The sequence below is a fragment of the Gopherus flavomarginatus genome, chromosome 2 (genome assembly GCF_025201925.1).
Source record: "Gopherus flavomarginatus isolate rGopFla2 chromosome 2, rGopFla2.mat.asm, whole genome shotgun sequence".
Classification (NCBI taxonomy): domain Eukaryota; kingdom Metazoa; phylum Chordata; order Testudines; family Testudinidae; genus Gopherus; species Gopherus flavomarginatus.
In genome coordinates, this window is record NC_066618.1 from 227,712,527 (window position 1) to 228,213,743 (window position 501,217).

Sequence of the window (501,217 nt, forward strand, 5' to 3'; positions counted from 1 at the left end):
GTCCCCTCATGTATCAGTAGATGACCAGAACCTCTAGTATCTCTTCTGGATTCTGGGACTCCGTTCGCAACCACTTTCGTGCGAGATGGATGAGGTTATACAATTGGGACCGCAGGGTTTTATTTTCCTAGTACCTCCACTCATGATACCACTGGGCCCGCACTGCAGTTGTTACCCCAGATCTGGCCAGGATCTCTGCTTTCAGCTGGGGGTAGTCTGCTGCAGCCTCTTCAGGCAGATCACAGTAAGCCTTCTGGGCCTCCCCACACAGGAATGGAGCAAGGATGCCAGACCACTGTTCTCAAGGCCAGGCCTCCCATAGGGCTGTCCTCTCAAAGGCCAGAAGGTATGCCTCTACATCATCCTCCCGTGTCATTTTCTGCAGCCAATGGCTGGCCCGTATGATCTGCGTCCTATCATGGCCACAGTTCAGCTCTGTAAGGGTCTTTACCTGGTTTACCAGTTCTCACAACATAGCTCGGTCTTGAGAAGCCTGGTCCATCAGCAGGTGATTAGTCTCTTGCTGCAGCCACACTGCCTTCTGTTGGACAGCTGCCTGGACACGGGTAGCCTCTTACTGGGCTGCTGTAGCTTGTATCAATGCCCGTACTAAGTCATCCATTGTGGTGGAAAAAAAAAACCTTTACCTTTTTTTTTTATATATATATAAAATCACCCTTCTTCTGCCGCGCTGTGCACACTAGATCCCACTCCCGACACCAGTTGTGATAAAGTTCCTCCTCTACCTTAGTGGGTCCTGCGCTTATTGGCAGATTTGCTCACCTCAGTGATCTTCCCCACAGTCTGAATCAACTCCTCCTGTGTCTGATCAGGAGTTGGGAGGTTTGGGGAAAACCCGGGCCCACCCTCTACTCCGGGTTCCAGCCCAGGGCCCTGTGGATTGCAGCTGTCTATAGTGCCTCTTGTAATAGCTGCATGACAGCTATAACTCCCTGGGCTACCTCCCCCGTGGCCTCCTCCAAACACCTCTTTATCCTCACCACAGGACCTTCCTGTGGTGTCTGATAACGCTTGTACTCCGTAGTCCTCCAGCAGCACACCCTCTCACTTTCAGTTCCTTGTGTCTCTCGCTCCCAGCTCCTCATATGCACTTCCTCTCCTCTAGGTCCTCCCTCCCTGACTGGAGTGAGCTCCTTTTTTAACCCAGGTGCCCTGATTAGCCTGCCTTGATTGGCTGCAGGTGTTCTAATCAGCCTGTCTGCCTTAATTGTTTCTAGCAGGTTCCTGATTACTCTAGTGCAGACCCTGCTCTGGTCACTCAGGGAACAGAAAACTACTCACCCAGTGACCAGTATATATGCCCTCTATCAGACTCCTGTATCCCACTGGCCTGGATCTGTCACAAAATATAAAGTGAGCTGTAGTTTATAGTTTGTGTTCTGTGTTGTAATTGAAATCAATATACTTGAAAATGTAGAAAACATCCAAAATATTTAAATAAATGGTATTCTATTATTGTTTAACAGTGCGATTAATTGTGCAATTAATCATGATTAATTTTTTAATCACTTGACAGCCCTAGTTGTAAGCAGTGTCTGCAAAAAATGTACATATACAAGTAAATATGCATGTCCAACTTCTGCTTTTCCATCTAAGTCAGCTAATTGCACATGAAAATGAACATTTGTGCGCATGCATTTTTGAAGGTTCAACTTTGAACCCAGGTTTTGAAAGTGCCTCTCCTTATTTTAAAAATTGCAGCTTGGAAAAAACCCTCAACTCTTCCACATGAATGATCACAGTATCACAATGCTAAGGAATTTGCCATAAGGTTCTACATGTGGGCAACTTGAACAGATGAGTCGATTCTCTCTTTCTCTTTCTATATATCCTATTGATGTCAATGAGAGAGCCATGCAGAATGAGAAAAGGAGCACACAACTTCCTGGACAATTATAATGCATTTATACATTCTTTATCCCCTTTTGGAGACATGTGCATACATGGCAAGCTCCCTGAGGTGTGCTTTAAATTTCCAATCAGAGTCTCAACATGATGAGATTGCAAAGAATTGTGCCATGCTACTCTTTCATTTTGATTTTGCGAAAACTCAAGCTCCATAAAGCTAGCATGGAATAAGAATAGAGTCTTACAAAAGGAAACTAAACTGTTTCTCATAGTATTACACCATTCAAAACAACAACAACAACAAAAACTCAGCAGGTCAAGTACAAACTTCTTTTCTATAACTCTTTTCTTTACAACAGTGCAATTTTTAAAATATTTCTCATTACTAAAATGTGTGTGAATTTTAAAAGAAAACTTCCAGTCAGTGGTTGAATTATAAGGGCATGTCTACACTTACCTCCGGAGTGATCGATCCAGCAGGGGTCGATTTATCACATCTAGTGAAGACGCGATAAATCACCCGCCGAGCACTCTCCCGTCGACTCCGGTACACCACTGGAGTGAGAGGCGCAGGTGAAGTCAAGGGGGGAGCCTCAGCAGTTGACTTGCCGCAGTGAAGACACAGCAGTAAGTAGCTCTAAGTACGTCAACTTCAGCTACGTTATTCACGTAGCTGCAGTTGCGTAACTTAAATTGACCCCTTCCCTCCTCCTAGTGTAGACCAGGCCTAAGATTCAAAGAAATCCTACGCTTTTAAATCTTTTTGCCTTCCTGACTTTTGGAAGAAGGAGAACAAATTTAAAACTGAATTTATGAAGCTAACATTTAACAACTCCCAATGGCAGAGTACAAGATATAAAGGGCATTCAGTAGAGTCTTTCATGCCTTTGATCACCCTTACATTAGATCTACCAATGTTGAAAGATAACTTTATAGAAAATGCCCACCATGGTGAAAAGCCTAAAGTGACTTGATTGTTTCCTTAGTGTTTTTACATCAAACATTTTAGTGCAGGTATTGTAGTCAGCAGTGCTTGTAACTTCTTGGCAGAACCTTTGAATTGGAAGACTACAGTCCCTTAATAGATAGTTCCTAAAGGTAGCTCCTTGTCAGAGGAATCTGGTTTAAGATCACCTGGTGATTCTACAGGGTTTCCATTGTCTATGCAGTCTGGAAAGCTTCTCCTTCCAGCTTTGTGGGGGTCGAACACTCTACTGAGGGACACATCTCCACAGTACAGGTTATTTGGCCATTCTGAAAGGTAATGTTGAAGTATTAGCACCTTTTTTCCCAATGGAAAATAAACAGGACAGCACAGTTTCAATATTTTTTACAATTTTCCACTGCTTCATATAAAATACAGTAGCTGAAAGAATGCAGATGGTCTCTGTCATGCAGAATTGTATAAAATTAGATGATGTACTTATGCACACAAATAAGTGATCATTTTCCTAGTTGTAAGACCAATTTGACAGGTTTCGGAGGTTAATTAGAATGCTCACAGCCAAAAAATTGTTCAGCAGTTCTAACTCATATCAAAGTTGTCTAATCAGATGCCTTTTTTTTTTAAATGGCTTGCACTACACAAAGGTTCAATTTTCACACAATTTTCAATTTACATTCAGATTCATTATAAAACACTTTTATATATAAGTTCACTGAAAGTCACTATATGTATGTTCCACTCTACTATTTTTTAATGTTAGCTTATGCTAATAACCACAATATTTTTTCATTGTCTGTTATATTTGACAATTGAGTCTGCTACAAGGTATAAAATAATTGTAATATGGTAAAAGGCTAAGCTTTATAAAAGAGTCATAGCGTAACATTGCTGAATAACTGTCATAGGGCAGTCACCTCCCAGGTGCCCTTTGTGGTGGCCCTACAAGCAGTTCCTTGCCTCAATGTCCCTCTTCCAGAGTGACAGTTGTTCAATCGCCTGCCTGCTTTCCGCATCACACGTGATGGGTAAACCTGCCTGGAGCATCTCGCACTGGAAAGAGCAGGAATCCTCATAGCCCGTCTTCTGGGATTTCATCCATTCACCCCTCACTCCTTCTGGGCCCACCTTTCCAGCATTAAGACATTAGCAGGTAAGCCCCTCTGCTGCTCCCTGCCGTCAGCTCCCAGCTTTGACTCTCTGGCTTGGGCAAGTCAGCTGGCAAATCCCTCTTCTGCCCTCCCTCAGGAACCACTTACAGTCTCCTGGCTCTGGCAGCACTCACCTGGTGAACTCTCACTCCCAGGCAGCTCTTACCTGACCTTTTCCTGACTGACTCAGATAGCTCTGACTCCCCAGGTGTCTCTCCCACTTTCTTCATTTTGGACTCTAGGTTCTGGACTCTCCCTTGCCTTTGGGCTGTCTCATTCATACCTCCCAGGGCAGCCCTACCCACCTCATTACAGCCAATCTAGAGCACACCTGGACTAGATCAGGACTGGTCTCAATTTCCTTTAAGACGCCAGCCACCTTGTTACAGTAAAAAAGCATTTGTTTATATGGGTTATATTTAAGTCAATATTAGATTTTGGGCCAGATATTCAAAGGTACTTGGTGCCTAAAGATGCAGATAGTTGCCTAGTGGGATTTTCAAAAACATCTAAGCAGGTGAATCACCTAACTCTGATGATATCTAACTCCATTAGATAAAGTCCAGGAAAAAATGATGCCCCCAATCCCGCAGATTTATCAATTTTATGCAGTAGTCCCATTGAGATGAAGTAGTCCCATTTGCTCCTGTGTATTGTCAAAGTTAGAATCAGGACTCACAATTTGTCAGACCACTCTGTTTTATTAGCGCAGCGCTCCGCCAATAACACCCAGATAATGTGAGTGGCCATGCAAGACCCAAACAGTCTAATTTATATAGATATAAGAGCGGGAATTAGACAAAGGGACAAAGAAAGCAAAACAGTAAAATTCACCTGGGGCACAGCATGCATATCCTACTTCCTTACTAACTCTTATCGATCTAAGGCTAATACTTCACCAATTGCCCTTAAACAGTGCAATTGCTCTATGTTAATGTCTGTATTCCTGACACCTGGATTGCAGCATTCCAACAGTTTTGCTTAAAGGTACAGACAGCATTTCTTTAATCCTTTCTATTTTCACAATATAATTCATTCTACTTTCACAATCCCTCCTTTTGGTCAAGCGCACGCCATGACCAACAATTACTGGGTTCCACAAATTAACCGTTCCTTATCTCTTTGTTCATCAGTGATATTCAAAATCATCATATTAGCACTCTGTTTTGGGGTAGTCACCTGGGTGACACAATTCTGGATACAACAGGAGATTAACTGAAAGCATACAAAATCACAAAGATTCCAAACAGGATAGTTAGGGCTCCCTGAAACAACCAGTTTCCTATGCCAGAGAAATTGAACAGGTTACTTAGCCACTTCCATAAAGAACTCGGCTCTTCATGGGGAAGATATGCGATTTGTTCTAAGTGGCTAGCGCGATCTATTACCTCATTGGTATTGTCAGGTATAAACACACAACATTCTTTTCCAATGAGAGCACAGGTCCCTCCTTTGGCTGCCAGCACTATGTCCAATGCCTGACGGTTCTGGAGGGCCACCTGTTGGATCGCCCCTGTTTCTTTGGCCAGGGTTTTTAAACTTTCTCCGGTTTCATTTGCCATTATTTCAACTACTGCTTGTAACCTCAGAAGCTTTTTTGCCTGGTGTATTACTCCCCCAAGTGGGATAAAGGAACTGCCAGTAGCCTCTGCCCAGGTGTCATTACTGTTCCATATTGTGTTAAACGGACAAGGTCCTCCAGTGAGGTCTGGGGGATTGAATGGGTAGCCAGGACAGGAACACCAGTTTGAGAGTGGGCTGGGATGTGGCTGCAGACCCAGCATTTAGAAATATTAAGGGTCTGAGCTATCCACACTTGCTGCTGGATAAATGAATTGTCATTGTGGACTCCCCAGACCTTAAGACACCAACAGCCGAGGAACAGGCACCACCAGAGGTGCATGTTGGAGGCAGGGCCCTTCTGTGTGTAAGTCTTTTGCAGGATTAAGGCCTATGAACTGGAATCATTAGATACAAAAAATTGAATACACAAAATTTAAGTGCTGAAGTTTTGCATATAAGTTTGGAGTGAAATTAAACCCTTTGCAGGGTGGCCCATGTTGTACATAGGCACTATGAATCCCACTTAAGTCTTATTCAGAGGAACATGCAAAAATACCTGTGTACATCTTCAGCGTTATCTTGAAGGAGTAAGTGACTCTTAAATGGGCATAAGGCCTACATTCCATTGTAGATCTGAGCACATGGAAGCATTATGTGCATATCAATGGCACAGCTAAAGTGTGTGAAGTCAAGAAAGATTATGCAGTGGAATTCAGCATTTCTCTGAGGGTGGCAGAAGTGACCTTATCCGTGGACAGGAAATTGATGGTGGGCTGTTGCTGAACCATACATCAAAGATCTACCAATTGGTGGGAACCATTTTGTGTAGCCAAAACTCACCTGTTTTTCAGTTGGAAGAACGATGAGACTTGAATTTGCTTCAGAATGATATGGAACAGTTTGTGTTAAATAAACTAACCTATACATCAAGGAAGCAACCAAGCTGTTGGTGCGCCTATTTGTGAAAAAGTGAATTTAACCCTCACAAAAAGAGAGAACCCAATTAGCGCTGCCTCACACCTTCTGTAAGTCATTTCCACTTATTCAGTATCAGAATTAAGTTAGTGCAAAATGGTATCACCAATATCAGATATCTTCTCTGGTATGCACATTTTGCATTTAAGACGAGGTGCAAATTAGACTCAATCTGAAATATTTTGTCCTTTTGTTTAGCTGTGGTTATGGCAAATGTTCACTGAATTTCTCCAGAAGATTTATGTTCCCTATTATCACTAAGCCATAGAGAGTTGTGAGGCACACTTTCCTTAATTCATCATAGCAGGATGCTTCAGCTGGCATACCACCAAAGGAAAAAGAGAATTTAATAGCAGAGAAAACGTTCAGCAACACATACCTTACAGCTACAGCTAATGCAGTCTTCTTTCATCCAGTGTTCATTTTCCTTCCGCTGAATCCCATCATCATCCATGCAACCTTCCTGCCTCAGGCGAGCCTCCAGCTTGTTTATCTGTAAAAGGAGAGGGGAGAGGTGGGATAGGAAAAGGTGGAAACTAAGGTGAATGAATCATTATTCTTGATAACGACATATATTAAAGCTTCAAAAACCTTCAGGCATTTATTCATTTTCTTACCACCAAGCTTTCATCTTGGCTTAATCAGCATTTCTATTTTTGCATAGAACACATTTGCAGTCCAGAAACTACTTGATGATTAAAATATTTTATTTTCCACTTGTATTGTAGCTGATGCCCTTTGTTCAGCCCTCACAGCTCTGACACTCCCCAGGAACCTATACCATGATGTAATTTGGCTCAGTGATCAATACATGATGAACTTCCAGCAAAGAAGCTGTATAGCACAATAAGCCTTCTACTTTCTGGAAACTTGAAGGGGTGAGTGGGACCCTGCCTGAGGTCACAAAAGAAATGTATCATGGTCTAGTCCTAGTTCATGACAGACACTGGTTTGCATCACAAAGCCATGAAAATTTAGCATGAATGGCAGTCACTGTTCCTTTAAAAAAAGGCCTACCATTGGAATAACAAGGATGCTGATGGGTTTTGGAGGCAGCTTGCACAGAATCTCTCTCCACTGTGCTTAAATGTCCAAGCAGTGTTATTAGGTCACGCTTGCAGAAATGCCAGTTCAACAGAACATTTAAAGAAAAGCCATTAAAAATTACACTGCAGCCCCTTCATTAAGTGGTAAGGTAACAGTAGCTAACTTAAGACAGTTTGTGTAATTTGGAAGGGAAAAACCAAGTCTTCAGAAAAAAAAAACATTAAAAAATGAGGCAAAATGATGAATGAAAGTGCAGTTTTACTGCCAAGGCACAGGTCTATTCTCCTCACATTCTGAATGTTTCGCTCCTATTAATTTTAATGACTCACTGCTACAATCTAACACAGAAAGGAGAAGTCATGCTAAATGCTCTCTGTACATATTTTTCAAACTAATTAGTGAAAAATTATATATTTTCCATTTACTGTAAAGCCCTGATTCTGTGGTGGATGCACGATAGCCAATCCCATTACAGTGTCAGATCATGGTTACAATTCCTAACTTAACCATGCCCAAATGGTCCAAGGGAACTAGTTCTCTTATAAATGAATGACTTTCAGGTCAGCTCTCTGGCTACCCCTCTATAGGATATTGTCCTGAATCAACTGTCTGAAAGCCTCCTAACCTTTAAAACAGACTATCTGAAGAAAACCCCAACTAGATTGAGCTACATTTGTAATAGGACCCAGCTAGGACCCAGACAGTAAGTGTGAAAAATAGGGACAGGGGGTCAGGAGGTAATAGAAGCCTATATAAGAGACCCCAAAATCGAGCCTGTTCCTATAAAATCAGGACATCTGGTCACCCTAGACCCAGCAGTGCATACTGCAGTATTGGCATGCACTTATTTCAGAAATTTCAGCTGTTCTTTAGTGGAATATTGCCTGAGGGAGGACGAGGTACAAAATGAGGTGTAGGATATCCCAAGGCAATCTAGTTACAGAAGGGACCCTCTGTTTGTGTAGCTGACCCTGCCTGTATATAAAGGCATGGAGAAGCCAGTTGCCTTCATGGCACTGTCTCATCACTTCCTTCCTGGACATGGCTGAGGGAGTCTCTCAGGGTACGTCCAGACTACCCGCCGTATCGGCGGGTTAAAATCGATTGCTCGGGGATCGATATATCGCGTCTAATCTAGACGCGATATATCGATCCCCGAGCGAGCTTATATCGATTCCGGAACTCCATCAACCCCAACGGAGTTCCAGAAACAACACGGAGAGCTGCGAACATCGATCCCGCGCCGTCTGGACGGGTGAATAATCTGATCTTAGATATTCAACTTCAGCTACGTTATTCACGTAGCTGAAGTTGCGTATCTAAGATCGATTTCCCCCCCTAGTGTGGACCAGCCCTCAGTGATTGGAATCTTAATGTGGGCAGAAGACAAGAACAGGCAGGAGAAACCCCATCAAAAGGCAGATATGGCCACAGGAAGTACCTACGGGCTGGTCTACACTACAGGGGAAAATCAATCTTAGATACGCAACTTCAGCTACGTGAATAATGTAGCTGAAGTCGAAGTATCTAAGATCGAATTACTCACCGTCCTCACGGCGCGGGATCGACGTCTGCGGCTCCCACTGTTGATTCCGCAACTCCATTCGGGTTGGTGGAGTTCTGGAATCGATATAAGCGCGTTCGGGGATCGATATATCGTGTATAGATGAGACGCGATATATCAATCCCCGAGCAATCGATTGCTACCCTCCAATATGGTGGGTAGTGAAGACGTACCCTACAATGAGGCTCAGTTGGACAGGAAAGGGAGTGTCTGTTGGTTCCAGAGATTGCACAGAGGCAATTACAGACCTGATGGGATCTGTAGACTTGATTGTGTGTGTGTGTGTGGGGGGGAATTACACTGCATCCCCTTCATTAAATGAGCTAGGAATAACTTTATGGAGGAACCTATGTCTCAACGTTTTCCTTCAACTCATACACATTTTCCTTGAGAGTGAGTGATGTAGGTCTTGGGGATTTGATCCTATAACATTAAAATATAATACAGTTTAGTTAAAGTTAGTAAGTAGCAGTAAACAAATCACTGGGAGGCAAGTCAGTGGCTTTCAACTTTGAGCTTACACAATTCCAGTTCCAGTCAAACACAGGGAATGTGGACGTAGGAGGAAATATAATTCCTACCTGTGGAGAATTATTCTTCACTTTTGATTAATAAGAACCCACGCTAAGCTTTGAGCATATGCCCCATCCATTATTTTACATAATATGAAAATGTACTGTACCCAAGCCTTGCTTCAAGTACATTGTTTTATATAAATAACTTCTACTTTGAAGATCAAGTGTTTCTAAATTAATAATAAAAATAGCAGCAACCAAGTGTTGTCAGGCCTTTTGCACCCATTAGCTGTTCATACTTAAAAAAGGGAACGTCAGTACGTTTGCCTTGAAATCTGCTCATTTTGTTGATAGAAGTACTAACTTGACAGCAGACTATGCTTTGGAGAATAAATTTATCTTTGAAACCCCAAGTCACACTTAAGTGTTTTTCTAAATGGAAAGTTGAAGTTTGAAAAAGAATGAAAATGCATAAATTAATTCACAGGTTATACAGTATCAAACTTTTTTTTAAATGATTTTTATTGAGGACCTCTGACTTTTTACAATTGAATGTATCTGTCCATCCTGCTGTAACTCCTTACAAAATTCCTCTCGACACCATCCCAACACTATGGCAATTGACTCGAGCAATGTGAACAATAAAAACTTAACACAGCAGTAACACACATGTACTGCGTGTGCATCATGAGATACTGGAAGACTATTTTTTTAGCTTCTTAGTGCTCCAGGTAGGGTCCAACTCTTCTGTGGTTGTACACTTCCAGCACAGTAACACCCCAATCATGATTAGGGCCTTTGGGTGATGATAATACAGAAATGAATAGATTGATATATTCTAAATCCAAAAGGGACCGTTGTGATCATCTTCTCTGATCTCCTGACTACCGTGAATTAATTCCTGTTTGAACTAGAGAATCTCTTTACAAAAATATATTACCCTCACTGTTAATAATGTATGCCTTATTTCTAGTTAGAGTTTATCTAACTTCACCTTTATACTAATTTCAGTCAAACATATGACAACTTCTTTTTATTTACATGAGAAACGTGGTTTTATTTAGATGTAGCAAGGTTTCACAAATATGATCCAATTGTTTGTGCAGTTGCTGTGAAACTACTGCATATCACTTTTACCATGACATTCAGAAAAAGAGGGGTTGTTATCAGAGTGCAAGATTAGGAAATAGATTTGCATCCCATAATTACTTCAGTAATAACTAAGTTTGTGGTTTTTGAGCAAAAGAAGTTTGATCTACCTGGATGATCCTCCAATGAATTAGAACTGTCATTTGAGAGAACAACATTTCTTAAAGAAAAAGCAAAAAACCCATGGAAATATAACTTCAGCTATTGAGCTGAATCTCCCACACTAGTGATTTTAATTACAGCAAAAATCAGAACTCTGCAGTCCACCGCTTAGATCCAAAACTGCAACGCATAGTTTATGAGAAATCTATTGTAACAGTTTTATCCTTATATAAAATGAAACTCTTTTCATGTTTTAAAAGGTGCTAAATGGATTTAGTAATGTTTTGATAAATTTCAAACATATTTCTGCATCACTGCAATTATCAAAATATTGAGCTGTTAAATCAATGTCTGCCAGCTGCATGTTGTATGTGCAAAAGGGTGGAAAATCTGTCTGAGTACTCTGTAGGACAATGGAAGACCAAGAAATAAACAGAAAGAATTATCTATTGATATTATGCTTTGTCCTATTGTTAAATTTTATTATATTTTTGAAATGTATTTCATTTATGATAACAAATATTGAGAAGCTGATTTTTGCTGTTTGTTAATTACAACAAATTGAAATAAAAATATGTCCTTTATATCAATCAAGAGGTTAATTTCATACATTGTATGACCCAGCTCTTCAGTAGCTGCATTCTTCAGGGGTAAAATCCTCTCACATATTGAGAGAGGTCAGGAACAGACAATAGGACATCTTTTGCTGCGCTCATGTACAGATGGTTGCGAAGAAGAGAGGTCAGAGCTGTAATGTTTTCTCTCTAGGTAATTATACACATCCATCATAATAGGATCAGAGCTCTCTCTTGCAGCATATGCACACAAGAGGTTTTGTGGGTGGGCGTGAGCAATGACAGGGGCATGATCAGTGAGTAAACCTCTTGCACAGATCCAATGGCAAACAAACCATGTGGAGGGATGGGGGCTGTAAGCCAACTGGAGAAGCAATTGCAGCCTGTCCTCATAGGTGTTTGTGCCTCTGAGCTTGGAAGATTTCATCCCTCTAGCTCCCATATAGTATGTCTGAGCCAAACCTGTTTATTTGGCCTTTACAGCAGGGACCAAGGTTTCCCTTAGAATTAGTTCACTATCAACAGTCATCATATGGTAATGCAATTTGTACCTATGTTTGACACTAAATACTCTTTTTGAATGAGCATGTGTATTTGTGTAACACCGACAGACCGTGGTCATCAATGGGTGGGATCAAACCTAGGGCCTCAGACCCTTAATGCTTCAGGCACATGGCTGTTAGCTAAGGCTGTAGCAGACTCATTAATCTCTAAGTGGTGATACTAGAGGGGACAGAACACTATACTCAGAAGGAGTGTGGGTTACATTTGCTCCCAGATGGATATGTACATATCCAGTTTACATTAAGGCTCTAGCTATATAATACATGCATATTTCCACTCAAGGCATGAAAACAGCATTTTCTCTCTTTGTGGCAAAAGAATGGTCTTTTGCCATTTTCTACAGTGTGCATCTGAATTCTTTCTACTTAAATATCATGTTCTAAATTTCATTGAACCCTCTCATCTAGCTGATTCTGAACCACATCACCCTGTTATTCTTTTCTACATCATATTTCTTATTGCAACACTGTTGTCTTAGCCCTTGAGAGGATGCCCTACTGAGAAAACAAACGTTGCATAAAAAGGAAAAGCTGGAAAAGAAGAGGCAAATGAGAAGATGACGTTCTCATATGAACACTCTCAATCAATTTAAACTGTAATCCCCCCTCATCTGTTTCTGTTTGCTGAAGATGGCATTAAAATATGTATCAATGTGTTTCTTTCATGATGAAATACTATTTAATTTTCTCCTTTCCTTCAACAGAGGTTTATCCATTATCTAACATATTCCTGTTCAAAATAAATAAGGTCTTTCTACAAAAGGAAAACAAATTTGCAAATCTGTCTATGTCATATTTCAAATAACTGTAAAACCCCTGGAGATAGGAATCTCCATATATTTGCAGTTAACTTAATATTTGAGTTTCAGTTGTTTCAAAATCTATAAAAACGTGTAAGAAAGGCTGGTGGAATACCACCGCCCACAGGTCTGAACAAAAGATCCCCATATATAGTACAGTGAAAAAGCCACCTCTCATGGGACATGTTTTATTAACAGAAAATTAATTCTGGCCTTCCCCCAGGTTTGAATGCTCACAGGGCTCAAATTCAGCAAGGTTTCCTATTAAACCTTAAGCTCAGGCCTACATTTTTAAGGATGCAGTTGTCCCACTGAGACGACTTATGTGTTCAAAGTTAGGCATGTACTGAACTGGGGGCAGGGCTCCTTCCCTTCCCTCAGGAGCTACCTATCTGTCCCAGAAACTTCCTTTGCAGGGGGATGCTTCCATCTCTCTTGTAGTCAGGGTGCAGTAAGGAGCCACACTTAACCCAAAGAATCAGCAATAATAAACATGCAGCTAGTTGGAAAATGTACTTGTGAACACGTTTCCTAAATCTTGAATGTGGCCATGTTCATACCCTTTGCTTTGTCAAATTGCCCTTCCTTTGGCAAAAATGAACAGAAGATGGTGATGAGAGAGGAAATTACCTCACTTTCTTCCTTTGGTTGGGGAAGCAGGCTCCTCAGTGGAATGACTCATGGAGCCCCTCCTCAACCTGCAGACATTCTGCAACTGTCTGTGGGACTCCTGGGGAGAATGATGTGCGATTCTCCCTGGCTATATTTCCAAACAATGTGGAGCTACTCCCCTAGCCCCTCCCCTTCCACAGATTACAGCCCGGCAGAGTGCCCTCCACAGGGTCCTTGGACGGAGGGAGAGAGAGAGGTTGGGACTACATGGCAAAGGTGGTCACCTCCCACTACCACACACGAGAAGTGAGATCGAGTCATGGAGAGGTCTAAGCAATGGCCTACCCCGGAAAGGAATCAAGTGTCATTTCCCCACCTTACAATAACATTACTAAGAGGTTGCCCAAAGCCACGGTACCGACTAGAACCCAGGTCTCTAACTATCAGATGGCAGATCCAAATCTTATACATTCAGCCACAGTGACTCTCAGAATACAAACTCAATATGCTTGGCTGTCATGTACTCTCTGCTTTAATCAGTGTACATCATATTCCCAAAGGTAGGAATAAACTCCATGATTCGTGAGCTCCAACATTCTACTGCAATCTAGCAAATAGTTGTGTAACCCACTGGCAAAGTCTGTGATTACCACACAACATAGTGGCTGGCTTTCATAAAGGATACCACTTAGTCTGTTAGCGCAGGTACTACAGGTCTGTACTGGGGATCTGAAGGGCCACGGTTCAAACTATGTTGATGAGCTATGATACTTATGATTGTGCATGATGGAATCTGTTTTTCCCATTTTCTTAAAAAAAAGGCAACTCTGTTACTGAGTGAGGTTATAATGGAGAGGCAGCATCTTCTCCAAAGTGAAAACTGATTTAAATTTCCTCCTTGTATTGTAGAAAGATAAAAAAGAAAGCCCTTGTTCTTCAGATATTTGGCACTTTGCTAGCATTAGTTCTGATCATATTGGAGTAAGCAGTATAAAGAATTAAAAGTCTCCAACACTGTTCCTTTTCAAAGTTTCTGAAGTGTCTAATATGTTTCTTTATATCTTTTTATCAGAATCATATTCTATCACATCATTCTAAACATAGGTACTGGCTAACTGCTGGTAGCTTCACCGTTGTTTTTAAATCTAAGTACAAATCTTAAATGTCATGGCAATCAATGCTATACAGATGCAGAGAGATTAGATTGGATATTGACAGTGACTTTGTAACAAAGGAAGGAATGGTAAAACAAGTTGCCATTATTTGAAAAGTAGACATGATTCTCCACCATTGAAGTTGACGGAGAAAAGGAAAAGCTGATGGAAATATACCCTACATCACCACCAACAAATTTCCTGATCTAAAGTGCATTGAAATCAATTAAAAGACTTCCACTGACTTCAGTGATCAGGCCCTCAATGGCTAAAATATAGATTTTGGAGAGAAAGATTGTTTTTTCACCTGTAGACCTACTACCAAACACTGATACAGTGCTATCATAGAATCATAGAAATGTGGGGCTAGAAGGGACATTGAGTAATCATTAAGTCCAGCTCCCTGCACTGTGGGAGGACAAAGTAAACCTAATTGATTGGTATTTGTCCAACTTGTTTTTAAAAGCTTCCAATGATGGGAACTCCACGAACCTCCCTTGGAATCCTATTCCAGAGCTTAACTATCCTTACAGATACAAAATTTTTCCTAATATCTAACTTAAATCTCCCTTCTTGCAGATTAAGCCCATTCTATATCCTTTTGGCCTCTTTTTGAAAGTAATTGTAAAGAAGATGTCATAAATAACCTGTGCAATGACAGCCAGATTTGGAGGCTGGCTGAAAACTGTTGTGTATTTGGTTGTCATGGTAATAGAATCTTGTGCTGCTATGTATCAGAGGGGTAGCCCTGTTAGTCTGGATCTGTAAAAGCAGCAAAGAATCCTGTGGCACCTTATAGACTAACAGATGTTTTGGAGCATGAGCTTTCGTGGGTGAATACCCACTTCGTCAGATGCATGTCATTTCGTATTCACCCATGAAAGCTCATGCTCCAAAACGTCTGTTAGTCTATAAGATGCCACAGGATTCTTTGCTGCTTGTATTGCTATGGCAACTGAGTCAGATTATTAGGGGATAGCCCAGCCTATTTCGCTGGCCATTGGTTAGTTCTGTGGTAGCAATAAATGGCTGCTCCAAGGTTTACAGCTCTGTGTCTCCAGTGATTTCTTCCTAAAGTTGCTGCACCCAAGAATATAACAACGTGATGACGAGCGTGGGATCTCTGTGCTGCCCCAGCAACAGAAGGAAGTAGAAGTTAAGGTACAAACAAACAAACCTTGTTTGCTGCTGGAAGGGGATGAGAACTGGCTTGTTTGCATTGACTGTGAAACTGAAACTAAAACCATGGCTACACTTACAGGGCCACTGGAACCTTTTGAGGAGACTATAGTGCAATGGCCTGTATATACTGAGCGTTTTGAGCTTTTTGTTATTGCAAATGACATTACAGAAGCAAAGAAGGTGCCAATATTCTTAAGTGTAAGGGCTAAGACCTACTCCCTGCTACACAGCGTACTACACCCTGTTAAGCCAGAGACCAAATCTTACAGTGACATTGTGAAAATCCTGGGGTCCCATTTTAATCCCAAACCACGGGTAATTGCTGAAAGATACAGGTTCCACAGAAGAGACCAGAAAGGAGATGAAACATTTGTACAATTTGTAGCAACTTTGAGAAAGCTGGCAGAACATTGAATTTAAGGAGGTATTAAATGAGGCCGTACGTGACAGGTTAGTGTGGGGCCTGCACAGTGAAGCTATACGGAAGCGCCTATTGACAGAGGCTCAGCTTACCTTACAGAAGGCCATTGATACTGCTGTCTCCATGGAACTGGCTACAAAGAAGGTACAATCCATCAATGCATCCCCTAGGGTGCATAAGGTGTCACAAGAACCTACCCACAAAACTGTGGGGAGTCAGGAATGTTACCGCTATGGTAAGCCAGGTCACCATGCATCAGAATGCTGGTGTAAAGACCTAGTGTGTCGATACTGTGGCAAAAAGGGACACATTGAGTGTGCATGTAAACAAAAGAAAAAAAGGCCTGTGGTCTGACCGACCAAAAAGGGAAATCTGCATACCCTAGAGCAGACCCAGGATGACCAAGGAGATACCTCCTCACAAGAAGAAGAGCCACTCCACGTTTTGTCTTTGGCAGTGGGCTCACATGAATATTGGGTAACCCCTTTGTTGGACAGCAAACCTATACACATGGAACTGGACACCGGTGCAGCCGTCTCACTGATCTCAGACACTGTGTATAAAGAACAGCTACAGCATCTTCCACTTAAAGCAACAAAAACAGTGCTGAAGACATATACGGGAGAAGCTGTGCTCATGTTGGGCACTACTGATGTTAAGGTGGAGCTCAATGGACAGGCTGCTAAATTGCCACTATTTGTGGTGAGAGATAATTACCCAGCCTTAATGGGTAGGTCTTGGCTTAGGAAGATCCAGCTGAATTGGGCAGAAGTGCACCGAGTGACTAAAGAAGAAACTGGTCTGACCACTATACCAACGAAACATTCTGTTGTTTTTGGAGAGGATCTGGGAAGTATGAAGGGAATCACTGTGACATTTAACATTAAACTTGACAGTCAACCAAAATATCTGAAAGCCAGAACCGTGCCGTATGCCATCAGGCCAAAAGTTGAAGCGGACCTGGAGCGCCTGGTCACAAATGGAGTCCTAATATCAGTTACCCATAGCCCGTGGGCAACTCCTATTGTTCCAATAGTGAAGAAAAATGGCTCCCTCCGGATTTGTGGTGATCTTAAAATCACTGTCAACCCAGTGTTATGTGCAGAGCAATACCCGCTTCCCCACATCGATGACTTCTTCGCAGGCCTGGCTGGGGGACAAAAGTTCAGTAAGATTGATCTGAGTCAAGCATATTTACAGATGCACGTTGATGAAAAGTCCCAAGAGCTGTTGACTATTGTGATGCATAAGTGACTTTATCGATACTGTCGCCTACCCTTCGGAATAACATCTGCTCCCGCCCTGTTCCAGAGGGCTATGAACCAGAACTTGTGTGGTTTGCCAAGAGTCCAGTGCTATCTGGATGATATCCTTGTCACTGGAAGGAATGAGGAGGATCACCTCAGGAATTTAGAGGCTACCCTACAAAGACTGGAAGAGTATGGACTGCAAGTCCGCAAGGACAAGTGTGAATTCTTCCAGCCCTCTGTTGAATATTTGGGACACAGTTGTCATGGAGTGTGGGGGAGTCTGGTCCTGCACCCCTCTTCCTGGGGCCCACAGTGAGTCTCAGCCAGCCAGTAAAACAGAAGGTTTATTGGACAACAGGAATGCAGGTTACAGCACAGCTTGTTGGCACAGTCAGGACCTCTCAATCGGGTCCTTCTGGGGGTTCAGGGTGCTTGGATCCTAGCTTAGGACACCCTGAATTCCCCCCACCCAGCCCAAAACTGAAACTGACTTAACTCCCCTACCGCCGGCCCCTTCCTTTGTCCACCTTCCCGTGCAAAGGTGTTGACCCTCCTCCCTGGCTCAGGTTACAGGCTGAGCACTTGTCCCTCACCTAAAGTAATCCCCGGCTCTCCCATCCCTCACACAGACAGCCCCTACTCCATCACATCTCTCTCCCCTTCGAGACTGAACTGAGTGGGGTCGCTCTGCCCAGTGACCTGGAGAAGTTCAGGGCCCCCTCTCCGGGACAACGTGTCCGCTATCAGGTTGGCACTTCCCTTCACATGGACCACGTCCATGTCATAGTCCTGCAGGAGCAGGCTCCACCTCAGGAGCTTGGCGTTGGCTCCTTTCATCTGGTGCAGCCAGGTCAGGGAAGAGTGGTCGGTGTACATGGTGAAGTGTCGCCCAAACAGATATGGCTCTAGTTTCTTAAGGGCCCACACCATGGCCAGGCATTCCTTCTCGATGGCCGCGTAGTTCTGCTCCCGGGGTAGCAACTTCTTGCTCAGGTACACGATGAGGTGTCTCTCCCCCTTTTCATCCTCCTGCATTAACACCGCCCCCAGTCCCGTGTCTGAGGCATGGGTGAACACCATAAAGGGCTTGTCAAAGTCTGGGTTTGCCAGAACTGGGCCACTAACCAGAGCCTCCTTCAGTGCCTGGAGAGCCTGCTGGCACTGCTCGGTCCAGACCACCTTGTCTGGCTTCCCCTTCTTGCACAGCTCAGTGATGGGGGTGGCTATGGTGCTAAAGTGGGGCACAAAACTTCGATAGTACCCCACCATCCCAATAAAGGCCTGGACCTGCTTTTTGGTTTGGGGGGCAGGCCAGTCTCTGATCACCTCCACCTTGGCTGGTTCCGGCTTTAGGCAGCCGCTCCCCACCCAATGGCCCAGGTAAGATACTTCAGACATCCTCATCTTGCACTTCTCAGCCTTTACAGTTATCCCAGCCTCTCTGAGTTGGTCCAGCACTTGTTTAACCTGGGACACGTGGGCCTCCCAGGTCTGGCTAAAGATGCAGATGTCGTCAATATACGCCACGGCAAAACTCTCCATCCCATCTCAGTAGCTGATCCACCAGGCGCTGGAAGGTGGCCGGCACTCCCTTGAGGCTGAAGGGCAGGGTCAGAAACTCGTAGAGCCCCAGAGGGGTGATAAAGGCCGATTTCAGCCTGGCATCTGCGTCCAGTGGCACTTGCCAGTAGCCCTTTGTAAGATCCATGGTGGTGAAGTACCAAGCGCCTCCCAGCTTGTCTAGGAGCTCGTCAGGCCTGGGCATGGGGAAGGCATCAGATACGGTGATGGCACTGAGCTTTCGATAGTCCACACCGAACTGGACCGACCCGTCCTTCCTGGGGACCAGTACCACTGGCGAGGCCCAAGGGCTGGAAGACTGCTGGATCACCCCCAAAGCCAGCATGTCCCTGACCTCTCTTTCTAGGTCTTGGGCAGTTTTCCCGGTGACCCGAAACGGGGAGCATCTTATAGGGGGATGTGACCCGGTCTCCACCCAGTGGACAGTCAAATTAGTGTGTCCAGGCTGATTGGAAAACAGCTCTCAGTATAGATGCAGCACCCCTCTGATCTTAGCGTGCTGGGCCGGGGTCAGCTGATCAGAGAGGGGAATTGCCTCCAGGGGGGAATCAGCTTTTGTCCCAGGGAATAGATCCACTAAAGGGTCATCTCTCTGCTCCTCCCAATGTCCACACATGGCCAACACCACATTCCCCCTGTCATAGTATGGCTTCATCATATTCACATGGTACACTCGGCGGTGATGAGCCCGTTTAGACAGCTCCACCACATAGTTTACCTCATTTAGTTGCTTGATAACCTTGAAAGGCCCTTCCCAGGCAGCCTGGAGTTTGTTTTTCCTCACGTGGGATGAGAACCATCACCTGATCGCCGGTGGCAAAGGCGCGGGCCCGTGCCGTGTGGTCATACCAGACCTTCTGCTTCCTCTGGGCTTGGGCTAGATTCTCCCTGGCCAGGCCCATGAGCTTGGCAAGTCTTTCCCGGAAGGTCAGGACATACTGCACCACCGACTCGCCATCAGAAGTGGCCTTCCCCTCACATTCATCTCTCAGCAGGTCTAGGGGTCCCCTTACCCGCCTTCCATACAACAGTTCAAAAGGCGAAAACCCAGTAGATTCCTGGGGTACCTCCCTGTACGCGAACAGCAGGTGAGGTAAGTACTAGTCCCAGTCCTGCGGGTGCTGGTTCATAAATGTTTTTAGCATCATTTTTAGCGTCCCGTTGAACCTTTCCACCATCCCGTTGGACTAAGGGTAATACGCTGAGGCCCAGTTGTGCCGGACCCCACATTTCTGCCATAAGGACCAGAGCAGGGCCGACATGAAGTTGGACCTCTGGTCCGTTAAGACTTCCTTGGGGAATACCACCCAGCTGAAAATGGTCAGCAGCGCATCTGCCACGATGTCTGCTTCGATAGAGGACAAGGCCACCGCCTCCGGGTAGCGAGTGGTGAAATCTACCACCACCAGAATGTATTTTTCGCCGACTGGGTCGTCTTGCTGAGAGGTCCCACTATGTCCATGGCCACCTTCTGTAAAGGCTCTTCTATGATGGGTAAAGGCCTCAAAGCTGCTTTCCCCTTGTCCTGGGCCTTCCCCACTCTCTGGCAGGGATCACAGGATTGGCAGTACTGTCAGACATGGGTAAAGACCCCAGGCCAGTAAAAGTTCTGTAGCAGCCTCTGCCTGGTGCGCCGGATTCCCTGGTGCCCTGCGAGAGGGATGTCATGGGCCAGGCACAGTAGCTTGTGGCAAAACCTTTGGGGCACCACCAGCTGCCTCCTGATCCCCCATGCCTCTACTTCCCTGGGGGGAGCCCATTCTCGGTATAGGAACCCCTTCTCCCACAGGAACCTCTCCTTGCAACCTCTCCTCATGGTCTGTACCGCACTGAGGTCAGCCCGGTCCCTGGGCTTCCGCAAGGAGGGATCTTTCTGCAACTCGTCCTGGAACTCAGCAGCTGGGACAGGGAAGGGGACCTGCTCTCTCTTGCTGGCTGGGTCTGAGGCCGCAGCCTCTCTGAGCCATGTCCCTGGGCATTCCCTCCCCACCAGGTTAGAGTCCTGCGCCTCGGGCAGAGTACCTTACCTGTTGTCGGGGCGCAGTGCCTTTCGCTGACTCTGACTACGAGTCAGACCAGGGTACCCCAGGCATTACTTGGCCAGTCCTCGAGGTCTCCCCCCATTAACACCTCCGTGGGCAAATGTGGGTGTACCTCCATGTCCTTGGGGCCCTCCTTGGCCCACTTCAGGTGTACCCTCGCCACGGGCACCTTGAATGGGGTCCCGCCCACGCCCATCAGGGTCAGGTGGGTGTCAGGCACCATCCGATCTGAGGCCACCACCCCGGGCTGGGCCAGCGTCACCTCTGCGCCCGTGTCCCAGTACCCAATGACCTTCCTCCCATTTACCTCCAGGGAAACCAGGCACTCTCTCCGGAGGGGCAGCCCTGCGCTCATCCTGTAAACCAAAAACTCAGAGCCTGGAGCATCCAGCCCCCCAGAGGAGCTGACCTGGGGACCTCCTCCCTCCTTCACCGGTGGTACGCTGCCAGACCCCCTTTCCTGGGAATGTTGCCCCTCATCTGACTGGGTCTTTACCCAGTCAACCCTTTGCGGGTTGGGTCTGTTCGGTCTGTCCCTGAGCTTGTGGCACTGGGCCTATATGTGGCCTCGTTGGCCACAGTGATAGCAGCCCATGTCTCGTGGGTCCCCTTGAGTGGGTCGGATGGACCTGATGCTGGATGTTCCCCTTTGGTGGGGGTTCTCCATAGGCCCCCGCTGGGAGGTCCCATAGTGACACACTCTCTGTATTGAGGCAGGCCTGCTCCTTCGAGACTCCTCCCTGTTATCGCCTGCCCGACTGTCCACAAACTGGTTGGCCAGCTGTCCTGAGGGTTCTCCAGATTCTGGTCCATCAACCACAGCCTCAGGTCAGATGGGCACTGCTCGTACAGGTGCTCCAGTATAAATAGGTCAAGCAGGTCATCTTTAGTTTGGGCCCCAGCTGTCCACTTGCGGGCATACCACTGCGCCCGGTTGACCAGTTGTAGGTATGTGACCTCACGGGTTTTACGCTGACTCCGGAACCTCTTCCGGTACATCTCAGGAGTCAGCCCAAACTCATGGAGCAGGGCCTGTTTGAACAGTTCGTAGTCCCCTGCCTCCGCCCCTTTCATTCGGCTATGGAGTCCAGTAAGGGGGTGAGAAATGAGATCCTGTTTGCAGGGTCAACCCTGTGCAGCTCGCAGGCATTTTCAAAGGCCGTCAGGAAGGTATCTATGTCCTCCCCCTCCTTATGCCGGGCCAGCAAGCACTTATCAAAGCTCTTTGTAGGCTTGGGTCCCCCCTCACTCACCGCAGCCAGGGCCCCACGGCTCGTCAGCCAGGCCTGTTCCAGCTCATGTTTATGCTGTTTCTTCCGCTCCTTCAGTTCTTGCCTCCTTAACTCGAGCTCTTCCCGTCTCAGCTCCCTGTCATATTCCAGCCGCATCCGTTCCACGGATGCCGAGCGTGGCCGGGACGATCCCCTGCTGGGGGGTGAGCTTCGCTGGGAGGATCCCCTGCTGGCCTGGGGGGTCACAGTGCCCTCGGTATTCACTGGGCTCCTCCTCGCCCTTCCCCTAGGCATAGGAATGGGGGGTCTCGGGAAGCCCTCAGCCGCCGGCTGACCACTCCCAGCGGGGACAGACACTGGTGCCTGTGCTGCATCTGCCAGGCTGCTTCCCTCAGAGACAGGGCTCCGTTCATTCAAGTGGTCTCCCTTCTCCAGCTGGGCAATCAACAGGTTTTTGGTGAGCCTCCTCTGCTTGCACAGCTCCACCAGGTTGCACTTGCACTGCTTGGCATACATCTTTCTGCTGGCCACTCACAGGCCAGGGTGCTCACTGCTCCCCACGGTTTCCAAGGAGACCCCTAGTGCACCAGCCCTTCTTGAGGTCATCACCTCTCTGCCGGGGTCAAACTGCAGACTCTTCTGCCCCTGGGACCGCTCACTGCAATCCCCCAAGGGACCCTGTTACTGCAATGTCCTTCTCACTGGGCACACACTCCCAGGGGTTAATCACCCCTTCGTTTTACTGCTCCCCAGTCACTTACCACAGGAAGCGCCGTCCACAGGGTGCAGTATCTCCCGCTGCTGCCACCAGTTGTCACGGAGTGTGGGGGAGTCCGGTCCTGCACCCCTCTTCCTGGGGCCCACAGTGACTCTCAGCCAGCCAGTAAAACAGAAGATTTATTGGACAACAAGAATGCAGGTTACAGCACAGCTTGTTGGCACAGTCAGGACCCCTCAATCGAGTCCTTCTGGGGGTTCAGGGTGCTTGGATCCCAGCTTAGGATACCATGAATTCCCCCCACCCAGCCCAAAACCGAAACTGACTTAACTCCCCTACTGCCGGCCCCTTCCTTTGTCCACCTTGTCCACAGGGAAAGGTGTTGACCCTTCTCCTTGCTCCCTGGCTCAGGTTACAGGCTAAGCACTTGACCCTTACCTAAAGTAATCCCTGGCTCTCCCATCCCCCACACAGACAGTCCCTACTCCATCACAACATCATTGATGCTACAAGTCTTCATAAGGCCCCTGCCAAGGTTAAGGCTATTGTGGAGGCTCCCCCTCCTTGAAATGTTAGCCAGCTTCGCTCATTTCTAGGACTATTGAACTATTATGGAAAGTTTATTCCACAGTTAGCCACACTGCTAAAACCACTTCATGAACTCCTTGGGCAGAACAAGGCCTGGAAGTGGACTGAAGCCTGTGATGTTGCATTTAACTAAACTAAGGATTCATTGCTAAATTCTGAAGTTCTGATGCACTTTGATCCATCCTTACCCCTACAGTTGGCCTGCGATGCATCCCTTTATGGAGTGGGAGCATCTCACACATTATGCCTTCGGGAGAAGAGAGACCTATTGCTTTTGCTTCACACACACTCTAAGCAAAGCGGAAACTAACTATGCCCAAATCAAACGTGAGGCATTGGGAATCGTTCTTGGAATTCAGAAGTTTCATCAGTACCTGTTCGGACGGAAGTTTACTCCTCTCACTGACCATTGACCCCTGACTTCAGTTTTTGGACCCCATACAGGCATTCCTCCATTAGCTGCTAGTCATATGCAACGGTGGGCATTGTTGCTTTCTGCGCACACACATGAAATCAAATATAGGAAATCCACTCTGCACGGCAATGCAGACGGTCTCTCAAGGCTGCCGTTGGCACGTCAACCGTCAAGATATTGCCAAGAAGGAAATCTTTTACTTAGACAAGTAGAGAACACACTTATCACCGCTATTCAGGTAAAGAACGCAACTTGAGTTGACCCAATATTGTCCCAAGTTATGGACCTGGTGATGCATGGAACATCTTGGCAAACCTCTCTGGTCTCACCTGATCTTGTTACCTACATGTCCAGGAGGACGGAGTTATCAATCCAATCTGGTTGTTTGTTGTGGGGGAGACGTGTCATCATCCCACCACCACTGAGATCACAGATGTTAGAACAGCTCCATTCTGGTCACTGTGGAATAGTGCGCATGAAGGAAATTGCATGAAGCTATTTTTGGTGGCATGGGTTGGACAGTGCTATTGAAGAGAAGGCAAGAGCTTGTATGTCATGTCAGGGTGTGAGGAATGCACCCCAGTGGGCACCCCTACATCCATGAGACTGGCCTGAAAAGCAGTGGCAACGTATTCACGTTGACTTCGCTGGCCCCCTTGAAGGAAGCATGTTCTTCGTGGTGGTAGATGCCCATTCCAAATGGCCAGAAGTATCTATAATGCAGTCCACTACTGCAGAGTACTATCCAAAAACTACGAGAACTCTTTAGCCATTTCGGTCTGCCAGAACAACTTGTGAGTGACTCAGACTCATAGACTCTAGGACTGGAAGGAACCTCGAGAGGTCATCGAGTCCAGTCCCCTGCCCTCATGGCAGGACCAAATACTGTCTAGACCATCCCTAATAGACATTTATCTAACTTACTCTTAAATACCTCCAGAGATGGAGATTCCACAACTTCCCTAGGCAATCTATTCCAGTGTTTAACTACCCTGACAGTTAGGAACTTTTTCCTAATGTCCAACCTAAATCTCCCTTGCTGCAGTTTAAGCCCATTGCTTCTTGTTCTATCATTGGAGGCTAAGGTGAACAAGTTTTCTCCCTCCTCCTGATGACACCCTTTTAGATACCTGAAAACTGCTCTCATGTCCCCTCTCAGTCTTCTCTTTTCCAAACTAAACAAACCCAATTCCTTCAGCCTTCCTTCATAGGTCATGTTCTCAAGACCTTTAATCATTCTTGTTGCTCTTCTCTGGACCCTCTCCAATTTCTCCACATCTTTCTTGAAATGCGGTGCCCAGAACTGGACACAATACTCCAGTTGAGGCCTAACCAGCGCAGAGTAAAGCGGAAGAATGACTTCTCGTGTCTTGTTTACAACAGACCTGTTAATGCATCCCAGAATCACGTTTGCTTTTTTTGCAACAGTATCACACTGTTGACTCATATTAAGCTTGTGGTCTACTATGACCCCTAGATCTCTTTCTGCCATACTCCTTCCTAGACAGTCTATTCCCATTCTGTATGTGTGAAACTGATTGTTCCTTCCCAAGTGGAGCACTTTGCATTTATCTTTATTGAACTTCATCCTGTTTATCTCAGACCATTTCTCCAATTTGTCCAGATCATTTTGAATTTTGACCCTGTCCTCCAAAGCAGTTGCAATCCCTCCCAGTTTGGTATCATCTGCAAACTTAATAAGCGTACTTTCTATGCCAATATCTAAACCGTTGATGAAGATATTGAACAGAGCCGGTCCCAAAACAGACCCCTGCGGAACCCCACTTGTTATACCTTTCCAGCAGGATTGGGAGCCATTAATAACTACTCTCTGAGTACGGTTATCCAGCCAGTTATGCACCCACCTTATAGTAGCCCCATCTAAATTGTACTTTCCTAGTTTATCTATAAGAATATCATGCGAGACCGCATCAAATGCCTTACTAAAGTCTAGGTATATCACATCCACCGCTTCTCCCTTATCCACAAGGCTCGTTATCCTATCAAAGAATGCTATCAGATTAGTTTGACACGATTTGTTCTTTACAAATCCATGCTGGCTATTCCCTATCACCTTACCACCTTACAAGTGTTTGCAGATGATTTCTTTAATTACCTGCTCCATTATCTTCCCTGGCACAGAAGTTAAACTAACTGGTCTGTAGTTTCCTGGGTTGCTTTTATTTCCCTTTTTAGAGATGGGCACTATATTTGCCCAACGGACCACAGTTAGTCTCTCATGAGTTTCTAAAGTTTATGAAGGCAAATGGGATACACCACATCACTTCAGCACCATATCATCCATCCACTAATGGATTAGCTGAAAGATTTGTGCAGACAATGAAACAAGCTTTGAAATTGGCAAGGGGACAATTATTCATTCAAAAGCGTCTGGACACCTTCTGTATCCTACAGAAACACACCTCATGCTGTGACCAAGGCATCCCTGGCCTTTCTAATGATGGGACGACAGCTGCGCACTTGCTTTAATCTGCTGAAACCTTCTGAACCTCGACAAATTGTGCAACATCAGCAGCAAGATCAAGTCATCAGGCGTGCACCCAGAGCAAAAGACTGAACCTTTAGCCCAGGACAGCCGGTTTTGGCTCGGAATTATACTTCTGGAGCTAAATGGGTCCCTGCCACTGTCATCGCTCTAATGGGACCTGTTTCCTACACCATCCGGACTGCAGAGGATCTCATCTGGTGGTGACATGTAGATCAGCTGCTGCCAGGTCATACCAGTCCTCAGGACACATTGTCAGTTGAGTTGCCTGACTTCACCACCTCCGGCGAGACATCGAATCAAGAGTCACCTGTTCCTGACTTTTCCCCTCCATTACTGCCAGTGGCAGAGATACCTCTCTGCCCGGCACAAGCTGATACCCTATCCTCACCCCTTCACCCTACGAACCCTGAGCCCATTGTCAGGCTGTCATGGTATCTTTCCCCAATCTGAACCTTAGAGTCCAAAAGTTGGGGTACCAGCATGAATTCCTCTAAGCTTAATTACCTGCTTAGATCTGATAAGCTGCCACCAGTCAGGAATTCCAGTGCCTGATACACTCTGGTCCCCCCAAAACCTTCCCTGGGGACCCCCAAGACCCAGACCCCCTGGATCTTAACACAAGGAAAGTAAACCCCTTTCCTCACTGTTGCCTCTCCCAGACCTCCCCTCCCTGGGTTACCCTGGAAGATTACCGTGATTCAAACTCCTTGAATCTTAAAACAAAGGGATTCCCCCTTCTCCCCTCCCTTCCCCTTCCCTGTTAAGTACAGACTCAATTCCCTTGAGCCTCAACAAGGGGAAAAAATCAAACCGGTCTTAAAAACAAAACTTTTAATTAAAAAAAAGAAAAAAAAAAGGTAAAAAAGTTATCGCTGTAATTTAGATGGTAAAAGTTACAGGGTCTGTCAGCTTATAGAAACTGGAGAAAAAGCCTCCTCTAGCAGAAATACAATTTAAAATACTTCCAGCCACATACACATTTGCAAATACAGAAAACAATCAAAAGACTATAACCGCCTTTCTTACTAAATACTCACTATTCTGAACATATAAGAGACTGTAGCAGGGAGATTGGCAAGAAACCTGGTTGCACATCTAGTCCCTTCCAGGACCCAGAGAGAACAAAGCAAAACCCAACACACACAAACAAAGGCTTCCCTCCACCGAGATTTGAAAGTATCTTGTTTCCTGATTGGTCCTCTGGTCAGGTGTTTGGTTCCCTGTTTGTTAACCCTTTACAGGTAAAAGAGACATTAACCTTTAACTATCTGTTTATGACACAGGCCCGCGCCCAAGACACTCTCGGGTGCAACACCACCAGAAGTCCGCCGTAATCCACCTAGAGACAGGTGGTGTTGTCTCCTCGTCAGATGGATCTTTAGCTAGGGTGAACCCATGGTTATGGGGCAAAATAATCCCCAGGGTTTAGCCGGGAATGGAGGCAGGCTACCCTCCTTCTCTAGTTAGTGTTTGTTTTATTTTGGGGACATTCTTATTAAGGGGGGAGGAATATGTTGTGTATTTGGTTGTCATGGTAATAGAATCTTGTGTTGCTATGGCAACTGAGTCGGATTATTAGGGGATAGCCCAGCCTGTTTGGCTGGCCATTGGTTAGTTCTGTGGTAGCAATAAATGGGTGCTCCAAGGTTTACAGCTCTGTCTCCAGTGATTTCTTCCTAAAGTTGCTGCCCCCCAGGATATAACAAAAACTATGCAGGGAAACAGCAAATCTGTTCCATTTAACAAAATCTGGGTGCATATTATATAACTTGGGAGGAGAAAGCTGGCATCTGTAGAAGAATGGAAATTTCTTGGTGTGCGTCATATTTTCTCTAAACATACTCACAGTACATAGTTCCATTTTAATTCTCTTCCCCCTGCCTTTCAGCAAAAGGTGGATTCTGGTTATCAATTCTCCATAGGGCAGTTTGAATGAGTTTGTTATTTCAGGTTTCAGAGTGGTAGCTGTGTTAGTCTGTATCAGCAAAAACAATGAGGAGTCCTTGTCGTACCTTAGAGACTAACAAATTTATTTGGGCATAATCTTTCATGGGCTAGAACAGGAGTTGGCAACCTTTGGCATGCGGCTCGCCAGGGTAAGCACTCTGGCAGGCCGGGCCAGTTTGTTTACCTGCTGCATTGGCAGTTCAGTGGACCGCGGCCCCCACTGGCTGCGGTTCACTGTCCCAGGCCAATGGGTGTGGCGGGAAGCCGCGGCCAGCACATCCCTCGCCCGCGCTGCTTCCCACCAAAGTCAGAATAGTATAAATGTAAAGCCATCTTCAATGGGCCAAAAATGAAAGCTTTTCAAATGAAGCTGCCTTGAAATGCAGATTGTATATTACTACTCAATTTCAGGTACACGTATTCATGATTACTTCTGGCAAAAACAGTATCTCATAGAAACTTGAACATAGTTATCCAATTTAAAAAAAAATAAAGCAGATTAGACATCAGTCTGAATCACATTTCAAAAACATTTAAACAAAAACTAACCATTAGAAACAAAGGAAAGACTGTTAAAGATATGCTGTAAGACTGTCTGCTCTAAAAACACTCACTGAAATATCATCTCTGATCTTTCAGATATTACTGGTTATATCAAGTAGTAAAAACCTTTACTGTAAGAAACTTTCAAAGAAAAAAAAAGGTAAAATAAATTTTAAGCTATTTGTCACAGAGAATCTGAACTTCGGAGCTCTCAATTTCCTTTAACAAAACATTTTGTACTTGGTCATAATTACGATTTGTCATACCATGAAAGATCCAGCTAAGTCTAATGAAACTAGCTGAAAGCACATTCACTTTAGCTACCCTGACATACATCTAAGTTTAGTGTAGAAGAGGTAATGACAAGACAAACCTGCTGTTTTAGAGCCGCAATTGTCTTGTCAACTTCAGCAGCAAAATGGCTGAAATTTTGAGCAAATCCACTGGATACTATGTCAGTAAGATGCATTGCACTGGCTGCCTTTCTATGCCTGCGCAAATCTCCCTGGTGTCTGAAATACAAGTTAAATTTACCACCAGAAAATGGAAAATAACAATCTGAAGAAAAGGTTTCACACGGGAATTATAGGATTTATGCTGAAAATTAACAGAACTTTGGAAAAAATAATCTGAAATGGCATTGTGCTTTTGATATTTTATCTCATGAGCTGAAAATTTTTTTGAAATATAAAATGAATGTCACGTTACATTACAGATGCATTGCTATGTTAGTCAGACCTCAAAAGTATTTTTCTGAAAAGCTCCCTCCACACCAAGAACCCCTTGACAAATGAAATGTCAGACATTATGCAATGCATAGGTGGGAAAGGTGCTATCTGTATTATGTATTCATGACAAGAACTATGTTAAGAAAGTAATAAGCATAGCTGTCAAAAAAAATCACACCTCTAAAGCGAGACAAGTGTAAAGTAATCCAATCCTACTGAACACAATGAGAACAACAACAAAAATGGTTTAAGTTAGGGCTTCTCTTCACTCCTGTGCTAAATTGCCACTGCTGCCATTGATGTAGCGGTGCCAATTTAGCACCTCTGGTAAAGACACATTACAAAGAGCTTGGCTTGTTTAGCCTAACCAAAAGAAGGCTGAGGGGAGATACGACTGCACTCTATAAATACATCACAGGGATAAATACCAGGGAGGGAGAGGAAGTCTTTAAGCTCAGTATCAATGTGGAAACAAGAACAAATGGATATAAACTGGCCATCAGGAAGTTTAGACTTGAAATTAAAAGAAGATTTCTAACCATCAGAGGAGTGAAGTTCTGGAGCAGTCTGCCAAGGGGAGTAGTGGAGGCAAAAGACATACCTGGCTTCAAGACTAAGCTTGACAATTTTTTGGAGGGGGTGGTTTGATGGGAATAGTCTAATTTTGGCAATTAATTGATCTTTGACTATTAGCAGTAAATATGCCCAATGGCTTGTGATGGGATGTTAGATGGGGTGGGATCTGAGTTAGTACAGAGAATTATTTCCTGAGTGTCTGGCTGGTGAGTCTTGCCCACATGCTCAGGGTTAGCTGATCGCCGTATTTGGGGTCAGGAAGGAATTTTCCCCCAGGGCAGATTAGCAGAGGCCCTGGTTTTTTTTTCCTTCCTCTGTAGCATGGGGCTTGGGTCACTTGCTGGAGGATTCTCTGCACCTTGAAGTCTTTACACCATGATTTGAGGACTTCAATGGCTCAGATGTAGGTTAGGGGTTTATTACAGGAGTGGATGGGTAAGATTCTGTGGCCTGCATTGTGCAGGAGGTCAGACTAGATGATCATAATGGTCCCTTCTGACCTTAAAGTCTATGATTCTATGATTGATGGGAGAGCGCTAGCCCATCGACTTAATTACTCCATCTCAATGAGAGGCAGAAGCTATGTCAAAGGGAGAGCATTTCCGACCAACATAGTGTGGTGTAGACATCACTTTAAGTCAATATAAGTTACGTTGCTCAGGGTGGTGGTTTTTTCATACAGTAAAGTGAAGTGCCATCCTTCTTTTGCTTTATCTGTATGAGCAAAAACTGTCCATCTGCTGATTCACTTTGTGCAATAGTCCAGTAGTTTTCATCCAAGATATAATTTGGGCTAGATATAGGTCCCTAAAATCATTACAAACAACAGGCAGGATCTTCAGCTGACATAAATCAATGTTGCTCCTTTGAAACAGTTGACTTCAGTGGAGGCAGAGTGATTTATACCAGCTAAGGGTCTAGCTCTGTATATTCATAGGCTACTACATTATATTTCCAGTTACACAAAAGACAACTATTCCAGAAAAGCACTTGACAAAAGTCAATAGCTGTCTTAAAAAGGTATGGAATATTTTTATACTGAGTGTGAGCTATGTGACTCCATAATGGGTATCTAAAACAAAGGATTTGTGTGAGAGGAAATACTGTCATATGAAAGGAGATAAATAGCAGGATTCAGTCGTAAGACTGATTCTGTTAATTTTATAAAATATGGGAGTGACCTGAAATTCATCACGATGAAAAAAAAACTCTGTGGAAGTAACTGAAAATGACAAACAGAAAAGTGGGGACAGTGAACTCTAACAAAACATCATTAGCATTCAAAATTACTTGGCAAACTTAAGAGAATGGAGAGTTACTGATGGTTGCCTAAGCAATTCAATGTAGAAAAACTGTTGGTATTGTAATGAGGCTATTGAAAGAAACATGAAACTGATGCACCCTCAAGAATCACAGACATAGCAAAATACTCCTGAAATAAGGATAGGTAAAAGTCCGTGCTTAGGAGAGAAAGCATAAACTAATATACCAGGATGTATAAACAAAAGCAATGAATGAATTTAGCTATTGGAGAAAATTACCAGTGTATGAGAGACTGGTGAGGCTATATTCAGAAAACTTGTAGACAGTTCATGAAAGAGAAGTCTAGAAATGGAAAACATGCAAAAGAAGGCAAACTATAATGAACTGAAAATTTTGGATGTTTCACTGAATTATTTTTAAACAAAAATTTATTAAGTCTATGGATTAAATTCTGCTACCAGTTACAGCTGTGCAACCCTAATGAGAATACAATTTGGCTGGTGGCCTGTGTTTTCTGAAAAATGAAGGAATTGAGAGGGGATCTCAGGGACTTCTGAGGACAGAAATGATAGATGTTATATATCACTGTCACAGGGTGACTGGCCTCTTTAAGAGGGAGAAGGGCCCAGTGCACCTGTGACTGATTACCTGCTACTCACCTGGGCTTCAGAGAAGGCACCTGGGCCTTATGAAGGGGAAGCTGCTGGTAAATAGCTGCTAGAAGAAGCTACTGAGGGGAGAGAGAGAAAAAATGAATCCAAAGTACAGTCCCTAGAAGGAGGGCTGTGAAATCCTGGACTTAAAGGAGAGTTTGCTGTCTGGGGAATCCAGGATTTGAAGCTCACAGCCTCAAGCAAGAGGGCCATGAAACCCCTGAAATCAAGGAGTAAGGGACAAAAGGGTTTTTGGGGGAGCCAGGCAGTGTTTACTAAATTAGAGCCCAAGAGAGGAGGATTATTTTATGGACCCTGGGTGTAAATAAGTTATTTTTGAAGCCTCAGAGAAACACTGAAGCAGGGTGCCAGGCCAGACACAGGGCACTTTGTACTGGAACCTGGTGACAATCACATTATTTGAACTAGTGTGAAATACAAACAAGAGGGAATTGAGATGACCCAAGGGAGGAAATTTAGGATGAAGAACTTTACAGAGAGAACCGAGAGTGGAAGCAGTAAAGGATGAAGGCACACTTAACTGCAGGAGGTGCTGTCTTCTAGAAGAGATGTAAAACCAAGATTCTGATCATTTATAGTCATAAAAAAGCCACTGACACTTTTTGCAAAAGTAGGACTGACAGTCCCAGTATCTCGAATATTTACATTATGCTTATGTTGAAATTATTCCCAAAGTTTGTATTTTAAAATCAGTATTATTTCTTTATTTTAACCATATATTTACAAAACACTAAATTCCACAAGTGAACATTACCTATGTTAATGCAAACCCAAACATTTATTTATTTCACCATCAGCCTCCATCTCTCTATATTCAGTCAGGCATAAATTATTGTCCTGATCATTAAACGCCACCCATTGAGAAACAAAAGTATGGAAGAAAAAAATAGCATTTCAAACACTACAAGGCAATCTCAGTGCAAGTAATCATAATTCCTCTAAACCAATACTGAATTAATTCACAAAAGGTAGTGTGTTATATCAACTACAGACAAAAACAAGGAAAATATATTGTCCCAAACCACAAAAAATCATGATATATCAAAAACACCCCCTTTCCTTGGCATCTCCCATTGGGTATTATAGTAGTCAGAATGAGTCTCTTGAGGTTTGAAATTTCCACAGTGACAATGTTCAATAGCCCTTAAATGTCAGTGTAGTACAAAATAGCTAGTAAAACACCCATGCCTATGAATGAAAACTCAAAGTCATTGTCTTTGGTAAAAACTCAACATTATCCTTTGAATCAGCAAACCCCTAACATCTTTCAAAGTAACATTTTTGGTAAAATATTTCACTATCTGATTCCCATATGATTTGACTTTGAGTTAGTAAATTTCTAAATATTTCTTTTAATATTGTTTTTCATTAGCAGGAATGATGAATTACACTCAAGAGTTTAAAATAATCTGGTTTAAGCATGTTTCTTTCCATTTTTATCTAGCACAAAAAGAGTTCTCTCCTAATGCACACTAAATAATACAAAAACACCACTCCACCACCACAGCTAGCTTCCATATACAATGCTCTTCATAAGTAGCTTCCAAAGCACTTTAAAGATGGTGTGACATTAAATAAGTTTAATAATCAGGTCACTTCTTAGCTTCTAACAACACTTTATAAACACCACATTTTACTGTTTGTGGCTAACTGAATAAAAGGGAATTTTAACACTTAATCAGATTAAAATCAACTAACCTTTGCTATGTTCAAATCAATTTTGTGAACCACCTAAGTAATTAGACTATTTTTAAATGTAAAAATGTCTTAATAATGATAGTAATAATCAAAAGCCAGCAACAGCGTTAGATTGGAATATCAGCATCTAAGGTCCATCATAATTCACCTAAGTGGAATGAAAGACAAATTGTATTCAGGTATAAAGAAAACTAAAACATTCAAAAGATCTCTCTCACACAATTTCTGCGTATAAAAGATTAATAAACAAAGAGCCTTTGAAGACTAAGTAGTAATCAAAATCTTTCATATACATACTTTTCATGCTCATCCCGAAGGTGGCTAGTTCATAAACACATACCTGCTTCTTGTACTGGTCTCCTCATCCCTTTTATGCTTCTCTTTGGGATAACTGTATTCAGCAGATCATTTGCTCCTAAAGTGGTGTGACAGAGCCCCAAACTGTCCCCTTGTCCTACAGTCTGTGAACACAATAATTCATACTAGTATAATTTCTGAAATAAGATTTTCACAGAAAAAATGCACAAAAGTTGTATCAAGTTGCTTTTGTGTGACTTATATAAGCTTCAATCCAGCAAAACACTTAAGCACATGCTTAACTTAAAGCATGTGCTTAAGTTCCATTGAAATCAATGGGTTTTAAACCTGTACCTAAAATTAAACATAAGTTTAAGCACTTTGCTGAATAAGGGTCAGACACATTTGTATTTTATGCATCTACTTTTATTGTACTTTTAATCTTCAACAGTGGAAAAAACAGATGGGCGAAACTATTCCAAAATTCAATCTTAAAGGCTACTCATATCAAGATATGCTATTACTATATGCAATATACGGTATTTTTTTTTGGAGGGGGAGGCTTTTATTTATTGGGTTTTCTTTTTCATAAGAAGACATTACAATTACATTGTTTTGACTTGTAAAATTATGTATCTTACTACAGAATTAACAATGTATATTAATAGCATATTATTGCATCATTCACATTTCACTCTCTTTTTCAAAATTATTTAATCACAATGTGAACATGGTGCATGTTACACACACACACACACACCCACACCCCATTCACAGTAATTCTTTTCGGGAAGCTGAGTGTTTTCTTGGTATGTTTAGCAAGATAAAAGCCTTTTGCGCATCTATAATTAGAATGTAGCCCTCTTTTTTAGCACTCTTAGAATGCAGTACCACATATTGGATGTTTCTTATGTTATTTAAGGGGCTTTTACCTTTTATAAAGGAAGTTTGGCTCTGGTGCCCTAATTTAAACATTATTGTCTCTAATATGGATGTTAGTAAGATTTTGATTAAATACTATCTATATTTATTAATAGATAGCTAACAGATCAGAGATTGCAAGACCAGAAGGGACCACTGTGCTCATCTAGTCTGACCTCCGGTATAGCATGGGCTGTAGAACATCCCCAAAATAATTCCTAGTGCTTAGTTTTGGAAAAACATCCAGACTTGATTTACTTAATGTACAGTATATACAGTGATCTTGTACTTATGCATTTATGCTATAACATTATCAAAAGGCAATGTCTACACTTAAACCACTACAGAGACACAGCTGCAGCTGTAGCTAGCACTTCAGCGTAGATACTCACTACAGCCTTGAGAGGAATTCTCCCATGGCTGTGGTTCATCTACCTTCCCAAGGGGTGGTAGCTAAGTTGACGTAAGAATTCTTGTATCTTGAATTCATCCATCGCCCTAGCACTGTTTATACCAGGGCAAGGTTGGCATAGCTACATCTCTCAGGCATGTGGATGTTTCATACCTCCGAGAGACGTATGCTGTGTAGATCAGCCCTAAAACCACGGTTTTCAGTGTAGACCGGGCCTAAAACCAAACCACAGAAAAGAAAAACATTCCATAGAAAGGTGCTAATCGCCTACATTTTTCAGGTGGCAACATTACAGAGGCTAAAATCAGTATCAACTAATTTGATTACTCAGAGTGCTCAGTTTGTACATTTAATTATCTCATTGATTTTTGTGATTTTTTTCTCACTAATAATTACACACTGTGTGTATTATAGAAATGGAATATGTGTGTGTGTTTGAAGCTACTGATTGATGTGTAACTTGGGATCTTATTTTAGCCTGCAAAATACAGGCCCATAAGGAACAAATGATTTGTAAGAAGCCCAAGATTATCTAGATCAGCTCTGTTTGAGTTAGCTGACAAACCAAACCTTAACATTGAGGAGCTGGCAGACAAAGGCTAAACTTTTCAAATGGACCTCTAAAATTGTGACTTATTTTGCTGGTATAACTATTGTACACTTTTTTTTTTAAAAGTGTGCAAACAGAAATATTAGATGACCAATGCCCGAAGGGGAAAAAACCATGTATGAAAACAAGATGTACAGGTGCAAATTTAGAAATCTCATTGAAAATTTGGCCTATAATACCAGTGTAAGAATCTATGAACTGCAACAGTCATTACACATTGAAACGTCAAAGCAGAAGATCCTATATTCTGAAGTCTTTCCCCAGCCTGTAGGCACTGTTGCAGGGGATTTACTGTATTTCCTTGTGCTGCTAACCCTTTCCTGCTGACTACACTTGAAGATATGACAACTATAACAAAAATCCTTCACCTGCTGTCATCTGATCTAGTGAAACTGGTATCATCCTTGCATACACAATACTTGCAACACAAAGTGAGTTGTGTTCACCTTGCCCAACCCTAGCCATCTAATAAACTATTCACCCCTACAAGAAAAAGATTAGCTTTTGAGGTTCCTCTGTTGTTTTTATATCCACTTATTTTCATGAGATTTGTGTAGATTTTACTGCATGACACTGCATTTTGGGATATCAGCTTTGATAAAGCATTGCGGAATTATTCTCACAAGCAGCCAACATTTTGAGAACAGATTTTTTAAAATATTCCATTATGCCTCTTTTTCTTTTATGAAAATATTTTGCTTTGCTTTAATTGACAAGTGTCAGCAATTATGCTCATAATTTCTCTCTCAAGACAGAAATGGCAACTGCATATGTATGCTTTTGTCTACAACAACAGTAGAAGATCCTTGGCTATCAATGTTGGTTTTGCTAAGAACATTGCTTTTTTGGCAATGAATACGTAATTACCCATAATTCTTCCTTAAAAAAAATAAAACTACAAACAGAACTAAAGTCTTTAACTGCAGAATTCAACTCATGCTATTCTGAGGTCACAACACATTGATTAAAACATGAAAAACAAAGAGCCAATCAAAATATATATTATAAACATAATATAAAAGATGAAGGCATAGTTTAGAAAACAAAAGGACAAAACATAAAGGAAAGCCTTGAAAACCAAGGAGAAAAGAATTTTGAATGACTGTGACGCTCCCCAGAGGTGAGAGGCACTTCACCACTACCTGCCTTTAGCATGAAACAGCTTTGTTTGTGCCTGCCGCAGTTTAGCTCCCTGAAACCAACACAAGCACTGTCTTCCAGGTCTCTGCAGACCTTCCTCTCTGTAAGGAAGAGCTCTGTGTAGCTGAAAAGCTTCTCTCTGTCACCAACAGAAGCTGGTTCAATAAAAAAATATTACCTCATCCACCTTGTCTGTCTAGGCTAGTGAGAGATATACACCAACCTCTGTCTGCCCCTTGAAGCGTTCCCCTGAGATGCCCAGCCCTTAACCACTGGATACCCTGAGAAATTACCAGGTTAGCTGTCCCCAGGGGAGCAGTATTGACATAGCTTGATTCGTACTTCACAGCATCAGGTCTTTATAACATTGAAATCTATTTCTAGTGAGACACTGATATTATCAAAGATTAAGATTTAAAAGCAGCAAAGAATCCTGTGGCACCTTATATACTAACAGACGTTTTGGAGCATGAGCTTTCGTGAGTGAATACCCACTTCGTCAGATGCATGTAGTGGAAATTTCCAGGGGCAGGTATATATATGCAGGCAAGCTAGAGATAATGAGGTTAGTTCAATCAGGGAGGATGAGGCCCTGTTCTAGCACTTGAGGTGTGAAAACCAAGGGAGGAGAAACTGGTTTTGTAATTGGCAAGCCATTCACAGTCTTTGTTTAATCCTGAGCTGATGGTATCAAATTTACAGATGAACTGAAGCTCAGCAGTTTCTCTTTGAAGTCTGGTTCTGAAGTTTTTTTGCTGCAGGATGGCTACCTTAAGGTCTGCTATAGTGTGGCCAGGGAGGTTGAAGTTTTCTCCTACAGGTTTTTTTATATTGCCATTCCTAATGTCTGATTTGTGTCCGTTTATCCTTTTCTGTAGTGACTGTCCAGTTTGTCCGACATACATAGCAGAGGGGCATTGCTGGCATATGATGGCGTAAAATACATTGGTGGACGTGCAGGTGAATGAACCGGTGATAGTTTAGAAATGTGATGCTAAAATGACCATATGTTCCCAATACCTTCATTCCCTCCTGCTAAATCCAGGTATTGGAGTCTTAGATTCTAAGGCCAGAAGGGACCACTATGATCTTTTAGTCTGACTTCCTGGATAACAGCCACAGAACTTCTTCAAAATATTTCCCATAGCATACGTGATAGCGGAGTTCCACCAGTTTCACATGAGGAACTGAGTGAGATCCCAACACAAGCGGTGACTTCAGAGAAGAAAGATGTTCATATGGATCTGTAGCAGCTTCATTGATAAGGGATGGAGAATGACTGCATAGCGCTGTCAATCTGATCTTATCTCCAGTAGCAGCAAAACTGTGCAGTTGAGATATCATTTGATGTCTGGGGTTCCTTTCAGTGTTTGTTATTGTCTCACCAAGTCTCAACTGCAGTTTTGCTGCTACTGGAGACAAGATCAGATTGACAGCGATATGCCAGCAATGCCCCTCTGCTATGTATGTTGGACAAACTGGACAGTCACTACGGAAAAGGATAAACGGACACAAATTAGACATTAGGAATGGCAATATAAAAAAACCTGTAGGAGAAAACTTCAACCTCCCTGGCCACACTATAGCAGACCTTAAGGTGGCCATCCTGCAGCAAAAAAACTTCAGAACCAGACTTCAAAGAGAAACTGCTGAGCTTCAGTTCATCTGCAAATTTGACACCATCAGCTCAGGATTAAACAAAGACTGTGAATGGCTTGCCAACTACAAAACCAGTTTCTCCTCCCTTGGTTTTCACACCTCAAGTGCTAGAACAGGGCCTCATCCTCCCTGATTGAACTAACCTCATTATCTCTAGCTTGCCTGCATATATATACCTGCCCCTGGAAATTTCCACTACATGCATCTGACGAAGCGGGTATTCACCCACGAAAGCTCATGCTCCAAAACATCTGTTAGTCTATAAGGTGCCACAGGATTCTTTGCTGCTTTTACAGATCCAGACTAACACGGCTACCCCTCTGATACTTAAGATTTAAAAGTTAGTGAGTAAGGATAATGGAAACAGAAGTGGTTACATATGAAACAATAAGCATAACACACTTCTTAGAGCCTAAACTTAAGCATTAATAGGCTAAAATCTTTGTCCAAAGTAATTTCTCACCTAAAGCAGTCTCCCAGAGTCACCAGCCAACAAGACTGGGATCTAACTCTCATGAACACAAGAAGTGCTGTCTTTTTTGTTCTCTCACAAAGTCTCCTTTCCCAGAACTCATTGTTTTTCCCCCAGAGTCAGGATGACCACCTGTGGTTTAGGCTCCAGTGACTTGTCTCTTGTTGACTCTATATACAAAACAGGCTTCCATTATGTTGGCTTATATGCTTAATTTATATATTCACCGAGGCAGACAGGTGAATCTACATTCTTTTGTCTGGCTAAACAAGTTTGACAACCTAGCCTCACGGACTGGGACACAGACACAGACATATTTTCAATTCATATGTGTAATTCCTTAAATATGATCAGTAAATACATTTCACAGCAATTGTGAGGGCTCAGTATAGCATATGCTTTTTATTATTAGACATTTCACACAACCTTTTCTGAATAAATCCTATGAAAGCAGCATGTCAAGTGTAATGAATTTTTCAGGCCTGATAGCAGTTGCTGTTACAGAACAGCGAACCCTTAATCAGTTGGCATTAAGAGGTTCTTAGAGTCACAGGAACTTCATATGAAGATTTTTGTTTCATGAAGATATTCCTGTAAAGGGCCAAATGTCATATCCAAAAATGTTTTCATGGAGTCAAAATCCGAGAAAATAGATGTGGCACCATCAAAAGGGACTCTGAGTTTAGCTGGCTGTATATATGTATATTCACCATCCTCTGTACCTTATCTTTGAGAATCAGATAATTTTATCTGTCTGAATGCCTTCAATTATGTTTACACTAATGACTCAAATATACCTCTCCTTTTTACACCTGTCTCATCTGACAATTAAAATAGTAGTCTCTCTTGTTTAATAGCTCACTTAAACTGAACATGGCCAAAGCTGAGGTTTTGATTTTCCCCCTAGAATCACCTTCTTTCTCCCCTCACCATCAATATCACTGTGGCATCACAACCAGCCACCCAGGCATGTAATCTGGGTAACATTACTTATGTGGTCCTTTCCCTAAACCACCAAATCTTTCATGCAGGGCCTCCTTGTCTTACATCCTGTTTGGCACTGAAGATTCCAACCTGCTGTAAATTTCTCCATAAATTCATTCACAATGCTGCTGCTAATCTCATTTTCAGAACTTTGACCAAATCTTTCTATCAGTCTGCTGACATATTCTTCTGCAGTGGATCAGCTGAAATTTCTTGTCTTAACCTTTTACACCAGTCAATTTATTTCTGTCCAATCTAGTCGCTCTATCAGCTTGTTGCAACAGCAACTGCCTCCTTTGCTCCAGCAATGTACCCAAGGCTAGATTCTCTGCTCTGCCAGGTTCATTAAGTATCATGACAGGAGAAATTCATGCTTTTGCCATAGCAGGCTGAGGTCTCCATAACAAAAACCAAACCTAGTTTAACACTTTATAATGTATGACAGTGACTGGGTTATATTAACACCTTTGGCACATTTATTCCTTCTAAATTAATACAACAGCAACTAGCACGATAGGACTAGGTCCTAATCCCCGCTTGGGGCTCTTATATGCTACTGTAATAATAGTAATAATTGTACAAAATTGTGTGAAGTTAGCCATTGAGTCCTGGTCTGACATTTTGCAAGCACAAATCACCGTAGGTGCAACTGATATTAATTAGACTTCTAACTGCCAGATTTGAGACGTAATTAGGTAGTTAAAAATGTAAATGACATTATTTACTCCCCAAAGTTCTTTTTGCCTATAATATTGATCATTCAAAGATCATTCTAAAAAAATCAAGCTACTGACGTCTCAAAGCATTCTTGTTTTATTTGGATAGCAAGTGCCAAGTCAGGAAATGTATGTATTTGGTGACTCTGAAACAGAACTCATTTTTTTTCTTACTGAATTATGAACCGTCTTCCTCTACTGAAAGAGAGTGAAAGTTACAATTAAAGTATAGATTTTGTTGATATATGATGGACTGGAAGAAGAAACCAATATCCTAAAAAACCCTCCAGCCATACACAATAATTCATTTTCTGATGAGGTTTCAGTTAATTGTTACGGTTTTTTTCAACTGATTCTATATAATCAGTTATTGTTACTTGTTAAGTGCTGATAATATGTTTCATCTTTAAATCAAGAGCTCTGATGTTTCAGGATTTGGTTTTCTGGCATCTTGACCTTTCTTGATAGGAAGACATTTTCTTTGATAAGAAGATTTCCCTGGATGGTTGTGTGACATTATCTGATTAAAATATGACCATGTAGAGCATTGTTGCTACTACTGTTATATAATTGCAACAAATCTTGTATGTCAAGTAAGGTGTCCATGGACAGGTTATGATTTGCTGAATATGATTTTGCTATTTGTATGCATGTATCATTTTCGTAATTGAAGTTATGAGCATTGGCTCTATAGCTGCATTTCAAATGTTTGCTTCTATGTAGCACCCACAAGGTATTTATCTAGCACATTTTGAAGGAACTAGTCAAGTGAATGGCACATTAAAGAACATTTAACTCACAATGGAAGACGTTCATCTACAATTAATGGACTTTTCTGCTGTGACTAAGTGAAATCCTGCATTGACATGTGACTTGCCCATGTGACTCCAAACACCATCTTGATACCTGTAATTTTCCAGTAGTTGTGCTGAGGGCTTTGTTTGAAATAATGGATTTCCCTCCACACAGAAGAAGCTATAAAAGACCCTGGAAACATCTCCATTTTGCCTCTTTCCTGCTCAAACCTCTGGACTATGAACTTACACTAATGGGAGCATTCTAACCAAGGGACTGAGGACCTTCCAATAATTTGGAAGCAACCAGAGACTTAACAAGCTAGCAATTTATTCCATCACTGCTACAAGCCTGATGCAATAAATGCAAAGGTTTTGGATGTATTTGGTTCCTTTAACCAATTTTAACTCTCACCTTTCTCTTTCTTTTTATAAATAAATCCTTAGATTTTAGATACTAAAGGATTGGCAACAGCGGATTATTGGGTAGGATTTGAGTTGTATATTGACCTGGGTGTGTGGCTGGTTCTTTTGGATCGGAAGAGTCTTATTTGATGAAATTGGTTTTAAAGAACCACTCATCTTTAAGTCTAATGTTTTTCGTGGTGATACAAGGACTGGAATGCCTAAGACAACTGTTTTTCTGACTTCTTGTTAGCCAGTGTGATGAAACAGAAGTTTACTTTTGTTGCTGGTTAGGTATACCTTATGGGAGAATAACCACCAGTTTTGGGGTGTGTCTGCCTAATCCTCAGCACTTTGTTCTAAATTTGATATTCTTAGTTGTAACCCACAAAGGCAAGGTTACAGGTTGCCACAATGGATTCCACTTTACTTAGATGAGGTCCATGGGTGCCCATCTTAGGCTCCAAGTGGAAAACTGGTGCTAAAATTGTTTCCAAGGAAAACTGTTACATATTTGTTTCCAAAATGTAAAGCTTTTTCAGAATGGTAGTTAACCTACACTTACTACAGATTGGTCCAGCCACTATGAGAACACACAGAGCCACTACTTCCCGAGCTGAAAGACTCTCATCTGTTAGCCTATGACTGTAGCAAACTCAAACTCCTATGTGAGCCAGCTACTGGAAGGGGACAGAAAGCCAGACTGAGTGAGCACATGTTACAGAAGGAGGGCAGAAGTAGCAATATGTAGCTGCAACGATCAACCCACGCTTCCCTGGCTATTTACACTGGAGCTCAAAGCCAAAAAGTTCCCTGAGCATGTTGGTGTTGGAGATATTTCTCAGGGAAATAATGTTGTGGGGATAACCCTGGTTCCAAATAAAATTAAAAAGGCAAAGAACAAAGGTAAGACTTCAGTAAATGAATAAAACTCAACAGGTAAACTATCACAACATGCATGTATAATCTCTGCGTTGATGCACTGCATTTGGCCATTTATGTTTTAGCTCAATCATCATAAACTGAGTTGAAGTGAAACTCTACAGCCCAGTCTCCTTAAACTTCGAGAGACTTTGTTACTGGTTCCTATAATCTCTAAAAAGGGCCAAACCAAATATCTGAATATCTTCAAATTTTGAGAAAGTTTGGATCCAGATGACAATTTTGCCATTGGCTTCACTGGGAATTAGATAAAGTCCCAAATTATCCCATTACCCTGTTATAGCCCTTGCTAGATAACATCAAATGCTAAGCCTAGGTTGTGGTGAGAAGGAATAGGTACATTGGATAAGGAAGAAACTTCATACTCTGGGAACAACTGTAATCATATGTAAGAATCTCTATGATAAAATTGTATTCAGTTTTCCATAGGACACAATTGTGGTGCAGTAGATGCTGGCCTGAAAACAAGGCAATGCAGAGCCTCAACACTCCTCCAAGCAGAACAAATCCCAGTCTAATGTGCTAAGAATTCTCATGCTGCACCAGTTCTCTCCAAGGGCAACCTATGCACTCTGGCCCCATTCCTCACCTCTGCTGAGGCACTGTGCAGCTCTGGGTGCCTGCGTGCAGGGTGGGGGTTGTGAAGACGTTCCTTGCAGGGGCATGACGCTGCATGCTGTGCAAGAGCCAGTCACAATTTGGCCGTCAGTCAATAGATAAGCATTTCTGCATTCTGAGCAAAAGGCAAATTGCATAGGCCCTGGGGTATTTATTTGATTCAGCCACCTCCAATAATTTAAACTGCTCTTCCTCATCAACTTTATGCCTGGTGCAATTAAAATCCACAATCATGCTACATCTGTTTAGTGAAATCATCATCTCCGGTGTATCCTAGAAATGAAAGAGCACTCCTGGTACAGGAAGTCTACATGCTGTATTGATGTGAGTGACACACTAAACCACGTTGCCAGTTGATTAAATAAATCCTTCTTCAAATACAAACAAACAGTTACAGGAAGAACTGACAGATGTATATTTTCTTCTGGGACATATGAAACCATCTGGCTTTGTGATTTCCAGATGGAAGTTTCACAGCGAGTTCTTACTTTGAGATCTTAAGGTATTCCAGGGATCTGTATTTCCTTTTTCAGATTCGTGAGCTAAAGTATCCCCAGCATTGAAAATTATTGCTGACTAATGAAAATTGAATTTATTAGATAGTAAGATGTGTATTAGATTACCAAAACATTCCCTTAATAAATTCATTCTATTAAAAGCTGTTGCATGATTAATGAAAAGAAGCTCCTCAAAGCAGTGTGGAAAACATCAGACTCCAACAGCTTACAGCAAACTATAATGAGACAAGCTATAAAATTGTTTTCAGTCCTGCTTTTGAATTTAGTTGCTATATTTAACTTTATGCCATAAGGCAATCTTTCAAAGTTGCCTTTCTGCTGTTTCAGAACCACTTGCTTCAAACCCTTATTGTAAAGCCAGACAAGGACAAATATACTAGTACTAAGGACACTGAAACGCTCTAAAAATCCAAGTTATAATATAAGAAATGACAGAAGCTCAAACAGAGATACATAACACTAAACAAAACAAGACATGATATTTTAACAAAAGAAGAAGCTAAAAACTCTGGGAAGCATACCCGCTCCCAACTCAAACAGTTAAAAAACAACAAAAAACCCCACATGATTCCTCTGCTCTCCAGACTCTGGATCACTCCACAGAGCCTTCCATTAGGTCTTTCATAACCTCTGATATTCCTCATCTCTGAGAGTGCAGGCTCCCTCTTAAAGCCCTACCCTTGGAGTATCATCATGGGATGCCTGGTCACCTGATCCATGAACCCAAGCGCAAGGGAGATGGATAACTAGATGCAGGTGAGGCTAAGTCAACTCCCCCTAAACTACCTGCCCGCTATATTACAGTGACCTTTGCACTCTATGGTCTTGGGGTCAGATGGGGGCTCTTTTGGTCACTGATGTAAATTAGAGCAGCCCATGGCTTAACTGGACAGTATATGCCCCCAGAGAAGCCATTTCGTTGGTCCAGGATTGTAGTGAACTCTGTCCACAGCCTCCCACCCCAGACCATCCCCTATGCTGGGGGACTAGAAGCAACAGGTGTAGAGCCAGTTAGGGCACTTGTATGTTACCTGGATCTATCCTTATGCAATGGGATCATTAGCTGGCAGCTTAAGCCAGTTTGTGCCCCATTTGCTCTGCCTTGTAATGTAGTGAAGCCACCATTTACCAAAAAAAAAAAAAAAAAAAAAAAAAAAAAAATCACATGAGTGTGTCCCACTAAGGATTGGGTTCCTTCATTTATTGTAAACCCAGAACACTGTACTCAGCTTGAGTAAGCAAGCCCCACACACTGCAAATCTCTGAGAATGGAGGGAAAAGAAACCCTCTCCCACACCGTGGATATGAGAAACCCTCCCCTACTCCATAAACAGAACCACAGATCCACTAGCTCCAACCCAGCTTCTTTCATGCCCCAAAACCACTTCAACAGAGACCCCTGAACAGTTCTGTTGGATCAGGCCTCTTGTAGGCTGCAGAGAACAGGGCAGGATTTGGCCTACATTTACCAGTGCACTGAGCATACTATTTGCTTTGTGAAGTTCATAACTCACTCCAGATACTATTGCTATGACGAAATCATGAGCTCCACAGGCAACAGGGTTCCTCTCTCTTCCCATTGCCCTACAGAACTTTTGAGCACAAGTGCTTTTGGTGGTCCTCAATTGTCACTGCTTTTTACTGTCCTTTGGAGCTTAAGAACTATTTACAGGGATCCTCTCTTTTGCCCTGCATAGACTTTATAAAGCATCATCCAGCCTAATAGACCTTAAACAGTTCCCTGTCAAGCCCTGATAACTTTATCCAGTGAGCTTTTACTATACCAATCAGTATGTCTACTGAGTAGCCTCATATTCAGAGCAATGACCTGTAATTCAAAAAGAGCTTGACTAATTTTCTTCTTGCTTAGCATAAAAACACAGTAGAGAGTCATCCTGCAACAAAATCCATTGTAACAAACCAATACTAGATGGAACACGCAAACCTGCGACTAGAACTGGGTCTTTTATCTCCAAAGCCTATAGCTTCAATCACCTGAGCTAGGGGAAAACCTTTTCTAGTCTCTCTAAACTGCCCCACTAATGGACAAATTGCTCATAAAATATTATACACACCATAAACTTTACAGTTAGTCACAGTCATTAATAGCTCTGCTTAATTATAAGCAATTTTCTTCAAATATAGCCAATGCGTCTGTTCTCAAGGAGATTTAACTATGTGGATGGTTTGAAGAGGTAGCAACAAGCCATTTTTTGCTAACAGGACACAAAAATTAGATGCAAGTCAAAACTTCAAATCAAAATACTTAATGACCTGTAAGTTAGAATCAGTTTGACCACTTTCCCACAAACTTAGTACAAAAATTCTCCTTAATCTTCAGAGTAATTGTTAGCAATTAATTAGTATTATTAGTGATCAACAGTGCCTTTTCAGGAGAAAAAAGTTGGAGTTATTTCTATGCATGAATAGTTTAATTTTACTGTGTAGAATAATCTCTGTATCCAAACTGAAATCATTCTTTCAAAAATGGGTTTCTTTTCTTCTTTTTATTGAAGAGCCTGCCACTATACATACTGCAAGAACAACAAAAATGAAAAAAAAAACAGTTTTGGCAAATAAAAATTATCTGAGAGTTAATAGTAGTAGTAATTTTTCCATCTGCTACTCTGTTTATTACTGATCTTTCCAGCAGTCCTACCACAGTCTCTAATTAATCTTTGGTATCTCACTGCAGTTCATGTATCCCTGAGGGTAGTCTGCCTTTAAGAAGACATCAGGCTGGACCTGCTGGATGTTGTCCCCATTGTCACAGATTACACGTGCCAAAGAGGTCTGCTTCAGCTGTGAGAGTTGTGCCATTGTAAACACTCCAGGATTTTCATACCAAAACCTAGTCAGCAGGCAAAGAGATATGGCATCAGGGATCTGCTGTCTGAGAATTAACAGCATGTCAAACAGTGATAATGAGGCAAATATAAGAGCAGACAGAGAATGCACCATATGGAAGGGATCACAATTGTTCTCCAGTTACATTTACTTTAATGGTTTTCATGTTTTATCAAATTCTTAAATGTTATGATCTTGAGCTATTATCTGGGGTATGTCTGCAACACTGCAAATGGAGTTGTGACTTCAGCATGCATAGACATACTGAGCTAGCTTTGATCTCACTAGCTCAAATAATGATAGCAGTTAGGCCCTGGCCACACAGGCAGCTGCACAGGCTGTACAACTCCACCTGGGACCCAGGATATATGCTCAACTGGCTAACCAGTGCTGCTTCAGCAGCTTCACTGCTACTGTTATTCCAGCTAATTAGACAAAAGCTAGCTCAGGTATGTCTACATGTGCAGCAGTATAGATGTACCCAGAGTATAGAGATTGGGCATACATGGTGATGAAGCCTGTTACCAAACTGGAGTTCCCAGCATTTCCTGTATCATAAATAAATGTTTCAAATTGTGCAGCATTCTGACATTCAGCGTTCAAATGTCGGCATTCTGATATTTTGTCATTTTTAAACAATTGAAAATATCAACATACCAAAAACCCCCCAGTCAAACAGCAGGATATAAGTGACAAGAATCATGCCTGCCCCAAATTAGTGTCATGATAAGATCTTATATCCCATGCTCTCTCTGCATCTCCTCATACGTTTGCTAATTTCAGGCTTCAATCTGAGAAGGGCTGTGCTGAGATCTGGTTGAATTTTTTTCAGTCTTCTTAGCGTATGCGCAACATGGATCATGTGGCACATGACCAGGATTCTTTACCGAATTTGGTCTGCTACTTTTTTCAGATAAGAGCTTTTAGTTGAAAAATAGCTTTTTACAAATATTTTTTCATGTAAAACTATTGATCTCGTTTGAAACATTTGCTTTTTGTGAAAAATACCATGCTGTAATTTTTTCTAAAACTTACTAAAAACATGTTTAAAATGGTTAATGAAAAGCCTATTGAAATGGTTAATGGCATTTATCATTTACCAATACCCAGCACACAAACTATTTCAATAATTTGTAAAAAAGTTTAATTATGAATATTTTCAAATAAATGGGAAAATGGATCCATTCCAAATCCTTAGAAATGAAAAAAAAAGTATGAATCACATTGCAAAACAAAGACAAAGCCCTTATATTATAAGCTCTTCATGACAGGGACAGTGGGTTCTGACATGTTAGTAAATCACCATGCACTTCACAGTACTGTGCTATATAAATAAATAAGTAAATAGCTTTTAAAATGCTAAATGCATATGTTTTACTACTCTCCTCTCTTGAGATGAGACAGATTTGCTTAGCTCTACTTACTCCTTATTTAAAAAAATTATTTTAAATTTTTGTTTTTAAAAATATCACATTTTATTGTACTGCAGAGAAGTCATGGGAACAACAAAGGGTTTATTCCGGATCTGAACTGGAGGATATACACTAGTACTGGAGCATTCCACAAATGAGATAAACACTGCTCTCCACCCTCCTCCATCTCCCTAGGGAAGTTTGGTTGAGCCCAGCAGTGGAGTGGGTCTGGTGAGCACTTGTGCACAGTCATTCTGGAGCATTTCCCCTCCATGCACACTCCTGGTGCCTCAGAGTGCATGTAGGGAATGTGCCTTCGGGGAAGGGGAAAGTGTTCACCTCCTCCCTCTGCTTCCCATTGGCTTGCTCAGGGTGTATATGGGGTAGCTGATTGGCTCTCTTGGGTGCCATCGACCTTCCGTACTTCAAACCCTGCTGGGGCAGACAGGGTAGAAGTTTGCATTCCTTGCAGCATCATGGAGGCCCGTTTTTAGTTTATAGGAATATGAATAGGAATTGAGTATTAGAAAACAATCTGGAAATGTCTAGTGGGTGCTGTGCAGTGCAGATCAAAGGCTGGAAGGGCCAGCTTCCTGAGGAAAACAGTACAAGACCCAGGATATGGCTGGTGTACCTACTAGCCTATAGGGAAGGAGATACCTTAAGTGTTCAGGGATTGAGGTATCCTTCTGGAGGAATCATAATTCCTCCTCATGGGTGGTAATGGCAAGATCTTTCAGACCTGGTCTGAGACTTAGGGTTAAGCTCAAGAAGATCAGATGAGAAGGATTGGTTATATGACATGAGGCCACTTAACCATATACTGTATCCAATAAAATGTCTTCAATTCAAGGAGCATGAAGGCTGTTGATAGCCCCCTTTGGTTAAAGTTATAAAGTTGCAGCCTACTTCCTTAGCATCCATCCCTGTTTCATTCACCTGCATGTCCTGATCAATGACAGCTTTTTAATTTTAGATTTAGTAAACACTGGCAACAAGAGCAAATGATTACAGGGAAAGAGGGTTAGAAGCTTGTCTATTGTCCTACTACTATCTCTGAACAACTATAAAGAAACTAGTAAAAAAAATCATTTAAATCTAAAATCATTTAGTTTTAACATTTCTTCACTTTTGCTGTCAGCTGATAAACTGGTAAGTCAGCTACGGTTTGGCAGTAAAAAGCCCCAAACTCCTTAGATTCTTTCAAGCCTCAGTTATGATGGACTCAAATACTATCGTATGCTATGTCAAATCTGAGGTATATGCGTGTAGCGAGACCTCTGAACTTCACTGGTAGTATTCCTGTTGGGAAAATCTTGAGTGCTGCAATCCAGCCATGGAGACTAAAACTCCCATGATGCCTTGGGTGAAGAGAGAGCACCCACACGCAGTGGGCTCCATTTTGGAGAAGTGCCGAGATTGTTTTAGTGCAGCTTTGTCCATAGAAGCTGCTAATCTGCTGTCAGGAAGCCAGAAGCTGCTGCTGAGAGCCTGCTGGAGACATTTTAAATAGGGAGCCTCAGGTGTGGATGGTGGATTCACTGGACACAGGGCAGAGACTGTTGCTGTGCCCAGAGCTAATTGAGGTGGACCTGTAGTGACGTCAGTGTGTAACCACCACCCTTGTTTGGGAAAGTGCTTACAAGGGAAGGGGACAGCAAAGAGACTTTAAGGGGTTGTCGTCTGAGTCTGAGAAGAGGCGAAGTGGTCTTCTCATGGAACCAGAACCCAGGGTTGCTGACATTTGGTTAAAACAACTCCAGTCTTCAGAAGGGGTGTGCAGCTTGGCATGATCCCAAATTAGAATTGTTCTGCCCCTTGTTGCCTTGGCTGGACTGATTCAAGATCTTCAAGTGCACCCATTCAAGGAAGAGTTTAGAACTATGAAATCCAGAGGAGTGTACCCTCGGGGGAGGTAGAAGGTGGCAGTGTAAATGCAAGTTAGATACGTTTCCTCTACTGAATATTGTATTTGTTAACTGATTTATTGAACTGCCCCCTGCTGATTTAACTGAGTAGTTACATTCAATCTCAGTCTGTTATACCATGTTTCCTTAAATTGTTAAGTAAAGGTGTGTTAACTTTAATCTAAATGTATAATGGGTGTATATTGTTTATAATTGGTATTCTTAAAGTAGACCCATTGCACAGATTAGCTCAGGTTTATTCCTGGAGCCTCCCAAGGCACACCTTTGAGTGTGTACAGGGCCCAGCCAGATGGAGACCCCACCTATTTTAATTTCCTTTACAAGTAAAATGACTGCAGCAGATGGGTGGACAGAGGATTCCCACCTGTCCAACATCTCCACTGGGAGACTCAGGATCTCATTTACTGTCAACAACTTCAGGTGCCTGGGCACATAGATGCGGATTGCCTGCTCCCAAGTAACCCAGGGAGGAAAGGGTGATTACATTTGTATGGTATGCAACTAAGTTAGCATTTTATGGACACAACTATCATGCAAACCTGATTACCTATCTCCATCCCTGAGCCGTTGAAACTGAGTGACAAAAAGGCACTTTAGGGTTGGTCCCACTCTTGTACCAGGAATCAGGTCCTCCACCATTAGAGCTGGCCAAAAGTTAATGTTCAGTGGTGTACCATAGAGCCTAGAAAAAGAATTCAGGTAAAACTCAAGTTACAAACATGGAGCTAGACTGGCATTTTGCTTCAGGCTCATTCTCTTTGGAATGCAGGTGTTTTTACAGAGGTTACTTAATCATTACAAACTTTCCTTGAAAGTCAAAACACACACAATGATTTCTCAACAAAAGAATTCTTATGATCTCACAACCTCCAAAAATGTTTTTGATATAGTCACTGCTGTAGTTTAGAAACAAATCTGAACGCTGAATATTAACCTGCTCACTAGGCAGCTTCTCAGATTTAATATTTCAAAATGTGTCTGACACACAGTGAAAAAAAATATTGGGATGAGTAGATCCAGCTCCAACCCAACTTTGCCTTCCTCTTTGAACACTAAACACAATAAATATACATTTTTCAGCCACATTATTTTAGTAAAGAAAACAGCAGTTCTAGTGGATTATGATATTTGTATCATTTGAACTTCACTCAGGTAAGAATCACCATCAGCTACTATATCTAAGCAGTATTATATCAAAACAAAAGAAATTTTTAAAGCCAGCTCCTTAGCTGTCTATATTGGTGTAAGTCTCAATGAGCTATGCAAATTTACACCACGTGAGCATCTGGTCCTTCATTTCTAGAGCCAAGGACGACTGATATCTGAGTGATGTTCAAACAATACAAATATCAAGATCCACTGGCAATACACTGGGCAGTTAAGGCAAAGCACATTAGAGTGTTCGACAAATTATACCCCTCTGGCACGCTTTGCGATGTCACTTAGACAAGTCCTAATTGTCATTATGAAATTAGGCCTTCACTGACAGTAACTTCTGGACCATGAAAAAGCTCAGATGAAGGTCCACAAAACATTTCTGTCAGCCTTTTCAAGATCTAAATCAGTGTTTCCCAAACTTGGGACGCCGCTTGTGTAGGGAAAGCCCCTGCCGGGCCAGGCCACTTTGTTTAACTGCCCCGTCCGCAGGTCCGGCTGATGGCGGCTTCCACTGACTGCAGTTCGTTGCTCCTGGCCAGTGGGAGCTGCTGGAAGTGGTGCGGGCCGAGGGATGTGCTGGTCGCCGCTTCCTGCAGCTCCCATTGGCCTGAAGCGGCAAACTACGGCCAGTGGGAGCCGCGATTGGCTGAACCTGCGGACACAGCAGGTAAACAAACTGTCCTGGCCTGCCAGAGGCTTTCCCTGCACAAGTGGTGTCCCAAGTTTGGGAAGCACTGATCTAAATAGTAACTGGAAAAGCAACATTTAATGGCTATTTCAAGGCTCTGCAGAACTAGAAATGGAAGCTCTGGATCACTGGAAAGGTAGCTCTCCACCAGCACAACAGGACCCAGATTTTGCTTTTAGTCTTAGAAAGGCTTGAGATTTCAATGTTTATAGTCATTAGGTACAGAAGATTATTGATTTCAACAAGACTACTGCTACTAAAATTTATCTTTTATATTCTTTTTACATAAAACTCATGATTTCTTGACCAAACATCCCAGAATCTTTTGTGTGTTAGCCAAAGGTGTTTAAAGAGGGTTTTCTTTTGGGTAAATGAATGTCTTTGTCCTAGTAGGCCTAAACTTTAGTAGCCACTCTCTTTTTATGCTGAACTTTAGCTGACTCTAGTGTGTTTTCAATAAGCTAAATTTAGCTTGACCGAAGCATATTATTAAATAATGGAATTAGGTGTCCTTTTTTTTATTCAAAACTCTTGACCCGTGGTGAAATGCTTGATTGTCTTACTTAAATAAAACTTCAGCTGAGTTAATTATGTGATATCATAACTATTACATCTGAACATGCAACACTGTTTATGCCTGTGCGTTAAGTTGTGAACAGCCGTAAGTCTTCATAGAATCAGGGCCTATGCAATCAATAAAATGGAAAAAGATACAAAGTAATAGCAGAATGAAAGACAACCTCGGGGAAGAAGGAAATAGACAGTATAATGCAGACTCGATAGGGTAAATTGTACTTTGCATGTTCCTTTAGTGGGGCGTCTGTGACACCCAATTCCTTCCTCTACCCACCAAAGCACTAAAATAGACGGATACGGTGCAGCCCCACAGGAGTTGCAAGGCAATTAACAAAAATATATTGAGATTAGACTAGAACAATTTTGAGGTCCAAATATGTAAATTCTAGCCAAAATGTAGGAAAAATTAAACACTCATTGTGGATCAAAAGCAAACAAACACCAGTGGTAACCATAATCAGAATACCAAATGATGCAGTCACATAATTTGCTGTTATATTTCAGCAAGCAAACAATAGGTGCACTTTCCTTTAACAAAACAGTTCAAATGGAGTTGATATTTCCCTTATAAGGCCCCAGTGCTACTGACTTTTGAAATTCCAAGGGCTCTATGGGAATTCAAGCATTTGTCAAGAGAGATCAGATTGCAGGAACAGGGCTTTATAATGGAAATATTTCATTTAATTCTAGATGGGTAAAATGGAACATATGTACAGTTTTCTAGTTAGGCTGCAAATTATTATTACTATTATTAAGAAAAAATGGTCTAAATATCATCCTCCTTCCCCCCTAGGAAATGTAAATATTTTCTTAGGTTTAATCAAAATTCCTTATAAAAATTAAAATTGAAATATTGGTTTATGAAAACCTTTTTGGGTTCCAAAAACTTAAAAATTTTATCAATGAAGAAACAAAAAAGTTACAGAAAATTTTCTGTGAATTTTTTTTAGTACAAAAGACATCTTTTGTCAGAAAAAATATGTTTCACTGAAAAATTTCAAATGGCTCTAATTAAAATTATTTTATTTTTATGAATTCTGGAAACCTAATTTGCACCTTAATTATGACAAATAATAAACATTACACATTCACTACCATTTCACATAGGGGAGGGCTCTGATGGAGACATTTTATAAAGGCTGAACCTCCCTGCAGTCCTGTGCACAGGTGCAGGGGTCTTCCTACATGAAGCTCATAGCAGAATTGGAATCTAAAAAAATAGCAGTATATTAATAAGGAGACCAATCACTTTGTATCTAGATCAAGCGTTAAGACATAATATTTCTAGTCTGTATAACTAGAAAGCCAGTGCCTCTCTCATTCTTTAGTTTTAAACTGACTGATTATTTTACTGAAACTCTTTCTCTGGTCCTACATACTGCTTTGATTTTTAATTATATGAAATCCTAGAAAGGATCTAGGAACATTGTAATTTAATGTTTAATGTTGTTAGTTAACATAGATAATAAAAACTTGACCAAAGTAGTTGCCAGAAGATCAGGAATAGAAATTATGCAGGAGGTTTTCTACGTCCCAATCAAAGCGGATATATTTCTAAAGTGTTCCTAAAACATCAGACAATGTGGATTTTTAGTAATCAAATTCAGCATAATAAAGGTATCAAATATCTGCTATTGCTCTTGAGGCAAAGACGACCAGCAATAGGGCAATCTTGGACTATTTATTATTTTTATTTGTATTATGGTAGCATCCACAGTGTATTAGGCACTGCTCAAACACACAGGGCCTGATCCAAAGCTATTGAAGTAAATGGCAGCCATTCTAAAATGGATTTTAGATCAGGCCAATAAGGAACCACCCAAAGAGCTCACAAGATGAAACACAGTGACAGATGAAGAGTGTTGGAGTGGGGTTATACATATAATCACATTTCTTCATTATTTTTATGAGCCCTTTCCTGCTTTGAAAGTACTTTTTTCTTTAAGTAAAGCAATCATGGAGACCTAACATTTATGTCTTATTTATCCTAGCTCAGAAAGAAACACACATGGCCAGGTTCTCTGGTGCTTTTCAGACACTTTGTGCTGCTCACGAGGCAAAAAGGTGTTGCAACTAGTCACAAATTCCCACCAGAAATTCATCCGGTATATGGAAACTCCCTGCTGGGCATAAATATTCCACAGCTAGGTCTGCACCTCTATTCACCCGCAGCATAGGGAGCATGGCAGGACAGAGAAGAGCAGAGCATCACTAATCCTCCACTCATGCAGGGTCCTCTACCAGTGGTGTAGGAACCAGGGACAACCTGCAGAGACAAAAGAGCCAGTCTTTGCCCCACCCATCTTGCATCCCCCTCCTGCTCTGAGCAACGCTCTGATGCAGGAGAGACCATTTTGTTATCTAGACTTGATATGCTCGTCACAGCTTCTTGACTATGTCCATTCAACTGACCATGCTCTAGGAATCATTTTGGGGGAGTTCTATGGCCATTGTTATACAGGAGGTCAGACTAGATGATCACCGTGGTCTCTTTTGGGCTATGAATCCATGAGTAACAGTGTAGGATAGATATAGCATAATTTTGGGCAGTTATTGCTTAAAAAGGATATATAAACTAATGTGTCATAAACAGATAGCTAAGGGTTAATGTCTCTTTCATCTGTAAGGGTTAACAAACAGTGACCTGCAAACACCTGACCAGAGGACCAATCAGGAGACAAGATACTTTCAAATCTCGTGGAGGGACGCCTTTGTTTGTGGGTTTTGGGTTTGGCTTTGTTCTCTCTGGGTCCTGGATGGGGCTAGAGGTGCAACCAGGTTTCTGCCAATCTCCCTGCTACAGTCTCTTATCTATTCAGAATTGTAAGTAAGAAAAGGCGGTCCTAGTCTTTTAATTTGTTTTTTTCCATTTGCATATGTGTACTTGCTGGAAGTAGCTTAAATTGTGTTTCTGCTGGAGAAAGTTTCTTTCTATTGTTTATAAGTTGAAAGACCCTGTAACTGTTTACCATCTAAAGTGCAGAGATAAACCTTTTACTTTTTTCTTTCTTTTTTTATTAAAAGTTTTGCTTGTAAGACCTGTTGATTTTTCTCTCCTAATTAAGGATCAAAGAAATTGAGTCTGTATATACCAGGGAATTGGTGGGAAGCAAGGAGGGAAAGGTAAATTTCCTCTTTGTGTTAGATTCAGGCAGCTTGAATCGGTATTGCCTCTGGGTGAGGGGGAGAGAGAACTTGATCTCTCTGTGTTGTGTTTCAAGGAATTGATTCACGGTATCTCCTAGTGTACCCAGGCAGGAAAGATCTGGGAGGAGGTAAAGAGGTGGGAGGGAATGGTTTATTTCCCTTTGTTGTGAGACTCAAGGAATCTGGGTCTTGGGGTCCCTTGGGAAGGTTTTGGGGGGACCAGAGGGTATCAGGCCCTAAAAATTCCTGATTGGTGGCAGCGCTACAGAATCTAAGCTGGTAATTAAGCTTAGAGGACTTTATGCTAATACCCATATCCTGGATGCTAAGGTCCAGATTTGGGAATCATACATGACATAATGGAATTACTTTATTTTTTAAATGGAACAATATGTGTTCTTGATTTATATGTTCACATTTATAGCTGACTATTTTCTCAAATAAATCATTAGTAACCCCATAATAAATATCAAGCCAATTTGCAGCCTTAGGGACTGACCACCTCCCATTAAAGTCCATGGAAGGAGTCCCATAGACTTTAGTTATTTGTGGTTCAAGCCCTAAAGGCTAAAGCTTAATTTATAGTATTTTGTTATTGACAAGCAGGGCCAGCTCCAGGTACCAGCAAAGGAAGCAGGTGCCTGAGGTGGCCAATGGAAAGAGGTGGCACGTCCGGGTCTTCGGAGGCAACTCGGCGGTGGGTCCCTCAGTCCCTCTTGGAGGGAAGGACCCGCTGCCGAATTGCTGCTGTAGAATGAAGCAGCACGGTAAAGCTGCTGCCAAAGTGCTGCCGATCATGGCTTTATTTATTTATTTATTTATTTATTGCCTTCGCCACTTGGGGCGGCAAAAAAGCTGGAGCCAGCCCTGTTGACAAGGTTTCCAACTAGCACTTCTCACAAATGTACTTCTGGGAACAACATGCCTGACAGACCTTTTTCTTTGTTAGATGGCCTGAAGTTTATCTTGCATTTCCTATACATATATTATGCTATATCTATTTGTAAAATCTTCTGTGTTATAGGACTTGTTCTCACTTATGACTGTGAGCTAGTCCGAGTTTTCTGTAACAAGGCCCATTTCTGTTCTCAATATTCACCATGTTCATCTGCCTAAGGGAAAATAACCCTACACTATCACAGCACACAAGCAGCACATTATTATATTTCTACATGGCGTTTCTTCTTCCCTCAGCTGGGTTTTCTACATCCCTTTATCTGTCTTTGAGGATCCTTTTTGTTTCCCCACCTAACCTCAATTCACACATCTCAACTGAAGACTGAATGGATTTCGTTGGTTCCATCAATGTTACATCTGGTTGGAGAGGATCACTGTTCAGTAACCCACGACAACCCATCCCCTTCCTCCTCTAGAATGCCATGCAGAGCACTCAGTCTGTACTAGCCCAGAGAAATGAGACCAGAGAAAAGTAATGATCTTTGTACAAGATAATTACTGCTAATTCTGCTCTTAATAATAAAGCTGTAAGGATTTCTTACACCAGGTACTTGTTCTAGATCACTTTAGTTAAAACCACTATTGTCTTGAATTATTCCTAACATTTTATTCCTAAAATGTTATTGACAAAAGAGGAAAGAAATAGAACAGGCCTCTTGGGGAACAATTAAAAAAAAACAGAGGGAAGATGATTATTTTTCTCAAGAGTATTTTTCCCACTACTTCGGCTCAAGTTCTAACAATAATTACACTGAAAAAGATGTTGGGAGGGTGGACAAGGAAGGCAACAGGGCATGTTACAAGTGGAGCAAAAGAGAGTGGAGAAAGGAGTGTAAGAATGAAAACTTTCCTTTTTAAAAAAAGGCTATCAGCTTGTTGACTTAATTCAAACTTGTTAGCACTAAGACCTGAGATTGTAATATTAGCTCAAATGAGGAGAATTGTATGGGGATATACAGTGCTTAAAACTCATAACTGAATAAGATAAGTGACTCTTCAGAAATTTTTTTAAGCTACAAAACTAACTGAAGTCCTGAAGTCACATTGGATAAATGAATGTCTCTCTACTGGAAAAAAAGAAAAGATGACAAACAGAAATAGTCAAAAGATGTGTAAAGTTTCTGGGACAAGATTGTAATAACTGGGTAAGTGCCTGAAATCAATGAGATCTGCTGGGTTTTCAGAACTTTTAAAAGTCAGACTCACTTATTTATGGATTCAAAGCCTAACTTGAGGAATCTGTTTTCCAAAATCTTGGCACAAGAGACTACTTTAAACTAATGTTCAGAGTACATACTCTAAAGCACAGTTCTGAAGTAACAGAAACATAAATGTGAACAAATACAACTCAGAAATAACATCTAAGGGAAAATTATATTAGGAAATAAAATATAAAATGATTATGGATTACTGGGGAAAAAAGACATTTTATCTGAGGTAAATGTGTAACAATTTGCAAATACTTCTTGGGCTGTAAATTTGCCGGGGGGGTGTATAAAAATCATATTTACTACAACAAATGACATCATTTCTCCATGAAAAATTAATGGACTTCCATGTAAATGTTTCTGCATGTGAGTGTGAGAAAGTGAAAATCAATAGATCTATAATATATATAATGAAAACTCCAGATCTGAGCCCTGAACTATGGGGAAGGGAGTGAGATCAAATGTTGCAATTGAATTTTGCAGCCAAGTTTCCATCTCCGTTTACAAGTTCCACATAGAATGGAAATGTGTTGCTAAATGTTGACCACTTTTGCTCTTAGCAGATTCTCAGATGATTTAATCTCTTTTGATTTTTGTTACTGGAAAAGGTGATTGTGCAACCTTCATCTTGCTCAGAAGCCTGCTGTAATAGTATTCTGAAACTTGCAACCGTGGTCTATGTTTTTAGCATTCTGACACTGGCTGCTCAACAAAAATATTCACTTTTATATTTTGGTTTTGACCTACCCAGTGTGTTTCTGATATCTAGACACATTTCATTCAGGTTATGTTCCACATTGTCACCTTTTAAAGTTTCAATTTCTAGTCATAGAATCACTGAATGACAGATTTCTGTGCCTATGTTCCTACTGATTGAAATGAATAGCTTATCTCAAAATGCAAACCAAAATGCCTTATCTGCTTTTAAGTCACATTTTAAAGCTTTCTTGTTCATTGTTGCATTTTTATCAGTAATGATAATTGTTGTTTTATATACTTTTCTGTACTTTGAAACCAATGATGTGTACCGTGCTACATAAAAAGCAGTAGTGCTGTATATTTTTTGTGTAGGATTATACAATTTTAGATTTCAATTGCAGTAAACAAATTACTTACACATTAAATATGAATAGTTTTGAGTACATTTTATTTGCACGGTAGGGAATCAATGCACAGTATTGATTCACATAACATTATTGTATTTTCCACTCCATGCATCTGATGAAGTGGGTTATATCCCATAAAAGCTTATGCCCAAATAAATTTGTTAGTCTCTAAGGTGCCACAAGGACTCTTCGTTGTTTTTACTAGTACTAGTGTTTCAGATAGAATTACATTCAGGGCTGCTAGCTGTGCTGCTATTTTTAGTCCACTAGCTTAATCAGAACTAGCATGGGTATGTCTATCTAAGCAGGAAATTACACCTCAGCTTCAGTGCAGACATTTCCTTAGAGAACAAGAAGCTAACTAGCCATGTCATTGACCTCTCCCATGCTTTTTACAACACAAAGGGAAGCTTGAGTCGCTATTTATTTTGTCAAACTCTCGAGAGATTATAAACAATTATTACTTCTTTATTTTATCATATTTAAAGGCTGGTGAACGAAAACAAATTTGAAAAATGTGCTATACAACATTTTCTCTATAATGTGTTATATATGTTAAACATCTCTGCAAGCCATGCACAGCTAGTGAGACTTTATTCTAGTAAGAAGGGTTACATAGCATTTCCAAGAAAATGTCAGAGCCTTCACAAAAATAAAATCAAATCCCTATATTTCTCCATAAACATAAACAAAAGGATAGAGCGCCAGTCACCTTAGGTCAACAGTTTGAATCCAGCATAGGTCAGGGATGATAGAAAATCATTACCATCTGACTACTGTTTGTTAGCCTATATGGAATGAGTTCATCATCACAAATGCACAGGTGTTTGCATCAGAAAAACCAATAGTGTTAGTCATGATAGCACTAATTATCAGCATCGTTGAAATTAACAACAGAGAAGCAAATACACATGAAAAATGACCTATCAGTTCACATTTAATTGTGGTCCCTGCAAGTTAGCGTTGAGTCATGTTAGAGAGACTAGAGCCACATTAACACAGGGAAATGCTTTCTGCTGCACTCATTCTGCAACAGATCTTTAGTAAGGTTAATCTAGCATTTGCCGTTTAAATTATTATTATTTATATCACACAACAAACAGACTTCCTGTTTGCTTGACTAAACAAAAGCATTTTCAAGCTAGTATTAGACATGACATCCCTGGGTTGCGGGGGAAACAAGGAGGAGACTGCAGTAGGAAAGATGGGGGCAACTCATCAGGGAGATAATATTGGAACTCACTGAGGGCTAAGGTACGATTTGGTGGAAATTTGTTCCATTACCAGATCACCAAAAATTAATCTCTCTGCTGACTCATTTGTTGACTAGGTCTCACAACAGATGAGGTCCTGAGGAGTAATTACAGTGATCAGATCAGTGTCCTTGTGAACTAGCTTAGGAAGGGGTAAAGAGGTCAGCATGGAATCAGCCCAGAAACAGTTGTGGGAGAAGCAGATAAGCCAGGCATCAAGAAAGAAATGAAAGAATGGTGGGTTTGACAGTAAGTGGGAGAAGCAAAGAAGATTTCAGAGGACAGATAAGGAGTTATGTTTTCTCCATGTTAAATGTAAGCTGATGGCAATACATTAGAAGTAGATGTGAGATAAATCATGTGAGATGCAGGACTAGGTGAGGAGTGTGAGGTAAAGAGTAGAGAGGTAGCTCTGGTCATCTTCAATGCACAGACAGTAGCTGCGAGTATGTGAGCAGATGAGATCACTCAGAGAAAAGGCACACAAATCAGAAGGAGCCAAAGACAGAGCTCTGCTGGACTCCACAGTAAAAGGGAGAAGAGAGAAACCACCTAAAAGACAGAGTGATTAGGGAAGGAGAACCAGTAGAAGGCTGTGTATTAAAAAAACAACCACACAAAACAAGAAAGGATAAGACACTGAGAAAGAGGATATGATTAACACTGTCAAACACAGCTAAAAAATTAAGGAGGGTTATAGATTTGTCAAGAAAAGCTTGTTAGAAATCTTGTGCAAACAGTTTTGGTCAAGTGGAAAGGGTGAAAGCCAGACTGGGGGCAATGGATCCAGGATGGAGATGATGGAAAGGAACTCAAGTAAAGAGCGTTAAATGGCTCATCTGGTGTGTTTGGAGATGACAGGACGGAAGGAAGGAAGGAGAAGAGCTGAACAGAGAAATAGGACTGAGGATGGGGAAACCTTATGATGCTTGTATGTTGAAAGAAAGAAGCCAGAAGAGAATGACAAGTTAATTAGAAGAGTAGAGGAGAGGTTAAAAGTGGGGGTAAGTGTTCAGATGGGAGATGAATGGGGTCAAAAACATAGGTGGAGCACTTGAGGAGAGCAGGTAAAAAGGGTCAGTGTCAGTTATTGGGAAGAAGGAAAAGGGCTGAGAAAGGCTGAGGGAAGACAGAGGAAGGGAGATAGAGATCTGGAAGGAGAGAGATCTCATCAATCCTGTCTGAAAAAACAAGAAAGGAAATTGCATGGAGAGGGAGACTAAGATTAGTCACTGTGTGACTAAGGTTTTAAGAGGGAGTTTACAGTTAAGTAATTTTAAAAGCATTTAAAAAACAGACTTGCTGTGGCCTCTGATGAGACATTAAGATACAGTATTAACTGCCATGTATCACACACAATACGTGTATTTTCACTAATACTCACTTTTTCAGCTTCTCTCTAATCTTTGGCTCTTTAAAATCATTGTGAAGATCCTCAAACTTCTCAACTGAGGTTAAAATACAGAAAACCCTATAATCAACATATGGAGGAATCCCATGGTCACGCCCCCTCTGGATATTCGTAGCTTCCAGATCCAGAGCCACTGAGTGTGCCATGGAGAAAAGCCTCTCAGTCAGCTCCAGGTTCAAAAGCTGAGAAGATACTCACATTTTACCAGCAATGCCAAAAAGGCCACGCAGGAGTGGAACAATGCCACCTTCCTGGATTATCTGGAATGGTGAAAAGAAAGCTTTGTGGAATGGAAGGTGGCCTTGTGGGATTTCGCCAAATGTCTCATTCAAGCGATAAAGAATTGGATTGATCAATGTGTGACCAAACCTAAAAGCTGCTGTTGCAAAGGAATTAATAATCCCAGCATTTACATTGGGGTTATAACCTTTGTAGTCACCCATCATCTTCATAGCATGGTCACCAAGGATCTTGGGTAGCCAGTGGCTATAGGTAATATGTTGCATCTGTGCACCAACAATCTTTCTGGCTTCATTGTAAATAATATCTCCATTCCAGTGTGGGTTCATTTTCAACAGTGCTCTTGCTATGGGGTTATGTTCACGGAACCACAAAGTGTGCATGGCTGTGAGGCCCAGCTGCTCATTGGCTCGGTGATCTCCTGCAAAGAAGCAAGGTATAAAGCTTTCATTTTCAACTCTCGTGCATTCAGTCGGGGGACCTGCGGCAAATGGTAATAAGTGCTTTCCAGAAGATGGGATAAGCAGGCCTTCCTTGAGGAGACCATGTTCATTTGTATTATCTCTTAACTCTTCTGACTCCCTGTCAGAGCTTGCATAAACATTAGAAGCATCGATTTATGATGTTAGATGGTTTATCTGCTCCCTTGCATAGACTGAATTCATTATTGAAGAGGTCATCCCACTACCACAAACTGGACTTGAGCAAACAAAGAACATGCATTTAGAATTTGTCATTCAGGGATCATTCTGAGGAATAATGACGGGGAAGCAAGGTGCATCATTAGTACACACTAAGCTACAAGAGCGTCCATCAGAAAAACATGACACACTCAGTGCAGGCACTGTTTGATCCAAGTCAAGGTCTAAAAACTGGCCCCACTGCATGAGCATATGATTGTACCTATTATCAGGAGTTATAGTCTCTGTACCAATCATTTCTGTTGAAATAAGCCTTGGTAGTGGAAGAGGATAGCCATTATACAAAGAGTCATGACTGACGCTCCTGGGTAAGTTAAAGCCATTTTCGTACACAGGTTTAAGGATCCGTTAGAAAGCAATCAAAGAGGCACCCCACATTGGGTGCTGTAGGTTGTTGCATGTTCCATCGTAGCTTCTGTACTTTTGATGGAAACAGATGTCAGAGCAGTTTGGGAAACACCTGTGAGCTGTACATCCAGAGAGATTGGCAATCAGACTGAGGTAGTGTGGGGAAACCAGATCATTGTAGCGAAACTCGGAAACACAACATTTGAAGAAATTAATTGATATCATATAAAAGAGAAGTGTAAGAATCCATGTAAGATTCTTAAGTTCAATAGTAATTAATGGTGTGTATACATGGATAAAAGTCTCTATCATAAAGTGTTTGTCATGATATAGGCCTTACTCAATTTCTGATAGACTGTAGGTCTGCTCCTGCTCCTGGAGAAGTTAATGGCAAATCTCCTACTGACTTAAACAGGGGTCAGGACTGGGCTGAGGAAACCCTGAAGTGATAGCAACAACAGCTAAAGTGGGGTGTGATGTAAATACCAGAGAGGGATAAAAAATAATATACAGAAATGCTAAAACTCTATAAAATAGGTCTGAAATATGGGCAGGTAACAAAGCAACTGATATTTAAGATGGAAAATACAAGCTAATATAGCTGGAAGATGAGGGAGGAGGGAGAGAAGCCTTATCAATTGGAGGCAGATATTTGGAAGGCAGTAATGCTGAAAGAGGACTAAGAGTGATAGTGCAAATTAAATTTGAGCTAGCAATGCAACAGGAGAGCAAAAAAATGATTTTGTTTCTGTTTTTAAAGAAGAGACATTGTGTCATGGACTAGGGAGGTAATAATCGCTGATGAAACCAGACTGAGAATACTGCATTCTGTTCTTGAATCTGAATGACAGAAAGTTTTAGATAAATTGGAGAAAATTCAGAGAAGAACAACTGACAATATTTAAAGGGCTGAAGGGATTGATTTATGAAGAAAGATAAAAAGAAATGTAATAGCTTGGCCAAACAAAGGCTAAGGGGGATATTAGAACTGTCTATGACTATTTGGCGAATAAAAACGTCAAAGAGAAAGAATGCAGCAGGGGATGAGAATAAACTGATAGGAGGAAATTGGGCAAAGGAACACACAGGCTGAACATTAGAAAGCTGTTTTTAAATGGACAAATATATTAGCCTACAGAAGACACTCCCACTGAATATGGTGAATGATCCATCATTTCAGTAATTTAAAATTGAACTGAATAAAGCACTGGAAGGTGTACTGTAGGAATGAATCTGAGATTGGCATGAGATAGACTACTGGTAGAAGTTTTTATATCCTCTCCATCTCAAATTTCTACAGTTCCATAAACCACACAAAAATACCCTGCAGAAAATCAGAATATTCTTTCAGTTATTTATAATATTTTCACTACTGAAAACAGTCCTCTAAATCTCTTCTACACATTTCCATTGTAGCTCAATGTACGTCAGTGCCACACCCTGCTCACAATACATTTCTCTTATAATAAATTCCATTACAAAATGTACATTACTAAGAAACTGGGTAAAGGGGAGATTACAACAGGTCATACTGTTGTACTGTACAGTACTGTTGCACACGACACTGAAAAGTGTACTGTCAGTATGGAGGGACGCTCCTAGTAGACTGGTCTCGTGACTAATCTTAAACATTTTAATTAATGATCTTGGCACAAAAATGGGAGTATGGTAACAAAATTTGTGGATGATAGAGTGGGAGACATTGCCAATACAAAGGAGGACCAGAATATCAAACAAGATTAGGATGACCTTAAAAACTGGAGTAATAGAAATGGGATGAAATGTAATGGTGAAACTGCAAGGTCATGTACTTAGGTAGTTGTGACCGAATGTATCGTGTGTCCATACCCTGAATACTATTGCAATAATCTTTATACAAAGTATGCCTTGAGAAAGATTTAAAAACTTAATTTGCTGACCAATAATATCATGGCAAAATGCATGTAGCAGTGTTATATGTGAAGCTATAAACATAAGCTGAGATCATAACTAAAAGTATGGAGTGGGCCAAACCCATTCCTCAGAGACAAAGAGCAAGCTGATGCCTCAGCCAGGTGTAAACAAGGCTGATGGACCATTGCTTGCTAAGTGGCCATTCTTTGGCAGGAAAGGGGACAAGGGCAAAAATATTTACATCTTAGCAAAGAAACAGCATGGAGTTGCCTTCCACACAGGCTGCCTGTTACCTTTCTCCCAGCTGGAAATGCTTCTCAAAACAGGCAACAAACTATAAAAAGACACCCTAAGGCACCCCCTCTCTTCCTCCCTTTCTGTCCACTGATTCACTGAACAAAATGGGACAAAGGAAGCAGTCATTAAACAGAAGAAGGGGTCCTGGCCTAAGAAGTTTAACCAGTAAGAATGTTGAAAGCATATGGAGAGAAAAACTTTGCTTTGACTTTAACATAGTTTGGTAAATTAGACATTAGTTGTGTTTTATCTTTATTTTTCTTGTAACCGTTTCTGACTTTTATGCCTCATTACTTGTATTCACTCAAAATCTATCCCTCTGTAGTTAATAATTTTATTTTATTGTTTTATCTAATCCAGTGTGTTTAAATTGAAATGTCTGAAGAACTAGTAAGATGGCATAGTATTATCTTATAATAATGGACTTAACTTAATAATACTTCTATTGTCCTGGAGAGGACTGCACAGTACAGGACTTATTTCTGGGAGAAAATTTAAGACAGTTTATTGAGGTCACCTTGCATTATAACTAAGGCTAGTAAAAGCCAAGGTGTGGCTGGCTGGCTGCAACACACAGATAGACATAGCTAGAGGCTGTTTGTGAGAAGTCCAAGCTGGAGGCTACACCTGCAAAGCAATGTAAAGGGAACCCCAGCTTAGAGGGCAGGGGTGATATGTCTACTCATTAGTCTGGACTGTACCATGGGTATGTCACAGTTATATTCTGCTACAAATTGGGTATGTACCAACTGAAAGCAACAGAGTAGGAGAAAGATCTGGGTGTATTTGTTGATGACAGGGTAACTATGAGCTGCTAATGTGAAATGGCTGTGAAAAAGGATAATGAAATCCTAGGATGCATCGAGTGAGGTATTTCTAGTAGAGACAAGGAAGTATTATTACCATTATACAAGGCACTGATGAGACCTCATGTGGAATACTGGGTGCAGTTCTGGTTTCCCATGTTAAGAAAGATGAATTCAAAGTGGAACAGATGCAGAGAAGGACTACTAGGATGATTAGAGGAATGTAAAACCTACCATATGAGAGGAGACTTAAGGAACTTGGCATGTTTAGCCTAACAAAAAGAAGGCTGAGGGGAGATATGATTGCTCTCTATAAATACATCAGAGGGATTAGCATGAGGGAGGGAGAGGAGTTATTTAAGTTAATGGCCAATGTTGGCACAACAACAAATGAATATAAACTGTCCATCAACAAGTTTAGGCTTGACATTAGATGAAAGTTTCCAACCATTAGAGGAGAGGGTTTCTGTGTAACTTTGGTGCTGTGACGTATCCTGCACCTATTCCCCATGTTTGAGTCTGATCAACTCAGTGTAGCATGGCTGTATGCCATATAAAGATACCTGAGTGACAAAGGCTGGAGTTGAACAGAGTTCTTGGGAAACTGAGTGGAGAGAGGTCTCAGAGGGAATCCCAACAAGGACTTCAGAAACTCAGCCAGAGGTTATAGCACTATTGCAGGAGTAGGTGGATGAGGTTCTGTGTCCTGCAACTTATGGGAGATCAGACTAGATAATCATGATCGCCTGTTTTGACATTAGTGTCTATGAGTTAGCCATGTCTGCAACAGCTTCCCTTTTCCATTTATATCCCTGCCCCAGATTAACCATGTGAGAGGTAGGGAAACTGGTAATGTCTCACATGCTGGGTTGGAAAGGAATACACCTCAAACTTTCTTTGCCTCTGTTAACTCCAAGTTATGATATAATGGAGTGACAACATGTAACAAATAGTTATCTAGTGGGACCAATTCTTTCAAAATACAATAATGATTACATGGATGCATCCCTACTGTATGTGAATATGAATGGTGTAGATGAATTGCACTTAAATTATAATTTAAAACAATAGCAGTAAAGAATATACTCTAAGGTAAATGAGAGGAAGAGTGCTCTGGAGCAAATTACCTGGAATAAAATGATAAAATAACAATTTGCTTATTATGTTCTGATATTAACTACCCTGTATGGGAAAAACACATAATCCTTGAACTAGAAGTTCAGATTCCATCAGCACATGCAAAGTTGTTACCCCTCTGAATCTTCTATATTAAAGATTAAAAAATAACATGAAAAACTCAAAGAAAAGATTGGTTTTATAGTAAATATACTTGTTATTAGCTCTGAGAAAAAAAATAGCTGAAACAACTTCTTACTGGAAAAAAACACAACAAGTGCTGAACATTTGGCTCCTATACAAAAGCATTGCACAAGAAGTTTCATCCACTTATTACATTTGGAGTATGAAAACAAAATGGCATCAAAGGCTGCGAATATGGAAGGAAATTGTCTTTTATTTGTAAGAGCATAACAATAATAATATAAAAAATTAAGCACAGAATGTGATCACTGATAACAGCAAATCTCAAATCTTTAGTGTTTCTTATGGCTAGTTTGTTTAATATACCACCCAACACTTTTGCTAAATCCTATCTGATGTCACAGGCTCTGTACAAGAAATACCAATGATGGGTAACATCAGTCACCCAATCTAGTGTTTTAAAAAAGATAGACAATGTATATTTGTGGAGAATGTGGGAGTTATCCATATTGCTCTGTATTAATTTTATATCTGTCTATGGGCTTGGTGGTTAATGGTGTTTCTGGCTAAAGGGTTAAATCAGTTTGAGCTAGCTTTTAACTTCAGATACAAAAGCTACTGGGTTCAAATAGCCATATTCATATGCCCATTGGACAATAATTCCTTTGACTCTTACCTCTGAAGGTGTGGAATTGGGTGTGGCTAGTTCAGAGGGACGGAGGGTAGAAAGTCTCCAGCTTAAAACGAAGGGGTTTTTTTTATGATGGAACTTTCAAACAAAGAGGTTGGAGAAGCAGTTAAAAAGCTGAGCCTTGGAGGAGAGGAGAGCCAGAGGAGTTGCAGAGAAACTGATTGTAACACGGTCCCCAGTTGCTGAGGCACTAGGGATAAGTGAGGACCTACCTAAAACTTTCAAGGGACAGCCAAGTTTATGTAAGACAATATGTATGAAGGCTTTTCTTTTGTTTTACCCTTTTCTCTCTGATTCTTATGCTGCTATAAATAAATAAATCAAGCTTTGTTCTCTGTCACTGGAAATTCTAGAGCAGATGTCAAACCTAGTTGGACCCCATGGAGGTCATATGTTTGGTAAATAGAGGGTGCTAGAATCTGGTGGTCCAGTGAAAAGTGTGGTGAATCATGGGATTCAAATCTGAAAGAAGTGCATCAAAGATGGCCACAGTGGGAGACAGGACACTGGATGAGGTGAGCCGGTATTCTGAGGTGGTACTGAGAATTCGCTCTCTCATGTGCTTGGCTAGCTTGTTTTTTCTCAGATGCTCAGCATGTATTTGATAGCCATATGTGGGGTTGGGAAGGAATTTTCACCCATGTCAGATTGGCAGTGACCTTGGGGATTTTTCATCTTCCTCTGCAGCATGAGGTGAGGGTTGCTTTCCAAGATCATCTGGATGCACTTCAGTCCTTCCTATTCTCTGCCTGTGGCATACAATAGTTTAGTCTCCTGAGGGCTGTGATACCTTGGTCTAATTTTGGTTGTTGGGTTTGTAGTTGCTGGGTGGTGTTGATGGCCTGTGATGTACAGGAGACCAGACTAGATGACCTGGTGGCCCCCTCTGACCTTGAATTCTATAACTCTGGTTCAGGCCTTTTGCTGAAAAGAAGTGCCCACAGACTGATCACAGGTATGGTTCACCCCTCATCCAGAACAATATCATATAATACCATATATATAAATCATGTACACAGAGTCAGTGACAGCAGGGCTCTTAAAGAAGTCTCTTTCCAATGGGAAAAGGAGAACAGAGGAACAGAAAAGAGGACCAGCTGCCCACATCAGATAGATCCAGCCTCCAATCAATCTCAGGTGTTCCATCCCCCATGGATCCATAGAAATAACAGAATTCGGAATTCCTGTCCTTTCCTTACTTTGAAGCCCCCTAAACCCCTACCCAGTGAGAGGCCAAAGGGACAATCATGACTTTAATTTTAACATTAATTTCACATGTTATTACATAGTAATAATAGATAGCATGTTTTAAACAAACATAAGGAAATGCTTCTTCATACAACACAGAGTCAACCTGTGGAACTTACTGCCAGGGGATATTGTGAAGAACCAAAGTATAACTGGATTCAAAATAGAATTAGGAGAAATAGGTCTATCAATGGCTAGTAGCCAAGATGGTCAGGAACCTCACTGCATATTCTGGAGGTCCTTGAGCCACTGACTGTCAGAAGCTGGGACTGGATGACAGAGGATGGCTCACTTGATAATTGCCCTGTTCTGTTCATTCTTTCTGAAGTAGTGGTGGGCAACTGCAGCAGCCATGCCTAGGGATGGTCAATGTAAACACTGTCTTGCAGTCCGCCAACAGATTACCCCGACAGGCCATGTGCCTGCTCTGAAGCATCTGGCTCCAGCCACTCTCAGAAGAACCATTGGAGTGACCCCGCATGGCCATCCTTATATTCTAATAATTATTATATTGAAGGAAGAGCCAGAGAATTATAAATTTGTATTCTTGCGTTAAGCAGTAATGAGGATACAGACATGGACAGTTACACTTCAGGAGATACTGCTGTGCCATCAAAGTCCTCCAATTTAGGCCCCAGCACCACCTGCTGAAGCCTTGAGCTCCTCCACATTCTCTCTGAAACTCGGGAGCAAAGTCACTGAGTTAAATCCTTCACCACCACTTCTTCCATATGGTTGGTGTGGCAACTACAATTTCACCTGAACTTCATCGAATCAAATGGCTACATCAGAAGCAGCAGAATTTATTGCAGTAATGCCTCCTTCATATTCATAAATGGAGTGGTAGATAATAATATGTTTGATGGTTTGTCACGGGGAACCACACTCACATGCTGGGGAGTCCTTGATTTTCCATTTGTGCATTAGATGTCTGCATCTACCATGATTGGTTTGGATTCGGAACAGAGTTGACCAAGATGACTGTGGAAGATTGAACCCAGGAACCTTCTGCATGGGATCCAGCACAAGGTGCTTATTTTTTAAGTCTTGTTTAGCCCAATCTGCTTTCCAAACCTTCTCTGATCATAGTCCAATTGCATGAGGCAAAGCAGATGTTCCCAGAAAGGCTTGCAAGACTTAAGACATTTGGGGGGGGGAGCATTGTTGAGGTCTTGGTGGATAGGAAGACATCTGTTTTCCTGGATTTGCTGAGCTTCACAGAGCATTTCAGCAATTCGGCATATCAGTGGGGAAGTGAAGTTAAAAAGAACATGTAGCTATGGCATTGGTGTCGACTTAAGGGTTCCAGTGACACATGGCATCACTGTATTCAGCTGGGTGTCAACAAGTCATGCGTGGCTGCATCTGCTCCATATGGGTGAACAATATTCAGCTACCAAATATACAAGTAGTATTGCAGATCTTCGCAACGCTGAGGCTGATGCACACAAGGTTGTACCTGCTAGTTTCTAAATTATGTTGGCTCTCATTTTTATCTTTGCAGTTACCTTCTCAAGGTGATCATGAAAGGTAGGGATGCAGTCGAGTTCCACTCCGAAGTATGTTGGCCTGTAATTATGTTGCACATTTTTACCACAGAAAGTTACTTTGTGTGTTTTTGGCATTCCTATTATCAAGATGAAATGCACTTCCTATTGTTTTTCCAGGGTTTAGTTTCAGCTTCCATTTCCAGAATATTGTTCCATAGTTTGGAGGTCCTCAGTTAATGCTTTCTCAATGTCATGGAGGCTTGCTGCTTGGATTGTCATGGCAAAATCATCTGCATACCCACATTTTAATAATTTAGTTGGAGGCATGCCACTTATGGAAATATTAAAAAGCATTGGTGTCAGTACAGAGAATTGTGGTAGATTGTTTATGGTACACGGTGAGCTGATCTTATTACCCAGGTACACCCATAGGTGTCTGTTACTCAGCATGGACCACAGAAAGCAAAGTGTTTGGTAGCAAGGCATAATTTTTTCAAGTTTCAGCATCAGACCCTTAATCCATATAGTGTCATATGCAGACAACAGGTCAACAAATACTATGCCAGTCTTTAGTTTTTTCTGACAGCCTAAATGTGAGTTCTGAGTACCAGAACTTGGTCGCAACAACTACATTTTGGCTGGAAGCCTGCCAGTTCGACAGGGATAATTGGCTCAGTAAAAGGGTGTATTCTTTTAAGGATGATGCGTTCAAGAAGTTTATACATCATGCATAGCAGAGAAACTGGCCTAGAGTTTGCCACTTCATTTGTGGGCTTCCCAGGCTTTGGAATGGTAATTACCATTGCCTCATGCCATATTTCAGAGATCTGTACCATCTTTAAGGCAGAGGAAATGGCCAACCATCCTACCCCCCAATGCGCACACACTCTTGCCCAACCTGATGCAAAATTGGCTACTCATATTTCCTCCTGTGAAAAACTGACAATATCCTGAATTAACATTACTGAATTAAATAAAACCTTATTGAATTAGGTTTAATACCTTTGAGGCCCATTGTATTACAAATGCAATTGTGTACATGTCACTGTATGTATGTAGGAAACTAAATAATGCAAATCTTTGGAAGGTACTAGGAACTTCAAAGGGCTTTCTGGAACAATATCTGTGAGGAGGCTATACTAGGAAGTAATTGGGAGTAAGGGGAATGCAAATAACCCACTTCAAATCCATCCTTTTGAAGCTATGCCCTGAAAAGGAAAAACCATTGTCTACTAATTACCTGGTTCTGAAAAACCCAGCTCAAAGAACCCATAACTGTATAAAGTGTGGACTAAACATATTTTAGGGTGCTTATTCAGAGCTGAAGCTGTAATGAATTTATCACCACAAAAGAAACCCTTTGGGTGATGTTTGGAAAGACTCCTTTGATTGATGTGATATCTGGTACGCTTATTAGAATGGATGTAGGTTCTTCTATTGTTTTTAAATGTATTCTCTATATTGCTTTTATCAGAAGAGTAAAATAGGCTTGCATAGAAAGAACTGTGTGGTAACTTATAACTGTTGACAATTCTTTGTGTCCATCTCCGAAGAGAAAGCAAGCAGGAATGCTTGGTCAGTTTGCCTCTGCTGGGAACAACACAGTGAAGGCAGAGAACTGTGCAGCCTGGAAATATCCTGGACAGAAAGGAGAGAGACATGAGTATCCACCCACACCAGGCTACAGCCCTGGAGCTGGAAGCTTGAGAGTGGGTGGCACCATACAAATATAACAATTTCAAAGGGATACAAAAAGCATAGACCTACAAGGTACTTAAAATAAAAGAACAGATGAATAGACCATGTAAACTTCTTCTCACCACCTTACTTACTAACATATTTGACCTGACCATCCACATCTGGACTGGGTTCCAAAGTAGAATCTAAAAATGACATTCTAGCTAGCCAATATCATCATGCACATTAAGCCATTCTCTGAGGCTGCAAACAAGAGAGCCACCTAGTGCCAGTTGTAACCGTGGGTTGTTTGATATGGATATATGTTCACCAGGAACTGGACTGAAAGCACTAGGTCAATGAGAAGAACTGATAGATTCGAATGGTGTTCGGTCTCTATGAACTTGAGGTGCACTTGAATCAATGTTCTAGAAATTACATGTTTATATATCCACCACTAATCTCTCTCTTTCTAACTGTGTCACAGACATTCTGAAAACTCACAAACTCTTATATGAGAGATGAATGTGGGGGTGCTCAGTGGTAAATGCTGATCTGTATCCCAAAATAGAGTTTATGGAATGGATTTCTAAGATGGTGTGTTGGCATGTCAGAGGAGAGTAGACAATAGACTAGTGAACACAGTCTGAGGGATAAACTGACACTTGGCTCAGTCTCAACAGTGCCTGGATTTCCAAAAAGGCTTATGTTGGTTTTGGCTTTTTTTTTCTGTAACTCAAATGGGGAGCCCATCTAACTTAGCTTGTAGTGAAAGGTTGCATGAGACTAAATATTTGGACAACCTGTTTATGACTTTGAAATCACTCTCTGTAATGCTTTGCTGCATTTTCTAATAACCCTAAGAAGGCTGTTATTCTCTAAATCACTGGTTACAGGCTCCAGAAGGGAAGAAATGCAGAAATCTACTGGGGCCTATTCAGTAATCATGGTTGGCACAGATGACCTGCTGTATCCAGATTCCAGTCTAAAAGATAGAATTGCACTCCAAGATGGATAAGGCCAAGATACCCAAGACCTGAATTGCATGCTCACAGAGAGACCAGGAAAGAGGGCAGTTAGCCTTGTAACTATGACTATGTGGGAAAAAAAAAAAAATCCATACCATACCATACCATCTTTGCCATGTAAAAGCTGAAAAGGAATTTTGTACATAACCCTTCCTGCACTCATTCTTCATAAAGAATTCGAGGCACAACAGTGCTCAATGCCATGGAAAAAAATAAACCAAGTGGAGAAAACAGAAAGTGTGTTTTAGGCAAGCAAAGCAAATACAACAAGAAGTATCATTGTTTACAGAGAGCAAGAGATTACAAGTTTGCTAAAAGGATTCCATTAGTCAAGTGCTAGCAGCATGCTATCATGTTTCTGCATTTCTTGGACTAGAACAAGCTCTTAGCATAGTGAACTGCCGCCTCATTAAACACATGCGCCAGCTCCCTCTTGTCTTCTGCCACCCAGATGCACTTTTATCACCTTTTACATTATTCACAAAGTGCCTTGATTTGTTACAATGACTCGAAGTGTTTTTCAGCACTCCTGGTGAGTCAAAGTAATAAAATTCAGGGAAACAGTTAAGGTGAGTATTTTTCTACTCAGCTCTGTATGGGTGAAATTCACCTAAGGCTTTCCTTTCGGTAGTTTCACTGCATAGTGAAGGAAACCCACAACAGTCAGGGGACTGCACCTTCCCAGGTGAACTTCAATGATCTAAAACTTCAAAAAGAGTCCTGCAAAAACAATGGAATCTCAGTCAAATTACAAAGGATGAATATAAATAAATAACACAAGTATGTAGGGACAAAATTAGAAAGGCCAAGGCACAAAATGAGATCCATCTAGCCAGGGACATAAAGGGTAACAAAAAAAAAATTCTACAAATACATTAGAAGCAAGAGGAAGATCAAGGATCGGGTAGGCCCATTACTCAATGAGGGGTGTGACAAGATGGTAAAAGTTCATATGGTGGGTCCCGCGCTTTTCTTCGGAGTGGGGGGACTAAGACACCACCCCTTGCCCCTGCTCTTAGGCACCGAGGGCCCCGCTAGTGGCCCAGGAAGATGGCAGAGGAGGGAAGCGGGGGAAGATCTGGGTTTGCTCCTCGCTCTGAGTCCTAGCTCCTCACAACCCCAGTGGGTTTCTTACCCTCTTTCCTCCCTTAGGAGGAGTTATCCTCAGTACTTAGACACTTGGGAGTAGGGGGTAATCTCCCTGCCCTGCTGGGGCACGGTCTTCCTTACTTTGGTTTTCTGGTCTTTCAAATCTCACAACACACCTCCAAGCTCCAGTCCACTCTCCTTCCTCCTCCTCCCCTGACTGTCTGAAGCAGGGGGTTTTATTAGGTTCCTGACATGGCCTTAATTGACTACAGGTGCTTCAATTAACCTGTAGCAATCCTCCCTAGTCTACAGGAAACCACTCCCTAATTAGCCTAAGGCTTACATATTTCCCCTCTATCCCTACTCCCTGGGCCTGCTGTATCACAGGGAGAAGACAATAACAGAGAATGTGGAAACGGTAGAGGTGCTTAATGACTTCTTTGTTTCGATTTTCACCAAGAAGGTTGGTGGTGATTGGACATCTAACATAGTGAATGCCAGTGAAAATGAGGTAGGATCAGAGTCTAAAATAGGGAAAGAACAAGTCAAAAATGACTTAAACAAGTTAGATGTCTTCAAATTTCCAGGGCCTGATTAAATGCATCCTAGAATACTCAAGGAGCTGACTGAGCAGATATCGGAGCCATTAGCAATTATCTTTGAAAAGTCATGGAGGACAGGAGACATTCCAGAAGACTGGAAAAGAGCAAATATAGTGCCCATCTATAAAAAGAAAAATAAGGACAACCTGAGGAATTACAGACCAGTTAGCTTAACTTCCATACCCGGAAAGATAATGGAGCAAATAATTAAGAAATCAATTTGCAAAAACCTAGAAGATAATGAGGTGATAAGTAACAGTCAGCACGGATTTGTCAAGAACAAATCTTGTCAAACCAATCTCATAGCTTTCTTTGACAGGGTAACAAGCCTTGTGGATGAGGGGAAGTGGCAGATGTGGTATATCTTGACTTTAGTAAAGCTTTTTATACTGTCTCACATGACCTTCTCATAAACAAACTAGGGAAATACAACTTAGATGGAGCTACTATAAGGTGGGTGCATAACTGGTTAGAAATTGTTCCCAGAGAGTAGTTATCAGTGGTTCACAGTCATGCTGGAAGGGCATAATAAGTTGGGTCCTGCAGGCATCAGTTCTGGGTCCGGTTCAGTTCAATATCTTCATCAGTGATTTAGATAATGGCATAGAGAAGGGATCTCAAACTCAGATGACATGAGGGCCACATGAGGCTAGTACATTGGCCCGAGGGCCGCATCACTGACACCTCTCCACCCTTTCCATGACGCCCCGCCCCTGCCCTGCCTCTTCCCATCCTTCCCCCCACCCCAATCCATGCCCTTCCCCAAAGTCCCCACCCCAACTCTGCTCCCTCCCTGCCCCTAGGAGTGGGGACATGGCGCGCTGGGGTGGAGGGGGGCAGCGCAGGAGGGGAGCTTGGCAGTTGCAGGAAATAACTCAATGGGCCGTGTATTTGAGACCCCTGGCATAGAGAGTATACTTATAAAGTTTGCAGATGATACCAAGCTGGGAGGGGTTGCAAGTGCTTTGGAGGATAGGGTTAAATGCAAAATGATCTGGACAAACTGGAGAAATGGTCTGAAGTAAATAGCATGAAATTCAATAAAGACAAATGAACAGTACTCCACTTAAGAAGGAACAACCAGTTGCACATATACAAAATGGGAAATAGCTGCCAAGAAAGCAATACTATGGAAAGGGATCTGGGGGACATAATGACTCATATTCAGCTAGTGAATCAACAGCATAACACCGTTGCTAGAAAGCAAACATCATTCTGGAATGTATTAGAGGAGTATTGTAAGCAAGACACAAGTAGTAATTACTCCGCTCTACTCTGCGCTGATTAGGCCTCAGCTGGAGTATTATGTCCAGTTATGGGCACCACAGTTCAGAAAAGATGTGGACAAACTGGAGAAAGTCCAGGGAAGAGCAACACAAATGATTAAAAGTCTAAAAAACATGACCTATGAGGGAAGACTGAAAAAAATGGGCTTGTTTAGCCAGGAGAAGAGAAGACTGAGAGGGGACATAACAGTTTTCAAGTACATAAAAGGTTGTTACAAGTAGGAGGGATAAAAATTGTGTGTTTTTTTAACCTCTGAGGATAGAACAAGAAGCAATGGGCTTAAATTGCAGCAAGGGAGGTTTAAGTTGGACATTAGGAAAAAGTTCCAAACTGTCAGAGTGGTTAAGCACTGGAATAAATTGCCCAGGGAGGTTGCGGAATCTCCCTCATTGGGTATTTTTAAGAGCAGGTTTGATAGACACCTGTTACAGATGGTCTAGATAATACTTAGTCCTGCCGTGAGCTCTTAACCAGCTCCACACATACCACAATGGGCTAAGGGGATGACCATATGGTCAGAAAATATCTGGATCCAGTTGCCAAAAACTTCTAAAGCCCAGCTGGTACAGTAGGGTCACAACGAATATTGCCGCCAAAGGATTAGAGCAACAGCCAAGGAGGAGCTGTATTGCTACCTGTGGTTTGTGGAGTAAAGTCCATCTCTCCCTGACCCTCACTTAGTTACTAAGCAAAGCCCAATTATGAGGGATTTGTGTGGGAAAAAATATTTGAGTGAGTGCATCTGTCATCATTATACTCCAAAGAGCCATTTGTAAAATTAAATTCAAAATAAAATCTGTATACTTTAACAGAGTCTGAATTCTTACTCTTTGACTGTATTGATCATCCTTTAGGTTACTCTGCAAATCTCATTTCCATTTTTTCCTAAGTGTGGGTTTTATCCCTTTCAGTGAAGATAATTTAAGACTGTCTCTAAAGCTGAAAAGAGGTGTGAAGGATTTGCCCTTCTAAATTAAAGTAATGCTTCTAGGCGACAGCTGTTATCTTCAAATTTCAGCCCTAAATTTTTAACCTAGCTCCTGGCTGGTATCTCTTTCAAACACTGCGAGACTAGTAGAGGAACTTGTTTTCTATAACTTTCTGAGGACATGGGCAAAAAACTGGGGATATTGTCCTCAAACTTCCTAAATTCTGGTCATTATAGTGGAAACCAGCTCTTGGAGATTTGTGTTACTGTGAACATTTACGTATTTAGAAATTAACATTATGCATATCATCAGGTTTCAAGATGCATATAAAATGTTGGAAATAAAATGTAGACAAATATGTCTAAAGTGTACTAAGAGGAATCTGACTTATACATTTTTAGGATTTAGGCTCATGCTTAGGATTCAGGCTCAGCAAGGGCTCTTTGACCATAGGGTTTTCCTTCAGGTATGGATTGTGCAGAAAATAAAGACAGTTATATTATTGGTACTGCATGCAAGCAATAAAAACATAGTATCTCCATGAACAATTTTGGGTACATTATAATAGCTTTTAACAAGCAGTGAGTGGGTTTTGGACACCACCAGTTTTGGACATATCTGAGTTTACAAGCTAGAAGACAGAATCTGGTGTCTATAATATTCATTCTCTTCCTCTTTTTGAAGGGATACAACATTTTTGGTTATTCTGTGCTATTGTGCCATAATTAATGCTAAGATTTAGTCAGGAGTATTTTTAGTAAAATCATGAGAAGTAATTACTTTTACTATACGCACCTCTGACTAAATCTTAGCTGCCCTGGCCCTGCTGCACTGGGGGGCCTCGGGTCCAGCCCCACCAGTCACTGCTCTGTGGGGTTTCAGGGCCAGCTACCTGGACCTGCCGAGTAGTGGCTGGTGTGGCCACCCTGGGGCCGCTGCTCCGGGCGAGGTTTGCCTGGTGTCTGGTTTTCGATCAGAACGCCTGGTCGAAAACGGATGCTGGAGGCTCCGGTCAGCACCGCCAACTGGGCCATTAAAAGTCTGGTCGGCGGAGTTGCAGGGCTAAGGCAGATTAGTCCCTACATGACCTGGCACCACGCAGTGCCCCAAAAGCGGCTAGCAGGTCCAGCTCTTGGAGGATGAAGGAACCACAGGGTTCCGCCCTGAGCGCTGGCTCCGCACTCCCATTGGCTGGGAACCATGGCCAATGGGAGCTGGGGGGTGCTGCCTGTGGGCGAGATCAGTGCGTGAAGCCTCCTGGCCTTCCCGCCTAGGAGATGGACCTGCTTCTGGCTGCTTCCAGGGTGCCAATTGTTCGGGAAGTCCTGGTGTAAGCCACACGGGTCGCTGCAGTTGTGGAATTTCATGGAAGTTATGGAAAGTCACAGAATCTGTGACTTCTGCGACCTCTGTGACAAACTTGCAGCCATAGTCATAATTTATACTGCTTGCTGATTTTTTATATTGCAATAGCAACTGACATGCTAAAATGGAAGAACGCTGTGATATAATAGAAGATTTTGTATTTTTTTTGAAATAGTAACCCTAAAGGTCACACTCCTTCATTGACAAGACAAGATGAATTTGATAATATTAAAAAAAGAAATGTGAATTAATAATATAGTCAGTAGAAAGAGATGGAATTCTGAAGAAAAACAAAGAGCAACTCACACTAGAACAGCATGACAATATCAAAAAGGATTAAAAAAATTAATTGCAGGCAAAGAAATATAGACAAGTGAATACAAAGAAAATTGCTTCAACCACTGTAAGCACATTAATACAGAAGTTGGGTAGGAATGTTTCCTTATCCTTATAATTTCTCATTTGAAAGACGGTTCTTCTGTTACTGCAATTCCCCATTGCATTATGGGGGATTGATAAGAAACTCATTAAATGTCACCTTTGCCTTAAGTCATTTCTGAACCAAAGCCCCATGATATAAGGGGAACTGTGCCTGTGGAAGGGGCATCTTCCGCAAGAGTAAAAGAAAGGTCCTGATTACTTGTGGTAACTAAAGCACTTTTCAAAAATGTAGAAGTGTTAAGTCCAGTGTTACAGTCAATTTCCAGCTCTGGTAATTTGTTATATCCAAAATCACCCAATAGTTTCAACTAGCTAAATGGTTTTTCACTTCTTGTCCTAAGTTGTGCAGTGGTACTAGAATAGAATGGCTATTTCCCAACCCTAGGTGTAGCATAAACCCTGCGTGCATTACACTATGTATAATGCTTTGTATAATGCCTTCTGGATGGAAAACACTATAAATGTCAGATGACATTGCAGGTCAAATTTCACCAGTGAGATACAGCAACACATTGTAAAGTGAAAAGATACTAGCTTTTACTGGTACTCACCTATTCCATCAAAATCAACATTCAGACCCTGTTTAACATGCTCCTGTATCAGCTGAAATGTTTGCTCAAAAATCTCTCCTGCTCTTGCAGTCTCTATAGTGAAAGGATCCTGTGGATAGTGGAATTGAGCCAACAGACCATTTGGAGTCCAGGGATGCCTGCAGAAATGAAAAGGACCTATTGAAATCAATATATTAAAACTAATTTCTGTGTAGAAATATGACCAGAGTTTCTCTGTAGATATTCAACATCTGAAAATAATCACAAAGAAGATAGCCTGCTTCAAGAGAGTAGTCTTAAAGTGATGGTGTGTAGAAACCTACATGCAATAAAATATTTAATTTTCTCCCCTTATTTGGGTGTTTTGTATATGTTATAGAGCAAAGCCAAAGAAATCAAAGAGTGTTAACACTACTCTACAGTGGGATATCACAGAAAATACTATTGCTCATCTGACCCTCATACTCTCCAAAGCCAACTTATAAAGAGATATTTATGGCATTTTAAAGGAAAGAACATGCTACCTTCTCCTCATCATCCTTTCTGGACTAGTTGTCTGATTTCCTTTTTGTTAAAGGAAAAACACATTCAGAAAGAAAACGGTGTCAATTACATATCCCTCCAAATAAAGGGATAGCCTACTATTCACCCATGAATGGCTGAAAGCTACCATAAAATTCAAAGATTAGACTGAATTTACCTGAACTTTATGACTGACAAGAAAAAAGGAGCTCCAGTGTCCTGCTACACTGCAACAACATATTATTGCCTTTACCTTCCACACTTAAATGCCAAAGAAATATAATACAGTTACTGTCCATTCATGGGGGGCATTATAAGATAGTGATTTCACCAAGAAAACAAAAGCCTAAGGCTCACAGAGGAATGAAAACTTCTCAGGGTTAGCACTGTCAAACCCTTTTTCTGTATTGCATTGCAGCAGTAATAGCCTCTAATAACTTAATTGCTTTTTCTACAACTTTACTCCCCTCTGCATTGCACAATAGAGGAAGCACAGGGACCAGACACTTTGTTCCTGTCCTGTAGAGAAGGAGGAAAGGCTAAGCTAACTTTTTATGGATGTTCTGTTTGGTTCTTTCCTACTGTTCCCAAAGCTTTGGCTACAGAGTTCCTGGATAGGTTAACCCTTAGCAAGAAGGCACTCAGAGAGCTGTAAGCCACAGAAAGTAATCAGATGGCAGTTGAATAGTGATAGAGAGCCCAGGTGATAGATAGAGATGGGTCTAAAAGATGAAATACTAAAAAATATGTTTTCTGACTTTGCTCAGTGTTGAGAAGCAGGACCTTCCCTTCAAAAGCTTAACTGATAATGACTGCTACTATGCGTATGTCTATACTAGGAAATTAGGTTGAATTTGTAGAAGTCGATTTTTAGGAAGTGACTTTATACAGTCGATTGTGTGTGTCCCCACTAAGTGCATTAAGTTGGTGGAGCGCATCCACAGTATCGTGGCTAGCATCAACTTTCGGAGCATTGCACTTTGGGCAGCTATCCCACAGTTCCCGCAGTCTCTGCTGCCCATTGGAATTCTGGGTTGAGCTCCCAATGCCTGATGGGGCAAAAACATTGTTGCGGGAGGTTTTGGGTACAGGTCAGTTGCCTCTCCCTCCATGACAGCAAAGGCAGATAATCATTTCATGCCTTTTTTCTGTGCAGATGCCATACTGCTTTCAGCAGATGGTGCAGTAGGACTGCTAACCGTTGTCATACAACCACTGCTTCCGCTGGAACTCTGCTCTCCTGATGCCATGAATCCACCTCGCAGGTCCTCTCGTCATTCTGTATAAATATCTATTCTCGTGGCATCTGTTGTCATCCACCACTTCCGCTGCAACTCTGCTCTCCTGCTCATGCCATACCACGGCAAGCATGGAGCTTGCTCAGCTTACCACTGCTGTTGTGAGCATTGTAAGCACCTCACGCATTATCCTGCAGTATGTGCAGAACCAGAACCTACAAAAGCAGGCAAGGAGGCGATGACAGCACAAACACAATAGTGATGAGGACATTGACAGACTTCTTTCAAAGCACGGACCCTGGCAATTTGGACATCATGGTGGAAATGGGGCAGATTCATGCCATGGAACCCTGATTCTGGGCCTGGAAATAAATCAGACTGCTGGGACTGCATAGTGTTGCAGGTCTGGGATAATTCCAGTGGCTGCGAAACTTTCGCATGCATAAGGGCACTTGCATGGAACTTTGTGACTTGCTCTCCTCTGCCCTGAAGCACAAGAATACCAAGATGACAGCAGCCCTCACAGTTCACAAGTGAGTGGTGATTGCCCTCTGGAAGCTTGCAACGCTAAACAGCTACCGGTCAGTCAGGAATCAATTTGGAGTGGGTAAATCTACCGTGGGGGCTGCTGTGATCCAAGGAGCCAGCACAATCACTGAGCAGCTCCTATCAAGGGTAGTGACTCTGGGAAATGTGTAGGTTATAGTGGATGGCTTTGATGCAATGGGATTCCCTAACTGTGGTGGGGCAATAGACGGAATGCATATCCCTATCTTGGGACCAGACCACCTTGGCAGCCAGTACATAAACTGCAAGAGGTACTTTTCAATGGTGCTGCAAGCACTGGTGGATCACAAGGGACGTTTCACCGACATCAATATCGGATGGCTGGGAAAGGTACATGACACTCGCATCTTCAGGAACTCTGGTCTGTTTGAAAGCTGCAGGAAGGGACTTACTTCCCAGACCAGAAAATAACTGCTGAGAACATTGAAATGCCTATAGTTATCCTTGGGGACCCAGCCTACCCCTTAGTGCCATGGCTCATGAAGCAATACACAGGCACCTTGGACAGTAGTAAGGAGCTGTTCAACTATAGGCTGAGCAAGTGCAGAATGGTGGTAGAATGTGCATTTGGACGTTTAAAGGGACGCTGGCACATGTTACTGACTCGCTCAGACCTCAGCCAAATCAATATACCCATTGTTATTGCTGCTTGCTGTGTGCTCCACAATCTCTGTGAGAGTAACGGGGAGATGTTTATGGTGGGGTGGGAGGTTGAGGCAAATCATCTGGCCACTGATTATATGCAGCCAGACACCAGGACAATTAGAAGAGCACAGCAGGGCACGCTGCGCATCAGAGAAGCTTTGAAAACCAGTTTCATGACTAGCCGGACTATGGTGTGACAGTTCTGTTTGTTTCTCCTTGATGAAAACCCACCCCCCTTGCTTCACTCTACTTCCCTGTAAGCCAACCACCCTCCTGCCTTCGATCACCACTTGTATAGGCAGTAAAGTCATTAGTGTTTGAAAATAATGCATTCTTTATTAATTCATCACATAAATAGGGGGATAACTGCCAGGGTAGCCCGGGAGGGGTGGGAGAGGAGGGAAGCACTGGGTGCAGTGGTGGATATGGGGAGGAGGGAAGGTCAAGGCCACACTGCACTTCAAAACTTACTGAATGCCAGCCTTCTGTTGCTTGGGCAGTCCTCTGGGGTGGAGTGATTGGGTGCCCAGAGCTCCCACCACCCCGCGTTCTTGGGTGTCTGAGTGAGGAGGCTATCAAACTTGGGGAGGAGGGCGGGCAGTTACATGGGGCAGCAGCAGTGGATCATATCAGTTTGATCCCCCAGTAGCCTTAGCATTGCATCCTGCCTCCTCTCATTGCACTGCCGTCACCTCTCATCTTGCTCATCCCTCCTGTCTTCGTGTTCATTTTTTGCATTCCTGGACTCTGACATTGTTTGCCTCTATGCATTCTGCTGAGCTCTTTCAGTGTGAGAGGACTGCATGAGCTCAGAGAACATTTCATTGCAAGTGCATTTTTTCCACCTTCTTATCTGCGCTAGCCTCTGGGATGGAAATGGTAGTGGGAGCGTTGAAACATTTGCAGCAGTGGGAGGAACAAAAGGGAGAGTAGTATTTAAAAAGATACTTTAGAGAACAATGGGTAGAATTTCACAGTGAACCAAGATGTTAACATTACACAGCACATGTGCTTTTGGTACAAGGTCACATTTTGCCTCTTATATTGAGGGCCTGCCAGTTTCGTGTGAGAGATCACACACACAAGGTTAGGCAAGAGAATTTGGCTTGCAGGCAGCCATGGTAAGCCAATGTTTTTCACCTTCTTCAACCTTCATAACATGTGGAAATGGTTTCAAACAGCAGCACCCTCCTTTCCCATACCAAGCATCAGTTGGATTGGCCATTTAAAAGGAGGGCGTTGCAAGCTTCCAGAGGGCAATCACCACTCACTTGTGAACTGTGAGGGCTGCTGTCATCTTGGTATTCTTGTGCTTCAGGGCAGAGGAGAGCAAGTCACAAAGTTCCATGCAAGTGCCCTTATGCATGCGAAAGTTTCGCAGCCACTGGAATTATCCCAGACCTGCAACACTATGCAGTCCCAGCAGTCTGATTTATTTCCAGGCCCAGAATCAGGGTTCCATGGCATGAACCTGCCCCATTTCCACCATGATGTCCAAATTGCCAGGGTCCGTGCTTTGAAAGAAGTCTGTCAATGTCCTCATCACTATTGCGTTTGTGCTGTCATCGCCTCCTCGCCTGCTTTTGTAGGTTCTGGTTCTGCACATACTGCAGGATGTACTGGCCGGGAATGCATCCCAAGACTTCAGGGCAAATTAATCATTAAATATGCTTGCTTTTAAACCATGCATTATATTTACAAAGGTACACTCACCAGAGGTGCCTTCTCTGGCTTCATGGTCCGTGAGCCCGCCTTGGGAGAGCTGGGAGGGTATTGGCTCCAGGGTGATAAACAGTTCCTGGCCATCGGGGAGAATGGTTTCTCCACTTGCGTGCCGTGCACTATCCTCCTCCTCCACCTCTTCATCTTCCTTGTCCCCCAAATCCTCATCCCTTTTGCATGAGACTCCCCTCTTGTAGGTGTCCATGTACAGGGGTGAAATAGTGGTAGAAGCCCACCCTAAAATTGCATGCAGCTCATCATAGAAGCAGCATGTTTGGGGCTCTGACCTGGAGCAGCTGTTTGCCTCTGTTTTTTTTTGGTACACTTGACTGAGCTCTTTAATTTTCATGCAGCACTGTTGCTGGTCCCTGTTGTAGCCTCTGTCCATCATGCCCTTGGAGATTTTTTTCAAATACTTTGGCATTTTGTCTTTTGGACAGAGTTCTGATAGCACAGATTCATCTCCCCAAACAGTGATCAGATCCAGTACCTCCCGTTTGGTCCATGCTGGAGCTCTTTTGCGATTCTGGGACTGCATGGTTACCTGTGCTGATGAGCTCGCCACGCTGGCCAAACAGGAAATGAAATTCTAAAGTTCCCAGGGCTTTTCCTGTGTACCTGGCTACTGTGAAAGCTAGCGGCTGGCCCCCCCAATAGCTTACGAGCAGCCATGGGGCGGGAGCAGTGCATAGTACTGCTCACGGACACAGTAGCCTGAACTTTTAAACTGTCTTTTCCTTTCTGCCTCAAAGCAGAGAAATCTTGCTTCAAACCAGTTTTTACTGAACTGATAACAGAGTGCGGGGCTTGACAACCTACCAATCAAGTGTTAACACGCAAAGGTCTTTGTCTGAATGTGTATAAAAGGTTTGTGAAATTTGTGTAAGACAGAGTCTTTTGTACCAAGGTACAGGCTCTCCTTTTTCTGCAGAATAAAGCATTTTTCCTTATCCCTGTCAGGCTGTTAATTGGCTCTCAGCTAGGTAGACCTGATATTTCGGTAGCACTACTGCATCTGAGTTCAAAGTGCTGTCCAGAGCGGTCAAAATGGAGCACTCTGGGATAGCTCTCAGAGGCCAATACTACCGCATATTTGACCCAACAATATCGATTTCAGCGCTAAGCCCCTCGTTGGGGAGAAGTACAGAAATCAATTTTAAGAGCCCTTTAAGTCAACAAAAATCGCTTTGTCCTGTAGATAGGTGCAGGGTTAAATCAATGTAATGCTGCTAAATATGACCTAAACTCATACTGTAGACCAGGGCTAAGAAACCATGTCCTGACTACAAGAAAAAATATGTTGTGACAACTTCATTACAGTACACATTTTTGAATGCAGAGTTGTTGTAGCTGTGTTAGTCCCAGGATATTAGAGAGATAAGGTTGGTGAGGTAGTATCTTTTATTGGATTAACTTCTGTTGGTGAGAAAGACAAGCTTTTAAGCTCCGTGTAAGTTCAAAAGCTTGTTTCTCTCGCCAACAGAAGTTGATCCAATAAAAGATATTACCCCACCAATCTTGTGTTGCTAGGTTTTGGGGGGGTTTTTTTGTAATTTAAAAACACTCAGAAGTTAAGCAGAATAAAAATATGAACAGTTTCTGTGAGCAAAGATAAAATAAATTCTTACTGCGAAAACAAATTTCTTCTTGTGGAGTTAATTGCACTGTCAACTTTTTGGATGGCTTTGAGAATGGATGATTCAACAAAGTTATCACCAGCTTGTCTACTTTGTGTTACTGCAGAAAAAAAATCCATAGTTAGAGAAATGTCTCATTTTTAAAGTTCAAATGTATGTGATATAAATAGCATTTAATAATATTTGGCATTTTAAAGTGACAAGCCTTACAAGAACAAAAAAAGCTGTAAATCCTGACATTTATATTAGACATTGCAAAGAATAGGCAATTATCTTCCATACAATAATCCTACCTGACATGTTCAGAATTGGTAAAGAGATACAGGATACCTTCAGATCACTGGTGCAGATCCGGTTAATAATGAGAGAATGTTATCAACATACAACTGCTTAGAGACTTTTGTGAATTGAGTCTCACTTTAATTCTTAGAGGAGAAAGAGCCACCCAAAAATCATCATAATAGGAATTGAATCTCAGTAGAAAGGGTCACAAGGATGAAGTACATTGAGCTTTCAACAATATTTTGGTCATCATAGAAGGAACCAGTCTGAGGTCTCAAAATCCCAATTGTTAAGAAACCATAAAAATTGTTTAAGGTACAATTCATTTTTGAGGCAACATGCTCAGCACACATAATCCACCAAGAGCCGCATGTTCATATTCTCTCACTCTTCTGTCAGAGTAAAGCAGACTCACAATATTGAGGGAGTCTCCCCATGGATCAGTACTACGAAGTTACATTTGAAAAAGGAAGTTAGCGTCATAAAAATGAAGCATCTAGGAGCAGGCAGGGGGGTATAAGGTAAAATAAAGAGGACTTGTAAAAACCTTTTCATCCCAGAGAAGCTCTAGAACACTACAAAATCCCTGAAAAATAAGCAAGAGAGTCCATTCCCATCATCTCACCCATTTTCCAATTAGCCCTTGCTCCCTAGTAAAAGCCAGGAAAACAGTGGAGCTCTCCAACATGAGAGGTTCATTGTGAAAAAAGTAGGGTAGTGATATCTGATGAGGTTATTAACTCATCTAAAATTAGTCACAATGGTAGTTCAGATTAAGTGATGCTTTCTCAGGAGAAAATATCTACTGAGGGAAGTTATGGGTTGCTCAGTGGACCAATCTACGCAACGTACAGCAGCATTTTAAAAAAAGCTACAAGCTACTTTGCATATAAATGAGAGCGCGCAGACAATCTTATACGGGATAATACATGCAATATATTATGCTCAATTGACCTCACTACAAACAAAGAATAAATAGAAGATAATATGCATGGATAGTTGTTACAGTTGTATAATAGAATCTATACACTTTACTATTACATTGGGAAGGGGGCTTATAAAAGATAAAGGTCCATTTTTATTTAAATTTTAACCAATTGTGCCACTCCTTTGTCAAATACAAAATAAGCATGGGAGACCCTTACAGAACAAATATGTTAAACTATCAATTCTAATTGGCCCACTCTCAGAGACTGACAGAACCAATACCGATTCCTGACTCTGAGAGAAAATACTTTGCCCAGATAGTTTTCTGTACTCTGGAGCTGAGAGCATGCACACAGATGCCAAAATGCAGGCATTTTTAGCATGCAACCCTAAATGGCTCCAAGAGCAACCCCTCAAAAGTAAAAGTACAAAATTGTGCCACGCAAAGCCATTAACGTCATCCTCCAATTTGTCTTTGGATTCCTTAGTTATTAGTAATGCATTGTTAAATTACAGTTCGTAGGACAGAATTAATTGGGAGATCAGCACAAATGGCAAAATTACTGCAGTATGTTCAGAAAGTACCATCTTACATTCTTAACTTTCGTGTTTTATTACAATGACCTTCAAATGGGTACACACAAAGAGCAAAAAAAAAAGAAAAGAAAAGAAATCACTCAAAATTTTTCTTGATGATTTCTTTATGCACCAAGTACCTTCATTTTTTTTGAATGCAGCAGCGTTTTCTTTTTAAAAAGAAAAAATGTGATGTAACCCAAGGCATGCCATGTGCCTGGTAAATCCCCTTCTAGTGACCCCGAACAGGACTGCCACATGATAATTGTGTTACAAATCCCCGAAATACCTTTTTGTTGCATACAAATTAAACTGTAATGACATTCTTTGTTATATGCAAATGTTGTTGTAGTCATGTTGGTCCAGGATATCAGAGAAACAAGAAGGGAGAGGTAATATCTTTTGTTGGACCAACTTCTGTGTAAGCTCAAAAGCTCATCTCTCTCATCAACAGAAGCTAGTCCAATAAAAGATATCACCTCACCCACCTTTTGTTTTATAATTTTCATTTAATTATAATGTATCTGCCTCTTTCCTTACTTTTGAGGGATTTCATTTTTTTTTAAATACATAATATTCTTTTAACTCTTTTTTTTAAACAACAAATGAAATACATTCTCAAGCTTAACTTTCCCTCAGTTCAATTTTGAGTCTCAGAATAATTCTACTTCTTGAAAGGTATTATTGCTTTAATAAACACCTTTAAAAAAAGATATCTGCTAACGTTATACAGGACCTGCTTTTGAAATGGCAACCGGAACCTGTCATAGGTTTCACCCCTACTCTGGACTTTAGAGTACAGATATGAGGACCTGCATGAGAAGCCCTAAGCTTACCAGCTTAGATCTGGTTTTGCTGCCACCATCCAAATGTTTGAGTCATCTGGAAAACTCTGTCTTCCCCCCCAAAACCTTCCCCTCCCTGGACAGCCTTGAGAGACTCCTCCACCAATTCCCTGGTGAACACTGATCCAACCCCCTTGGATCTTATTACAAGGAAAATTTAACCATTCCCCCTCCTTTCCCCCACCAATTCCAGTGAGTCCAGATCCAATTCCCTTGGATCTAAAAAACAGGGAAAAAAATCAATCAGGTTCTTAAAAAGAAGCCTTTTAACTAAAGAAAAGAAAGGTTAAAAAAAAAAACCTCTGGGAGATAGCATACAAACTGATCTCACAGACAACAGATTTAAAACACAGGATGTTCCCCTGGGCAAAAACCTTAGTACACACAAGAATACCCATATTTGATTATTCCCCTAATTGCACAAAGACAAGTTACAAAAGAAAACAAACAAACCTATTTATTCTTTTCTAAAACTTACTATTCTGATAAGAGGCTGGTTCCTTGATCTTTTTCAGTCCGGCTGAAACTGAAACTGACTAAACAAAGGAAACTTCCCTCCTTCCTTTTGAAATATCCTGTTCCCCCATTGGTTCCTCTGGTCAGGTGTCAGCTAGGCTAGGTGAACTTCTTAACCCTTTACAGGTAAAAGAGGCATTAACCCTTAACCATCTGTTTATGACAGTACCTCAAAGCTATTTGGGGACAAACTGTTCTTGGTTTAACAAAAAAAGACAAGGATAAAAGTAAATGTGCATGAGGTAATAATTTTCCTTGACATATATTTAAACTTTCTTTGATGTTTAACATTATAATGTCTACTAACTGGAGAAAGAGAAGAGTTCTATCAATTAAATATTTAATAAAAGCATATTTACAATTTGTCTGTCAAAAAAGCTCTACACTTATCAGAACTCAAGACACTAGACAGATTTTCAGAAATTGAAATATTAGTAGAGGAACAGCTACTTAGAAACTTACTGGTAACAGTCAGCACCATACTGGTTGAAGCCAGGCCAAAAGAGTTCCTTGCAAAACATTCATATCTCCCCTGGTCTCCTTGTCCTAAGTCTCTGATTGCAAGAGTGCCATCTGAGTTCACATGGAATTTGCCACTCTCAGTAATCTGAACACTAGTCTACAAACGAAAACACCCAAAGTACATATTATTGGTGTCTCTCAATTTCTTCTCAGAAAAGATGGAAAGCTACTAACAATGAAACATCTCAAATCAACTACTGACTAGAGGAAATCTGATTCATAAAGGCCCTCAACACATGGAATAATTTTTGTGGGGGACTGACAAAATATGTTTTAGATTCCACCACAGACAAGGCATAGGAATATAAATCAGAGTGCTTCAAAGTTAAGGGTGAGGATCTGTTTTGTTTTTCTTTCCCATTAATGTGCTAGTCTCCTCCCTCTTACTGCTTTATCTGTACCTGGTATTTTGCAAAGGTGACCTATGAGGACACTGTGGAGGTAGGAGAAGTCTTGCTGTAACTGACTGACTGAGTACAAAGGAGTATTTGGGCAAAGTATTTTCTCTCAGAGAGTCAGAAAATCTTATTGATGCTATTAGCATCTGAGAATGGACCAATGAGATTGGGATGCTAACATGTTTGTTTCACAAAGTGGCTTCTTCGCTTATTTTGTAAGCAAAGAAGCCACTTTGTGAAACAAACATGTTAACATGACAGGAGTGGTAGAATCAGTTCAGATTTAAATAAAAATCTAGTTTTATTTCTTTACTGTTACTTTTTTTTCTATAGAGGATAAAGTGTTAGATATATACAGTAAACATAACAGTCACTGATTATATTTAAATCAGGAGGCTTTCTTCACAAATGAAAGTAAAAGGAAATGTTTAGAGTCTCCAATACTGTAGTAACTTAAATGTAAAGTTTTGTGTATGTAAAAACCCCCTAGCAAGAATTCCATCATGACAGATACCATATAGGATAAATGTAGGGTGCCCTACACTAAGCCCCAACATAGGAGCATGTCAGGAGTGGGGCTGCAAGAGGAAGGGGGCAGATTGGACTGGGAGCAGGATCTCAATAGCACAGAGTACTTTGGAGATTCTAGGGTAGGAGTGTGAGGTCTGATGGTTTGGTCATTTAAAGTGCAGTTCCGACAACTATTTGGGTAAGAGAGTTTAACAGATGAAGCTTGAAGGAAAAAAAAATACAGACCATTGAAAGAATACAGATAATGCAAAATGGTGCTTGTTATAAAAATAATAAGATAACTGTTATGCAGATAATTAGTTTTGTTGTTTGGTAGATAAAGATAATTTGTAAAAGTTTTTGTGTTAGTTAAAACCACAAACTAGTTTAAGCTCACTGAAACCACTGTAAAAGGAAGGGTTGTGACCACTGCTACAGGAAGAGTCTGAGAGAAGCAGACAGTAGCTGACAGAAATAAGTGCAGTTCACAGCTAAGCATAGGATGTAAAAGTGGGTGTGGAACAAGGAGGAATCAAGACCACGAACACGTGAAAGGTGTAGTGGGACCTCCTTATCACTCTACTGTAATAAGGCCATTGCTTATAGTATGAGGGAAGCATTATTGCAGTCAGGATTTATAGTCATGTTGAGTACAGCATATGGGATGTATTTCCTTTGGTAAAAAGCCAATCAGATTTTGGGAAATAAAGGCACTTTCAGTGAATTTTCAACTTATAGCCTTATTCTTAGAACCAGATCCAAAAATTACAACAGCCAACCCAAGGAGACATGGTGGGATATCATAGAGGAAGACATGTTAGCATGTAGTAGAATGGGGGATATGGCATTGAACATAGCACTTTTGAGGGAGAAGACTCAGAGTGGACTCCATTTGATGGGATTAACACAAGAAAGATGACGATGACTTTGGAGATTCTAGCACAGCTCCAGGCTATAGCATTACCTTTAGGCAGAACTGCAATGAATTACAGCAACCCCCAGGGCCATCTAATTTATGAAAGAGGCCATTTCAGTCCCGAAGAATCCCAAGAATTTAAGTATAGCATAGCACACTCTTTCAACCCTTGTATTGTACTTTTACTGAAAATAGGCTACGGTTAAAAAAGCTTTTATGTACAATACATTTGTATAGAGCCTTTAGTCTTTTAAAGCAGCAAAGAATCCTGTGGCACCTTATAGACTAACAGATGTTTTGGAGCATGAGCTTCCGTGGGTGAATACCCACTTCCTCAGATGCATATAGTGGAAATTTCCAGGGGCAGGTATAGATATGCTAGCAAGCAAGCTAGAGATAACGAGATCAGTTCAGTCAGGGAGGATGAGGCCCTGTTCTAGCAGTTGAGGTGTGAAAACCAAGAGAGGAGAAACTGGTTCTGTAGTTGGCAAGCCATTCACAGTCTTTGTTCAATCCTGAGCTGATGGTGTCAAATTTGCAGATGAACTGAAGCTCAGCAGTTTCTCTTTGAAGTCTGGTCCTGAAGTTTTTTTGCTGCAGGATGGCCACCTTAAGGTCTGCTAAAGTGTGGCCAGGGAGGTTGAAGTGCTCTTCTACAGGTTTTTGTATATTGCCATTCCTAATGTCTGATTTGTGTCCATTTATCCTTTTCCGTAGAGACTGTCCAGTTTGGCCGATGTACATAGCAGAAGGGCATTGCTGGCATATGATGGCATATATTACATTGGTGGATGTGCAGGTGAATGAACTGGTGATGGTGTGGCTGATCTGGTTAGGTCCTGTGATGGTGTTGCTGGTGTAGATATGTGGGCAGAGTTGGCATCGAGATTTGTTGCACGGATTGGTTCCTGAGCTACAGTTATTATGGTGCGGTGTGCAGTTACTGGTGAGAATATGTTTCAGGTTGGCAGGTTGTCTGTGGGCAAGGACTGGCCTGCCACCCAAGGCCTGTGAAAGTGTGGGATCATTGTCCAGGATGAGTTGTAGATCCTTGATGATGCGTTGGAGGGGTTTTAGCTGGGGGCTGTATGTGATGGCCAGTGGAGTCCTGTTGGTTTCTCTCTTGGGTTTGTCTTGCAGTAGGAGGCTTCTGGGTACACGTCTGGCTCTATTGATCTGCTTCCTTATTTCCTCATGCGGGTATTGTAGTTTTGAGAATGCTTGATGGAGATTTTGTAGGTGTTGGTCTCTGTCTGAGGGGTTAGAGCAGATGCGGTTGTACCTCAGTGCTTGGCTGTAGACAATGGATCGTGTGATGTGTCCGGGATGGAAGCTGGAGGCATGGAGGTAGGCATAGCGGTCGGTAGGTTTTCGATATAGGGTGGTGTTAATGTGACCATCACTTATTTGCACCATGGTGTCTAGAAAGTGGACCTCCCATGTAGATTGGTCCAGGCTGAGGCTGATGGTGGGGTGGAAGCTGTTGAAATTGTGGTGGAATTTTTCCAGAGTCTCCTTCCCATGGATCCAGATGATGAAGATGTCATCAATGTAGCGTAGGTAGAGAAGGGGCGTGAGAGGACGAGAGCTGAGGAAGCGTTGTTCCAGGTCGGCCATAAAGATATTGGCATATTGTGGGGCCATGCGGGTGCCAATAGCAGTGCCACTGATCTGGAGATATATATTGTCATCAAATTTGAAATAGTTGTGTGAAAGTATAAAGGCACAGAGCTCAGCAGCCAGTTGTGATGTGGCATCATCAGGGATAGTGTTCCTGACAGCTTGTATTCCATCTGTGTGTGGGATGTTTGTGTAGAGAGCCTCTACATCCATGGTGGCTAGGATGGTGTTTTCTGGGAGGTGACCAATGCATTGTAGTTTCCTCAGGAAATCAGTGGTGTCACAGAGATAGCTGGGAGTGCTGGTGGCATAGGGTCTGAGTAGAGAGTCCATATATCCAGACAGTCCTTCAGTGAGAGTGCCAATGCCCGAGATGATGGGGCATCCAGGATTTCCGGGTTTGTGGATCTTGGGTAGTAGATAGAATAACTCTGGTCGGGGCTCTAGAGGTATGTTGATTTCTTCTGGTGTTAGTGTAGGGAGTGTCCTGAGTAGATGCTGTAGTTTCTTAGTGTATTCATCAGTGGGATCTGAGGGAAGTGGCCTATAGAATTTGGTATTGGAGAGTTGTCTGGCGGCCTCCTTTTGGTAGTCAGACCTGTTCATGATGACAATGGCACCTCCTTTATCAGCCTCTTTGATGATAATGTCAGGGTGGTTTCTGAGGCTGTGGATGGCATTGCGTTCTGCACGACTTAGGTTGTGAAGCAAGCGATATTGTTGTTCCACGATTTCTGCCTGTGCACACCAGCGGAAGCATTCAATGTATAGGTCCAGACTGTCATGGATAGATTGATGATATTGCTCGGTGGGTTAGGCGTACCATGGTTGTGGCCCCATGTGGCAGGTAGGAGTTTAGACAGCTTACAGTCCTTTTTCCTTTGTAGAGAGGTGAAGTGAGTAATGTAGATCTCCTGTCTTATTTTAGTGAAGTCCATTTGTATAGAAGTTTGGTTATTAATGAGAGTCTCCAGGTTGGAGAGCTCTTTTTTGATGTTTTCCTGTTTGCTGTATAGGATGCTGATCAGGTGGTTCCTCAGTTTTTTTGATAGAGTATGGCATAATCTCTCACTGTGGTCTGTGTAGTATGTAGATAGCAGTGGATAATAATGCCATAATAACTGCAGCTCAGGAACCAATCCATGCAACAAACCTCGATGCCAACTCTGCCCACATATCTACACCAGCGACACCATCACAGGACCTAACCAGATCAGCTACACCATCACCAGTTCATTCACCTGCACATCCACCAATGTAATATACGCCATCATATGCCAGCAATGCCCCTCCGCTATGTACATCGGCCAAACTGGACAGTCTCTACGGAAAAGGATAAATGGACAAAAATCAGACATTAGGAATGGCAATATACAAAAACCTGTGGGAGAGCACTTCAACCTCCCTGGCCACACTATAGCAGACCTTAAGGTGGCCATCCTGCAGCAAAAAAACTTCAGGACCAGACTTCAAAGAGAAACTGCTGAGCTTCAGTTCATCTGCAAATTTGACACCATCAGCTCAGGATTGAACAAAGACTGTGAATGGCTTGCCAACTACAGAACCAGTTTCTCCTCTCTTGGTTTTCACACCTCAACTGCTAGAACAGGGCCTCATCCTCCCTGACTGAACTGATCTCGTTATCTCTAGCTTGCTTGCTAGCATATCTATACCTGCCCCTGGAAATTTCCACTATATGCATCTGAGGAAGTGGGTATTCACCCACGGAAGCTCATGCTCCAAAACGTCTGTTAGTCTATAAGGTGCCACAGGATTCTTTGCTGCTTTTACAGATCCAGACTAACACGGCTACTCCTCTGATACTAGTCTTTTAAAGCCTTCCAAAATGGAATAGTTTAATGAATCTGATCTATTTTGGATGAATTTGTCAAATTGTTTTAAAAAAAGATGTTGCTTTTAAGAAACAATACTTACGACCAATTTATGCCATCCACTTGTGTTGCTCTCAATCTATAATCAGGGATACAGTCTGCCCTTAGACACAATGGCTTGCTAATTTTCTGATGTAAAGACTGAAAAATATAGTACAGGCCTTTAAATGACAGACTAAATTACTGAAGTTTGCTCTTCGTCATTTTCAAAAACAGTAACAAATATTTTTTAAAGGGTTGTTTGAAGATTACAATAGGTGTCTATATTTTGGTAAAAACCACAGCTGCAACTGAAAACACTGGATCCATTACTTTTAAGGTTCTGTATCAGCTGGACAAGACTGAGAGCCTCGTTGATATAATCAAGTAACCCTACCTTGCTGCAGCTGATTGTGGGCTGAGGTTCTCCACGTGCACTGCAAGGAATCTCTACATTCTTTTCAACCTCTGCGCTGGTATCTTGTGGAAGTTGAGAAAACACTGGCAGAGCTGCAGAAAACACAAACACACATTCCTTATATTGTCATGTCTTCTAATACCCAACAGTGTCATCGACTTACACTTTCCTGGATTGATTATGTTTCCCATGGCTAACAGATCCTCAGCTGGTATAAACTCACTGGAACTATGACAATTTACATCAACTGAAGATCTGCCCCTTGGAGTTTAGTTACTGTCATGAGAACAACAAAGCCGTGCTATCCCATGTAATAAGAAAACGATAGAAAAATCTTACCAAACTTTGGAAAGGTCTTACTCCGTTTACATTCATGCTATAACATTCACAAGGTTCAGATGAATTCCATCTCCCTAAGATCATATAAAGGTCCTTTGTTAACTTTTCTGTTTCTATAGTTTAGGGCATGGATACTCATATGTTCAAACGTGTCTTAAGTTAGTAGGGAAAAAAAAATACTTATAATGGCACTATCACAAATTACAGAATCATAGAAAATATGTTTGAAAGGGACCTGTTAGGTTATTTTAGGATGTTGCATCAAAAAAGAAAAACACTATTTTAGGCCATTATTTCCATAAATGGGCCTAATTTTGATTTAGATGACTCTACTGCATTTGTGATGAGCACATCATTAAGTAAAATGGTTCACTACCCTATTGCCTTAACCAATTTTATTTTAAATTTAAAATTACATTTAACCTTTAATAACAATCTCTTACTTCCTGTTTTACAATTGGTGTTTCTATCAAACAATCATTTCCTTCTATTATTGCCCTTTAAATATTTATGTGTAATAACACCACATTGGGGAAATATTCTTGTGTTCTCACAAGTAACAGTGTTGACATTGATGGTACTACATTTATGGATTAAACCCTTTTAAATGGCAAGGAAAATTCACTCTGCTTGCTGCAAATCCAAGAAGTATATTTATAGATAATTTTACCATATTCCATAATAAGGAAACTGGATAAATATAGCCTGGGATTATTTTTTTTGAATTTATATTTATATAGGGCCATATTCTCTGCCCACTGCCACAGAAATGCTTCTTGGGAGCTGGAATCCTTTCCTGGTAACCTGTGGAGTGTTACTGGAGTTGTTCCTCAGCAAAATATAATGTGTCACAAATGTGAAACGAACAAACCAGTTATACACAGGATTCAGGTACTGAAAACAAACCATGATTTTGTCTACTATCCCCAAAAGTGAAAATGTTGTTTCTAAATACATATTTATCATTAAAAGTGTGACCATCCAATAAGTTTCTAGGCACATTTATAACCTTAAAAACAGCAGAAAACAAAACACCTCATTTATTACCTCTGGATTGCACATTCAGCTGGACGGTCACTCTCCTTACACCCAAAGCACTGACAGCTTGGCATTCATACTGACTTTGACCATGTTGGGCCACGTGTATAATACGCTATCTTCCAGATGACAGCACCATGTGGCGTCCATCAGAAGGCAGCTGACTTCCTGCAATGCATCAAACAACAGAGACAAATATGGTAAATTACACTCATCTTATATACATATTTATCATAGGGTTTTTTTTAAATCATTATTTTAGTTAACATTTTGGGAGGCAATATATATTAAAAGGCATTCCCTTCAAAATTCTTGACATGGTTAATTATGAGCATTTTGCTCTTTCCTTTCAAGTTCTACCATTGGTGGTCTTTTTCTCTTTGCTTATTAAAGATGTAAATTTAGTCATACTTTTAAAACATTAAAATTGCCAGCAACTTCGCATAGAACTCAGAGCATTTGATAATCTTTGATAATACCAAATTCGGAAAGGCTAACATTCATTATTTAGACCTTCTTATGAAAAAAGATACAGTCCACAAAAAGAGAAATTGAATGACCAGACAATCTAACGAATTGATACAGTAGTTTTTCACCTCTGGAAAATGTAAATGGTTTAATTTTAGTATCTGCTGACAGTACTTGAGTTGGGAACAACGGGTTATTGAGCAATGTGAGTTGCTTGCTTCAATGTCATGGACAGATAATGAGCTATTCATCATCTTGCTAATAGTGTTGCTTTTTATTGAGGAGGGTGACAGAAAGGTCACTGTGTGATCTGAAGGAGAGTCAGAGTAGACAGGTGTTGAACTTAAATAATAATATTTATTTCCCATATAGTGCTTTTACTCCATGTGTCTCCAAAATGCACTTTAGACACAGGAGGTACGCATTATGATAGTTATGGTTTTACAGATGAGGAAACTGAGCTCAGAAAGGTGAACTGACTTGGCAAAGTCATTCAAACAGGGCAGTACCAGAATGCAAGTCCACTGCTCTGTCCACTAGGACACACCCCATCTCAGCAAACCTGAACATTTGGTAGGATTCAGGCTACTTAAAGCAGCAATCAGAATATGCCTTACGAAAAAAGTAATAGAAAACTGGTTATAAAGTGAGTCCTTTTTCTTTAGCTTCCAGATTTGCACTAGTATTTCTGTGTAGGAAGGAATGAGGTTAGCTAAGGTTTTTGTGTAACAGGATAAATTCCATAATATTTACAAAATAAACAAACTCTTGTCCATGTAGTCCCAGGGTGACTATATCAGTATTATTTTCAATCCAATCCATCTAAATTGGATTGCCACAAAATTCAAAAACTGATGATCAAGTGGTATTTAGTTGTTTGCTAATTTGAAACTCTATTGGCAAGCAACCTCCTTGAGCTACTTCCTCATTTTTAGTAAAATTACTAAGTAAAGTCCATAACGTTATCATTGCTATTTAGTAACATAAGGACAAATCCTCACGTGTTGAACTCTTGTACAATGGCAGATTGTGGCCAATACTGCAATTTCCCACATAATTACAAATTGATCCATAGGTTCCATAAAAGAAAACTGTTCCAAAATATTAAACATACTGATACGAACTTATTTTGCTATTGCTTGCTTGGAAATAACTATTCAGAAGCAGATGTTATGAAGTGACCTTTTAAATCTATGGATATTTCCAAAATTACAATGTGCTAAATTCTAACCTCAGTTAAGCATGCAAAATTGAACAGAAGATACGCATGCTTAGCTGAGGGCAGAATTCCACCCAATATACTTATTTTAAAAAAAGATGACATAAACCAGGTAAAGTGAGATGTTTGTTAAACAGTAACATTATCTTTTGTCATTAATATTACAGCAAGCAAAATTGTTCTACCAGTATGCACTTCATTGCAATTATACACTATATGAGGCCGCAGCTCCAAAGAGTCTAAGGGCCAACAACTGAAGCTAGAAAGGAAAACAGAAAGACTGTGGTTGTGCAAACTAAGTTACACGGGGTAACTCAAACTTAGAAATGGCGTGGGCATAGCATGATTGAACAGATTGGTTTGTTTCTTAAATTGTATGCATATACAATAAATATCTTATAAAACAGAAATGTCTTCATCCTACTTCTTGCGAGTGTTGCAGTAGGAGTTGATCATAAGGAGGAATTTGAATGACAAGAGGAAGGTTGCCTGGCAACCAAGTCTGTGAGGGAATTCCAGGCATGGGGATGGATGTGGGAAAAGTGGATGACTGGGCACTGAGACCAGCATCATTGACAAATCAGAGCATGTGGGTTTTTTGTACACATGTGATGACAAGAGATTAGGTCAGATAAATAGAAATAGCTTTAAATATCACAATTTCAGTAATTCTACACAATACTTTCTTGATCTACTTTTAGTAACTCTTTCCAATAATAAGACTGTTTCTATCTATTTTACATATAAAATTCAGCACAAAAATGTTATACCTGATTTGGTCCAGGCAATCACAGGAAGAGGATTACCATCTGCTTTACACTGGAAATCTATTGTGCACCCTTCTATTGCCACCTGATTGTAGGGAGTTACTGTAAACTGCAGAGGAGCTGAACAGAAAAAAAATAATTGCTTGACAACACCACACACTGCAGGTGTAAATCATGTTATGTGCTTTCCTTTACTACCAAGGAAGCAAAGTATTTTGTGTGTTACCATTTGCAATACTGAAAGCAGCTAAAATAACTGAGTAATACAGGTATGTATAAAAAGCATAAACCCATTACCTTCAGAAGAGCTATTTACAATGTCACTAGAGTCACCACACAAAATTAAAAACTTGGGAGAACATGGCTTGCAAGAATGATGATCTGTCACAAGTCCATTAAGACAAAACCTTATTGAAATAAGTACAGCTGAGATTCTGAGGATGAACAGTACACAGCTCTGGCTCCTATCAGAGTCTTCCTATTTATGGTGGACAGCAGCAAAACACATTCCTAAAACCCCATCTCTAAGAGAACATAATTCATGTCTCATAGAATCTTATGCAAAAATCAACAAAAGAAACATTCTGAAATCAAAACTCTTGTGTATGATAGCAGCAGCAGTAAGGAATAACATGGACAACTTCCACAATTCTTCCTCAGTCAGAGAAGCACCAAAGGTGAAAGCCAGACTTCATCTCATCAATCACAGAAAAACTCTTTGCTTATGGTCTAAATGCTGCCCTTGCATCTTCCATATACAAAGTGCAAAGTACATGGATGGAGGTTACTGTTGCTGGTGGGGGGTGGGCTTTATAGCTGATTGCTGGTAAAAGTGCTTCTCAACTCCTCTTTCACAAAGTGCTGAACTACAGGGCAATGCTGCTTTAAGTGGCTGTGGAAACACTGGTTCCCGAACAACAGATTAGGTAGGGGCGAGTAGAGGTAGCAGCAATGGAAGGATGGATGGGGGAAGGAGCAAATTACTTCTCCCTGCTACTCCAGCTCCTGCTCGGTTCTAGTAGCCACAGGATTTTGCTGTTGTTTCCCTCCTCAACCAGTAGGTGTGATTTAATGTGCCTTTCATAACTTTAGATGAGAAAGTAAATGAGGATACATCAGTAAAGATGGACTAAAATAGGAACCAGTTATTTAAATCCCCTTCCCCAAATTTGGATGGTTTGGATGAAATGGGACTACCACTAACTTTAATTTTGTAAAACCGAAAGCATTTTTTGCCATCTCTGGAGTTAATTGCCAGGCTGCAGTTAATTTAAAATATTCCATTGGAGAAAGAAGATGAAAAGAAGGTAGTTCATAGTTAGGTATCCCTAACATCAACAGCCAACCTTTCCATGTAGATGTCTCACACCCCTATAAGCTTTTGCTTGGTTTTTAACTACATACAGTTAATGAAGATCTCACTTTGTGGAGGTAAGTAATTCACCATGTGCTGCCCCACCTTAAGAAGTGAAGATGAGTGCCATATTTCTTCCCCTTTCCCCAGTTCCCCATTTCTCTGAGTGCCTTGATTCCTGATTTAAATTCAGGAAGACGACTTTCAGAAATTTCAAGCAACTGAAGTTAAACTGCAGTTCAAAACACTGAAACTCAAGGTACCTCAAATGATATTATTGCATGCTTCTTTTATCTTCTATTTTACAGATTTTTAAAAGACAAATTACTATTACTGATAATTATTTCCAGTAAATATGAACATCTCATGATTGTGAGCTATGTGAATAAATTTTTTTTTAAATCTGTTTTCCCCCAAATCACTTTGCCCCCAAAAGTACACTTCATCTTGACTTTTTTTTGTGTGTTCCATTTTCAATATATATATTTGGGTTCCCTCCTCAACATACATGTATATATATATGAAAACTACTACTACCAATAATATATATGCTGAAGAGGAAACACGAAAACAAAGTCAAGTTGTAGCATTCTCTCTCTCTCTCTATCTGTATATATATAAAACACCAAACACCCCATAATCGTATGGTTATGGCATTCAGAGTTAGGCATTCACCACCTTATCTCTACCCTGTAGTGACACCATGTACTGAGCAAAAGATTATGATTAAAGCACTTTAGTGAATGCGGTGTCAGACTAGATGAAACTGAATTTTAAAAGAAAGTTTTAACTTCCTGCCCCCTCCATTTATGGTGCTTGCTAAAGGCACAATTAATGTATTGAAAAACACTCAAATTAACTTAACTGCTTTGGGTTCCTTTAAAATTTAATCTTAACTCTGAATTTCCTGGGTATGTAATGTTTGGTTTGGGGATAATTAAAACATTCTTGTAATATGTTATACCATTAACAGGGCTGGCTCCAGGCCCCAGCGCGCCAAGCGCGTGCTTGGGGCTGCATGCCGCGGGGGGCACTCTGCCAGTTGCAGGGAGGGCGGCAGGCGGCTCCGGTGGACCTCCTGCAGGTGTGCGGGAGGTCCACTGGAGCCGCAGGAGCAGCAGAGTGCCCCCCGCGGCTTACCGCCATGCTTGGGGTGGCGAAATGGCTAGAGCCAGCCCTGACCATTAAGTTACTGATATGTCAGCTCAACCAGATCTCCACCTTCATTTTTTGCCTGTAAATATGCATTAGGCACCATTTAAAACTCAGAATTCATTGTCCCAGGAACTTATCGTAACTACAAACTCCCTAAGTTAGAATTTTTAATTCCATAGTGGCAGCATGGTGTGAAAATGTTTAAGTTTTTAGAGGCACTGATTCCATATGTCTATGAACAGAAAGATACACATCCTGCACAGAATTTTAGATTGCCTAGGAGGGCATAACTCCTTTGAGAATATTCACTGTCTAATCAGAATTCTTCCTCCAGATGAGCTGTCTTGAAAATGAAATTATCATTAATTACTGCATCACAAACAAAAAGATACTAATTATGTTCAAGTGAGATTTAAGAATGGCTAAGTACCATCAAGTGTAATGAGACTTTTGTCTAAAGTCCCAAACAACAATCCCCTGTAGATTTTTCAGAAGATGCTGTGGCAGAAAGCCATGTTGTAGGGAATTAATTAAAACAGCCAAAAAAGAGTTGGCTTAAATTTGAGCAAAACCCAGTACTAACTACAACCAGGAAAACAGAAGATTAAAATCCAAATGATTTGGCATTTCCACATCTCATCTCTTTTGTCACTGATTAACTTATGTTCTTGGGACACTACATTTATAATCAGGTAAAACGGAGTTGTACTGACCATTCTAAGGCAGACCTTTTGATATTGTAATACGTTTGACTCTTTATTGTTATAGAAAGCTCACAAGCAGATCGCCAATGCTAAAAAATTCATGAAGTTACTTAAAACAATTAATTTCCATTGAGGAATCTTAGTATCAAAGTTATTACTTATTATTATTATTCTGTCTATATTTATCACAAACAGAGTTTTGTCATCGTACTAAAATCAATCAAGGCAAAACCTTTCTGGCCACACATTATGAAGATGCTTACTGGGAATGAGTTTTGATTTACAGTGTTAATTATTGTAAGCCTTATAAACTAAGCACCTGCCTTACATACTGATTTCAGCTTTTGAATGGGAAACATTTTCAATTTTTATTTATCGCTTGTCTCATCCAATCTATAGAGCAGATTTTATGTTATTCACTCTAATCGCTGCCACAATATATATGGATACTATAGTAATCGGGGAAAAAAAAGATGGAGCATCTGCTAAAATGACATAAGTATAACATAAAAAAAAATGCAATCTGTTTTCAATGTGAAATAAGAAGCATCCTTTTGCATATCAGTTGGTTGATTAATGATCCAGCTAAAGAGAAATTAAAAAGCTACACACCAATACATAGAAGTAACAAGGAAGCAGTAAAGAATCTTGAAGGATAAGCAGATGGCAATTTCAATCATATGGTCTCTATAGATGAAAAACTGCACTCTTGCTGGTGTTATTATAGGCTATGCATTATAAATAGTATACATCCAAATGAAGTAGTTCAAAATGCATATACAGGTTATTTAGGAAGGACAAATAAGGATAGATAAGATGTGACATCTGTGGGAAATAACTATTTATTGTCAAGAAAAAATTAGCAGTAAAATAACCCTGAGATATTCATCATCATCATCGTCGTAGCAGAAAATACAAACAGGGAGGAATCAAAGATTAAATCCTATCGGACATCTGTGATAAACCACTAGTCCATATATTGTATAACACAATTATGATAATTTGTGAAGAAAAAATGAGTAATAATTATTTTAACCATTCAGATTATACCAACACAAATTTAAAGCACAAACTGGGTATTTAATAATGAAAGCCTTCCTGCTTTCATATGAAGAAGATACTAGAGAAAGAATAAAGATGATTTTGCTGTCATTTTTTATTTTTCTCCTTTAAATGTATGTATTTTTGCCTTCACAATATTCAAGAAACTTCAAATAGGAAGGCAAGGGCCAAATGATCAGAACTGATTTTTTTTTAAAGACTTTCCATTTATTCTGATGCTTTGATATTGAACACTTTTCTTTGCTCAAGCATTTACTGTTGTTTTTTTTCCTGCCTTCCAAAGAGAGCTGCAAACCAACTGAAAGCTTGAAAGTTTATTGCAGTAGCGTCACAAAGGAACTCTGTATCCATTTATGAAATAATCTGCATTTTCTTACAACACTGCTCTCATAAGAAATATCCCTACAACAGTGACAACATGCTACAGAGGGAATACTTTCCTCAATCCCTTTATATGTAAGCACTCAAATGTCACCCAACCTCCCTTTCCTCCCCAAACAAATCTGTGCTAAGCCTATGCCAATAGGACATGCCCATACAAGGCCAAATCTTATTTGCCTTCTACATGCCACACTCTCACTGGTTAAGTTTTAAAGTCAATTCCAGAAGCTGATTTACTTTATGATCTAGCATGTGTTACAGTTACAGACATAAGTAAAGCCATTCTAGAAGCAAGTCTTGTTATTTCAATAGCATTAAAGTAATGAATAAAAAGGTCACAACGAAAAAAGAAACTGCAGGAAATGACAAGGAAAAGCACATATAACAAGGCATGATCTATCACCTGACCTTTCAGATACATGTGGATGTATGCCCTGTCATACTTATTAGAAGGCACTTTTCCTACTCTTCTATATTCAAGGATATTTGTTGTGAACTTGGCTTATTGAAACTACTAAAGCTGTACAGTTCAGCTCTAGAAAATAGTAGCGGCCTTTGAGACACCATGACTTCTAGGCTTCTATGAAGTTTAGAAACAAAGGTGGTCATGTATCTTCTCTTTGCAACAGGTTGGTTTACTTATCGTTAGCATTACTGGGTGGATTCTGTTAAGTATTTTTAAACTGGTGGACAGGGTTAAACTGATCTGAAGGGAGAAGAGAAATGCAGAGCTCTTTAATTAGACATAAGAAATCATTTACGGGGACTGTACAGTGAATTTTTTAACAAGACTATGGCAAAAAGTGAATAGTTTGAAGTGCAGTGTATGGGCAGTGATGTGGATTGGAAGAAGCAGAGTGGTACTCATCCCATGGAAGTTTTGATGGAATGTACTTATTCATGTGGCTCTGTACAGGGACTTTGGCCAACCAGTAAACAGAGAAAAGAATTACCTCAGAACTTGCAACTTCTGGATCCATTTGGGAAGGCAACTTCCAGATAGATATACTGTCCTGTATGGGCCATCACCACCAAGGCACAGATGGCTGCTTGAGAACATAAGTGATAAATGACTTGGCAGATATATGTAACAGTGAATTATATACAGCATGAGATAGAGAAAAGAGAGTTAACAGTGTACAATAATTCCCCAAAAAAGTCTTGGCATGAGGCCTAGCAATCAAACTAGAGCAGTGGCTCTCAAACTGTGGGTCGTGATCCCAAAGTGGGTCGCAACTCTATTTTAATGGGGTTGCCAGAGCTAGCATTAGGCTTGGTGGGTCCTAGTGCTTCAGCCGTGGGCAGTGGAACTTCGATTCCCCACCTGGGGTTGTGTAGTAATTTTTGTTGTTAGACAGGGGTTGTGTTGCAATGAAGTTTGAGAACCACTGAACTAGAGAGATGAAAATAGGAGACTTTGTCCTTTGTAGTCAGAATTGAGCATGCCTATCACAGCGGCGAGTAGTCTGAAAATGACAGGGACATAACAGGGAGACTAGTGGATTTAGCCAATGAACTTGAAATAGTATATGTTTTGTGTATGGGTAAGGGGAGTGCCCTGGCAAAAGCCCTGGCATTCAGGCAATTTAATGAGTCAGACATGAAGATCTGCTTATGACCTTCATGTGCATATGTAATTATTGCGTGACCAGAAAAAAAAAAAGGTATAAAGATTGCTAGACAGCCAGTAAATCTACCTTCTCTTTCTTGATCACTCAGTATTCAAGTGAACTAGTGATGGCAGTCCATGGGGGTCCATGAACACAATAAATGAATACAAGGAAAGTTTAAATGCCTTAAAATTTTCTGGGCTTGCTTACATTCTATATGCTCTCTTTCTCTCCTTAAAGTGCTTCTCAGCTGATTCTGGGAAGATCATAGCCACATTGATTTAGACAGGGAGCCTACTGACGGTTATACTTCGATCAGCCAGCCAGGAATAGAAACTATACCTGGTGAGATTTTCAAACCATCTGTGTTGACCTAACTCAGCCCTTGCTGATGTCAATGGAAGCAGAATTAGGCCACCCACAACTCCCACCCACAATGCAATTTAAGTGACCAATCATACAGCATAAATAGCAAATTGCAAACAATAAATATTTAGAGAAGGTATTTTGTAAATAATCCAAAGGCTAAACTGGTCAGATAAAATGGCTCAAACAATTCAAAACAGTAAAATAAATATTTAAAAATAATTTCTTCATAAATATTTTCTAAAGAGAAAAAAAGATAAATGATTAATGAAGAATCTATATCCAGATCTGTTCCAGACTGTGGACATTTTCTGCCATAGTCCATCTTCTGTATCTCTGTGTATCAGTTTGCATTAGATACGCTGTAACAGTTTTCAAGTACATAAAAGGTTGTTACCAGAAGGAGGGAGAAAAATTGTTCTCTTTAACCTCTAAGGACAAGAAGCAATAGGCTTTAATTGCAGCAAGGACCGTTTAGGTTGGACATTAGGAAAAACTTCCTAACTATCAGGGTGGTTAAGCACTGGAATAAATTGCATAGGAAGGTGTGGAATCTCAGTCATTGTAGATTTTTAAGAACAGATTAGACAAACACCTGTCAGGAGTGGTCCAGATAATACTTAGTCCTGTTCTGAGTGCCAGGGACTGAATTAGATGACCTCTTGAGGTCCCCTCCAGTCCTATGATTCTAGGATTCTATGATGATAAGCATGGCATAAAAACATATTACATTCAATTTAATTATTGCAACACACATCTAGGAATGAATCCTCACACACTCAACAAGTGTCAGTGGGTGTAAAACACATCAGGTTGTCTGCTTAGCAGCACAATTCACCATAAACACATCACCCCAATGCTCAGCTTTCTGCACTGGCTCCCTGTTGAATACGAAGTCAAGTTCAAGGTCTTCAGCCTGATCATCAAAGCTGTCCCTGGGATTGGCTCTAGCTATCTGAGACATCGCATCTGCCTCTGCCACAATAACTTCCTCTGACATCTATGATCCATCAGCTCAATAAAGCTGTTGAACAATGGGGGAGACTCATGACTGTAGAAAACACCGTGGAACTAGATTATGGGTCCCAGTACTGCAAGGGACCACAAAATTAACCATTTTCAGAACAAAATGCAAAAAACTTATATATTTTCCCTAAGTAGGTTTTTCCACACACACTCAAAATGCACATCCATACACAATCAAACAAGCCAACAAGCCAAACCACTCTGGAACTAGAAGTTATTTTCCTTACTGGCTAGAAAGAGCGTTTGGGGATTTTTTTTTGTTTTTAGAAACTATGGGTCATACAAGTTTACCCAACTGCTTATTTAACTATAGAAGGTCCTAAAATGGACCATCAGGTTTGATCAAAGTTAACTCAAATGGTTATGTCAGCCTGTAGCAGGGGTAGCCAAATGATGTCTTGCACACCATCGACTATTTTGGGTGTAGCTGTGCTGGTCAACATTGGTCTTCCCTGACTTTATACAGCTGGTGTAAAACATTCTCATATAAACAAACCAAATTCATCCTTTGTGTATCTCTACTAGAGTCAATGGAGTTACCAGGGATGAATTTGGCCCAATGTTTTACTAATAAACGTTGAGTGCTTGAAATACTAATATATAGTTCTAATAAATTGACTCCTGAGGGCTCAGTTCTGCCCACAGATATGTATATACCTCTACTATTCAGTCAACAATATTGCGTACACGTGTAACTGAGGCAAAATTTGACTAGCAGGCATATTGGTATAGACAAGACAACAGATTGCGAGACAAAGAGCCCACATTTTCATCATACAGTTCAAAGCATGCATCTTAACACACACGACCTGAAAGCTATGTTTCACACTTGAGCCATGTATAGCTCAACAGCAGCTTCATGTTCCACTTACCTTGAACAATAATATTTGCTGATGCTTGAATAGAGCCCTGGTTGTTATAAGCATGGCAGATAAACTGATTGTGGTCCTGCAATGTGACGTTCTAAATGATAAGTCCTCCAGAAGAAGTGATGTTGTACCTGGATTCATCCAGCGACTCTCCATTTCCTCTCATCCCACTGATGTGAGGTTGGGGGTGGCCTGTGGCCATGCATTCCAAAGAGGTGCTGGTGCCAACTAATACCTCTGTATTCTGGGGTTGAATGATAAAACTGGGCTTGGCTAGGGAAGAAAGAGAAAAAACAAGGTGAAAAGGGGTGTTAATTTCCACCTTTTCAAACTAAACTGCTATGCTACTCTTTGAGTAAGGATCTTTCACCTAAAGCACTGGTCTAAGACTCAGAAGACCAAAGTTCAATTCTCAAGTCTGCTGCGGACTTCCTGGACGGCCTGGGGAAAATTACATAATGTGTGTCTGCCTCAGATCTCCATCCGTAAAATAGGAATGACAACACTTCCTTTCTCCCACTTCTGGTCCCCTTATATTTTAAGCTCTTCTAGCAGGGATTTTCTTATTATGCATTTGTGCAGTGCAAAACAAAATGGGGCCCTGATCTTGATCAGGGCAGTACTGTAATTCAAATTAATATGAAAAATTATACAAACTTAAGTGAATACTTACTAACCCTCGAATAGAGGTTGGGAGATGTTTTAAAGAATATATTTGAGAATTAAAAAGAGATATGTGTATTCTAGTAAATGAAAAATGTGTTTCCAAACTAGACGTAATGCAAAGAAGCAGAAAGTATTTACTTGAAACACTGGCGTATCTGAGGAAAGCACTCTGTGTCTTGACTTCGCCTGCCACATTCCGGGCCATACACTGATAGACGCCTTTGTCAGATTCTCTGGTATTTTTCAAGCAAATTCAGTCGCCTGTCATCTTTCATATCCAACGAGTGGCTGAAAATAGAGGAGAACTCTGACAAGTTATCTTTGTCAAATCTGCACATTTTGGAACACTTCTATCATCTTACAAATAAAGAAAAAGACAGTGAATATTTTTGGAAAAAGTATAAGACCAGATCCTGATGACAAACAAGTGCATTTACTATAAATTAATAGATCTGCATATTATGCAGTTGGAATTTCATACTTGGGATGGAGGATAAATTAATGATACTGGGACCATGCATATGTTTCGATGCAACGTTCGGCTTCTAATTATGGGTCTAATAGTGTGAGGTGCTGCATACTCTCATCTCCCAGTGAAGACAATGGGAGAGGAGGGTTCTTAACTTGCAGGAACAAGCGCTCTGTTAAGTTCTTGTATTTATTCTGATTTTGTTTAAAAAAAATGGTATAAATTGTCCCCGGTTCTAACAGTACAAAGTAGTGAGATTCCATCCTCTGTACATGGTCACATCAAGGTTATCTGGATTTGGGTCTGGGTCCTGTGGAGACCACAGGTATTGTACAGCCACTACTCCCCTCTGTGGACAAGTGGGGAGGAGGCAGGAGTGGATTATGACTCTGCCTTTTCATTCCCCACTGGAGCTGGCTAGACACATGAAGATAAGTGAACATCTCTCTTTACAACACTGCAGTCAATTATTTTATTCTAATGCAAGAGGGACGAGGTACTTTGGGATGAACTGTGACACATTTATATGCTACCTCTCACTCAGGGCTGTCATTAAACACTACATTCAAGCACATCTGTTTTGTTTTTATTGGCAATTGTTCTTTTAATTTTGCTGTTACTATCGTGGATTAGAGATTACACACCAGAAGAGCATTTGTTTACTCAATTGAGGTATCAGTATTGTTTGCTCAGGACAAAATTTCTTTGTTCCTTTTTTCGGACTGATGCAGTGACAGTTTCTTATGAAAGTAGCTTGCAAAAATGATCATCACTAAATTAAATTTTAAATTAAAATTGTAGTTTGCTTAGGCAGACTGGAATAGTTTGGTTTTAACAAGGTTCTGCAGTGTTTGTAAACAATTATGCATCTACGTTGGCTACTGTAGATTTGCAAAAGGACATTCAAGACATGTAGCCAGTAGCTTCTTCTGAAGCAACTTCCCTGCTGGGCAACACAGTGTGACTATGATACAAGCAGCGTAAACACACAGAGTGACTCTTCTGGAACAGTTTGTACCATGGTTGGGGGGATGTATTTTTCCCCCACAAAGCTTCAGTTATAGCTGAATTAATAAGAGGATTTTTTTAAAAATAATCTGAGTTTCAAAATACAATTAAGTATACAAAGTGGCAATAGTATAAAATCTGACAAAAACTTTGACTATAACATCTTTGACAAAAAATAAGCACTTTAAATAAGGAATAAGCAGCATTAGAGGCAAGGAATTTAAAGGACAAAAGGACATCATAAATCGTACATGTTTTATATTATAAAAAAGAGATTTTTCTCAAATATAAAGAAACGCATATTTTAACATAACCATCTTGGATTATATAAAAAATTGATTATTTTTGTTACCTTGTTTTCAGTATCTAAATTTTATTTTGAGGGGCTTTTTAAATGGGGGAAATGCTAGTTAGTCTATTTATCAACTAACAGCAGAAGTTCTGGGTAAATTACTTATATAATTACTGATTCTTAAGAATAATGCCAGATGTGTGGTTTGAAGTGTGATCACATTCAATTTCTTTATTGAGTACCACTTTTCATAACCATGAGGGCTAGAATGAATAAACGGTCAATTTCAATCTTTTTGAAAAAATTATTTTTTAAAATATATAGGGACCTTCAGCTGAATCTTCCCCCTTGCGTTTATGACATCAAGTAGCAGCCCAGTCCCCGCCTGGTTCAATTTCTTTAAACTCACCCTAAAAGCAGGGAAGGGGAATGAAACACCTGTGTCCCGCACAACACACACAAGGACCTGGTGCATCTTAAGGGTTGAATAAGCTACCCAGAGAAGAGAGGTAGTTGGGAGAAAGTGAGGAGGTTGCTATGGGAAGGGAGAGGCAGAAGTACTACAGATATCTCTGTCATAAACAGATAGCTAAGGGTTAATGTCTCTTCCACCTGAAGCACCTGACCAGAGGACCAATCAGGAAACCGGATTTTTTCAACTCTGGGTGGAGGGAGTTTGTGTCTGAGTCTTTTGTCTGTCTGCCTGCTTTCTCTGAGCTTTGGAGAAGCAGTTTCTACTTTCTAGTCTTCTGTTTCTAAGTGTAAGGACAAAGAGATCAAATAGTAAGTTATATGGTTTCTTTTCTTTGGTATTTGCATGAATATAAGTGCTGGAGTGCTTTGATTTGTATTCTTTTTGAATAAGGCTGTTTATTCAATATTCTTTTAAGCAATTGACCCTGTATTGTATCATCTTAATACAGAGAGACCATTGGTATGTATTTTTCTTTCTTTTTTTATATAAAGCTTTCTTTTAAGACCTGTTGGAGTTTTTCTTTACTTCAGGGAAATTGAGTCTGTACTCACCAGGGAATTGGTGGGAGGAAGAAATCGGGGAGATCTGTGTGTTGGATTGCTAGCCTGATTTTGCATTCCCTCTGGGGGAATAGAAAAGTACTTTTGTTTCCAGGACTGGGAACAGAGAGGGGGGAAGGGAAAAAGGATTATTTCCCTTTGTTGTGAGACTCAAGGGATTTGGGTCTTGGGGTCCCCAGGGAAGGTTTTTCAGAGGGACCAGAGTGCCCCAAAACACTCTAATTTTTTGGGTGGTGGCAGCAAGTACCAGGTCCAAGCTGGTAACTAAGCTTGGAGGTTTTCATGCTAACCCCCATATTTTGGACGCTAAGGTCCAAATCTGGGACTAAGGTTATGATATGGTGTAGCAGTGGTGGGATATAGACAGAATCCAGAAGCCAGTAGGAATATTATATTTTTCTTTTCTCTGCTAAGGGCTTTTTAGCAGAGAGAAACAGTTGGTTTTAAAAGGGAACCAGAGAGAATTTTTTTTTCTGCTCTCTCTGGCAGTTTGTGGCTTGCATGTTAAGCGAGAAGCCATTAAGAGACTGTTGAGGGTCTTTTGTCACACAATAGCACTCCCATTGAGAGTCATTACCAGCACTATATGAATGCAAATAAAGTGGTTTTTCAGGTTTACTTAACACTGAAAATTAGCTAAAGGCACTGTTGCTAGGCAGACTTCAGGAGGCAACAGAGAACCTGCAGTTCAGAAGATAAACACCGGAGGGCACCCCAAAACAAGAAAACAGGAACCATGACTTCTAAGGCAAAAATTGAGGCCGAAGAACAAATCAAAGAAGCTGAACACAGGCGAGAGATGGAAAAACACAAACAGGAACTAGAAATAAAACAAAAAGAGATGGAGCTGAAAGAAAAGGAAGAAAGCATCAAACTGGCAGCCTTCCAAAGAGAACAGGCAGCCAAAGAGGCAGCACACAAAAGAAAACTAGAAGAAGAAGAGGTGGCCCACCGCCGAGAAATGGAAAAAACAACAAAAAGAAATGGAAAAACAACAAAAAGAGAATGAAGAGAAGGAAAAACAGAGAAAACATGAACTGGAGTTGGCAAAAGCTGGGCTGCATGTGCCAGCCAACCCTAACAACCCGGCGCCAATTATTGCTCCACAGCACAGGAAATTTCCCACCTACAAGGCAGGTGATGACACCGAGGCCTTCTTGGAAAATTTTGAAAGAGCCTGTCTTGGGTACAACATCCCCGAAGACCAGTACATGGTAGAATTGAGGTCACAGCTCAGTGGACCTTTAGCAGAGGTGGCAGCTGAAATGCCTAAGCAGCAAATGAATGACTATAAACTTTTTCAAACCAAGGCCAGATACAGAATGGGGATAACCCCAGATCATGCCCGTCGGCGCTTCAGAACCCAAAAGTGGAAACCAGAGGTGTCATTTCCCAAACACGCCTACTACATTGCAAAAAACTATGAGGCCTGGATAACAGGAAACAACGTTCAAACCTTGGAAGAACTGCACCTCCTCATACAAATGGAGCAGTTCTTGGATGGTGTTCCTGAAGACATCACACGGTACATACAAGATGGAAATCCCAAAGATATCGCTGAGGCGGGGGAGATTGGAGCCAAATGGATGGAACTGGCAGAAAGCAAGAAAGCTACTGTCAAGGGGAACGATTACCCCAGGGGGCACACAGACCATAAACCCTACAACCGAGGACAGCCAAAGACCCCACATACCCCCCAAGTAAAGCCACAGATACCCTACTCTTCCACCTCACCAGTCTCCAGTAACTCACCTCGGCCCACTGACCCATCAGATGGAAGATGCTTTAAGTGTAATGAACTGGGACATATCAAGGCCAACTGTCCAAAGAACACCATGCGAGTGCAATTCATTACACCACCATCACACCAAAGATCCCCAGGCCCGGATGCCTCTCAAATACCCTTGGAGCGAAGGGAAAATTTGAGAGTGGGCGGAAAGAAGGTTACTGCGTGGAGAGACACGGGGGCACAAGTGTCAGCTATCCACCAATCCTTCGTTGACCCCAAATTCATCAACCCAAAGGCCAAAGTTACAATTTACCCCTTCATGTCACAAGCTGTAGACTTGCCTACAGCTCAACTGCCTGTCCAGTACAAAGGCTGGTCAGGAATGTGGACTTTTGCAGTCTATGACAATTATCCTATCCCCATGCTACTGGGGGAAGACTTGGCCAACCAGGTGAGGCGGGCCAAGAGAGTGGGAATGGTTACACGTAGCCAAACCAGGCAAGCTTCCAGACCCATTCCTGTTCCTGAGCCGTCCACAGAGGCCCTGTCTGTGTTACCAGAGACCCAGACAGAGGTAGTGGACCCGGATTCCATGCCAACCACTGAAACAGCCACAGCACCTCCAGTCCCAGGCCCGGAACTGGAACAGCAACCAGCACCAGCAAATGCAACCCCATCTTCAAACTCAACGCCAGAGGGCGCCAGCAAGCCAAAACTGGCAGAAGCAACAGACAGCCATACCCAAAAGGCTCAGCCAGAGCCTGAAATACCCTCAGGTGCACCAGCGGAGAGCGGTTCACCAGCAACGGAAACAACCCCATCACCTACATCGCTTCCAGAGGGACCAAGCCCAAGTCCACAGTCTGAGGAAGAACTGGTGACCCCAGCCTCAAGGGAACAGTTCCAGACTGAGCAGGAAGCAGATGACAGCCTTCAGAAAGCTTGGGCGGCGGCACGGAGCACCCCACCGCCTCTCAGCTCTTCTAATCGATCCCGGTTTGTTATAGACCAAGGACTTGTATACAAGGAAATTCTTTCTGGTGGACACCGGGAAGAATGGCAGCCGCAAAAACAGTTGGTGGTTCCAACTAAGTACCGGGGGAAGCTCTTAAGCTTAGCCCATGATCATCCCAGTGGCCATGCTGGGGTGAACAGAACCAAGGACCGGTTGGGGAAGTCCTTCCACTGGGAGGGGATGGGCAAGGACGTTGCCAAGTATGTCCGGTCTTGTGAGGTATGCCAAAGAGTGGGAAAGCCTCAAGACCAGGTCAAGGCCCCTCTCCAGCCACTCCCCATAATTGAGGTCCCATTTCAGCGAGTAGCTGTGGATATTCTGGGCCCTTTCCCAAAAAAGACGCCCAGAGGAAAGCAGTACGTACTGACTTTAGTGGACTTTGCTACCCGATGGCCAGAAGCAGTCGCTCTAGGCAACACCAGGGCTAACACTGTGTGCCTGGCCCTAACAGACATCTTTGCCAGGGTAGGTTGGCCCTCTGACATCCTTACAGATTCAGGGTCTAATTTCCTGGCAGGGACCATGGAAAAACTGTGGGAAACTCATGGGGTGAATCACTTGGTTGCCACCCCGTACCACCATCAAACCAATGGCCTGGTGGAAAGGTTCAATGGAACTTTGGGGGCCATGATACGAAAATTCATCAACGAATTCTCCAATAATTGGGACCTAGTGTTGCAGCAGTTGCTGTTTGCCTACAGGGCTGTACCACATCCCAGTTTAGGGTTTTCACCATTTGAACTTGTGTATGGTCACGAGGTTAAGGGGCCATTACAGTTGGTGAAGCAGCAATGGGAGGGGTTTACGCCTTCTCCAGGAACTAACATTCTGGATTTTGTAAGCAACCTACAAAGCACCCTCCGACACTCTTTAGCCCTTGCTAGAGAGAACCTAAAGGATGCTCAAGAAGAGCAAAAGGCCTGGTATGACAGACATGCCAGAGAACGTTCCTTCAAGGTAGGAGACCAGGTTATGGTCTTGAAGGCGCAACAGGCCCATAAGATGGAAGCATCATGGGAAGGGCCATTCACGGTCCAAGAGCGCCTGGGAGCTGTAAACTACCTCATAGCATTTCCCAATTCCTCACTAAAGCCTAAAGTGTACCATGTTAATTCTCTCAAGCCTTTCTATTCCAGAGACTTACAGGTTTGTCAGTTTACAGTCCAGGGAGATGATGCTGAGTGGCCTGACGGTGTCTACTACGACGGGAAAAAAGACGGTGGCGTGGAAGAGGTGAACCTCTCAACCACCCTGGAACGTCTGCAGCGGCGACAAATCAAGGAGCTGTGCACTAGCTTCGCCCCATTGTTCTCAGCCACCCCAGGACGGACTGAACGGGCATACCACTCCATTGATACAGGTAATGCTCACCCAATCAGAACCCCACCCTACCGAGTGTCTCCTCATGCCCAAGCTGCTATAGAACGGGAGATCCAGAACATGCTACAGATGGGTATAATCCGCTCATCTACCAGTGCATGGGCATCTCCAGTGGTTCTGGTACCCAAACCAGATGGGGAAATACGCTTTTGCGTGGACTACCGTAAGCTAAATGCTGTAACTCGTCCGGACAACTATCCAATGCCACGCACGGATGAGCTATTGGAAAAGTTGGGACGTGCCCAGTTCATCTCTACAATAGACTTAACCAAGGGGTACTGGCAAGTACCGCTAGATGAACCTGCCAAGGAGAGGTCAGCATTCGTCACCCATGCGGGGGTGTATGAATTCAATGTCCTTCCTTTCGGCCTTCGAAATGCACCCGCCACCTTCCAGAGGCTGGTAGATGGTCTACTAGCTGGACTGGGAGAATTTGCAGTTGCCTACCTCGATGATGTGGCCATTTTTTCAGACTCCTGGCCCGAACACCTACTACACCTGGAAAAGGTCTTTGAGCGCATCAGGCAGGCCGGACTAACTGTTAAGGCCAAAAAGTGTCAAATAGGCCAAAACAGAGTGACTTACCTGGGGCACCAGGTGGGTCGAGGAACCATAAACCCCCTACAGGCCAAGGTGGATGCTATCCAAAAGTGGCCTGTCCCACGGTCCAAGAAGCAGGTCCAATCCTTCTTAGGCTTGGCCGGATACTACAGGCGATTTGTACCACACTACAGCCAAATCGCTGCCCCACTGACCGACCTGACCAAAAAGACCCAGCCAAATGCAGTTAAGTGGACTGATGAGTGTCAAAAGGCCTTTACCCAATTTAAGGCAACGCTCATGTCTGACCCTGTGCTCAGGGCCCCGGACTTTGACAAGCCATTCCTAGCAACCACGGATGCATCTGAGCGTGGTATAGGCGCAGTGCTCATGCAGGAAGCAACAGATCACAACTTCCATCCTGTCGTGTTTCTCAGCAAGAAACTGTCTGAGAGGGAAAGTCACTGGTCAGTCAGTGAAAAGGAATACTATGCCATTGTGTACGCCCTGGAAAAGCTACGCCCATATGTTTGGGGACGGCAGTTCCAACTACAAACTGACCATGCTGCACTAAAGTGGCTTCATACTGCCAAGGGGAACAACAAGAAACTTCTTCGTTGGAGTTTAGCTCTCCAAGATTTTGATTTTGAAATTCAGCACATCACAGGAGCTTCTAACAAAGTAGCTGATGCACTCTCCCGTGAGAGTTTCCCAGAATTCAGTAGTTAAAAAGTGTTCTTAAAATGTAGAAGTCTGTTAGTTATATACTTAGGGGTATATGTAAAGGTGCATGTGTTGTATTAATCTGTTTATTTTAAAGTTCTAGAAGGAAATCGCCGCCAGTGAGCTTCCCCACTGTCTGCAATTTGGGGGGCGTGTCATAAACAGATAGCTAAGGGTTAATGTCTCTTCCACCTGAAGCACCTGACCAGAGGACCAATCAGGAAACCGGATTTTTTCAACTCTGGGTGGAGGGAGTTTGTGTCTGAGTCTTTTGTCTGTCTGCCTGCTTTCTCTGAGCTTTGGAGAAGCAGTTTCTACTTTCTAGTCTTCTGTTTCTAAGTGTAAGGACAAAGAGATCAAATAGTAAGTTATATGGTTTCTTTTCTTTGGTATTTGCATGAATATAAGTGCTGGAGTGCTTTGATTTGTATTCTTTTTGAATAAGGCTGTTTATTCAATATTCTTTTAAGCAATTGACCCTGTATTGTATCATCTTAATACAGAGAGACCATTGGTATGTATTTTTCTTTCTTTTTTTATATAAAAAGCTTTCTTTTAAGACCTGTTGGAGTTTTTCTTTACTTCAGGGAAATTGAGTCTGTACTCACCAGGGAATTGGTGGGAGGAAGAAATCGGGGAGATCTGTGTGTTGGATTGCTAGCCTGATTTTGCATTCCCTCTGGGGGAATAGAAAAGTACTTTTGTTTCCAGGACTGGGAACAGAGAGGGGGGAAGGGAAAAAGGATTATTTCCCTTTGTTGTGAGACTCAAGGGATTTGGGTCTTGGGGTCCCCAGGGAAGGTTTTTCAGAGGGACCAGAGTGCCCCAAAACACTCTAATTTTTTGGGTGGTGGCAGCAAGTACCAGGTCCAAGCTGGTAACTAAGCTTGGAGGTTTTCATGCTAACCCCCATATTTTGGACGCTAAGGTCCAAATCTGGGACTAAGGTTATGATAATCTCCCCCTTCTTACCCCGTGCTCAGAAACAGTTTTGGAGTTAAAGTGAGAAACACGCTGCTTCCAGTAATAGTAGACATGGGTTGGGGGGGGGTGAAGGGAGTGAGAAGTGGGAGGCACTCATGTTTGGAAATACTTTCGACATCCCCCACTCCCATTCCTTTAGGAAGATGGTACAGCCTGCTGAAGAATTAACCCTTTGTTCCAAGAAAGATGAGGGTATGCTGGGGACCTTAAGCCAGGGGATCAGCTGCTGACCCTCCCCATGCCTCTCCCCTCACTCCCCAAATTTGAAGTAGTCCTTGCTGCTGACTGGCCCCTTGCTCCCTTCTCAGTCAGCAGCTCTTTGACTGTCCGCTGAGAGGAAAGGGACAGTAGACAGGGACTGTGAGTCTTCTCTAGGGTATGCGTCTTGGTGTGAGGTATTTGTCCATTGCACCCCAGAAATCACTCACTGACTTGGCTTATATTTATGAAGAGGGACACCAGGGAGTAGAAACTCACTTTTTCGGAAGGCTTTTGAGGCATGTATATATTTTGAGATACTGGTGAAAGAACTATATTACATTTGAGTAAGATTAAGGCTGCTGTGAAGGAATATGCAGGTCTTTATAACTGAGAAGAACAACATTTGTTTATTATATGGGCAGTGATGTTATTAACTATTCATGCTTTTCCTTTTTTAGCTCTTGTTTTTGTAAATGTTGTGACAGGCAGCCATATGGTTGTTACTTATCAACCTTTGTTTTGCAAATGAAATAGTTTTTGCTTTAGTTTCTTGTTTTATGTTTTTTCCTCTTGTGTAGGTATACACAAACACTTACTGATTTTTTTAATAGCTGGGATGCATGCACCACCAGATTATTAAATTAAAGGTCTGAAAGAAATTAACCAATCTAGTAAGAGTCTAGCTTCATTCAGACCTGAATTCAGAAAAGCACTTACAGCACGTAAGTGTTCTTAATTTTGAACATATTGTTCTATTGGATTTAAGTACGTGTTCAAAGTTAAGCACATGCTTCAGTGATGTCCTGAACAGAGATGGACTAAGCACGTACTCAAATGCTTTTCTAAAAAGAAACCTCAGTGTGCACTTGGCAAAGAATACAAAATCATGAAATAGAATACACAGCACAGCCTACCTTCATTCCAAACAGGGGAAAGATGTTTGATGGGGTATGTAAACTCAGAAGGGGTTAAGGAGCAGTTATGGGCCAGGTAGCTCCACCCCACTGCACCTGCAGAGCCTGCTCCAGCTGGAGGAGGAGTTTAAAAGAGAGCCAGACAGCGGAGGAGGAGACATCTATCTTGGGAGCTCCTGAGCAAGGGTGCAGCATTACTCCTGGCTGGAGGCGCGAAGGCTGCAAGTGGCAGGGAGGGACTAGCCTTTCCCTAGGACTAGGCAACTCTTCATTCTGTCTTCTGGTGGATCATTTGCAAGGCTTTTGACCACACACTGGACTGGAAAGGGAAGTGGTAGGAAGCAGTTGAGGGAAGCAGCCTGGAAGCACCCCTCAGTATTTGATATTGCTGCCTCTCGTAGGGCCCTGGGCTGAAACCCAGTGGAGAGGGAGAGCCTGGGCTCACTACCAACCCACCTCTTGCAAAGGGAGCAAAAACCCTTTTCTCTTGAAGAAAAGGTGGATAGAAACATTGCAAGCACTGAGGATAGGGCGTACACCTCACAGTAGCCTGCACCTGGGCTGAGACTCTTTTGTAGGGGATGTCAGACTTGTAAGCAGGGTCCGAATGAGCTCTCCACTGACATCTATTGATGAGCCAGAGGGAAAGACTTCCCGGAGCAGATCATGTTTGCACAGACATGCCTACTCTGCCTAGGTGCACAGCAGATGGAGCTGCTTTGCCAAAATGATCAGTTTTGGCTGGTTTGGGATTACAAGTTACTCTTGTATTTGAAAGCATGGGTAATGAAATGTTGTTATCCTCACTGTATGAGTAAAGGGCAGCAGAACTGTGCTCAGCATGCCTGGATTGAGGGGGTCACCCTAAACTGAATCTCACCTGCTAAGCAGGGATTCAGGATGTCAAAGCCCAGTGAAGAGGAGAGTGGGTGGGGACAGGAATCTGCCCAAAGAGTCCTAGATGCCGTTGGACCTGCTCTTCTCCATCATTTAATGGCAGAGCTGACTGGACTCAACTGAGAGTAATTGTTTCTGGCAGGTGATTCCTAGAGCTGACATCACTGGTGAGCAGGTCTAGGGGCTAAGCATTAGACCCTGTGTGGGGACAGTGAAAGATAACACAGAGACTGCACTGGCTGTGAGGTTCCCTTCTACCTACTGAAATCACAGAGATGGGTTCAGAGACAGAATCTCAGAACACAACGTTGTGGAGCAACAAGCAGCGGCAGCAGGGAAGCAATGGCCAGTGGTGGTAGAGAAACAGCAGCAGCTGTGAGCCAGTTGCAGAGGCAGCAGCTGAGGCATTGCTCGACATCCCCCCAGGGGTGGGAGGTGAACCCCATGAACACACTATTGAACTCTTCACTAACAGAGGACCACCAACTGTGAGTGAGGTGCAGCAGAGGGAGAGGGGAGCGATGTTTTAAAGGGGCATTTGTTCATCTCACTTTCCCACCAGTAAGTGAGAAACTGAAGCAAAGGACACTGTCTAATGCACTGTGGCGTCAGGTTTGCTTTTGAATGCGGCTGCAGTGTTTTCCCAAACTAATGCTTGGTTCCTTTTCCTTTTGAATAAAAGTTCTTTTGTTATACACAGACTCAGTGCTTGTGAGTGGGGAAGTATTGCCTCTGAGGCGCACCTCGGCAAGGTGTTAAGTTTTCCCACATTAGTGGATGAGGCTATTGTTTTGTATTGTTAAGAGGAACCCCAAAACACTGAAGCCAGACCTTGTTGCTGCAACTCCACCTGACAGAAGGGTTACAGACTTCTATATATTTGGTAAGACTGTTACTTATGCCTCCCCGGAAGGGGATTGGCTCCACTGGTGAACTTGCCAAAAGGCCTAGTCATTGTCTACCAGAAGAGCACTGCACTGGAACAACCACCAGCAGGGGACACAAGAGATGGAATGAGGCATGAGCCAGGTACCTAACCAGAATGTGGTACCACCAGTAGGTACAGCCTGTCATGGCATGCTAAAAATCATGGAAAATTAATTGATCTGGCTGAACATTTTCTGACAGAACAGTTTTCTCTCTGAAAATGTTGATTCAAGGAAACAAACATTTCACAGAAATATATCACTTCAGTCAAAATCTTCATCAGGAAATTATTGAAACATTTCATTTCAATAAGGATAAAATCTTTTCTGTCTAATTTTATCACTGAGTTTTATATTAGAATATAAGTTTTAAGACAACATAAAAATAAGTTTTAAACAAAGGTCAAAATGATAAAATAGAAATGTTTAGATAACAATTAAATGAAATATTTTGGAGTATTTTATTTTGCAAAATACCATTTTCACTTTTTGTTCCAATTTGCCATGAAACCAAATTTTGAAATCTCAGAATTTCCCACAGAATGAAAATTCAATTTTTCAACTAGCTCTCCAAATTAACTGACAGACTGAAGAGAAGGACTCATGTTCTTAGCCAATGCCCATTAGACTCAGCAATAAAACCTCCTAGACAAGTCACTTAATCATTCTGAGCTTCAGTTAGACCATCTTAAAAATGTGTCTCAATGTTTTCATATTACATAGCATTTTTTTCATCTGTAGGTCTCAGAGCACTCTGGGTAAGTAAGCATGATTACTCTGATTTTGCAGTTAGCTTCACTAAGTACAGATATATGAAGCAATTTCCATGAGGCATTATGGTCTACTGCAGGGGTGGCCAACCTGTGGCTCCAGAGCCACATGTGGCTCTTCAGAGGTTAATATGTGACTCCTTGTATAGGCACCGACTCTGGGACTAGAGCTACAGGTGTCAACTTTTGAATGGGCCGGGAGGTACTCACTGCTCAACCTCTGGCTCTGCCACAGGCCCTGCCCCTACTCTATCCCTTCCTGTCCCCTCCCCCGAGCCTGCCATGCCCTCACTCCTTCCTCCACCCTCCAGAGCCTCCTGCACAGCATGAAACAGTTGATCGGGTGGTGTGGGGAGGGATGCGGAAGCTGCTGATTGGCGGGACGCACTGGGAGTGGGCCGGGGGGGTGGAGCTGCTGACATGTTACTGTGGTTTTTTGGCAATGTACGTTGGTAAATTCTGGCTCCTTCTCAGGCTCAGGTTGGCCACCCCTGGTCTAGTGGATAACACATAGATCAAGTGCCTCAAGTTATGGCTACACTGCAACTGGGACAACACACATGGGGATACCTGAGCTAGCTTTGACTGAGCTAGCTTGCCAAAAAATAACAATGTCATACAATAACATAGGCAGTAGCACAGGCTAGCCACCTGAATACATAGGTAAAGTCCTGAGTGGGCTCGTACTTGAAGACAAGCCTGTACCACCAGCCCTGCTGTTGTTGCTACTGGAATATGTGCTGCCTCAGCTCCCAGTTGCAGTGTAGACCTACCTTTAGAGATTAGAGTTCTATTTATGGCTCTCACAAGCATCCTATGTCACCTCTGGCAAATCATTGCAACTTTCTGTTCCTCAGCTACCTCATCTGGAAAATGAACCTATGCACATTGCACCTAAGGCATGGGGGAGTTCTGATGGAAAATGCAAGGGAGGAGGCATTTTAAAGGATCCTGGAGTTCCCTGTCATTTTTAAAAATAGAGGTCAGTGAAGAAAGTATTAAAAAATAACTTTTTTCCTCCATGAGTTTAATTGAAAATGAATTGTGTAGAATTTTCATAACCAGTCTTCTACAGAGTGACTTAGATTAGAAAACACACACACACACACACACACTCTAGATTGCTAGTCCACAAATCCAGGTGTTAATAATAATTAGCATTTGAAAATAGATTGGTATACATGTGCAATGATTGGTTAAGATTTACTTGTTATGTATTCAAATTATCTTGGGTTTAGGATTTCCTTCTGCTTTGCAAGTAAAGTAGACAGTATTCCCTGGGGTAACATCTGCATCCTATGGCTCAGAAGTAATACGAGGTTTCTCTGTGAGAAGAAGGAATGGGTAAGAACAAAAGTGACACCAAAAAGTTTACAGCTGACTTTTGGACGGAAAACATAATTTTTCAACATGATTTAAAATGTGACTAGAGGTTTTGTTGGGAAAATGACAGCGTACATTAAGTACCTGCTCTTGAAATCAGATTTGCTGTTGGTAAATAATTAATATAATTTGTTTGTTTAAACTTTAACTTCTGTCTATTAAGTGTAAATTATCTTTAGAAATTTAAAAGATGCTGTTTTTTCTAAAATACTCCACAACATTTGCATCCAGGATCCTATAATGCAAGTGATGTAATGTAATGATCCTTTTTTTAAGTTCACTGCTAAAGGCAAGATGCAATAATAGTTGTGAGAAAAGTGACATTTCTGATCATAATCTCCTCAGGACTGATTTCTTGTATGGTACTGAGTATTTTCTTTCAACTCCACAAAAAAGATAAATACATTAAAAAAACCCAGTAAAACACATAAAATATTTATAAACAGGATGACACTGAAAAATGTCTATTGGACTGAGCAGAACTTTTGAGACTATCAGTATTTCCCATTTTAATAAAAAAGAATCTTTCATATACTGGTAGAATCTTTCAAAATGGAAAAGAAAAAAAAAACCTTTAAAATGTGACCACTGTATTTTCAAGCAATTTATATAATCATACTCGTATATTATTCAGTATTAGGATCTAAGATCGGGTTAGTCTATTTTCCTATTTTGGTGAATCTATTTATGTATGTTCTTGTTTATATAGTCTGTAAAATCAAAACCTTTTTTAGTTACTTTAGAAGAGAAAGTGCTTCAAGTTTAGGAAGAAAATGTACCAGTACACATACTAGAACTAGGTCAGGAATTTTCTGTCAGAAAATGCCCTTTTTGCATAATCAAAATTTGTTCTGGAACAAATTCATTTTTCCATGGGGAAATCCAAATGTCAGCTCCTCAGCTGTCTGGAAGGGTCTTGTTAATTTCACTTTCTGCAGTCTGCTGGCAAGCTCAAAAAAATCAGTTTCAGTTCTCCCAAAATGATTTTTTTCTGAAAATTCCTTCCTGTGCAAAAATTTGCAGTTTTGACTTTTTGTCATGATTTGGATGATTTTTATTTCAGAAACACACAAGATTGATCATGGGACGGGATTTAAGTTTCTAATCATATCTATAGTACACAGGTTTATGTCTAAAATAGCAGGACATCATGGGCTCAGGTTACCTGTAGATTATTATACCGGTAGATTTTATATGCACTGTTGGTAACATTTTGCAAGCATTTGCACTAATGTGAACTACTTGCTGATTTAATGTAGTTTACTGATTGTAAAACCTGTACATGAGAATTTTCCTCTTTTAGTATTACAGAAATATATTGGCTAGTACATTACATTGCATTGATGCTTTCAGACATAAGCTTCACAGCCATGAGATAAACATACACATTTTAGTCAATGTAAAGCAGAAAGGGTCTTAAACAGAGTTGTCAAAATTTTTGAACAAAAGCTTGTTCAATTTTTTCAATAAAAAAACTGCCTTCACAAAAAAAGTCGATATTTTTTTTTTAATTAAAGAAAGTGATATCAAAATCTTACATTTATCTAAAACCAGGTTTTTGGAAAATGAAAAGTTACAATGACCATTATGATAGTGTTTTCAATAATGTTCTTTAAAGATTATGAAAAATGTGGTTGTCATAAACAGATAAGTAAGAGTTAATAGACCAAAGTGCTTCATATCTCTTTTGCCTGGAAAGGGTTAACAAGAACAGTGAGCCTGGCTGTCACCTGACCAGAGGACCAATCAGAGGACAGGATACTTTCAAATCTTGAGGGAGGGAAGTTGTGTGTGTGCTGTTAGTTTTTTGGTGGTTGTTCACTTGGGGGGCTCAGAGGGATCAGACGTGCAACCAGGTTTCTCTCCAATCTCTCCGATACAGGCTCTTATAAGTTCAGAATAGTGAGTACTGGGTAGATAAAGGAAGTTAGGCTTATGGTTTTCTTTATTTGCAAATGTGTATTTGGCTGGGAGGAGTACAAATGTGTATTTGGCTGAAAAGATTTTAATTTGTATTTGTATACTTAGGCTGGGAGGGTATTCCCAGTGTCTATAGCTGAAAGACCCTGTAACATATTCCATCTTAAATTTACAAAGAATTTTCACTGTTTTTTCTCTCTTTAATTAAAAGCTTTTCTTGTTTAAGAACCTGATTGTTCTTTTACTCTGGTGAGACCCCAGGGGACTGGGTCTGGATCCACAAGGGAATTGGTAGGGAGAAAGGAGGGAAGGGGGAAGAGAAAGGTTAATTTTCTCTCTGTGTTAGGATTACTTTTTCTCTCAGGGAGAGTCTGGGAGGGGGAGACAGAAGGAGGGGGAAAGGTGAATTTTCCTCTCTGTTTTAAGATTCAAGGAGTTTGAATCACAGTGACCTTCCAGGGTAACCCAGGGAGGGGAAGCCTGGGAGAGGCAACGGTGAGGGAAAGGGTTTACTTTCCTTGTGTTACGATCCAGAGGGTCTGGGTCTTGGGGGTCCCCGGGCGAGGTTTTGGGGGGACCAGAGTATACCAGGCACTGGAATTCCTGGTTGGTGGCAGTGCTAGAGGTTCTAAGTTGGTAATTAAGCTTAGAGGAATTCATGCTGGTACCCCATCTTTTGGACGCTAAGGTTCGGAGTGGGGAATTATACCATGACAGTGGTAAAAACCAAAATGATGTCCATTCCAAACCTTTCAGAATGAAAACAATTTTAAAGTATTTCCCAAAACTAGTTTTTCATTCAGCTTCATTTTGTAGTAAAATACCTAGTAGTTGACACTGGTATTATATTAACCAGCCTGTCAATGTAAAGTAGTCATTATCCTACCACAGACATTTTGTAGAAAACTTTCATTGGCTTAACACGGATTCTATTAGAGTATGATAGTTGGATATAGCCTAGAAAGGCTGTAGTTAAGACTGACACTATATTGGCACTAAATTAATGAATATGTACAGTCTGGTTCACCGTAGAACAAAACTCCATAAAATATAATATTGTCATGTTCATTTCCCTCTGGCTGTGATATTTGCTTCCATGACACCCTGTGATATTCACAATTATAGAAGATCTCTCTCTCTCTCTCTCTCTCTGAATTACATGTTTCAGTGCACGCAAAGGAGGTGGAGGATGGAAGAATGCGCTTTGGAAGCAGAAATTTTAATTAACATTTTAATATCCTGAAATAGTAAGTACCTTAAAACTCCCATAATAAAACTGGGATGTCTGGTCACCTTAATCTACCAAAAAAGCACACAGAAGTAATGGGCATTAAATTAGACTACAATGCTAATCACTTAACATTTTACATTAATTTAATTTGGATATAATTGAGTTTTTGATTAAAGGTTTCAGAATCCTCCATTTATCAATTAAAATCTAGAAGTGACAGATGTTCAGACAGATGTTACAACTTTAACAGTAAATTTTCTGTCGCTTTCTCTGTTGCCTATAATCCTTCCATTCATTTTTTTTATCTCTTAATCACATCTTTTCAGCCACATATACAAAGACAGACTCCCAAACTAACCTAGACAAATACATCTTAAATACATCTAACTATACTATCTTTTAAATTCAAAATCAATAAATCTAGTTATCTTAGTATCCATACACTCAAAGAGCACCCTAGAGGAACCATAGAGTTGAGATGGGTCATTCAGATTCTGCCTTCTATTAAGAGTTACAGAGAGACCATTCCGAGGGACATAAGAACACAGTACTCATGGAGGAATTCTGCACCATTGCATGCACGCAGAATTCATGTCCCCAGTAAATTTCTTTGCTTCCCCACAGAAAAATGACTGACAGGGAAGCAAAGGGAAGCTGCAAGAGCAGTCACAGACCCCTCCCCAGCAGTACAGGCATATAGTTTTGGGCAACTGGAGCAGCCAGCGGAGTGGTAAATCACAGTGGTGGAGGATGGCTGGAGACATCCCAGCCAGTGGCTCCTATCCTGTGCTGGACTCAGCTCCTCTTCCCCTGCAAGGAGCATCTGGGGCCAGGTCAGATCCACCCCCAGAAACCTCCCCTGATGGCAGGAAGATCTGCACCACCCCATCCCCCAATTCCTGACTCCATCACTCCACAGCCGTGGAGGAGCGCTCACTGTATGGGGAGCTGCTCCCCTATCTTCTCAACCGCCATGCATCTGAACCTCCTCCCACACACAGATCACTTTGCCTCCTCTCCCTTACCGTACCCAGAACCCAACCCTGCCAAATCTCACCCTATGCATCTGGAGCCCCACCCCTGCACCCAGACCACTCCCATTGAGCCCCCCACACTCAATCCCCCACTCCACTGAACCCAATCAGCTGCACCTGGGCCCTCATCCCACCAAGCCCTGCTTGCTCAGCACCCAGACCCCCACTTTTCTGAGCCCCAACCACCTTCACCTGGACCCCACTGCAGAGTCAGACTCCCCCTACACCCAGAAACCCCCAGACAGCCCCTGTGCATCTAGATGTCCCCCAGAACCCGATACTGAGCCACCCACACTCAGATTGCCTCATACAAAGCCCTGGATTCCCCCCCACATTAAGCCCCTCCATACTTGGATCTTGTCGGGCAGAGCCTGCTCGCCCCACATCTAGATTAGGGAGCAGGAATGGGCATGCATGCAAGACTTGGTCCCTCTTGCTTGCTATCTTGGTGTGCCTGGAATAGAGGGGCAGGGCCCAAGGTGTTTCTGGGGCAGACCTGGCCCTTGCACTGTGTCTGGGTTGGACTCACTGCTGAGTTCATGTCCTGGGAGTTGGGCTGCAGGGTGATCCTCCCACCTCCATGCAGCCAGTGGCCCATGCTCCCCAGTGCCATGTTGGAGACCCCACATTTATTTATTGACAAAGTTTGCAGAATTTTAAAATTGTGCATACAAATTTTATTTTTTGGTGCAGAAATCCCTCAGGAGTTACACAGGAATTATCATATCTGAACAGAGTAGTGGTTCCTTATCTGGTAGCCTGAATCAGACAGCAATCAGTACCAGATGCTTGGGAAGGAAATGCAAGGAGCCCTGTAACGAACAACAATGAAATAAACTGCCCATAAAGGAAGCTACTTCCTAACCACAGACAGCTGACTTTTCTCTGAGGCTTGGTATTCTTGGAACAATGGAGTAACTAAGGTCCCCAATATTATCAGTAATTACTATTTCAGAATTGCCCAGGCATCGAGGCCTTTTAGAAAACTAGAGGGCTAAGAGAATTTAAAAAAAAAAAATCAAAGTGTAATGGGCTAGATTTCTTCAATTGTTTGAAGAAACAGAGTTACTGCAACCTTTCACAAGAATGGTGTTGCAACCAGCAACTTTCCCTTTTTCTATGTCTGTGAATGAATGCATTAAAAACATATTAAATTAATATTGAACACTGATATGTTTGATGTGCCAGATACAGCAGTAAAATGGGGAAACTTGATAGAATGTAATTTTCTAATTAAAATATGTGTAAAAGGGAAGTCAACTAAGTGATACAGCTCTGGGCAAGATACTATAAAAACTTTAAGGATAGGGTTTACCTCATGGGCAATCTGGTTCGGTGTTTATTTTAATTAGTTAGGAGTGTTAATCAGATCCTGGGGCTAATATAATTTATTGGGAAATAGATGCCTATTATAGATCAATTGGGAAGGAGACGTGACTAAACTGGCATGTAAGCAATTGACTAAATTGTTTTATGATCTAGCTTTGGATTGTTTTTCTTCTGCATTAGCATTGCCAGAGTTGACAACCAGTTGACACAAGTGAAGATCTATACCAGGGGTCGGCAACCTCTGGCACATGGCTCACCAAGCCGGTTTGTTTACCTGCCGCGTCGGCAAGTTCGGCGGATCGCAGCTCCCACTGGCCGTGGTTCGCCGCTCCAGACCAATGGGGGCTGCAGGAAGTGGCACAGGCTGAGGGATGTGCTGGCCACGGCTTCCCGCCACCCTGGAGCAGTGAACCGAACCTGTGGATGCGGCAGGTAAACAAACTGGCTCAGCCCACCGGGGTGCTTACCCTGACAAGCCATGTGCCAGATGTTGCCAAACCCTGATCTATACCGAGGAACTCTTAGTCAAAAATCTAAACAAAGTCAACTTCCCATCATAGTGATTATGTATGTGTTATTTTTACTATGGTTGTGTGATTTAATTCTAAAAAATGGCTATATGCATCAATTTGTTTTAGTTTGTTAGCCAAATCATAGTCTAATATTATTTTTGCCTTATTATATCTTATACTATTAGTTGCTGTTGTTAAGGGTATTTAATAAACTCTATAAAACTACATTCAACCCTCGAGTTCCTTTCTTTAGTTAAACAATCAGGCTTAAAAGAATCCTACAAAAGGTGTACAGGTAATCAGTTAAGTAGCTGTTTAGTGCTTTGTTTTACACTGTCTTTCTTACAACATTTTATTTCTACCAAATGAAACTGTGAGTAAAATGTTACTGATTAATATACAAGTCTAATCCTTTTTTAAAATCCTGTTATTTTGCCTCAGTGATATCTTGTGCAAAGAGTTCCACAGTCTATTTCGTGGCACCTTATAGACTAACAGATTTTTGGAGCATGAGCTTTCATGGGAAGTGGGTATTCACCCACGAAAGCTCATGCTCCAAAACATCTGTTAGTCTATAAGGTGCCACAGGACTCTTTGCTGCTTTTACAGATCCAGACTAACACGGCTACCCCTCTGATACTTGACAGTCTATCTTATATACATTCTGAAAAAATATCTACTTCATTCACCTTAAATCCAATGCCCTTTAATTTCATTGGGTGTTTTCTAGTTCTTGTATTATATTATTAATTATTATTATTATTATAAGTAGGCAGTGCTTTTCTGCCCTTCGTGTTCATATGTGCCAACATGATCAGACAATGGCTCCCCATGCAAATTATTCCTTGTATTACTATGATCAGGTATTATCATGGTGAAGGAGGGAGGAAGAGATGGATGGATAGACAGACAGAACAACACAGAGTGGGGCTTTGGGGGATGCTGGCCTCAGCCAGTATACCAAAAAACATTAATGCTATGCTTGAACTGCATTATTATGCCTATTTGCAAGAAAGGATGAATTCACTCTCTTTCCAGGTATCTTCCAGCATTTGGTTCACACTTAGAAAACAATACCTAGAGAAATTTGTTTATCTGAATTCATTTTAAAACATGAAATGAAACCATGCGTTCAAACTGACATTCCTTGATAGAAAAATACAATCCAAGATATAACTTTCCACAGAGAAATTAAGTATCATCGCAAACTTAACTGTGAAGTCTTTACTGAACATCTCCTCTCTCCACACACAGAGAATTGAAGACCCTGAAAATAATTATTGATGTCCTGTTCTTTACTCATTGTTAATAATCCCATTAAAAGCATTGTGCATATGGAGAGGCAAGTGTATAAATCTTTGCAGAATGGCACCTTACTGTATAAACAATGTTAACTCGGACAGAAATTGATCCTTGGTGTTTTTGAGTGATAACACATGAGAACTTTATTAATTTTCACACACACCATAACAAATATTCCATAATACAACGTACTTCATGCCTTTATATTATAAGTACAGTTTAGATTTCTGTTTTTATAATACTCACTAGTATAGTTGATTTAAAAAAAAATGAAGTTGTAGTAATAAGATTTCACTACAACCTATTCTATAAAATCTTTGCAGAGAAATGCAGAGAAACTATTTCCTGCATGCTAATTATGGAGATGAATATAGTCTAGTTTAGCAGGGTTCTACTTTAAGTTGTATTCTGTGGGGGGAAAAAGTGATCATAATCAAAGACTTCAATAGCTCTTCATTTTAAAGACTTGACTAAACCAAAAGCACCCATATTTTTAAGTGTTTCAATAAATTTTCATGAAAATAAATAAAATTTATTTTCCATAATAAATAAAAATAGATACCTGTAGACTTAAAGCCAGAAGACGAACAATTTTCTCTCCAAAGATGCATGCAGCCAACTTAACTTACCACAGTTGAATTCTTCCACTATTAATAATGCAATAGACCTGCCGTGAAGTTTCTTGGGATATTCACAGGTGGCAGCAGCTTGAGTATTTCCATTTCTGGTATATTCTTTTATTAGTTCAGCCAACCACATTAATTCACAGTCACAAACTAAGGCATTAGAGTCCAAGTGTCTGTGCATACATGAAATAAAAACAACTGTCTAGAATGTACATTAAATGACATGTTACCAACTGGATTATATTTAACATAACTTTTATGTTTTTAATGCTAGTACAGTTCCTTCAAAATAACTAATCTGTGTGTCCACATACATACATGCACACAGTAAAAATCTCTGGCTTGTTACATTTTGCATTTCCTTTCTTCCTGCTTCCCTGCTCAAGATTACAATCTATTCTTCAAAAATGATTTGTCTTCCATATGTTGGCATAAAAAGGTAATCTCAAAACAAGAGTAAACTGCCTTTCAGATCCAGTATAATTCAGCACAGAATGTTAATAGCCACAAGGTGCAAATATCCATTAGAAAATCTGCCTATGTAGAGGAAGGGGTCAGCTATAGCTGTCCCTACTCAGTACACTACAGAGAGAAGTGGATGCATGGATCACTCTCTCTCCACACCAATACACAGTTGCAAGATATAATCTGTTTCCCAGCACTTCAGTGACAAAAGGAATTTATTGTGTAGTGTAGCAGCTGGGTGCAGCAGCATTTCTTGGCAGGGTGTGGGGAGACCCAGGTGTCCTCAGGGACTTCTTACTACACCTTACACCTTGCTCTGGCCCCAGTTTGGCATAGCACTTCAGTAACATGCTTAAGACCATTCCTACTCCACTGGAAGCTTTTGCTGAAGATCCATGAGATTCATGTGTATGTTTAAAACTATGTATGTGGCTTAAATACTTTGCTGGGTCCTCTAGAAATGTGCTTCTACTCCTTCCCAACAGAGATCCACCTCCAGATGACTCATTTTAGTTATAACTAATGGATGCCTTTATTAAAAATAAATAAAATAAAATAAAATAAACAAAAACCTATCTGATTTATCTGTGTGTTGGTTTCACTTATATGACAACCACTTCCTGTTCAATGCTCAAGAATAAGGCTTGGTCCTAAAAGTAACATTAATAATGATGCCACTCAAAAACCTCACACTATTAAAGTCAGAGGCAGCCAGAAATTTGAAAACTAAACTCTTCAGGTCCATTACACTGTCAGAAGACAGGATACTGAGCTGGATAGACTTTTGGTTTGACCCAGTATGGTCATTCCTATAAACTTTAAAAATGACTATGGCTGTTAGTTCAGTCATGACACTGAAATGTGCAGTTGTTTTAGTAATATTTTCATGATGTTTTCTCTGTTTACAAGATAGTATTTGAATGCATGTATACATTTTATGTTGGGTATGTAATATTTCTGGGATTCAATTTTCACAGAATAAAATTGTTAGAGGCACTTTTTTCTTACCCGTACCTTAAAAAAAAAAAAAAATCACCCTTGAAGTAACTATTTGGTTATTAGTGTCAGACTCTTGCCCTTAACCTTCTATCATCACACCATACATTCAGAGCCTGCTACACTGTATTTTAGATTGTTCAACTGCAAGGAATATGTCATGATGATGAGGTCAACTGCTATAACTTGAAGGGAATATTGATTTCCATTTATTTCAGGTGCTTAAATGACTTCCATTATCTGAGTGCCTCCATAACTTTAATCTATTTATCTTCACAACACCTCTGTGAGCTAGAGGAATATTATCTCCAGTTTATAGAAGGGGAGCTGAGATACGGACACTGAGGCTCCTAGGTCACAAAGGAAGTTTGTGGCAGAGTAGGGTATTGAAAGTTGGGCTCCCAAGACTGAGGTTAATGCCCTAACTAATGGAATGTCCTTCTCACCTATCCCAACCCCTACCTCCACAATGACACCACTTGATGTACACTAGTAACTTACTTCAGTATACCAATGTTGCTCAGGGGGTGGAAAATCTTCCCCCGTGAGCAACACAGTTATAACAACCTAACCCCTAGTGTAGACAGTGCTATGTTGATGGGAGAGCTTCTCCTGTCCATATAGCTACCGACTCTTTGTGGGTGGGCAAAGCCCACCCAGCAGCATAGGCAGTGTCTTCACTGAACTGCTACAGTAGCACAGCTGCATCAGTGAAGCTGTGCTGCTATAGCATTAGTATACAAGGGTAGACAAGCCCTCTCTCTCGTCTTTAAGGGATGCTAACATGTTCAGGATGATTATAGTAGCTTAGCCAGTTATTCTACAAAACCATCCCCCCGAAAGCTATTTTTCAAATGGTTCTTTTCAGATTAAAAGGTGGTGCTTTCTGAAGTTAAAAAGATTAAGCCTATAAAGACATTTAAAGTGCCTTTCTGTAACAGTGTGGCCCTTGAGGCTCTCCTCTCTCTCTCTCTGTCATTAGCTGCCCACCAGGAGTAGCCGGCTTACTTGCTTTGCAACTGTTTATTTCTGAGTTTCAGAATTCTGGAATCAAATACAAAACAAAAAAATCGACTAATAGGGATTAGGATTTTTCTGAACCTCAAAAAGACTGAAAAACAACCAAACAAAATATTCCCCTTGAAATGATTTCAATGTTCGCTTTTTTTGATCAATATTGTAAGCTGGCAATTGGCTTTTGTGTAAATGGCACTTTTTGTTCCAAATGCTACAGAGAATAGTCTCACCTCAGTATACGTATATAGTTCCCATTATCACCAAAAGGAATTACACTCACATATTTCAGTGGGAGTTCTGTTGGAGAAGCAGATTTTTGTAGTTCGTGGATTGTATTGTGTAGTGTGTGTGTGTGGGGAGGCTTCTAGGGGCAGTGTGCTGGGAGAGCAGTGGAGCCCTGATTAGGGGGCGGGGCTTACCTGATTAGGGGTCCTATAAAAGTAGCCAGCCAGTCAGGCAGCTGCACAGACAGCTGCAGCAGCACAGGAGCCAGCAAACAGAGCAGTAAACAGGGGAGTTTCAGTGGGAGACTAAGACAGAGGAACTGACAAGCTGATTAAGGGATATGGTGGTGGTCTGGTGCCTGCTGGGGGCTTGTGTTGTTTTGACTACCAGGCTTCAGGTGGGAAGGCCATGACTGATACAGAGGTAGCAGTGAAAGACACAATGAGGATGACTGGATGTGGAAGCTGTGGCATGTACATGATCCTGGAGGGGGCGCCTGAAAAGAGCTTTGTCTGCATGAAGTGCCGCCTGATAGAGCTGATGGAAGAGAAGATCCGAGGACCGGAGATGCAGGTGCAAACTCTGGTTGAGTTTAGACAGGGGTTTGAGCAGATGATGGAGCACAGACACGAGGGGGCTGAAGGGATAAGCTCAGATGTGCAGATGGAAGCAGGCCCAAAGAATTCAGAAGAGAGACTGCTTGGTGAGGAAAGTGGACGGTAGAAGCATGTGACTAAGAGAACCAGGCAGAGGAAAGGACGGGCTAGTGAAGGAGAAATAGAACTCAGGAACAGGTTTGCAGAGTTGGAAAATGAAGAAGGGGCACAGCAGGTGGCTGCTGAAGGAGAGAGGGCAAGGAAAAAGAGAAGAGCTGATAGTCCTGCAAGAGGAGGGGAAGAGTCAATGGAGGCAACACCACATGTGAGCCCCAGGAGGATTGCAAGGGGGAATAGGAATCGAGAGGACTTGCAGCCAGTGGGTGCGGGGGATAGACCGGAGAAGTGCACTGTCACCAGGAAAAGACAGGTCTACGTGATTGGAGACTCCTTACTGAGAAGAGTAGACAGGCCTGTGACTAGAGCTGATCGGGAGAACAGAAGGGTGTGTTGTATGCCGGATGCTAAGATACAGGATGTGGACCTGAGGCTGAAAGGGATACTAGCGGGAGCGGGGAAGAATCCGTTGATTGTCCTTCATGTGGGAACGAATGATACGGCTAGATACTCTCTGGAATATATCAAGGGAGACTATGCCAGACTGGGGAAGACGCTTAAAGAAATCGAGGCTCAGGTGATCTTCAGAGGGATTCTGCTGGTTCCTAGAGAAGGGCGACAAAGATTATGGCGATCAAGAGATGGCTCAGGCAGTGGTGCTATAAGGAGGGCTTTGGGATGCATTTACAGACAGAAGACTGTTCTCTCGGGATGGACTTCACCTGAGCAAGGAGGGAAATAGACTTCTAGGATGGAGGCTCGCCAACCTGATTAAGAGAGCTTTAAACTAGAAATTTGGGGGAGATGTTCGGGAGATCTCCACGCCAGAATTTAACCTTGAGAAGGAAGTAAACAACGTAAGAGGGAATATAGCCATGGACAGAAGAATTGACATAAGGAGGAAGGGTGTTGTAGATGCCAGACTAACAAGTGATGTTGGTGGTAGAACGTCTGTGCCTAACAGGGTACAGAATGTGACTGAAGCCAAACGGCAAAAATTAAGATGTCTGTACACTAACGCGAGGAGCCTAGGGAACAAAATGGAGGAACTAGAGCTACTGGTGCAGGAAGTGAAACCGGATATTATAGGGATAACAGAAACGTGGTGGAATAGTAGTCATGACTGGAGTACGGGTATTGAAAGCTATGTGCTGTTTAGGAAAGACAGAAATAAAGGCAAAGCTGGTGGAGTAGCATTGTACGTCAATGAGGAAGTTAACTGTAAAGAAATAAGAAGTGATGGAATGGACAAGACAGAGTCTGTCTGGGCAAAAATCACACTGGGAAAGAAAGCTACTAGAGCCTCCCCTGAGATAATGCTTGGGGTGTGCTACAGACCGCTGGGATCTGATCTGGAGATGGATATAGACCTCTTTAATGTTTTTAAGGAAGTAAACACTAATGGAAAATGTCTGATCATGGGAGACTTTAACTTCCCAGATATAGACTGGAGGACAAGTGCTAGCAAGAATAGTAGGGCTCAGATTTTTCTGGATGTGATAGCGGATGGATTCCTTCACCAAGTAGTTGAAGAACCAACAAGAGGGGATGCCATTTTAGATTTGGTTTTGGTGAGCAGTGAGGACCTCATAGAAGAAATGGTTGTAGGGGACAACCTTGGTTCGAGTGATCATGAGCTAATTCAGTTCAAACTAGATGGAAGGATAAACAAAAATAGATCTGGGACTAGGGTTTTTGATTTCAAAAGTGCTAACTTTAAAGAATTAAGGAAATTAGTTAGGGAAGTGGATTGGACTGAAGAACTTGTGGATCTAAATGCGGAAGAGGCTTGGAATTATTTTAAGTCGCAGCTGCAGAAACTATCGGAAGCTTGCATCCCAAGAAAGGGGAAAAAAAACCATAGGCAGGACTTGTAGACCAAGCTGGATGAGCAAGCATCTCAGGGAGGTGATTAAGAAAAAGCAGAAAGCCTACAGGGAGTGGAAGAAGGGTGGGATTAGCAAGGAAAGCTATCTTAGTGAGGTCAGAACATGTAGGGATAAAGTGAGAAAGGCTAAAAGCCAAGTAGAGTTGAACCTTGCAAAGGGAATTAAAACCAATAGTAAAAAGTTCTATAGCCATATAAATAAGAAGAAAACAAAGAAAGAAGAAGTGGGACCGCTACACACTGAGGATGGAAAGGAGGTTAAGGATAACCTAGGCATGGCCCAATATCTAAATAAGTACTTTGCCTCAGTCTTTAATAAGGCTAATGGGGAGCTTAGGGGTAATGGAAGAATGACAAACGGGAATGAGGATATGGAAGTGGATATTACCACATCTGAGGTAGAAGCCATACTTAAACAGCTTAATGGGACAAAATCGGAGGGCCCAGACAATCTTCATCCGAGAATATTATAGGAACTGGCGCATGAAATTGCAAGCCCGTTAGCAAAAAATTTTAATGAATCAGTAAACTCAGGGGTTGTACCGTATGACTGGAGAATTGCTAACGTAGTTCCTATCTTTAAGAAAGGGAGAAAGAGTGATCCAAGTAACTATAGGCCTGTTAGTTTGACATCTGTAGTATGTAAAGTCTTGGAAAAAATTTTGAAGGAGAAAGTAGTTAAGGACACTGAGGTCAATGGTAATTGGGACAAAGTACAACATGGCTTTACTAAAGGTAGATCATGCCAAACCAACCTGATCTCCTTCTTTGAGAAGGTGACAGACTATTTAGACAAAGGAAATGCAGTAGACATAATTTACCTCGATTTCAGTAGGCATTTGACATGGTTCCACATGGGGAATTAGTCAAATTGAAAAAGATGGGGATCAATATGAAAATTGAAAGGTGGATAAGGAACTGGTTAAAGGGGAGACTACAACGGGTCGTACTGAAGGGTGAACTGTCAGGCTGGAAGGAGGTTACTAGTGGAGTTCCTCAAGGATCGGTTCTGGGACCAATCTTATTTAACCTTTTTATTACTGACCTTGGCACAAAAAGCGGGAATGTGCTAATAAAGTTCGCGGATGATACGAAGCTGGGGGGTATTGCTAACACAGAGAAGGACTGGGATATCATACAGGAAGATCTGGATGACCTTGTAAACTGGAGTAATAGTAATAGGATGAAATTTAATAGTGAAAAGTGCAAGGTCATGCACTTAGGGATTAATAATAAGAACTTTAGATATAGATTGGGGACGCATCAGTTGGAAGCAACAGAGGAGGAGAAGGACCTTGGGGTATTGGTAGATCACAGGATAACTATGCGCCGCCAATGTGATATGGCTGTTAAAAAAGCTAATGCGGTTTTAGGATGCATCAGGCGAGGTATTTCCAGCAAAGATAAGGAGGTGTTAGTACCGTTATATAAGGGGCTGGTGAGACCCCACCTGGAATACTGTGTGCAGTTCTGGTCTCCCATGTTTAAGAAGGATGAATTCAAACTGAAACAGGTTCAGAGACGGGCTACTAGGATGATCCGAGGAATGGAAAACCTGCCTTATGAAAGGAGACTCAAAGAGCTTGGCTTGTTTAGCCTAGCCAAAAGAAGACTGAGGGGGGATATGCTTGCTCTTTATAAATATATCAGAGGGATTAATATTAGAGAGGGAGAGGAATTATTTAAGCTTAGTACCAATGTAGATACAAGAACGAATGGGTATAAACTGGACACTAGGAAGTTTAGACTTGAAATTAGACGAAGGTTTCTAACCATTAGAGGAGTGAAGTTCTGGAACAGCCTTCCAAGGGGAGTAGTGGGGGCAAAAGACATATCTGGCTTTAAGATTAAGCTTGATAAGTTTATGGAAGGGATGGTATGACAGGAGAGCCTAATTTTGGCAACTGATCTTTGATTATCGCCAGATAAGTATGCCCAGTGGTTGGTGATGGGATGTTGGATGGGATGGGATCTGAGTTACTGCAGAGAATTCTTTTCTGAGTGCTGGCTGGTGAGTCTTGCCCACATGCTCAGGGTTTAGCTGATCGCCATATTTGGGGTCGGGAAGGAATTTTCCTCCAGGGCAGATTGGCAGATGCCCTGGAAGTTTTTCGCCTTCCCCTGCAGCGTGGGGCATGGGTTACTTGCTGGTGGATTTTCTGCAGCTTGAGGTCTTCAAACCACAATTTGAAGACTTCAATAACTCAGGCATAGGTTAGGGGTTTGTTATAAAAGTGGATGGGTAGGGTTCTGTGGCCTGCTTTGTGCAGGAGGTCGGACTAGATGATCACATTGGTCCCTTCTGACCCTAGAATCTATGAATCTATATTGACAGGAGAATAGGCCCCTATGAAGGTATTAGTAATACTAAGTTATATGAATCCTCAATTTTTTGTTTTTTGTGATAGCAGCATCACACACCTAGAGCACATTGGAGGGCCATATGGTGTTGGCGTTTTCTTTTCCTTCTTGTTCTTATGTTCCTAGCTTTTGGTAAGGAGCAAGCAAAGGAGCAAAGCTGTTTTTTACTTCTGTAAACTTTAAGGGTATGTCTATACTGCAATTAAAGACCCATGGCTGGCTCGTGACAGCTGACTTGGGCTTGTGGGGCTCAGACTAAGAGTCTGTTTAATGGCCACGTTGACGCCCAGGCTCGGGCTGGAACCCATACTCTAGGATCTTGTGTGGTGGCAGGGTCCAGCGCTTGGGTGGCAGCCTGAGCCAGAACACCTACACCACAATTAAACAGGCATGCAGCCCGAGTCCTGAAAGCCCATGTCGGCTGGCACGGGCCAGCCACGGGTGTGTGATTGTGGTGTAGACATACCCTCACGGTTTCAAGGATAAAGATTAAGATAGTAAAGTTGTGAATGTTTTCTCTTTGGCCATGATTCAGCAAACTGCTTTGACAACTACTGAATTTTAAACCCATCTTAAAGTCCATCATCACTTACTTAACTTGAAGCATCTACTTGTTCACTGGGACTTAAAGACATTCGATTTTAAGCATGTGCTGAAATACTTTACTGAATAGGGATGGACCTAAGCATGTACTTCAGTGCTTTGGTGAACTGGGCCCAATTTGCCAGTTCAAATAAATCCTTACGGCCTGGAGACTTCTTAGAGCCTTGAGCCCAGTCTTGGTGCCATGGAAATAGGTGGCAAAATTCCTACCAAATTCAAGGTGGGAGAGGATTGAGCCCCTCAAGCAGGTATTTCCACATCTGGTTTTGGAGACATCATGGCTTAGTAGCAACACTTGAGGAACAAAGAGCAAAATTATGGGGTTAAATTTAAGTTTCGAAGTCCTACACCTGTAGCTTGCTAACTGATCATGAGATGTGAAAAGGAAGAGGAGCATGTGCAACAAGAAAGGAACACGTGAGGCTCCTTAAACTTTAATCAATGTTTATTAGTTATGGAAAATTCTCTCTGTAAGAAAAAATGTGTCCATTTGCTGACCAAATAGGACATGGAAGAACAGAACGCATCATATTTGCAGGCATATAAAATTAAATGGACTATTTGGTTCTCATGTCTATAAACAGGCCATCCATTTCTATTAAATGAGAGTCACCAAATTCTGTTCTGATTTAGTCTTAATTTCCCTTATTCCATATTCAGTAGCTGCTATCACATTCCTTCCCTTCTCCTCATTTGCCTTCCTCTTCATTTCTCATTCCTCAGCCTTGTTCTCCCTTCCCCCGCCTTTTCTTTCAGCCTTGTGTCTTATGGAATTTCTTCTAATTTCTGTTCAAATTTCACTTCTTATGAAACATTAGAACAAACACAGTACATTATGTCACTTTCTCTATCCCATGGTGAAAAGCATGCCAAAAACACCATCAGAAAGCTATGGTCTTCATTTAACTAACCTAATTAAAAACTTTTCTTCACAGTTCACACAGTTTTGCAGTAGAAAACGAGTACCATTATTTACATAATTGTTTTCCAAAACTTACAGCCTCTTTATTGAATCCAGATGAGAAAAACTTCCAGCTGGGATCTTAGACAACTTATTGTCATGCAGAAATCTGAGGAACAGAAGATATGCCTTAATAATTGACAGAGTCCTTTACAGAATTAGATATTAATATATTACAAAGAACATGGCTCTGCACTGTATGTTTTAAAATCTGACAATAAAAAAGTTGCATAATATTAACAAATTAGTAAAGTTGTCATTTATAAAAGCTAAGGCTAAGGGGTGGAGAGGGTTATTATTTAACCACAGTTTACTAATAAATATTGATTATATTTCTTTCAGATGACAAAAACAAAATCTGAGTCATTTATGGCTAATGGCCTTTGTTTCCCCACAAGCATAGGGGTCTCCTGATCATTTCTATTTAAGGTCTTCTCTACACTGAGGATTTCTCCGGATTAGTGCCATCACTAAGCGATGTAGCCACTCCAGTGAAAACTCCTGACAAAGCAACTATTTGAACTGGTTGCATTTAGCTCTGCTTGAAAGTAGCATAATCACGACTGGAGGAAATTGTGACATTGTCAGCTATGTCGGCTACTACACGCCACTGTCGGCGGTATGTAGAGAATATGTAGCCACAGAGAAAATCAGGCTACGTTCACACTGTAGTGTATAGCTGCACGTCAGTGAAAAGCTCAGGCAGGGGGAAAGCAAGGAGTGGGGGGAAAGCTTCAGCAGCTTTCCCTATAAGAGCTTTTCCATCCCTGACAGAGTTTGCCTGCAGTGGGGAAGGCTTCAGTAGTGGTGAGCAGCTGCACTCTTTCCCTTTGGCGGGGAAGGCATCTAGCAGTAGGGAGATGGCAGAGCCTTTCCACATTGATGGAGTCTCTCTCCAATTCCTCCCCGCTACTAGAGTCTTTTCCTGCAGTGGGGAAAGGTTCTAGCAGCTGGGAGGCAGCGGGACACGACATGGCTAAATGCAGCAGTGTAGATAGGAGAGCACGACTTGGGTGAGCAGAGAGCCATGTAGGTTACATCCTTTAGGCCATGTCTATGTTCTACTCACCTAAGTCACATCTCACTGTCATCACTGCGACTTAAACCCATGCTAGGGGAGCTACCGGACTACATACTTTACAAGCCACCAACAGAAAAGTGCTGTGTAGACATAGCCTTTGCCTATTCACACTATGGGTTTGCAGCTTTGAGAGGGGTCTGGCAACTGATGGCTGTAACTTAGGTAAATTTCCAGAGGAGATGAGGCCTTAAATGAGTCACATTTAAAGGTATCATGCCAACAGATTTTGTTACAAAATCCTTCCGAGTTTTGATTGAAATAATGTCTTTTGTTACCTGAAAGAAATCTAAACTCACTTTCAGAGAGATCTAAAGTCGATTCACTGAAAATGACAACTTGGGATTGTCTACAGCCATACAATTCAAATTTGAAAGAGTTCTTCTTGGTTGGAGGGTTTGTGAAGGAAATCTGCATTACAATATCTTGCTCTCTTACTAGGATGACTATTACAGAATTTCCTCTACTTTTCAGCACTTCTGTAGATAAAAGGGCACAGAATTTATTTAGGTCAGTCAGATTTTGAATAATGAAGACAAATCAAGAACACAGAACAAATGAAAAAAAAGTTTGCCCAACCAGCACTTACAATCCTTCTAATTTTGAGAGGTCTCTGAAGGTTTCTGGCTTGACTGTTTCTATTTGATTGAAGTTAATATACCTGTGGAAAGACCATAAATATCGTTATCTTTTCTGGACATTGTGAAGCAATTGGATGGAAAGGAAATCAATGGCATTGACTGAAGATACTGAAAGCACCCAACAAATGGACAGAACACAATCTTTAATCAGGAAATCCATGTATTTTTAACAATCCTTTTCCCTGCTGTTCACAGTGCCAGTTAAGAACCCACTGATACAGAAGAGGTGAAGCTGATGTCTACCAGCAGGTAGTGGCCCCAAGCCATCACTGTCTAACTGAGCAGAAGAATGCCTGCTGAACTTATTATACCATTTAATGAAACTCATTAACATTTGCTTGCATAATAATTTGGGCTAAACATCAGAAAGAGGATGTGTAACAAGTGGCCAAACACAGTAACATTCGCATTAAGGATATAGAATCTATGAAAAGAGAGTTCTTACTCTGTGCAGTAACAGAAGTTCTTCAAGATGAGTGGACCCTATGTATACTCCACTGTGAGTGCACGGGAGCTCCATGAGTCTGAAGCTGGAAGAGCATTGCTAGCAGTGTCTGTAAGTCTGCTCCTGCACCCTTCTCCTCCTTGTACTCCGAGCCAAAGGCCTAAGGGCAGTGTGGACCACCTACCTCCTGTTCCTTCCCTACCGTGAATCAGATGTTAGGATCTGAAGCAGGGCAGGTAGTGGAATACAGATAGGGACCACACATCTCAAAGAACTCTAGTTGCTGTATAAGGTAAGTAACTTCTCTTTCTTCTTCAAGTGCTAGTCCTTATATGTATTACATTGTGGGTGATTGCCAAGCAGTGCTTATTGAGGAGAAGGTTTTGAGGACCCCTGTGATACTTCTGAGAGGAGTACGACTGTACTTAGACAGACATCATCTTCAGAAGCAGCAAAGAGTCCTGTGGCATGCATCCAATGAAGTGGGTATTCACCCACGAAAGCTCATGCTCCAATACGTCTGTTAGTCTATAAGGTGCCACAGGACTCTCTGCTGCTTTTACAGATCCAGACTAACACAGCTACCCCTCTGATACTTGACATCATCTCAGAAGCATCCACTAAGGCACAATGTCTTGATAAGACATTCACTGAACCCCACAGCCGCTTTACAGATTTCAACAATAGGAATGTCTTGAAATGAAGGCTACAGAGGTGGTCTGGGCTCCAGTAGAGTGACCTCTCAGACCTTGTGGTGCAGGGATGTTTATCAACTTCTAACCCAGCAGAATCCACCCCAAAATTCACTCGGAAGGTCTTTGTGAGGAGACTGTTTCCACTCTCATCCATTCCGTGAATGATATAAAACAGTGCAGGTGATTTTCTAAATGGCCTTATTCTTTGCAGGTAGAATGCCCCAGCTCAATGGGCATTTGTGGAATGAGGCCAACTGTTTTCATTAGCAGTATGTGGTTTTTGGAAGAATGGAGGTAGGTGGCTTGTCCAATGTAGATGGAAATCCAAGATCAGTTTAGGCATAAATTTAGGATGTAGCCTCAGAGCATTCGTATCCTTGTGAAAGACTGTATATGGCAGATCTGCCCTGAGGGCTCCCTGTTCACCACCCTTATAGCTAAGGTGAAGGCAATTAGAATGGTGACTTTCATGGATAAAAGGGATAAGGACCAAGAAGCCAAGGGTTCAAATGGAGGTCTTGTTAGTGCTAAGAGGACAAAATTCAGGTCTCACATCGGAGTGCACCTACTCACAGGAGGAAAGGTTCTAACCAGGCCTTTCAAAAAAAGTACTGTTACAGGATGGGTAAAGATAGAGTAGTTATCAGAACATCAGTACGGCCATACGGGGTCAGACTAATGGTCCATCTAGCCCAGTATTCTGTCTTCCAACAGTGGCCAATGCCAGATGTCCCAGAGGGAATGAACAGAACAGGTAATCATCAAGTGATCCTTTCCCTGTTAGTGACAGGCACTGGTAGCTACCACATGAACCTGTAGTGAACTAAGTGAGACACCATTGGTATTTAAGGAGAGAAAATATTCTAAAAAAAGTCAGCATGTCAGAGTCCTCTGTGGTTATCTGATAACTGAGAAGTATTTCCACTTGGCTATGTACAATTTTCTAGTGGACTCTTTTATACTATTATTAAATATGACCTGAACTGCCCCGAGCATGCATTTTCTAAGTTTGATAACATGGTGCAGAAGCAGACTTCAAGGCACTGCTAGCAATACTAAATAGGGAAAAATTGATGACTTGCGGTGCTCCAGGTAAGCTGCTACTACTGATAGCATGAAGGATACCTACAAGTATACTGTTGCAAGGCCAAAGGAGAGTACCCTATATTGGTGGTGGTGCCTGTCCATGGAGAACCTCAGAAACCTTCTGCGTGAGGGGTGGAGGTCTATGTGGAGTAGGCATCCTTCATCTCAAAAGCTGAGAACCAATTGTCTCTGTTCAGTGAGGAAATTATTGATGTCAGTCTGACCATCCTAAACCTCAGCTATCAGATAAAGACATGGAGCTGTCTGAGGTCTAAGATGGGTCTCCATCCTCCCTTCCTTTTTCGATGAGAAATTTTCAGTAAAATGTTGAAAAGGACCTGCTCTATGGATGCCTGAAGGAGGAAGTTCACCTCTTCAATGACCATCCTCTCCTGAGAGTGGTCCCTCAAGAGGGACAGGGAAGGGTTGTTGTTTTTTTTTTGGGGGGGGGGGGGAGAAGAAGGAAGAGGAATACTATAATACAGCTGGAGTGTATGATGGGTTCCAAAGAGGATGGAGCTAGTCTGTTCTCAATGGTAGCAGATTAGAGAACAAGGAGTGATGGTCTCAAGTTGCAGTAGGGAAGGTCTAGGTTGGATATTAAGGAAAACTATTATACTAGGAGGGTGGTGAAGCACTGGAATGGGTTACCTAGGGAGGTGGTGGAATCTCCATCCCTAGAGATTTTTAAGGCCAGCTTGACAAAGCCCTGGCTGGGATGATTTAGATGGAGTTGGTCCTGCTTTGAGCAGGGGGTTGGACTATATGACCTCCTGAGGTCTCTTCCAACCCTGATCTTCTATGAGTTTACATCAAGAATCCAGCTGTTATCACCCACCAAGTTTGGGCAAAGTGGGCCAGTTGACTCCCAAATTGGGTCTTGGGGCTCATGATTGATGGATGCGGCATTTGGAGTGGTTTACAGCTCTTGAAAGTACCATCAAAAATATTTTTTAGCAGGAGGTTGAGATTGGAAGAAGGGGAAGCATTGTGTTCCCTGCTCCAGCTTTTGTCACTTTCATGGGAGTTCATATGCCCTTTGGTGGTAGAAGGGTTGAGGCTTGTATGACTGGGGTCTGTGGTACTTCCTCCTTGGTGCTAGAATGCAGATCCTCAGTTAGTAGAGGGTCGCCCTTGAATCCCCCAGTCAGTGTACAGATTCATCTGTTTTCTTCCTGAACATGTTGTTCCCTTCAAAAGACATATCCTTCACTGTAGATTATACGTCCCTGGAGTATCATGAGGAATGAAGACAGGATGCTCAATGCCTGAAAATAGCCATTGCCCTTGAAACAACAGCTGTTTCTGCTGCATCAGAGGCTTGGAAGGATGATCTGGCAATGAATTTACCCTCCTCAATCAGAGCCAGAAATGTGATCTGCGCTCTTGTGAGGGTTTGTCCATCTATTCCATTAACTTAGAGCAATTTACAAAAATTGCATTTTGAGGTTAACGCTTGGCAATTGGCTATATGAAAAGGGTGATTGAAGTGAAAACTTTCCTGCCCAATAGGTCTAGATGTTTAGCATTCTTATCTAACAGAGTGGATCTTGTAAAATAAAAATTCTGCTACCTTGGCTGGCATGTAGTATTTCTTTTCAGTCCTCTTAGAGGCATAAATGGCTGGTATATGCCAGATGACCTTAGCAAGCCCCATTAATTAGAAGGCAGCATAAACCTTCTAGGCCTTTCACTACGTAGAATGTCCAAGGACTTGTGAGAAGTCTCTTGTACCTCCTGCAGAGAAATCTGGAGAGTATCAGCAACCTTCCTTAATAGGTCCTGGAACTGCCTGTAATAATCAAGCAGAGAAGATGAGGTGGTTAAGGGGTGACTTGATTAGTGTCTGTAAGTATCTACATGGAGAACAAATATTTGATAATGTGCTCTTCAGTCTAGCACAGAATGGTATAACATGATCCAGTGACTGGAAGTTGAAGCTAGACAAATTCAGACAGAAAATAAGGTGTCAATTTTTAACAGTGACAGTAAATCACCATTGAGCATGGGTAGTGGTGGATTCTACATAACTGACCATTTTTTAAGTCAAGACTGGAGGTTGTTTTCTAAAAGATCATTTCTACAAATTATATCTCTGGCCTGTATTACACAGGAAGTCGGACTAGATCACAATAGTCCGTTCTTGCCCTGGAAATTATGAATTATTTACATACACATATACAATCACAGGTTGCAAATTTCTAACATTTGCCCTATACCATGTCAAGAAACTGTCCATATAAGTAAATGTATTTGAAGCTCTCAGACTGGGTCATTGCTTATTAAAATGGTCCAGCTGACATTGTTACACATTTCTGGCACCTGCAATCATGTTTTTGAGTTACCATAAGATGCTCTCAGGCAGGAAGAGTTATCTTACCCTCAGAAAAGTTATTCAATACATCAAAAGCAAACTGCCCTTCTTCTAAATCAACACTCTGACCTGATGACATGCTCTCTTTGGTGGTGAAACAAATAAGAGCTTGTGCACTTGATCTCCTCAACAATGATAAATTGTTACTCCAGAAAGAAAACCTAGCCAGAGAAGATATATATTCCCAAGCCAATATATATACCTGCATGCAAAAGGTGAAACGAATTATTCTTAAGTACATTTTGTTTACAGTAGAAAATAAATGCTTTTTGAGATTTTAGGTGCTTTTTTTATTCATTATCAGAGGAAAATAGGTTAAGTCCCAGTACATCAGGTTCTGAATAAAGAGCATACTCTGCCTGAGGTAGATTTGGAGTTCTGCTGCATATTATTGTTTGGCTAGAGCCCACCATGAATCCCGCCTGTAAATCCTGCTCCAAGAAACTTTTGATTGCCACCTGGGGATTTCTACCTCTCAGAGAACTAGGCACAGCTTTGATCACAGCTGCCAGTGCACTAACATTGTTTTCTCTAAGCCTGTAACTACCATTTTATGTTATAATTCATTTCTGGACTTCAGCCACATAGAGCTTCAAGGAGAACTATCAGCCACTAATAGGCTAGCTTACAGAAATTGAAGGAGAAAACAGAATTATTTTTCCCATTCAGTGAGTGTGCAGCTGTTTAAAATCATTGGCTTCTAAGCAAGTTGCATACATCATAGAAAAACAGAAAACTCGCAGGAGTGTGGAAATACCAGTATTAAGGTTTAAAGGACAAAGACTTAAAATTGTGTTTGTGGAGGAAAAATTTAGGGACACATCAAATCAGTTGTGGGGGCTGAAGGTGGAATTCAGAACACACATGCATACTCTGCACAGGTCTTAAATTCCATATTCCAAAATATACTTGTGCAAATGTCCAGTATACTCCTTTGCAAATGTAAACCTGCTGCTACTATTGTCGGTCATATGTATCATAGCAGTGCTTAGGGGCAAGCCAAGAATGGGCCCCATTGTGCTAGGCATCACACAAACATATAATGAGAGAGAGTCCCTGCCCTGAAGAGGTTATACCCTATATAGACGAGACAGGTGAAGGGAAAGGGAAAGAACAAAAGCAGAGTGAACAGCATGAGGGATGCAAGTATCATACTAGAGGTACGAGTATGTCCCTTGTTTTATTCTTGGAATCCTTTCAAGGGGGTTATGTTAGGAGGAGATTTAGCTAAACAGAAATACAAAGGAAAGAAGGGGAAGGAGGAGTGAGAGAGGAAGGAATGAGCAGTGAAGAATTGGAGCAAACAGACAATCAACGCAGGGGAGAGAACGTCCAGAGCAACAACTGCAGGAAGCACTGTGATGACATCATGTGTGTCCATTGGTACCTGCTTGAACTGCTTTCTGCAGCTGCTCTGTCAGATCAATCTCTTGCTGGCTCCTCCTTGCTCTCTCTTTTCCAAGGGCCCAATGGCTAGGGGAAAGGGGCACCCCATGAGTCCCAGCACTACTAGAGGGAGTGGTCACTGACACAGTTCTCGGCTCTCAGTTGTGAGGGAAATGGCGGCCCCAGCTGACCCCCCATTTTACCCTATTTACTCCCAGAGCAACAGCATCTGCTTGAAAGATTTTCTGCATGTTGTGCTGGCTTCAGTCCCCAGCTGGCTTCTCCTTGCTTTTATCATTATCTGTTCTCCTTTTTGAGGCCTACTTCCCAATTATAAACCCTACAACTGATTCATTTGAAGCCAGTGACATTACACTCAATTTCTCTACGTTAACAATTTTACTACTTAGCAGGATGCTACAGGCTGCCAACACACTGAGCAATATCTGAACATTGATCAACTGATGCAAATTTTCCAGACTCAATTGCCTGTTGAGCCTCCACCCAGATTTAGGCATTTCTGACAAAGTGAATTCCCAATAGCCAGATGAAGTTAGGCATGGTTAAAAATGAAGGTATTTATTTAATTAAAGTATTTTCAATGTAGTGCAGGTTTTGTATAAGTGATAGATAAGGCTCAAAATTTCTGAAGTTTATTAAAAGATTTTTGCTCTGGCAATCAGTCAATAGCTCTTTAGTGAACAGGTTAAGCAGTTCTTGCTTTTTTTCCCAAGATTGGTAGTACTGCAAGTATACAGGGAGCTCAATCCTGAAATGTCCCAAGTGCCACCTGCAAGGTCCTAAGTGACCACAGTCCCGAGGAAAGTCAATGGGTCTGAAAGGCCAAATTCTCTGAAATGCATTCAAGTGATACAAAATGACGCTGAAATGGCTAAAATTGCTAGATGAGAATTACTCTTGTGAAGGGGAACTTTTCCCTTGTGTACAGATGGCAGAGGTGATGGCACTGCCTCTTATGACAGCTATAATCCCCTCCTCCTAGTATAAGGAGGTGGAGGCAGGAGGTTCTGAGGTATTCTAGGGCCAGGACATGGATGGGTCAGGGTGGAGAGGAAGTGTTGTGCAGCAGAACTGTAATTTGTTCTAGGACTGTGTGGCTCTGAATCAAGGAGCCACAATCAGCTCCCAAAGGCCACCACTCTCTACCATGCCCAAGCGCAGCTCAGATATAGTGGAAAATTGGAACCAAAGACTTCAGCACCTTATAGGATGTGGGCCAGTATTTCTACTGCTAGTCCAAGCTGAAAATAAAACGTACAGACTTCCTGCACATATTTTTTTGAACATTAACCAATATTTATGAACCAAGATTTTTTTTTTAAGAAAACAAGGGGGAAAAACATCTAGGTACCTACATAAAAAGTAGCCACATTTTCAGTGCAACTAATTTTATGGAAGATATGGGAGCTCAGCCCCTTCTGTACTCAGGCCAGTTATATAGGGGCCTGAATATGAATGAAAGGTGGGATTTTCAATAGCATTCAGCAGAGGGCTAACTCCTCTCCCATTAAAGTCAATGGGAATTTCACCATTGAATTTCAATGGGAAGCGAGATAGACCAATGCTGAGCACTTATAAAAAGTCCACCCTTGGTGTCCAACTTTCAAACTTTTGGCTGTGGTACACAACCATAGACCTAGCCACCATAAGCACAGGCATGGAAACTATCTTCACCCTCCTTCAGGAGCTTACAATGGTGCCTGCCTTTGTACTGCTGCAGGAGGGGCCTGACCCAGGGGAACTGGTGAATATTCAACGTGGAAAGAAGGGGACAAGATTTGAAGCATTCACACAATGGGATCTGAGCCTTATATGCAAAGAAACTCTTCACCACAGGTGCTTCCAGGGCCTGGGCACATAGGTGCTGGAGGAGAAGAATTCATGCTTCTGCAACTACACAGAGACACAGACAGTTCTCCTCCACAGGCCATCGGGCTGCATTAGGGAGGTTTAAGAGATCACGCGGGGAGTCAGGGGATCCAAATTCTGTTCCTGGATATGCCATAAAACTTGCTGTGGAACCTTGAGTGAATCACTTAATCTCTCTGTGCTTCAGGTCCCTGTGAAACGGAGATGATAGTTAAAAGACATTTGAGGCCGAATCCACAAATGCTTCTGAGGTGCTCAGACACTATAGTAATAAACAACACCTAAAAAAATCTACAAAGAATAAACAAAATACAGTGGAGTTTTGAGGATGCACTAGCAGCCACTGAGTAGCATCCTACTGCCCCCAGTTTTGGGAGAAGATTACTCCATGTATACAGCAATTCCCATCACACACACCGTTGTCTTGGGATGGGCGTTAGACACAAGATTTAGACCTTACTCCACCCTCTAGAAGCCAGTTTCAGTAGCAGCAAATGTGCAACGCAACTGAGCACAGAGGCGGCTCCATTGGTGTATATACACCCTCCATTCATAAAAATAAACAAAAAAATGAATACCCACACGCTAGTCATTCAAATCAAGATGCATGCTATGTTCTAATTTCATGAAGAAATGAGAGGGACAAGTGAAGGCAGTATAAGGTTCTTTGATTTTCAAAGTGTAAAGTTAAATTCCCCTTAATAGTAAGCTTAACGTGTATTAGGCCACTGGGCCGACAAATTGGTGTTCAAGTGTTATTCTGTGAGTTTGTTGGCTCCCTGCCCTCCCTGACAAGATAAATGCATCATGTATAAATACTCTCTCTCCATAATATATTTTAGCAGGTGCTTAGAGACATCTGCTACAGTTAAGGTTGCAATAGTCTTTCTACCATAATCCTCCTGATTTCACATGTTCATAGCTGTCTGAAATGCTCATCTTTTCAGCAAAAGCTTTTCATGCTTTATCTGTTCTCTTGATTTTGTTTTGTTTTATTATTATTTATTTGTATTGCAGTAGCTCCTCAAGGCCCTCAACAAGACTGATGCCTCATTTTGCTAGGCCCTCTAGATACCGATAGTGAAAGACAGTTCTTGCCCTTCCACAGAGCTTAATTTCTAAACCGATAAGATAGATGTATGGTGGAACAGGAAACTGAGCTAATGGAGAGCTGCAGTGACTAGCCCAAGGAAACACATCAGGTTGGTGGTAGCATTAGGATTAGAACTCCTCCTAACTCCCAGTCTTATTCCAATTTTCATTTTGTTTTTAAAAGTTGTACGTGAGGAAAGAATAATGCATATTTCCCATGTCAAAAATATCCTAATCACACTTTATAGATGTAAATATAATACAATTTCTATCATCAATAAAATTTCACATCACAAAACACCCACTGTATATGCGTATCCATAGGATTCATCTTCTATCGACAACACAAGCAACCATCTTCCAAATCCATTGTGTGGCCTTTGCACTTGAACCATCTTGGTGCTTGAATATTACAAATCAAGTGTAATGAGCAGGTATCTGTTTGGCTTTTTCTGCTCAGGGACAATCATGGTACTTGGCCAGGCAGAAAAGCTTTAGAAGCAAGAGCTTATGAAATTCCCAAACCATAGCAAGGGCACTGACTTCCTGCCTAAAAGCCAAGGACAAGGAGCCTAGCAGAGTCCATCAAGTCACACAAGCTTCATCGTGGAAGATCCAAGCCTGAGGAGCCAAGCACAGTTCATTGGTATAACTCGGACATAGGTTAGGGGTTTGTTATAGAAGTGGATGGGTAGGGTTCTGTGGCCTGCTTTGTGCAGGAGGTCAGACTAGATGATCATAATGGTCCCTTCTGACCTTAAAGTCTATGAGTCTTTCCCTCTAAAGTGTGGTGTTTTCAGACTATAAACAAAATGTACGTAAGAATAATTTATTTCACCTTTTGCATGCAGGTATGTAGATTGGCTTGGGAATATATATCTTCTCTGGCTAGGTTTTGTTTCTGGAGTAAGACAGTTTATCATTTAAAGCATCAAAGAGTCCTGTGGCACCTTATAGACTAACAGACGTATTGGAGCATGAGCTTTCGTGGGTGAATACCCACTTCGTCGGATGCAGTTTGTCATTGTTGAGGAGATCAAGTGCACGAGATCTTATTTGTTCAACCACCAAAGAAAGCATGACACCAGGTCACTGTGCTCAAGACCACATCCCTCACCACATAAGATGTGGGAAAAAACACTGTATTCTATTTTATTGAGAAATCGTATATGATTACATAATTAAGAATTGTATTCAAATGTTCATGCTTATCTTAAGTTTTAATAAGACATTTATTGCCTCTGGGGCAGAGTTAAACCTGCACATGCAATGTTTAATTTTTGCAAGTTCTGACCACTGAATCCTCAAGACTGTGAGCAAGCAAACACTTGTGCACATAATTAACTTTGTCAAAAAAGTTCCTCCTCTACCTTGGTGGGTCCTGCGCTTATTGGCGGATTTGCTCGCCTCACAGATTTACCATGTGGGTCGGGAAACAGCCCAGAGACCTTCCCCTCTGGTAGAAATCACAGTCCAGGTCAATTCCTCCTGTGTTGGATCAGGAGTTGGGAGGTTTGAGGGGAACCCGGGCCTGCCCTCTACTCCGGGTTCCAGCCCAGGGCCCTGCGGACTATAGCTGTCTAGAGTGCCTCCTGGTACAGCTGTGACAGCTACAACTCCCTGGGCTATTTCCTCATGGCCTCCTCCCAACACTTTCTTTAGGTCCTGTGATGAGGATTTCTGCTGGTGCTTGATAATGCTTGCACTCCTCAGTCTTCCAGTAATATGTCTTCTTACTCTCAGCTCTTCATGCCTCTTGCTCCCAGCTCCTCACATGCATGCCACAAACTGAAGTGAGGTCCTTTTTAAACTCAGGTGCCCAGCCTGTCCTAACTGATTCTAGCAGTTTCTTCATTGGCTCCAGGTGCCTTAATTATCCTGCCTGTCTTAACTGGTTCTAGCATTGATTACTCTAGTGCAGCCCCTCCTCTGGTCACTCAGGGAACAGAAAACTACTCATCCAGTGACCGTATATTTGCCCTCTACCAGACTCCTGTACCGCACTGGTCTGGGTCTGTCACACTTTACACAAGTGAACAGTCCCACAGAAGTCTCCGTTCTATTGACTTGAACTCAATGAAACAACTTATTGGCATAAGGATAAGCATAAGCCAAGTGTCCAGGATGCAACCCTACCTTTAAACCCTGAAGATTGCATTAATAGAGTTTTGCATGTAATATGATCTATTGTAAAGAAAATGTCTGATTTACACAGTCTGTTCTGAATACACATTGTACACTGTTTCAGATATAGTGTATACGTAGGTGCATATGTGTGGGGCAATATGCTAGGGACACTTACAAAAGAAATCCATGAAAAATTCTAGATGCTGAAAAATAGTACACAGCTGCTTTCAAATTAAGAAGTATTTTCCTTTATACTGAGAGCTGCAGAAGTTTGTAAGCAGTTAAGACAGCAAATATGTAGTCCAGGTTCTCAAAATATTAAGCCACAGGGAGATCTAACTTATTCACAATAACAGTAAACTTGTTATTTCTGAAACAGTGATGAAAATCATTGCTGGCTTACTATTCTGTAACATACCGCTGATTAAAAAAAGGATGTTGTTTCATATGTTATTGTGCACCATACATTTTGACATAAGTTTTTGTTTTAATTATTAATATTTATTTTTAAAGTCATGGTTTCCTATAAATGATCAAGTTGTACATCTTCAAATTAACAACATAGAGAGAGATGTAAGATTAATTACAGCTCTTAACTCCAGATTATGGATCTCAATAGGTTGTCAATAATATATAAGAGCAAATAGAGAAAGTAATTTTTGTTGTATTTAGTTGGTTTGGGGATGGGGGGAATGCTGGGTTGCTATTTTCCTTTCTTTTGATCACTTTCTGAATTCAGAGGTAACCTAATGTTGCTTTTGATTAGTGTTCACTGAAAGTTATGAATTGTTTTCCCATTCATTTCTTCTATGACTACAGGTACATTCTAGCCTAATAAAGGGTACATAGCTTAATTTGTATGTCATCTGCATGAGTCACTTCAGTGTGATACAGTACATAGCAATAGAGATTAATAGAATACATGGTACTTCTATAGCGCCTTTCAACTGGAGATCTCAACATACTGCTCAAATATTAGTTACCTCTCTTATAGGTGACAGAGCTTAAGTCTTATTATAGTGATTTTACCTATAGGAAAGTAAAGTATCTGAAATTTACATGATTTACTTTAATACTGCAAATCAGGAGCCCTGGATTCCCAACCCCCTTCTGTAACCACATTAGAAACTATAGTTTCTATTCTGTCTTTTTCCCCCCATTATTTTACTGACCCTAATCAGTTGTCCTGGTTTACATGGACAAAAAAACAAAAACTTGTGTTTCTGGAAAGAAACTCTGGATAAAAGGCAGTCAATGTTTCAAAAAAAGGTGTGTGTGTGTGAGAGGGGGGGAGATATATATTTGATTGTATCCCTCTCCCTTCTCTCATGTGTCACTGGTCAGACCTCAAACTCTTCCGCACAAGAAGAGTATCTTCTTAGGTATTTCTAGAATGCCTAGCTCAGTGGGTCCTCGATCCTACATAATACTACTAATATTCAGATATTAACAGTGATACAATAGGGCTCACTGAAATACTGGTATCTGAGTTTTACAATGATAGCAGATGATACTCTCCCACCCCACACAATGTCTCTCTCTCTCATACACACACACACACACTCTCCTTCTATGACCCAGAAGGAGACTCTTTCTTAGAGACTTTAATATCCTTCCCTCACTTCTTCCCTGTAACATCCTATGGGGGCCAACCATTCCTTCTTTAGTTAATCAACACCACTACCAGGTTGTCCAGAAGGTGACTAGAGAGTGAGAGAAGTGTATGTATGGCTTCCTTGGTTAGTGAGGAAAAAATGGCTTCAGTCTGGCTTGCAGTCTAAGCTTTCTATATACAAGTCTGTAGTCAGGAAGGGTGGAGGGAGCGAAGGGAAAGAAAACCTCCTCTTCACAGATTACTGCAAAGGTGTTTGGCTGTGGGAAAAATGGTGTCTGTCCCTTGGAACACAGGTATTATCCCTTCAGAATAGAGCTACCCTTAGTTCAGCTGAAGAATGGCTACACTGCAGTCACAGGTGTGATTAAAGCTAGGGTGGGTATGCCTACATGAGCTGGAAGTGAGCTAGTGCGGCTAAAAACAACAGTGAAGCAGCAGTGGTACTTAGCCTGGGTCTCACAGCCACTGTGTCTTCAGTGCTATTTTCAGTTGTGCTAGCTAAAGTAAAGCTAGCACGCAGATGCCTACATGAGCTGCACTCACACCTCCCGTTGTACTCTATTCAGACCCTAAGAGGGCACCATTTGGTCCAAAAATGGTTACTTTTAATAATAAAATTTCTCTTTGGCTGTTAAACTACTATTACAGCAGAATGGCAACTTATTTACAGTCAGCTGTGTTAATGCTCTGCACTGTTAGTATCGCAAACAAAGTCACTTTTTAGGAAAATGCATTTGTTAAAAATAATATTAAATATATTTCAAAGTTCGTTCATGGTGGGGAAGCACTTTTAATATTATGGATTTTCAGATGGCTAGACTGGGCAAAATAGATGCAGCTCTCTTTTAAAGATCAACTGCAGTGTATCTCATAAATAGACAATATATTTTTACATTAAAAAAAGATCAAACCCAAGGCATTCCATTCCCCATTTGATTTAACTACTCACACATTGGTCTATGCCAAAGTTGTTTGGATCTTCAATATCTTCATCAACGACTTAGATGTTGGCATAGAAAGTACGCTTATTAAGTTTGCAGATGACACCAAACTGGGAGGGATTGCAACTGCTTTGGAGGACAGGGTCATAATTCAAAATGATCTGGACAAATTGGAGAAATGGTCTGAGATAAACCGTATGAAGTTTAATAAAGACAAATGCAAAGTGCTCCACTTAGGAAGGAACAATCAGTTTCACACATACAGAATAGGAAGAGACTGTCTAGGAAGGAGTACGGCAGAAAAAGGATCTAGGGGTTATAGTGGACCACAAGCTAAATGTGAGTCAACAGTGTGATGCTGTTGCAAAAAAAGCAAACGTGATTCTGGGATGCATTAACAGGTGTGTTGTGAGCAAGACACAAGAAGTCATTCTTCTGCTCTACTCTGCGTTGGTTAGGCCTCAACTGGAGTATTGTGTCCAGTTCTGGGCACCACATTTCAAGAAAAATGTGGAGAAATTGGAGAGGGTCCAGAGAAGAGCAACAAGAACGATTAAAGGTCTTAAGAACATGACCTATGAAGAAAGGCTGAAAGAATTGGGTTTGTTTAGTTTGGAAAAGAGAAGACTGAGAGGGGACATGATAGCAGTTTTCAGGTATCTAAAAGGGTGTCATCAGGAGGAGGGAGAAAACTTGTTCACCTTAGCCTCTAAGGATAGAACAAGAAGCAATGGGCTTAAACTGCAGCAAGGGAGATTTAGGTTGGACATTAGGAAAAAGTTCCTAACTGTCAGGGTGGTTAAACACTGGAATAAATTGCCTAGGGAGGTTGTGGAATCTCCATCTCTGGAGATATTTAAGAGTAGGTTAGATAAATGTTTATCAGGGATGGTCTAGACAGTATTTGGTCCTGCCATGAGGGCAGGGGACTGGACTCGATGACCTGTCGAGGTCCCTTCCAGACCTAGAGTCTATAAATCTATAAGATTCATATGAATCTATGAATCTTAATCTCACTTACCCATGTTCAGTTTTGGTTAAAATTATTTATTTCCAACTTTACTTACAAATTTTGTTTTGACTGGAGATTGGTATTAGATATATGTTTCCAGTGGCTTAGAGAAATCTGCAGCTGGAGAAAAGAACTCTAAAAAACTAAACATGTCTGATAGCTTTGCAAAATTTGACTCACCCATTCACTCCGGGCAAGTAATTTTTTTTTTTTTTGGACAGGCATGTAAAATATTTATGTCTACTGTCACCAATCAAGGGCAGGCAAGGAGGTTTTGTACAAATATAGGAAAATGTTCATGGCAGCTATTCAAGCCAGCTGGATGTGGATAAATAAATATCTTAGGGATGAAAATTAAAAGTAAGCGTCTACATAAAGGGCACAAGCTTTTGGCACAAACAGTGCGTTTTAAAGCAAAACTATTACTGGGGATTTTTCATTTAATTTGTTTTTCTACAAGTTAAACTAAACAAACAAAACCCAAATATATTTTGTGCAACAACATTTTATAGTTTTAATGATTCCACTCCCTGCCTGCACTATAGCTCATAAGAAAGAGAGAATATGCATTTTTTGCAAAACTCTGATGTTCTTCCACCCACCTGTCATTTAAAAGCTTATCCCTCTTTGCATTTTGCCATTTTTTTCATCCTCCAATTAATGCTGAAGCATCAAAACCCTTCGCATACCACCCACTGCCACTAACAAAACTGGGAAAAGCAGCGCAAGCTTCCTTGGGATGCCTAACCCCACTGCAGTAGTCTAAATGTCTCTCTTTATCAGATCATGATCATTTTGGGCTCTGTCATCCAAGTTCACATCCTGAGCCAAATGCTCCTGTAAACAAATGTTTTCACAGCTACCTGGGGATGTGGAATAGATAAGTGGCCTAGCTGAGAGAAGGGCCAGGGAATCTGTGTCTCCCCCTCTTGGTAAGATTAACAGATAGCTTTTTATAGCCCCCAGTCTGCCCTAAACTTTTTACTAAATGTACATTTTGAAAGGTCATCCCTCCTCCTGCCATTATGAAAAAGGACATAGGGGAATACAATGGACATTTTTCAGGAGCTGATCTCAGATGCCCTTCAGTGATGACAACTGGAAACCGCTGAGTGAATTCATGTACCATTCCTGACTTGAGCAGGATTCAGATAGCTGTGAGAAGGGGCACGGAATGAGCAATGTAGCACTAAAAATGTGTTTTGACTGTGCTTTGATGACATCTTAACCTCAATGGAATGCTAAAGGACATCTGCTAGTGTCCAAAGTCGCCATTTATGTTCTTTTCTCAAAAAAAGCTCAACTTCCTCTTTAGGAGAGATTTCTTCTGTCAAAATGTCTCACTAGCCTATTTTCTTGACATTTTTTTTTAAGCTAAGGATAACTGTAGCAGACCCTATAACATAGAGAACTGTCTGTTGCATAGAGGAAAAGGCCAACATTTGCAAACCTGGGTTCTTAAATCCATTCCACCCTCTGAAAAATCAGGCCAATTTTATATTTGGGAGCCTAAACATGGATTTAGAAGCTGAACTTTAGGCACCCAGGTTTGAACATTTGGGACAGATTTTATTTTTTTTAAATTGTCCCTGAATGAAAGAGAACATACACACAGGCAAATGAAGAAAGTCCATTTAATCTGCCAGATTTCTTCACTGTATTGGGGTAGCATCCTCTTGTGAGGAAACAATGACATCTGGAGGTATAGAAAGGCATGACTAGGCAGTTCAGCAGTGTCCTGATGAAAAATTATGATTAGATTAAAAATAAATAGATAAATGTTGAGCTACTGAACACTCAAATCTAATTATCTGATTTTGTTGAGCTGGACACAAAATTGCAAGGGCATTGATTAAAAACAAATTGAGGGAGGCAGCTTTCCTGGAGTAAAATTTTCCCAGATACAGTTGAGAGAATTACAAAATACCATAAGGGAGAGATTTTCAAAAATTCGTAAAGACTTTGAAAGCACAAGTCCCTTTGAAAGTTAATGGGATATAACTCCAGCTCACATAGGAAACTCACCTTATATGAACAACAGTACCCTAACAGTCTGACTGCAGTAGTTCAACCTGCTACTTGATTATTTCTACAGAATGTCATGACAAGAGGCTCAGGGCCAAATGCTGCCCTGAACTGTGAAGTGGCAGTGCGGGGAAGAGGGTGTATTAATTTGCTATTGTGTACATTATGGTACTATCAAGAAGCCTCAACTATAACACTGGGCATGGTGCAAAACACACAAGAAGAGACAGTCCCTGTTCCAAAAACAGCTTACAACTGGAATTAAGGCAAAATGTGATATGCTAGTGTAGCAAAGTAGGTTGGAGGGAGGAAGAGGGGGGTACTTAGACTGGAAGGTGTGGCAGGAAGGTGACATGAAGATGCAGGTATTTAGACTGACTATATACATCATTTATAGGACTGGGGGTGGGGGTGGGATTTTTCCTCACTTTAAAAGATATAAATTCAGAATAGACAGCAATATAATGGTGGCAGTAGTCTCTACTGGGCACCTGAGTAGCCATTATCAGCTGGCAGTTTACTGGAGACATCACAATAGAAGCAGATACTTAAAAGGGATTTAAAGGAGGGCATGGTTGCTGCTCTACAGATCAGTTCCGTGAGGGTGTTTCATGCATAAGTGATGACATGGAAGAAGGCATGAAGAAATTTATGGGGGAAGCTGACAAAATGAGCAACAATGGTTGGCACCAATGGTAGAGCGGAGTGTGGGAGGAAATATAATATAAAAGAAAGGATACGCATGATGGTGTTAAATTGTGAAGGGGCTCGATTCATTTAGGCACTTCTGAAAATTTTACTCAAGAACAAGAAGCTTGTAACTATTTAACATGGAGGTAAATGGGGGTCTATGAGAGGCCTTTGAAAGGGAGACAATAAGGCTACAGTGACAGGAAGACAACCTTAGCAGCAGCATTTTGAATGGATCTGAAAGGGACGAGTTAGGTGACAGGAAAAGCTTTGACACTGGAGATCACAAGGGCCTGGATGAGAGACTTAGTATGTGTTCAGAGAGAAAAGGGTGAATACTGGAGATCTTACTGAAGAAAAAGTACAAGATAAGGATATGGCTTGGAGGTTGTATTGTATTCTCCTGATATTCCAATTAACATATGGAACACCTACACCAATACATCTAAACATTTAAGCACGCAAAAGTAGTCAAAGTTTTTGTTACTTAAATGTATTACATCTGTTTTAGTGATATATGGAAATGAATGCTAAGTAAGGACAATAAATTCAGAACATAACATTTTCAACTTATGGAATAATTAATGTCTATAACAGCTTTTTTAGGCAGAATTGTTGAGGTAACAATGTAGAGCCATTCATGCAATAATTAGATGTTATCCTGAGAATTACTAGGTTTTAAAAACATGATTCTCAGTAGCTACAGTAATTTCTCATAGTAGATGTCTTTACAATAGCAAATAAGTAATATTCTGCATCTTCTAGCCTAACACAAACAAAATCACCATTTTGCAATGAAAGTCATCTCAAAGCCATAATTAATTTGGAAAATGTTTTAAATGATTATGATTTTCAAGGAAAATATTTACTGATAACTACTGAAAATTGAGACTAGCATATATCAGACTTTGGCTCAGTAGGACTATCATCATTTCATGTGTTATTTTTACCTCATTTTATCATTCGTTTTTCACTGTATGACTATGAAAATGTTTGGCTGGCTATGTCTATGTAGGATGATGTTCATATTTTGTAAGCTATGCAGCTAAAGTACTATAAACATTTGGAAAATGTTTTAATATTTTATCACAGAGAACTATGTAAAAGTTATCCCTGCTGTATATCTTCTCCCATTCCAAGGCAACAGTTGAAGATACATTGTTGCATATTATTATACTCTCTAACTGACTCTGGCTACAGAATTGTAGTTTAATTTAGCTCTCTAATTTTTAAATAAAATCAGGGAATTACACCACAGACATTTCAATCAATTGTATTGTGTTACTTACAGCTGCTCCAATGATCCAAGTCCTTTAAATGCATGCTTGTCTATTGTGTGGATTTCATTCTTGTACAAGTAACTGCAAAAAAAAAAAATTATTGCAATCGGAAATAGAAGACTTGAACACCGCAATAACTTGTCTTCTTTTAGAATTAAGTCATTAAATATATTAAGGACTGTCATAAACGGATAGTTAAGAGTTAATGGAACAGAAGTACTTCATGTCTCTTTTGCCTGTAAAGGGTTAACAATATCAGTGAGCCAGGCTGTCACCTGACCAGAGGACCAGTCAGGGAACAGGATACTTTCAAATCTTGAGGGAAGGAAGTTTTTGTGTGTGCTGTTAGAATTTGGTGGTTGTTCTCTCTGGGTTCTGAGAGTGACCAGACATGCAACCAGGTTTCTCTCCAATCTCCCTGATACAGGTTCTTATAGATTCAAAATAGTAAGTACTAGGTGATAAGGCGAGTTAGGCTTATGTTTGTTTTCTTTATTTGCAAATGTGTATTTGGCTGGAAGGAGTTCAAATTTGTATTTTACTGAAAGGATTTTAATCTGTACTTGTATACTTAGGCTGGGAGGGTATTCCCAGTGTCTATAGCTGAAAGACCCTGTACCTATTCCATTTTAAATTTACAAAGGTAATTTTTACTGTTGTTCTTTCTTTAATTAAAAACTTTTCTTGTTTAAGAACCTGATTGGGTTTTTTTAATTCTGGTGAGACCCCAGGGGGCTGGGGCTGGATCCACCAGGGAATTGGTGGGGAGAAAGGAGGGAAGGGGGAGAGAAAGGTTAATTTCTCTCTGTGTTAGGATTACTTTCTCTCTCAGGGAGAGTCTGGGAGGAGGAGACAGAAGGAGGGGGGAAAGTGAATTTTCCTCTCTGTTTTAAGATTCAAGGAGTTTGAATCACAGTGATCTTCCAGGGTAACCCAGGGAGGGGAAGCCTGGGAGAGGCAACGGTGAGGGAAAGGGTTTACTCTCCTTGTGTTAAGATCCAGAGGGTCTGGGTCTTGGGGGTCCCCGGGCAAGGTTTTGGGGGGGACCAGTGTACAGGCACTAGAATTCCTGGTTGGTTGCAGCACTACAAGTACTAAGCTGGTAATTGAGCTTAGAGGAATTCATGCTTGTACCCCATCTTTTGGATGCTAAGGTTCAGAGTAGGGAATTATACCATGACAAGGACATTACATCATCTCCTGAGTGACAAAGTTAAAAAAAAAAAGTGTTGGATAAACATATCACTATTTTTTTCAAATGCTAAAGTTATCCTATAAAGCATATACAAAATGTATTTAAGGACAACAAGAGAATGTTCAGACTGGATACTTGTTAGCAGAGCTGAGCAAACAATGCACAACAATCTCTCTCACATATTTAGCCTCTAAGACTATGATTTCCTTACATGTATGTTATTAAAAAAAATGGAAAAATATTAAACAAAACATATTTTTGGGTTGATTACACATGCTTATGCCATCCTCTAAATCCACTATTGGAGGCAGGATACCAGACAAGATGAACCAGTGTTTTGAACTAGAATGGCAATTCCTGCATAACTATATTCCCAAATTGTGTTGGTTACTTGTGATTGCTCAGATAAGCTATATTGTATTGTATCTGCACTGAGTGGTTGATCTTACAAGCACTGCTGGTATAAAATTAAGTTTCTGTAAATACCTGAGCAAGAAAATTTCAAATTCACCTTTCAAATTCAAATTCACACAAACATTTGCATGCAAAGAGTTGATTGATTGAATCTTTGTGAAAAGCAAATACAAAGGAGGCATGAGCATAGCCAAAATGAATTCACTTGCTGAATGATAAGAATTTCACTCTTTAATCCTAGCATTTCCTTTTTCTAATCTTAACTATCTAAATATAAATATTGTTGCAGTGACAAAATTTGGGCTACTCAAACAAGGGTAAGGGTAAGAGATTAACAGGAATCAAAACATGATTAGTCATTTATATGAACAACAAGAAAATCAGAGTTACAATAGCAAACAAAAATAATACAATGTTATGACAGGAGTCATGAGGTGCTCTTACACATGGTCTAACAAGTTTGTTTTTTCTTAGCACATTCTTAGTCTGAAGAAATGGTGTAATGTTAGTTTTTGTTATGCAGACATCGTTGAGACAACTGTGGCAGATAGGGGAGTTTGTTTCTTGCTGTCTCTTCTATATTTGGGACGGAGTAGCTTCTTGGGGACCCAGGTCTGCGTATGTTGGCTGACATTTTGGGGGAGCATTTGGGTGCTGTTTGAGACTCCTCTGTTCCAGGACTGGTGTACATGTGTAAATAAACAGGTTATATTAAAAATGCATCCTCACTCCATGTCATTGATTTCTCCTTCACTGGTAAATCAATCTTCTAGGCCTCAAATATCCACCACTACTTGGCAATGGTGTCAGAAGAAGGAGCCACAAGAACAAAGCTTCTGGAAAGAGAAACCCGCATGTTACATGGCATAAGTCAGACTTCCACTGATAGGGGTCAGGAAGAAATCTTGCCCATGGGCAGGATGTCCCTACTGCAGGGTGTAGTAAGAGGCGGCCCTGAGAGAACCCCCAATGACCACAGACTCTAGTAAGGTACAAAGGCACGTCGGCCAGGTTTATTGTCGAAGAGAAACACAGTCTCCAGCTCCCTGGCAAACGAAGTCCAAGGTGCTGCTAAGGTGCAGCTAGCCAGTACTTATGTGCTCCCTGGTAATGGACTCAGCTCAGTCAGTGGCGAGACTTTCCAATGCCCCCTAGGCTGGACAAAGACACTGCCCCAGGGATGCATTCTTATACATGGGTACAAACAAGTTACACTTCACTCCTGATGTATTGAGATGCAACCGCTCTACGTAGCAAGGTACAACCCTTCCACGTAGCAAGGTGCTGCCTCTCACCTTGTACATGTTGGTTTGAACAAAACAACTATCCATCAAATTCTCCTTTTGGCCCTGTCATTGGGATGGATCAGCCTGTTCCTTGTTATCTGTGTGGAGTGTACAAGTATGCGAATGTTCTGCTATCTGGTGTCCAGTACCTTTTAGGTATGTCTCTTTTTGCAGTATCAGCCCTTTCCTTGCCAGCTTCTATGAGCAGGGCCTGCCTCTGGCTCACAGCTTAACTTTGCTTTATGTTAGCAAAGTCTTGACCATTACTTTAGTTCAGGCCTTAGGCCTCATACCAGACCTTGATACCAAGGTTTGTGTCTCAGGGCCTCCTCTTACTACATAGGGTCTCCTGCACCGTCCTCTGAAGAATCTTGTACTGGCTACTATGGGATACAAGCTAATGAGCTACAGAGATAACTGGTCTGATCTAATATGGTAAGTTGTATATTTCTTTGGATATCTTCTAGCATGGTAGATGTAGAGTATGTCTACACTACCCGCCAGATTGGCGGGCAGTGATCAATCTAGCGGGGGTTGATTTATCGCGTCTAGTTTAGACGCGAAAAATCAACCCCTGAGCGCTCTCCCATTGACTCCGGTACTCCACCGCTGCAAGAGGTGCGGGCAGAGTCAACAGGGGAGCAGCAGCAGTCGACTCACCACAGTGAAGACACCGCAGTGAGTAGGTCTAAGTATGTCAACTTCAGCTACATTATTACCTGCCCTCAAGTGTAGACCAGGCCTTAGTCTCCCAACACTAGTACCTATAAACAGGCAGTTGTGGGGATATGCTTTCCCTTAGGCTGCCTCTACCTCTTTCCTGGGAGTTAGTTCACTTGTCTACTCATTTATACCATGCTCTCCCTAAGTATGAGAGTGTCAGCCAAAACTTACAAAAACACAAAGCCAAATTCATATACTGAAAGCTTTATAGGGACTCTGATTTCTTTCCATCCTCTACCAGTAAGTCTTAAAGAATCATTTTTTAAAACTTTCTTGCCTTCCCTTTTTTCCTCTCCCAACTGCCTCTTTTCCCTTTGTTCCCTCTTTTATCCCCATTTTTGTCCTTCAGCATCATATACTGGCATAGTTGCTATTTCTTAGTAACTTTCCTGTTCGTGAAAATGCTATGATGGAAATAGGGTTTAAGCCTTTTCTGCTTCTTAAGTAGAAACAAACAAAATGAATATATTCCTCTCGTTTCCCTTTGACTTCTTCAGAGCAAGGTGAAATACAATCAATCTATCTCCCCAGGGACAGCAGGCTCACAATCTGAGAAATACTGACAAAGGATGACAATTTCAGAAAATAAACATAAAACTATGTGAAAGTTATACAGCATGATATGCCGTCACTAGTACTAAAAGACCTCTTGGCCAAATGAAAACACACCAGACTACAGGACAGCATGCTGCATGTAAAATTATTCATAACAAAGGCCAGAACTACACTACAAAGTTTTGTCAGCATAGCTGTGTTGGTCAGAGTGTGAAAAAACACACACATCCCTAGTGAAATATTTACGCTCGCAAAACCCCCAGCGTAGACACAGCTGTGTCAACAGAAGAGTGCCTTTGTTTGCAGAGATAATGTCATTCGGGGAGATGGTGTTACTATGCTGACAGAAAAAGTGCTCCTGATGGCATATGCTGCACCTGCTGCTATAGCTATGTCAGCAAAGCATCTGTAGTGTAGACAAGGCCAAAGAGTGCATGTGAACTATTGGCTGAATGAAGAGAAAGCAAATTGACTGAACTGCAAATGAAAGTGAGAGTTACTTTTGCAATGTTTGTTAAAAGTCCTCTCTGCAGAAACAAACATGACAATGTTTTGTGTTAATAAAAAGCACCAAAAACCCCACAAATTAATATTTAAGGGAAAATGAAAGGAATCTGCAGCTTACACAAACAGACCCTTTAAAACATATTTCTCTCCCTTGAATTTTGCCAAGTATGGCTGCCATAATAAAATTTCACACTAGGCACTTTCTCAGTTGCCTGAATTACTATGAGAATTGTGGCATGAATTTAAAACATACCATTGTTTTTTAAAAGCTGAGTGTGAAATAGAAAACCAAGTGACAAAATATTATATAGGATTTGGAAGAAAATAAGTTGTGATATTTGTGCAAACTCAAAACCCTCATGGGAGAAATGCATCTAAAGCCTTGAACCGAAACATGAATTTCCAGAAGTCTGAAAATGAACTTAGAATGAGAATTTGGAAAGTTTGAGATAAGGTGGCATTTACATATCTGTTTACCTGAATAGTTAAAGGGCTATTTTTCTATACACTGAGTTGATTAAAGGACTATATGCAACATGAATCTTTTAACATTTATTATGTTATTTGGATTCACAATCATACTGAGAGTTTCAGGAACTTTCATCTGAAAACTATTTTCACAGTACCTTAAGGCTGTTCTCATTTGAAACCTCATGGTTGCACTCAACAACAACAAAATAATAAGCATCACAGACAGTGTAATGGATGCTGGCAGGAGCAAGTTTAATTTTAATAGCAAACAATTCAACCTTAAGGTATCATGAAAACAGTTTTCATATGAAAGTTCCTGAAACTTGTTATTATTGTGAATCCAAAAGGTACTTAACTGAAGGCACATTTTTCATAGACAAAAAACAAAGATTGAATATCACAGTTTTGTCAAACCTTATTTACACATTGGACAGGCATAGAAAAAGTAGAACAAATGAGACTCAGATTCTTCAAATAACCAAAATCACCAGGTGCGCTCAGACATGCAAATTATACTTTCAATGGAAACTAATGAAAGAAGTAGTAAAAAAAGGACAACCCTGCACTGGTGAACTAAGGGCCTGATCCTACACATCTTTGCACCCTGTGCAGCAATTTGCATCTGCGCAAATGCTACAAAATCAGAATGGTACCATTCAGCATTGTTGGTATGCTATGTTGCGCTATACAATTTTTAGTGTGTGCGCAGCCCTTCAAAAGTATTTCTTGAAATCTTCTTGATTTGGTTTTATTCAGAAGCCTGTAAATCATAAACAGCCATTTAATTCTCAATAACAGCAAATTAGAAAATAATAAAGATCATCTGATTGAACCAAAGTACATTTAAATATTTTACCAACATAAGGCAGACTATTAAAACTTTTTTTAGCATTAAGAAAAATTAGAATTGTGTGGAATAATTTTTTTTCCAATTAAACCCCTCTCTTCATGCTTGCAGTCAATAATCACAAAACAATTAGCATCACAGACAGTGAAATTGATGTTGGCAGGAGCAAGTTTAATTTTTAACAACAAACAATTCATATACAAATTATTCACCAAAGCTCTGCACTGCCTGTCTGGTAAATGAAAATTGTAATAATATTTCTGTATTAGAAGGACACTGTTTTCCCTTGAAGTTCGCATGATGGATGAAATCCTGACTCCACTGAAGTCAACAGTAAAATTCTCATTGAGTTCAATGGGACCAGTATTTCATCCAAGGCATTTCCATGAAGGATGGAAATGTAGTTTTTTATTCAGGTATCCTGTCTAGGCACAGATCCTTGAACTACACTGAAAGTAAACTAATCAAGGCAGCTGCATCTGACTGTGTTGGGGAAAATAACTCATTGCACAGACATCAGTATTCCAACAAGCCCTCCACCACACTAAAATGAAACAGTCCTTTTGAGGAGCATATCAGACTTAAGCCCTTCACGTGAACAATTTGTTTTTGTTGTGTTTTTTTTCTTGGTGTTACTGTTAAAAATTGACACCAGAGGCAAGCCTATCCATTTTGGGAAACAAAATGGGTTAGTCTTCAAAACTTCAGCAAAAAGTATTAAATTCTTAAAATAAAGAGGGCACTTCTATGCACTTAAGTGAAAAGGTGCATACAACCATTTTGGTGGATAAAAGATCATAATGGCACCAGAATATAGATTTTATTCCACCCCTTCCATTTTCCACATGCAGCTGTGGGAAGAGTTTCCACCTGCTTGGGGTAAATGTGGTCCCACCTCTTCTGTGACTGCCAGTCAATCAAAATCTTATGTCTTATTCCCCATCAATCACTCCTTGTGTAGTCATTTACACCTGTGCAAAAGGTATGCAAAGCAATACCCATGCTGTATATGGAACCTTAGCTTTGGTGTTTCCTAACTTCTTGATGCATGACCATTCAACCTTAATGTTCCCTTGACATATCATAGGGATATGTTCCATACACAAGTCAGATACAAATGAATACTCTATCCCTGTCTTGTACCAGTTTGAGCTTCAAATGTCTGAATAGTATGCCCCTTTTGCGATTTCTGATATTCAGTTTTTGTTCTGTACAACTAATAATTTAGGTAAAAAAAGTTCTAGTACTGTTCTAGTTCTAGTAAAGTCCTAGTAGGTTCTAGTGAAAAAAGTCTTTATTACTTTTGAACAAATAAGATGAGTTAATAAATGTTTCAAATGTCTGATATGCCTGTGGAGTCATGATTTCCTAGACACATTTCTCTAGGAATTTGGATAATCCAAAGATAAGCTATATTTTGATCTTTCTTTTAGGCTTACTTGGAAATGTTTTCATTCATTGCAGAAATGGAATACATTTAAATGATTAACAATTGAATGTGTTTTATAATCAGGGTTTTATTCAAAGTAATTTTTTCTTAAATATTTCTTTGCTGTAATATTGATATATTACATTTATTCCTGGCAATATTTCCATTATAGTAGTTACAACCTATTTCTAAAATTTGGTTGGTGTATTGTTCATACAGTATCTGTTCAATTTCTGGATGAAATCTTTTGAGATAAATGTGGGAAAATGAGGATGAAAAGTAAAACAATGTTCTCAATAAGGTTATAGAAACAGATCTTATGAGGACACTTTGGTTTTTAAGGTGTGATAAAGAAAGACTCTCAAATGATCATTCAAGAGGAAAGACAGACATCCAGAAGTTCATTATGAGTTACATAAATAATAGTGATGGATAAGCACTGGTGCTGTCATCAGTTAAATCACTGAATGAAAACATGAAACCTGAGGGGGCACAGGAAGAGGGCACAGAGCAGTTATTGTTACTCAATACCAGAATAGCAGATTTACACATTTCAAGTCAGACTATCACATTGTTAAGATAGATAATTATTTTACCTGTTCCTGGTTTATTTTTTAATTGGAAAACCAGTGAATTAAATACAATGAAATGTGAGTTAAGGAATGTATCATGCATATTTTACATATCTATGTACCTGAAGGACACCTATCACCAACACCGCACTATCTGAGAACCTCCCACATATTTAAAAATAGATAAAACATAATGTCAGTCTCTCTTTCTTCCTTTCTAGGACAAATAACTTATTAGGTTGTTATAAGCTTTTAAGTGTGTGTACGTGCACACATGCATGTGTGTATAGAATTTTACTAAGAAAAGCTATACTGGAAAAAAGTTTGTGAATTTGTTCTGAAGGTGGGAAGGTCTATGTTCGGTCTTATAACTTGCCAGAGATGGTTCCATAGACTTGGTCTAGCACCCATGAAATGATTGTCTCCTACATTTATGAGCCTTCCCCACTGGTCAACTGTTTCAAAGTTCCAGTGGAATATGGCTAATCAAATCAGAGACTTTGAATATTAAGGTACAGAGAATGAACTGGAGTTTGTATTCTCTATATGGTGCCTTTCATTTCGAAGTTCATGAAGGGACTTTACAAACTGTATACAGACCATCCTGCCATTGAAATGCAGCAACTTCTACAGTGAAGCACAGCAAACAGTAATAAATCCAACAGTTTAAGAAATGAAGAACAATACCATAGCCATAGTGAATTCATGTACTGTCAAGGCTGTGCCATGAGCAGCCTGTGTGCACCGGTTAGTTACCAAGTTGCAGATGGAAGTCAAGTAGTGGAGTCAGGGTTGAACAGGATCAGGATACCACAAAGTCAAGATCAGGTAAAATGTAACAGATAGCAGACACGTTGCAGAGTTTGGGGACAAACCAGAGTCAGAAGCTAGAGTCTAGGGTCCACAGTAAGGCAAGGGCTGGAGCGGAAGCAAGCAGGTGGTCTGTGCCATTGCTCAGTTAGCTTCCCATGATGGCTTCCTGGTTTATATACCAGGATAAGACAACCAGTGGGATGTAGGGGGCCGCCGCTCAGGCCAAGCTGGGCTGTACTTCCTGCAATACCTTGCTTCACATGGTCCTCCAGTAGAAACCCACCCTGAGCTACCAATGATGATGCAGAAGCATTGATGGCCCAAGAACCCTCATAGTTCCAGGTTCTAGTCCTGCAGGTTATTATATGTAGGTACAGAATCTTAGAAATGTAGGGCTGGAGACAACCCCAAGAAGTCATCAGATCCAGATCCCTGTGCTGAGGCAGGCCAGGTAAACCTAGACCATCCTGACAGGTGTTTGTGTAACCTGTTCTTTAAAAGCTCCAGTGACGGGGATTCCACAACCTCCCTTGGAAGCCTATTAAACTTTAGCCAAAACACTGACTAAACCCTCTACTTTTGTGAAAGATACCATAGCATTTCTACCAATTTGATGTGGTCAGGGCTTCCATTTTACATCTTGAACAGAAGACTGCACGCTCCAGCAGCACAACACTACCTAGCCTTACGGTATGGCATCTGTTCAGGATTGACTGAAAGGAAAGAATGGCTCATAGTACTCAAGTGCTCCTAAAATGTGACACACAGAAGTGCTGACATGAATCATCTTTATTTTTCTAGATCTAATTACAAGACATGGGTCAGGATTACAAAAGACTAACTCCATCACATGGCAGGGGTCAGGATCCACATACTCCACTGGCTGTTTTTACACAATCCAATGACTGACCCAACCTGATCTTGTTTAGATAATGAGATTTAATGCACATCTCAACAAACAGAGACATAATTACAGCCCTGTATGAAGTCAAGCCACATACAGTTTGCAGCGTATACAGCTGCTGAGTCTATTTAAAGTGCCTGCTTAAAACATCAAGGATCTCTCTATAAAGAATCAATTCCTGTGAAGCAGCAATCTCAGGTGTGTTCACAGAGGTTTGAAGGAGTAATTAAAGTGTGAAGGGCATCACTGTTTACCATGGTTCAGCCACCTACACAGACTAGTAGAATGATTAATGAAAAAAAAAAAAACAGTCAAGAAGAATGGAATTTAAGTATAAGACGAAAAGTGGCAGAGGAATAAATTACACAAGACCTATTCATGCAGAGTTTGAGTCTTCAGGGAAAAAGGGAGCTGTACTAATACACTGCAAAGAGTTGCTGAATATGCAAAACAAATATAGACTTTTTTTCTGGCAAGTATTTCTAATATTTTTTTTAAAAATAAAACTAAGACAAGGCCAGGGGGGAAGTCTACCCTTGCTATTCCAAAACTCAGCACCTTGAAGGATCATTCCTTTTTCTTGGCCGTTAAGTTTTGGCATACATTTTTAGCTCTGCATTTTAGAACTAGGACATACTGGGACAGTAAGGGGGAATTTTCTGAAGTAACAGCCTTCCTTTGGGAATGGGTTGTGTTTCTGCTACTGCTGAAAGAGGGAAAGAATATCTATTGTTCTTGGCTCTTTTTACCCCATCTCTTTCTTTGTCCTTTGGTTCTGAGAGGTTGTTTTCTGTATTTTTCCCCTTTAATAATCTTTGCCTGTTGCCAGAGCTGAACAAACTCCCTGTGGACGATCTTCAAAGTGAGATATATGAAGTAAGAGGAGATGCACCTTTTACAGAACATAATGACTTTGAGCAATACAAAGTCACTTGTGATTTTGCAGTGCTGCAGAAGCACAAATGAGCACCTCTGAATTTGACAGCAAAGTCTAATAGAAAGTCTGCATACATTAGACTTATCCTTTGCATTTTCTTCCTAAAGCAAACACCTGTATTATTCCTTGAAACAACTGATGACATCACATTCCAGCATGCAAGCCACTACTTAACTAATGAAAAGGCCTCTCACCTACAGAGGCAGAATGGCCTAGTAGATACAACACTAAACTAGAACTCAGGAGACCTGGGCTCTATTCCTGTCTTGACTGTTTGGTGTTCTTGGGTAAGTCAGTTCACTGTTCAGGACCTCAGTTTCCATATCTGTAAAATAAAGGTAACGAGATGGACCTTCTTTGTAAAATGCTTTGAGATGTACTGATGAAAAGTAATATTATAAACAATAAAACACAAAGAGATCAGAAATACATCCTCACTATACCTTATACCACACAGACATGGAGCCTTATTCACCCTTGTCCTGCATATTGTATCATCATTTACACCAATGAAAAGTAAGTGCAAAACTATCAGGTTAGCATAATAGCATAGTGTAAATGACTGCACAAAATGCAAGGGAACAGTTAACCAATCTCATTGTACCCAACTTTCTCCTACGAAGTACGTCCGATCTAGAATATTGGAGGTTTTTTCATCAAAGTGCATACGATAAATGATTAATGAGAAAGAAAAAAATAAACCTCTGTCCACTGACTGATAGAGAAAAGAGTGAACAAAAAACAGCTGCAAATCATCAACCAGCAAATCAGAAGGATTTGGAAAATGGGTGTAGAAAGAGAATGTAATTTTAAATGATAGTTTATGAACAAAAAACTTTCATTATAATTCATAGGAATTTACAAGTTTTGTTCTTGTTGGAAATAATGAAAATAGATCCTAAATGTTACTATGACAGTTTATTTCTAGCAGAAAATTTTCACTATTCATTTGGGCTTTGTTTCAGCATGCTGCAAAGTGAGTTACCTGCACACTCCCCGTTCACGTTAAGAGAAATATGGGTGAAAAATCTCTGCACCACTTTGAAAACATATCCCCTTGTCTCCAAATCATAAAGAAAAAACAATCACAGTCATGTTTTGTACCAGATCAAAGATTTGCAGTGATCAGCTACTCCAAAGTCTAAACATGACAACAAACTAATTCGGAAATATCCCCCCAAAATGATATTTCATCCTTTATGGCAGCCAAGCTTATTCTCACCCTCAGAAACATGATTAAACTAATGGTAAACACAGGAACACTTGGATGGGTAGAAAGGTCAAATTTAATGCTGAACATCTGAAAAACATGTTCAATTCTGATTAGTGTGCAATGAAGCCTACAGCCTACACAAAAAAACCTATGTATTCTCCTTGGAGGTTTATGAAGTGTCTCCAGTGAATTTTTTTTAAAATGGAAATGACAAAAGCATTGGAAATATTCTTTATTAAACATGCTGATGTGTTTTAGGGTGTGTGTAATCAGATTAGTGATGTGATGTTCCATTTGACAAAGTGAGATGAACTGTATGTTTGCACTATTTACTACACACCCTGTTATTTTTCTTTCCTGCCCAGGACTTTCTAACGCTTAAAAAGAAATGTAAGCATCAGTATAGGTGAAAGAAATGAACGAAAGAAACGAACATCTGAGAACTAAGAATAGTTGCCAAAGAACTGTAAGCAGACAGGCTTGTATTACCTATGTATTCGTGTGTTCCATCCTCAGAGCTATGTCATTCTGTATCAGGCCAAATATAGCTTATGCGCTATGGCTCAGATCGAGCAAAGCAAAGATGAATTAATGACACATATGCTTAACATTAAGCTTGTGCTGCTGGATTGAGGCCTATATTGGCCCAAGAGCCGCTTGTTTCTGATCTTAGCTGTTCTATTTCATGGCATACAAACAGAGAAGCAAATAAAGGCAAATACTCTTGCTGACAGGTTGCAATATAACTCTACCCTTTTGCTGAGCATTCAGACAGACAACACACAAGAACCCAAATGTCATAACTTTCCTACTCAGATCTGAACCTTAGAGTTCAGAACATGAGAAGCTAGCATGAAACCTCCAAACTTAATTACCAGCTTTGATCTGATATCGCTGCCACCAGCCAGAAAAATTCCAGTGTCTGGCTCACTCTGGTCTCCCCAAAACCTTCCCTGGGGAACCCCCAAGACTCAGATGCCCTGAGTCTCACCACAAAGGGAAATAACCCACTTCCCTTCTCCCTCTTCCCCTCCAGGTGTTCCCTCCCTGGGTTCCTGGAGAGATATACAGATTCAAGCTCCATGAATCTAAACAAAGGGATTCCACCCTCTTTACCTCTTCCCAGATTTCCCCGCCCTGGGTACTCTGGGAGATTCCCTGCTTCAAGTCCTTGAAACACAAGTACCGAGAGATCTAATCTCTCTCCCCCATCACCCAGAGGGTATGCAAAGTCAGGCTTAGTAAATCTAACACAAAGAGATTTTCCCCCTCCCTTCGTTTCTTAGCCTTAACCAGTGAAAAACATTCAAACAGGTCTTAAAAAGAAAGCTTTATATAAAAAGAAAGAAAAAGAAATAAAATTGGTCTCTGTATCAAGGTGACAATATCCAGGGTCAATTGCTTAAAGGAAAAATGAACAAACAGCCTTATCCAAAAAGAATACAATTTTAAACATTCCAGCAACTACACACATCTAAATACAAAAAAAAACAATATAAACCTATTGTCTTACTATCCTTGTACTTACAACTTGGAAACAGAAGATTAGAAAGCCTGGAGATTCCTGTGGTCACTCTCAGAGCCCAGAAAGAGAACAGAACAAGACCAAGGACTCACACCCAAAACTTCTCTCCACCCAGATTTGCAAAAGTCTTGTTTCCTGATTGGTCCTCTGGTCAGGTGTTTGGTTCCCTTTGTTAACCCTTTACAGGTAAAAGAACATTAACCCATAGCTATCTGTTTATGACACCAAAAAAAACACAGAGAGAAAACATGCTGTTTCCTTAGCCAGTGATGCACAACTCACCCCAGCTTGCTGTAAGCTGGCTCTCTCAAGACTTACTCTGCTCTGCACACTTTGCCTCAGAACCCCTTAGCTGTCCCTCCCTGCTCCTGCAATTTCAGTTCCAACACAGTCCTCCAGGATGGGACCAAAGACTGGTCCAAAAAGGAACAGGCAAAGGAATAGCCCAAGAGGAGGGCTGAAGGCTCTTCTGTTTTGGGGCATTTTGTGAATTTTCAGTTGTACCTTCTTGTTACCCTGGAAGGAGAACTGAACTTTATGTGACTTGGCCAAAGGTTTGAACTATGGAGGACCCAGTGAGAGGCAGATGGGCTGCAAGGACCCCATGTAGCCGCTAACCCTGACAAAAGGGTGCACTGCGGCTGGTGAGAACACTACGGCAGAGTCCGATGGGTCTCTTTGACAGTGGGATCTATCTGCTGCGTGAAGGAAACAAACCTGTGCAGGGAAACTCATAGGTTTTAAAGTCCAATGCCTTTGCCACTCAGTTCACACAGCTCTCAAATAATTGCAATTGTGTGATATTGCCCAAAGTGTGCTAAGAACTCAAACACACACAGTCCCATCCAGAAGAGTTTACAATCTAATCACAATTGCTCTTTGCTGATTATATATGAAAACTTCCAAGAATGTTCAGTAACTGAACAAAGTTTGTAATTAGAAAGCCAGATTTTCAGTTCCACTCCAGCCCTTTCGCTGCTGTTCAGGCAGCATAACAGGGACAGCAGAGAATTCCCCTTTTGGAAGGGATTCTCATAAAGATGGCAGCAGCCGCCACCTTTACCCTGCATGGTTTAGAGGACATAGCATGGCAGGGTGGGGAGGGGAACATACTGGACCGCCACTCTGCTGATCCTCAGCTGGTATATGGTCCATAAGGGAGCAGCTCCTAGGCTGCCCTAACTCTTTGAGGGGAGCATCCGGCCCTGAGTCATACTTTAATGAGTTACTTTGTACTGACAAAAAGCGTGAGGACTGCATATATATTTTATTTGGCTGATCTCAGAAATCCAACTACCATTTCTACCTCACAGATGCTCCGGCACTACAAGGGTGATAAGCCAAGTATATAGTAGTTTCTCATGCAATAATACATAAGTTGTTTCTGAAGAAGTGTAAACTGCATTACAGTGGTTAATTTCCACAATGATTTGGTAATTCATGAAACTGCACTCAATAGAAAGGATTCATCTGTTTTTATTATTTTCTTTCAAGACAAGGAGTAGTCAAAACACAGACAGACAATGACATCAAGTGTTGGCACTCTAATTTCAAGAGCGCACTCAACTTGATAAACTTCTGTTTTCACTTTAAAAGTATTCAGACTTCATAGCATTTGACTCACACCGCATATTGCCAGCACATTTTTCAGTTAACATAGCCTCATTGAATTTCAATAGCTTGACACACACAGTCCCTTGGTTGCAATCAGCAAATTGCCATACATTATGTACAGTAGCATGACAAACAAATTCATATGTTTAAGTCATCATCAGAAATATTCATCAACTGCTCAGAAACAAAATGAACCAGTTTTCTGGAAAACACTTAATGATTGGGAAAATGGCCTAAATACATCATTCTAAGATTCCTAACACATTAAATGAAGTTGTCCATGTAGATGTATAGAGACATAATTTTAAAGGGACTTTCAATTTTACAAGTACAATTAACTGGAAGTGGAATTAAAAGCAGAAGCAAATGCTAACATTCAGATATTTAATTATCTGATTTCAAATTACACCCACAAAACTGCAGGCGGCTTCTCAATACAATAGCTCAAAAGATCTCAAACCTGCAGAAGCTGACATTACTAGCACCTATCATGAGTGCAGACTTTTCACTGTTTTATAAGCTGTCACAAAAGCTAATGAGGTATTGCAATCACTCCATCTCAGGCAAGCACAATGGTCATTTGAATACCATGTGATACTACATTAACCCACTAGTCAGCTTCTCTACAGACACCAGGGAAGTTTGGCCAGTGGAAAGACTGAACATGTAATTCTTAGGGTCAGTGGTAGGATGGTGAGGATCTACTAGCCCTATAAGAAACCACAGGGGCTCAGAAGGAATTGGAAAAGGGGAAAGAGACCTATACTGGGTCATGATAACTAACATTTAAACAGCTTGAAATAAAGTCTTGCCTCTACTCTTGTTGAATCAACCAGGCAAGTTACTAACAACTTCAACAGGACTTTATTTTTACAGTGGAAACCTCTGTACCAAACTGCTGCTGCACCCTCCGTAACTCTCACTCAGCCTCCTCAACTCCTCCCCTCTCCTTCCTGTTTCCTGTCCTTTCACACTCCCAACAGCCAGTGCTCTCAGTTCTAATAATTGCAAGCACATCTAAATGTCACAACTCTGCCCACCTAACTGAGCTGGGATTTATTTAAAGATTCTAAAGCTCACAGCTGATTTTATTCAGTGGCAATTATGTCCCTTGCTCTGATGTGTTGATCAAGGAGCGACACTCCCAATTTCTTCTAACTACTAGAGGAACAAGCGTCTGCTCCTTGGTTCCTCTCCTACTCAGAGTTGGATGATTAGGGAGAGGAAAAAAAAGGAAGCAAAAGGCATAGAAAACCGCATGCTACATTTGTGCTCCTCAGAGAGGGTGAAGGTGCTGGCCTGTTCCCTGCTACACTGCCTATTGGTTATAGAAAAGCTATAGCCCAGAATCATTGGCAAGGAAGGTGTAGGAAAAATAAATTAAAATGACATCCTCCTCCTGACCAAAGGTGCAGAATATGAACCTCTTGACACTAACACCTTGTTCCACCAGCTAAACAAATGCAAAAGGAACTTGCTTTGATCCACCAGAGTGTGCAGCCCTGCCCACCGCCCCACTTTAACACATTATATCTGAATTCATGTTATATCGGGTCACGTTATATCGGGGGAAAAGGTGTACCTCCAAACCTGGAAGAAGTGTGGAGAGCAATTAAGATGGAGAACAACAAGGCATCTGGGGTTGATGGAATCCCTGTAGAAATTTACAAGCAGAAGAGCTCATCTCACAGCTACACACTCCTGTTCTGAAAATCTGGATCCATCAGAAAATCCCAGATGAACTTAAATGCTATGATTGCGCACTTCCCATATCTTGGAAGCCACGTCTCACAGACAGCTGATATTGATGAAGAAATCCAGTGCAGACTCAAATGTGGAAGCTGAGCTTTTGGACATCTGATAACGAGGGTGTCTGAAGATTGCAACATCAGAGCCAAAACCAAAACTCATGATGTATAAAGCTGTTGTGATCCCCACCCTACTGTATGGGGATGAAATGTGGACAACATGCAGGAAACATCTTAAAGCTCTGAAGTAGTATCAATGCTTTATATGCAAGATTCTCCTAAACAAATGGGTTGATAGCTGTATTAACATCAGCGTCCCCTCACAAGCCAATATCACAAGCATTGAAACTATGATTATTTATCATCAACTTTGCAGGGCATGCCATGTCATCTGGATGCCTGCTTCCACACTGCCAAAACAAGGTCTTTTACTCTAAACTCAGCCAAGGGAAATGCACAAGAGGAGGGTAGAAAAAAAATGGTACAGGCTAATAATCAAGGCTAATATGAGGAAATGCAACATTGACAACTTGTGGGAACGTATAACCCAGGACCAACAACAATGGAGGAACTGCTTGAGGCAGGAAACTCAGCACTTTAAGAATCAGATGTGTCTACATATAACAGAAAAATGGAAGCAATAGAAAGAGCTGCTATGGCCCGAACCACTACCCCAGATTCACCTGCCCTGCTCAAAAACATGTCTCCAATGTGGCAGTCTGTGGCTCCAGTATAGGCCTTATCAGCCATTGGCGGTCCCATAGATAATTTGAAATGGACAATCCATGAAATAATCATCCTCGACCTTGAGGGATTTCCAGTGATAACTCCATAAGTAGTCCAATTAAAATCAGTGGAAGTTGGGATGAAGGTGAAGACACTGTCATCAACAGCAGAATCCTGATTGAGGAGTTCTAATGAAGTACTTAGGAAGTTACTACTAAATTAGACTCATAGACTTTAGGGTCAGAAGGGACCAATATGATTATCTAGTCTGACCCCCTGCACAAAGCAGGCCACAGAACCCTACTCATCCACTTCTATAACAAACCCCTAACCTATGTCTGAGTTATTGAAGTCCTCAAATTGTGGTTTGAAGACTCAAGCTGCAGAGAATCCACCAGCAAGAGACCCATGCCCCAAGCTGCAGAGGAAGGCGAAAAACCTCCAGGGCCTCTGCCAATATGCCCTGGAGGAAAATTCCTTCCCGACCCCAAATATGGCGATCAGCTAAACCCTAAGCATGTGGGCAAGACTCACCAGCCAGCATCCAGGAAAGAATTCTCTGCAGTAACTCAGATCCCATCCCATCCAACATCCCATCACAGAACACTGGGCATACTTATCTGCTGATAATCAAAGATCAGTTGCCAAAATTAAGCTATCCCATCATACCATCCCTTCCATAAACTTATCAAGCTTAGTCTTAAAGCCAGATATGTCTTTTGCCCCCCACTACTCCCCTTGGAAGGCTGTTCCAGAATTTTATTCCTCTAATGGTTAGAAACCTTAGTCTAATTTCAAGTCTAAACTTCCTAGTGTCCAGTTTATACCCATTCGTTCTTATGTCTACATTGGTACTAAACACAAATAATTCCTCTCCCTCCCTAATATTAATCCCTCTGATATATTTATAAAGAGCAAGCATATCCCCCTCAGCCTTCTTTTGGCTAGGCTAAAGAAGCCAAGCTCTTTGAGTCTCCTTTCATAAGGCAGGTTTTCCATTCCTCGGATCATCCTAGTAGCCCGTCTCTGAACCTGTTCCAGTTTGAATTCATCCTTCTTAAACATGGGAGACCAGAACTGCACACAGTATTCCAGATGAGGTCTCACCAGTGCCTTATATAACGGTACTAAACACCTCCTTATCTTTGCTGGAAATACCTCGCCTGATGCATCCTAAAACAGCATTAGCTTTTTTAACGGCCATATCACATTGGCGGCTCATAGTAATCCTGTGATCAACCAATACTCCAAGATCCTTCTCCTCCTCTGTTGCTTCCAACTGATGTGTCCCCAATGTATAACTAAAATTCTTATTATTAATCCCTAAATGCATGACCTTGCACTTTTCACTATTAAATTTCATCCTATTACTATTACTCCAGTTTACAAGGTCATCCAGATCTTCCTGTATGATATCCTGGTCCTTCTCTGTGTTAGCAATACCTCCCAGCTTTGTGTCATCCTCAAACTTTATAAGCACATTCCCGCTTTTTGTGCCAAGGTCAGTAATAAAAAGGGTAAATAAGATTGGTCCCAAAACTGATCCTTGAGGAACTCCACTAGTAACCTCCTTCCAGCCTGACAGTTCACCCTTCAGTACGACCTGTTGGAGTCTCCCCTTTAACGAGTTCCTTTTCCACCTTTCAATTTTCATATTGATCCCCATCTTTTCCAATTTAACTAATAATTCCTCATGTGGAACCGTGTCAAATGCCTTACTGAAATCGAGGTAAATTAGATCTACTGCATTTCCTTTGTCTAAATAATCTGTCACCTTCTCAAAGAAGGATATCAGGTTGGTTTGGCACGATCTACCTTTAGTAAAACCATGTTGTAATTTGTCCCTATTACCATTGACCTCAATGTCCTTAACTACTTTCTCCTTCAAAATTTTTTCCAAGACCTTACATACTACAGACGTCAAACTAACAGGCCTATAGTTACTCGGATCATTTTTTTTCCCTTTCTTAAAGATAGGAACTATGTTAGCAATTCTCCAGTCCTATGGTACAACCCCCGAGCTTACCGATTCATTAAAAATTCTTGCTAATGGGCTTGCAATTTCATGCGCCAGTTCCTTTAATATTCTTGGATGAAGATTATCTAGGCCCTCCGATTTTGTCCCATTAAGCTGTTTGAGTTTGGCTTCTACCTCAGATGTGATAATATCCACCTCCATATCCTCATTCCCATTTGTCATCCTTCCATTATCCCTAAGCGCCTCACTAGCCTTACTAAAGACTGAGGCAAAGTACTTATTTAGATATTGGGCCATGCCTAGATTATCCTTAACCTACATTCCATCCTCAGTGTTTAGCGGTCCCACTTCTTCTTTCTTTGTTTTCTTCTTATTTATATGGCTATAGAACCTTTTACTATTGGTTTTAATTCCCTTTGCAAGGTCGAACTCTACATGGCTTTTGGCCTCTCTCACTTTATCCCTACATGTTCTGACCTCACTAAGGTAGCTTTCCTTGCTAATCTCACCCTTCTTTCACTCCTTGTAGGCTTTCTGCTTTTTCTTAATCACCTCTCTGAGATGCTTGCTCATCCAGCTTGGTCTACAACTCCTGCCTATGCTTTTTTTCCTCTTTCTTGGGATGCAGGCCTCTGATAGTTTCTGCAGCTGCGACAAAGTAATTCCAGGCCTCCTCCTCATTTAGATCCACAAGTTCTTCAGTCCAATCCACTTCCCTAACTAATTTCCTTAATTCTTTAACATTAGCCCTTTTGAAGTCAAAAACCCTAGTCCCAGATCTATTTTTGTTTATCTTTCCATCTAGTTTGAACTGACTTAGTTCATGATCACTCGCACCAAGGTTGTCCTTTACAACCATTTCTTCTATGAGGTCCTCACTACTCACCAAAACCAAATCTAAAATGGCATCCCCTCTTGTTGTTTCTTCAACTACTTGGTGAAGAAATCCATCTGCTATCACATCCAGAAAAATCTGAACCCTATTATTCTTGCTAGCACTTGTACTCCAGTCTATATCTGGGAAGTTGAAGTCTCCCATGATCACACATTTCCCATTAGTGTTTACTTCATTAAAAACATTAAAGAGGTCTCTATCCATATGCAAATCAGATCCTGGCGGTCTGTAGCACACCCCAAGCCCTATCTCAGGGGAGGCTCTAGTAGCTTTCTTTCCCAGTGTGATTTTTGCCCAGACAGACTCTGTCTTGTCCATTCCATCACTTCTTATTTCTTTACAGTTAACCTCATCATTGATATACAATGCTACTCCACCACTTTTGCCTTTATTTCTGTCTTTCCTAAACAGCACATAGCCTTCAATACCTGTACTCCAGTCATGACTACTATTCCACCATGTTTCTGTTATCCCTATAATATCCGGTTTCACTTCCTGCACCAGTAGCTCTAGTTCCTCCATTTTGTTCCCTAGGCTCCTCGCATTAGTGTACAGACATCTTAATTTTTGTCATTTGGCTTCACTGACATTCTTTACTCTGTTAGGCACAGACATTCTACCACCAGCATCACCTGTTAGTCTGGTATCTATACTACCCTTCCTCCTTATGTCAATTCTTCTGTCCATGGCTGTATCCCCTCTTACTTTGTTTTCTTCACTCTCAAGGTTAAATTCCGGTGTGGAGATCACCTGGACATCTCCCAACCATCTTCCCCAAATTCCTAGTTTTAAGATCTCTTAATCAGTTGGGCAAGCCTCCATCCTAGGAGTCTATTTCCCTCCTTACTCAGGTGAAGTCCATCCCGAGAGAACAGTCTTCTGTCTATAAATGCTTCCCAGTGGCCATACATCCCAAAGCCCTCCTTATAGCACCATTGCCTGAGCCATCTGTTGATCGCCATAATCTTGTTACACTTTTGTTGCCCTTCTCTAGGAACCGGCAGAATCCCACTGAAGTAAGGGTATCAGAATCTTCCCTTACATCATTATACTATCAGGACTTTTCTTTTTTTAATGTGCTAATGCTAGTTTAGTATCCAATCCCTGATAAAAATCAGGTGGCCCCACTTGCTGTTATCAGTAAGGAAATCTCAATTCTTTTAAACCAACTTTTTTTTTCTAAAATAGCTTTCCTTTAATATGTCACATGTGTAAAACTTGGCCAATTTTTTTAATGCAACCTCAATGAAGTCAGTAGAATTATGGAGGTAACTGAGGGCAGATTTTGGCCCAGTACGCAGTAGTGTCATTTATTACAATGTTTTAATTTATGAGTTTAGGAAGATGTGCGCAGCTCTCTGCGTGGCTCCACTTCTTATGAGGAATGTGATCATTTCAAATCTGTGCCAGTGAAACTTTACACCATCCCCAATGGATTTAGTATTATTCATTTTAGCATTATAACTGCCAAAAAAATCATCATTCTGAGACACAACTCTAGCCCGATATAACACTGTCCTCAGGAGCCAAAAAATCTTACCACATTATAGGTGAAGCCATGTTATATTGAACTTGCTTTGATCCGCTGGAGTGCGCAACCACCCCGGAGCACTGCTTTACCATGTTATATCAGGGTAGAGGTGTATTTCCAATTCTTGGTCTTGGGCAAGAATGAATCTGAAAGGTTTGAGCAAAATCTGCCAGTTCTCAAATGATGTGAGAATGAAAATCCCAACTAATAAATATCAATTATAACATACAGGAAAAGTGTGATTCACATGTTTGAAGTTAGAAACTATCAAGTCTTCTCCTCCTCCAACATAGGTCTTAAACTCCGTCCAGTGGAATTGTCCAGGGCAGTTAGGCAAATGAGAAAAAATTCAGATTATTCCGCCTCAAGTTAGGTTAAATTAGAGTCCATAACTACCCAGTGAGAGGAAAAAAAACAGATTTTTAGTGAGCAAAACAAAAGTTAAGATTTCAGTTAAAGATGCATCCTTTGCTTGAAAAATGTATATTCATTAATATTGGTGGTTTGCAAGGGCAGGAAGTCAGAAGGTTGAAATTCCTCCTAGCTGTGACCAAAATCATAGGTAAATAGGGCCAGTGAAGTAGTAGTAGCTTCAAAGTCAAAGGAGAAGATAAATATATCTACAGCATGGGTGCCTTTTTGCTTTTGTGCTTCATGTGGCTACTTCTTTTAACTATCCCTGTGATCAGCTCTAAGGGGAAAAAAAATAGAAAAACAGAAGCAAAAAGTGCCTCAGGATAGTAAGTCAGGGGTCTACTGTAAAAAATGCATTGGTTTTGTGGAATGCCCAAATGATGTGTACAATGGAAAGGGGAAGATCACATGAATACACTAGTTCTGAAACCAAAAGTTCCTCTATAGTGTGGCAGAAAGTCTCCACCACCCAAGACATGACTTTGAAATGTTTTCCACAGTAATTTTAAGATATTGTGCCAACTTTCAAATCTTCCCCGTTGGTTTCTATTCAGACACACACTGCAGATTTACACTTCAAATCCAAGTTGCCAACTATAGCAATACTTCTATTAAGTCACACGAAATAATATGTATGTGCTTACACAGCCTATCCATGTATTAGTGTTAAATAAACAATTAAGTGAAAGCCCTAAAATAGCCTAGACTGAAAGGACCTGTTCCCAATATTTGAGGCAACAGAAGACAATCATAAGTGCTTCATGCTTTCTATTATCCCTGTACATGTATCTGGCAATTGATTGTGAGATTTTTGGATCAACGTGGTTTGCTTTTCATAAGAGTAATGGGTTAAAACCAGAGCCTGGGCCAAATTCCAACTAAGGTAATTATATCCTGCCTATCTGAATTGCCCAGCTACTTTCAGTTATATGCAATAATCATTTTCACTTTCAATCTGGTTTAGTTATAGAACAGCTGATGCCTTGTACCCCAAAGTTTTCTGAGATGCAAAGGTGTTGTAAGGCTTATTAAATACTTTGACTTTAGTTTGAAGTGCCAAGTATTACATGTATTCACTTCCATAAGACCTTCTTTATTAGTAGCATCTATCACAAGAACAAGGGAGACTGTTTGTGTAGCCATTGGAGCCACTTGGATGACCTGTAACGAATACTCTGATTCCGCCCTGCTCCAAGAGACTCAAAACTATTCTCATTTCCATGACATGTGACTCTGGCCTTCAGAGCGGCAAATATTTTCCTGAAATAAATTTTAATTAAGTTTTAAATTGTTAATACGGATATTTTTGAAAGAAGGAACCCGAGTGAGGAGTTATAAAAAAAGTGTACGATATGCATGTGCATCGTGCCATTTGTGTGCATGATGTTTTAAAGATATGAATGAAGACAAGGTTCCTGCCCCAAAGTATGAATGTAATCAATGGAAAGATTCCAGTCACGGATTCTCAGATCGTGCCCACTCTTGGCCCTGTGCGGTCCGTGGGGGGGTGCCCCTTTCAGTGAGACAGTCCTTCTCGGGAGTCCATTCTCTCTCAGGGTCAGGCCCCTCCACCTCCTGGAGCCGCACCTCTCTAAGCCTTAGCACATCTGTCTCCACTGTGGGCCCCCTCTAGGAGTCCACGCACTTTGGATCCCCTGGACCTCTTCACCCCCAAAGGGGCAGATGCAACCCTGTTCTCTAGACCGGAGTGATTCTCAGCCAGCATAAAACAGGAGGGTTTATTGAGAGTTGAACACAGCACAGGAAACTCTCAGGGCCTCAGGCCTGGCCTCTCACAATAACAGCACATCCCAGTCTCCCTGCATCCAGGTGGGCTCTGCCTGCTTCCCCTTGCCAGCCCCAAGCCCCCCTGCTTCTCAGCTGGGCCTCTGATATCCCCGGCCTCAAGCCCCGCCTCTGTCCATTGTCTTCTCTCCAGGTAAACAGGGTCGTAAACAGGAAGGCCTGGGTCTCCTCTCCTCGCAGCTCTCCTCTGGCTAGAACTGGCTGGTCAGGTCACCAGGGTCCTCTCTCTACAGTCCTTTGTCCTCTCATTGGCCAGAACCGGTTGTGTCTCCTGAGCTGGGGTCCCAAGTCCCTCTCCGGTCCTCTGTAACAACAAACTTCCTCTCCTCTCACCTTGTTAAACCAGTAACACCCAGGGACATTGAGTCCCACCCCCGTGCATGCAAACCCTGGAAAACACAGAAAACCCCAAGAAAACACCCCACTTCATCACAATTCCCAAATCAAGTGACATTGGATTAAGCCCTTACAATCTAAGGGCTTGTCTACATCAGAAAGTTGCAGCGCTGGTGAGAGAGTTACAGCGCTGCAACTTTGAAGGTGTACACATCTGCAGGGCACCACCAGCGCTGCAACTCCCTGTTTGCAGCGCTGGCCGTACTCCCGTTTTGTCTCGGGTGTAGAGGATCCAGCGCTGGTGATCCAGCGCTGGTAATCCAATGTAGACACTTACCAGCGCTTTTCTTGACCTCCGTGGAAGGAGGAAGCCTCTGGTAATCAAGCTGGTCTCCTTTCCCGGTTTGCTCTCTCGTTCCCGGAGCCCAGAGCAAGCAGGTCTCCTTCCCTGCGGTTTGCTGGGTGGCTCCGGGAACGCGAGAGCAAACCGGGAAAGGAGACCCGCTTCGCCGCGGTTTGCTCTCTCGTTCCCGGAGCCACCCAGCAAACCGCAGGGAAGGAGTCCTGCTTGCTCTGGGCTCCGGGAACGAGAGAGCAAACCGGGAAAGGAGACCCGCTTCGCCGCGGTTTGCTCTCTCGTTCCCGGAGCCACCCAGCAAACCGCAGGGAAGGAGACCTGCTTGCTCGGGGCTCCGGGAACGAGAGAGCAAACCGCGGCGAAGCGGGTCTCCTTTCCCGGTTTGCTCTCTCGTTCCCGGAGCCCAGAGCAAGCAGGTCTCCTTCCCTGCGGTTTGCTGGGTGGCTCCGGGAACGAGAGAGCAAACCGCGGCGAAGCGGGTCTCCTTTCCCGGTTTGCTCTCTCGTTCCCGGAGCCCAGAGCAAGCAGGACTCCTTCCCTGCGGTTTGCTGGGTGGCTCCGGGAACGAGAGAGCAAACCGCGGCGAAGCGGGTCTCCTTTCCCGGTTTGCTCTCTCGTTCCCAGAGCCCAGAGCAAGCAGGACTCCTTCCCTGCGGTTTGCTGGGTGGCTCCGGGAACGAGAGAGCAAACCGCGGCGAAGCGGGTCTCCTTTCCCGGTTTGCTCTCTCGTTCCCAGAGCCCAGAGCAAGCAGGTCTCCTTCCCTGCGGTTTGCTGGGTGGCTCCGGGAACGAGAGAGCAAACCGCGGCGAAGCGGGTCTCCTTTCCCGGTTTGCTCTCTCGTTCCCGGAGCCCAGAGCAAGCAGGACTCCTTCCCTGCGGTTTGCTGGGTGGCTCCGGGAACGAGAGAGCAAACCGCGGCGAAGCTGGTCTCCTTTCCCGGTTTGCTCTCGCGTTCCCGGAACCCCCCTTGAAGCCGCCCAACAGCGCTGCAGTGTGGCCACATCTAACACCACTTGCAGCGCTGGTTGCTGTAAGTGTGGCCACTCTGCAGCGCTGGCCCTATACAGCTGTACTAATACAGCTGTAACAACCAGCGCTGCAAAACTTTAGATGTAGACATGGCCTCAGTTGGATAAAATAAAAAAGAGAGGTATGGAGGAGACCGTGTAACATGAGCATGAAGTGATAGAATCATTACAGAAATGTCATGCATCTCATCCCCAAATTATGTGTTTATAATACAGGGAGCCCTCAGACTGACAAGGCCCGATTTACAGATGCCACTTACAACACTTTTCAATTGACTGTTTCGCCTTTACGATGCTCAATTTGCTTAAAGTTCGCTTGAAATCACATCCTGGTTGCGTTATACTGGTATGGAGCTGGAAGGGGTTGCTTCTGATTGGCTTCGAGGAAGCAGGATAGGTTGTTGCTGGGTAGGATTGCCTCTTATTTTGGATTGGCTTGGGGCCCCACGCTCAGCCAATCAGAAAGCTTGAATAGTGATTGGCTGAGGCTCAGCATGTGTGCCACTCGCTCTGGCTTTCTGAGCCTGTGTTGCCTGCATTCTGAACAGCATGCGAGTTTATATGTTTCTTGGATGGTGTTTACAAAATACAGTGTACAGTAAATACATTGTGTTGCAACATTAGTCATCTATAATTCATTTAGTACAAAAATCTGTGTTGCTGTAGTGAAAATAGTGTATCAAGCCTTGGTTCAGGAACCAATACCCCCTTCATCTTCATACCATTGATTCCGAAGGGAAAAGCATTTTTGACTTACAGCGCAATTCTGATAAATGAATTCTGCCATAAGACTGAGGATTCCCTATAATGAGAGCTAAATTGAGCTATTAGACATGGAATGTGACCTGTTGTAAGCTAGGTTTAAAGGAGGGATCTGAAGAAGGAAAGGAAGATTGATTGTCTCATTGGATGGAAGAAGATGTTACACATGTAGGGAGGAGTATTGTTTTAAAAAAGTAGTCAGGTATCAGATGAATGAAGCCAAGAGACCGATGGACCTGGAAGGGCACAGCATATGACAGAATGAGGAAAGAATCTGAGCAGTAAGAGAAAGGAATTTGAATTTCTTGCAGAATGAAACAGGAGACAGAGGAGCGTTCTGAGAAGCAGCGTGACTTGGCATGGCTGGCCAGTAAAGCCCTTTAATTACAGTTGAGTGAGCTGGAGCCACGAGAGAAAAGGAGAAGGTTACAAAACTATGCTAGAGATAACAGGGACATGAACTCATGAGAGTGACAGGATTTGATAAGAGCCTGGATATGCATAAAGGACTGGGAGGACACAAACAACACCCAAGACTGTAAGTTGGAGTGACTGAAGTTGTCACCAGAGATGGAGAAAAGGTGGATGGGAAGATAAGTTCATTTTTAGACATGGTTAATTTTAGGATGCAGTAAGACAATCATGAAGAGATATCCAAAAGATAGATAGTGATGAAAGATTGGACAGAGAGATGAGAAATAGAGATCTAGAATTGATAGTCTTTGGCATAAAGGTAGTAAACAGAACTGATAAAGTCACTCAGGTTGGCTGTTGATGGAGAAAAGAAGGGATCAAAGATAGTCTACTGAGCAAAAACAACAACAAAAATAGGAAGGGAGAAAAAAGCAATGATGAATAAATGGTCACTAAGGTAGGAGAAGAACCATATGAGGTCAGAGTCTGAGAAGCCAAAGAAAAGAGGACAGTCCAGTTCCAATATTAGCAAAGATTAAGAATGATTATAGAGATGAGGCTCTTAGACTTGGCAAGAAAGAAGTAGTTTGTTACTTTGAGGGCTTTATTTAGTGGACAGGCTGTATCAGAAGGCACCAAGAATACAAGTCACCGGGAGCAGAGGGTACACTCAAGGAGGTTGGAAATGGGGCAGATAGAAGATAGGGAATTTTTGAACTGCACAGAGGAGAAAGGAAAGAAGGTGGAGAATTCATGCTGGATAATTCTAATTTTGCCTTTAAAGAAATTTGCAAGATCAACAACAGAAAGAGTGAGAAAAGAGAGGAGGAGGAGGACTTTAGGATGTAATTAAAAAATAGACAGGGACTGGACATATAAGAATAGGTGAGGGAGAAGTAGGATGATCATACTATTCCGGGACAAATAATGTTAAAAGACGACTCACAAGACATACGGTAAAGGAAGTCAACCGAGTAATGAGAATTTTTCCAGAGAAGCAGCAAAGGAAACAGATCCTACCTGTATTTTATTATCTTCCATCCTCTCCTTATTAGGACATAGAAACCTCCATTTATAGATCCTCCCCTAAAGGATGTCCGAGTCACATCCTCCTCTGCACCTGTCAGCTTTCCCCCAGCCCTTAGTTTAAAAACTGCTCTACAACCTTTCTAATGTTAAGTGCCAGCAATCTGATTCCATTTTTGTTTAGGTGGAGCCCATCCTTCCTGTATAGGCTCCCCCTTTCCCAAAAGTTTCCCCAGTTCCTAATAAATCTAAAACCCTCCTCCCTATGCCATCGTCTCATCCATGCATTGAGGTCCTGCAGTTCCTCCTGTCTAACTGGCCCTGCACTTGGAACTGGAAGGATTTCAGAGAATGCTACCATGGAGTTCCTGGACTTCAGTCTCTTACCTAGCCTAAATTTGTTCTCCAGGACCTCTCTTCGAACTTTCCCTATGTCATTGGTATGTACATGTACCATGACCCCCAGCTTCTCCCCAGAACTATACATAAGCCTATCTAGATGTCTTGAGAGATCCAAAATCTTTGCACCAGGCAGGCAAGTCACCATGTGATTCTCCTGGTCATCGCAATCCCAGCTATGTTTCTAATGATCAAATCGTCCATTACGAATATCTGTCTCTTCCTAATAACTGGAGTTCCCTCCCCCGGAGAGATACCCTCAGGGTGAGATGATACCACATCATCACCTGGAAAGAGGGTCCCAACTATGGGATCATTTCCCTCTGCTATAGTTGGATGTTCTTCTTCCCTGAGGCTTTCATCTACCTCAACAGCACAAAGGCTGTCACAGACAGTGGGTGGGACCATTCTACTATGTCCCAGAAAGTCTCATCTACCTACCTCTCTGTCTCCCTTAGCTCCTCCAGCTCAGTCACCCTGGCCTCCAAAGCCCGTATGCGGTCTCTGAGGGCCAGAAGCTCCTTGCACCGAATGTACACATACACTACCTGCCCATAGGGCAGGTAATCATGCATGCTCCATTGGGTGCAATAAACTGAGTAGCCCTCATTCTGTTGCGGGACTTCTGCCTGCATTCTCTTTTCACTCCTGCAGCTGGTTCCTTTGTTGTTTTGTTTTTATCAGGGGATGTTTTTTAGCTTAAGTTTAAAGTTTAAGGAATGTTAAGTGTATGTAGCCCCCTGCCCTCATGCTTCCCCTGTAAACTCCCTCACAAAACTCCCATTAGCAGCTCCTGTTCGCTAGCTCCTCTGGTCACTTAGGACTGAAAGTGACCAGAGGAGCTAGAGAAATCAGCTAGAGATTTACCAAGTGGTCAATATAAGAACATAAGAATGTCCATGCTGGGTCAGACCAAAAGTCCATCTAGCCCAGTATCCTGTCTTCCGGCAGTGGCCAATGCTAGGTGCTTCAGAGGAAATGAATAGAACATCCCTTGCTGCCCATTCCTTGCTGGGCAAAAATGCTAGGAAACCAATCCCTTATGTGCAAAAATGCCTATAACAGACCAGCAAATGTAGAAATGCAAATTGTGTGCATTCTCTCTGGAAGAGAGAAAAAATGCTGGTGCACAATTAGCACATGTTGAAAGGGCACAACCAAACCCTGAGAGCCAAGGTTATAAAAGTTGTTAAATACACTGCTGAAAAGTGCAATGTAAAAGTGGCGGAAAGGCCTATCTAACCAGCTATGCTATGTGATAAAGAACAGTACAGTGAGCAGAACTGTTAAAAATCAAGGAACTGATAACTGTTTTTAAACATGGCAAGTAAGACAGCTAAGTTCCAAATTACCAGATAATGGCAGCAACATCACCAATGGATATATCAGTTGTCTGGAAGGAAAGAGGAGGTATTGTTTGAGATAATGTAGCTCCTTGATAAATGGAAGTTCCCACAGGTTGTTAAATACTGGGGAGATGACTAATTAAAATGTCGATTTCTGAAAGGTAATTGTTATAGTATGCACTATACCTACGCACAGTGGAATGTTTCTGGAACTGGAACTTCATGGCTAAGAGAAGAAGGCTCAAGCACTGCACTACAACAGAGCCTGTAACAGAGAGGGTGCAGATACACATCATCCTGGACACACTGGGCCTCAAACAAGCACAAGGCAGGGCATTCTCCATTTGGGTCCTAGAACTTTGGAACTCACTTCATAGATCCATACTAGCCCAAATCTGTTAAGGCTTCAGTGCGTGCCACGTGAGGCACACTTTTTTTTCCCCTCTTGCTCTCCATGAGTGAGTGAGTGTTGTGTGAGGCTGGAAAGTGGTGGTTGGGGACTCTGGAGACTTGATTAATTTCAATTATATTTATGTTAGCACTGAGTTACGTCTTTTGAACTAGGGGAATTCAGAGATCTGTTTGTTTATTAATGTATTTTTAAAAAATCTTCTAGGGTGCTGAAAGCATTGGATAGGTGCACTTCCATTGTACTTTGTAAATAAAATAAATAAATAAAAACCAACAAAATCAATAAAACATGTTGGTTACTTAGCAGCTTATAGGATCTAGAAGATTTATTTATTCTTATGATTGTCTCTTTGTTTTTCCTCCTGTAAGTAATTTAGAAACACAAACTTGCTAAAAGAATCCTGTGTGTTTTTCAAGATCCTGTGTGTGATCAACAATATCTTCAGGCTTTTCCTGAGATGAGAACTACTCTCTCTGCTTGTAAGTGTTTTCTATACTTTTCTTCACTTTGGTGGGAGGAGAGGTCCTTATTTTTGCTCAAGTAAGAGGGAGATTATTTTTTTGAAAAAGAAGAAAATCAGTACAGTTAAAGACTGATCCCAAGATTAAATAACACTAGAGAGAACACCATGACATCTGTAAAGTGGGAAATAGTTTGCTGCTCAAATGCACAGTAAGGTGGTTTTAGACACTTCTTTGTTGTACTTTGCTTTGAAAAGAATAACTCATTAGAAGAGACCCCTGCACAGCAAAAATTCAACAGTTTACTGTCTCAGCATGCATAATGACACAGTCTCCTAGCCAGAGGTTAAGGTATAATTTCCAAACTCTGTAAAACAGAGATAGTAAATATTACTACATCAAATAAAATACTATATAGCTATGTATATATACTAGAGAAAAGGCAGTCAGTCTGTCTCTAGAATTGGACTCTGGATTTGGAGACTCTGAACTGGCAGGCTTTGAGTTTCAAATCAGTTTTGCGAGGATGGGACACATTTTCTGTCTTACACCTTCCTCATCAACCTATTCCCAGTTCCCTTGAAAGACATGCAAAAGCATCTGCACGGGGTAGAGCTACAGAATCAGCCCTTCCATTTTACATTTCCTTCCCTAATTAACAAATTGAGGCAGGAGGACAAAAGAGGCTCAAAATCAACCCTCACCTGCTGACATTAATGCAAGTCTTCCTGTCTTGGGGCACTGCAGAGGCAGTAAGCAGATGAAGAATATGGAAGATGAATGTAAATAAACCCTTTGTAAGTGAAACTTGGTGAATTATTAGTTGTGAATAAACTAGCTGATAGACATAGCACCTTTTTTTCCTGTTTTGCTAATCAGGTGTGAACAGATTCTAATTTCTGCCAATTTGTCATTCTAAGTATTCACTTTCACTTGTCTTCACTTTCAAGGCCCTTCACGACAGATCACCACCTTACTTATCTCTCATTCACTACTGAGAGTTCGACTTCGGCCTCCAATCCTCCCATGATGCCAGCTTCCATAGCCCACTTGCTAAGTTTCCAAAGACGCATGCTGGTGCTGTCTCCCATGCATGTCCCCCATGTTTGGGAGAAGCTCCCTGAGAACATTAGCAAAGCTCACTCATTATCCTCCTTCAAAACCCTCCTTAAAACTCTTTTCTGTGAAGCCTACAAAAAACTTGATAGCAGTTCAGCTGCTGATACTACCACACATCATGACGACGATGTTTCTTTGTACTTGCTCGTCAGTCCATCTATCTGTTCTCTCTCGTTTTATACTAAGACTGGAAGCAATTAGGGGCAGGGACTTTTTTTTTTGTTCTGAGCTTGTACAGCACTGAGCACGATGGGGTACCTAGCTTGATGGGGACTGGGGATCCCTAGGTCCTATGATAATACAAATAATAAATCAGTAACAACTCACAATGTTCAGAGTGAAGTTACTTCTCCTTATGGACCCAAGCCTCATTTGATGCACAGGATGGAGGCAGAAGGAAGAAGATGCTGCTATCTTATGTTAAAGGAATTGGAATGAGATCCAGGAGACTTGGGTTCCTGGCCCTGCCACAACTTCTTTTGTGATATAGGGAAAGAGAGCATGCAAGCAAGGGTTTGAGCTAAGGCTGCATCGGCCAATTTTATTCTGGCATTTCCTAATTACTGAATATTTGACTTTATAAGTGGATTGTTCTGTTAATGTAGTCTTTTTTACATGATATATATGGTTAGGTTGGACCTTTTCCTTGATAAGATGACTTACCACACCACCGGTTTTTGGACTACCTATCACCATGCCGCTTTGTGTAGATGAGTGCAAGCGAGTCAGGAAAGAGAGCAATTCAGTATATTCTCAGATTAGGAAGAGGAAGCAAACAAAAGAATCGGGGCTGCATTCAACAACTGAAACATGGCTCTGTATCTGGAACATATGTACATCTGCCCCAGATATAAGGCTTGTCATTGTTGATACCCTACCCAAGAAGCACAGATTTGGAAAGCACTTTTCACAAGCAGACCACTGAGGCAGATAGAGAAAAAAAAATCAGCAGCCCCTTTCATGCACAGTAATTTGCTAGCTTTTAAGTAATCAGCAAGTGATCTCCTTGACAAGAATATATAGTCTTAAGCCTAAATGACTTTCTGTATACAAGCATTTGATAACAGGAGTTGAAAACCTCCCTGAGGCACATAGATAGTATTCCTGAGATAAAAATTTCACCCTATGTCTCAAAACACTGAAGAAAACAAACACTATTTACCACTTAACTCATCAGTGTTTACCTATAGATTGTTTCCCATTTGTATTTCCTCATTTCATATAACACTGTTGCTTAGGGTATGTCTACACTGGCAGAGTTACATCACTGGCAGTTACAGCGCCGCTCAGAGTGCTGAAGGGAAACTACTCTTGTGTATTCACCCTGTCAGCTGCCTGCGCAATAGCATGTTCACACTTGCAGTGGTATTCGGAGCGCTGCACTCTGGGGAGCTAACCCACAGAGCATATCTTCCTTTTCTGTCACTAAGAGTAGCGGGCAAGTGGAGGGGGCTCGCGAGGCATTCTGGATCCTGTCCCAAAGCCCCGTGGTGCATTGCTTTGCATCCCAGCAATCCCTGTGCTTCTGTCCGCATTTGGTGTCATCTTTTAACAGTTTGTGTGCTGCGCGCTCTACCTTTTCGGGCTGCAGGAATGGATCCAGAACTGTTGACCAGTATGCTGCTTGCTCTGACCAACACATCATGAGTGGCAGTGGAGTTATTCCTTAAATTAGAAAGGCAAGAGGAGCGCAACATTGATCTCGCCACACATACTTGCTACATGAGATTGCTTGGCCACAGTGGAACGCCATTTTTGGGCTCAGGAAACAAGCACTGAGTGGTGGGATCACATCATGATGCACATCTGGGATGACAACCAGTGGCTGCAGAACTTTCAAATGAGGAAAGCTGCATTCATGGGACTGTATGATTAGCTCACCCCAGCCCTTTGGCACAAGGACATGAGAATGAGAGCTGTCCTGCCATTGGAGAAGGACGTAGAGATTGCACTGTGGAAGCTGGCTACTCCAGACTGCTACCGATCAGTCGTTAACCAGTTCGGAGTGGGAAAGTCATGTTGAAGGAAGTGTGCAGGGTCATTAAATCATATCCTGTTTTGAAAGACAGACTCTGGGCAATGTGCATGATGTTGGCGGATGACTTTGCACAAATGGGCTTCCCTAACTGTAGAGGGCTGATAGATGGCACGCATATTCCAGTCCTGGCACCAAATCACCTAGCCACCAAGTACATTAATTGCAAGGGGTATCTCTCAATGGTTCTCCAGGATCACCGTGGGTGTTTCACAGACATTAACGCACGCTGGTCCGGAAAGGTGCATGGACTGTCCAGGAAGCTGCAAGCAGGGACTTTTCCCCTACGGTGATCTCCTGGTCCGGGAAGAGTCAAAATGCCCATTGTGAGCCTGGGAGACCCCGTCTACTCCTTAATGCCCTGGCTTATGAAGCCATACAAGGGCAACTTGATCAAGGAGCAGTTCAACAACAGGCTGAGCAAGTGCAGAATGACTGTGGAGTGTGCTTTTAGCCATTTAAACTCCCGCTGACACTGCCTCTGTGGGAAGCTGGACCTGGCCGATGACAAACCTATGCTTATAGCTGCCTGCTGTACGCTCCATAATATTTGTGAAGGGAAGGGTGAAAGCTTCACTCAGGGCTGGACCACAGAAGCTCATCACCTAGAGGCTAAGTTTGAACAGACAGAAACCAGGGCTATTAGAGGGTGCAGTCCAGGGTCACAAGGATCAGGGAAGCTGTGAGGCAGTAATTTCAAGTTGAAAGCCACTAACATTTGTTGCTATACTCGGGAGTGCAGTGCTTGTAATGCTAGGTGGTGATTGTGATTGGTGCTGATGATGCAATATGAAGATTTAACATAACTGTCTGTTGCTTTGCAGAGCTTTGTTTGTTTTCAATTAATAGAGCAAAGATTGCTTTCAAACCAACACAATTATTTTATTAAAAACAACCACCGGTAGAGAGAGTGAAACAAACCAACCATCCACAGTGAGGGGGATGGGAAAAGGGAAGGTCCCAGGAGAAGGTGGAGTCCCAGGACAGCTAAAGATTTGTGTATGTCCCGGGATCACATCCAGCCTTCTCCTTTGGAGTACAATGCAGCAGGTACTGTACTTCAGCAGGACCAAACTGCAGAGCGATGGGTGTTGAGTGCAGTGGGAGTCCACAGTGCTGGACTGTGAGGGAGGAGGAATGGAATGCTGCAGGTATACACTGGAGCCAGGAGGTTGATGAGTGTGTTGGCGGTGTCTGAGGGGCACACAGGAAAGAGTTTAGCCACAGCAGCTGAAGAGGAGGGCAGGCGCAGAGCTGCTTAGTTTGCAGAGCTAGTGTTGCCTGGAACATGTCCGTTTGGTGCTCCATAACATTGAAGAGCCGTTCCGTGGCTTCATTCTGGTGTGCTGCGTTATCCTTTTGGTCTCTCTTCTCTCTGTCATGCCACTCCTTCAATTCCTGTTTCTTGGCTGCAGAGTGCATCATGACATCATGCAGAAAGTCCTCCTTAGTAGTTCTTTGCTGCTTTCTAATTCTGCACAGCCATTCAGCCACCGATAACCAAAAGGGAGGCTGGGCTCCCAAGGTCATCTCTGTGAAGTTTAAATACAACATTTTACAGAAGCAGTATTGTTTGCAACACACAGAACATTGATTCAGTGATTTAAGCCAGTCATTAGCTGGCTGACCCCAGGAAAGTGCACGAACCACGAGAACCCCAAAATGGTGAGCAGCCACAGTGGCAGGGTAAATCACTCTTCCCGGACCCTGCTGCACACTGGAAACGTGGCTCTTGGAGAGAGCCAGCACTGTAAGGGGGGCCTGATAATCATTCCTGTCCCCACACTTTCCACAGAACGTGATCATTATGGAAGATCTCACTGCTAAGGGTGAGCAAGGAATCAAGGGAGGGTCTTCTCCAACACTGCCGCTTCCACCCTGGCCCCTATGCAGCTCGCCTGTGTGCAGCAATGGTCCACCCCCACACCATGATGGCAGTGGTGCAGGAAAGTTACTGTTAATGGAGCAAGAAACAAAGCAGCTCTGCCAAAGAACCTGCAGCAGCAGATTACCCAGTATCTCCATGAGAGCTTCCTGGAGATCTGAGGCAGATTCCCATGAAGTGAGGGAGTCAATCAACAGCCTGTTCCATCACTCAGACTAGGCACATGGGGGAGACAAGCGTGCTTTCTGCAACCTTTCTACCCCCAACTCCTCACTTCAGCAATTCCCAAAATCAAATCCACTTACCAGGGGCCTCCTCTTCTGTTTGCATGTCACCAACATCTGACAGCTGTGACTGGCTAGCCTCCCCCAGGGCAGAAAAGAGCTCCTGCTACATGCATCTGACTTACGAGTCATCCTCTGCGTATAGGTGCCCCCTTCCACATTCTTGTCCAAGATTTCCTCCTCCTGGCTCAGTTCACTCTTGACCGGCACATGAGCCACCGAAGTATCCACAGTGGTCTTCGCAGTGGAGATGGGGTCGCCGCCAAGTATTGTGTCCAGGTCTTTGTAGAACCGGCAGCTCGTGAGTGTAGTACCGAAGCATTGGTTTGCCTCCTGAGCCTGTGGTAAGCATTCCTCAGCTCCTTTACTTTGACCCTGCACTGCAATGTGTACCGGTCATGGCCCCTTTCTGTCATGCACTGTTAAAGCTGTCCATAGGTATCACAATTCCTACAGCTGGAGCGCAGCTGGGACTGGACAGCCTCCACTCCCCAAAGGCTGATGGGGTCCAGCAGTTCAGCATTGCTCCAAGCAGAGGATCGCCTGGCGTGTGGAGCAGGCATGGCCACCTGGAAAGATGCGCTGAGACCACTGCATGCATCACTGAGCAAACAGGAAGGGGACTTTCAAAATTCCAAAGGAATGTACAGGGTGGGGATGACGGTTGGTCACCTGAGGGCAGGGCAGTAGAGTTCAAACTGATGACCAGAGAGGCAAGACCAGGCATTGTGGGACACCTCCTGGAAGCCAATTGCAGCACTGTAATTGACCAGGATGTCTACACTGGCACCGCAGCACTATAACCCCGGTGCAGAAAGCTGTACGCCTCAGGGTGTTTTTTTGTTTTTGTTTTTTTACAGTGCTGCAACTGTACAGTTTCTGCACACTAAGTGGCTTGGCAGGGTGTACACCTCCGGAGTTACAGTGCAGAAAGCTGCTTTACTGTGCACAAACTTGCCAGTGTAGACAGGGCCTTAGTGACAGCTCAAGGAGCTCCAGTGGCTTTTCTGCATTCAGAAGTTAATATCAGACTATAATTGCAAGCACTTTCCTTTCATTATCAGCTGGCATTTCCACTTACAAGAAAGTCTGCTACTGAAATGGACAATTGTGGCCTCACATGAGCCAACTGTTAACTGAGGGGAAATCTGGTTTGTTTTTTATTTTGTTTTCTTAAAGTGTGTTCCTATTTTGGAGGTGACTTTAAAAAAGTCTCTGTGGGTGTTTATTGCAGTTCCATGATACCTATATTAAAGGTGCTCCATTTTGCAAACAGATACATGCTTGAGGTTCTAATTACCAATCCTGAACATTCAGCTTGGCACCTGACAGTCAAGGTGGGGTTTTTTTGTGCATCATCACCAGTAAGAAAGATTCTGAAGCTAAAAATTCTGCTCTCAGAGGTTTTAAATTATGTCCCCAGTAATGCCTGTGCAGCTTGGTATCTAGGTTTCCACAGGTGTAACTAATTACTCCTGTAATTAGAATTAAGCAACTCTGAGGTTTTATGCAACTAAATCAAATCCAGCTAATGCTTCTTAGCTGTGTTGCCTCTAACAGAAGTGAAAACCATTTAAAAAAACCGTAGTCACATAAGTAAGCAGATATGTCCCTAAGGGTGTACAGAAGATACCATTTTTATGTAGTCACTTTACAAACTAGGCTTGCACTTTGAAGCATTATTGATGTTTCACATGTGAACAAATTCCACCAGCTCCACCTTTACAGACATTAACTCTCAGGAATTGATTGTGAGATTCGCAATTTCTGAATAAAGCTAAGCCTCACTCATGATCTCACCACAGAACTCCCAAATGTCAGGATTTCTGTTATCAGTCAGGGCACAAATGTGTTTCCAGTCAACCAGGAATTACCTGGTAAACAGTAAACAAAGCAATGTGTTTCCTCCACCAGACAGTTAATGCCAAAGCACTTTGGAAGACTTTGGAATGAGAATTCATTTACACATCAGATAAACAAAGCTATCAAGCTACTGGTGGGGGGAGGCAGCATGGCTACACCCCAGCAGGGAAGAGAAACTTAATCTGAGAAGGAAAGAAGGTGGGGGCGCAACACTCAAACAAGTAATTGAATCAACTGGGGGAAAAAAATCCTGTCATTTGAGAGTTCTCAAAGTGGGGTTTAATAAATCCTCTCAGCCGCCCCAGGTGAGGCCAGGGCTCCAACTGTCAGTCCTATGTGGCTGCTCCCCTGCCAGCCTGGGAACTGGGAGGGGGACTCTGGTGCAACTTGCCTTCCAGGCCTGAGGAGGCTGAAGAACCCTAAGGAACTGGTGAGGCTGGGAGCTGCAGGGGGGCTGAAGTGAGGAGGGTGAGGGCTGATGGAGTGGGAGGCTGTATTGATGGTGACTTCTGAGTAGATGGGGTCAGTGCTGGGAGGGTGAGCTGAGGGCAGCGGAGCCTCACTGATAGGGTGGTGGTGATGGAGGCTGAGGGGCTGAACATGGCAGACATGGGGGTGAGAGCTTTTGCAGCAGTGGCCAAAATCATGTTATCCAGTACATCGGAGAGCAGGTAACACTAATTGTCACATTCACACACCCTGGGGATGGGTGGGGGGGGGGGGTTCAAAAATCAAGAGACTGACCTAAAAATAAAATATATATATTTTTTAAATGTCATGATTTTTGGGAATCCGACTCATGATTTTTAAACTCTTGAAGTCAACAGTAGTGCTTTATAAATTGCTCCAAACCCAAATGCTTACATTTGTAGAATATATTTAAAACTTCCTCATTTTAATATGCACTGTTAAAATAAGAACTTCTGCTTGAGTTCTAGGTTCTCTCTGTTGGTCAGAGTTACTCTTCCATTCCACAGATTGTCTGGTAGTACTCAAGGTAGGTTTAAAACTGCTTCATCTTGGCCTTCAATAAACTCTGCACCTATTGAAGGCAGTGTGAGATTTTAAGAACTCTTTGACTTTACATTTCAGGGTTTCTTAGCAAGCAAGGTAGAAGACATGACAAAATCCACTTAAGTTTCCGGATACTGCTAACAGAAATAAGGCGAGACATCTCCTACTAGTGTCAGAATGATGCAGTAATGGGACACTGAATTCTTCTGGATGAGATCTATAGTTAGCAATAGCAGAGCTGTGGTAGATTCAACAAGCAGGTTTGAACTGTTCCTCTTTATTGTTCCCTGAGCAATGGGAACTCTCAGCTCAGCTTTGATCAAAGGAGTCACAATTCAAGGAATAGCAACTGCAGAAAAACAAAATCAGCAGCCTTTATTATTACTACACACAGCAACGCAGATTCTTGTGCCTTTGAAGGCAAAAAGTGCTTGGAGAATATGTTCATTTGCCTTTGAGCAACATGTTTTTCCCAGTAATGGAGAGTGAACTTCCAATTGTTCACCAGTGGCTGTTTTGAAAAAGAGAAAAGGGGGAAAAAATGATGTTTCCAGTTGTTGGTTGTCCAGAGGCCAGTCTCATGAGTAATAGGTGAAGCATCTGAGTCCATATTAATCAGAAATGAATGCATTTGGTCTGAACACATGATGTGCTATATTTTTGAAGAGGATTATGACAAGGCAGTCAGTGGGCTGGCTCTTTGTACTAGGAGGAAACCGCAAACTGAGAAATCTAATCATCCTAAAATAAAGGTTTCTATCAGCCAGGGCTCAGACTGAGAAAGAGGCATGAACTTCCTCAGTATATTCTTCTGTCATCTGGGTCCATTGTCTTCAAAAGAAGTTGAGGGCTCTCAGAACCTCTCAAGGCAAGTATCTTTCCAAGATCAGATTGCAAGCAAGGCCATTAAAATCACCCACCTAGATTCTTCAAGCTTTCAGCAGTGACAAACAGTTCTCTTCCTGCTGGATTTTTTATGTTCACCCTCTGATAACACAGCTGCTTACTGGCAGTTACCCTTGACAGCCAATAGGGTTTCCTAAGGGGAATGCTGACAGCTTAATTGGCAGCACCTGCGGTGCCTTTGGTTGTCTGAGCCAGGATTTTAAGCCTTGTCCTGCTATAGCCTTTACAAGGTCCCTTCATTCTGTCATAGGAATCCAATTACTTTTGATGAAATGACACGAAGTGCAGCAATACACTAAATTCTTCTTCAATGAGCATATCTAATAAACAATCCAGGGGTTAAGGAGCAAGACATCTGAAAAATGTACAGCCTGAGTTTGTTTTAAGTATAGAGTTAAAAAAAAAAAAATATATATATATATATATATATATATATATATATATATATATATATATATATATATATATATATATATATATATATATAAACAACAAGACTTAAGTCTTTCCAAAACCATGGAGGACACATACTAAGTAAGGGAGGAGAGAATCATGTGCACAACTTCTGTTCATTTTCTTCTAAATATAAAGGGCCAGGTTTTCAGAAGTACTGAGCACCCACAACACTAGCTGAAGTCTCAGGAGTATCAGGTGCTCTGCAATTCTAAAAGTCAGGCCCTGTATGATTTCTTTGAATACCATTTGACTTTGTTTGTTTGTTTTTGTTCTGCAGTGATTTTCAAACTGATCCTGATTCCTGTAAATGTTTTTGCTATGTCCACCACTTTAAGGAAACAATTTTCTGCCTATAGTTTGTTAGTGAACTACTCACTTGAACTATTTGCTATGCACAATTAGTCAAAGTCATAAGCTATTTTTGTTACCTAATTCAATGACAGACTTAGCTAGAGAATAATGGATGTTGGATGCTATATAGGTAGTAACAAATGAATTTTCTGTACAAAATCTCACAGAAAGAAATTTGAATGCAAAAGATGACATTTGTCAGAATAGGAACAGTTTTATAAATACTTCTCAATTGTTCAACTTCTTAAGACTAATAATTAATCTGAGTTCATGAATAATAGTGAAAAACTCAGTATTTTTATTTATAAAAATATTCTCTATTGCCAGCTCAACCTGTTGACACAGCAATAGTTACATTCTGAATATTGTATAGCTAAAAAGGCAGAATAAAGCTTAGATCCATATAGTGCCTGATCCAATTTGCACGGTCAATGAATAGTCTCCAACTGACTGTGATAGACACTGGTTCAGGCCTTCAACATCCAACAGAAAATTTTAGAATGCAAAGTGCCCAGGATTATAAAGCACTCATACAATTATGGACACTCACTCAATTCACATCTAGCTAGTTATCACTAGTATAATGACACCTTATAGTTTATATGTGATGCTTATTACACTTGGAGATTTCACTTAAAGGTAAGCAGTGTAATACTGCTTTCTTTATTCTTAAAGTAAACAGGGAGACATTGACAGAAAGACACAAGTAGCTGATACATAAGTACATCTATTGAAGCTTCCAGGTACTTCAAGTTGCATTCACTGTAACCATGATTGCACTACAGAGTTACCAAAAACCAAATGCATAGTTTTTTTCCTGCAGGTGTTAAAGCAAACCAGAACTTTGACAACCCAGAGATTATCCAGACTCATTGGTCTTTTCCACTGCCTTTTGTTTAACAGTGTTATGGGTTTGTTGTTGTGGGGGCAAAAAAACCTAACTAGTTGGAACAAAAAACAACTTGTTTCAAGACTGAGCTTGATACATTTATAAAGGGGATGGTTTTATGAGGTTGCCTATAATGACATACGGCTAAAGTGAAGATTTTGTCATGATTATTTTTCGTAAACGTCATGGACAGATTGCAGTCAGTAAACAAAAATTCATGGCAGCCATGATCTTTGCCTTTTACTAAAAATAATGGCTGATGGGAGGATTACTGAAGCTCAAGCCCTGAGGAAGCAGGGAAAAGAGAGACCAAGCCCCACTGCATCATGGGGAGTGGGCCCAGAACCTGGCACGGTGGCAACTGACTGCTCCAGAGTCCCTGCCACCTGCGGCGGCTCGGAGATCTGGGGTCCCCCCACCACATGCAGCAGCTCGGAGATCCAGGGCCCCCACCAGCTGACATATTCGGCCCCACCACCCCAGGGATGAAGGGGAAAATATCACAGAGGTTTCTGAAAATCATGGAATCTGTGACTTCCGGGACTTCTGTGGCATAATCTTATCCTTACATATGGCCCATCTATAACTGCTGTTAGCAAATACCTCCAATGGCCAGAGATGGGACACAAGATGAGAAGGCTCTGAGTTACTACAGAAAATTCTTTCCCAGATGTCTGGTTGTTGGGTCTCGCCCACATGCTCAGCATCTAACTGACTGTCTATATTTGGAGTCAGGAAGGAATTTTGCCCCAACTTAGACTGGCAGAGAGTCTGAGGGTTTTTTGCCTTCCCCTGTGGCATGGATCACTTGCTGGTTTGAACTAGAGTAAATAGTGGATTCTCTGTAACTTGAAGTCCTTAAATCAATATTTGAGGACTTCATTAATTCAGAGGTCATGGACCTGTTGCAGGAGTAGGTGGGTGAGTTTCTGTGACCTTCAATGTGAAGGAGGTCAGACTAGTTGATCACGATGGCCTCATCTGCCAATAAAGTCTCTGAGTTTGTTTTTAGTTTGAACACTTCTTTGATATGTCTACTAATGCTGTGAACACAAGGACCAAGGGACAGGGAATAAAACAGACATGCTTAAATGTGAGAGTCAAATCTGAAGGGAGGCATTTTCTATATGTAAAACACTTCTATAACTCAATAAGCACTGGATGCACATTTTTACATTACTGAATGAATGTAAAACTCTTGTTAAGAACTGAGATTTTTTAAAGTTTTAAAACATTAATTTTTGCTTTTACTGGAGTATATTTCACACAAACATATCTACAGAACTAGTTATAAGGTTTCATTTGCTGAAGAATGATACAGTGGCAGTGGTATGCACAAAATAATAAAATATAGTATCTTTGAAAGGTCAAGTCCAACGTAGTATTTGACATTCTCGGTAGTTTATCAATATCCTCTCTGGAAGAAGGCACCCTCATTACAAACTATTTTTTATCCAGCCCACTGAGTTTATTTTCTATATCCTCCCCACTGTCAACTTCCAAAAATGATATACTGACTATATCTTCTGGCATTTTTCTGGAAGGACTGATCATTTCAGTCATATGGATTTTGAAAACAGAATACTAGCTTGCATTCAGATAGTTCATCTCATCCCAACGGACCCCAAAACTATTTACAAATTTGATGCAATAGAATATATACACCACCATCACTGAAATGCAGTCAATTACAGGATAGAATGCACTAACTGTCTAAAAGTCCACAACACTCTACCCAACAGTTTAGGACAGGAAGTGAATACCTTATCCAGTTGAAACTGCAGGCAAAATTTAAGGCAGCAGAACGAAGTCAGTGAGCTGCGCACACTTAAACAAAACAAAAGTTTGAAACTTGTGCCACATTCACATAATTCCAGGAACCTTTGTTTGAATCTAACCAATTCTGAGCAAACCTGGGCCATGTGAAATGCAGTGGTCAGCAAAACAATGTGGGAATTAGGCACAGAGTCGGATAAATTTTCTTTCTAAAATCATCTTGTGCCCTGATCCCACATTAGTGGATTCCAACAAAAGATCAGAGCCTTCTGTTTCCTTTTCCCTCTTCACCTGTAACTTGTCCTAATTTAGACCCCAATCTTAAATACAATTTTCCAGCCTAGAGCTTTGTGCCCATGTAGATGGTCTCCATGCGGGAGTCTTGGTGCTATATCCTAAAAAACAAACAAACAAAAAAAAACCACCTAAAAATGAGATATTTTTATGGTTTCACTAACCCCTCTTTGGAACTAATGCTCCAAGTGAACCCTGCTCTTAATTTACATGAAAACCAACAGGATGGCTTAGGTTTTTTAAATATTTTCTTACAAATTTTTTGAGACTACAAATAGAAAAAAACATGCCTGCAGTAAGGCAGTGAAGGAAAAGATAGTCTGCAGATACCAAATAATCACAAAGAGAATATATAAAGGTAAAGGCAAAGAACACCTACTATATGAAATGCTCAGTGGGAGCTAAGTATGAGCAGTGACTGCAAGTTTGGGCCCACTGTAATCATTTGGCCAAGTTATATGCATGCAACAGTTTGACCCTTTCTTCATGAGTCAGTTCTTCTAGATACTTCATTGCTTTTGGAGCAGAATTCCTAATTTGTCATCTTTCAGACCCAAGTTCTGTTACACGACTCACGGCCTGGAACTCCCACTTGTGGCCAGACCTAGCATTGCAGCGCTCTCACTCCTTTCCCCACCTCCTCCAGATCTTGAGCAGGGACTTCACAAACTCCTCATTTCCACAACACCCTTGTAGGGCTTATTTATTAAAAGCTAACATTAAGTTTTGCAAGCCTAAGATAGAGTACTCTGAGTCCAAACCTGACAACATCTAAAGGACTAGAAATCAAACAGAGGATCTCCTGCCACCACTACCCACCACCTCTGTGTCAACCTTCAATTTCCACACCAGGTCTTTTACTAAACACACACAAAAATCTAAATTCAACCCCCTCCCTGGGGCTCTTCTGCATGCTCTGTGCTCCTAACTCCCAGGCCTTACAGAGTCCTTCCCTGCTTTTTTAAATGCCTTCCAGGAGGCCTTTTTCCCCAGAAGCTTCCCTCTCTGGGGAGATTCTGGCAGCCTCTTCTAGGTACCTTTCTTCTTCCCATTTCCCTCTCCTTGCTTACAGCCTGGCCCTTTGGAGGGAACACCCATCTACTTCTCAGCTGTGTCTGGTTAATGAACAGGGCTGACTGGCTGGCCCCAAGTTCCTGACCCTTAAATGGGCAGACCACACTGTTACAAGATCCCAGCATTCTAGGAGGAGTTTCCACATTGCATGTATATTCCCCATGTATAGCACTACCATCATCAACTTGGCGGTGTGTTATTTCTCTATATATCTAACCCCATACGTTCCTTATTTTCCCCCTTCTTCCATATCTTATTCCACCTTTACATCTCACCTTGTGTCCGCTATCAGCCTTAGCTGCTTTCCTGATTTGCAAGTAGTCCCATTCCACCAAAACTCTGGGCTTAAGGTTACTTTCTCTAGTTATGTTTTCTTGTACTTTCCAGGCTAAATTTCAACTTATTTCCTGCTTTCCCAATTTAGAATAATCTGATTGTAATGTACATGCTTTATTGCCTCCCCTCCACCCACAACACACACACACCCCTCTTCCCAGATCATTAATAGAGATGTAAAAAAAAAAAAGACTGGGTTTAACACCAGTCCCTCCAGAATTCAAGAGTCACTTCTCTTCCCCTCAGTACGTTGCCATTTAACTTCATTACCCTTTGTTTATGGTCTTTTCACCAGTTCTCAGTCAATATGACAGGATTCAAATCCAAGTCAATTTAAATTAATTTTCTGAAGTAACATTCCTGTGTACTTTACTACAATTTAAAATTTTCCACGAGAACAATAATTTCTTATACTCTATCTTCAAAAGAACCTGGTGCATAACCTACAACCATTTCTCTCTGCACAATACAAGAGCATCATGTCCTTGATTCAGCAAGATACTTAGGCATGTGTCTAACTTTCAGCATATGAGTAGTCACAAGCATTGAAATCAATGGGAATAATTACATGCTTGAAGTTTGGCATATGTCTAAATTTCTTGTTGAACTGAGACACAAATCCACTGCCAAAGAGTTACAGAGGATGGAGCAAGATTTGTCTCTGTATGCTAAATAATGAAAACACAGAATCACAAATAAAAAAAGTCATCTTAACTTTGCTGGTGTTTATCGTGTAAAATTATTTGTGCGTATTCAGATGGAATGCCAATTATTTTGGAAAATGTATGTGAATCCAAGTTTCCCAGACTTTAGAGCAATGGGATTATTCATCTGAAAACCTGTACCAGAAGCATGTTATTCATTATAGGCTATTAGTCTTTCATTGCCCATTACCTAGAAAGTTTCAGTCATCTACTAAGGGCACAGAAGCAACATCCTGTTCAGATTGGAAATTCATTGTGGTGAGGACTGTATTCCTATGTATACCACATTTAGCACACTGGGCATAACTCAAATATAATCACAAACACCATGAAAAAAGAAGCATGACAAGTTCATGCTCCCCGTATGATGAAAAAGATTTGTCCAATCTTCTTTCTATATAACTGCAAACAACAAAAATATATTTGCAGACAGCAGAATTGATTCACAAATAATTCACAAACGGAATACTTGCAACAAGTAATGTGACCAGCTCAACCCTAGACATACAGCATGTGAATAACAACGCATGGAATAACTGTGCAGTCCACAGACAGAATGCCAGTGGCAAATTGCAGAGTGTTCAGATGCTTCAATTTCTTAAAGGTGCCTGCTGGGATTTCTCGTATTCTGTTAAACTGCAAATCCCTGGAAAAGAAAGACGACGAAATTTAAATTAATCATTCTGACTTCCTTCCTGTCACTGCTAAGTGTTGGGGGGAGGGGGTCTTTTCGTTTTAATATGTGAAGCTAATGCATCTCCACACCCTTCTCTTATGCATGTGACAGATCACAGAGTTCCAGTAAATGGAGAACAAAGGGAGAAGCTATGGCAGTTGACAGTAATTGCATGCCCACATAAAATCATTTCAAATCACTGCTTCCATACTAGCTTTCTACTCTTCATCGGGTGAACAGGAACTTAAATGGATGGGCAGAGCTACTGCTATTTGCAAACTTAAGTCCCTTTAATATTACACTCTTCAGAAACAATTCAGCTGAACCTGGGCAATCCTTACCAGGAGAAGGTAAGAATAACATGACTCAGTCTCACCATATGCCTATCAGTTCAGGCCATCGCACTGGCTACCTGCTGTTTAACACAACAAATGACTTCATCATAGCTTCTATGCCAGTTCCATAGAAATTACGAAAGAAAGCATGGAATACTTATACTGTATGTATACTGGCAACCGCGGTTCAAACTATTATACACACACCCGCAAAATAAAGAGCTAGCTCATTGAAACAGGAAGTTGCATGTACCTGTTGACAAACTCCATTAGATTTCCTTTAGAGAGATCACCATTTGTTATGGTTTCCCATAAACTAAGTTCAGCAGAAGACTCATGATTCCATACTAGTTATTAGACTAAAATTACTAGAAAACCTGCTGGAACAGCTGCTTCTGGTTACAAGAAATGTCTGTGGTTTAGAATAAGCTCCAAGTTGTCTTGTTTTAACTCTAATTTAGTTTGAAGGAGAACATTTTGGGTTAATTTGTTATCATAAACAGATAGTTAAGAGTTAATGCCTCTTTTACCTGTAAAGCGTTAAGAAGTTCACCTAGCCTACAGGGGCGGCTCTAGGTATTTTGCCACCCCAAGCACAGCAGGCAGGCTGCCTTTGGCAGCTTGCCTGTGGGAGGTCCCCAGTCCCACAGATTCGGCAGCCAAAGCCACGGGACCAGCAAACCCTCCGCAGGCAGGCTGCCAAAGGCAGCTTGCCTGCCGCTCTTGCAGTGACCAGCAAAGCGCCACCCATGCCTTGCCGCCCCAAGCACATGCTTGGCGTGCTGGTACCTGGAGCCGTCCCTGCTAGCCTAGCTGACACCTGACCAGAGGAATCAATGGGGGAACAAGATGTTTCAAAAAGGAAGAAGGGAAATTTCCTTTGTTTTGTTTCAGTTTCAGCCAGAGTGGAAAAGATCAAGGAACCAGCCTCTTATCAGAGTAGTAAGTTTTAGAAAAGAATCAATAGGTTATGTTTATTTTCTTTTGTAACTTGTCTTTGTGCAATTAAGAGAATAATCAAATTTGGGTATTCTTGTGTGTACTAAGGTTTTTGCCCAGGGGAACATCCTGTGTTTTAAATCTGTTGTTTATGAGATCAGCTGGTATGCTGTCTCCCAGAGGTTTTTTCTTTTTACCTTTCTTTTCTTTAATTAAAAGCCCTCTTTTTAAGAACCTGATTGATTTTTTCCCTGTTTTTTAGATCCAAGGAAATTGGATCTGGACTTACCAGGGATTGGTGGGGGGGAAAAAGGGAGGGGGAAGGAGTAATTCTTCCTTGTTTTAAGATCCAAGGGATTTGGATCAGCGTTCACCAGGGACTTGGTGGAGGAGTCTCTCAAGGCTACCCAGGGAGGGGAAGGTTTTGGGGGAAGACAGTTTTCCAGATAACTCAGAAATCTGGATGGTGACAGCGAGACCAGATCTAAGCTGGTAGTTAAGCTTAGAGGTGTTCATGCAGGTGCCCACATCTATACCCTAAAGTTCAGAGTGGGGGTGAGACCTATGACATTTGTAAAGAACATTACTGGTTTACAATAAAAATATAAGGTTCAAATGCCAAAGAGATTAAAGGAAATTGCAAATAGATGGATGAATTTAATGTACCTAGATTCTAAAATGTTTCCCTTATGCTGCTTCCCCAAAAGTCATACTCCTACTTTTTCCTTAACACTAATCACCTCACATATTTACTTCTTCCTACTCTGAATATCAGCAGGATGTATGAGCAGACTAGAGGATTAGAAAAAAGGCTCAGACTGAGCATGAAAACAGAAATTTAATAGCTCCAATAGAATTCTTCCCTCATAAGAGAGATTATACCTGGGTCTCATTTTCTTAGTGTTCATTCTTTATATTTGTTATGGGGCGAGCTCTTCGCTTGGCTGCTATGTGCAAGTTGTTAAGTCTCAAGAGAGCCTAATCAGCCAACTCCTAAACATGGCCCTGTTCTCAGTGACTGGGCACAGCAAAACTTTTCCTGAGGGCAAGAAAACATGCAACATTGCAAATGCTAGAGTTCTTGTCAACCCCCTGTTAAAATACAGATGCTGCAAATTCTCCTGGATAAAAGTTGAAAAAGTCCTATATATTTTAATAGCCATTTTAGCCATCTTAATCTTTTCATGAGTACTTCCATTTACTGTCCACAGACACTACTTTTTAACGTTGGGAGTATGCAAAATAGTAACAAAATATGCAATTAATTATAAGTTGAAATTAAATGTCATGTGGTAGGAACTCTAGGTGTATTTTGGATTGGAAGTTGTTTCAAAGAGGTGGTTTCCTTTGTGAGTAATTTGAGTTATCAGTCCAAACTTTCAGCTTGTCTTTTCTCTGTTTGTTGTGTTTAATGAAACTCAGAATACCAAGATCTTCTTATCAAACAATAAAAAAATTGCCTTTGATGCACATAAACATTTTGTTAAACGCAATGAGACTTTTCTCTTTTGCCGTACAATACAGTGGTTCAATAAACACCTACAGCATGGAAATATAGACAAGCCAACCTTCTGGTTCCCAGACAATTCACTGTCTTCTCCATGCTCCAACAACTCTTCCCAAAACAATCACTATTAACAGTGAGAAGCAACTGGGGCTGTTGCTATTTTAGTGACATAATCACACCTATATCATACATTAGAAAAACAAAAAGTTAACTCCCCTTAATGGATCAAATGTATATTTGTACATATAGAATTATGGGCAAAAAACTTTCCCCTCAAATGCTTTCAGTGTGCCTTTTTTAGTGAAAAAGTAAGGCCACTAAATCATGCCGAGGGTGACCAGACAGCAAATGTGAAAAACTGGGATGGGGGGTAATAGGATACTATATAAGAAAAAATCCCAGAAATTGGGACTGTCCCTATAAAATTGGGACATCGGGTCTCCCTAATCATGCCTCTTATTTCCTTACTCCAAGGACTATCATTATGACAGTAGACTTAACTCTGAATATTTTGGCTTCTGTTAGTTTGTGCCATAACCTGAGTGCATTTAAAAATCTAGATTTTTGCAGACAGTATGCTTATTTTATTAGAAACTCAAGGGACTTCCCTAAATCTGTAGCTTATACTGTTTTGAATTGTCCTGCATTTATTCATACACTATACCTGTCTCTCAGGGAATGTTAATAATTTAGCTAACACCATCTAAATTGTGCATGTTCATTTTACTTTTTCCTCACATCCACCAATGCCTCCAACTTACCTCTCTAGGATATAGTACATCCTGGAAGAGAATTCCAACTCATTTATCAAAAGGCAAAGAAAAGGGATACCCACTTCCCTGCTACTTTATCCTCATCTACAAAAATGCAGTCATTCTAAAGATCATCCCATTATCTAACTGCTACTGGAATAGCTAACATCTACAGACTTGTGCCAGATCTAGTTGGCCCTAATCAATTGGCAGAGTGAGCTCGTTCTGTAAATGAGACACTAGCTTACACTGTTCCTAAACATCTGTAGTTAGCATCTTGGTATTTGTCAGTTTGTGAAGCTCATGCAAATATCCTTTTAGCATAAGTGAAATGTTTAGATGATCGCTTCATATTTATTTGCCATAGGAGAATATATGGTAGCTGGAAAGCCCATAAAAATGTACATATAACATTCTAAAGCTGTGCCTTGTTTCATTGCAAAATGCATTACTAATCTAAAGGAAAAAACTAAACCTTTCATGGATACAAGATTCTAGTTGAAAAATACTTCAGCCTAAACTTTTTATTTTCTTTAGCTTGCAATGGCCAGCCATTTCCAGGATATGTCACGTCACTGCAGAGTATTCATCCTTCCAAATACACAACATTTTATGAAGTCAGACAAATAAAAGACTGCTTATTCCATAAATCTGCACTCTTTTCTCTCACAAAGGACACCCCTGCCTCTCATCCCTCAACCTCTGGCTAAAGAGGACTAATGGATAATCCCTTTCAGGATGTCAGCTTCAACCCTTAGGCTGGCCACCAAGGTTGCTATTTCTTCTTCCCACCATCTCTCAAGCAGAGCAGAATGCACAGCCACCTCCCTGCCAGCTGGGAGAGAAGATGAGATTTTAGCAAGGAATCTCCATATTAATTTCATATGAAATCATTCTTTTGCCATGATCCATGGAGAAACATCAGTTTTGCATATGTGGAAGTGGTATCTTGTACAAATTCAGTAAGTACTTAATCTGAAACACGTTTAGTAAAATAACTCTCTCTGATTCGAAGGACAGCTTCATTTTCCATTCCCAGTGAAGTCCTCAATTTGTCAGTTTCAGAAAATAAGAATGATTTCAGAAATCTGTATCATTTATACAATGATCTTTTTTACCTAGAAGCTAGTAAGAGACATAAGATCACTTTGCACTTCTCACCCTCAGAGCATTCTCCATTTTATCCCTCTATCTTCTTAGATCAAAATATCTTGTAAAACTTGTCTGTCATTTTAGCCATAGGAGGGCTACATGCTAGTCAGTCAAATTGTCATAAACAGATGGTTAAGGATTAATGCCTCTTTTACCTGTAAAGGGTTAAAAAGTTTACCTAGCCTAGCTAACATCTGACCAGAGGAACCAATGGGGGAACAAGACATTTCAAAAGGAAGGAGGGAAGTTTTTCCTTTGTTGAAAGTTTCAGTTTCAGCCGGAGTGAAAAAGATCAAGGAACCAGCCTCTTATCAGAGTAGTAAGTTTTAGAAAGGAATAAATAGGTTTATATTTATTTATTTGTAACCTGCCTTATGCAATTAGAGGTAGAATCAAATTGGGTATTTGGATATTTTTTTGTGTAACTAAATTTGTGCCCAGGGGAACATCCTCTGTGTTTTGAATCTGTTGTCTGTGAGAGTAGCTGGTATGCTAATCTCTCCCAGAGGGTTTTCTTTTACCTTTCTTTTCTTTAATTAAAATCCTTTTTCTTAATACCTGATTGATTTTTCCTTGTTTTTAGATCCAAGGGGATTGGATCTGGACTCACCAAGGATTGGTGGGTGAAAGGAGGGGGGGATGGTTAATTTCTCCTTGTTTTAAGATCCAAGGGGTTTGGATCTGTGTTCACCAGGGGATTGATGAAGTCCCTCAAAACTACCCAGGGAAAAGAGTAGTGCTTGGGGGATGGTGGCAGTGATACCAGATCTAAGCTGGTAATTAAGCTTAGAAGTGTCCCCTAAAGTTCAGAGTGGGGAACGAACCTTGACACAAATAAAGAATTGTTTATGCAACAAATCTGAGCCTCCCTCCCTCAGACAAGACAGCTGCCTCTGAGAAAGGGGTGCTGTCAGCAGGGGTGGCAGGTTTGTAGAAATTTTGTTGGTGCCCAGAACCCCCACCCCCAAACTCCACCCTCCCCACCTGCCTAAGGCTCTGGGAGGGAGTTTGGGTTGGGGGAGGTGGTCTGGTGTGCAGGCCCTGGGCTGGGGCAGGAGATTGGAGTGCAGGAGGGGTGCATGGTGCAGGCTCTGGGAGGGAGTTTGGGGGCAGGAGAGGGTGTGTGGGAAGGGGGTGGAGGTGCAGGCTCTGGGAAAGAGTTTGGGGGATGGGGTGCAGGTTCTGGGAGGGAGTGCGGAGGTAGGAGGTTCAGGGTGAGGGCTGTGGGGTGGGGCTGGGGATGAGAGGCTCATGATGCAGGAGGGGGCTCAGGGCTGGGGCAGAGGATAAGGTGGGGGGGATGAGGGCTCTGTCTGGGGCTGGAGATGAGGAGGGGTTTGGAGTGTGGGAGACGATCAGGGCTAGGGCATGGAGTTAGGGTGAGGGCTCTGGCTGTGGGTGAGGGCTCTGGGGTGGGGCAGGGCTGGGGATGAGTTTGGGGTGCACGCAGGCTGCCCCGGGACTGGAGCCAAAGAACGACTCTCACCAGCCCTCTGCCCCCTAGCAGCAGTGAGCTCTGGGGAAGGGGCTCCCCTTGACTCCCCAGCAGCACATTGACCACACCACTGTCACTGCACATGCTCCTAGGGCCCCTCTCAGGTCCAGGAAGGCCCTTTGCCTCCCCTGTGATGGGTGCCAGGTGAGGGACTGCCATCCCATGTGTGCCTCCTTCCCTGCTGCTGTCCCTCGCTGTAGTCTCACTGGGGGTGGGAGATGGGGCTGCCCTTTGCCCAGCGTGGGGCAGGAGTGGTGACTTCGGGCAGTGGGGGGCCCTATGCTGGTGGAGGGTCCTGTCGGAAAAGGGAAGGGTCTGAGGTGGAAGGGCAGGGTAAGGGCAGCCTGCCCTGCCACTTGTGCATGGGGGGCACTAGGACCCCGTGATGGCAGTTGATGCTGGGAACCAGCAAAGCAGAGTCAGTGTGGAGCTGCAGGGGAGAGGCAGGGACACTCCAGGACACAGGAAGGTACACGGGGGGCTGGGGGACACTTGGGGACAGTGCGGGGGGGCGGCAAGAGGGGCTGCGGGACAGTCCCAGCCCTAGGCCCTGAATATTGCTGTAGCCCAGGCACCATGGACCCATACAACTTGCTGCCTCTGGCTGTCAGAGGAGTCTGAGAACCCCTTAGTAAAAACTGAGTGCTGTCTCTCTGAAATATTCCCAGGCCTTACTAATAGAAGGAAGTTGGGAGCGAAACTAGCACCAAAATTCACATCCTCCCCATGCCGACTCAGACCACCAGCATTATGCTTTGTTTCTTTTAGTGTTTGGTTCAAACCTTATCCTTTCGCTATTGTAATGATTTCCTAGTCTCTGAGACTTCAGAGTCCTTAGCTCTACTGTAAACCATGGTTTCATGGGTTTGCCTGGGGTGCAGGTGAGGCAGCGTGATCCAATGAATGTAGCAGTGGACTGGAAATCAGGAGACTGAGCTCTCTGCAGCTCTGACGTTGACTCGATGTGACATTGGTTAAATCACAACCTCTCTGTGCTTCAGTTCTCTCATATGCTGAGTGGGGATAATAATACTTCACATCACATTATAAAGTACATTGAGATTTACAGATCTAAAGTGCTAAGTATTATCAAGTCCACTGTCAGAGTTCAATAAAATAAAGCAAGAATGGTGTCAAGCTGCCTGAAGTGACTCAATGGCACAATTACCAACCTCAAAGCTGACTATTAGGAAGCAGGACACAGACCCCAAATTGGTTGAGAGTTCTATACCCAGATTCCACCAACTAGTTATCAACGGTAAACTCCTCAGGCACTGTAACAGCCTTAACATGGAGTCACAGACAGTCCACTTGGGTACTCCAATCTGTCTAGCCACTCAGGTGAGCATGCCTTTTGTGAGCAATGGTCACACCAAAAATCACAGCAATAGTCAGGTTAGTTCCAGTCCAAAAGGACCAGTCACATACCCTAGTCAATTGCATCTTAGATCTCATACAAAATACTGTTTGTAGCCAATCCTCTAATAAATTATCTGATTTATTAAATAGGAAAAGGAAACAAGTTTTGACAAGGTTAAAACAAGGTAAAGGTACACAAACACACAAATGAGTTACAATCATAAATTTAAAAAAATCAGTAATATTTTTAAAATTCTGTAATAAGCAAACCTTATATGTCCGTTAGGGCTAACCCAAGCTGAACAGCTGGGGACCCCTTGCTTATGCCTAGAAACCTTGCTCCCAGAGCCTAAGCTGCATAGAGATAATCAGTTCCTTCCACTTGGGGTTTTTATCTCCCACCTGCCATGTACTCTGAACTGCAAACTCAGCTGATGGGAGGAATTCAATTGCATGATTCCTCTTGAGAGGGGGTGGAGGAAACCAGGACAGCTGAGTCTTTTGTCCTCTGTGTTGTCCTGCAATAATCTGTCTAGTGTTGATGGACCTTTCCCTCTGTGCAGGACATAACACCTTCTGTTGCAGATTAGCGCTTTACACTAGTTAATGTTTCTCTCGTCTAGTGATTTACATATTCACAGAAGCTTACAATACAACCGCTGAAATATTATCTTACTATAATATATATATTATATGTGAGATTAACACATTCAGCAACTCACAAGCATTCAATAAAATCTAAACCCTAAACACATTGTTATAATTCTAAAACCTATTTTGACAATATTAACACACAGGAGAGCCACAACGATTCCAGATGTGTTTTGAGCAGTTTTCAATTAAGGCACAGGGGACCTTGGCATGAGTGGGCACCTGATCTGCTGGCACTGCAGATGGAACTAAGGAACTTCTACTCCAAGGGCTCGATCCTGCTCCTATACAAGTTCAATGGGGGCAGGAAGGGGACATGCATTGACTTCAAGCATGCAGGATCAAGCAACAGAACACCAGGGTTCTATCACTTAGGATTTGCCGACAAAAGTGCCAGCGTAGAACAAACAAAGCTGAAGATATTTCAGTGTTCATTCTCCATTCCCAACCCCATGGCAAAAACTGAAAAAAATCAATCTTTTCACAAAAGTTACTTACAGTTTTTCAACTAAATGTTAATGATTTAAAGAGCAGCAAAAGTGCATTTATCAGGAAATAAATTAATCTCTTTAAGTAACTACTATGTTCGATAAGACAGCAATTCCCAAACCATGGACTGTGAGCTTCTTATCATCCACAGAACACTTAACAGTGGACCACAAACCTGTTTGGTCATATAGTGCTGGCTTCTCCTTGCTTCCAGTTCTAAATCCCATTAAACTAAATATGTATTAAATACTTTCTTACTACTATAACAAAAATGCACAAAATATTCAGAGAATTTATCCTTTCAACAATACCATTAGAGTACTGTTATCTCCATTTTAAAGATGAGGAACTGAGGCACAGAGGGACTATGTGATATGCCCAAGATCCAAAAGGAAGTCTGAGCAGAACAGAAACTTCAACCCCAGTTTCCACAGTCTCAGCCTGTCATCCTAGAGATTGGATCACCCAAATAAAGACTTGAACAAGTACACAAGAAGGTTTTGTTTCAGAACAAAGAAATTTAATACATTCTGTGTTTCTAATCACACAATATGAAAGAACAAATATTTTGTGTGCCCACTGTAGTTCCAATTCAGCACACAGCCCAAAATACTACTTATTGCTGTGCCACAGATACCACAACAAGGCCATGGAAAACTTGAAAACAACTATTTTTTTTTGCAGAGTTCTAAAGAGATTTAGGACTAGCTTAATCTATGGTCTATACTTTGACTGCTTTGAGGATTTTAGTGTTAAAAACAAGCAACGCTTCTAAATCATGTCAATAGTTCTCCTGTTATTCAATTCCTCTACCTCTGTCTGAGGTAGATAAAAAGAAGAGAGAGACTTGATCATGCGAGGAAGAATAATGAAGCTGTCAGTTAAGTTGGTAGCCTTTCAACATCTGTGCATTGTAACCATGATGCTCTGCTCATGGTAGTCATCATGTATGATTAGTGATTGGGTGTTAGAAAATTGTGCGTATCAAAAGCAATTACAATGAGTTAGTTTATTCACCACTGCCATTTGTCACTCTAAATACTGCAGAATGACTTGCATAAGACTACTTAAAAATTAATCTAGGGTCTTATGGCAACAGCTCTTGTGAAACCTTCATTCTTTTCATAATGTCACTTCTCTGCAATTATGTTTCATGATTCAACTATCACATCTGTCCCCTACAGCTCTACAGAGAGATATATGATAGGCCTAACATCATTCAGCCTCAGGGACCCTTTTGATTATAGTTTTGATCTTGCATATATTACATACCAATGCAACATGGATAAATATTAAAAATATATTTTGACAGCTATCAAATTGTTCACTGGAAGACATGACTTGTGAAGTGTGCAATATACAAGAAATACTATCAGGAAAGATTTAGACTGCTACCTGACGTATATCTTTGATGGCTCCATCTCCACCAGGGAGAAAGAATGAAGCACTAAAACAAAAACCTTTCTTCTGCAAGGACCACCCACTTTTTTATTACTGAAAAAGTTCAGCGGTTAAGTCTGAATAAGTCTGGATGCTTATCCAAATTTACCTTCATTTTTAAGATCTCTCTATCTCTGCCCCCACTCCAATTCAACTAAGTTTCCTCCTTTCCACTTACTCTTCTTTCCCTAGATTCAAAACTCCTGATATCAGAAATTCCCAAAATGTCCCCCAGCTTCATAACTCCCTCTTTACAAATCCCAAGTGACCAAGTACCTCCTTCTGACCCAGATCCCAACTGGACTCCTAACTGAGGTGATTATGGGGCAGTTTCAAGTCTGGTGCTATTCCTATTGATTCTGTCTGGCTGCCATATTCGGCTCTTGCATTCTCTGGGGATTTCCCCATCACACATTCTCTCAAAAGCATCATTTCACATCTTTAACCCCAAGAAAGCTCCAACATTTGGGGACATCAGTTGGCCCAATAGATATTAGACCAGCTGAGATGGATTTCAGCACAGCTTGAAGGTTAAGGAGAAGGACTAGGGATGGGGTATTTTATCTGAGCTAACCCAAACCTTTAAGGGGACTGGGAATTTGTAGATTTGGCAATGTTTTATTTTACATTTTGAAGGACTCCATTACTCTGGTTCTGCCACTGGCTTGCTGTGTGGTCTTGAAAAAGTTAACGAAATGCTGGAGAGGGCTCCTCACACCAAAGTGAAGGGAGGAGTGGGAAATTCTTCATTCCCCTGAGGGAGTCCACTCCTCCTCTGGATACTACTAAATGATTTCTTGCGGAGATTGCTTCTCTCTGGAAGTCATAAGAATTCTTCTGAAGGACAAACTGTTTGCCTTCAGAATAGACCACATCACACCCAAAAATTTGCTGAGGCAGGATACTCTCCCAGACATTCCTCTCCCTTCCACATTACCCAAGCTGAACTCTATGCTATGCTAGCTAGCAATACACTCTGTATATATTTCCAGAACAAAGTATCATCATTTTCAGCAACTTGCAGCTTCATGCAGCTTAACATATATTTGATTGTCAAGTGGATTTGCTTCCCTTTTTGGATACGGTCATGAAGAAAAAACAACTTTTTAAATGAGAAAACAAAACAAATAGATTCCCCAGTCTTGCACTTGTAAGCCAGCGAGACATTTCAATGGCATTGCCTTGTTGAAATATTGGTAGCACATGATAAATGTCTATCATGGTAATTCCCTATAAAACAGTTTCCCTTTCATATGTCAGCATCTGTCTTTGTAAAGCACTGTGGCCCAGATCCACAAAGGGATTTGCATCTTGTAACGCCGATCCACCCAGTGGAATCCACAAACCCTGGGTTAGGCACCTAGTCTCCCTATAGGGCAGGGGTTCTCAAACTGGGAGTCAAGACCCTGAGAGGGCAATGAGGTTATTACATGGGGGGTGGTCATGGGCTGTCAGTCTCCACCCCGCTTTGCCTCCAACATTTATAATATTGTTAAATATATGAAAAGATGTAGTTAATTTTTAAAGTGTGGGGGGTCACACTCAGATGCTTGCTATGTGAGAGAGGTCACCAGTACACTAGTTTGAGAACCACTATAGGGAGAGACAGGCACCTGTAAATGGAATCCACAAAATCCAGAATATTAGACTAGAAACTGCATATGCTAGTCTGTAGGGGATACCCTAACCACTGCACTATAAAATCACTCTCACTCTCTCTCTGGCTCAATGCATATTTACTACAAAGTGGAAAAACTTCAACAGGAGAGGCTGAAGGAGACCCAGATCCAAATATCCAACAGTCCAGTAATTAGAGCACTCACCTGCCAAGGGCAGAACCCTTGTTCAACTCTTCTCCTCATCAGGCACAGGAGGGCATTGAATTGGGAACGCCCAGCTCCTGGGTGAGTTCCCGAGATCCTGTGCTAACAGTAACAAGGGAGACCTCCTCCTCCCCTATGTGTTTGGAGGCATGCTCCAAGAATACCTATCAGATTGTGCTCTGCAGGCAAGACAGACAGGGCAATGCCTAGGTTCACCTGGTGTGAGGATTGTGCTGAGGTATAGGCATGTCCTAGGTGTCCAGAGGCCAGCAGGGTGCATGCTCACAGAGAGACACTTTTAGGCACCTAAGGCACTTTTTACAAATGGAGTGTTAAGCATCTGCCAAGTGGGGGTTTTGTGGATCACAGTAGCACCTAAATCTGGGATTTAGAGGACATCCCTTTGGGAATCTGGGCCTTTGAGATCCTCTGACTGAAGGTGCTATACAAGAGTCAGATCCTGCAAGTGAATCTTTGTAGGAGCTGCTTCCATGGAGCCCTACACATACCCCCGGGAGTGCAAAGCATTAGTGTTATGCATAATTGTGGATTATAGAACCAAGCATTGCTACATCTATCCTCATAGAATGGCTGTGCCAGTAATTACTTTGGGACAATATTATAACAAGCTCCACTTTTCCCTGGATCGGAAAAGTGTACTGGACAGATGGATCTTTTCTTAGTCTGATATATCTTAAGCAGAGGGTGTGGGAGGAAGTAAGCTATTACCGCTAATGGGAATAGTGCAGTGAATTCCCAGAGCACACACCACTGAACATTTACACCTGCTACAAAAACAGTTATTCTTAAGAGGCTTGTTCTATATAATTAAATGCAATGCTCTTTCAAGGGCATCTTTGTGGAGCAAGGGCATCTCGTTAAGTTAAATTGCAGATGTGTATTTGCAGGAAATCTCTCTCAGGGACTTAGAGACAGGAGCCTGAATTGAAGTCAGCTATATCTGTTGCAGTTTTCAACATTATTCTATTGCTTTGTTTCCCATCTGCCCTGATTTAGTAGATACAGGAATACACAGATGTCCAGTCTAATCAAAATACCAACCGCTTTCTAAGCAACAATGATTTCTTCTGCTCCCATAGTTTGGTCCATCACCAACAGTTTTTTTTAAGAAATCAGAAATGCACAATCTTAATCACTTCCATAATGACATTTGAAATATGTATTCTGAGAAAGGAAAAGACTCAGAATGCCAAATATGAGATTAAGAATAGCTAAACTGTGTGTAAGAGACAGAGAAAGAAAGAAAAGAGCAACTGGGGAAAAGGTCAGAAAGCAGCAGTCTGAAAATGGAAGGCTCAACTGCATTTACTGAAAAAAACACAAAAGAAAAGTGAGTCCTTTCTGAAGTCATTATGGCCACTTCAGCATTGCCTAATTGACTAAACTATCTATCTGTGTCCGGTGAAAGGAATGGCTCATTATCCAGAAAACTGTTTGCCTTTAAAGCAGAGTGGATATAGTCAGTGGAACTGAAGTTTTGCTAGTCTCTCTTGGGTTTATTTTTAAATGCGTTGTAGCTTTTTAAAAAAAGGATTTTGTTAAAAACAACAATTTACAAGAGGGGAAAGAAACATCTGGAGAGTCTTGTAAAAAGTAATTCCTTGACATTTGCCACAGCCCGTCTCAGAGATAGTGAAAATCCCAAAGCCCTTTCCATAATCTCAGGCAGAGTAAGTTGAAATTTTGACACCACCCCTAACTCCCCCTTCCCCAAATCCTCTCTGCCAAGAACGCCCTGAACACCCTCTCTTTTAACTTCAGTTATCTTTGGGGTGAGGGGAATTAAAAAAAATCTTTCTGTAGACGTTTGTTTTAACCACCTGGTAGAATTCAACAAAGAATTACATCCATACTGTAGAATTCTATAAGATAGTTCTCAAAACACTTTTGTTAAAGATCTTACTCTCCATTAAATTCTACAGTTTAGACATTTCCACAGGCCCCTGTTCCCCCAATTTACATTTCTAAAAGCCTTTACAGGTTTCTATCTTGTTAAAAACTATAAACTTTAAAAAACTTATCTCTGCAAGGGCACAGTGGAGGTGGAGGGCAGTGCTCTCCCATCCCAGGAAGGGCTTCCCTGGCCTCTCCCACAGCAGGTATTGGAAATAGTTTCCCAATTCCACTTCACTGGGCCCTTAAGCTCTGAAGGGCAGAAAAGCCTAGCATTGAGCTGAGGGAAAAAAGATGTCCAGAAACTGGGAAAATTCCACACCTGTGAATTAATTTCCCTGAGGCCAGTGCTGACTGGGGCAACATAATCAGAGAATTCCAAGAGCCAGCGCAAGTTGATCAGGCCACCTCTGACGATTCTTCCTGGAACTGGGGAGGAATAATGGCCCTTCCTACTGCACCCTGCCCCTCCAAGTGAGAAGGTGGCAGAGGGGCCAACCACTCCCAGAAGAGGAGAGATGGGAGGAGTCTTGGTGATACCACCACTGCACATATAAGACAGCTAAAACAACAAGGAGTCCTTTGGCACCTTAAAGACTAGCAGATTTATTTGGGCATAAGCTTTCATGGGTAAAACTGAGGTTTTTTACACCCACAAAAGCTTATGCCCAAATAAATCTGTTATTCTTTAAGGTGCCACCGGACTCCTTGTTGTTTCTGTGGATACAGACTAACACAGCTACCTCCTGATAAAAGACAGCTAAATGTACAATGGAGGTAGCTAGGGATTTATCTGAGAGAAGCTTGACAGAGTGAGAAAAGAGGGATTGTCCCTACATGAAAGGGGCCTTTCTTTGCCCATCCCACAAATTCCAGGGTGATATTTTTCTTCCCTCCTCCCCATGTGAGGCCTGAGTAAGGGGATGTGGAGATTGCTTTTTCTCCATATCCCTCCTCCAAAAGGTATCATGGGCCAGATAGTACAGCCTATTCCTTCTCCTTTCCCAAGGAAGGCAGAACAGGGGTTTTGCACCTCTCCCTGCAGAGAGAGGGCATGTGTGAGCCAAGATGCTGGTGTGTGGAGTTGACTGTGTGTTCTGTTCTCTCACTATCCCTTTACTTTGTTCATGGGGGAAAGAAAGGAGGGAGTGTGGACCCAGCTTTCTGGAGGTGTGCACTCCTAGCTCAGGAATACTGTTAAAGGCAAGTGCTGTAGCTCTCTGCAGCATTCCAGAACAAGTGTCTTGGATTGACATTCCCTTTTAGGATTGGCAACAAGTTTCACTTCTGTCCCTAGTATCAAACCAATGACATTCAGCAGGATCAATATTAGGCAAAATAAGCTTGCCCATCCCTGCCTTAAAAAGATTATGAATGTCAGATCCAGACTCCTCTCTCTACTTCAGAGCCTAACACAATGACGACAGTGCAGAAAGAGGGTGTGGTGTTCTCGCTTATTTCCCTAGGCAACCCAATCAGAGATGGTGATCAACACCTGGGAACCAAGGGAAAAGTTCCCCACTGTTAGCAATGTTAATGAAAAAGGTGGAGTTTGAGATGCAGGTATCCATTCACTGAAGAGTGGAATGTGAACCCCTCCATCTCCAAATTTATTTCAAATAGGCTACTGAGTGCTCATTACAGATAAAGAACACGTTTGAAACAATGATTAAGAAATAGAAAGCTTCCCCCATTACCAACACCAGAGCTATTCAATATCCTAATTACAAACACTATTACTGAGATATTGAAAGCATCTGAAACTTAGACGTTGTACATCTACTGCAGCTATACATAACAGGCCCACTCAGGGTCTCAAGATGGCAGTAATGGGCAATAATGTGGTGACATAGTGAAAAATATAACTGAGGACAACAATTTAAGATTGTCATACTTTATAACAGTTGCACATGGTTATGCTAACCTAAAATGGTTTGAGTGGCGTTTCTCACTATTTGTAGAGATCAAATACAAATTAACTAGGGAGCATTTTCTTGTGCAATGCAAGGGTGGAAAACAGAATACAACAGAAATGCACCAAGAGCACTAGAAAGAGAACATCAGGATCACCAATTGAAATCCCCCCCATTTTTATTCTGTGTGTGTCAAGCATCCAGGGTTTGAGTGTAGAGAAGAGAGCGTGGAGGATTCTAGACCCCAATAGACTGAGTGCTCTAAAGGGAACTGAGAAGCTTGGAAGGCAGCAAGGATTGTGCTGTGATTTGGTTTAAAGACATTAAGAGGTGATCGTTTTCCTAAAGCTCAGAGGCTACAGCTGGACTGTATGCAAGTCAAGAAGCTGACCTCCTAATCCCATTTTAACAGGAGAGCTTGTTATACCACCATGAGACTGATGTATTTCAAGATAAAGGGATTACAGTTACTTTAACCTAGACCTCTGTAACTTCAACTATCGAACACATTTCAGTGCATGTGTTTTGCTGTGCTGCTCATGAGGGCAATTGCTTTTAATTAGCAAAGGTTATACACACACACACACACACACACACACACACACACACACACACACGAATTAAAATCTGGAACTTCGGAGGAACAGGTTATAATTGTAAAGACTGTAGAATTTATCTTTCACATTTTTCTCAAGAAGCTCTAGACTGAAATACATTCTAAGAGATTCTCCACCATGACCAAGTGGAGCTCAGGCAGTCTGGGGAGAGGGGGACCATTAAGCAGCTAGTGATGGCTCCCAGGTACTGAATTGCACAGCTCCACCTCAGGGGAACAGCTTTCACGTATATTGCTTGTAAGAGATCCCACCCAGCCATTACATTAGTGGAAGATCTGCCCACCTTGCCAGGTCTCCTCTCTCTAGTTGGGGGTGGGGGAAGAGGGTAAACAGGCAGCTGGAACAGGAGGCAGCAGAGAGTTCCCCTGAACCAGCAGATGTTTCCTTGCACAAAGAGAATTCCCCACTAAGCAGATTTAGGAATGGAGTATCTGGCCCTAAATTTTGGATGACAAGATTGTTGTGTGACTCCTATTCCACTCAACAGAAATAATACAGCACTGTTGGAACTGTACACCTTAGGTTTTTTTAAAAAAATTAAAATACTTTCAATTGGGTACATCTTAAATTAACAAGAACAGAACTGATACATAAATCCTCCTTGAACAATGTACAATTCTATTTTGCAAAGCAAGATAACGGACAATCTTTGATCTTATGCAGTGTTTTAGGAGACCATTAGTTATTAAGTGTCTCCATTCTAGAGATCACTCTGAAATCAATGAACCCCCTCTGTCACGTATAAGCTTTTTAAATTATGTGCCATTGTGAGGCATGTCTCTGCATGCATAAGGAAATAGTAGTCTTTATTGCTGATGTCACGATCAGGTTCCATTCCTGGATCCAAGGAAATTGCTCTGAAGTTAAGATTTATTAGTCCCAAAGGACCAAAAGTAGATGTTAACTATTTTATTATCTATCTTGCAGTTATTTTATGTCACTTTTCTTTAATGCAATTCTTCTGCAGTTTTCAATAAAAATGTATTAAGTAATGCTATCATTATCAAAAAGAATAAAAGTACAGCAGTTACTGTAACTATTATAGGTCCAGCTAGAGTACAAGAAAATCAAAGGCTTTTAAAAAAAAAGTTTAGCTGCTTCATTACATTTGGTAGCTGACAAATAATATTTTTATCCAGTTAACAGTGATTATGTTAAGTGAAATTTGAGCTTGTTGTATGGTTCCACTAGAGCAGGAGTCCCCACCATGGAGCCCGCCGGGGTGTCTAAGTGCACCCGCATACTGGCCGAGCATCCACTGAAATGCTGACAAGCTGCATCATCCAAAGGTGTCACTGCCAAAATGCAGCAGTCCTCCGTGGCTCGTCGTCTGACACCCGACAAAAAAGGTTGGAGACCACTGCACTAGAGTAATGCCCTTCTATAAAGATCACTGTTAACTATAGGTTTCAGAGTAGCAGCCGTGTTAGTCTGTATCCGCAAAAAGAACAGGAGTACTTGTGGCACCTTAGAGGCTGTCATAACATTTTTCCCAGATTTGGACCTTAGCGTCCAAAATATGGGTGTTAGCATGAAAACCTCCAAGCTTAGTTACCAGCTTGGACCTGGTAAAGCTGCCACCACCCAAAAAATTAGAGTGTTTTGGGGCACTCTGGTCCCCCCCAAAAACCTTCTCTGGGGACCCCAAAGACCCAAATTCCTTGAGTCTTACAACAAAGGGGAATAAACCATTTCCCTCCCCCATTCTCCCTTCCAGGTGTTCCCTCCCTGGGTTCCTGGAGAGATACACAGAAGCAAGTTCTGTGAATCTAAACAGAGGGACTCCACCCTCCCCGTTTCCAGTTCTGGAAACACAAGTACTTCCCTCTTCACCCAGAGGGTATGCAAAGTCAGGCTTAGTAAATCTAACACAAAGATTTTCCCCCTGACTTCTTCCTCCCACCAATTCCCTGGTGAGTTGCAGACTTAATTCCCTGGAATTCCCACTAAAGAAAAACTCCAACAGGTCTAAAAAAGAAAGCTTTATAAGAAGAAAGAAAAATATATAAAAATGGTCTCTTTGTATTAAGGTGACAAATACAGGGTCATTTGCTTAAAAGAAAAAAAATGAATAAACAGCCTTATCCAAAAAGAATACAGTTTAACACATTCCAGAAACTATACACATGTAAATACAAAAGAAACCAATATAAACCTATAGTCTTCCTATCTTTGTACTTACAACTTGGAAACAGAAGATTAGAAAGCTGGAGATAGAAAAATCACTCTCATAGCCGAGAGGGTCAGACACAAGACAAAGAACAAAGAACTCACACACAAACTTCCCTCCACCCAGATTTGAAAAAGTCTTGTTTTCTGATTGGTCCTCCGGTCAGGTGTTTCAGGTTACTGGTGTTACCCCTTTACAGGTAAAAGAACATTAACCCTTAGCTATCTGTTTATGACAGAGGCTAACAAATTTATTTGAGCATAAGCTTTCATGGGCTACAGCCCACTTCATCAGATGCATAGAATGGAACATATAGTAAGAAATATATATACATACATACAGAGAACATGAAAAGGTGGAAGTAGCCATACCAACTGTAAGAGGCGAGTTAATTAAGATGAGATATTATCAGCAAGAGAAAAAAAAACCATTGGTAGTGATAATCAAGAAGAGCCATTTTAGACAGTTGACAAGAAGGTGTGAGGAATCTATTGCCCCATGTTAAGTATCAATATGTGTAATGACCCAGCCACTCCCGTCTCTAAAGCCTGGATGCCCCATCATCTCAGGCATTGGCACCCTAACAGTAGGATTCTCTGGCTTGTGAACTCTCTCCTCAGGCCCTACGCTACCAGCACTCCCAGCTAGCTTCGAGACACCACTGACTTCCTAAGGAAACTACAATCCATTGGTGATCTTCCAGAAAACACCTTCCTGGCCACTATGGATGCAGAAACCCTCTATACCAACATTCCACACAAAGATGGACTACAAGCTGTCAGGAACAGTATCCCTGATAATGTTACGGAAAACCTGGTGGCTGAACATTGTGACTTTGTTCTCACCCACAACTATTTCACATTTGAAGACAATATATACCTTCAAGTCAGCAGCACTGCTATGAGTACCCACATGACTCCACAGTATGCCAACATTTTTATGGTTGACTTACAACAATCCTTCCTTAGCTCTCGTCCCCTAATGCCCCTACTCTACTTGCGCTACATTGATGACATCATCATCATCTGGACCCATGGAAAAGAAACCCTTGAGGAATTCCACTATGATTTCAACTATTTCCGTCCCACCATCAAGCTCAGCCTAGACCAATCCACACAAGCAGTCCATTTCTTGGATACTAACTACTGTGCTAATAAGCGATCATCACATAACCACCACCCAATACCGGAAACCTACTGATCACTATACTTACCTACATGCCTCCAGCTTCCACCCAGGATGATCCATTGGCTACAGCCAAGCTCTAAGATACAACCACATTTGCTCCAATCCCTCAGAGATCTTATAGGTGTTTGTCTCTGTCTATCAAGCATTCTTAAAACTACAATATCCACCTGCTGAAGTGAAAAAAAACAGATTGACAGACCCAGAAGAGTACCGAGAAGTAACTTACTACAGGACAGCCCAACAAAGAAAACAACAGAGAAAATAATAGAACACTACTAGCCATCACCTTCGGCCCCCAACTAAAACCTCTCCAGCATATCAAAGATGTACAACCTGTCCTGAAAGATGATCCCTCACTCTTATAGATCTTCGGAGACAAAGAACTCACAGCCAAACCCACTCCCACAAATCACAGCCAAGACACCAATGCCAGGAACCTGCTCTATTCTGCAAATTGCCTCCAAATATACAGACCACCACCAAGGACAAAGCCCCTCTTCTACCACAGTTTTCTCTAATTACAGCTGTCATATATACAAACTAACAACACCACAGCATTTCTTCGAAGACTCAAGACTTGCTTACATACTAAGAAAAATAGCTTGTCAAACTATGTGTAACGGCACCACCTGGTGACTTGTCAGCACCTACTGACCCCTGTCATAAAACACAAGAAAGCATATTGAGTGCATGTGTACGAAGGTTAAAAGACAGTCCCACTTCCCATGCTCTGTAAAATGCAGGCATGGCTTACTTTATGCCAGAATGTGTGGGGAGGGATGAGGATATAGCAGGGTCATGACCAAACCCAACCTCTCTCTTTCTATTGGCTTGCAACCATTGCTGGACATCCCATCCAAGAGGATGATTTACTGTGCGAACTCCCACTGAACACCAAAGAACTCAAGTAGGCATTGTGCTTGCTGACATACAGCACCCCTCCTTGTGCTACTACTGAGACAGGATTATCATCTGGTCCTGTATATGAAAGAGTTAAGAGATTTATTTTCCTCTCCCCTAATGTACAAAGCACTCATTGACACAAATGGGATGAATGCACATATGGAGATCAGAGAGCCCCGAAAATGTTTAAGCTGAATTCTATGTTCATAGACCTTTACCTTTATTATTGATTTGAAGTCTGTTTCACTGTCACTCCCATTGTACAATGATCAGAACTATCGGCTCCACAAAGCCATGGAAAATGAGTCATCACAATAACCTTATGCATGAATGCCAGGTAACCTCAGAATCATGTGTCGCTACACAGGTCACAGCTTCCTTCCTGTGCTCTCTCATGAACACCCCTAATATCTTTGCTTTGATATTCTCTATAGGAGTTCCCCTAGGACTTGTTCATTCAACCTCCATGCATTCAACCTTCAGCTTGCACCCAGACGAAGCAAGCAAGGCAGATAATTATTGAATAATCCAGCACATATCCTGTCATCACTTACTTCTGAAGTACAATTATCAACTGATTGTATACTGCACATTTTAAGAGAGTACTCAGTAATGGTATGCAGCAGGTTCTCCATTATTTCAATATTGTCCACCTCAAGCAGTCAAAAAAATCATCAGGCCCTAAAAACACTACAAGATTATCTTAAAAAAAATCACAAGATTTATTCCCCCCCCCCCCCCTCCATCTTGTATTTGCTTTCTGGCTTTTGAGTCTGTACAGTTTGCATTTTCAAGCTTTTCTCCACAAACATAAGGACTCAAAACTTTTTTAAAAAAGAAAGTTGAGATTTTCTTTTAACCTCAGGACTCTAGGAGCAGGGCTTTTAATAAAAGATCAGATATCTCGAGACTCCAAAAATCATGAGAGTTCACAAGGTTTATCTCCTGCTGCTGCTTTGTCCTCTTGGAAGACTCCAAGCCATAGAAGAGCATCCCAAACACGCATGGATTTTACTCTAACCCTGAAACAATTATGCTATATCATCCTGGGTAATATTGTGAACCACTGACTCACAGGGACCATCCTATTGAAGTTATGACATGACTAGTATGAATAAATGCTCAACTGCAGGAGCAAGGGTTGCTCAAACTAGCCTCTATAATTTGGATTATACAAAGTGTTGTGGAGGACTGAGCGAGGTCACTCAAGTTTGAGTCTTCCTCAATACTCGCCTACACTCCAAGGATCTATATTATATAAAAAATATGTTTTGCAGAGGAGGGGAGGGGTAAAATAAATCTTAGATTGGTAGTTCCTCTGCTATACTACACTATCCTATGAACTTCATTTAAAATATTCATTTACATCCTTGTAGGAAGTTGGCTTGTAAAATAGTTTCTCATGGGAAAACTGTGGACACCAAATGTCCCATTCCTTAGGGCAGTGGTCCACAACGGGGTGCCCATGAGCGCCATGGTGCCCACTAGGGCATTTAAGTGCACCTGCATACTGTCCGGAGGACGAGCATCCGCCAAAATGCCACCAATAAGCTGCATCATCCAGAGGCATCGCCACCGAAATGCCACTGATTTTCGGTGGTATTTCAGTGGCAATGCCTCTGGATGATGCTACTTGTTGGCGGCATTTCAGCGGCAACACTTATTGACGTTGCTGCTTGTCAGCAGAATTTCGGCAGATGCTCATCTGCCGCCATGGTCTTCCGTGGCTCATTGTCTGGTGCCCACAAGACAAAAAAGGTTGGGGACCACTGCCTTAGGGCATCTAAAAGTAAATTAGAAACACGCATACTCTTTGGAACAATTCTCAGTTGTCAGGAAGATGAACTGGATGATACCTGGTCTTTCCCCATCTCTGAATTCTATGAAACTAGGCAATGGAAAGGATATATCTAATGTTATCATGAACGTACTGAAATCTATATAAAATTTCACACAACTTCAAAGCAACAATGTGCTTTGAAATTGTGTGAAAGAATGAGGAAAATGTGATGCATATATTAGAATAGTGTATTTTTATTTTTGTTTTTAACTGCATTTAAAGTTTTACAGTTCTTCTTTAGAGTGTAGGGGCACAGTCCTCAAGAAAAGAAAAAACATCTGTCCGTCAAAGGAAACATGACTCAGCCTTTGATATCATCCTACTTCTTACAAAGTTTAACTGCCAGAATGAGTTACTGATTTTTGGGGAGTTGTTTTTGGTCAAAGTTTGTGAGGACCTAATGTCTCACCAGTGCAAGGATTAAGCTAACTGTAAAACTGGTAGCAGAAAACTCTCATGTTTGAAGTTTTGTTGAGAGTATATACAGCAAAATGTCAAAAGGTTCATACCTGTGTTATTTAAATTTCCCATAAACCATCTCCCCCCACTCCCATAATATCAGCCATCTTCCTCCATCATTGCTCACTTAAGGCCTGATCCAAAGCCCACTGAAGTCAATGGGAATTTTTCCAAGTCGGCCCTTCTTGGGACCCTGCCCACTCTGCAGGTATTTCTGTTTTGTTTCTAACCCTTCCTATTACATTTTATTACCACCACTTGTGTTTAATTTAGTGATATTTGCCTCACTCTTCCCTGCACTCTAGGATCATTTCAATCCCTACATCAGCACTTAACCTCCCTCACCCTGCACTTCCACCGTTCAGTTCAGAGTTCTGCTCATGCCATTGGTTCAAAATCTATTTGGCATGTCTGACTATATATGCACCCTGCTGGGCTGCTGCTGTTCCTCCTCCCTTTCAGACTAACAGATCATTCCCTTGGGGAAGGGAGCTAGTGGTCCCCTGTGGCTGGTGGAGAGAAGCGGTGGAGGTCTCTGAAGTAGAATTGTTCAAAAATATCTGACAAAAGAAGAGTTTTGTTGGAAAACGCCTGTTCGTAGAATCTGAAATTTCTTGTGAAAGCAAGCCAGGCTCAGACTTTCAGTGAATCACAGGCAGGATGACATTGTAACCTTGACTATTCACCTGGTAGATTCCTGGGCAGCTAGCTATGCAAACTGCCCTGAGGCCAGGAACTCAAGCTTCTAGCATATATCTACACTGCCATTGAGAGTGAGCCTCCGAGTCCAGGTAGACAAGCTCACAATAGCTGAGCTGGAGCATGAAAAAATAGAGTGGTCATTGTGGCTCCCACCCTGAACTCAGACCCAGGGGATCAGGTGGGCTAGATAGCCTGAGCTGCTACCCACTCTTTAGTGTCCACACGGACATTTTTATTTTTTTACCTGGTCTGGAAGACTCACTCCCAGCTGTACTATAGTCATACTGTTAAGTCTGCAGCTCAGGGAAGGCATACCAGCTTCCAGGGTTGAAGGATTCATACTGTGAAAGTAGAAGCATGGCAGTCCTGAAAGTCCTGGAAGACCCAGCTAGAGATGAGTCCCTAAGTACTTCCATTTCCCAGGACTACAGCAAGATGCCCTGGAAGCCTTGAGAACCCCAGCACAAACTAAGGCTTTCAGGATGCCTGCTGTGTAGTGGATACCTGGAAGCCCTGGCTCTAGCCAAGATTTTCTGGAGCCTGGAAATTCTGAGGACTCTCATGGCTTCTAGGCTCCCTGCTGTGGAGCTGGGCGTCTGAAAGTCCATGGTTCCAAGGCATCTCTGCCATGTGGACTGCTCCAGCCTAGGAACCCAGGGCTTCCAGATTCTTGCCAGCTGGAGGTGGGCAGCTCAAACAGGCAATAGCAGTGGTAAAACTAACAAGAATGTCCATTTCAGCCACAGAAGCTGCCAGTCCAGGGAGCATATTTCATTTTAAAAAGATACCAAGTGTTGGTGCTTCCAAAATGAAATTTTGGGGGATTTCCACTTATAAAAAAATTTAAAAATTTCTCACTTTTTCCCCCCAATTTGCTAAAACTCAGATTTCAAACTGCAAAAGTTTCTCATGACAGACCAGGTGGGAGAGGTAATATATTTCATTGGACCAACTTCTGTTGGTAAGAGATGAGCTTTACAGCACAACCACATACAATGTTACTCATTAACTGGAAATCCCAAGTTTCATCCTTCTCTGCTAAGGAGACCTTGTGTCTCGGTGTCCACGGGTCTGGAAGAGGTAGGGAACTAACAGGCATAACTGGCCTGCTATCCTAGGTCTGCTTCTCACTCTTCCTGCTGCTGCAGTGTTACTCCTCCAAAAAGGAGAAGAGACCTTATGGACTACTCCATGAAGGCTGCGGGATACATAGCCAAGTATAGTTTCCCCTGGAGAGAGAAACACAAAACTTAACCCAAAAGTGAATGTTGTAAATAGAGGCAACTAGTATTGTCCTTTTGGGGGAAAAAATGGCTGCCGTAATTATGGTACTGCTTTATTTATGAACCTTTGCAGACCTTCAATGGCTATGTCACTTCTCTAATTAAACCATAGCCTATAAATATGAAGAATTCCTGCCATACGGAAAGCACCTGTAAATCAGGTTTATAGCCTTCAGTGTTTTACATGTATTTCAGACAACACACGTCACATAAACGGTGTCTTTGCCATTTCATTACCTCAAATAAACGTGTCAACATCGACAGAATTAGCATCTGGCATCAACTAAATGTCTGACCTTGAAAATGTTTTTGAAGTAATACCATGAATACATTAAACATTTTTCACTCATCTCATCAGGCATATTATGAATCATGTAAAAACTTGCATCAATTTTTCAAAGCAGAAGATGTGGCACTACTATACAATTGAAACAAAGCATTTAATAAATCAGACATGTAGTTGGTTCAAACTAATGTGATATAAGACGGTTACTCACCTTTGTAACTGTTGTTCTTCGAGATGTGTTGCTCACATCCATTCCAGTTAGGTGTGCGCGCCGCGCGTGCACGTTCGTCGGAAACTTTTTACCCTAGCAACTCCAGTGGGCCGGCAGGTCGCCCCCTAGAGTGGCGCCGCCATGGCACCCGATATATACCCCTGCCGGCCCACCCGCTCCTCAGTTCCTTCTTGCCGGCTACTCCGACAGTGGGGAAGGAGGGCGGGTGTGGAATGGATGTGAGCAACACATCTTGAAGAACAACAGTTACAAAGGTGAGTAACCGTCTTTTCTTCTTCGAGTGATTGCTCACATCCATTCCAGTTAGGTGAATCCCAAGCCATACCTAGGCGGTGGGGTCGGAGTGAGAAGTTGCGGCATGGAGCACTGCAGATCCGAAGGCCGCGTCCTCTCTTGACTGCTGGACCAGGGCGTAGTGGGAAGCAAAGGTGTGGACCGATGACCAGGTCGCTGCCCGACAGATTTCCTGGATGGGCACACGGGCGAGGAAAGCCAGCGACGACGCCTGCGCCCTGGTAGAATGCGCAGTCACACGGCCCGTAGGAACGTGGGCCAGCTCACAGCAGGTCCTGATACAGGACGTTACCCATGAGGATAGCCTCTGCGAGGAAATGGGAAGCCCTTTCACGCGGTCCGCTACTGCCACGAAAAGCTGGGGGGTTTTGCGGAACGGTTTGGTCCTCTCCACATAGAACGCAAGAGCCCTACGGACATCAAGCGAGTGGAGCTGTTGCTCCCTGCCTGAAGAGTGAGGTTTCGGGAAAAAAACCGGGAGGAATCTCTCTTGGTTGACGTGGAAGGCTGAGACCACCTTGGGGAGAAAGGCAGGGAGTGGCCTCAGCTGCACCTTATCTTTATGGAAGACTGTATAAGGGGGGGTCTACCGTGAGAGCCCGGAGTTCCGACACCCGTCTAGCTGAGGTAATAGCTACTAGAAAGGCAGTCTTCCAAGAAAGATAGCTACTTGCTCCCTACTCTAACGGCTCGAAGGGGGGCCCCATGAGCCGAGACAACACCAGGTTAAGATCCCAGGTCGGGGCAGGGAGTCGGACGTTAGGGTATAGACGTTCCAGCCCCTTCAGGAATCTAGTCACCGTCGGGTGAGAAAAAACGGAGCGGCCATCCCCACCCGGGTGAAAGGTGGAGATAGCCGCCAGGTGGACCCGCAGGGACGATATCGCCAGGCCCTGTTGTTTGAGGGACCAAATATAGTCCAAAGTATTGGCCACCGAAACTTCCATCGGGCGGAGACCTTTCTCCACGCACCAACAGGAGAAACGCTTCCACTTGGCCGAGTATGTCGCTCTAGTGGAAGGCTTCCTGCTGCCCAAGAGTACCTCCCGTACCGGGGTGGAGCAGCGCAACTCAGAACTGGTCAGCCACGCAGGAGCCACGCTGCTAGGTGCTGCGACTGGAGGTCCGGCTGACAGAGAGTTCCGTGTTCCTGGGTGATCAGGTCCGGGTGAAGGGGCAGGGGAACTGGGTCGGCTATGGCCAGGTCCAGCAACATGGGGTACCAATGCTGTCTGGGCCACGCCGGGGCTACCATGATCACGCGGGCCCTGTCCCTGCGCACCTTCAGAAGGACCCTGTGGACCAGCGGGAACGGGGGGGAACGCGTAGAACAAGTGGGTCGTCCACGGAATAAGGAAGGCGTCCGCTATAGACCCGGGTTCCCGGCCCTGAAAAGAGCAGAACGCCTGGCATTTCCTGTTCCCTCCGGACGCGAAGAGATCCACACGGGGACAACCCCACCTCTGGAAGATCGAGAGGGCGACGTCCGGGCGAAGGGACCACTCGTGTGAGAGGAAGGATCTGCTCAGGCGGTCCGCCAGCATGTTCCGTACTCCGGGGAGGAAGGAAGCCGTGAGGTGAATGGAGTGGGCTATACAAAAGTCCCAGAGTCGCATCGCCTCGTGACATAGGGGAGAGGATCTGGTGCCGCCCTGCTTGTTGATATAGTACATGGTCGTCGTGTTGTCGGTAAATACCGCGACACAATGACCCTGAAGCTGGTGATAGAACGTTTGACAAGCAAGGCGGACCGCTCTCAACTCCCGCATGTTGATGTGCAGCTTCACCTCCTGCAGGGACCACAGGCCCAGTGTTCTCAGGGTTCCCAGGTAGGCCCCCCAGCCGAGATCTGAGGCATCCGTCGTTAGGGACACCGAGTGCTGGGGCGGGTGGAATGGGAGCCCCGCACACACTACGGACTGGTCTAGCCACCAGCTGAGAGAATCCAACACCCCCTGGGGGATTGTGATCAGCATGTCTAGTGGTTGCCTTGCCGGCCGGCCATGTGCACGCCTGGAGGGGCCTCATGCGGAGCCGAGCGTAACCGGTCACAAATGTGCATGCTGCCATATGGCCTAACAGGGTTAGACATGTCCGTATCGATGTCAAGGGGGCTGCCCGCAAGCGCTGAACGATCGCCGACAACGCCTGGAACCTTGGCAACGGCATAAGGGCCCTGGCCACGGTGGCGTCCAGGACGGCCCCAATGAACTCCACTCTCTGCGAGGGGAGCAGGGTGGACTTGTCCACGTTGATCATGAGGCCCAAGGTAGCAAACAGGCCGGTGATCCTGCGGACGTGGCTGCAAACCTGTAGCTCCGACGTGCCCCGAATTAACCAATCGTCTAGGTAAGGGAACACGTGGATACGACTGCGCCGAAGATGTGCCACAACGACGGCCATGCATTTTGTGAATACCCTCGGAGCCGTAGAAAGGCCAAATTGGAGGACTGCAAATTGGTAGTGAAGGCGGCCTACCACGAATCGAAGGAATCGTCTGTGGTGTGGCCATATGGCAATATGAAAATAAGCGTCCTACATGTCGAGGGCGGCATACCAGTCTCCCGGATCCAGGGATGGAATAATGGTCCCCAGGGATACCATGCGGAACTTCAACTTCACTAGGTACTTGTTGAGCTCTCGCAGGTCGAGGATAGGCCTGAGGCCTCCCTTGGCCTTGGGGATCAGAAAGTAGCGGGAATAAAACCCCCTGCCTTTCTCGTTTTCCGGAACCGCCTCTATAGCTCCTTTGTTGAGGAGCGTCTGTACCTCCTGCCGAAGGAATTGCTCGTGAGAGGGGTCCCTGAAGAGGGACAAGGAAGGGGGGCGGGAGGGAGGAAATGATACAAACTGCAGGCGGTATCCCGTCTGCACCGTGCGTAAGACCCAGCGATCGGATGTTATTTGGGTCCATGCCTGGAGGAAAAACGAAAGGCGGTTGGAAAACGGGGGGGAAGGATCCGTGGGGGAAACTGGTACTGCGCCCTCGGGCGCACCTTCAAAACGAAGGTTTGGGTCCAGATGGGGGCTTGGAGGAGCTTGATTCTGCCCCCCTTCGTTCCCCGACTGTCTGCGCCTTCCATTCCTGCCGCGGCGCCTATTAAGGTCCTGCCGCTGGCGAAACTGGGGGTATGGCCGACGCTGCTGCTGTTGTTGCGGCCGGAAGGGTCTGCGCTGCGTCCCAGGCGTGTGCATCCCGAGGGAGCGCATAATGACCCGATTGTCCTTAAGACTTTTCAGCCTGGGGTCTGTCTTTTCTGAGAACAGGCCCTGGCCTTCGAACGGGAGGTCCTGGATGGTGTATTGGAGCTCTGGTGGAAGGCCAAAAACCTGAAGACAGGAGATGCGGCGCATCGTTACCCCCGAGGCGAGGGTACGGGCAGCCGAGTCTGCAGCATCCAAAGAGGCCTGTAACGAGGTTCGTGCAACCTTCTTGCCCTCGTCAAGAATCGCCGCGAATTCTTGACGAGCCTCTTGTGGCAGCAGCTCTTTAAACTTGTCCGCTGCCACCCACGAGTTAAAAGCGTAGCGGCTAAGAAGGGCTTGCTGATTGGAAACCCTGAGCTGAAGGGCCCCAGCCGAATAGACCTTGCGGCCGAGGAGGTCCATACGCCTGGCCTCCTTGGATTTGGGGGCTGGGGCTTCCTGTCCATGACGCTCCCTCTCGTTCACCGACTGCACCACCAGGGAACATGGTGTCGGGTGAACGTGGAGGTACTCATAGCCCTTGGAGGGGGCCATGTACTTCCTTTTGACGCCCCGCACCGTAGGGGGGATGGAGGCCGGTGACTGCCAGATTGTATTGGCGTTGGCCTGGATCGTCCTAATGAAGGGGAGGGCGACCCTGGTGGGAGCATCGGAGGAGAGGATGCTGACGACGGAGTCCTCGATCACAGAGACCTCCTCGGCTTGCAGGCTCAGATTCTGTGCTACTCGCCTGAGGAGGTTCTGATGTGCCCTGAGATCTAGCGGAGGAGGGCTATTGGAGGAAGTGCCAGCCACCGCTTCGTCAGGAGAGGAGGATGAGGAGACCCCTGGCAAGAAAGTGTCCAGCGGGGGTTCCGCCTCAGCCCTTGCCTCTGGCTCAGGAGGAAGACCAGGGTCTTGCTGCTTCGATCCTTCCTCCCCATCCGGGGAGGGAGGGGGTGGGACAACGACGCCTCCGGCACCCTGTGCTCTGCCGTTGTAGGTCTAGGAGGAAGCTGTTGGGGGCCCTGGGCTTGATGGTACGCCCAGGGTGTCCAAAACCCCCACTGCTGCGGACCCTGGTCCTGTTGCAGAGGGTCCTGGAAGAGAGCCGCTTGTCTGTCGGTGCCCAGCGCATATACGCTGTCCGCCTGTGACGACACCGACGGCTGTCTGGAAGGCCATGGCGGGGCCGACCGCGGCTGGTAAGAGTCTCCGCGGTCCTGCACCGAAGATGTTCTCGGTGCCGAGGATCGGTACCGGGAGTCATACCGGTGCCAGGATCGGGCCGGGTTCTGTCTCGGTGCCGGGATCTGGACCGGTACCAGCCGCTGCTTCGGTGCCGGGATCGGGACCGGGACCTGCCACCGACGTGGTGCCGGGAGGTCGACCGGGACCGGGACCTGCCACCAGCTCAGTGCCGGGAGGTCGACCGGTGCGCTGAACGACGGCGAGACTGGCTCCTAGAGTCCCGGTGTCGGTATCGGCGGCTGGAACCAGACCGTGACCGTCTGGAGGCCGATCGGTGCCGCGAGTACGACCGGTACCGCCGAGGGGAGCGGTGCCGGGACTGCGAGCGGCGGCTGGATCTCGAGCGACCGTGGCGGCGGGACCTCGATCGCGAGCGTGAGTCCCGAGACGGCGCCGTCATCATGGGCTTGCCCCTGGACGCTACCCGCACCGGAGGTACCGGGGGTGGCGGCTGAGTTGACTCAGTCAGGGCAATGAGGTCCCGTGCTGAGGCGAAGGTCTCTGGAGTGGATGGGACCAATAGCTGAACCCCAGATCTTATGGGGGAGCTCGGCGGTACCGGACTCGACGGACCCACCGGGCCCGGAGTCGACGGTGCCGGTAGGGCCGCGGCAGATGTCGATGCCGGGCGCTCCGTTTGAGTCTGCCTGGCTGGAGTTGCAGACTTCGATGGTCTTGTTTCTGCACCCGGTGCCGGGGAAGGTCGGTGCCGGGGAGTCTTTCCGGTGCCGGTGCGATCCGGTGCCGGTGTAGAGATCACGGCCTGCGAAGCTGCCGGGTCAAGTGCCGCTTCCATTAGGAGAGTCCTAAGTCTCTGGTCTCTCTCATTCTTTGTCCTGGGCTTAAAAGCCTTGCAAATGCGGCACTTGTCCGACCTGTGAGATTCCCCGAGGCACTTTAGACACGCGTCGTGAGGGTCGCTGGTCGGCATAGGCTTCTTACAGGCCGCACATTGCTTAAAGCCCGGCAAACCAGGCATGAGCCCGGTGCCAGGAAGGGCTACAGCCCAGACCGGCTAACAACTATGTACAATATTATTTACACTACAAACTAATTAACTAATTATACTTAACCACTAACTAACAACGGTAGTAACAACGGTAGTAACAAGGAGAGCTAGGGACGTGGAGGACAGCAATGCCGCGTTCCACAGTTCCAACGACCGACACGGCGGTAAGAAGGAACTGAGGAGCGGGTGGGCCGGCAGGGGTATATATCGGGTGCCATGGCAGCGCCACTCTAGGGGGCGACCTGCCGGCCCACTGGAGTTGCTAGGATAAAAAGTTTCCGACGAACGTGCACGCACGGCGCGCACACCTAACTGGAATGGATGTGAGCAATCACTCGAAGAAGAAAAACAGGTTTCATTTCAAATATTTAATAGCTAGAAGAAAAGTTTCTATTCCAGGACTTAGAAGTTAGCAGTTTATAATCACTGTGTTACTTAGTTATTGATTTTTTTTTAAAATCATGCCAAAGTTTTAGCCCCGGGCAAACCAGGTCAGATCTTATTACTGGATTCAGGCTATTGATCTGCTCAATATGTCGTTAGTGGGTTTTTTGGAACCATATTGTTTCACTCTATTTCCAGGCCAGCAGCTAAAAATATCTCAAATCAGCCAACATTTAGAAGATCACTGTCATATAAGCTTTATAAAACACAAGTGATTTTATTTCAATTGACTGTAAAACTATTAGAAGATTGAAAACAACATTCTTCACTAGATAACATTAGTTTTGTATCTCTATCTTATAAAGCATAAATCAGCAGGACTTTGCTATCTTGTCTTCCTTCTTTGTCATCAGCATCATCAATGGTATCTTGTTCATTTATGTCAGCAACCCTCTAGGACTGAATAGAGTTAGTTATGCAATCAGCAAAGGGAACAGAAGCATCTGTCTGTGCACAGCCAAAGTTAAACATCAGTATCATGGACAAACAGTGGCTATGTAATTTTGCAGCACTTGAGTGGTAGATTAAAAAAAGAAAACTTCGTATTTTTAAGAGGTTAGCTTCCAAATTGTAAAGACTATGGGTACAATTTTCCAAAGTCCCTAAATCATTTAGCAGCCTAAATCCCATTTTCAAGAGAGATTTAGGAACCTATGTCCCATTGACTTTCCATGGGATTTAGGTTTATAACACTTCTGAAAATGGAACTTGGGCACATTGGAAACTTGTATCCTATAACATTTATTCTTAAAATTACAAGTGTTTCATTAAAGTAGCATTAAATAACTTAGTGTTATACTCATCATTGATATCTAATGAAAATAAATATTTATGAAGAGATTTATAATTAGGCATAATCCAAAGATGCAAATCCATCAAAAGTTAGAGGGTGATGTTGCTGGGTCACATATTTGAAATAAGCACCAGAATAATACACCAGAAATCCAGGGGCGGGGGGGGGGGAGAAAGAGGATATCTAAAATCATATATTAGCCCAATCAAATGCAAAGTTGGGATTGCTGAAGAAAAATATTGCTTAAACTGGAAATGTTGGTAGATCTCTAAATACTGTAGGTATTGCAACAATCCTAGCATACTATACTCTATTACATATGGTACACAGCTATTTCTCTGTAAATCCCAGATGTAAAAGTGATTTGGAGATCTGTATTTCAGTTCCACGTGGTCTGTGTTCAACGGATAATCAGCCCTAAATCAGAGGTTGTATTTAAAGCTTTTTTAATTTAAATTCAGGACAAATTCAAAGCCCACAGTGGTCTCCTCAGTAGATTTCTCACAAGGCCAGGAATAATCCTAATCTCTAGCATAATTATTTTAGTGCCAGAAGAGCCATATGAATTGGACAATTGTTTTTTTGGGGGGAAAAAACCTCCTAGTGGATGTTCTAAAATGTTTCAAAAAATGATTTAGCTCTACACTACAATATGACAAAAATATTGCAGACCCTGGAATTCATGTGTTATTGCCACCCAGTGCTCATCTAAACCCCATAAGAAAATCAAACACAAAATCAATGTCAGATTGAAGCAAATGGAGAAGTATAACAGGCCTAAATTATCAACAACACACTTTAAGGCCCCTTTATATTTTCAGAGCAGTGCGGTGGCTCTGTCTACACCGCAACTGGAGATGTGACTGCAGTACGAGAAGACACACCTGAGCTAGTTTTACCATTAGCACAAGTACCAGACATGAAGCCATGGTAGTATGGGCTGTCCAAGCTGCCCAGGACCCTATGGACGTACTCAGGAAGCTAGCCCATACTGCCACAACTTCAGTGCTATCACTATTCATGATAGCTAGATTAATGCTAGTTGCGGTATGACTACGCTTCCTGTGGTCACACTTCTGATCGCCATTTAAATATGCCGTTAGTGTAAATGGGAATCAGGCTCAATATGTTAAAAACTCTGGATGCATTTAGCTTTTTTATATATTTGTCCACTGCTGTTTACTGCATAACCTAGTACACAGTTTACCTTGTCCTTCTAAATAAAAGTAATTAAATAAGTGGTTGTGAAAGTCCACTGACACTAGATCGCAAAAGAAATTTTACAGGGTTTTGTTAAAAACAAAACAATGAAGGGCTGCCAAATAAATCCATTCTTTGCCATCCAGTGCACAGATTTAAAAGGGCTAATGGCCTCAATCTTCAAACATCTGTGCCTAAATCTAGGCATCTAAAGAAATGACCCAAATTTCAGTGGAGTTGAACTCCCACCTACCAGTCACCGATGTCAGTGGGAGTTGTGTGTTTGAAAATGTCTCTCAACATGTTTAGCAAGGATGTTTGCCATTTTATCAAGCTAATACCGTGTTATCTCCACCACTTTTATCTGGGTTTCTATGCAAGATAAAAGCAATCTTTCAGGAAATGTTTTATTAAATGTTTTATGTTGAAGATTACTCAAAAGTTCAAGATAATGGAATTTACACAGGCCACTACCAATTTGTTCAAAACCAATTGAGCTTTGAAATTCTGGACAGTGACACCGTTCATGTTTTTAAAGCACCTGGGAAATTTAATAGGGAGTAAATATGTTAATCATGATAGGTTGAAAAAGACTGAGGGAAGTTTTGAAACTATTTCCATTTCATGGGATTTGAAATTGATTTATTTTGGCAGATGTTTGTGATATTTAATCAACATTGTTGAAAACATATCTGAATTCATTATTGAACATTTTTATTTACCTAAAATATTTTGAGTAAATTAAGTATGATGCTTTTTAAAATTGATAAAAATTGCAGAACCTTGGACAAAAAAACCAGACTATTTCAGAGATATTAATTTGCCATGAAAACTTTTTTTATAGCCTCTTTGTTGGAAAAGAAATGAAAATTTTCATTCACATCTAATGCTAATAAAATATTATTGTTGCATGGTTGTGTACTCAAATGTCAGGAAAAAAAACCCTGGGATAGCATAATAACGTAATGGTATGTGTTCGTGTAATTAATAACATTGATTTTATGACTGTAAGCTCTTCAGTGGCAGAAGCATTGGAATACAGTTATGGATGAGTATAGCTGTGGAAAGGCTCTAGCTTGAGGCATGAAGCATCCAACGTGAACAGAGAGCAAAATAATTAGGTAAGACACACAAGAACTGAGACTCCTAAATATGAAATACAACTGTGGCACTATACGGACCTTTAGAGCGAAGGTACAATAGGCCACTCAGTTTAATGGAACACGAATATCTGTATTGATTAACTGAGACACTAAGACTGATCTAACATTTATATTAAAAAGGTTACTAACATTCCATGAAAAGAAAAGGCAGGAAGAGTGGAACTGTTAATTCTATTTATCAAGTTGTATGACTGTAAGAGAATTCAACGAGTCAGCTCAGGCCAAGGAGGAAATAGATATAAAAGGCATTAGAATTCTTTTCTGGATGGTCCTGCCCTGTTCAGAAGAAAGGAGTTTCCTATTGAAACTAACCTTTGTGTCTGAAAGGAAAAACGGCCATGATAAATGTTGTGCCAAGCTCAAGCTGATGTATAATAATAAATCTCGCATTTGGGGAGATGTAAAATCTGCTGATGGATTGGTGGAAATGTTGAAGGAAATCTTCACTCTTAGAGTGAGGAAAAAGATATGAGGAGAAATCCCAGCCTAATTGAAGTAAATGCTAAAAACTCATTGATTTCAAATGGGGCCAGGATTTCACCCATGGACCTTTGACATTTAATCAGGCTTTGTACTGGTCTTCGTTTTTCCTCCCTATCATGGGCTTCATTTGGAAAAAAAAAGTGTCAAATCCTAAACTGGAAAAACATTATTAACTTATTAGTTATCCAATTTTAAATCTCCCATCATGCTTTATTATTCATTTTCTTATTTCTGAGTTTGCTAGTTATAGAACTATTTGAAGACCCCATATTGTCATCTATTTTATTCTAAACAACAACATTTTCACAACCCAGTTACATTTTTGTCATTTAACCTAAGCACTTTACTGAATTGCCAGAAGCTGGGACTGGACGACAGGGGATGGACCACTCAGTATTTGCCCTATTCTATTCATTCCATCTGAAACATGGCACCAGCCACTGTTGGAAGACAAGGTACTAGGCTAGATGGACCATTGGTCTAACCCAGTATTTTAATTCTTATATTGGGGCTCTCCACTGTATAAGCAATTGCCATGTACTGTTACTATGTGAGGGAAATATGAATTATATTAAGGTATTTAATGAAGATAAAGGACAACTGTGGCAAAGTTCTGAAAGTGCTGATAGGCAAAATTTACAGATAACTGAGATGTGGAAGTGAAAGGAATGTTTGTGGACCAGGATATTTTCAGGTTTTAGAACCTGCGTTAAGTGAGCAGAAGGAAGTTATAATAAAGCCAAGAACTGACAGAGTGAAGAAGAGTAATGGAGAGATGTGTCATTCATATATTAAAAACAAGGAATCCACATGGAAAAAAAAATCATTAAATATTCTGAGCAATTCTTAGTAATTATGAAGAAGGGAAGAGAAATACAAATTTAACATGTATGGATGATTTGCAAAGGCAATTCTATAATGGCCCAACTGTGGAAACCTACAAACAGGTTTTTTGTAAAATAAAATAAATAAATGTAAAGGTTGAACAGGGTTGGAGAAAGCACAGAGCCCTGGGAGTAACCCATTGCTCTGTCGTCTCCAAGCACTTGTCTTCTCCCCCATATGGGCTCTGAACTGCCTATCATGGAGGAACAATTCAGTGACTCCTGTGACCCAAGGTAGCTTCCCAATACCTTCACAAGCAGGGCAGTGTGCCATACCATATTGTACACCATTGCTAGATCAATGCAAACAGTGCCTGTTTTCAAGTTTCTCTGGAAGCCATTTTCAACAAATGTGGTCAGTGCAAATACTTGGTTGCATGTGCTCTGGCCTCGGCAAAAGCTGATGTGGTCAGGGCTCAAAATTCTCTCTACGTTAGGTAATATGTGCTGTAGGACAAAGCGCTCCAGTACTTTGAAGCACACTGATAATAATGATATGGGACAATAGCTTGATGCTTGACTTGGGCCTTTCCAGGCTTTAGGAGGCCAATGACTTTTGCAGTGCACCATATTTTTGGTAGTCTACCTTCACTGATGACTCTGGTGAAGAATTTCACAAGCCAAAGCCGAGCACAGGAGCCAAGGTTTTTCAGGAATTCTGAAGATATGTTGTCATAGCCTGCAGCTGTTCCACACTTAATGCTACTCACTGTCTGTTCCAGCTCTGTTACAGTGAATGGTTCTGGACAGCTTCTGATCTGGTGTACACGTTTAAACATATGCCATTCATTCCTCACTTGTCTTTCTCACTTGGCAGTAGAGATCTCAATTCTCCTATAATTATAATTTAGCCAGTATCCTCCCTTGGAAGTTAAACCAAAGGTTTTCATGTTGTTTGCCAGGAAGTGACCAAGCAGTGAATGTACTGCAATGGAGGTGGACATCCATCAGGACAGTTTTAAGCAAAGTCTTGGCTTGCTTTCTTAGTTTTAACAATTTTGGTAGTGCCCATTTTCAATCCCTTAGTATCCAAATCACCTTAACTTTTTTTAAACCACTTTCATTCTTCTGCCTGACCATTTAAACTCTCCAACTCAAATTACACCAAGCCATATCATGCCACCAATTTTTTTGGATGTTCACCGAGTTTGATAGTGCCTCCTGCTTAAATACAGTATCCTAAGGTCCATACTTACCTGCCTAGTGGTATGAAAGAGGTATGTGTAACCTTGAATAAGAGTAAACAAGAACATTGGGATTTTGATTGCTTTTCTTTTTTTTAAGATATTACAAAAAGGAGCCTCATTTAAATGTTTTGTCTTTCACTGGGCTACTATTTTGTGCTGTAAAGAGAACATGAACTGATACTATAGGACATGAAATTTAACATGATATAGTAAGGCTGGCTGCCAGCTACATTTTTTAAAATATTATATAAAGAAAATCTCATTGTTTTATTCGAATAAGGTCTTTATGTAAGAACTGAAATAACGCATGCTAGATAAAACAGGCTTCTATTATAGTTTTCAGAGACACAGGAAAGAGATCTTCAAGTATTTAGGTGCCTAACTCCCGCTGATATCATAGGGAGTTAAGCACCTAAATACTCGAGGAGCTGGGCCTCAGTTCCTGTCTTTTTAAACCACTAATTCAGATTCCATTTACTAAAGACCTATATTAGTGTACATAGCTGGTTAGTGCCCTATAGAGGTGTATCTTCTTCCTTTGTAAATTGCACTAAGTAGTGTAACTGAGTAGTCTAGCCCTTTGAGAGCCTATGGCCAACCAGCCCTGTTTGATGATGAGATCCAGTTGGGAAGGAGTTAGGTGATCTCTATAAAGAACTGAAAGCTCAGAATGGGAAATTCAACAGTAATCTGGTGAGGAGATATGGAGATAGATATATCCAAGTTAAATAAATTCTACTATATTATGCAATATCAATAGGAAATGAATTCACACATGCTTTCCATCCATCATATCTGTGCCATCTTCATTTTCATTCTCAGGGATGGTTTTCTGCCAAGACATCTCAAACAACAACATACTGTACAAAAAGGTTATCAAAGTGGAAACTCTGGAAAGCTGTCAACACTGTTGATTCTGTTCAGACAACTGAATTGATTAGTGTCTCTTTACTGGAGGGTAGAAAAGACTATTCTGGAGTTTCTTTGTAATCAAGCGCAAATCAGAATGCACTACATGGTTTTCTGAAACATTAATCTCAGTCAAAAGATGACTAATGTTATGGAGAAAATGAAGGATCACTAGAGATCAGAGCATATTCCAATACAGAAGTCCTTCTGATGTCAATGAGAATTATGTATTTATAGAACAAGTATGGAATATTTGACCTTTTATTTAGAAAAAGGCAGCAAACTGACTACAACTAAAAAACAAATTTTACTTTAGTAACTTGAACAGTAAATTACATTAAAGGTAACTGTTTGAATTGAACATGACTGGAGGTTCAGAGGAGACTTCCTCACTACAAACAGGTAGCAAACATACTCAATTTCAAAAGCTGGGTGGTGCAGACGTTAGCTAGAGAACTAAGCAACAAATGTGTTGGAACAGAGTCATGGCTATTATGAATGTAATGTGCATTTCTAAGACTTCCATAAACTGGTTTATATTCTGAGGGGAAAAAAATGATAAAATTTTAAGCATGTGCTTTGAATTGCTTTTTCTGGTGAATATTTCACTCCAGGCAATGCAATGGCTTCTCCTATAGCATGCTGTTTTACTAATCTATCTATATTGATTTTTTCCATTGCCACTGCTAGCTTTTTAAAAAGCAAAGCAACCACACCTCCTTCATGCCCTGTAAATAATGCTACTATGTATATCCCTAAACATACCTGCGGTGGATGTTAAACTCGCAGGCAAAGCCAGCTGCACTTCACAGAAGGTCCGATTCCCTGGAATCGCTCCATTGCACCTTTTAAATCCCCAAGCAAAACTTCTCTTCCTACTCTGTGTGCTGCCATCATAGGACCAACAAAATAAACACACGTTAATTTACTCAAGTGTGATTTTTTTTTGTACTCAACTCTATTGAAGAACATTGAAGAGTTTTCCTTGCCAATGCAACATTTTACATTACGTTCCTCTGTAAACTATTAGTCTGAAAAATAGCTTTAAGTAAAACCTTTCAGGTTTCTTCAGCTAGTGTGTCTACCAATCTCAAGGTCTTATTGTTTGTTTTTTTAAGTTTTGCAATTCATTTCCATGCAATTGCCTCTCTCTCTGTTCAAAATATTGTTTTTGACATCTCACATGGAAGCCCAGGAATATAAATATTTATTTTTAATTTATTACCTGGTATACATGTTTATATCAGGACATTGCTGGTGTAGATATGCATGCTTAGCCCTAATACATGACAAAAAAAATAATGCAACAATTTTTAAAAAACCCTTGGAGCTGGTACAGTGCAGATATTCTCTACCAAGCAAAGGTGAGAAGAGAAAAGAAATACAAAGCATCAGCTCATACAGTTATTTAACTAATGTGGGCTTAGACACAAACCTGAGAAAAAAAATCACTGGGTTCTACATTTATATTGTCTGAGTTTTTCTATATACAGTAACTCCTCACTTAACGTTGTAGTTATGTTCCTGAAAAATGTGACTTTAAGCGAAACAGTGTTAAGCAAATCCAATTTCCCCATAAGAATTAATGTAAAATGAGGGGGTTAGGCTCCAGGGATTTTTTTTTACTAGACAAAAGACTATTTATACATATATATATACACACACACACACACACACACACACACAGTATAAGTTTTAAACAATTTAACACTGGTACACAGCAATGATGATTGCGAAGCTTGGTTGAGGTAGAGGAGTCAGAGGGTGGGATATTTCCCAAGTAATGCCTTACTGATAAATGATGAACTAGCAATTGACTGAGCCCTCAAGGGTTAACTCTACAAGGCAGCAGAAACAGAGGGAGGGGAGACAGCATCGCAGACAGAGACAGAAACACACACCATGTGTAAGAGAGAGAGAGAGAGAGAGAGAGAGAGAGAGAGAGAGAGAGAGAGGTGCATTTCCCCTTTAAGTATGCTGACCCTACTCTTAAGTACACTGCCTTGTTAATTAGATCAGTTTGCTGAGACCACAGCTGCTGCCAGCGAGCTCCCTCCATCCTGAGCCCTGCTGTGTGTCCCCCGGCTCTATGGAAGATGGGGTAAATGGGGTGCAGGAGCAGGGGGAAGGGGGACACCCTGACAGCCCCTCTCTTCCTTCCCTCCCCCCCACACAACAAGCAAGAGTCTCGGGGAGCAGCTCCAAAGCAGAGGGCAGGGACAGCTGAACTGCAGGCAATTGATAGCCTTCTGGGCAGCTGCTGCACAGAGAACTTAGGGAAGCGGGGAGCTGATAGGGGGCTGCCAGTCCACCCAGGTTGCAAGCCTCCACAGATAGCTGCAATGGGCTGCTCTTCCTGCAAGCAGTGGACAAAGCAGGAGGCTGCCAAACAACGTTAGAAGGGAGCATTGCACAACTTTAAACAAGCAAGTTCCCTAATTGATCAGCAATTTAACAATGAAACAAACATTAACTGGGAGGACTTTAAGTGAGGAGTTACTGTAGTTAGCTAAGAGGGGACATGCTAACCCGTTATATGTTATATGCAGCGTTCTTTCACATCCAGAATTTTGCTACAGAGCAACTTGCTGAAACAGATGTGAATCAACTTCAGAAATCTGTTTCTGGTAACTTTCATCCAATCACATGCCTAGCAGCATCAGCAGTAGTTCGTGAGGAAGCTTTACCCATATCATCTGCGCTATTAAATTTTAACAGCGTCATCAAGAGCTCTGTGATCTTCCATATGCAGTGATTTTATAGAGCCAAATCTCCTCAGCTTATTCCTCCTAATCACAAAGGAACTATTTACTTCAGAAGGGGAACAAGAATTCATATTTGTATATAAGAAATCATCATGTTTGTCATGAAACACTACATGTGCAATAAACTGCTCTTACAGACAAACAAGTCCGCTCTACTACTTCAGCAACTGAGAAAGTTGTTTATTGTTTCATTAACTCCAGAGCCAAGAACATTATCCCACAATTAAAAAGCTACAGCACATGCATTCCTAATGGACTGGTAGGCTAGTGTTTTGTCACCGTAAGTTACACAAGTAATAGTCTAGCCATGGGAAACAAGGCAAAAGTCGCAAATTGCTACTAAAATCTGCCAAAGCTCAGAGGCTGCACTTTAATCAAAATATACTTTATTTTCTAATAAATGTTGATTAAAGCCATTTAACTAATAGTGTAAAAATTTAAAAACTGCTACTGAAGTGGCTGCTGGCTCAATCATACAGATGCAACAGCACACAGAGGCAGGTGGAAGAAAGCAGATGCTTTTCTGCCTTATCTTCCCCAAAGCTTCCCAAGCAGTCCTGGTTTCAAGGCTGGCAGAGTGCAATGAAATTTTACCAACTCCTGCAGTCTACAGGGATGATGCTTCCTTATGTTCTATAACAGAGATGGCCAACCTGTGGCTCTGGAACCACATGTGGCTCTTCATAAGTTAATATGTGGCTCCTTGTATAGGCACCGACTCCGGGGCTGGAGCTACAAGTGCCAACTTTTCAATGTCCCAGGGGGTGCTCACTGCTCAACCCCGGCTCTGCCACAGGCCCAGCCCCCACTCCAACCCTTCCTGCCTCCTCCCCTGAGCCTGCTATGCCCTCCCCCCACCCCCAGAGAGCCTCCTGCATGCCACAAAACAGCTGATCGAGAGGTGTGGGAAGGGAACTGGAGGTGCTGACTGGTGGGGCTGCCGGTGGGCGGGAGGTGCTGGGAGCCGGGAGGAGGAGGGAGTTGATGAGGAGCTGCAGATGTATTACTGTGGCTCTTTAGCAATGCACATTGGTAAATTCTGGCTCTCTCTCAGGCTCAGGTTGGCCACCTCTGTTCTATAGAAAGATGTTGAAATGCAAAATGAGCCCAAAAATATATTTCCTAAAGGTCTGACATTAGTCAAGCGAGGCCTGGTAAAATATAAGTAAAGTGAATGGAGATAATTCAGAGGCAAAATGGAGATAAGTCAGGCATAACCCGAGGTCATATTCTAGGCACATTTTGTTCTTAAGAAGTGTATTAGATAAAATATTATGCTTTGGACAATGCTAGCAACATTGATGGTTATTGAGGTGGTATTTATGCAGATGTTAATTAACATGATGCTTTAATATTAAATAGCCAATAAGAAAATATCTAATGATCAGAAGAAACACAGACATGGTAAAAGGTAAATTTAAGATTAATTAGGAGGTGTTAATGATAATGGATTGTAAAAAGGGTAGCACACTACTTTTAACTGAGGCACACAGATCCACCATGAAGGCACCATTAGAGAAAGGATTATGTACCCATTTTCTTTATACCCCTGAATATGAGTCAACAGTGTGATACTGTTGCAAAAAAAGCAAACGTGATTCTGGGATGCATTAACAGGTGTGTTGTAAACAAGACACGAGAAGTCATTCTTCTGCTCTACTCTGTGCTGGTTAGGCCTCAACTGGAGTATTGTGTCCAGTTCTGGGCACCGCATTTCAAGAAAGATGTGGAGAAATTGGAGAGGGTCCAGAGAAGAGCAACAAGAATGATTAAACGTCTTGAGAACATGACCTATGAAGGAAGGCTGAAACAATTGGGTTTATTTAGTCTGGAAAAGAGAAGACTGAGAGGGGACATGATAGCAGTTTTCAGGTATCTAAAAGGGTGTCATCATGAGGAGGGAGAAAACTTGTTCACCTTAGCCTCTAATGATAGAACAAGAAGCAATGGGCTTAAACTGCAGCAAGGGAGATTTAGGTTGGACATTAGGAAAAAGTTCCTAACTGTCAAGGTAGTTAAACACTGGAATAAATTGCCTAGGGAGGTTGTGGAATCTCCATCTCTGGAGATATTCAAGAGTAGGTTAGATAAATGTCTATTAGGGATGGTCTAGACAGTATTTGGTCCTGTCATGAGGGCAGGGGACTGGAATCGATGACCTCTCAAGGTCCCTTCCAGTCCTAGAGTCTACGAATCTATGAATCTATATATCGTTTCATCTTAGAATGAGAGTGCAAATGCAGTGGTTAACTCTATTTAATATTGAATAAAGTTTTCAAGGTTATCTATCACTCCTCTACAAAATTAAATTATCTGTAACCGGCCTGGAGGTTGGAACATTAAAGAATTCAGTTGCATTTAAAAATAAGAAATAAAACTATTAATTGGAAACACACAAATCAAAGGTTACACTCCGAAGGAAAAAAAGTGAGGAAGTGCAACAGAACCCTGCCAATTAAGTACTAGTATGAGTGCAGGAACATATGGCCAAAGGCTGTTTTGCTATAGTTATACAGCCTCACTATCTTTATGGAAAGGAAAGCAGAATTAGACCCATAAAATCGGTTTAAAAAATACATTAATGACTAGATTTTCAAAAGGCACAGTGTCCTTGTTTGCACCTGCAGAAAGAGAACTGCAGGCACAAATCACCACAGCTCTAACTACCTGATCTGAGTCCACTGTTAGGTAGTTAGTGACACAGTTATGACAATTTCCTGCAATATCCTGGATAAGACTTATTGAGTTAAATGTAATGAGTTCAGGAGTTCGTTGTATCAAAAGTGCAAATGTTGATATGTCATTGTGGGAGTGTACGGAACAACTCTAGAGAGGAAACTTGAACCTGACTAATGTAAACTTTGAGAAGGGTTATAAGCTTCAAAGAATTATCTGAAACAATGTGAATTTTTTTAGTTAAGCGGGTTTCCTAGGAAATAGCTGGGAGGACAGAATGCAAATTCCTCACCTCTGGACCCAGTTGTTTGAAGCTGTGCCTCAAGGAGCCACCTATTGCCTGATTGACCACCTATTCATGATCTCTCTGAGGATCAGAGACCCAAAGTATATAAACGAGAAAAAGCACAGATTCATGTGAGTGCTTGTTCTGAGCCAAGGAGGTTATGAACTGTGACCACAGTAAAAAACAGGGTGGGGTTTGAAGGACTCTTCACATGCCAAAGCCCTTGCAGGAGTTGGGTGATCTCTGGTAAGCTTATTAGCACCCATTTGGGTCTTTTTATTTAACTATTTTTTCTCTCTAACACTTACTTTAAGAATAAATGTGCTTGATTAGAAAGAGATGTACGGTAATTTATAACTGTGAGAAATTATGCTGCTTAGGCTATAAGGCAAAGGAGACTTACTTATCTTGCTGAGTAATTCAGCATAGGCAGTGAATTGTGCAGAAATACCCCGGCCAGAAGGGAGAGAGATGTGTCTACCCCCAAGAGAAGTGATGACTGAGGAAACCAGAAACTCATGAGTGGCTGCACTTGGTGGACCACAGAGGGAGACCACAGGTGCGGTTGCCTTGAACACCGACAGTTGGAACAAACTACAAAAAGTTGTGGGAACAAATCCCTCCACACACAGCATCTGGTACTCCCTTCCCTGCCCCATTAGGCTCCCAGGAGTCTAAGTTCTTTCGTATCTCACTCACATTTAAATCTGCTGAAAGGCCCCTTCTGGGATCTCCCAGGCTTTTCCAGCAGCAGTTTTTAGTTGGTGCTTTTAGGTTCGGTTTCTCCTTGTCTTGCCTCCCCTTTTGCCTTGTACCTTCTGCAATCATTCAGACCTGCACTAAGTGGGTATGAAGTCATACCAAATCATAGTGTGTTTTACACCCATTGCGCACAGACTAATAAAAGACTAGTCTAGGCTCAAGGCAAGAGAGAATCTGATCCGCAAGGGGGGGAGGGTCCCAGAGCAGGGCTTCTGCTGAGCCTGAACATCTACACTGCAATTTTTAGCTCCTCAGCCTGAGCCAGCTGACACAGATGAGCCATGGGTGTTTTATGCAGTGTAGACATGCCCTTTGTCTTCAAGTTTCCTCCCTCCCCATAAATCCCTCTATGCTCACCTCTCACCTGCATCCTTACTCAAAACCCTTTCATTCTCCCCTTGTGTCAAAACACACTCACTGGCCTCCTTTTCTCAAGCTTTCCAGCTTCTGTCTCCAAGCATAACATTCCCTCACTTCATACATCTGCTACCCCACATCTCTCCCACCTCTTCCTTTGCCCCCAAAATCCTTTCACTTGGCTCACCAAATCTCTTCACTCCTCCTCAGTCTTTCCTCACTTCCCACCCAGCCCCACTGCCATTGTCTCTCCTCTCTATCCCCAAATCCTAACTCCCCCCAAAGACCAGGTCACTGAGACTGGCTGACCGACAGCACAACTAAAATCTAGCCTTTTATGTTTTCCAGTTCCTTCCCAGGCTCCTCTTTCTCTAAATGTCCTGAGAGTCTCTTCTACTAACCCCCTCCTCCTCCTCCATCCTCTTTCCAAAGTAAGAGTGTCTCCTGCCACCCTTAAATCTTCCATTCCTCACTTCTTCCCTCTACTCCCTCCAAGGTCCCTTGCATTCCCTGATTTGCACTGTCTGCTCCCCAAGGTTCCTTCCTCTCCCCCTATTTTCAAAACATACCCATCATTCTCCTCCAAGAGACTCTCCCTTCCCCTTCAACTTCCGCATCTCTCTGGGGAATATCCCATCCACAAGAATAGTAAACTTGAGGAGGTAATGTGTACCTCTCTCCTCCTCTCTAAAGGTCCCATCCTTTCAGTGGAAAAGTGAGGCAGGGACAGAAGAGCAGCTGCTGGTGGGCCAGGTATGCCAGCCTATTACTGGGACCCTTCACGTCTTTCCCTGTCCTCAGCCACTGAGAGTTGACAGAGGAGGAGGACGAGGAGGAGGAAAGGGCAAGCAGGGAGCTGAGACAAGCATCCTCATTACACAGTCTTCTGTCTGACTGAAAGAAGGATAGAGAAAGTCCAACTATGATCACAGCTGCTTCTTGCTGCTGAATCTATCAGCTAGCAGCTGATGGGTGACAGACAAGAGGGTTGAAAGCTGGGGAACTGAGTGCAGCATAAAGCAGCCTTCTTGCAAAAACAAACAGAGGGAGGGGGCAAACGCACCATTTTTCTCCCTAAGATTATAGCTGGAGGGGAGAAACTCACTATTACTCTCATGAAGTAGCAGCGCAATGACTTATTTGTGCCAGCACTCAAACTTGTAGATTTACACAGAACCTATTGGGAGATCAGAGTCAGGCTCTTTATTCAGGAATGTTTTTTGCACTGTTACATGTTCATGGAAATGCTGACATGCAAGCAAAACAAATTGTGTCTTATTGGCAAACACAAGATGTTGAAACTTTAAGACCGCTAACAGCTGCTGTAAGCTTTGCAGCCACTGAATCCATCTTTTGACTACTAGCCACATGCAACTGGATCCTATTCAGGTTTCCCTTTCAGCTTGTCTGTCAACATGACAACCATGGCAAGTGGTTAGAGCCCCATTCTGTCATCCTCAAGGAGTGTCAGGTTAGATCATCATGCAGGGTCATTCTCGACACATACTGTTGACTTTGGAAACAGGTCCTGCTACCAGTTCCAGTTTCTTTTTCACACACTTGTTCATGGTCATGACTGAAAGGTTTTGTGGGGATTCCCCACCCCCGCCCATCTCAATACAAACAAACAATCTACACCTCAGAAAGAATTTCACATATCCTATATTTGAATGTTGTTCATAACTAGCAATATACTCCAGGAATACAATCTCTCCCCCTAACACTCATTGCTTTTCACCATTACTGTGGATTCTCCGTTGAGAACGTGCACACATGAATCTGGAGGCACTTATTTAGATTTTAAAAATATGCCACTCCAACATTCAAAGCACATGTACAAACCTTTTTTAAATATACTTGAAAATGTCCAGTGGATTCAATAAGCCACATCATCATCTTACCCACACACCCTTTCAAACACCAGGTCCATACTCACTCCCCATCAGAAAAAGGCTAGAAAATAGGACTTACAGCTTTCTCAAACTTAAGAGTTTCAGGTTCCTTCAGACCACTATGGGACTGGATTTCACAATCATTCATGTTGTTCTATAGCTGGTAGGAAATTTGTCAAAAACAGGAATATCTCAATTTACAACTTTTAATAAGGAAAGAGTCACATTTTTAAAGCAGCTCAACATTGCACTAATGACATTCTAAATTCTCTGTATATCTCAGAACTCTTCAGCATATCTGAGGACGAAAGTTCAGTGCTGAATCAGCAGATTCTGATCATCAGCGAAATCAGCAGGACTGGCTGAAGATATGAATAAAGGTCTCAGAATTGTCCCATAGAAGTTAACAAGGAGCCCAAGTCTGCAATTTTTGGTGGGAGACCCCTTGTCCAGTGTATAAGCCCTCTGCCTTCAAAAAGATGAAAAAGTACAGAATTTAAAACTATTAAAGACTTCAATGAAAGATGCAAATATACTAAAGTTAAACTTCTGTTGTCTTAACTGAGTTTCCTTGGCTTATTGATGCACTCAACTGCCATTTAGAATTGGGCAAAACATCCTGTTAAAAATGGAGCATAAAGAAAAAGTAGTATTGATATCAACATTATATGCATAAATGTCAACAGAACTTTGACTACAAGTATGGGGTAAAATTTTGCATTAAGGGTTTGTAATAGAGGCACTCATCAGAAAAGCACCCTTCCAAACCAGGATGCAGGGGTTCTTCTGCTTTAGCACACCATTATTGTCTGCCTTTTTGGTTCCGCAGTGACCTACAGTTTCCGTGGCCCAGCCCTCTGGCCAGGTCACCTTTCAAATTACTCCTTCCATGGTAACAAAAGTCCGATAGTCTAAACACATGGTTCGCCTGCCCCCTCTTCAGCCCACCTCCTTGGCTCAGTTCTCAGCCCCTTCTGGGCTACGTTGAAGTCTTTCCCTGCTCTTTCATATAAACTGATGATTCCCAGGCTGCTTTCCCTGGAGTCTCTCTTGCTGTTTACCATTTATTGGAGTTTGCTCCTTTTCTCTTTTAGCTGAGCTTTGACTCAGGGATTTCTCCCTGAATGCCTCTTCTTCCTAGCAGGTTTCCACTGCCTGCCTTCCCAGGGAACTCTGTCAGCCTCTGTCAGGGACTTCTCTGCTTCCAACAGACCCTACTTCATGGTCTCTTATAGGAGCCTAACCTCTATCCTGTAGTTCATCTTATGGAGTTCTCTCAGCCTAATTAAAATCTAGGCTTCACAAAATGGGTTATCATTTGACTCTATTAGCCCCGCACCCTCAGGCTTGGAAGCAGCTAATTATGGTACAGGTAGGCTGGCCCCATATCCCTTTAAGGGATGCAGAACCAACTAAAGTCAATGTGAGTCTTTCCATTTATTTCAATGGGCTTTGGATCAGGCTCTAGTCCTGTCAGATTCATGCAGGCAGAATGCAGATACCCCAGCAGTGTCTTGTGCTTAAATCTATACTGTTGAGGAAGAAGCAAAAATAATGCACTGTATTAATTGTGCAGTACTGTTCTTGATGGCTGGAAGGGGAGATATATTGCTTCCTGAGGCATGTAATCAGTTTATGGCCTGAAATATAATTAAGCATAACCGTAGTAGCAGAACTATAAATGTTATTGGTGATAAAATTATTAATCCCCTTTTCTATGTTAGGTATTATGCTTCATCTGTGGATCAGAGACATATGTTTTGATACAGTACTCCACATTGTCATTTTGGAAATGTTACAATATCAAACTCCTTAACGGAACATACCAAAGCGCTTTGGCTGACGCATTACACTTCAATATATTAATGCGTACACTTCATTTTGTTAATGATAAATGGATAAAGTCTTGCCAATTAGGACATATTCCCACAATAACAGGGTAATGACTGACTTAATTGATTTTGTTTCATTTGAAGAGAGGAGTGGGGCTTTCGATTATTAATTTTTATGTCCCATTAACACTTGTCAAAAATGCACTCCTTGTCCGATTCCAAGTTCGTACCAGTCCTGGCAAGGTTATCATTATATGCCATCCTCCCCCAATCACATTTTCAATTTCACTGTTCGCCATCTTATAGCATGATGCAAAATGATCAGGATGTCCCCTTCCCCCCCACCACCACATCAAAAGGATTCAAAACATCTGTTTTAAAATCTCAGTAAAATTTACTATTGCTTCTTGTCACAGCACTTGCAGAAAACAGTCTACTTCATTTTATCTGCTTCTCAACAGCCACATTGTGCAATTAAATACAATAAACAAACAAAATATCAAGGAATGGCAAAACCTGCACCATGCATGGTACAGTTCTGAACTTAAGGGGAACTTTCCAGAGTACTCTGAAGGAGGAGACATTTAGGGCCAAATTTAACTATTGCAGCTGTAATTTTGGGCAATGATGGATAATTATTTCCATATGCAAACTCTGCCCTTGTATGCCATGCACGAACAAATGAAGAGCTCAGAGACATGTAACTACCTAGTTGGGCTACAGGTGTTACCTCTTTGTATATCAACAGGGTGAAGTTTTGGTGGCTACTAATAGAGTGCTCAAATGTTTTGAGTAGAAAAATCTGGATCTATTGTGTTTTGAGGGAAAGCATGGTGACATTTGGAGTTTTGGAATTTTCTGATCATGACAATCTTGTGAGTAGGAAGCTGTCTAGCTGGGATGGAGCATCAACAACATTAGGTGGTGGGAGACTATTTTTAATTTCAGCTCTCCATATCCTGCAGTAGTAATATTAGATAAATGAAGGTATGAAAATGTGAAGTAAACATTTCACAATTTGCTTCCATCCAAGAACTATGCAGACCAGAAATGTGACAAAAGCACTTCATACCACTCTAAGTTCTCCAAGCAACCTGGCAAAGTGAAGGGATGGTTCTGACTGCTGTGGTTAATGCATCATCCCACTCCAGAGACTTTGCAGAGGAAACAACTCTGCTTCTTCTCTGGCCTTTTCCTTGACTTGCTCCCCAAAACCAAACAGGACTGAGCAGTCCTTGCTCTCTGCTATTGTAAGAGGCCCTTGGCTCAGCCATGCAGCAGAGGGATAGGAAGGTTTTTTGCCTAGCCCTATTCCCTTCTGTGTGGCCAAGCAAAGGCCTTTAGAGATTGTAAAAAACATAATGCTGCAAATAAGATCAATGGCATTCACTATTTAAGGCTGTTTTCCACATATCATCAAATCAAGTCTTCTCTTCATCAGTTCCATGACAAAGCTCATTTTTACACCCACCTCTAGTGACTTAATGCAGAAAATCCTGAGGATTACATTCGGAGGTCCTCAGCCAGCACACTCCCACTGAAGTCAATGGACATATGGTTTGGTAAGAGCTCAGTAAAGACCTCAGGATCTGTTCTTTGATCTTGCAGATCATTCATGTGTGTGGAGAATTATTTTAAATTGACTTTTAACATACATTTTCATTGCTGCCATTTTCTCTTCTGCCCTACATATCCCTATCAGATTATGTTGTAAATGAAAGTTGCAGACAAAGAAAAGATGACTAGCTCAAGACTTATCACAGAAAAGTTTCGTAAATAAATGTATTTTCAAGCACATTTACAATTTTAAGATTGGTGGTTTTACACCTTCCATTGCAGCATCTGGTACATTCCAGTTTCAGAAATAGGATGCCTGACTAATGGCAATTACTGTGATCCCATATGCTACTCCTTTGTTCTCTTAGGTTTATACTGAACACTGTACAAATAAAAGAAAAGATACAAGTTATCTTTTAAACAAGATATAAATTTCAATGAATGAGAGATTCTGATGTGTTAATTACTGCATATGTTGTCATTTTTTCAAGCTAATGAGTGCATACACAGCTTAACTGAACCACCTCTTTACACTAAGAAATTTGCCCTTTGTTACAAGTGCTATGTGCAGTTGACAATGTGAACATGGAATTAGTTAAATGAATAGAAAATTAAGCAAATAAACCCATTTCTATTAGCATAGTTACTCATCTGATTAAGCTTACAAATAAATACAATGAAATATTTGTGAGTCAAAAACAATTATGCACAATTTGTACACTGGATAGACTAGAAAAATGCTTTTGTATTTACACTATGAAAATTTGAATTGCAGTTTTTTAAATAAAATTGGAGATTGTACTACAAAATCTTATTACCAGATCATTGTAGATTCTGCTGTAGGAAAAATGTTTGATTATTAGCCAGCAAAGTTGTCAGCCCCATTCAGCCAGGCAGTCAAATAGGCTTACTGCATTCAATCCTTTTCATGAAATGATAAAGCTGGGTCCTGCATTGATATTAATTGAAATACAACATGAAACTCCCAGATCAGTTTGCAGATAATCTTTCAGTGTCAGTAACAAACTACTTCACATGAGACAACTGCCTTCAAGATATTGAATCCCTATCTGGCGAGATCCTAATGAGCAATGGTGAGGTTCAAGTGTAATGAAGCAAGTTTCTTTTGGCAAATGCTACTTGACAGCTACATCATGGGGCCTTGATAGCTGTATGCGGTTGCCTTATATTAATACCTTTTTGAAGATCTCATGAAAACACGTGTGGAAGATAAAGGGTTCTTCTCTCTTCCGCTGATTGGTTTGCAGATACTCCCATATTTAATCCATTAATGCTTCTTCAACTCATGAAATAGGATCTGCATTCAGTCAGTCATGTTTATTGGACAGTGGTCTATCAAACTTTTTTAGCTCTTGTATTCCACAGTGAAGGTTTTCAATACTGCAGCTGTGTTACTGAATCCCAGAAGCAAAACTGACTGATCACATCAAGGCAATTTTTTCCTGAGGCAAGGGGGAGGAAACACCACTCTGGGTCATCGTTCATCGGTTTATGCACCTCTGGTACACATGCTGCACAGGATCTCAACCAAGTTCCCCATGGCTCTTCTCTCTGCTAGGTCCTATACAGCAGCTATTCAGTACTTCAGGGAAGAATGTCAGATACCAATGTCTGAAATGCACACGACACCCAGTTCTATGGTTCCTTAATCTCAATTGCATAACGTTCCATCCTCAAGCTCTTGAAGTGTCAGAACAAGATCAGCTCCTGCATGAGGAACACTTTGAAGCCACAATGAGGAAAAAGCAGTGTCTTCCAATCACTATCACTGTCAAAGAACTAGCCAACACTTTTCCATCACCTTTCATGCAGGGCATCTTCCCCACAATCATTAAAAGAGTATATGGATTAAGACACCTCATGTTCTCCATCTTAATAAAATGAAACATCTTCTGCTGTCAGCTGGCCAAAAGACTGCCTCATCTTACCAAAAAAGCAGACCCAACCATAGCGATCAGTCTTTTCTTGATCTCCAGGCTTGAGCACTACAAGACACTTGACTTGGGAATAAGTTCAAATAAAACCTCAAACTGATAGAAAACATAGCAACTCACCTGTTAACACACACAAGTTGACATCTGGATATCTCTACAGTAATCCAGTCAGTGCGGTGTATGTTGAAGATACCTGGAAGTTGATCTTGATTGTCTTGATCTTCAAAGATATCAAAGAGGTAGGACCAAGGTATCCCCAAGACTGCCTCTCCTTCAGAGACTCAACTTCTGAGGGAGCTACCATCCTCAGAGATGACACTCTTAGTATACAAGGTAAAACTATTGTGAGCTGGAGTGGCTATGGAATCTGAATTCCCATTCACAAAAGCAGAGGTTTTGCATTCACCCCCAATTAAGTCTCTGAAAACAGTGAAAGAAGCCTTAGAATCAGCTGCCTAGGGAACGCTTTGAAGGCTTTTCAAAGGTAATTTCTGAGTGAAGATATTAAGGCTTCTAAATAAGATTCAGAGAGAAGCAGGACTCAGTGATCCACTCAAGCACTGCCTGAGCTAAGGGCTTATTAGATTCTGCTTCATGAAAGTCTTGATGCTACTCTGCTCTGAGTCTGAAGTTGTCTTGGAGAGAACCTCCTATTCCACGGGCCAGCCTCTGTCCCCCTGTAGGCAAAGCAAATGGCTGATTTTGCCTCTCACAGCTAAAGACTTCAGAATTTTGTTAAGAGTATATATTTATTTTGACTTGAGGACTTTGTGGATTTCCTGTCATTATGCATTTGCAGCTACACACTAAGCGTTCACACACGGTAGCAGTTCTGCTTCAGGGATCATGCTTTATAAAACTTTCGTTCTGTGCACAGACGTGGTGCCCTTAGGACTTACAGATATCCACTTCCCTAAAGATGTTTGGAAATTTGTGCACGGATTTTCTACCTGAGCTCTTCTGTTGGTTTTACAACTTAAAAAAAGGTAGCTCGCTAATTCTCCAGAATCCAAAATGTCATTCACAATAAAATGTAATGTTCGCAGCAAGTAAACTTTACCATTATTTCAAAGTGATGCCACAATAAAGAATGTCATTCAACAATTGACAATGTCAGAAAACCTGCTCTGCAATTATATTAAATAAAATTTCATTCCACCTTCAAAACACATTTATCATATTTAAAAATGTATCTCCTTATAATGAACAGTTATGGGCTTTCAAGATATTAATTCCTATAGTCTTTGTTCTAGAATGGAGAATCATTGTCAAAGTAGTGATGGATTACAACATGTACATGAAGGAAAGGAGTTCAATCATTCTCCTGCTATATCTTTCAGATTGAAAGAATAAAAACAATTTTACATTTGTAAACAACTGGAAAGCTGACTTATCTGAACTGTTCAGGCATATTTCGTTTTAAGGGTTTTTTAAGTGAGATAAAAACTAATTAAATTGAAAGTTCGCTGCAAAAAACAAACAAAAAAAAACCTTACTTCTCAATATTCATTGGTACAGAAACAGCAGAATATTTTTCATGCACCCTTGATCTCAGCATTCCTTGCTGTCAGTTGTGCACCATTGTTAATCAGTTTCATTTGAGGACCTGGATGGTGCTGACAGCCATAGATATACAGATAAGTGATGGTATGAAATACTGCCAAGCACATTAAAACAGAAAATAATTCAGTGAACTTATACCTACATTCATATACCCTTCAGTTTCTCCTAAGAGATTGATCCCTTCACTTAGGAGATCCGGAAGTCTATGCTATGTAACGAAGCACACTGTCTATCGTGGACACTTATACAGCCCCATTACCATGGTATTGAGCACCTCACAATCTTTTAATGTATTGATCCTCACACCACCACCCTTAGAACTAGGAAAGCACTATTATCCCCATTTTACAGATAGGGGAACTGAAGATCACAGACACAAAGTACCTTCCAAAGGCCATTCAGGAAGTCTGTGGTCGAGCAGGTAATTGAACCAGGTGTCTCAATTTAACCCTGGACCATCCTTCCTCTTTTCCTCACTCCGAGCTTCAAGCTTCATCTGTTAAATAATGCCAAGATGTTTGATGCTCAGACATCATCACCATATAAAAACCTAGATAGATCAGATATCTTTTTAACTGTACTAGGCTTTACCCAGAATAAATGTGAACCAAATTGCCAATATCTGTCAAAACAAGGTGTCTCCGCTATATTAATTTGCCAAAAAGGAGCTTTCTAGCAAATTTATCAGCAAATACATGCCAAAAATGGAAATCCTAACTGAAATTATTGCTGAAGTGACATGCTCAGAACTTTCCCCCCCCCCGAGTGACTGCACATGCATACAAAATACTAACACTTCTCAATTCAGCTTTATAAACACTATGTTACCATCAGAACAATCCAATGAGGTTTTGCAAAATACACACTAACGTCCCCAGTTTACAGATGCATAGAGAGCACAAGTGAATTACCCAAGATCACAGGAAGCCTGTGGCAGTGTTGGGAGAACCCACATCTTCCAACTCCCACGCTTATGCCTCAATACACAAGACCATTCTTCTTCTTTACAGTACTAGGAGGGGACAGTAACACAAGAGGCTGTGGAATGCACCAGCTACATGAGAACATGCCCTGAAGAAGAATCCCTTTCTACAGAGTGATTTTGAATCAGAATATGACCCAATTTAATTTCTTGCAATTTTGGTGTGCAATTTTGTACTCCTGCACAACAAAATAAAACTTTTTACATAATGGTTACTTAAGGACAGATTCTAATCTCAGAAGTTTATATCCATCACTTCATAGTGCACGTTGAAATACTGAAGCATAAAGGTATACAAACAAAACACAGTACACTTGGGAAACTGACATGTGACCTTGCAAAGGGACAACTTTGGAGTTATATATTCAGTTGTTCACAACAATTCATACACAAGTACAAACTTGATTTGTCTGTCCTCCACTGAGTTTAACCATCATTTAAAATTCTTATACACTACTTACAGCAGAGCACATGAGAATTAGAAAGATTTTACTGGACCTGTATGAACCTGACACTGTAGCTCCAAAACAGCCTGTGCAAGGATCTCTGCTGGCTAATTTGTCTGTCTATATATATTTCCATCTCCCATTTCTCAAATAACTTATTTTAAAATTACAGGGAGGGGGAAAGAGACAAAAAACTAAACCGCTACCAGAAACATATAGGAATGACAACCATCCATTTAGAGCAAGTAACTGACTTAAAATTAAAGGTATTTCCCCCCCCCCCTCACATACGAGAAGAGGAAACACCTACACCAATACGGAGTTCAAAAAGAGACACTTATATTGTACTAGTGGGCAACAGTCAACCCAATAGGGCGTTTCTTTATCTCATAGGACAGTGCATGCCAAGTATTATCCACTGTTTCTGACTGTACACATATCAGAAACTTCTCAGACCAGGAAGTTATCATGGCTGCTGGCTCCATGAGAATGTAAGCTCTTTGGAGTATGGGACTCTGTCTTCCTATTGTTTGTACTGTGCCATGCAGAACAGGGGCTCAATCACGTTATATATACACTGCGATGAAAACAGATATATAGAATAGCCAGATTTCTACTACTTTCTCTCATGGCACTCCGATGGCTCAACTATGACAGCAGCAAATCCTTCTCCCTTTCATCATCCACATTTTCTGTGTAAGGACAGTGCTGAAGAGAAACAGATGTGAAGTGTTATGTTCCACAGCACACATAAGTTAGTTAAATACTCTTGCTGGGAGGCTGCAACATAACAGTGAATTTACTGGTATTCAGAACAACACACACACACACAAGAACACCAAAGCAGACACACACAAAACAGGCTGCTCCTTAAAACAGAGAGGCACAACTCACCCAACCTTATTCTAAGGTAGCTGTGTGCAGACTGACTCTGCTAGGCCCAGATCACACAGTTGCCAAAAGACCCCCTTCGCCTGTTATCAGGGCCAGGGGAAAAAACCCTGAGCATTTAATGCGATAGATTACAATTTTAATACAGCCTTTCATGCACCACATGGGGTGTAATAATTGTGGGGTTCATTAAACAACGAACTAGAGCATGAGAAAGGAATATAATTTTTAATAAAACTGAAGAGCTTCTGCGGTGAACTGCTGTACACAGCTACACTGTGTTCTAAACCCCAACTTCCAGGGCACATCTCTAAATTCCTATATTCATAATACTGTCACTTAAATCGGGAGTGTCTGTAAATTATAATCTTCCACAAACATCTCTACATGGGAGTTACTGGCTAATTGCAAGAGATGCCTGAAATAAAAGCCAAATGTGTGAAAAGGAAATATATCATTATTGTGTATACAGGCCCAGTCTGACTGGGAATATTCATGAACCAATATCATGTGTTTATGTTCAGACCTAATCATTCTAAAGTCATGTGACAAATAAAAGAATACACATCTATGCCCTGTTAATGACAACGTATACAGTTAAAATAGAGGGGAAAGTACTCTTCCAGATTTTGTACTTGCTCAAAAAATGAAAACAGAGCAAATTATAACCAATTTACATGGAATCTTGGGTGTAAGTCTTGGTAAGGGTTGAGGAACACCCCAGTGAACTCCATATCTGCATTAAGCCACATAAATAGGAAAAGGAGATGTGGAAAAAAAATTGATTCTAGGCTTTACTAAAAGCGAATGGAGCTAGAAAACTAATCGCTCTTGTTGACCTCAGCAATTCTCTCTCTCATGCTCCTTCTGTTTAGGACACTCTTAACCTTTTAGTAGAAGGTCCACCCTTAAACCTAATTCTTACATAAATCATGGTGCCATCTATTGACTGGCAATACTCTCCAATACTGCATCATAGCAATGTAGTTTGACAGTTCACATAACACTACTAACATTCAATTAGAAGCATCAGAAATTCCCCTCTTAAGTTTACATCACTGTAGCTGATCAGGCCATGGGCAGTCAAGCCTAGTGGTGGAAGCAAGAGAGTTTTACCTACTGGTTAGAGCTGGGTCCAGAGTGGGCAGAGTGCAGGAAAAAAGAGTCAGTACTGGAGAGACAGATGCCAAGTACCAAAGCCAGGGGCATGGGATGTAGACCTGGGTTCAATACCAAAGAAGCAGAAACCAGATACCATAACCAGAGAGTCAGCTAGAAACATAAGCCAGAGGCAGAGCCAGGGATCAAAGCCATCAGTCAGGAGTAGGCAACCTCTGGCATGCGGCACGCAGCACACGAGCTGATTTTCAGTGGAACTTGCACTGCCCGGGTCCTGACCACTGGTCTGGGGAGCTCTGCATTTTAATTTAAATTTTAAATGAAGTTTCTTAAATATTTTAAAAACCTTATTTACTTTATAATATATAACTAAACTATTGTTGTATGTAGACTTATAGAAAGATCTTCTAAAAAGATTAAAATGTATTACTGGCATGCAAAACCTTAAATCAGAGTGAATAAATGAAGACTTGGCACACCACTGCTGAAAGGTTGCCGACCCCTACCATAGGTCAAAGCCAGAGGGGAGTAGGTGCTGGAGCAAAGTAGGAGCAGGGACTGGGAGCAGGCTGCAGTAGGGCTAAAATAAAACAGGGACTGGAACAAGGTCAAACACTGCAGGCATGGTACATAGAGCTGCTCTTGCTGTGGGGACCATGCTTATAACCAAGGCTTCTAAAGCAGCAGCCAATCAAGGGCTGTGGCCACTGTTAGTTTCAAGGCAGTTCAGCTGGGCTCATTGGTTGCCTAGCAGCAAAGTTAGGCAGGGAGAAGGGCAGCAGCTGGTTCTAGCTGGTCTGGTCCCTGACAATCACTCCTTTAACTAAAGGATGCCCTTGTTCTTAACAGAATATATGTTTACCATTTAAGTGAGTTCACACAGCAAATACAAACACAGCATTTTCCACTAACATGGATCTTCAAATAGCTGTACACAAGGAGTAAGCATCACTCAGGGCTATGACTGGATTCATTTCTCCATTAAGGAAACAGGAACAGATTTAATAGGCCTGTTTTAGAGTAAATGGAATATTGCCTATAGTCTGGTAAGCAATCTAGGTTCATTGCTGGCAAAAGGATGAGGTCTAGATGAATCTTTAGAGATGATACCTTATCCAGGAGTTGAGGGGACCAAATGGCAAGAGTTCGCTTTGAACTGATTGTACTGAATGAGTTGTGACTGTTGGTAGGATTAGTTATATCATGTACATTTCCAATTTTCCCATAGTCTAATCCTCCCCTTGTGCCAGGAAAGGCTTTTTTTTTTTTTAAAAACAAAAATGTACCATTGGTTTTTTCCATCATTGAGAAAGAGCACACATATAGGTGTTGTACCTGGGCTGGTAAATTTTCATTACTCTCTCAAGGCTTTATTAATGTCTCCGACATAACTGCATGGTCCAATCCATTGGGACTTAAAGTTTGTTATGCAGACTAGCACCATTACGTGTGATCTTCTATCTGATGGACAAATGCAGTTCTCTGTCTTCACTCTTCAGATAAATGTATCAAGCCATTACAGGGATATGCCAGATTTTCATGTGGTGGCACTCTCAATGTTTGCAGAGTTAGCAGCATGTACTTTGTGGGACATCTCAGAAGAACAGTTCATAACCAGTACAATTTATAACACTAGAGTGCACACCAAATTCTGCCAGGTTTAAATAGGCTATAGTCATAGAGGAGAATTCAGAAGCTAACTTTAAAAGTAAGATTGAAATGTTCTGGATGGCAAGAAAAGCAATGGATTTCATGATACATAATTGGTAACAGGGTTTCTTGACAAAGACAGATCAACATTATATGCTACATCCTCAGACATCTAATCTCTTGAAAACTCTGAGAATTTTTCCTCCACAGTTTCTTTAAGCAAGTTGCTAAAGTATTAGCCTATTCTCCGGTTATCCCCACATCAATATTGCAGCCTCCTGGTCTCCAGGCTCCAACACTCTCATCTCTCCTTATTGCAATCTATCTGCTGTGAATATTATTTTCTTTTCCTTTTATGCTAACCAGTTCCCCCACTTCTCAGTTCCTTATACTGGTGTGACATTAAGACCCCTTGGCAAAAGGTCCCCTGTTCTTTGCAAAAAAATCACCTCAGGACTGACAAACTCACTATAGCAAACATCTTGCAGGATATTTATCTATAAATAGTAACACAAAGTATCTACAGAAAGCTCATAACTTGTCAAGATTCATAAACATTGTGAGATGTATGTATGGATAATATTTAAGGAATAATGTATTTATATTGAAAGTATGCTTTATGGACTATACGTAACAATTAGTCAAAGAATAATGTGTTTGGTGATGGTCAATTCATGCAAGGGAGGGTCCATTACCCCTCCCTGTTTAGCTGATGTTGCAATGCAAGACTCAGTTATTTAGCCTTAAGCAATACTAAGTGGAAATCCATCACAGGCAACTTCAAACAATTGAAACCACATGGAGGTAAAAAATAAAAACTTTACAAGACAGGAGTTCATCCAGTCTGAATAGAAACAAAGCACAGTCTACAGTATAACACAGAGAAGGGAGAAAGTCTGAATCTATTCACTGAGGAAACCCCTTGTGAAGCAGGGTATTGTCATGAATATTTGGATCCTAGTTCTTGGGAAATCAGCTAGCTCTGCAACAGACAGAACTCTGAAAGTGGGAGAAAAACCTACCTGGTTAGCTAAAAAAAAAAAAACTATTAAGGTTTGCATTTTGTGATTTTGTTTTGTAACCATTTACATTACTTTCTCTCATATCTACTTAAATCTTTACCCTACTTTTGTTTTATTGTAAGTGCTCACAAGTGCAGTGTAGTTTATTGTAAAATTGGTAAACTGCAGTACAGTGCACATTCAGGGACAGAGGGTCTGGAATTTCTCTGACTAGCCAGTGTCAGGGACTGGATATCCCAAGGCAATGCTTCAAAGGGATTTGGGGTACATCTGTTGTTAACCTGCCAGGTGAAAACAGGGCTGGCATAGCCCAGCGGAGAGTGCTTGAGTGGCTGAAAGGCTGGTAGTGCTAGAGAGCTGACAGATAGCATGAGGGAGTCTGACCTGTGCCTGGCTAGAGGCAGGAGTAAAAGTGACTCTCACTCCTGAGAAGTGTCACAATTGGCTTCTCTGCCCTGTGTTTATATGATGTTCGAGTTTCCTCTTCTCACATGCAATCCATAACTCAGTTCCTCCCAGTGTCTTAACCTTAACACCTTTTGCCCTTTGGTCTGTTCACTCTACTCCACTCAAGCATTATTCATAACTGCCCTATCTTCTTCCTTCACTCGCTCCTGACTTTCCTTCTTCCACATAACCACTACCCTTCTTCTGTCATCCTCATAGAGGTCTGGTGGGAAAGTGAGGGGAAGAAAGAAGTGTCCTGACCAACAACAGGACCAGACGATGACCCAAAGTGCATCTCAAAATGTTTGAGCATCTAGCAGCAACACACCAGAGGCCTGAAAACCAATGGTCCTTTAAATTAGCACCTCTCCTGATTGAGGGAGCCTCAAGTAGCATACCACAGCAATGATCATCATTATGGACTGGTTCAGACCCATTAAAGAGAGCTATTGCCAGTCATTTCTGTGGCCAGCTGGCTCGGTTTAATTGTGCTCTGATAGATCTCATTCAGGATTCTCAGTATCCCCACTTTTACCAAGATGACAATCTCTGGTTCACATCATTACTGGAGGTCAAACAAGAACATGTAGGCTAGCTCTCTTCAGTTTGTTCTAAAGCCCTTTTGGCAAAGGATACTGAATCTAGCTCATGTTGCAACAGGAGCTGACCACTGTGGGGGTAGAATAAAACCAGGACAGAGGCATGTGTCTCTCTTCATCAGGAGTTTATGAAGAGATATCTACAGCAGAGGTTCTCAAACTGTGGTCCATGGACCACCAGTGGTCCATGAGCTTCATTCAGGTGGTCTGCCGATAGTTCCCTCTAAGGTGCGCCCCTGAGCAGCCAGCCGCACACGAGAGAATAAAGGACCACCATCCTAATTAGTGGAGCCGCACAGGCATGGCTCCATTAATTAGGTGCCTGGACCCTGGAGAAGACGCACATATAAGGTGAGGTGGTGGCCTTGGGGGGAATAGGGGTAAGTGGGAGGGGGCAGTGGGGTGAGAAGAGAGGGTGGGGGGGGAATTTGGGAAGTGCAGGGCTGCAGCGGCCAGAGAAAGAGGCAACTTTCCCCATCTCCAGGGCTGCAACTACTAGGGAGAGATGGCCCTCCTTCCCAGCCTCAGCTCTGTGGCTGCTGTGGTGGGGGAGAGACCCCCACTCCTTCCCAGCCCCAGCTCAAGGGCCACTGTGGCAGGGGAGAGAGGGAACATCCATTGAATTAGAAAGGTAAGACTACAGATATTAAAATATGAGTTATGCGCTTTTTTTGTAGAACAAAAAATCTTTATTATTATTAACTTTTTTTTAATCTAGAACATTTTAACCAAAGTGCTTTACAATAGTTAGCTAATGGTACACAACATTTGAAAAGATCATTAAGTGGTCCACTGAGACCCTCAATTTTCAAGTGGTCTGTGGAAAAAAAGTTTGAGAACCACCATTCTTCAAGTGTCATCTCATAGTCCCTCAAACTACACACAAAGCCCTCCACTTGTCCCTCTTCCTTTAGAGGATCCCCTTTTGACCTCATTGACCATCCTCTGGTAAGTCTCCAATCAAGAGGGGAATCAGGGAGTGTCACTGCCTATTAGTACCAGCCACCTACCTTGATTCCTCAAATCTATTCCTTCATACTCTATGGGCCTGATTGAAAGCCTTTAAATCAATGGGAAAACTCCCATTGACTTTCATAGGCTCCGGATTAGGCTCCAAGTCAATACAGTTGGTGACAACTATGACTACTGTGGTGGCAATTTTAACTATCTGCAATTGATTGCATCAGATAGGACAGCTGGAAGAATAATTCTCTGTTGTTACTGAAGTCCCATATGTCCTGAATGCTGCAGTAAATTTATACATTTAGATGAGCTGAATTCTGTCTTTGGCCTAAGTGGAATTTGGCTTTGTCTTAGATAATCAAAGAGCGGATCAGGCATTTGGGGTAAGATTAAAGATTTTCCAAAAAACAGATGGTGATAAAAGGGAGGACAAAAAATATAAAAATGGGGCATTTAGAACAGATGTATTTTACACCCTCCCTATGTTTGTCTTGCTCTTCTGGTATTCACTGAATTAGACATTCCCAGACTTCAGAATGAAAATAGGAAAGTTACACAGGGCAGATAAACAATGCTCTCCCTTTCCCAACTTCTATATTTAGCTACTATCCTGTTCACTAGAACACATTGCTTCTCTGATCAGATGGCACTTTTGGCAATAGAAAACATGTAATTACATTTAACCCTCCCACAGCAGGACCCCTAAGTCTCTTAACCTGCACATTTACTCATCTCCTGAAGGAAGATAAATATGGAGAGTTAACAAATTTGAATTGTTATAGATTAAGGAAAAGAGCAAATTTCAGAGTCATGGGGTCCTAAGAAAGAATGACCTGTCAGCAGCACCTTCTCTTTTACACAAGTTCATAGGCCCCATCTAACTGCAGTCGGTGGCATTATTTTGCCCAGAGAAAAGCGCTTTTCATGCGCAGTTCTCAAAGTGCTTGATAAAGGTAAATATCACCATTTTAATTATGGGAAACAGGCACAATGAGGTGAAATGACTTGATTGAGCTTGCACAGCAGATGTGTAATAGAATTCAGCTCCCCTAGCTCCCAGGGCAATACTCTCTCCATTAGACTAAGCTGCATATGTTAATTTCCTGATTTAATAATCTACTTGACCACTCAGTTTGTCACTTCCTTAAAAGTCAACAGGCAAAAGAGGACAGGGGGGCAAATCAAAGAAAGTGACCAGAACATGGCAATTTATTGAGAGATCCATCCCCTGTCATCCTGCCCCAGCTTCTGGCAGTTAGATGTTTAGGGACACTCAGAGCATGAGGTTGCATCCCTGCCCATCTTGGCTAATAGCCATTGATGAACCTACCTCCGTGAACTTTTAATTCTTTTCTGAACCCAGTTATAATTTTGGCCTTCACAACATCCCCTGGCAAGGAGTTCCACAAGTTGATTGTGCGTTGTGTGAAGGACTTCCTTCTGTTTGTTTTAAATCTGCTGCCTATTAATTTCATTGAGTGACCCTTGGTTCTTGTGAAGGGATAAATAACACTTCCTTATTCACTTTCTCCACACCATTCATGACTTTATAGATCTCTATCATATTGCCCCTTAGTCATCTCTTTTCTAAGATGAACAGTCCCAGTGTCTCTCTCTTCTCATATGTAAGCTATTCCATACCCCCAAAACCATTTTTGTTGCCCTTCTCTGTGCTTTTGCCAATTTTAACAAAGTTGTGGGGTGGGTTTGTTTGAGATTCAAAAAGGTACCTCTATATTCAGTGCAAATGCTCTTTTCTTTTAGTTGAACTGGACTAACCTCCAAAATTGTTCATAAGGATGCTAGCAGTGCATGATCACTTCTAATTGTGCTAAGTTTCTCAAACGTAATTGGTTATCTAACTTTATAGAAATTTCTGTAGGAGCTTAGCCTTCCCTGATACATCTGACTTGATATCTAGACTCTTCAGCTATAACAAAGGGAACAAAATTATTCACAATAAGCATAACTCACTTGACAATGTTTTAAGTAGTAGAGAATCAATACGCTCTAAATTAAACAGATTAGCATAGAGGAGGTTAAAGCTAAGTGAGTTAATCATGATCATTGTACACAAGGAAAAAGCAATGAATATTAATTCTCTGCTCAGTACTAATACTGGGCCTTATCTACCTTCCATTCAAGTCAAAGGTAGTCTTTTCTATCAAGTTTAGTGCAAATTGGATACAGCCTTTATGAACGTTTCCTCTTAGCAATGTTCCATTGAATGTCCCTGTATTTTTTTAAGTGTTTGAAGCAATTTAAATAGGTCATCTATCAATGATGAGGGTTAAAATACTGAAGAGTAAAACAAGGGGAGGTAATTTTAAAGGAAACAAGAGGCCAACGTTGGAGAGGAGCCTGAAGAGCTGTACAATTTATATACTCTAAAGGTTTCAAGAAGGTAAAATTTCCTAAGAGGTACACTAATATGGAAGCACATTCCTGAACTGATTAGGAAAAAACAGACTGTCACAAGCAGCAAAACTTCTATTATCTGGAGGAAAACATATATAGCACAAAGCCTCACATAACACAGGTTGAGCTAATCAAAAGCTGTCATCTACTTTATCAGATTCCTCTCAAGGACCAAAACAGTTACAAGTATTTTCTACGATCAGCAGAATTTGATCTCTCTCTGCAGAAACAAACTTGAGTGTGGCCAAAAGATGATAAAGGAAACATTTAAGAGGAAATGAACTGTTAGGATGAAAATATAATTTAATAGCTTCCAATATGATTTTATAAAAGGCTTTGCATATTTTGGGTTAGACTGGTTTTACAATGGTAATATGTACAATACATAACTGCAATTATTCTAAAGGGAAGATATAAGTAGGCTGGAACATAATGTGTGTTTGGATTTATGAACATGGGACTGAAGGTTGGAAGTGCACACTATAAAACTGATTCTATTTATATTCTGTTTAAATAATTGGCCAGATCCTCAGCTGATGTAAATCAGTGTAGCTCTATTGACTTCCATGCGGATCTGGAGCAATTTGTTTCATGTAACAAATATACTGAGTCGCGCATGGTCAAAGCCATTTCTCAGTAATTATTTCAGGGGTCACAGCCCCCTAGAGTATCTATGATATTACTTGTTTCTAACAATGTCAGTGTTGGAAATACTCAATTATACCACAACTCTCATATTCTGGGGTTCTCTTAAAGCACCAGCTCCTGGAATCATATTATATGATAATCTCAGCTTTCATTTGGAAAAAATTAAGTTCCAGTCCTCTTGCTTGCACAGAAAACCTCAAAAACATGATTTGAGTATATCCTACTCAAAATCAACCCAATATTTACTTTTTTTAAATCTCATGATTTTAAACCATTTTTCTGAATAATAATTTTTCAGTACTTCAGTTTAGCAATACTGAAATTTAAGAATGCAGTCTGGGTGATCAGAAGAGATCTAACTACTGTGTCATTTCTAATACAGACCACGAAAAGCAACCCACGTATTTTCATACTTTAACAAGTTGGCAGCATTTCATGAGGTGCTCCACCATACTAGCACATTGATTTTGCAGGAGAGGAGAAAATGGATTTGCTGGTTTACTGAGGGAGGTAGCTCATAACCCACCTGATTATAATGATGGTGGATGAGTGGCTCTCTGGAATGAGGGGATCTAGGGGGAGAACTGAGAAGTCCTAATGTAGGATCTCTATTGGCAACTGGGGACAAAGCTCAAACTCAACTTTAAGTTACTAGATCAAAAAATGAAGATGCAGTACCAGGAAAGTCTCACTCAACAACACTGAGAAAACAAAAGAACAAGCATTAGGAACGATGTCCAAATAGAATTAAGATCTCTAACAGTGACTCAATCCCACAGTCTTCCAATAATTCATCAATTCTCTCACCCCTAGTAATCCCATTTATTCTCTATCAATTGGGACACACTGCAAGTATGTAAAGGTACCTTGACTCATGACAATGACACTTCCATTGCAGCTGCTCTGCCAACTGGTGTAAAAACTAACTTCCAGAGAGATCAGCCATGACACAGCTGACACACTTGGCTCTGAAAGGAAACTGTAAGTTGCTCAACACAAAAGCATCTGCTGCCAACTGCTTCATTCACATGCACCTTCTGCCAAATAGCCTGAAAGACATTCTTTGCAATGTATAAGAAGGTGGAGCAAACAGGGAAAACATATTACTTTCACAATTAAACACCTCAGCTGTACTGGTAACACTAGTGCAGGACATAAGAACAGAGTTTACATGAATGACTGAAAATGTCATCAACAAAACCACCACTAAATATACAACTAACTGTTTGCTTCTGCTGGGCTATTCCAGTCAACTGAGCTGCAGTGAAAGAAGAGTTTGAGACCAGAAACAGGGGCGGCTCTAGCCATTTCACTGCCCCAAGCACAACGGCACACCACAGGGGGCGCTCTACCGGTTGCCGGTCCCACGGCTCTGGTGGACCTCCCGCAGACGTGCCTGCAGAGGGTCCGCTAGTCCTGTGGCTCCGGTGGACCTCCACTGAAGCCATGGGAACAGTAGATCCTCCACAGGGACGCCTGCAGGAGGTCCGCCAGAGCTGCCTGCCGCCCTCCCGGCGACCGAAAGAGCGCCGCCTGCAGCATGCCGTCCCAAGCACGCGCTTGGCGTGCTGGGGCCAGGAGCCGCCCCCGACCAGAAACGTAGCCTCTCAAACAGAGATTTTCAATCTGAAGATGTCAATCACTCCACCGAGGTGTTTTTTGTTGTTTTTTTTATTGAAAGCATATCTGCTTCAGACAAGATGGAGATATTTTTCCATGGGAGACTGCTGCCTTTCCCAAGACTTAAGAATCTATGTCCCAAAGATGACAAGTCATAGCTTCTCAAGCATGACTTACCAAAAGAAGCACAATCTTTAGAGGTGTTAAAAACCACATCCATATTAACGGAAAGGTGATCATTGCAAGGAAGCAGTAGCAGTGTAGTCCAAAAAGTTCAGAGATTCTGGATACAGGGAATGGGAGCTCATCCTTGAGCTGCCAAGTAATTGGAGAAGTCAGAAAATGATCTGCAATGGGTCTATCACCCTCTTTAAATTTGTAGTGATAGCACAAAGTGCTCAACAGTGAAGTGTTCATACATAAAGCGCTTACCCCCCCACACTTTTAAAGAACAGTCAAGTATAGTAAATAATGTTTGAATATACTTGTTCTTAAGGAGTTTTCTAAAATCATTTTGATTTAGTTTTGATATAGGGAGGGATAGCTCAGTGGTTTGAGCACTGGCCTGCTAAACCCAGGGTTGTGAGTTCAATCCTTGAGGAGGCTATTTGGGGATTGTCCTGCTTTGAGCAGGGGGTTGGACTAGATGATCTCTTGAGGTCCCTTCCAACCCTAATTTAAAAAAAAAAAAAAAGCGAGTAGTAGTAACAGGAGGACATGTTCTGTGTTTTAGAAATTCTGCAATCCCGTTCCAAAATGGCTAATCCAATGAGGATGAAAGCCAAATAGCATATATTTGGAAGTGAAACAGATTATTGTCAAGCAAGAAAAGGGAGTAACCATCCACTCATTACTGTTTTAGAACAAGCAATACCTCCATCCCTAGTTATAAACATTAAATTTATGAGAAAGGTTTTCAGAAGCACTTAGTGATTTTGAATGCCCAACCTGAAATGATTTAAAAGGTTCTCAGAGGACAAATGTTCAGTACTTGTAAGGTCTCCTTAGGGGAGGGTACTGAAAACTAAAGCACTCAAGAGCAGTAGCCACATTTGGAAACCTCTGACAAAAAAGTTTAATCCCACAGTTCTTTACTTTTCTCATGTGCCTTCTGCTCCCACAGGATGGTCTTCAGCTGCCAACTCCAATGTTTAGTAGGTCATAGGCCAGCCATATGGTCACTGGTTAATCCACTCAGTAAAAAAACAATCAGATGAAATTGTTGCAATGGGCTTCCAGTTGGTCAGTTGTGTACTGGAGGCTTATGAAATTTATAAAGCCATTTACTCTTCGAAGGCAGCCATGGATGCTCTAAGATGTTAGAGTTGACACAAGCACCCTGTACACTCATCCTCTCACACCTATTTTACACTAGTGTAGCTTCAGTGGAGTTACTGTACTCTTAATATACACTGGCTGGAGAGGAGAGACTATTACTCCTGGTGTAGACATAATATGAATTGTGTGCTCTGAGCATGCATAGCAAGCAGGAAAGGAAAAGCAAAAACCCATTAGAATGAGCAAGTTGGTCCCCATTCTGTCTATTACACAGTTCCATGGAAAGGTGCTTAAGATCACAACTTTAGCTTGAGGGTAGGGAATTTTCTCTCCCACTCAAAACCCACGGTGGAAGCCAGCAGAAGATATCTGATAGGATGTTATCTCCATAGTTTGGACACTCATCCCAAAGGTGACTCTAAAGATTGGCTTCTCTGAGTGGACATTTTTTCAAAGAGCTGTTCTATCCAGAAGCAGCAAGAAACTGTGGATAGATGACAGTGCACAAGCTAGAGACAGATTTTTTTGGCATCTAGCAGGTCCCACAAATTCCAAAGGTTTTGTTATAGAACCTCTGATTCCTCCACAGAATGGTGGCTAAGGATCATGCAACATTAATGCCCAGGTAAGTCAAATCTTTATGAAACATTCTCACTGCACACAAAAAAATAAAAAAATAAAAATTCAGAATCAGTGGGGGTGGGGAGTGGGAAGAGGGGTATGATTTGGATTGTTGGCTCAGGACCAAAAAGAAGTGGTAATATTGCCTTTGCTGTGATTTGCTATTATAAAGTTCATCTTGCCAATACTTGAAAGAAGGAGCCAAAATGTCAGTTCTGAACAAAAACTACATGCAAATCCCTGTGATCAAAGCAGCTTTTGATGAGCACTAAATATCCAATCTGGAACAGATATACAGCTGGAGAACCGTTTCCTTATTTTTCCCTACGGAGACAACATAGCTATAATGGAATAAGACTTAACAGAAATGGACATGTAAAACTCGTACTTTTGTAAACTTCCCTAATACAATTAGACAGTCACTTACAAACAACAAATCTGGAGCTTCTTCCTCTTTTTTATTCCATTCAAATAAAATGCAAAGGGAATTAGTGTGTGTAGAAGAGCTAGTTTTTCCTGACAAATCTTAATAGATCTCTCCTAATCATAGAACTATAGACTATCAGGGTTGGAAGGGACCTCAGGAGGTCATCTAGTCCAACCCCTTGTTCAAAGCAGGACCAATCCCCAACTAAATCAATTAACATCAGATGAAACCCATAATCTCCCTTTCTGAAATAGCAAAGGAGTATAAACCACAAATTTTATGAAGGAAAGGAAACTAAGAATAACTATAAATCAATATTGTTGTATGCAATGGTGTTGTAGCAGTGTCAGTCCCAGGATATTAAGAGAGACTTGAGACTTTCAAAGGGAACAATTGTGGTAGTATTTGTTTGCAGTATAGATGCATGCTCAGTATGAAACCCAAAAATCAGCAATGACTCAATCACAAGGACTATCCCAAACGGGTATGTGCAAACACTTGTTGAAGTGTGTGGGGGGCGGTGGGGGGAACCCCCACACAACGCACATATATTTTTTGCAAGCATGCACAAGCAACTTGTGTTTTTCAACAATGTTCATTGAAAGAGGAAGTCCCAGGAAATCATCATGCATTCACACTGAAATATCTGTGATTGCCTCCTCCTGGCTTATCAAAATTGCAGTAATTTAATATGGTAACAGATACAATACCATGTGATTGTGACGACCCAATACACACCAGGAAGTATAAGTAGCCAATTGCTTAAATCATACTTAAAGAGCTCACAAAGCCCCCTAGGCTGATTTTTTTCTTCTTTTTGCACACTCAAAAGTTTGAGGAATTATGAATCACAAATTAGTAAAAACTCAAAATCTCTTCAGACACTTCTTCATAACCAGAAAAAAAGGGCCACATTTTTCATATAAACTATAGATTATAAATAGTTTGCCACAGTTCTATTACTGGCCATATTCTGATTCAGATCAGCGTAACAACACAGAAATGGAAGTCTCCATTTCTCATTACCAACCCTCTGTGTCAACCGTTCCTTTCTCCTCTTCTACTTGCATTTAAAAATAAAAAAATAAATTAGAAAGGACCTGTCATTGTTTGATGCTATAACTTTGCCTGGAATTGAAACAAAATACGGTTTATGGGTAAACTAAGACTGCTCATGACATCTAAACTCATTAAATTAGGAGCCATGAAATGGTTTACCATTTAAGTGGATTTAATTCTTAAACAAGATTACCAAACTAATGCACTGGTCAATACATTTATTAAATGGGTTATCACAAATTGTACTGATGCTATGACATTTTGACAGCATTAAATAAAGCTAAAATTACATGCCAGTTGCACAAAAGTGCAATCAAAACCAGAATGTTTCCTCCCTAGGGAGTGCACAGATCAAAATTAATGGAGTTTTATTAAATAAAAATCAAAGTTTTTCCAGGTGATCTTACTGTCAATTGATTCTGACCATTTAAGAATTAAGATTAGTCCTCTTTCCAATAGAAGGCATATTAAATTTTTCCTATCAACTATCTGACGGTAGGGCTGAAATTCCTTTTTTTTGGCTAAACCTTCTCCACCTACTCACGTTGTCACCAATGTAGCAGTCCAGCCATTGTCAAAATAATTCCCGTTTCTTTCATTTGTATTTAGTATTGCTTGAAGTGTCACACTGGAGTTGGTGTCATATTGGGTTAATTCATGGGCCTTTCACCTCTTGTAACCTGGAATCAAATCTGGTTTTATTCAAACTGAAATGGGTTAGACCAAGACATACAATCATATAATTAGGCATTACTTGGAAGCACCCTAGAATAAAATAGAAGGGATGTTTTTGATATAATGTACCAAATCATGGACTGAATTAACACTGTTGAAAAAAATATCACCTCCCTCTCTACGCACAGCTTTATGGGTAGAGGAGTTTTTTAGGACTTTATGGTTAAGTGTTAATGTGCTATTACCTTATGCATTGTATAAGTACTTGGCACTCTGAATATTCATGATTTTTTTGCAAGGGGGGGGAAAATCATGAAACACTTCTTTGGACCCAAAAATGCTGATAACTTTAAAATTGTTCCATTTCTTTTGATAAAAGTATCAAATGCTGAGGAAAAATTCCTGGGATTTTTCCAAGCTTAGTTCTTTAAACTTGATTTTAGCTCCTCAGAGGCCAAGTACCCAAAGTATTATAAAAAGATTTTCCACTGAAATATCATAAAAGGTTTGAGCCAGTTGCACTGAACAGCTTCATAAATCACAATGGGAATGTTGGCAGGTATGGTATTTTCCATAGACTTTGCTGTGTACAATATTTTATTTCCCTTCAAGAGGCATTTTGATTGTTAAGAAGCTGCTGTTTAGGCAGAAGAAACAAAAATGCTTCATTTCCTTTACTATTTCCTCAATGATCTGAACAGCATAGCAGGAGTTTACCCAAGAATTTTCAACATAAGTACAGAATAAAGGATTTTAAATAAAACAGAACAAAAAAGTATACATCCCAAACATGCTGAATTCATATTTTCAGTCATAATACTGGATATTTCATATACATATTTCAGATGTATTTTACCAAAAGGAACAAAATACCCAGAAGCAAAGATTCTGAAAACAGACACCTAAAGCTCAACACCTAAATCAATCAGCAGTCTGATTTTCAAGATTTCTGAGCACCAAGGAAGCTCCACTGAGATCCTGAGAACCTGACACTTGAAAATCAGACTGCTGATTTAGTGCTAAATATGGATCTAAACTTCTAATTTTAGGCTCTTATTTTTCAAAATCTTGGCCCTGGTCTGTTTGTGGATATAATGAAGATGAAAAGTATGTCCTCCCTTCCAGCTTTCTTCTAGAAAATCTTCCTCTCTTGCTACTCTCATCAGGTCAATCCATTCCTTGAACCATTGTACTATTATTACTTGAAGATCTTAACTGTCACCTTCAAGGCTCTGGACAAGCATGTCCCTCATCCCTTCCTATTCACAGTTCCCATGGCCTTTGCTCCTCACAAGTCACTTTTTGCATCCTTCTCATTTCCCTTCTCTCCTCCTTCTTGCATATTACCTAGTCCACTTGGAGCACTCTCACTCTATGCACCAACTGAGCCTCACTGTTCATCCATGTCTCAGTTTAAAACAGTTCAAGAAATAGCCTAAAAAGTGAACATTGACCCCAATTTAATAGAAACTTTCTGTACTTTTAACAAAGGAGGAGCAGTCCTTCCAACAGTGCTTTGTATTCAAATATCTAAGGGCACCAATTTTGATGAACGGCGTGTTACAGCTAGGGTGACCACTTTTCCAAAAATGGGACACATGCAGGAACTCCACATCCTTCTCCTCCTCTTCCTCTGAAGCCCTGCCCTCTGGCCAGGCTGGAAGCTGAAGCCAGGCCATGGTAAGAGCCACCCAGGGAGCCCACACCACTGTGGGGAGCCCTGGATCCTCCATTTGCCCTGGGTGGGGCGCTAGGGTGCCCAAGAGCAGCCCTGGGCCTGAGTCCTCGCCCTCCAGGGCAGACTACACAGGGCAGGTGGAAGGTTCAGGACTTCAGGGTTCCTCTTAGAGGTGCAGGCTCCCTGGGCAGATATTACTGCCCAGATCCAGCTTCTGGCCTGGCCAGGGGAAGGGGCAGGGTCTTGGGAGGAAGAGGAGAAACAGAAAGCTGAGACTTGTGGCAAAAGGGGAGGCCTAAAACCAACCTCAAATTCCCATCACCAGGAAAAGGCTCACACTGCCCATGAGATTCGGGCAGGTGTGGATCGGCACCACAGAGAATCTGGGACAAATGCTGTCCCAGAGTCATTCAGCCATGGACTTGAAATGTACATTTTTGGGGCTGTCCCACCCAATTAGGAACAGGTGGTCACCCTAGTTACAGCCCTCAATCCAAAACTTGAGACAATTTGTTAGCTTTGATGTCTGAATTATCTCCGAAGAATCTAACAGAATTTTCAGAACAAACTGAGAACCTCCCATGTTTTATATATGACACTACTGTTAATAAACCCCAGAATATTAACTTTTTGCACAACTGCATCACATTGTTGACTCTCATTCAATTTGTGATCCACTATAACTCCCAGATCCTTCTCAGCTGTACTAAGTTACTTCACTGCACATGCACAGAATTTATGTCCCATGCAGATTTATTTGCTTCTCTGCAGAAAAATGACTTTCTGATGGGGAAGCAAAAGGAAGACAAGAGCGGTCATGCAACCCTCCCCAGCAGTATGTTTTGGATGCTCAGGGCAGCTGGTAGAGAGGTAAATCACTGTGGAGCAGGGGCCGGGGCTGGAGAAGACCTGGCTGGTGGCTCCTACCATGCGCCAGGCTCAGCTGCTAGTCCCAGATGGACTGGGGAGGATGGGATTTCTTCCGCTGCACAGTATCTGGGGTTGTGTCAGACCCACCCCCAGATTTCTCCCCTGGCTGTAAAAAGCTCTGCAGACTCCCTCCACCCTGTGCTTCCTGCACCCATCACTCCTCAGCTGCAGGGAACTCTGTACAAAATGGTACTTTGTTTGATCCAGTACTGCCGTTCTTATGTATGGCAAACAGAAAAATGGAGAACAAGAAACCCCTTCAGAATAGACAGGGTGTATAAGCTCTGGATCAAGAAAAAAAAAGCTGACAAACCTTGAACCCTACATAACACTCAGTTAATGCATTTTTGTCAAGAGCATTGAACTCCTCATATGAAAGATGCTATGCAAGTGTGAAGCATTAGTGTAAGCAAAGGAGTGAAAGTGCAGAGTCTGTTCACAAGCTCACTGTGGTATTTGATTGCTCATTCTGTGTTACATTTGAGTGACGAGAGAACACACAGATATGCCATGTTACAAATCACTATTGACAGACTATTCTTCTGCATACCACTGCCTTAAAGCAGTCCATTTTGCTTTTGAACACTAGTGTCAAAGGAAGCATTTAAGAATGAAACAGAGAAGACTAACAGCTTTGATGGTTCTTCTAATCTTTTTCAGTGAACAATGGCAGGGGTTTAGTAGGAGCGTCAAGGGAAGACCAAGACCCACTGTGCTAATGATAACATTAGCACTTTACCAGTTTTCCCAGCATCCACAATTCCCCAGCTGCCTAACACATTCTTATTAGTGGAAACTTTTTTTAAAAAAAAAGGACAATTATATTAAGCTCAAGATGTGAGCAAAAATGAAGCTTAAACTACAGTCGCCTGACAAGCAGAGTCTTTAAAATGAATTGCTTATGCATTTTACTGTTCCTATATGAAGGATAAAACGTGGAAGGCTGAGAACAGCAGCATAGATTTTTATGACGTCATGTTCCAGATATTCCAAAAAAAAATAATGGTCCTCCACAATTAAAAGGTAAGAACAGAGTTGATATTTCCCATGTAAATAATCAAAAACATTTTATTTAAAATATTCTTGTTCCTGTTTCTCTGTTATATCTTCAGATGGATAAAGAAAATTTTAGAGGATTTCTGAGGGAAGTTGGTTAATTTTTGCTCTACAGCTCACCTTAATAAGTACAAGGAACATCAGTGTGTTCTCAGCAAAACTATGAATCATCATAGAAAAATGGTACTTTAAAAACAAAGATATAATCCCTCTCAAGACACAGGAAACATTTAGAAGAGACTATGATCACCCAGTTCTACTAACTCAGGGGTTCTCAAACTGGGGGTCGGGGGTTACAGGATTATTACATGGGTGATTGCGAGCTGTCAGCCTCCACCTCAAACCCCTCCCCAATCACTTCCAGCATTTACAATGGTGTTAAATATACAAAAAAATGTTTTTATTTGGGGGGGTTGCACTCAGAGGCTTGCTGCGTGAAAGGGGTCACCAGTACAAAAGTTGAGAACCACTGTACTAAACAACATGGAAACATGGCAAGAGAATCCTCAAAGAATTAGGTTTTGTTTCTACAAGGAGAACTCTCAGCTGTATTAGCATGTGAAGTAATGGAAAAGTGAATGACATTGCGTAGAAGAACCACCAAGCGTCTGGAAATCATTTCAAACACACCCAAGTGTGTTGCTGTATTGGCATCCATGGGGAGGGAGAAAGAACATAAAAACACTGACTGTCAGTGCTTGCTAACTTAGGGTTGCATCTTGCAGACCCTCACTTAGATGAGTCATCATGCTTACTCAGTCCAGGGAACTCTGATACTTCTTCATTTTTAAAAAGCTTAGATAAAGCGGTGCATAAATTATTGTGCACCAGTCCCAGGTTACATCCAGCACAGCTAGTGGAGTAGGGGAGAGGAAAAAAGGCAACTGTCAATCCTGGGGCCAGTTACAACAAACCCCAAGGGACTTTTCCATCAACCAAGTATTGCCAGCATAAGACGACACATGGCATATACACCCTTTTCTGCATTGGGTAAGATGGGGTGACACTGGAAAACTTCTGTTTTGGTGTGTGGCAACCATGCTGACGTGCAACAGAACAATTAGAGACACACTGGTGTCTCTTCTCCCCCCCCCACCCCTCCAAAAAAAATTTGCAGCTTCACGTTCAGTTTCCTTGGAAGAAAAGACCCCTAAAAATGAATCTAGAATAAAATATAAAATATGACAGAGGCAAAATTACCACATGAGCGTTGTGAACTGGAAACACCCATGTTGATAGTTATGTTCATAATTTAAAAGCACAGTTTCAGTCAGAACTCTAGCCCGTGAGCCAGTGAAACTCCAGGCAAGTGGATAAGGGCTAGCATTTTTATGTCTGTTGAACAATCTTTCAGCTTGCCTGTAAATAAGATTATTTATTTTGCTGTTAAAAGCTGTTAAAACCTCTGTAGGCAACAGAGTTTTCAAGGCACATGCTGTTTTTACTAATACAAGGAGCAGCATGGATGAGGAAGCTTTCCTCTGACTTGAGAAGTGCCAAGACTGTTGCTGCTCTTCCATCAACTTTCCACTTGCAGCAACCCCCCCACTCCCCCCAACAACAACGAAGAAACCCCTCACATAGCCAATCCCAAAGCCAAATTCTGTCCAGAAAAATAAAACTTAAAATCCTCAAAGAAAAGGGTTTTCAGACAATTTCAAATCACTTCTGAAATGAGCTTTAATATTTTTGCCAAGAAAAGTCAAACACTCCTATTCATATGCAGTACAATCCCATATAAACTTGCTATATGGCACAGCCTGACTGATCTGTTTTACTGCTAGAATTATAGGCAGATTTAGTCTATATTAAATTACACTGGGCATTAAAGTACAAACAAGCTGTATTTTACCATGAAAAAGATGACTGAAGTCATCCAACTTGGCACTGAAAACAACAGGACAACGCTGATCTCCATTTCACTGGTATAAATGTAAAACAGTAACAGCCTTGAGAACATTCACAGCTAAATCAGTGTACACTCCTGCCTCATACTTTTCTAATGGAAATGCCAACATAAAAAGTGAAGGCAGGTAAACTTCAATCCTGCTCCTTGTTAGCAGTGGGTGAACTGCTCCCGCTCCCCACCTGCCTCCTGTATGTCCCCTATAGCAGAGGCTGTCCTCTGAGTTCTGCCTAGCTGTCCTCTGATTCTGCCTAGCTGTCCTCCTCAATTCCTATCCTGGGGAATCCTCTGCCAGCTGGATCTGGGACTGTTAGAGCCCCTTTATGCTACATCAACCATTCTATACAATGTAAAGGGGCAATGATGGGCATGAGAATTTCATCCCTAGTTTTTATAGGATGCTCTGGGCTTCCAGACTTCTCTCTTGGTTCTAATTTCTTAATTAAAGCTGCTTCTTTAGGTATAGGGCTGAGCGTGTTCAAGGAGGGGAACATCTCCTGTTAGGCCTCAATCGTGCTAATAGTCAGGTGCTTACACGGTTTGCAGGATCAGAGAGCCTTACAGTCTAAACCATAGTTAAACTGGGTTGGTTTATCTTGACCTAGAAGTTTCTGGCTTTGGGAGCAAACTTGTGATTTACACGGAGAGACAAATCCCACTCCTCCTCTGTGGGAATGTTTTAAAGATGACTCCGTGGGGCAATCTCCCGAAGTTGTACCCTTAGAGCATCTCCTGTGAGTATTTTTAGGGCTGAGTGCGATCTACATCTAGGTTAGCAACAGGGTGCATATTAGAGTTTTTTCTTGTGTTTTTATTTCTGCTGCTCTCCTCTCCTTTCTCCCTTTCTCCTCCTTCATCAGTCCAGACAGATATACTATTCATCTCCAGCTCCACACCAAGGCACAGCTAAAACTTTTTTCTTTATTGAGAACGTGTATCTAGTGAAATTGTCTGACAAAAATGCATCATTCTTCCACACAGATTCCATGATTGCTCACATTCTAAGCATGTTTTTAGCCATATATTCCTCTATTTATCTTCGTAGACAAGAATTCCTTTATGTCACCCAGAACATTTATGTTGAGTTAAACTTCTTTAAACAGATATGTGATTGAATCCCCCATTAGCAGTAGCAACAGGTGGTCAAATTCAGCAACTAAGTTAAAGTGCCAACAGCAGGTTCCTAGTTACATTTAAAATAAACTAAATTAATCAAATGGTAGCTGAGTTCAGTCCCCAGTAACAGCCTTGAGAACATTCACAGCTAAATCAGTGTACACTCCTGCCTCATACTTTTCTAATGGAAATGCCAACATAAAAAGTGAAGGCAGGTAAACTTCAATCCTGCTCCTTGTTAGCCACTTAGCTACCTTTTTCCTTTTGATTTAAATCAATATCATTACTGTCATTTATTTGAAATATGAGGTGATATGATAAACTCTCCCTCCAAACCTCCTTTTTAAAATCTTGGCAGAAGCTTTGGCTCACCATGTCATTATTAAATATCTAGCATGCCATTTGTGACCCAGGATTTATTGCAAAATTTGTATAAAAAAAAAAAACATACAAAAACCCCACACAATTTATTCTCCCTACCAACCACAGAGGAATACTTTTAGGTACATATTTAATACCAGGTGACAAAGTACAATATATCTGCCAAAAAAAAGTTTATTCTGGTAAGAGTTCAAGGATTACACTATCCAGGAAAAAATTAAGTTTTTCCCTTTCATTTTAGGGGTTAAAGTGGCAATATTTTCTGGATTAAAGGAACATTTTACACTTCTCTTTCTCGCTCGCTCAGAAAACTGATTCCGCCGGCAAGGTTCCTGAGTTTCAAAGGAAGAATTCGGGCTATGATTTGTCAGATGTTATTGTGGAATTTCTAGTATCTTCAGCCGAAGTATCACAAAAATTAGTTGCCGTCATAAACATTAGACCTCAATCTCAACCAAAATCTGCAAATAGGCCCCTTGGGGTTTGCAAATAGCTGGAACCAAAGCAAATGGGACTGGTTCAGAGCCAAGAATCCAAATCTAATGCCCTCCATGCGCCTGGAAATTTAAGATTTGATTTCTGGCTCGGCCCGTCTCTAACAGACATGTGATGTTATCAGGAACACAACTGAGGCCTGCTGTATGACACACTCATTCATGTTATTTTGTATTACATTTTAGGAAGATTTGTGTTTGTTGTGAAAAAAGGCGAGGGAGAGAAATTAATATAAACCTCCATATGAGCACTGCCTCATATGATTATACACAAGTGTCTTTCTATCCCTAGTTTTGTAAAATGTGAGTCAAATTCTTTATCAATGTACATACATTAAACCCCATTCAAGTCAATTAAGCTTTGCCCATTTACAATAATGGAAAATTTGTCCCAAGTGTGCTCCATAGCTTGTCTTGCGAGAGTTCAAAACAATTAATTCATACCAACACCGTGCTTCTGATATACCTGTTGAAGCCAGATAATCCCAACAGAGGATTTATTTGACCAACAGGACAGAGCATAAGGGCACTTAAATAAGACCCATAACCAAAAAGACACTGACATCTGCAATGCAGGAGAGGCCTGACTCTCACGGACACCATCACCCATATCCATATTTTTAAAGCCTTGTGGCAGACATTCAGGACAGGTAATGGCTGCCTGTTTCTGATTTTGAAATATTATTATATAAAAATAGCATCAGACTGGAGTTGTATCAAAAGTATTAGCAAGGCTTCTTATCAAACAAGGCACAGTTCCATTTAATCTACAAATGTAGCTATATGCAAAATACAGCAGTGTAATGCTCAGAAGAAACAGTTCACCCACTGCAAAAGAAACATGGATTCATTATAAGGCCCCCAATCCTGCAGACACTAAAAACATACATGCTTAATTTACATGCAAGACTAGTTCCTATTGACTGCAGTGGGACTATGATGTGTATTAAGTTAAGCCCATGAGCATTCACAGGATCAAAGCCATACTATTTAAAAATGTGAGAAATCTGAGAAGTATTTCTCAGATCTTTTCCTTCCGTATTTAAACCACTTCACCAATGATAGAAAAAAATATATCTATACACACAGCAGTATTCATCATATTTTTCCTATCCCTTGAAGACAGCAATTCCAAGGAGATCCTCCCACCCCACTTATGGCATGTTGATCACAAATACCTTTCTGGGAACAAGTGGGTTAGCTCAACAAAAGAAAAGGTTAAGGCGGGACTTGATTAGTCTGTAAGTACCTACATGCGAAACAAATATTTAATAATGGGCTCTTCCACCTAGCAGAGAAAGGTTAACATGATCCAATGGCTGAATTTGTTTATCTTCATCTTCCAGACTGGAAATAAGGTTTAAGTTATTTACAGTGAAGGTAACTAACCGTTGGTACAATTTATCATGGGTTGTGGTAGATCCTTCATCACTGACAATTTTTAAATCAAGACTGGATGTTTTTCTAAAAAATATATGCTCTAGGAATTATTTGGGGGAAGTTTTTTGGCCTGTATTCTACAGAAGGTCAGGCTAGATCAGGGTTCTCAAACTTCATTGCAGCGTGACCCCCTTTGACAAGAAAAATTACTACATCCCCTGGGAAGGGGGATCGAAGGCTGAGCCCCACCGCCCAGGACAGGGGGATCCAAATCCCAGCTGTCCTGGGAGGTGGGGGGAACCAAAGCTTGAGGGCTTCAGCTCTGGGTTGTGGGGCTCAGACTTTGGCTTCAGCCCCAGGCCCCAGAAAGTCTAATACCAGCCCTGGTGACCCCATTAAACTGGAGTGGCGACTCACTCGAGTCCTGACCCACAGTTGGAGAACCATTGGATTAGATCAGGGATGAGCAACCTTTGGCACACAGCTCGCCAGGGTAAGTGCCCGCCACATCCACAAGTTCGGCTGACCACAGCTCCCGCTGGCCATGGTTCACCGCTCCAGGCCAATGGGGCTGCGAGAAGTGGCACAGGCCGAAGGATGTGCTGGCCGCCACTTCCCATGGCCCCCTTTGGCCTGGGGTGGCAAGCCATGGCCAGTGGGAGCCGTGATCGGCTGAACCTGCAGATGCGGCTGGTAAACAAACCAGCCCTGCCTGCCAGGGTGCTTACCCTGGCAAGCTACATGCCAAAGGTTACCTATCCTTGGATTAGATGATCAAAATGTACCCTGTCTCAACTTGGAATCTATGGACTACGATCAATCAAGATTTTAAATTCTCTTATACAGATTCTCATTATACCAAGATTAATTTCAAAGACACCACCATTTATTTACATTATAAGCATAAGTCTTTAAAAAGTCTATCCTTCCACTTTTATTTTGGTAAGCTGTTATTTTTACAATTTTAGAATACTTCCTGGTACGCAAGCACATGTACTCCTCAACATTTGTTAAGAACACACGATCATTCTAATGATCGGTGAATTCCAGAAGGTATTTGATGTATTCCACATAGGATCCTGAGCCCAAACATCGATATTCACATCACCAAAATTAGAAGCAGCTTGTATGCGAGATGAGTGGACAGCCACTAAACTGCAAGTCTGTGGTATCTTGGCATCCCAAATGTGTTTTGGAAATCTTGACTTGTCACACATTGTATTGAAATCTCCCGAGTGTGGGATAAGTAGGAAATTGCACCTCAATTCATAGACCTGAAGCCATAAAGAACTAGCATGATCATCTAGACTGAACTTCAGCATAACACACACCAAAGAAATTCGGGTCAAACAAAATATTTCATTCAACCTGTTAAACGTTTGTTTTGTGTTTAGATTTTTAAACAAAACTGAAGTAAAATGTATCACAAAAAATAAACTGTTTAATTTCTAAATCTCAAAATTAAACATTTTGATTTGGGAGGCTGGTTCTGACAGAAACAGTTTGGTGAATTTAATATGAATTAATGAAATTTCCTTCCCCCCTCCCCCCCAAAAAAGTTTTGTCCACGAAATTTTGCCCAGCACAGTCTATTAAAGAAAGAATTGTTCTACCCCAAAAAAGGTAGAATAGCAAATAATTTTAAATTATTTTAAAATAAAAATAAAAATCACCACATATCATATAGAATATACATGTGGCATGCAAACACTAAATACAAGGAGAAATATAGGAAAAAAATCTTGATAAGACACTTAGTTCTAAAAGTTACAGAGATTATAAAGACCCATTCCCTATCCAGCCCCCTACATACTCCAGACACACACTCCACATTAAAGAGTTGTTGATGCCTTATTGAAAATACAGGTAGAAATCCTATTTAGAAAGCATGCTATTTTGCATAGCCAGTATTTTCTGTATTTCACCCCCATTCTGTTTTACTATCATGTAAAAATGTTCAAAATCAAAGCAATCCTGCATCTTACTCTCCAGTTGAAAATTCTAATTCTACACAGAAGTGGAATGTAGCTCTGGCTCTGAGACCTTTGTCAAATGATGTGGACAAGAGTAGGTGACTGCACTCAAGTAGCACTGCACACATTCATCAGTAATTTAGTTTTTCCATCTTGTGTTAGTATGATGAAATGGAAAGCACTGGATTTAATCCACGTTTTTGGCAGTTATGTAAAATATATGGTGATGAATATAGGATGAAGTAATACTCAATGGCATGCCAAAGCCCTGGCTAGAGCCCTCTAACTCCAGCAATTACATATGCCAGACAATGATCTGGCTGCAAACTTTGCAGGGTCCCGAGGCCCCCAGGATACCCCCTGCACGGCACTCCATTGTTTATCAGGCAGGACATGGATTTTTCCTCACTCACCTTTCCTGTACTAATGAGGTGATCCTGGTCAAGCCCAAACCTGAGCCCATGCAGGGTGACGAGGACCACCTCTGAAATGTGTCTGCAGAGGTGATCTCCAACCTCTGAAACAATTGTAAGTGAGCCTGCAACACTTGTGAAAAGCTGCTGACCTCCTAGGTAGCCTTGCTAACCCAGTAACACTGGGACCTCCCGCCCAAGACAGTAGGACCTCCCCTAAGCCCTGTGGCTAACTCCATTGCCCCACAAGTTGCAGAGTGTCCTGTAATCTTTGAATTGCTGCAGCAACAGCTTCTGCTGCAACAGCATGCACAACTTCAATCAGCTCTTGGCCTGCCTCCCCAATCCTTCATGTTTGTCCCCCTGCACTGGCAGGGTTTGCCCCCCGCTCTCCGAACACCCCTGTGATTCACATGGGGAAAGGGATCCACAGTATGCATCTCCCCAACTTCATCCTTTGCAGAGCACCCCATAGTCCATGTACCAACTGAGATCTCGGGGCTCTAGCCCACATGTAGGAGGAGGGGAAACACCCACCCAAGCCATGCTGCCTACAGAGGCCCACAGGGGATTCTCGCTCCTTCCTTCCTCCCCACCCCACCCCTCACTGAGCCCTGCATGATAGACGTGAGTCAGTGTGAACGTGTATGCACATAAGCTCACAGACCTAGCTGTGTGAACATGACACATGAAGTTGAATTATGCAGTCTATTGGGAGGCTAACAAACCTGGTTTATATTGCTCTGTTTCCCTCCATCAGGAAGGAAACCAACTATTTTTAAATCTATGTTCCACATACAAAGCTAAATACAGTAACTCCTCACTTAAAGTCATCCTGGTTAACGTTTCGTTGCTGATCAATTAGGGAACATGCTCATTCAAAGTTGTGTAATGCTCCCTTCTAACATCATTTGGCAGCTGCCTGCTTTATCTACTGGTTGCAGGAAGAGCAGCCCGCTGCAGCTAGCTGGTGGGGGCTTGGAACAAGGGTGGACCAGCAGCCTCCCTATCAGCTCCCTGCTCCCCTAAATTCCCTGTGCAGCAGCTGCCCAACAGGCTATCAGTTGCAGCTGTCCCTCCCCCCACTGCCATGTGCTGCTCCTGCCCTCTGCCTTGGAGCTGTTCCCCGGGACTCCTGCTTGCTGTGTGGCAGAGAGGGAAGGAAGAAGGGGGCTAATGTCAGGGTGTCCCCTTTCTCCTGCTCCTGCACCCTGCTTACCCTATCTTCCATAGAGCAGGGAAGACACACCAAGGCTCAGGACAGAGGGTCTCAACAAGCTGATCTAATTAACAAGGCAGTGTACTTAAAGGGGAAAATGTGCATATCTCCCTCCATTCCTGCTGCCTTGCAGAGTGAGTTAACTCTTGAGGGGTCAGCCAATTGCTAGTTTATCATTTAGCATCAAGGGAAATATCCTACCCACTGACTCCTCCACTTCAACCAGCCTTCACAATCATCACTGTGTATTAAATTGTTTGTTTAAAACTTATACTGTGTGTGTATATTTTATATATATATTAGTCTTGTCTGGTGAAAAAAATTCCCTGGAACCTAACCCCCTCATTTACAATAATTCTTATGGGAAAATTGGATTCCCTTAACATCATTTCGCTTAAAGTCGCATTTTTCAGGAACATAACTACAACATTAAGCAAGGAGTTACTGTATAATGCTCTTATAAAACAGGATAGGAAAAAGATTAAAAGCATCCTGAATTTTACTAGTCTTGCTTATATATTATGTCTTTCTCCCTGTGACGTGTACAAACCTCACACTGGGCAACAAGGGGTTCAGAGATTATTTTGGGCTCAGCCTGCAGCAAATGCTCCATCTGCTGGAGGAATTAAAAGGCAGGGAATTAGCTCATTTGGGTAGCAGAGCTGGAGGCGAGTAGACCTGCAGCCTACAGCCAGAGTAGAACCTAAGACTCCGACACATCTGCCCAAAGGGGCCCTCCCTGAGGGAAGGGAGGACCCACCCCAAAGATAACCAGAAAGGGAAGTATCCTGTGGCACTTGGACATTGGTAACCCCCTTTACAGTACTTATCATGGTTTGGGTTTCCACACCAGGGAAAAGCCTTGGACTAAGATGACACGGGGGTGGATGAGAGGAAGAGGCCCAGGGAGGACAGTCTTAAGCAGCCTTCGTTGTCAGACTACTGGTAGCCCAAAGGGCCCTAGGTCAGAGCCCAGTGGAGTGGGAGGGCCCAGGCTTCACTCCCCACAATGCCCTCAGCAGTCAGGATTTGCAGCCATGACCACTAGGCCATGCTCCCCAAGAGAGAACTGTTACACTCCCATGTTCTCTGATAGCTGCAATTCCCCACTGGCTTCTTGATGCACTCCTCCTGGTTCTAAAGGTTAGGTCACCCATTCTTTGAACAGAAATGGTAAACAGTCTTAGGTAAGTTTGACCAACAAATGCTGAACACAGCCCAAAGTCTGGAATAAATTTACAAAAATCTGTTTGTCAAACAAGTATTACCAACATGTTTGTTAGTTAAAGGCTTGATCTTTGTAGGAAATTTAAGGGGAGAAAGATAGGCTGGATCCACTGAATACACTGTTTGCATCATATTTCAACCAGCTCTACCCACAATTCTAAATGGAGAACAACGACCAGATAAACTCTTAAATAAACAGACATTCTACAAGCAGCTGACTCACTTCATCTGGAGGTAACAGATACTGCCACTCCTACCATTTCATTTTAAGGAAGCACTTACATTCCCAGGGTTTCAGAGGACCACCTGGAAGAAATACACAGAGGATGTTTATCTCAGATTTATATGATCTTGAATATACAGATTAATATAAAATCAAAGCAGAAAACCATGCAAAAGCAAAGAAAACATTCAAATCAGGTGCTAGGATTTCAAGTAAAGTTGGTGAAACCCATTTGAGATAAATCCTTGCACGGGCTATTGGAGAAATAATAGAAAGACAAGGTGATAAAAATAGGTTCAACAAATTACAAACTTGCTGCCAAAAGCCATTTGAATTAGTCACATCAGCATGAAATGGGCTTGAGTAAATGTACTCCAGCATTTGTAACAGTAGTTTTTCCATTGATTCTAATGATACTACACAGAATTAAACAATACTGGCATTGTCAGTTTAAATCAGAGCAGTTACAATCTTGAAGATGGGAATACTTCAATCTATTATTAATAGACTAAGGACTTTAGCTGCCCAATGAAATCACAGCAGAATGAAGGCTTTTGTAGATTGTAGATTTTGTCATCAACAAAAAGTATGGTAAACCAATGGCATTTTCCTAATTCTGAAACCTACTGTAAGAATTCCTAGTGTAGACACAGTAGCTACTAGCAGTTTAATACTTGGTCAGTTGTAAACATCAAGATGTTCAATTCTACAACAATAAAAACGTGGTACTTATTGTTTGAGAATTCCCAAGAGTAGAAAGAATGAGAGAAAATATTCTCTCCCTTTTTACCTATTCATTCCAAGTCAACCTACTGATAGCAGAGAGTATCCCAACTGTTCAAGACAGGTAGAGGGGAACTCAGAGAAACAGCTTTTCGACATGAAAAAAGTCTGTCTTCATCTTTAATCTAGCAAAACTGAATGTCAGAAAATTGTTACACAACTGACATGGCTCATCAAGTAACTTGAGGCAAAAGGTTCGATTCTGAGATCACACTAATGTAACTCCATTGTCGTAAGTGATACTACTCCCGATTTACACTGGTGCGAGCAAGGTCAAAAGCCGACGCAATGTTTTCAGTGAGCCAACAAGCTGGGTTAGGACACTGGCCTGCTGAGCCATTAGCCCCGAATCCTGTAGTGTTGGGATTGTTACGGGGAAAGCAATGACTATTCACATCCTGCAAGTCAACGTGCAATTTATAAGTGCAGGTCCCCTAAAGTAGTGAAAACAATCTCAAAGACATGTCTGCAGCACCAACGTGTCTGCTAGTCCCCAAAGCAGGATTAGTGAGAAACCACTATGCATTCCAGCCCAGAATTTACAACCATCCTGTAATTATGGACATGTGCATCTTTTGAACAGCCAAACAAACATTCTCAGGAGCAGTAAACAGTGTTTTCTTCTGCCATGCTTGCTCACAGCACACACACAGTTAGTGTCAACTGCAGATTCAAAATTTACTAATCTTTCCTTACGAACTTTTTTTTTTAAACTGTAGGGATCAATTTAAGTTACTTGATAAGACAAAAGTGTTTCATACTGCCATGTAATAATACCACACTGGAATACTGCAATCAGTATTGATTTTATTTAGCTACCAATTCTAAAGGAGCTCTGCTTTTTCTTTCCACCTTTTGATTAAAAAAGGGAACTGTTAGGTTATATGAGAGAGAGAGTGTATTTGGAGCGGTGTAACAAACACTAAATTTCTCACATTGTTTGGGTACTACAGTCGGAGTAAAAAAAAAAAAAAGAAAGGGCCAAGTAAATGTTAAGTGTTCCATTAAGAATGTTTTCTTATTATTAGGCTAAGTGTTCCATTCAGCAGGAAGATGAAAAAATGGAATTTGAAAGTTAAATTGTAATCATTCAGGTGTTTTGAATAATTCACCTATTTAGCTGTAAAGTGAGGCTGAAGAGAACTGCCATATGGACTGATCCTGCTAATCCTAGTCGAGACCACAAATATAATGAGATGATTTAAGTAGGCCAGAAATGACTAATGCTTCTCTGTGTGGTAATGCATTTTGTGAATTAAAAAAAAAAAAAGCTTGTCTGACTTGAAACTTTTTCAAGCAATTTCTTAACATTTTCACCCAAACTCTTTATTCTACTGCTGGCTAAAATGCTGCTGACGCCACTCATATCAGTCATGCTGGATCCTGTAATCTATATTCCAGTCACAACAGACACCATTTTATGCAAAATATAAGCAGTCCTTTAATGCCTGCCAAGTTGCCAAGCAATTCCTTAAATGCAGTTTAAACGTATTTTTTCTAGACTGGCCAGTGCTCTGCTACATGGATACCTTGGCTAGAAGTGTGTGGTACAGCCCAGCAGCACTCAGATGCAGCTCTATAAAAAGATATTTCTGTCACTGCCCAAAACTCACTGCAAACATGAGCATGATGCAGCCAAATGTTACATAGTTTGATTGGGCTAAGATCAGAACCCAACAGAGCTGTTCTGCCTGCTGCTCAGTAACTTCCACAGAACCAACAGCAGGAACTGTCAATATTGACATACAAACAGCGCCCCTCCCCCGCCAAATCAAAGATTCTTTCATTCTACTCTTGAATCTCATCAAGTGAGCACTCTCTTTCAAGATGATTGTTCTCTACCCTCGGACTACTAATATCAACTACAGCTACAATCTGACAATGCATTTGAGCCATTTAGTCAGATACTAAAGACTACTGAATTCAGTCCATGAGCTCTAGAAGTAAGACTCTTCTCAAGGAATTAAGCAAGCATCCATGAAAATCTGTTTCCACTCATCTCCCCTACAAAGCCATGCCTGCCTGGATTTACTACAGCCTCAGGGCTTGATTTTAAGAATTTGTGATTGCATGCACAAGCATGGTAATCATTCATGTAAACGCTCAGTTAGATACCTAGCTGATCATATGCGCACATAAATCATAGAATCATACAACTGGAAGGGACCTCAGGAGATCATCTAGTCCAGTCCCTGCAGGCATACTTTGGGATGCAAAATGTTAAGAGCCTGGGCATAATAGGTTTTGTCCAAAATTCTGTATTAGTATAAATACAGTGATACCACCACAAGGGTTGTGAGACACACTAGAATCCAAAAAAAGACGCAAGATTTATTCTTCCCACAATGGTGAGGTTATAGGATAGTTGGCTCTGCAAACAGATGAGACACAAGGTGAAATCACAATGAGAAATTCTCCTCCCCTAAATGAAAAAAATTCTACAACAGTGTATTTTGAAAAATGACCTGAAGTTTTTAAGTATCAGAGGGGTAGCCATGTTAGTCTGGATCTGTAAAAGCAGCAGAGTCCTGTGGCACCTTATAGACTAACAGACGTTTTGGAGCATGACGACCAAGTGGTATTCACCCACGAAAGATCATGCTCCAAAACATCTGTTAGTCTATAAGGTGCCACAGGACTCTTTGCTACTTTTGAAGTTTTTAAGGACAGCCTTGCTTATAACTAGGGCTGGCGCTTCCATTTAGGTGACCTAGGCAATTGCTTTTGGCGCCAGGATTATTGGGAGGTGGCATTTTGCTGGGGGGGTGAGGGGGGCGGTGGCAGGCGGCTCCGGTTGACCTGACACAGGCGTGCCTGCGGATGGTCCGCTGGTCCCACAGCTCCGGTGGACCTCCCGCAGGCATGCCTGCAGCAGCTCCACCAGAGCTGCGACCAGCAGACCGTCTGCAGGAACACCTGCGGCAGGTCCACTGGAGCCACGGGAGCAGCACGTGGGGCAGTGAAATGGCCGTGCACCTAAGGTGCCAAAAACACTGGCGCCGGTCCTGCTTACAACAGATGTTGATTACAATGGTCCTAAGGCAGGGGTGGACAAACTACGGCCCACGGGCCACATCTGGCCCGTCAGGGCTTTGGATCTGACCTATGGAATTGCCAACCCCAGTGGCACCGCAGGGCTAAAGCAGGATCCCTGCCTGCCCTGGCCCTGGCCCTGCACCACTGCCAGAAGCAGCCAGCACCACATCCCTGCAGCTCTTGGGGGAGCAGAGGGCTGCACACGCTGCCCTCACCTTCAGGTGCTGCCCCCCTCCCCCCGCAGCTCCCATTGGCCAGGAATGGGAAACCGCAGCCAATTGGAGCTTCGGGGGAGGTACCTGCAGGAAGGGCAGCACACAGTGCCCTCTACCCCTCCTCCCCCAGGGGCTGCAGGGACATGGTGCCAGCAGCTTCCAGGAGCAGCAGCGCCAGGGAACCTGCCTTAGCCCCACTGCACACCGCTGCCACCCCGGAGCTGCTCAAGGTAAGCCCGCACCCTGCACCACTTCTACACCCCAACTCCCTGCCCTGAGCTCCCTGCCGCACCCCTCCCGCACCCCAACCTCCTGTCCCAGCCCTGCATGCAATTTCTTCACCCAGATGTGGCCCTCGGGCCAACAAGTTTGCCCACCCCTCACCTACGGTGTGCTTCTGGCCTTGTTAGTCTCTATAAAAATCAGAGAAACTAAGCAAGATATGTTCTCCCCTCTAACACCTACCTCCTTTGCCTTCACGTGTGTGTGTGTGTGTGCATGCACACGACTTTCTTCTCCAGTCCCACTTTTCCTTGTGAGCATTCCAAGAGATTTCCTTCAAGTTGTACTTACCCTTACAGGTCAAGTATCTAACAAGTACCACAGGACATCCAGGGTTACTCCTGTTAGGAATTCCAGCATACCAGACCATACTGCACAAACATGCTATTTGCAGTTCCTACAAAAGTTGGAATTAGGAGGCAACCTCCTCCCACATTCTCCTACAAAATGTTTCTATGATCTATGCATATGCTATGCATTGGCTCCAGGACTAATGGAACTCTGTTTCAGTAGTCTCACAGACTACAGACTGTCAAACTGGGCCATTGTTTAAAGTTAGAATGAGTTATCAGTAGATAATGCAGTCACAACGTACCCCAGGGACTTTTGCATCAGATCCATTTTGATGATTCCCCATGGCAAATTTTTCAACAGAAATATGCTATAAAGCAAAACTAGTTCATACATAGGATTTTCCACTATCACCCTCCAAAAATTAAATATGGGATTTACAGAAAGATACATTTTTAAAGAGTGTTGACAAAAAAACTTAACTGTTGGCCAAAAATGCAATGTTTTTCTTAGAAAGCTGAATGCAGATGTTATAGCTATTCTTTCCGCTATTTCTACTGACAGTGTAATTCTTGTTATGAGAAAGGTTTTTAACAAAAAAATTATAACACTATAATAATTAGGAACAGGATACATATAAGCACCGTAATAAGAGTCTGGTACACATAGGGTGACCAGATAGCAAATGTGAAAAATTGAGACGGGGTAGGGGGTAATAGAAGCCTATATAAGAAAAAGACCCAAAAATCAGAACTGGACCTATAAAATTGGGACATCTGGTCACCCTAGGTACACAAGAGTGTGGGCAAGAAACTCAGCTCGATTTCCAGCCCTCAGTCACATGACCTGAGTGAGGGCTCCAAAGACCAATACCCTTGTCACATGACATTGACTCCATTGGTTAATTACAACTTACCTTTTATTAAAAAAACAAAACAGAGGAATAAACACACCAAATGAATATAAAATGTGATACCAATCAAAAAGTGAACATTAATGTGATGTATTCATTACTATCTCTGAATGTCCATGGTGTTCCAAATCACATGAACACTTCTTGTTCTCAAAGTAATCCCTTCTGCAATAACTTATTGTGCCACTGAAGTGGATCTGCTACCTGGAATCTGTGCGCATTTACTATTCTTGGCAATTTTCATTGTCAGTAACTGAGCTTTATTTCTCTCAACAAAGGAGCTTTGACAATGGCATTCTAGATGTCTTTAAGAAACAGAGTCAGTGTCCTCCACGTGTTAGATGCCTTCTGTTAGACTAATCCTTATGAGAGTGGGATTCTGACATATAAACACACAAGGACAACCCAAACCAGACAGCAGTTATCCAGCAGTTTTTGCAGCCAAATGATTCCTATCCTTGAAAACTTCTTAGGCCATAAGCAATTCAGGGCAGTAACCATATCTTCCTGTGTATTCATATAGCCACTAGCACAATGGAGCACTGAGCCCTACTGGGACTTCTGGGCACTAATGTAACATTATATAATATTCCTATAGACATAATCAGAATGAAAATCTATTACATAGTAATCCCCTCTGCAATACTTCATGCTAATCTCTGCCATTGGGTTAGTTTACTGGACAAAGAGGCTGGTCCATTATATGTGGAACTAAGAATCAATTCCACAGGGATACCCGCACAGAGTATTTAAGAAATCAGAATTTAGGAACTGCCATACTGGATCAGACTCATGTTCCATCTAATCCAGTTTACTGTCTGCAACAGAGGCCGACATCAGAAGGTACATGAAGCCATGAAGTAGACGGAGGTGGGACAACCCTAATGGTTAGAAATTGGTTTAACCCTGAAGCACAAAGGTTTTAGATCTCCTCTAAAAGTTTATCTACTATTAATTCTGGATATGGACATTTTTTACCCATATAAATAGCCAATCCCTCTTTGAAGTGGGCCGCAACTGTACATAAAGCTTTACTCAGTAACAGAGCAGACATCAAGTGTAAATGGTGGATTCTCTGTAACCTGAAGTCTTTAAATCATGGATTTGAAGGCTTCAGTAACTCAGAGGTTAGAGGTCTATTGCAGGACTAGTGGGTGAGGTTCTGTGGCCTGCGATGTGAAGAAGATTAGCCTAGATGATCATGATGGTCGCCTCTGACCTTGAAACCTATGGAATACCTAGCAAACAGAAGTTTAATTACTAATAAATTCATTATAACACAATGTTCATATCTAGGATTTGAAAGATCTATCTTTTTCTAGGTTATTGTTGGTTAGCATAGTAATTGAAAGTCACTAAATAATAGTATAAAATGAAAGACATTTTAGTAATTTCCAGCAATCAACATAAAAACAAACTAAAATGCACTTCTGCCTATTAAAAAGAATAATTGTTCTCCATTCCAATTCCTGGAACACGTCCCCACTGAAAACAAAAATAAGAGCGGGACAGAGAGAAGGAAGTTAATATACTTCCTTACAAGTGCAGATAAGTGAGAATGTTTAGTTAAACTAGTTTTCTTTCTGTAGCAAAAGCACTCTCTTGTGGAGTGTTAAAATTTCCCTATAGTTCAGCTAGCCTCTGTTTTTATACAGATGAGACATCTAGCTGCACAGTGCATAAGGAAACGTGAGCTTAGAGTTTACCATTTCAGCAACATTCCTAAGTATTTTCTCTGCTCTTCACAAATGACCGGCTGCACTTCAGAAGCATCAGTGGTACGCACTTCATTGGAGCTGCAAGTGCAGCAAACCAGACAACTGTTTTACAGGACTGTTCAGACAAACAGGCAGCTTTCACCTCAGATCAATGAAGGTATTGATCCCAACTGTGATGTCTTCTTAGAAAAGAAATGGTCAGGCAGAAGAAAGATTTGGGGGGGGAGGGGGGAAAGAGAGAATGAAATCTTAGATTTCTAAGAGATACGGAGACCTTTGCTATGAGCTTTTCCACATGGGGCAGGTTAGGGTGTGGAAATTGGTCTGCTGGACAGTGTTTGGGAACAGGCCTCTACTTCTCTTTGATGCCTTACTTCATCCAGTGTGGGAGCTTTAAGGAACTTTTGTAGGAAGAGACACAGGCTCCACATAAGTAAGTGAATTGATCAATACACTTAGGTGTTTTAAAATTTAACATTAGCTGTTTTTAATGTGAATTTATATTTTGTTTAAATGAATGTTCATGCACTAATATTTATAGCTCAGTGCAATTTATTTCTAAAATACAAATAAAATTCTGGCAGCTTTTATATGGGACCTATAGGTCTGACCCTTTTATTCCAGTCTGTATGACAAATGCACTGCCATCTGTGGCATTAACAGTGATACACTTTCTTCAAGTTCCAGTACCATTTATGATCCAGAAGCGTGTCATTTTTGCTCCATTACATAACAAGTCTGATCCAGTAATACTGAATTTTCATCTAAAATTTTCCTAGTGGAGTAACATATTGCATCCATAGATCATTAAATAAGAGTTACAGTCATTTCAATTTCATTTTCATAGAAACACAGGGCCAGATTCCCAGGTGGCATAAATCATCATAGCTCCATTGATGCCAACGGCACTAACCCAATCTACACAGCTGAGGAGCTGGCCAACAGAATCGGGACACGTTAAGTCCCATGTCTACAATTCGTTGAGTACAGACAGAACCCTGTACCTGCACAGAATCAATGGGCATGCCTACACTGCAGCTGGGAGTGAACTTCTTAGCTCAAGTAGACAGATATGTGCCACATCTGCTCGAGCCAGCATGCTACAAATGGTGCCATAACCAGCAGCTCAGGCTAGACACCAGAGGTCAGGACAGGTTTGTACTCAAGTGGCTAGCCCAACCTGCCACCAATGCTAACCTGGTTGCACTGCTATTTTAGCACACTAGATCGAACAGAGCTAGCACATCTGTCTACTTGAATTGGGAAGCACACTTCCACCTGGACGTAATCCATTTGGGCTACCTATGCAGAATCAGTTCCAGGATTTAGACCTAAAATATGTATTAGATCTTCTAATTCATCTCCACAATGATACAGGATTTCTCCCTGCCGTTTTGATCTGTAGTTTTCAGATGTTGTATTATATAGGAACTGAGGAGTATCCCTTTAAATTGCTTAGGAACCTTATAGTGGACCTCCCTGTCTTCTGTGGCAGAAGCCATCAGAACTCTAAGACAGGAGCAACCTCTACCTCGATATAACGCTGTCCTTGAGAGCCAAAAAAAATCTTACTGCGTTATAGGTGAACCGCATTATATCAAACTTGCTTTGATCCACTGGAGTGCGCAACCCCTCCTCCCTCCCGAGCACTGCTTTATCGCATTATATCTGAATTTGGAATATCAGGTCGCGTTATATTGAGGTAGAGGTGTATGTAGCAAGACCCATAAGTTTGTACAGAAACAGGTTATGTAATCAAGTACGCTTACTGAGGAACAGGAATTCTGCACAATATCTCCTATTCCTGGGATCTTAGGACTAGTCCTGGTAAAGTCCTTGTATGTAGCACTATGCATCTGTTTAGCTGTATAGCCTGTGTATCGTCAGATTTCACATATACAAAAACCTGTAGGAGAACACTTCATCCTCCCTGGATACACAATAGCAGATTTAAAGGTAGCCATCCTGCAGCAAAAAAACATGAGTACCAGACTCCAAAGAGAAACTGCTGAGCTTCAGGTCATTTCCAACTTTGACACCATCAGCTCAGGATTAAACAGACTGTGAATGGCTAGCCAACTACAAAAGCGGTTTCTCCTCCATTGGTGTTCACACCTCAACTGCTAGAAGAGGGCCTCACCCTCCTTGACTGAACTAGCCTCATTATCTCTAGCCTGCTTCTTGCTTGCATATTTATACCTGCCTCAGGAAATTTCCATTACATGCGTCTGACGAAGTGGGTATTCACCCACGAAAGCTTATGCTCCAATACATCTGTTAATCTTTAAGGTGCCACAGGACTCTTTGTTGCTTCATTCATCATTAAATCATTCTTTTCTTGATATGCATTTGATATCCTCACCCCCTGCCTCCCCAGCAAACCCAGAACATAGCCAATACCACACCAAATAAGCGTGCAGAACTTCATGAGATCTTACAGAATAGCGTGTATTTAAAGAGGCATATGGCGCCATTTGTCTGGACATAGCTCCTACCATTACATTGTGCAGGAATTACTGAGCTTGAACCCCATCCCAAATCCCCAAACCAACATACATAACACTTTATCCCCTGCCCTCCATACCTCCATCCTTTACAATGCTCATGCTGATTGTAACTTTCTCTCTCACCCCCCCCCCAAAGCACTGCACTTTAAAAGCTGAATTAAAAATATCAGGAAATGCAATACTGAGCCAGTCCGAGCTTCAAGGCACTTCTACAACTCAACACTTTTCACAAGAATCCTGTAAAATTCTTGCATGACGACCATGAAGAAAGGAAGCTTTCCAATTCAAATAACTTAAAAAGATCTAACTAGATAACATCTTTAGCTGCGTCAGGTGGAAAGCACACAGGCATGAAACACAGATGCATTTGAACACCAGACATATTAAGGGGAAGTCTTTTTTTGGGCCAATGGAACCAATATGTTAACAGCTGGAATGAGAACCGGCAAATGTGAAACACAGAATCCTATTTTATTCTTGAGGAAGCAGAAGTTATTCTTCTGAGCTGGAAGAGTTTCTTTTCAGACTGATCTCTATTCTTCTTATGGTTTGCTCACCCTCTTCAGAGGTGCAAGAGCAAGCTGGCAATTTCCACACAAAGCAAAAATTTTCAATACATACATAAGATTGACTTATTTCAAGTGGACAGGAATCTCCTAATAAAGTAAGGGAAACATGAAGTAACAAAATTCACAAATAGTCTTAAAAAGTTTTGCCTGAGAAAGCTGTGTTAAATGTTTAAGTTCAAATTATCTTTATCAACTGCATCTATATCCTCAACTTTTTCTATGAACATTCGCATTTTATATCCAAGACCATGAAACTTATCACACAATTGAACAAAGTATACATATGCCAAGAACTTTAGGACAAAGAGCCCTCAGTTTAACTAAGCCAAGTGATGTCAGACTTTTCATTAGCAATCAGTCAGTCTTACATAAAAATCTGGTCATTACCAGATATCTTTATATTTCCTCCAATGACCTGATCCATTTAAAAAACTAGCCGTAAAGAAACTGTATTTTTCACAGTTTTAGGCTTATGATGGAATTCATGTTTCCTAACAGGGTTCAATTGCATTACATGCATACATAACTTCACTGATATTGAAGATGCTGGCTCATATCAAACGAGATTTTGAATAAGTGTTGATATGCGTATGTATTAGCAATACTTGCCTGTGTTTCCAATAGCAGTAGCTTGGTATGCTCTGGCACTACATGGTTATAGTTTAAAAGAAAAAGATGGCCAATTAAATGTGCATATAACCTTTCCCCAGTGAGCTCTGTTGATATATTTTCCTCCCAATACTGGGAAATCTCCCCTCCCCTCTCTTTAACTAAGTAATTCTGTTATTCAGCAAAGCTCCTGTAGCATTTTTCTCTCTTTTCAGCTGACCTGCCCACTCCTTCTGAGAATATTTCTCACTATCTAAATGTGGCATGTCAAGGGAGTTGCAGATATTGTTTATACTATGTTGTAATCCTTTGGTATCACTTAATTGGTTTAAATGTCTTTAAAATAAATCTGTCAATTCCTGACAGCTTTAACTGAATTTCTAGGCCTACTTAGAGACTTGTCTCCACATCCCTCTATGTAGTAGTTCTTTAGGATTCTGTTTTACACCTGTGCAAAGCAATAATTGTTCCTTTATCATAGGCCCTGTAGAATAATCACAAGAGAGGAACAATTGCCTTCCTTTAAAAGCTACCTAACGGTGAGGATGATGTAATAAAAATCAGCAGGATCTTATTAAGAGGGATAAGGCAAAGATGCCACATTCATTGTAAATATAATAATAAAGCAAAAAACATTGTTTGACTAATTCCTATTACTACTTATTCCTTACACACACATTATATATATTTTCATTCAAACAATCATTCATTCAGGTTCTGTACAGGTGTTATAGTTACTAGCCTAGAAGTTGCTCATGCCAAGTTACTGGCCAGGTATCTTGGTCATGAGGATGGAGCCAAGTCTGCGTTAGATGCACCTGATGCTCCTGGAGACTGGCAGCAGAACCAGAAACTCAAAGTCCTCAGTTTTTAAGAGTTCATTTTATAGGAATTAATTCCTATGTTAGTCTATGGGAACCGTTTCATCCTGCTGTTGTTGGCTCAATCAGCAGATGGCACATTCCTGGTGGCTCCACACTGTCTAAAGTGGCACATTCCTTGCACGTGTTTGGGGTGGATCCCAGTTTACCCTCCGGGGGTTGTCTGGTGGTCCACTTGACACATTCTTCGGCCGATGGATCCTTTCTAGGTTGGCACCTCCCTAACCATTCATGTACATCAAACATTCATCAACATACATACCATATCTTAACCATATTTTAATTTACTGTCTCCACCACTTTTGGGGTGTGTGTTAATTCCTATGAGACTCCTGGCCTGGTAATCACAGAGGGTGAGGGTCTGTATGTTTACATTATATCAATTACAGCTTAAGGCTAGCAGAGTGTTTTCTTCAAGAACAAAGTCAATTAACTTGTTTGTAATTTTTACACAGTAATAGAGTATCTTTCACAGGACAGATATAATCAGTGTTTTCTGCAGACAGGAGCTGACAAGTTTTAACATAAGAATTTAAAAGATTTTTGTACTTAGTGAACTTGGGGGAATCACTGTCACTTGGGGGAATCACTGTCAGTACCTTCTTTAATATCCCTACAATGACTGTTGTCATTAGTTGTTTAACCATTGGACCAAGTTACCAAAGGAAGTGGCAAATTTGCCATCTTCACAGGAAGACTGGATGCTGTTGGGACAGAAATGCTTTAGTCAAACAAAATTTCTTGAGCTCAATACAGGAGTAACTGGATAAAGTGTTATGGCCTGTGATATAATAGAGGTCAGACTAGATGAGCTAATGGTCCTTTATGGCCTTGAACTCTACCTAGTACAGATTGGGCCTTCTCTCCACCACCAGAAATATAAAGCATCTCAATGTAGAAGGGGAAGCTTTATGAAGTATTCTTCACAACACCTGTCTCCAGCATCCTCTATCACATTTCTAATAAATTGTTTACAGTTGCATCTGACGAAATGGGTATTCACCCACTGAAACTTATGCTCCAGTACGTCGGTTAATCTATAAGGTGCCACAGGACTCTGTCGCTTTTTACAGTTTGAGACTAACACGGCTACCCCTCTGATACTTTACAATTATCTCATCCTCACTCAGTTGCACCTGCAGAGTGACTCTGATCCTGCAAGCTTCTCCATGCAGGCAGTTCCCTGTACCCATGCAGCATCTCACTGTCTTCTGCACAGAAGTCATCCCACACTAAGAAGGCTAAGGACACTGAAGATTGGGGCCTTAGACTGTGATATCTTTGAGGCATGGACTTTTTTTTACTGTCCATTTATGCTCGATTGGTAACTCCAACAGTATAAATAATATAAAATATTATATTGCCCATTGACAATGTTGCTTCAGTAGATATTTAATCTCAATGAATTACCGCAGAAGACAAATTCTAAACAGCAGGCATCAGTTAGGCGTGGGCAGGTGCCGCAGTTGGGCACTGCTCTTTCCTTCTTTAGGAAAAGCAAATAAGTGAGCCGAGATCAATTTTCTATTGATCTAATCCTCAGGGAAGAGACTTTAAGAGAGCAAATCAGTGTCACAGCTGTAAAGCTGAATCTTTAGCAACTTCCAGTAACATACAGCATTCAAGGAGATTAATCCAGTTTTTACAAAATCAAATCAAAGTTTGTTCATTCCCTGTAATTTTCAGCCTTAATCTTTTCAGCCATTTATTACAACTGCCACTTGGCTCTCAAGTTCTCCCTCTCTGACTAAGATGTTGTCAGCCTATTTTTGTTGTTGTTTTAACAACTTCAATAATAATGATGATTAAGGTCTTAATAGTCTAGCAGATGTTTTCTAAAGGGAAAATAATAGCATCTGAAAACACATCCTCATGCTTCCTGAGCAAAAACTATCCTGGTAGCACAGCATGTTTATCCATGGCAATTGTAATCAGTTAAAAGCTAGTTCTGGTTTAAAACAGTTCACAAAGAGGTTTAGGCTTACAAATTTAATCACTTGCAAATATACACTCTGAAACAACAGCTACCTTGATGATCCCATGCTGCTGTAACTATTTGTCTATGTTATTTGATCATTTTCCACTAGGGTGACCAGATATCCTGATTTTATAGGGACAGTCCTGATTTTGGGTTTTTTTTTCCTTGTATAGTGATCTATTATCCCCCACCCCTTGTCCCGATTTTTCACACTTTCCCTCTGGTCTCCTTGTTTTCCACTCCTGCAATACAAACATTTCCAAACATAAGGAGAGCAAAAAATGGATATGGAAACATTAATGAATGACGGTAAAGGCAATCAAGCTGAAAAACCATTAGTGGGTGTGTTACTTTGGTTGGAAAGCAGTGACATGCCAGTCCTATTTTGTGATTAGACAAAAGGGTATCCTGGCTTTGACACAGGGAGGAACCAAACAAAGCCCAACCTGACAAGAGACCATTGGCAGCTGCTTCTTTGCAGTCCTATCTGCAGAGAGAGAATCTGGGAGCAAAAACAGTCCAGCAACATGGCCCTTGCCAGCAAAACAGTCAAAGCTCCATGTGTTCAAATGCATTTGGTCATTTCCTATCACGTCAACACAACCTTAATTATTGACTTTTATCTGTACCTTTACTCCTGACAGTGGAAAGTGCTCTTTGGAGCTGCTGCAGTTCTCAGCTTCAATATTTTCAGGAATTAAATTGTTTCCACACATGTTCAAACACTTTTCCTTTTTTCTCTTCATCCTTCAAATAATTTACCTCCAGTCTAAACTCCTCCAGCCATATAATCACCTCGAACCTCCAATCCTTCCCAGTGGTTTGCCTCTGCAATTAACAATCACCATCACCCACCCAGGTCAGCCACAGAAATTTATCCACCTCCCACTACCTCAAGTACATGCCCAGCCTGATTTCTCTTACTCCCCCCTGGGATCTTTCATCCCAGATCTATACTCCAGGGCTGCTTCTGGACTAAGTTATCCCCTGAGATCACTCAAATCCACCCCCTCCCCAAACGCCATCACTAGAGACTCCCCTTACGATATGCCAGCCATTCCCACTTGGATAATTCACACATATCAGTCCTCCTCCACCACTGCCAGGAGCTCCTGTGATCTGCCACTCTAGAGATTCCCCCTGTCATATGCCAATGCCTAGTGCTTAATCTGTGTTAGGGCTTGCCAGGGGTGAGCCCAGCATCTCTAGGCTTGGTAGTTCATAGCCCGGCACCTCTGAGCTTGCCAAGTCAGTTATGAAAGTAAAGAAACTGGTTGAGCCCCAGCACCTCTTTCATTACAAATTAATCTCTGCCAGTGCCACAGGGAGCAGTCACTGCCCATATGGAATACCCCCCCCCCGAGATACGCCAGCACTCACCTTCCAGGGGCTCCCCTGGGAGTATGCCACTATGCCCAGGATCACTCAACCTCCACTCAGTCACCACGCTACCAGAGTCCTGTGGAATCTGCACCACCTTTCAGGGACCCCCGGGGCAGTCACCTCCCCTCTGCCCAGTATGTCTCTCCCTGGAATTTCTCCACACTGCCCCTGCTCAAATTGCTCCAGCCCCTGAAAAGTCACGCTCTCGTCTTGCAACAGCCAAACTGGGGCGGAGAGAGTGAAGCGCCAGCCCTGAGAGGCACGAAGTTGACCAGGAGCTGGAAGCTCAGCGAGCGGGAGGGAGGCAGCGTGGTACTTACAGGAGTGATGTCTGCTAGGGCACCCGGGGGATGTGATCCAGCATCAAGTGCGTGCAGCGGATGGTGGTTTTAAAGCAAAGGCATCGACTGGGGCGGGGCGGGGCGGGGCAGGGCAGGGACGCGGCGCACCGCACGGCCAGGAAAAGGACAGCTAAGGAGAGAAGTTTGGGCTCCATCTCCCCTTGGCTCCCCAGCCCCAGCTCAGGGGAGTCTAGCAGCTCCCGCTGCAGCTGCACTCAGGCACCTTTCCAAAGGACATCCCGGGGCCAATCAGCAAAGCCTGGGATCTCATTACAGGCGGCAGCACGCCCCGAGTACCACCAGGGGGCGCCGCCCTGCTAAAGCCTATGCAGCCGGGCTTTTAAAACCTGGTTAGGGAGGGGGGAAGTGGGGGCCAGACACTGACTGTGTTAATTAGTTTCAGCTGTGGGAAGAGCGATGCCTCACAGCTTAGCTAGTGGAGAAGTTGTTTTCCACAGTGTCAGGTAATCCTTTTAATGAACGAATGCACTTTCCTGGAATTGCTTAATCCAGGCGAGCACCGTCCCACTGATATGCTAACCAGCTGAACTGCTTGGGAATGCAGAGGTTGGCACATTTCCTCTCAATTTTAGCTACCCCTAGACAGCGCCCTTGCTTTGCACAGGACTTTAGGGACTAGGTAAAAAGGCAGGTCCCCAGGGGGTTGCAGTGTCAATCTCTGTTTTGCAAGAGTAAGTCCAAGTGTCTCTGCACACAGACAGGAACACAGGCTCTTAGAGGGGTAGGCGGAAGAGCCAATGAAGAAAATTCCTCTAGCCTTAAAAAGTAATGAAAACCACACTTTTTAGAAAAAACAGATGAACAGGCCAGCATACATTTTGGCCATGTCAAGCTGCTTCGCTTAATGCAAAGGTAGTCTTGGTAAACACATTCCACTTTCTAACCCCATGGAGATAACACTGATCCCATAAGCTGAGAAAAAAGAAAGCAGCCATCCCTTGGCAGTGGGGAAGACAGACTATGCTTCCCAACCGGTTTGTTGCCCCCATCAGCCTCTCAACGCGTCACAGCTCTACTTACCTTTGTAGTGTGGGGAGAAGGAATGACCGCTCAGCGAGATTTCCCTCCCTCTCTGGATGGATAGTTCATTCCTCCTCTTGTCTTTGGGAGAAAGTGGCTGTGCACTTTCCTAGTTCCTTCTTGGGAAAGAGAAAAGGATGTGACTGGCAGCTTCACTCCTAGGCCTTGTCAGCTTCAGTGGATCCCTTGCACCCATACAGAGCACCATAATAATACTTAGCCCTTATACAGTGCTTTCATCAACAGATCCCAAAAGAACTAAACCCATTTTACAGATGGGGAAACTGAGTCACACACAGGTGAAGTGTCTGGCCCAAAATCACCTAGCAGGTAAGTGGAAGAGCCATAAAACAGAACCCAGATTTTTCTGAATCCTAGACCAGTGCCACTGGGCCATGTTGGGGCTCTCTACAGGCACAGGGAGTCACCTACTTGGATGCAGTTGCAGGAACAGGGACTTGGGCCCAGATCCTCAAATGTATTCACATGCCTAATTCCCACTGAAGCCAATGGAAGGTAGGCACCTAAATCACTTTCAGGATCTGAGCCTTAGTTCACAAGATGGATAGCTGTATCCACCACTGTGATGCATGTATGCAAACTGCCATAGGGTTCCACATGAGGGTAGCAGTCCATCCACACGGATTCCAATGCAGGCTTTGGGCCAATAACACCTATCCCCATGCTCCTACTCCTCCAATGCCCTTTGTAGACTGTGCAAGGTGAAACTCCATAGGCCTCCATTATGCAATCAGACCCTTAGACCCTTGTCCAAATGCAGGACTAAAACTACAGACTATAAGCTCCTTTAAGGGCCTTTACATCCTCTTGGTTTTGTGCAGTCCCATTGCTAAACTCATCAGAAGATAAAATGGTAAATTAATAATAACTGTGCCCATCTGCCCAGCCCTTTTGGTGTGGTTCCCATAACACAGAGGAAACTTGTTCCGAATCCAACCTCTCTCTTCTGAAAAAACAAACTGAGAAGCTAGCAAAAAGCCATTCCTAACCCATCTCAGCCAGGGTTCACACCAAGTTGCGGTACAGAGGCAGCACTTGTTGCTCTGATAGATGATCTTCTTCTGTCCATAATCAAGGGGTGTACATTCATGCTCATCCTGCTGGAAGTCTAAATCATTTAAAATAGTTAATCACCAAATGCTTCAACCCTGCCTCCAAAGGACTTCAGGTGTGAATTGAAATGGCTCATGATCTTCCTTTCAGAGGGTCATTTTAGATCATTCTTCCTCCATCCACAGAGCCCTTAGTGTAAAAGGACGGGTGGCCCAGGAATTGGGGCACTGGACTACAAGGAATATTCCAGCTTCTGTCATTGACTTACTGTGTCACCCTAGGAAAGACACTAAGCATCTCTGAGTCTCAGCTTCATCATCCATAAATTGGGGGTACTGATAATTACCCAGCTTTATAAAGTGCTTTGAGATCAGAGGATGAAACAGGCTATAGACTGTATTAATTATTTATTATCATTATTTATTCCTTGTGGAGCCCCACCAGATTCAAACCTCTCCCCATCTGACTCTAAAAGGCCCCTCCAAGTACTTCATTGGGGTGGATGCACTGAAGTGTGATAAGGCAGAGCCAAGCTCATAAACAATACTTGAAAATACTAAAGGGCTCCTTAATCTAGTGAAGAAAAGGCATAACAAGAACCAAAGTCTGGAAGTCAAAGCTGGAAAGTTTCAAATTAGAAATAAGGCATCACTTTTTTAACAGTGGGTGTGCTTAACCATTGGAACAAACTACCAAGGAAAGTGCTGGGTTCTCCATCTCTTGACATCTTCAGATCCAGGCTGGATGCCCTTCTGGAGGTATGATTTAGCCAAACACATGTTATTGGGCTCAGTCCAGAGGTAACTGGATGAAATTTAACAGCCTGTGATTCAAAGGGGATCAGAATACATTATCTAAGGGTCCCTTCTGACCTTTAAATCATTGAAATGGCTACGACTACCACAGTTTCACGTAGCAATGTGGGGTTTTTTAACTACAAAAGGGTGCACTGAAGAGCTAACAGTGCTTCTGTTACATACACAGTTCTTGTTTTGGCTTTCCAAAAAGACACTTCCCCTTAAGCTTTATCATATGTTTTCTCTTTCTCTAAGCATTATTGTTGCTGGCACAGTAACACACTTCATGTTTTCAAAATAAACTGTTGTTGATTCTCCAACTGCCTTATGCCATTATTTCAACATATTGTAAAGGCAACAAGTCTCATTAGGGCATCCATTCCTTGATGATTGGCACACTGCTCAGATTATTGGAAGCATGCAACCCAATACAATGCAACTGAGGCATATCTCAATGAAATAGCAATACACTGACCTATTGTGCCTTGTTCATGCTCATTTGGAACATGTGCATCAACCTTCATCTTGGGTTTATTATTGTGACTGCTATCATCACTACATGCACTAACATAACTAGGAGCTAGTTACACACAGCTAAAGACAAAGCATCCGATGAAGTGGGTATTCACCCATGAAAGCTCATGCTCCAATACGTCTGTTAGTTTATAAGGTGCCACAGGACTCTTTGCTGCTTTTACAGATCCAGACTAACATGGCTACCCCTCTGATACTTGACAGCTAAAGAATGAACATCATTGAATTGTAAATGAGAAATTACAGCATTTCTACCATGACATCCCTTCTCCCTCAGAATTCTCTTATTTTTTTTAATTATTTTTATGGATAGTCTCACAGAAATCTATTGCTATGGGTCTATTAGTGGAGGGAAGGACAGGACAGCATTAGGGATAGTATTGTTTTCCCTGTCCTAATAACACTCCTTGTTCAGTTTTTGAAGAAAATGACTGTTTTTTAATCATGATAGTCTCAATACCTTGGATTCCTAAACAAAAGTCACAGAATTACAAACAATACATTCACTTAGATTGCAAGCTCTTTGTGACAGATACTGTCATATTGTTCTGTATTTGTATAGCACCTAGCACAATGCTGGCACTAGCCTAGGAACCCCAAGCCATTGTCCTGAATCCTGTGCTAGTTGCTGTACAAATACAGAACAATATGACAGTATCTGTCATAGATAGATGACAGTAGAGATAAATAAGTAATAATAATACAGTAGAACTTGAGAGTTATGAACACCAGAGTTAGGAACTGACAAGTCACCCACACACTGGAAGTACACAATCAGGCAGCAGCAGAGACAAAAAAAAAGCAAATACAGTACATTACTGTGTTAAATGTAAACTACTAAAATAAAGGGAAAGCAGCATTTTTCTTCTGCATAGTAAAGTTTCAAAGCTATATCAAGTTAATGTTCAGTTATAAACTTTTGAAAGAACAACTATAATGTTTTGTCCGGAGTTAGGAACATTTCAGTTACGAACAACCTCCATTCCCAAGGAGTTCGCAGTTCTGAGGTTTACTGACCAAATAATCCATTAAGAATGTGCATGTATTAAACTTACCCAACTCTACGAACTTCTCCTTGGCTCAGTCAAAGCAGAGCACTTCCAGAGGCAATGGGAGATAATGGAGGGGAAATAACATTGCTTTGCAAAGAAATATTATTTGCCAGGTATTGCTCTACAAACTTATTTGTATCCATTTGGGGAACAAAGACCAGGCCAAAAAAACCCCAACCCCCGATGAAGGGTGCTAGGTCAGTGTGGAAATTACAGAGATGGGGGGAGAGCGCATTTTGCTCTGTTGCTGCCAAAGTGATGGAGTGAATGCTTCGCAGTCAAAGCCTGGCCACGTGTCAGTTGTTTTTCTGCCTGAAAATTCATGTGGTATTACAACATGATAGGGTATCGCAGGCAATGTTAGGAAAAAGCATGTGAAAAAGATCATGCACTAAACATGGCCTTTATTTATTTAACAAGGGCCTTTGATAGCATTAACCGAGGGGAGTTCTGGGAACGTCAAGAAATATATAGATCATAGGTGGGTCACATCGGGGAATAGAAACTGTATGGCAGGCCATGAATGCTCACAAAATTGGGGATGGGGTGTTTGTGGGGGGGGGTGAGGGCTCTAGTTGGAGGTACGGACTCAGGGGGTAGGGCTGGGGATGAGGAGTTTGGGGTGTAGGAGGGTGCTCTGGGCTGGGACCGAGGGGTTTGGTGGGCAGGAGGGGGATCAGGACTGGGGCAGGGGTGCGAGAAGGGATGCAGGTTCTGGCTGGGGGTATGGGCTCTGGGGTGTGAAGGTTGGGGATGAGAGGTTTGGGGTACAGGAGGGTACTCCAGGCTGGGATTGAGGGTTTTGGAGAGCAGGAGCGGGATCAGGGCTGGGGCAAGGGCTTGGGAAGAGGCTCAGGGAGTGCAGGTTCTGAGCAGCGCTTACCTTAAGCAGCTCCCAGAAGCAGTGGCATGTCCCTTCTCCAGCTCCTATGCGGAGGTGAGGCCAGGCAGCTCTGCACACTGCCCCATCCACAGGTGCCATCCCTGCAGCTCCCACTGGAGTGCCAGGGGGGGCACTGGAGTGCACAGGAGCTAGAGCAGGGCCATGCCGAGTCTTCCTGGAGCTGCATAGAGGGGTCCCCGACCCAGCGCCCCAGCTGGAGTGCAAGAGCAGGACTGAGCCACATGGTGCAAAAACAATGGCAAAACTCCCATTGACTTTAAAATGGGAGTTAGGCACCTAAATACTTCTGAGGTTCTGGGTCTGTGTGTCTTAGAAGCCTACGTTCCATTTTCAAAAGTTATTTAGGCATTTAGGAGCCAAGGATTCACTAAAATTCAATGGGACAGAGGTTCCTAAGTCACTTAGGCACTTTTGAACATTTTATCCCTGATTGCTTTCTACTGCTAATCACCAAATCAGGAAGCTTGATGCCTTTCAACTATATTGGCCAATGATTCTGAGCATAAATTGGTATGAGTTACTCCAGTGTTAAAATATTTGATCAGATCAAAGTGCTGTTTCTGTTCCTTAAAGAAATTCAGTGATGCCATACTGGGCTGGGTACATTGTTCAAATGGCTTCTTAGAAAATGCTCTCCAGTCAGCTTGATTTGAAAGTTCACATAACATCATCTCGATTTTAGCAGATGCTTCTTTTGGAACTGATTTTTAGGAAATCCCAGTGGGTGTTTGAATGGAGGCTTGAACCACAGTGATGAAGGGAATGGCCCCAGATTTGTCAATAAGCAATTTGAGAATAAACATTGCTGATTATGACTGTTAAATTAATGTGATTTTCCTTTGTGTGTCCATTTTTCCTTGGTAAGTATGGAAACAATGATGAGTACTTTCTGAGTGATATCTTGCATTGTTCAGTGTTGTGCATAGAGCCTGATCTATAGATTATATATTGATTACTTATGAATTCTCAGTTATTACTTTGAGGGTTCTTGTCTTAAGATAAAATTATTGTATAGTTGGGAACCCCGATGTGCACAGCTGCAAAACACACACTACAGGAACTCTTCTATATTTACAAATAGTTCATTAATACATTTAGCATAGTCACAAACATCCCAACTCAGTAAAGTAGATAGAGCTACTACAAAATGTACATCTGCACATCCAGATACTCACACCTTCCCTTGCAGAACACCCTGAAATGTTACCCATCATTTTCCTCATCACCTTCCCCATCATCACCAGTGGTCATCGTTCTGGCACCTCCCCAGGGCTACATCTCACTCTCCTAATGGCCATAGGCTGGGATGCCACTTTTATAACATGTTATGTTGACACCACTGTGTCTGATGCATATTCAGTAGGAGTTTCTTGCCTCTTCCTTATTTGTATTTCCTCCCTTTCTCCTATAGATTAGTATATCAATGATCCCAACTTATTATCATATACATGAATTCATTGCCATGACCGCCTTGTGGTTGGATTCCTGTCCTGTGATCGGAAGTTTCCCTTAAACACTCTATTTTCAGTTCCCCAATACTTGCAGTTTTCCATTAGGATGGTTATCATTGCTAAAGTTCATAGGTCTCAAGCCTCATGCTGAAACTGCTGAAACTATTGCTTTACAGGATACAGGCCTGTAGGTTCCTTGCATAACTGTGGAATATAATAAAGGCAAGCTAGGCCTATGGGCTACATGTATGATCATGTAATGCATAAAACAGGGCAGCAAATTTAAGATTACACAGGCAACCTAAGCTCTAAGTTGCCTGCCTTTTGTACCATTATACCCTCACCCTTAATGTTGTATTAACATATTTTTAATTCAATAATAGAAACTCCAACAGTTGCGCTATTTTGTTTGCCAGAGAACTATTTGAAGCATACTTTTGTGTTCTGTTCTGCCAAATAAAATACTTGAGGATTTAGTACTAACTCATTTCATACATTTTTAAGAACAATGTATTGAATAGACATTTGAAGTTCAGTTTCACTGGAACATTTTTAGTGCAGAGATCTAATTATTTCCAGGAGTATTTTACCAGCAAAATGTTTAGACATACTCTCTCCTACAATGCTAAAAACTTTCTTTCCAAGTCCCACAGATTATCTTTAGTTCTTTGGCCATATTCTAGAATGGATTTGTTCACAAATTCACTGTTCTTTAAGTGTTAAATAATGATCACCATGTTTTTCATAAGCCACCCAGAACAGGTCTTCAGTCCAAAAGTTATTTGAGGCACAAGCTAGTGAGAAAGGATTTGGCTACCATTTCCAGTTATAGCTCTGACTCTGTAAAATATACATTAAATCATATCACAAAGTAGATTTAGCTACATTTAAACTAAGTGAGCTGCTCCTTCACCATTTTTCAGTGAATATATCAATCAAGAAGCATGACACAACCACCTCTTCCTCTTGTAGGAGCTAGAGTGAATCCTAAGACCCTCAGGTGTTGTCACCCTGGCTATGTCTCAATGCACTGCGTAATCCATTTAGGTCATCCATGAACGGAAATAGCATTCCCTTTAGATTGATTCCCAAAGGCTTAAAAAAGTCTAACATTCTCCACGGGGAAATGCTTTTGACATCTAGAGTGTGAATCCTGACTTCTCCTGGGTGAGACTAAGAAGAATACAGGAGATTAATGGTCTGGTCCATTCCGATATCACTTTTGGCAAATATTTTGAATGAGCATACAGGACAACTATGCCCCTGTGGATTACACTGGAAAGGAGGATGGGCCACTAGAGTTTGCAGTTCACTCACTCTCCTTACAGATGCGATTATGAATGCTGTATTTAGCAACAAGTGGAATAAAAGACCCTCTCCCAAAGGCTCAAGGCCATTCAGATAACCATGATACTAGAGGAGAACTTCCTCTCCAAAAAGTCAATCTGGGTAATACCCTTGATTGATGGGAAATTTCAGACGGCTTCAATGGGAGCTTTTCAAAGGCACTGACTTTCAATGAGCTGGGCACCTCATCTACCCTTGGTGCCGCTGAAAAATCTTCCCCTTGGAACTTTTTATCCTTTCATTGGATGCTGACCTCATCAATATGCCAGGAGTAGGATGCTCCTTTAAAATCTATATTGTCCTAATATAGCACTTTGATAACTGTATATATACACAAAGGGCTCGATTAGTTCACTCCTGAAATGTAATCACCTCATCAGATAGGGACTGTGGAAACTACTTAACAGCACAGTAACATTACAGAAAAGCTTTGGACAGACAAAGAATATTGAAACTTCAGGGGATTTTCTTTTTTAAAGTTGAAGGTAATTACTCAAATGAGAATTGGTTCAGGCCACTGTCTTGTTAACAATTGTACTCTTGTCAAAAGAGCTGTGGGACAGCTTATAAAGCTCTTTGTGGGCACAGACTGTCTTTTGGTTCTGAGATTGTATAGTTCCTAGAACAATGGAGTCCTGGTCCCTGATACAGACTTCTAGGAGCTACTGCAATAAAAACAGTAAAGAATAATTTAATCACCACATGTGCAAGCTAGTGTCTTACCATTATAAAGCATTAGGAAAGTGTCTGCAAGTTTCATGAAGCTAAGTTACGTAATGCAATAGCAAAATATATTAAGTGAAATATGAAAGGGGTTTGTCTGATAACTAAAAAGGTATGTTCACTCCCATCCTCTAAATATTTCATAGGGTTGTTTTTTTTTTTTGTGTAATTCTCCATTTCTTTAATTATAAACTAGAAGTTTTCAGCAACATGTGGAAGAACGGTTGTAAGGCTGCCTTCTGAGGACCCCCTTAGAAACAATGTCTTAGGGGGTTAGGAAGGAAGTGGTTACAGGATGCAGCATTGTAAACATCCCAGGTAGTACTGAGGTCCATTGGGCAGCCCAGGGACACTGCATTAACTTAGCCCCTGAGGGCTCTCTACATTATGGCAGGGCCTTTTCCAGACCCAGGAGCAGATCAGGATCAGGAGGGTGTAATAGTTGATTAAATTTCCTGCCCTCTGTGCTGCATGTCTTAATAATTGGGCATGCAAATACAACTGAATTGTGAGCTCTAGTGTACAAAGTGAGTGAAAGTTCATAAAATGTCACAATAACCTATAACAACACATGTTCATGGGGAAAAGCGAGACCGAATGGCCGAATTAGTCTAAAGAAAAGGCCGACTGATATAACTCAAGGATTGGACTTTAAGAACAACAGCTCCAGTCCATCTCAACTTAACTTTTTCTCTTTCCTTCCAAATAGGTCAGTTACCATCTAGGAGACAGTCAAACCTGAAGGTTTTTTTTTTCCCTTTTAAAGACTCACTATGCTACAGCCAAAGGGAAAGGGCCCAAGATATGTTTTACTTAATACCTAATGGGGTCCGGTAATCGTGCTTTTGCTGTGTAGTTTTCAACATTCGCATGAGATGGCTTTATTAATTCTACTGTCTTTTCTATGCAGTTGTGTGTCAGCAGGTTTAGCTTTGATCTTTCCTGTGTGGCAATACTGCCCTCTTTCGGTATAATGTGTTATTCTTTGAGTGTGTGAAATTGTTTTTCATGTGCTACAGTGCAATGAGCACATCTGTAAGGTTAGAAAGTGTGATTTGGAGATGAACTACAAACCCAGCTTGGATATAAAAGAAGGAAGATGAGCTGAAGCACTTCGCTGCTACAAAGGTCATTGTCAGACCTAGTTTTGTTCACTTTGATAACTGGGAAAAAGGCACTGGCAGTTAGCTGCTGGAATCTGCTGATGATCCAAAATTACACGGGGTGGGGGGGCGTGAAAATGCATGCAGCACAAAGAAGACAAGCGATCAAAGTCAAAATGCCTTGGACGGGGCAGACTAATGGCTTCTGCAGTTCAGTACAGATAAATTTAAGACAAAAATGAAACAAACAGGCACAAAACAGTCTTGAACAGTGATTATAGATATTTGAAAGAACCAGGAACAAATTTTATGGTAATGTCTTTTCAGTTAAGATGCCTGATTTTACTCATCTGAGGACAAAAAAATTTCTCATTTAGGTAAATGGGAAAATAGAACTTTGCAAGGTCGGAACCAAAACTTCTTGTTCAGGAAGTGGGTTTGTGTTTTGATGGAAATATGCTGTTCATTTTGTGTCAGTGACTGGAGCATTTCTTCAGAGTATGGCATAAACCAGTCTTTAGCTCACTGCACAGTCTTTTTACCAAAGGTAAGGTTGCAGCTATATGGATATTTATTCAGTGTGTGTTCCATGCAATTGATGACATAGCTTCCAAGATTCATAGTGAATTGGAGACACCTTCCTTGGTCTTTTTGTGTTGTTGGTATTAATGACTGGACAATGGTTTTGTTGGGGATGATGAAAGTTCCATAACAAATGCTTTATTTTTCAGCATATAAGCCCATGGTCTGTATCACAGTCTGCATTGTGAAAACTGTGAGTATGGAGACCATCCTGTAGGTATTTTCTTTGGGTGACTATTAAATGCCACTGTCCAGATCCACACAACATAATGACGGTGACCGCCTTGGAGGCAGGTGTTGGTAATGCACAGTCCTCAGTGGATGCAGAGCACTAGTAGTCTTTACCCACTGTCATTCATTTTTCCTACTTCAAGGTGACAAGTGTATAGAAGCCACATCTTGTGATCTGAGCTGGCTCTAACTTTGAAGTATGCCAGTGGATAGAGCTGCTGTCCTGGTGGTAGCTTACTGATGACACTGTTGAGTAGATGATAAAAAAGTCCTTCTCTTCAGAGATGGATGAAAGCATGAGGGCCTAAGTACTGATGTTGGCAAAGTCACCTGTTGAAGATCTTCTTAGTAATATAGTATGTTCTAGTGTTGCAACAGGCCATTTGATCACAGGCACTGATGAGTTTTTGACTGCAAAATGATCCCACATTTGCAATTGTCTTATTTACTTTTTACATGCCAGAAGACGGCGTAATGCATCTCATGTAGCTAGCATGTGTCAGCTACTCTAGTTCCAGAGAGAGTGGCTGTGGAGATGAAAAACTTCTCCAGCTCTTTGTCACTAATGGTGGTCTTTCTAGGGTCACTGAACTCCTCTAGATTGTTTGATATACCAGTGCACAGTATCCTCAGATTCCAACATGCAGGCTTGCTGGTAACTCTCTTCATGTCTGAACCTTCAGCACAAATGTCAATGCAGAAAAATTGGAGTTAGTGCTGGAGTTACTCCTTAGTGAATATTAGTTTTTATTCAAATGGGTATCTGGCATAACTCCCACCACTCAGTGAGTGGAGGGCTCCCTGGTTTAGCTATAGAGCACTCGGCAGGTTGTATTGGGTTCCAGTAGCAAGCCTTACATGCCTGACTTAAGAGTTAAGTGTTTTAGTGAGCGAGAATTATAGGTTAGAATTTTTTCTTCAGAGACACCACTTAGTGGGTTCAGACTCTTAAGGAATGTCTACACTGCAGCTGGGAGTGTGCAGCCCAGTGCGGGTAGACACACACTAGCTCTGCTCAAGTTAGCTCACTAAAATAGTAGTATAATCAGAGGGTAGCAAAGCTGCCAGCTCAGGATAGCCACCTGAGTTCAGGGTAGACTGAACCAGCCCTGTGCTACCCTCTGGCTACACTGTTATTTTTATCAGAGCTAGAGCATGTCTGCCTACCTGTGCTGGGATACATGCTCCCTGTTCAGAGACAAAAGCCAAAGGCTAAGATATTCAAAGATGCAGGCCTACAATTTGGCTTCTAAATTCATATTTAGTCCCCTAAATAAGTGGCCTGATTTTCAGAGGTAGTGAGCTCACAGGCAGCTGCCCTTGCTAACAAGAGCTGCTGGGTTCTCAGCTTTGTTGAATATTAAGCCACTTATTTAGGGGACTAAATATGAATTTAGGAGCCAACTTTAGCTTATGTTTGAAAATCTTGGCCTACAAATTCAACGGCTGTCTCTCAAAGAAAATAAAGACGGCAACAGACTGAGGGCAGAGAAAAACAAGACTAATTTGCCTTAAGGGGAAAATAGAAACATTTTGAACTAGAGAGACTATGCTAAGATACTGTCTTAACAACTCAGAAGAGAGTAAAGACACCTGCCACAAAATTACCAGAGGTGGACAACTTAAAGAGACATCTCAGACTCACAGGAAAACTAAAGCAAAGGGAACCTGGCTCCCCAGGCTGTAGAACAGGTTATGTAAAAGCTGATGTTGGTTTCTAGGTTAGGTGATGAATCTAAGTAAAACTGCTTGTAAATGCATCTGGAGAAGACAATGTGGCTGCTTTTCAAACTCCCTGATTTTAGCAAATGTGAACCAAGCTGACATGGCCTGAATTATATGAGTCTTGATGTGACCTTTAAGATGCAGGTCTGGTAGGCTGTAGAAGTGAGGGATGCAGCCAGTCAGCCATTTATTGGTTCCTCATGGTAACATATTGTTATCAGAAGAATAAAAGCTTTAAGGGCTTTAGTTTGCTCCAGTAAACAGCCTACTGACCTTTTCACATAAGTTTGTAGAGAAAGGGCTCATTGCTGTGGGTACACTGATGTGAGGGAAATGTGGTCAGCATGATTATTGGCTCATTAAAGTGGAATTCTGTAAATGCCTTTGATGGGAATTTAGCATGTGTTCACTCTATATTATCCTTGCAGGATAGAACATAAGATAGATCAGTCAGTCAAAAAAATTGAAGTCTGGGGGAAACAAAAAAATGCTTTCCACAAGAGGAATGTGAGTCCATTCATAGAGTACCTCAAAGACAGCTTTCATCGACTCCCCACACATCTGATGGAAATTGACAGCAGAGAACCTCATCTTTTTTGTATTCATGATGGGCCAAAGGAGGTGGCAAATGAACACTTAGGAAATAAGCGCCAAGTTGCCTGCCTGCCTGAATTAAGTGCCTAAATATGGATTTAGGAATCTCACGTACACATGGACAGATTTTTAAGTGTTGAAAACCAAGTCCCATTGAAAATGTAGCTGCTAAGCATATTTGAAAAACAAAATCAGCCTAAAATGGGTTTAGGCACCAGACTTAGTCTACTGAAAGGGGTAGGCAAGCAGTTCTCTCATTCCCCGCCCCCCCCCGTTAAAGTTAAGCCCTCCTTGTAAACTTGGATGGATTTGAAACGTGCTCAGAAACACTTCTGCTCTATTTACTTTCTTCTGTACACTGAGAAGGATCCTGGACAAGCACATGGAAAGAGGCCCTGGTTTTGAGTGATCGCCTATTACTAGACTGGTACAGTCACTACTAACCCCCAGCAAAGCTGGGAATTGTATTTTTTCAGCAAGTTAAAGATGATCAAATCTTTATCTCAACTGAGTTTGGTTAAATGCTTTTGTTACCAGAGGTACTAGAGCAAAAACATAGTTGAGTTTTCCTCTCCACTCTTTCAAAAAGATGTTCTTCCATAAGGTAGTTATTTTCTTAATGAGGTGGGTGGAAGAGCAGTGGATTTTTCAGCACACTCACAAATGGATTTCTCCAGAGTCCTCTACTGGAAACAGATCTGAGCCACCACTCCTTGGTTTAGCAAGCACAAGCATGAGACTATGACTATTTGACTGAATATATCTGCACTACATTGTTTCCCTTTTCATGCTTGTAAAGTGAAATGGTTGTAGGGTGCTGCCTACTTCTGTGCCTGCAGGGCTTAACTAAAGGAACACAATTCTGCTCCTCTTCCCCATCCAAATCTTCCCCATTTGTTTATTTCAAACAGTTTAGTCAGAATCTGTCTGGATCATTACTCTGCAGTGTAGCTATAGTTGTGTCAGGCCTGGGATATTAATATGAGACAAGGTGGGTGAGGTAATATATTTTATTGGAACAACTTTGGTTGGTGAGACAAGCTTTTGAGCCATACTGAGTTCTTCTGCAGGTCTGGGACAAGGACTACCTATTGGGATCTCATCTCTCTGGAGGTCAACATTGCCCTAATGTTTAGAGCATCTGTGAGCAGTTGTCCTTGGAGTGACTAGTTATTTTGAGTGGAAATCCCCATTAGGTGAGGGCAATGCAGTCAAAGACAACATACACATAGCCTCCACCCTCTGAGTGGGAGGAAATTCAGAAATCCAAGTCTAAAGTGGAAATCATCCCCAAGCTAGGCCATGGAGACACTCGAATCACCTACAGTCTGGAAACACATAGTATATGTATTTAGTTCACTAAGATGTCAGGGGTTAATGTTCCTGGACAGATGCTAGAGGAACTACCAACTGTTGAGGCCTTTTGTGCACCAAGCTGCCCTACCTTAACAGCATTCACAGCACAGCCCATACCACCGCTTGTTGGCTCTTACAAATTATTCCTGCCAAATCCCCCATGTCTCAGACTGTCTTGGAACATGAAAGGTAGTGTCTAGGAATTCTCGGACAAAGTTCCTCAAGGAAAGAGCCAGAAACGTAGTCAAGTTTAGCTTCAAACGTAGCACATTTTTTATACTAATGATGATAGAGTCTGGTTCTTGGTTCATTTCCAACATAACTTGATAGGCTAGCTATTCAGATTGTGAATAGGACCAATAGAAATATTCAACACAGGGTTTTCATTTAAAAATGGTGTTTTACTAAAACCTAAATGTTTTGCACAAAATTGTTTTTGTGAAAAATGTTTTCCGCAATCAACCCCCACCTCCTCAAAAACTGTTTTAAACGGAAAATGTTTGGTTTCCAGCTGAATAATCAAATATCTTCAGTTAAAAAATCAGTATTCTTTTAAGTGAAAACCAACTCTAATTGTGAATGCACCTGTCCCTCACTGTACTTATTCATTTACTCCTCCAAAGCATTTTCTGAACACAGGTACTATCAACCAGTGCTGTTTCCCAGTTACAAATCTGACACACATCAGAAATAGAATCATAGAATTGGAAGGGACCTCGAGAAGCTATCTAGTCCAGTCCCCTGCACTTAAGGCAGGACTAAGTATTATCTAGACCATCCTTGACAGATGTTTGTCTAACCTGCTCTTATAAATCTCCAGTGATGGTGATTCCACAACCTCCCTAAGCAATTTATTCCAGTGCTTAACCACTCTGACAGTTAGGAAGGTTTTGTATCCCTCGATTCTTGACTGAGAATCTGCAAGAATACAGAGCCTATAGCCTGTGTTCCTTTCAAGAGGCATGATTGCTTCCAAATAGAGCAGATTTCGTTAGTTTACTGTTTGAAGTCTGATTTTAAATGGGCATGAACCCCCCCCTTTTGGATATTAGGAATAAATGCCCTTTTTCACAAACCCAAGAGGTATTGACTCCCTGCAGGCTGTTTTCCAAATACACAGTTGGACTTGAGTGTAGTCCTGGAAGGAGCAATTTTTATTTGGGAAGGGAAAGGTAGCAAAGGAATTTTGTATCCCCTACCAGATAAAGTTGAGAATCCATGTGTCATAAGAGGGGCCACCCAGGACTAGGGGGCTCTTACCCAATCTAGTCTTATGTAGTATTTCTAATTCCAAAACTGGTGAAAGGATAAATCATCACTTCTTCCCCGTTGTAGTAGTTTTTCATTTCAATTATATCATTGTTTTCTAATTAAAAAGTTACCAGAGGTCTGAATAGGAACAGACTGAAAATGAAAACCAAATACAAATGAAAGCATTTCCATGGAAAAAACAAGTTTGAGTAAGTACAAGCCACCAAAAAGAGTTTTTATTGCAATAATGTCCCATTATCAACTTATGTCAAAGACAATTGATTCATTTTTCATTTCTACTTTTTTATTTAATGTAAATGTAAATTCAACAGTGTAAAATAAATCCACATATAAACACAAAAGAAACTTTCAGTGACTCTCAAAAAGTTACATAGTGAATAATCATGAAAAATCATCCATTGTCTATTTTACCAAGTATACAAGAATGAAAAACAATGCAGAAAGTCAATCTTCAAAAGCATCCTGTATAAAGTTCTCAAAGAAAATGTGTAAATTATATTTAGTAACTTCAAACTCTTGAACATATGGATGCTGATTCTGGAAAGGGGAGAAGACAAAATTCCCAGGCTACCTGGAATGTATAATATCTTGAATTTCAGATTATTTAAATTTTAATTCATCTAAAAACAAAATATTTAATTAAAGATTATATTCAATGGTTCCAAGAGCTAAGCCACTGCAATTACTCGATTAGTATCATTTTATAGGAAAACATTTAAACTCTCTCTTACCTGTGAAAATAATGTCAGGAAATAAAGGCAGTTTTTAAAAAAAAATTTATTTATTCATGCTGTGAATATGCTGTGGAAAAAAACTCCACATGCTCGTACAATAAGCCTTTCATCAAGTTGCCTTTTCAGTATTACTAAGACATACTTTTTAAAATAGTAAATGAAGCATGAAATGCACAATCAAAAATCACTGTCCAATCTGTAGAAGGACTAACTATTATCTCACTGTTAAAGTCTGAAACAATGTTTAATTTTTAAGTGACTACTGGAAAATGGGGTTATTACACTAGGTGTGTAATATCTGGCTATGAAAATAATAACTGCAATGGTGATTATTTTATCTTATGGTTAAATGGTCGATGGATTTAATAATTAATATTACCACAACAGTACATATATTGCACAGAAATTTTCTCTAAGAGGAATGTTTTCCATTAGGTCCAACAGACAGATGGCTTTTACTAAATATCATGCCTAGTTCTTAAACTGCATTCTCCCTCATGGCTATGCTACAATACACTCAAAATATTAAATGGGCAAAAATGCACAAAGCACTCCAACAAGCCAAGAAGAAAACTGCAAGCAACTTCACCAAATGGGAGGGAAGAGGTGGAGGGGAAATATTCAAATAAGCACTCTGTGGGTCCCAAAGTTTAAACCGCTACTCTCAATTTCCAACAGATAGATATAAAAGATTGTGAATATTTATGAGCTAAAAATAGCTGTGTTCAGAAACAAATGTAGGGCCAGCACAACCCTGCCTTCTCAGAGAAATATTTAGATGAAATACAAAATCCACTTCCTAAAGTGCATCTGCTGAACAAATTCTACTATTACAGCTATCCAAGTAAGCAATGCAAGCTAAATTTTATTCATATTCTATTCTATTAAAGTAGTAAATATAAATCATTTAATTCTAAATTACAATCTTTTTTATTACCAAATATTGTGTGTCTATACTGTGAATTTTAGAAAGAAACTAAATAAGTTGTCTTAAAATCCTTGAGAATGAGAAAATGTCTTTATTTATTAATACTGAAAATGTAGTATGGAGCTAAACAAATAGGGTTGTAGTAAGCATCTTTTTGCTTTATATTCAACATGATGTTCCCTTAAGGCTCCGAGAGAAATGGTCACTTTTCTCAAGATCTTTTGGCAAAAGATGTAAATGCAAAAGTAGCAGGGTCACCTGACATTTCAGAACTTGCATTTTTGTATTTCATTAAAGCCAGCTCATTTAATATCTGTATACAGGTATTGCACGTATGTATTTCTTGGAATACATTTATATCAACACGATAATAATGACTGCAACAAAGTCATGGTAAAATAAATGTGTTTAAAGGGTACAATTTCAATATTAGATGAGAAATGCCTGTGTGCATGTTTAAAATCTCATGCAGACAACTGTTATTCAAGTCAGAATGCATTTGTTCAATAGCTATTTAGCACATATAAAATTTCACTTACCCTTCTATCAATACAAATCTGTTAAAGATCAAAAAGATTTACCATGCCAAGTCTTGATTAGTGCTGCATACTGCTTTGGAATATCTTTCTATCAGAATTAAAACTGTATTTCTCAAAATTTAAAGAAAAATAGATTTTTAAAAAGGGATTCTCTACTACCGAATAAAGTCTTTGTAGCAAAGTTAAGACAGAGAAGTTACAATTTATCACTGTATTTCAGTCTTGTTGAAAGACTAATGATATTTGTCCATCTATTTCTTAATAAATGCTACATTTTCAAGAATAAAGGAGCTATCAGTAGGCATTATTGTTTCTACTTAAAATGAGTTACTTTTCTCTGTAGTATGTCAAGTATGCTTTTAAAGATTCGGGTAGCGGTAGACTCATAATTTTTTCTCGTAATAAATTTCGAGGAGGTTCCTCTGGCTTCAAGGCTTCATTGTGATCTTTATCATCATCATCTTTGTTGTCTTCTTCCATCCTTTCATCCTCTTCACTGTCTAGAGGCTGAGGAATGAGCTGATTGCCCATAAACACATAGGTGTTAATCCTGCGTCTATGGCATCTCCTGCGTTTTCGTTTTGGTGGGGGCTTCTGAGGGATACCCTTGGCTTGCATCTCATCATTTATGAAATTTCTAAGCGTGCGTCTAATGTAGATCCGAGATAAGTCCTGTAGATTCCTAACAGCACATGGGGCTAAGAGGAAAAAGAAAAATTATGCATGACATATCAGTGAAATTGTTATTTTCTAAAAGTAAGAAACTGCTACAGAAAAAGTATGATACTGAACTGCAATTTGAAGATTTTCTACGATATGCAAATATAAAAGGCAAAGCTTGGCAACCTTTGACAAACCAGGTAGCAGATCAGTAACATTATGTGAGTGGGCTTTACTTATGGTTTTTCAAGGATGGAGTGTAGAATCATAGAATATCAGGGTTGGAAGGGACCTCAGGTGGTCATCTAGTCCAATCCCTGCTCAAAGCAGGACCAATCCCCTGGGAGAGGGTGCATCTCAGCTGATGTGCTCTTCAGACTAGCCAGGCAGAAGTTTACTGGATCGCACATACCCAAGGGGAGGAAATATAAGCCCTTTCCTCTCTGGTTGGGGTGCATTACATGCCCAGAGCAACGGCTCCCTCTCCTGGGATTAGAGTAGGACCAGGTTTCTGATCTGCTTTCCGCATTGCATTACTTGCCTTTTTAGGGCAGGGAAGAAATTTTTCCATCGCTGCCAGACTGGCTTGGATAGGTGTTTTGTTTTTTTTTCCCACTTTTCCCACAGCCCCCCAGTGACCCGGTGAGTTAAGAGGTAAAGTTCACATTGTCCCAACTTGACAGGTGTCCAGTACAGGTACCACTTGATAGTGTGCCCACTTCCCTGATGAACCGGAACTGGAAGTGGGGTTATGGGAAGGAGCTCCTGATGTCTTATTGTATCAGACAACCCCTTTTCCCCTAAATCTTGTACAAGGGGAGGGAAGTGGGGTCTCAGCAATAGCTCTGGGACCAGTTTAGGGGGGTTGGGTGGGATGGGGAAGCGAAGAGAAGCCTGATGGCAACCCCTTTCCCCTGTCCCAGACAGAACACATTATGAAAGAAAGCATAATCTACTTGGACAAGTTAGTCTGGAACTATCCAGCAATGAGTTAAAATAAAGTTGAAGTTGAGTGAAACCACATCCCTTGTGTCCTTGTCTTTCTTCATGCATCTGTGGGACAACACAACAGAAATAGACCAGTTTCAGGTATGGAAAAATGATATGGGGAACAGGCAAAATTGGTTTAAAAAAATTAGATATGCTCCCACTACTGGATTTTAAAAAAATCTAGCAGCCAGATACATTTCAGACAGAGCTTCTTCCTCCAATTTTTAAAGATGCATATGGAGGCTTCAATTGGGTGCTAAAAAATGGAATAGAGAAGAGTAATATTTATGATGTTCTGCCTGTAAAACACTGTTTCTTGTACTGGCAACAAGGATTTTAGTCAAATTTCTGGAAATTTCAATGGCAAATCTAAAAAACCCCCAACATGTTGATTTAAAAGAACAAAACCAATTAAAACCTCTTAAAGATACATTTGTTAAATCACAAGCTTACTGAGCCCTGGTCTCAGGCCGTGCTTCAGTCATAGATTTGTATACAAACTATAAAAGATTTAAAAGGTAAAGAAGATGAACTAGTAGACATTCCTACCACAAATGAGACTCAAAGTTTGAAGAGCCCTTCATAAATCATAGAAGAAATGAACAAACTATCTGATAAAATGCTGAAATAAAAGTCTGAAAGTAAAGGTCCCAAGAGAAGCATACGAGCCAATGAGCTCTCAGCCTTCCTTCTCCATAAAACTAATAGGATGAAACAACACCTAAAATCAAAATCCTCTCATCCCAAATACACATAAAATCAGACATTTTATTATTTCTGCTACTACATACACAGATGATAATATTCCATTAGATTTCTTAAAGGAAATAAATATATTTGTAACGTCTTGAGGACTTAAAGAAAGTTTCTTCAATCACATCAGGAATCACTTATCCCAATTATCTCCTAAGAATGGTAAAGTAAAGCTTCGCATATGGGCACGTGTGCTAGTGAGATAAATACATTATCCCTCATGATTCCATGCCAAAAAAATTCTTAGCACCAACTACATTAATACAGGAGGGGAAGCCTTCAAGTTTTACAGTGCCTACAGACTCATTTCGCTATACTATATATAGATTATGAACTCCTCACAAAGATTGTGTTTAAAGGCCTGAAACACTGATTGTGCACTTGAATTTAGTTTAAAACAGGTCAACATAGCTCAGTTAATACCAAGCACCTAAACCAGAGGTAGGCAACCTATGGCATGCGTGCCAAAGGTGGCACGCGAGCTGATTTTCAGTGGCACTCACACTGGCCGGGTCCTGGCCATCGGTCTGGGGGGCTCTGCATTTTAATTTACTTTACATACAATAGATTAGTTATATATTATAGATTTATAGAAAGAGATCTTCTAAAATGTTAAAATGTCTTACTGGCACGCGAAACCTTAAATCGGAGTGAATAAATGAAGACTTGGCACACCACGTCTGAAAGGTTGCCCTTGACCTAAACACATTTTGACTTTTAAAAATTCAACTCTAGATAAGAGAGTAAGACCCGAGATAAGCTTTTGATGCTGAGAAAGTCTTTGGTTGGCTCAAATGGAAACTTGTTTTTTAAATTTAAATAGTAGCAATAATGGGCTTTGAAGCTGTATAAAAGAAAAAAGTGACACCTTCCATAATCATTTTCACTTAAAGATATTTATTCTACAGACGGGAACAAGACATTTTCAAAAGGAGGAGGTTATTTACCTTTAACTGGAGGTTCTTCAGGATATATGGTCCCTATTAGTATTCCAAACGTGGGTGTGTGTTTTCACCATGTGCTGGAAGGTTTTCTTAGTGGTGTCTGTTGACCTGCACATGCATCCCCTTGTACTCACAGGCCAGGGTTGTGAGGGTCAATGCTTCTCCAGTGTCACCCTTACCACTGAGTAGTCCAGCCCTTAGGAGAGGGGATGGCGGGCGGATACCAGAATACAAATAGGGACCACACATCTTGAAAAACCTGCAGTTACAGGTAAGTAACCTCCTCTTCTTCTTCGAGTGATGATCCCTGTATGTATTCCAAATGTGGGTGAGTAGAGAGCAGTGATCAGCATGGAAGTGGGTACAAGGATGTGAGAGGAAGTACACTTTGTAGTACAGCACGACCTACAGCACTGTCTGCAGCTGCTGCTTGGCCAATGGCATAGTGGGACGTGAACATGTGGATGGAGCACCATGTTGCTACATGACGGATGTCTTGCCATGAGACGTCCACTTGCATAGAGTGTGCGGTAAGTTGGATAATGTGTGGCATTCATGGATGTACCTGGAGATCCATCTGGAGATTCGTTTTGGAGGAAAGGGCTTGGTTCTTGGATCAGTCAGCAATGGCTACAAATAGTTTCGGTGAAGAACGAAAAGCACAGGCCTCGTAGAATGTAGAATGAAGTGCACAGGAGTGAAGGAGTGTAGGACTCTGTTCATGCTGGAGGCATAAGCTTGGGATAGAACACAGGCAGGTGGATGCACTGATTTAGGTGTAGAGATTGAGGAAGAGAATAGGCCAGAACCAGGGAGAAGGTAGGTACCCACTCTATGTGGACAGGGCCGGGACCCGAGACTGGCAGCAGGCTGAGTGGGGCCGGCAGCTGGGACCTTGGCTGGCAGGAGCCAGCGGACGGAACCTCAGACCGGCAGTGGGCTGAACTGCTCAGCCCACTGCTGGTCTGGGGTCCCGGCCCCTGGCCCCAGACCCCCAATCAGCCCGCTGGTGGTCTGGGGTTCCGGCCCCTGGCCAGCCCACTGCTGGTCAAGGATCTGGCTACCGGCCCCTTGCCAGCTGGGGTCCTGGCAGCAGGCCCCACTCAGCCTGCTGCTGGCCTAGGTGAATGGAACCCCAGACCAGCAGCAGGCTGAGCAGGCTGGCGGTATAAGATCAGCATTTTAATTTTATTTTAAATGAAGCTTCTTAAACATTTTGAAAACCTTGTTTACTTTACATACAATAGTAGTTTAGTTATATAAAATATACAGACTTGTAGAGAGAGACCTTCTAAAAAAACGTTAAAATGTATTACCGGCACGCGAAATCTTAAGTTAAAGTGAATAAATGAAGACTCGGCACACCACTTCTGAAAGGCTGCTGACCCCTGTTCTACAACAACGAACAATATAAACACCTACATACACATGGACAAAAGTCACTCTCTTAAACTAAGAGTGTGAAAGAACTAGGGTTCTGACTCACACCACATGGCGGTAATAGGGAACTGGAGAGGCGCTGATCTGCACAACCTATTATACCTTCAGCTATGGGCATTAGGGGATGCCTGACGCATGTGCAGGTCAACGAATACTGCTAAGAAAATCTTCTAGATCTGGCGCACAGAGTGCATTTGCACCCACATTTGGAATATATATATAGGGACCATAAAGAACAACTTTTAGTTGTCTAGTACAGAGATTAACATTAAATAGTTCCACAGTTAAGGTTGTACCAGGACTCTCCTTTCAATGCAAACTTTGCAGTCTTCTAGTTCTGTTCTGCCTTTTGAATGATTTGATTGGCTCACAGAAGGACTGCAGTAACTGTCAGTACAACACCTGACATGCCCCTCCATATTTGTATTAAGTTCTATATTGGTTCTAATAAGCAAGGCTTGGACTCCTACTTAGGCTTGTTTTATTCTGGCTGTGACAGCTAGAACGGAAGAATAGCCATTCTGGGTCAGACCAATGGTTCATCTAGCCCAATATTCTGTCTTCTAGCAGTGGCCAATGCTAGGTGCTTCAGAGGGAACTAACAGAACAGGTAATCATCAAGTGATCCATCCCCTGTTGCCATTCACAGCATATGACAAACAGAGGCTAGGGACACTTCAGAGTATGGTAACAGCCATTGACAGACCTATCCTCCATGAACTTAACTAGTTCTTTTTTGAACCTTGTTATAGTCTTGGCCTTTGGCAAAGAGTTCCACAGGTTGACTGTACATTGTGTGAAGGAATACTTCCTTTTGCTTGTTTTAAATGTGCTACCTATTAATTTCATTTAGTGACCACTAATTCTTGTGTTATGAAAAGAGTAAATAATGCTTCCTTATTTACTTTTCCACACCAGTCATGATTTTATAGACCTCTAACATATCCCCCTTTGGTCGTATCTCTTCCAAGCTGAAAAGTCCCAATCTTATTAACCTCTCCTCAATGGAAGCTGTTCCATACCCCTAATCATTTTGTAGCCCTTCTCTGTATCTTTTCCAATTCCAATATATCTTTTCTGAGATAGGGCGACTGCATCTGCATGCAGTATTTAAGATGTGAGTGTACCATGGATTTATATAGAGGCAACATGATATTTTTGGTCTTATTATCTATCCCTTTCCTAATGATTCCCAACACTGTTAGCTTTTTTGACTGCTGCTGCACATTGAGTGGACGTTTTCAGAGAACTATCCACAATGACTCCAAGATCTCTTTCTTGAGTGGTAACAGCTAATTTAGAGCCCATAATTTATTATGTATAGTTGGGATTATGTTTGCATTTATCAACAATGAATTTAATCTGTTTTGTTGTCCAGTCACCCAGTTTTGTGAGATCCCTTTTTAACTCTTTGCAGTCTGCTTTGGACTTAACTATCTTGAGTAGTTTGTATCATCTTCAAATTTTTCCACCTCACTGTTAACCCATTTTCCCAAGATCATTTAGGAATATGTTGAATAATACTGGCCCCAGTACAGACTCCTGTGGGGGACACCACTATTTACCTCTCTCCATTCTGAAAACTGTTCATTTATTCCTACCCATTGGTTTTCTATCTTTTAACCAGTTACTGATCTATGAGAGGATCTTCCCTCTTATCCCAGGACAGCTTATTGATGACGGACCTTGTCAAAAGCTTTCTGAAAATCTAAGTACACTACATCCACTGGATCCCCCTTGTCCACATGCTTGTTGACCCCCTCAAAGAAATCCAGTAGATAGGTGAGGCATGATTTCCCCTTACAAAAAACATGTTGACTCTTCCCCAAAAAATTGTGTTCATCTATGTGTCTGATAACTCTGTTCTTTCCTATAGTTTCAACCAATGTGCTTGGTACTGAAGTTAGGCTTAGCTCGCCTCTAGAGCCTTTTAAAAATATTGGTGTCACATTAGCTATCTTCTAGTTATCTGATACAGAAGCTGATCTAAATGACAGGATACTTACCACAGTTAATAATGCTGCCATTTCACATTTGAGTTTCTTCCTACACTGTCTCCTTTCAAAGTACTGTATCTAGAACACAATAAGTAGGTTTCCCCCTGTCTATATCTCTGGGCAGGAAAGAAGATTTGAAAAAAATGAATTTATATTATGAGAACTGAAGCAAGGTAGTGGATAGAGCCTGAAAAGTGTTTTTCATCATCTAGGGAATGTGACTGAATTGGATTGAGACCCCTGGTCAGAAGATAGTGTAAAGTGTGTAAAAATGGCTGAACAGAGAAGGGCAACTGGGCAATTTTGAAAATCCCACTAAGCACCACATTTAAATACTTTTAAAAAAAATTGATCCAAAGTGTTGGAATGAGAAAGAAAATCCCAATCAGATTTTTAAGCATCTCCATGTCCCTGAAATATTCTGGCCCCCTTCCCAAGACACAGACTACAGAGAGGCACAGAGGCTTACCATCAGCCACCAGGCATGTGGTGCTTCTGGCCATCCCATTCCACTCTAGGGGAGAAGCGGGATTTATACAATGTTTCACAGCTCTTTGGAAGGCAGCACAAGGGGCATACTTTCACCATCCTCTGCAACATCAAGTAATAACTTTGTATGTTTTATATGTGCTTAATCAAAGTGGTCTTGGTGGACTGTGAGGGGAGATGTATTCTTGCCTCAGTATTCTTCCAAGCAAGTTTAAGAAGTATGGGCTGGATGAATGGACTATAAGGTGGATAGAAATCTAGCTAGCTCATCGGGCTTAACAGGTAGTGATCAATGGCTCCATGTCTAGTTGGCAGCCGGTATCAAGCAGAGTGCCCCAATGGTCGGTCCTGGGGCCGGTTTTGTTCAATATCTTCATTAATGATCTGGAGGATGGCATTGATTCCTCCCTCAACAAATTTGCAGAGGACACTAAACTGGGCGGAGTGGTAGATATACTGGTGGGTAGGGACAGGATACAGAGGGACCTAGACAAATTAGAGGATTGGGCCAAAAGGAATCTGATGAGGTTTAACAAGGATAAGTGCAGAGTCCTGCACCTAGGACAGAAGAATCCCATACACTGCTGTAGACTAGGGACCGAGTGACTAGGTAGCCGTTCTGCAGAAAAGGACGTAGGGGTTACAATAGACGAGAAGCTGGATAGAAGTCAACAGTGTGCCCTCGTTGCCAAGAAGGCTAACAGCATTTTGGACTGTATAAGTAGGAACATTGCCATCAGATTGAGGGACATGATCATTCCCCTCTATTTGGCATTGGTGAAGCCTCATCTGGAGTACTGTATCCAGTTTTGGGACCCACACTACAAGAAGGATGTGGAAAAATTGGAAAAAGAGTCCAGTGGAGGGCAACAAAAATGATTAGGGGGCTGGAACACATGATTTATGATGAGAGGCTGAGGAACTGGGATTATTTAGTCTGCAGAAGAGAAGAATGAGGGGGGATTTGATAGCTGCTTTCAACTACCTAAAAGGGGGTTCCAAAGAGGATAGATCTAGACTATTCTCAGTGGTACCAGAAGACAGAACAAGGAGTAATGGTCTCAAGTTGCAGTGGGGAGGTTTACGTTGGATATTAGGAAAATCTTTTTCACTAGGAGGGTGGTGAAGCACTAGAATGGGTTACCTAGGGAGGTGGTGGAATCTCCTTCCTTAGAGATTTTTAGGATACAGCCTGACAAAGCCCTGGCTGGGATGATTTAGTTGAGGATTAGTCCTGCTTTGAGCAGCGGCTGGACTAGATGACCTCCTGAGTGTCCCTTCCAACCCTGATATTCTATGATTCTATGTCAACAATAGGATTTTGGGAATGTCCACAAGAAAAAATGGGGGAGGGAAACAGGAAACTCACTGCATGGTTTTAATTTAAAATATAAAAAATAATACACTTAATTGGGTACAGAGAGTTCTGTGTCTTAGTGACACTGAACACAAGTCAGAAATTTTATATATCAGAACCAGCGGGGGCTAGAGCTTTCTGAACAGTACATTCCCATTCTAGTGCATTATGTCTGTATAACGCAGCCTCCCCACTCTGTGGACAGGAATACCAGCTCAGGCACAATAAACTAGATGTGCCAAAAAGGAAAAGCCATAACAGATGACACTTACGGAGTCCCACAGTATCACGTTTGCTGTTGTCATTCCTATTGGGTTGTACTAGTGGAGCAAATGAAACAGCAAGGATGTTTTTACTTTCCCAAGTGTTCTGTCCAGTTCGCAGGATTTGTGTTAGCTGCACGAAAACAACAAAAATATAAGACAAAGTTCAGCAGTTAAGAAAATTATTTCATCTGCTTTCTTGTTTGTTTTTGCTACACCCACCATTCTTCACTTTGAGGCAGTTTATAACATTGCCATTTTAATTTGCTTCAAATGTAATTCAGAGAAGCTGTTCTCTTGTCAAATCTGAATTTTATATACTTTATAAAATGATATTCAGCCATTTCCCATTTTGTTGTGCTCTGAAAAAAATAAGAGCTTTGATATGTATTTATGGTTTTATTAACAATGCCCTTTTGGTAACTTTTTTTAAAGTTCAAATGTCCAAATTATTTACATTTAATATTACTGTAAGCTAAGAAGGCAGAGTGACATTTAGAAAGATTTAGTACTGTTTCATCTGCATTTGCGTGATTATACTCTGAAAACCTTAAACTGCCTAGACACAGACTGTGTCTAACCCCACAGTAGTGGGCACATAACTACACATCTCTCTGTAGGATGTATTGTTAAAGATGCTTTATTGGTGTCTGAAAAATAGGAGAAAGGAACACACCTCTATTATTAAATTAAACTAGCAGGGCTTTCTTTGGCATTGGCCCAGGGTGAAACCAGCAAGCTCAAGATCACGATAATTCTCACTTTCTCTTGTATTCATAAATATTAGCAAAGTATACTTATATGAATCATTAATCTTCTATTTAATTAGAATAGAATTTTCCTTTAAAATATTTTAGTTTATCTATATAGAGAATGTTTACTAGCGAAAGTAACATGATATGCTCATCAATTTAGAAAGCACCCAATTATGCTACCTATATGATAGCATATTTTAATGATACAAGTTTTTAAACAATTTTAGTGCTGTTTGGAAGAAGTTATGTAGCAACTATACGGCAACTTCTTTAGTGAGGACTGTTAACTACGAAGCAACTTGCAAACTAATCTTCAGCTCAAACATTTCAATAAAAATTTGTCTGTAAAGGGACAGTAACTTGAGCAAGTCACTTCATCTCTCTGCATCAGTGTCCCCCATCAGTAAACTGGAGATAATAATGCTTACTTTTGCCTCTAAAGCTTTCTGAGATCTAGGAATACAAATGATACAGGTCCTAAATATTTTATTATTAAATTACACTTCTAACTGAAAATATTTTTCCTATTATTGTGACAAATAACACCTAAGATAACATCTGAAAGAGATCATTAAAAAATTCAATGTTGTTAGTCTGCCTACTTTGTGCATTTGACAGCACTTTGTGTATATAGTTAATGTCACTGCTTCCCCTACAGTCAACTAGATAAATCTATGCTGAGTTTTCTTTCACACAATAGGGAAGAGGAAATTATTTTTTAAAGAAAATAGGACAGGATTTTTTTTGTTTTATAATCAAGGACGCTCTGGGGCAATATAGCACATTAGAGCACTCTTTGCAAAATCCTGGCCCCACTGAAGTCAATGGAAGTTTTGCTGTGGACTTCAACTGGACCAGGATTTCACCCTTTGTCCCTTTTTTTTTTTTTTTTTTTTAAAGATAATTAGATTTCAAGTTAATGTTGTCCTTATAAATATAGACTTTTGGGTGATATGGCAAGCTAGTTTGACTTAAAAACAAAATACTCAAACAGCCCCTAGGATCACTTTAAAAGACTGTAAAAATTTTCACACACACTATACTGCTGTAGTTGAGCAGACAAGGATCATTAGTCAAAATGCAAGTAAATAGAGTCTATAGTCTACATACGAGACAAGCATTTTTGTTAAACTGTGTGATTCACCTGATCTTCTATTGGCATAACCAGAATACCTCCAACTTTCAATAAAATTTTCATGTAGTTCTCGTGATCTTTCTGGACCCCAGCTCCACAATAAATCCGGTCATACTGATGACTATCCGATGCAATCTCCAGACAATTACCAACCACAAAGGCAGGTTCACAGAACTCAAATCTGGGGGGACGGAGGGGAAGAAAGGGTAAATATTTCAGAATAGTTGTCTATTTTTTAAATACAAGCAAATTTAGGTAAATATAGTAAAACTTCAATTTCACACCTTTTCTCATTTGTAATTAACACATTTAAAGAGTGTTGACATGCTGTAATTATACTAGATACAGAAACAGAAGACAACTGAAATATATTGTTGTTTGTCTATGCATATCAGTTTACACTGTCAAAAAAAATGGTGTATTATTTTCTAAATGCAATCATATATGCCTTGCTGAACAATAAAGTAGTGAAAAAAACCAAACACAAAAAGCCCTTTTAAATTACTTTCTTTATCCACATTTATAAAGTATCCATGTTATGCTCTGGGTGCTGCACAAAAATTAAAACAGTTCAATAATTCATTGGTCTTAAACTACTCCCCTTTCATCGCCCCCTAAAACCAGCTCTCTCCCAACCAACTCCCTTCTCAAAAGGAAAAAAAAATGGGAAGATGTGTTTTTCAGTGTGTGCCCTAAAAGTCACCAACTCTGGTTCTGACAGACCAAATAGGAGAGGAGAAAGTGATTTCAAGAGTCATAAGAATTCCATTCCATCAGCTCCTATTCAGTAAGTTTTTTAAGCATAAGCCTAACTTTAAGCACATAAACAGTCTCACTGAAGTTGTGACAGAAGAGGAGCAGCTCTGTAATAACTCAGATACTATATGAAACCTGGTAATTTTATGTTTACTATATGCACAAATTAGTTTATTTTAATCTGGGAGATTAGCAAGAAAAACAACAGGACATGAAACAATGACTCAAGATAAACCAACCTTCATTAAATACAGGGTTAAGAGACAAATCCCTGAACTATTAACTTTAGAGATTCTACCTCCTGTTCCAATCATCTTGCAGAACTGGGTTTGACAAGCAGGGACAAAGCCTGAGAATTGACAAGAACAAAAACTGTGACTGGACTAAAAAGGACTCACTCCCTCTCAAGATTTTAGGGAATTCAGGGGAACCAGATTGACAGACACCTTCTGTGACTGAAGTTAGGCCTAACCTAGTTTACCAGCAGGGGATGGTTGAGGTGAAGGTAAAACAGATATGCGTAGACTGTTTTAAAATCCTTACTGCCTAAATGCTTTGTTCCTACTGTTAAAACAAAATTCTTTAGTTTTAAGTAAGTTGTATGATCAGCACACACCCCACTGGTCACAAACTCCCAAAGGGAAAATCACAGTCGCCAAATCTAGTCAGACCACATGGGTGAGCATAGTTCATACATAGGGTACTGTAGCCCAGGACCTGGTCTAAGTGTAGGAGAATTGAGGAATTCCACCCCAGGAGAGGTAAAGGCATGAGGCCTGACACCTTAGGGGAGCAGAAAGGGGATAGAGGTGCAGTAAGCTCTGCAGCTGGAACAGAAGCCATTGCAGCAGTATCACAAGGGACAACAGGTGGTGTCGCAGATAATCTAAATCATATTGTTAGAGATATTCAAGTCAAAACCAACATTTTAAATTTCATCCAAAATCAATTTGTGCAGCTAATGCTGATCCCAGAGCACAGGTATAAACACACTCCTTTCAAGAAAAATTGCTTAATTAGTAAGGTCCTGCATTCTTAGATGTTGCCTGTTTTGTGCTATACCTTGAACCTAGATTATGCAGCAAAGCCCAGTACAGCAGAGAAACTCTACCGATCTACTGTCACAAGCCTCCTTCCCCTTCTTAGGCAGTATAGCAGCCTAAAACGCTCAACACTCAGTTTTGTGCCATAAGTGTCTGTATGCTCCCTTCTTCTCTGTAGGGCTGCTAGATGGTGAGGCTCCTGAAGGTCAAACCTACATTCATAAATATTTTCAAGTGCTCCTATACAATAATAGGGTGGTTTGAGAAGGGCTCCAACTAGGAAATTGTTAAAGTTTAAACCAAAGCTTTGAAAGACGTGGCCCTTGTCCCTGATGCGGCTCAGGAATGCTAGTGCCAGAACATCCACAGCTGCATCATGCTTCAAGTGTGCAGAAAGGTCAGCCTGCCCCTAGCTACATTCAAATGGAGCTCCTAAGGTACTTATATATACCTGCCCCTGGAAATTTCCACTACATGCATCTGATGAAGTGGGTATTCACCCACAAAAGCTCATGCTCCAAAACGTCTGTTAGTCTATAAGGTGCCACAGGATTCTTTGCTGCTTTTACAGATCCAGACTAACACGGCTACCCCTCTGATACTTGACACTATGCAAGGCACTGCATTTAGCCGTATGGAGTGGAAATCTATCAACCTCATGAAGAAACTTGCACAAATACAGACAGATATAATCTTCCTTTCCTCTAGCTTGTTTGCATATATATACCTGCCCCTGGAAATTTCCACTACATGCATCTGATGAAGTGGGTATTCACCCACGAAAGCTCATGCTCCAAAACGTCTTTTAGTCTATAAGGTGCCACAGGATTCTTTGCTGCTTCTAAGGTACTTCGCACTTCTCCTGTCCACCTTCAAGAGTTACACACAGGTATGTCCTTCATAGCTTCCAAGATCCCTCCATTAGGGCTTCTGATCTTATAGGGCTCTATAAAAGGCTGTGACTGATACCTGCATTTCTTTCATCCTCTATCACTGCCTGGTTCCCTCTCACCTGCTCCATCAAAAGGAAGAAGTCATGCAATTGTTTATATGGCCACAGAATTCTTTGCGTAAGCCTGTGTATTATTCAGTACCGACTGAAATGTTCAAAAGGAGTTTCAACCTCATGGCTTTGGAGGTTGAAAACACAGAACTCTGGGCCACAGTTCCTTACCTGAAATTCCAATATGCTTAGACTCATATGGGAAGAACTTCCCAGAGGGTTCTGACTTCGGTGCTTATATTCATGTTTACTGAAGTACGCAGATCTGTACTGACAATAATCAAATCTTTGCAGCACATTGCTGGGGAAGTAAGTGGCATACAAAAGTATGCTAATTTTGGATTAGATTTAAAAATTGATAGCTGGAAATTTATCAAACAGAAAATATGGGATTACAAGATTTACAAGGTGTCTATAGGGAGGTGAGATGGGAAAGACAGAATTGTTTTCTTCCCTGAAAAACCATACCAAGTGTAAACCAAACAACATTATCCATTCAGAGGGTACAGTCACAGGTTGATTTCATCTGGAAGGTCTCTAAATCCAGTGGATCTCAACCTTCATCCAGTTCTGTTGAGAAGTTCACGGAGATCTGCAGACATGTTGTGAATTTGACAGCGGACTGCATCACTGGAGAGAGAATGTCTTGAATTGACTAACAGCAGCACTAGATCCCAACAAAACACTGACAACATTCAAGACACAGGGAGCTATCAATGTTTCCTCAAATTATAACGAGACTTGGCGGCTTTCACTATTCACAGCAGCACGAAGTATGATACTCAAGGTCTTTTATGTTCATAGTATTGCTATCAGTAAAACAATCTTCTGGTTTTGTAAACTGATAAGCTTTTGCTTGAAGAATTCAATGCATTTCTTTTCTAAAGATGGATGTTTGATCTTGAAACAGCTCAGTGCTCCTTCCTATTATTAGCTGTATGCATATCCCAAAATACTTTGCCAACTACTGCAACAGCCTCTGAAGTATTACGGGTAGCTCTCAAGCATTCTGATATGCATTTCGATCAGAGTCCACTAGAACGGAAAGCCAGGCTGCAAGAAACAGATCTACAGCAGAGGGAAAGAAAGGGAGGGTGGTTGGGACTGTCTTATCCATCTCTATGGAATAGTGCAGGGTGTACATACTATAATTCAATTAACTTCACCTTGAGGGGAAGCTGGGAGAGCAAGAGGTAGCAGGTCCCAGCAGGACAGGGAGACAGAAAAACAAACAAACAAAACAAATGGATGCCTGGATGCAGAAGAATAAATTAATTAGATGACAGAATTCTCCATTTAATGGCATCATGGGGAAAAAGCCTGATTCCATGGCAACAAAATTGAAGAGTCCACAGGACCCTGCTTGAGATGAATGGGCAGTTCACAAATCAGAGTTATTCAAGCTGTCAGTCACTGCCTTGATTCACTTTTAGTTCAGTTTTATATTATCTCTGCAAACACAAGGATTAGAAAAACCACAAAAAGAAAAAAAGATGGGAGGAGGAGGGATGGTAATAATTCATGAAACCTGTTCACGATCCCTACAGGGGATCTTTGCTCTAGTCCCAGGTCTTAGGGAAAAGCAGAGGTAGCCAGTCTATATGCCTGACCTACCAACTACTACGACCCCTTTTTCATTCATGGCTTCTTCTTGCCCTTCCTCTGTAGGATCTGGCAAACATATTACCAGACACTCCCAGCAGCAGCCTTCCATGCTTCCTCTACTGGTAGCCTCTGTTGTCTCTTGATGCTTGTGGCACTTCTGGCCATTTTATCTTTCTGAAATAAATAGGAAAGGGAAGTATTTCCAAGAAAATGCAATGGCATGCACATGGGTAACACATAAAAATCTTACTTTATTAAAAAAAAAAATCTCTTTTAGAGAAGTGACATGTGGAGATTCCAGACACATTTTCAGAGTGTCTGTTATAGTCAGTGAAGACAACTGTGGTTAGGGACCCTTTGAAAAATTTTAGCAGAGAAAATACCTGTTCTCCTCCTTCAGAATTTAACTGCAGAGGGGAGAGGGGGAGAGCTTCCCACAATGCCCACAAAAATAGCCCAGATGAGCTAGCGGCTCCCTAAAGGCACAATATGAGCATTAGTGTTTCTACTGCACACTTTTTGGGGTGTGGAGGAGCAGCCAAATTCTGTTTTACATATGTCTCTGATTTATGGGCTGGGGTCATCACACGGTTGAATCAAGGAGGAATACCACGAACTCTTCCTTCTTACTATGTTTGTGGCATTTTGCAATCTTTGTCTATGGCCTAGGGTTGCAGTCTTCATCCAAGTGAGCTGGTAAAGGCCTTTGAAGCAACATGCAGCCTTTGTGATATGCAGAGAAAGCCATTACTACGGTCAGGGAGCGCCATCTGGTCCATGACCTGGCACTATATGACTAGAGACAGGCTATACAAGTCACATGGTAATATGAATAATAAAATAATCAGTGATCACTTCAGTAGTATAAAGGTACTGTTGTGAATCCACTGCTTAACTACTGGAGGTCTAAAGACTAAAGAAAAAATAAAAAGCTATCACCATCAAAGTTTCAGCCATGCAGAAAACAGATAAAATACCCCAACCCAGAATAGCCTCCTGAACTGACTTGCTCTTCCTGGAGTAGGAAAAACAAACAGGCGCTATGGAACTAAAGATAGAATGTTAAAGAATCTGTGAGTCGAAGCAAACAGAAGTACCTGCTTCTCTATTGTGTGCCCCCCTCCTATTAATATACTCATTTTCTGACTCCATAAGTAACTCAAGAATTTCTGAATACAAAGATGACAGTTTAATTCTATGTTACAAGATGTGTAAAGCTTCCTGGATCTATTTTTAAGTGATCAAATGCTTCCCAAAAATATACTTCAGTTGAAAAACAGTTGCTCACAAGAGTTTTGATACAAACTTTTGATGTAGTATGAGACCAGATACTGAAACAACAGGGTCTCATGAAGACTTCAGCTGATATAACCTCTTTTGAGAGAGACGAGAATTTCTTCTCTACTATGCTTCATATACCAAAATCTTTAAAGAGGCATTTAGAGCTTTGCTGGGTTTTTCTTTAATCAAATACCTTAGGGTACCTTTCCTTCAAAAGGCAAAAACATACCCAAAGTTCACATCACTGTATTGTACCTCCAGACCGCTTCCAGCGTAAACAATTGACGATAAATGCAGTAGCATTTGGAAGAAGGAAACCTACAGCCTAGCTGTAGCAACCTCTTTTACCCACATGCCACACTACTTGTTTTTCCCATAATTTCTGCAGAATACTACACAAAGCTGACTATAATACAAATATTCTTCTGTAATATAATGAATAAAATGCTTTAAAAATGATCATCACTTTGTCACATCTCTCCATTACACTTTAATACCACAGAACACATAAACCAAGTTTGTTTTAATATGAAATTCAATTTAATCTGAACTAAAATCCTTCATTTAGTCATATTGACACTACACACGATGTCACCGTTGATTTAATTTCCAATGTTTTTTAGCCATCAAAATGGATTAGTCATTCAATTTCCTTTGCTTTCTAACATAAAGCTTTTTATTTTTTTAACACCAAGAACTTTGCTGGAAAAAAAATTTATTGTCAGAATGTTGGCACTGACAAATACATAAGCTACTTATCAAGTTAAGACATATTTCACTTAGTTATTGCCCTGAAATGAAACTAGAAAAAGATTTAGGTCTAACAAATGCCTGATGTGAGTCACCTTTTGTTAACACCTAATGTGATTACCATTGCGGTTTGATTTATTTTTTTTAGGAAAGTTTAGAAAAATCTCTCTGTGTTACTTCATATACACTGTGCTAAGTAAATACGTAGATAATGCTGACCCAATGCTCTGCTAATACGGAGAATGTGCTTAAAATCATATCAGTTTATTCAACAGAATCAGATACCTTTCATTATGAGTTTGGTAAGACCACCAAGAATATCAGAAATTAAAATTCTAGTTATCTATAACATGGCAACAGGAAGAATTCCTCGGTGTTTAAATGGATACCTGCCACAAGCACATGGCATACAATAATTTAACATTGCACCGATTTTTCATACTGGGCCAAGGATAGCCATACTACACTTGATTTTGTTACAGCTTATTCGTAATGGTACACTTTTCCCTCTAAACTGTAATGACTGCATTTTCATAGCTTGCATTTGAAGAAGCAGTCATGAAAAAAAATGTTTTGTTAATTTATTCTCTCTGGTATAACATGCCCATGAATCCAACAGAAACAGGATGTTCTCTTTCAGACAATTTCACTGGAAGTAGAAAAAAAAAAAAACCCTCTGTCAATCAAGGATCCAGGGAGTTTAAGTTCATTTTTCACTTTCTCCTGCCAAAGCAGTTTAATTAAACATAGACTATGAAATCCATATTTATATTCCATAAGAACCAGCAATTAAATATTACTACAGAATAAAAATTAAACATTCACCAATTTGGACCGCGGTGTTTACTTTGAAAAAAGAAGTTAAGAGGTTAATTTTGATTTCACTTGTATCCATATCTACAATCATATTATGTGTCTGATATAACAAGCAGAGAGGGTAAAGGAATGTTTCTGTTTATCAATATCATAGAATTAAACCCTCAATTAGAGGGTGCTACAAACTGGCTCAGCAACTCAGCATATATAGTCACTAGCCCACAGCGAGTGGACCCAATCACTGAGTTTCATGTGCTTCCAAGCCAGCTGCGTCTGGATTCTATTCACTAGCTCAAGAGATCTAGGGCTCACATTCCCAGGCTCAGACTTTGTCTGATGCCCTTTCTTGGGATATGGGATGCCAATGTCCAGAAACCAGTGTCTGAATCCTCCTAAACCCCCACAAGTTGCTTCTCCGCAATCCCCCAGAGCTCAATCTAGGCTGTGGGCAATTAGGACTTACTTGTTTAATTAACCCCATCTGACACAACATGACAGAAAATCAAAGACCAAAGGCTTTAGCAGAAGAATTTAACCATATTTACTCTTAAACCAATCAAGAGTTACAGATCTCTGAAAACAGACCTGAAGTCCTAACATGCACCCTCCTATAGTATGAGCTCACCTCTTTCTGTGAGTTTGTAGTGCATCAACAGACTAAGCTGGGCAGAGTCCCTCCTCCTCTTTCTGTGAGTTTGTAGTGCATCAACAGACTAAGCTGGGCAGAGTCCCTCCTTCCCTCTCTGTCCTGCAAGTCCTTATATGTAGCAGTCAACCCTCCTGCACAGAGGGAAACCCTGATTTTACATAGGGCCTCTGTCTCTGTGCCACGTGTGCAAACTATAAGTGCTACAGCCATCGGTCATGCTTGTCCCCCTCAACCTCTCTTTCGGGGCACTCTGTAGAACTACCATTATTCCATGAGGGACAGGCCTGTAGGTGAGAGTCAAAGTCAATGGCTGCCAGCAATGGCCCTTCAGTGAGATGTACACCACCTTTCCCAGGAAAAGCAGCTGCCTGGAGTGTAGCACAACAGCCTGCCCTTGGGCAAGTCCAAACAAATGTGGTCACAGAACACAGGTATAAAAACCTTCACAATTTGATATAGTAATATCCCACTCCATCACAGAGAGAAGTAGCTGAACGATACTGGAGCAAGTTTGATTTAGACTGAATACCATTCTTCCAAAAGATTAATCTGAAATGGCTTTCCAAATCAAGGACCGAACCTTGCAGTTCTAACTCACGAGTCATTCCATTGACTCATATCAATTTGTAATATTTTCCAAAATGATGACTATACAATTATCTTGCTTATTTCTTTTGTTGGTGTTATTTTGGACTGGTCCAAAAAAAAATAAATCAGGATCATAGTCCCACTTTAGCACATGCACAAAGACATGGCACTTGATTTTCATTTACTTTTCATTGCCAGAGACTTTAATATAAATGAAAACCAGGCCCATGGTTTCTACATCTGAGAATGTATAAAGTGAACAAGCAAAATGGTGGAGAGGAAAAAAGGACAGAATTTTTAATTATATATTTAAAAGCAATCCATTACCTCCATCCATCCACCCAGCCAATGTTACTGGACTAGTTTCCCAAATGTTGCAGTAGAGATGGATCTTGTACTACCAAAGTTAAAGCCTTGATTGTGCACTGTTCCTTCATAACTTCTAGATGTTTTATCTTATCCATTTTATAACAGTTGATTCTGATACTTTCCTTCCTCCGAGGATAGGTGGAGCAAGACGCACAGAATTATAGACTTACATAAGTGTTTAGCTCTCAAAAGTTGCCCCAAAGCTTTTTCTGAAAATAAAATTTAAAAAAACTTGTATCTTAAAATCCCCAAACTTCAAGCCAACACAGGAGTTGTGCTGGGCATTGGCACTCAACAGTCATACAGAGGCTCCTGTTGTGTCCACTGCATGGGATACTTTGAAGGAGTGTTGATGATGGCCCAGTGTCAGGCTATGATAGGGAGCCACATTACTGCACATCTGATCTAGAGGGGCTATTTCAGTCTGTGGTGTTTGGGGGGCTCTGCAGTAGTCCCTGCTCCTGACCCCTCCGTTGACGGGGTAAAATTCAGCTCCCCACCTCCTCACTCTCCACCTGCACAGAGACTGAATACTGTAGCCAGAATAAAAGAATGTCATCCTAAGAAAACACATATGCAAGTAGACTTCAAAAATTACAAACACATTTTAAACACAATTTTGAAAATTATTTCCTCTTGCAGGAAACTTGTCACATCAGGGTTCTGTGTTTCATCCTCCACAGATGATATCATGAACACAAACAGTCCAGGGAGCTGCACAGCCTGTACTGCTTGAGATATTCTTTACATCATTAACTTTGGCAGGGGAAGCACGAAAACTATGAGCTAAGGTCTCAATAAAAAAAGCCTTTCAGTGAATCTTCAAGATGTATTTATTTGTGGTATGGTAAATCTAGACAAGCTAGTGACTTGGGAACAAACAGCTGTGAAGGTGGTTGATTATTTCTGGACATGGCTAGCATTATTCCATTTTGATCTAACTTCCCATCTGGGTCTTTGCAGATGCTAGATTCCAATGAGGCTCTTATTTTAAAAAATCTTAATAAGCGGTATAACAATTTGGTATTTCAAAACACTTATTTGTTTTAAAACTAATTGGATATTTTATTGTCCTTCGTGTATCCAGCTGTGCCATTACTTTACCCTTTTTATGTTAAGACCAAGACAGGCCAATTTCTTGTGGCCTAAGAAAAGGAAATTAAGCTTTGGTATACACAAAATATTTGTAAAGCAAATTATGAATCTAATACTGATAGGCCATGGAAACAGCTTTGGCTTTAGCATTCACGTCTAATAAAAATATGTTTAAGTATTCAAAAATCAAGAAGAAATTAAACTCATCTCTTAAAAGCATTTGTTAATTGCCTATAGTACAAGATTTACGCAGGATAAAAATATTTCCTATACAAATCTCAGTTAGATTTACACCTTTTCACAATCTTACAGTGTGAGAGTATACAAATTCCAGAATTAACCCTCAGAATCTATATCACTGTTCAAAACAGTCTCTTGTACTTTGAAGATGTTGATATAATCCCAGAGATAGTCCTTGCTAGAGTATCAATTTTTTTCCTTCTAGTATTTGGTTTCTTTTTCATACATTAGTGTTTGTATCTTAGCCATACATTTTATATGCTGATGTTTGAAGTGATGAGGATCTCACAGGATGACTGCAAAGTCAAACTTATATGGAGGAGATTGGATATAGAAAAGAAACCTGGTTTGCAAGAGCCTCTCTCTTGTAAGTAAAAGTGAAGGACTTCTGATCTCTTGGATCCAAAAAAGATTATCCCTTCAACCATCTTACAGCCACAGTATTATAAGGATTTCCTCTTGATCTTTTAGCAGTCTAAAAGACAATTAAGAGAAACATATACTAGAAATTTTGGATAGCATTGAACATCCACAGCAAATGCTCCCAGAGTCCCTTCTGTTAAGAAAATAGAGTACTGTGTTTTGATTTAGTCTATTTCAGTATCTCTGAAAGTTTGTATTTGAGTGCTAAGTCTTCAATGAAAATTTGATTCCCTTTGGAGAACTATCTGTCAATTTGGCAAATTAATGTTCATGTTGTATACGTATTTGCATTGCCAAGATATTAGAGGTCATTGCTCAATAACAATTCCTGTGGCCTTTCATGGGACAGGCTGAAATATTGCTTTCTGATAGTATTAATATGTGGCTCATTGTTAATAACCTTTGACATTCCTGTGCAATTATTCTTACTCCTCAGTTCCTGATGTGCTTCTGAGTTGTCAAGAGACTGTCAGCTTAAAAAGGTACTTTTCATATATTGCCCAATCCAGGAAGGGGTTTCCCATTGTTAATGCTGTTCTCAGAAGTGTTTTGGGAGAACTTTCTGACTATGTTTATGAACAACAGTTAAAGACTGTTGTATTTGAAAAATTGTATCCTTATTCAATATGGGGCCATAATGACAAATATAATTTTACAAGATGCACATGTAAATTCTTGTTTCTATTACATCATGCGGTTAGAAGACAAAAGGCAAAATCTTTAAGTTAATGTTCACGTTTTCTCTGTACTATACACACTTTATACCTCTATTTTTGAATAAAATAGCACTTTCTCCCCAAATCACTTGCGTTGGCCTTTCTCTAAGTGGTATATTGCTTTTGGGGGCATTTAATTAATTCTTTTTCTATAACATTTGATATCTTGGTTACTACTAATTGTAGACTATTATTGCTTTTATAAGCAAATACAGTTTTAAAAGCTCCAGTGTGTCCCCTTTCCAGTCAGATATGGAATTAACGCTACTATTTGGGGGAATATATATAAAGCTGAAGACAATCTGAAGAGTAGACTATAATACTAGTAAACCTGTGAAAGCAAGTGACCCTTAAAATCTGAAGTGACATGTAACACTATGCATCCACTACAACAATGAATGCAATAGGTTTAGCATTAGAGATGTAGCTGATAATGTAGCAGATAACATTTCTCTTTGATACTTCATCCAACTTCAAATAAATGCAGTAGTGCATTAAATATTTAGAATCACATAAAACTCAAGCAGAGCTCAGAAACAACTTTGGAGCACAAGATTACCTGAATAAAAACTGAGGTAATTAGTGTATTACATGACCCTTAGATATACATTTTCAAAAGCTAATTTGTTGATGTTATCATCCATTTCATTGAGATGAGCAAAAACACATTTCCCCCAATCTGATTAACTCTGGAGAACAAATACTTGTGATTCAATCACTGGTTCTTACAAATATTTATGTCTAGATTTGTCACCCCTTCAGAGTCTGTTCCAGAATTTAGAATCCTTCATGTAGTATATCTAAACCTTGAAGATGAAATAGAAACAAAAGATTTTGAAAGAATTATCTAAAGAGATTCCACTGTGGGCTTTAAGGTTTTGAATATAGAGAAGACTTTTCCCTTCTCCATTTCTTCTGCAACAGTATTTTTTCGTGCCTCAAGTTTTCCCATCAGCAAATTTTGTGATGAAAATTTGGAAAGCAGATAATCTTTCCATTGAAGTAATGCATATTGTTTTATAGAGTGAAATCTTAATGTATATGTCAACATAAATGACCATTATAAAATATGAAGCTAGTGATATTTGCTGTTGACTTAATAGTTTGATCATTGGTAGTCAACAGCTTCCTTTGGGTCAGTTCATAATTCTACTCCTATCAGAATTTGTAGAAGCAAAAGAAGTTTGAATGGAACCAGTGTCCCTTTTTCTACTTTTGTCTAGGAGATCTTTCTGCAATGCTTCTTCAACTAGAGGGGATTTCTTCTACTAGTATAAAATGGGTACTTGGGAAGATTCAGTTGCTGCCCTTACTTTTGGTAAGGCTGGCTCCAATATCCATTTTTAGAGTGCTGCAGTTCATAAGGCATCATGGTTATTAATATTCCTCTAACATCTCCAGATAATGGGTGATGAGGAATATAAACAAATGTTTGCCACACACTCATAGAGTCAGAGAATTCTAATTAACAATCTCTTTTTTGGTAATCCTCGTTAGACTAGTAAAGCTCAATGACAGTTCACCCTCTCTGGAATGGCACAAGGTTCCAGAACTTGGAACAGGTTCAGGGGTTACTTTTATCTTTTTGGTTAAATGCATGTTTCATTTTCTTTTTGATAGCTTATACCTTTTGTCTTTATAGCAGGCTAATCATTCGACTGCAGCTGGATGAAGACTATTTTCTTCTTTGATGACTCCTAGGGGTTGCCAATTCTGGTTGGATGTATTCCTGGAGGTGTCATGACAGGACATAATATTTAATTAAAGATTAATCTTTAATTCCTGGAGACTCCAGAAGAATCCTGGAGGGCTGGCAACCCTAATGACTCCTTGTGCATGACTATTGTTTGAACTTCCCTTAGAAATGGAGAAATTAGCCTTAACAATGTTCTAACTAAAATGAACTAAATTTTACTGGATACCATGAAATGCTGCTGGGAGACTGACAATAGAAAATTTCACTTTCCCAGTGCAGATACAACTTACTAAAAGACTTCAGGAGGAAGTCGTATCCATAACATTTATCCGAGAAGTAGTACTAGAATCCTAGTCACTTACCATTGCAGTTGTTTCTTTAGAAGAGTAGCGATAAATTCTTTTGATCCTGAGAAGAGTGTAGATATTTCTTTCACGGCACTCACTTCAGCAGCTTACACACGTTTGGTTTTTGATAGGGTGTTAGGAGATGGGCGACCTAGCCCTGCCCTGTGGCTCTCCCTCCGAGACGGATATTCTAGGTCTAGAAGCCGACTGGGAGCAGAAAAGACAACATATTCCCCTTCAATAAACAGGTGAAGCGGGGCCTGACACTTTGCACATATGTGCTTTAGATAGAGCCTTCTTAAGGACTGAGTTTTTCCTTAGGTAGCATGCATCCTCGCTCAAATGTTAAATGTGGAAGCGATTCTTATCACACGTCAAACTCAGACCAAGATCATCCTTCAATTAATGCCTAAATAAGCTCTCTTTTACAACACATCTTTACAAAGAGTAATCAGAATTAAGAAAGCACTTTCTATCTAGTTTGCCTCTAGAGGTAAAACTATCTTGTGAAATATACTCAAGACAACACTTTATTTGTCTTAGATTATCAAATGACAACTCCATCTCCATATCCAGTCACAGGAGAATCAAAAACTTTTACAGATTAGTGGAATATGGACATAAATACAAATCATTATTGGAATGATTTGCCTTTTTAAAGCAAGATGCTGAAGAGTTGTTGTATGTAGGGGAACAGCTTCAGAAGGGCCAAAGGATGGCAGTTGAACTCCCAGAAGGAGTCAATCATCCTAAGCATTGAAGAAAAGGAGCATGCTTCCCACACCCCCAAAAATCTCTTTAAGGATGAATATGCTACTTTCATAGAGCTCCCAGACTCTGATCTAAACCTGTTCCACCTGCTAAGAGATTAATCTTTTTGTCTATGGATTTGCTCATCAGGAATTGGGAGAAAATTGTAGGTTATGCTATACAACATAGGATTTCTGCATGTTTCATCTTTTATTTCTCCTATAAAAGAGGATGTATAGTATACACTACAAATAACTCTATGTGTTTAAGTTGTAAGAAAAAGAACTCTGTGTTAAGCATCAGGCTTTAGCTGCATGATTCCCAAGCAAAACTCCCATGTGCTGGGCTGGAAATATACAAAGCATCCAGGAAATTGTCCTATAAGTATCTATAGTTTTTTGCTTAGTGACAAAAATTTAAGTGGAAAGAACCAAGCCAAGCAACTTTTTGAAGATGCACTGGTGAACTTCTTTGGAGGAATTTTTATATTTTTATCCAAGACATGAACACAAAGACAAGCACGGAAATACTGAAACTTTTGCCACTTGGAAATGTAGTCTCTGCTCCCCTCTGGGTTGTGCACAGAAATGCTCAACATAGAAAGATTATGACTTATAAGTACAAGTGACTAGAACAGTCTGGAATAGTATTATTCAGCATATTACAGAACCTTTGCTTAAAATGTGTATTTAAAATCTAGTTTGAAGCTTCGTAAGTAGTTAAAAATAAGCTAACACAATTTTAAAAGATAAGAGGTAGACAGTTAGGCCCAAAGACGCCTAGTCATCCATTGAATAAGTACAGGACAGGAAGTAGCGATTCAAAACTTCCAAGTTTTGCCCTGTCAGTACACCTCAAATATAACCTCAAATATAATTAGTTTGAGCTATACCACCAAATAAGCAGAGGAAAATTATTTTCAGTCCACAGACCCCTGCTGGGTTCAAGCCAGTGATCTAAGTGAAAGACTCTACATGCTTTCCATGAACACTTTTTCCTGGAATGCTTCTCATCCAAGTATTGAGCAGATCCAATCTCAATCAGCTGAGATTAGAAGTCACAGACCATAGTATCCGCAGGGTAGGTATCTCGTTTATCAACTGAAGCCCCAGGAACCAAAACTAGGCCTCCACCACAATAGCATGTTGCTACTAGGTCTTTAGGACAGACAGCCGTTTTAAAAATATTTTATATATGATAAACAAATTAGTAGGATCAGAAGAACAATTCCCTTAGAACACCATACATCAGGTCATCAAGATATCACCCATCCAAATACAGTATTAACTCGGTACAATAAGTTTTATTTTCAAAGAAAATAGCCAAAATTAGGTATATTCAAGACAGGAAAAATTATCCATTAGGCAGCCAGCCCTTATTCCTTCATTTGTAACCAAATATATTATTATCAGGAAGCAGTTACACACTTAACAGAATTTTATTTGTTGGTTTAGTTTTTTTTTTTTTAAATAGTCATTGCTTGGTTACTTATTGTTGCAAGAATGATGATTGAGTAACATCCTGTGGCGTAAAAAATTCAAACTTGTTAACGGGCATAAAAGCTTTGTGTATGATACTTACATTAATCTCATGATCTAGTTACACAATGGAATACACTTGCAGCTAAAAGAATGAATTAATTATCACCTTAATGTTAGAGCAACATGCTGAGCACCACAACTAAATAAGTCTTAATGAAGAAAAGGGGAAAAAACCCTTTACTATTTCAATTCATTGTAAGACTTCCATAACATATCTCAAAACAACTTTCCTTCAAATGAAGTATAGACGTTCATCTACATTCAAGAAGAAGAACATGCCAAGTTCAAAGTTTATAACTAAGTTTTTAATAAAGTGAAACAAAGGGACTGAAAATAAATAAAACCCACTGTTTTTAACCTTCATCTAGCTCAAAAATGGCCATATTTTTATTAAGTTGTGATTTGCATTGTTCCCTCTCCTCTTTTCCAACCTTCCTTCCTCCTAAACCCAAAAGATAGTTTTATGAATAAGTTATGAATGCCTGAAAACTGGGTGATTTAATAAGGAACAGCATCCAAATCGTAAGTACAAGATCATTAATGTAATGTTAGAGCAGAGAAAATCATTAGTTACTACATGCTAACACAGTTTTCTGTACAGATATGTCATGGAATAATTGCTCCATATTACTCAAAAACACATAATTCTTCTGGTTATAATCCTTTTTAATTCATGCCAGTTTAATGCAGGGTGCACCAAGCCTCCAATTATATCAGGAGATGTCTAAAACTAAAATGATGATGACAGTAATGAAACACACCCATCTTTTTAAATATAGTATCATTTATTTTATTGTGGAAACAAAGGAAATTAAATATACAAAAAACCTATCAAAATAACATTACAGATCAGATTTAAAAATTAATAAAAGCAAGCAAGCGAATTCAGCGGTAAAGCTAACTACACCATCTATAGAACTTACCTGGCTGTGTTTATCTATCCTAACAGAATGGCTGTCTCAATATGGGTGTAGGTCAGACAGCAGAGGGATAGTCAACACCTGGAAGTTCAGGGGGAGGAGGAGGAAGATGGGAGAGTACATACCCAGACCTGCCAGGGCCTAGTTACTCCTCAACCTGTGAGAATATTCTTGGGGATGGGGTGGGGCTTTTCTGCCTCCCATTGGCTGGAAAAAGGGGTATATTATTCCTGGGGGAATTTTGCATTAATGTGCGTGCACAGAATTCATGGCCCTTGCAGATTTCTTTGCTTCCCTGCAGAGAAATAACTTCTGACGGGGAAGCTAAGGGAAGCCACAAGAGGGGTCACATACCCCTCCCCAGCAGTCCAGGCAGGTTGGTTTGGGCACCCAAAGATGTTGGTAGAGACTTAAATCACTACCAGGACAGGGGGGCTGGGCAATCATGCTTGTGAGAGAGAGAGAGAGAGAGAGAGAGAGAGAGACACATACACTGTTCTTCTTACTTGCTATTGTGGAATACTTGGTGTGAAGGCGCAGGGTTCTGGGGTGTTTCTGAGGAGGTAGGTGTCAGACCAAAATGTAGCAGCCTGCCTTCTTAGTGAATTGTTCCCATTGCTCTTAGTGAATTCTTCCATGAGTATAAAACAGGGGTAAATGTTTTAAGGCTCCTTTACATTGCCAGAGTGGTATAAAAATCAGTATGGTCTTAAAAATAGTTATGGTGCTTTAGTGATTAGAACTAGTCTAAATTTTTGGACTGAAAAAATTTCCTATCAAATGTGCTCCACGAACTGTTCGCTACTGACTTTTCTGGAGGTGGTCAGCAGCCAATATAAATTATGAGTTTGAGTCTACAGCCCTCACTTGCTCTTCAGTTGCCTGTGATGTAACACTGAGAACATGGCTGCATATATTTGTTGACTAATAATTAGAAGGATTTCCTCCAATGTTCCCCATTCTCATTCTCCATCCATTGTACTCTAGTTTAAATAAATTACCAAAATAATTGAAACCAGAATGATTATAGTGCATTATTTTAACAAATAAAATATGGAGAATTTTAAAATATTGTGCACAACAAATAATTTTTTGGTGCAGGATTCCCCCAGGAATAGTATGTAAGGGATCTGGCTTTCATGCCCCTCCTCCCACAAAATGTAAAGTCTTCCTAGACATCAGGGGACCTTTTGTCTATAAGGAAAGATGACATACCGAGGTCCCCTCTTGGTACCCTCTGAGAGGGAAAAGTGAGAGGATTCAAGAGTGAGGTAAATCCAAGGAGTAAGTCGAAGAGTGGCTATCCTGAGTCACTGGTTATATGGTGGAAGCCCTGTAATTCTCCACTGGACCCAATTAAATATCTGGCATGTGAGAAGGGGATGGTGTATAATGCCACTCCCCATTGTTAAATTAATGTTGATGCCAGCTGCTTAAATGCATCCCTGTGTCTCTTTCGTTCATCTGTGTGCTCTAACCGACACTGCTAGGTTACATGCTGTATGTTATTATTCAGTAATATCTAGGCACAGTGACGCCTCAGACTGTTAATATTAATCTGAGTTGTTATACTTATAAATTTATTCCAGATCTGCACACAAAAGAAGCTGCATAATAAAGTGAGTGTGTTTATGGCAAAAAGGCAAGAGGATAGATTTTGGCATTCAACCAAAGATGTTCCCTACTTTAAAAAAAACAAACAAAAACCAAAAAACTGTATTTTTTAACTTCCACTTACCTCACTTTAAATATGTCCAACAAACTTCAAATATGATTTCCAATAATGAACATTAGCAATATGTTAAAATTTGCAAAATGTCATTTATTGCTTAATATTGTACCTCAGTAAAATAATCCAAACATTTCTGGTTGCAAAATGAACTGGACAAGTGAGATACTTACTTATCAAAGCTATCACTATTTTTTATGAAGCTCTCCAATTTTTCCTTGGCATATTCTACCACATCTGAATGAAGCTCTATTCCATGATTTATTCCAAAAGGGCCTGTAATTAAAAAAGTGTTTTTTATAAGTAAAGTACTGTTTTATGCACTGGTGTAACACCTTTCATCTAATGGTATCACAGTGCTTTTATTAATATTTGATTAAGCCCTCCAACACCCCTAAAAAAGGGGATATTTTTATAATTTTTACAGATGGGTAAACTAAAGCACATGATTATTTAGTGAGCCAGTGAAAAAGGCAGGAGTACAACCCAGGAGTTCTGGCTCCCTATTTCCTGTTATAACATGACCCCACTAACGCCAACAAAGCACAAGTACATTTTTCCTATTAGCCTTCATAAGAGAAAGTTCATAAGGCAGTAAGTCTGATCTTTTCTTAGCCTTTTAATTAGACTTTAGAGTGGCACAAATTTTTAAAGACAGCAGGTGGTGGTTGTTATAATGTATTTGTTTGTAGAAGAATTAAAAGTTGGTAAATTTAAAGCATATTATATTGAAGTGAAATCATCTCAACCGATGATGGCAGAGATTCAGCATAGTATGCGCAAATCTATACCCATAATTATACACATTTCTCAGTTATGCAATTTCCTGAATCCTTATGGGGTATGAGCCTTCAGTCAACTGGACCATAGAAATTTACTAAAGTGCTATACAAGTATTGATCTACAACAGTACAGTGTTGGTGCAGATCTCTACTCAGATTAATCCTACTGACATGTCCACCACATTCACTTCTAACTCAGCTCCTTACCCTTTCAACTCATTTAGTAATCATGTGTTTTTAACAAACAGCTTGAAAATGAATTTCAGTCTGTGGTAAAAGGTCTAAGTCGACTATTCTAAAGTAGGGAGGTGCAAGGAGAGACATTAAGACTAGAGTTAGGTGGGTTGCCAGGTAAAGAGGTGGCCATGTTTGTTGTGGGCATAGAGAGGTAGGAATTCGGTATGTAATAGGCAGCCCACAGAACAGAGATTTTAGTAGCCATGCAGAGAAGAGGAAAAGCACATTTCAACCAAACAGCAAGTAGAGGTTGAATTCTATTAATTCAGTAATCACTAATCCCCAAGCCTTTACTTTTAGAATTAATTATTTAGCCCAACACTTAATTATCTAATATAAGAAGCATCCTCAAATTATTATTTCAGTAACAAAAATTATTCATCCAGGGAAATTCATAAGGATTTTTTCTCCAGAACAGAGGTATTTTGAGCATTTAAAGAAAAAAAAATATAGAAGTATCTCTGATGTTTAAGTACCCTGGATAAAAATAAATAGCAGATTCACAGCAAAGCCTGTCTTTTATGGAAAAAAAACCTTTAATACATTCCATTTAGTAAGTATGACCTAATGGTGCAACATCACCACAATATGCTGAACAATATCTGTAATTCTTAGTATGAAATTAGAACATCTTGTACACCATGAACAAAGTGGATCCAAAAGAGGCCGTTGTTACGTGCATTGTTCATAAAGCTTTCCTGCTGGCAGATTTACAGGAGGCGAAGTGCTCCAGAGGGGAGATACCTGCTTTCACAACACTGAAAGGTGTCCTGTTGGTATGCATACCTCTTTTATTAACTTATCTCACTGTTTCCCTTTTCTGTCTCTTGCATTAATAGTAAAGCTGGCTGTAAAATGTGAAATCCCTTCCTGTAAGCATTTTCAGTATTTTTAAAAACAAAATTTAACGTGAACCAGGACAAAATGCAATATAATATTTTTTGAAATGCCTTCACACGCAAAATTTCACACACACACACACACACACACACACACACACACAAAAATATGAAATTTGGTGTGTGAAAGTATTTCAAAACATATATATATATATATATGTTTTGAAATACTTTCACACACCAAATTTCATATTTTTATGTGTATGTGTGTGTACACACACACACACACACACACACACACACACACACACACACACACACTCTATGAAATTTTGTGTGTGAAGGCATTTCAAAAAATATTCCATTTTAGGAAAACAAAAATAAAGATCTTCATCTTCTTGTAAGAAAACCGCCTTTCAGCCTCATTGCCTGGGAGGCAGAGAGCCTAGCCACTCCACCAGCCCTCACTCCCCAACCCTGATTCCTGTCAGCCCTTCCAGCAGAGCGCTTTGGACCAGCAGAAAGTGAAATCGACAAACACCTTCTAGACTGGCAGCTGGCATTCGGATTTTCTCAATGGAAAAATGAAAAATTCTGCAAAACTGAAATTTTCCCCATAGAAAGAGGGTATTCTTCATCAGAATATCATTCTAACAAAAAAGCTTCTGACTAGTAATTAGAAGTAGCTAGCAAGCATTCTTGCAAAAAATGAACAGGCATCAGTGTTTTCAAAACAGAGTATTTTAGAAAATCATTCCTGGGAATCGCAGCAGGTTTTCAAATATAATTTACTAGAAATGAATTCACATTCCCCTAACCTAACCTAACCTCCTACATTATTTTCATGTGTCTAGTATTTTTGCTGCACTAGCTGTTTTCAATTACAGTTACCGACATCTGTTCCAAAATTCATGCAAATTTCCAAACAGATTAATTTTTACCACTTTTCAAGACAATCATGAAGATTATCAAACACATTTTTTGAGTTTTGTGTCTACCAGGGTAATGAGGAACATTTGTGTGTAATACTAGAACTTTTCATGATCAACGTGTTACGAGGCAGTCATTAGTTTCTGCAGCAACATGACTATCCAAAATATGGCGTGTAATGATATACAGCAATACTGAAATGTATGTGTTATATTAAACAAAACAGAGGTGGTGCCACTATTTTAATTAGCTTTTCCAATTTGAGGATACAACTGTATATGCTATTCCAGAATGGTCTTACCAATTCATAAAAACTGACACTACCCTAACTTTTGTGTTACTTCCTGCAGAAACATTAATTTCCTTCACAGTGTGATTATACTAACCTCATCAATTATCTACCACCATTATCAAGTCTTGGAAAAGTGTTTGCAGTTCTAATATCTTGTAATGCTCAATTACTGAAATCAAAGGATTTGTCTGTACTGATCATTAAAATTATGTAAACTACGCTTTCTGTGTGCATTATCTTCCTTCTGTTTATATTAAACTTAATCTCTGACTACTGTAGCAAGTTATATAGACCACTTTGTATTTTAAATATTCCTCATTTTCAAGTCACCCGCAAATTAATTTGGCGTCACATTAACATTCACAAAATCATCAATATGGTATACACTACTACTCCCACCCTATACTGAACCATCAGATACCCAACCATTGACAATCTTCAGCTTCCTAACACTAACCCGATACAGTACAAATTGAAACAATAGGCTCCATTTTGAGAAGGTGTAAAGGTTCCATTTTCCATGAAGGGGCTGCCTTTATTAAAACCAGTAAAATAAACTTTCCTTTTCAAAAATATTTTGTTCAAATATTGCTATAAATCTGACTAACCACGCTAGGTTAAGAACTGCAGAGCAGGTTGTGTCTGCTGAGTCACACAGTTAGAAGGCCCTTTGTTGCAGGTCTCACCCCTCATGTGAAAAGGTGGGGAGAAATCAGTCACTTTCACTACTTAGTTCTCTTCATTCACTTTCTAGAAACCCGCACAGGTCATTCTTCAGAGTCAGAACTGTGCTGGGTGAGGAGACGGTAGGCCAGGCAGCACACATCATACACCCCTGACCCCACAGAGATTAGCTAGATAAGGTAAATACAACCTCATATAGAGAAGCAGGTGCAGAGCACTCCTAGCCAAATAAAACAAATAAATATCAAGACAAAGGGCTTTATTTCATCATCATCACTCTTGATATCATCAGGGAAATATTTATGGTCCTGCACACAGGGCTAATAGCAAACAAAAGAGGAAGTAGTCTCTAATCGTATTATATGTATATTTATACTTCAACAGCTACTGGGGAAGAACTCACACAAAATTGCCTATATTTATCATCTCCCATGAAGATTAAACTCCGCAAGCTCATAAACAGAGAGCTAGCACAACAGGTACAGTATGCTATGAGGGCAGGGGACTGGACTCGATGACTTCTCGAGGTCCCTTCCAGTCCTAGAATCTATGAGAGTCTATGAACAAAGTGAAATACTATAATTCTTTTAACAGCATGTACTGGAATTTTGAGTTTATACCTATGAATGAATATTTCACCAGAAGCATTACTGCTTACTATATCATATTGGGTAAGGAAACGATTCTCGGTTTCCACAAGAGGGAGCACTGAATCAGTTCTGACTTTTGTTTACATTAAACTGGAAGGAATCCTACACCTCGAGGAAGTGAATTGACAGATTAAATCTGTCACATATTCTCCTTCCATTCAGAATAGTATCTGCTTCCCTTAATGGTTTTCTGCTCTCCATTATCTCTATTTGTAAAAATGAATAATCCAAGACTTCAAGAACTCCATATTCTGGAAAAAGTACACATTTTGTGAGATTGTTGTAGCAGTGAAAGTGGTGCTTCCTTAACTAGAAAACAATACTGAGAGATGCAAATATTTATTTAGTGGAAGAAAAAATGTGGCTGTCACACTTGTATCCCACTACCAAAATAAATGAAATTCTGTTGTGTAATGCAAATTTATTACAATAGGTAGAAAACACCTGAGGATTCTTACAAAAATCAGAACTGGATCTTAGTTTCTTTCATTTTGAAAACAAATACATTTTAATGTAAATTTTCTGCTAAGGTATAGTTTTAAAATGAAATGACATATCACATTCTCTTTTCAGCTGGCAGCACAGCCTTATTTAAGTACAGTTGAGAGGATGAATAGTAAACTAATGCTGTTATTTAATCTAGGTTATTTTGTGAAGAGCAGCTTACTTTGTGTCCTAAGCATATACATTTCTTGCCTTCTATGTGAGCAACAATCTTTAAGAGTCTTTAGTGAACTTAAAAACTGCAGAAAAATTTAGAAAAAATTGTTTCCATACTCCCTGTTGAAAATCATAATATTCTTTGTGACTCAACATTTGACTTCTGTGGTAATTCTGGTGGTGTCAAAGAGGCTTGCAGCTTCAGGTGACTACAGAAGATTAATCTGTGGCTGAGGTGTAAGCAGCAAAAATATTGTTTTCATTAAAATGCAATTCTTAAAAAATGTTTTTCAATACCAGTTTTTCTAAGAATTAGCTAGCAGCTCTTAAATATTTCACAATATTCTGAAAGCATATTCCAAATTCCTAACTCTATGCTTTTTTTATATTACTTAAAACTATAACACATTAAATCACAAAACCCTGGCAAAAATGCTGACATATTAATCTAAGAATGTGTATTCAGTAACCAACATTTCATATATGTTTAAAATAAAAAGGAAATTACCTAATATTAATCCCACCATTGTACTCAAATATCCGGTTCCGCTACCCAGATTCAGAAAAGATAATCCTGGTTGAAGTTTCAATGCCTCCATGACTTCAGAATAAATGCAAGGTGCTGATAAGTGTATATTTCCATGCTTCCAAGCCAAGTCTTTATAAGCATTGTCCCTGTATCCTTCTAGATAATAATCACCACGGTCAATTGCTCTGAAGGCTTGCTCCACTCTCTCAGTGCGAATATACTGAGCTTCTTTCAAGTTATCAATTAAATCATCATTGTCTTCCCCAGCACTCACAGCTCCTCCCATGATGAATTTCTATGATAATTCAATGAGTTTGAAAATACATTTGCAGGAGCGTTTTGAAGTGTCAGTGTGTAACAGACTCTGTTCTTTTCCTTTCAACAGCACATCAGAACATCACAAATGAATCCTGGGAGAAAAAAAAAAGTTTACTTGTTTTGAATTTCACAGGGAAAAAAGGCAGCATCAACTAATTAATACAGAGATCACATAACAAAAGGGGTAGCAATGGGAAGAACAGTCAAGCTACTGGTTTGAAGTGTAGTTCGACTTCACTGGAAAATTAACGAAGTATTAAAAAAGTGACGGTAGTATTACATGCCTAAATCTTTGTCTTCCAGATTCAATTTACTTAGTCTACACGTACAAAGATTCTCCCTCACCCCATAATTGTCAGGTCTGAATATTCACCATGTTCTACTCTGTTTAAGCTCTTGCACTGAATCTATCCCCATGGATTTTGAGCATCTACAAAAAAAGCTTTCAAAATACACAGAGTGGGATTTTTCAATAGCATCTACATAACTTTCAGTGGAACTCATGCTTCTAAATCACCCAGGTACTTTTGAAAATCCTGCCTAATATTGGACAAATAAGTGTTCCTTTCCTAAAAGAGAAAAAGTTATGCCTGGGGTTTTTGTTCATTTTCAACCTATATAATCCAAATCAACAAAGTTAAGCTATGTTCTTTGTGGTTTGCATCATTAGTGGTTAAACATCACACTGACTCCAGATGTCGTAACAGTTTGGATAATGATGCATGAGCTGGAATAAAATTCTGCTCAGACTCACATACTGGTAAAATTCTATGATTAAGTTTGTCAGCTACAGGGAAATGGGGCATTTTTTAGGAAATACACCTTTCTCAAACATTCTTACTGCATCAAGCAGCAACAAAAAAGGGAGGGAAGGGGCAACCTTTTTCTGCCAATCACAGGAGTAATGACTAATTGGACCAGTCACTGAAAAACAGGGTGACCAGATGTCCCAATTTTATAGGGACAGTCCCAATTTTTGGGTCTTTTTCTTATATAGGCGCCTATTACCCTCCACCCTCGTCCCAATTTTTCACACTCGCTGTCTGAAAGATATCTGGACACAATCTGGCAGTGAGTTACGCATTAACTAGATAGCAGTAGAATATTGGCAATAAGGAATCCTGGGTCCTATCTTTGGTGTTGGGAGAAGACTGTGGTTTAGTGGTTAGAGACAGCTTAAAAAAACCCACAGAATTATATTAATTCTGAAAGGCACGGTGGCTGAGCAGATAAGTTGAGGTATGTCTGAAAGATCTGGGTCCTATTCCCCAAAGCAGCCTTTTAAAAATCCAATACGTGATTGTCTCCTAGGGTTTGATATGAGCTCTTGGTCAATAAGGGTTATGCAGTGCACAGAACTATATAATGAGTCAGTCAGTCAACAGAGATAAGAACAGAAATCACAGTTCCTGGCTCAAAGTTTAGTGGACAGTATTAGTTTCACAGTAACTGCACCTGTATTTCCCCGTTCATGGTCTATTCCATGAGTTCCCGCTTTCAAGTTTCCAGCCATCACCTGTCTTTGGCTAGGGGCCTTTGTTCCACTCCTTTCTGAAGAGGGGTGTGAAGGCTGCACAGTCCTCTGCCATCTACGGTGATATCTCCAGCAAGCCAGTCTGCCTAAAAGGCCAGCAAGTGTACTTTGCAGTCTCTTCAAGAGCTATGACTAGTGTGTTACTAGCAGTTACAAGTTACCACATGGCTCTTTCTAAGCAAGCGCTTTTATTCTTCCGATAAAAAGCATTACAGAGAAAATATATGTAAAAACCCAACAAACATTTCTATACGCATGCTAAAAGCTCACAAGAGACTATGCAGCATTATGGGGCTCAAGCGGGCGAAAGTCATTCCAATTCTTTCTCCAGGGTTGCAACATCCCTGGGAGAGAAAGTCCTGTAAATCTGTTAGCTCAAGAAGAAGAGCCCCAAGACAGTGTAAACTCAGGCTACTTATCCAAAAAACTTGCCTTTGTCTCTTGGTCTCTGAACAATCCAGTTTGAACTAATATATGTGAGCCTTACTGGGAGGAGGTGGTATCTTTCTGGGAGGTATTATAATCTTTACCACCATCCACTATTTTGTTTCCTGGAGGGGCTGTGGCAGCCTGACCCCAAGGAGTAGAACACAGTCACCATTGACTTCATACAATGGATCCCAAAGGCACTTAAACTTTATTCAATAAGGTCACCCAAGGATATGGCAGAAAGTTGTCACATATGCCACAGACCTCCACCTAGGCTTCTTATATGGATGGAGCCCCTCTCTCATATACACACATGCAGAATATTATCTGCGCTGGCAATGCAGAAGAATTACCAGCCCAATTCTACTCAAATATGGAAAGTTCCACAAAATCCAATCCAGTAACTCCTCACTTAACGTTGTAGTTATGGTCTTGAAAAATGTGACTTTAAGCGAAATGATGTTAAGCGAATCCAATCTCTCCATAAGAATTAATGTAAATATGGGGGATTAGGTTCCAAGGAAATTTTTTTTTTACCAGACAAAAGATTTTGTGTGTGTGTGTTTGTGTGTGTGTGTGTGTGTGTGTGTGTGTGTGTGTGTGTGTGAGAGAGAGAGAGAGAGAGAGAGAGAGAGGGGTGCGCATTGCCCCTTTCAGTATGCTGAGCCACTCTAAGTAGATTGCCTTTTTAAGTAGACCAGGAAGTTGAGACAGTAGCTGCCCGCCAGCATGCTCCCTTCATCCTGATCCCTGTTGTGGTCTCCCCCCGGCTCTATGGAAATGGGGTAAGCAGCGGGCAGGAGCAGGGGTGAGGGGGACACTCTGATATTAGTGCCTCTGTTTGCCCCTCCCCCTGCACAGCAAGCAGGAGGCTCCCAGGAGCAGCTCCAAGGCAGAGGGCAGGAGCAGCACATTGCAGGGGGGGGGGGGAAGGACAGCTGAACTGCCGACAACTGATAGCCTGCTGGGCAGCTGCCCACAGGGAACTTAAGGGAGCGGGGAGCTGATAAGGGGGCTGCTGGTCCACCCTGGTTCTAAGCCCCCACCAGCTACCTCCAATGGGCTGCTCTTTCTGCAAGCAGTGGACAAAGCAGGTGACTGCCAAATGACATTATAAGGGAGCACTGTACAAGTTTAAACAAGCATGTTCTCTAATTGATCAGCAATGTAACAACATTAACCAGGATGACTTTAAGTGAGGAGTTCCTGTACACTTGGGAGCTCAGGTGATAGAACTTTTCATGTTAGCCACTAGAGGGCCAAAAAAACTACAAATATTTGTATCACTCCAATCACTAGATTGACAATCGTACACACATATAAACCAAAACATTTAATTTGCACATTTGTATTTTAAAAAATTAGTGAATAAAATGTTAGCAGAAATTCGCCTGGCACCAATTATCTGCTAATTAATGTGTGCCAAGCAAGTATGGGCATTTTGCCTTGTATGGCTTGAATGCATTCTAACAGAATATATAAGACTTCATTCACAAAAAGCATACCAGGGGCTATTTTACTACTAACTACTTAGACACATTCCAACTGGCACTTGCAGCCAGGATCATAGATCCCAGTGAGGTTTCGGCCTATTTTAGAATACTCTCTCATATATATCTATTCAAATCCCTAGTTTATGCATTCCTATTTGTGTGATCTAAGTCGTCGGGAATTTGCAAGGTTACAAATTGCAGGTATACACAATTGTACAACCTTACAACTGACTGAAAATCTGGCCCTTAACGTTAGATTTACTGAAGTGACCAGTGCAACACTATTGCTGGAGTGAGGTATTTTAAGAGAGAACCTGTTATATATCTTTAAAAATGTCCATAAAATAGCAGAACTACTGAATTCTGTGACAAGAAAAGCAAACAGAATGAGGAGACTGATGCAGAAATATTACACTGATACAAAAACTACTTTGGGGCATCATTAATGTTTGGAATTTAAATATACAAATATCAGGAATTTCAAGAATTAAAATGCTCCCAACCTTAGCCCCATTATCACTGTATGAAAGAGTTCTGTAACTCTAAGAATGGTTTCACTTAGCAACGTAAAAACCTTAATCTGAATCAATAATCACCATTTTGCTCTTAAAGACAAAGGCTCCAATTTGCTGTTGTATGATGATATAGTATTCTCATCTTTTAGGGTACAGAGCTATACACAATTCAGTGGTAATAACTTGTCTTCATAAATTTATATTTAAGTCCTTTGACTCTTTACCTATACAATGTTTTGTCTCAGATAATGTTTTAAGCATTGAAAGTAACTCAAGGACAAATATTTTGTACATCTTGTATAACTTTAAGTAGTATGGTCCTCTCTGGACTTGAATGTGAGCAGAAAAATCAATACGGGCATTTTGGTCCTTCCATCATCTTTTGTTTTGCTGCGTTGCCGCCAGATGATGGGCCTTGTGTGTCCAAAATGAACGTAACAAATACAGTAATACACAATACAAATACATTGCAAATAACAAATATTGAATGTTATGGAGAATGAGGGAGGCATCTGTATATTTTATAAATATATGCACCTCAATTTACCTGCTTGGAGTTAAATCAAAGGAAGCTGATAGGGGTATACACACAGAAAACAAATCAAAACAATGACAAAGATAAGGTACCCCCAGAAAGAATACCAAAGGTCTTTAATGGAATGATGGGGGGGGGACTATTAATTGGTAAATGGCCAGCTGCTGGGCTTCAGGTTAAAGACCCTGACTGAAAGAGAGGAAAGGGGGCAAATGGGTAGCTGCAACTGGAAGTGAGTCTCTCCGAGAGAGTTCTGCAGAGGTGTTTGTTTCTCCCAGCTCAAGGGTAGGGATGTCTATATTCTTTCCTCGCAATTAAAACTTGCAAAGGAATAACATTTTGGTAAGACCCAGGCGCTGGGTTTATCCCTTTTCTCTGCTTGCTACATACCTTTGGGTGAATAATACTTTGTTTTGAAGAACTTGTTTCTGAGTCATTTTAATGAGCCACTGCTCAGATTCCTGGAAAAAAAGGGCTTACAGGTGCTAAGCACAAGTGGATCTGTCATGTTATCACAGTTGGTAAACTGGGGGTGGGGAGTGCAGCATGGTAGTAGTAGGCAAGGCCGGCTCCAGGCACCAGCCCAGCAAGCAGGTGCTTGGGGCGGCCAACGGAGAGGGGCAGTACGTCCCCCGGTCCCTCTCGGAGTGAAGGACCAGCCGCCGAATTGCTGTCGAAGACTGAAGTGGCGGCAGTAGAGCTGATAGTAATTTTGTGTGTGTGTGCGCTGCTTGAGGCGACAAAAACCCTGGAGCCGGTCCTGGTGGTAGGACTGCATAGCTCCATCTGAGAAGGGTGAAGATGAGTGCACCTCTCTGATGACAGGTTGCACTAAGAGAAACTAAAGAGATCTAAAGTGCAGCTTGCCCTCTAACAGTGATATATGTACTTTAAGAATTGCAGAACTGTCAAAAAAGAATCTACAAAATAGTGACAAAATGTTCAGGAACACATGTTCCAAATGGTTGAATATACTGGGGAAAATGCATTCATTATTGGAGAACTGCAAATTGCACGTTCAATTTAAATACTCATTTGTGAAAATTTACCTTCCAAATTCAATAAGTAAAACTATTTGAATTCTCCTAATAAGATTCTTAATGCCCAGTGGATTTGTTACATGCACAGCTTCACAAACCTTTCAGAACATTAAGCTGATTGGATTGCATAACAACTGACACCCACTGCAATCTATTCATGCCCTTTCAGTTTTGATTTTAATACCTGTGATCAAGTTAGTTCCAGTACTTTCCAGAACAAGGTATCGAATAACATCTTCAAACGTGCCGAAGTTCCAATCTCAAAAGTGGCTTGGGCATTTAGGAACATAAGACTCATTGAAAGTCAAATGGGCCTTAGGTTCCAAGTCAATTCCACGCAAAGAAAAAAGAGTGGAGACAAAAGTACCAGAAAGCAAAGGAGAACAATACTAGCTCTGGCATCAACACATTATTAGTACTTTTTTGTAATAAACTAGATGCTACACTCAGCAGGACACCTGCCACCTCTCCACGTCACCAATGAGAACACTTCATGTCCTGGAGAGGAAAAGAAAAAGGCAGCACCGCCCCACCCACTACAGCGATGAATGAGGTGAGGCATTTAGCATCAGGCAGGAAGATGGCAATAACCCAGAATACTGCAAGTTGGCTGAAAACCAGGAACTGCTCAGTACCCAGCTGGATCCCCAGACACAGTTTAAATGGCTCCGGCTGACACATATTTCATTCCTGGGAGAGAGACTCTTGAAGATGCAAGTGATAATTAATGAACCATAATGTAGGCAGATATAGCCATACACTTAGCAAATGCATACCTTGTATGTTAACTGGCAAGAAAAAGCTGATGAAAAGGCAGAATATCTCGGCAAATGCTTTCTCCCCAGTATGGCTGCAAACACTGTTCACCAGTACTTAATTACTGTATGCGGTGGAAAATTCTGAGTAGCTGCAACAGATATCATGGGCTGCCAGCACCACCACTACCCAACCTAACAATTGCTCTCTATTTCATGATTAGCAATCTCATTGGGGAATATCCCACTAACAATTTCAGAACAACTGTTTGCAATCAGAGATGAAACAAAGTGCTCAAATGAGGACAAGTTCTCCAAGGTTGTGCAGGACTCCAAACAAAACATGAGAGATGCAAGCAGTTGCTAGAGAAGAGGAAGGATGGAGATGCACAGAAATACATGCTACATCTACCCAACTGTTTGAACAAGTTTTTGACCAGGGGGCACCAAGGACACCACCGTAGTAGTTCTACCGACTCCTAAGAATGGACAATATGCGTTTCTGGGAGGGATCATATCCTCTAGCCCCTTCCTTTAGCCACCAACCGTCCACTCATCAGTTCCCACTGCACTCTACTCCAGCAGACAAGAGCTCAAATAACACAATCGTTTTGATTACACGTACTGTCATTTGTGATGCACTGGTGTCGAGTCTGTATGCTGTACTTTTTGCACATAGTAATGGTGTGTGTCACTAGTAAAGTCAAAGTCATCTGTAAGTTGCTGACTCTTGAGACTGGCATGTAGTGTTGTTAATAAAGTACACATTGCTTGAAAGTTTATGTTTATGAAAGTTTTGTGATTTCTGACATTACAGTAGTACTAGAAAATAATTTATATAGCCAGAAAGACTTCCATACCTCAATTAAAAAATTTAATGGAGTTGTTACTGTCTAGAATGACTCATGACCAAGAGTGCCAACTTCAAGGTAGACTGGCAAAAAGCATGGCAGACACCCCAAACTGATGGTATGTTCTATAGATTTCACCAACCCAGGAACACATGTTAACTCCTGAAGCACTGTAGTAGTCTTGCCATTGAGTCACAGACAGTCCCCTTAGGCACTCCTGTATCTTGCCACTCAGGCAAGCTGGACTTAGTGATAAATGGTCACTTATACCAAAGATAACAAAATATTCAGGTTGCTCCCAGTCCCAAAAGACCAGTCACTTACCCCAAGTCAATCTGTACCTCAGATCTCATACCAAAAACAAACACTTGTAGCCAGTCCCATAGTAAACTAAATAAGGATTTATTAACTAGGAAAAAGAAATGAGAGAGAGTTAATTAAAAGTTAAAGCAGGCAACAAATGTGCTACAGTCTATGGTTCCAAAAGGTAACAGAGGTAACTTGTCAGCACTGAATGTCTTTTAGGGCTAACTCAGGTTGACCATGGGGATCTCTACTTTTATTTCCTAGCACCAGGACTGTGAGAGTCCAAACAGAAAAGAGATGAAGAATTTTCCTGTCAGGTCCTCTTTATTTCCTTCTTCCAGAATTCAAGCTAACAGCACAAGCTTTCTTGCATGTAGCACCTTCAATGATCTATGGGGGCCACTGACCCAGTCTATGTGTTGTGATGTTTCAGAATGGCCCATCTGTGGGCAGGGAATAGTATGTGATGGGCAGGGGAACCATTCTTTTTGCATGCATTCACAAGTTCAGAGCAGACATTTTTATACTTATAAAGCAACACTTACATATTACCCTAGAACATGGGATACAGACATCACAAGTAAGATTAATACATGCAGCAACTTAAAAGGATTTCATACAGTTTAAACACATCCTTTCAAGTCTAACACCTATCTTAAACATTACTAACCTACAGGTGGGCTGGTCTGGTTTCCTGCCATGAATCTGTCAGTGCTGAGTTGACACCTGTAGCCTTGGTCTACTAGCATCACAGGAGTATTTAGAGGTCAGTAACACTAACATACACACACACACCTTTCTTCAATCTAAAAATACACCAGTAGTTATTTTATTAATGTTCTGATACATTCATTGTCAGCCTTCCATACATCAATAAAACGTTCTTTGAACTTGAACTTCCAGAAGAGTAGGGCTGGAAGGCATCCTGAGAGGTCATCCAGTCCAGCCCCCTGTGCTGAGGCAGGACCAAGTAAACCTAGACCATCCCTGACAGTTGTTTTCCAGTCTGTTCTTAAAAACCCCCAGAGATGGGGATTCCACAACCTCCCTTGGAAGCCTACATCAGACTATCTACTCTTAAGGCTAGAAGTTTCTTCTTAATATCTAACCTAGATCTCCCTTGCTGCAGGTTAAGCCAAGTACTTCTTGTCCTTCCTCCAATGGACATGGAGAACAATTGATCACCATCCCCTTTATAACGGCCCTTGACATATTTGAAGATTGTTATCCAGTCCCCCCTCAGTCTTCTTTACTTGTCTAAATATGCCCATTTTTTTAACCTTTACTTATAGGTCAGGTTTTCTAAATTTCTTATTTCTGTTGCTCTCCTTTGGACTCTCTTCAATTAATAGGCAGCAGGTTTAAAACAAATAAAAGGAAGTATTTCTATACACAATGCACAGTCAGCCTGTAGAACTCCTTGCCAGAGGATTCTGCAAAGGCCAAGACCATAACAGAGTTAAAAAAAACAACAGGTAAATTCATGGAGGATAGGTCAATCAATAGCTATTAGCCGGGATGGGCAGGAATAGTGTCCCTATCCTTTGTTTGCTAGAAGCTGGGAATGAGTGACAGGGGATGGACCACTTGAGGATTACCTGTTCTGTTCGTTTCCCCAAGGGCACCTGGCATTGGCCACTGTTGGTAGACAGGACTGGTCTGACCCAGTAGGGCCATTCGTATGTTCTTAATTTATCCACACCTTTCCTAAAGCGTGACACCCAAAATTGGACACAGTACTCCAGCTGAGGCCTCACCAGTGCCAAATAAAACAGGACAATTGCCTCCTGTGTCTTACCTATCACACTCCAATATACCCCAGAATGATATTAGCCTTTTTCACAACTGCATCACACTGTTGACTCGTATTCAATTTGTAATTCACTATAACTGCCAGATCTTTATTTAGTAGTACTAACACCTAGCCAATTATTCCCCATTTTATAATTGTGCATTTGATTTTTCCTTTCTATGTTTACATGTATATTATTCCGCCCCACCTCCCCCGAAACAAAATCAATCACACACCACAGGTTTGAGCAAAGTGTAAATACAATATACCACCAGTTACTGCACTAATGATCACATAAAAACACTGTCAAGCTCCTACCTGCTCTCAAAGTAAACTTTTAAAGTTTCCCTCAAGCAAACTGCACTACAGCGGCACTGTTAAGCCAGCCTACTTTCAGGCTGCTTGAATTCAGCACAGACTGTCCACCTCGGCAATAAGGACTCAAATATTATGCAATGCACAATATTCAGTGACATCTTTGGCAATCTTTTGCTCACTGAGATACAGGCTTGTCATCAGACATGGCGATATGTCCTTCAGTCTTCCAAGTGCAAACTCCACATACATTGTGCAACTGCTCGGGTGACAGTTAAGCCTTTACTTGCTTCTGTCTAGCTTGCCAGTAGATGGTTTCGTAAGCCAGAGAAACGTCGCCAGAATTGTGACTGGCAGAGAAACCCCATCCATGTCAAGTGAACAGTCCCTGTTTCTGCTTGTTAGAAAGTCCAGAGTTCCTAAAAATCTAAGCAGCAGAAGAGCATTCCCATCATGTCAAAATGGGCTCTTTTTGCTATTGAGAATGTATAACCTTTTTTGAACATACCAACTGAGCAAGTGCACTGGGAAACCAAAGTCTCAGTGAGGCCCCTGCCCTTAACTCTTGGTTTTGGCAAGTGATTCACTTTCCAAAGTACACTGAATCAGTCAAGGATTCTGTAATTATGTGAGATTGGAATTAAGGTAGATGGAAGTGAAACCATTTCATCCAGAATCTCAAGCTCTTTTATCTAAAACATGGGAGTCCAGACATAATATGAATACTTACTGCATGACATAGGTTGGGGGGCGTGATGGGGTGGGGAAGAGGACAGATCTTAAGAAGCCCGTGTTGATAGGGATGGGGAGCCCATCAAAATGTGCCTTCCTAGGACCAGGGGTAAAAAGCACATTTTGATGGCTTACCCATGCCCAGCAAAATATGCAGCCATATACATGGACAAGTACAACACCTCCATCACTTGTTCAAGCTTTCAGTCATGACTCTTGTGATATCATTTCACCAGTTGTCCATTCATCATCATCATCATCATCATCTTTTCCTGACTAGATAGGATCTGAGTATCTAATGTGAAAAACGAGCAGAGGACCCTTTATGGCATGAGAAGAAGGGAACACTTCAGGCATATTTATATAAAAAAAGGCACTCTCAATAACTTTCCTTTTGCAGGGTACCTTTTATATATTTAATTCAAATGTTTCTTTAATTCTAATCAATACCAAATATCTCCTATTGGGCACTATCCACAACACCCCCCTTTTATTTTGGACTTTTGCTACAGAAAACTAAAAAAAAAAAAAAGCACAATCTGCTTTCAGCCCTGCAGACCAGCTACTACACCTATAGATAGAAATTTGTCCCTACTCCAGTCTCCTTCGAGCAAGGTGCAATGGTATTGAGCAGCTGTACGGAAAGCATAAGCTCTCACTGGGAAATACCATTAGTGTAAGAGGCCTTGTGTCTTTGCACTGGTCTCATCCCAAGCACAGGTATAAATCTGGTCCTAAACATCCTGCTGCACTGATTGACAAACATAGCCAACTGGAAGCTAAAAATGACAACCTGCCTCCCCTCTCACTTCCTTCACCAAAACAGTTGTGCCCATATTGCATTTTGAAGAAAGCTCATACCAAGCCATAAGAACTCTTACCTCAACTGTACAGATTAAAATCTGTAGCTGGAGGAAAAATTACATTTAGAGTCATTTAAAGTAATTTAAAGTTAGAGAAAAATTTAGCAAAGTAGCAGGACCAGAAGGAAGGAGAAGCAGCCATTCTGTCCTTCTCTGATCAGTGATATTTTCAAGCTAATCAGGACAAGAGGCCTGCTGCTGTCTCTTATCTCTGGCCAGAACTTTGGTCAGTCATTTTACTGATATGTTTAGTCTCTAAACAGCAACCCAAAACAATAAAAGTGGCAAGTGTTCTGGAATAGCTGATCCCTTCACCATTTATTTTATATTTTTCTTGTCAACTCACTCCATGGGGTCGGGGAAAGGAAAGAATACTTTATTTCAAGGCTAACTCCTACACAGGCTATGATAATCATCTATACTCTGATATTAAAGACGACGTAGGATATTATCATCTCCTCCACCCCTTTGAGGCTGGGTAAAAAGGCTGAACAGCATAAAAAGGACTCAAAGCTCCAGTTCCAGGTGCAAAAGGATTCTGTGCAGCGCAGACACAGTAGAAGACAACTGTATAGCTGCCCTGTGAGGACCCCCTCACAACACTTGACACAGGGGCACATCAGAGGCAGAGACAGCATACAGCACAGCATAGATTCTGGGCAGAATGTGACCCATAAACCAGCCTAGGAAAGCTGCCACAATTTACATGCACCCAGGTTTAAGTTACAGCAGGGGCCTCTCCAGCACCCAAAACAACTGAGGATCAGGAGGGCACAGATGGTTACTTAAAACCACTTAGGACCTCCACCCCCCTTTCTCCTGAGCTGAGAGTTCAAAGTTTCACCTTTAAGAGGTGCAGACGAAATCACACTCACCATTTACTGGCACATTCAGTTGACACAAATACTACAACAAAATAGAGGGCTTTTACACTCATTTTCCATTTATGTTCCTACGCTTGATATTTTTATACTTATTTAGTACTTCAGTTCATTTGCAAATTTGACACCATCAGATCAGGATTAAACAAAGACTGTGAATGACTAGCCCACTATAAAAGCAGTTTCTCCTCCCTTGGTGTTCACACCTCAACTGCTAGAAGAGGGCCTCATCCTCCCTGACTGAACTAACCTCGTTATCTCCAGATTGATTCTGGGCTGCATATTTATACCAGTCTCTGGAAATTTCCCTTACATGTGTCTGACGAAGTGGGTATTCACCCACGAAAGCTTATGTTCCAATACATCTGTTAGTCTATAAGGTGCCACAGGACTCTTTGATGCTTTTTACAGATCCAACCTAACACGGCTACCCCTCTGATGCTATATAAAAAATGTTTTCACAGGTCGAATGGACTTGTAACTAATCTGATCAATAAGGATAGTGCAGAAGGTTTGCAGTTTACATTTAAAATCTCACTTTTTTAATGTAACAGCTGTAATAGTTTAGTGACTAGTAACACTATACTAGTCAACCACTTAAACAAAAAAACCACTTGCCACTACCATAGGTATTCAGAATAATTTACCTTATGTTTGACATTAAAGGTATAGCCTATTCTGTGACATGAACCTCATTAGACTAGATTTACACAGCTGCCTGAATGCATCTCTTACTTTTATGGGCTGGCAAGCCTCCAATTGGAAGATAACATACTGCTCACACTATCCAAAGCATCTTTCAGCTGCAAGTGTTAGGAATATTTCTGTATTGGACAAATAGAAGGCAGACTCATGGTTCTATCTACATGCATGAATACTTGTATTTGGCTTTCAGGGAGAAATGCCTCTGATGTCTCAGTCAGTCTTCCAAAGCAGAGAACCCCTACCTCTAAACTGTTTCCCCCCACCCTTAAAGTATTTGGTTTTTTTAGCATATTCCTGATTCAAGTTGACCAAATTTTGAAAATATATATATATTTTCCCATTCGTGTTCCTTGTTAGGATATATATTTCATTCTTGTTAGACATTAGCCTGTTTTGGGGCTCTGCCTTTATTGTTATTTTGAGACATCCCTTAATCACTCTGCCCTGATGAGAATGCTGCAGAAATATAGTACTCTTTAAAGAAGAGAAAGATGATTAGCTTATCTATAATTAGTTTCTTTGCAGCTATAAGACAAGATAGTTACTCAACTACTGATCACTCTTTCGAGTTTGGAAAGATGTTTTTAAGGATGTTTATCAGTTTCTCTGATTTTATTGTTTGCATCCCCTTGGGTATTTTAAGATGCTCATTTCATGAAAAGTTTATCTTCTCACTGACTTTTGTTAGGAGCTGTTGTTAGCTAGAATTCAGAAACTAGCTGGAATGTTCTAAGCACTGAGTGGACATTGGTGGTATATGTTGTAGTGATCTGCCTCATGCTCAAAGTACAAAACCCAAGAGTGAGAAAGTCCTGTGTGATATCTTCTAAGAAGAAGAAGAAGAAATACAAATAATTATCTAAGTAGGGACACATTCTGCTCACCAAAAAAGCCAACCTGCAATAAAAGAAACATTTACAGAACATCCTTATAGCAAAAGAACTAATTTATAATTAATGGCATCAGCCATACCTTTTATGGAGAAACTATGTTTTTGTGAATGGCAAAGTAAACCACAGCATTCATAAGAGGGCTCATTCCCAATTACATGTTTTACTATACGTGGAGTAGATTTGTAAAATGTGCATTTTTACCAATATTTGGATAAAGTAACTGGGAATGATTTAAACAAAATCAAATAATTTAGGCACACTCAATGCAGTTTAATTAACGGATGGCTTAATTATGTTCAGGATGTTCAGACACATGAGAAGTTAAAAAAAAAGGTGCTATAATACATAGAAAATAGACTATGAATGACAGAGAACATAACACAGTTCAAGTTTCTAACTGTTATGTTTATTCATTTAGGGCTTGCATCATTTTAACGGTGCATGTACACTACTGATTCAAGCTTACCACTTCCACATAAATAAAATGAAAATACCACATTTACGAAGACTCCTTTGCACACACCCCAAAAGACACACTACTTGCAACACTACTGCATTCTCCAAAAGTGAGAGACACTCCACTAATGTTATTTACTTTGTTATTTTAGATAATAAACACCGTTCTTTATTAGATGACAAAGAAGTTAGAACTGATTATGCTAAGTACCTTCACTCACATACTGCTACTCAAGATGTGGGAAATCCTTCATGTACAGTCCAGCCAGCCTTCGTCCGCTCTGTACACTCACTGGCTTCACACAGAATTTCAAATTATGTTCAATGTCTCAGTCCTTATCTTCAAAGTGAACATCTTTCTGGGACATATTAGCAGGAGTGTTGTAAGCAAGACATGAGAAGTAATTCTTCCGCTCTACTCTGCGCTGATTAGACCTCAACTGGAGTACTGTGTCCAGTTCTGGGTGCCACATTTCAGGAAAGATTTGGACAAATTGGAGAAAGTCAGAGAAGAGCAACAAAAATGATTAAAGGTCTAGAAAACATGGGAAGATTGAAAAATATGGGTCTGTTTAGTCTGGAAAAAGAGAAGACTGAAACGAGACATAATAATAGTTTTCAAGTACATAAAAGGCTTGAGTACATAAAAGGCTGTTACAAGGAGGACGGAGAAAAATTGTTCTTCTTAACCACTGGGGATAGGACAAGAAGCAATGGGTTTAAATTGCAGCAAGGAAGGTTTAGGTTGGATATTAGCAAAAACTTCCTGTCAGCGTGGTTAAGCATGGGAATAAATTGCCAAGGGAGGTTGTGGAATCTCCATGATTGGAGATTTTTTAAGAGCAGATTAGACAAACACCTGTCAAGGATGGTCTAGATAATACTTAGGGGACTGGACTAGATGACTTCTCAAGGTCGCTTTCAGTTCTATGATTCTATGACCTGGGAGTAGGCTATCTAAAGCTCCAGGACAAAGATAGTGGTTGATAACTATACTCCTCTGGCACAATGGAATATTCAATAAGAGTAAAATTCATTTGCACAGGAGACAGACCATTCACTGGGGCCAAGGCCTAAGAACTAACCCAAGGCCTAAGATCATCATAAACCTCCTTGCTTTCTGTTCTGGGTGTAAGTTCATTTCTTTGACTTTGCCATCTCCAACATACTACTCCTGGGGGAATTCTGTGCCACAGTGCAACCACAGAATTAATGTCCCCTTCAGATTTTACTCTTTCTCTGCAGAATAACTGATTCATGGGCATCTCCTGGGCAGTGGTCTTGAGCAGGTGCACATCTGGTTCGGGTGCTGTCAGCAGCCAGGAAAAGATATATATCACTGCTTTGAGGGGCAATGCAGGGCATGCATGCGAGACTCTGTCCCTCTTGCAATGCACCCAGAGCCAGGGACGGGCAGGGTTAGGGACATTCCAGCCAATGTATCCCAACTTGCGCACGGCTTGAGCTGCTAGTCCCAGGTGGGCTGGGGATGGGGGGGCGCGGGAGGGAAATGGGACTTCCTCTTCCCCTGCCTAGGCCATTCCTGAGGCTGGGTCAGACCCACCCTCCCCTAGCTACAAGAAGCTCTGCAACCCTCCTGCTTCCTGCCCCCATCGCTCCCCAGCTGCAGTGGGAGGGGGTCACTGTGCAAGGAGCTCCCTCCCACCCCCAGACTCCCTGACCAAGCCCCACGCCCTGCATCTGGACCCCCACCTCCCAACCACCTCCAACTGACCCTCTACTGGACCCTGCCGAGCTCCACTCCACAGAACCTCAACAAGCTTCACCCAGATCCCCACCCCACCAAGCCCCATTTCTCCCAGCACCTGAATCCCTGCTGGGCCCCTGCACCCAGACCCCCCTGCCAAATGCCATCCCTTCACCCTGCTGAGCCCCAACCACCTTCACCTGGGACCTCTGGAATAGTCTCATTCCTCCTGGCAGAGCCGGCTTTAATGAGTGCGAGGCGTGATTTGTACTCACCTGGAAGTGCTGTGGGTCTGTGGCAGCACTTCAGCAGTGGGTCCTTCATTCGCTCTCGGTCTTCCGCGGCACTCAAGGACCCATTGCCGAAAAGCCACTGAAGAAGTGAAGGGCCCGCCACCAAAATGCTGCCAAAGACCCCCCGAGTGCCACTGGGTGAGTAAAAAATTAAAAAGGCGCTGACCCGGGGCCCTCTTAGGTGCCGGCCCGGGACCCGATTCAGGGGAATCGGGCCAATCGGCCTATAGCCGGCCCTACCGCCTGCACCCAGAACTCCCCAATGAGCTCCTGTGCATAAAGTTCCCCCTCTCGAGGCACCTTCATCCTGACTGCCCCACACAGTACACTCTCACTCCATACCTGGATCACCCACACACTTGGATCCTGCTGGGCTGAGCCAGCTTGCTCCACACCTGGATCAGGCAGCATGGCTAGACATGCGTACTTGTTATCGTGGTGTGCCCAGCATAGAGGGGCAGGGCTTCAGGGTGTTTCTAGGGCAGGCCCTGCCCTTACGTTTTGTCCCTAGGAGAGGGGGTTTGGAGTGTGATCTCCCACTTCTGTGCAACCAGTGGCCTGTGTTCCCCACTGCCATGCTGGAGCATCCACTCCCATTGCGCTTCTAATCTATTGTCTGGAACAGTTTCAATTCTGGTACACTGACTGTACAGTGACGTTCTGAGTACTACTTAGCTATGCTATTCACTAAGGCCCCAATCTGGCAAATCATTAGTTTCAATGGGGATATTCAGAGGCTGAACTTCATGCACATATTTAAGTGGTGTGCCAGATCATGGCATAATTTCACTCCTAAGGATGTGCTGCCCTTTAGAGTATGTCTACATAGCAAAGAAAAACCCGCGGCTGGCCAACACCAGCCAACTTGGGCTTGGGCGGCAGGGCTGTTTCATCGCTGTGGACCAGGGCTGGAGCCCAGACTCTAGTACCATTCAGGGTGGAAGGGTCCCAGAGCTCCAGCTCTACTCTGAGCCTGGAAGTCTGCATAGCAATGAAACAGCCCCACAGTCTGAGCCCCATGTGACTGAGTTGTCTGGCATGGGCCAGCCATGGGTGTTTCTTTGCTGTGTAGATATACCCTGAAAGTCTTCTGTGCTTGACATACATGGAAATAATACCATTGCCATCTACTACATGGAGCCATATAGCGGTACTAATATACCTAGTAAGGAATCTATTTGCCCAAAACCATTTCCTGATTCTTTTTTGTTGTCTGTATTGTTACATACTTGCTGACATATTCTGAAATAAATTACCAAAATAATTGAAAATGGAGTGATTATATAGTGTTATTTTGACAAATAAAATATACAGAATTTTAAAAATTCTGCACACAGTATTTTAGGCCCAGAATTCCATCAGGAGTAACATACTCCTAGAAACATGTATATTCATATTAAAAAAGAAAAAAAAAGACATTACCAAAATAAGACACTCCATTGCACATACTTCTCCCTCTTGGGAGAGGATGAGAAATAAACATGTGACAGATGCCTAGTCAGATTATTTAATGCACTACTGGAAGGTACTAGATACTGTAGTACAGCACGGCAGACTCCCGTGCTCACATACAGCCCACTGATGTTAAAACTAATCAGTGTGTATGGACTTTTATATCCGCTTGGAGTTCTCTGCACCCAGAGTGTCTGATCAAGCACACCCACTGAAGTCAGTTGGGCTCCACATGGCGTAAGGGACAACATGCAGGTGTAAGTGCACGCCCGGGCAGATTAGTTTGCAGAACTGGGGCTTAAGCTTGATCAATATAATTGTCAGAAGAACGTCAGGTAGGATTTCTCACTGAGCTAAGCATAAATGAGGAATCAAAGAGTACTTCTAGACTATGGGTTGAATTGTGGACCTCTTTTATGTCTTCTATGTAGCAGTTGTTTGCAATTCCCTTATTGAGGTGTTTCATTTATCTATGGGAACTGGACAGAGGAAACTGTTGAATCATTTGCCTGACTGCCTGCACAGAGTACTGAAGTTATTTTCTTCGAGCTAGAATTGGCACCGACACCTTTCCAAGTAACTGTTTCCTGTCAAACTAGGTTTATTTTTCTTGTCTGAAATTCCACTCCTCCCTTCCCTGCCACACGTAGAATAAGTTGAATGCTGAAGGTGGTGTTTGGCCCACATGCCTTCCATATGTTGTATACCTTGTCATTTTCAGGTGGAGTTGATGTGGAGATATATTTCCTGTCATGGAGAACTTACATGCACATTTTACAACACAGTAACTCACAAGGGCTCCCTCAGGGGAACCTTATATAAGCAGCTTATTACTTTCTTGGTTTTTCTATCTATAACAATCAGTTCTGGATGCATTTAAAAAAAAAAAACAACACTATCTTATTATCCAAAATTAAAGTTTGGGTAGTTCAACTCTCTAAGCTTCAGGAAAAATGCTGTATTCTTTAAACAATTTCTCATCTGATGTACTGTGTAACAGTGATTTCAATGCTTGCAGTTCTAAATGCTGAGAAAAAGAGTCTAAAACTATGCACTTCCAGACATCTCCATTGAAACAAAAGGATACATTCAAGACATTAGCATTAGTAAGTGTTAACTTTAAAAGAAAATAGGTACTCTAGAGTGCTTGTCCTCCTTGACAGAGAGGATACTGAATTACTTATTACAGCAGACAGAATACTGGCATCCATTACATAGAAATCTAAGAATACAGATGAAGAGAAGATAGTGTAGGGGACAGAATGGTTATTTACCCAACAGTAACTCTGGTTCTTTGTGATGTAGTCAGTATGGATCCCACGGTAAGTGAATGGCAAGCAGTACCCTCCCTTGGTAGTGGGAGTGAGGAGTTTCACCTTTATCAAATAGTGATTGAAGTACTAACCTGAACTTGGCATCTAACTTGCCTACTATGTGAAGGGCATAATATTTAACACAAGTCAGTGGGTTGTGCCACATTGTAGCCTTGAAATCTCAGACTGGCACAGTCCTGAGACAGGCAGAAAATGCTGCCTCTGAACATCAAGGCACACTTCCATCAAGGCAGAGAGAGATGGTCACCAGCCATCTGATACCAGGTGGAAATGCACTCTCTGATCACTAAGATTATCTGAGACAAGATGGCTTGGCCTTTTCATGGGCGGGATATATCTATGAAGAAGAGTGGAAGACAGCTTGAAAGGCTTAGAATTATAACATGCCCAGCGTATGTAGCTCTGCTCTGGGTGTTAAGTGCAGGCTTCAGGAAAAAGCAGGGCAAGGTAACATATTGGTTGCAATGGAATTCCAACACTACCTTCGAGATGAACTTGGGGTTTGGTCCCAATGCTACCTTGTCTTTAAGGAAGGATGTGTAACAGTCTGTCCAGAGCTTGGAGCTCACTGACTCTCCATGCTGAAATGACAGCAAACAGAAAGACCGTCTTGATGGTCAAGTGGTATACCAAGCAAACAGACAGTGGCTCAAAACAAAGACTCTGAGTTTTCAGACCATATTGAGGTCCTACATGGTCTCTAACCAGTAAGTACGAATTAAGTAGGCTCTTGAATTTTTATAACATGGGATGTAAGAACACAGTACGACTGTACCAGCGTGTGACACACCAATACTGCTGCAAGATGAACCTTGAGAGAGTTAAATGATAGTCCAGTATGTTTCAGGCACAGCATGTAGTTGAGGATCTTTGGTATCAGGGTCTCTACTGTGGCCAGATTGTATTGGGCTACCTACTTAAAAAAAAAAAAAAAAATTTTTTGAGACTAAGTTTTCTGAATGGAAGGTTTTTCTGCTTTGTAAGAGAATTTCCTGAAAGTGTAAGGAGCAGTCTCTGTCAGTAGCATTCAACCAACTTCCATGCCATCAGATGTAATGACTGTGGTTCTAGGTGTAGCACGTGACCTTGGTTCTGAGCTATTATATGCGGGCATGTTGAGAGGTGCACAAGAGGCCACCTGCAATACACATGACAGCCAAAACTATACCAACCAGTAAGGGACTATCAGGATTATTGTAACCTTGCCCAGTTTGATCTTGGATTTTACCTTGGGGATGAGAGCTGGCAGTCGCATATAGGAGTCCTGGAGACCACAGAAGGAGAAAGGCTTCTGGCAATTGGCCTTGGCTCACACTCTTTCTGGAAAAGAATTTCAGGCATTTAATGTTGCTCTCTGTGGTTTATTTATTTGGCACATGCAATCCAATCAAGCCAAGCCACAGTGATCTTATTGATATTCAAGGCATGAAGACCTCCAGGAATTTGAGTAATTTTGTAGTCCTCAACAAGGTGTGGCATGGTTTGTGGGTGCCCATGTTGACATAATGGACTGTCTATAAAACGTCCCCAAAATTCCACTGCAGCACACATTCCACGTCCGGTACGAAACCAGTTCAGAAGGCTCCATTGCATTCACGGTAAAACAAACCCGGGTTGACTTTGAGTGGGGTCCGAGACAAGATAATTTGTCACTTTCTCTGCAGACCATGAAGTTTGCCACACATTCTCTACTGTAAATCCCTCACTCAGTAAATTTATCCACAATGGGCAATGTGAGGGCAGACAACCATCAGGTAGATAAAACAAATCTTTAATTAATGGTAGGTGTGGGCAATTTTGTCACGAGCTTTGCTACGCTTTCCTTTCTGTAAAAGCAGCAAAGAATCCTGTGGCACCTTATAGACTAACAGACGTTTTGAAGCATGAGCTTTTGTGGGTGAATACCCACTTCCTCAGATGCATGTAGTGGAAATTTCAAGGGGCAGGTATATATATGCTAGCAAGCAAGCTAGAGATAACGAGGTCAGTTCAATCAAGGAGGATGAGGCCCTGTTCTAGCAGTTGAGGTGTGAAAACCAAGAGAGGAGAAACTGGTTCTGTAGTCGGCAAGCCATTCACAGTCTTTGTTCAATCCTGAGCTGATAGTGTCAAATTTGCAGATGAACTGAAACTCAGCAGTTTCTCTTTGAAGTCTGGTCCTGAAGTTTTTTTGCTGCAGGATGGCCACCTTAAGGTCTGCTATAGTGTGGCCAGGGAGGTTGAAGTGCTCTCCTACAGGTTTTTGTATATTGCCATTCCTAATGTCTGATTTGTGTCCATTTATCCTTTTCCGTAGAGACTGTCCAGTTTGGCCGATGTACATAGCAGAGGGGCATTGCTGGCATATGATGGCATATATTACATTGGTGGATGTACAGGTGAAAGAACCAGTGATGGTGTGGCTGATCTGGTTAGGTCCTGTGATGGTGTCGCTGGTGTAGATATGTGGGCAGAGTTGACATCGAAGTTTGTTGCATGGATTGGTTCCTGAGCTAGAGTTATTATGGTGCGGTGTGCAGTTACTGGTGAGAATATGTTTCAGGTTGGCAGGTTGTCTGTGGGCAAGGACTGGCCTGCCACCCAAGGCCTGTGAAAGTGTGGGATCATTGTCCAGGATGGGTTGTAGATCCTTGATGATGCGTTGGAGAGGTTTTAGCTGGGGGCTGTATGTGATGGCCAGTGGAGTCCTGTTAGTTTCTTTCTTGGGTTTGTCTTGCAGTAGGAGGCTTCTGGGTACACGTCTGGCTCTGTTGATCTGTTTCCTTATTTCCTCATGCAGGTATTGTAGTTTTGAGAATCCTTGGTGGAACGCTTTCCTTTCTGCGAACACTGGGCAGAGTAATTTAGCAGAGAATCTGTAACCATGGTAGAGGAGTAGATTTAAGTGTGCCTAAAATAATACGCATGATGGAATTAAGTTGTATGTCGATCATCTTTGTGTGAAACAAGTGATCCCATCCTGGAATACAATACTCCACCTCTGAATAACACAGTGCCAAGGCTGAAGTTTGTAGCGTTTGGGTGTTGGCACCCCATGTCATTCTGGCCAGTTTTCCAAGGAAGTTAATGTGTGCTTTGACCTTAGTTGCCGTCTTTCTAACACAGGCATGATATCTGAGAGTTCTATCCAATGTGATGCCCAGATATACTGGGTGTGAATCATGCTTTATTTGCTGACCATTAAGAACTATATTCAGCTCTCTTAAGTGGATGTAAGTGGAAAACACTTAACACAGTCTAACTTCCACTTGGTACCAGGCACCACCGATGACAATAATCGGACATAGCTACCCGATCTGCATTCAGGACACTCTCAAGTATGTCAAAGGAGTGTGACTGACTGCTGATGCATATGTCCTCTACATAAACAAACTTGCAAGACCTGGTATATGATAGGTTATTTGAATATAAGTTCAATAATGTTGGAGATAATGATCCTTGCGGGAGGTTGTTCTTCTGGTGCCTCCAAGCACTTCTTGTATCACCAATGTGCACAAAGAAATGGCAATTTCTCAAAAACAGAGCCATTGCACATACTAACCAACTTGGCATAATTCTAGACAATTTCATTCCTGCCAGAATACTAATAAGGTCCCACTTGGCAGCAGACAATCCTTCAACATTCAGCTGGAGGACCTTAAGTGATAGATCTATTACTAGAAAAATCACCATCTGGAACTTGTTTGACCAGTTGGCCAAGATTTGTGGTAATCCTCAAATTAGAAATGCTAGATGGATCATCTGGTATTTTTAGACCACAGACAAGCTGAAACTAGGTATATTTACAAGGGACATGTTGTGAATGTCAGTCCACTGTCCCCCTCTTCCATGGTGAAGAGGTTTCTATTATGGGAGCCCCCACTGATAAAATATTGGCCTTATCACAGACTTCCTCAGTGACAATTTATGGCTGATGACCATACATCATTGCTGACCCTTGGGAGGTATAGAAACAACAGGGTTATCCCATGTTGATGACATCACATTCAAAGCTTGATGGCTTCTTGGTAGAAAGGTGACAACCAAGTGCCTCTTGGCTTGTTCATATAATGCATTTTGGACGTGTCTGTCAGGATTTGCACTGTAGAGTTCTGCAGAACAGGAAGGAAATGCTACAGAGGACAGTATGATGGCTCTCAGCTCCAGAAGACTCACTGGCAGTTCTAGGTCATCCTGACAGCATGTTCCTTGCATCTGCATATGGTTCAGGTATGCATCCCAGCCTGTCCCTGAGGAGACTGTGATAAACCTTTGGCATAGGGTAGATTAAGGAACCCCTTTTTGTACATTCATTGGATCAAGCCACCAAGTAAGCTCTCTTGCAGTACCTGAGGCAGGACTAACTCTTATTCACAAGATGTCTGGACTGGGAGCATATGGACCTCAGCCACATTTGTAACGTAATCTGGTAAGCAGCATCACAAATATATATGCGAAAATGTTACCAAGGACTAACAAACATGTACACTCTGTCATTTGATTTCATTTTAGGTAGTTTGCTGTCAACTGGAGACCAGAATCTGTCTTCTGGGACATGGGTTCTTGCTGACAGTGAACTCTATCAGCTCTGTCAGGCATTTACTGATTATTTTTGGTGCTGTAATACAGAACTCTATTACTAAAGGATAGGCCCCACTGTGCATCTTAAGTAGTGTTGGCCAGATGGATAGCTCTATGGAAGTCTGCCTCCTGCAAGATGAGAGCATGCATAGGAATACAGAACAGGTCATTTGGTATTGGCCAGTCTGGTGCCATTCCTGAGAAGACCATGGTAGCTGAGATCTATTAGGAAAGCTGGCAGGTCCTTCTGTGCTGCTGACCACTGCTGCTGGAAAGAAGTGAGAACATATGACCCTGTGACAGACAGAGGGAATAAAACTCCTTAGGGCAGTTACAACATATGTGATACTGGGGCCTGTACAAGTAGGTGCTCTGGCACAATGCCTGTCCTGATTCTCTGAGGAGCACGTCATCCACAGTAGGCCTCAACACAGATGTGCCACCAGAGCAGTCTGTCTCTCTCATGGGCTGCTCCTTACCACCAGTCCTCACCACTGTGCAGGTTTTGGTGGTTTTATTTCTAGAAGTTTTACATGGTTTGTCCTTATGGAAGGACACTGACCTACTCTTGGAGTTGTTGCCTCTATACCCAGAGCACTTCCTATCAGTGCTGGACTTTGGTATCAGCGTTATTGGTGCCAGCTTCAGTGCCAATGATGCTGGTATCTGCTTCAGTGCTGGAGGTGTCAGTCCTTTCTTCGCGCCATCTGCTCAGTGCTGATCTTCGATGTTCAACGCTTTATCTAGCAAGCAAGTGACAATCTTGGCTTGCCCACTAGCAGAACTCTGGAGCTTGTCTCCTCAGGGTCTGATGAGACCTTCATGAATTGTTCCAGAAGACAAAGCTTCAGACTCATATCTCAACTTCTGTGTTCTTGTGGAGAAATATCTACTCAACATATATGAGACTCCTAAACAGGAGAGAGACCTGCAGTGTCTATCTTTCAGGTGAACTAGCCCACTGAAGGATGGGCAGAGCTTGAAGCCCACAGGTTTTGACTCCACCCTGTTAAGAAGCCCTATACAGGGGGATTTAACCATCAACATTTAATCCAGTCAGGTTGATATACATTATGGCAGTTATATGAATGTTCTGAAGGTAGGAAGAGGGAACTGAAGGAGAGGGGGTGTCACCCTACCCCTTCGTACTCACGCACGAGCATGAGGACACAGAGGGCATATACATGGCATGGATACAACAGTGCTATTAAAAAAACCCTCTGGTATCATTCTCATGAGGCACAAGCACTGGGGTCCAAACTGACGTGTTCAAAAGAAGTGTTATTTTCTTGGTTTACAAAAGTGGTAGTGTAGTTAGCTGATAAAATCTGAACCTCTACTAAAAAAAAAAATATATCATTAAACAACTTTATCAACCCAATGGATGAAAAAAACTACAATAATAATAGTAGTAATTTCAATCATAGAAATTTTGAAAGTTAAGGCTGTTTTCTTCTCCTTATTCCACTTTGCCCCTGTTTTTATAGTTCTATCAATTTAGCATTTAAAGACAGAAAGAGCATCATTCAAAAGTATTTTAGCTTATTAAGCTTAACTGTCTTTGCTGATGGAACAAGATTCCATAAGCTGCACTAAGGAAGCGTAATACTTTAAACAGTGATGAATAGTTTATATTTCCTTTAGCATATGTTTAAACAAGCAGCTCAATTATCCTCAATCAATATTTCATAGAAGCCAAATTCACCCCAAGCAGAGGGCCAGCACAAGGCACATACACCACTTACGTTCCTGTTAAGCCTATATTGAACTGACCCTCTTCAAAAGCATCATTTTCATCCCAGAGGAATATTCTATTTGCACTTGCAGCACTATGCTGTAGAACAGATTCACAAACCACTGATAATTTGTAGAGCATTTGCGGATGACTTGCAGTGAGCAGGATAGTCACATGACTGTGGTTTCTCTTCGTTACCATCTCTGAGAAAGATCAGATAAGTAGATGAAGAATTGAGGACCAAAATTAGACAACATTTATCTTTTCCAAACACACACAACTCACTTATTGCATTACACAGCTAAAAATGCAATCTTGTTTTCCACATAAGCCGTTTGTGTAGATACATAATGGCAAACTGACAAAAAGCTGACCCATATGATTCTGAGTGAACCAAGAGGTGAACTATTTCATTATTCAGTCCATGCTTTGAAAAGTTTGCGATTACTTGTTTCATATAACTGGAACATTAGTATTTCAAATAAGTGTCACTTTCAGCCCTAACAAAACACAAAATTGGCTGGATATTACTTGCAGAATGACAAAAGGGAAAAATCATTAACCATGATGACATTTCTGTAGTCATAATTAGACTTTAAAATTTAACACCCCATTAAGATAAACAGGTAAGCTCATTTCATGCTATTATTTCAAAATGTCATAAGTCTAAGAAACGACAGCTACACATGGGTTTATTTTAAGTGTAAAAAAATAAAGTCACCCTCCCCTTCCATGAAACACTCAATTTTAGGAAATACAACAAATTGCAGGTTATCTTTACATCACAGATTTTATATTTTTATTGTTGAAACCAGTCTGAAGTAGTATTATGGTCCACCATTGTACACCTTATATTTTTCAAAGCTTTCACAGAGCTCAGATTCAAGACACCTGCATATAAACCAACTATCATATAGATAAAATAGAGTATTTACCATGTCTTAAGAAATATTACACAAACATGATGCACAAGAAATGGAGCTGGCATAAACCAAGGTCTTGTGGAGATGTGTTAAGAGTCATACTTTACTCAAGATTAGGATATTACACAGATTAAAGCGATCACAGCTAAAAGTGCACACCTAGCCTTTTATATAGGACAATGAATGCTTTTGAGCATGACTTAAGGTTTCTTCATGCCATAACTGCTGCAGCAAAAGAATATACAAGCGAGGTCAAGGCTAAAAATAGCAGATGGCTACATTCTTGACATTTGAAACCTCATCCTAGAGCTATGTATATAATACAGATTGTTGGTCTCTACAAGAATACAAGAATGCAGTCAAGTCTTTCTCTGTTTAAAAAAAATAAGAACATGGGCCTAGTATACTAAGGGCCTGATTCTTCAAATACCAAATAAAAAGCTTCAGTAAGACTCTATGGTAGTAGGCAATAAGCTTGCAGTGTGGATAGCTCTTAGCTTGAGGCACATGGCAAATCCTATCTAGTGTTTATCTTAAAGGCTTAGAGCCTGGAGGCATAGTAAGCCCTGTGCAGAGGCTCAGGGCTGTGGCGCAGGCAGGGAGAGGTGCCTCTCCCCCAGCATAGACTTGTCGCAGCTGGGGGGAGAGGCACCCCTCCCGCAACAGACGTGCTATGGCCAGGTAGAGGAGCCCCCTCCCTCAGCTCGGCCCAGACCCGCTGGAGCTGCCGAGGAGAGGAGCCCCTCTCTCAGCCAGAGCTGCCATGGCCAGGGAGAGGCGCCTCTCCCTTGGCCCTGAGCTGCTGCGGTGAGAGAGGGCTGGGGGTGGGGGAGGAGTCCTTTGTCCCCCCTCGCAGCTCCAGGGCAGTCTGCACCCCAAACCCCTCAGCCCTGGCCCAACCCCAGAGCCCTCACCCCCCACACCCCAACCCTCTGCCCCAGCCCTGAGCCCTCTCCCGCACCCCAAACCCCTCATCTCAGGCTCCACTCCAGAGCCCTCACCCACTCACTCCCCTGCACCCCAACCCTCTACCCCAGCCCTGAGCCCCCTCCCATACTCCAAACCCCTCGGCCCAACCCCCAACACATGAATTTTGTTTTGTGCACCAATATGGAGGTGATGTGTCACACAACAAAATTCATTCCACACATAGACGTAAAAAATTAGAAGGAACGCTGATCAAGTCCCATTAAGATAGCTCTGGCTCCCCTGCAAATCCAACTCCCTTTTCTAAGAAAGGTGCTTATTGTCTAATTCACATTTAAAAAGGGCTTCACCCCAAGCCTCCCTTCAATTTACTCAAACTTGGGCTCAAGAATCTGTGCTTTCATAAATATATTTCTTAACCTTCGGTTGCAAAGCAAACTAGACAAAAGGGAACCAAAGTAAGTAGATGCAGTGATTTCTAAGCAAATATGCACATAGCCTGAAATAATAACCAGGCGGGAAACAGTACATTTATTTAAATGAGATGTTCAACTCATCAGCTTAAACAGTGAGAATTTAAAGGTCAGCCCCATTTCCACTGCTAGCCAACACATGCAAGAAAAACAATAGATGATCTTATTATGAAGATATGCACAATTGACTAAGTTGCATCTCATTTTGACAGAGCATGGGGAAATATAAGCACTCATTTATTCTCTTCACACTTAAAGAGGAAACCACAGAAACAACTGGTAAACTACTTAAAGGGACATTTAGAAAGCGACACATCAACTGTAATGAAGTCAAATTTCAAGAAATGGTTCAAGTCGCTTCAGTTACAACACCTGATCCTCCACTTCCACTTTTAAATTTTTTCTCTCTTCCTGCTGTGCAAAAGCCCCACACAAACATAACGAAACATTCACCATACAAAGGAGCAAAACTGACTACTAAAAGCACTGTCAAATTGACAACAGACTAAACGTTATTAGCAAGTAAAACAAAATGTATTTCTTATAACCTTAGAAGACAGAAGTGCTGTTTTTGAATTGATTCTGTCACTATAAATCACACTTTTTGGAGGATAACTAGTGACTTCTACCAGGTAAGGGGTTGAAGGTTTTAGGCATAAGAATTAGGATCAAGAGTAAAAAAAAACAATCTGCTATGTGCACAAATGATTAAATATGTACATGCAAACTATTTAAGCACAAATGGCTTTTTGCACATGTGCACAGTATCTTGTTCATACATAAGTAATTACATACACAGAATTGTGCATGCACAAATGGATGCTAAGGTAGGACTCTTAAATTTGGCCCTCAGATTGATTCAGATGTAATTCTAAAATGGATGACTTCATAACTCAGGGATCAGCAAACCTTTGGCATGAGGCTGGTTTGTTTACCTGCCGTGTCCGCAGTTTCAGCCAATCTCAGCTCCCACTGGCCGCGGTTCGCCGCTCTAGGCCAATGGGAGCTGCAGGAAGCGGCGCGAGCTGAGGGATGTGCTGATCGCTGCTTCCCACTGCAAGCCTCAGCAGCCCAGCCCTGCCAAGCCTGATGCCTCTGGTAAGTACTCATTCTGCAGAGGGATGCCTGTGGAAAAGTTAATTTATGCACACCAGGATGTCCCATGAATCCTCCATAGAGATCTCTAGGAAACTTTCCTGGAGGTAATCAGCAATCCTCTGCCACAGGTTTCTTGGGAAGGCTGCTGTCTTTCCACATGGTAGGAAACTTTGCTATACCATTCAGCAATTACTTCAGCAGGCACCATAATAGAAAGATGTTACTTGTTTGGATAAAGAGTGTTAATGCACTGACAACACATCTGTCTATGATTTCTTTAGCAGCTGCAGATGTTCCCTTGATGTTCTCCCACACACGCCGGGGAGCACATCACTTAGATAAGGAAAAGAAACTAGAGGAGTAAGACAGACATGTACAAGGAGGTTCTGCAGTTGTCAGTTGCTTCAGATTGTGAGCAGAAAGCAAGGAGGGAGGCAATCAGTGAGAAATTGGGAAGGGATAGTCAGGATAGGAGACGGAGCAGGAAAAGATGATAATGTTGCTGAGGTAGCAAACAGACATGTTGCAGTCCCAGTCTGAACACATCCCCCTCACATTCCTCGTTTCCTCAGGGATCTCAGCAGTACCCCAGGCACTCCACCTCGTGGGACAATTTGCAGAATGACAGCTGGACGTACACCCAGCTCCAAGATCCTCATTGGCAACTGTGCTTGTGAATTTCCTGTTCCTTCCCCTTTAAAGATACTTTTCTCCCTATGTATGAAGTTCAGGTTACCAACACATAATTATAATTCCATGGGTGTGAAATAAAACTGAACTCATGGAAAGCAAATGAATCTTTATTATTCTCCAACATATGGTGACTACTGTAAACATTCAGAGACAGTACCAATAGGTGCATTTGCAGTGTCACAGCCGCACACACACAGTAATCATTACAAGGTTCCTACCATGGTGCAAAAAAAAGAGCCTGGCTAAACAAACACAAGTTACTGTGGCTCATTGTTAAAATGCTCCTTCAAAGCCTCCCTGATGCAAAAAGCTCCCTTTGGGCCCATCTTACAGTCCTAATATCTGGCCATTCAAAAGCAGCAGACAGCCACTCCACCTCCACACACTACCCTGAGGAAAACTTCTCCCCCTTTGATTCATATATATTATGAAGGGCAGAGCTGGCAGCTATAACCATGGGGATATTTTCCTCACTGAGGTCTAACCTCCTAAGGAGGCAAAGGCAGTGCCCCTTTATGTGGCCAAAGGCACATTCAACAGCTGAGTGTGTGGCTGAAGCGCTCCTTGCTGCTGTCACGGTGGCCGGTGTAAGGCTTCATAAGCCACAGGAGCAAGGTCTCTCAGGATCACTACTGGAATGTCCACATCCCCAGAGGTAATCCTCTGGTCTGGAAAGAAAGTCCCTGCTTGCAGCTTTCTGTACAGGCCCGTGTTCCTAAAGATGTGTACGTCATGCACCTTCCCTGACAAGCCTACACTGATGTCAGTGAAACAACCCCAGTGATCCAAGGCAGTTTGCAATACCATAGAAAAGAAGCCCTTTCTGTTTATGTACTCCATCACAACATGGTCTGGGGCCAAAATGGGGATATACATGCCATCTATCGCCCCACTGCAGTTAGTGCTGCTCTCATTTTGGTGTCCCTGTGTCGTAGGGCTGGGGTGAGCTCCACACACCATTTCAGGAAGGTGGCTTTGCGCAACTAAAAGTTCTGCAGCCAATGCTCATTATCCCATAACGATGCAATCCCACCACTCGGTGCTTGTTTTGAGCCCAGAACCAACAATCCATGGAATGCTCTAGGAAGCCTATGTAATGATGAAAAGAGAAAGAATGCATAATGGGACACTGTGCCTGCCCCCATGAGGCATTGCAAACCCTTTCCAATACACACTGTAGCAGATGGTGACCAATTGCACAGTGGGATAGCTACCTACGGTGCACTGCTTTCCGTGTCTATGCAAGAGCTGCTAACGTGGATGTGCTCTGCCGACACAAGGGCTGTAGTATGGACATGCACTAGCTGTTTAATTAGAGTGGTGGCTGTAAGTCGTAACTTAAGTCGACTTAAATTTTTGTAGTGTAGTATTCCCCAAGAACTGATGGCAAGTGGTACATTTATTGCACCCGAAAGGACTATACTTCCAGATTTTTTGCACAATTACATATGATGGCACATCATTTATCAAACAGTATATTATATACTGCCCTTAACATTTCATGACTACTTTCACATCTGGATCATCAATTCATAGATTCACACGTTATAAAGAGAAATGACCATTTAGGTCATCTTATCCGTCCCCCTGCCGATGCCAGATTTTCTGTACAGTATGCACTCCAGTGCTCTGCTTATTACCAACTTTCTGGCTATTCACCCTAGCAAGATTTTTCAAGTTGGCTTTACTTGCCATTAGATTCATGCTATCTGATCACTGCTGAATACAACTACAGCTATTAATTAAAAGCTAACATCAGGAAAAAGGCATTCTTTCATTGAAAGATGTATTTATATAGCCACGTTGTTTATTCATGAGTACTAAAAATATGTATTTTAAAATTAGGCAAAGTATAACTGTTATAGATAGAATAAATGAAAGCAATGCATTTTTAAGGTTTGGATGTTATTTTAAAAGACATCAATGTCATATAGAAAAATCATTGTGACATGAAACCAGCAACTTCTTAAGATACTTGGTGCAGGACAAAATGTTTCAACCAAGGAGGCAGCTGAATTTTTACATAATGTTTCTGTCATTTTCAAGTGTCTGGTTCCTGAATGGTTTACATATTTTAGATGCTGATTGTAAAAACAAACACTCGTTGCTACATATTAACTGTAAAAGCAACTTGCTCAGAAAACTGGCCGGCCCAACCTGGAGTGCAAGTGCCTGGACACTTAGAACATCAGCCGTCTGCTATTCAACAGTAGAGTACTCTGCTCCTGTCTACTGTTGCTCGTCTCACATGAGTCTCATCTCATACAAAGCTATGCATATTGTTACCAGGACTTTACATGCAAATCCATTGCCATGGCTGCCAATACTTAGGGCTTATCTACACTGGCACTTTATAGCGCTGGAACTTTCTCGCTCGGGGTGTCAAAAAACACCTCCTGGGAGCTACAAATTTCAGCACTGTAGAGTGCCAGTGTAGACAGTGCACCAGCACTGGGAGCCATGCTCCCAGCACTGGGAGCTATTCCTGTCGCAGAGGTGACTTTTTTTTTTTTTTTACAGCGCTGGGAGAACTCTCTCCCAGTGCTGGTGCTGCGACTACACAGCCATCGCAGCAACACTTTAATGTTGCTAGTGAAAACATGCCCTTAGTATCATAGCACCGCCCCATAGCTGCTATGACGGAGCCTCCAGCATGCTCATGGTCAAGACCTGTGAAAACAGTGATTTCCCTCTGTATTCAGACCTCTTTGACCACTCGCCACTTTGTCTGTCTTTTAGACCCCCTTTATCATCACTTATGCCACCGCATGACATGATGGTGGAATCTGCTTGGTATAACACGTAGTTAATGACAACAGTCATTAATCACTCTCTCGTCACCGACCCAATCATCTGCTCACCAGGTTTTGACATGCCAAGGCACCTGTGGTCATCCCTGAACCAGTTTAGGGCAGGGTAATTGTGCGGACAATGTCTTCAAAACGGAGTTTCTCTAATGAACTGTGCTGTAGATGCAGTCAACTTCAGACATCCTTGACAAGTGCCTGCTGGCTTATTTTGATGATGGAAAACTGGCTCTTCACCTGGATGACGATGATGCTATCAAATGGCGGTGCACACTGCGCATACGCTAAGAGAATTAAAATGGTCTACACCTTTATTTTTAACAGTTGTTGATACTGCTAAATAGACTTACTCTGTTACAGCTACCTATTCCCCTAACATTCCTCATGTTTTGTTGCTTTAAAATTATCACTTTTTCATTTTAAAATGGCATTATAAGTTATAGCAAATTCAATGTAAGAGTAACTATAAATGCATAATTAAAACAAGTTTGTCTTTGTCTTTCATGGAATTAGTTTTATGGTTTTAAACAGACAGTCTGAATCCCACTACCTCACTTAGGGCTGGTCTACATGGGGATATTCAGAAAAGTTAAGTCAAATCAATTAAAGGTGTGAAGTTAATGCATATTAAACATCAATGTGAATGCTCTCTTTCAGAAGTAAAGTGGCCATTTCACTTCTGAATCAGTGTGTCCACACAGGGATTTAGCAGGCATTAACTTCTGCATATTTACCTTCCACCCCTTTAGCTGATTACTCTGAACTCTCAGTATAGACAAGACCTTAATTTTTCAGTGCCTTCAAGTTCAATGCCTTCAGTTCCCACATGCAAAATACTTGTCCCATCCTCAGTAAACAAGTCTTGATCCAACAAAAGCACTTAAGCACATTCTTAACTTTAAGCATGTGAATAGTCCTGTTGACCTCAATGCGTCCTTTAGTACTATTGTTTGTTACTCTGCGCACAGCTGTGCTCAACATCAAGAGATGAAGTAAAGAACTGTCCCTGGATGGGAGAAATTATTTTCACTGTGTCTGGCTGATATCCAGTTGAATCTCTAAAACAACTGTGCCATTTACTAAAGTTGGTGTTTGCGGATACCTCAACATTGTCAGATTTACGAAGCTACCAGCATCTCAGGATAAAATGATAGGTTAAAATGTAATCTATTTTCTGACAATCATGGTTTCTAAAATTACATTTTTAGTGGCCCTATTAGTTTTTAGTTTCTTTGTGCACCCCCCTTCAGTGGAAATTTGGACCTCTTCAATGAAGAAAAATCTTTGTATTTTTGAGTAGCAGGCCAAAGACTTACAGCAAAAAGAAAAAAGTTTAGTACAGTAATTGCTACTTCCAACAGACTTAGCAGAAATGTAGTATAGAAGCGTTACAAAGTATATACGATAATATACCTCTACCCTGATATAACACTCTCCTTGGGAGCCAAAAAAATATTACTGCGTTATAGGTGAAACTGTGTTATATCGAACTTGCTTTGATCCGCTGGAGTGCACAGCTCAGTCATGAGCGCTGCTTTACCACATTATATCCGAATTTGTGTTATATCAGGTGGCGCTACATCAGGGTAGAGGTGTACATGATTTAATGACAGAGATTTTCTAAGAGGCATGAAAGACTTTTAATGAGAGTTGGGCACCTAACTCCCTTAGGTCTCTGGAAATTGCCCCTGAAGGTACCAATTCAACACATTAATTTTTAACTGGATTTAATTGATTAAGCGTATGTATATATTTCTTTTTTTCTAAACAGTTTTACATTCAGTGACAGCTCACCATCAGGAAGTCTTCAACAAGTACTAGCTCTGTCCTTAAAAGTGGTTTTCACAGGTTCTTGTATTAGTTTGTTTCACATCCACACTCTCTTTTCTCTCTTCTGAACTCAAAGACAAAGCAGATAAATTATAAGACTCCGTAACTTCACTCAAACAACAATCCCACATGGGAATAAAATAGCATGTAGCATTTACAAGAACAGTAATGGATACAAAAATAGAATCAGAAAGAAACTATGAACTGTACTCTCATAATTAAGGCTAAGATTTTGTCTTGGTTATTTTTAGTAAAAAAGTTTTGGACAGGTCACAGTCAATAAACAAAAATTCACAGAAGCCGTGACCTGCGTGACGTTACACCCCATATTTTTCATAGAAATACGGTTGTGATATGAATATAGTCTAACTAAGATATATTTTATGCAAAATGGGTTGCGTAAAATATCACTGGAAAGGTTATGACTTACTAAATGTGATTATTCAATTTGTATGCATGTATCATTTCTGTATCTAAAATTACAAATGTTGACTATGTAACAATTACAACTGTGTGTATTTGGGAGACACCCACCAAACAATAGGCCATCAGCTTTGATAGGCCATTAGGAAGAAACAAGACTTTAAAGATACTGATCTCTCTCCTTCCCGAGAGGTGTCATGGGACATAGCTGTGACGCTACTAAGTCAGGTGGTCCTGTCACCGGGTACTAAACACTATCTTGGACTTCTAGTAATTTTCCACTAAAAGGAGTGGGAGGTCAAGATTCCCACATTATGTAAATCTTATTTAAGGCTGGGGAGTAAGGCAAACAGGACTCTTCTCCATTTGCCTTCCTGCCAGAAAGAAAGACTGCTGAAAGTACCTGAAGAGAAAAAGGAACCAAGCGGTGGGAGAGGCAAGGGCTGAGTCTAGACTATGACAGAGGAGTCTAGTCTGTAAAGAGAAGTAACTGGAACTCTACGCAACCGAAATTCTGCATCCTGCCTAATTAAACATTTAGGGGGAGAAATTACATTTTGTTACCTGTTTCTTTAGTGAATCAAGCTTAGTTTGCGTGCTTTGTTTTATTTGCTTAGTAATCTGCTTTGTTCTGTTTGCCATCCTTTATAATCACTTAAAATCTGTCTTTTATAATTAACAAACTTATTGCTTGTTTATAACATAACCCAGTCTGTTCAATCCATATCTTTGGGAGGGAGGGCAAGAAACAGTGCATATCTCTCTTCACATTGAGGGAGAGGGCAATTTTTTATGACCTTGTGCTGTGCAGATCTTTCTATACAGCGTAAGACAATATTATCTTGGGTGTACTTTCCCCAGAGAAGTGGCACTAGAGTGCTGGGCAATTTCCTAGCTAAACAGTCTCACAGAGACCTGTCTGCAGACTCTGTGTGATTCTACAGCTGATGCTCCCTACCTGTGTGTGTGCTGCCACACAGCATGATTCAGCACAACAGAGAAAGGGAGCCCAGGCTAGTGGAGCAGGCAGACTCAGTGAAATCTCAGTACATTCAGTGGCATATCAGAAGGGGGATCTAACCCATCACAACCTGTCTGTGACTTTTGCTGCTGCAGCTCCATGGTTTCCCCCACCACCATGGTGGCTGGGAGCTGTGGGGTTCTCCCTCTGCCCATGGCAGCTGGGAGCTGCACAGTGACCATAATTTCACGAAGAGAAAATGGGACACCCCCAGCTGCTCACCTAAGGCTTCCCCCTCCCCCGTCCCCCGCACGAGGATGTTGCCCATCGCTGGAACCTGAGGCGGGCTCCCTCAGGAGTCTGTCACCTGTCATTGGAACCTTGCATGGGGCCCTGTTGCCTGTGGCTAGAATCCTGCCAGGTCCCCGCTGGTTGCCCACTCCAGAGTCCTGCAGCCCCTGGGGATGAAGCAGAGAATGTCATGGAGGTCTCTGGAAGTCACGGATTCTGTCACTTCCATGATCTCTATGACATAAACGTAGTCTTACTCATAATCCACCTAACCATTTAGATTTACAAGAACCACAATGAGACACCCCATCTGACATTTTGCTCTTCCAAAACATGTAAATAGAGGTTTGTTTTTTTAGTGTCCTAGATCATCAAATCAGGTTTTCTCCAGTGAGTTTTTTACCCTTCTTGGGCTATACAGTATGTTAAATGAGATACAGAATGCTCCAATTTTCCTTCTTTAAAGACATTCTCCTAGCTGAAGGCCAAATCCAATCTTTAATGGTGCAGATCAACTGGAGTAACAGATTTATTCCTGTCAGAAGGTCACCTCCCTATTCTAGAACTCCACCCAGTTGCACACAGGAATGCAGCCTGAGTTTCCATGGTGACACCTGATGTCACCTCTAGATTATTTTAGGGCTGTAGAGACTTGTTTTTATTAAAAGCTGCTTTGAGAAAACTTCAAAGGCTACTGTCTGCACATACAATTTTGTATAATCTGTAGTTTGGGTTAATCTTCAAGGGTTTAACATAACTCCTTGGGATGTTATTTGCACACATGTTGCAATCACAATGTATAAATGATACCCTACAGTCATTTTCTAGAGACTGCTTCCAAATTTATCTCCAGGAATCATGAAAACCCTAAAAAAATATTTACCTCTATGTTTAAAGCCTGTTTGAGCCACACTTTAGCAACATAATAATCAAGCTTTCTTTTATAACAACCCTATAGTCCTGAGACACTATATAATTAAAAGATTTTTTATCCCTTAGAGTATGTTTCCATGCTGAAAACAAAACAAGGATTAACCTCCAACACCCTCATCAGAGCTAGAAGCTATCAGCTTCTATGTGGATACACATCCAATTTTGGCAAACTGGTGTCCATAGGTACTGGAATTAGAGGTGCTGGGAGTGTAGCAGGACCCTCTGGTTTGAAGTGGTTTCCATTATATACAGGGATTACAGTTTGGTTCAATAGCTCTCAGCACCCCCACTATAAAAACTGTTCCAGCATCCCTGCCGGTGTCTCATTTTCAAGTGTACAGAATTTGGCACTGAGTATCAGTGTTAATCTGGATCTGTAAAAAGCGACAAAGGGTCCTGTGGCACCTTATAGACTAACAGAAGTATTGGAGCATAAGCTTTCGTGGGTGAATATCCACTTCGTCAGACGCACGTGAGTATTCACCCACAAAAGCTTATGCTCCAATACTTCTGTTAGTCTATAACAGGGATAGGCAACCTATGGAACGGGTGCCGAAGGTGGCACGGGTGCCGAAGGTGGCATGCGAGCTGGTTTTCAGTGGCACTCGCATTGCCCAGGTCCTGGCCATCGGTCCGGGGGGCTCTACATTTTAATTTAATTTTAAATAAAGCTTCTAAGACATTTTTAAAACCTTATTTACTTTACATACAACAATCAATCATTTAATTATGTATTATAGACTTATAGAAAGAGACCTTCTAAAAACGTTAAAATGCATTACTGGCAAGCAAAACCTTAAATTAGAGTGAATAAATGAAGACTCAGCACACCACTTCTGAAAGGTTGCCGACCCCTGGTCTATAAGGTGACACAGAATTCTGTCGCTTTTTACAGAATTTGGCACTGCGTACCAGTTCTGTCCCTCCAGTACTCCTAATGCTATATTTCAAATTGGCTACCAAGTGAGAACCCTCTCTCCAACCAAGTTCTGGGAAAACTGCAACCATCAACCATACATTAAGCCTACAGAGAATCTACCCCTTAAAGGGCAAACTGACTTTTCTGTACAATGTAGTGAGTGCATCAGTGTTTCTCTGACCTCATCAAGTATTCCGAGTTCCACTGACACAGTGCAGTGGCTAGGATACAGCATGAACACATGACCCCCTCATAAATAGTTTCTCTCCAAGCATTCATACTCCACTTGTCATTGTTGTATCTGAGCACCTAAGGCCTGGTCTACACTACGAGTTTATCTCAAATTAAGCAGCTTTAAACCGAATTAACCCTGCACCCGTCCACACAACGAAGTCCTTTATAGCAATATAAAGGGCTCTTAATACCAATATCTATACTCCTCCCCGACGAGGGGAGTAGCGCTAAAATTGGTATTGCCATTTCGAATTAGGGTTAGTGTGGCCGCAATTCGACAGTATTGACCTCCGGGAGCTATCCCACAGTGCACCATTGTGACTGCTCTGGACAGATATCTGAACTCGGATGCACTGGCCAGGTAGACAGGAAAAGCCCCGTGAACTTTTGAATTTCATTTCCTGTTTGCCCAGCGTGGAGCACTGATCAGCAGAGGTGACCATGCAGTCCCAGAATCAAAAAAGAGCTCCAGCATGGACCATATAGGAGATACTGAATCTGATCTCTGTACATGGAGATGAATCTGTTCTATCAGAACTCTGTTCCAAAAGACGAAATGCCAAAACATTTGAAAAAAATCTCCAAGGCCATGATGGACAGAGGCCACAACAGGGACTCAACACAGTGCTATGTGAAACTTAAGAAGCTGAGACAAGCTTAACAGAAAGCCAAAGAATTAAATGGATGCTCACGGAGGGAGGGGCGACTGACAACTGTAGCTATCCCACATTCCCACACTCTCTGAAAACCATTTGAAGTCTAGGCTGAGCTCCCAAAGCCTGAAGCGTCAAAAACATTGTCGCAGGTGGTTCAGGGTATATGCATATTAGTGCCAGCGCATAGGACTCCTGTACTGGATGCTGGCTCCATTTTCCACAGAATGGTGGAACGGTGGTTCACTCTACTTCACTGTAAGCCAACCGCTCTCCCCTCTCCCCTTTGATCTCTGCTTGCAATAAAGTCAGTGTTGTTTCTTATTCCTGCATTCTTTATTACTTCATCACACAAATGGGGGGATAACTGCCACAGTAGCCCAGGAGGGGTGGGGGAAGAAGGAAGCAATAGGTGGGGTTGTTGCAGGGGCACCCCCTAGAATGGCATGCAGGTCATCATTTCCGTGGGATGTCTGGGGCTCTGTGTCCCGGAGCAGTCGTTTGCCTCTCTGGTTCTTTAGTAGACTTGCTTGATATTCTAGGCAGGACTGACTCTCCCTTTAGACAAAACTTAAAGAACAGAATGACCTGGGGAGTCATTCCTATTTTTGTCCAGGCTCCCCCAGTCGACCTCACTGAGGCCGGCCAGGAGCACCCATGACAGCAGCAGCAAACGGTACAATATGACTGGTAACCGTCATTATCAACTTGCAAGGCAGCAGACGGTACAGTATAGCTGGTAACCATCTTTGCTAACTTGCAAAGGCAAGGGGATGCTGCTGTGTAGCACAGCAGTAGCACATCTGTCAGCAGCATCCAGTAGATATACGGTGACAGTGAAAAAAGGCTGAACGGGCTCCATGGTTGCCGAGCTATGGCGTCTGCCAGTGCAATCCAGGGAAACGGGTGCGAAATGACTGTCTGCCATTGCTTTCACGGAGGGAGAATTGACTGATGATATTTACCCATAACCATCCGCGACAAATTTTTGGCCCCATCATGCAACCCAGAATTCCAATGGGCGGGGGAGGCTGCAGGAACTATGGGATAGCTATGGGATAGCTACCCACAGTGCAATGCTCCAGAAGTCGATGCTAGCCTCGGTACATGGACGCACACCGCCGAATTAATGTGCTTAGTGTTGCCACGTGCACTCGACTTTACACAATCTGTTTCCAAAAATCGATTTCTGTAAAATCGGAATAGTCCCGTAGTGTAGACATACCCTAACATTACAATCATATTTAATATAGGCTTACAGGGGAGGAGGGGAATGACATATCTCCTTATGAGAAAAAGCATCATGAAGAGATTAAGAAAAAAGGAGGACAGAAAATTAGATGAAGTTTACAGATACATCAGAAAATATTTCCAAACCCACAAATTTATTGTACTATCTCAGGGAGCCTGATTATGTCCCCTCAGTTAGAAGGTCCAACGGCCTGGTCACACTAGAGATTCTCACTCTCCAGTATAATTTCAGTGAATAAAACACACTTATCGAACTGAAGAAAAGCTGAACCCATGGCTGGTGAGAAAGAATGCCCTAAATGGCTTTTGAGAGACTGCTTCTCTTACCAAAGGACAAAAAAGAGGAAGGTGGACTTGAAGTGAAGGCACTGCACTAGGACTCAAGAAATCTAGGTTTGATTTCTAACTTTCCATAAAGACTTCCTGTGTGGTTCTGAGCAATGCATTTTCGTCTCTGTGCCTCAAAACAAGGATGATACTTCTGTTCTCTCATTCTATTTAGGCCGTAAGCTTCTCAGAGCAGGGACTGTCTCTTACTACAGTAGAATCTCAGAACACGGACACCTCAGGAACGGAGGTTGTTTGTAACTTTGAAATGTTCCACAAGCCCAGCACTCCTCCCATGTTTAAAGTCCTGAGCCCCAGTGCTCCGAAGGGTCAGAAGCCCTGCCCCCCCACCCTATGCCTGGAACCCTGCCTCCCTCCCCCAACCCCTCCCTCCCACTGCGGCTGCAGTCCCAACCCCACTCCTTCCCCAGCTGAAGCCCTGAGCCCTGCGGGCTGAAGTCCCAAGGCAAAAGCCCTGGGGGGAGGGGACGGAAGCTGTTTTGTTTGGTTTTGTCTCTGCTGCTGCCTGATTGATTACTTTGGGTTCCACAGGGTATCCAGTTGACTGGTAAGTCCATAACTCTGGTGTTCATATCTTTGAGGTTCTATTGTATGTGTACGTACAGCACCTACCACAATGGTACCCTGCTCTTGGTGGGGATTTCAAGGCCCTATTGTTATACAAACAAGTTAATAATAGGTACTGACTGGCTCCAGAAAGCCACAATCAGTTCTGCAAGGTGGGAAAAAAGATCCTTGTGACTCAATAGAGACTTAGACATTAGCTGCTAATAGCGCCAAAGAGTTCATCCTCAGTGAGCATGCTCAAACCTCTCAGCTTCTAGGCCTGGTCTATACTTGGGGAGGGAGAGTGTGTCGATGTAAGGCCCTGGCTACACTAGAGAGTTGCAGCGCTGGTGGTGGCTTTACAGCGCTGCAACTTACTCACCGTCCACACTTGCAAGGCACGTACAGAGCTGTATCTCCCTGGATACAATGCTGGCTGTACTCCTCTTCTGCCTGGGGAATAACGACTGCAGCGCTGGTGACGCAGCACTGCTCCGCCAGTGTGGCCACCAAAAGCACTGTTATTGGCCTCAGAGGTATTCGCAGGTATCCCAGAATGCCTGCTCAGCCACTCTGCTCATCAGTTCAAACTCTACTGCCCTGGCCTCAGGTGACCCTCCCTTTAAATGCCCCGGGAATTTTAAAAATCCCCTTCCTCTTTGCTCAGCCAGGAGTGGAGTGCATGATCACCTGGGAAGATTCACTGATTGCCTCCAGGCGCCAAACGAGCCCCAGCATAGAGCAACGGCGAGTTGCTGGACCTCATCAGCGTTTGGGGGGAGGAAGCTGTGCAGTCACAGCTGCGCTCCAGCCGTAGGAATTATGATACCTATGGGCAGATATCAAGGGCCATGCTGGAAAGGGGCCATGACCGGGAAGCAGTGCAGTGCAGGATTAAAGTGAAAGAGCTGCGGATTGTCTATCGCAAAGCCCGTGAGGGAAACCACCGCTCTGGTGCTGCCCCTATGACCTGCCGTTTTTACAAAGAGCTGGATGCGATACTTGGGGGTGACCCCACCGCCAATCCGAGGACCACGATGGACACTTCAGAGCGGGGAGGGGAGCTGGAGGCGGGGGGGGGGGGAGGAAACCGAGAGTGAGGGTACTGGGGGGGAAGACACCCTGGAGTCCCAGGAGGTATGCAGCCAGGAGCTCTTCTCAAGCCAGGAGGAAGGCAGCCAGTCGCAGCAGCCAGTACTTGGTGAAGGACAAGCAGAGGAGCGAGTTCCTGGTAAGCGGCTTTTATTTTCAGGATGGAAATATTTCGGGAGAGGAGGGAAGGTTAGGGCTGCATGCATGCATGCATGCCTAGATGTGGAATAGCCCATTGATGAGGTCTTATCATATCACGGTAATCGGCCTCGGTAATCTCTTCAAAAGTTTCAGCCAGAGCGTGGGCAATGCGCTTCCGCAAGTTTATAGGGAAAGCCACTGCGGTCCTTGTCCCAGTCAGGCTAACGCGTCCGCACCACTGTGCCGCGAGGAGTGGGGGGACCATTGCTGCACACAGGCAAGCTGCATAGGGACCAGGGCGTAATCCGCATTGCAGTAGAAGACCCTCCCGCACTTCCCAGGTGACCCGCAGCAGCGAGATATCTTCAAGGATTAACTCCTGTGGGAAATGTTGGGAGAGTGTTCAGTGTAGGTGCCCCCGCAGCTGTTTGCTTTCCCCAATGGACAGAAACCCCTGCACAGCCCTGAAGCAATCACTCCCCCTCACTCACCATTTCAGGGCTCCTGTGGGTTAGGTGCGCTCTATGCTAAAGTGAAGACTGTAAACTCCTTCCCTGTGTGGGAATAACTGTCTGAGATATAAAAAATGCTGCCTCTGTTAACTGTTGCCTTTTTTTCCTTCCACAAGTGACCTTGAGTTCTCAGCTGCCCGTGTTAACAGCAGCTCAAAGACTCCAAAACCTGCGGAAGAGGCCGCGAAAAAGCAAAGACGACCTGCCGCAAGCAGTTATGGATCACTCTGCCAGAGAGAATAAAAAACTGCAGGACTGGAGGAAAAGGGAAAGCAGGATCCGCCAGAGAAACGCAGCGGCCAGGAAGAAAAGCACAAAGCAGCTGATAAGCATCCTGGCGCACCAAGCGGACTCTATCCAGGCGCTCGTAGTTATGCAGGCAGAGCACTACCGCACTGCCCCCTCCAACCCCCGTCCCAAAGCTCTTTCCCTTGTGCCCCAATGTCAGCTCAAAACCCCCTTCCCCAGCATCCAGGTTCTTACCTCCACCAACCAGCCCTGAGAACTATGACCCTTACCCTCTGCATTCAACCCCCATCATCATGCAGTATAGGCATCCTGAAGTGCAGCAGTCATTGCACATCACTCCAGGCAGGACATATTCAAACCTGTGACTGTACAGTTCCCCATCCCACCTCCCCTGCCCTTTTAGGTTCCCAAAATGTTGTGTGTCTGTCAAGAAAGTTATTTTCTTTTCAATAAATGAATTCTTGGCTTTGAAAACAGTCTTTATTATTTCAGAAATCAAAGATACCTTAGCCCAGGAAAGAAACAGGCACTGCAAATCAGCTTAGGAAAAACAGATTCCTACTAACACTGTAACCACCGCACTTCACTCCCATGCAAGGCACCAAACATTATTGTTGGTTTTCAGCTTCAAATTCCTCCCTCAAGGCATCCCTGATCCTTGAAGCCCTGTGCTGGGCCTCTCTAGTAGCCCTGCTCTCTGGCTGTGCAAATTCAGCCTCCAGGCGTTGAACCTCAGAGGTCCATGACTGACTGAATGTTTCACCCTTCCCTTCACAAATATTATGGAGGATACAGCACGTGGATATAACCGCAGGGATGCTGCTTTCCCCCAAGGCTAGCTTCCCATACAGAGATCGCTAGTGCCCTTTTAACTGGCCAAAAGCACACTCCACAGTCATTTGGCACTGTCTCAGCCTGTAGTTGAACTGGTCCTTGCTCCTGTCAAGCTTCCCTGTATACAGTTTCATGAGCCAAGGCATTAACGGGTAAGCGGCGTCTCCAAGGATCACAATGGGCATTTCAACGTCCCCTACTGTGATCTTCCGGTCTGGGAAAAAAGTCGCTGCCTGCAGTTTCCTGAACAGGCCAATGTTCCGAAAGATGTGTGCATCATGCACCTTTCCAGACCAGCCTGTGTTAATGTCAATGAAATGCCCACGGTGATCCACACGTGCCTGGAGAATCATAGAGAAATACCCCTTCCAATTAATGTACTCGGATGCTAGGTGGGGTGGTGCTAGAATAGGAATATGCGTCCCATCTATTGCCCCTCCACAGTTAGGGAAACTCATTTGTGCAAAGCCATCCACAATGTCCTGCACATTCCCCAGAGTCACGGTTCTTCTTAGCAGGATGCGATTTATGGCCCTGCAAACTTGCATCAAAACTACTCCAACGGTCGACTTTCCCACGCCAAACTGGGGTTCCCGACCGATTGGTAGCTGTCTGGAGTTGCCAGCTTCCAGATTGCAATAGCCACCCGCTTCTCCACTGGCAGGGCAGCTCTCAATCTCGTGTCCTTGCGCCACAGGGTGGGGGCGAGCTCAGCACACAGTCCCATGAAAGTGGCTTTTCTCATCCGAAAGTTCTGCAGCCACTGCTCATCATCCCAGACTTCCATGACATTGTGATCCCACCACTCAGTGCTTGTTTCCCGCGCCCAAAAGCGGCGTTTCATGGTGCTGAGCATTTCCGTGAAAGCCACAAGCAATGTCGTGTCGTACGCGTCAGGCGACTCGCTATCATCGTCGGACTCCTCATCACTTTGGAGCTTAAGGAACTGCTCAACTGCTAAACGTGATGTGCTGGCGACACTCGTCAGCAAAGTCCTCAGCAGTTTGGGCTCCATTTCCCACAGAAATTGCGCTGCACAGAAACCGTTGGGAGAGTCACAATGGCGCCAAACGTGGATGGAAAAACAGGGACTGCTGGGATGCAAAGCGATGCATCACGGGGCGTTGGGACAGGTAGCAGAATGACCCGCACCCTTCTGTTCCCTTCCCAAAACCCTCAGCATCAAAATGGGACGAGGTGCTCTGTGGGATAGCTGCCCATAATGCACCACTCCCAACAGCGCTGCAAATGTGGCCACACTGCAGCACTATAGCTGTCAGTGTGACCACACTCCAGTGCTTTCCCTACACAGTTGTACGAAGACAGCTGTAACTCCCAGCGCTGCAGACCTCCAAGTGTAGCCAAGGCCTGAGATACACAACTTCAGCTATGAGAATAGTGTATCTGAAGTTGACATATCTTATTTTGACTTACCTTCCATCCTCACAGTGTGGGATCGACGGCCGCGGCTCCCCCATCAACTCCGCTTCCGCCTCTCTCCCTTGGGGAATTCCTGAGTGGACGGGGAGCGCATTCGGGGATCAATCTCTCACATCTAGACAAGACACGATAAATCGATCCCTGATAGATCGATTGCTACCCGCTGATCCAGCTGGTAGTGTGGACGTACCCCTAGTACTGACCAGACTGCACATACCTGGTCCCCACAGTGATGAATCAGACTTCAGCTCAGGACTACAGGATGAAGCTGCACTGGCTGCTCAGAGCCAGGGGGAGGCTGCGCACTGCACATGAAGGCAGCAAGCCTGTCTCTGCCATATTTAATGGCATCCCCAACCCACTAACACCCCGACAGCATGGAGGAAGTAATCTGATTCAAACAGAGAGAAGCTAAAAAGCACAGGAAACCTTGATTCTTACATTTACAAATCAAATGCAAGTATGCATAACCTTTGAGCACTTGACTTATTTTTGTGTGTACAGTATATAAAAATACAAAAATGCGGACTGTGTAGTTCATTATGTGTATCTGTGGCACTGATTGGGCCCCAAAGTCTATTTATTGTCATTAGTGGGAGTTGTGCCTGTTTATAAAGATGAGTAGTTATATATTTGCAACTAAAGCAACATGGGGTGACCAGGTGTCCCGTTTTTTACCAGAACACCCAGTCCAAAAGGGATTCTGGTGGCTCCAGCCAGCACTGCCAACTGGACCATTAAAAGGCTAGTCCCTACCTGTCCTAGCTCTGCACTGTGCCCCAGAAGCAGCCAGCTAGTCCGGCTCCTAAGCGGGGGTGGGGGGGGGAGAAAGGACATGGGGCTCCATGCGCTGCCTCTGCCCCGAGCACCAGCTCCGCACTCCTACTGGCCGGGAACTGCAGCCAATGGGAGCTGCAGGGGTGGTGCCTATGGGCGAGACCAGTGCACGGAGCCACCTGCCGTGCCTCCGCCTAGGACTAGGACCTGCTGGCCACTTCCAGGGTGCAGCTCAGAGTCAGGACAGGCAAGAAGCCTGCCTTAGCCCCCCCTCACCCCCCTGGTGCACCACTGGCCGAGAGCTGCCAGAGGTACGCCTGCATCCCAAGCACCTGAGCCGCCTGCGCCTTCTCCTGCACTCCAAACCCCTCATCCCCGGTCCCACCCCAGAGCCTGCATTCCGAGATGGAGCCCTCACCCCTTCCTGCACCCCAACCCCCTGCCTCAGCCCAGAGCCCTCCCAAAAACCCTGAAGCCCCCTGCTCCACCCCCATCAGCCTCAAGCCCTCTCTTGCACCACATTCCCAGTCTCACCCCAGAACCTGCACCCCCATCCGGAGCTCTCACCCCCTCCCATATCCCAACACCCAGCCCCAGCCCAGAGCCCCCTCCCATACTGTAAACCCCTCATTTCTGGCCGCACCCCAGAGCTCACATCCCCAGTTAGACCCCTCACCCCCTCCTGCACCCCAACCCCCTGCCCCAGCCCAGTGAAAGCAAGTGAGGGTGGGCAGTGATGGCTCTAGGGATTTTGCTGCCCCAAGCATGGCAGGCAGGTTGCCTCCGGCGGTTTGCCTGCGGGAGGTCCTCCGAAGCCACGGGACCAGCGGACCTTCCGCAGGCATGCCGCCGAAGGCAGCCTGCCTGCCGCCCTCGTGGCGCCGGCAGAGCGCCCCCCCGCCCCCGCTTGCTACCCCAAGCACGCGCTTGGCGTGCTGGGGCCTGGAGCCGCCCCTGAGGGTGGAGGAGACCAAGCCACTGAGGGACGGGGAATGTAGTGAGCAGGGGCGGGGCAGGGCCTCAGGGAAGGGGCAGGGCTAAGCATTGGCCTGCTAAACCCAGGGTTGTGAGCTCCATCCTTGAGGGAGCCACTTAGGGATCTGAGGCAAAAGCAGTACTTGGTCCTGACAGTGAAGGCAGGGGGCTGGACTTGATGACCTTTCGGGATCCCTTCCAGTTCTATGAGATAGGTATATCTCCATATTATAGGGTGTTCAGTTTTGTGGGATTAGAAAGTTAGCAACCCTAAAGCAACAGCAGGTTTCAATTAACCTGTTAGGCAGGGGTCTAGAATCAACAAGTATTGCTAGCTCATGCTGCCATGTCTTCACCACTATTGTTACCCATACTACCTAGATTCAAGTTAGCATAAATATGCCTACCCATGCTACTATCACACTCTCACTTTACAGTGGAGACATTGCCTAACTAGTGAGAACAGTAACTCTGAGGTGCTAGCAGGCACTGCAAAGAGACACACATACTCAGCAGACACAGAGAGAGGTGACTCCATCTCTCCTCTCACAAACTCTAAATACACGTTTTCTCCTTTGCTTTCTCCCTTGGGGATGAAGTATATCAGAACTATGGGCCACATCCTCTGCTACACAGATAGGAAGAAGAGACTACAGAGATCAGGCCTAAGCTGCTGCTTGCATATCGTCCTCCCACCAGCACCAACTTCCTCATCTCCAACTTCACCATGAGCCGCTGACAGCTCCAGCAAGGCAAAAAAAAAACAAAACAAAACAACTAAACCTATAGGCCAGAGTGGGAGCTACAGGTAGAATCTGAATCACAGCTAGTCACCCTCCCACCTGAAAAGACAACAAAGACAACACAGCTAAGAAGCAAGGTGGCTGTTCTGAAGCGCGTTCTTGCCCCTCCCCCTACATTGTTCTGAGCCAAAGCAGACAGGACACCGTAAACAGAGACACAATGTGGTTTATGGCAGCGGCCGGGTGATGGGGGGGGGGGGGAGAGACAGACATACATCTTTAAAGGCCCCTGGCTGCTGCTGTCAGCCATGCACAGACACTACAGTTACCCACCGCAGCTTAAACACAGGATATAGGGTCCTATCCTATTTTCAGTTCCTCTCCCCACCAGCGCCCCTCCACAGCTCCCGACAGGGCAAATCAAACGTGTCCCCCTGCAACCCAAACGTGCAGGAGAGCCACCCCTCCCCACAAAGCTCCCCCACTTTGACTGGCGGGCCGGGGGGGATGGGAAAGCAGCAGCCAAAGAGACCAAACCCTTTCACCCCCAAACCTACCAAACTCCGCCCGCGAGGAGGGAGCAGCGGGGCTGTTCGAGTTCCCAATACGCCTCCAAACTGCTGGGCCGGACAGACCTGCGCAGCGCCCCCCTTCGCTCGCGGGCCGTCTCTCTCCATTGCCCCCCCTTCGCTCGGGGCCCGTCCCTCGCCACTGTCCTCCGCCCCCCCCTCCGCTTGGGGCCGTCTCTCTCCACTGTCCCCCGCCCCCCCTTCGCTCGGGACCCGTCTCTCTCCATTGCCCCCCCTTCGCTCGGGGCCCGTCCCTCGCCACTGTCCTCCGCCCCCCCTCCCCCTCCGCTCGGGGCCGTCTCTCTCCACTGTCCCCCGCCCCCCCTTCGCTCGGGGCCGTCTCTCTCCATCGCCCCCCCCCTTCGCTCGAGGCCCGTCTCTCTCCACTGTCCCCCGCCCCCCCTTCGCTCGGGACCCGTCTCTCTCCATCGCCCCCCCCCCCCTTCGCTCGGGGCCCGTCCCTCGCCACTGCCCCCCTCGGCCAGCCCAGAATCGACGTGCAGGGCAAGGGGCGGCGAGTCCAGAGTACGACACAACAATCACCCCCGACCCGCACGGGGAGCGGAGCGGAGCGCGTGGGGGGGGGGTCAGACTCCGAGCTGGGACCGGGGGTAGCGCTCTACCTGCCCCGTGGTTGGTGTAGGGCCCATCCGGCCGCCCCCTCCCCAGCCGCCGCGACCCTCCCCTTTGCACCCGAGCGCCTCCTGGCCCGGCAGCTGCCCCCGCCCGCGGGCACTCACCCCTCCGCTGCGCCTCCAGGTCTCCGGCCGGGGGCGGTGGGGGGGCAGACGGAGGGTGGGGGAGGGGCAGTCCCGCAGCACTAGCCCTGCGCTCCCCCCGCACGCGCTCGCTCTCCACTGTTTGGGTCGATGTGAGAGGCTGCAGAGGGGGAGGGGTCCACCACCTGAGACGATGTAAACATTGGGGGTCACGTGGGCCATTCTCAAGCGGAGGGGGGCAGCCTTCGTGTTCAACCGGCTGAGGGGAGCATCACGTGATCTGGGGATAGACTCCGCCCGGCATCCCAGGGGAGCAATCAGGGACTGAGGAGTGTATGTCGTCACCCGTTGCCTAGGGGCGTGCAGAACCTTGCTATTAGGCTGAGCAGCAGGCACGCCTGCACCGCGGTCCCGTGTCTATCAAAGGCTCAGGCTGGCGACGCGGTCTCTAGTGCAGCTGGTGGATGGTGACGAAGTCTTCCCAGTCGAGGGCCACCGCGCATCGCTGCAAAGCTGCAGCAGGGCCCTGCCAGTGCCACCGTGCTGACCACTTCAGTGGGGGGAGAGGACACCAGACAGCAAGTGTGAAAAAATCGGGACGGGGTGAGGGATAATAGGAGCCTATATAAGAAAAAGCCCCAAATATCAGGACTGTCCCTATAAAATTGGGACTTCTGGTCACCCTAGAGGTGCTAGGCCTGCCGGGGACAAGGAGAAGCAGCTGGAGTAAGTGGCAGGGCAGGCAGGAAGAGCAGGGGGCGAGGTGAGTGGGAGACCAGAGGCAGAAGTCAGGTACTGCCTTAGCCTATGCAGTCCCTGCAAAGTCACGGCTAGGCAGGAGTGGCACCAGGGTTTTTGGCGCCTTAGGCGGGGGTCCTTCTGTACTCCCGGCAATTCTGCGGCGGGGGGGTCCTTCTGCGCTCCCGGTCTTCGGGGCACTTTGGCAGCGGGTCCCGGAGCGAGTGAAGGACCCTCCGCAGAATTGCCAACGACCCACAGCGCGGAAGGACTCCCCACCACCGAATTGCCGCCGAGGGCAGCAAAATGCCACCCTCCCAAATCCTGGTGCCCTAGTCGCCTAAATGGAAGCGCCGGCCCTGCTGCTAGGACAGGACTATAGGACCCAAGGGAGGCCTGTCCTAGGCCCTGCTGTACTCCTCGGCTGGCCCTTAAATCCTGTCCCCCTACCCCTGGGCTCCCCAGGCAGAGTTCCCTTTTGGGGTGGAAAGAAGGGTTTTAGCCTCCCTCTGGAGCCCAGGGGTTTGGAGTGCAGGAGGGGGCTCAGGGAGAGGGTGTGGGCTCCAGGAGGGGACTCAAGGAGGGAGGTTAGGTGTGGGAGGGGGCTGGTGTGCAGGTGGGGGTTCAAGGTCTGGGAGGGAGTTAGCATGCATGAGGGGGTTCAGGGTGCAGACTCCAGCCAGGCAGCACTTCCCTCAGGTGGCTCCCAGTCAGCAGCACAGCAGGGCTAATGTATGCTCTCTGCCTGCCCTGGCTCCGTGCTGCTCCTGGAAGTGGCCGGCATAGCAGGCCCCTAAGCAGAGGCATGGTCAAGTAAGTGCTGGCCCCGCATCTCCCATTTGCCGTGGTTTGTGGCCAATGGGAGCTGTGGGGGTAGGGGCAGCATATGGTGCTTCCATTATTGCCTCTTTTTCTACGGGCTGGCCGCTTCCGGGAGCTGCACAGAGCCAGGGAAGGCAGGGAGTCTGCCATAGCCCTGCTATGCCACCAACAGGACTTGTAATGGCCCACCCAGCAGAGCTGACTGAAGCCACCAGGGTCCCTTTTCGATGGGGTGTTCCGGTCAAAAACTGGACACCTGGCAACCCTAGAGCAGAAGCATCTTGATGGAGACCGGCGAGAAGGGGGAATTGTAGCAAACTGGAGAAGCCAGGGGCCGGGGGGGAGCAGGGTTGGTACTTGGGCCTCAGTAAATTGTGGTAGAGGATGGGAGCTTAGTTCTCAGCAGCTACTGATGAATGGAAGGAGAGGGGATTGGGATAGCTTGAAGATGTGGCTGGAGCAACTGTTGCATGAAGTGTTGGAGCTGAAGGAGTGGGGATGTTGGTTTGGTGCAAGGGGGCTGAAGGAAAAGACGGTTACTCACCTTTGTAACTGTTGTTCTTCGAGATGTGTTGCTCATATCCATTCCAGTTAGGTGTGCGCGCCACGCATGCACGTTCGTCGGAAGACTTTTTACCCTAGCAACTCCAGTGGGCCGGCAGGTCGCCCCCTAGGCTCTCGATATATACCCCTGCCGGCCCACCTGCTCCTCAGTTCCTTCTTGCCGGCTATTCCGACAGTGGGGAAGGACGACGGGTGTGGAATGGATATGAGCAACATATCTCGAAGAACAACAGTTACAAAGGTGAGTAACCGTCTTTTCTTCTTCGAGTGATTGCTCATATCCATTCCAGTTAGGTGAATCCCAAGCCTTACCTAGGCGGTGGGGTCGGAGTGAGAAGTCGCGGCATGGAGCACTGCAGAGCCGAAGGCCACATCATCTCTGGACTGCTGGACCAGGGCATAATGGGAAGCGAAGGTGTGGACGGAGGACCAGGTCGCCACCCTACAAATCTCCTGGATGGGCATGCGGGTGAGGAAAGCCATCGATGATGCTTGTGCCCTGGTGGAGTATGCAGTCACATGGCCCGTAGGGGTGTGAGCCAAGTCATAACAGGTCCTGATACAGGACGTCACCCACGAGGAGATCCTCTGTAAGGAAATGGGTAGTCCTTTGATTCGGTCCGCTACTGCCACGAAGAGCTGGGGGGATTTGCGGAACGGTTTGGTCCTCTCCACATAAAACGCGAGTGCCCGGCGGATATCAAGCGAGTGGAGTTGTTGCTCCCTGCAGGATGAATGGGGCTTTAGGAAGAAGACGAGGCGAAAGATCTCCTGGTTGACGTGAAAGGCTGAGACCACCTTGGGGAGAAAGGCAGGGTGTGGCCTTAGCTGCACTTTGTCTTTATGGAAGACCGTATACGGGGGATCTACCGTGAGGGCCCGGAGTTCTGACACCCGTCTGGCTGAGGTGATGGCCACCAGGAAAGCAGTCTTCCAGGAGAGATACAGCAGGGAGCAAGTCGCTAATAGCTCAAATGGAGGGCCCATGAGCCGAGTCAGAACCAGGTTGAGGTCCCAGGTAGGGGCAGGGGGTCGAACCTGGCGGTAGAGACGTTCTAGTCCTTTCAGGAATCTAGTCACCGTAGGGTGAGAGAAAACCGAACGGCCATCTCCCCCCGGATGAAAGGTGGAGATAGCCACCAGGTGAACCCGAAGGGACGATATCGCCAGGCCCTGCTGCTTGAGGGACCAGATGTAATCGAGAATACTGGCGATAGAAACCTCCATTGGGAGGGAACCTCTCTCTGTGCACCAACAGGAGAAACGCTTCCACTTGGCCGAGTACGTTGCTCTAGTGGAAGGTTTCCTGCTGCCCAGTAGTACTTGACGTACAGGGGTAGAGCACCGTAGTTCCGACCTGGTCAGCCACTCAGGAGCCACGCCGTGAGGTGTAGAGACAGGAGGTCCGGGTGACGGGGCCTGCCGTGGTCCTGGGTGTTCAGGTCCAGGTAAAGGGGCAGGGGGACTAGGTCGGCCAGAGACAGGTCCAGCAACATCGGATACCAGTGTTGTCTGGGCCACGCGGAGCTATCATAATCAAGCGGGCCCTGTCCCTGCGCATCTTCAGAAGGACCTTGTGAATAAGCAGGAACGGAGGGAATGCGTAGAGCAGGTGCGTCGTCCACGGGATAAGGAAGGCATCCGCTACCGACCCTGGTTCCCGCCCTTATAAGGAGCAGAACATCTGGCATTTCCTGTTCCCTCTGGATGCGAAGAGGTGCAGCCGGGGACAACCCCACCTCTGGAAGAGTGAGAGGGCGACGTCCGGGCGAAGGGACCATTCGTGCGAAAGGAAGGATCTGCTCAGACGGTCTGCCAGCGTGTTCCGTACTCCAGGGAAAAAGGAAGCCATGAGGTGAATGGAGTGGGCTATACAAAAGTCCCAGAGCCGCATTGCCTCCTGACATAGGGGAGAGGATCTCGTGCCGCCCTGCTTGTTGATATAGTACATGGTCGTTGTGTTGTCGGTGAATACCGAGACACAGCGACCTTGAAGCTGATGGGAGAACGCTTGGCAAGCAAGGCGGACTGCTCTCAACTCCCGTATGTTGATGTGGAGGGCCACTTCCTGAGGAGACCACTGGCCCTGCGTCCTCAGGGTTCCGAGGTGGGCCCCCCAGCCTAGGTCTGAGGCATCCGTTGTTAGGGATACCGAGGGTTGGGGCGGATGAAAAGGGAGCACCGCACACACTACGGACTGGTCTAGCCACCACCGGAGGGAATCCAATACCTCCTGGGGGATGGTGATAACCGTGTCCAGCAGATGCCTGGCCGGACGGTATTGTGTGATAAGCCAGGACTGGAGGGGCCTCATGCGAAGCCGCGCATAACCCGTAACAAAGGTGCAGGCCGCCATGTGGCCTAAGAGGGCTAGGCACGTCCTTATAGAGGTCAAGGGAGCCGTCTGTAGACGCCGAATGATGGCCGACAGTGTCTGGAACCTGGACAGCGGCAGAACGGCCCTGGCAAAGTGGAGTCCAAAATGGCCCCAATGAACTCTATCCTCTGCGTGGGGAGCAGAGTGGACTTGTCCACGTTGATAATGAGGCCCAAAGCTCCAAAGAGTCTGCTGATCTTGCGGACGTGGTTGCGGACCTGCGACTCTGACATGCCTCAAATCAGCCAGTCGTCGAGGTAGGGGAATATGTGTATGCAACTGCATCGAAGATATGCGACGACGACAGCCATGCATTTCGTGAATACCCTCGGGGCCGTGGAGAGGCCAAACGGGAGGACTGCAAATTGATAATGGTGGCGGTCGACCATGAACCGAAGGAAGCATCTGTGTTGCGGAAAAATGGCTATATGAAAATAAGCGTCCTGCAAGTCGAGGGCGACGTACCAGTCTCCAGGATCCAGAGACGGGATAATGGTCCCCGGGATACCATGCGGAACTTCAACTTCACCATATGTTTGTTGAGTTCCCACAGGTCGAGGATGGGTCTGAGGCCTCCCTTGGACTTGGGGATCAGAAAGTAGAGGGAATAAAACCCCTTGCCCTTCTCTTTCTCCGGAACCGCCTCTATGGCTCCTTTGTCGAGGAGCGTCCGCACCTCCTGAAGGAGGAATTGCTCGTGAGAGGGGTCCCTGAAGAGGGACGAGGGTGGGGGGCGGGAGGGAGGGTGTGAAATAAATTGCAGACGGTATCCCGTTTGCACAGTGTGTAAGACCCAACAGTCCGAAGTTATTTGGGTCCACACCGGGAGGAAGAACGAAAGGCAGTTGGAAAATGGGGGGGACGGATCCGTGGGGGAAACTGGTACAGTGTTCTCAGGCGCACCTTCAAAACGAAGGTTTTGGGCCAAGTGGGGCTTTAGAAGAGCCCTGATTCTGCCCCCCTTGGTTGCCCGATTGTCTGCGCCGGCCATTCCTGCTTCGGCGTCTACTAAAGTCTTGCCGCTGGCGGTACTCGGGATAGGGCCTGCGCTGCTGTTGCTGTTGCGGCCAGAAGGGTCTGCGCTGTGTCCCGGGCATGTGCATCCTTAGAGAGCGCATGATGACCCTATTGTCTTTCAGGCTTTTCAGCCTCGAGTCAGTCTTCTCTGAAAACAGGCCCTGACCTTCAAACGGGAGGTCCTGGGTGGTGTGTTGGAGCTCCGGAGGAAGGCCAGAAACCTGTAGCCAGGAGATGCGGCGTATTGTAACCCCCGAAGCCAGAGTTCTGGCGGCCGAGTCTGCCGCGTCCAAGGATGCTTGCAATGAAGTTCTTGCGACCTTCTTGCCTTCATCAAGAATTGCCGCGAATTCTTGACGCGCATCCTGAGGCAACAACTCCTTAAACTTATCCGCTGCTACCCAGGAGTTATAGGCATAGAGGCTAAGGAGGGCCTGTTGGTTAGAGACCCTGAGTTGGAGGGCGCCCGCTGAGTAGACCTTCCGGCCTAGCAGGTCCATGCGCCTCGCCTCCCTGGACTTCGGTGCTGGGGCCTGCTGCCCGTGGCGCTCCCTCTCGTTCACAGACTGCACGACGAGGGAGCACGGGGTTGGGTGGACATGCAAGTACTCATACCCTTTGGAGGGTGCCATATACTTGCGCTCCACCCCGCGTGCAGCAGGAGGGATGGAGGCCGGTGACTGCCAGATGGTATTAGCATTGGCTTGAATAGTCCTGATGAAGGGAAGGGCAACTCTGGTGGGAGCATCCGCTGAGAGAATGCTCACCACACAATCTTCGATTTCCGAAACCTCCTCAGCCTGCAAGTTCAAGTTTTGCGCTACACGCCTGAGGAGGTCCTGGTGCGCCCTGAGGTCGAGTGGGGGAGGACTGGAGGATGACGTTCCTGCCACTGCCTCATCGGGGGAGGACGACGAGGAGACCCCCGCTAGGAGCGGGTCCACAGGGGGCTCCGTCTGTACCAGCGCCTCTGATTCTGGAGGGAGCTCAGGGTCCTGCTAGTTAGATCGGTCTTCCCCCGCCGGAGAGGGGGGAGGGCGAGACAATAAGTCCTCCGGAGCCCTGCGCTCAGATGCCACTGGTTGAGGTGGAATGTGTTGAGGGCCCTGGGCTTGATGGTATGCCCAGGGCATCCAGAAACCCCACTGCTGCGGTCCCTGATCCTGCGGAGGAGGGTCATGGAAGAGGGCTTCGGGTCTGTCTGCATCCAGGGCGTACATGCTGTCTGCCTGCGATGAGACAGACGGCTGCCAGGAAGGCCATGGTGGGGCCGAACGTGGCTGATACGGCTCCCTCGGTCTCGACATCAATGATCTTCTCGGTACCGGGAATCGTACCGGTGCCGGGATCGGGACTGGGACCTGCCACCAGCGCGATGCCGGGAGGTCGACTGGGACCTGCCGCCGGCACGGTGCCAGGAGGTCGACCGGGACCTGCCACCAGCTCGGTGCCGGGAGGTCAACCGGGGTGCTGACCGCCGACAGGAACGGCTCCTGGAGTCTCGGTGCCGGTAGCGGCAACTTGATCCAGACCAGTGCTGGGAGTAGCGAGACCGTCTGGAAGATGACCGGCACCGCGAGTGCGACCGGTACTGCCGAGGGGAGCGGTGCCGGGACTGCGAGCGGCACCTGGAGCGAGAACGTCCACGGTGCTGAAATCTCGAAGGGGATCGGTGCCGGCTGGGTGAGTCCGGAGACGGCGCTCGCACTTTCGCAGGCTTGCCTCTAGATATAACCCGCACCGGGGGTACCGGGGGTTGAGGCTGGGTAGGCTCCATGAGAGCAATTAGGTCCCGCGCCGAAGTGAATGTCTCTGGCATCGAAGGGACCAACAGCTCAACCCCAGATCTTATAGGGGAGCTAGGAGGGACCGGACTCGACGGACCTCCAGGGCCCGGAGTCGACGGAATCCCTGCTGGTGGTGCCGCAGCAGAGGTAGGTGCCGGGCGCTCCGCTCAAGTCTGCGAGGATGGAGTCGCAGACGTCGAGGGCCTTGCGTCGGGTCCCGGTGCTGGGGAAGGTCGGTGCCGGGGCGTCTTTCCGGTGCCGGCGCTCTGCGTCGGGTCCACAGGGTTAAGTGCCGCTTCCATCAGGAGAGTCCTTAACCGCTGGTCCCTCTCCTTTTTTGTCCGAGGCTTAAAAGCCTTACAGATGCGGCACTTGTCTGAAATGTGCGATTCCCCCAGGCACTTCAGACAGGCGTCATGGGGATCGCTGGTCGGCATCAGCTTTTTGCAGGCCGAGCACTGTTTGAACCCCGGTAAACCAGGCATGGGCCCGGTGCCGGGCGCAGGGAAGGGCTACAGCCCAAACCCGCTAGTAAGTATATACAGCTATACTACAATTAACAATAACTAACTACAATTTACAACTATCTACAACTATGAGAACAGTGAAACGAAGGAGAGCTAGGGACGTGGAGGACAGCTATGCTGCGCTCCACAGTTCCAACAACCGACACGGCGGTAAGAAGGAACTGAGGAGCGGGTGTGCCGGCAGGGGTATATATCGAGCGCCATGGCGGCGTCACTCTAGGGGGCAACCTGCCAGCCCACTGGAGTTGCTAGGGTAAAAAGTCTTCCGACGAACGTGCACGCACACCTAACTGGAATGGATATGAACAATCACTCGAAGAAGAACAGAAAGTGTTTGAGGTTAGGAAGCAGTTATGGGACAAAGGAGTACAGGTAGCAGAGCCTGTAATCAGTTGGGTTGGAGGATCCATGGGTTGGAGACAGGCAAAAAAATGGAGTTGCAGGGAATGGGAACGGCTGGAGTCTAGGGTCAAGGAGGGGGAAGGCAGTCAATGATAGCAAATTGAGAGAGCAGTAAAAATCAAATATTAAGAAGGTCAGCAAAAGGAGTGAGGGCAGTAGTGGTCAGGGTTTTTGGCTAGTGGGAGTGGGGAAGTGAGGATTGGAGGCCTTGTTCCAGGTGCAGAGGGCTGTAAGTAGAGCAGTTTGTGCTGCAAGTAAAGGAAGTTGATGGAGTTCTAGCTGATAACCCAGGTTTAGATGGCTTGGATACAGAGGGGTTTGGAATTTGGGAAGGTAGGAGATTGGGAGTAGCAGGGCATTTGTGCCTGGGGCTGGTCTAATTTGAGGGCACTGAGATGATGCTGAAAGAGGGGCCACATTTAGAGGTTAGAGCAAGGGGAATCACAAGACAGCACAGATGTTGAAGGAGCTGATTCTGCAGTAAGAAGCAATCACCCTCACCCTCCTAATCTGGTGCCTGCAGGGAGCAACAGCTGTGCTTAGCTAACACCCTCGGTAGAGACATCTGGTGTCACAAAGGGTAGTGTATCTCCCAGGCCAAGTTTCAAGAACAACTCTGAGTTTCTGGTAACCTAAGTGAGACTGAGTCAGACCTCAGAAAGCTATAGATATGGAAGTATAACTGCTGCACCTCTACATGACCAACATAAAGATGGAGAGAAGGATGAATTTCTTTATCAGGGAGTCAGGCTCACGACCCAGGTAAAAGGAAATCACTGTACACTCTGTGACTGATTGAACAACTCTGCAAAAATGTTATATAGGAACAATAATGTTTTTGGACAGAGGAGTAAAATAAATATTTCCCTTTATGATCATGATGAAGTACAGGCAAGGAGACTGTGCCTGGATTGGTAAATTTCGACAACAGTTTTAGAAAAATAGCTGCTATTGAGATCAGCATACACTAGCAAACTTCAAAAAATCCTGTTTACAGAAACTGATTGTAAAAGTTTCCCAGTCAGGGGAAAAATGTAATATAGTTGCCAGAGTTAGATCACTACAATCAGACCCCTACAGACTAATTTTACTAATGCAGGACTGCATTGATCAGAGAGGATGGGGTTGCCAAAAGGTAACAGGGTCCAATGGATGAAGCAAAAGCCTATGAGCTGCAAACTCCCACATTCTAATCCTGGCTCTGCCACTGATTCACTGTGCGGCCTCAGGCAAATCACATTAACATCTCTAGCTTTGTGCTGGGAACTATCCTTGCAACTTGCATTTGGTATGACTTTACCTGTGCAAGTTGCAACAGCGCAGTGCATCCATACTAGATACACTACTGTGGATGCAGGACTGACACACACCCTATAATTCACTCCATGGAAGTATTTCAGAAGCACTGCAGTGGGACCTATCCCACAGGTCTGAACATAACCACTTGCAGTAGGAACATGCCTGATAGCAGAGAGTTGAACAGATTTCTACAGTAAAATGATTGTGCTACATTCTTTATTATACAAGTTAAGCAGTGAGTTGAACAGATTTCTACAGTAAAATGATTGTGCTACATTCTTTATTATACAATTTAATTGTTAGATAATACTGAATATAATTTGGTGTTTGGCTGCTAGTCCTCGCAGATTAGTTCAATATTTTCAGTTGTGTTTACCTGGGTGAGACTCTGCATGTGCATCCCTTAGAGCAGGGATGGCCAACCTGTGGCTCTGGAGCCACATGCAGCTCTTCAGAAGTTAATATGCTCTCCTTGTATAGGCACCAACTCTGGGGCTGGAGCTACAGGCACCAACTTTCCAATGTGCAGGCGGTGCCACTGGCCCAGTCCCCTCTCCATTCCTTCCTGTCCCTTCCCGAGCCTGCTATGCCCTCGCTCCTCCCAGAAGAGCCTCCTGTATGCCACAAAACAGCTAATCGGGAAGTGTGGGGAGGGAAGGGAAGGTGCTGACTTGCAGGGCTGCTGACATTACTGTGGCTCTTTAGCACTGTACATTGGTAAATTCAGGCTCCTTCTCAGGCTCAGGCTGGCCACCCCTGCCTTAGAGTTATGCTTCAACACTGCTCCTTGCAGCAAGATGCCTAGGAAGCCACTGCAATTCCTTCCCTCCTGCCCAATTGATTAGTACCTAGTAATATATTTTAACATCCACCATTAATATGTGACTGGCAGTTACTGAAAATGTTTTTGTGGTGTTTTTTTAATAAAAAAAATCTCCAATTATGTATCTCGTTTGCTACCTAGGATCCAGAGAAGTGTGTTCTGAGATCCATGGTACAAGCAAAGCAGCTCTCCTTAGGAGACTCCAGCACGTAAATTCCCTTTCTCTATATGTCAATGTTCCTTGCAGGAGCTATACCACAGAGAGGGGAATCTGAAGATTTCTCAGGTGTGAAGAGAGTTGGTTAATAAGACTAATTATTTCAACATATCATTAGATAATGAATTACACCTTCTTATTGACTGCTGCTTACTCTCCCTGCTAGAGGTGACTTATCCCTGGATCCCATTAAAAACACTTCTGAAAAGCAAATATTTGCCTTTGGAGTGGTCTAACAGGAACAAGTGAAATCAGAATGCAGCTAGAGTAAGGTGGTTTGTTTTTTTTTAAGTTTCTCCTTGGTGTTTACACTCTTTCTGTACTGTTATATCCTTTGCTTTATTCAATGCACTTTTTACACTTCCATCTAGCCCCATAATTATTTTGTTTATTTCTGATCTCTTTTGACCTGTCAGCAACTGTCTAGTATTTATCAAGACTTCAAATAATATATCTGGCCTACCCCACAACCCATAATTTTAAAATGAATGCAGTTTCAACACAATCATCAAAGCCAAGGTTTCATTTGCTGATCTGTGTTGGGTAACTCCAGTAGAAACACAATTTTGTGAACTACAGTCTTATGAATGTCTGGTTATATGATCCATTTTGCCCCTAACAGAAAAAAAGAAACAAAACAAACTATAACAAAAGTGATGTTGATGAAGAACAAGTTGACATCTCTTCACCGTCTGGTACCTTAAGTGCATTAAAAATTGCTTTGCAGTGGTTTGAAGGGAAAGACGACAATGATGCAGTGCACCATACTGCAATTGATCAGAATTACAGCAGGTATGATGCAATTCTGAGATGCTCAATCTTAAGACCTTTGATTTTAGGAGCACCTCAATCCCCTATTTGTTCATAAAATAGGGATTCTTCTATAAGCAGGAGTCCAAGATCTCCTACTATTTTCCCTAGATTATATACCTCCAGTGTTCTGAATATCATTCTAGCTCAAATAGTTTCTAGTGCCCAAACTTGTTCCTAGTGAAGCTAATGGCAAAAAATTCTTCCCCTTTCAGTGGGGAAGGGAAGAATGAAATCCTCCGTGTCAAGCCTCCGAGAATAACTGCTAATTGGTATGACTTCTGTATTTAGTTGAAAAGCCAGTATTGCATTCATTAAGTTGTGCAAAAAATTTTTTGCACCATTTGAGCATGAAAACCATGTATAATCACTTTGGAGTCTTATTATATTTAGAGACCGGATGAACAGATTGTGTACTGAGGCTTGTGTGAAAAACTAAAGGAATGGCTTCAGATTCAGAATTTGTTTATAGTTGACTCTTTCCTAACCTATAATAAAATGGAAAGACCCATTTAAGATATATATTTTAAAAGCATCTTATTTTCACATCTTATTTGCAGTCTTAAACTGGAAACAGGTAAAGTCTGAAAAGGTAGCAGCCATGCTTTTGAGGGGAATAATACTATTCTTAAACATAGGGAGTGAAATCATCATGTCTGATTATCATTTTTTCCATTCTAATTATGTATTTGTCACAGTCTTTTTACGTGGGGTACCCCTGAGTCTCTTACAGTGGTTAGAGAAAAACAATTCAGGGCTTTCTCCATGGTTCATCGTGACAGGCCTTTCAGTATGACTGTCCTGGACCTTTTGTACCAACCACAATAGACCTTTTCTATTGGTTTGATTGACTCTTAAAATCGCTCTCAAAAATTACTTGTCTAGAAAGGGAGGAGGATTTATCTAGTCTGTAACAATGAAAATAATCTGGAAGCCAGTAATGTGAGCCAGCAGACACATTGATTATGCATTGTAGCACTCTGATATTCAACAGAATGGCCATAAACCTTTAAAGAAAACCCTACAATGTTAAGATTTTATTCCTATATTTTGCTAATTTAATTTTGATGGAAGTGTTCCAATCACCTCTAATTTTTGTGATGTTATTTAACACTTTGTCAGGCTAATTTTCTTAGTTTTCCATTTTTCTTAGTCCATTACAATTAAATGGATGTGGGAAAGCATGATCACTCTGCACTCTTCTTTCAGCTGTAAAAAGAAAGAAAAACTAACTTCAGTGTTCGGGTCTGTCAGGAAATTCCAAACATGTACCGGTCTACAACGATAATACAAAGTTGGTCACACATTAGTTAAACAGGGTAGATGCATAATCTCTCACATAGCCTTGCATCTATACAGTCTCTGTACCTGGACCTGCAGTACATTAATTGCAGTACAGTAATTTGATCAAATCATGTGATGAATTTGAGATGTGGATAGCTTGTACAGTTCTTCTATTCATCTGAATGGAAGTTAGCATCCTAAGAAAATCTTATTTCACATCAAATATTACATGACAGGCCTGTCAGAGCAGTGGTAGGTCATGTAAGGTGCTTCGCACACACAATGAGTTCAAGACCTGAATAAATGCACTTTGCAATAGATGTACTTAGAATATCATTTAAGACCTAAACTAAAAAAAGGTAGCTTGTTTCAGTTGATGTCTCCCAAGATAATTGAAAAAGTTGGCTTCAGCCATCATCTTGTGGGAGAGGATATAACTTGGCATGCCTCTACTCTCCAGTCTTGTTCCTCTCTCCACTAAGTGTTATATTACACCTCTCAGGGAATCAGCACTCTGTTGACAATGATTCTAAGTAATCTTATTATCAGAGAGCAGAAGCAGATGTCTCTCTGCCTTTCAGAAGTGCTTTGGAAATCTAAATACTTTGTGTTTAATGCTTAGATACTATGAGCCTAGTTCTCCACTGCCTTTCACCTGGGGTTGTAATTCACATAAATGGAAAAGTAAGTACAGTAAAATTCTACCAAATCAAAACAGTAGCATTTTGCATCTGCTTTGCACTGCTGTACACAACTACAGAAGTCAAACCTATAGTACTGACTAGTAAAGAAGGGTTTCTATTATTTTTAAAAATACAAAGATTTGTAATGCTGCTCTTATTAAAATGAATGACAACCCTGAACTACGCATAATAAAATGAAGAGCAACAAATCTGTGTGTGTGATGGGTTTGGTCGCAGAGACTCCTTGGGATGGCCACCAGATGTGCAGAGACTACCTCTGAGCCCATCTTCTCTTCCAGTTGGGCCTCCATAACCCTGCCTTGTTGAGCCAGACATGCCAGTCTGCTCCAACACAGACCCTGGATTTGAACCACACGCCCCAATGCTACAGACTTAACTAAAAACAGCTTAAGAAGTGCTCCTGTCTCCAGCACCCAGATTCTCAGTTCCCAGTGGGGTCCAAACACCAAATAAATCAATTTTACTCTGTATAAAGCTTATAAATTTATAAATTGTCCACCCTCTATGACACTGATAGAAAGATATGCACACTTGTTTGCTCCACCAGGTATTAATTGCTTACTCTGGGTTAATTTATAAACAAAAGTGATTTTATTAAATATAACAAGTAGGATTTACTTGGAACCACTTAATAACAGACAGAACAAAGTAAGTTAACAAGCAAAATAAAACTTGCAAGTCTAAGCCTAATACAGTGGGAAACTGAATACAGGTAAATCTCACCCTCAGAGATGTTCCAATATGCTTCTTTCACAGACTAGACTCCTTTCTAGTCTGGGACCAATCCTTTCCCCCAGGTACAGTCCTAGTTCAGGTGGTAGCTAAGGGATTTCTCATAACTGCAGCCCTCTTTGTTCTGTTCCTCCCCCTTTAATAGCTTTGGCACAAGGGGAGGGCTCCTTTGTTTCTTACTGGTTCCCCACCTCTTCTTCTAAATGGAAAAGCACCAGGCTTAAGATGGATTCCAGTATCAGGTGACAGTCATATGTCCTGTGAGACCCCCAGCCTTCATTCTTCCTGGCTTGACTCACAGGAAGGCTTGCAAGTAAACAGAGCCATTTACAACCAATTGTCCTAGTTGATGGGAGCCATCAAGCTACCAAACCACCATTAATGGCCCACACTTTACATAATTACATTAGGACCTTTGAGTTATATTTCATATTTCTAGTTTCAGATACAAGAATGATACATTTATACAAATAGGATGACCACACTCATATTATAAGCTTTGTAATGATACCTTATAAGAGACCTTTTGCATGAAGCATATTCCAGTAACATTATATTCACACTCATCAGCATATTTTCATAAAATCATATTGAGTGCAATGTCACAATGTGCACAGTAGATAGCTTTCAGAACTTAATCTCAGCTATTCCAAATATTGAACATTTAGTCATAGCCTAACTGGCTACCACATTTCATTTTATTTTTAGATGCAGCAATTCTTCCTCACAGACTATACCAAAAAAACCAAAACTTGAACCTACTTAGAAGCATCACCAGCTTAAAGGGAAGAACACTTTAAGTGACAGATTACTTTAATTCATGCTGCATTTATTCTTTGCACATATTTCTGTGCGGATAATAAATCAATGAAGTCAGTTTCACTTTTGTTTGAAGTTTACTTGCTCATGTGTGCTTAAATGTTACAGTAATTGTTTTAAATATTGCAGGGAATATTTACATTTTAAAACTGATTTCCTTGAAATTTTATTTCTGTTAAAAATGTAAAATTTGGACTAAGTTAATGATAGTGTCCCTTCACATACTTTTGAAGTTCCACTACTGAGGATATATTAACTTCTAAGTTTTTGAATGATAGCATATAATAGGTTTCAATATGACCTATATTGCACCAGGGATTTGTGTATTCTGCTCACAACAGGGCAGTAAGTAGTGTTGTAGCTGTGTTGGTCCCAGGATATTAGAGAGACAGTGTGGGGGAGGATTATCTATTGGACCAATTTCTCTTGGTGAAAGAAAGAAAAGCTTTCAAACTACACAGAGCTCTTCATGTCTGTAAGCAGTAAACAGACAGTTAACTAACCCAGTGAGAGGAACTATTAATAAAATGAGGAATATTTATACTCTGTTTTTATTTATTTCACTTTGTGGATGTACGTTTTAATGCTGATAGCACTTTTGAGAAAGCTGCAAAAAGATAAAATGGACCATTTTAGAATAGGTGCATCTTCTTCCCTCTACTAGATGTATTCAATGGCTAATGCAGATTAAGTTCTACTCATTCTTTATTCTTTCCGACTGTTTTGCAATACTAACTAAATGTTCTAACTATTGATTACATTGTCACAGCATGGTATCAGAACAAATGCTAAAATAACTCTAATCACTGAGTGATAAAATTTACAAGAAATATATTTGTTCTGTTGTGGATTACATTGCCATTTTCTCTCAACACCTCTCTCAAACACTCACAGCACGGGCAGAATTCAAACTCTAACACAACATTTGGGATGGAAGGTTGTCAATTTAAGAAAAAAGTGTAATTAAGAAGAAAGTAGTGATAAATCCCAAATCTAAAAAAGCTGAATTACTGTAATTCCTTGGGGTTTTTTGGAAAATTTGTGATTATTTAACTTTGTAGAGTGCTGGTTTATTAGGAAACATTATAACATTAAGGAAGCAAGTTCCATGGTCAAGATTAAAGAAATCCTAACATTAGGCTCATAATACCATATTAAAGCCTCAGTCCTACAAGTAGTTATGGTAGAAGCAAATATGCAAAGGTTAAAAACCATCAAGTGACATTTGGCAGGAAAGCATGCAAATTGGCATGAGGTCTAAAATAAGAATATACGTAAAAATAGCAACAATAACCTATTAAAACACATTAGAAATACAGGCTGTGTTCCTAGAATGGAATCTTCTAGCATGCAGATACCTTTGCATGCCTGTTGAGTTAAATTGACTTTAATGGGATTATCCAGGGTTCATGCAATCCAGGCCTGATGCTGGATCAGGGCCAGAGAAAAATAGATAAAGGTTAGAAATCATTTTAAAAATAATAAAAGGCAAAGGTTAAAAATTAAGACCCTGATCATGGAAGTACTTCTGCATGTGAGTTTATGTAAGTGAGTACTAGAATACTTGGTCTAGAAATGGTTCTCATTCTTTTTATTTCTGTTTTTAGTTCACCATCTCCCGTCACTGTCAATGAAACAGGAGACAGGCTTAAGTTGGTGGGACTGCAGTTTCCATCATTATGATGATGGTTATCACTTTATAACCTACCTCATGTCTCCTGGAAGCAATGTAGCACTCTCATTCCAGACAAAAAGGATGAGATAAAAGATCAGGACAAAGGGTGTGATCTATGAAGGTAGTTAGGCACCTAAGACCTATTTTAGTGCCACTGTGATCCACAAAACTCCTGCTTGGCTGCTGACCACCCCCATAGGCACCTAAATTCATTCAGCACCTAGGTTTTTGCCTCTGGTCATGTGAACCACAGCCTCACTCTCAGCACCCAGGTGCTATCTCCTGCCTAAGCATGGGCATTGCTGTCTCACTAGGCACCTGAGCATCTATCTGCTATCTAAATCCCAGAGCAATACATAAACTGGGTAAGATAGAAGTTCAGCCATCTAAGACACCTGGCAACCCTAGTATCTGGTTTTTGACTGAAATGCATTGTCGAAAAGAGACCCTGGTGGTTCTAGTCGACATTGCCGACTGGGCTGTTAAAAGTCTGGACGGTGGCACAGAAGGGACCTGGGGTTAAGGCAGGCTCCTTGCGGCTCTCTGAAGTGGCCACCAGGTCCCTGTGGCCCCTAGGTACATGAGCAGCCATGGAGGCTCTGCACACTGCCCCCACCCAAGTGCTCTCTCCACAGCTCCTATTGGCTGGGAACCGTGACCAATAGGAGCTGCAGGGGCAGCACCTGGGGGTGCAAGGGCAGCATGCAGAAACTCCCTGGCCATCCATGTGCTTAAGGGCTGCAGGGACCTGGTAGCCGCTTTCTAGAAGCTCTCACACCTCAACCCTCTGCTCCACGCAAACTCCCTCCCGGAGCCCGCACGCCCCCCTATAGAGATGTCTACACTACAATGTTCCTCCTGCCATTTTAACTGGCCCCCTATGCCGACCTAATAAATCCACATTGGCAAGAGATGTAGCAGTTAGTTTGATGGAGTTAGGGCAATGCAGTATCAATGTAGACACTGTGTTGTTTACATGGACATAAGTGGCTTCCAAAAGGTGTGCGTCAGTGCCCCACTATAAACACTCTGGTCAATGTTTTGAACTCTGCTGCCAGGTGGTCAGGTACACAGGTGAATGCCCCTCCCCTGTTAAACCCCCTGGAAGTTTTAAACTTGCTTTTCCGGCTTGCTTGGCATGGATAGCTCACATAGCAACTGCCCAGCTGAGCAGGCCCAGTTCACACAGCAAATGCACTCCCACCTGAAGTCAGAGGTGGTGGATCTCCTTGGTCCGTCAGGAGAAGACACTGTACTGGCACAGCTGCGATCCAATAAAAAATAAAAACAAAACAAAACCAGGAGAGCTGCATACATACTAATTTGCTGCAAATCTTGTCTTAGTTTTGTTTCTACTTACTACAGTATTAGATGTATCACACTTAGGAACTTTGTGAGTAACCAGAGAAGAGAAAGTTTGACTGCTGGATTCTATCAAAGGACTCCTGCTTAATCTTCAGCATAAAGGCTGCCTTATAGGGGCCCAGGTAGTTACAATTTTTCAAAGACTGGCAGATATTGTATCTGTAACTGACAGGTTTTTGCATTGTCTGGATGATGTGGCTTAGCAGGTTGCAGTAAGAATAATATGTAGTTTGATGGCCAAGCTCAAGACAATTCATGACAATGAAGCTTCATAAATGTGTTTGAACCAAATAAGGTATCTGATTATCTCCATGGAACTGGACTGTGCAGTCACAGATGAAAGAAGCTCTATAAATCATCTGAGGCCCAAAAGATCCCTGCTGTTCTAAGGGCCCACGCTTATCCAACTAACCAGGCAGACCACTTTTCCCATCTGACTTTGGTGGAACCAGGCTGTAACAGAAAGTACGTTCCCTTACTGCGGTCTCCTGCTTGGAAAGTTGTGCTTTAATTCCAGCTTCTGGCTTTACAAAACTTGTGGTAGATAGAGGGTAAAAATATGATAGAAGAGTCTGTTGGCAGGCAAGAAATGGGCACTAGACCAGGACAGAAGTTATGTCATTTGTATATGGAAGAAGAGGCTGGATGGAATTTCACGTACTACAGTTGGCACATTTATAAAAGTTAAAATGGAGAAGACCTGTAGAACTGGAATTACGTAGGGGATAATGTGGGAACTGCTAGTCACTCTGGAACTAGAATGACCTTGTTACGTATACTTACTTCACATGCATATGAGAGATTTCCTGAACCAAAACTGGAACCAAGAGAAATCAGCATATAGACTTCCCTGGAGTTTTTGCTTAAGGAAAAAATAAAATAGCTAGCAAGACAATAAAGTGGAATAAAAAGGAAGCTAAAGACAACATACCTAAGGATTCTGGTATTGCTAAGCAGGGACTACTCCTGTGAAGTGCTGAATGTCTTCAACTCCCTTTGACTTTAATAAAAGGGAATGTGAGTTGAGGTCATTACTAAGTGCTTCACAAATGTAGGCCCACACAACACTTCTACATTTGGCACTTTGAGGTAGGAATTACTGCGGGATATTATTGCAAGCTAGCAACTATTCTGATTAGTATAATTTAAAGTATCACATTTAATAAAGTTACTTTTAAAAGCTCAGAACTGATCATCATCTTCTCTTAATTAGGAATCTTTTGTAGAAGGGATACCATGGGCTGTTGTATTGATAAACAGGTTTACTGCAGTGTTGTTGCAGACACGTTGGCTCCAGGAGACAAGATAGGTGAGGCAATATCTTTTACTGGACTAACTTCTGTTGGAGGCAGTCATAAGCTTTCAAGCTAGAGAGAGATTCTTCAAACCCATGTACTTTACAGGGACACAGGATTTATGGCTCATTAGAACAATCTGTAACATATGACACTGCCTGCTACTCTTAGTTGCCCACTTCTAACTCTTTATGCATAAGAACCTAATCCACAATTGTCCACTTCATTTCGAGTGACCACTTCCAACATGCATTACCCCTTCTGTTTAACAATCTGTCCCAACTTGTATTTAGCTCAGACATTCTGCTTCCTTCCTCAGATCAGGAGGAGAGCTCAGTGTAGCTCAAAAGCTTGTTCCTTCCACAACAGAATCTGGTCCAATTAAATACATTACCTCCCTTCCCCTTGTCGCTCACAGATTTATCATCTTTTTAATTTATTTTGTTTGGCCTGCGGTATGTATTTTAATGTGCAAAACAAAGACAAGTAAACAGAAGGTCTGTTTATGTGAAGTCTTGAGTAATGGCCAAACCCCAGCATTTTCTCATCACCGAGCATTGTTAATGGTGGAAGATGTCACTGAACCAAGCCCATTTTACATGCTGCTACCTGACTGAATATTTTAACACATCAGGATGGCTAAATACTTGTCTGAGTCCCCACCCTTTTAATCAGAGAAGTTATATGGCATCATCCTGATGCCTAAACCTGAGAGTTAATTATCTACTAGCCTAAAGAAATGTAAAACCAGGGATATAAGTAGCAATAAAAATTCTAGAGCTCAATAGGGACTGGAATCTTTAAGTGTGTATCTTTTCTGTGGTTACTTGAATGAGACTTGCTATTTGGAACTCATTAAAAGAAAGTAGGTCAATTGGGCTACCTTAAATATAAAGGAAGCAAGGCATCTCAAAGAGAAAAGCTTACATAATATTTTCTAGTAATGTGAAAGTTACTGGGCTAGATTCTGCCCCTTTCAAGGAGCACCTCACTGAAGTCAGTGAGTGCATGACCAGTAAGGCAAGACTTATAGCAGAAGTGACAGAATCTGGCCTTATATGAATTAGAAGCTCAATACAAAGAAGATTATAAAAATCTGTTTCTCAGACTTATTTTTCTTTTGTGACTTTTGATCACTAACATGCTGCTAAGAGAAAATTCTGAAGGTGACTGGAGAAGGCCAAAACCAGACCAAACCCAAACCACCTCCCTTCCACAAGAGCAGCTGAAAATGGATTTTTCTAAAGAATTTCTAATAGCTAGCCAAAATGAATCACATTCTGAAAAGTAATGCAGGTTTTAAGCAACACTGTTGTCATGGTATAATTCCCCACTCTGAACCTTAGCGTCCAAAAGATGGGTACCAGCATGAATTCCTCTAAGCTCAATTACCAGCTTAGTACTTGTAGCGCTGCCACCAACCAGGAATTACAGTGCCTGGTACACTCTGGTCCCCCCAAAACCTTGCCTGGGGAACCCCAAGACCCAGTCCTTCTGGATCTTAACACAAGGAAAGTAAACCCTTTCCCTCACCGTTGCCTCTCCCAGACTTCCTCTCCCTGGGTTACCCTGTGTTCGTCCCTAATGCAGGTTTGGTGAATTGTTTAATTGAGAGAGGAAAAATTAAGACCAGACAAATGTAAACTTCAAAACACCACGTGGCTGTTTATTAACAAGGAGAAAATCACAACTTGGGCTGAGGAGGAGCACTTTTACCAACTAACAATACTACTGGAACAAGAAACCTTTACACAACTGAAGCAATTTATTTACATTTATCAACAAGAAATCAAATGATTCAAAATTAACTGCTCTTTAAAAAGAGTAAACGAATACACCAAATAAAATAAACTGTGTGCACACTAACCAAATACTATTATCAAATACACCAATTAACTTCAATAGTAGTTATTACAACAACTTAGTTCTTACATCCCATATATACACAACTTTACATCAGATAATATATGCAATTCTGTACCAAATAAGAGAGGGGAAAAGAGAAGAGGCTAAGTAAAGCACAGAAAGAAAGATTAGAAAGCAAGTACCGTATTCCAGGCGCAGTTGACCAGCAGAACAGACACCAGAAGCATACCGAATCCGTAGAAGATAACGTTGAAAAAGCAATAAAACGAGACGTCGGGACCCGAGCCGGCTATATCCAGAGGAGACCCCTGGCCAAAGGGTTGATCAGGTCCTTCAGTCAGTACGTGGATACTCCTGCAGATCCTGGAATGAGGCATGGTTTTATTCAAAGGCCCTTTCACACTTGCCAAAATCTGATTGGTCCCTAGCTCCTACGGCCTCCAGGTTCCGAGCTGTTGCCCCCTACGTAGATAGAATTTGCACACAGCACACTAGAAGCTGCTAGAAGCTGCACCCAGCACACTAGCATGGTTTTGCACACAACCCTAATCTGACCGTTTGAACTGAACTACGATTGGTCAGATTGGGTCCCTTTGCCCACGGCACGCTGGTGTTATGCACACAGCACTAACCTGACCCCTGGGTTACCAGGCAGAGGAGCAGGAGACTGCACATGGCACTAGCCTGGCCCCTAGGTGACCAGAAAAATGAGCGGGAAAATGCACACGGCACTTTAATGTTGCACACCGCACCACGGTGTTGCACACAGTACCAGTGTGACCTCTAGATGACCAACCATTGGCCATACAGACACCATGTTGGGAAAAAGACCTTAGGGCTGTGACACCCTGGAGTATCACTGTGATTCAAACTCCTTGAATCTTAACAGAGGAAAATTCACCTTCCCCCTCCTTCTCTCCCCCCCGCCCAGAGAGAGAAAGTAATCCTAACAGAGAGAAAATTAACCTCTCTCCCTCTCTTCCCTCCTTTCTCCCCACCAATTCCCTGGTGAATCCAGACCCAGTCCCCTGGGGTCTCACCAGAATAAAAAAAACAATCAGGTTCTTAAACAAGAAAAGCTTTTAAATAAAGAAAAAACAGTAAAAATTATCTTTGTAAATTTAAGATGGAATATGTCACAGGGTCTTTCAGCTATAGACACTGGGAACACCCTCCCAGCCTAAGTGTACAAATACAAATTAAAATCCTTCCAGCCAGATACACATTTGCAAATAAAGAAAAAACAAACATAAGCCTAACTCACCTTATCACCTAGGACTTACTATTTTGAATCTATAAGAACCTGTATCAGGAAGATTGGAGAGAAACCTGGTTGCACATCTGGTCACTCTCAGAACCCAGAGAGAACCACCACCAAAAACTAACAGCACACACAAAAACTTCCCTCCCTCAAGATTTGAAAGTATCCTGTCCCCTGATTGGTCCTCTGGTCAGGTGACAGCCAGGCTCACTGATCTTGTTAACCCTTTACAGGCAAAAGATATGAAGTACTTCTGTTCTATTAACTCTTACTTATCTGTTTAAGACAACTGTATTCAAAAATTCAATAGAAATGCAGAGCTATTTTACAACTATAGCATGGTGGTACTTTTAAGTCCTTTGAGATACAGAAGCAATTAGCCATTGTGGGTCTAAGGCCTGGTCTGCACTAGAAAATTAGGTTGATTTAACTACATTAGTCAGGGTGTAAAAAAATCCACACCTCTGAGCAGTGCAGTTAAGCAGACCTAAGTCCCCTTGTAGACCATGTTAGGTTGATGGAAGAATTCTTTGGTCAACCTAGCTACTGCCTCTTGGAGGCAGATTACCTACACTGATGGGAAGGATTCTTCCATCAGGGTAGGTTATGTATACACTGAAGTACTACAACCGCGCAGCTGCAGCTCTAGCCTTTTAAGTGTAGACAGGCCCTGAGTCACCACTGCATTACTTTAGTTTTATGCCACTGTAAATGCAGTGAAACTGTAAGAGTTCAGTGCAGTTTTATGTTGGTATCACCTGAATGGAGTTTCACCTATGTAAAACTGGAGTAATGCAGTGCTGATAAAGGCCCAATGAACCCAATTCAGGTTATTGTGAAAAAGTAGGTCACATCTTTATTTAAAAAAATTCAGCAGAATGCTTTCACAGTAGAATTTTACAGTGTTTTCCTATATTGAACTAACTAGGTACATGCTCTGAAGGTCTTCATGGATGAGAAACTGAAAAGATAGCAGTCAAAAAAGCAAGCCTTTCTCCACCTCTATCATACTTAGGCCTCCTAGTGTCCAATTGGGTTAATACCATATCTAAGATGGTGTTAAAAACCTTGCATTCAAACACTTTCAGGATCTGGTAACTTTTTGTTCTTTTCAAGTTAACATGGCATTACATTAAGATAGTTTCTTTTTGAACCGCATGGATATTCCTAATGTTTCAGTGTGTGATGCACCAGCTTCTTTATATGCAATGAATCCAGAACAGCATAACGCCAACACACACTGTGAAGGCCTCCAAGTAAACCGTGAGACATTTCAATGTCAAGATCTAGACTCAAATATTTTTACTCACACCATTAATTTTTGATAAGACATTTTATCCAAGAGGTTACACTAAGAAACAAAAACTCTGACATGCCTTGTTTATTTTTGGAAGCTATCAGCTTCCGATTTAAGTTCTGATGTAAGATTGTGTAAAGCCTTCATCTCATATAAAGTGCAGAGAATAACATCAGCCTGATTTAGTGGTAGATAGATTGCCTCTCTGACCATCTTGTCATGCTTTGGTATTTAATGTTATGCTAGTGTGCTTTTTCAAATCCTTACCAGTAGAAGTGGAAAACAGGATACAGAGTCTTTGAACAATTCCAAAAGTTAGAACAATTTGGGGACCCACCATTACAGTACCTTCTCCACCAAGATTCAGTGAGTGGGCAGCACATGGGAAGACAGACGTATTGATTTACCTGCTGAATTTGATTTTAGACACCTTTGTATGTGGCAGCTACGATAGCTCCATTGTTATAGCTTTGTCCCCTGCAACTGTCTTTCAGATTCTCTAAAAATAGCCTCTAATACCCTCTCATGTTTTGGTGCCAATATCAGTGAAATCTACAAGGCTCCAAATGGGGCCCCACCACCATTTGGGGCACCTGACAGAAAAGGCTAGGGCACATTTGCCAACTTAGCAATTTTTCACTAGATTTAACGACTTGGTTTCCCTAATGAAGAAAAGTGACAAAGTGACCAGTGACAAATCTAGCAACTGTCACTGCCAATTACAGTAATGGTCCGAGTAAGACATCACAAGCAGCTCAATAGTGTTAAAAAGCCCATTCCACACTCGTACTGCATTCTGTCACACACCAAATCAATATAATTACTTCTGACTTGGACATGTCCTTGGAAGGAAGCTCAGTCCAGGGCTTTTGGGGCTGAGAGACTGTGAATGAGGGGAAGGGTTTGACTAGAGCTCCTGGTGGCAGAACAAAATGCTTAGCACATAACTGGGGCTCAGCAGGAAAAACCATTTGTTAACAGAACTTTGAGCTTTTGGCCACTGATATGTTAACTGATGAAAATCCCCCTCCAAGCAGTGGAAGCCAGCTTGTTTAGCTGGGTGATTCCTTGGGGCTCTGCTAAAACTGCCTGTTGCTGGCTTCTGCACTCTCCCTGCCTGAGCAAGAGAACACTCCCAGCTACTGAACAAAAAGCAGCAGCAGCAATGCTGGATGCTCCCTCTCTGGCTGGATAGTCTTGGCAGCTGAGTTTATTTTATCATCACAGACCAGCTTTATTGGTGTTTCTAGCTGGTAGGGGGCTGGCAAGGGGTTTCTTGGCTGTCCTGGTTACATGGGGCAGAGCTGCCCATCCAGCTCTCCCTTCAGGGCTCTGCTTCTCTGGGGGCACAGTCCAGATTCCCTTAGCCCCTGTGGACGTGAGTTGTCCTGAGCAGAGTGAACCTGCCTCCCCCAGAGCAGATGTAGTCTTGATAAAAGGCATTTATGGAACTCATTCTATGATGCCAAGAGGTGCAGTCTGGTCTCTCCAGCCACAGATAAGGTTATTCGTTGTACTGATCAAATCCCACCAGAGGATCACCTTGCCCCTAAATCCTTGGGCTTAGCTCTCAGCAAGCAAAACACCAAAACTGCTCCTGGGATCACTAGGGGCTCTGCTGCAATCGCTGGCTCAGAATTCTCTGAACTTCACTTTGATTCTGTCCATTGGCCTGTGCACACTGTTCCTGGGGTTCAGGTGGTTGGGAAGGAAGGCAGTTGGGAGAAGGGGAGAAATGGAACAGGGGGAATCTGTGCATTCCTAGTAAATTCCAATGACAGCCCTGGCCCATGTTACCAGGACAGCCAGAATAAACTCAGCTGCTAAGGCTCTGGCTAGAGAGGGTGCACTCAGGCATCCTTGTTCAGCAGCTGGGTGTGTCCTCCCACCCAGGCATGCATTAATTTATACACACACACCTATATACACACACAGTTGAATTCTGTGGAAATTTAGTTTAGTGACATTTGACACCTTTTGAATGCTTAAATACCAACATCTACTGACTTTTCAGGGTTTCTCTGGAAACTTCCTGCGAAGCAGAGTTAGCAATGCTGCTAGAGCCCCATGATGGAAAAAAGGAGCAAAAAGGGGAAAAAAATTCAATATCCTTTGTAGGTCCAGACCTGGTTCTGATGGAACTGTTTCAGCCCCTAGATGCTATAGTAAGATTATATATCAGACCCTAAGAAAGTAAAGGAACATGGCATTGATTAGTTCTATCCATTACTATAATATTACAAGTCTTCAGTTTCAAATATGAGTAGGGGGATGGTTTTTTCAATGCAATGTAAGTATTACTATATTTTTACAGCAGAGGATTTCAATCATTTATTAATCTTCACAGAACCCTATGAAGCATGTATGCTACTACTTCATTACTATCCCTATTTTCATGAATGAACATTGAGACACAGCAAGGTCTCCTGACTCCTAGTTCATACTCTAACCACAAGACCATCCTTCAGCGAGGTATTATCTATTGCAGTGCTTCTCAAAGTTGGGCCGCTGCTTGTTCAGAGAAAGCCCTGGTGGTCCAGGCCAGTTTGTTTACCTGCTGCATCCACAGGTTTGGCCAATCGTGGCTTCCACTGGCTGTGGTTCACTGCTCAGGCCAATGGGGGCTGTGGGAAGTGGCGGCCAGCATATCCCTCAGCCCCACACTGCTTCCCGCAGCCCCCATTGGTCTTGAGAAGCACGATCTGTTGTACTTTTTAAAATTATGTAAACAATACATGGTTTGTGTCATAAACAGATGATTAAGGGTTAATGTCTCTTTTACCTGTAAAGGGTTAAGAAGCTAAGTAAACCTGGCTGACGCCTGGCCAGAGGACCAATAGGGGGACAAGATACTTTCAAATCTTGGTGGAGGGAAGTCTTTGTGCTTTTTATTTGGTTTGTTGTTCGCTCTCAGGACTGAGAGGGATGGGACATCATTCCAGGCTGTCCCAATCTTTCTGAATCAGTCTTTCATGTTTCAAAATTGTAAGTAATAGACAGGCAAGGCGGATTAGTCTTATGTTTGTTTCCTCAACTTGTAAATGGCGTTTTTGCTGGAAGGATTTTTACCTCTGTTTGCTGTAACTTTGAATCTAAAGCTGGGGAGGGGGTCCCTCTAATCTATATGAATCTGAGTACCCTGTAAAGCATTTTCCATCCTGATTTTACAGAGATAATTTTTACCTTTTCTTTCTTTAATTAAAAGCTTTTTTTTTTTTTAAGAACCTGATTGGATTTTAAAACAAGAAAAAAAATCAAGGAATTGAGTCTGAACTCACCAGGGATTGGTGGGGGAAAGGAGGGGGGATGTTTAATTCCTCCTTGTTTTAAGATCCAAGGAGTTTGGATCTGTGTAAAGCCTCTCAAGGCAACCCAGTGAGGGGAAAGTCTGAGGGGTGGGGGGGGGGAAGGAGGAGGATGGTTAATTTCTCCTTGTTTTAAGACCCAAGGGGTTTGGGTCTTTGGTTCCCCAGGGAAGGTTTTGGGGGAACAGAAAGTGTGCCAGACACTACTTCTGGCTGGTGGTAGCGTACCAGACCTAAGCTAATAATTAAGCTTAGGAGTGTTCATGCAGGTCCCCACTTCTTGAACTCTAAAGTTCAAAGTGTGGAAAAAACCTTGACAGCTTGTTCATATGTTTGTCTATTTGCTCGTTTGGACCATGTGCAAAAGAACAATTTTGATTATACAGCAGGGTCAAGATGATTGAAATAGTCATTAATTAGCTGCCTCAATTTTGAGATCTGCAAACTGAAGTCAATGAAGGCTCTCACTTCTGAAAATTGAGTCCAAGGTATCCCAATTTGGGCAACTCAAATTGATACAAAATTAGTGAACATTTCTGCAAATTTGTTTTCGTTACTTTAACAATATTTCTTAGAAGTAATCTATATGTAAGTGAGAATTTCTAAGTCTAGTAGGAATGCACAATTCTGACATTTCTATTTAGATGTATCTTTAGAGGATTGACATTTGGATATATTCAGAGACTATTTTCATGAGATATGCAAGTTTTGCTACTTCTACCAGGCAGCACAGCTTGTTTCCAGGAAAATGTCAACATTCTTTGGATAAAAGTGTATTTTTTGTGATTTGCCCCAGGTAGAAAAATCACCATTCTTGCAAAGAAAATGTTCCTTTTGGATAAAAAGAAAGAAATGAGGGACTAAGGGGTTGGCACAAACAAAAAAACAACAAGCTGTCTTTATTTAATTTATACAAGCTTAATTTTATCAGACTACAGAAACAGAATAAGAGAAAACCAATTATGAAACTAGAGTGTTGATAGTTACACATTGCTGGCTACTATTTTCATTATTTTTGAACTACCCCATGAGGTAGCAAAGATAAATTACCTACATCACAATCCTTGCTTAAATGAGCCACAGCATGATCTCATCACACACTTGTGCAATGGTTGTGCAAAAAACACACACACCCCCAAACCATTAATATCCTTTCAAAAGCTGAGAACTTTAAATTAGATTGCTCTCATAGATAAGGGATGAAAGCAGGGAATCATATCTTCCTGCACATCTAATAGTTTCCCCTATAGATGCCCCATTGAGATAATTTGGGGGCAACCTCTATGCCTCCCCAAAAAATTAGAAGTTCTTTGCTCTCAGTGACCCCAGAAAGTTTAAAAGTAGTCTTCAGACTTGTGTCTATTTCTTGCTGATATTATTTACTCAATATTGACAATGTCTGGTGCTATAACCAGAAAAATAGACAGTCCCTGCTTCAGAAAGCTTACAATCCATATTCATAAGGAGAAAGGATCATGGAGACCAGTCCAAATTTAGAAAAAAAACACAATATAGATACATCATATAGATACGTACAAAATGAGAAATGACTGCCTAGAAAGTAGTACTGTAGAAAGGGATCTGGGAGTCATAGTGGATCACAAGCTAAATATGAGTCAACAGCGTAACACTGTTGGGGAAAAAAAGCAGCAAACATCATTCTGGGATATATTAGCAGGAATGTTGTAAGCAAGACATGAGAAGTAATTCTTCCGCTTTAGCTGAAGTCTAATCAGCTGAGAGTAGATTATTGTGTCCAGTTCTGGGACCCAAATTTAAGGAAAGACGTGGATAAATTGGAGAAAGTCCAGAGAAGAACAAAAATGATTAAAAAAAACCAATGACCTATGAGGGAAGATTGAAAAAGCTGGCTCTCTTTAGTGAGGAGGAGAGAAGATAGAGGGGACATAACAGTTTTCAGGTACATAAAAGGTTGTTACAAGGAGGAGGGAGAAAAATTGTTCTCCTTAACCTCTGAGGATAGCACAAGAAGCAAGGGCAGTTTAAGCTGGACATTAGCAAAAACTTTGTCAGGATGGTTAAGAACTGGAATACATTTCCTAGGGAGGTTGTGGAATCTCAGTCATTGGAGAATTTTAAGAGCAGGTTAGACAAACAGATGTCGGAAATGGTCTAGATCAGTGCTTCTCAAAGCCGGTCTGTCACTTGTTCAGGGACAGCACCTGGCTTTTTCAGGCCGGTTTGTTTAGCAGTGGAGAAGGAATATTACTCAAAATGCTGCTGCTGAAACAGAGTGGGGCAAAGTGAGAAACAAGTCAGCCAGTTAGAAACACTTTTATGAAGGCTGGCACACAACTTGTCTGCACAGACCTTCCAGAAGGCCACACTGCCATGCTCCAACATTCCTCTCAACTCTCTATGGTTTTTCAGTTTTCCCCACACTCCTGGGTGGAAACACACACAAAGATTTTCAAAAAGTGGTGCTTACAATTAGACTCCTAAGTCTATACTTAGGCACTTAAATTGGCTTGATTTTTTTTTAAATCACACAGCAGTTCCTTTTGCAGATTTGCCAGCCAGCAAAGTGAGAGGCATGCCACGTGCTTTTTGGTTGAGCCCTGTTATTGTTGGCTTATGTTACTTCAGTACAGTAGCACAGAGAAGAATATCATGCACCTGCTTTTGGCTGTGGCGTAACATGGTACAGATGTATATAGATGGTCTCATCAGTAGTTTTTTTTTTTTTTTTAAATCTTTACTTTTGAAAGATCTCATCCAGACTACTTTTTGCTGGTGGACTTACTTCAGCAATCTTTGGAGGGCCCCTCTAGTAACATAACAGGTGTAAACCCATACTGAAGCTGTGGTTGTACCAGCCCACCCTCCTTTTCTTCTCATTAGCTCAAGTGACAGGTCTGTGTTGTGGGGCTAAAGGCTGCTAACCCATGTGGGTGTTTATACAACCCCACCTAATAGAACTTCTGTTTTTTTAGGTTATTTTTTAATTTAAAAAAATTACACATGAAATATGATGTTAAAGACCGTTAATTTTTAACTGCTCGAAGTTGCAAATTTAAGACATGCCAGAATTAAGATTACCTGTATGAATCTAATTCAGCACCTGTGTGCATGTGAATTATGATACTCTTTAATTGCATACTTTTTCCCCCTTCTGACCGCACCTTATTCAGTGCACAGGATGGAGCTGCCCTGGGGATGAAGTAGATCTGTAGGATCCCTTCTTCCACTGCTGCAGAAATTGGAAGGTGTGTAGCGAACGAAGCAGGGAATTACAGGATGAGAAAGGACAGTCTCATAGAAGCCAGGCCAGGTTCTGCTCGAACCCTGCCTACAAGACAAGCTTCTTTTTGAAGCCTGTCTGATTTCCTAGCAGCTCACCCATCCAGCTCCTTGGCAGTCTGCCTGCCAAGCTACTGGGGAGCCCAACCTTCCGTGGTCTGCACCAGCCCACCAGGAAGATTGTTCCAGAGTCAGGGACCTAGGGCGACCAGCCAGCAAGTGTGAAAAATCAGGACATGGTGTGCGTGGGGGGGGTGTAAATAGGAGCCTATATAAGAAAAAGGCCAAAAGATCAGGACATCTGGTCACCCTACAGGGACCCCAGGGTCTGTGGCTCTGAGCTAGTCCATTAGGTGACCTGCCCTGTAGCTGGGGCTGCATTCCCTTTCTCTAAAAATTTCCAAAATTTTTGATGGTCATTCTGAACCTAAGCCAAACCAAACTTTGAAATCCTTTGTAAAACAGAATTCTCTTTCGCTGCCTGAGTCAACTTCAAAGACACAAAAGTGGAGTGTAAAGGGGATCCACTTACCGTAGCTGCACCTCCTTGTGTCTGGGTCCAGGAATTAGTTTCTGCCCCATCTGGTGTTTCCTTCTGCCAGTTGTTCATACTGTACTCACTCCCCACCCCTCTGTGTGACTCAGGCTGCTTCTTTTTCATGACATGGACCCCCAGCCAAGCCACTACGTAGTCTCCTTCTGTTCCCCTTCCAGGATAACAAAGTCCCACCAGAAAAGCCATTCATATGCCATCTCAGGCAGTCTTCTGTTTGAACTCCAGGTCTTGTGCCACTTTGCCAGTTACTGGTATGGTAACCTAGCTTTACCCTCTACTGTAGGTCCCAGTGACTAGCAGCCTAGGTCTGCTCAGTCTCAGATTCTGTTTGCCTGGGCTCTTTCCTACACCACCTTTCTATCTCCAGGTTTTCCTCTAGAACTTCCTCTTCTCCCTTTGGTCCACCCCCAGGAGTCTTGCCAGTTCCCCAGGGCTTACTATGCCCCTAGATTACCTCCTTTGTGCTGGCCAATTCCCTTTCCCTCTAAGAAGTGACTGCAAAACTCCACACTACAACCCCTTCCTACTCTCACTTTCTAGCTTTATTAGCCACCCCCCAGGTGGGCTTCATCTGCCATTAGTACTTATCAAGTAGTGGCTTTCCTCCAGACGCAGCATATGAGGTTAATTTGACCTATCTGTCCCACATTAACATGCTCAGGGTTTGTGTGGGGTGGACACCCCATCACAGGAAGAACAGAAGCCTAGAGATTGGGCACATTTCTCCTTTTTATTTACAGTGGAATTGTATCAGTATAACAGAGTATGATTGGGGCCATTAGTGTTCCCTTAGAAAAGATTAAGACAATGAGAAGTATCTGTCAGAGACGGAATTATTTTGACTTAATCTCATTTATTTTTAAAGATGGGGCCCAGGATACACAATTAGATTATTAAAGGGGATATGCTGACATGTTTTTATTTAACTTGAAATTATTGAAAATCCTTCTTTAAAAAAGACTCAAGGACAAAGTTATTGCTTCACACATTAGGATATCAATATACGACTTTTGGCACAGCTTTTGAAGATAACTGGCTCTTTTTTTTTTTGGTAAAAGTTAATTACAAATTAAAGTTGTAGATATGTGCCTCCTTACTATTTCTTATCTAGTATGTCATTGACAAGAATAAGGAGAGTATCCTTTAAAGTCACTAGACAGACACTAAATATATTTTATAGCTATATATTCCTATTTTATATATTTAAAGAGTAGGATCATTGTCTCCCTTTCTTACATAAGTAATACTCTACTGGGGGTGGAGGGGATTTCTCTTCAAAGCTTGGTTCTGGAGGAGTTCCTCTTGCAGTGCATTACTCTCTTGTTGACAGTGCAGCCCAGGCAGGGGAGTGTGGCTATTCAACCACACCTGATGTCCATGGGAACAACCTGGCCTGACCCATGTGGAATCTGTTTCTGCAGGGCTCACACTCCAGCAATGACAGCTGTGATTTTGCTATTAGCCGCACCACAGTGCTCATGCAACCCCTTAAAACTTATGAGGCCCCAGTTACCACAGGATGAAAGCAACTCCTGAATATTTAAAAATAGAATAATTTCTCACTCTCTTCTTTCCCAGTCTGGAGGAAAAAATAATTAGCTTGTATGTGCCCAAAGTGGAAGAGACATTCAGTGAAGATTAAGTCAAGGGTTTTTCTTTCTGGCTTGCGTTCATACATTAGCTCCAGGAATGACGACTCTTCAGGCCAAATGCTGCCTGCACTTGCACCAGTGCCACCTTATTGCCTTCCGTTTGTTTACATTTGTATAATGGAGGATACAATTTTAAAATAATGGGTTCACACAGATGTCCTTTAATTGAAATTCAACAATTCTATTGATGTTGCACAAACCAGAATATAATCCAGTTTCTTCTCCCAGAGGTGTGGTAGCTCAGCCAGGAAGACATTCAATGAACTCTTCCTCTTTCACTGAAGTATACAAGGAATAGATTTGCTGAGTAGAAGGTGCTATTTTTACATAGTCCCTTTTCAAATGAGACCTGCACTTTAAACATGTTGAGCAATCTGAACTAAGCAGTCTATCAATCATCACTTCTAAGGCTGCACAACAGTGCATTTAAGAAACTATGCTTTAGGTCAATTAAATAATTTAAAAGTTGCCCCCTTATCCATTTTGCTTTGGGTTAACAGCAACATTTACTGGGAGCTGAGAACTCTTCTTCATATTTCTGAGGCTAGCCATGCAGAAAGCATTTAGTTTGTCAGGTTTTACCAGTGTTTGCCAATATGTTTCTCTTTCTGCATACATGCAGTGTAGGGATTATTGCAAAAAAACTAGAATTATCTGCATGCTGATGGAAATATTAATTCCATGTTTTTAAATCTATCTTATCCAGCCCTATTACTATAATAACTCAGCACCTCGTAATCTTTAGTGTATTTTCCCTTCCAGCTTCACCCCTTTGAAGTAGGGGAGTTCTGTTATCCTGAGCTCATCAACCTGTAGTGGAGCCCTGGGCCAGCCTTCCTCTCCTGAACACAAAATGATGTTGCAGGTGCTAGTATTGTACTTGTATGTGACTGCTGTTTAGAACTCTCAGTGGCTCTTTTTACAGCTTGTGTCTCAGTCAGCAGAACAAGCACTTTTAAAAATCTATTAATATGTTTTGTTTAAAGTTTCAATGAGTTGTGACTGGGTTGTGTGCAACTCCACGATTAAAAACATTCGTTTTCCCAACCAGTAGACAAGAGTGAGATTTTTTGGCTAGAATATTTTACATTTTCTTAACCTTACCACTGTATAGTCTCGCTGAAAGTTTACAAAGATCTTCTAGACCTGAAAAGAACTTTAGGGCTTTCGTCCAGTATGTGGTTCAGTAGGGACAGCATTAATAGTAAACTCATATTACAGCCAGTCTGCATTTGTTGGTGTGGTCAGCCAGTGTTTCTCAACTAGAGATTTCTGCACCTTTAGGAAAGTTAACGTTTTTAGTAGCCAGATTAGATATATTGTGCTTGAGGCATCTCTAACACAAAAACAACACTTGCTACTATATTCAGAAACACAAACACTTTCAAATAATATAAACAAACCAACTGGACGTAACCTCCCCTTCCCCTCCCCTTCCAGATTGCTTGACAACACTTTGGGCACCAGGAGAAATGTGAAAGTAAGGCTACACTGCAGTTAGAGATGGAATTGCAACATATGTAGACATACTTCAGCTAACTTTAATCTAGCTTCAGTACAGGCTGCACAAGCTTGCCCAGAACCTTAGGTAATTGCTTGGGCGTCTGACCTGAACTTAGGTATGTCTACAAGTGTTGCAATTACACCCCCAGTTGCAGTGGAGACATAACCCAAATGCTTAAACAATACAAACTAGGATTTAGAGCTCAGGGCTGGTGCAACCCATTAGGTGACCTAGGCGGTCGCCTAAGGTGCTAGCATTTGTGGGGTGGCATTTCGGGTCCTTCAGCGGTAACTGGATCTTCAGCCGCCCCGGTTGTTGTCGGCATACAGACGGAGGGAGCTGGGGCAGGGGGGGTGCGGGGAGGGCCGCCTGCAGCAAGTAAGAGGGTGGGGGGGGCGCCATGGAGGGGAACTCCCCACCCCAGCTCACCTCTTCTCTGTCTCCTCCCCTGAGCATGTCGCCCCACTCTGCTTATCTCCCTCCCAGGCTTTCCACGCCAAACAGCTGATTGGCGCTGCAAGCCTGAGAGGCGAGAAAAGTGGAGCGGCGATGGCGTGCTTGGGTAGGTGGTGGAGCAGAGGTGAGCTGGGGCGGGGAGCTGCTGCATGGCTCCCTGGGCCGGGGGGTGGGGGAGAGAGCTGCCACAGGGCTCGGGGGGGGGGGAAGGGGGAAGGGCGCAAGGTGGAAGTTTCGCCTAAGGCGCGAAACATCCTTGCACCCTCCCTGTTAGAGCTACCTTGTGCTTTTCTACCACATCCTCCTCCCCAATCACAGAAAATACTTGAAATGAAGACTCCAATCCTACAAACACTTAAGCATGAGCTTCACTGTAACTCTTTAACCACGTGAGTAGTCTTATTGACTTTGATGGGACTATGTGCATGGTTAAAGTTAAGCACACGCAGAACTGTTTAGAGGACGACGGTCTAGGAGTTTAGTTATGAACATAGCCTGTTTTAGGCTACTCCTTAAACCAGCGGAAATCCTAGAGACTGTGCCCTGGAGGGACTATGGTCAGCTCTGACCAATCAGCTCAAACATGATCTTACTGCAAATTTATATAATTTTATACGCTATATATTTTTAAGGTAAATTAACCAATGAATTATCAATTCAATAACTCTATAGCAAAGGTTAGCTAAGTAAGTTGTCTAATAAAATAATATGCATAACAGAGATCATCAGTGGAAGCTGGTTTCTTAAATGTTGTTACAGCTACAACTTATAATTGCGGGTTAAAAATACACTGAACAACAAATAAAAATGTGGGCCACTTTGCAAAAGTGAGAGAAAGGTAGAGAACTCCTGGAAGGCTAAAGTTGATAGGAGATACATTAAAGGCTAGTTAAAAAAAACAAAACAAAAATGAACTATCAACAGAAAGTAAGTGGGCAATGTTGACTTTCATAACTAAAAAAAACAAAAACAAAAAGCAGCTCAGAAATAAAAATTGTTCAGAACTTGAACTAACAATACACAGATTTGGTGGCAAATTGCTGTCTTACTTTTCTAATGTGGTTTGCAGTATAGGGATATTTTTCCTCAATTATATATTATTTATTTTATGGCAGCATTCATGGAGATCATACAAAAATGTTGTTAGACCTAATCTCTTTCTCAAAGAGTTTGCAAGCTAGAGACAAGGCACAATAAATTAACTATAGGGAGGCCTTTGGATGCTACTGCAACATAAATACTAATTACACATGAAAAAATTACATTTAAAGTATGTTAAGGTTGCAAAGTAGGCAGGAAATGCCAGACTTAAGGTTGCCTTTGGAACCTTAGTTTATCCCCCCTTTATGTTTATGCATTATGATAGAATCATAATTATATGATCACATGAGATTTTTTCCACAGGACCCTGTCTCATTCTGTGCACAGAATAGATCGTGCTCATTGGATGAATAGTGTAGCGAGGCGGTGTGGCTCCCCTCCTCCCCAGGGAGGGTCGAGCCCCGTCAGACGCCAAAAGGGGCAGGGCCACTAAGCGGTAATCCCACCCCTCAAAGGGTCAGGAGGCACCCCGGAAGTCTAAAAGCAGACCCTCAGCCCGAGCCCTGCTGCTGTCTGGAGCGGACCTACTAGAGGGTGCTCCTGCCTGGGAAGCTGTGGAGGCCCAGGGCCGTTGCCCTGACTTGCCAGAACTTCCCCGCTACGCCGAGGAGCTGCCGGAACTGCCCCACACCCGCTACGCCGAGGAGCTGCCGGAGCTGCCCCACTCCCGCTACGATGAGGAGCTGCTGGAGCTGCCCCGTCCCTGCTACTACCCCGAGGAACCCCCGGACCAGGCTTGGCCTGACTTTCCTGAGGTACTACCAGAACTACTGCCCAGCCCTGGCCGGGAGGAGCCCATGCTACTAAGCTTCCCAGGGACTGATGGCCCTGATCAGGTAGGACCAGAGGGGGAGATAGGAAGTAACCCGGGGGCAGCTGACCCCAGTCAGACTGCAAGTGTACTGGAACCCATGTCAGTGTGTTTCGGTCAGGATTCCCCACTGACCGTAAACGGCGTTAACCGCTGCTAGGGCCCTGGGCTGGAACGCAGTGGAGTGGGAGGGCCTGCGTTCCCCCTGCCACCCCTTCAAGGGTGGCAGGCTCCCCCTCCCCTGGCCTGAGGAGGCAATCCACGGTGGTTGTCGCTCAGCCCCTGAGTCACAAGGGCCTGAGCTACTGTACCTGTGGGTTTGGTGCCCCGCCTGAACCGAGGGCTGGGCCCCCTTTGACTGTGCCCGTGTTTGGTCCTGCCTACAGGGTCTGAGCTGCCCGAACTGTTGACCGCTCAACCTCAAGGGCAGAGGCCCTCAGATGACATGTAGTGAGGCGGTGTGGCTCCCCTCCTCCCCAGAGAGGGTCGAGCCCCGGCCGCACACTGTCACAATAGATATTCAACAATTCATTTGATCCTCATTATTCAATGTGTGGTTCCATGCCTTATTTACTGTATACTACTCAAACTCTGCTCTGAAGACAGAATTATTCATTTTCTTATGGGCTTTTCTATGGTGCTCAGCAAACACTTAACAAAACATTAATTTATTTTCATAACACCAGTGGTGGATTAGTCACTGGGCCAACAGGGCCTGTGACTAGAGGCCCTGGCCAATTGGGTTCTCCCATGCTCCAACTTGTTCTGCCAAAAGGGGTGGGGGGCCCCACAACTTGCTCTTGCTCAGGGCCCTACAAAAGCTTAATCCGCCTCTGCATAATACCCACGTTAGATGAGTGGGTATATCCTCATCTTACGGATGGGGAACTGAGACAAAGATTAAGATAAAAAGGATCCACTAATCTTGGGCACTCCAATCTGAGACATATTTGCTGTGGATAATGCTCAACTATTCTTCCAATCAGACCCCAAGGCCTTGAGTTTTCTGACAAGTATCGACCACCTATGAAAAATCTGGGTGACTGCATCACAGAGGATGATTTGTGGCAGAGGCACAGAGGGAATCTAATTCTCCAGGGCAGCATTCAACTGCTTTGCTGCAATCCTCTGCCTCATGCATTACTCACTTTCCAACTTCTGCAGATAATAGGCCAGGGATCCTATAGGCAAAAGTCATTGTCACTGCACAGTCCTGATTCATCCACAGAGCAGATACATCCTGTGCATTGAATGAGGCAAGGGATCTATAGAATAAATAGTGTTTGTTCATGAAAGTAAAGGACTACCATAATGCATATACAGTAGGCAACTTTAGTTATGTCATTCCCAACTTGAGTACTTGAATTTGCAACATTAATCATGTTCTCTTAACATAGTATTTGGTGTGAAGTTTCCTAGATTTTTATAAAAGCAAACTGGAAAAAAAAAAAACCAGCCACCCAGAAATTCCAGAATGTGGTATTAATATCCACATGGGCCAGCAGCAGGCTTAGAACCGTTAGTCCATCACATAGACCTCTGCCACTTGAACTAGTGGAGTGTTTGATAGCAGTAGAATGTTGACATCCTGTGTGGAACAGCCACTAGAGGAGAATGAGAAACACTTTTCTGGTGGGTTTTGCATCTCTAATTTGACAGACAAATGGTGAGACTCAGGAATTTTGGGATTCCCCCCAGAACCTTGAAGGAAGTGTATCTAGTAGTCACAGGTCCCTTGGCCTGCATCCTGTCTAGCCTGTCCTTGTCACAGTTCTGTCTCTTCACTTTGGCTTCCATCTCCTCATCCCAGCCTGTCTTTTTGTCCAGCCAATCCCAGTCTCCCCTTCCCTCCCCTGCTTCCAATCTTATTATCCCTCACCGCCAGCTCCTTGTTTTTCCCAGCCAGGCTCCTTGTTCCAGTGTACTCCCCCTGCTGCTGCTGGATCTGTCTTTTATCGCCCATACTATCTAGGCACCAGGAAAGGGTCATTGACAGCATAGAGTGAATAGTCTCCCTGCTCTCTGCTTTGGTGATCAGTGCCACAGCTGTCTATAGCAGTGGTCTCCAAAGTGGAGTGCACACACCCCAGGGGGTGCACAAGAGGAAGCTTTGGGGTGCATGGCAGGAGGAGTGCCACCAGAGCAGCGCTGCTTTCCCCTCCCCCCCTCGGCAGTTCGGCCAGGAGTCCGAGCAGCTTTCCCCTCTCCGCTCAAAATTTTTTTTTTTACTGATGGAGTGCGCGATCAAAAAAGTTTGGAGACCACTGATCTACAGCAGCTGGGAAGAGCAAATGCAGGCAAATTCCTACTCAGGTCCTGTAGTACTAGGCTGCAGCATGCTCAGTTTCTCCGCTGTAATAATGCATATGAAGTCTGGTCACAAATAGGAGCTGTGAGGGGATGAAGCATGCTCAGTGAAGATGGAATCTTCAGAGAATTTAACTGCCAGACTAACAAGTCTCTGCTGAACATGTACAGTTTTATTAACTGGAGCAACAGCATAAAACTTGGCCAAATTTGGGCATTATTTTTTACAGAGCAGCAAATTTCAATTCCCTGCTCCTAAGCACAGAGGCACTAGAGCTTCTCAACCAAATAATTTGTAAGATTTTTTTTTAAACTGTCAAAAGAAAGTATTTTACTTATTCTTGTTCTCAGAAATGCTGAACCATTACTGCTGACACTTTGAAAACAAATTCGTCCTGAGACAGGTGATTTTATCTCTGGAAATAGCATTGGGTGAGACAGATACTGCACTATTATGTTCAGTTGTGGTGTCCACATTTCAAAAAAGGAGACTGTTCAGAGAAGAGCCCAAAAATGATCAGAGGGCTGGAGAAAATGCTTTACAGTGAGATTTACAGAGCTCAATCTGTTTAATTTACACACACGCACACACACGAGAAAATAGCACATACTAAAGGGCTCTTTAGTGGAGAAAGTCATAACAAGAGCTGTTGACCAGAAGTTAAAGCCAGACAAGTTTACATTAGAAATAGGCACACATTTTTTAACAGTGAAGGTTATTAACCACTGGGACAAACTACCAAGGTTGGTGGTGGACATCTCCAGATGTCTTCAGATCAAGACTGGATGCCTTTCTGGAAGATATGATTTAGTTAAACACTAGTTATTGGCCACAATGTGGGGTAATGGAATGAAATTCTATGGCCTGTATTATACAGGCAATCAGACTGAATAATTTAATGGTCTCTTCTGGTCTTAAAAAAAAGTAAATAAAAACAACCAAAAACCTATGCATCTTCTGTTAATGAAGCTTGCCAGAAAAGGATCTCCTTCCCAAAGGAAGCCCATTGCCTTAACAGCTCCCTCTCCCTCGCTTCCTAGGGATAGCTATTACCCTCATCAGGGAAGCTGCTTCTGAGGCCAACCAGCATTCCATTCACAGTATGATCAGTCCTGATTATTAAACACACCTAAAGTGTGCTCTGCCAGGAGTTGAAAGATGGGGCTGTCATAACATTTTTCCCAGATCTGGACCTTAGCGTCCAAAATATGGGTGTTAGCATGAAAACCTCCAAGCTTAGTTACCAGCTTGGACCAGGTAAAGCTGCCACCAGCCAGGAATTATACAGTGCCTAGCTCACTGTGGTCTCCCCAAAACCTTCCCTGGGGGACCCCCAGACTCCGATGCCTTGAGTCCTACAACAGGGAAATAACCCCCTCCCCTTGTTTCCTTGTTACTTCCTCCCAGGCTCCCCTCCCTGGACGACCTTAGGAGATTCCCTGCTTCCAATCCTGGAAACACAAGTACCGAGAGAGCTAATCTCTCTTCCTCCTTTCCCAGAGGGTATGCAAAGTCAGGCTTAGTAAATCTAACACAAAGAGATTTTCCCCCTGACTTCTTCCTCCCACCAATTCCTTGGTGAGCTGCAGACTCAATTCCCTGGAGTCCCCAATAAAGAAAAACTCCAACAGGTCTTAAAAAGAAAGCTTTATATAAAAAGAAAGAAAAAAGGACATTAAAAATAGGCTCTGTATCAAGTTGACAATATACAGGGTCAATTGCTTAAAAGAAAAATGAACAAACAGTCTTATCCAAAAAGAATACAATTTAAAACACTCCAGCAACTACACACATGTAAATACAAAAGAAAACAATATAAACCTATTGTCTTACTATTCTTGTACTTACAACTTGGAAACAGAAGATTAGAAAGCCAGGAGATAGAAAAATCACTCTGAGAGCCAAGAGGGCACAGACACAAAACAAAGGACAAAGAACTCACACCCAAAACTTCCCTCCACCCAGATTTGAAAAAGTCTTGTTTCCTGATTGGTCCTCTGGTCACTTGTTTCAGGTTACTGGTGTTACCCCTTTACAGGTAGAAGAACATTAACCCTTAGCTATCTGTTTATGACATGGGATAATGTAAGTCCTTGTCTTTAGAAGAGACCCTATTAATTCCACCCTGTCCCAGGCAGGTTGGTATTTGTATACCAGATTTTGTACTGAGTTCTGAAATGGGCAGAAAATCAAACATGTCTAAAACTTCCCAGAATCTGCCATGGGATGTTACAGTTCCACTCTGTCATGCATTTATCCTTTTGTTTAATGGGGATGTTCCTTTTCTCTGGTCTAATGAGGCAGAATATTGAACTCTTTAATTTTTAGAAACTATAGGATTCTAGCTACACAAACATTTTGCTTGAAATATTGTGTAGGGTTTTTGATTCACAAATTGCTATGAGTTAGAAACTGCTGTATATTTGAAGTGTGTCTCTAGGAACAAAATATATAGCAACACATTTAGCTATTTCCAGGTACTCTTTCAAACCACATTTAAACAAAAATTAAGTGTAAGTGGACATTTTGTACCCAGGAGCAACGTTCTATAAGTGACCTTTAAAGTTAAGTGTTAGATTAATGACAGCTTTCTCTAAAATGTTTATCTGTACCTTTGTCCCATAAACTGCTTCTAAATCCAGTTCCTGAAGCAGCCTGTTCCACAGAGTAACAGAAGATTCCATATATGGTCCAGTTTATTTTCTACTCTTTTGTTCTGATGCATAAAGGACTTTCAATAATTAAATTTTGATATTATTTTCCTGTTTGTATTCCTAATGGAATCCAAATACCTAAGCAATAGATGTAAGTCACTGAGGCCATGTCGACACTACAAAATTAAGTTGACCTAACTTACCTCGGCCTACAGCCGTTGCAAAAATTATATTGCTTGTGTGTGTCTACACTTTGCACCTTGTGTTGGCAGTGCATATCCTCACCAGGAGCTTTTGTACTATCAGTGTGGGGCATTGAGGGAAGGCTCCTGAAAACCAGTAACAGTCAACATAAGCAATATAGTGTCTACACTAATGCTGCATTGACCTTACTACATTGACCTTGACTTTACGTCACTGGTGAAGGTGGAGTTATAAAGTCAGTAGCGGGGCAGTTACATCGGTAGGAGCAAAATTTAAGTGTAGACACTACCATAGGTCAACATAAGCTGCTTTGTATCAACCTAAGTCTGTAGTTTAGACCATACCGGACCATCCTGTTCTCATGAACAAAACAAGTATAGACATTATTGCTGCCTTGAATATACTTATAATCCAAACTTACAAACACAGCTAGCGCCTGGTGAACATTTGAAGTGCTTCCTCTAAATCAAAATGAAATGGAGTTGACAGTCTCTAGATTTAACTTACATAAAAATGCAATTAACACTTCTCTTGAAGCAGCTTCTTTTCATCTTCAGTTCTTCATGACTGTCATCTAGATTCACACATTTTCACTTTCTCCCACACAACGATAGTTTTGTCATCATCTTCATCAATAGTTGTACTTTTTCCAAAGGGAAAAAGAATTTTTTTAAAGAATAATGTATCTTAGAGATCTTCTCCTGTTGTGTTTCAGAAATACAGATTTCCTTTCATGAAAGTCCACCAGATAAAACACAAATTCAGCCCTTAGGCCAAACCAAAAGGAATTCTTCTCTCTAGCTCAAAAGACACTTTTAGAAACTATATTATTTGAGCTCAAACATCTCAGATTCCTAATTTATTTGGTATCAAATCATGGTGTGCTCAGCATTATAGAAACATGGAACTGGAAGGGACCTCTAGATATCATCTAGTCCAGTTCCCCGCACTCAGGGTAGGACTAAGTATTATCTAGACAAGACATGGGCAAACTACAAAGCCCCTGAGCTCTGGGCTGGGGACCCTAGTCCCCGGCCCCTCCCCTGCTGGCCCCCCACCGCCGCAGCCGTGCCGACTGCACTCTGGCCCGCTGGGCAGCATGGGGAGCGCAGCTGGCTCTGGCCAGGTGTCACAGCTTTGAGCTTCTGCTGCTGGTAAGGGGGCAGGGAGGTTGGGTAAGGGAGCAGGGGGTCCTGGGGTGCAGTCAGGGAAGAGGGGGCAGTTGTATCCAGTGGAGGTTCTCGGGGGGCCTGTCAGGGGGTGGGGATGTGGATAGGGGTCAGGAGGGCAGTCAGGAGAGGGCGCGGGGGGTTGGATAAGGAGGTGGGATCCCAGGGGACAGTTGAGGGGTGGTGGTCAGGGTATGAGGAGCAGAGAGAGGTTGGATGTGAGGGGGGAGTCCTGGGGGGAGGCAGTGGGTTTGGCTAGGGAGCAGAAGGTCCCAGGAGGGGGAGATCAGAGGACAAGGAGTATGGGGGATTGAATGGGTTGGGAGTTCTGAGGAGGACAGTCAGGGGGCAGGAAGTGGGAGGATGTGGACAGGGGGCAGGGCCAGGCTGTTTGGGGAGGCACAGCCTTCCCTACCCAGCCTTCCATACAGTTGTGCAACCTCAATGTGGCCCTCAGGCTAAAAAGTTTGCCTAACCCAATCTAGACCATCCTTGACAGGTGTTTGTCCAACCTGTTTTTAAAAATCCCCAATGATGGAGATTCCACCAACTCCCTAGGCAATTTATTCCAGTGCCTAACCACCCTGACAGTTAGGAGGTTTTTCCTAATGCCAACCTAAACCTCCTTTGCTTCTTGTCCTATCCTCAGGGCTTAAGAACAACAATTTTTCTCCCTCTTCCTTGTAACAACCTTTTATGTATTTGAGAACTGTGATCATGTCCCCTCTCAGTCTTCTCTTCTCCAGACTAAACAAACTCAAATTTTTTCAATCTTCCCTCATAAGTCATGTTTTCTAGACCTTTAATTCATGCTGGCTGTATCAATATATTGATTTGCTTCTACCTCAGGAACCATTTATCTGAGGCCTGGAAGTTAAAAGGTAACAAGGTCAAATATTAGTTGGTAGGAAAACTGTGATAAAAAACTTCCTTTTCAAGTTTAGTAGTGGAAAGTTAACAAGTGAAACAAATTTCTTTATGTACAATCATATCCTTTTGATGTGTGACAAGCAACAAAATGTGAAAAATGTTGGCAGGAGATTCAAACCAGGTTAAACCAAAAAAGTTAAAAACGAAACTGCTCTTAAAACTGAGACCTTGACCCAACTTCACTGAAAAATTCATGTATGTTTCTTTCACACATGGCCCTGGTTTATTATTGCCTGTTGCCAAAGCTACACAAGATTCACAGTGATCCCCACTAAAAATTTACCATTTGCTACCACTTACCACACAACTGACTATTTAATAGCAACCACTGCATAGATTTTGCCTGGTGTATACAAAGTTGCACACCACATTGTGGTGTTGACTCTGAAGTGCATGGGACGGAAACTTCAAAACCAGCATGCACTGGATTCATTGAAAACAAAGGCAGTTCTCTGTGTGCAGGGATTACAGGATATGGTCCCAGGGGTGCAAACTTATATGAAGTGAAACTAAAGAACAGATTTGCATAAACCCTTGAAGCCCAAGAGCACATGCTCAGCTACAAATTAATTTTACAGTCTCAGTCTCATCTATTGTCAAGTGACAAGGGTATGGGCAGTTATGACTACTGGCTGGAGCAGGAGTCAGACCTAGTGTTTAAAACAAGAGTTGCTAGCCAGGAGTTAGAGCCCAGGGCCAGAGATAGAGTCAAGGGCAAAGAGTCAAAGCAGAGGGTCAGGGCTGGTGTCAGAAATCAAAGCAAGGTTACATGGCACAATGCAAAGCAAGAGCAGGGCTGGTTTCTGGGATGGAACAGGAGCTAACATAACAAGTAAATGTTTAGAGCAGCCAGCACCTTCCTCATGGTGCTACTGGTCTGCTGATCCCCTCAGCCAATCAGGCAGTTTGTCCAATCAGGCAGCTCAACTGGGGACCAGCTGTGCTTGTTAATCTGCCTGGGGGTTAAAATAGCAGATGAACCAGCTAGCTGTGGGCCTTTATTCCTGACACCTATATAATTAGCAATGCTTAGCCTTAATGTGGCCAGATCCTCAGCCAATGTGAAATTGCCTGAGGGGCCTGAGGATTTGTTTTGTATCCTCTGAGCATGCCTACCAGATCAGGTAGTATGTGACTTAGGCTGCTAAATGCCTATCTTCCTCAGTTTGGGAATCACAAGCAGAGACATATGCCTGCCTACAGCCCAGCATCAGGCCCTTATTTTCAAGAGAGGGGTAGGGCTTAAGACACACCTCTCTCTTCAGCATCTTCCGCTGGATAGTTTATGCAGCTCCCTGCTTAGTGTGCCAGCTTTATGGATTACATTCTAAGGCCCCTATCTCTTCCCATTCATTGTCTAAGAGCCTAGGTGCCTAACTCAGGCTTTGTGGGTCCCAGTGTTGTTCCTGTGATTTTTTTAGGCACCTGAAAATTAGGTGTTGTGATTCTAAGTGCCACAGTGCCTAGATCCCTTTTCTGGATATGTGCCTAAGGAAAAAAATATGAAAAATGGGAAGAGAACATGTTAAAGAAAGCTACATTCATAAGGTCTTGTTCTGATTCATCTGCAAGAGAGTATTTTCAATTCTATTAGTTTAGTTCCATACTTTGTTTGCAAATAGGAAGCCTTACTCACACTGCAGTGATCCCCACTAACCACACTGCTGGGGCCACTGGAATGGATATGGGTTTAAGAAACAGCTAGGAGAATTTGTGTTTGGAATTGTGGGGTAACAACCCATAGAAAGAGACTCAAAGAACTTGTGCTCATGAAACCTGCTTTAGCATTGTGGCAGCACACTTTCCTAAGAAGGCTGGGGATAAAGATTCCAGTCCTAACTCTCTCTTCCTTCAAAATGCATATTTTATTGGACATATTTGTCTATTTTATTGAGGTATATGGTGCCCTCTACTGGTGTAGATGTTTATAGAACATCTTGTATAGCAAGTTCAAATACGGGAAAAAATAGGTCAATACGGGTTCTGCCACAAACAGTGGTGAGTTTCCCTTCCTTTCCTCTCTGATTTACACCCACTCTCTTGAATCTAGGACATGCTGAGTGATTGAGCTACTCCTTCTGAATAGGGATGGTTAGGATACCCTTGGCAATTGGCCCGTGCTCTTAATCTATTCTGCTAGAGGGGATGTGGATAGAGATTCAAAACTCTTTCACTTAGGAGCTTCACTGTCTCTGCAGCATTTCTGACCCGTGTTAATGCAGGAGTAGATTTAGGACATGAGATATACCAGTATCAATCCTTAGTGTCCTCATATAAATTATTCTGGACTGATCCTGGTGTAACATTGTTTGGAATCTGGACCCTGATCTTAAAATTGAAGTCAAGTCTCTCACATGGAGAGCTAATGTAACACTGATTTTTCAAAAAAGGCTTAAGAGATCCTAGCAATTACAAGCCAGAAAGCCTAACTTCAGTATCAGGGAAATTGGTTGAAACCACAGTAAAGAACAGAATTATCAGACATAGTGGTGAACATGATATGTTGGCAAAGAGTCAACTTTTGAAAAAGGAAATCACACCTCAAACTATTAGAATTCTCTGAGGGTGTCAACAATCATGTGGAAAAGGGTGATCTGGTTGAAATGGTATACTTGGACTTTCAGAAAGCCATTGACAAGGTCCCACACCAAAGGCTCTTAAGCAAAGTAGCAGTAATGGGATAAGAGGGAAGGTTCTCTCATAGGGTTGACAACCCTAGAAGAGTGTCTTGGGAATTAAAGGTTAATCTGTAGTAAAAGATTATGTCATGTGATGAAACCTCCAGGAATACGTCCAACCAAAACTGGCAACCCTATCATGGATCAGTAACTAGTTAAAAGATAGAAAACAAAGGGTAGAAATAAATGGTAAGGTAAATAGCAGGGTCCTGCAAGGATCTGTATTGTTCGACATTCATAAATGATCTGGAAAAAGGGAGTAAATAGTGAGGTGGCAAAGTTTTCAAATGATAAAATTAGATAATTAAGTCCAAAGCTATTTGCAAAGGGTTGCAGAGGGATCTCACAAAACCAGGTGACAGTGCAACAAAATGGCAGATGAAATTCAATATGCAAAGTAATGCACATTGGAAAAATAATCTGAACTGTACATACAAAATGATGGGTTCTAAATTAGCTATTGTCACTGTCAAAGTTAGAATCAGGACTCAGTTTGTCAGACCACTCTGTTTTATTAGCACAGCGCTCTGCTAACACCACCCAGATAATGTGAGCACCATGCAAGACCCACACTACCTCAATTTATACAGATAAAAAGGGAGCGAACTTGACAAGATAACAAAGAGAGCAGAACTGACAAGTTTACCGGAGGCTAGACATACATAGGTAAATTTCCTTACTAACTTTTACTTAGCTTAGCTTAAGTGGACTCATTGTTTATGCCTTAATGTTTCTTTTCCCGACACCTGTATTTTAACATTCTTTACTTTTCCTTAAAAGGGTCATAAACAGATAGTTAAGGGTTAATGTCTCCTTTACTTGTTAACAAACAGTGAACCGGACACCTGACCAGAGGATCAATCAGGAAACAAGATACTTTCAAATCTCGGTGGAGGGAAGCCTTTGTTTGTGTTTTTTGGGTTTTGCGTTGTTCTCTCTGGGATCTGAGAGTGACCGGACGTACTACAGGCTCTAATTTTCTATTCAAGTAGTAAGTGCAAGTAGAAAGGTGGTTTAATCTTTTTAATTGGTTTTCTTTATTTGCAAATTTGTATCTGGCTGGTAAAGTTTTAATGTGTATTTGGCTGGAAATATTTTAAATTGTATTTCTGCTGGAGGAGGCTGTTTCTACAGTTTCTATAAGCTGAAAGACCCTGTAATATTCCATCTTAAATTTACAGTGATTTTCTTTATTCTTTTATTAAACGTTTTTCTCTTTAAGACCTGATTAATTATTTCCCCTTGTTAAGGCAAAGGAACTGATCTGTACTCACCAGGGAATTGGTGGGGAGAAGGGAGAAGGAGTAGTAGGGGAGGAAAGGTGAATTTCCTCTGTGTTTTAAATTCACGGAGCTTGAATCTGCCTATCTTTCCAGGACAACCCAGGGAGGAACAGCCTGGGAAGGGGAGGAGAAGGGGGAGGAGAAACCTGATTTCTCGGTGTTGTGATTCAAGGAGTTTGAAGCACGGTGATCTCCTGGTGTACCCAGGGCAGGAAAAATCTGGGAGGAAGAAAGGAGGGGGAAGGGAAATGGTTTATTCCCCTTTGTTGTGAGACTCAAGGAATTTGGGTCTTGGGGTCCGCAGGGAAGGTTTTGGGGAGACCAGAGTTTCAGGCGCTCCAAGTCCTGATTGGTGGCAGCTTATCAGATCTAAGCTGGTAATTAAGCTTAGAGAAATTCATGCTGGTACCCCAAGTTTTTGGACTCTAAGGTTCAGATTGGGGAAAGATACCATGACAGGTACATACAGCATTTCTTTAATCCTTTCTATATTTACAATATAATTCCTTCTACTTTCACATCACTCAAGAAAGAGACCTTGGAGTCATTGGGGATCATTCTCTGAAAACATCCACTCCATGTGCAGCAGCTGTCAAAAAAGCTAACAAAATGTTAGGAATGGGATAAATAATAAGACAGAAAATATCATGCCACTGTGTAAATCCATGGCATGCCAACACTTTGAATACTGTGTGCAGTTCTGTCACCCCATTTCAAAAAAGATATACTAGAATTGGAAGAGGTTCAGAGAAGGACAAGAAAAATGATTAGGTGTATGGAACAACTTCCGTATGAGGAAAGATTAAAAAGACTGGGACTGTTCATCTTAGATAAGAGCTGACTAAAGGGGGAATATGATCAAGGTCTATAAAATCATGAATGGTGTAGAGCAAGTGTTATTTACTCCTTCACAAAACACAAGAACCAGGGGTCACCCAATGAAATTAATAGGCAGCAGGTTTAAAAACAAACATAAGAGAGTACTTCTTCACATAATACACAGTCAACCTCTGGAACTCGCTGCCAAGAGATGTTTTGAAGGGTTAAAAATATAACTTTGTTCAAACAAGAATTAGATAAATTCATGGAGGATAATTCCATCAATGGCTTAGCCAAGATGGTCAGGGATGCAAGCCATGCTCTGGGTGTCCCTAGACTCTGACTCTCAGAAGCTTGGACTGGACAACAGGGGAGGATCACCTGATAAAGTGCCCTGTTCTATTTATTGCTGGAAGCATCTGGCACCAGCCACCGTTGGAAGACAGGATACTGGGCTAGACGCACCATTGGTCTAGCTCAGTATCGCCATTCTTATGCTCTTACATGACAGTGCACATCACTAGCTCTGGTCAGGTTCTTATACTGTGCCCATTCATGTGGTACCTGGCAACAGAGCAGTCCCTCTGATGTATATTTTATGGTTACTTGTTATAGCAATCATCGAGTTTGGGTGCTATTTTATCTTACTAGATAGATGTGTATAAATTTCACAGTACTTTCCAAAAAAGATCCATCAAATTCCCTGCCCCCAAAGAGCTTCATTCTCAGTAAAACTGGACACCCACAAGACAAGGCATGGAATATCGGAGGAAGGTGGTGGGATGTGATTATAACAAGTAAAGGGAGAGTGGATTGCTTGGTGGATGGATACCAAAGTGAGAGAAAGGAGATTTGATGGATGATCACTGTAATTTGAAGTGTAACTCCCACCGACCCCCTACCAAACTAACAACACACCCCCTAGGTTTTTTAGTTGTTGGGGTTAATTTATATATTAGCATTGCTAGAAGATATTGAGATTAGACAACATAAACAGATCTGGACAGAAAGGAAAGAAATTCTTGCCTTTGGCTGTATTGTTAGTGACAGAGTTGCGGATTGCAAAGAGCTCATTGTGAAATCAAGCGAACAACAGTAACTCAGACAGTTCATTGGAATCTGACAGACCTGACTTGGGGCTCATTATAAATACCAGCTCTATATAAAGGAGAGAAGTTGGCGGTTTCTGCTATACTTGTTACTCGAGGTTACCCAAAAGAGCTGACAAAAACGAAAAATGATGATGCTGCCAGTGAAGAGGAAAATTTTATTTTTTGCTTTTTTTTAAAAGGTGAAAAACGTATAATGAAAGTCTCCATAACTTTCCTTGAAGGAAGGAAGTACACCACCCCTCCCCTTGTCTGAAAGCCATTATATAGCTGCAAGAAACAGTCTCCCCCTTGGTCATGACCAGTCATCCATGCCCTAACCTACCCTGTGAATAGTACTGTGGTGTCTCTTTAATTGTTCTCAAAATGTCTGCGTAGGAAAGCAATATTTCCAGCAGCTAACATGCCACATGACACACACTGAGTGGTGTGGCAGTATCAGTCACTCCAAGAAGCATTGTTTTGAAGTTCTAATCTTCAGGGAGCAGTATCACTGAAAGTGACAGAACAAGGCTTGATTAAACATGTGGAATACTTGTGATAACATGGCTAGGTCAGTTAATGGTCTTCCTCTCTTCAGTATTACGGTAGCTATTCTAGTGCATGGGCAGTCTCTTATTGCATTTGCCCTTGGGATAATAATTGTTGGTCTTGTCTGGTTGATTATTGTTGTTTCCTTTTTAACCTTTGCTTAGTGTTGCAGGATTATCTATCTAGATAGCTTAAGTGCTTATGAGGCCCACATTACCATTGTATCTGGGCACCTCACAATCTGTAATGAATTTATCTTCACAATACCCTTGTGAGGTAGAAAAGTGCTATTATCTCCACTGTGAAGATGGAAACTGAGGCACAGAGAGACTAAGGGCCAGCTTTTAAAAGGTATTTAGGTGCCTAAAGATGCAGCTAGGCACTTAGTGGGATTTTTAGAAGCATTTAGGTGGCCAACTCTGAATAAAATCTTCCTATTGACATGCCCAAGGGAATTGACACCAGGTCTCCCAAGTACCTGACTATCATCCTTGCCACTGGACCATTTTGCCTTTCTCTTAGGGGCAGTATATGAATTATATCAATAGGAAGGAGTACCACTCATTAGCTGGTCCACCTCAGATTGTCATACCAGAGAGCCTTAGTATGGAATACACTGGGCTTTGCCTATAGGGTGAAGTACAGACCCCATCTCTTTGTACAAAGCCTTCAGTTGGTTATAGGAACTGAAAAATCACCAGGCAATAGTTTTCTGGAAACAAGCTATAGGATTGATCTTAACAAATAAAAAAAGGGGTGATGGATAATACAGTCTCTTTGGTCAGAATTATGCTTTCTTTAATTATGTTTATGGCATCTAAATGCCATGGTACTGTGCACACTAGAAAGGCAGAGAGAGATGTGATTAAAATACAATGTTATGTTTATACTGCAACCAGAATATTATTAAACTGCAATCAAAATATAAGTAAGTCCTATGTGTTTCCCAGAGGCCTTTTATCTCATGTTTGATAAAGCTATCCGTTTATTTAATAAATAGCATCATCCAAACTTCTCAGCTGTGATGTCTCATTTTAAAATACTATTTTCCTTTTCCATTATCAGTATCACAAGAACTCCGTAGATGAGATGAAAACTTTAAAGAGAAACATACATGGCAACAATAAGTAGTTTAGATCCAAACTACAGTGTTTAAATGAAAGAGCAAGCAGAGGGAGTAGATGAAACAGCCTCATGTAAACAGAAGGGTTATACAGTAAAGAAAAAGAATCAGTGAGGGGTAATTTTGTTTACATATTTCCTATAACATCATTCTTTGTAGTATTAATTAATTATTATTTATTTTATTGTTCTGGCCCCTGTTGCAAACCCAAATACAAGTAACACGATTCCATCACAAATCTCTTATTTTGGGTTTTTCCTCAAATCCTAGTTCCTGGAGTCACGGGATTACTTTAGAATTTCAGCTTTCATTTAACAAAAGAATTAAGTTTTTAGCCTTCATGACTGAGGAGAAAAGCTGAAAAATGTGACCCCGGTGAATAGTTAAATTTAAAAAAAACAGAAGGCAAATAAAAAGAAACCAAAATATATATATTTTTTAAAAATCTCATGATTTTACATGATTTATGCTTGGGGTTGGCAACACTTAATTCATGAGAACCAGAAAGCAAAACTAACCAGGGTAGTGAGGCTACCCAAGCTGGTTGAAGTGTAAATAAATAAATAAGACAATAAGCATGGTGATAAGTAGCATAGCTTTTCAAACATTTTCATTTTTAATAATCAAAGTATTAGTGTATGTATTTCCAATTAATTTCAATTGGAGCCAACAAAGTCCATTCTAGGACAAAATTTTGTCCTATGATTTTTATGCTGCTTTTGGTTTTTTAAATCTGGAAGTACATTCTTATGTGCAACTACACCAGGGGCTCCCAAACTTTTTGCCAGCATGACCCCATTTTAATTAAGTGTTTCCTGCTGGGACCCCAGACAACATGGAAGATGCCATATTGAAGAGCAAAATGCCATCCTCCACATAGCATGACCTTGCTTGCACTCTAGTGATGAGGTCATGCTGCACCGAGGACACCACTTTGCTCTACAAAATGGCATCTTCCACACCATGTGTTCTTGTACATATAGTACACATATGGTGCATGCAAGGTTACGTTGTGCAGAGGATGCCTTTTATATAGCAAAATGGCGTCCTTCATGCATCATAACATGACACGCACCATACATATGAGGTCAGGCTGTGAGGAGCAAAATGGTATCCTCAACACAAAAGAGATCACCATGACCCCATCTGCTGATGGCATGACCCCATTTGGGGGTCTGACCTACAGTTTGGGAACCACTCATTGACACTAAGGGGTTCTGGACTTCACTCCTTCCACTGACTCTCTCATCCTTCTCCAGCTCATTTCCTTCCTCCTTCTTTCTCCCAGTGCTGTCCTTCCTTTCTCCTCTATCCCCAGGCCATTCCTCAACCTCTTTACACTTGCCCTGATTCCCAGTTTCCACCTATATTCGTGCAGCAAAAAGCCAGAGAAAAATGGCATGAAATTAGAAGATAGATGATGCAATCCCACCAGGATTCTTCATTTTCCATAGAAAGACATGAGCTATCCCCCTCCCATCAATTCAATCACTGTCCTCATTCATTATATTTCCCTTATTCCCAGTGTTAATTCTTTCTCTTCTCGCTCCAGTCACCATCACATCTCCTTCTCCACAGTCCCTTGCTTTCTACCACAGTCACCTCACACAAAGGCCCAACTCCTCAACTACTGCAACACCAATGCTTGCTGCTTATTGATCCTTGAATTCAGCTCCTTTTCTTCAATCCTCTCCAGCTCCCACCTCTCCCCCTCTCTATTAGATGTGTCACCAAGGGCTGAAGGTTGTTAATTGACTGAGAAGGGAAGGAGGGAAGAGAGTCTAGCTACTAGCCCCAGTTGCTCAGCCACTTGGTCAAAATTTGGTGAACCCAGCTAAGAGGCTGAAGATAAGATCAAGGAGCCATAGGCTGGGCAGGCCTGATGTTTAGTCATTGTTCTACTCTGCCTCTGTAAAGAATGACAATGCTGAAGCCAATGACCTATATACCACATGACCTGTAGGGAAGGAGGAGATCCCACATCTGAACTCAACCGCATGCTTCCAAAGTGCAGGCAATGTGGGTGTAACTCAGCGAGTGCAGTCAACAGAATGACCAATGTGCTGACATTCTGCATGGCTGCCTACTCCTAAAATTGGCCCTGGTTTTTGAAGTGGGGAGGAAGGAGGATTTCCCCAACCTTGCCCCAATTTCGGTGTGAGTGACGTTGTGAATAAGAACGAAAGGGTCTGTTTTCATGCAAAATGCCCACAGGGGAAACAGAGGAGGGGAAATAAAGGAAGTGTGATATATGAATGCTAAGCACCTTTTCTAAATAGAATGTCTTCTCAACCTTTTCAGTGAGTGACTTTATACATCTGCAAACCTGGGAGACAGCAGCCATATGATTTTCCTACTTCTATAAAGCAGGTCTAAGACAGACCTGACCTTCCTTTAGCATCAAAAGTTCATAAGCTTGACATGAGCTGTTAGCTTAGTAATTAAAAGATATGTATTTTACATCCAACAAATATATGCTCAGTTATTTAGATAAATTCATTACTATAGAACCCCTTTAGAACCAGAAGACTTATGACTTCTAGAGAAAGGATGTGTGACCCTAATGCCTGCATGTGGTTGAGGGGCAGTTTCTGTACATTTCTTATTCTTCAATATAAATAATGCCTAAAATGACTGATATACACACCAATTGTACATATTTTGATTGCATTCCTCTTTCCTACCCTTTGCCTTCTTAGGCCCAAATCCTGCAAATTTTGTTTGTGGATTTTGCTTATCTTTGGGCTTGCTGAGTCTGTGCTCAACACTTCTTTGGAAAGTACTCTCTGTGGCACAGCAGGAGAGGTTTATGATGCAATAAAGAGGTATTGAAAGTATCCTCTTTTTTGCCTTTGCTTTTAGAGTGAGTCACTAGAGATCACTGCAATGTGCTTTTGATGTTGTGACATTTGTTCCCTTCAAAAAGAGAGCAACAGAAAGAGGAACAGTGAAAGACTTCAGCCTCCAGCTGTTAAGAGGAGGAAAAAACAGTGTGATGTTGGGAATCAGCAAGACAATATGCCTTGCTTTTGCATCTTCTTCAAAGCAGGCTGACTGAGAGGCTATTGTTTTCATAGGGAAAGTATAGAGGACAATGGTTTATGATTCCCAGCGATCTTTATATTAAGTGCGTCTTAGCTATTCAATTATATAGTAGCTACTTCATATCAGTGGCTCAACCACTCTGTTAGTATTAGGAAATATTGCACATGAGCACAACATATATAACTGGATATAAAAAAAAAAACAAAATCTAATGAAATGGCTGAAAAATAATGAAGGGCTTATTGAAGTTAGCCTGAAGCATCCTTTGCATGGGTACAAAGAAAAATAGAGCACTTACACTAAAAGAAAGAACAAACATTGGCCACTGAAAACACCATGAAAAAATGAATAAACCAGTGAGATCATTAACACCATGGCAGTTCTCTCTTCTGGATCTCCCTCCCTGTCATTCCTGCTAGCTTTAAATAACAAAATGAGGGGGACTAATGCCCTCAAAGACGGTGGGGTTTGAAGTCTAGTCTAACAGCAAGGAGGGAAAGTAGTGGGAAATGTTGCTTACTCAAGTCAGGGAGAGGAGGGGTGAGCTCCCTACTGCTTTTTAGCAGAGAAGTGCAGGCAGGCTGTGTCCCTTATTTAACCCCTGCTGATCAGGTAACTGAATAGGAGGAGATCCACAGGACCCACATCAAATTTACTAAAAATTTACGAAAGCTTATGCTGAACCAAATTTGTTCCTCTCTAAGGTGCCACAAGTACTCCTGTTCTTTTTGCGGATACAGACTAACACGGCTGCTACTCTGAAACCTAGCAAGTTTACTGGGATCAGAGGATGGAACTAGAATAGTGCAAAATGTTTGCCATTAAAATATTAAGCCATACAGAAGTCACCTGGTATTAGGCTGTGTTATAAACCTGAAACTCAGATTGGTCTCGAAGGTTTCAAACCAAACCTGAACTCATTTAAGATATGACATCAAAACCTTGTAAAATTCCAGGTTCACATACTGTTTTGTGTGAGCTTTTTATTTATAGTTGATTCATTTAAACTCAGAACTCAAAGTGAAACTCAGGGAATCCTAAGCCACAAAAAGCAAAACGAAGAAAATGTTCCCATGAATCCTTGTGAAATCCTTTGTTTCAGACAGCGCAAGAACCTGTGATGAGAAAGATATGGAGGGATTGATAGAAAGCCAATTCCTGAGAGTAGCAATGTCCCTTACTAATCTGGGAAAGGAAGCAGTATCCTCAGAAGAAATTCAAAGCATGGAAAAAACAATCATCCAGCTTAAAAGAAATGGCACACTCCACTCTTCATTCTCCAGTTCCAAGGCATTTGGATCTCAACGAATCAATTTTTCAGAGTTTTTCTCCCCCTAGCAAACACATCAGTTTACTGCAAAATCCTAAACACTAAGACAATTCAACTCCTTGTACTGCTATCAGATAGTTGCATTTACTAAAAAACAATGACTCTTGACACTTGCCTGCAGCTGTTGCACATTATGTAATATCTCCTAGAAACATCAGTGCAGTGACACGCTGGAAGATATTACACAATGTGTAGTTTATTTAGTACTGCCATTTCCTAAAGTTCAGGAAAGATTTAGATAACTATGTTTATCTGCAGCAGCTGTGGAGTCCAAAATAGCAAGCAATTCCCCAATGATAAGAAACAGGACACTCCCTCTGCTGGCCAGAGGTGGCCACTCTAAATAATGTGCACTAGTATTAATCCTATCTAAAGAGAACGTTTTAAGACTCTTACTTTTAAGGGTGTCTTGGAAAAGGACATTTGTTTTTAAAATTGGGCTTGTGCCCTCATTTGCTTGCAGTGTATAAAGACAACCTGGAAGGCTTTTATTTGTATTTTTTAAAAAGTCTTCCCTCAGTCTCCTCCCCATTTTTTTTTTTTTGTTTAAGAAAATCAGGACTATAAATTCTGGCCTCCATTGGCTTAGTTCAGGGGTCTCAAACATGCGGCCCACAAAGTTATTTTCTGTGGCCTGCAAGCTCCTCACAGGCCCCCCACCATCCTCAGTGTTTATCTACAGTGGCTATGGCCCGACACGCACCCTACACCCCTCCTGCACCACAACCCCCTTCCCTGCACCCGACTCCCTGCCCTGAACCCACTGCCACACCCTGCACCCCAACCCACTTCCTTGAGCCCCCTGCCGCACCTTGACCCCCTGCTGCACGCCCACTCCTCCTGCACCCCACACCAACTCCATGCCTTGAGCCCACTGCTGCAGCCCACACACCTCCTGCACTCCATGGGGGCAGGGAGGGGGCAGAGTTGGGGTGGGGATTTCGAGGAAGGGGTGGGAAGAGGTGGGGCAGGGGCGGGGCCTCATGGAAGGGGTGGAGTGGGGGCAGGGCTGAGGGCAGCGGGAGGGAGGTGTCAGTAATGTGGCCCTTGGGCCAATATACTAGTCCTCATGTGGCCCTCGTGGTCATTTGAGTTTGAGGCCCCTGGCTCAGTTGGAGGACCAGTGGGAAGTAAAAAGACATTGCATGATGGGCTGAGGGTGCTGAATCTGGAAGAAAGCCTTTCCTTATTTAACTTCAAAGATTAATGTTTTGAATAATTGTTAAACAAAACACAACTCAACTTTTACTCGGTTAGCTTGTGTGGTGCCAGCATTTCAGTGGCTTCCTAGTCATAAAGCCTTCCAAGCTAGACAAGACCTGAATCTTTAATGTCAAAGACAAACAAATTAACTTAAACAAAAAACAAACTTTCAGGTCTTCTTTACCCATTATAAACAAACCAACTAGGGCACTACCCCCTCTCACTCCCCCCCCCCGCTTTGTAGATCACTTTTAAGGCTCAATTTTCAGTGTTACCATATATTGGTGATGCCTCATCTGAAGTACTCTGTCCAGTTTTAGGCCCCACACTGCGAGAAGGATGTGGAAAAATTGGAAAGAGTTCAGCGGAGAGCAACAAAAATGGTTAGAGGTCTGGAGCACATGACTTATGAGGCGAGGCTGAGGGAACTGGGATTGTTTAGTCTGCAGAAGAGAAGAATGAGGGGGGATTTGATAGCTGCTTTCAACTACTTGAAAGGTGGTTCCAAGGAGGATGAATCTAGATTATTTTCAGTGGGACCAGATGACAGAACAAGGTGTAATGGTCCCACTGCAACTTGAGGAAGGTTTAGGTTGGATATTAAGAAAAACGTTTTCACTAGGAGAGTGGTGAAGCACTAGAATGGGTTACCTAGGGAGGTGGTGGAATCTCCTTCTGTCATAAACAGATGGTTAAGGGTTAATGCCTCTTATACCTGTAAAGGGTTAAAAAGTTCACCTAGCCTAGCTAACACCTGACCAGAGGGACAACAAGATGTTTCAAAAGGAAGGAGGGAAATTTTTCCTTTGTTTTAGTGTTTCAGTTTCAGCCGGAGTGAAAAAGATCAAGGAACTAGCCTCTTATCAGAGTAGTAAGTTTTAGAAAGGAATAAATAGGTTTATGTTTATTTCTTTGTAACTTGTCTTATGCAATTAGAGGTAGAATCAAATTGGATATTTTTTTTGTGTAACTAAATTTGTGCCCAGGGGAACATCGCCTGTGTTTTGAATCTGTTGTCTGTGAGAGTAGCTGGTATGCTAATCTCTCCCAGAGGGTTTTCTTTTACCTTTCTTTTCTTTAATTAAAAGCCTTTTTCTTAATACTTGATTGATTTTTCCTTGTTTTTAGATCCAAGGGATTCGATCTGACTCATGAGGGATTGGTGGAGGGGATGGTTAATTTCTCCTTGTTTTAAGATCCAAGGGGTTTGGATCTGTGTTCACCAGGGAATTGGTGAAGTCTCTCAAGGCTACCCAGGGAGGGGAAGGTTTTGGGGTGAAAGGGAGTGATTCAGACACTGACTATTCTTGATAGTGGCGGTGATACCAGATCTAAGCTAGTAATTAAGCTTAGAAGTGTCCATGCAGGTCCCCACATCTGTACCCTAAAGTTTAGAGTGGGGAAGGAACCTTGACACCTTCCTTAGGAGTTTTTAAGGTCAAGCTTGACAAAGCCCTGGCTGGGATGATTTAGTTGAGGATTGGTCCTGTTTTGAGCAGGGGGTTGGACTAGATGACCTCCTGAGATCCCTTCCAACATTGATATTCTATGATTCCCAGTATTTGTTTTTTAAAACCAGAATCACATGCCATGGGAAATTAAAAAAAAACATTTAAGATCTGGATCTGATTCCTTCCTGCACCATCAGCCATTGCTTAGGTCATGAAGAAGGCTCTGCCATCGCTGTCTGTCCTCGATCACTTTTTACACATCCTCATCATTGCTAAGTCCCATACATTTTTTTGGTCTCTGGGTAGTGTTCATGAGAGGGATTTTTTCAGCTGGATCCTTTTGTATGGTCCCCTATCTGACCAATAGCACACCTCCCGTAGAGATTAGGGGTGGTTGTTCTGAGGACTCTCTGTATTTCTTATAAATTCATTTCATTTAATGCTATTTTCTAAGCCATTTAGGTATCTGTACATTGGTGGATTTCTGACTTTCACATCCATATGTTAAGAGGGAAATAAGAAATATTTAAGATAACAGATAAAAGACTTGCAGTTTGGTTTGTGTTGTGAGTTAAACCAGCTGACACTGTTATTATTCCACTCATATTGCTTTGTTTGTACATTCTATTCTTTCCATTCTGTTTTCCATTTAGACTGCAAGCTCTTGGGGCAGCGACTGTCTTTGTTGGCTCCTAAGCACTATAATAATAAGTATTCATAATTATTAATAGCAAAATTAATAATTAATTTTTATAACTGCATTGCAGTAGCACCTAGAGGCCCCAACTAAGATCAGTGCTCCATTGTGCTAGATGCTGTATATACAAGAAAACAGACAAGCTCTGTCTAAAAGGTTTACAGGCTAATTAGACAAGAGAGAGAAAGAAAGTATTGTCATCCACGTTTTACTGATTGGGTGAAGAGGCACACAGAGATTGAGTGACTTTCTCAAGGTCCCATCAGGTGTCTGTGGGCAGAGCTGGGAATGACTCCAGATCTCCCAAGTACCAGTTCAGTGCTTTAATCACAAGGCCAACCTTGCTCCCTGCTAGGTTCTAAGATATGTTAGTTAAAATGCATTCACTTACACATTCTAACATCACCTACCTATTTTCCTGCTCTAAACAATGTAGGGATCTTTGTGACCATGCTAGGTCAAACAGCGCCCAGAGCTTTCCTTTCCCAGACTAGGCCAAACAGGCTAGCTAGGCAATAGAAAGACAATTTATTAAATAACTACAATCCTGATGATTTACTACTACTTTCTAATGATTATTTAAGAGATAAATTTATGGAACCACATGGAAAAACTTGGTTTTAATAAAAAAGCCTTAAAATAGGTTTGTTTTGAGAGTTTGTCAAGGTTTTGGGTAGGAGAATGGAGGGGGATTCATTAACAACCTGACTGTAAATAAGAATGTGCAACTGCTCTGTATTAATTAGTGAATACTATATTTTGTCCAAGTGCTGTAAGGGCTGTTTACTGTCTGACTGTATGGAGTTAAGTCAAAAGGAGATGCTAGGAAAAACAAAGCACAGAATTAAAATGACTAGAGATAAGACATTCCAAGTAAAACACTTTGGAGTTAAGAGAACATTGACTAGGCTATTAATTGGGGCAAGCCTATCTACCTTGGCTCCAGCAAAATAAAAAGACCTATTTTACTAGGGATGGGAGCTGAAGATCAAAAGGACAGGAAACAGCTAAAAAGTTGCTCTCTCTAGAAAGATTGGTCAGTTGTCAGGGGGAGCAGGCTGCCTCAGAGAGAGGCTCCATGGAGAGAGTCTGAAGCAGTCGAACGTACCTGGCCAACATTGGGGGAGGGATATCTGGGTAAATAGACTTTTATTATTTTGAAATCCTTGTTCCTTTATGTTATGTGGGGTCCTACTGTTAAGAAACAATAATTTGTTTAGAGGCTACATGCAATATAGCCTTGATATACAATTCCTTATAGATAGCACTGGTCACAGTTCACAAAGGGCAGATCTTCAGGTACTGAACTCAAGTAGGGCCTGTTGAAGTATTCATGGCTAGTATATAGGGATCTGTAACCCAGGCAAGAACTGCACGAATCCATGCCAAGAGAAGCAAGAGCTTGAGACTGGTCATCTGAGAGGTGCACTCAGAGAAAGACAGGGTGCAGTTAACCTCGTAGCCAAGACAGTCAGTTTTCTGGACTATAGGTGTTTGGAGGATTGTTAACGAATACATCACATGTTAAAAGGGAAAAGAAAGGCCATGAAATAAGCAACACTAGATTAATACAGCCAACTACAGATGGATTAAAGAAGTGTTCATCAGTCAGTACCCCACGAGAAAGGATATATTCAGAAGCCTGGGGACAGGTTGGTTTTTTTTGACTTCCTGGCCTCACTTCCATTTGGGTTCATCAACATGCCCAATTTGTCACTCCAAGACAGCTGCTCTTTACAACAGTGTTTCTGAAAGTGAAATCAAAGTATTGGCTCAGAATAATTTTCCCTATCACAAAGGTGCTATCTTTTTCCCCCAGAGGTGATAACCAGAGGATCCCAGCTGTTTGGCATGCCTGTGAAAGTCTGAGATTGTGGTGGAGGAACAAACAGACCAGTGCATTGCAATGTATTTTTATGTAATATATTGCAGTGGCTTTATAACTAAAGAGTGGAATGAGTTCAGTGATACCACCAGAGTATTAACTTCTGCTCAAGGGAGAACCAGGGCAGGCAGAAAACTAGATTTTAAAAGATACTTGGAGTAACTTGGGATATTTCAAAGGAAATATCCCCATCCCACAAAAAGGTGGTGTGGCAGATATTTCCATTGAATATTTATCTGTGATTCCGGTTTTTAGGCCTGCCAACACTGAGCTGCTGTACAGAGTAGAAGTTTGTCACTCAGCTATTAAGGTGATGGGGACAAAAATACTGAGAAAGGTACTGAGAAAGGACACATACTGCAGATGAAGCTGGGATGATTCTTGATAGAACTGCAGCAGACACTATTAAACTACTTAGATAATATAGATGTAAATTTGCTTCTCATGAACATAGGGAATGAATAATTCTGGCTAGAGCCAGGCACTATGCATCAGGTGCAATTGCTCCAAGTAGCTTTTAAAATCTGATTTCCTGCTGTCCTGTTTCTCCCTTGAGCAGAAGTTAATACTCTGCTGATATCATTATCTAAGCCTAATGTTTAGAGCCAAGTTTTTAGAAGTGAAACATCAGTTTATTAACTCCATTGTGTCACTGCAGGGAGATTGTATATCAAAGGCTGGTATCTGCACTGGACAGGAAAGACAATTACAAATTGGGGAAGAGAACTGGTGTAATCTCACTGAAACACAGGAAAAGGAAATACCAAGTGGAGTGGCAATGCTCTATGGGTTTGAATTTCCTTTCACAGTTTGATTAACTAAATACAATTATAAACAAACATTTAGGGCCAAATTTATAAAATAAAAGGATAAATCTATTTCTGATTGTTTTGGCTTTTGCTGAAGAGGATGAAAAAGAAATCAGCTTTTAGCAATCACAACTCTTTTTTTTCCAATTTTCCTGTCCCCCAACAACTGAAAATTGAAAACTTTTCATATATTAATAGAGTCCGATGCCAGAAGGCTTGTGATCATCTAGCTTGACTTCCTGCATAGCACAGGCCATATTACTTCCCCTCCCCCTAATAATTCCTGCAGCATATATCTTTTAGAAAAAACATCCAGTCCTGATTTTAAAATGGCCAGAGATGGAGAATCCACGCTTAACCATTGATTATTACCATTGGAAAAAACTGTTAATTTTAGTTGGTCAGAGTGAATTTTCAGTAAAACCAAAATTTTTTGGCTGGCTGGAGAAAGTGTTTTCATTGCCAAAAATGAATGGGTTTGATGGTCTTGTCAAAACCTTAAACAATTTTGTGGAAAAATTTCAACATAAGAAATCTTTCATTTCAGAATTTCACAAGAAACAAATATTTCCTGACCAGTGCTTTTAAAGACAATCTGCATTCAGAACTGTTCAAGATGCACATTCAAGGCAGGTAATTACAAAATACAATCATAGGCCTGCAACTGAGCAAATATTTTGTTTTTATAATTTTTTTCAGAATGTGACTGTGAAATTCATCACTTACATCTGGGATATAAATTTATTAAATGTTCCACGCAATTGTGAGCATTAGTTTGCATCCCATTTCCGAATAAAAATAATCTCATAAATAATACTTGGTCTCATCCCTAACAGGTGCCTAATCCAATGCCAAGAATGCTTACTTCTAGAGAGGTAATAATGTAGAATGTAACACTTGTTTTTGCATGTACACATGCACAACCATGAAGGGTAGACAAACTGTACCTGAGAATATTTGACAAGTAGTTGTATGAATATTGATAGTGCCTAAATGTCTCAATCAGGATCAGGGCCCAGTTGTGAACGGAGTAAGACATAGTTTGTGCTCCGAAGACCTTATGATCAAATACCCTCATCCTGAAAACACTTGGACATGTCCCCTTTGAGTCAAATTAAATATGTGCCTCTGGACCCAATCCTGCCACTGTATCTGCTTGGGCAGACTCCTAACATCAACAAGGATCAGCAGCCCAACTACCACATGCACCCGCAGGATCACAGCCTAACCAGCTGCAGGGCCTAAAATGACAAAAACTAGATGAAGGGTGAGGGAAAGAGAGACAATATGACAGCAATGTGAGTATCATGACATGTTGTGTCAATATATAGGGCAAGCCATATGGTGTGATAGATCCTCTGTTTTCTTCTGTATGGGAAGAAAAGGGTTGGCTTTTAGTTTTGCCTATTGTCTATTTTATTATTTGTCTTTGTCTCTTACCCTCCCAGTGTTGCTGCAGGAGAACTGTGCGGTCCTTGTGCCTCAAACAAGAAGGAGCCCCTTCCACAAATGTGCTCGAATGCACAACAACAGTCTATTTTGCTCTTCTGTATTTCAAGGTCTGTGAGCATGTCCAGCATGAAGCCCTAGTTTTAAGCATTTATAACTCGGCTGAAGAAAATTAACTCATTTAAACATTTCCAAAACAACTGCCCAGCCCTGTGGGGTGCAGATCACTTCAGCATTGACTGTGCTCAGTACGCTGCAGAAGGAGCTCACCAGTGCACAGATTCAGATCCCGAGGGTTAGATTCTGCACGCAAGTGAAATCAGTAGCAAAACTTCCCATTGATTTATAATAATTGTACAGCATCAAGGCCCAAGTTCCCAATATCATCAATAATACATGCATACAAGGAGAAAAGTGCGTGTATGAAATATGCAGCATAAACTAGGTAAACAGAGCCACCTAGTCATGAGTGGTGCTTTAGCACATACATTTTGTGTGGACAGCTATATTTCAAAATTTAGTTGTCAGAGTCAGCTTGCAACTTATACCAGCAAAGCTGTGCTTTAACGGAGTACAACTTATTCCACCCAACCCAAGTAAAACAAGCCATAGTGGTAAAAGCACAGTTTAGCTGCTGTAACTGCATTTATACTAGGAGGTTTTTGCCAGTACAGTTATGTAGGTCGGGGTCACACCTATTGACAACTGTCACCAATATAGCTATGCATCAGAAGTCTGTGGTGTAGCCTTAGACTGCAACAACCTTGGAGCAGTGAATGTGTCTTGGCCTATTTCTGTTTAAAGCACTTGGCAAACTTTGTGGTAGTCAGAAAGAGCTCAGCTCAAAGTTTGTTTTGCTCACCTGGGAACACAATGAGTCTTTGTAAGGTGGTCACAGTTGTCCTTCTGTCTGTCTGGGACAGAGGCCATGCCCCCTCACTACAAGTCCTCTGGAAGGGCACAGTTTAGGGGGGAATTAACACCAGGGTCTCTGCCACTCAGCAGGGTAGCACAGTCAGGAGGCTCTGCCCTGTAGTCAGGAGACAGCAATAACAAGTCTATTAGCTCAAGCCCTCAGCAGCACAGGGCAGCAAAGTCATGAGGCTCTGGTCTGTATTCAGACCAGAGTAATAATGAGTCTGAGCCCAGGTCTCAAACAAGGTGGGGCAGGAAACAGTCAGGGGTCATGGTTCTGGCAGACCAACAACAAACATAGGCCTCTTGGCCTATGTTGGGGAGGCTGCCACCCCAGGGGTGGGGTGGCAAAGGTAGGAGGACATGGGCCCACCCGACTCCACCTCATCCCAACCCAGGGCCCTAACAGTGGTGGAGTGGTCTGCAACTGGTCAGCAGGGAAATGCAGCTGCAACACACTGGCCAGCTGTCAGTCAGCAACACAACCAAACTATATTTTACTTCCCTGGGCTACTTCCTACATTCCTGTTTGAGAGGGGGTACCTGGGTCATTGTCGGTCTCACAGAGATAAATGGATAACAGCAGCCCCAGCAATTCCTCAGTGTCTTCCATGACTGGCAGTTCTGGCAGTCCTTCCAGATCTCAGGCACTGTAGTGGTTGCTGTCAGCTCTGCACTCCAGCAGCTTGTGAGAGATGTCCCTCTCCTCTGGCAGCTCCTCTCCAATTGAGCTGGAGGGCCTGCCTTTTATACTACCAGTTCCTGTCCCACTCTCTGCTTCCGGCGGGGCAGGCATGGGTGTCCCAGCTCTGCCCACCAGGGGGTGTTTGCAGCTGTCCCTTTGTCCATCTGAGAGGGAGGCCATCCCCCCTACTACAGCCTGCGAATGTGCAGATTTCCATTGTTTGTGCTAGTGATGGGAAAATGGGAAGTAGCCTGAGCTTCTCTGAGAGTTCAAAGAGTTCATTTAACTTTCCCCTTACCTTTGTTTGCACACACCATGGAAGTATCAGGATAGCGAAAAATGCAGACTTGTCACTATCTCTAACTTGACTGAAATTGAGAAGTACTGGAAGTTTCACAAGAAATCCTGTTCTTGTGAGTTTTCCAGCCCAATTGTAAACCAAGGATTTAGATACCACAAGCTGCCACCAGTTCAGGCTTTAACAAACTTGTCTCAGGTGAGAATGATTGATCTCGCCACAACCTTTCAGGATCTTAAAGGCTGGTTGTGTGTGTGGTGGGGGATAAGAATTAAAAAGATGTCTGTGCAGGATTGGGAGTTGTCATCTAGTAACCCTCAGGAGAGAAATTGGGGAAGAACCTTCCTGAAGTTGCTAGAGTGAGAAAGAACAGGCTCAGGTGTCCTCTCACTCAACATGCTGGGGCAAAGAAACCTATTGGGAGATACAGGATTATTATTAGTATTTATTTTTGTATTACCATAGTGGTTAAGAGCCTTACTCATGTTTGTAAGACTTCCATTACATTAGGGAAGCACATAGAAGTCTGAACTCCACAAACTTTGATGTTGAGTGACAACAGCCTCTGAGTATTTTCTCTTTTTTTAAATAAAAAAAATATTTTGGTTACCAGCCAGCATTAAGAAGGGGTCCTATTACTGAGTTAGTGTAACCCATGAGTTAGAAAAATGTCATTGCTACCACATTACGCACATAATTGGTGGTCACCACAAGTGTATGTGTAGATGCTGGATGTGGTGCAGTTTTTCTACATTGTGTAATGCTTAAATGTTACTGGGCATTGGATCTGAAAAAAAATCAGAAAATGACAAAAAAGGGCCACAACTTGTATAAAGAGTTTCATTTTGACCAAAGCTGGCAGAAAGCTACTAAATACAATTGATAATGCAATGATGTACTCGAAATAGTACAGGTTTGGGAACTATTTAGCTGCAGATGATATATTCTATGCATCTACCTCTACTTTTTTGTCTTCGGTTAAAGCAAAAGTCTGTAATCATGTGACAGTGTGAGTTTGCAGATTATCCGTGTCATCATTTGTAGAATGCACTGATATGAGAAAAGATTTTGTCTGCTATTTTTATGAAGTTATGCAGATAATAAGATATTTACCCCTAGTTATAAAATATTTTCGATGTTTAAAATGCTCTGGCAGATGTCATGAACAGCCCCCAGTCACACCAACAGCTCATGGACCCTTACGTTACCCAAGGCAAAATCTGTTCAGATACATTTCTGTTCTGGGAAAACTATGTGACAGATTTCTCCCAACTACTGATGGATTATGTAGCAGAAAAGAGAGATGATAACAAATCTGTGGAACTTGAGACATTTGTAGAGGTGATTCCTCTTGACTTTCAGTGTGGTCATGTGAATTATGCTTGATGGGGTTGTATAAACATAGCAGAAGCCAAACTTCTGGAGAAGAAGCCAGTTATATATCATGCCCTCGATGATAGTCAGGGAGCAGTATGCTAGATTGCCAGACCTTTCAGTGATGTATGGCATGACATGGCCAACAAGCAAATTTTCACCAGGGACTGTGGGAAGTATCAGCATCTTTTCGCAAAAGATAAGGCTCTGACCAACTGACTGCACAGCTATGAGAAAACAAACATGTGGAATGCAGCCTTCAGCAACTCTCCACAAAGAAGCCACTACAAAACACATGGCTGCAGATGAAACTGCTGTCCAAGATATTATACAATTTATGACTGAAAGAATGACAGATCCTTTTAGCATGGAACCTGGGACAAATCCAGCCAACAGACAGCTATTTGTGAACATTGCAATGTCTACTATGGCCCCCCTAAAACTGCGGAGTTTTTGTGTGTGATATGAGAGGATGGTACACAAAAAATGAAGCAGTTTGTAACAGTAGACTGCAAAGAGGTGAGGTAGACTTCTTTGATCCCATAAAAAGGCATAATCTCAAATCATTTGGTAATCTCAACAAAACAAAAGCAACAGCAGACTCCACAAGTAATAATTATTGATTCTTCACAAGTAATAAGCCATGTGTATTCAGCAAGCTGATAGGTATTGCCCAGTCCAGAGATGTTGATATCCAGGGTTTGATGAAGTATGAGCTGGCATCTGTCCATCTTTCCCTCTTTAACTTGGATGGATCTCAATGAAAGACCAAAAAGAGCAACACATTGTCTTGGCTGGAGAAAAAAATCTGTCAATGGGCTGTCAAAAAAATCTGTCAATGTTACCAGCATCACTGAGCCAGCATTAATCATTACTGACTTCATGATGCTTCTGCAAATAGTATGCACTAATACCGGGGAGTTGTCTGAGCAACAGTTGAATACTATCCTTAGACTAAAATGTCAATACACTGCTGTTGTTAGTGACAATTATGCAAATAAAGAATCAATCAAGTCTGGTAAGAGAGCTTGCAGGGGGAATGTTCAAATGCAAGAAGTTCAGAACCTCACTGTGTTAACACCGTTACCAAAACAATGCTTAAATATGATATCAAATTCAAAGAATAAAACAAACGTGGTAAACTTTCTCCAAGTGACTGGATCATGAAGAGTGAACATAGATTGCCACCTTCTCATGAAATGTACTGGTGCATTTCACGACTTCTCATGAGCAGTGAAAGTAGTTCCCGGCTGCCATTCTGCAATACTAGACTAGAAGCAGATCATGAGGAAGCAAATTTACACATGTTCTGGCATGTTGCTCGTGCAAAGCAAGCACTCACAGTAAACAGGGTGCTAAAGTAGAACTTGAACTCAGGTGTTCATCTATGTGCCCAAGATATTGCTCTATTCTTGAGGGTAGACAAATTCTATTTCAAAACCAGCATTGGCCAAAAGAAGAGATTCATTTCCTTGCATAGAGTGGCTATGGAGCTGGGAACAGACGTGTGTTATACTGCCAAATATTCATGCTGTCAGTGGATGTGACTCTACCTCAGCTTTCAATGGCAAAGGAAAAAAGAGATGGCTGAAGACAGCACCCAGAGCTCATGTAGGGATTGAAACATTTTGAGAGCAGGACATCTCAAATAGAGGAAGTGACAGAGGCAATCTGTGTGTCACTGGTATCTTTATTGTACTGTGGTAAGAAGTAAGCATCTCTGGGTAACGTGCAGTATTAGTTGTTTGCTAAGAAGAACAAAGCAAGAGAGAAACTGTCACCAACAATGGACTCCTTCAGGCAGCGCCTGTAATGTGCAAATTATCAGACATACATATGGAATCATGCAACGGTTCGGTATCTTCAAGTGTTCGCTGTCAGCAATGAGTGGGTGATAGATAGCAAGGGACGTCTTGTTCCTAACATGATGGCGCTGCTACTCCATTTGTTCCAGAAGCCATCCTGACCTTTGTGTAACAAGAAGATGCAAATGTCACAGGGAAGATTTGGCATGCTCTATTCCATGCACCTATGACAGTGACGAGGGTAGCAAAAGAGTGCTGAACACATCAGACGCAGATTCTAAGGGGGAATAGAAGTGTTTCAACTATCTGGAAATAACTGTGACTATATTTCTGAGTAAATATAGCTTGAAAGAGTGTTGCATTAGACATTGGGTAGCTCATAGTCATATCTAGGGGTTACATAAGAGTACATGGTTATACTTTTTATTCACATGATACATTCATACAAGACATTCTACAGCCCTTACACAATGGTAATGACTTTTAGAAATAGCTTACGTGTATTGTCATGGTATTCAGTGATAGTAACAAGATTATTACAGTTGTACTATGTGTGCTTTAGATGTGTCTTCAGATAACATCAAAAATATATATTTTATAATTAGGGGACAGGGTTTTTATTATGTGTATAGCTTTGTAAAAATAGAAGACAGAAAAACTTCTCAAATCAATCCATTCTACAAATAATGACAAATATTTTGATGTATTACATGATACAAACAAGCTCACATGGTCATGTGACTTTTCATTTAACTGAAGGCAAAAAAGTAGAGGCAAATGCATAGAATATATCACCTGGGGCTAAATAGTTCCCAAACTTTCCCAAACAGTACTATTTTGAGTACATAGTTGTATTACCAATTGTATTTAGTAGCATTGTGCCAATTTTGGTCAAAATGAAACTTCTTGTGGCCCATTTTGTGATTTTATGATGTTTTTCAGATTGGATGCCCGCTAACATTTAAGCATTACGTGATATAGAAAAACTGCACCATTTCCAGCATCTACATTCATCCGGATGTTGAACACAATGCCTAACATTGATAGCAATGACATTTTTCTAGCTCTTGAGTTACTCCTCAGTGCCCAGAATGGTAGACCAATCACAGTTGTTAACCTGGTATATCAGTTCTAAGTGCCTTTCTGTAACATGGAATGGTGGAGAGGCAGGAGAAGGATATTTTTTCCAGAATTAAATTTCCTCCCCCAGTGAGCATTTATTTTCAGGCAATGTAGTGTCACTTTAAAGTTTCCTTTCTTTGTGCCTGCTCTCAACATATGACAATCCCAGTTTTGAGCTTAGGGTATATCAAATGTAAATGTGTGCATGTGTGTGTGTAATGTGCCAGCTTTTCTAGAGACTTTTTCTGGCTATTCTCCAGGCAATCAGGTGTCACCGACTTGAAGGAAGTCAAATTTCTGCACCTCTCTGAAGAGACTGTCACAATAGTGTGGGCCCAAATTTTGAGCTTCAGCCTGCTGAAATTCAGTGTGTTTAGCTGAATTAGTGGGTGTAAACACAGATGGCTTGAAAGTACAAATAGAGTTTTCAGGAACTCCTGTGAAGTGAAATCCAAGTCTCACACAGCTACTGCTACTTTATTTTTGCCTATAACTAGGTTTGAAAAGTCACAACTAGATTTCTTGAAAATAACTTCTTAAAGTCGAATCACTGCTAGCATCCCTGTAAAAGCCAAACCAGCAGGCAGTATGCATGAGCCACGGAAAGTAATAACCAAGGAAGCTAACTTAAGTTTCAAGCTTAAATAAATTAAAAATGATGAAAGATACTTTGACATCCCTTTTCAATTATTTACTGGGCGGAGATGATAATGGATGAAGAAAATGTACTGTATTTACAGCAGTTTGTGCCAGGGTTTGTGGTGCACAATAAAAAAAGAGAAATGGAGTGTTAAGAAGTTAAGGTAAAAATGGAAATATCTTCTTTAAAACAAATGATACTTACTCTGGGTTTATTGTATTGGGTAGAATAATAGCATGCTGAGTGGGGATTTAACTATATGATGCTCAGTAAGGTTAATGGAATGCCTCCCAGTGGCCATACATTCCAAAGCCCTCCTTATAGCACCACTGCCTGAGCCATCTGTTGATTATCATAATCTTGTCACACCTTTGTTGCCCTTCTCTAGGAACAGGCAGAATCCCACTGAAGATCACCTGAGCCTCAATTTCCTTAAGTGTCTTCCCCAGCCTGGCATAGTCTCCCTTGATATGTTCCAGCGGGAATCTAGCCATATCATTTGTTCCCTCATGAAGGACCATCAGTGGATTCTTTCCTGCTCCTGTTAGGATCCTCTTCAGCCTCAGGTCCACATCCCGATCTTAGCACCCAGCAGACAGCACGCCCTTCTGTTCTCTGGATCAACTCTGGTTACAGGGCCTATCTATTCTTCTCAGTAAGGAGTCCCCAGTCACGTAGACCTGCCTTTTCCTGGTGATGGTGCGATTCTCTAGTCTATCCCCTGTTCCCTCTGGATGCAAGTCCTCTCAATTCCTATTCTCCCTTGTAATCCTCCACAACCTATCCTGTATCCTCCTGGGGCTCATATTTGGTGTTGTTATCTCCATTGACTCTTCCCCTCTTCCTATATGACTAGCTGCTCTTTTCTTCTTCCTTCCTCTCACCTTCAGTGACCACCTGCTGTGCCCCTTCTTCATTTTCCAACTCCACAAACCTGTTCCTGAGCTCTATTTCTCCTTCGTTGGCCCATCTTTTCTTCTGCCTGGTTCTCTTAGTCATATGCTTCCACTGTCCACTTTCCTCACCCAAAGTCTCCCCTCAGAATTCTTTGGTCCTGCTTCCATCTGCAAGTCTGAGCTTATCCCTTCAGTCTCCTCATATCTTTGCTCCATCATCTGCTCGAACGCCCCTTCTAAACTCAGCCAGAGTTTCTCAGCTCTATCAGGGCTGGCTTTAGGAAGTGCGGGGCCCAATTCGAACACTTTTGGTGGGACCCTGGCAGGGATGACTTAAAAAGAAAAAAGTGTAAAAAAAAAAAGCCTTCCATTTCTTCAATGTATTATTTACTTTCCATAACTATATAAATAATAAAATTATATATTATGTACATTGCATCATATATGCTGTTGATTGGTTATTAATGACTGCTGTTTCACATGTGTGGGTCCCTGCCACTCCCTGGGGGAGTGCACATGTGTGGGTCCCAGCTGCTCCCTGCCCCCCTCATTGAAGCAGATGTGCAGGTTACTGCCCTGGGAACTGCATGGGGCTGGTTCGAGGCAGGGCAGGGGCTGACTGGAGGTAGGGTCTGGCTGCAGGCAGGGCAAGGGGTGCGGGGCTGGCTGGAGACAGGGGAGTGTGGGTGGGCTGGCTTCAGGCAGGGCCGCAGGGGGGTGCAGCAGGGGTTAGCAGGGATGGAGACAGAGGAGTGTGGAACTGGCTGGCTTCAGGCAGGGGGGTGCATCGGGGTTGGCTGGAGACAGGGCAGGGCAGGCAGTGCAGGGCTGGTGCAGGCAGGGGTGTGTGTGCGGGGCTGGTTGGCTTTGGGCAGGGCTGCAGGGGGGTGTGGCAGGGGTTGGCTGGAGACGGGGCAGGGGGTTTGGTAGGGGCTGTCTGTGGGCAGGGAGTGCAGAGCTGGCTGCAGGCGGGGGGGGGGGGGGGCCTGGTGCAGGCAGGGCAGGGGGTGCAGCAGAGACAGCTGGAGCCCCGGCCCTTTAAATAGCCCCAAGCCCCTGCTATCCCAGGGCTCTTGGGGCTATTTAAAGGGCCTGGCGCTCCCCTGCTTCTACCCCGACCCAGACCTTTTAAATAGCCGCGGGAGCCCTGGGGAATACATGGGGGTGGCGGGGCTCCGGCGGCTATTTAAAGGACCAGGGTGGCAGATGCAGCTGGAGCCCTGGCCCTTTAAATAGCCCCCGGAGCCAACCGCTACCCCAGGGCTCTGGGGGCTATTTAAAGGGCCTGGAGCTCCAGCCAAGGGCATGGGGCTTGCCACGCTCCGGCCGGAGCTCCAGCTGGGGCCAGGGGACTTACAGCGCTCTGGTATGAGCTCTAGCAGGGAGAGCGGGGCCGCGGGGCTTGCCGCGCTCTGGCTGGAGCTCCAGCCTGGGCCACGGGGCTTGCTGCTCTCAGGCCAGAGCTCCAGCTGGGAGAGCGGGGCTGTGGGGCAGCCGTGCTCCCGCCAGTGCTTTGGTCAGGGGAGCGGGGCCACGGAAGACCCCAGAGCAGACCGCAGCCGGAGTAAGTAAAAGAAATTAAAAATATGCCTAAGGCGCGGGGCCCTCTTAGGCGCGGGGCCCGATTCCCGGGAATCGGGCGAATCGGCCTAAAGCCGGCCCTGAGCTCTATCAGGCAGCACTTCATGCAGATGAAACTCTTTTCAGGTATCCCCTCCAGGATAATGTACGTGCCACAGCTTTCACATGCAGTCATCTTCATTGTGTCTTCCACTGCTTGGGTCACTACTACTGCTGCCTCTGTATCAGTCATAGCCTTCCCACCTAAATCCTGTTAGTCAGGGAAATACAAACCAAACCAAAACACCACCACCCACAGCAAAACAACCCCCCAACGAGTACCAAAACACTGCCAGAACACCAAACACTCCCTTCACTAGCCTGTCTACTCCTTTGCCTGCCTCTCTTAGTCTTTTCCCCAAACTCCCCTTGCAAACTCCCAGTCAAACTCCCCTGTTTATAGCTCTGTTTGCCGGCTCCTGTGCCACTGCCTGACTGGCTGGCTACCTCAGTAGGACCCCATCAGAGAGGCCCTGCCCCGTAATCAGGGCTCAGCTTCTCTCCCAGAACACTGCCCCTACCAGTCTCTACACATACAAATACAAATAGCTACCTTCTCCTCCAACAGAACTCCCACTCAAACCCCACTGTTTACAGCTCTGTTTGCATTTACTATATTGGACTCTAAAGATACAAACTTAATTCAATAAGATTTTTCAGGGATATTGCAGGAAATTGCCATATCTGTCACACCCCCAACAAACATTCTCTCTGGAAAAGTATGTGCCAAGTGCCCAATTATGCAGAGAAACAAACTGGACTACTGAGCATGACAGACATGAGAAGAGTTGGAAGGGGGGAAAATATCAAAAGCAAGTTCTGGAAAAGTGGTCTTTAATCTTTCTATTTCATGGCACTGACTCATGGTATGACTCATGGTAAAGAGAGCGAAAAGAAATATCCCACTTTTCACATGCCATCTCAGGATGGGCAGAGTGCTAACCAATCACTTAAGCAACCCCTTTAAGGATTAGATTGTATATATAAATACACATTTTTAATGTATTTTTTTCAATGCATGCCATATGGACATTTGAGTGCTTCCTACCAATTTGCCTCACGTGATCATGACCAAGGAACAGGAAAATTGGAATGTAAGAGGGATTTTGTTAATAAGCCCTTTTAAATGACACTTTTATAGTCCACCTCTCAAAGGAGTACAGTGCCAACTTTGTTGTGAGGCAGATGGTAGTGAAAAAGGTAGATGCGACTCTGATCATTTAGCAGGCAAATTAATTTACGTGACAGTAACCAGCCTCCAGATTGGGTTTATTGACTCATTACAATTTCTCCAAAATGCCAAATTTTATATTTTAAAGAAGCTGAAGGTTATTTTCACAGGTTTAAAAAAAGAAAACTGAATAAATCCGAAGCTGTAGAAGGCCTGCATTAAAGCTATGTAGCTTAAGCTCAAGGATTTCGTAGATGAGCTACGAATCTTGAGGAAATCCCAAATGGTGATCAAACTCACTTTTTCCAAATGTAAGTGGTTTTACTTTATAAGTAATGCCACCCCAAGGTGGGTGCAATTAAACATTAATATCGAACCTATAAATGAGGAAAACAAACTGAAATGTTATGATGATCTATTCCACCAGCATTTAGCAGGGCCGCCCAGAGGATTCAGGAGGCCTGGGGTCTTCAGTGGTGGGGGGCCCCCACTGCCGAATTGCTGCTGAAGACCCAGCACTTTGGCGGCAGGTTCCGGGGCAGAAGGACCCCCCACTGCGGGTCTTCAGGGCACTTTGGCAGCAGGTCCTGGAGCGGAAGGACCCCCTGCTGCCGAATTGCCGACGAAGACCCGGAGCGGAAGAAGCTCCGGAGTCCCGGGCCCCGAGTTTTCCGGGGCCCCCAGAGCAAGTGAAGGACTCTGCTCCAGGGGCCCCAAAAAACTCTTGTGGAGGCCCCTGTGGGGTCTGGGGCCTGGGGCAAATTGCCCCACTTGCCCGCCCTCCAGGCGGCCCTGGCATTTAGATACTTAAAATTCATTGTTTAAAGACATTCCTAAGCCACCTTCAGTTTACAAAAGGTCAAAAGTTCAGAGTGAAAAATAACCATGGACCCTTGGCCTACCTGTTCAGCTTTCAAAGTTTTATGCCAAGATATTGCTCCATATAAACTACTAAATACCCTCATTTGGAAAACTCTGTAGCTTGACACAAAAGACTAGATTAAAGGATAACACTGGAGCTTTAACTTTCAAACTCCTACTTGCAATTTGTTTAGGCAAGCACACTTGCCTCTATTTCCGCTTCACCCTCGTCCCTTTCAGGAGCGGCACCAGGGTTTTTGGCGCCCTAGGCAGGGGTCCTTCCGTGCTCCTGGTCTTCGGGGCACTTCAGTGGCAGGTCCCGGAGTGAGTGAAGGACCTGCCACAGAATTGCCGCCAAAGACCTGGAGCGCGGAAGGACCCCCTGCCGCCGAATTGCCACCGAGGGCCGCAAAATGCCGCCCTCCCAAATCATGGTGCCCTAGGCGACTGCCTAGGTCGCCTAAAGGGAAGCGCCGGCCCTGGTCCCTTTCTGCATTTATCTGTTTATTCACTTGTGGGCTGTTTAAATCCTAGATTGTGAGTTTGCTGGGACAAGGATTTACCTTGTTGGTACAGTGCCTAATCAATGGTGCCCTAATATTTGCTTGGGGTCTTTAGTTCTATCACACTGGAATAATAACTAATAGCAATCCTAGTTTTGTTGGTTTAAATCTCACTGCTTCCCTTATTTGAATGCAGTTATTTCTGGTGTGGTGCTGTAAATCAGAGACGATTATATACACGCACATATATATATACATGCACATACATATACATGCACACACACACGTGAAATCAGAGGAGATTTTAAAAGGTTTCTTTAGAATTATAGTGCTAAAAGCTATGCAACTCTATTATACTGGTATAGAGAACTCTGATCTTAATTATGAGAGAAGCTTGTATGACATGTCATGAAATAGTCCCAATCAGGTACACACACCAAAATTAAAAGCTTAACACACTGATAGTGGACTGGTGCAGGGATGTGGTGCAAAGGAAAGGATGGGCTTGAATATCAAACATTCCCTAACAGTGAGTTCTATTAGACTGTAGACAGTTTCCCAAGGGAAGCTGTGAAAGATCAATGACTTGAGTAATCTAGAATTATTTTGGACGAAGCCTGAGAAAGTTTCGTGGTGGTGGTGGGGCAAATAAGTATTGGCAGGGCGATGAAGAAGAGTTATTAAATTCAATAACCACACACCTGCTACAGCAAGCACAAGAAAAAAGAAGGAGGTGGGAGTATGTTATGGGCAGTGGCTTCCCACATAACACTAATCCACAAAAGTATTATTGGATGCAACAAGAAATTCTGTTGGTGATTCCTCACCAAGATGGTGGGAACAGTGTGTGTCTTGTCCTCCTACCTGAGGATATCGAAGACATGGTGGTGCCTCTGTGAGGTTTCAGGAAGGGGTATTATGATATGACAGAAATAGCCTTTTTCGGGTAGGGCTCAGCCTTTTCCATCCCTTTGTGAAGGCAGTAATTTGAGCCTCAAATAAGAGAGAAGGAGAAAACGGTGAAGAACAACTGGATTCACTAGTGTTCTTTTCAAGTCTGATCTGGATTGTTATACAAGCTTATCACTATCTAAATATTTATTTTTCCTTGGATGACTGAGCTGTTCAGTTCATAGTTCATCCTCTAAAGGAAGCGGATGAGATCAGGCTATTTCTAGTGGATGGGTTGTGCCCATTTGATCTGAGCTGCAGGGGCCTCCACACATCATTGAATAATTGGGCTCCTGCACGATAGTGATTAGCCTTAGTGTGAAGAAAATGGGCCCCCCTCTCTGTAGGCATAATGATGGTGATACAGTATGCTTGATATAACCACCTATGATACAACAGCATAGGAACATAGGCTAATTTTACTACCACTGATAAAATAACAATGTTCTTAGAAAAACTACTTTGATGATATAAAGGACTGACAAGGCCTTAGTACTTTTCCCTTCTATAGATCGATCTAGCCACAGGTGGCACTAGAGTAACGCTTTCTTTTAGCATATAACTATTTTAACCAAAATAATATGTAAGAGTTTGCAGCTAACTCGTTCATGTTATACTAACACATTTACTATACACATATTCAGACATATCAGCAGACTTGGATTGAAACATAAAGTTTATCAATATTAGGAACCAATTAAAGTCTTCTGTCCACAAAAAAGCAAAGTGATTTTTCTAACTATTTTACAGAGCTAGACTCAGCTGTAGTATTTATCATGCACCCCAAGTGGTCTGTAAATGTAGTTAAAATAATTTCCAGGAGAATTATTAGCAGTTTGTAACTAATATGATTAATGGGAACCCACTAGCTAGTCTGGTGATTAGGATACACACTGAGGAGATGGGAGATCCAAGTTCAAATCCCTGTTCTGGTGATCAATTATTTATAAAAAGTGGAATAGTTTCAGAGCTGTTGATCAGTACCAGAATATTCCATAGTCTGGACACACAGCTGAGAAGTAGCAGACCCAAGTGGAAATACCTTCTTAGGCAGAGAGGGAAACTGAACCTGAACTTCTCACATCCTTGGTAAGTACCCTAACCACTGGGCTACGGTTATAGGAAGGGTGGCATTCCTACTACCTCCTCATCCCATCACACCCACCCTCCTGTTTTCTGAATCTAACTGTCTAAAAGGAATCAAAAAATCAATTTCAGATTGAATAAAACATGATTCATAGGTTCCAAGGTCAGAAGGGATCATTGTGATAATCTAATCTGACCTCCTGTCTAACACAGGCCATAAATATAATTCCTAGATCAGATCTTTTATAAAAACTGTGATGTTATTGACATGAACTGTGACCATATAGATCACTGTTGCAACCAGGGTTCTGTGATTGCACCAGCTCTTGTACAGAGGTCAAGTGGGGTGTCTATGTAAAGGCGGTAGTTTGCTGGTTATGATTAAGCTGTTTGTATGTATGTATCATTTTTGTATTTGAAGTTATGAATATTGGCTATGTACTTGTATCTCAATGTGTTTGATTCTAAGTCGCCTTAGTGAAGCATTTGGTCAGCTTCTTGAGAAAGGACTAGTCTCAGTAAGTACTCAGTCAAGAAACACTTAACTGACAAAGAACTTTGGGAGATGCCAATCCACATCTGAGCTTTCCTGGGAACGTTCAAAGTAACGTAAAGAATGGTGTTGCCCTGCAAAAAGCTGAATCATTCATGGACATGTGACTTGCCTGGTGGCTACAAACTGCATCTTGTTGCTATGACTTTGCACAGAAGAACAAAGGGGTTTCCAGCCACAAGAGAGAGAATATAAAAGGCCCTGGAAGCGTCTTCCTTTTGTCTTCAGCTGGCTCGAGAGATGGCCTCTCCACCCCTAGAGATGCCTGAAAGAAACTGGAACAAAGGACAGTAACTATATGAGTGTGAGTGATTGCTGGACCCAGACTAAGAAGGAGTTCAGTCTGTGAAAGGAGCTTATTGGGACATCGCTGAGGGTGAGATTCACCAATATTCAGTTTCCTACTGTATTAGGCTTAGAGTTGCGTGGTTTTGTTTTATTTTGCTTGGTAACTTACTTTGTTCTGTCATTACTTTGTTCTGTCTGTTATTAAATCCTACTTTTTATATTTAATAAAATCACTTTTGCTAATTGTTGAACCCAGAATTAGTAACCAATACCTGGGAGGGCAAACAAATGTGCATATCTCTCTATCAGTGTTACAGAGGGCGGACAATTTATGAGTTTACCTTGTATAAGCTGTATAAAGAGTAAAACAGATTTATTTGGGGTTTGGATCCCATTGGGAACTGGGTATTTGGGTGCTGGAGACAGGAATACTTCTTAAGCTGTTTTCAGTTAAGTCTGCAGCTTTGGGGCACGTGGTTCAGATCTGGGGTCTGTGTTGGAGCAGACTGGCATGTCTGGATCAACAAGGAAGGGTTCTGGAGGCCCAAACTGGCAGAGAAAATGGGCTCAGAGGTAGTCTCAGCACATCAGGTGACAGTCCTAAAGGAGTCTCTGTGACCGAACTCATCACAAAAACATCCAATCTTGGTTTAAAAATGGTCAGCGATGGAGAATCCACCATGCCCTATGGTAAATTATTCCATTGGTTAATTACTCTTACTGTTAGAGCCTATTATTAAATATTTGTTCCTCATGTAGGTACTTACAGACTGTAATCAAGTCCTCTTAACCTTTTCTTCGATAAGCTAAATAGATTGATCTTCTTGAGTCTATCTCTATAAGGCATATGTTCTAATCCTTTAATCATTCTCCCAACACTTCTCTGAATCTCTCCAATTTATCAACATTCTTCTTGAATTGTGGACACCAGGACTGGACACAGTATTCCAGCAGCAGTCACACCAGTGCCAAATGCAGAAGTAATATAATCTGCCTACTCCTACACAAGATTCCCATAATTATGCATCCAAGGATTGCATTAACCCTTTTGATCACAATGTTGCACTGGGAACTCATGTTCAGCTGATTATCCACCATGAGCCTCAAATCTTTTTTTCAGTCATGGCTTCCAAGGCTGGAGTCCCTCAGATTGTAAGTATGGCCTACATTCTTTGTTCCTAGATACATACATTTACAATTAGCCATATTAAAACGTATATAGCTTTCTTGAACCCAGCTTACCAAGCGATCCAGATCATTCTGTATCAGTGACCTGCCCTCTTCATTATTTACCACTCCCTCAATTTTTGTGTCATCTTTTAACTTTATCAGTGAGATTCTGCATCTTCTTCATTAATAAACATGTTAAATAGATAGGACCAAGAACTAATCCCTGCAGGACCCCACTAGAAACACTCCAATTTGATGATGATTCCCTATATATAATTACATTTTGAGACCCATCAGTTAGCCAGCTTTTAATCCATTTAACATATGCCATGTTAATTTTATATCTTTTTAGTTTTTTAATGGAAATATCATGCAGTATCAAGTCAAATGTCCTACAGAAATTGAAGTACATTACACCATCACTATCATTACCTTTACAACCAAATTTGTAATCTCATAAAAAAATCTATTTTTAATGACAGGATCTATTTTTCATTAACTCACATTGATAGTCATTAATTACATTACCTTCCTGGATTTTTTTTATTAATTGAGACCCAATTAATTAATTTGACACAGATGGATATTTTCAATTTGCTGAACTTTTTTTTGCAACTTTTTGATTTGGTTTGAGTGAAACGCATTTTTGTTTGTTTGAAACTGCCAGTGAATAGAAAAATCAGCTCTATGTATAAGGCCATACATGTTTTGTTTATTCTCAGTTAGGGCTGGCAAACCATTTACAGTAATTTGATTAATTTAATCCCTCTCTTCTCTGCTAATAAATTATCCACAAACATATTTCAGTTTCTATGAATTTGCTACTAAGAATTATTCAACAAGTTTATGCAAACATGCTTCAACCTATAGGTAGCTTGTAAAGTATTCCCTACTACTGTTGCTTAGAGAATTCACCATTTGTAATTTATTATCTGTACTGTGTGATTGGTCATTTAAGGCCACAGACTTGCATTTGATTTCTGATTCCTGCATGTGTACCACTATGATATCAAAACATCTGTCTGGATGAATCCCAGAACCACACAGATCTTGAAAGAGGTTGCATGAATAATCATGTAAATATGTATTTGTATGAGTATTTTTGACATTCTCTGTGTGAACATTCATTACAAAAAAATTCACTCAGATGAAAGTTTAGAGAAAGTGAATAAATGGGGTCACAGGCACTAAGAGAACAAATTTGTCATTATTTAAATTGTTTGCAAATACACCTCTACCCTGATATAACGCTGTCCTTGGGATCCAAAAAATCTTACTGCATGACAGGTGAAACCGCATTTTCATAGATTCATAGACTCTAGGACTGGAAGGGACCTCGAGAGGTCATCGAGTCCAATCCCCTGCCCTCATGGCAGGACCAAATATTGTCTAGACCATCCCTAATAGACATTTATCTAACCTACTCTCATATCTCCAGAGATGGAGATTCCACAACTTCCCTAGGCAATCTATTCCAGTGTTTAACTACCCTGACAGTTAGAAACTTTTTCCTCATGTCCAACCTAAATCTCCCTTGCTGCAGTTTAAGCCCACTGCTTCTTGTTCTATCATTGGAGGCTAAGGTGAACAAGTTTTCTCCCTCCTCCTGATGACACCCTTTTAGATACCTGAAAACTGTCCCCTCTCAGTCTTCTCTTTTCCAAACTAAACAAACCCAATTCCTTCAGTCTTCCTTCACAGGTCATGTTCTCAAGACCTTTAATCATTCTTGTTGCTCTTCTCTGGACCCTCTCCAATTTCTCCACATCTTTCTTGAAATGCGGTGCCCAGAACTGGACACAATACTCCAGCTGAGGCCTGACCAGCGCAGAGTAAAGCGGAAGAATGACTTCTCGTGTCTTGTTTACAACACACCTGTTAATGCATCCCAGAATCACGTTTGCTTTTTTTGCAACAGTATCACACTGTTGACTCATATTAAGCTTGTGGTCTACTATGACCCCTAGATCTCTTTCTGCCATACTCCTTCCTAGACAGTCTCTTCCCATTCTGTATGTGTGAAACTGATTGTTCCTTCCTAAGTGGAGCACTTTGCATTTATCTTTATTGAACTTCATCCTGTTTACCTCAGACCATTTCTCCAATTTGTCCAGATCATTTTGAATTTTGACCCTGTCCTCCAAAGCAGTTGCAATCCCTCCCAGTTTGGTATCATCCACAAACTTAATAAGCGTACTTTCTATGCCAACATCTAAATCGTTGATGAAGATATTGAACAGAACCAGTCCCAAAACAGACCCCTGCGGAACCCCACTTGTTATACCTTTCCAGCAGGATTGGGAGCCATTAACAACTACTCTCTGAGTATGGTTATCCAGCCAATTATGCACCCACCTTATAGTAGCCTCATCTAAATTGTACTTTCCTAGTTTATCTATAAGAATATGATGCGAGACTGTATCAAATGCCTTACTAAAGTCTAGGTATATCACATCCACTGCTTCTCCCTTATCCACAAGGCTCGTTATCCTATCAAAGAACGCTATCAGATTAGTTTGACATGATTTGTTCTTTACAAATCCATGCTGGCTATTCCCTATCACCTTACCGCCTTCCAAGTGTTTGCAGATGATTTCTTTAATTACTTGCTCCATTATCTTCCCTGGCACAGAAGTTAAATTAACTGGTCTGTAGTTTCCTGGATTGTTTTCATTTCCCTTTTTATAGATGGGCACTATATTTGCCCCCTTCCAGTCTTCTGGAATATCCCCCGTCTCCCATGATTTCCCAAAGATAATAGCTAGAGGCTCAGATACCTCTTCTATTAACTCCTTGAGTATTCTAGGATGCATTTCATCAGGCCCTAGTGACTTGCAGGCATCTAACTTTTCTAAGTGATTTTTTACTTGCTCTTTTTTTATTTTATCTTCTAAACCTACCCTCTTCCTGTAAGCATTCACTATATTTGACATTCCTTCAGACTTCTCAGTGAAGACTGAAACAAAGAAGTCATTAAGCATCTCTGCCATTTCCAAGTCTCCCGTTACTGTTTCCCCCTCCTCACTGAGCAGTGGGCCTACCCTGTCCTTGGTCTTCCTCTTGCTTCTAATGTATTGATAAAAAGTCTTCTTGTTTCCCTTTATTCCCATAGCTAGTTTGAGTTCATTTTGTGCCTTTGCCTTTCTAATCTTGCCTCTGCATTCCTGTGTTATTTGCCTATATTCAACCTTTGTAATCTGACCTAGTTTCCATTTTTTATATGACGCCTTTTTATTTTGTAGGTCACGCAAGATCTCGTTATATTGAACTTGCTTTGATCTGCCAGAGTGCGCAGCCTCTCTCCCCTCCCCACCCCCCGGAGCACTGCTTTACCATGTTATATTCGAATTCGTGTTATATTAGGTTGCGTTATATTGGGGTAGATGTTTACCATTTTCCCCACTGTCCACTTCTTCTCAAACAGGCCCTTGATTTGAGAAGGACATTATCACCAGCTATAACAAAGTTATATCTTATAACTTATATATATCTAAGAAGCAATATATATATCATTAGCAATACAACAGTTTCCCAAGCCTTCTAATAATTTTTTTCACCTCAGTAAATTTCTTTTTATTATTAGTATTGTAATATCACCAGGAGAGGCCTCAACTGAGAGCAGTGCTCAAAATGGAGACAGCTTCTGCTCCAACGAGCTTACAATCAAAACAGACAAGGTGGACAAAGGAACTGTCAGGAGAAAGAGAGATACGTTCAAGCAGAAAATTGGAAACTGAGGCACAGAGAGAAAAAGACAGATTTCTACAAAGTGCTCAGTACCCAGAGTTGAGACCAGAATGGAACCTGCTGCGTGCTGAGCATAGGAAAATCTGGGCACTTCACTTAGGTTCATAAGGAGCCCCGGCTTTCTCCTTAGCTCCGGCCCCACTGTGTCTGACCCGGGCAATTCCAGCTCACACCAAGGACAGAACCCCTTTGGCCTCCTGACTCCCTGATTAGCCTGTCCTCCCTGTCAATCAGGCTGACGTGGAGAATTGGCCTCTCCCCAGAGTTCCTGGGGTCAGTCAGTCTTAGAATCCTGATTTCCCATTGATCCGTCCCCTTTCTTTTGGTACTGGGAGCTAGCCAACCAAAACACCCCCAATGAGTTTTAGTAAGTGGACAATACTTCCCTTACAAATACACTCCTTCAACTGCCCATACCATCAGTCACTGAAAGAAAGGAAATAATTAATCTTTTTTGTACTCTTAAGGAAGCAGAAGGGGGCAAAATTATTGATGGTTTCTTTTTTAAAAAACTACTTCCTGTGAAAAGTGATGTCTTTTAAACATGGTATGATTAGAAAACCAAATACTTTTGTCATTTTCTGTGCTGATAGTAACTTAGGCCTGGAAGGGGCCTCCCAGATCATCAAGTCCAGTGCTTTGCAATGACAGACAATCGTGTCATAAAACTCCCATTCATAAACTCATCAAGCTCCATCTTAAAACTGGTCACTAACCCTGTTGGAATGCTGTTCCAGAACTTCACTGATATCATATGTCATGTCCTTTTTACAATAGACCAGATGGTGACACTTACTCATGCTGGATACCTTACACCAGGACTAATCCCATGAAGTAACATACTCTAGAAGTAGCCCCATTACAGGTATGACAGTTTGACTCTACTGAAATAGAGCTTGTAGCAGGACTAACGTTCAAATGGTTGACTTTCTCTTTAAGAGCCAGGAAATTATTTTTTTGCAAGCACCTAAGTAATCTAGGAGCTGAAATCCCATTTTCAAAAGTGATTTAGGCTCTTGGGGGGTCTGATTAATAAAAGTATTTAGGTGCCTAAAGATGTAGATGTGCACTTAGTGGGATTTTCAAAAGCTCCTAGGTGATTATGTCCCATTTTTGTTTTGTTGTATTTTGTTTTGTTGCATTTTAAGAGGTGTTTTTGTTATTACAGAATCTAATCTGCATTTTTCAGGATGAATGTGACTGTAGAAAAAAACAAAAATATTTCTAAACAACGTGAAAAGTGAATGCATACTAACAAATTTTTTGAACTAATTAATTATGGAGCTTAAGATAGTTTCTGTTTTCAGCATTTCTTCTTCACCTCTTGGTTTGCTTTGAAGTCCTGCCACCTATTGGTTAATCAGTGCAATAATTTTATATGATGGATTGTTTTCTTGAAATGCCAGAGAAGGAAAAATAGTAACAAAAAACAGTTACACTTCCTTTACAAAAATTCTACAGCTTCAGAATTCCCTGAATGCAGAGAAGTCTAAAACAAACAAACAAACAAACAACAACAACCCAACAGTTAAGAGATCCAGCTTCTTCCCATCCCAATTGCCTTATAATTTATCACCACCTACTATCACCTCATATGTCTTAGGCTGCCTACCAAACCTTGACTTTTTCTTCTAAAATGTCCAAAATACCCACAAATATCAAAATACCAAATCTCTGGGAAATTATAAAATCTCATTCACTAGTCAAAGGATCCATAGACTTCAGCATTATTTACTATTAAAATGTACATATATTTATTGCTACAAAATAAAGTTATATATACAAACATGCACGTGCTACATTTACTTACTTAAATCCTCAACAACATATGATCAGCTCATTTCATAACAGCAAACAGATCAGTCATCCTATTTTGATTCATAAACATATTCTTCTCCACTGTCAACACCTCACACTATGAGAAAATGTTCAGAACTCTGACATAGCTTAATGTATCCTGGCAATATATACTTTTCAAAAGCTTTACTAGACCTTAAAGAAACATATATATATAACATCAACAATATACCTCCAACAATATATTTCTACCATAAAAAACTACAAGAAGCGAAGGTAATGCTGTGTGGTCAATGTACGACAAGTGGGGTGATAGTAAGTGATGAACGATGATAGGACAGTGGGGAAGTAACTGGGACCCTGTTCATTTCTGGACTTTGCAGTGTAAGGGTTTTAGAATCGTTATAAATGAAAAGTGATATTTTTATGGGGAATGTTATTCAGACTCAACTGAAACTCATTTTCAACCTTAACTCTTTTTAACAAAGATTTTTGTTTAGCGGTTATGTTACTTGTATGTGTCACTATTAAGTTTTTGTTGGTTATATTTGTCATTATAGATGTCAGCACACTCCTGAGCATCCCTAACATCCTCTGTGCTAGAATGAACTAACAGCTGGCTCTATTTCTATTGATATGTGTCTCACTGTTTCAGCTAACAATTGGAGCTCTCTCTATCCCCTGCCTTCCTGGCTAGAATAAAAGCAGCAGCGTCATATTGGCACTTACTGAGAAAGCATGTGTAGAGGAAGCAACGATCATCTTATAGTAGCTGCAGCTCAGGCTATACAACAGTGTCATTGTAAACACAACTTACCCTGACACCTCTAGCAGGTTGTATTGCGATTATTCACACAAAAGGGTCTGTAAAGAGAAGACAAATATATTAACAAAGGTTTGAGAAGACTATCACCAGCAAGTAACTTCAAATCTATTAACAGTTTAAGGAAATACAAGGAAAATGAAGCTGCTTAATTCAGAAGCCTTGGTGTCTTCTGTTCATTATTTTGCGTGCCCAAAAAGAAATCATGAAAGAGCACTAACATGCTGACAGTATGACAAGGGCCAATTTGTGGATAACTTGTCAACAGCTTGAATGAAACTCTAGAAATTCATAACAGGTGCTCAATAGCTATAATCAAGTGACAGATGGATTAGATATATGAAACCACAACAAACTGACTGAATGGGAGAGGGAATGAGGGCGAGTGTGGGGGGAGGTTCATTAACTATGGAAGAGAACAAAAATGCATGAATTATTAAAGAAATTGCATGAGCCAATTTATGTGTATGCTTCCTGCTCATCTTCAACACGACTGGAAAGAGGCTCTGCTGTGCCAGCTGCACATGTGCAGGAAACTACACACAACAGCAGTGGTTTATCTCTCAACTCTAGGCAGGGCAAGCACCAAAGCTTGGCATATGCTTTTACCAAAAGCACTGTTTTATTTCAGGACGTGTATAGGAACCGATTCAGCAATTTACTTTAGGACATGGCTAACTGTAAGTAGTCCCATTGAAGTCAGCAAGACTATCCCTGTTCTGAGACTTAGGCCCATGCTTATGCCCAGGTGCCTACCTGTATCTTTAGGGGCTTGCTGCCTAAATACCTTTGAAAACCTGACCCTTAGGAACTTCAGAAAATATTACCCAAGATCTATTAGAACCCTCGCTCAGTCTTCCAGCTAAAACAAGATATATTTTAGTGGTTGGGGGTATTCTGGTGTTAATTGTACAATAGGGTGAGGTTTCCACCACGTCCATCTGGGGGACCTCTTCAGTAAAATATATTTCACGATCAGAAAATTTTCCCCCTCATATTTAGCCTAAACATCCCTGTCATAACTATAAAGGGAAGAGTAACAACCCTCCTTGTACAATACTATAAAATCCATCCTGGCCAGAGACACCAAAAGTAGTTAAGCTTAGAGGTTCTCGTGCTGGTCCCCACATCTGTACCCTGGAGTTCAGAGTAGGGAAGGAACCTTGACATTCCCTTTTCTCACTTTCCTCCTGTGCATCATACAGTGTAACAACACAAGCTCAGATTTGCAAAGTATTGCTATCAAGACACAGTGCTCTTCAGCAGTTTCCTATCTGGAAACAGGAGCCTGACAAGTGTAAGAAGTTTGCAGTGTTGTTATAGCTATCTTGGCCCCAGTATATTAGCGAGACAAAGTGAGTGAGGTAATATTTTTATTGCACCAACCTCTGTTGATGAGAGAGTTTCAAGCTTACACAGATCTCTTCTTCAGACCTGAAAATATTACCTCACCCACCTTGACTCACTTAGGGCTGGTCTACACTACGGGGGGGAATCGATCTTAGATACACAACTTCAGCTACGTGAATAACGTAGCTGAAGTCGAATATCTAAGATCGGATTACTCACTCATCCTCACCGCCTGGGATCAATGTCCGCGGCTCCCCCTGTCGATTCCGCAACTCCATTGGGGTTGGTGGAGTTCCGGAATCGATATAAGCGTGCTCGGGGATCGATATATCGCGTCTAGATGAGACACGATATATCGATCCCCGAGCAATCGATTTTAATCCGCCAATACGGCGGGTAGTCTAGACGTAGCCTTAGTGTAATGTGTAATGTTGGTTTGCTTTTTCAAGTGACCTAGCAATTGTTCCTGAGGATGGGCATGTGTGATCTCTCTCATGGGAGTGGATTCTGTGAAGTTTTGCATTGTGCTTGAGCAATGAATAAAAGACACTGTCTGACTGGCTATTTGAGTGAAAAATAAAGGCTTGTGACCACTAAACAATATTTCCATGACTTTTTCTGTCTTTACCATAACCATCTTGTGATTTTCCTTCTGTGAAAGAAACTACCATTTTCAAAATTTCAACCTGTCATTTCCTTGTCATGTAATCCCCAGTTTCTGCTGGATCAGAAATCCACGTGATCATAAAATACAGTAGTAATAAAAGAATACAATGGGTTTTGAACTCAGGCCATTCGCTTTGGCTTCCTACACACAGGTATTACTAATAAGCCAAACAGCGCACTCCAATAATTCTGTTAGACGGATCATAAAGAATTATCCTAAGCTTATTCCAGTAGAAGGCAATGATTCTCATACACACAAGTCAGTATAGCTTTACATGTCCTGTTATCTTCTAACACGAATGACTGAGCTCCTTATAGATACAGAGAGTAAATAACAATAGTGTGTCTAGTCTGTTTATTCAGTATACACAATTTTTCATACCCTCTTTTCCAGCTCACAACTTTTTTTGTGGCTGAGTCTTAGAACTGTTAGGATGCTTATGACTAATGTAGCAACAGTATGAATGTCCTGCGCATGATGGAAACCAGGAGTCATAGGGTCCACAGTAAATGAGTGAGGGCAGTGTATGCAATGAAAAAGGAGGATTGATTGATCTATCTATAAAAAGACTTATATGGCCTTTATCTGAATACCTACTTAATGGCACATAATAGCTGTTGGACTTTTTAAGTTTAATTAATATCTTTCTTATGTAGGGAACCCAGTTACTTCTATGGATAGAAAATGGTTCCCTAGGATTTTACAGTGTATTAGGATTTATTTGGGTATAAAGATACTCCTACCTGGGTAATTTTGGAAGATGTATTTATCACTAATTCCTGCTACATGCTACTACTTCTGAATTACTTTGGGCTAGATTGTGCCGTTTGGAGCTATGAATGGAAGACAGGTGTACTCAAGGGGAAAAAGTTACATTTTAGAAATTAATGAGTCCTACATTACTGAGTATCTCTTTCTAAATTTGTGGTAGCTAATTGACACTGCCCCGAAATGTACAGGCATTTGTTTGCCTGTACATTTTCTTTGGAGATCATGAACACCTTGTGATATCATAATCAGGGGTCAAAACCGATTCTTAGTTTCAACTTTAGGGATAATTACCTGTATTTCACATATGGAACAATCCCTCAGCTTCTAATAATTAAGGAGATAGTCAAGTCTGACAGTGCATAGATAGAGAAAGAGTAAATTATGTACAGGTAAAATACACTCCTATCCAGAAGGGCAGTACGTGTCTGTGCATCACGTTAAGTCCCACTTGTGGGATTTCAGTGGTGGATAGATTTTGTGTGAGCCCGTAGGTGGGTCATAGACTTTCTGCTGGCACAGGAGAGAATTTCACCTGTACAGAGCAGTGACCAAGAGGAGGAAAGATATTAAGAAGGGAAAACTCGTACACCTCATAAGATCCTTAGTTCAGAGAGCATTATGTTGTTAAATGCTAACACAATGGCTAGTACAATGAGACCTCAAGTCCTGACTGGAGCCTGGAGAACCTCCCATCAAACAAATAAATAATGTTAATAATGTGGCTCTTTGAAATAGTTTGCTAACAGCATCAGCCTGCGATAGACCAGTAATGTGAAGTGAGCAATGAAAGTTTATTAAAACAAAACCACAGAGAATGATTTCCTGTTGTAAGAATTTGGGAGCCCAGGATGGCTCTTTTATGCACTTAATTGTTTCTCCCATTGAATTAATGAAGCTTGTCAGCCTGGCAAACTTGAAATTAAAAAAAAAAAATCTGTTCACCATGCGAGTTTCCCAAACTTGTTCAGATCTGATTAAATGTTTTGTTTTGTTTTTTAATTTTGGCCAAGAAACCCATTTTATGTATATTAGCCTTGGCTCTGGCAGGGCTGCCCCATTCCAGATAAAGTAAAAAGCATATGCTGATTGCATGCTTTTGTGACTATGCCTCCTTTGTAATGCACACTGTAATTAACACCATGTAGAGAATTTTTGCCTGTGCGTGCCACAGCTGCTTGTGGGTGAAACAGCAACTATACGTGAGTACACAGATGTTCATCTATTTAACCACTTCTTTGCAATACAGGCCTGAGATAATTGCTTGGATGTCAGTGCTCTTCAAACATCTAATTCAGTGTTGAGTCTTCAGGAAACCAATCAACCTTTGGACTAGCTCATTTTTATTAAATAAAAACAAAACTAGTGAATTGATTTGGTGCAGTTGTGACAACTAGGAGAGATTGTCAACTCAGTCTTAAACATGTAAGGAGATTATGTTTTGAACATTTTTCATCTCTTCCTAACCTTTCCTGGGAATGTCAGTAACAGCAACGGCCTTCAGAAAAATAGATACAGAAGGAAGGTGATGGGATACACTTTACTGGAACAACATAACTATTATTATACACCAACTCTGAGGGCCACAAAGGTCTTTTCTGGGCTGTAAGTGAATGAATTGATTGCACATATGATTAACGCTTTGCACTTCCTTTAAAGAATTTCAACGTGCTTTACAAACATCAGTTGGGTCTACTGCCATCAGTGGTGGTGGGGACAGTATTGTCATCCTCATTTCGACGATGGGAAACTAGGGCACAAGAGAAGGGAGTTATATTGCCAATCATGCCCTTCCAGCCTTCACCTTATGTGCATCTTCAGTTGCATACACATGTAATTGCATGTTAACACAGCAGATGCAAACACCTGCATTCATTCTTTAAATAATCAAAACACCTATGTGAACCCAAGAGTGAGAATTTGCACTGACAAACCTGCACCTCATAGGTATTAGGATGTTTGAAATGCGAATGCAGGTGCAAGCATATAGAGGCAAGTATGCAGATACGGAGGTTCATGTATGAAAATACTTCCTTAATGACTTGCCCAAGCTCACATAGGATGCACAGGAGCTAGGAATATAACACAAGCCAGTGGATTCCCTGTCCTGTTCCTTAACCACGAAGCCATCTTCTTCGCTGTTCTTGTGGAAGGGGTTGTTTTTTTTTTGAGGGAAGATGTTCTCTGAAATTTCTACATCTATGCTCTTCAATCTGAAATGCCTCAAATTATAGCACCCCAGCAGAATCCATTAATATACACCCTGGGTCATTAATCCCCAAATATCCCCTAGGAGCAACTGAGGGAATCTAGAAAAAAATGTCTTTTAATCTAAATTCTCCTAGCTGACCAGTTCTCCTGGCCACAGATTCAGCCCCCAATTCAATTTCGTTAGTGCTTTTAGCTGGAAGCAGGGTATGTGAATTTCATACACCTCCTGTGTAACTCGCTATAGCTGTAGCCACTTATGTTTAAGCTTTACAGGCCAAAGTGCTGGGAATATGAGTTTCACTCAAAACATTACCCACAGATGTCTGTGCTGACTAAGTTAAAGCACTATGCCATTGATTGAACCAAGTTGACGTCTTAGGTATGATCAGGAATCACTGACCCGGCGCACGCCTCTCTGTAAAAAGATCTAACTCAAAGTTTGTTAATAACATATATACTTATAAGCATAATCAGATGTTATATTTAAAATCAAAGGTTGGAAATTACCCTTATGTGATAATACTTGTATAAAAAGTACTAGCCTTTCTGTATATTTCATTCCAGTGTTGGAGCAATTTCCCTATTATTAAGATTTAATAATATATATGCGTGGAGGGGGACGAAAAAAATTGGGAGGGAGGATGCACAAACTCTACGTTAATTTCTAATTCTTCCATAGCTTCTCTGGCTATACACCCACCACACAGACTGACAGTTTTGAAAGCCAATCAAATTGCTCTTCTACCTTACACAGACAAAATCTAATTGACAGAAGCTGAGTCAAGATTTCAGTGATCAGGGTTGATACAAGAGGAGAAAAAAAGTGAAAAAGTATTGAAATGTTGGAGGTTAGACAAGTTTGCTCCAGCTAATGCTATACACTGTATAGGAGGCTGCATATCCTAGCTTCTATCCCCTTTTGTAAATCAAAGTCTCCAAGAAAGCCACTTCTCAGTGATGCTTCTTTAATATACATCCTCTCCTTTGCCCCATGTATATTTCATTTTGCAGTCTGATAATTACAAATATGAGTGGAGGCAGCCTGTGCCATCTGGCTTGTTAATAACAAGTAGGGGATAAAAATATCTAATGCCTTGATCTACATACATATAAGAATTGCCCCACAAATAAAGAGCTCCCTAAAACCCCAGCCTACTAGAACAAAAGAGAATAGTCTGTGTTTAGCTCATTTAAAAAAAAGTATTGATGATCACAGAGAGAACAAATGACTGAGAAAATAGAGGAATAGCTACAGAGTGACTTGTCTGAAGTTTTGGTGGAACAAAAACTAAAACGTGGGAAAAATAAGGCAAAAATAAATGTACAATGCACTCTTCACACTGACGCATAGCAGGACACTGTACAAATAATGTAATTATATTTGCCTTCTTCATGAGCCAAAAAGTTTGCCGAGTACTGTACAATTGAAGTTTTGGTTTAAAACTAGGGACAGATTAATCATAAATGAATCTCAGAATTGAGATAATATGCCTTGGGTGCATCACAGCTAAAGTATATAAAGTTATATGTCCTGAAATGCGGAGTAAGAACTGGAAGACTGACTTTAGCAGAAAGGCATACAAGTTCATTTACATATGAATGGCCAAGACCATGCCAAATCTTGCATGTAAATAGTGCAGTATTGTAATCAAAGCTTTAATGAACTGGAAGCCAGTATAAAACTATCAGCATTGGGGAAATAAACTCTGATCTTTTAGTCTGGATGAGAAACCTTGCTGCTGTATTTGCAACCTCCTGGAACTTGCACAGCACCTTATCAGACAGGCCGGCATTGTCACATAAACCGGTGGCGAAAAGGTCATCATTGACCACCAAATCGGCATCAGTCTCAGACAATCAATGATGCTACAGTCATCCTCTGTTTCCAAAGTGACACAAGAGAATTCAGTTGTATTGTGGGAAGAGCGAGCAGCAGGACAGCAATTTTTCCAATTTTTTCACCCATCCAGAGTTAGAATAGTAAGGATTAAAATAATGCTAGAGTTTTGGAAGGGATAGTCACCTTCATGCTTCAGGGCATAAGCCAACCTCTAACCGATGGGGAGATAGGAGGCAACTTTCCCTGTAGATGGGATGTCACATAACTGTCTACTGCAGGATTTCTTGCACTTTCCTTTGAA

At 42.1% G+C, this 501,217-nt stretch overlaps 2 protein-coding genes across 15 annotated transcripts; both read right to left on the reverse strand.

Moving 5' to 3' along the window:
• Window positions 1–2,947: 2,947 nt before the first annotated feature.
• PXDNL (peroxidasin like) lies at window positions 2,948–307,380 on the reverse strand. The gene is given in 28 exon segments (XM_050941930.1): window positions 2,948–3,045; window positions 3,048–3,123; window positions 6,881–6,994; window positions 29,384–29,522; window positions 34,290–34,415; window positions 47,085–47,288; window positions 51,172–51,306; window positions 62,102–63,603; window positions 79,849–79,850; window positions 80,072–80,229; window positions 86,394–86,502; window positions 90,011–90,162; window positions 95,778–95,895; window positions 97,190–97,348; window positions 99,638–99,754; window positions 108,165–108,434; window positions 108,966–109,069; window positions 109,071–109,115; window positions 122,918–123,035; window positions 131,051–131,220; window positions 140,314–140,385; window positions 141,944–142,015; window positions 160,663–160,734; window positions 175,900–175,914; window positions 176,582–176,594; window positions 186,727–186,764; window positions 206,839–206,931; window positions 307,205–307,380. Coding segments are annotated over 28 exon segments (4,467 nt in total).
• Window positions 307,381–323,204: 15,824 nt separating this feature from the next.
• PCMTD1 (protein-L-isoaspartate (D-aspartate) O-methyltransferase domain containing 1) lies at window positions 323,205–408,973 on the reverse strand. 14 transcript variants are annotated; one of them, XM_050942034.1, is made up of 8 exons: window positions 380,344–380,429; window positions 379,598–379,696; window positions 374,540–374,788; window positions 359,895–360,325; window positions 354,486–354,588; window positions 336,005–336,176; window positions 334,115–334,238; window positions 323,205–325,910 (listed from the first exon to the last, which is right to left on the reverse strand). In XM_050942034.1, the coding sequence occupies exons 4-8, from the start codon at window positions 360,199–360,201 to the stop codon at window positions 325,540–325,542; spliced, it is 1,077 nt and encodes a 358-aa protein (XP_050797991.1). In that variant the 5' UTR covers window positions 360,202–360,325; window positions 374,540–374,788; window positions 379,598–379,696; window positions 380,344–380,429; the 3' UTR covers window positions 323,205–325,539. The 14 variants fall into 14 exon arrangements, 12 of the variants coding, with proteins under 12 accessions (XP_050797991.1, XP_050797989.1, XP_050797990.1 ...); XM_050942032.1 differs by lacking the exons at window positions 374,540–374,788; window positions 379,598–379,696; window positions 380,344–380,429 and adding exons at window positions 361,689–361,853; window positions 408,793–408,883; XR_007772791.1 differs by lacking the exons at window positions 374,540–374,788; window positions 379,598–379,696; window positions 380,344–380,429 and adding exons at window positions 329,125–329,296; window positions 361,689–361,853 and having other exon boundaries at window positions 325,823–325,910.
• Window positions 408,974–501,217: the final 92,244 nt, after the last annotated feature.

Excerpts from the sequence above, each read along its gene's own strand:
- PCMTD1 (XM_050942033.1), bottom strand. The coding sequence starts at position 360,201 with ATGGGAGGAGCTGTGAGTGCTGGGGAAGACAATGATGATTTAATTGAT. Across the intron at positions 354,589-359,894 it reads AATGGTGGGATTAATATTAG|GCCCTTTTGGAATAAATCAT; the intron begins GTAATTTCCTTT and ends TTTTAATTACAG. Across the intron at positions 325,911-334,114 it reads ACGTGATACTGTGGGACTCC|CCCCATGTGCTGTTAGGAAT; the intron begins GTAAGTGTCATC and ends TTTTCCTCTTAG.